Below are 493,921 nucleotides of genomic sequence, written 5' to 3' on the forward strand. Positions count from 1 at the left end.
GCACTCCCGCACCTTGTTTGACAATTCAATATGATACAAATCCTCAAAAAAAAAGCAACCTTAGAGGTTTCAATAAATATTATTTGACAAATACATGTATAATCGCCTTCCAGCAAGGTCATGTTTCATGTGATGACACTTCCTATGATGCCAGAGGAACCGGTTCTATGCGGATATGACTGTCATCTAGGCCGCCATGTTCTAAGGATGCATGACATCACTTTCTGTTATAATACCGTAGGTGACAAGAATATGTGATGTCACTTCATTTGTAGGGAAGCAGGTTTAGGGTTATGTTACATTACTTCCTACATTGTCATTGTTGGGAATGTCCTAAATTGTGTTATATCAATGTATATGATGTCATCAGAGGGGACATGTCATATGGATATGTGCTATCACTTTCTGCAGTGTCGCTTGTACTGACGTGTGGGTTCATATTCGGTGGAGGTATGATATCACTTCCTGTGATGGCGCCAAACTGAACAAGTTCCACGGCTGTCTAATATGCTGACATGGGCAACTTTCTGGACGATCCTGCGGGATATCAGCTGGTTCAACTTGTGCAAGGCTCTACACACTCTGCAGGTCATCTACTGGACCCAGTTTTTACTAATCTTGCCCTCCTGACTGTTTACCCTCCTTCTCCTATGTGCCGGTCGGATCATTTTCTGATACAAATGACTCTTTCTGGGGTTGTGCCTCTGTGCAGGGCGTACCAGAAGTCCACATTTAGGCGCCCTTGGCATAAACTTAATATTGCACAATTCCAAGCCCTTCTTTCTTCATCTCTGCCTAGTTTTCCAGCCAACCCAGATTCTGCTGATAAACTGTTGTCAGACTGGATTCTCGGTGCCCTTAACCTCCTTATTCCAGCTAAATGGTCTAAAAGCCGCAGCTCCAACTCTAGTCCCTGGTATAATTCTACGCTCAATTACATGCGCAAAGAGTGCAAGAGGTTGGCGAGAATATGGGGAAGGGACTACGACCCCAACTTGAAGAGGCCCTATCAAACTACGATTAAGCAATACCCTAGGTCAAGACAGTTGGTATGGGCCACTTATTATGCAGGGGAGATTAAGAGCAGTGCTAACCCTTCTAAAAGTATCTTCTCGATACTGAAGAAACTGAAAACATCTACAGTCCTGATTGCTACGCCGATATCTTCGGACAAGCAACGCCACACTCTAGTCTCTTTTTTATCGAGAAGGTAGAAAAGATCTATCTATCCTTCCCCCAGGTCGCGTTAGGCTCTGACCTAGTGTCCTGTCCCCTACTCAATGCACGCTGATCACTCTCCCCGTTATCTTTCAAGAGAAGCTGTCTAAACTTTGCAGCAAAGTCAAATCCGGTTCCCCCACTGACCCTCTCAAGCAAGCCTATTCATTGAAAATCCTACCTGTGCTCATCCCTCATCTAAGTCATGTGATTAACCTATCCCTCTCATTGGCTGCTGTTCCAAGTTCGTGGAAACATGCGAGGGTCGTACCCTTGTTTAAAAAAAACAATCTGGACACGGCCAAACCTGAGAATTTTCGTCCCTTCTCTCTCCTGCCCTGGGTCTCTAAGATCACCGAGGCCCACGTCAATACCATCTTGACGGACTATCTGGAAGATAATAATATACTGGACCCCTCTCAGAATTGTTTCCGTCCTGGGCACAGTACGGAGTCTGCTCTTCTTGCTGTCACTGAGCATCTGAGATAGGCCCTAGACGAGGGTCGTACTTCGGCACTGATTTTGCTCAACCTCAGTGCTGCGTTCGACGCGATCTCCCACCAGATTCTGTTTAGGTGCCTGGAGGATGTGGGCATAGTGGGTTCCGCCCTGAAGTGGTTTGCCTCTTTTCTTGCCAAGAGGTCCTTCCAGGTAGTCGCCCCTCCCTTTGTCTCCAGAGTTTATGCCACCAAGTATGGGGTACCGCAGGGCTCATCTCCGAGCCCTACCCTCTTCAACCTATATGTTCAACCACTGGCGACGGCTGCTAAGAACAGAGGGATTACGGTAGTATCGTATGCGGACGATACTCAGCTGGTAGTCACACTCACCGATGACACTACTCGGGACGCCTGTAAGTTCTGGAGCGATCTTGAAGCTGTCGCGGGGTGGATGACGGCCAACTGTCTACAGCTCAATGCCAGTAAGTCGGAGATACTGTTGGTTCGGAGAGACTCAGGGCTGTGGAGTGAGCTTTGGTGGCCGGCCTCGTTGGGGCTGGCGCCTGCCCCTAAACAGGTAGTGAAAAACCTGGATGTTTGGATCAACAATGCTCTTAGCTTCCGCACCCAAACCAAGAAAGTGGCCAGGACTTGTTTTGGACTTTTGTGGGGGCTCTCACCTTTGCTGGTTATTTTTATCCTCAATCAGGCAAGTTATTGTCCAGGCTATGATTATGTCTAAACTGGACCTTGCCAGTTCCCTGTAATTGGGGTCCAACCAGAGTGAGATTGTCAGACTACAAAGGGTTCAGAATGCGGCTGCCCAAGCTCTGTTTGGTCTGCCTAGGAGGTGCACCACTTCTAACGCCATCTGTCGCCTCCATTGGCTGCCTGTGGCCAAGTGTATAGAATTTAAGGCCCTCTGCATTACGTTTAAAATCTTGAATTTATCTTCTCCTGGTATCCTGGCCAATCTGCACACCTTTTATACCCCCTCACGCCTACTCCGGTCTATGGGACAGAATTTTGTGGCTGTCCCTATGGTGACGAGGCTCCGTGCTGGAGGGCAGCCGTGCGCTCTATAAGCCATTATAACATAACATAACATATCTCTTCCTGTGATGTCATCAGTGACAACAGGTTTCCAAGCATGTATTATATAATGGCATAGGAAAGGACATTTTCTAGGACTATGGCAGATCCTTCCTGTGATCTTATCAGATACAAGCTGGGAGTGAAGATGCTGCTAACGGCATTAGTGACATGGTGATCTTGATGGCCTACTCACCCAAAAGGAATATAATCATTTTTAGAATCCAAAGTCGTTTCAACTTTTCAGTTTCATAGAAAACATACACTAACGCTCTGCTATTCACAATGCTAACTTACACTTGGGAGCAATTTACATGTGTAATTTACTCTTACACTTTTGAATAACTTTGCTACTTTTTTACTATTCACAAAATCCAAGTGTAAAGTTACTAAAAAATGTAGACTTACACATCTCCACCCCAAGTGCAAGTTACTACTGCCAAAAAGAAACAGTAGTGAGTCCAGCACCACACATGGCCAACCATTGATACTGCAGCACCCTCCTATAGACGATAATAGAGACAGGGACTTAAACTGAAACTGATTGGAAATAATGTTACATGAAATTATCTAAATCAGTTAGAAATATAAATAAATACACTTCTATCTTTAGAGTTATATTATTTATTTATTTATTTCTTTATTTTATGCAATTTTTAAAGCGCGCAAATACCCATACGGGTGTCTCGGCGCTATCGTTACAGAACTCACTTCTTGAGATGAGGGGGAATTAGGAGGAAAACAGCCATGTTTTGAGGCTCTTTCTAAATTTGAGTAGCGTAGGGGAAGTTTTTATGTGGAGTGGTAGTGTATTCCACAGTTTGGCAGTTGCGGTAGTAAAGCATCTATCTCCCCAGTTAGCCTTTCTTGTCCGTGGGACTTTTAGCAAGTAGGCTGAGGACGATCGTAAGGTCCTAAGTTGTTCCACTGGACAGAGGGCTTTTTTTAGGAACTGTGGTCCAGGATTGTTCAAAGTTTTGTAGGCTATACACAAAGCCTTAAATTTGATTCGGCTCCTGATAGGGATCCAATGTAGCTCTTTGATGTAAGGGGAAGTTGAGGTGAATTTGGGGATGGATAGTAGGATTCTAGCCGCGGCGTTTTGCACCGTCTGGAGTTTATTGAGTACCTTTTCCTGAGCATTCAGAAGAAGGGAGTTACAATAATCGGTCCTTGAGAACACTAAGGTGCTGATGAGTGTTTTGCCAGCGGACTGCGGTAAGTAAGGAAGTAGTTTTTTTATTCTTTTTAGGGTGTAGAAGGCAGATGATACCACAGCGTTGGCGTGATGGAGGAAAGTCAACTTGTTGTCGAATGTGTCTCCCAAATTACGGACCTTGACTACCGGTTGGGGTGGGGGACCCAGCTGAGACGGCCACCACTGAGGGGACCATGCCGGCTGCAAGCTCCCGAATGCCATCACCTCAGTTTTATCGGAGTTTAGTTTGAGGCAGTTTGATGACATCCAGGAGCTTATCGCCTTCATTCCCTCTTGGAAATTGGCTGCGACAGATGTTCCATTGTTGTGCACCGATAATACTAATTGGGTATCGTCGGCGTACGTTGTAAGGGCAATTCCATGTGATTTTATCACCCTCGCTAAGTCCGATACATAGATATTAAAAAGCGTCGGACTTAGCGAGGAGCCCTGTGGAACTCTGCAGGGGAGGGAGAAGGTCTGGGAGGTGAAATTACCCATCCTAACTGTCTGAGGGCGGTTGGCCAAGAATGAAGCAATAAGATCATTGGCCTTGCCTCTCATTCCCAAAGCCGAGACACGGTCGATCAGAGTGACATGATCGACCGTGTCAAATGCAGCGGAAAGGTCTAGAAGTATTAAGACCGCCGCTCCTCCCTTGTCCATCGTTGCTCTAATTTCATCTGCAGCTTTGAGCAGTGCCGTCTCTGTTCCGTGCCCCTGTCTGAAGCCAAACTGGGTGTCATCGAGTAGGTCGTTGTCATTAATGAATTTCGAAAGTTGGATGTTCATTATTTTTTCGAAAATCTTGGCTGGGAAGGGGAGACAGGCAATAGGTCTATAACTGGCAGGGAGAAGAGGGTCCAAAGTTGGCTTTTTTAGAAGTGGCTTAATAATAGCCTCCTTCCAAACAGATGGGTAGATGCCTGTTAAAAACATGGCATTGCAGATAGTGGACAACGCGGGAGAAACAGCTTCTGGGATAAGATTCATAATCGCAGGGGGGCATGGGTCGAGGGGGGATCCAGATTTGGTGCTGGCTACCAGGTGTTGAATCTGTTCCCGGTTGGTGGTATCAAAAGAAGAAAAGATGGGAGGATTGCTGATGGGAAGTGCCACAGGGGAGGGGGGAGAGGAGGAGTGAGAGAAAGTAAGGAAAATGGAGCTAACCTTGTCCTCAAAGAAGCTGGCCAGAGCGTCCGTTAGAGACTGAGAGCCTTCTAGGCGCGGGGCGGGGGGATTGGACAGATTTGTAACCACCTGAAATAGTTCTCCTACCGAATTTTTCGCCTGGTTGATTTGCGAGGTATAATAGCGACTTTTTTCAGAAACTATAAGTCTTTTGTAGATGGAAAGGGCGTTTTTATAGGTCGTTTTGTTTGCGGGGCCTTGCCTTTCAAGGTTCCTGCAATACTGTCTCTGAATCCAAAGGGGCTCAGTAAACCACTGAGCTGAAGGTATTTTCCTGTTACGGTGGGAGGTTTTGATCGGGGCTAGTTTGTTGCAGGCCATGTTTAAGTTCGTCAAGTAATTAGCAGACGCCAGAGTGGGGTCCTGTTCATTGGGAATATGACTTTCTTGCATCATCTCTGTTAAATGAGCTAGATTAATATGTTTCCAGTCTCTGTAGGAAAATTGAGAGGAGGATGTAAGAGGAGGTTTGGTGGGGTTGATTTCAACAGAGAAACAGATCGCTGCGTGGTCTGTCCAGGTCAGGGGGATTACTTGGGTAACGGCTATATAGGGACTGTTAGTAAATAGACCATCTAGTGTGTGGCCTGCTTGGTGCGTGGGTGCTTTTATCAGTTGCAGCAAGCCGGCAAAATAAAATAAAACATACTCTTTAATTTAAAAATGTTTTAACAACATTTTTTAAATGTATAAATAATGCAACTTTGCTTTTATTTAAACTATTATTAATTAATTCTATCACGTTTAATAATTTTCAATGCATATTGAAAATACATACTTGGCTTGGCCAGCCAAGATGGCCGAGTGAACATAATGCGCCAAGGCTCCGCTGCAGCCAGCAGCAAAGTTGAGGAGAGCACAGGTGCAGCAACCAATTTTCACTCTACAATGCGGACTTTAATTACGGAGAACAACTTTCTCTGAAGATGAAAAATACGTGCCGGTCCCCAAAGTTGAGTACTGAGGCCCATCACGGCACAGCTGGCAGACAAAGCGACTGCAGGGGGGGTGCCTTTCTACCAAAGATGCTCTAAGTTGTTTCCCACTGCTCACTGCAGGCTGCAGCGCAGCTGAGGATGGCTGCCCTTGGCCTGCTGATAATGACTGCCACTGCGCAATACCATAGGTCAATACAGTTGGTACGGGCCGCCTATTTTGCGGAGGAGATTAAGAGCAGTGCTAACCCTTCAAAAAGTATCTTCTCTATACTGAAGGAACTGAAAACATCTACAGTCCTGATTGGTACGCCGATATCTTCGGACAAGTAACGCCACACTCTAGCCTCCTTTTTTGTCGAGAAGGTAGTAAAGATCTATCTATCCTTCCCCCAGGTCGCGTTAGGCTCTGACCTAGTGTCCTGTTCCCCTACTCAATGCACGCCATTATCTTTCAAGAGAAGCTGTCTGAACTTTGCAGCAAAGTCAAATCCGGTTCCCCCACTGACCCTCTCAAGCCAGCCTATTCATTGAAAATCCTACCTGTGCTCATCCCTCCTCTAAGTCATGTGATTAACCTATCCCTCTCATTGGCTGCTGTTCCATGTTCGTGGAAACATGCGAGGGTCGTACCCTTGTTAAAAAAAGACAATCTGGACACGGCCAAACCTGAGAATTTTATTCCCTTCTCTCTCCTGCCCTGGGTCTCTAAGATCACCGAGGCCCACGTCAATACCATCTTGACGGACTATCTGGAAGATAATAATATACTGGACCCCTCTCAGAATGGTTTCCGTCCTGGGCACAGTACGGAGTATGCTCTTTTTGCTGTCACTGAGCATCTGAGATGGGCCCTAGACGAGGGTCGTACTTCGGCACTGATTTTGCTCAACCGCAGCACCACGTTCGATGTGATCTCCCACCAGATTCTGTTGAGGGGCCTGGAGGAGGTGGGCATTCCAGGTAGTAGCCCCTCCCTTTGTCTCCAGAGTTTATGCCACCAAGTATGGGGTACCGCAGGGTTCATCTCTGAGCCCTACCCTCTTCAACCTATATGTCCAACTACTGGCGACGGTTGCTGAGAACAGAGGGCTTACAGTAGTATCGTATGCAGACGATACTCAGCTGGTAGTCACACCCACCGACGACACTACTCGTGATGCCTGTAAGTTCCGGAGCGATCTTGAAGCTGTCGCGAGGTGGATGACGGCCAACTCTCTCCAGCCCAATGCCACTAAGTCGGAGATACTGTTGGTTGGGAGAGACTCAGGACTGTGGAGTGAGCTTTGGTGGCCGGCCTCGTTGGGGCTAGCGCCTGCCCCTAAACAGGTAGTGAAAAACCTGGAGGTTTGGATCGACAATGCTCTTAGCTTCCGCACCCAAAACAAGAAAGTGGCCGGGACTTGTTTTGGACTTTTGTGGGGGCTCTCACCTTTGCTGGTTTTTTTTATCCCCCAATCAGGCAAGTTATTGTCCATGCTTTGATTATGTCTAAACTGGACTATGCCAGTTCCCTGTAATTGGGGTCCAACCAGACTGAGATTGTCAGACTACAAAGGGTTCAGAATGCGGCTGCCCGAGCTCTGTTAGGTCTGCCAAGGAGGTGCACCGCTTCTAACGCCATCCGTCGCCTCCATTGGCTGCCTGTGGCCAAGTGTATAGAATTTAAGGCCCTCTGCATTACATTTAAAATCTTGAATTTCTCTTCTCCTGGTATCCTGACCAATCTGCACACCTTTTATACCCCCTCACGCCTACTCCGGTCTATGGGACAGAATTTTGTGGCTGTCCCTAGGGTGAGGAGGCTCCGTGCTGGAGGGCGCTCCTTCGGAGTCTTGGCCTCGAAACTTTGGAATGCGCTCCCTTCTTCCATCCGTAGTATTAAGTCCTATTTCCCTTTTCGTAAAGCTGTCAAAACATTCCTCTTCCCTCCGCTGTAAGTTGCCTTTGCCACTAGCTACGCAGTTTTCTGCTTCAGCTCCGGGACGCCCCTTTGCTGAGGCAGCAGTGCGCTCTATAAGCCACTATAACATAACATAACATATCTCTTCCTGTGATGTCATCAGAGACAACAGGTTTCTATGCATCTATGATATAATGGCATAGGAAAGGACATTTTCTAGGACTATGGCAGATCCTTCCTGTGATCTTATCAGATACAAGCTGGGAGTGAAGATGCTGCTAACGGTATTAGTGACATGGTGATCTTGATGGTCTACTCACCCAAAAAGAATATAATCATTTTTAGAATCCAAAGTCGTTTCAACTTTTCAGTTTCATAGAAAACATACACTAACGCTCTGCTATTCACAATGCTAACTTACACTTGGGAGTAATTTACATGTGTAATTTACTCTTACACTTTTGAATAACTTTGCTACTTTTTTACTATTCACAAAATCCAAGTGTAAAGTTACTAAAAAATGTAGACTTACACATCTCCACCCCAAGTGCAAGTTACTACTGCCAAAAAGAAACAGTAGTGAGTCCAGCACCACACATGGCCAACCATTGATACTGCAGCACCCTCCTATAGACGATAATAGAGACAGGGACTTAAACTGAAACTGATTGGAAATAATGTTACATTAAATTATCTAAATCAGTTAGAAATATAAATAAATACACTTCTATCTTTAGAGTTATATTATTTATTTATTTATTTTATGCAATTTTTAAAGCGCGCAAATACCCATACGGGTGTCTCGGCGCTATCGTTACAGAACTCACTTCTTGCGATGAGGGGGAATTAGGAGGAAAACAGCCATGTTTTGAGGCTCTTTCTAAATTTGAGTAGCGTAGGGGAAGTTTTTATGTGGAGTGGTAGTGTATTCCACAGTTTGGCAGTTGCGGTAGTAAAGCATCTATCTCCCCAGTTAGCCTTTCTTGTCCGTGGGACTTTTAGCAAGTAGGCTGAGGACGATCGTAAGGTCCTAAGTTGTTCCACTGGACAGAGGGCTTTTTTTAGGAACTGTGGTCCAGGATTGTTCAAAGTTTTGTAGGCTATACACAAAGCCTTAAATTTGATTCGGCTCCTGATAGGGAGCCAATGTAGCTCTTTGATGTAAGGGGAAGTTGAGGTGAATTTGGGGATGGATAGTAGGATTCTAGCCGCGGCGTTTTGCACCGTCTGGAGTTTATTGAGTACCTTTTCCTGAGCATTCAGAAGAAGGGAGTTACAATAATCGGTCCTTGAGAACACTAAGGTGCTGATCAGTGTTTTGCCAGCGGACTGCGGTAAGTAAGGAAGTAGTTTTTTTATTCTTTTTAGGGTGTAGAAGGCAGATGATACCACAGCGTTGACGTGATGGAGGAAAGTCAACTTGTTGTCGAATGTGTCTCCCAAATTACGGACCTTGACTACCGGTTGGGGTGGGGGACCCAGCTGAGACGGCCACCACTGAGGGGACCATGCCGGCTGCAAGCTCCCGAATGCCATCACCTCAGTTTTATCGGAGTTTAGTTTGAGGCAGTTTGATGACATCCAGGAGCTTATCGCCTTCATTCCCTCTTGGAAATTGGCTGCGACAGATGTTCCATTGTTGTGCACCGATAATACTAATTGGGTATCGTCGGCGTACGTTGTAAGGGCAATTCCATGTGATTTTATCACCCTCGCTAAGTCCGATACATAGATATTAAAAAGCGTCGGACTTAGCGAGGAGCCCTGTGGAACTCTGCAGGGGAGGGAGAAGGTCTGGGAGGTGAAATTACCCATCCTAACTGTCTGAGGGCGGTTGGCCAAGAATGAAGCAATAAGATCATTGGCCTTGCCTCTCATTCCCAAAGCCGAGACACGGTCGATCAGAGTGACATGATCGACCGTGTCAAATGCAGCGGAAAGGTCTAGAAGTATTAAGACCGCCGCTCCTCCCTTGTCCATCGTTGCTCTAATTTCATCTGCAGCTTTGAGCAGTGCCGTCTCTGTTCCGTGCCCCTGTCTGAAGCCAAACTGGGTGTCATCGAGTAGGTCGTTGTCATTAATGAATTTCGAAAGTTGGATGTTCATTATTTTTTCGAAAATCTTGGCTGGGAAGGGGAGACAGGCAATAGGTCTATAACTGGCAGGGAGAAGAGGGTCCAAAGTTGGCTTTTTTAGAAGTGGCTTAATAATAGCCTCCTTCCAAACAGATGGGTAGATGCCTGTTAAAAACATGGCATTGCAGATAGTGGACAACGCGGGAGAAACAGCTTCTGGGATAAGATTCATAATCGCAGGGGGGCATGGGTCGAGGGGGGATCCAGATTTGGTGCTGGCTACCAGGTGTTGAATCTGTTCCCGGTTGGTGGTATCAAAAGAAGAAAAGATGGGAGGATTGCTGATGGGAAGTGCCACAGGGGAGGGGGGAGAGGAGGAGTGAGAGAAAGTAAGGAAAATGGAGCTAACCTTGTCCTCAAAGAAGCTGGCCAGAGCGTCCGTTAGAGACTGAGAGCCTTCTAGGCACGGGGCGGGGGGATTGGACAGATTTGTAACCACCTGAAATAGTTCTCCTACCGAATTTTTCGCCTGGTTGATTTGCGAGGTATAATAGCGACTTTTTTCAGAAACTATAAGTCTTTTGTAGATGGAAAGGGCGTTTTTATAGGTCGTTTTGTTTGCGGGGCTATAGTGGCGGCGCCACTGCCTTTCAAGGTTCCTGCAATACTGTCTCTGAATCCAAAGGGGCTCAGTAAACCACTGAGCTGAAGGTATTTTCCTGTTACGGTGGGAGGTTTTGATCGGGGCTAGTTTGTTGCAGGCCATGTTTAAGTTCGTCAAGTAATTAGCAGACGCCAGAGTGGGGTCCTGTTCATTGGGAATATGACTTTCTTGCATCATCTCTGTTAAATGAGCTAGATTAATATGTTTCCAGTCTCTGTAGGAAAATTGAGAGGAGGATGTAAGAGGAGGTTTGGTGGGGTTGATTTCAACAGAGAAACAGATCGCTGCGTGGTCTGTCCAGGTCAGGGGGATTACTTGGGTAACGGCTATATAGGGACTGTTAGTAAATAGACCATCTAGTGTGTGGCCTGCTTGGTGCGTGGGTGCTTTTATCAGTTGCAGCAAGCCGGCAAAATAAAATAAAACATACTCTTTAATTTAAAAATGTTTTAACAACATTTTTTAAATGTATAAATAATGCAACTTTGCTTTTATTTAAACTATTATTAATTAATTCTATCACGTTTAATAATTTTCAATGCATAATGAAAATACATACTTGGCTTGGCCAGCCAAGATGGCCGAGTGAACATAATGCGCCAAGGCTCCGCTGCAGCCAGCAGCAAAGTTGAGGAGAGCACAGGTGCAGCAACCAATTTTCACTCTACAATGCGGACTTTAATTACGGAGAACAACTTTCTCTGAAGATGAAAAATACGTGCCGGTCCCCAAAGTTGAGTACTGAGGCCCATCACGGCACAGCTGGCAGACAAAGCGACTGCAGGGGGGGTGCCTTTCAACCAAAGATGCTCCAAGTTGTTTCCCACTGCTCACTGCAGGCTGCAGCGCAGCTGAGGATGGCTGCCCTTGGGCTGCTGATGATGGCTGCCACTGCGCAGATGATGATGGCTGCCACTGCGCAGCTGATGATAGCTGCCACTGCGCAGGTGATGATGGCTGACCCTGTGCAGCTGATGATGGCTGCTCCTGTGCAGCTAATGATGGCTGCCCCTTTGAAACTGATGATGGCGGCCCCTGCGTAGCTGATGATAGCTGCCCCTGTGCAGCTGTTGAGGCTGCCCCTGCGCAGATGACGATAGCTGCCACTGCGCAGGTGATAATGGCTGCCGCTGTGCAGCTGATGATGGCTGCCCCTGCGTAGTTGATGATGGCTGGCCCTGGGCAGCTGATGATGGTCGCCCCCTGTGCAGCTGATGATGGTCATCCCTGTGCAGCTGATGATGGCTGCTCCTGTGCAGCTAATGATGGCTGCCCCTTTGAAACTGATGATGGCGGCCCCTGCGTAGCTGATGATAGCTGCCCCTGTGCAGCTGTTGAGGCTGCCCCAGCGCAGATGACGATAGCTGCCACTGCGCAGGTGATAATGGCTGCCGCTGTGCAGCTGATGATGGCTGCCCCTGCGTAGTTGATGATGGCTGGCCCTGGGCAGCTGATGATGGTCGCCCCCTGTGCAGCTGATGATGGTCATCCCTGTGCAGCTGATGATGGCTGCTCCTGTGCAGCTAATGATGGCTGCCCCTTTGAAACTGATGATGGCGGCCCCTGCGTAGCTGATGATAGCTGCCCCTGTGCAGCTGTTGAGGCTGCCCCTGCGCAGATGACGATAGCTGCCACTGCGCAGGTGATAATGGCTGCCGCTGTGCAGCTGATGATGGCTGCCCCTGCGTAGTTGATGATGGCTGGCCCTGGGCAGCTGATGATGGTCGCCCCCTGTGCAGCTGATGATGGTCATCCCTGTGCAGCTGATGATGGCTGCTCCTGTGCAGCTAATGATGGCTGCCCCTTTGAAACTGATGATGGCGGCCCCTGCGTAGCTGATGATAGCTGCCCCTGTGCAGCTGTTGAGGCTGCCCCAGCGCAGATGACGATAGCTGCCACTGCGCAGGTGATAATGGCTGCCGCTGTGCAGCTGATGATGGCTGCCCCTGCGTAGTTGATGATGGCTGGCCCTGGGCAGCTGATGATGGTCGCCCCCTGTGCAGCTGATGATGGTCATCCCTGTGCAGCTGATGATGGCTGCTCCTGTGCAGCTAATGATGGCTGCCCCTTTGAAACTGATGATGGCGGCCCCTGCGTAGCTGATGATAGCTGCCCCTGTGCAGCTGTTGAGGCTGCCCCTGCGCAGATGACGATAGCTGCCACTGCGCAGGTGATAATGGCTGCCGCTGTGCAGCTGATGATGGCTGCCCCTGCGTAGTTGATGATGGCTAGCCCTGGGCAGCTGATGATGGTCGCCCCCTGTGCAGCTGATGATGGTCATCCCTGTGCAGCTGATGATGGCTGCTCCTGTGCAGCTAATGATGGCTGCCCCTTTGAAACTGATGATGGCGGCCCCTGCGTAGCTGATGATAGCTGCCCCTGTGCAGCTGTTGAGGCTGCCCCAGCGCAGATGACGATAGCTGCCACTGCGCAGGTGATAATGGCTGCCGCTGTGCAGCTGATGATGGCTGCCCCTGCGTAGTTGATGATGGCTGGCCCTGGGCAGCTGATGATGGTCGCCCCCTGTGCAGCTGATGATGGTCATCCCTGTGCAGCTGATGATGGCTGCTCCTGTGCAGCTAATGATGGCTGCCCCTTTGAAACTGATGATGGCGGCCCCTGCGTAGCTGATGATAGCTGCCCCTGTGCAGCTGTTGAGGCTGCCCCAGCGCAGATGACGATAGCTGCCACTGCGCAGGTGATGATGGCTGCTCCTGCGCAGCTGATGATGGCCACCCAGCGTAGCTGATGATGGCTGCCCCAGAGTAGCTGATGATGGTCGCCCCAGCACAGCTGCTGATGGCCGCCCCTGCGCAGCTGATGATGGCTGCCCCTGTGCAGCTGATGATGGCCACCCTTGGGCTGATGATGGCTGCCCCTGCGTAGTTGATGATGGCTGGCCCTGGGCAGCTGATGATGGCTGCCCCTGTGCAGCTGATGATGGTCGCTCCTTGTGCAGCTGATGATGGTCGCCCCAGTGCAGCTGATGATGATTGCCCCTTGTGCAGCTGATGATGGTCATCCCTGTGCAGCTGATGATGGCTGCCCCTGTGCAGCTGATGATGGCCACCCTTGGGCTGATGATGGCTGGTCCTGGGCAGCTGATGATTGTCGCCCCTTGTGCAGCTGATGATGGTCATCCCTGGGCAGCTGATGATGGCTGCCCCTGTGCAGCTGATGATGGCCACCCTTGGGCTGATGATGGCTGGCCCTGGGCAGCTGATGACGGTCGCCCCTTGTGCAGCTGATGATGGTCGCCCCCGTGCAGCTGATGATGGTCGCCCCCGTACAGCTGATGATGGTCACCCCTGTGCAGCTGATGATCGTCGCCCCTGTGCAGCTTGCAGCTCGCCGGGGCCAGGCTCACGCTTTCACTTCATCTCCACCTGTTGGCATTCCGAAGAAATGTTCTGGGATTTAAATAGAGCGCGTAATGGTTTCATCGGATCTTGGTGGAAGGGGGGGGGGAGGGGGGGGGAGAAGGTAGGGAATCGGGATAAGATGAAAGGCTTGGGAATGCAGAAGCCTAACTACTCCAGAGGTGGTGGCGGTCTCGGGGAGCAGGAATTCAGTAACTGTTCAATTTAAGGCGACACAGTTAAAAGGGTGAGCTTTTGGTGAAGTAGGGGTTTAAAATGGTATAAGTTTCCGGAGAGAGAGGTGGGGCTCGATGGAAGGGCCAGCCCCGCTCAATGTCCTCCAGAGCCATCAACTCTCCCTGCCCATCAGTGTATGCACCGCACACTATCCATCAGTGCAAGCTTCTCACACTGCCCACTAGTTTGTGTTTCAGGCTCTACCCATTAGTGCAGGATCCGTGCATTGTTCACCGGTGCAAGCTTCTCACACTGCGCACTAGTATGAGTTTCAGGCACTACCCATTAGTGTAGGATCCGTGCATTGTTCACTGGTGCACGCTTCTCACCCTGCACACTAGTATGATTTTCAGACTCTACCCATTAGTGTGGGATCCGTGCATTGTTCACTGGTGCAAGCTTCTCACCCTGCGCACTACTATGATTTTCAGACTCTACCCATTAGTGTGGGATCCGTGCATTGTTCACCGGTGCAAGTTTCTCACCCTGCGCACTACTATGATTTTCAGACTCTACCCATTAGTGTGGGATCCATGCATTGTTCACTGGTGCAAGCTTCTCACCCTGCGCACTAGTATGAGTTTCAGGCACTACCCATTAGTGTGGGATCCGTGCATTGTTCACCGTGCAAGCTTCTCACCCTGCGCACTAGTATGAGTTTCAGGCACTACCCATTAGTGTGGGATCCGTGCATTGTTCACCGGTGCAAGCTTCTCACCCTGCCCACTAGTATGATTTCAGACTCTACCCATTAGTACAGGATCCTTGCATTTTCCACTGGTGCAAGCTTCTCACCCTGCGCACTAGTATGAGTTTCAGGCACTACCCATTAGTGTGGGATCCGTGCATTGTTCACCGGTGCAAGCTTCTCACCCTGCGCACTAGTATGATTTTCAGACTCTACCCATTAGTGTGGGATCCATGCATTGTTCACCGGTGCAAGCTTCGCACCCTGCGCACTAGTATGATTTTCAGACTCTACCCATTAGTGTGGGATCCATGCATTGTTCACCGGTGCAAGCTTCGCACCCTGCGCACTAGTATGAGTTTCAGGCACTACCCATTAGTGTGGGATCCGTGCATTGTTCACCGGTGCAAGCTTCTCACCCTGCCCACTAGTATGATTTTCAGACTCTACCCATTAGTACAGGATCCTTGCATTTTCCACCGGTGCAAGCTTCTCACCCTGCGCACTAGTATGAGTTTCAGGCACTACCCATTAGTGTGGGATACGTGCATTGTTTACCGGTGCAAGATTCTCACCCTGCGCACTAGTATGATTTTCAGACTCTACCCATTAGTGTGGGATCCATGCATTGTTCACCGTTGCAAGCTTCTCACACTACTCACTAGTTTGAGTATCAGGCTCTACCCATTAGTGTGGGATCCATGCATTGTCCACCGGTGCAAGCTTCTCACCCTGCGCACTAGTATGGTTTTCAGACTCTACCCATTAGTGTGGGATCCATGCATTGCGCACTGGTGAAAGCTCCTCACACTACCTACTAATATGAGTTTCAGGCTCTAACCAATTGTGCAGGATCCATGCATTGTCTACTGGTGCAAACATCTCACACTGCCCACTAGTATGAGTTTCAGGCTATAATGATTAGTACAGGATCCATGCATTGTCCACCAGTGCAAGCATCTCACACTGCCCACTAGTATGAGTTTCAGGCTCTACCCATTATTGTGGGATCCTTGCATTGTTCACTGGTGCAAGCATCTCACACTGCCCACTAGTATGAGTTTCAGGCTCTACCCATTATTGTGGGATCCATGCATTGTCCACTGGTGCAAGCTTCTCACCCTGCGCATAGTATGAGTTTCAGGCTCTACCCATTAGTACGGGATCCTTGCATTGTTCACTGGTGCAAGCTTCTCACCCTGCACACTAGTATGAGTTTCAGGATCTACCCATTAGTTCGGGATCCTTGCATTGTCCACTGGTGCAAGCATCTCACTCTGCGCACTAGTATGAGTTTTACGCTCTACCCTTTAGTGCGGGATCCATGCATTGTCCACTGGTGCCAGCTCCTCACACTATCTACTAGTATGAGTTTAAGGCTCTACCCATTAGTGCAGGATCCGTGCATTGTTCACCGGTGCAAGCTTCTCACCCTGCCCACTGGTATGAGTTTCAGGCTCTACCCATTAGTGTGGGATCCATGCATTGTCCACTGGTGCAAGCTCCTCACACTACCTACTAGCATGAGTTTCAGGCTCGGCTCTACCCATGGCTCAATGGTTAGAGCGGCAAACCCTGATGCAGAGGTCTAGCCCGGGACCAGGGTTCAATTCCCCGCCTCGGCAGGTCTTGGGCTCAAAATTCCACGGACCTGATAATTCTCGCCTCTGTGCCTATTCCAATAATGGAGTCCCACTCTGCAACTATGGGCAATAGCTTGCTTAATCTCCACAACGGCCCCCACAACGCTAAGGCTGCCTGGCCTTCACCTTGGGGGTGCCCAGGAGTGGACGCCTCACAGGGAAAGCCAGGATGGGTTCCACAGCATTATTCGTACAAGCGCCTTGAGACCCTTGCGGGTGAGTAGTGCGGTATACAAGTATCAATTTACAATTTTTTTTACAATTTATTAGTGCAGGATCCATGCATTGTTCACCGGTGCAAACCTTTCACACAGAACACTGGTATGAGTTTCAGGCTCTACCCATTAGTGCGGGATCCATGCATTGTCCACTGGTGCAAGCATCTCACACTGCCCACTAGTATGAGTTTCAGGCTCTACCCATTAGTGCAGGATCTGTGCATTGTTCACCTGTGCAAACTTCTAACACAGAACACTGGTATGAGTTTCAGGCTCTACCCATTAGTACAGGATCCATGCAATGTCCACCAGTGCAAGCTTCTCACACTACTCACTAGTATGAGTTTCAGGCTCTACCCATTATTGTGGGATCCTTGCATTGTTCACTGGTGCAAGCTTCTCACCCTGCGCACTAGTATGAGTTTCAGGCTCTACCCATTATTGTGGGATCCATGCATTGTCCACCAGTGCAAGCTTCTCAGCCTGCCCACTAGTATGAGTTTCAGGCTCTACCCATTAGTGTGGGATCCATGCATTGTCCACTGGTGCAAGCTTCTCACCCTGCCCACTAGTATGAATTTCAGACTCTACCCATTAGTACAGGATCCATGCATTGTTCACCGGTGCAAGCATCTCACACTGCACACTAGTATGAGTTTCAGGCACTACCCATTAGTGCGGGATCCATACATTGTCAACTGGTGCAAGCATCTCACACTGCCTACTAGTATGAGTCTCAGGCTCTACCCATTAGTACAGGATCCATGCATTGTTCACCGGTGCAAGCATCTCACACTGCGCACTAGTTTGAATTTCAGGCACTATCTATTAGTTCAGGATCCTTCCATGCATTGATCATTGGTGCAAGCAACTGGAGTGTTTATTTCCAATATGGAATTCGTTATTTTTGTCTTGGTAGGCCAGACTAAATGACATTTTTTCTCATGATGTTATATTTAACCTTTCTGATTCCTCTACAAAATTCAGACATTTGTAAATGTATTGATTCTATTTTACTGTTTTTTCTGTGGCACAATAGAAAATGCTGAATAGACCTTTCACAATGGAAATTAAATAAACAAGACGGGGGATAAACGTCCCAAACTTTTACAAATATCATCTGTCTTTTTGTCTAAGACAAAATACTCTCTGGGTCACTTTTGACTAGGATTTACCTAATCCTTTATGTCTGTATATAGAAAAATCATTCATTTTGCCTTTCTCTTTTGCCGAATTTTTTTTCCACCAAAAAAAACTTCCCTCATTATCATTCATTTTGCCTTTCTCTTTGGCCGAATTTTTATTTTTTTCCACCAAAAAAAAAAAACTTCCCTCATTATACCATTAATTGTACACACACAAACTTCGGGTATCCCTTTTTTCACAAATCTCCGCACAAAACCAACTTTCTGAATTCTTCTCTATTGCACAATAAAAATATTAAATGTAAAAATAAAATTATATATTGGAAAACTTGGAATACCAAAGTCCTTAAATTGATTAGTCAAGTATTACTAAACAAGATAATCCCTTTTCTGTAGCTCAATCCCTTTTTTAGTTTGCTTAATTTATTTTTGGTTAAGTATGATATAGTAACTGATAAGATTTCTGTCTTTATTTTACACTTACATTATGAGAACATGAAATATTCTTATAGACTAAGATGCTTTCTTTATTTAAAACACACTAACTCCAAAGCGTCTCTACTACAAAAATATCTTATCTGTCCACATGATGCTAGACTCAAATCTAATATTGAATTACAGTGGGAAGAAGATTTGCATTTTGTTTGGTCTGTACCTTTTTAGAAGAAACTATGGAACAAAATACATAAATCATCCAGAGAACCGAACACTACAAATACACTTTACTTTGTTTACAACAGATTACTATTGACACCCCTGGCGTTACTGAAAATTAAATTTGAGGCTCAAAATAATTGTTAATACTGTGATGTACAACACTGCGCCATCCAACGTGTGTTATTCTCATATCCACCGATCTACAAATTCCGGAAACAAGTTTAGAATCAGATTAATATGATCTTTAAGGTTCACAATACTTTGACATTACCTAACATTTTTATGGGTAGTACATCTCCAGTTTGGGACATTTTACATCATAAAGTTCAATAAATAGATGTTTTAACAGCTGTTGCATTATATCAAATTACTTCTAAGTAGAAAAATGCTGATAATGTTTCTTTTAAAGGTTGGTGGTAAGCAGAATATTGTCATCATAGACTGGACAGGGCTTATATGAACGCTATTTCATTGACCCTTCAACTGGAAAATATGTGGTTACCTTTAACGTCTCTCCTTCACTATTCTAGTGCTGATAGCAGACCTATAGATGTATCTATTGAAGATGTTAAAAAATCTTCTTGAAAATGTACTCTATATAATTCATATAACTGGTTTCTAATTAGATTATATTTAACAATATAATTGAAATAACTGGTTTCTAATTAGATTAGATGTTATAAATGTGCTTACAATATACTCTATTTTCTATTTAGAATGACATTTTAACTGATATTTGATAAGAATTGATTTGAATGATTACATTACCTACACATGCTATATCATGTTATGCACTCCCGCTTTTTAATTCCTTTGGTTCAAAACATTTATTATAGGTTATTTTATTATCTCATTTCTTAGCATATAGCGTAATGTAGTTAATTTCATTAGTTGCTACTTTTTTCCAATCTAAATTTAGCTTAATATTTCGCTATATGATTTATGACACCTATTATTATTGGTTTTTGGCATCTTATGGCATTTATAGGTTTTGTCTTAATATTTCAATAAAATATATTTAAACTGAAAAAAAGAAAGCTCTGTCTGCAATGCGTATGCTTTTCATAACCTACGGGGAGAGGGTGGGCTTCCAGGTGGCTGGGCTAATTTCTCCACCATTGAAGCCCCAGTTTGGTGGAGGGAATTATATTTACCCAACTCTCTGTCCTTCCAGGCCTCAGGTTGGAAATGTCTCAGGTTTTCCTGGACAAACCTTGATGTTTCTACCTTACTGGAAATGTTGAGTTTTCATGGCTGATATATGAGGAAGTGGTTTTGTCGGGAATGTAAACTTATTGAAAGAAAAAGGTTCAATGTCATATTTAAAGAACCAAATCGATATACGCGAAACACACCACAAGAACAAAATATTTTTTGATCAAAGAATGACAATTGTATTGTATGGGTATTATACACACAAATTAATGAATATGGCTGTCAATAAAACAATACAATACCAAGCGATAAAGTGATTGAAGTGCAGGACATGTGACTCAAGGTGATAAGTGAAAAAAAGTGCTGTAATTATACTATACAAAAAGGTAACACATAAGGGCAAAAGTTATGTTGTACTGTCCATTTCTCCGTGCATGAATACACGACCCAAGTGTGACTTTGTATTAGGATCAGGGAAGCTGCATGGACTAGTGTGACTGCAACGTCGACGTTTCGACCCTGGGAAAAAGCGCAGCTTATTATGTGTCAAAGGCGGGTCTTCATCAGGACTGGGGGTAGGAAAACAACAGATAACAGCCTGAAAAAGCAATGTTAACTTGTATGTGCTCCACCGGTTGGAGACAAGTTAAAGAGTAATTTTAAACAACGCCGCCTTCAAGCGATCCTTACTATAGGGAGAGACGTGACCCGCTCAGTCTGCTTGGCTGGCAAAGAAGTCCTGTTGTACCTAATCAGGTTGGAACTGTTGAAAAAAAGATTCAGGATTGAGATGAAAAAAACTTGACAGGCTAGAATTTAATCTGGGGTTGCTGAGACAGCAGGAGGTTTGTGCCAAAGTCAAACCTGGTCTCTTGTTCAGCCGCCTACAGCGTATGCAGATATGACGTCTCTGCAAAGAAGGCACACCTTGTAGATATACATATATTGCTTTATGGTCCCAATATGGCACCGGGTGTGAGGCCAGGAGGTACATATATGATGCTTCGCTTAGGGGTTTTACCACTGCTGGAGATCACCTGGTTGTTGTGGCCTGGACTGAGGGGCTCTGCCCTCCACCCCCACATTGTTATATAATTTGAGGGCTTGTCAGAGCAGCCACAAAAAAAGGGGCTTCAGTGTGCTGGCAAGTGTGGACTCACTAGCAGAAGGTCCACTGGTAACACAAAATTTGCTATGAAGCTACCACATTGTATTGTACTGTATTGTAATTGCATTTATATAGCGCTTACTACCCCTGACGAGGCGTCGAAGCGCTTTTTTGGCGAGTAGCACGCTACTCCGGGACCCATAGAGGTTTAGTGTTGAATTAGTATAGTGAAACATGCAAGTAAATTTTAAGTGGTGGATAGGTTAGTCAGTTATTTGGATTCGGAAGGATAGAAGAGGAAAGAACGTTTGTATTTATATAGCGCTTTTAACCCCTGATGGGGTGTTGAAGCGCTTTTTTTGGGCGAGTAGCACTCTACTCCGGTGGCGAATGTTCACAGTTACTTCCGATGTTATGTGGGCGTAGTTTGCGAAATAGCGCTATGCGAAGCTACGCAAAGCTACGCGAAGTGCACTTCGCACTACGCGAACTTCACGTAGCACTACGCGAGCTGCGTAGTAGCATGTTCGCACTGTGCAAGATGCATTTTCAATGATTGCACAGTGCGGACAAGCATCCAGCACTGTGCAATCATTGAAAACGGCATCTTGCACAGTGCGACCTGTAGTTTTCTGCTGCTCGAGTAGATTATTACTCGAGCTGCAGCTTTCTCAGCGTGAACTGGTAATTTCTCATTGAGAGCGGTCCCGAGCATGCGCAACCACTCACAATGAGAAACCTGACCTTCCCGCGTTGAGATTCTCACCGGGAAGTCATTTTGCTTGCTAGCGGTCGCGAACATGACGTTGAGAACCGCGAACAAGCAAAAAATGACCGCTGCACTATGCTACGCTGCACTACGCGTGTTCGCACTGTGCTACGTGTAGCTCGTGTAGTGCGAAGTTGCGCAAACTCCGCGAGCGTAGCGTAGTGCTTCGCCCAGGATTTTGAAGGATGGAATTCGATAGTTATTAAATGTCCTGACCCTGTTCTTGTGGTGTTATTTTTGCTTTTGTTTTATAGAATTGTTTGAATGATTCACATAAACCGATATCAAATTTCCCTAAATAAACACTTTCAAACAAGATAAAAGTACCAGTTGTGCACATTACCTGCTAGCTTCTACCACTCTACCTCAGATCTGCATCAGACCTGCTCAGGAGAGGGGAGAGGATAGGACTTCAGTCCTTGTACAGACAATGTCTGGCCTCTCTGCTGAGACTGATCCAGGGGGCCAACATAATCAATGTCCTTTCTGATTTCAGAATCCTTACTGTTGGCAACAAACACAGAGGAGACAGCAAGCAGCTTAATTTGAACCTAAGAACTGTGCTGAATAAAAACAAAACCTTGAAAAGTGAATGGAGGTTTAAATTAAGCACAAAAGAACGAACGTCATATCGGCCATGACACCCCGTGGGTCACTGTCGGCACTTTTCACCAGTCTGTAATTATGTCCAGGGCCACTTGGATTGTTTGGGAGCGAGGGATGCACAGATGACTAAATTAAGCACCATGGAAAGACGAATTATGTGGCACCATGTACCACATTGTGTGGCAGCATTATTTCATTATTTGATCACTTTAAGGCACCCACAACTACTGTCCGGGCGAATGTTTCACCTCATTCGTACCTGCTTGACGCCTGAAAAAGCAATCAGCAACGGAATGGTGAAGGGTCTGTTGTTGAGTCTGGTGTGTTGCAATCTGATGCCCTCTTGTTGCGATAGGAGCCAGCTGCTCAAGATGCCCCTAATGTAGCGCCAGCCATGCCAAGGGCGCAGCGACAAACACCGGGCATCATGTGACCTCGATCTGAAGCAGTCACTAGGAAAGGGTGGACAGAAGCAAAGCAGAGCAGTGCCAAGCTCCGGATGACGCTGGTCCCGCCCTCTGCTCCTTTCGCTGAATATATATATATTTAATTGTGTTAATATAGATCTTAACTATCACTAACGAGGCGTTGAAGCGCTTTTTTGGCGAGTAAAGAGTTCACACAGAATGAAATGAAAGGACACATATGCTCAAGAGTAACTACTTGCAGCCCTTTGCCCTTCAAAAAAATCAAGATTCACCGGTAGGAAGCTGTGATGGATGTGCATTTTGCTGTGCACCAACCCTTAACTTGTGCCGGTGGTTGCATTTAGTCCGCACCAGCCTCATTTTTAGCGACCAGGATTTTTCATAATCCGAGTTAGGTAAAGCGAGCGTCACGAATGAATTCTACTGGTGCAAAGCTGTGTCTTCGCGGGCCAGCGTTAGACATGACAAACAGGTGACCTGAGGCCTAACCCTTGAGTGAAACTGTGTGATCCTGGGCAGATCACACCACATACCTAGGTGTCAGCTTCATCATCTGCCAAACGCTTCTAAAGTCCAGCATTCAGAGAAGAGGGGGTCAATTCGATGGTGCTTGGATGCACAAGTCCTCTCACCCGCCCTGCCCCCTCCATACACGTTGAACAGCCCACAGACTTCACGACCCCTCCATACCACGCACGCTTACATCTTGCACCCTCTGGGAGACAGAGGACGCAGAGTATAGCGCCTAACCCACACTCGAACCACTTGTGCACTTTGTATGAACTTTCCTCTTACATGAGCTCGCGCCCCCGCCACCCTCGTGGCGGCGCTGTCCTTGACCCTACAAGCACATGTAAAAGGGAGGTTTGGGGACAGTGAGATCACAGGGCGCCGGGGGCGAGGGAGGTGCCAGGGACGGGGCTGGCACCGTGCCACCGACTCGAACACAGGGGGAGTTAAACGCAACACTTTCATGCCCAAGGTCACACGCTTGGAGCGCACTCCCGGCGGAGCCCAGGGCTTGAAAGGAGGACTGGGCCTCTTGGCACATCTGAAAGGACAAGGGGTCCCGGCCATGGGAGCAGAGAAAAGACACGTCCACTGAGCCACGAACCCACACCCACGGGCGGCCGGAGAGCAAAGGCGCCATCAGGCAAAGGGCGAGAAGAAAATGAAAATTAAAGGTGGGGAAAGGAGGGTTCTGTCAGCGCCACCTTCTGAGGGAGTGAATACCGAGGAGAAGCAAGGCATGCTGGGAGGGTGAGAATCAGTGCCATGGCCATGGGGGGACTCTCTTCATGCAGGAACACACATGCCTGGCAGCGACACTGATCTCTTAATAATACTCGGCATGCATTTAGCACACACCGCACATCGAGCCGTTTATAGGCGCTATAAAACAAGTGTTATTCCTCCACTCACTTTATTGGCTTCAGAAACCCGTGTCGGGATTTGAACCCGCGACCACAGCCTCCTCTATGTAGCTGGTATGTTGTACTGTTGCGTGTGCCTAGCTCGTTGTCCATTTCGTGTGACTTCGCACGTGTGTTACGGTTGCTACCCTGACTTGGTCTCCAGATGACTGTCACCGAGACACTCATTTTTCAGTCCTGGGCATCCTTGTGACAAATCTCAGTTTTCAGGTGTCTTAGTCCAATTATTTACATTTAATCCAACCAGGACTACAACTCCCAGAATGCACTGATTTGTTCAAACTTAGCATGACTGTTAACCCTAGGGTGATGTCTATCTAGAGCCTGCCAATGACTTCACAAACAAACAGGCAAATCATTACACGGACAAAGCAGACAGGTTTCACTCATACTTAAAACAGAGACAAAGCACCAGCACTGACCCTTTTACAAAACGACAATCCAAGAATACTCTAACCCACCCTCTCCGTTCCTTCCAACATATTTCACAGAATGAATTTACGGACCTGGTCAAAGCAAGCAGGCCTGCCGGCAGCCCTTCTGACCCGTGTCCCCCGCAAACTTTCAAGACAATTCTTATAACAACCTCTGCTGCCACTCCAGTAAGAAGAATCATCAACAATTCCTTAACTTCTGGAATATTTCCAGAAGAACTCAAAAACTCATATCCGCCCAATATTGAAGAAAACAAACTTGGACCCGCTGAACCCTGACAACTACAGACCCAGTACAAATGGACCTTTCCTGGGCAAACTGATAGAAAGAGCAGCGTTCGCCCAGATATCACAATTCATTGAAGAGGGGGCCATGCTTTCAGACTTCCAAACAAGATTCTGTCCAGGAAGAGGCACTGAATCTGCCCTTCTTGCCATCTGGGACGACCTGAAGAACAAAGCTGACTGAAGCAGAGTTGCTGCGCTACTTCTCTTGGACCTCTCAGCAGCCTTTGACAAGGTTGACCAGGACACTCTGATACGAAGACTCTTTGAAGCCGGAATAGAGGGGACTGCTCTATACTGGATAGCGTCCTACCTTCGGAACAGAACTAATGTCATCCATACCCCACCTTTCTCGTCCAAACCGTACTCCACAAAAGCAGGGGTCCCTCAAGGTGCTTTCATCTCGCCCATGCTTTTCGACATCTACATGAATTCATTACTTTCACTGATTAATCAATTTCACCTCACGTGCTATAACTATGTAGATGACACACAAATACTCCTTCAACTGGAATGCCCCAAAGACATTGGAAACTCGTCAGTTTTCAGTTGTCTCAGAGCCCTGGATCAAAGGATGACTTGGAGCCATCTTAAACGGAATGCTTCCAAAACAGAAACACTCTTGTGTGGTGATTGGAAACATTATGACCTGCTGGCCGGATGATCTGGGGACACCGCCTAAAGTATCGAAGGAAGTAAGAAAAATCGGATTGACAATGGACTCCAAGCTATCAATGAATGTCCAAGTGGACAACCTAGCAAAATCAGGCTATGTTACTATAAAAACTCTGTGATGAATCTTCCCCCATTTGGGATTTCAACACAAGGTCCAAGCTACCATCTTCCTTGTTCTGTCCAAACTCGATTACGCCAATAGCCTCTACAACGGATCACCTTTAACAACCATGAAAAGACTAAAACGGATTCAGAACTCGGCTGCCAGACTACTCTTGCACATCAAGCAGCGTGATCACATCTCCCCTGCCTTGAAAGCCCTGCATTGGTTACCGGTTGCCAGAGGATCCACGTTCAAGCTGCTTTATATCACCCACAAAGCGATACATGGAACGGGACCGCTCTTCATCAGGTGTAAAATCACCAAACACACTCAACAAAGGAACCTCCGCTCTAGAGTGGCACCTTGCCTCAAAATCCCAAGATACAAGAAAAAAAACTTGGGTGGCACATCCTTCTCTGTTCAAGCAGCCAAACTATGGAACTCTTTACCCCACAATATAAGATCCACAGACAACCACCTTATCTTCAGAAAACTACTCAAGAATTGGCTCTGCCCCACATAAGCACCATACGCAAACAGAAATATATAGCATATCTCTCTATATATAAGCATGTAATATAAGCATGTATTTGTACTATAGATATGTACCTATATATGTGAATTGCTTTGTATAAACGTAGAGAATAATTGTTAAAAAAATATGTATAGCAATTCATTAGTTCTGCTTAAAAAATGTACATATTACTCATAGTTACAATACTCTATGTTGTTAACATGAACATAAGTCACTGCATAAATAAGTAAATCTTTTATCATAACTATTTATCTACATTTGCTTCACTATTGATCTACAATATATATATATATATATATATATAAATACATTTTTTTAAATTTATATATAACACTTGAAAGCCAAAGTTTATTTGATGCATCTTTAATCTACATATGCTACCTTCCTTTATGCATCTATATACCTTCAATGCACCCTTGGATCTATATATTTATTACTTTTCTTCTAATTCAGCATATCCAATGCCCTACCCTATTTGTCACCCTATACCACTCTCAATCTATCCTCTACCTCAACTCTCTGACTCATCTCAAACCTCTTTCTACGGCTCCTTCCAATGCACTGCCCTATTTCTCACCCTGTACTTCTATCAATATATCCAGTCAGTCAGTCAAATTTGCTTTATTCGAGATAAAAACTCATAAAAGCACATCAAATGTGTTCTATGTACAATACATTTACAAGCTACAATAGATATGGCACAATTAAAGGTTAAAAAGAGAACAATTTTTCTAAAAATAGATGTACAAAACATTTTGACGGACTATTAAAAAACAGCAATAAAACAAGCAAGAAACATAAAATCGCAAAATGACTCTCATAACAACACAAATAAAATTGGTCACAGCTCAGGATACAAATTTCCTTCTAATTGCCCATGCCCACCCCAAAAATGTGGCAGCTGCCACTGAGATGACCGGCAAAGTGCTAGTGCAAATTAATCTTTGGGCCACCTTACTGTCCCTAGTGCCTAGCAGTTTGCACATTGCTCTTAACCAAACTCTTCGTGGCATAGAGTAGGCCCTACAGACAAAAAGTAGATGGGCAATGGTCTCAGGACCATTTCTACAAGTCGGACAAACATTGGAATTGGCTCCAGCCCACCTGCCTGTTACTGATCTAATTGGGAGTGACCCCACTCTGAGCTGGAAATAAAGTTTCCGATCCCCAGGCTTTGTAATGTCATCCCAGTAGGACTCCAAACTAGGAGAGACTTTCACTTCCAGATAACGGCCTTCCATAGTGGAAGGATCAGCATCATTCCATTTCTGACAAGCTACCATTTCCCAGTACTTGGCTTTTAGAACCTCTTTGGGTGGGAACTGGGATGTCTCGGGGTTCTCCCACAACCCCTTCATGCCCATTATAACCAGTGTTTTGGACAATTCCCTCAACCAGCTGATCTTGTGAAATTTGTCGGTTTTAATTACATCCACGAAACCCTGGGCATAATGCACAAGTTCGGGGGTGACCCAGATACAACGCCAGTATAATATAGGTCGTAATCTGGCCATGTCCGAAAGTGCTTTCCTAACTAATTCATAGCGCAAAGGCTTCATGGGTGTGCTCTTGGAGAGACCAACAAGATTTCGCAGAAATTTATTTTCAACCAGTGTTAATGGGGCTAAGTTGTCATATCCCCAGATTTCAGCTCCATAAAGAGCTGAACTAAGGGCTTTTGTCTCATACACTTGGAGTGCTGGCTGTATTGGCTTTGTCAAAGATTTCCTATGCTCAAGAGTTATGGCACCTGCATTTTGGCGGAGTTTAAGAGCTGCCATTTCTATGTGCTTCCCCCAATGTGGAGAAGTGTGGCTCAATGGTTAGAGTGGCAGACCCTGATGCAGAGGTCTGGCCCGGATCAGGGTTCAATTCCCGCCTTGGCTGGTCTTGGGCTCAATTTCCCCGGACCTGATATCCTCGCCTCGGTGCCTATTCCAATCATGGAGTCCCACTCTGCAACTCTGGGCAATAGCTTGCTTAATCTCCACAATGGCCCCAACAGCGCTAGGATGCCTGGCTTCACCTTGGGGGTGCCCATGAGTGGGCACGTCACAGGGAAAGGCCAGGAAGGGTTCCACAGCGGTATGTGCACAGCGCCGTGAGATCCCTTTGGGGGATGATACGTGCGCTATATAAAAGCACAACATTTACATTTACATTTAACCACCTTTGCTATATGCATGCCCAATTAGACAAAGTACAATACCATTTCTACTTTTTGGCAATCCATAAAAAAGTTCCCTTTAAAGCTGTATATATCCATTACCTCCACTGTCTCATTCATCACACACCGCTGCTATGATCCCCAAAATAACCCTTCATAGACTCTTCCCTACTCTACCCCTCTTTGCATCAGCTCATACCTCTTTTACTATTCCGATCCCCAAAAACAAGCCTTGCTAAACCCTCGCTCTGACTCTCCCCCTCCACCTCCCTTTTAGCCATCCCAAGCCTCATCCTACTGCTGTGAGCTACAAAAAAATAAATATATATTTATATGTATAGAGATATATTTATTTCTAAATCCTTCCCCTTGCTTTCCCTATACTCTCCATTTTAATCCAAATAACAGACAAACATGTCCACCACTCAAATTAATTTAATATTTCACTATACTAATTCACCAATAACACTGTATGGGTTCCAGAGTAGCGTGCTACTCTCTGAAAAAACACTTCAACACCCCATCAGGGGTAGCACGCCCTATATAAATTTAATCCTTTTTTTTCCTTTTCTATGCCCTCACTATCCTTCTCAATCCAAATAATTGATTAACATATCCATTAACCAAATTACTTTCATATTTTCACTATATTAATTCACTAATCCTTTATGGGTTCCGAAAAAGCGTACTACCTGCCCCCCCCCCCCCAAAAAAAGCACTTCAACACCCCAATAGGGGTATCAAGCGCAGTATAAGTGCAAAACCTTTTTAGGTCTCGCCTGAGCCAATGCGCTTGCGCATTGCTCCAGCGAGATTATAGTAAGCGGAAAAGAAAAGTCTACCAAAACGGTTGCGGATCGCATACAGTTTATGTGAGCTATGTGCGTGCACACCATCGCCAGCCACATAACACACCATCATTTGTCTGTGCCTCAGCATCAGACTTCAAAGGCTGCCGCTCCCCCGCCCCCCACGGGCACATCGCGCACCGCTCCCCCGGATCAGACTTCAAAGGAATGCGCTCCCGCTCCCCCGCCCCCCCACCACAGAGATGCCGAGAGCTTGTTTCTGGACGAAAGTGAAAGCCTACCGTGCTTGTTTACAGTAGCCTTGCTCCTCAAATGCTGTTGCTGTGTTGCCATCTCTCTAGGGACACTCAGCTTGAAAACACTTGACTTGCTAGCTGCAATGCTACATCCGCTATGCTTTGCCTCTAGATACTTTGATCCCTCGCAGACTGTGCTGACTCTGCCCCCCCGATTCTAAAACTGACCAACGCAGTCTCCACTCAGTCTCTTCTCTCTGTCTTATGATGTCTGCCCTGCCAGCATTTACTTCGGACCATCACACCACCTCACCCTCACACTCTCTCACCCTCACTCACCCTCACCCACCCTCATCCCCCTCACAGCCCTCTCACCCTCACACACCCCCTCACCCTCACATACCCTCACCCTCACACAGCCTCACCCCCACCCCCATCACCCTCACCCCCTTCACCCTCACCCCCTTCACCCTCACCCTCACACCCCCTAGCCCTCACTCACCCTCACAACCTCACTCACCCTCACAACCTCACACCCCTCACTCTCACAACCCTCTCACCCTCACACACCACATCACTCAGGAACACCACCACATAACTCAGGGGCACCACTCAGGGACACCACTACATCACTCAGGGACACCACCATATCACTCAGGGACACCACCACATCACTCAGGGACACCACCACATCACTCAGGGACACCACCACATCACTCAGGGACACCACCACATCACTCAGGCGCACCACCACATCACTCGGGAACACCACCACATCACTCGGGGACACCACCACATCACTCGGGGACACCACCACATCACTCGAGTACACCACCACATCACTCTGGGACACCACCACATCACTCTGGGACACCACCATATCACTCAGGGACACCACCACATCACTCAGGAACACCATCACATCACTCAGGAACACCACCACATCACTCAGGGGCACCACTCAGGGACACGACTACATCACTCAGGGACACCACTACATCACTCAGGGACACCACCACACCACTCAGGGACACCACCACATGACTCTGCAACACCACCACATCACTCGGGAACACCACCACATCACTCAGGGACACCACCAAATCACTCGGGGACACACCACATCACTCTGGGACACGACCACATCACTCTGGGACACCACCACATCACTCTGGGACACCACCACATCACTCTGGGACACCACCACATCACTCTGGGACACCACCACATCCCTCTAATACACCACCACATCACTCAGGAACACCACCACATCACTCAGGGACACCACCACATCACTCAGGGACACCACCACATCACTCAGGGACACCACCACATCACTCAGGAACACCACCACATCACTCGGGGACACCACCACATCACTCAGGGACACCACCAACTCACTCGAGGACGCCACCACATCACTCTGGGACGCCACCACATCACTCTGGGACACCACCACATCACTCTGGGACACCACCACATCACTCTGGGACACCACCACATCACTCTAATACACGACCACATCACTCAAGAACACCACCACATCACTCAGGAACACCACCACATCACTCAGGGACACCACTACATCACTCAGGGACACCACCATATCACTCAGGGACACCACCACATCACTCAGGGACACCACCTCATCACTCAGGGACACCACCAAATCACTCAGGGACACCACCACATCACTTGGTGCTAGCGGGTGGTCTCAGGCGCTAGCTGGACTGGGGCACGCTACTTTTAAAATTTGCTTCGCATTTATACAGCCGGCAGCATTGTTGCGCTCACCCGCCTGTATTTGTATTTTGTGTATGCTTTTAACTCTTTTGTTGTGCAGGTCCCGGAGCTGCTGACACTTGATTTTATTTTACTTACTTATCCTGCTCGTCCCCACCTCGCTTCTGAGTGCGCGCTGGGACCCATCCTGGTCGCGCTGCACTCCAGCTCGGGCTTCTCTGCCCCGCCTCCTGGCCCGCCCATCGCAGACGAGATAGGTTCTGCCTGGGTCGTGACCTAGTGTGCCTCCATCTTGGGTGAGGGAGCCGGCGAGCGGACTAGCGCTCGGCCCCTCCCGCCCTCAGCCCTACAAAATGGTTCCCCCTTTCAGGGAGCGCAGCGGACGGGCGCAGCGGGCGTGCCGTCTTCGCGCCGAAGTTGCGCCTAAGTCCAGCCCGTCTGCGCCCGTCCGCGGCCGGACGGGTCCAGGGGCCAGGGACGCTGTCTCTGTTATCTCCTATACTCCCTCTGTTCTTAAGAGCCTACAGCCCTTCCCCTGTTCCCTTTCCCCTGCCACCAGGGCTCGCATCTCTGCACTTGGAATCGCGGGGAATATCCCCCTCCATTCGGGTCGGATGCGTCACATGCTCCACCAACTTCTACTGAGTCACACATCCGAATACTATACTTAAACACCCGCTCTCTTATTAGACATCAAACTGACATCTTTCTCTTACTCATGGCTGAGAGCCCTGACATTCTTTTGCTATCGGAAACATGGCTCACAGACGACTCCCTCCCTGATATCCTGGCGGCATTACCCCCAGACTACTATCTGTTGAATGCTAATCGCCCCGGGGGCCGTCCCGGTGGCGGGGTGGCAGCGGTAATACGCAATGACTTAAAAATTATAGCTACCTCATCCATGACTCTTCCTGAAGTTGATAACTTGGTTCTCAGCCTGGGAACTGAGGTGGGTGCAGTCACTTTTATAATACTCTACCGCCCCCCCACCCTATGCCTTTATTCCCCTCTTCCTTTACTGAGCAGCTTGCCAATCTTACTACATCCTCCTCTCGTGTCGCCATTTTTGGCGACTTTAACTATTGGTTCCAACACAAGGATGCCGGGCCTCACGCCACTGAGCTATTTGAAGCCCTCTCCTGTTTAAATCTCACACAACTTGTCAAGTCCCCCACCCACATCGGAGGCCATATTCTCGACCATATTTGGACTCACAGGGTTAAGTCCTCTTGCCTGTTGATCACTCCCTGTGTGTGGTCTGACCATTCTCTGATCGAGACTGTAATCTCTGTCGATGGTCATATCAGGGCCCCGCCACTAGAGGGCGGTGCCGCCCGCAAGTGGAGGGCTGCAGATTCTCATAACTTGCTCTCCCATCTGTCAGAGACCCGCCCCTCTCTCTCCAACGACATCTGCATCAACGAGCTAGACGGTAACATCTCTCACTGGCTTACGTCAGCTAGCGATATTTTTGCCCCTTTAACCAACTTTCCCCGCTCTCGGCATAGCAACTCCCATAAGTGGTTTGACTCCCACTTAAAAACCCAACATCTGGAGCTACGCCAATTGGAGCCTAAGTGGAGGAGAGATTACTGCACCACAGGCAGAGACACTTACGTGGCCGCCCGTAATAAATATATAAAAAAAAACATAATTGCGGCCAAAACAGCATACGTCTCCAAGAGAATTCTGTCAGCCCCTTGTAAGTCGAAGGAGATTTTTAAAGTCCTCAATGAATTTACCTCTGACTCTAGGACGCTCCCGAACCAGGCTCCTACTCAGGAATCATGCAATGCTCTCAGTACGTTCTTCCTAGAAAAAATTGTTATGATTAAGGATACTATTCCGGTCACCTTTCCTGGCACTGATACTGTCTGTCCCCCTCACAATGCCCTCTCTTTCACACATTTCCCTTCTCTTGATCCAGAATCTTTGGCCAGACTGGCCGCTCGTGTCAAGTCTGGCTCACCTGACGACTGTTGTCCACCATCTATACTACGGGACATCTGCCTTACCGTACCTGACTGCATTCTCCCTCTGCTGAATTCTTCTCTTTCCTCTGGCACGGTGCCCAGCTCCTTCAAGGAGGCCGTTTTGGTGCCTCTACTGAAGAAGCCAGGAGCTGACCCCGCAGTCTTGGCGAACTACCGGCCTATCTCTCTTCTGCCCTACTTCTCAAAATTCTGGAAGCCCACGTCACCGCTTGCCTCTCACAGTTCATCGAGAGCTCCAACTTTCTTGAAGCCAACCAGGCTGGCTTCAGACCCGGCCACTCCACGGAGGCAGTGATCTTGGCCGTGTTGGATGCTCTGAGAGGCGGCGCTGACAGGGGTACCCGCCAGGCCCTGGTTCTCTTAGATCTGTCGGCCGCTTTTGACACGGTGGACCATGACATCCTTCTCCATCGGGTCGAGCAGGCCGGCATCCAGGGCCTGGCGTTGGCATGGGTCGAATCCTTCCTGACCGGGAGGTCTCAGACAGTTAGTCTGGGCACCTTCAGGGCACCTAAGGAACGATCACATTGCGGGGTTCCCCAGGGCTCCTCTTTTTTTTTTTATTTATTTTTATTGCAGAGTTAGAAACAAGACTTCAGAGTAGGCCAATCAGTACACTCACAGCGTCCCAAACTTAACAATGGCAGATACATCGTACACAGCCATTTAGCCCACATCCCGGAGGCTGGGCGGCGCACCAGGTCTGTCCTTCTCAGGAGGATGCTTCCGTGTACTCCCTTCCCAGGTATTCGATCAGCTTCACCGTTCAGTATCTGCTTTTTACCCCCCTAAACCCTCCCCCATGCCCCAACCAGTGAACTCAAAAGTCTCACGGAAATACCGTCAACAGCACGTGCCCCAACCAACACACTGCCATCTATAGCACTCCCGAGTCCTCCGACCAGAACCTCCCAGTATTGTTACCAGAGTGCCTAACTTCCATCCCGGGGGGCCCCGGTTCCTTGGGTCAATCCTAAGTTCTATCCTCTGACTCTGGTCCGCGCCGCTAGGTCGAGCTACCTCCCTTAAAACGCCCCCTCCCCCAACTGCTGCTGCTGCTGCTAATGCGGGCATTCCAAATCCGTACTATCTCTGGGGCACGTCACACATCAGGAGTTGTTGGCAATCGCTAATAGTACACAGAATCCTCATGGACTATGGCTCCTCCTCCTCACCCTCCACCATGTAATCACGCAATGCCTGCACCACCATCTCCCAAGCTCTTGCCATTTCCAAACAGCTCTCCTTGCCAAGTCTAGTAGCCTGCCGCATTCTAATAATGCTTTCACAGCCTGCCCACTTCAACAACTCATTCGTCCATCTCCTCACCGATGGGCCTTCTCTAGATTTCCAGTGCCAAGTTATCTCTCTTTGTGCCAACATGAGTCCCAAATCAATAAATTTACTTGTAATTCTCGTTTTTTTAGTATGAGGGAACCAGAGCAGAAGACATGCCGCCATATCAAAGTCCACCTCCCTATCAGTTACCGCTTTCAAAAGTTCCCCCACCTCCGGCCAGTACGTCCCCAGGTTCGGACACCCCCACAACAGGTGATCCAAATCAACCTCGGGCGTCAAGCATCGTGGGCACACCGCGTCAAGCACTTGACTCGTCTCTTAGCCCTTACTCTTACTTCCCCTGCACTAGCATGTTATCTTATTCATCCCAGGAGCTCCTCTCCCTGCGCCCGGATACGGCGTCTTGTCTTTCAGTCTTCCCTGCTCGATATAGGGGTAAGCATAAATGCCCAGGCTGTAACTGGCATCTTACTAGCGCACCTCACATTACATCCCACACGAAGGAAATTAGCATTACACATCATTGTTTACTCCTCAACACCAGGTCAATGCATAGACATGCACAGGAGATTTTTGATCTCCTCTCTACGGACAAACCTACCTGTCTTATGCTTACCGAGACATGGCTCAATGAGTCCTCTCACCCTGACATTGTTGCTGCCATCCCTCCTGAGTATAACATCTTCAGACAAGACAGAGATAAAGGTATGGAAGATTGTCAAGATCAGGATGCTATTAAGTTGCTTGATGTTACGTCTGCCTTGGGCTTGCTCCCATATCTCTCTGGCCCGACCCAAGACAAAGGTCACACCTTAGACCAGGTCTTTTCTACTTTACCTATTGAGGTCACGTCACTTTTGCCGGTATTATGGTCCGATCATCGGCTTGCCCACTTCCAAATATCTGGCACTGAGAAACCAGCAATCTCTGCTATGAGACAACAGGGAAATAATTTCAGGGCGTATCATCGGGTGACCCCAGATCTGTTAGCCCAGGCCCTGGTGAACCATCCTGTGTCCTATACTGGTGATCTGGACAATGACCTTGACACCCTGCAGACCTGGCTCTTAGCTAGATTAAATGAACTTGCCCCCCCACAGCCCTCCCGTTCCGGCATCAAACGGGTTTCGGCTCCTTGGTTTACAGTGGAGCTGGCCCACTCCCGTAGGCAATGTAAAATCGCCGAACGGGCGTGGAGAGCCCAATATGATGCCGAGGCAAAACGGACTTACAAATCTATGATTAAATCCTATTATAGGCTTGTCCTACAGGGAAAGAAATGCTACTTCGCTCAGAGAATAGAGGAAGCAGACAACTCCTGCAAGGAGATTTTTTCGATCGTAAGGGAATTCACTACCCTGCGATCTAATTCAGTACAGGAAGTACCGGCTGAGAACTGGGCGAATACCATTGCTAACTTTTTTACCACCAAAATTAGGCAGATTCAAGATTCTTTCCCTTCGAGACCGTTAGTCGATCTCATGACCCTGCCGAAAGAGCCAGTCCATCTACTCACCGCGGGCCCTGTCCTGGTGAATTTTCCGCCCCTCACGATATCCTCATCCCTAGCAACTATGAAGAATCTTAAATCCGGCTCACCACACGACCCCTGCCCAGCGAAATTTTTAGCTAAAATGGCCGATGTTGTCAACCCCATAGCCAACCCTATTCTGAATCTATCTCTGAGTCAGGGAGCCTTACCACATTCCCGGAAACAGGCCATGGTTATTCCTCTCCTTAAAAAGCCTAGCCTTGCCCCGGAAGTCCCGGCCAATTACAGACCTATCTCGCTCCTTCCGGCACTCACTAAAATTCTGGAGAAACATGTCCATGGCGTGCTCTCCAACTTCCTGGAGTCGAATGACCTCACACATAAGAGATACACACGGTCATAACACCTAAACGTATCCACACACATATTTTAATATTGTCCAGTTCTTGATAATAAAAACTTTCTACACAAGTATACCAGGACAATTTTTAACATTTTTTTCACTTCACACACAAAATACCCGCTCCAAAATATCCGCCTGGACCCTCACTCAGTCCGGTTGCTCCCCCACGCCACAGCTGAACCACACACCGGTATCGTCTGCATTCTGCATTCCTTTTCAGTAACGCTGCATTGTCCTTTATTTACTTAACAGCTAGCGCTGCACTGTCGCCTCATAGCGCCGAATTGTACTCGCCGATTAGCGCTGCACTGTCGCTTTAATTATTTATTTGTGCCGCACTGTCGCCCTATTTAGTTAATTGCAGCGCGTCGTCTCTGAGGCACCATTGCCATCCCTGATGAATATAAAATCACACGCAAGGACCGCACCAGCCACACAGGAGGAGGAATCGCTATAGTCCATAAGAAATCTATCCGCATCTCAACCAGCTCTGACGCCAACCTCGCCAATTCCGAACACCTTCACTTCCAGGTCCACATCGACCCCAAGACCACACTCAGAGGCACCCTCCTTTACAGGCCACCAGGACCCCGCGCAAAATTCAGTGAACACATCACGGACTTCATCACTCCGCACGCGCTCCCCTCCAAAGAATACATCCTTCTGGGAGACCTCAACTTTCACTTCGATTTTGTGCGTTTTCACGCTGTGCATTTGCTGCCCCTGGCCTTTGACCCTCCATTTTGTGTTTAGGTTTATTTCCCCTGGTCCGCCCCTCCTCCCGCCACCGCCTCCTCCCAGCTGCTGCCCCTCCCACCCACGAGTCATACCCTTCCTCGCTCCCGAGCTCCCTGTGACCGCCTGGACCCTCACTCAGTCCGATTGCTCCCCCACGCCACAGCTGAACCACACACCGGTATCGTCTGCATTCTGCATTCCTTTTCAGTAACGCTGCATTGTCCTTTATTTACTTAACAGCTAGCGCTGCACTGTCGCCTCATAGCGCCGAATTGTACTCGCCGATTAGCGCTGCACTGTCGCTTTAATTATTTATTTGTGCCGCACTGTCGCCCTATTTAGTTAATTGCAGCGCGTCGTCTCTGAGGCTGCTTTTCAAACTTTCCTGCTGATTTTGTGCGTTTTCACGCTGTGCATTTGCTGCCCCTGGCCTTTGACCCTCCATTTTGTGTTTAGGTTTATTTCCCCTGGTCCGCCCCTCCTCCCGCCACCGCCTCCTCCCAGCTGCTGCCCCTCCCACCCACGAGTCATACCCTTCCTCGCTCCCGAGCTCCCTGTGACCGCATGGACCCTCACTCAGTCCGGTTGCTCCCCCACGCCACAGCTGAACCACACACCGGTATCGTCTGCATTCTGCATTCCTTTTCAGTAACGCTGCATTGTCCTTTATTTACTTAACAGCTAGCGCTGCACTGTCGCCTCATAGCGCCGAATTGTACTCGCCGATTAGCGCTGCACTGTCGCTTTAATTATTTATTTGTGCCGCACTGTCGCCCTATTTAGTTAATTGCAGCGCGTCGTCTCTGAGGCTGCTTTTCAAACTTTCCTGCTGATTTTGTGCGTTTTCACGCTGTGCATTTGCTGCCCCTGGCCTTTGACCCTCCATTTTGTGTTTAGGTTTATTTCCCCTGGTCCGCCCCTCCTCCCGCCACCGCCTCCTCCCAGCTGCTGCCCCTCCCATGCTCCGCCCCCTCCACCATCCATTTATGGCCAATGCCTCCACGCGCAGCGTCCACGCGCTTCGGCCACGCCGAAGGTGCGCCAAAGGTAAGCCCGTCTACGCCCGTCCGCGCCTGGACCGCGCCCAGCGCCAGACCCCCTGCTTCTCGCGCTACCCAGCCCTCCCGCTTAACCTACGATGCCGCCACCCTCCTAGCCCTTAACCCCGGTCGCGCCCCCAACTGCGTTCAAGCCGCTCCTGGACGCACCCATGGACCTTTCTCCTGCTACTCCTGCAAATTCAGCGGCACCGACTACATCTCCGCTAAGACCACACCACAGACTCACGACCCCAACCACCTACAATGCATCCTTCTCAACACCCGATCAGTCCACAGGCACGCCATCGACCTATGGAACCTACTAGACACCACCTCTCCGGACATCGCCTTCCTTACGGAAACATGGATGAATGCTTCCTCAGCACCAGACATCACCATTGCCATCCCTGATGAATATAAAATCACACGCAAGGACCGCACCAGCCACACAGGAGGAGGAATCGCTATAGTCCATAAGAAATCTATCCGCATCTCAACCAGCTCTGACGCCAACCTCGCCAATTCCGAACACCTTCACTTCCAGGTCCACATCGACCCCAAGACCACACTCAGAGGCACCCTCCTTTACAGGCCACCAGGACCCCGCGCAAAATTCAGTGAACACATCACGGACTTCATCACTCCGCACGCGCTCCCCTCCAAAGAATACATCCTTCTGGAAGACCTCAACTTTCACTTCGATAAGATCAACGACCGCAACACCGCCACCCTCGTGGACAACCTCACCAACCTCGGACTTAAACAACTGGTCACTTCCCCCACCCACATCGCAGGTCACACACTCGACCCCATCTTCACCTCCAGCAACTATGTCTCCTTCAGCCACACTACGGACCTCATCTGGACTGACCACAGATGCGTTCACTTCACCTACAACAAACCAAAACCCAGCATCCACCTCCAACCTACCTTGAAAAGGAACTGGAACAAAATCACCACGGACCAAATCTCCGCATCGCTCCTTCAACACACCCCAGCCCCCTCCTCCAACGCTAACGAAGCCGCCGCTAATCTCACCCTATGGTTATCCAACACCGCTGACACCTTAGCACCTCTGAAAAAACATCAAAACAAACCTGGCAGCAAGAAGGCCTCATGGTTCAACGATGATCTCAAGAAGTCCAAGAAACTCTGCCGCTCCCTTGAAAAGGCCTGGAAAAAAGACCCAACCACCAGCACCAAGGACGCCTTCAAAAACGCCACCCGCACTCACCACCAACTAATCCGAAAAGCCAAGAAAGCAGCATTCAAGGATCGACTCGACAACAACGCTCACAACAGCAAGGAACTTTTCAACATCGTCAAGGAATTTTCCAATCCCTCGGCCAACTCCAACGACATCACCCCCTCTCAAACCCTCTGCGACTCCCTAGCCTCTTTTTTCCACAACAAGATTGCAGACATCCACAACAGCTTTGACAACCAACCCGAAAACCAACCCACCCTACCGTCTGCTGTCCATCCTCCCCCCGTGAACACCCTTAACGACTGGAAGCCAATCTCCACGGAGGACACCATCCGCCTGATGAACTCCATCCACTCAGGATCCCCCACAGACCCATGCCCTCACCACATCTTCAACAAAGCAGACTCCGTCATAGCACCGCACCTCCGAGACGTCATCAACTGCTCCTTCAACTCCGCTACCTTCCCTGAAGACTGGAAACACGCTGAACTCACCGCCCTTCTGAAAAAACCAACAGCGGACCCCACCGAACTCAAAAATTACCGCCCCATCTCGCTTCTTCCATTCCCGGCCAAAGTCATCGAGAAAGCCGTCAACAACCAGCTCGCCGCCTTCCTCGAAGCCAACAAATCCCTCGACCCCTCACAATCTGGCTTCCGAGCAAAACATAGTACCGAGACCGCCCTCATCGCAGCAACAGATGACATTCGAACTCTACTGGACAATGGAGACACAGTCGCCCTCATCCTCCTCGACCTCTCTGCAGCATTCGATACAGTCTGCCACAGCACCCTTCTACAACGCCTCAATAACATCGGAATCCAAGGAAAAGCACTGGAATGGATCACCTCGTTCCTCACCGGTAGAACCCAGAGAGTCCGCCTCCCACCATTCAAATCAGAGGCCACTGAAGTCATCTGCGGCGTACCTCAAGGATCCTCACTCAGTCCCACCCTCTTCAACGTATACATGAGCCCCCTCGCGGCCATCGCATGCCAACACAACCTCAACATCATCTCTTATGCGGACGACACTCAACTGATCCTTTCACTCACCAATGACCCCGGCGCCGCCAAAGCTAACCTGCACGAAGGAATGAAAGAAGTCGCTGAATGGATGAAACAAAGCCGTCTGAAACTGAACTCAGACAAAACAGAAGTCCTCATCCTAGGCACATCCCCCTCTGCTTGGGACGACTCCTGGTGGCCGGAAGCCCTCGGAAAAGCACCCATCCCGACAGACCACGCACGGAACCTTGGCGTCATTCTGGACTCTTCACTCTCAATGAACAAACAAGTCAACGCCGTATCCTCTTCCTGCTTCAACATTCTTCGCATGCTCAGAAAAACATTTCGCTGGATCCCCTCCGAAACTAGGAAAACAGTCACCCACGCCCTGGTCACGAGCCGACTGGACTACGGAAACACCCTCTACGCAGGTACCACCACCAAACTCCAGAAGAAACTCCAACGAATCCAAAACGCCTCAGCCAGGCTCATACTAGACATCCCACGCAACGAACACATCTCTGGCCACCTTAAAGACCTCCACTGGCTACCCGTCAATAAGAGGATCACTTTCCGACTGCTCACCCACGCACACAAATCACTTTACGACATCGGACCAGACTGCCTCAACTCTCGACTGTCCTTCTACACCCCCTCCCGCCAACTACGCTCTTCCGACCAAGCCCTCGCCACTATACCTCGCATCAACAAGACCACCATGGGAGGCAGATCCTTTTCTTACCTGGCTGCTAAAACATGGAACTCACTCCCCGCTTACCTCCGCCTCACCCAGAACCACCTAGCGTTCAGAAAGCAGCTTAAAACGTGGATATTTGATAAATAATCCTCCTTCTCCTCCTAAGCGCCTTGAAACCCTCTGGGTGTGTAGTGCGCTATACAAATTTTATGACTTGACTTGACTTGACTGTAATCCAGGTGTCGCAGCACACCCTGATGGCACTCGGCTGTCAGGGTGGACCCCGATGATGAAGCATGTCACCGACTAGGTCGGTGAGTAAGGGGTTTCTTAGAAAGGAAGGACTCTCTTCTCTTTTTTATCCCATTCATTCCATTCAGACCGCTTTAACTAAGCTACTTCTGATGGTACTCCTCTCTTGTTTTGTTTATTATTGATACCTAGGGGATCAGGAGTACTCTCCGTTCACCTTTGTGAACAAATTCCCTCACTCTCTCCTTTGGTTTATTGTGTCGAATGAGCTTCTCCACGCGTCTCAGTCAGGTTTTCGACCTAACCTAAGCACTGAGACTGCGCTCCTGGAGGTTACAGAGATCGTTAAGGAGTCGCTGGATGTTGGAGGCAGGGTGATGTTAGTAATGTTAGACCTGTCGGCGGCGTTTGACACCGTCCCCCATGAGGATCTCCTCACAAGACTACATGACATCGGTCTAAGGGGGACGGTGCTCAACTGGTTTCGTTCTTTCCTAGCCAACCGCCAACAAACGGTCTGGGCCCCCCCTGGATCTGCCGAAATGTCGCCATTGGGAGTCGGAGTTCCTCAGGGCTCAGTACTGAGCCCTACTCTATTTAACATCTTTATGACCCCTCTGGCGGCACTGGTGGAGTCCTATGGGTCCCAGATCGTCTCATATGCTGACGACACCCAGCTTCTTTTCACCTGCCGGAAGAGCGAAGAATTCAATGGGGAAAGTATCCGTGAGTGCCTTGGGGCTGTTTTTAATTGGTTCCAACTGAACAGCCTCAAGTGTAACTCGGATAAATCCGAGATACTCTTCTTTGGATGCCCATCGGAACCAGACTGGCATGATTGGTGGCCTGCCAACATGTTCCCCCCTGCTCACTCCTCTTAGTGGGCTAAGAACCTGGGCATTAAAATTGACAACAGGTTGTCGCTTAAATCCCAGGTGTCGACCCTCACAGGAACATGTTTCGGCATCCTCAGGATGCTCCGAAAGTTCTTTCCGCTGCTTTCTGAGGAACATCGGAGAATAACTGTCCAGGCCCTCATTGGATCCAGACTGGATTACGCCAACATCCTGTATCTGGGTCTTCCAGAATACCTCTTACAGCGCATGCAGGTGACCCAGAATGCAGCTGCACGAGCCATTTTTGGCCTGCATCGTCGAGCCAGTGCCTCGAACTTGTTGCAAACTCTACACTGGCTCCCCATACGGAAGAGGATAATATTTAAAGCCATGACTTTAGCTCATAAGGCCTTACACGCCACGGGTGCCAAATATCTACAAAAGAGGCTGGCCTTTTATCTGCCGACACGATCGTTAAGATCAGAGTCTTTGGCACTCGCAGTAGTCCCCCGCATAAAGAAAGCCCGTGTTGGAGGACGGTCTTTTAGAATGCTGGCTCCCCAATTGTGGAATTCTTTACCCCTGTCCCTGCGGTCCACTTCTAACTTACTCACTTTTAGGAAGGGTTTGAAGACCTGGCTTTTTACAGGCTAGAGTTTTTCTTTTAGTCTTCCCCTCTGGCTCTGCCTTTTTCTGTATTTTTGTTATGTTTTCCAGTTTCCTCCTCTGGGTCTGGAGCACAAAGCCGGGACACTCCTTCGGAGTAGCCGCGCGCTATAGAAGTCCCATTATAACATAACATAACATAACATAACATAACTTGGAAGAATCGCTTTATCCTCTCCGGAGTCAGGTACGCCCTGTGTATTATAAAGAAATGCACCTGCTGAAATTGTGAGTTTCTCGTGCCCTTCCACGTCCGCCTCAGGACCTGGCTCCAGACCGTGTCCGGTATGGGCTTGCCTATGCTATCCTCCCATCGCGACTTCAAAGCCAGCAGTGGCGCTAGCCCTTCTGCCAACATCCTCGTATGGAGGCACGTGACCGCCTTAACAGTGCCCGCGGCCATCACCACGCATTGACACGCCATGGTCACTTCCGGCTCGGCAAGCCCCACCCCCCAATACCTTTGCATCGCCGCTACCACTGCCGCGTGCAATAGAAAGGTACCGTCTGGCAAGCCAAACTGCTCCTGCAACGTTTGATAGGGGACCAACGCTCCATCAACGTATAAATCCCCGACCATCTGTAGACCCAACTCCTCCCATTCCAGGAGCCTGGACCAATCGCCCCCATGCGGCAGCGCGGTCAACATCCCCAGCGGTATCTCCGGTGCATACGGCCGGATTTTCCTCGCCCTTTTCAGACTCCTTTGCCAACACATCTTAAGCATCCTTTCCTCCACTGTGAGAACCCTCGAGTCCAATTTCTGTTGCATGATTATATAAGACAGGACGCACCTTTGAATACCAGTACCACGGTCACTCTCAGGCCCCCTGAACTCTCTAGCCACATTCTGCCATCCCCCCTTCAATCTTAGGCCTCATTAGGGTTTCCAGCGCCACCCTCCGCCTGCCATGGCCCCAAAGGAAGCCAGTCACCACAGTCACCAGCATCTTCAGTTCCTTGAAGACCCGCTGTGGGATCCACACCGGCAGAGTACGAAAATAATAAAGCAGCCGTGGAAGCGCCACCATCTTTAACAGCGCCACTCGGCCCAATACTGACAGAGGAAGAGAGGCCCAAAATGCCATGCTGCCCCTCAGTGCACGAATGCAACGCCCTATGTTCCCCTCCAAGAGGTCCGCCGCCCTGTGATAAATGCGCACCCCTAGGTAGGTGAAGCCCGAAGGTTCCCACAGTACCTCCCTCTCCAGTGGGGGACAGGGCGTGCCTGCCCGCAATGGGAATATGCAGGTCTTCGTCCAATTCACCTTAAGGCCTGATAACCGACCGAATCTAACCAGCATATCCACTGCTCCCTCCAGAGACCGTTCGGCATCTGCTAAGTACAGCAGCAAGTCATCAGCATATAACGATATATAATGCGACTCCGGCCCCTGCGCAATCCCACTGTACACGGCGCCTGACCTCGCCTGTGCCGCTAGCGGCTCCATCGCCAAAGCGAACAGCAGGGGGGACAACGAGCAGCCCTGTCTCGTCCCTCTACAAACAGGGTAGGCCGAAAACACCAGCGGCCCCAGGCGCACCCTCGCCCTAGCCGACGCGTAAAGCACCCCTGTCCACCTCCGGAATCCTTCCCCGGGTCCGAATTTCCGCAGCACCTCATCTAGATACTCCCACTCGAGGCTATCAAAAGCTTTTTCGACATCAACTGCCAACACCACGGAGTCAAGAACCGAAGTCCCGGCACCATCCAAAATCCGAACCAGCCGTCGAATATTCATGGAGGTATTCCTAGTCTGGATAAACCCCGCTTGGTCTCTATGCACTAGCGTGGTCATGTGCGGCAGCAACCTGGTGGCCAGAATGCGACTCAGGATCTTATAATCCACCGTCAGCATCGATAAGGGTCGGTAGGACGTCACATTCAGCGCATCCTTGCCTGGCTTCAACAGTGGCACTACTAGCGCCTCCCTCATTGACTCAGGCAGGCAACCCAATTGCTTGGCCTCCGAGTACACCACCAACAGTTTTGGTACTAGGGTGTCAACAAATTTGGCATAGAATTCTATTGATAAGCCGTCCACCCCTGGGTCTTATTTCGAGCCATCTGTTTAATCGCTACTCTCACCTCTGCTAGCGTTATGGGACCCCCCAGGTCCTTAGCATCCTCGCTGTCCAGCACCGGCAGCGGCATCGAGGCCAAGTGGTTGCCTATCTCAGCCTCCTCCGCCTCCAGGTGGCATCTATAGAGTCCCGTGTAATAGGACTGAAAGCACTTCATCACTGCTGTTTGCGAGCAGACTACCTCCCCCCCCCTCCGTTCTTATACTCATGATCGGACACCCCCTAGGCTCCGGATCTGCAAGCTTGGCAAGGAGAGCACCCACTTTATCACGCTCCTCATGTACCTTGATGTTGTACAGCTTATAATCATAGCACCTCAGCCGTTCAGTCTCAGTCGCCACCACCTCCTTAGCCTCCACCAATCTCTCCTGTAAGTCTGGTCGTTCCGGCCTCTGTTGTTCCAAGCCCCTCAACACCACTTCCGCTTTCACCAGATCATTCAGGACAGCCGTTCGCGCATTTGAGAATCTACCCATGCACACGCCTCTCACCACCACTTTCATCGCATCCCACTCTACCGATCGTGACGAGGCAGAACCCTCATTCTCCGCAAAATAGCGATCAATGCCCTGTTGAACCATGTCACTGAACACCAGATCTTCTAGTGTTTCAGGCCTCAGCCGCCATGATGGGACCGCCGACCTAGCCTGTTGCCACTGCACCGACACCAATAAGGGATTATGATCTGATATGGTTCTGGTCAGGTATTCAGTATGAGCCACCACCGTCGCCAAAGTGCTACTACACAGCACTGCGTCTAGTCTAACATGCAGGTCGTGTATTGTAGAAAAGTAGGAGTAATCCCTAATCTCAGGATGCTGCTCCCGCAACACATCAAGCAATTCCCACTTTTCCTGCCATTCTTTCCTGTGAGCTGCCAGCCTACGCACCGGGGAGTCGACTAAAGGTGGGTGCGACCTATCCAGTGCCACATCAGTGATCGAGTTAAAGTCGCCCCCTAATAAGACAGGGCTAGCCAGAAAATGGGCCAGCAAACTCGTTAAGCCATCAAAAAAGCGGGCCTGATCGGAATTGGGAGCATACACACTACACAATACCACCTCCCTACCGTAAAGTCGCCCCTCAACCGCTACATATCTACCCTCGGGATCAACCCGCTGCGCCGTGACTTGGAACGGTGTCCCCGCTCTTACCCATATTAGGGCCCCTCTGGCAAAGGCTGAATAGGTAGTGCCAAACACCTGACCCCGCCACCTCCTTTGTAAGGCTCCACATTCTTTCTTAGTTAAATGAGTCTCTTGAAGCATTGCTATCTGCACTCCCCGCCTTACCAAGTATGCATGCACCTTATGGCGTTTCACCACCATCGGTCGGGGTGGTTGGCCCTCTAAGGGTGGCCTAGCCGGAACCCTATGCGCTCTTTCCAGGGAGAAGAAAGGAGAGAGCCCCTCCGGCGCCACAACCGTTTTAAACCAGTCCTCCATGTTTGCCACCGCATCATCTTTTTCAATCTTCTTCGGAAGGCCCACCACCCTCACATTATTCCTCCTGTTACGACTTTCCGCATCCTGCGCCTGTCGCTCCAGAGTCGCCAAACGACCAAGATCCCCCAGGGCTCCTCTTTATCCCCCCTTCTCTTTAACCTGTATCTTCGACCTCTTCTCTTTTCTCTGAGGCAGTGGGACGTCACCGTCTTTAACTACGCTGACGACCTGCAACTCATCTTTCCTCTCAATTCTCCTTCTGCTATCACTAATTTTCAGGCGGTTATGTCCCACACTCTCTCTAGTGGATGAGCCAGAATCAACTCAAACTGAATCCCGGGAAGACGGAGCTCCTTCTCCCTGGTAAGAGCTCTATCCACTGGGGCCCGCACTTCTGGCCAGTAGAGCTAGGCCCTCCTCCCACCCCTGTGGCCTCGGTGAAGAGTCTCGGGGTCATTATTGACTCCGAGCTATCCCTTAAGCCCCAGATAGGGGCGGTGGTCTCCTCCTGCATGTACCAGCTGCGCAGGATCAGGAAGGTGGCCTATCTCCTGACTCCCGAAGTCCTGATTCAAGTCATCATGGCTCTTGTCCTCTCCCGCTTGGATTTCTCGAATTCCCTTTATCACGGTCTGCCCAAGGCCCTTCTTTCTAGGCTGCAGATCGTCCAGAACCAAGCGGCGAGATTGGCCTTCGGGATCCCGAAAAGGCAATCCGCTAAACCTCTTCTTACCAACTTGCATTGGCTTCCTGTCATTTCGAGGGTAGCCTTTAAGATCGGCTGCCTTGCCTTCAAATCTCTAACTGGTCCCTGCCCCGCATTCCTGAAATCCCTTATCAGTCCCTATTGTTCCTCACGCAACCTCAGATCCTCTCACCTCCGCCTCCTGGTTGTCCCCTCTAATCGTAGGTCGGAGATTCGCACATTTGGCCCCTAAATTCTGGAATTCTCTCCCACCCTCACTTAAATCCTCCAATTCGCTCTTCCAATTCCGTAGATCTCTGAAAACATGGCTCTTCCCACAATCTGGCTAACACCCCCTGTCCACCCCCAGCACCAGATCAGCGCCAGGAAACCCACGGTGACAGAGCGCTCTCTAAGCTCACCTTAACATAACATAACATAACTCGGGAACACCACCACATCACTCGGGGACACCACCACATCACTCGGGGACACCACCACATCACTTGGGGACACCACCACATCACTCTGGGATGCCACCACATCACTCTGGGGCACCACCACATCACTCAGGGACACCACCACATCACTCAGCCCAACCACATCATCACTTAGCACCACCATATCACTCAGGGACACCACCACATCACTCAGGGACACCACCACATCACTCAGGGACACCACCACATCACTCAGGGACACCACCACATCACTCGGGGATACCACCACATCACTCGGGGACACCACCACATCACTCGGGGACACCACCACATCACTCAGGGACACCACAACATCACTCAGGGACACCACAACATCACTCAGGGACACCACCACATCACTCGGGGATACCACCACATCACTCGGGGACACCACCACATCACTCGGGGACACCACCACATCACTCTGGGGCACCACCACATCACTCAGGGACACCACCACATCACTCAGCCCAACCACATCATCACTCAGCACCACCATATCACTCAGGGACACCACCACATCACTCAGGGACACCACCACATCACTCAGGGACACCACCACATCACTCAGGGACACCACCACATCACTCGGGGATACCACCACATCACTCGGGGACACCACCACATCACTCGGGGACACCACCACATCACTCGGGGACACCACCACATCACTCAGGGACACCACAACATCACTCAGGGACACCACCACATTACTCGGGGACACCACCACATCACTCAGGGACACCACCACATCACTCAGGGACACCACCACATCACTCAGGGACACCACCACATCACTCGGGGATACCACCACATCACTCGGGGACACCACCACATCACTCGGGGACACCACCACATCACTCAGGGACACCACAACATCACTCAGGGACACCACCACATTACTCGGGGACACCACCACATCACTCAGGGACACCACCACATTACTCGGGGTAACCACCACATCACTCAGGGACACCACAACATCACTCAGGGACACCACCACATCACTCGGGGACCCCACCACATCACTCAGCCCAACCACATCATCACTCAGCACCACAACAGCACTGTCCTTGCTTGCTACCAACAAGCATTGCCACAGCCAATAGGACTCGCATTAGGAAAAGTGTAAGCTTTTGGCTTTGTGAATAACAATGCTATTAATTTATATATTTCCAACGCCAACACATTTAAAAAAATTGTCATTTACAATACAAAATAGTTCACACTTTCCTAATGCGAAACCTATTGCATTGCAAATGTTTGTTCCCTCTTCTATCTCTTCTATTTCTCCACTTTCGTTCTCAATCCAAATAACTGACTGACATATCCACCACCAAATACCTCTTAAAATATTCCACTCACCCAAAACAAGCCTTTCTAAACCCTCCCTCTGACTCTTCCCCCTCCCCCTCCCTTCTACCCATCCCTCCTCCTACTATGAGCTCCCAAAAAAATATATTTATATATATATATATATATTTCTAAATCCTTACCCCTTCCTTCCCTTCACTATCGTTCTCAATCCAAATAACAGACTAACGTGTCCACGATTCAAAGAACTTTCATATCTCACTATACTAATTCTCCACTAATCCTTTATGGTTCCGGAGTAGCGTGCTATTCACCGAAAAAACAATTTGACGCGTCATCAGAGGTAGTAACCGCTATATAAATACAATTACAATACAATACCAAATTGTTTGTAGCTCAGTCAAATACAAAGCCAATAAACATGCGGTGGCAGTTGCTTCCTTGCAGTGAAAGGCTATTCGAAAAGGTTGACTGGTCATCTTTCATTTATTTAATGCTGTATTTTGTTGTTCAAATTATACCAATGAGGGGAAATATGTGTGCAGTGTTGACATTTGTAAAAAGAACAAATGAATGAAGCAATACAGTCCTAAAACGTGCCACATAATTTGCCTTTTCTTGCCACATAATTTAGTTAACCTTGCTGCACAATTTGCAGCCCTACCTACAGGCCTGTTATACAATCGGAGGAGCATGCGCAGTCAGCTGGTCCTTTTCTACACCATGCCCTCTATATATATTGATGCACAGTTGACTACGCACACACCTGTATGCAGAGATATGTCAGGTGTCTGAGCAGCGCCCTCAGCCCATCAGTTGTGCTCATTCAGCGTCCTCAGTCGAATTAGCAGCAGAAAGCAAGGGTTCCGGCAGCACCGGGGCAAATAGACCTATCAGGGTCAAGTTTATTCTTTACTAGAAACAGGGGTAGTAACAATAGGGATCTCTGTGTGCTGGACAGGGCAATATAAATATAGTATACTGGGGCGAAACTTCGAAGCCCACAGGGTCAGTTATACGGTATATGATGGGGTGGGTCATGCTCCTTGAAGCCCAGAGGGTGAGTTATATGGTATACTATGGGCGAGGGGCATACTACTCGAAGCCCACAGGGCGATTTAAAGCAGTAATCAAGTGCAAATACTGACAGGGAATTTTTTTTTTATTTCGTATGCTGCTCTTCGTCTCATGTGGAAGAATGGTGGCAAGCAGCTCAGTGGGTTGAGAGGATGCTGCACAAAACCATGTCACAGTTTAGAAGGCAAGCATGGGAGCCCCTCATCCTTCCAATGATGATACAATAGGCACCGCCGAGTAGGTAATAACAGCCATGCGATATTGGGAGCGTCCTTACCAAACAATATATTCTAATAAATAATAGCACTATTGGTGACCCCGTGGCCCTGAATCAACTGACGTTTTCTCACATCAAATGCGGTGCTGCCAGTCGTGTATTTTTCATACATAATTGTCTTGACAGCGAGCATTAAAGTGTACAGTTTAAAAATCCCACAACAGCGGTCCCAGATGTGGGAGGTGGCGGCCTGCCCTCGGTCTTGTGAGCTGACGTCTCTCCCCCGTCCCTGCTCAGCCCCACGCGTGAAGCGTGGCCCGGCTTCAGCCTCTAAAAGTGACTTATGTTCTCTGATAGTTTCCTGTTCCAGCCTTAATGTCCCGGTAATCAGACTTGGAAACCAGGGAGGCGGGGCCGCCTCGGCAGGAGCAGGAAGTGAGCAGGAGTGTGTGTGCTTCAGGAGAGGAAGTCTCCCATCCTTAGAACAGCGAACATCCTCTAACCACCCCAGGCCAGGACTCCCAGACACACCTAGAACCGAAACCAAACACCCTGGGGAGAAACAGCACAGGACCCCAAGGTACACGTAGAACCGAAACTAAACACCCCAGGGAGAAACAGCACTGGACTCCAAGACACACCTAGAACCGAAACTAAACACCCTCGGGAGAAACATCACAAGAACCCAAGGTACACGTAGAACCGAAACTAAACACCCTGGGCACAAATAGCACTGGACTTCAAGACACACCTAGAACCGAAACTAGAACCGAAACTAAACACCCTGGGGACAAATAGCACTGGACTTCAAGACACACCTAGAACCGAAACTAAACACCCAGGGGACAAATAGCACTGGACTCCAAGACACACATAGAACCGAAACTAAACACCCTCGGGAGAAACATCACAAGAACCCAAGGTACACTTAGAACCGAATCTAAACACCCTGGGGACAAATAGCACTGGACTCCAAGACACACCTAGAACCGAAACTAGAACCGAAACTAATCACCCTGGGGACAAATAGCACTGGACTTCAAGACACACCTAGAACCGAAACTAAACACCCCGGGGAGAAACAGGACTCCCAGACACACCTAGAATTGAAACTAAACACCCTGGGGAGAAACAGAACTAGAATCCCAGACACACCTAGAACGAAACCTAAACACCCTGGGGAGAAACAGCACCGGACTCCCAGACACACTTAGAACCGAAAATAAACACACTGGGAGAAACAGCACAGGACTCCCAGACACACCTAGAACCTAAACTAAACACCCCGGGGAGAAACAGCACATGACTCCCAGACACGCCCAGAACCAAAACTAAACGCACTGGGGAGAAATAGCACAGGACTGCCAGACACACCTAGAACCGAAACTAAACACCCTGGGAGAAACAGCACTGGACTCCCAGACACACCTAGAACCGAAACTAAACACCCTGGGAGAAACAGCACTGGACTCCCAGACACACCTATAACCGAAACTAAACACCCTGGGGAGAAACAGAACTAGAATCCCGGACTCAACTAGAACCAAAACTAAGCACCCTGGGGAGAAACAGCACAGGACTCCCAGACACACCTAGAACCGAAACTAAACACCCCAGGGAGAAACAGCACTGGACTCCCAGTCACACCTAGAACTAAAACTAAACACACAGGGGAGAAACAGCACAGGACTCCCAGACATGCCTAGAACCGAAAATAAACACACTGGGAGAAACAGCACAGGACTCCCAGACACACCTAGAACCGAAACTAAACACCCTGGGGAGAAACAGCACAGGACTCCCAGACACGCCCAGAACCAAAACTAAACACACTGGGGAGAAATAGCACAGGACTCCCAGACACACCTAGAAACCAAACTAAACACCCTGGGGAGATACAGCACAAGACTCCCAGACACACCTAGAACCAAAATATGCAGCCAGATTCATCATAGTCCCGTTTTGCGGGTCCCTAATAGCGATTATTAAGGAATCGCTATTAAGGACTTGCAAAACGGGATTCATGTAGGAATCGCTAAATAAATTGCGATTCCTACACATTCCTTATTTGCGATTAACAAATTGCTAATCGCAAAGAAGGAATAACTCCCTATTCATTCCTATGGGCCTGAAGTCCCATAGGAATGAATGGGGAGTTATTCCTTTTCTGAGCTCTCCCTGGTGAGACAACGAGGGCTGCGAGCTAGCGCTGGACCATTGATAGTGCTCACTATTTTATCTCATTGCTGACATCGTTTTTAAAACTTTTTAATAGTGTTCATATTTTCTCTGTTGGGGGGCTATAATTATTGTAGCTAAAGGGGAATTCGAGAGGCACACTGACACCCCCTCACATGCTGTTGTTTGTTGTTCCCTGCCTCGCCTAGCCGTTTTCATTGAATCGGCTACAAGCGACGGCGGGCGCCATCTTAGGTGTGGCTGGGGCTGGGGCTGGGGCTGCGCTCTAGTCGCGCCGGCCTCCCGCCCTCCTTAGCTATTTAGCCGGGCTTTGGAACCTGCTCTCTGCTTTCTGAGCTCTCCCTGGTGAGACAACGAGGGCTGCGAGCTAGCGCTGGACCATTGATAGTGTTCACTATTTTATCTCATTGCTGACATCGTTTTTAAAACTTTTTAATAGTGTTCATATTTTCTCTGTTGGGGGGCTATAATTATTGTAGCTAAAGGGGAATTCGAGAGGCACACTGACACCCCCTCACATGCTGTTGTTTGTTGTTCCCTGCCTCGCCTAGCCGTTTTCATTGAATCGGCTACAAGCGACGGCGGGCGCCATCTTAGGTGTGGCTGGGGCTGGGGCTGCGCTCTAGTCGCGCCGGCCTCCCGCCCTCCTTAGCTATTTAGCCGGGCTTTGGAACCTGCTCTCTGCTTTCTGAGCTCTCCCTGGTGAGACAACGAGGGCTGCGAGCTAGCGCTGGACCATTGATAGTGCTCACTATTTTATCTCATTGCTGACATCGTTTTTAAAACTTTTTAATAGTGTTCATATTTTCTCTGTTGGGGGGCTATAATTATTGTAGCTAAAGGGGAATTCGAGAGGCACACTGACACCCCCTCACATGCTGTTGTTTGTTGTTCCCTGCCTCGCCTAGCCGTTTTCATTGAATCGGCTACAAGCGACGGCGGGCGCCATCTTAGGTGTGGCTGGGGCTGGGGCTGCGCTCTAGTCGCGCCGGCCTCCCACCCTCCTCACCCTCTATATGAGCAGTGTCATGGCCAGACGGCGCAGCGGGCGCGCCGGATGCGCGCCGAAGCCGCGCCTAAGCCAAGCCCGTCTGCGCCCGTCCGCGACCGGACTCGGCCCAGGGCCATGACTCCTGGCCCTTTCGTGCACTATACCTCGACCCAACTTAGACTGCTCAATTCGGGATGTCCCAGCCACCATTGTATCTCCCTGCCTCCTTCAACTGCTGCAGGTATTATTCCCGCCCCGTGCCCTGGCTGTAATTACAAACTACCATCGCCAACTCTATCCCATTCACTAGTCCCCGACGCCCCTCTTAGTCTGGCCATTACCCCATTTCAGGGATATCGAGCGGCGCTTATCAACACACGCTCTCTACCATGTCACAGTCTAGATATTAGCGAGTTTATCACTACGCATGATCTCGACTTTCTCTTCGCCACAGAAACCTGGGGAGATGCGGGCTCGGGACCTGACTTTTGTCAGGCCACCCCGGATGGCTATAGCGTAGTGAGACATGATAGACAATTAGGAAGAGGGGGAGGACTCGCTATAATTTTTAAGAATCAGTACCATACCACGCTCGACCCCATCTCATCCACTAATTGTGAAGCTGCCGCCTTTGCAATTAATCTTAATAGTAAACAAACTTTTAAAGGCATTCTGCTTTACCGACCCCCCGGACCTCGCAATTCCTTTCTCGGCTCCCTATCTGAGCTAAATCATTATATTATAGGCTCTACTGACTACACAATATTGGGAGATTTCAACTTCCCTTTGGAAGAACATGGAAACCACGACACCTCCCAACTTATTGCTGATCTCCTCATTCTAGGACTTCAGCAACTGGTAAAGGGAACTACTCATCTGGCGGGACACACACTAGACGGTGTCTTTACCAATAACTCTCTCATCAAGATATTAGATACTTTACCCCTTACCTGGACCGACCATAGGGCCATCATACTCTCTATTGGCACTCCCCCAGTTAACCTCCCTGCTTCCAGACCACCTAGTAGGGCAGCAATTCGTGCCTGGAAGAATGCTGATATCCCTCAGATGGCAAATATCCTGTCACTATCCTCCCCTACCTTAGGATCTAATCCCGTCCCTTCAGCTTCTGATTTCCATGACTGGATCAAGAACGCCGCTGATCAGGTTGCCCCAGAAAAATCCATCCAACCTAATAGAAGGTCGCCCTCAGCGGCATGGTATACAGAAGAGCTTAGACTCCACCGACAACACTGTCGGAATTTAGAAAGACGTTGGAGGAAATCTTATTGCCCCTTAGTTAAGCAATCTTACAAAGATGCTTTAACTATATATAAAAGGGCCATCATCACCCGGAAAACGACTTATTTCTCGACCCAAATCGACAATGCAAGGAATTCGGCCAGAGAACTCTTTTTAGTGGTCAATTCCTTATCTACACCTCCGTCGGGTCTTGGAGCAGAACCCTCCCAATTGTTCTGCAATGCATTGTCTAATTTCTTCACTACCAAAGTGGCAGACATCTATGCATCCTTTGGTGGAGATGTAGGGACCAGATCCACTGTCAGAAGAAATGAAACCCCCCATATTAATCATGACCCTTTCTCTTTCTTCGCTGACACTCCAGAAGATCAAATCAGCAGACTTATCTCCATCACCAAGTCAGGATCCCCTTTGGACCCTTGTCCCCCCCCAGTGATGGCCAATCTAAGTGAGGTGATTTCTCACCCACTTATGGAAATCTGCAACACTGCCTTTCATACTGGCTGTTATCCAGCCCCGTGGAAGAAGGCAGTGATTAAGCCTCTATTGAAGAAGCCCTCCCTGGATCCCTCTGCCTTGGTCAGTTATAGACCTATTGCCTGTCTCCCTTTCCCGGCCAAAATTTGCGAAACTCTGATGAATAAACAGCTCTCAGAGTACGTCGACACTCACCAACTCTTAGACGAAACGCAATTTGGCTTCAGGAAGGGACGTGGGACGGAGACCGCTCTAATAAAAGCCTCTGACGAAATTAGAACCATCATGGATCAGGGAGGAGTGGCCATCCTAATTCTTCTGGATCTGTCCGCAGCATTTGACACGGTCGACCATGCTATCTTGGTCGACCGTGTCACAGCTCTGGGGATAAATGGTTCGGCCAGAGACCTTATTTCATCCTTCCTGGCCGACCGTACCCAGACAGTCAAGTTGGGCAACTTCTATTCTCCCGTCTCTGCACTACCATGTGGAGTTCCACAAGGCTCCTCGCTAAGTCCCACGCTATTCAACATCTATGTAGCGGACTTAGCGAGGGTAATAAAGGCCTATGGGGTGCAATTAACCTCCTATGCAGTCGATACCCAACTGGTGCTGGCGATCCACAAGAACGGCACAGCAGTGGCAGCTAATTTTCAGGAGGCCATGCTTGCTGTTAGTACATGGATGTCCTCCAATTGCCTAAGGCTTAACTCGGACAAAACCGAGGTTATGACCTTTGGCAACCTCGCCCCAGAATGGTCCCCCATCTGGTGGCCCAACCAACTGGGCTCTCCTCCCGTCCCAGTGGTAAAAGCGAGAAATTTGGGAGTCATCTTTGACAGCAAACTAACATTCAACCTTCATGTCAACAAGGTTGTCTCCTCTGCTTTCTTTACTTTAAAGAAAATAAAGAAACTGCTGCCTTATCTCCCCACCTCCGCTGGGAAGACCTTAGTTACCACTCTGGTATTTTCCAAAATCGATTATGGAAATGCCCTCTTCCTTAACACCCAGAAACAGGTGCTGTTAAAGCTACAGTCAGTACAGAATGCGGCCGCTAGAATTCTTCTAAACATCCCTCGCCGCCAACCTACCACTCTTGCTATCCGCCAGCTCCATTGGCTTAGAGTAGAGAGCCGTATTAAGTTTAAGGCCCTCTGCATTGCCTACAAGGCAGTGCATGGCATAGGACCTAAATTCTTGACTGAGGCACTCCAGGTCTACACCCCCAAAAGACTGTTGAGATCTGCTAACACTTGCCTTCTACCTGTACCTCGTACCAGAACGGCAACTTGGGGAGACCGTCGCTTTTTAGTGGCTGCACCAAAACTTTGGAACCTTCTTCCACTAAATATCAAAAATGCTCCCAACCTGATGAGCTTCCGCAGGCTCGTAAAGACATGGCTGTTCGACCAGTGAACCCTACTACCGTGGTCCTGCTAGTTCACACATGCGCAGAGACACCCTAGGGTATTTGTTCGCGCAATAAAAATCTCAAAAATAAATAAATAAATAAATAAATTATTTGCGATTAGCAATTTGCTAATCGCAAATAAGGATGCGATTTCAAGGGTGCCAGGGGTGTCCAAAGGACACCCTGTAGCACCCCTGAAAGGAAAATGTAGACTGATGTTGCGCACACATATGTCCAAATGACATGTGTGTGTGTAACATACAACTGATAAAAATGCACAAAAGTGCATTTTTCTCAGTTTTCGCTATTTACCACGAAGTCAGACTTCGCGGTAAATAGCGGCAAAAAATAGCGAAATCGCAATTTTCAAAGTTTCATGAATAGCATTTAAGGAATCTCAAATTGAGATTCCTTAAATGCGATCACAATTTGAAAAATCGCAATGATTTGCGATTTTACAAATTGCGAGTTCATGACCCATTGATGAATTCCAAATGCCATTTTTGCGGGCGCAAACGGCCGATTTTAGCGATTCGCACCGTTTGCACTCGCAAAAATGCTTGATGAATCTAGCTGTAAACACCCTGGGAGAAACAGCACTGGACTCCCAGACAGAACTAGAAGCAAAACTAAGCACACTGGGGAGAAACAGCACTGGACCCCCATACACACCTAGAACCGAAACTAAACACCCTGGGAGAAACAGCACTGGACTCCCAGACACACCTAGAACCAAACCAAAACACACAGGGGAGAAACAGCACAGGACTCCCAGACACGCCTAGAACCGAAAATAAACACACTGGGAGAAACAGCACAGGACTCCCAGACACACCTAGAACCTAAACTAAACACCCCGGGGAGAAACAGCACATGACTCCCAGACACGCCCAGAACCAAAACTAAACGCACTGGGGAGAAATAGCACAAGACTCCCAGACACACCTAGAACCCAAACTAAACACCCTGGGGAGATACAGCACAAGACTCCCAGACACACCTAGAACCGAAACGAAACACCCTGGGAGAAACAGCACTGGACTCCCAGACACAACTAGAACCAAAACTAAACACATTGGGGAGAAACAGCACTGGACTCCCAGACACACCTAGAACCGAAACTAAACACCCTGGGAGAAACAGCACTGGACTCCCAGACACACCTATAACCGAAACTAAACACCCTGGGGAGAAACAGAACTAGAATCCCAGACTCACCTAGAACCGAAACTAAGCACCCTGGGGAGAAACAGCATAGGACTCCCAGACACACCTAGAACCGAAACAAAACACCCCAGGGAGAAACAGCACTGGACTCCCAGTCACACCTAGAACTAAAACTAAACACACAGGGGAGAAACAGCACAGGACTCCCAGACATGCCTAGAACCGAAAATAAACACACTGGGAGAAACAGCACAGGACTCCCAGACACACCTAGAACCGAAACTAAACACCCCGGGGAGAAACAGCACAGGACTCCCAGACACGCCCAGAACCAAAACTAAACGCACTGGGGAGAAATAGCACAGGACTCCCAGACACACCTAGAACCCAAACTAAACACCCTGGGGAGATACAGCGCAAGACTCCCAGACACACCTAGAACCAAAACATGCAGCCAGATTCATCATAGTCCCGTTTTGCGGGTCCCTAATAGCGATTATTAAGGAATCGCTATTAAGGACTTGCAAAACGGGATTCATGTAGGAATCGCTAAATAAATTGCGATTCCTACACATTCCTTATTTGCGATTACCAAATTGCTAATCGCAAATAAGGAATAACTCCCTATTCATTCCTATGGGACTTTAGGCCCATAGGAATGAATAACTCCCTATTCATTCCTATGGGACTAAAGTCCCATAGGAATGAATAGGGAGTTATTCCTTATTTGCGATTAGCAATTTGCTAATCGCAAATAAGGATGAGATTTCAAGGGTGCCAGGGGTGTCCAAAGGACACCCTGTAGCACCCCTGAAAAGAAAATGTAGACTGATGTTGCGCACACATATGTCCAAATGACGTGTGTGTGTAACATAAAACTGATAAAAATGCACAAAAGTGCATTTTTCTCAGTTTTCGCTATTTACCACGAAGTCAGACTTCGCGGTAAATAGCGGCAAAAAATAGCGAAATCACAATTTTTCAAAGGTTCATGAATAGCATTTAAGGAATCTCAAATTGAGATTCCTTAAATGCGATCATAATTTGAAAAATCGCAATTATTTGCGATTTTACAAATTGCGAGTTCATGACCCATTGATGAATTCCAAATGCCATTTTTGCGGGCGCAAACGGCCGATTTTAGCGATTCGCACCGTTTGCACTCGCAAAAATGCTTGATGAATCTAGCTGTAAACACCCTGGGAGAAACAGCACTGGACTCCCAGACACAACTAGAAGCAAAACTAAGCACACTGGGGAGAAACAGCACTGGACTCCCATACACACCTAGAACCGAAACTAAACACCCTGGGAGAAACAGCACTGGACTCCCAGATACACCTAGAACCAAACCTAAACACCCCGGGGAGAAACAGCACAGGACTCCCAGACACGCCTAGAACCAAACCCAAATACCCCGGGGAGAAACAGCACAGGACCCCAAGACACACCCTGGGGACAAACAGCACTGGACTCCAAGACACACCTAGAACCGAAACTAAACACCCTGGGGAGAATCAGAACTTTAATCAACAAAGAACGTTTTACTTTATTAAACCTCAAATTGAAATTAAAAAAAAACCTCTTTTTCTGGTTTAGCAGCAACAACTTGGGACAGATCTCCACGATCATTCAGAACTGCAGTCTCTTCCACTGCCTGCAAGAAAGGTGTAAAAGACCCCCCCCCCCTACCCCCTCATAAACAGCCCAGCCCATTCAGTGAGGGAATGCCCTTAAATTGAAGTCCACTGGGGGAAATCTTGTATCATAACAAATATACGAAAATATGATTTAAATACCACTCCACTTTAATAAGCCATAAGGGGATGTGAGGAGGGTACAGACAATCTTTACCACAAGTCGAAGTCAATTTGCTTTTGCTGTCCTGTCCGTATTCTGTTTTACAAGAGTGTAAACCTCCAAAAACTGCAAGAAGAAAGGCGGTCGCATCCACCACACTGAGAGAGGGAAATCCAGAATAATGGCGGTTTCCCCCCTGACCATCTCAAGGTTGGAAACATGGCGGGAATTACTGATAATAAGCCACAATCCGATTCTTGCAGGGGCACCGCCGCAGCATGTGAATGGGTTGATGAATGTAGGTGTTAAGAAATGAACAGCAAATCCAATATGTAAAAGAAGCTGTTTATTCTGTCCAGTCCTCAGGCACCAGCTGTCAACTCTGCCTCACCAACATTCCAGGGTGAGCTTCAAACTCTACATTCTAAGGAGGGGGAAACCATGACAGGAGAAAGAGGAGGGGGGAACGGAAGGTACAAACTACTGTATTAATATTACATGTGATACAGTAAGATTACAACACACATCCCTTTGAATAAGGAGGAGCAAATTACATTTCATAGTCTTCATGCCACCTTGGTGGTTGACGTCTTCTGACCTCTTCGGCTTGTTGCATGCTGGAGTCAGATTCCTCCTGGTTGGACCTAGGAATACATACACTGGGGCAGTGAGAAATATTATCCATACTCAAACTGCTCCCGTCACTCAACATTACCGAATTGTTGTTTACACGCTGGATTCTTAGGGGTTTGAAAAACAAGGAAACCCTTGATTGACCCACCTGGGGTCTTTTGACAACTACCCATTGGCCAACCTCCCACACTTTCCTGGTGGTTCCCCACTTCCTGTCATACCTGGCTTTGTAACTTTCTTGATGACAGTCCACTTTTCCTCTGACAGATTCTCTATCTACCCAGACAGGGTTACCTCCATTTAGCCAATTGGGGGTCAGTTTGGAACCTGGATTCCTACCCTTAAGAGACACAAATGGTGAAACTCCTGATATGGCATTAGGAGTAGTGTGGTATGACCACAACATCCATCTCAAAGCATCCTCTACAGGTTCTCGTGATGAAAGAGCTAACTGAATAGTGTTCTTTATCATTCTATTTGCTCTTTCTACAAGTCCGTTAGCCTTAGGACAATACAACAGGGTTTTGACACATGAGATGGCCAACTTGGATACGAACATTTTCATTTCATCTGAATTAAATTGAACCCCATTGTCAGTGATTAAGGTACTGGGAGCCCCTTCACTTGAGAATATGTCCTCCAAAATTTGATTAGGTGTGAAGTGGTGATGGAGGGAACAAATTTGGCAGAGATCCAATGTGAATGGTAATCTATGAGCACAAACATAAACCTGTTGGACACATTGAGTAGGTTCATTGGGCCAATAATATCTAGGCCCAGTTTTCCCCATGGTTTGGAGGGAACAGCTACTGGAAAGAGGGGAGCTTTACGAATGACTTTGGATTTGTCACATGAACCACATGCTACACAATCCTTTACCTTGCATTCCGCCATATAGTCCATATTGGGGAACCAGTAATAAGATCTAATTTTGCTTTTGATCATACTCCTTCCTGGGTGTCCCTCATGTGCTAATTCAATAATACGTTCTAGCATATTGGATGGTGGTACTATTCTATTACCTCTGTAGATCTGATCACCAATAATGGATAGTTCATCTTTCACCACCCAGTATGGTTTAAGATTCTCAGGCAGTTCTCTAATATTGCTTGGCCACCCATTGCATATTACCCTTTTTAAGTCTTTGAGAACAGAGTCCTCCTGTACACTTCTCTCCCATTCTTCTTTGTTAATGGCTGGGATGTCAATCAACAAAATGGTTTCGTCAGGTGGACTAACTTGTGTATCTGCATTGGCAATGGGTAGTCTAGATAGACAATCTGCAAAAAGATTCTTATCACCTGATGCACAACACATAGTATAATTAAACCCTTGCACACCTAATACCCACTTAGCAATGCAGGGGGTGGCTCTATCCATATTTTTTGTGGAAAACATAGGAAGTAGGGGTTTGTGGTCTGTGCGGAGATTAAAAGGAATACCCCACAAAAAGAACTTGAAATGGTTTATCGCCCAGTAGCATGCAAGGGCCTCCTTTTCGATCGTAGAATAGTTGCGCTCAGGTTCGTTTAAGGTTCTGGACGCAAATGCTATTACTACTACTCTATTATTTACATTCTGGGGGAGGGAGGCCCCTAACCCTTTCATGCTTGCATCAGTTGTCAAAAATCTTTTTGACATTGGTGATTCCAATTAAAAGGACATCCTTTCTTTAATAACTCTCTGAGGGAGTGCACATGTCCAGCAAAGTTTTCTACAAACTTGGACATGTACTCTACCAAACGCAAAAAGGGATTTGAGTTCATCCTTGTTTGTGGGAGCAGGGGCTAGCTTAACAGAGTCAATAAGACTGGTTTTAGGTTTGATTCCCTCCCCTGAGAAGGTGCGGCCCAGGTACACCACGGATTCCACTCCAATTTTGCACTTATCTCTGTGAGTGGTGAACCCTGCTTCCCTTAGTTTGCTTAGGACTTTCCTGAGTATTCCATTGTGCTCTGCTACAGATTCCCCGTATATCAAAATGTCATCCTGGAAACATAGTACTTTATCAAAACCCTTCAAAATGTGTTGCATTATGCGTTGGAACACTGCCGCGGCCGAGGCAAGGCCAAACGGCATTCTGTTAAATCTGTATGCTCCAAACGGCGTGATAAATGATGTTAAAGATTTCGATTCAGGATGGAGAGCTACCTGGTGGTATGCTGCAGATAGGTCAAGTACGCTGAAATACTTAGCCCCCTTTATTACACTGAGCATCTTGTTAATGTTCGGAAGGGGATGCCTATCCACCCAAATGTTGGCATTTAGGTCCCTAAGGTCCACACATAAGCGAATACCTTCCCGCCATCCTTAGATGCCACCACGATGGGAGCCAACCACTCAGAGCTATCTATGCTTTCAATTACACCACTGGATTCTAATCTCTCCAACTCTCACTTGAGAGGATCTCTTATGAGTAATGGGACTGATCTGGCCTTATGGCCGACAGGTTTGTGTTGTTTCTTTAATTTGATTTTATGAGAAAAACCTTTACCTCACCAACATTCCAGGGAAGGTACCAACTACTGTATTAATATTACATGTGATACAGTAAGATTACAACAGTAGGTTTGCAGGGCGCTCCTCCTCATGAGAGGTATGAATTCAGTGCCTCCACCTACAGATGAATATTCGGGCAGTAAATGTGTCCATTGGCTCTAAATCCACTGGAGCAACTTAGCATAACTCTCACTGGTGTTTTACAACTGATCCATCACACACGTGAGCATATTTCAATACGGTGGATTCACCAATGGCAGAAACAGTATTACTCTGAAGCACCGTTTGATTCTGAGCAGGACACGCGCAGCAACAGGGCCCGCTGGAGGGAAGAAATGCATAAATCAAGATTTTGATCGTGCATTAAAATTGTCGCACACTATATTCAGGAAAAGCAGACTTTATTTACGAAATGTTTGTGTTATGAGTATCATTTTTTCTTCTTGGCCTGAGGGGTGACCACATCACACCCACCCTAGAAGCTTTTTCTTTCGCCTCCATGTATAAGTAAGGTACAGTGTAAAAGAGTTATACCTCGTCCACAAAGCCTTACATGGACAAGATGTTTATCCCACCTCTCCGAAAGTTTAAGATCTATGAACCAGAGGCTTCTTCACACACTCCTATTTTCCTTCCGACCTTATCCAAGACTGAAAATTAGTTCTACAGATTCAGAAAACTTAAAAACCCATCTTGTCTTCAGGGCTGGTGGCCTGTCTTCTGAAACCATCACCCTGACCAGCTACAATCAGTGATAAACAAACCTCACACAGCTCCCTAAATCACTATAATATTCTTGCGAGATATGCCCTGAGGAAGCTTATGGGAAACCTTACCTAAAAGTAAATGTGTCTGAAACCAGACATATGGAAGGACTATATATCTCTCAGTTCAGGATGTCTGCCCATCACACAAGGTAGAAGAAGAGCCATTAAAATAAAACTAGAGGTGCCTTTTCCAATTGAAAACTTAAAACATTTGAGTTTGGCATGGATGGTGTGGGTGAGTGGTGTGTTTTATGTAGTACTGCATGAAAGACTCTGTTTAGGTCTCGCTTACGCAGAGCACAAGCGTTGCTTAGAGGGACCTCTTGCCATCGCACTGTACTTTTTGGAAACTCATGCATGTTTTGCACTGTTTCCAATGAGTACTCGTGCATGCAGAGCGTTTGCCTTGCGGGAGCGAGCAGCGGCGCCATCGGTTTGTAATTATCGCGCCTGCAGCTGCTCGCTCCCGCAAGGCAAACGCTCTGCATGCACGAATACTGTTTAACTTTTACGACTGTGTTTGTTAAAAATGGCATAGATACATACTTGCAGCAGTCTGTGGTTGCCAAAGAGGGATATTTGCCCCAGTCATTTGTATGCTGGCCCTGTGGCTGTCGGTGCAGCCTCTGCCCATTTGCCACCGCACAGAGAACAGCAATAGGCTTCTAAATCTTACCAGCATTTTACTTTGCTTGCTGCCCACCCGCAGCTGATGAAATGAAGGTGCCCCCCTGAAGCATGTCACAGATCCCGCTCCTGCTTGAAATGGAGACGCGTGTTTCCGGGCAGGCACAGAACACAGAAAGGCCCTGGCTGCATATGTGCAGCAATTATCGTTATCATCATTACATTTGTATGGGAGAAGACAAATGTCATCACAGTGCTCACACTTCACTGATATTGCAGTTAATCTGCTTCCATTTTAAAAAGCCATTACCGTCAGCTCCGGTTCAGATTGTGCAAGAATCCAGCCCAGGTTTTCCTGACGACGTGCAGCGATCTTTAATTCTGCATATCAATAGAGCTAACACATTACAGCAGTATTACACGCAGGGGAGCAACAAGCAAGGGCATCGCCAATCCTGCCCTAAAGAATGTCGATCGAAGAGGGACTCTCTGTCATGAATTTTCACAGAGTAATATTTTTATGTTTGGTTTCCTGTAAAGGTTTTGTGAAATCTTGTCTTCAATTTGAAAACAGAATACAGTGTTACACAGTTTTGTGCCAGTTGCATGATCTTTGTTTTTATTTTCCAGGCAGACCAAGAATCGCGGAACATACCAACAATCTGATTGACCCTCCGATGGGTAAAATGAGGGACTCATTCAGGCATGACAAAAGTGATGTAATGCCCCCTTACCTGCCATTAGGTTTACTTAAATGCATTTTCAAAATAAGCTACGTGCACACCATGATTAAAACCTTACCCCCCCCCCACAGTCTTATCAACTATAACCATTCCATTGATGAATGGAATTCAATAAAGTGGATTTTTTAGATAACTTATACGTTGGCACTGGTAATTCTAGGGAAGCAGTGAACTGGCACCCTCTTCCAGAGAGAGCTGTTGATGGTTGGTCAGTGACTTGAGCCAAGGGAGTCTGATCAGACTGATTTTTTTCCTGTAGTTACCAAAATGGGGGAAAGGCAGAATTTCAGGATCGCTCAAGCACAGCTACTATAAGGGAAAAGAAATGGAGCAAGGTGGACATTTATGGCGCCTTATCAACAGGTGAGGTTGTGCACGTCCGCTTGCACCAGCAGCGGTGGTGCTGGCATGCAGCTCACTAAACAAGCATTGGCATAGCTTGCTTTTGGGACCTTATAAGTATTTAGTTATGAAGCACAATATACTCGGTGCAACAACACCAACTGTTGCATGGCTAAACACATAAGGTCCCAAAGGCGAGATCTATTGGCTATGCCAATGCTTGTTTTATTTTGGTGCAATTAAGCAGAGTGGTAAAGAACAAGTTACTTACCTTCAGTAACGCCTTATCTGGTACAGACTATCTAGCTGGCAGATTCCTTACCTTAGAATTATCCCCAGGTGTCAGACTGGATCTGGAAATATTTAGTGAGCAGTACCCCTGGACACCAGTAGGTGGCGACATTCGGCTCCACGTAGGAGGATCACATAGGAGGTGATGTGCGCAGTACCTATATATGAGCAACCCCAGCATGCTGATGTCAGTTTCTTTTCATGATTTTCCACAGCAGGAGCACGGAGCCACGAAGAACACGGACTACTGGTGTGGAAAACTAGGACCCTGAAAAGCCATAGCCCTGTTTCTAGAAATCTGTTCACAGAGAAGGTGAGTCAGTAATGAATCTGCAGCTAGATAGTCTGTACTAGATAAGGAACCGCCAAACGTAAGCTACTTGTTCATCTGATAGAGACTTCTAGCCGCTGATTCCTTACCTTAGAATAGATCCCCAAGCAATACCTCTCAAGAGGTGGGTCTGCAAAACAATCTCACACCAGAAAGTCCTGCAGGACTAAATTAGCAAAGTGCACGTCCCTACAGACCTGATTTTCTAGTCAGTGGTGCTTAATGAATGTGTGCACTGCAGCCCACGTTGCTGCCTGGCAGATGTTCAGATTCAGTATTCCATGTGCCTATTCTGTGGGCACAGCTTTTGCTGTGGTGGAATGAGCACATAAGCCCTCTAGGGGTTGATTCTTGGCCAATGTTTAGCAGATTTTAATGCAGAGCACCATCCATCGGGAGTTGGCCCGTTTCTGCACGACCTTTCCTTTCTTGGCACAGACAAACCCAACAAAGAGTTAATCGTCCACCCGGAATATGTTTGTGCGGTCATGGTAGAATGACAGAGCTCTTTTTGGGTCCGCCCGGTAGAGTCTCTCCTCTTCCTTTAAGGGATGCGGTGGAGCATAAAAGGTTGGCAAGGTGATGGACTGGCCTAGGGTGGAATGGGGTGACCACCTTCGGAAGAAGGATGTTAGAGTCCAAAGGACCAGTTTGTCGAGGGGAAAAAGGAATGTAGGGAGGTTGGAAGGACAGAGCCTGTAGCTCCCTGACACTCCGAGCTTACGTAATTGCCACCAGGAAGGCTATCTTGATGGTGAGGAACCTAAGAGTACAAGAAGAATTGTCTGAAAGGGAGAACACATTAGAAAGGTAGAAACAGATTTAGGTCTTACTGAGGTATAGGAAAGGGAGCTTGAGGAGGGGTGCTGCAGACCTTTAAGGAATCTATTTATGATAGGGGACTTGAAAAGAGAACGTTAATCTGGCAGGCGCAGAAAGGCAGAGATAGCACATAGATAACCTTTTAAGGTGCCCAATGCAGAGCCCTGCCGGGCCAGGTGAAGAATAAACAAAAAACCTTGGAAACCGGAGCAGATAAGGGATTAACCTCTTGCTCAGCACACCATGCCACAAATGTATGCCAACAGCTGGTGTATACCGTCTTGGTGGAAGGATGCCGAGCTGCCAAGATAAGGTCACAGACTTCGGGCGGAAGGTCGAAAGCTGTCAACTGTCACCTTTCAACCTCCATGCAGAAGGCAGAGAGTTGATAGGTCATGAAGAAGAACCCTCCCCTGCTGCTACAGTAGATCCTCACGAAGGGACAGGCTGTTCTGAGTACCAATGGCCATGCTCAACAGTGAGGATTACCGCCTCTCTGAGCCTAGTTCGGAGCCACAAGTATGACTTGGGCCTGGTCATTCCTGATCTTGAGAACTCTGGGCATGAGTCGCGTGGGCGGAAAGGCGCACAGGAGGCATGAACTCCACTTGAGACAAAAAGTGTGTCTGAGTGAGCGCCGCCTTGAAAACTCCAGCATGCAGAACTGCTAGTATTTTGCGTTCTCAGCTGTGGCAAACAGATCTAACCAAGGCTCTCCCCACTTCTGAAAGAGACCTTGCACCACTTCCGGATGGAGACGCCGTTCATGATCCGATAGGCATCTTCAGCTGAGTTTGTCCGCCCTGGTGTTCAGTGATCCTGCCAGGTGTTAAACTACCAGGGATATGTCCAGAGGTGCTGGGCCTCCTGACAAAGGATCCTCAACCCCTCCCCGCCCTGTTTGTTGCAGTATCACATGATGGTGGTGTTGTCCGTGAAAATCTGCACCAGACTTCCCATGATAGATGGTAGAAAGGCTTTCAATGCCAGCCGAATCACTCAAAGCTCCAACAGGGTGATGTGGAGACCAAAATCTGCTGGAGACCAGAGTCCTCTGATATCCACTTCTCTCATATGGCCACCCCATCCCAAGAGTGACGGATCTGTCTTTACTGTCAGTAGGGGGAGTGAGAAGGGTCCACCGTTGACCCAATTGCGGTTCGTTAACCACCACTGCAGGACTTTTGCAGTGCCCTCCAAGATTTAGAGAGATTCCCCTGATGCTGCGCCCACTAGAACTTCAGGTCCCACTGCAGAGCCAGCAAATGCCAGTGCGCATGTATCACAAGCAGGATGCAGGAGGCCAGAAGTCTCAGCAGCCAAGAGTCAGTCTCACCGAAACCCAGAATAGAGGCTGAAACATCTGTATCATATCCTGTATATCCCAGACTCTCTGTTCGGGAGGATAAGCCCGGAACTCCACTGTGTCCAGAACAGCTCTGATGAAGGAGAGAGTCTGATAAGGGGTCAGGTGTGACTTTGGTACGTTGATAGTGAACCCCAGCGAGTGCAGGAGGTCCGCTGTATTTTGGAGGAGCCCGCATTCAACAGCCAGTCGTCGAGATAGGGGAAGAGTGGCACTCCTGATCTTCGCAGATAAGTGGCACCCACAGCCATCCCCTTGGTGATCACTCAATGGGCTCTTCTAAGGCGAAAGGGGTGTACCATGAACTGAAACCAGTGCCATGGATAGATTTAGGTGGCACTACCAGCACCAGCCCGGTTCCATCTGTCAATTTAAGGGGCACTGACTGACACCAAGAGTGGACCCACTGCCGGGGAACTGTTATGGGCCCCTAATGGACCTACTGGGCCCCAAAGGTGCTCCAACAGGGACAAGCTGCCCATGGCCTCACAGAATTCTCAGAGTTGGCCAGGGGTTGCATTGTCTCCCCGAATCTCAGGGAGGCGTGGAGACGACCCAGGCGTGGGCTTAACTGAGAAGCCAGGCCTTGGGTGATGATGCTTCCTCATCTCGTCGGATGATTTTGACGGATCTAGTGAAGAGGAAGACCTCTCCGACTTCTTGCTCTTCATTTTGTAGGACTTACCGGAGTGGGACGACTTCGATGAAGATAGATTGGTCTCCGACTTCTGGCTCTTCATTTTGTAGGACTTACCGGAGTGGGACGACTTTGATGAAGAAAGATGGGTCCATGACCAATCCCGGGACTTTCCTCTCGACTGAGATTGAGACCATCGTGGTGTCGCAAGTCAAGCGGCTAGGAGCCTGAGGGATCGCTCCCTCAAGCCCTTAAGGTACTCAAGCAACCAGAGACAGATAAGATGGGGGTCCGTCACTGACATTCCTTGGTGACAGGTGCTGCAAGGCTTGAGTCCAGTCTTCCTTGTGGACATCCCTGCCACACCAGAGGAAAGAAATCTCAAAAAACTTTGACAGTCAAAAAAGGTCAGTCAAAAAATGACTGGGGTAGCTCTCTCCAGATCTGTGCTGAATGCCGTAGAAAGAAAAGAAATGACATCAGTGTGTTGGGTGGGAGTCTATATAGGCTTCGCGCACATCACTTCCGGTGTGGACGCCGCCGCCACACTGTGCCAAAGGACCCCACATGCTGGCAAGCAGCGGTAATGCTCACAAAACATTTTCGAATCCAGTCTAACGCCTGGGGATAATTCTAAGGTAAGGAATCTGCGGCTAGAAGTCTCTATCAGATATGTTTCTGACTGCCATTCCTAATGCACACTACAAAAAAGCACAAGCCGGCAAACATGCACCAACATGGTTTAGGAAATTGATAAAATGAAGCAGTAATTCGATATTAATCCAGTTTAATTCTGATGTCTAATGGGTAGTTAAGACGGAAACCCCAAAAAAAACATCTGTAAGAAACATGGTGGGACTGATTAACTGTTAAACAATATATTTTTCTTATAGTTTGAACACATACTTTTAATGCCAGATAATCTGATCACTTGTTTTATGCCTCGCTAGGATTCTGGGGGCACTACTCAAGTGATGAAAACAGGTCTTATTGTTGAGGAGCACTGGTGGGCCACTAACTCCAGATCCCTGCCGTAGCCATAAAGGCCATTTCCCACCTGTGAAAGTTAAAAAGTCTACACCATCACAAAAGATTTCTTTTTGACCACCTGACTTTCTCCCTTCTATGTCTTCTACTAGTCCCTGAGTGCCACACAATCCAGTTGGCGCTCTCGGCCAAGCAGTTGACTTGTGATGAAACCCAACGTGAGTATTTGGGTGTCAAGACGACCACTATTGCCTTCATTCCCTTACGTCATACTGAACTTCACAGCTGTACCCACCAACGAGAGGTTAAGCAGTTTATGCCTCCTCAGACCAGCTACACAGAGCTTTTCTAGACTATATAGATATTTGCAGCAAGAAATCGAGCCCAAACAGCCCCAAACCTGAACCTCTCTCGGTGCCTGAGCCTGTGATAAAAGGTGTCAGCACATCCCACTACAAGGCAGAGCACAGCACCACCAATGGGCCCAGGACCACGAATTCACAATGTTACTAAGGTAATACACACCACTAGGACATTTAACAAATTAGTGCATTCTGGGAATTGTAGTCTTGTAAAGGGTAAACTTATTCGACTGAACTATTCCACGCGAAAACAGTGATCATTAGAGTGAAAGTAAGGACTGGAATCAGGGTGTTCTGCTGACATGGAGTGACTGAACGTTCTTTAAGATATTGTTTGACCCACTCAACCTGACGGTAACACTGCTCATTGGGGCATCTGTGGCAAAAGCTGCTTTACTCCCTTCTAGTAAAGGAGCACAGTTGCCACAATGTTGAGAGGTGGCACAGCTGCCCACATCCACCGCTGGCAGCACTACCAATGGCTGGTAGTGCTACGAAGAGTAGTCTAGAGTAACACTCGCGCCCTTACGGCAGGTCTGAGCCAAAAACCAGAAATCCTTTTTCCACCACCACGCGGATAAAGAAACATCACGACACACTGATCGTGAATGTGTCTCGCACCTCTTCATCCACCACACTGCTGAGTACTACTTCTCTTAACACGATTGATCGATAGATCAATCAACTTGGATTTATAGAGCGCTGCAAATCACCAGACAGGATATCCAGGCGCTGTGGTGGTCATCACACACTACATGGAAAACCTTCCCACATAGGATCCTAAAATAAAGAGGAAACCCTGCCAACCACATATACTACATGGCACAGCTTACCGACCATGTAGGTAAGTGCTTCAATGCCTTCAAAGGGCTAGTAAGCGCTACATAAATACTGCAATACAATAGTGCTTCTAGTGGAGGCCTATGTGTGTGTGCCACTGCTGTCAACACACATACCTGTTCTCCAAACTTCCACAGCACACCCAGTAACCACCTGAGGTACAGTCACTACTTTTGTTCCTCCCCCATGGCCCACCCGCGCCTCACCTGTAGCGCCTGTGCTTTCTTAAGGTTCTGTGTCTCTGGGAGCGCCCAGTGCAGGTGCATTTCAATACAACCGACCTCCGGCCTCTTGTGCTAGGCGCTATGTCAGCCAAACCCGCTAATAGGAGCTGCCACTTATGGAAAACTCACACAGCCGTCAAACCTCCATGTGGGGGGATTAGGGCTAAGAATGGCTGACAAGAAGGGCTCGGGGTGTCACAATGGGAGGGTAATGCGCTGCCTGACAGCCAGTGGCAGCACTGATCTGGGGCTGAGTGAATCACACCGAGGCCTGCGCGCGCTCTTTGCGAGCTAAGTCTCTACTGTGCATCCTTTCAGGGTGATTGACAGCTCGCTATGTCTGCCTTCACCTCAATGGGCCTGTGCCCAGGCCTCTTCCCAAGTGCCGCTCACAGAGGAAGCTCTAATGACATCTACGTCACCAGCAGCACTTCTCTCCCAAAACAGCTCTCCTGCTGAGTTATGGGTGACAGGCTGGGATTAGCTACCTACAAGCTACTCTACACGTAGCCAGGGTGGCCTAGAGGAAGGCCCTGCTCCCAGGCCGTCACTGACAGCAGGCTCAGCAAGGCTTAGCTGAGCAGCACTGCTGGTTGTTGGGTCTGCTGTGCCTATGCGCTCGTTGTGTTCCAGTCTGCGGATGCTGTTATTGCCCTGTGCCTTTAGGAAAGGGGTGCATTTTGCACCTTTCCCTTCCAGGTTGCAGACCGTGCCCTCTTCGTGCTGCTGCATCACCCTTGCTCTTGTCTTCTCCTTGCTTTCCCTCATTCTCACTGCTTTCTTCTTGCTTTCCCCCATTTTGTGAGTGGCTTCTCCTTGCTTTTTCCTGTTTTCACTGCTTTCTCCGTGCTTTTTGCCCCATTTTTTGTCTGCAGGGTCCCCACACAACTCTGGACCATCATAGCAATTATGGAATACCGAAGGCCCCCAAGACCTGGCTGTTGAATGAGCTTCCGGCACCTGCTAGCGCCTGGATACCCTATCGGGTGATTAGCTGAGCTTTACAAATCCTGACTGATTGATTTCCTCATTGCGCTGGTTGTGTGTGGAGGAGTGGAGTCCTAGTCTGTTGCGCTATTAAACACTTGAGAAAGGGAGCAGTTCTGTCGTGTCTTGGTGTGGCGCGAGTGTGTGGTTGGCTGGTGTGCTAGGCTGCTGTGATCTTCTTTTGGGACAGGAAGTTGTACCCCCGTTTGCTAGGCCTTGCATGTACGGATGCTGTATGTCCTCGTCTGTCAGTCCAGCTGAGATGTTTCTTTGTGAAAAGGAGTGCCGCCTCAGGACTTGGTGTGCCTTGTTTATATGTTGTGTCATCATCCATCGGCACTGTGGTTCTCATTTACCTTGTAAAGCGCGGAGTGCTCTACGTGTGCTTGCTGTGCCTTGTAAGTATGTATGGGACATCTGCTGCGTAAAGGAGCCGTAAGGAGATTTTAGGGCTCAGAAATGGGTATTTTATAAAATTACATTTTATTAAAGAGCAATTATGAAAAATATTAGTATGTGATCACATTTTAAAACTTAAAATATAAATATTATGAATTCTTTAAAAATGGATAGGATATTATATATATGTGCATGCATTTCTGCATGAGTAAAGTATATATGGGTATGTGTGTTTATATATATATATATATATATATATATATATATATACACACACACACATCAATTAAAAAAACATAGATTTATCACCGTGTCTACGAGGTGAAGTAAACCTGAAATAAACTGCTGCAATTGAAAGGGAAGAAAGTCATTGCTGAGTAGAAATATACACATTTGTTTGTGTTAAGTCACATTTATGTCACAGCTTTCTGAAACCAACCAGAAATGTTCTCAATTAACAAAATCTCTGAATTTTGGTAGAACAGCACGCGCGAGTTCATCAAGTGCAACAATACGTTCGTAATGGACACTCTTCAGTCCCACTGAAGTTGTTTATGTGTAGGCAGCAATCAACGCTGTCTGAAGGAAAGAACACTAGCACATATTAGGGCCATCCATCATCAGAAGGAAGGAACCCCTTGGCTAAACACTACATATCACACCACACCCAGGATGATAAGATCCATGTTAGAAATAATTAAAGTACATCCCAGAGGAGGTAACAGGGTGTTAAGGTGAAGACAAACTGAAGCCAAAGGGATTGCCAGACTCGGAGCTGTTGATATGGATCTAAATTAAGATAGAGAACTAGAATACCTTCTGGGCAGTAAGTAATTGATATATTTGATATATTGAAATTGTGAATTATAATATTCTAAATAAAATAACGTGCCAAGTATACAGGTCTTTCCACTTCTTTGCATACGTAATTACTTTCAGGGTTGCGATTGCTTTCTTCTTGGACGTGCAAGATACTGAATATGAATTGTTATCAAATAATCAGCAAAATTTCACCAACTGTTTAAGATATTGTAATAACATATTGATCTTCATCTATAATAATGAACAAGATTCCCTGTTGTCAATAGATAGCGTGTGACCTCATTCTTATTCATATGGTTCTGCTTTCACTAGACATTACACTATTGTTCCCCAATTTTAATATGTTACTATACTGTGAAATTACTCATTATTTAGGATATTTTTACCATGTGTTCTGAACTTCTACTTGAACTTCTTTGGGTTCCACTTTTTTTTGCTGTTTAACAATCACATTTTCACCACTCTCCCAACAATGGTTTCATCAAACCTCAACTAATTTCTGGACCTATTATCCTGAATAATAAAACTGCATTGTTCAGTATACCTAATATAAGATGGCCAGCTTGTATACAGTGTATTAACTATATCATATACTCAACATATGACCCCTCCTCTTACGTCTGCTTAAGTCAATATACTCGTAGGGCATGGACTGATGTTTATCTACCACTCTAGTGACCAGAATTCTTATTTTACCACCTTTTCCCCCAATTACTTTTATATGGTAACAAACTGATCCGGTAACCACCCATTGTGACTCACAAGTTAGTTACCTTCGATAACGCACCTTCTGGTGGGTACTCAAACTAACCTCATATTCCTTACCTTCTGAATACCCCCAGGCGCCAGACTGGATCCAGAGGTTTCTCAGCATTGCTTCCATGCTACAATAGGAGGCAGCATGGAGCTCCACGTCGCGTTTGTCCTGCCCCGACAGGGACACCAAAGCCACATATATGCGCCACCTCTGCAGGCTGTCAGTTTCTTACCAGTCTACGTCTTCGAATACAGAACTCAATAACTGTACAAATGTGACAGTGTGCAGATCTCTGGATGGAGACCTTTTTATAGATAGAAATAGAGACCATTGCACAGAACTGGGTGGCCCGTGAAGTATCAGCGGCTAGACAGAGTATCCGGAAAGAGAGTTAACAAACATGAGCAATTTGTTCTTCTCTCCGCAGATTCATCACTTAGTCAACAGATTCTAAAGCGGCACCCACAAATGTCATGGGTCTATGAAATGGCTCAGACCAAAAAGTCCTGCAGGACCGAACAGGCTAAGTGCCCCTTACGCCAAACCTGGCTATCGAATCAGTAGTGCTTCTCAAATACATGGAGTGATGCCCACGTCGCAGCCTAGCGGATGTCTAGAACAGGCTCTCTGCGTGCCAATGTAGTTAAAGCAGCCCCGGGCTCTGGTCAAATGAATCCCTCCTAGGGCTGCTTCTAGGCCAATGCATAGCAGACTTTAACCCCTTCGATGCTCATGACGAGCTCAGCTCGTCATGAGGCACGGTTGAGCTGTGCTGATGACGAGCTCGTCATGAACAATGGGAATAGAGATCATGCAGCACAGGAGGGGAATTGCTGCAGCAGCGATGGTGTTAATACAGAGGACGACCCACCTCTACATGGTCCTTTTCTGCACTGCCTTGCCCCCTTTGCCCTAGAGAACCCCATAAAGAGCTGATCTTCCACCCGATGTCCTTGGTACGATCGATGTAAAAAGTGGGGTTCAGCTAAAAATATATTTCATGTACCTGTAATCATTGTAATACATACTAAGTTTGGCTAACCCCGCGACAGAAATGCTAATGTATCTGTTAATTAAAAATCAACAAAATACTTTGAGATTAAAAAAGTCAAGGCTCTTTTGGGATCCAAGCCATTCAGTCTCTCCTCTTGTTTTGGGGCCAGGACGGGTAACAAAATACGCTGGAAGAGTGATGTATTGGCCGACATAAAAGGGAGTCACAACCTTCTGCAGAAATGCTGCTCTGGTTCTCAACACTAGTTTTTCTGGGAAAAAAGTAGTATATGGAGGCTGAAAAGACACAGCTAGCAGCTCCCACACACGACGTGCTGACGTTATTGCAAGGAGAAAGACTGTTTGAGAGTCAAGACACAGAAGACAGCTGTGCATAGGCTTAAATGGGGTGCACATAAGGAATGTGAGACCAAATTAAGGTCCCACTGCGGCATCACAAAAGGTTTGGATGGGAACATATGAATGAAATCTTTAAGAAAACCCATCACAACAGGTGAATTAAAAAAAGAACAGTCTATCCGGCAAACACAAACAGGCCGAAAGGGCTTGCTAGGCTAAAAATAGCACAAAATGAAAAACATTCAACAACTTTGCTTGCAATGTGTTAATAGGGCAGTAACTACACCAGGCGACTAACCGATCCCATCGTCGGGTTTTGTGGATGGATGTCTAGCAGGTAGAATTACATTCACAACTTCGGTTTGGGAGGCTGAAAGCGGTCAACTGTCACAGATCAATCCCCACGCAGAGGTGTAGATTGCTCAGGCCCAGGTGCAGAACCCTGCCCTTCTGCTGCGACAGACGATACTCCGAAAGCGGCATTCAGACTGGAGGACTAATGCTCAGAAGATCTGCGTGCCAACACTTCTAGACCAACTCATAGCCACTAGGATGCCCTTGCTGGAAGACCCTCTGCACCACTTCTGGGTGTAGCTAGCGTTTACGATACATGATGTTAGGAGGTTTGCTGTCATTTGTAGGTGGGAAAACATCTGTCACTGACCTCCGAAGATGGGCTGTGACCACCGCCATCACTTTTGGGAACTCCAAAGAGGCACTGTTGGGGTCAAAAGGGAGTACAGCAAGTTGAAAATGCTGCTGGTCCACCTTAAACCACAAGTAGATCCTGTTGGATTGCAGGACGGGTACATGAAAGTAAGCGCCCTGCATATCCAAAGCCACCATCCAGTTGCCTTGATCGAGGGCAGACAGAACCTGGGCCAGCGTGAACATTATGAATTTGTAGTTCCGCAAGAAGGCATTCAGCGGTAGGAAATCTAAAATGGGATTATGACCTCCATCATTCTTCGGCACAAGGAAATAATAGAATCGACAGCCAGTTCCCATTTCATGGACCGGAACCCACTCTCTGGTTCCGTTGGCCAAAAGAGCCTGCACTTCTGGGAGCCAAGTAGACAATGGCTCCGTTGAGAGACGTTCGGATGTGTAGCAGGCCAAAAAGGAATGGCAGGTCATAGCCTCGTTGGACGGTCTGGAGGACTCACTTGTTGAATTGCCACCCCTGCAGATCCTCCCTCCCACTGAATAGTTGTGTGCCGCTAAGGGCAAACTAAAGCGGCCTATAGGTGGATGTTGGAAGGGCTGAGGACTGAAAAATCTTGCTGCCCTTGAGGGCTTGGGCGCTTTCCTCAACCACGAAAGAGCTGGGATGCTTTTTTCGGGGGCAGTGGGCCTTGGCATGGGTGGTATGCCAATCCTCTGTTGCGGGATAGAAAGGTCTAGGCAACGCACTGTGGCTGGGCCTTCTTTAGAGCGATCAAACACCAAATTGTACTTCTCACCAAACAGACAAAACTGTTGAAATGGAATGTTCATTAAAGACACTTGCATGTTTCCAGAGAAGCTTGTGGATTTCATCCAAGCACGCTGCTGAAGCACCATGCTAGTGTCAATTGCTCTGACCAAGCAGTCAGCAGTGTCCAGGACATATAATGTACTTTGTGGTCCGAAATCCCTTGGGGGCTGTCAGCAATATCTCGCCTACCATGTCCTATAAAGCATGGGTATATCTTCCCAGTAAGCAGCTGTTATTAACTGACCAGAAAGCAAGACCTACTGAGGAAAACATCTGCTCCCAAAGGTCTCAAGGCATTTCAAAACTCTGGCAGGAGGACTTGTGGAGAAAGAATTGGGGGTTCACCTTACAGGTGAAGCCTGAACTACCAAACTCTCTGGTGTAGCGTGCTTTGTCAATAATTCAGGGTCGCCCAGTGTTGGCTTGTAGCACAAGTTACTACTTGTGTAACGATATATCTGTAAGAGACATTAGTTAGTGATAGATTCCTTACCTTAGAATATCCCCAGGCGTCAGACTGGATCCGGAAATTTTTGCGTAGCAGTACCCTTGCGCGTCGGTAGGCGTCGTCTGCGGCTTTGCATCTGTCATCGGCGTCGTGGGCGCCGTGATGATGTCGCCGGAGTACTTAGACGCCGCCTCTGCGTGCTGACGTCAGTTCTTAGACACAGCTTTTCCGTGCCAGAAACGCAGAGCAATGCCAAAAACCAACACTGGTGCCTTGAAACTAGGGCCCTGAAAGGGGATGACCTAAACCCTAGATATCGGTTCGCAGAATGGGGAGGTCGGTAACGAATCTATCACTAACTAATGTCTCTTACAGATATATCGTTACACAAGTAGTAACTTGTGCATCTGAAAGAGACACGTTAGTGATAGATTCCTTACCTTAGAATAGATACCCCAGCAATACCAACCCCGGTGGTGGGTCTGCGAACCAATAATCACACCAGAAAGTCCTGGAGGACGGAACGGCCAAAGAAGCCATCCCTCCGGACTTGGCTGTCCAGGCAATAATGTCTTGCAAACGTGTGCAGCGAGGCCCACATAGCTGCCTGGCAAATGTCCTGCAAGGGCACTCTTCGGCCCGGCAGTAGTAGTAGCCATGGCTCGAGTGGAATGAGCCCTCAGCCCACCAGGGGGTTCCTTCTTAGCCAAGGAGTAGCACCTCTGGATACACAATATGATCCACCGCGAGATGGTCTGCTTGTGTACCGCTTTTCCCTTCTTAGCGTCCACGTAACCAACAAAGAGTTGGTCATCCACCCGGAACTGGCCTGTGCAATCCAGATAGAAGGAGAGCGCACGTTTTGGGTCCAGACGGTGGAGCCTCTCGTCCTCTCTTGAGGGATGCGGAGGCGGGAAGAAGGTGGGCAAGGTGATGGATTGCCCGATGTGGAAGGCTGTGACCACCTTGGGCAGGAAGTAGGGCCTTGTCCGCAACACAACCTTGTCCGGATGGACCGAAAGGAAAGGAGGTTTACAGGATAGAGCCTGGAGCTCACTCACTCTCCTGGCAGAGGTGATGGCTACCAGGAAGGCAGTCTTCAATGTAAGAAGGCGGAGAGGACAGTTGTGAAGTGGCTCGAAGGGAGCGCACATCAGAAAAGTAAGAACCAAGTTCAAGTCCCACTGAGGCATCACAAAGGGAACAGGAGGGAACGTATGAGTGATGCCTTCCAAGAATCGATTAACAATAGGGGGCTTGAACAAAGAAGGTTGATCAGGCAGCCTCAAAAAGGCTGAAAGAGCAGAAAGGTAGCCCTTGATAGTGCCCAGAGCAGAGCCCTGCTGGGCAAGAGAAAGAAGAAAGAGGAGAACCTCAGAAAGAGGGGCAGAGAGAGGATCCACAGCCTTTGCTGTGCACCATGCCACAAATCTGTTCCACCTGCAGGCGTATACCGACTTTGTGGAGGGACGCCTGGCTGCCAGAATGATGTTACAGACTTAAGGAGGCAAGTCAAATGGCCTCAACTGTCGCCGCTCAATCTCCAAGCATGGAGGTGGAGACTGGACAGGCTCGGGTGGAGGACCGTCCCCTACTGCTGCGACAGAAGGTCCTCCTGAAGAGGCAGACGAACTGGGGGATCGACTGACATACTGAGTAGCTCGGGATACCAGTACCTTCGTGCCCAGTCCGGAGCCACAACGATGACTTGGGCCCGGTCGCGCTTGATCTTCTTCAGCACTCTGGGTAGAAGTGGTATAGGCGGAAAGGCGTACAACAGACCGCAACTCCACTCGCGACGAAAAGCGTCTCCGAGCGAGTGCCGCCTTGGAAATTCCAACGCGCAGAACTGATGACATTGCGCGTTCTCTTCTGTGGCGAATAGATCTAACCAGGGCTCTCCCCACTGCAGAAAGAGACCTTGCGCCACGTCCGAGTTCAGACGCCATTCGTGATCCATCATGCACCGGCGGCTGAGTTCGTCCGCTCTGGCGTTCAGAGAACCTGCCAGGTGTTGAACCACCAGGGTCACGCCCTGATGTTCCAGCCATTGCCAGAGGCGCAGAGCCTCCTGGCAGGGGGTCCACGACCCCACCCCGCCCTGTTTGTTGCAGTACCACATGGCAGTGGTGTTGTCCGTGAACACCTGCACTACACTCCCCCGGACAGAGGGCAGGAATGCCTTCAGTGCTAGACGAATCGCCCGCAGCTCCAAAAGGTTGATATGGAGCCGGGACTCCGCCGGAGACCAGAGGCCTCTGATCTCCGCCTCTCCCATGTGGCCTACCCAGCCCTGTAGGGACGCGTCCGTCACAACTACGTGCTCCGGTTGGGGAAGGGAGAGGGATCTGCCGCTGACCCAATCGCGGTCCGTGAGCCACCACTGCAGCTATCTCGCAGTGCCCTCCGAGATCAGGACATGGTCTGACAGGTTGCCCTGATGCTGGGCCCACTGAAACTTCACGTCCCACTGCAGAGCCCGCATCCGCCAACGGGCGTGATGCACCAGAAGGATGCAGGAAGCCATCAGCCCCAGAAGCCGCAGCGTCAACCTGACCGAAACTCGGGATAAAGGCTGAAAAAGTGGAATCAGAGCCTGTATATCCCAAACCCGCTGTTCGGGTGGGTAAACTCGAAACTGCGCCGAGTCGAGAACCGCTCCGATGAAAAGGAGCTTTAGAGAGGGGCACAGGCGTGACTTCGGCACATTGATGGAGAACCCCAGCTGGTGCAAGAGGTCTGCTGTCGTCTGGAGGTGGCTGACGACTGTCTGGGGCAAGCCCGCCTTCAACAACCAGTCGTCGAGGTAGGGGAAGACTGAAACCCCTAACCTGCGCAGATGAGCTGCGACCACCGCCATCACCTTGGTGAACACCTGAGGGGCGCTGGTAAGGCCGAAGGGGAGCACGGTAAACTGAAAGTGCTCGTGGCCTACCGTGAACCGCAGGTAGCGCCGGTGGGCCGGCAGGACGGGGATGTGGAAATAAGCGTCCTGCAAGTCCAACGCTACCATCCAGTCTCCTGAGTCCAGGGCAGCTAAGACCTGAGCCAGAATCAGCATTTTGAACTTCTCGTTCCGCAGGAAGCAGTTGACGTTCCGTAGGTCCAAGATACGGCGTAGGCCCCCTTTGCCCTTCTTGGGTACCAGAAAGTAGTGGGAGTAGCAACCACATCCTACTTCTGGCCCAGTAACGCGCTTGATGGCCCCCTTGGCCAAGAGGGCCGTAACTTCCTCCTGCAGAAGCCGCAAATGATCCCCCGATACACGGTGGTGTTGCAGTGGCATGGCTTGAGGGGTCGTCTCGAAGGGGAGGGAGCAGCCCCTTCGGACGATCTGCAGCACCCAACTGTCCGAAGTGACAGTGCGCCAGTGAGAGTGGTGATGGCGAACCCTGCCCCCCACTGGCGTCACATGGGCCGAAAAGCACGGACTAGGAGGGTTTTGAGGCGGATGCTGCGGGGGAGGGTGTGGACTGGCCTCGCCGTTGTCCCCGACCGCCTCCACAGCGATTTCCACGGCCGCCACCGCGCTGGATGTTAGTCTGCAGTGCGTGGCTGGCGGCACGTGTGGGGGTGCCCCTTCCTTGGCCACGAAAGGAGCGAAAGGCACCCGTTTGCTGGCGCGGCCCGAGAGGCCCAAGGACTTGGCCGTAGCCCTGGAGTCCTTAAAGCGCTCAAGCGCATGGTCTGCCTTGTCGCCATAAAGGCGACGGGCATCAAACGGCATGTCCATCAGTGTGTTTTGGACATCGGCCGAAAAGTTGGCGGACAGCAACCAGGCGTGGCGTCTAATCGCCACCGTCGTTGCCATCGCTCTACCCAGTGAGTCGGTGGTATCCAGCCCACACCATGTTGAATATTTGGCTGCATCCCGGCCCTCGACAAGGGCTTGGCCGAGTTTGGCCCGTACCTCCAACGGACACTCTGGCAGCACTTCCGCAACCGTATCCCACAGAGAGCGGGTGTAGCGGCCCAAGAGGCATGCGGTGTTGGAAGACCGCAGTCCCAAGCTAAGGGATGAGAAGATCTTTTTCCCGTACTGCTCATTCCTCTTGGATTCCCTGTCCGGCGGAGCCGACGGGAATGCGGTCTGGGAATTGGATGCCTGGATGACCAGGCTCTCGGGGGTGGGGTGGGTGGACAGGAAACATGGGTCGCCCGGGGCCGGGCGGTGGCGTCTGGCCACGTTCCTATCTACGGGCGAACCCGTAGCGGGCCTGGACCAAGTGCCCAAAAGAACGTCGGACAAGGCCTCATTAAACGGCAGCACAGGCTCGGCCGAGCATGACTGCGGTTTAAGGACCTCAGTGAGGAGGTTAGTCCTCACGGCCGCGATGGGGAGCTCAAGGCCCAAGGCCTTGGCTGCCCTCATCAACACCACACTGTAGGTTGCTCCCTCCTCCGAAGCCACGGTAGGAGATGAGACAAAACCAGTGTCTGGAGATGTGTCCAGACCACTGGCATCCCCAAGTCCACCTGTCCAGTCCTCTTGAGACTGACACTCTCGGGTCAGAGGGTCCTCAGACCCCTCCCAATACTCCTCTTCACCCATCCCCTGATAGTCAGGTCCGTCAAACGATGAGGCCGGTTCACAGAAGCTAAACTCCCCAAGCGGCGTCGAAAGCGGCGCCCAGTGGCGCCGTTCCGACGCCGGAACCGGAGCGAGGGAGGCATCGGGGACGGCGCCACCCGAGGACGGCGCCGGAGGAGACACCTGACGGACCGACGCCGGGGGGGTCGTTGGGTCCACCGGCGACGACCCGGATCCCGAAGCGGATCCAGTGGGGCCCTGCTGCACCGGGCCCGAAGGCGCCGGCGGCGTCGGACCCTGGGTGTAGGAGAGTAGGGTCTGCAATCCTATGATCACCCTAGATTTTTGCTTTTTGCTTCACTGGTTTACGACTTTCCCTGGCTGTGGGCCTGCTAATCAGACCCACAGCCTAGCTGTTCTCTCTCTAAATTGACACCCATGTACCTTAGGTGCATTTACCAACTGGTACTGGGCCACCTTATCAGTCCCTGTACAGTATACCTTAGGTATCCAGGGCATAGGTGTACCCAGGGGCTGCAGCATGTATTATGCCACCCCTGGCTGGCCATCCAAATCTGACACAACTGGCTGCACGACAGCTGGGGCAAGGTGGTGTAAACACCCTTTGCTATATAGTATTCCTATATCTAACCCTAAAATGGACACATGTATTCCTATCAGTCACTCCTATGGCAGGCCTTATCAATCCTGAAGGCAGAGTGCTTGGAATTATGTGAAATGGTGCTCTGGCATGAGCTGAGCCCGTTTGCAGCTTGCGGAACCAAGTCCTAATAGCTGTTCCATGATAACGCGTACCATATACTCTTAAGTGCATTATAATCCTTGCGGTTATTTGGGGGGCTGGACTTCGGTGCTGGAGCTGCCCCTTGAACACCAAGTGAAAGGACACCACACAAGTTGTTATGAAAATAAAAGGATATTTATTTATAACAAGTCTACCCTGAACTCTTTATGAGTCAGGAAGCTAAGCACACAACAAAACTCTTAAGAAAATACTTCAAGTTGCACAATTTACACAAATGCCTGAGGGGCACGAAAAACCATATACACTAAAAGTGGAATGCGAACTACTAGCAGGTAAGTAACAAGATCCAGAGGCTTTAGGATCGCTAGGACTACACTACTGAACACTTAGGTTAGGAGCAGGAGGCCTAGGGAGATCGGGTGCAGAGTGTGCACTCTCACGCGGGATGCGGGACAAAGTCTATTGATAATAGTATTCACAAAGTTACTGTTATCGGACGAATCCGACTGGATAGACTGAAAATGACAAAGGATCTGGACACTTAGATAGTGAACCTACGCTGGAGCACCGAAATGCTCAGGTTACCTAGCCCAGGGGCCGCGGCTGCATAGGGTTCAAAAGACGTTGGGAATCCTCGTTGAAGTCTATGGAGCCTGAAAGAAGAAGTTGCTGGCAGGCGACCAGTGAAGATATTCGGAGGGATCCAAGCCTGGATTGATGATGGAGATGACCTGAAAGCAGAGGGGACTCAGTTCTTAATCACTAGCCAGTGATTAGGTGGGAACCAGGATGGCACCGGATGAAGTCACCTCGACCAGGTGGGTGGGCGACGCTGGACTCTGCTGTCCCTCGGACCAGGAGGCGTTGTCGACGACCAGGCTGGAGGTGCGAGCTGTCCCACGGAGGTGTCTGCTGTCGGCGATGCTGGACCCAGGATTGGGGCAACAAACCTTGGCAAAGTCAAGCCCACGCGGTGGAGTCAAGTTGGCGCCTGGAGTGGACCAGGAGGGTCCGGGGTGCTCCTCTTTTGGAAGGGAGCAAGGGCCAGTCTGGAGCAACCAGACCAGCGGTGTAATCGTCTTGGTTCGTGGTCAGGAGGGCCACTAGCCAACGGGCAGGTGACCGGACAACGCGGTGAGCAGCAAAGAGCAGAAGGGCCCCACGCAGATCTCGTGGATGCTGGGGGGCTGGACTTCGGTGCTGGAGCTGCTCAGGGTTGGGGCTTCTCAAACCCCAAAGCACTCACTCGAGGATCCCTCGGCGGTCATGCTGGACAAGCGTCGTGCAGTTTTGAAGATGGCCGGTCCCTTCAGGTCTCGTCGCACCCACGAATCTCAGCTGGGCTGATGATGCAGGTAGAGGTCAGAGGTACCTGGGAATCCGGGTCTCGTCGAGCTGGACAGTCTTGATCCGGAGGATGGACTTACAGCAAACCGCGATGCTTGGATGGTGCCTGCTGGTGCAGGGTGGCTACTCCTTAGCCACAAGGGAGAGTCTTCAGAAATAGTCAAGAGTTCTTTCGTGGCAAGTAGTTAAGATTCAGAATTATCTAATTTGGGAAGGGGACCCGCTCCTACCTTTATTCTAAGAAAAGGGGCTGGCCCGTGATTAGGTCCTCCTTAGTCACAAGGGAGAAATCTTGAAGAAGAAGTCGAGAGTTCCTTTCGTAGAAAGTAATTTCAGGATTCAAAGATGATCTAATTTGGAAGGGTCCCCGCTCCTGCCTTTATCCTAAAGAAAGGGGTGGGTACGCGACTAGGTCCTGCCCTAGGGGTGGGACCACGAAGGGGGGTGGTTACACCCCTCTCCCATGCCGGACTTTCCCCAGCTCAGGGGCTGGTGTGCCCCTGGAACTGGTTCTAGCCGGCCTATGCATAGTGAGCACCGGGGTGCCACTTGCAGTCACCTTCCTGTAAAGCCCTGCCTACCTGGGATACACAAAACCCTGTCTGGGATGGTGCTAGCACCGCCCCTGACAGGAAACCCTTTGTCCAAGCTCTCCTCGCTGGAAGGACTCCCAGCAGCAGGAGGTCAGACTTGTGTCTGTGGTGGCAGCATCCATTTTGTGATGCTGAGGCTTGAGTTAACTTTAACCGGGGTTCACAGTTACATACATGTCGTGTCCCTCTAGAAGGGTGGAATGCTAACCCCGTCGCCAGAATTGGCGAGGGGTTAGTATTCCAATTCGTATGACACCTTACTCGACATGTTTTGATAAAGCGATACCAAAGATAGCAAATAACCGCGAGGATTATAATGCACTTAAGAGTATATGGTACGCGTTATCATAGAACAGCTATTAGGATTTGGTTCCGTAAGCTGCAGACGGGCTCAGCTCATGCCAGAGCACCATCTCACATAATTCCAAGCACTCTGCCTTCAGGATTGTTAAGGTCTGCCATAGGAGTGACTTATAGGAATACATGTGTCTATTTTAGGGTTAGATATAGGAATACTATATCTATAGCAAAGGGTGATTACACCACCTTGCCCCAGCTGTCGTGCAGCCAGTTGTGTCAGATTTAGATGGCCAGCCAGGGGTGGCATAATACATGCTGCAGCCCCTGGTAGGCCCTGGGTACACCTATGCCCTGAGTTACAGGGTCTGATAAGGTGGCCCAGTACCAATTGGTAAATGCACCTAAGGTACACGTTGTAATTTAGTGAGAGAACAGCTAGGCTGTGGGTCTGATTAGCAGGCCCACAGCCAGAGAAAGTCGTAAACCAGTGAAACAAAAGCAAAAAATCTGGGTGATCATAGGATTGCAGACCCTACTCTCCTACATGACCCCCCCCCCCCCAAACTTTGGGACAATAAACTAACCTTGACCAGGTGAGTCTTCTTGCTCTAAGTGGAAATACCTGGAGAGCCCATCTGCATTGCCATGATCAGTGCCAGGTCTATGCTCCACTGTAAAGTCCATCCCCTGTAGGGAAATGGACCACCTAAGCAGTTTGGGGTTTTCACCCTTCATCTGATTTAGCCACAAGAGGGGCTTATGGTCGGTCTGAATCTTGAAATGAGTGCCAAACAAGTATGGCCTCAGTTTCTTCAGGGCCCAAACCACAGCAAAGGCCTCCCTCTCAATAGCTGACCAATTTTTCTCTCGGGGGGTCAGCCTCCTGCTAATAAAAGCTATGGGCTGGTCATGACCATCAAAATTCAGTTGAGATAGAACAGCTCCCACACCCAACTCAGAAGCATCTGTTTGGACAATGAATGGTTTGGAGTAGTCTGGACTCTTTAGGATAGATGCTGTGCACATGCCCTGATTTAGGTCATCGAATGCTTTTTGACAGCCTGCTGTCCACTGAACCTTTTTTGGCATCTTTTTACTTGTCAGTTCATTAAGTGGAGTCACAATTGATCCATAATTCCTGACAAACTTTCTGTAGTAACCAGTCAGGCCCAAGAAAGCTCGAACCTGAGTCTGGGTGGTTGGAGGAGCCCAGTCCCTGATTGACTGTATTTTGCTCTCCAGTGGCTGAACCTGGCCTCCACCTACAAGGTGGCCCAGGTATACAACCTGTGTCTGCCCTATCTGGCACTTTGTGGCCTTGATAGTGAGACCTGCTACTTTCCTCAGGTGGACCAGGTGATCCTCCCAGGTGGAACTAAAGACAGCTATATCATCAAGATATGCTGCACAGAAGTCATCCAGCCCAGTGAGAACTTGATTCACCAGCCTTTGGAAGGTGGCAGGTGCATTTTTCAAACCAAAGGGCATTACCACAAATTGATAATGCCCACCAGGGGTAGAAAATGCTGTCTTGGGCTTGGCTTCCTCAGCTAACCTGATTTGCCAATACCCAGCTGTCAGGTCAAATGTACTTAAGTAGTTGGCAGAAGCCAATCTATCTATCAGTTCATCTGCCCTTGGTATTGGGTGGGCATCAGTCTTAGTGACTGCATTGAGACCCCTGTAGTCTACGCAAAACCTCATCTCTTTCTTACCACCCTGGGTGTGAGGCTTTGGCACTAGAACTACTGGACTAGCCCAAGGGCTATCTGAGGGTTCAATGACTCCCAGCTCCAACATTTTCTGCACTTCAGTTTTGATGCAGTCTCTGACATGATCAGGCTGTCTGTAGATTTTACTCTTAACTGGCAGACTGTCACCAGTGTCAACCTCATGGGTACACCAATTGGTTTGACTGGGTGTCAGAGAGAACATATGTCTAAAGGACTGAAGAACCTGTTTACAGTCCCTTTGCTGATGTTCAGAGAGGCTGCCACAAAAGACAACACCATCCACTGATCCATCATCAGGATTCTGAGTGAGCAGGTCTGGGAGAGGGTCACTCTCCTCCTCCTGTCCCTCATCTGTGGCCATGAGCAAACTCATGTCCTTCCTGTCAACATATGCTTTGAGCCTGTTTACATGGAGCACCCTGAGGGGGCTCCTGGGAGTTCCAAGGTCCACCAGGTAGGTGACCTCTCCCTTTTGCTCAATGATTGTGTGGGGCCCAGACCATTTGTCTTTGAGTGCTGCTGGGGCCATTGGCTCCAACACCCACACCTTCTGTCCAGGCTGGTACACAGTTAGGACAGCCTTTTGGTCATGCCAATCTTTTTGGAGTTCTTGGCTAGCCTCAAGGTTTTTGGAAGCCTTTTCCATATACTCAGCCATCCTGGAGCGGAGACCAAGTACATAGTCCACTATGTTGGTTGCAGGCTTTTTGAGAGGTCTCTCCCATCCTTCCTTCACCAAACACAGGGGTCCTCTTACAGGATGCCCATACAAAAGTTCAAAAGGGCTGTAGCCAACCCCCTTTTGTGGGACTTCTCTGTAAGCAAACAAAAGGCAGGGTATCAGGACATCCCATCTACGCCTGAGCTTTTCAGGTAGTCCATGAATCATCCCTTTTAGGGTCCTGTTGAACCTTTCAACAAGCCCATTGCATTGTGGATGATAGGGTGTGGTGAACTTGTAGTTAACACCACATTCCTTCCACATAGCAGTCAGATATCCTGACATGAAGTTTGCACCTCTGTCAGAGACAACCTCCTTAGGGAAGCCCACTCTGGAGAACACTCCAACTAGGGCTCTTGCCACAACAGGTGCTGTAGTGGTCCTAAGTGGTATAGCTTCAGGATACCTGGTGGCATGGTCCACCACCACCAGTATATTCTTGTGCCCTGATGCTGTCTGGGGTTCCATTGGACCAACAATGTCAATCCCCACTCTTTCAAAGGGCACCTCCACCACAGGCATTGGTATAAGGGGGGCCTTTGTTGTGCCACCTGACTTACCACTGGCTTGGCAAGTGACACAGGAGCGACAAAACTCCTTGGTATCTTCATTCATGTGAGGCCAGTGAAAGTGTGAGACAAGCCTGTCCCAAGTCTTTGTCTGGCCTAAGTGTCCTGCAAGGGGAATCTCATGGGCCAAGGTAAGAAGGAAACCTTTCTGAGACAAGGGGATAACCAGCCTCCTGGTTGCATCAGGCTTGGGGTCTCTTGCCTCAGCATACAGGAGTCCATCATCCCAGTATACCTTGTGGGTACCTGTGGCGTTCCCTGCAGCCTCAGCAGCAGCCTGCTGTCTGAGGGGTTCAAGTGAAGGGCAGTCTAACTGTGCCTTCCCCAGGTCTTCCCTGGAGGGTCCCCCTGAGCCCAGAAACTCAACTTGATCAAGTTCAAGTTCTTTAGGCTCAGTTTCCCTCAGTTCCTGTAGGTCAGCCTCCTCTGAGACTTGATCCTCAACCTGGGGCAAGGGGGAAGGCAATGCCTTAACCCTACTGCTCTTCTTCTTGGAAGGTGTCTGGTCCATTGTTCCAGGATCCAGCACCTGTTCAGTGGGGCATCTTCTGGCCTGTGACCTAGACACAGCAAGCACATGTGCTGGCAAGCCTAACATTTCCATGCGAGTCCTCTGCTCCACTTCTGACCATTGGGATGTCTCCAAATCATTGCCCAACAAACAATCAACTGGGAGGTCTGAACTAACCACAACTTTCTTTTGGCCACTTACCCCTCCCCAGGAGAAAGCAACAATTGCCACACTATGGTTGGTAGTGACATTGCTGGCATTGGTCACTAGGGAGTCTGTACCTAGCATGATCTGTCCAGGGTCCACAAAGTTAGGTGTCACCGTTGTGACACTGGCACAAGTGTCCCTGTAGGCCTGAGCCATCTTTCCATTTATCAAAGGTGTCTGCCTATATTTGCCCAAAGTATTGGGACTTACATCAGGGGATATATCCACATCCCCTGTACAAACAAGGACAGCCTGAGTGAGTGTGCCAACTAAGTTGTCATACCCCTCAGATCCCAAGGTTAACCCAACTAAACCCTTGGGAGGTGCACTACCACTGCTGGCTGTACTAGGGGGCACAGGTGCCTTGGGGGCTGCAGTGGCAGGAGTCTGCCCTCCTCCTTTCTTGGTGCACTCACTAAACCAGTGAGTTTTACTTTTACAGTACTGGCACCACCTTTTTGACTGGCCTTCTTGGTTCTTCTGAGGAAATATAAATTTTATGGTCATGATGTGTTCCCTAGCGCGTACCCCACCGTCTCCATGTACGAGTTAAAGTGCATGTAACTTCCCTCCTGTATCAGCTAAGAAGACGCAAATACATTTGCGTCCAACGTTAACATGTCCTCTTTCAGACCCACCATGAATGGGTTGAATGGTCCGTTCCTAAGTATGCTATGCCAACGTCTTTTTGTAGTGTACTTCTACGTTTTTCAGCTCTGGCTGAGTAGGCCCTGAATTTCTGCCACCGAGCCTCTTTTCTGGCTTCTGACTCCAAGGGCCTCTGCCCAGGCTGCCTCTGTACCAGTGAACTCTGACTTACTTCTAGCGCGGCCCCTCGCGCTCAGCTCAGCCTGCTGCCTGCCAAGATTGACTATAACCTTCGAGTTATCTGTTCCGCTCCCCGAAAATACATTCCTGCCTGCTAGCTTCAGTAAACATCCTCCCAGCTGCAGAGCCAGAGGGCTGACCTGTCTCTGTGCAAGTAATTCAAGTAATTCATAGCCCCGTTGCCATGCTCCCATGGAAGGCCCATGCCCCCACGCTTCTCATACAGACACTCAGGCGCTTATACACGCACTCACAGCAAGTATAGAATAGCTTCTGCCCTAGAGACCTTTCCGCCCAGATAGCTTAGTTCCTAAACACCAGATACCAGATATGATAGAAGCACAAGTTGATCTGACATGCCAGACTTCTGTCTCTTTCCGTCAGTGTAAATGTCAAGTCCCCTGCACCCTCCAGCTTCACGTCAATCACACGTCATGCAGCTGCGCGCGCATCCAAGCTTCCGATTTCTGCTGACATTGCAACATTTCTGTTAGTGCCACCCCTTTCGTGACACCTACCTGTGACGTTTCTAGAACACACCTCCAGTTACACCTCTAGTTCACGCCTCTTGATTACGCACTTGTAACACGTGTATACTGTTATCTTGTCTTCTCTCAGCTGTTACGCCTCCTGCACTGTTGCTTATGGCATGAATTAAGTATATAAGCTATGTACTGTTAATAAAATCTAGCGCTCTATCCCTTCTGACACCCCTGTGGTGGTCAGAACATGATATCCTGGTCACGACCATTCCTTTTTAAGGAATAAAACCCCTAAGAACTCTAACACCACGGACTCTGTCTTTTTCTTCCGATCTGAGTTATTATTGATTAAGTACTTACCTGCATAGAAATTAAGAGAGTAAATTAATTATTTACATCATTTTGGCGCCCGAATAGGGACCCCTCCCCCACCTTACGCGCCGGTTGGTGCGTTGCACGCTCCGTCCCCTGCCATCAGTTAGACGGAAACCTACGCGTACCGGCAGGATTTCCTGTATCTCCCTCTGGCCCACGGAGGTGACGAAGATTGCGATCAGTACCCAGACGAGGCGGTAAGGAGTGCGGAGGATCCCGAACAGAGCCTAGCCGAAAGAAACAAGGTCCGAGGTGTCAAGAGGCCCACCAGGTTTCCGAAGTTTTCCGAAGTTTCCCGAAGTTTTCCGAAGTTTCGAGTCGAATCCAGTCGAGTTTTCCGAGGCCTTCTGTTTCCGTGCTTCCCGGTGAGTACCATTGCTGGGACGTATCTAGACGGGTTTGGGTACACAAGTCCGGTCTGCACTATTTTTAGGCAGTGTATCTGTACTGTTTAGCAGTATATCTAGTATTCTGAATTTCTGAATTTCTGCACTGTTACCAGCAGTGTATCTGTACTGTTTAGCAGTACATCCGGTATAGGGGGTAGTCATCTATGTCTCCAATGTCTTTCCATGTGATTAATGTTGTGGTATGAATGTGACCGTTTTTTGTGCATTATTGTGTGTTTTTCTTGTATAACTAGTTATATTCAGAATTAAGTATCAAGGATCGAGCATTCAGTATTTAGTAAGCAAAATGCCGTTTTTCAACAAGTTAAAGCAGATAGGAACTAGGAAAGGGATACTAGAGGAAGAAATTCCTATCCCCCCTAGGGACACTCCAGGTAACTTTATGTATAACAAGCATGGCATAGATGCCATATTGTATCTAGAATTATGGACTGATTATACGAAACATCTAGACGAGAGACACAGATGGCCAGTTAATGGAACATGGGATGCCGAGTGCATCATGAAGGTAGAAGAGGCATTATGGAAAAAGAAAGCCAGACAATCTCAGAAAGACGCCATAGAATTCTGGCGTAAGGAATCACATAAACGTACTGAAAAAGCACTCCGTAGAGAAGACAGACTTAAAGAATCAGATAGAGCTCAAGAAAACGAATTAGTTACTGAAGGAATCCGAGTAAAAACAGAACAAATAGATCGCATCCGAAATAGCCAAGTAAACGGCATGTATCTCATGGCCGAGGGTACGCCTGACGCCATTTCAGAAATACCGAAAAATCTGCCGCCACCACTGGTTCCAACTAAAGTAACTCATAGGACCACTAAAGATATATTCCTGAATTCCTATCTAGAAGATGTAGCTCCCGCTTACACCAATCTGCCTGTCCGCGCCCTGCCTACTGACAGGGACGAGGGTGGCACCCCGCCCCCAAATCATGCTCCGCCAGTACCACGACAGACCTCCCCCGTTCCGCCAGCTCCGCCACTTCCTGCACTCAAAACAGATTTACCGAAACCACGTTTACCTGATCTAACAAAAAGACAAATTCAAGTACAAAAACAGACTCCACAAGGAGATAATACACAAGCCTCTGCTTCAGGGGGTGCGACCGCGGGTCCTCGGACCCCGCCATTAACTCACAGATTAAATCTCAGGGATATACAGAGTCCTCTCACGTTCAGATCACCCCGCTTTGATGCATTCAAAGAAAACATTTCAGTTTGCAGATACGATCCAGTACCCGGAAAAGACGATCTAATGATATTGGCATCACTACGGTTAAGATCTGCTACTGATATCTTGCTATGCTATGTAGGAATGAAGGACCGTCTAGATAGAATATACGAGTTTGTCCAGACAGGGAAAGACCCTGACAGCATCAAGGATGCCATGGAGAAACAGAAAGTTGACATTCAAGCACAGATATTACGATTTTTCATAAACTGTCTAATAAGAGAACGAGACAGGCCTGAGACAGATCAGAATGAAATAGAGGCACTCCACAAGTGGGGTCAAAATATATCGGAAGGAAAACATGATAGACAGAATTGCATAGCTAGCATGTACAAGAAAATAAGAAAGACAGTAATAGAGATACACGAAAAAGAGAAAGACAAAGCTCCCTCCGAGGAGGAAGAAGAATCTGAAGAACCAGAAAAGACTGCAGATACTATAGCATATGTAGGTAAGGGAAATTACCTTAGGAAGGGCATTCGTCCAGAAAGTAAGAGAGTTTTCTTCTCTGCCTTGACAAATCCGAATTCTGCTGAACATCAGTTCCAGGAAACTGATAAAAGGCTTCGAGATCGAGTTGGGTACCACGTACTCAATTCTATGGATGAACAAGAACTAGCCCGATCAGCTGTATCATGGGCCGAAAATGCAGACATATATAATGATGACACGGTAGCGCAGACATTCCTGAACCTCTCCCCTGACGAACAGAAATTAGCAGGTGTATACATGATTCAGCACCTCCTCATCAAATACAGAAAACATTATTCTGATCCAGGTCCCTTACACGAAACACTAGAAGCGCTACTCATGGATAGATGGAGAGGCTTAAGTACTAAGTTAATACAAATAATTCTAGAACAACGCCGTAGATATGACACTTTCATCAGCTCTGAATACGTTCCCGCCCCGCCCCCAGAAAGGAAAATGTATCACATGCAACGCCTGAGTGGCGTTGAAAGTCAGAACCCCTTACGAGAAGTACACCCAGTTATGGGTACAGATAATACCTTGAAACGTGTATATGTACACACGCCATTGACTAAGCTAGAACTGTTAGAAATGAAGAAACTAGTCCCGTGCCATGATAAAGACCCTGCAGGTTTTCACAGAGAGCTTAAAGACATGTTACTAATGGGGGATTACACATATGATGACATCATGAAAATGTTAAAAGTACTGTTGCCCACGGGTATCTTCGAGAAATTGAAGGAAAAGGAATGGGAGGTGGGGGACACAAAGATTGCATGGGCAGAAATAGAGGATGAAGAAAGAAAACGGGTCCCAGGGGTAGGCCTTGGGGACAAAACTAAAGCATTACCAGGTCTGATAGTACAGGTTCTGCCCAGATTATTGACAACTAGAAAGGAAGATTGGGACGCCATCTCGTCCTGTAAACAGAAACATGATGAAGATACTAGTGATTTCTATTCAAGATTTGAGAAATGTTTTATTATCAATAGTGGCCTCAAACCAAGTAGCGAGTCATATCCGCATCTTTTTGTATCAAAGTTAGTCACAAAATCATGTCCAGAAAATCTGTTAGGAATTAAAACATTGAAGGCTCTAGGAGCTATAATATGCTGTTCCCCGGAGGGAGTCAGACTCTTTCTACGGGATTTCAAGGGTCATTACAAATGTTACAATATCACCAGAACAGAATTAGAGAAGAACAAGATCAGGAACAGAAACGTATGAAAGACACGAAGATGAAAATGTTAGTAGCACAGACGGTCCCAGCCGACGGTCACAGAAAGGGTACGACCCAGACAAGTCACCCTACAGCTCCCGTTAAAGGGACATGCAATTATTGCAAGCAGCCAGGTCACTACGTACATGAATGCCCAGTTCTGAAACATAACATAGCGACAGGTAAAACTAAAGAAAGACCGCATCCGCCTAGACAAGACCATAACCAGCATCAGTCTTTTGCGAGAATTCGATGTCAGATTGAAAAATGTACCAGATTACTTGTGGGCAAAAGGCCCAACTGATGTAGGTTGTATGCACATTACACCATACCGCGTTACACTCAAGGCAGGTGTGGTTCTACCACGAATCAGACAATACAAGTTACCACCCGATGCTGTAGTGGCTTTACTGAAAATAATTGAAGAGCTCATTGCCCAAGGAGTGGTCGTAGAGACCGACTCCAATGTCTGTAATTCACCCATCATTCCGATTCTTAAACGTACTGATCCCAATGCACCGCCAGTATATCGGCTGGTGATTGATCTTCGAGAATTAAATAAATGCATTATACCACAGTATCCTGTGGTCCCTGATATCTCCTCCCTATTAACTGCTATTGATTCAGAAGCAACGTTCTTTACTGTAATTGACCTCAAGAACGCCTTCTTCAGCGTGCCTATTGATCCAGAGAGCCAATATCTCTTCGGATTCACTTTAAATGGACGCAGCTTCAAATTTTCGCGCGCACCTCAAGGATTCACAGAAAGCCCCAGCATCTACAGTCAAGCACTGAAAAGACAACTAGATTGTATTCAAATGCCAGTTAACACCGCTTTACTGCAATACGTCGATGATCTACTGATCACCGCACGAAGTGAGCCCGAATGTGAACAAGCATCACTGACAGTTTTACATTTTCTGGCAGACAAGGGACACAAGGTGTCCCCTTCAAAGTTACAATTCTGTGTTCAGCAAGTTGTGTACCTGGGTCACTTGCTGTCCAAAGTGGGGAGACAGCTCACTCCCGATCGCATTCAGCTAATTGTAAATATGCCGCAACCCCAGACACAAAAGGAAGTGCGGGCCTTCATAGGCCTCACCTCGTACTGCAGACAATGGATTCCCCAGTATGCATTTCTAGCCAAACCACTCATTCAGTTAACAACGCAGGAGGCAGCAACTTCGACTGCCCTCCCTTGGACTCAGGAACATACACAGGCTTTTGAAGAATTAAAGAAAGCTTTATGCCAAGCACCAGTTTTAGCGACACCATGTTACAGCAAACCGTTTACACTTTTTGTTACAGAACGTGAGGGTACAGCGTTGTCTTTCCTCACCCAAGATCAAGCAGGTTCACATAAGCCTTGCGCTTATTTCTCAAGTACATTGGATTCAGTAGCTCAGGCACTCCCTGCCTGCTTAAAGTCAGTAGCAGCAACAGCGTTAGCAATAAGACAAAGTGATTCAATTGTTTTAGGTCATCAGTTAACAGTACAAGTTCCACACTCTGTAGAGGTTCTGTTAAACAGAACCCAGACTCAGCACTTGACTATAGCACGACTGACAGGTTATGAATTAACACTATTCCAGCCACACATAGAAATCAGACGCTGCAGTATTCTGAACCCCGCAACACTGTTACCTACAATTATGACAGATCCAGCCCAGCATGATTGCATAGAGGTCATTAATGCAGTTACAAAGCCACGACGAGACTTAACAGATGTCCCACTGACAAATCCAGACCTGACACTTTATGTGGACGGTTCATGCATGAGAACTAATACAGGAGAATTAGTGGCTGCGTATGCCGTGACCACTGACACTGAAGTTAAAGAAACACATCGTATTGACACACTGTCTGCTCAAGCAGCAGAACTCATCGCTCTGACCCGAGCTTGTATTCTAGCCAAGAACAGAAATGTTAACCTATACACAGATTCACGTTATGCATTCGGAGTTGTACACGACTTCGGAGTCCTCTGGCAAGAACGAGGTTTCCTGACCTCTCATGGGGCCAAGATACAACATGGTCCCCTCATTCAAGCACTGTTAGAAGCAATACATTTGCCCTCGGGCATATCAGTCATGAAGTGTAAAGCACATACTAAAGTTACAGATTCTGTTTCCCAGGGTAACGACCTGGCAGACCAGACAGCAAAACATACAGCACTGACTCACACCCAGATTACTGATGTGACAAAGACAATAGTACCGACAAAGTGTATGGCAGTTAGAGATCCCACCCTAGACGTAATCGATATCCAGACACACGCTACTCCAGATGAAATAAAGAAATGGACTGAACTAGGAGGGATTCAAACAGATCAAGGTTGGATGACGAAGGGAAAATATACATGGTTTCTCCCCGACTCAATGGTTCAAAGCATGATAAATACAGCACATAGTCCTGCACATCTAGGAGAGAAAGCCATGATAGATTGTTTGCAGAATCTCTGGTACAACAAACACTTACGAGCAGCAGCAAAACAGAAAGTGCGTACTTGCATGATCTGTTGTCAGTTCAATCCAGGTAAAAGCGTTCCTGTAGAGCAAGGTGGATTTCATCCTCCCGATCACCCTTTTGAAGTCCTCCAGATGGATTATATCCAGATGAACAGTTGTCGAGGATTCAAGTATGTCCTTGTAATTGTTTGTGCTCTGTCCCGTTGGACCGAAGCATACCCAGTTCCAGACTATACTGCTCCGACCACTGCCCGGCAGTTGGTTCGTGAATTCTTCCCACGGTACGGTTTGCCCCGTGTCGTGTATTCAGATAACGGACAGCCATTCTCATCCGAGTTGATGAAACAGGTTTCCCTTTTGCTAGGATATCAGTGGAAGTTCCACTGTGTCCGACACCCCGGAGCAGCAGGCCTTGTAGAAAGGCATAACCAGACACTAAAAATCCGCCTTGCAAAGATATGTCAGGAGAAAGGGGTCGACTGGATAGTCGCCCTGCCCGTGGCACTATTCTACATGAGGATGGTCGCCCACTCGAGATCAGGGCTATCTCCGTACGAAGTGGTCTTTGGCAGACCACCGAATATGTGGGGGACGCCCATTCCAAAAAAGATCACTGATGTTGATTGTAATATGTTGACAGATTACCTTGCCTCCTTGATGTCTGCACTCCAATCATGTCGTTCACAGGTTGCCGCAGCCTTCCCTGACAACACTGATGTAAAGCCGCACGAGGTCCGTCCTGGGGACCTAGTATTGGTCCGAAATTTCGACAGGAAGAGTCCGCTGGAGCCCCGCTGGAAATGTCCGAAGACCGTCCTTCTCACCACGAGGACCGCCGTGAAGATTGAGGGGAGAAAGGGGTGGGTCCACACGAGTCATGTGAAAAAATTTTGTGGACTGAAACCTGATCGAGACTCGTCCACCCCCACCAAAGACTGTGTTGAGAAAAAAGACTTTACAGTATCCGAACGAGAAAAAACTCCCCAAGAGGAATACCGTATGAAACTCCGATCTAGCAAGTCAGACAGTTTAATTGTTTAAGTCCTCCCCTAGGTGAATCGGTTAAATAGTTTCTGACATGTATCCCCTAGATCGAGATAGAGAGAGAGAGAGACAAGTTAAAAAAGGTGCATATTGTAAATCACTCCGTAGTCACTGTATAGTGACCCTATTAATCATGTTTATTCTAAGCATTTTAGTTATTGTTGCTAGCCTTCTGCTACCTATCTACTGGCCTATTTTCAAGCGTGAACAGTCTGTTTACAATGTCTCTGCTGAACACACTTTTAGTGAATTACCTGCACACGAACTCTCTTACAGACTTGCGCTGCGCAACAATACATTCATTAGTATGTTACATCACTCCCATCAGACTAATAATGCTACAGACTGCTGGATATGTGGCCGACTCCCTCCCTACCAGAACTACAAGGGAGCTTTGCCCCTCTTTCCGTACCCGTTCACTCACAATGGCTCCTGTGGGGCATGGTTTAAAATAATTAATTCCTTAGATCCTGATATTGCTGTTTTCGATGGGAGCTGGGTTTGGGGAAACCTGAACTTAGTTCTGCTCAACGTCTGTTACCCTGATAAAGAGGGACTCCCCACTCGAATAGGAACTGATCTAGAAAATGAAGTATATGGATTAGGTAATTACACAATTAGCCTCATGATCCTTACTGTAGAATCCGAAGCCGCACCAGCTCTGCCTCATATGTCAGTATTACCAGTCACAGGTGAACTATGTGTTAGCAAGAAAGGTTCAGTACACTTAGGTCATAGTAAATGCACTACTGTGGTCGAATTCAGTGATCATGGTAAATCGTCCTTTAAAGCTACTCGTCATTCCTATTTTGATTGTGGTCATACCGCATACATACGTTTGCCTCCAGATTGGGATGGTACCTGTTATATTGCATTCCTTCTGCCACCTGTTTTTCTAGCTCCCCCTGATTACCATAGAAATACAAATCTAGTAAAGAATAGACCCAGAAGAGATATCCCACTTGTTGACTACACAGAAACGGCATGGGAACAGTACACTGATTTTAATAAGGGATTCTTTTTCTTTTTAGGACCTGTCCAAAACAGTAAACTAATACGTAGATTAACTAGAACACTTGAAGCTGTAGTACATGAAACTGCCTCCGCCTTAGGTAACTTAACAGAGGAGCAATCTGCTATGCGGGTTGTTGTCCTTCAAAATCGTCTTGTTATTGACGTCATCTTGGCAGATAGAGGTGGAGCCTGTAAGGTCATCGGGTCAAGTTGCTGCGTTTTCATCCCACAAAATGCGCCATCTGTCTATCAAGCTATTACCCGTCTGCATAAAATTGCAAATCAGATACATCAGAATCCAGGCACCTGGACTTGGTCCGGTTGGTTCTGGACAACGTTAACTGCCTGGGGATGGAAGATCCTATCCTTCCTAGGTTTCGGCCTTGTCATAGTATTCAGCTGCTGCCTGTGCCTACAGTGTGGGCCGGCGATATGTGGACTGTGTGCCACATCATGCATTGAACATTCCAGTTTCCTCTCAAACCGTCAAAGAAAGAAAGATGAGCAACTGATGTTGCAAGAACAAACTGATCAATTTATGATGATTAATATCTCATGAAGGGTCCGTAGGGAACAAGGAGGGAATGAGGAAATATAAATTTTATGGTCATGATGTGTTCCCTAGCGCGTACCCCACCGTCTCCATGTACGAGTTAAAGTGCATGTAACTTCCCTCCTGTATCAGCTATGAAGACGCAAATACATTTGCGTCCAACGTTAACATGTCCTCTTTCAGACCCACCATGAATGGGTTGAATGGTCCGTTCCTAAGTATGCTATGCCAACGTCTTTTTGTAGTGTACTTCTACGTTTTTCAGCTCTGGCTGAGTAGGCCCTGAATTTCTGCCACCGAGCCTCTTTTCTGGCTTCTGACTCCAAGGGCCTCTGCCCAGGCTGCCTCTGTACCAGTGAACTCTGACTTACTTCTAGCGCGGCCCCTCGCGCTCAGCTCAGCCTGCTGCCTGCCAAGATTGACTATAACCTTCGAGTTATCTGTTCCGCTCCCCGAAAATACATTCCTGCCTGCTAGCTTCAGTAAACATCCTCCCAGCTGCAGAGCCAGAGGGCTGACCTGTCTCTGTGCAAGTAATTCAACTAATTCATAGCCCCGTTGCCATGCTCCCATGGAAGGCCCATGCCCCCACGCTTCTCATACAGACACTCAGGCGCTTATACACGCACTCACAGCAAGTATAGAATAGCTTCTGCCCTAGAGACCTTTCCGCCCAGATAGCTTAGTTCCTAAACACCAGATACCAGATATGATAGAAGCACAAGTTGATCTTACATGCCAGACTTCTGTCTCTTTCCGTCAGTGTAAATGTCAAGTCCCCTGCACCCTCCAGCTTCACGTCAATCACACGTCATGCAGCTGCGCGCGCATCCAAGCTTCCGATTTCTGCTGACATTGCAACATTTCTGTTAGTGCCACCCCTTTCGTGACACCTACCTGTGACGTTTCTAGAACACACCTCCAGTTACACCTCTAGTTCACGCCTCTTGATTACGCACTTGTAACACGTGTATACTGTTATCTTGTCTTCTCTCAGCTGTTACGCCTCCTGCACTGTTGCTTATGGCATGAATTAAGTATATAAGCTATGTACTGTTAATAAAATCTAGCGCTCTATCCCTTCTGACACCCCTGTGGTGGTCAGAACATGATATCCTGGTCACGACCATTCCTTTTTAAGGAATAAAACCCCTAAGAACTCTAACACCACGGACTCTGTCTTTTTCTTCCGATCTGAGTTATTATTGATTAAGTACTTACCTGCATAGAAATTAAGAGAGTAAATTAATTATTTACGTCATTTCTTTTTCTGGGAAGCCTGACCCCCACCCTCTTTGGTTTGTTGGGAGCCTGTCGAAGACTTCTGGTCATTTTGTTCCTTTTTGTCATTACCCTTCTGGTCTGCTTTCTTCTGACCACCCTGGTTCTGGTTCTGCTTAACCCTTGTTCTGACCCATCTGTCTGCCTTCTTTCCCAATTCTTGGGGAGAGGTCAGATCTGAATCAACAAGGTGCTGATGCAACAACTGGTTCTGACAATTATTTAAAATCTGTTCCCTCATGATCAGATTGTATAGTCCTGTGTAATCAGTAACCTTACTGCCCAGCAACCAGCCCTCCAAAGCCTTAGTGGCACAATCTACAAAGTCAGACCAATCCTGAGACTGAATTTTCTGGGTATCCCTGAACAGCAACCTGTACTGCTCAGTGGTTAGGCCAAACCCATCAATCAGTGTATTCTTCAGGACTTGGTAATTGTTAGCATCCTCAGCTCTAGTAGTGAGGAGCTTATCTCTACCTTTGCCTTCGAAGGAGAGCCGCAAGATAGCTGCCCACTGACTCTGGGGGACACACTGTACAGTGCAGGCCCTCTCCAAAGCAGTCATCCATTTGTAGATGTCCTCCCCTTGTTTAAAGGGGGGCACTATCTTACTCAGGTGTCTAGTGTCTAAACTCCTGTCCCTATTGCTAGGTAAAATGCTGCCACCAGTGAGGTCTACCCCACTCAATTTCTGCTCTCTAGCAAAGGCAAGCCTCTCTTTGGCCAGGGCAAGTTCTTCCCTTTCAATCCTCAGATTGGCTTCCCTCATTTTAGCTTCATGCTCTCTCCTCTTAGGGGAGGACATCCCCCTGTGAGAAGAGGTCTGAGAGCCATTGGTTCGAATGGATCTGTTAGAGCCTCTAGATAGAGACCTAACTCGTCCACTCCCAATGTTAAGCCTGCCTGAGAGTGGCCCTGGGGGTCCCCCCAATCCATTCTCATGCCTGCTTAAGTTGGTCCTGGTTAGTCTACTGACTTCTACCTGACCTTTGTCTGCCTAATCCTCTGATAACTCATCTTCCTCACCCCCCTCCTCAGTCTCTGCTGAGAGGTGGATGAGGTCAGGGTCACCATTGGTTCCCTCTAAGGCAGGCATGTCCCCATCTGGATTAGGAGGGCCTATGTTAGCAGACCTCCTGGCATCATAAGTCTCTAAGAGACCAATCAGAAATGAAATTGTAGGGTTAGAACCCTGTTTTAGCTTCCTGGAGGTACATATCTGTCTCATCTCCTGGAAGCTAAGAGCTGCATATCTTGAAGTGACCTGTGGAGGGTCCACTGACACAAGGGGGGCCTCTGAGTTCCCTCCTTTGTCTGACATGCTTTTCTAGTGAGGTGTAAGTGGTGCACTTACCTACACTATTTGTTTGCCTACTGATCCCTTGCTAAGAGTTGTAGTCAGGGTGTGCTAGGCCCTGTGGAACTACAACATCTGGTTCAGTAGAACTCAGAGTATTCTAAGCTAAGTTATATGTACCTGGGTACTTATGTGATCTTTCAGATGATATTCTTAGGATATGTGTGGTAAAACAACAGCAAGCTCAAATCCCAACCGCTGCTCACCAATGTGAGAAGTTGGCCTGATATGCAGTGCTCACTATTCTAGTGATCACTATGTATCAGTCCAAACAACCCTTATTGATGATTGGTTGTAAGTCAACCTTATAGACCAGCTATCCTAGTAGCGTGGATACGAGCAGTCTTCAGGCTAAGCTCTAGAGGGCGTGTTAAGCCAGCTGTTATACCACACATATACCCCTTGAACACCAAGTGAAAGGACACCACACAAGTTGTTATGAAAATAAACAGTTATTTATTTAGAACACAACAACCCTGGACTCTTTATGAGGACAGGGTGCTAAGCACAATACAAAGCTCTTTGGAAAATACTTAAGTTCGCACAATTTACACAAATGCCCGAGGGGCACGAAAAACCATATACTCTAAAAGTGGAATGCGAAATTACTAGCAGGTAAGTACTATTCTCATAGGGTTTGGAATCACTAGGACTGGACTACTGAACCTTCAGATTACTAGCAGGAGGCCTAGGGGACTCGGGTGCAGAGTGTGCACTCTCACGCGGGATGCGGGACAAAGTCTATGGAGGCTAGATTTCGTAAAGTTAGTGTTATCGGACGAATTTGACTAGGTAGAGCTGAAACGAAAAAGGATCTGGACCTTTAGATAGCAAAGCTATGCTGGAGCACCGAAATGCTGAGTTTACCTAGCCCAGGGGCTGCGGATGCATAGGTCTGGAAAGACGTCGGGAATCCTCGTTGCAGTCTATGGAGCCTGAAAGAAGAAGTTGCTGGCAGGCGGCCAGTGAAGAGATTCGGAGGGATCCAAGCCTGGATCGAAGATGGAAGACACCTGTAAGCAGAGGGGACCAAGTTCTGAATCACTAGCCAGTGATTAGATGGGCACCAGGATGGCACCGGATGGAGTCACCTCGACCAGGTGAGTGGGCGACGCTGGGCTCTGCAGTCTCACGGACCAGGAGGCGTTGTCGGCGACCAGGATGGAGGTGCGAGCTGTCCCACGATGGTATCTGCTGTCGACGTCGCTGGACCCAGGATTGGGGCAACAAGTCTTGGCAAATGCAAGCCCACGCGGTGGACTCAAAATGGCGTCTGGAGTGGACCAAGAGGATCCGGGGTGCTTCTCTGTTGAAGGGGAGCTAGGGCCAGTCTGGAGCAACCAGACAAGCGGTGTTGTCGTCGTGGTTCGTCGTCAGGAGGGCCACAAGCCAACGGGCAAGTGACCTGGACAACGCGGTGAGCAGCAAAGAGCAGAAGGGCCCCACGCAGATCTCGTGGATGCTGGGGGGCTGGACTTCGGTGCTGGAGCTGCTCAGGGTCGGGGCTTCTCAAACCCCAAAGCACTCACTCGAGGATCCCTCGGCGATCGTGCTGGATAAGCGTCGTGCAGTCTTGAAGATGGCCGGTCCCTCGAGGTCTTGTCGCACCCACGGGTCTCAGCTGAGCTGTAGATGTAGGTCGAGGTCAGAGGTGCCAGGGAAGCCGGTTCTCGTCGAGCTGGGCAGTCTTGATCCGTAGGAGAGACTTGCAGCAAACCGCAGTGTTCTTAGTTGGTGCCCGCAGATGCAGGGTGACTACTCCTTAGTCACAAGGGAGAAATCTTGAAGAAGAAGTCGAGAGTTCCTTTCGTAGAAAGTAATTTCAGGATTCAAAGATGATCTAATTTGGAAGGGTCCCCGCTCCTGCCTTTATCCTAAAGAAAGGGGTGGGTACGCGACTAGGTCCTGCCCTAGGGGTGGGACCACATAGGGGGGTGGTTACACCCCTCTCCCATGCCGGACTTTCCCCAGCTCAGGGGCTGGTGTGCCCCTGGAACTGGTTCTAGCCGGCCTATGCATAGTGAGCACCGGGGTGCCACTTGCAGTCACCTTCCTGTAAAGCCCTGCCTACCTGGGATACACAAAACCCTGTCTGGGATGGTGCTAGCACCGCCCCTGACAGGAAACCCTTTGTCCAAGCTCTCCTCGCTGGAAGGACTCCCAGCAGCAGGAGGTCAGACTTGTGTCTGTGGTGGCAGCATCCATTTTGTGATGCTGAGGCTTGAGTTAACTTTAACCGGGGTTCACAGTTACATACATGTCGTGTCCCTCTAGAAGGGTGGAATGCTAACCCCGTCGCCAGAATTGGCGAGGGGTTAGTATCTCAATTCGTATGACACCTTACTCGACATGTTTTGATAAAGCGATACCAAAGATAGCAAATAACTGCGAGGTTTATAATGCACTTAAGAGTATATGGTACGCGTTATCATAGAACAGCTATTAGGATTTGGTTCCGTAAGCTGCAGACGGGCTCAGCTCATGCCAGAGCACCATCTCACATAATTCCAAGCACTCTGCCTTCAGGATTGTTAAGGCCTGCCATAGGAGTGACTTATAGGAATACATGTGTCTATTTTGGGGTTAGATATAGGAATACTATAGCTATAGCAAAGGGTGATTACACCACCTTGCCCCAGCTGTCGTGCAGCCAGTTGGGTCAGATTTAGATGGCCAGCCAGGGGTGGCATAATACATGCTGCAGCCCCTGGTAGGCCCTGGGTACACCTATGCCCTGAGTTACAGGGTCTGATAAGGTGGCCCAGTACTAATTGGTAAATGCACCTAAGGTACACGTTGTAATTTAGTGAGAGAACAGCTAGGCTGTGGGTCTGATTAGCAGGCCCACAGCCAGAGAAAGTCGTAAACCAGTGAAACAAAAGCAAAATAATCTGGGTGATCATAGGATTGCAGACCCTACTCTCCTACATCTGGCACCTGGGGATATTCTAAAGGTGAGAAATCTGCAGCTAGAAGTATCTATTAGAAGTTGATTTACTCAAGAACTCAATTTAAGTAAAATGTATTGTTCCATAGTAAAGAATATTTTTCTTAGGAGGGGAAGCCTTTTCTCACACCCCATCAATAAGCATGGAGCTATTCCTACCCTGAAAATGCACTTATTTCTACAAGCATTTTCGGGGTGGAAATCTACCTGGAAAAGTATATATGCTTGTGAATGTTGGAATACAATTGCCACTTTCAGAAGTGCCTTCCACAATGTAAACTTCCAGCAGTTTTGATTCTGTGTCCCAGGATATTGAATTCACATCCACAGATTGCTGTTTTCACTTACCTAACTTCTACCAAGTGGGACCATAAAGCTTCTGTGAATCGGGCTGCGGCGCTTGTTTCCTGCTCTACTCCCTGCTTCCCTTCCTGTATCATACAGAGTAATAGTTGCTTGTTTTCAGGTCTGACCTAGCATCAGCTTTTGTTGTCTGCCCCGTCCCATGCTTTCCAAATATTTTGTAATTAAAACACCTATAGGGCCTTTGCATCATCTTCTCTGTATATTTCTCTCTTCAGCTGTCATTCACATTTTGCTTCTGTCCACCACTTCATAGAGTGTGGTGCAATGTGTCAGCCCACTTCAGCCAGGGGCCATCTTTATTGTGAGTGTTGGCATTTTGCTTGTACACGTGCACCTAAAATGTAAGAGCTGATAAGCAACCACTGCTTTGGTTTCTTATATTGTAATATATTTTTGTGATGGGTCATGATTTCACATATTTTTAAAGACAATATTAAACATTAATGCTTCATGCATGTGCCTGCAAAAAAAAAAAAAGGAAAAAATACATTAAAAAAAACTGAAGGCGCACCAAGGCCAGACCATTTGGATTTGCCAATGCTAGTCTCTTTTTGGTTGCTTTGCGTTTTTTCTCCTATTAGTATATATTTGCACTTTTTCTGCTTAAAGAACTATGCCTCTTGCTGGGCTTGGTTTGTGATTCACAGAGCAATAAGTAGGTATCATCACTAACAGCTGTCCCTCTGACTAGTTTTACAATCAATGACAAGTGTCTTTTTAAGGGGCTCCCTCTGCGGGGTCCACCTGGCACCATTCTGGCCTTTTCCATTTTGATTACAAACCATTATCAGATGCGTCAGTCCAAGTGATTTCCCCAATCAAACCAAGGACACATCTCCCAGAATGCACTATGCCTCCAAGTGAGTCTAGGGCTGGAAACAGGTGAAATTGCTGACATGGAGTGACGTGGTTTACGAATAGTGTTAAAAGCAAACATCGAATAGCAAGGCCTCATTGGTCACAGGTATGCTGTTGAATGTTGTTCCCTTTGACCTTTTCAATTTGTAGGTACTGAAGCTGAGAATGAGTATGGTTTTCTCATGGTGTGACCAGAGGTGGTTTCTGCCGGATGAGAGGGGGGTTTACCAGTCTCTGGTCCTCCCGAGACTATGTTGTAACCCCTTTGGTCCAACGAGGACCCGGTGAAGGGTCAAGGTCCTTGACGATGCCCGGAGTGTTTCCAAAGAGTGCTTGTGGGCACTTTGAGCACGAACTTTTTGATAATATGGATATAAGTATGATGTGTATAAAATGTGATCCCATTTTATTCTACTGAAACTTGGCTAGCCATGATTTTTATTGGACGGAGCAGTAGCTGCAGGCCTGACAGAATCTTTTGTGGGGCTCGGGTCAAAAGAAAAATGCCCTTCTTTTCTGGAGACTACTTTATCTAACTGCAGAGTGATCACCTTTCAAACATTCTCAGGCACCAGGCTATCTGGAATGTTCTTATCAATCGCAGGTTTGACATCACTGGGGCCATATCGCGCCGCCAGGCCAATGCCGTCGCTTCCTCGGCCGAAGCGAGGGTTACGTCAGAGTGTATGTGGGTGAGCAGTTCAACAATCTAAAATAGAACATGACTATCAGAATCTAGACCACCCTTCCGAGCGGGGAGCTGGCTCGAATCCCTGCGGAATATGCCATGCAGATATGGAATTCACTTTTTCTTCTGATGGATACTTTTACCTGCAGATTCCTCACCTCTTGAATAGACCCCTCAGTGGTGCCTCCTCTCAGGTGCTGGGTCTGATGGAAAGGTTAGACATGGACACCAAGCTGAATATCCACCCCATCTAACGTCCGAGTCTGAGCAAAAATGCATTGCGCGACGTGTGATACGAAGCATGTTTCCTTATGAAAGAGACGGGAGAAGAAGAGAACAGGAATGATTATGCCTAGGTGGGGGTATATGGCTCCAGTGATGTCACACCCGTGCCACTTTCGTTGCCGAGATGGAGCGAAGGTCACCTGCCAGCGCAGGAGAGCTATGACAAACGTTTCCAGCTCCGGTCGGGCACCTGGGGATATTCAAAAGGTGAGAGATCTGCAGGTAGATGACGTATTCATCGGACAGTGGCCTAGCTAGGTCTTAGGCCCCCCATGGCGACCCCCTGATCAAAGAGGAGGGGAAAGGGGGGGGTGGTGCTGGCGATTCATGCAAAAACCACAGTTGATGAACAGAATGCAGAACAATGTCATACATTCACCCCAGTACAGAGATCTGGGCCTAAATCCATCGTTTTTTTGCACTCCACACCACCCCAGTTCAGACATGGCCATGTGCAAATCAGTCTGACCCTGTGCCTCATGGGAACAGTCCAGCCCGAACTGCCAAGCCATGCCTTCCCTGGACCGGAAACAAGCTTCCGAGGACCGGTTTCTGGCATTCCAGCCGTCTTCAGCCCGGCTTGCTTGAATCCAGTGGTGTGGAGAGCATTGTATTGTATTGTATTGTATTGTATGTTGTTCTTATAGAGCGCAGCTGTCACCCTGCAGGTATCCTGGCGCTTTGGAAGAGAAAACTAGTCAGATGGAATTAACAGATTAGAAAGCTGGATGATAGACACCGGGATATCAGACTTTCGCAAATAGCCACGTCTTTAGGCTCTTCCTGAAGCCTATCAAGGAATCGGCTTGCCTAATGTTCTGGGGCAGCTCATTCCATAGTCGGGACGCTACTGTACAGCAGGCTCTGCCTCCCATCCTGGAACATCTGACTCTGGTAGTGGCTGCCAGGCTTAGACTGGAGGAGCGCAGAGACCGAGTGGGCTTATACCATGTGAGTCTTTCCTGCAAGGGAAGAGGACCCATGCTATGTAGCGCTCTATAAACAAAACATAAGGATTTGAATGTGACTCTGTCTCTTATTGGCAACCAGTGTAGATCTCTCAACGCCATTGTGGAAGAAGAGCCACGAGGTCTGTTGAGTGCCAACTTGGCCGCGAATGACTGAACTCTCCGGAGCCTCTGCAAGATGTATAAAGGGGCACCCAGGTATAATGAGTTACAGTAATCGAGTCTAGCCAAGATTATACTCCTTACCACCAGAGGTCGGGTCTCTTCAGGCAAAAGAGTGAGAATCTGTCTGAGCGCTTTTAGCAGGCCAAAGCAGACACTAATTGTTTTATTAGTTTGCGATACCAGTTGGAGGTTTTCATCAAACAATACTCCCAGGTTCCGCACGGTCTTAACTGAGATGCATGGGTCGGCTCCCGGCGAGAGCCTGATCTCACAAGGTAGTTGCTGACTCAATTTGGCCGGTGAGCAGTAGACTACCTCCGTTTTCCCCTTGTTGAATTGGAGGGAATTTGCATTAAGCCAGCCAGAGACCTTTCCCATGCATCGCTGGAGAGTATCCATGGTCACTGCATGCTTCCCTTCCAGGGAGAACACCAACTGGGTGTCATCAGCATAGTTGATTAAATCGATCCCGTACAATTTTATAATGGGGATCAGGGACTGCAGATATATATTAAAAAGGGTTGGGCTGATCGACGAGCCCTGTGGCACTCCATGGTGAACCTGGGATTTAGGGGAAGCAAACAGAGCCAAAGTCACTACCTGTTGTCTGCCCAGCAGGTAGGATTGTAGCCATTTCTGGGCCTTACCTTTCACGCCCAGATTCTCTAACCTCGTTAGCAAAACTGCATGGCTAACCGTGTCGAATGCGGCCGACATATCCAGCAGTACTAGTACTGATGAATTGCCACTGTCGGCTCGCATTTTCAAGGTGTCCAACATGGTTGCCAATGCAGTTTCTGTCCCATGGCCTGGACGGAATCCAAACTGGTCCTTATCCAGTAGGCAGTTATCTTCTAGATAGCTTGACAGAGACCTACTTTATTTATTTATTTATTTTATTTCCATTTATATAGCGCATTATCACCCCAGGGTCTCTAAGCGCTTTTACAAAAAGAAACCGGCACTACCGAAAGCAGATAGAAAACTTACAACACACCCCAAGCTTCCCGAAAGAGTATGGTTTTTAGCATTCGGCGGAAAGGCAGCAAATTTGACTCCTTACGGAGATTGGTTGGTAGTTTATTCCATGCTGCAGGAAGCAGAGTGGAGAACGCTCGTCCGCCCAGAGTGGACAGGCGGAAACGTGGATTGGCCAAAAGCGTGGCTTCAGAAGACCGTAACACCCTAGCAGGGATATAGGCAGATAGTCTGGTTTTAATGTACCTGGGCGCGTTACCATAGAGTGCCTTATGTGTGATACATAAGCCTTTAAACATTGCTCTCTGTCTAACAGGGAGCCAGTGAAACTGACGCAGGAGAGGTGAAGCATGTGTTTTCCTGGGCTTCTTAAAAATCAACCTCACTGCATCATTCATTACTATCTGAAGCCTCGCGAGTTGTCGCTGCGGCAACCCTATATACAGCGCATTGCCGTAGTCCAGGTGGCCCAAGATCATAGCTGACAACGCACTTCTGAGCGTAGAGAATGACAGCAGATGAGAGATCCTGCGAAGCTGTCTCAGAAGACCAACACATGTGCCTACCACCACAGACACCTGTTTCTTCATAGACAGATTGCTGTCGATATGGATTCCCAGGCTTTTCACCACGGTTGCTGGTTCCGGCGTCCTGCCCAACTCCTTGGGCCAACACCCGTCATTCCAAGGGCTGCCCTGGATGGTTATAGGCAGCACTTCTGTTTTATCCAGATTAATCTTCAAGGAGTTGGCCGACATCCAGTTTACCGTGAACCTTAAGATGTTATGCAACCTGGTTTGTGCTCCTTGAGAATCCTCTATTTGGATAACGATCTGCGTATCGTCAGCATAGTTGAAGATCTGACATTCCATCTGGTTAAGGGCTGAAATCAGAGGCTGCAGATAGATGTTAAAAAGAAGCGGCGAGAGAGCCGAACCTTGCGGCACTCCACAGGTGATGGCCGCTGATGTTGATACTAGGTCGGACAGCTGCACCTTCTGCGATCTATCTTGCAGAAAACAGGTGAGCCAACTGTAGTATCCCTTTTAGATGACATCATATTGCATCACTGGAATTGTTATGTTTCCTATGTATGTTCTACATTCTGTATGTGGGAGTTGCTCAGATCTTCTGGCATTCCTATCTTGGTGGTTGTACAAGCTGTTTCCTCCAGAGAATAAACTACTACTACTTCAAGAGTGTTTTTCAATTCACCTCATAAATTGGCGACGATCGGGATCTTGAAGAAGGACCCACTCTTTGAAGGAAGTATTTTTTTTTTTTTTTAAATAGAGGAAGAAAAACTCGAGAAACAGCTTTCACGCGTCTTTAAGGTATTTTGTTACTATTTTATAAATGTGTAAATGATTGCACCAGCGTCAGTAATTATTTCTGTGCCTTTGATTGCACCTGCGGCAGTGTTTTGCGGCATATTTGCATTAACTTTCTTCAATTTGTGCGTCATCTCCGACATTATTTGTATGCTACTTCGTATTTTTATTTGGCATACTTAATTTTTACAAAGTTAACCTAAGCCTGCCTATTATTTCGTTTAAAGCGCACCAAAGCTCATGTTGATGAAATAGTGAAAAGCATAAAGCTCTTAATTTTTCATACCTTTGGTCGTTGCTCATTTTTTTAAACTGACTCGGAGTTATATGATGGTGAGCGTCTCTCAGCGTTTATGTTGACGGCTGAGCTTCAGAGTTCTTGTTGACGTCTGAGCGCATCCGCCGTGTCAACATTCTGCACGACGTTCGCCAAAGCGTCAAAAGCGTTTCACAGAGGTCAAAGTGCTACATGCTTTGACGTAATGTAGCAGCCATTTTCTTGATTTATTTCTTTTTCTTTTTTCTTAGATTAACGCTATGCTGCATTACGCCACGTATGACTGTTTGTAATTTGATTCTTATCAGCGTTCCTGCACACAACGGACATCTGCATTTGTGGGACTGCTGCACGATCATCTCGTTTGCATCAAACTTTCAGAAACCTTCAGAATTTCCTTTAAGAAACGAAATCGACCACGGTGACTACGTTTATTTTGTTAATTCATTATTTTCCTTAACTGTACAATTCTTTTTATCTAGTTTCATGTTATTTATTTGAAATGTCTAATAATATTAACTCTCCTTCGCATTTCTTACCTGTTGCTGGGGATCCTAAAGTAGAGTGGGACCTGTGGTATCCCACTTTCCTAGCCTAGGTGGATGTAGTGGAGGAAGATGGGTGTTCTCCCAAAAGAAAATTAGTATTTAAAAAAATTGTTTAGGAGGTGCAGGTCTTAAGGAGTTAGAACATGTACCTCCCATTGACGGTGCAGGTGATTTTAACATTTTTGAGGTTGTTATAAAACAATTAGCTACTAGGTTTGGAAGGAAAATCAACACAGTAATAGAGAGATTTAAGTTTTACTCTAGAGCTCAGAAAGACGATGAGTCTATTGAAAACTACGTAGCCGCATTACGAACTTTAGCAGGTTCTTGCGCTTTCGAAACGATTAATTTTGAACAAGTATTAAGAGATCAAATAATGATGAAAACCAAAAGTAAAAAGATACAAGAACGTTTATGGATGGGGACGGAGTCTTCTCTTAATGTTGTATTGAATAAAGCTAAAGGTATTGAACAATCTGAACTCTTTGTTATTGAGATTAGAGGCCAAGATGTCAAGAATAAGGTAATAATCCCAGAGGTTGCTTTGGTAAAGGAGGTCCATAATCAAAAGAAGTTTTCTGTCACTCAAACTAAAAAAGAGTATTTTGCAAGGGACAACAGATTTACTAGCAAAAAAAACCAGGTGATTTGTTATAGGTGTGGTGGAAATGATCATGTTGGTAATTACAGAGGTTGTCCAGCATGGAATAAAATTTGTATAAAATGTAAAAAAACAGGGCATTTTAGTAAAATGTGTAGATCTCCACAAAAAGTAAATTTATTAACTGATTCAGAATATGAAAATCTTGAGGAAATTCTGGAAATCAACACGTTATTATGTGTTGGTGACACTAAATGCAAAGGTTTTCCCAAAGTCAAAATATTAATAAATGGTATAGAAATTTCTATGCTCATAGACTCATGTGCCTGGTACAGTATAATTGGTAGTGATATCTTTAACAGGTACTGGAATTCATCAAGTTTACTTCCATCAGATGTTCGACCGGGTGGATATACTGGTCAGAAAATTAATCTGTTGGGTTTTATGTGGGCTGATAATAAATTTAAACATAAGAACATTAAAGGCAAAATTTATGTTGCATCCAAAGGATCTTCTATTCTGAGTTGGCCACATCAACACGAATTGAGGATTAAATTGGATCCCAATGCTTCTCCACCAGTTTATCTAGTACCTCCTGCTGATGATGAATTCACTGTCCAGATTAAAAGCAAGTTTCCTGACATTTTTTCTGACACCTTAGGTGAATTTGTAAATTTCAAACATAAACTTATTTTAAAGGAAAGTGCGACACCAGTTCGACATGAAGTTAGAAACGTACCTCTAGCATACAGAGACAAATTGAAAACTATTTTGTTGGACTTAGTAACTCGAGGAATTATTGAAACAACTGAGTCCTCTCCCTGTGTTTCTCCAGTAGTTTTATCAATTAAAAGCAACGGCGAACTTCGCCTATGTGTTGACCTCCGCAGTTTGAACAGTGAAATTTGGGTCGATAGACATCCGTTACCCAACATTCATGAACTGATTTCTACTCTTTCTGGTGCTTGTGTTTTTTCAACCTTAGATTTGGCTAGTGCTTATCACCAGGTTCTACTCCATGAAGATTCTAAGTTTCTCACCACTTTTATAACGCCAGAGGGCATGTTCCAATTCAGACGCATGCCATTTGGTTTAGCTAGAGCGGCGTCAGTATTTCAAAGACTTATGAACGATGTCTTGGAGGGTTGTGATAACGCCATAGCGTTCCAAGATGATATTTTAATATATGGGAAAAATTTTGAAGACCATGACAAGAACCTGGATAAAGTGCTAAGGGCTGTTCAGGGAAAAGGTTTGACTTTGAAATTTTCAAAGTGTAAATTTAGACAAAGCACTGTAGAATACTTGGGACATGAAATTTCTGCTCAAGGCATCAAACCCAAACATAATCACATTCAAAGCATAACTAAGGCACCAGCTCCTAGTAATAAAGAACAATTGGTATCATTTTTGGGCCTTACGGAGTTTTATAGTAAATTTGTACCAGATTACTCTTCTAAGGTTCATCCTTTAAGGTTGTTGTTAAAAAAAGATGCAAAATTTGCTTGGAACAATGAACAACAGATTGCTTTTGAATTACTCAAAAAAGAGATTGTCAATGCTCCTTTTTTTAGACGTTTTGATTTGGGTAGAGAATGCATTGTGTGTGTTGATGCAAGTAATGTCGGCCTTGGCTCTGTGCTGATGCAAAAGAATATGGGTGAGGAATATGTAGTTTCCTATGCATCTCGGACTCTTCGTGGTGCAGAGTTTAATTATTCCACCATTGAGAAGGAACTTTTAGCTTGTACTTGGGCGGTCGAACATTTTAGGCAGTTTCTTTGGGGAACAGAATTCCGTTTGCGAACTGACCATAAACCTTTGATAAACATGTTAGCTGCTGGAGGTGGTCGTACTTTGACAGCACGTTTGGCACGTTTAGCGGCCAAGCTACAAGACTTTCAATGCATAGTGGAATATGTGCCTAGTCGTTTAAATGTTCATTCAGATTGCATGTCTAGATTGCCTTGTGTCTCTTCAGACGTAATTGACAATATTTCAATGGATGTTGATGTGGTTTTAACCATTGATGATATCAATGATGTAAAGTGTAATGCAACATCCAGTGTTATCTCTGAAACTGTTTGGAGGGATGCCATGTGTAAGGATGTTTCCTTATCCAATGTGGTGGATTTTTTGAAACATGGGTGGCATGAAGAAAGAAAACTTTCTGGTGATGTTTTGTCTTTTAGTAAAATAAAAGAGGAGCTCATGTTTGATCAGGGTTTTGTAACTAGAGGAGATAAGATAGTTCCTCCTTGTGATTTGCGAGAAAAAATAATTTTCATGGCACATGAGGGCCACATGGGTATGTCAAACACTAAAAAAAGAATCCGCGAATTCTACTGGTGGCCCGGTATTGATAGAATGGTAGACAAATGGGTTGGTTCATGTTCTCCTTGTGCCAATAGTGATAAGTCAGTTAAACCTTTGGCTGCCAAAACAGATCTTTCTCCCATTGAGTATACTATGTGTCCTTGGAAGAAACTTGGGATTGATATTATTGGTCCCCTTGATTTATCGGATAATAAGTCTGTTTTCATTCTGGTATTGATTGATTACTTCTCTAAATGGCCAGAAGTAAAGGTTGTGGACAGGGTTGGTTCTTCCCAGGTTGTTGAATTTCTTGATGAAATATTTTGTAGGGAAGGGATTCCAGCTGAGCTGGTATCGGATAATGGTCCACAATTTATTAGTAGTGAGTTCTCTTCTTTCCTTGATAGGTGTGGTGTTGTACACAAAAGGGTGTCTAATTACAATCCTCAGGCCAATGGTCAAACGGAGCGCTTCAATAGAGTCATTAAGGAATCCATTCAACTAGCTGTTAAAAGCAAATTAGATTGGAAAAAAACTCTTTGTGCGTCTCTTCTATCGTACCGTACTTCGTCTAAGTCAGTTACAGGCATATCCCCATTTGAACTATTAAAAGGTAGAAAACCTGGTTCGAAATTGTTACATTGGTGGATGAAGTTGAAGATTCCTTGTGAGCCTTGTGTTGATCCATCCAAGATTAGAAATAAGGTTTTGTAATATCAAGAAAAGATGAGGTGTTCTTCTAGTTGTTCAACTGGTCTTAGATCAGGGATTAAAGTTGGTGATCTGGTGCGAGTGGTGGTAGGTCTTCTGGTTCTAGGTGGAACAAATGGTCTGATCCTTGTAAACTTACAGAAGTTTTGAGCAAAGCTGTTAGAGTAGAAGGTGGTAAAGTGTGGAACTTCCGTAGGGTTTCTTTGTGTAGATCTACCAATTTGAAAATGAGTTCTCTACCCTCTTCATCTGAGTCTGATGCTAATTCTTTTCCTGCCCTGTTGGACACGTTTGGGGGTGATTTGCAAAGTTCAACCAGAAATAATGATGAGTTTGTTTCAAATGTATTGGATTCTCCAGGACAAGAGTTTTTTGGATCTAATGTTTTGTGTGACAATTTAACTCAACAATGTATTGCTAATACTCACGTTCCCAACCATACTGTGGATACGTTGAATGCACAATTTACTGATGTTCCCTTCAGAAAAAGTTCTTGTGTCAAACTTACTCCTGTTAAGTTACGTGATTTTATTAATTAGATTTTTTTTGTTGTTTTTTTTAAAAGGGGGAAGGTGTGTAGTATCCCTTTTAGATGACATCATATTGCATCATTGGAATTGTTATGTTTCCTATGTATGTTCTACATTCTGTATGTGCGAGTTGCTCAGATCTTCTGGCATTCCTATCTTGGTGGTTGTACAAGCTGTTGCCTCCAGAGAATAAACTACTACTACTACTTCAAGAGTGTTTTTCAATTCACCTCACCAACCTAGAGCAGGCCCCCCGATGCCCATGTCTCTCACACGCAACAGCAATTGACGATGACATACCGTGTCAAAAGCCGCAGAGAGATCAAGGAGCACCAGGGCCCCAGGGATCTTCTTATCAGCTCTGCACCTCAGTTCGTCCAAAATGGATACCATCACCAGCTCCGTGCTGTGATGAGCCCGAAAACCAGCCTGATTTTGCTCTTGCAGGTCATTGGTCTCCAAGTGCTTTGAAAGGTATGTCAGCACATGCTGTTCCAGAACCTTTGCTAAAAAAGGTAGTTGGGAGATGGGTCTAAAGTTCTTTAGAACTTTAGTATCCGCCCCAGGCTTCTTAAGCAGTGGAATCAGCCTGGCCTCCTTGAGCATAGGCGGGACTTGTCCAGCCTCCAGGGATTTGTTTAGGAGATTGAGAACATCCTTTTCCATCCCTGGCATAGCTAGCTTGAAAATCCTCGGGGGGCAAGGATACACATGGGAGCCTGATTTTACCCTCGCTACTAGGCTAGCTAGCATCTTCTTTGTAATCAAGGGGAAGGTATTCAGGGGGTACCAATTTTATGATTAAGAGGCGTAACTTGCAGCAGGCATTCTAAGACGGAGGAGCAGGAGATTTCTAACAGGAGATCTTCGATTTTGTTAATGAAAAAATCCTGAAATCTTTGACAATCCTCCTGTGTAAAATCAGACCTCTGCTCTTTATTTTTTCTCAGTTCCGAAAGCACCCTGAAGACTTCTTTCTGCGGGTGTCGGGCTGTTGCTATCCTAGTCTAAAAAAACTCAGACTTTCGTGTTAGTATAGCCTTTTTATACGAGGCCAGCTCTTGCTGATATAGACTCTGTGCCTTCGTATTATAGTCCCTCCTCCAGGCTCTCTCAGCCTTCCGAAGGGCCTGTTTCCTCAGCCTCAACGAGTCATTAAACCAGGGCGCTCCTGCTCCTTTATCCACATTGTAAAAGGGGTCGAAGACAACCAGTGACCAATGACCCTTTTTGTGTTGCCCGGCGGTATCGCCTCTATGACCCACCAATATTTACTCAATGAAGAAGCAGGCGCTGGAGACTGAAAGGCAGGAAACGAGGGTTTATTCTCTCCGGAGGAGAACACATCAATTCAGACAGCAAGTATCGTCACGAGGTGCTCTACCTGCATCTCTGAGGCCTGGCCTCTTATACTCAGGTTTATGATCTTTATTGCACGTAACACATTCTTGCAACACTTTGATATATGAAAGAACATCCTCGTAATCTCCCCCTCAGACCCGTTCCCACATATATTTACAGTTGAATTCCCCACCCCGGTCACAACAGGTGATGATTATCGCGCAGCAGGACATTCCGCCGATTCACGGAATGTGTGAAGTTTGATCGGATCTCGTAGGGTGGGGGCTTTGATCGGCTCGAGGGTCTTTTGATGGGAAGGGGAGGCTTCCTACTGCACAGGGTAATAAACAGTATCCGCAGGGCCAGGTGGTGGCTTGGGAACAAGGAAGACAGACGGGCACACAGGAAAGGGAGGTTTGCGTCAAAGGGCCTGAAACTATGAAAGGAATGAAGGGAGGTGTCGCGCTGGGAACAGGATGGGATTCTGAGGCAGATCTGCGCTGAAGAGGGGTTTATGACCCAAGGAGAGCGAGGGGGTTGTCAGCGTGCGGGGGATGCCTGCGAGGTTAGGAGAGAGAGAGACGCGCTGGCTATCAGCGAGGGGTAGAAAGGTCATGGTGCCTAAAATGGCTGCCGCCTACGCGCACGAATGAGCTTGAAAGGGGCAAGATGGCGCCGATAATGTTGACGTTTGCAGTCTAATCTTTAACAGTCCTCCCTTTTCAACATATCTTAGCCAATCTTGCTTACTCAATGTCAATCTTCATCAAATTCCTAACCTCGGCATCATATAGTGCTCTCATACGTTCGTTTCCAGAGTCCACAGTCTTAGGGCAAATACAATTTACGCATAATGTACACAGAGGTGGCAGACATTGAACTCCTAAGCATAAACCGCATATCACAACTACAGGAATCAGGATAATGGTGAATAGTCTCCAGCCCCAGTTCTTAACGGTGTTCCAGAACCACCCACCAAGCGACCATTCTTCTTGTTCTTGGTGGACTTCTGAAGAGAGTCTATGAAGATGTTCGATGGCTTTGTACACTGAGGGTGAGTTGTCCGGTATGTACGTACAGCAGCTGGACCCAATATTGCGGCATGCTCCACCACGGTCCGCAAGAACCACATCTAGGACAAGGCGGTTCTGGAGAGCCACCAAGCGGACCGCTTGAAGCTCGGCGGTGTTATTAGCAAGGATCCCAGCTGTGATGTTCATTGTTGTCTCGACTGCTTGGGTCAGATGTCAGATGGCACGGCTGTTTGCCATCGGGCCCCAGAGGGGGACAAGTCCCTTCATAGCATCGAGGAACTGTGCTCCCGTGGAGTCGGCTTGTTCAATGTCCTTGGCTCGTTTTTGTCTGTGATGATTTGCTGGTGCCACATATGTCGGAGGAAGGATGAAGGAAATGAAAGAAGTGCCCCCCCAGCCTTTGGGGAGCCAGGTGTAAGCCTTCGTGCCGCAGACGAAATACATGTTTCGGGATGCCACAAAGGAAGGTGGGTCGGTGGAGTCCAGAGTTCTGGAAAACCGGCAAGCACTGTGGCCTACCAGCAGAGTCCCAAGCCCTTCTATGCACATGTGGCCGGTGACGTTGATAACTGACAGGGCCACAGTCAGAGTGGCAGCCGTTCGTTTTCGCAGGTAGGAGGTGGTTCTAGTTGGATTATTGAACACCTGCATTTCAATTTGCTCTTTAGCAGGAATGTCCAAGTGGATTGTGTTGTTGGTGGTCTGCGGGCAGAAGTGTGTCTTTGTTCTGTTCCGCCAGGCCCCATGGTAGAAATGCGTTACGGTTTTGCTGGAGGTGGCATTGTCCTTATAGCTTTCTTGCAGAAGAATCAGCCAAGCAAGACAAGAGCCGTGAACTGAGAAAGGTGAAGGGATGAATGGTATCGAGTGTCCAGTGGCGTGGGGTAGCAACCCACAGATCCAACAGTTGGTGGCATTGGTGGCAAGGTTGTGCTGGTGAAGTAGTTGTATGAAAGAGTTATTCCAAAATTCCTTTCGCCTCTCTCTGAGTTGGGGAGAGAGCGAAATCAAATAATGCTCCTTCATGGTGGTAGGCTGAGCAGTAGTCAGGAATGTCTCGTGAGCAGGTGTATTTTCTTCCACAATCCAGAGTGTGGTCATGAGGAGAAAGCAGAAAAGGATTGTGATGAAGAGTGCAATTGTCTTTGAGCTGAGGAGTCTGTCTGCTCTTGGGTTTCTGTAGTGGGTATTTCCTGTTGCTTCCATCATCTTCTTATCTGGCGCTTCCATCATCTTCAAGGTGCTCGGTGGTGGGCAGAACCTCAGACTTCGTTTAGCTTCTCTGCCGGTAACCCTTGGTTGTGTTTAGGTCACCGTTCTGAGATTCAACTTAGTCCGTGGTCTGCTTAACCGGAGCTCCCTCCCTTCGGAGCAGGAAATACCCTTCTCTGGATGGTACAGTAGGATCAGAGAATTTTGAGAGTTCAAGTGCTTCGGTATCAGGATAGCAGGTCAGTGACGGTCGGTCCTTGTTCAGGAGCTCTTCTTGGTTGTCGATGTTTTCTGTCGTGGCCAGGGTCGAGGAGATCTTCTTACAGTGGTGCGCATGCACCCAGTTGCGTTTTCCCTCCACTCGAAGTGCTGTTCGGGTGGTGATGAGGACTTGCCAGGGGCTCGTCCACCTGGGTTCCAGACTCTTGGCACGCTGGAAGTTCCGGATCAGGACGAACTCCCCAGGTTGGATGGTGTGTCCGGGACCCCTGGAAGTGTCAGGGATGGCATGCAGCACCTGTTGATGGATAACGGACAGTGTTTTAGTCAGTTGGCATAAGTAATCAGACATTAGGACGTCCGGGACGTCATGAATGGAAGTTGGTTTCGGTGCAGACCAGACATTCATAGGTCGGCCGAATACAACTTCGTATGGTGTCAAGTGGTGTTTGGTAGGGGTGGAACGCATTGAGAGTAATGCCAGTGGGAGTGCGTCCGGCCATTTCAGTCCTGTGGTAGCCACTATTTTGGCCAATTTTAGTTTCAGTGTGGCATTATGTCGTTCAACTAGACCAGCAGATTGGGGGTGGAAGACTGCGTGGAACTTTTGTTTTACACCCAACCCTTTCAAAATAAGTTGGATAACTTCGGCTACGAAGTGGGGGCCATTGTCGCTCCACAAAATTCGACAAAGGCCGTAACGGGGGAAAAACTCCTTCAACAGAACTTTTGCTGTGGCCATAGCAGTGTTGTCACGGGTTGGGTATGCCTCCACCCATTTGCTAAATGCGCATACCACAACAAGTACATATTTCAGGCCTTGACATCTGTCTAGTTGGATGTAGTCCATCTGCAGGACTTCAAACGGGTGATTTGGGACCCCAAACCCTCCCCGGGGTACTACAGTTCCCTTCCCGGGGTTGTGTTGTAGGCATATCAAGCATTGTTGGACCAGACGTTTGGCGGAGTCCGTGATTTTATCGTTGTGCCAAACTCTGGAGACAAGTTCAATCATGGGGGCTGATCCTATGTGGGCAGGGGAGTGTGCCATAGTCAGTATGGGAATCAGGTACGAGTCAGGTAGCAACCATTTTTTTGTGTCTTTTGTCCGCCAGCAGCCTTCGTCATCTTTTAATCCCACCCGTGTCCATTCTGTTAGTTCGTGCTGTGTGCTAGCCATTTGAATGTCCCTAATAGTGTCCCTAGCATCAGTCCATTTTTCTGCTTGTGACCTGGTCACGTACATATGTGTTGTCGTCCTACTTTCAGCTGTCGTTCGGGCAGTGATGTCAGCTAGTGCATTTCCTTGTCCTATAATGTCCGTCACCTTCTTGTGCGCCTGGCATTTGATGACCGCAAGCTTTTTGGGGAGAAGGACGGCTTCGATCAAGGCGGAGACTAGGTCCCCGTGCAGAATGGGGGTGCCGTGTGAGGTCAAGAATCCCCTCTCCCTCCAAAGGAGCCCAAAATGGTGAACCACCCCGAAGGCATACTGGCTGTCGGTGTAAATGTTCGTTGTGGTTCCTGCTGCTAGAATGCAGGCTCGTGTTAGGGCAATCAGTTCCGCTGCCTGGGCAGATCGTTGCGTGATGCGGGCTGTCTCGACCACAGTTCGAGCCGTGGTGACTGCATAGGCAGCTGAAGTGGTGCCGTCGGGGAGTTTGATGCAAGAACCGTCCACCCACAGCTCTCCGTCAGGGTCAGGAAAAGCCGTGTCTCTGAGGTCAACCCTGCTTCTAGTCTGTTCGTCCGTAAGGGTCACGCAGTCATGCACAGGGTGCGCATTGGGATCGTTTTCTGGTACGGGCAGCAGAGTTGCCGGGTTCAGTGTGGTGCATCTCTTCAGAGTGATGTGGGGTGCGAGCAGAGTCAGTTCGTATCCAGTCAGTCGGGCACTCGTCAGGTGTTGCGTCTTGGTTTGGTTTAGGAGGGTGTCAACTGCATGGGGTACTAATACCGTGAGGGAATTCGAGAGCACGATCCCCTCACTCTGTCGGATAGAGATCGCAGCAGCAGCTACAACTCGAAGGCAGGCAGGCAAGGCTCTGGCTACAGGGTCAAGAGTGGCAGAGAAGTAAGCGCACGGTCGTTGCTTTGGGCCAATGGATTGGGTCAGGACAGATAAAGCGCACCCTTCCCTTTCGTGAGTGTAAAGGGAGATGGGCTTCGTGTAATCGGGAGTACCTAACACAGGGGCCGAACAAAGGGCGTCTCGTAGTTGCGTGAAGGAGGTCTGACACTCAGAGGTCCAAGGGAGTGGGAAAGGGACGTCTTTAGCTAGCAGTGCAAGCAGCGGTTTTACTGTGAGGCTAAAGTTGGGTAACCACTGTCGGCAGAAGGAGGTGAGGCCAAGTAGGGAGCGAACCTGTTTTTGGGTCTTAGGGATAGGAGTTTCAAGAATGGTCTGGATCCGGTTGGGAGTGAGTTTCCTTCCGTCTTTGGACAAAAGGTGGCCTAGGTAGGTGACCTGGGGTTGGCAGAATTGCAACTTCTTCTTGGAGACCGTGTGGCCATTTTCCGCAAGGAAGTGTAGGAGTTGGATGGTGGCTGTGACAGCTAATGGAGTGGTATCGGCTGCCAAAAGGATGTCATCGACATATTGCACTAACACCACTCCGTCGGGTAACTGGACTTGATCCAGTTGTCTCTTGAGGGCTTGGCTGTAGATGCTGGGGCTCTCTGTGTAGCCCTGGGGTGCTCGGCAGAACCTATATGAGCGGGTTTTGAGGGTAAAGCCGAAGAGATATCGGCTGTCTGGGTGGATGGGGATGGAAAAGAATGCGTTTTTAAGGTCAATGACAGTGAAGGCGGTGGCAGTAGAGGGAATCAAAGTCAGGATGGTGGTGATGTCTGAGACCACAGGGTACTGGGGTACCACCACCTTGTTGATCTCTCGAAGGTCAATGATAAAGCGGTACGCTTTCTCATCTCCCTCTCCTTGCTTTTTGATGATGGGCAAGATTGGGCTGTTGCAAACGTTGCTAACCACTTCCTCTACCACTCCTGCGTCTATCAGTGACTGAATGATCTTTACCAATGCCTTCTCGCCCTCGGGCGATATCCGATATTGTGGAAGTCTTGGGAGTGTTGCATCTGGCCGGACAGTAATGTGCACTGGGTCAATCATCATGCGCCCTACATCCGAATCCGTTTTGGCCCACAGATACGGAGGCAGAGTGTCAAGCAGGGATGTGTCAGCATCGGTGATGGAAAACATGCGTCTGGGAGGGCAATGTCTAAGCAGAACGGGGTTGTCGTAAAGGAAAACTCGAACTCCGTCTTGAGAACATCTAATTGTGGCTCGGAAGTGTTTCAATAAGTCGAGTCCCATAATTGCGTCAGGGCTATTGGAGGAAAGCAAAAACGTGGTGTCAGTGGTGTTGTTTTCTAAGTCGAAGAGGATCGGGGCGGACAAAGGGTTAGTGGAGGGCGTTCCATCGAAACCTGTCGATGTTATTAGTGAGCCAGACAAGGGTGCCCTTGGAATCAGTCGTTTAGATAACGCACTACGTGTTGCGCCAGTGTCTACCAGGAATGGTGACTTTGTACCCAAGACCTTAGCAGTGACGTAAGGGCCTTGCTGGTCAACATGGAGCTCGACTGGATCCCTCCCTTGCCCTAGGCAGTCCTATGCAAAGTCATGAACATCATCGTAGTCGGATTGTTGGCATTGGTTCTGTCTGGGTCGGTCAAATGTGTTTGGCCTGCCTGATCTATCGTTAGTTGCGTCGTTTGGGGGCCCTCGCTGCGGTCCCCTATTTCTCGGTCCACTTGTTATATCCCTAGGATCTCTATTTCTGATGATTTCCAAAAGAACTGGGCACTGAGATTTCCAGTGGCCCGTTCCTTTACAGAAAGCACACTGGTCCTCTCTAATGTCTGTACGCCCAATGTGGGGAGTCGAAGTGCGGTCCTTGGGAGGTGCAGTTTTAGGGACGTCCACCTGATGGTTTCCCCGATATTGGTCTCGTCCTATAGTCACCCCTTGCAGTTGAGCAATCATCACCCTCTCCTTTAAGTCTTTCTTCTTTCTCTCTGTTGCTCTATCGTTTTCGTTTTTCTGATGTTCATAATATTGGGCCATCTGGAGGATAGCCGTAGGTTTGGAGGCTGCCCAGCTACTCTCGCTGGCCTGCAGTTTCTGTGAGACCTCTGGTGATAGACCCTTAACGTAATTCTGGACAAACAGATGGTGTCCGGTTGCAGTGGTCAAGTCCTGGCCGCTGTAATCGGAGAACACCGTTTCAAACCGGGAGAAGTATTCCGATACATCCTCCTGAGGTTTCTGGCGACAGGCCGTTACTATCGAGCAGTCCACTTTCTTTTCGGGGATCAGGGTTTTTAATTTCTGTACGATTTTATCCGGGAGGTCTAAAATGGCTTTCAAAGGCTTTTGTCCGGGTTCTCGTTGTTTATCTATGCCATCGAGTTGTGACCAGTTATGTCCAAACAGCTCAACGTGTTCGACTTTCCGGATTTGCTTCCACACATCAGCTGGTAGGCATAACCCGAAAAACAAGTCGATGTCAGCCAGGGTCATAATCGTTGATCCTAGGGCTGTACCCAACTCAGTATAGAAGGCAGTGGGGTTTTTACGTAGGTCAGGCAGAGATTTCCGGAATGTCAGAATCTCTTGCCGGTCCCAGGGCTGGTAAACCCAGTTGTACACTACCCTCCCTCTTGCATCTTTGTTGTTTGCATCATCGTGAGTCCCTTCACCTCGTGGAGGGACCCAGTAAGGGGCAGCCTCTCGTATCGGCATCATGGCGTTAGATTGTTCAGTCTGAGGTTCGGTCACTACAGGCGCCGTAGGTTCAGTCGTCGGTTTTCGTTCAGTGAGGTGGCGGAAAACCTCAAGCGTACGCGTAAGGAGGTCCGTCACATCACACTCGCCCTCATCTCCGATATCGACCTTCCGGTACAGAGTCGTTAGGCTCTGGGGACCTTTGTCTCGATACCGGTCCTCGTACGCGTTCAAGACATGGTAGCACAGTTGTACAGTAAAGTGTCGCCTGTAACTCCCTGTATACGAGTTGAACACATCCGTGATGTATTCTTCATCTTCCCTCCTTTCCACCAGTGTCCTTGCTATCTTATTAACCCCTGCTCGCTCATCTTTGCTTAGCCTGTTTGTTCTTGCAGAACCAACCCTTTGGGCCTCGGGGTCGCCTAACGTTGTTGTTTGCGTAGTATCTAATGCAAGGGGTCCGGCCGGCACAGAGGCCCTGGGGGCCGAAGCTGTGGCGCTACTCTCGCTTGTACCTGGGGGTGGCGGGTGTTGAGCTAAGGGTTGGGAAGGGGCATATGGAGGGGGCATGTAGATGATCGGAGGACCTAGCAGCAGATCATCGTTGGCTCGTTGTTTCGAGGGTAATTCAGGGTAGAGCGTGGAGGATGTTCTAACCGGACACTGGCTTGACATTTCTATTTCTAGTTTCAATTTGGCTTCCTCTCTTTCTTTTATCTCTTCTTCTAATTTCTGAGCCGCTAGGTGGGCTGCTTTCCGCAGTTCCTTTCCCAACCTACTCTCAGTTCTCTTTTTACGTTGTTCAGTTTCTTTGCGCCACATGCCGAAACTATCAAGCATAGTGGGCGTCGTCTTGTTTTTACCAAGGGCTGTTTCTAGTGCGTTTAATTTATCATCATCGAAGGATCCTATCAGTGGCCACTGACTTTCTCGATCCTTTTTCGTATATTTATGCCACAGCTTGCTATAGGCTATAGCGATCAATCCATGCTTCATGAACATGTCCTTATATTAGGGGTGCCTTCCAGCGGAGCCGGATGGTTCATCTCTAATAAGCGGTCCGGGTTAAACAGGCTACTAACCAGTGGGGAGAAGACAGGCATGACGGATCGAAATGGGGATAATAGTCAGCACTACCTATCTTATCACTGCGTGCAAAGACTAGACTGACGTGCAAAGACTAGACTGAATATTTCTATTCTACGTTGTTTGTAGGCAGTGAATACCTCAAGAACCAATATCGGGCAATCAATGTTTGGTCAATAAATAAAATAAAAAATGGTCAATGGGGAGAATGAGTAGGCCCGCAAAGGTCTGCGTCACCTACCCTTTCACTATCTGCAAAGAGGGGGGCCTATTCTTTCCTGTTTGCAGACAGAGAATCTCCAGAAAACAATCCGTAACAGTTAATCAATGGGGAAGGGCAATTGATCAGTGGGGGAGAAAGATAGGTCCAACGGACGCGTACCTATCCTTCACTGTTTGTAAAGGAAGAGCCTGTTGTTTCTCCGTTTGCAGACAGCGAATCTCCAAATAAATTAACAAAAAGTAATACTAGTATTTTCCATCAATTATCAATTATTTCGCGATTTGTCGTGTTTACACGACCTTACCCGGACCGCATGGACAGTTTCTTGTCTTCCGAATCCAGCGCCCGATCGTCCTCTTCTCTTCGTGCTCCTCGTGGCACTCCTGATGGTTCCCAGTCAGGACCGTAGATCACTCAAGAGAGGTCCGTTCGGAACCAGTGAAGTTCGGATGATCGGCTGTCAGACGAGGGTCTATCGGACAGGGTACCTTCCGATCGTTGCAGTCGTTCACTCTGTCGTCAGGACCTCTCCCACTGGATCCACGAGTCGCTGATGGGCCCCACATTGGGCGCCAATTGTAAAAGGGGTCGAAGACAACCAGTGACCAAAGACCCTTTTTGTGTTGCCCGGCGGTATCGCCTCTATGACCCACCAATATTTACTCAATGAAGAAGCAGGCGCTGGAGACTGAAAGGCAGGAAACGAGGGTTTATTCTCTCCGGAAAGGAGCACATCAATTCAGACAGCAAGTATCGTCACGAGGTGCTCTACCTGCATCTCTGAGGCCTGGCCTCTTATACTCAGGTTTATGATCTTTATTGCACGTAACACATTCTTGCAACACTTTGATATATGAAAGAACATCCTCGTAATCTCCCCCTCAGACCCGTTCCCACATATATTTACAGTTGAATTCCCCACCCCGGTCACAACAGGTGATGATTATCGCGCAGCAGGACATTCCGCCGATTCACGGAATGTGTGAAGTTTGATCGGATCTCGTAGGGTGGGGGCTTTGATCGGCTCGAGGGTCTTTTGATGGGAAGGGGAGGCTTCCTACTGCACAGGGTAATAAACAGTATCCGCAGGGCCAGGTGGTGGCTTGGGAACAAGGAAGACAGACGGGCACACAGGAAAGGGAGGTTTGCGTCAAAGGGCCTGAAACTATGAAAGGAATGAAGGGAGGTGTCGCGCTGGGAACAGGATGGGATTCTGAGGCAGATCTGCGCTGAAGAGGGGTTTATGACCCAAGGAGAGCGAGGGGGTTGTCAGCGTGCGGGGGATGCCTGCGAGGTTAGGAGAGAGAGAGACGCGCTGGCTATCAGCGAGGGGTAGAAAGGTCATGGTGCCTAAAATGGCTGCCGCCTACGCGCACGAATGAGCTTGAAAGGGGCAAGATGGCGCCGATAATGTTGACGTTTGCAGTCTAATCTTTAACAACCATTTTCACCTTTCTAACCGGAGCCACAAATTCAATGGTGGATTTTAGTTTTTCCACTACCTTCTTACAAGTGACCTCTATATTATCGACACCTGTAGTTGTTGTGGCGGAGTTTAGTAAGTTTCCCACCAACTCCTCCACATTTATGGAGTTCCATCGCCTCATCATTTTCCATTCTGTCCTGGGTTTCCCTCCATATTTTGTTACCATCTTCTGTCCCTTAATCAGGTAGTGGTCAGACCATGCACATGGACTGCTAACTACCCGCCTGGTGATAGGATCAGACGCCCACACCAGGTCCAGCATGTGGCCCTTCTCATGGGTCGGACCTACAATATGTTGTGTCAGTTCGAGCGCCATCAATGCTTCTTCTAGATTGCTTGCCTGTCCCTCTTTGGGGGATATCTCCCAGTGGAAGTTAAAGTCTCCCATGACCAACAAGTCCTTATAGCGGGACCTAAGGTCATGGACCAACTCAACAAAACCATCCACAAACTCGGGAGCAGCCCGCGGAGGACGGTACACCAGTAGGGTAACCAAGCAGTCCGAGCCCACCTCAAACTTGACCCCTAATATATCAGCACCGCCTAGGCTTTCAGCACAGACTATTTCAGTTTTCCAGCAGCTCTTATAAAGGAGAGCAACCCCCCCTCCTCTCATAGCATTCGCTCGGTTCTGACAAATAGCCGTATAATTGGGAGGTAGGGAGGCCACCACATCAGGCGTGGATGAACCATCCAGCCACGTCTCTGTGACCCCTAAGATGTCAAACTCCCCATCTTGTAATAGGGTGAAGATTTCTAGGTTGTGTTTCTGAAGCGATCTGGTGTTTAAAAGACCATACGTCAGAAACCTGTCAGCTTTCCTAGTCTTCATGCATTTTTGCTCAAACACAGCTTTGAGTAGTCCTACCTTCTGCAGTAGTGTTCGACAGTCCCCACTGAGCTCAGGGTCCCCCTGATTTAGAGTCATCAACTCTAACCTGCTGTACCTGATAGACGATCCAGGGTTTATGGCGCCTGGTCCCGGTAGGTCGCGGATGGGCGCAGATGGGCTCGCCTCTGGCGCGCCCACGGCGCTCCCGCTGCGCGCAGACGCTGCGCGCTGGCATGAGGCAGGTTTAAGTAGGCGTCTTAGCTGACCGCCTGACAACTCGAATGTTGTCCCAAAATGGCGCCCGCCAGGCGTCCAACCTCTCCCAATCCAAAATGGCGTCCCTAAAAGTTCTTCGTGGTGCCGAGGACCCGCTAAAACAGCGGTAGAAATTCCATTAACATGCAAGTGAGTGGACCTTCTGTATTAAAAATAATTATCAGCTACTAAAAGACAATGTCCCTACATAAAAATAGAAAGCCCCAAAATTGCACAGCTACCCAGCGCAAGCCGCGTCAAGCGCGTTGTAATCACAGCCTTGTTCAGATGATCAGTTTCTAGTACAGACCGGCCCGCTAAAGCGCCCGTCTTAAGTAGGACTTAAGTACTGACAGCCTTTTCCAAAAATTTTATGGGATAGGGCAGAAGAGATATGGGCCTAAAGTCGGACGGGATTGTTGGATCCAGCGAGGGCTTCTTTAGTAGAGAGGTTACCACTGCCTGTTTCCATATCTCAGGTACTACTCCTTCCTCCAGGGATTGGCGGCAGATCAAATGCAGCCAGGGGAAGAGTTCCGGGCCATGCTCCTTCCAGATCCTATGGGGAAGCGGATCTAGCGGGGACCCTGAGGATATACCAAGCGCCAAGCTGGTAAAGAGCTCTTCTGTAAGAGATGGAAAGCTCTCCATAGATTGTACTACCCGTGGTTCCTCCTCAACCGTCTGAGGTGATAAATCATGGCTGCTAGACTTACCCTGGGCAAGTCCCCCCACAATTTTAGCAATCTTTTTCTTCTTTGTCGCACAGTTTTTGAGTTGCAACCACCTCATTGCTCATGCAGGCTAGGTCTCTTATGATGTTAAAGAGCGTTTTGGTGCTATTAGGTGATTGGAGTATGGTAGTGGCATAGAAGAGCGCCTTTGTTTTAGCAATGGCCCCTTTATATATAGCCTGCTCTATCTTTAGCAACCGTTTATCAGACTCTAAATAGAGTCTTCGCCACTTCCTTTCTGCCCATCTGCACCGATTGCGCAGGGTTTTCAGCTCCTCGCTAAACCAAGGGGCTGAGGGTTTCCTTCTGTTCTTTATATTTTTCAGAGGAGCAATCTTATCCAGGGTGTCTATGAATGAATGAATGAATGAAGCAATACTTGTATAGCGCTATCTACCCGGAGGCCTCGTAGCGCTTATGACAGAAACTCAATTAGCAAGGGCTCAGGGCAGGTCAACAGAATGTAGTATACAAGTGTGTTTTTAAAGTTTTCCTAAAGGAGAGATGGTTTGAAGTTTCCCGCAGAGGCAGAGGAAGAATGTTCCATAGCTTTGCCGCAGTGTGTGAGAAGGAGCGGCCACCCCATCGAGCCTTCTTGACTCTGATGGGAGTAGCCAACTGGGAGGAGCTGGACCGAAGAGAACGAGATGGAGCATAGGGAGTGACCAGGGACTGAAGAATTGCAGGGCCAGTGCGATGGAGGGCCTTGTGTAAAATACACATGGCCTTAAATTGTATTCTTCCAGCTATAGGAAGCCAGTGAAGTTCCCTCAAAGCATTCCTCGCTGACTGCCAACGGGGAAGGTTGTAGAGTAAACGGGCTGCACTGTTTTGGGCGACTTGGAGCCTATGGATGGTATAGGCAGGAGCTCCCATATAGAGGACATTCCCGTAATCCAGGCGAGATAGTATAAGGGCCTGGATCAGGATCCTCCTTGCCTGAAATGGGAGCAGAGGGAGCACCCTCCGTAGCATCCTCATCAACCCAAAACAGGTAGCCGCCGTCTTCGTAGCTTGTACCGAAAAGTTCAGGTCGGTATCAAGCCAAATCCCTAGGCTTTTTATTTGAGGTTTGGGCGTAGGGGGTGGGCCTAGACATGGGGGCCAGGAGGATGCAAAGCCCGAGGGGGAGGAATTGCCCAGCAAGATGACGTCTGTCTTCTCCCCGTTGAGTTTTAAACATGAGGATTGCATCCATCTGGAAACCGCCTCCAGACAGGAGCCTAAGGTGCTGGACGATCCCTCCTGGTGGTCTAAGGAGACCACCAGTTGGGTGTCGTCTGCGTAGGTGACAATGCGCACACCAAAGGGATGGACTATCCTGTCTAGGGGCTCCATGTAGACATTAAACAGAGTGGGGCTCAGGGAGGAGCCCTGAGGAACCCCACATCTGAGAGGGTGTTTAGGGGATGTCACCTCGCCCTCGAAGACCTGAAAGAAGCGGTCAGCCAGGAAGGATGTCAGCCATTCTAAGGCTGCGCCCGACACACCCATGTCCGCCAGGCGTTGTAAGAGCGTGACATGGTTGACTGTGTCGAACGCAGCACTTAGATCTAATAAGATAATGGCGACCTTTCCACCCTGGTCCAACACAGTTCTAGCTTCCTCCGTTACCGCTAGGAGAGCGGTTTCGGTTCCATGTCGAGGGCGGAACCCTGTTTGGGAGGCACGCAGGAGCCCGTTTGATTCCAAATGGCTCATCAAGATGTTGTTCACGTGCCTCTCCAGTAGTTTACTCAGCCAAGGGAGCAAAGAGATAGGGCGATAGTTCGCCAGGTTGTCCTGGTCCAGGTTGGGCTTCTTCAACAGAGCCCTCACCATTGCGCACTTCCATGACGGGGGTACAGATTTTGTGGTGATGGAGGTGTTGAGGACGTCCAGTATAACCGGGCGGATTATGTCCACTACCTTCAGAAGGGTCTGGGGGGATGCTGAGTCACTGGGTGAACCAGAGGTAATTTGAGAAATAAGTCTGTCCAAAGTAGGCATATCTAAAAGAGGAATGGTATTTAGCTGGCAAGGAGTAGCAGTGGACAGGAAAGTAGGGGAAGAGGGGTCCGGGGTGCTATCGGCTTCTCCAAAAGAACAGTATATAGTCTGAATCTTTTGGGAGAAAAAGTTCGCCAAGTTGATGCAGCGATCCTGGGCACCCTCCACGGAGGGGCATTCAGTTGGGGGAGAGATAAGGGTTTTTACGATTTTAAAGATTTCCCTTGGGGCATTAGCGGCAGCCTCGATTTTGCTGCCGTAATAGGAGGCTTGTGCTGTTTTTTGCTCCAGTTTATAGAGCCTGATGGCCGCTCTATAACTAGCCTTCTTGTCTTGGGAGTAATCTTGTCTCCAGGCTCTTTCATATTTCCGACAGAGTTGTTTCCTAGATTTAAGGTTAGGAGTGAACCAAGGAGCAGGTCTGAGTCTTTTAGTGGCATTGGTAACTCGCACAGGGAGGACCATGTCCAGAGAGGAAGAGATCCAGCTGTTGAAATTATTGGCTGCGATATTGGCATTCAGGGCTTTTCTCGGGGGGTCTCTGGCCAGTGCAGTTTCCCATTCAGAGAGGGGTAGTGAAGACCACTTCCTACCTCGCTGTTTAGCAAGATGACAAGTGGGGATGGGAGAATATGTATGCCAGATAAAAGGAACCAAAAAGATATGATATGATATGATATGATTGCAGTAGATCTGATAGTTCTGGTCCACAGAGCCCTCAGGGTGAAAGAGAGTTTGACTGGTAAAAGTGGGATTTATTTTATTTATAGATAGTTTAGACCAGTCCCGTCCCTTGCGATAGGTTACAGGGCAGGTGTTTCCATTCCCTTGAATAGGTACAATGATCTGAAAATGGATCAGAAAGTGGTCGGTCCAGCTTTGAGGTAAGGTATCAATCACCTTAGTCTCCGTCTGGTTTGCGAATACCAAATCCAGTGCATGTCCACATGAGTGAGTTGGTTCCAGTATCAGCTGGTCTAGGCCTCAGTTCCCACATATATGCTGTAAATCCTTCAGGTGATTCCCTAGGGGCCCATTGTCCCATAGGTTAAAATCCCCTAGGAGCAGCAATCTAGAGTGGGTCAGCGCGAGGGCGGCGATAGTGTCATAGAGTGCTTGGTACTGTGAATCCAGGCCTGGTGGCCTATAGCAGATCATGGCAGATAGCATGGGACTCACGTCTGAGCATACCCATCCCACTCGGGGTGACAAATGCAAAAACCAGTTGATGGACAGAATGCAGAACAATGTCATACATTCACCCAGTACAGAGATCTGGGTCTAAATCCATCGTTTTTTTGCACTCCACACCACCCCAGTTCAGACATGGCCATGTGCAAATCAGTCTGACCCTGTGCCTCATTGGAACAGTCCAGCCCGAACTGCCAAGCTATGCCTTCCCTGGACCGGAAACAAGATTCCGGGGACCGGTTTCTGGCATTCCAGCCGTCTTCAGCCCGGCTTTCTTGAATCCAGTGGTGTGGAGAGCATGGGACTCACGTCTGAGTATACCCATCCAACTCGGGGAGACAAATGCAACAAGCATTTGCAAGGCAATAGGTCTCGCATTAGGAAAGTTTGAGCTATTGGTCTTGTAAATTACAATTTTTTTATTTATGTGTTGGTTTTGAAAATAGCTAAATTAATAGCTTTGTCATTTAGAATGCCAATAGTTATAACTTTCGCAAATGTGACACCTATAGCATTCGTAATGCAACATGTTTTGTATTTACGTGACTTAGATGTATTGATATTACAAATAACATTGGCCTTTAATTTTTTTAATAATTAATACTTAAATAAAAGTGATTGTAATTTATAATGGCAATAGCTTAAACTTTTGTAAATAACTTTTGTGAAGATTATGTTCAGTGTATTTCATTGTGACGAAAATCCAAGAACAGAAGTGAAATATTAACATCTTTTTGTGACATTTGTAATAAAGCTTGAAACATTGAGAGAACATATTAGAACCGGTTGTTGTTGAATGGTTGCACAGATTGATGCTGTGATGGCCCTGAGTGATGCTGTGGTGGCGCATAATGATGCTGTGGTGGCGCTGAGTGATGCTGTGGTGGCGCTGAGTGATGCTGTGGTGACGCTGAGTGATGCCGTAGTGGTGCTGAGTGATGCTGTGGTGGTACTGAGTGATGCTGGGGTGGCGCTGAGTGATGCTGGGGTGGCGCGGAGTGATGCTGTGGTGGTGCTGAGTGATGCTGTGGTGGTGCTGAGTGGAGCTGTGGTCTTGCTGAGTGATGCTGAGTGATGCTGTGGTGATGCTGAGTGATGCTGTGGTGGTGCTGAGTGATGCTGGGGTAGCGCTGAGTGATGCTGGGGTGGCGCTGAGGGATGCTGTGGTGGTGCTGTGGTGTTGCTGAGTGGTGCTGTGGACTTGCTGAGTGGTGCTGAGTGGTGCTGAGTGATGCTGTGGTGGTGCTGAGTGGTGCTGTGGTGGTGCTGAGTGATAATGTAGTGGTGCTGAGTGATGCTGTGGTGGTGCTGAGTGGTGCTGTGATAGTGCTGAGTGATGCTGTGGTGGTGCTGAGTGATGCTGTGGTGGTGCTGAGTGGTGCTGTGTGATAATGTGGGGGTACTGAGTGGTGCTGTGGTGGTGCTGAGTGGTGCTGTGGTGGTGCTGAGTGGTGCTGTGGTGGTGCTGAGTGATGCTGTGGTGGTGCTGAGTGATGCTGTGGTGATGCTGAGTGATGCTGTGGTGGTGCTGTGGTGGTGCTGAGTGATAATGTGGTGGTGCTGAGTGATGCTGTGGTGATGCTGTGGTGGTGCTGAGTTGCACTGAGTGGTGCTGTGGTGGTGCTGAGTGATGCTGGGGTGGCGTAGAGTGGTGCTGTTGTGGTGCTGTTGTGATGCTGTGGTGGTGCTGTGGTGTTGCTGAGTGGTGCTGTGGACTTGCTGAGTGGTGCTGTGGTGGTGCTGAGTGGTGCCTAGTGAAGCTGTGGTGGTGCTGAGTGATGCTGTGGTGGCACTGAGTGGTGCTGTGGTGGTGCTGAGTGATGCTGTGGTGGTGCTGAGTGATGCTGTGGTGGTGCTGAGTGATAATGTGGTGGTGCTGAGTGATGCTGTGGTAGCGCGGAGTGATGCTGTGGTGTCAGTTATAAGCGAAAGTGCAGTTTTTCAACAAAAAGCAGGGCTAAGACTGATTTCCACATGGCTAGGTTTAAACTGGAATGGCGTGGGGAGAGAAAAAACGATGGTTTAGACCCAGATCTCTGAGAGGGTGTGAATGATTGACATCGTTCAGCATTCTGTCCATCAATTGTTCTTTTTGCACCTATTCCTCTGCACGTCATTAGCAGGGGTAGCAAGCGCTATTTAAATGCAATTACAACACAATCCAATGAGTGTTCTGAAACACCTTTGTATATCCTTTCATTATCCACACACTAGTGAAGGAGGGACTGCTTGAATCACAGTACAAGTTCTCGGTGGCTTGGTGATCTTTGAGAAATGACACATTATCTTGTAGCCCAGAGTGCACTGCTGCATCAAGGCTTCAGCTCTTAAAGGAACACAGTGATTCAACCTCTGGGGGTGTCCCAAGTGGAATCTCAGTGAATTGTGTTGTTTGATAATGGTGTTGAATGCCCCAGAGATTACCAACCTTGCTCGCAGCACTGCTGTGCCTCCCTACTGTAACAATGAACCAAGATAATCAAACAGACACGGGAAGCTTGGTTGCAGTGTCAAGACTGGCACTCCACTGGAACCAATCAGTGAAGGCAAAGGGGGCAGTGCGTGCAGGGACCTGGTGAAATTCTGCTGCTCTTTGTTCACCTTGACATAAGTGCGTCCCAGCCATATAGAAGTGGATCGCAGGGGACAGGCAACCAAGGCCAGAGTTCTATGTTCTGAATTTCCAGCTGTCCTGGACAGCTTATCACAACTGAACAATATTCTTTTTCGCTGACAAACACACCTGTTTCTAGTATCCAAATAGTACCTTCAAAACGGGGTCTCCCAGAGTAATTCTACTAGGGTCGGTCTTGTGCTGGATTTTAAGGATACCCAAATATGATCTAGAAAAAACATATCTCAGTGGCAGTAATTTGCAAGGCCTTTGGTTAGTCTAAATGTTTGTAATAGATCAGACCATCTTGGGCGTATGATTTATCTCCTTATATTAAAACAAATGACATTTTTACGCAATGAAAATTGAGAACTTGTGCTTTATAGGCTACAATAAAAATGTAAGTATTATAAAAAAAGTTTTAATTAGTCAACACTTAGAATGTTACCTTTCTCTGCTAGGTAGCCTTGGAGGAGGAGATGTTTTTGTTTTGCGATGGAGTCAGCTCCATTGCTAAAAGCATGTGGCTGTTGTGGAGGGAGTAAACTCCATACTTCCCATGAACCTTCACTGCCCGCAAAGTTTGCCGAGGCAGAGAACCGCCTCAGGATCCAGCATGAGGCACCATTCCCCTACATGCATTTAACAAGATGGAGCGGTTTTTCGTCACTCATTTGCTTTTTTACACATCTTAACAATGTAGGGCAAAGATTTCACCTAATTAATCTCATTTTAACACTTTAAATCAGCATCTGAGAGGTCACCTGCTTCTGAAGCGGGATAAAGGACTTGGCATTGCGGGGCAACACAAATGAAGCATTTTTAGTAACTTGTGATCCATTTGCGCACGGAACTATTTTGTTTTAGTAAACATCTGCAAATTGCGCAGAAGATGATGGATTATACGGTAAGTGTGGCACATCCATAATTATATGGAAAACTTCAGGCCACAGAATTGCATAATTCCACTGGCCCTGCCCGCAGCATATGGCATCGCCCTGCTGGTTTGTTAATTACCAGGCAGGGACTGAGTGTGGATTATAGAGACTACCTCAAACGACATATGTTGATTACTGCTCACAGTTGGCTCACTGGCCAGGGGGTGGGGGCGTTCCATGGTTGAGGAGTGGGTGGGCTGAAGGGTAGTCCAGACAGTAAGCCAATTAATGATGAGATAAACTCAAAGGCGGAAACACAAAGGGAACCTGATCAAAGCTGAAAGCACTTAAGAGCACAGGCCGGAGCCCAAACAGGATAAGAGAACTGGCCACACAGCACAATGTAGAACTTCCCAGCCCAAGCCCCTGCCTCCCTCCCCCATAAAACGCTATTTTTAAAAGCCCTCTGCGCTGAATGTATAAAATGTGGGGATAGCGTCTGGCACACATAGCCATTTGACCAAGGGCGGTATTCTGAGTTCCATTATCAACACTGCAGTGAGGTGGCTCTGGCAAAGGCCTCCTTAGCTCACTGAGAAGACCAGCGAGTTCATAAAGCGCTGGTAACCTTGTTATTGTGGTGACTAATTTGTGCTGCAGTTTGAGCGACCCGCCCCTGTCCCCACATCAAAGACTTAATTACAGAGATTCCAGATAACAAGCTAACAAAAAAAAAGACGCTTCATGATACCAGGGGACGCTGGTGTGTTTTATTGTTAATACTATACACACAAAACATCACAGCACGACCCTTTATTTATTCCACTTGGGTCAGTGAAGAGGGCATTTTGTTGCTAAATTCCTTGAAATGAACCCTTCCATGCTTCAAGAGAGCAACCACCTCAGTGTCTTCCCAACAGAAGAAGAGGCATAGGTTCACCTGTTCCAGGTGCTTAACACTGGCACTCCTAGCAGCATGCAGGGTGGCATGTCTGCACTAGAGTGCCCTTTATGCACATAGTGCTTCCATCACTAGCCCCTCCGTCATGTTTGCTTTTGCAACAGACACACAGTTTGCATCTCAGAAAACAGACCACACTTATTTGTTGGGAAAAACTGCTGCAAGCATATTCAAAATGTCTTTATGCAATACACAGGTAGGATTAATTTACAGGCGAACCGGATGTTCAGCGCTGTTAACACTAACCGCTGACACCCGTCCTAAAACCAATATCGCGCCACCGGGAATCACAGCGATGTAGTATTTGCCATCCGGTGCTTTGCATTTCGCATTGGTGCTGAGGCCCATGCAGTTTTAGAGCTGCAGCTGCCATGCCGCCATGGAGCAAATTTAGGGCAACAAGTAGCTGTCAGTATACGAACTGTCCCTTGTGGGATAATGCGGTTGCTATCACATTATTCTCATGGCCCTGTGGCCTGAGGATATGATTGTTTGCTCTCCTCTCTCCATCTTTTTGGGGCATTATTCACTTTTTAGGTCGAGCCTTTACCATTCCGCAGGAATGGGAAATGGGGAGAATTCAAGTCGGCTATTTTCTCGTCAAACCAAAGGCCTTTCAGCCGCGGTTTTCTTGCAGTGCCCGTGAACCACGTGATAACATGCACGCGCATTCAGGGCCAGCCAGCCCAGCACATCAAAGGGCTTCTCCTCCCAGCCCAGCACATCAAAGGGCTTCTCCTCCCCTAATTATTCATGGCCGGCCGCAGGCCGGCCGTACTTTCAGTTTCCCCAGAACGGCTAATTAGGGGAGGAGAAGCCCTTTGATGTGCTTCACACCAATGCGCCTCAGTCATTCCTCTTCTTTGTATTTGCTTCCAGACTCCAATCTGCTCATGTGCACAAGACGCTTTACACATTACACTCATCTGCCTGAAGTGGGAGTTTTAAACAAGCAAAGCTGGTCCTTCTGTACTTGCAGTTTCACTTCTAATGTGTGTTGTTATTTATCATGATTTTTAGCTGAGGTGTATCACGCTTGTTCATGAGTTTGATCTCTTCATACTGTCAAATGTTTTCTAAGTTGTTTTTGATTGTCTTACCACTGGAGGTCTCCCTGTGCTACATTTAGCCTCTGACACATGCAACGCCACTCAACCACGCAACGCCACTCAACCACGCAACGCCACGCAACTACGCAACGCCACGCAACTACGCAACGCCACGCAACTACGCAACGCCACGCAACTACGCAACGCCACTCAACTACGCAACGCCGCTCAACTACGCAACGCCGCTCAACTACGCAACGCCGCTCAACTACGCAACACCGCGCAACTACGCAACGCCGCAATGCCACGCAACTACGCAACGCCACGCAACAACGCAACGCCACTCACACATGCAACGCCACTCAACTACGCAACGCCACTCAACTACACAACGCCACTCAACTACACAACGCCACTCAACTACGCAACGCCACTCAACTACGCAACGCCACTCAACTACGCAACGCCACTCAACTACGCAACGCCACTCAACTACGCAACGCTGCGCAACTACGCAACGCCACTCAACTACGCAACGCCACTCAACTACGCAACGCCACTCAACTACGCAACGCCGCTCAACTATGCAACGCCGCTCAACTACGCAACGCCGCGCAACTACGCAACGCCGCGCAACTACGCAACGCCACGCAACTACGCAACGCCACGCAACTACGCAACGCCACTCACACATGCAACGCCACGCAACTACGCAACGCCACGCAACTACGCAACGCCACGCAACTACGCAACGCCACGCAACTACGCAACGCAACAACGCAACGCCACGCAACAACGCAACGCCACTCAACTACGCAACGCCACTCAACTACGCAACGCCACTCAACTACGCAACGCCACTCAACTACGCAACGCCACTCAACTACGCAACGCCACGCAACTACGCTACGCCGCAACGCCACGCAACTACGCAACGCCACGCAACTACGCAACGCCACGCAACTACGCAACGCCACGCAACTACGCAACGCCACTCACACATGCAACGCCACGCAACTACGCAACGCCACGCAACTACGCAACGCCACGCAACTACGCAACGCCACTCAACTACGCAACGCCACTCAACTACGCAACGCCACTCAACTACGCAACGCCACTCAACTACGCAACGCCACTCAACTACGCAACGCCGCTCAACTACGCCACGCCGCTCAACTACGCAACGCCGCTCAACTACGCAACGCCACTCAACTACGCCACGCCACTCAACTACGCCACGCCGCTCAACTACGCAATGCCGCTCAACTACGCAACGCCGCAATGCCACGCAACTACGCAACGCCACGCAACAACGCAACGCCACTCACACATGCAACACCACTCAACTACGCAACGCCGCTCAACTACGCAACGCCGCTCAACTACGCAACGCCGCTCAACTACGCAACGCCGCTCAACTACGCAACGCCGCTCAACTACGCAACGCCGCTCAACTACGCAACGCCGCTCAACTACGCAATGCCACGCAACTACGCAACGCCACGCAACAACGCAACGCCACTCACACATGCAACGCCACTCACACATGCAACGCCACTCACACATGCAACGCCACTCACACATGCAACGCCGCTCACACATGCAACGCCGCTCACACATGCAACGCCGCTCACACATGCAACGCCGCTCACACATGCAACGCCGCTCACACATGCAACGCCGCTCAACTACGCAACGCCGCTCAACTACGCAACGCCGCTCAACTACGCAACGCCGCTCAACCACGCAACGCCGCTCAACTACGCAACGCCGCTCAACTACGCAACGCCGCTCAACTACGCAACGCCACGCAACAACGCCACTCACACATGCAACGCCACTCACACATGCAACGCCACTCACACATGCAACGCCACTCAACTACGCAACGCCACTCAACTACGCAACGCCACTCAACTACGCAACGCCACTCAACTACGCAACGCCACGCAACTACGCAACGCCACGCAACTACGCAACGCCACGCAACTACGCAACGCCACGCAACTACGCAACGCCACGCAACTACGCAACGCCACACAACTACGCAACGCCACACAACTACGCAACGCCACGCAACTACGCAACGCCACGCAACTACGCAACGCCACGCAACTACGCAACGCCACACAACTACGCAACGCCACACAACTACGCAACGCCACGCAACTATGCAACGCCACGCAACTACGCAACGCCGCGCAACTACACAACGCCGCGCAACTACACGCAACGCCGCTCAACTACGCAACGCCGCTCAACTACGCAACGCCGCGCAACTACGCAACGCCATGCAACTACGCAATGCCGCGCAACTACGCAACGCCGCGCAACTACGCAACGCCACTCAACTACGCAACGCCACTCAACTACGCAACGCCACTCAACTACGCAACGCCACTCAACTACGCAACGCCACTCAACTACGCAACGCCACTCAACTACGCAACGCCACTCAACTACGCAACGCCACTCACACATGCAACGCCACTCACACACGCAACGCCACTCACACACGCAACGCCACTCACACACGCAACGCCACTCACACACGCAACGCCACTCACACACGCAACGCCACTCACACACGCAACGCCACTCACACACACAACGCCACTCACACACACAACGCCACTCACACACACAACGCCACTCACACACGAAAAACCACTCACGTTGCCAATAGGTCTCGCAGTACGACAGTTGGAGCCATTACAATTGCAAATAACAATGCCTTTCACTTTGGTTATCATTTTAAATACATAAAGGGCTTTGTCATTTACAAAACCAATAGCTCCAACTTTCCTACTGCGAGACCTATTGGCAACGCCAGTGCTTGTTGCAATAGGCACACCCAGTAACTCCTTTTGAGATGCTGTAGAGTGTAGAGCAACCGATTATTCTTGCTTCGCACTCCAGTGCATGCCTGGTGGGTGGGTGGTTCTTCCTCTGCTGCTGTCAACGAAAAGAGGGAGAGAAAGAGTGCAAGCCCATCTAAATAAAACCCAACCTGGGCTGAACATGACATCACCCGCCCTGGTTCAGGAACTGAGGTCTCGAGCTGGCAGTAGCTAACTTGTTTAGCCAGGTGGCCACTGAAAGATACTATTCACCAGGCAATGGGGAAGCAATAAGGAGCGGTCACCTTTAATGTCCCCCTGTAGGTGGCGTGGCCATCCACCTTTCCTTCGTCGTCTAGAACAAAATAAACAGTGTACAGATTTCGATTAGACTAAAATGTATTTAACAATGCAAAAAGAATTAACTTGCCATGTTTCTATGTGCATAAAAGTTTGCAGGCGAAGGTAAACTGGGAAGATTTATGCTCAGAGAAAGAATGCTTTACAAAAGAAAAGGGAGCGTTCACCCAAAATGAGCAGAAAACCAAGGGGAAACAAGCTCTTGGCATTGCTGTGGGGAGGGGAGGAGAAATGCGAGACACGGCCTGGCGGCCATGTGAACTGTGAAATCCGGCCTTTAGTTTGAGAACCTATTTTGGTCACTTAAATTCGAGCCTATCCATTCCTGCGGAATGGGACAGGCTCGACCTAAAAACCACAGTTGATGGACAGAATGCAGAACAATGTCATACATTCACCCCAGTACAGAGATCTGGGCCTAAATCCATCGTTTTTTTGCACTCCACACCACCCCAGTTCAGACATGGCCATGTGCAAATCAGTCTGACCCTGTGCCTCATGGGATTCATGCGGCTGCAGGTAACTCCGAGGGGAGGGGGCCGGCGGCCCGCCCCCACCTAGCTACGCCACTGCCATCAGAAACTCTTTTGCGAACTCGAGCCTGGGTTCTCAAACACGGCGGGCGACAACCGGAGCTGCCGTCTTTGGATTGGAAGACGTCACCTGCAGGTGACACCCTCGTCTGTGGCACGTGCTCAGCCCACTGATCTAGCGTCATTCACAGAGCTCTGGGGTTTGGCCAGATGCGTAGCACCTCTTTGTACCCCAGTCTGTAGTGGGGTGCATCAGTGAAGTATATACCGTTTGTATTGCGTATCTAAAACACGAGCTAAGATTTCTACAGCGCATCGTTCACAGCTCATCAACCACAGAAGGATGAAATGCCGAGTCACTTTGTGCATTTATGTCCAGACTGTAGGGACTGCTCCACCCCCTCCTGGAGTGTCTTACCTCACATTTATCACGTTGGGTGTATCCGCCCTGGGGGGTACCAGTGCATTCTCCACAGCAGGTGAAGGTGATTTTTAGTCCTTAGTGGGATGTTTCAGGAGTGATGCTCAGGGTAAGATGCAAGCAGATTTACTATCAACACGTTAGATCCCTGCACAAGAACAACCCCATCCAAGTGTGAAAGAAGGTGGCCACCGCTATTCGGTAGCTCCACCGCTAGATGGCGCCAATTCAAACCCATTTCCCAGATTAGCAGAGCCCTGGCCGTCTATTTTACAGCCCTGGGCGCGGAGGACCTGGTCACCGCTCTCCTAATGCACCTTAATCCCCCGGCATGCTTTTCACCCGGGAGCCACAGGAGTCTGTGACAGGCGTGACCCCATCTCTTCTTTCTGGAGCTTGTTGGAGGAAGAAAAAAAACGGTGCACGTTAGAAATATCACTCTTTATTGAACCACAACGGGTTTAATAAATATTGCAGTTTAATGTCTCGGCCAGCGGTCCTCGAGCCTGCGCCGCCCATGCTCTGGGTTTACGCGCAGACCGTCATGAACTGGCCGGCGTGAGCTGCAGCCGAGAACATGTGCCCACTCACTCACACATCCATCCATGTATCCATCCAAAGAGCACATCCACCCATCCTGCACATGTCTCGGCGCCGCTCTAGCTGGGAAAAGTCACCCCTGTGAAGCACGCTCGAGATCTGGGCAGAGAGGAGGGGTCGCCTCGGGCCTTCCCCCTGCGAGGAGCTCGCTGGCTTCCAAACACATCTGCAGAGGAAAACACGCGAGTGTGCAGGGACGCCGAAATGTCAGCCTATATTTAGCAGCAAGCAAAGGGCAGTGTTTGTGCCAAACCCACCAGAACCTTTCAGGAGAGCCACCCCCCCCCCCAGCCTGGACCGGTTGTGAAGGGACAGGACAAGGGTGTTTCTCACAAACGCCGGAAGGCAGGGTGGAATAAACTCGCCAGGCGCTACCTTTGATAGGGACCCAGGCCGGGGCTGGCCCCCGTTGCAGAACAGATGGAAGAGTTCGCAGCGGAGGCGTGTGCACGGACAGAAGGCCGTGTTAATGTGTCGTGTCAACGCCGCGGTGATGCAGCCGGGGCCAGGGGACATGTGTGCATGCCTGGAAGGGCTGGGACCGGGTCCATGGAAAGAAGTGACCTGGCCTCACCTCGAGAGGGACCCGCACCAGCCACGCCCCCCCCGCCCCTCTGAAACTCGCCTGAATGGTGTGCAGATCTGAGGGTTGGGGGGCAGTAGGGGGAGGCTACAGAAGATGCGCAGGGCACCACCCAGTCACCCACCAGCCTCAGCGAGGGAGGGTGCCCTGGGCAGCAGGGAGCCAGTGGGTGCAACGGGCCTCGCCGACATGTGCGATCTTCAAAGGGCCCAAAAGCATTACAGGGGTGCTGGGGACCGTGTCCTCAAGGACATGAAGCAAAGGTGGGGTTTGCCTGGATTTTCAAACACCCTCGAGAGCTGTGATTTCCTGCTGCTTGGACACAATCCCCCCCCCCCCCTCCCCTCCCCCCTCCCCTCACTTGGTCCCTGGATACCCTTATGACTGACAGGTATTAGTTACAACTGTCTTCTTGGGATCACGGTTCAATGTACATGTCCTGGCTCACCCTTTTGGCATAGATGCAGCAGTTGCAACTCTCTTGTTGGGATCAGCGGTTGTATCTACAAGTCCCTGTCCACCTGTCTGACACACTGGCATTAGTAACAACTCTCTTGTTGGGATCAGCGGTTGTATCTACAAGTCCCTGTCCACCTGTCTGACAGACTGGAATTAGTAACAACTCTCTTGTTGGGAACAGTGGTTGTGTCTACAAGTCCCTGTCCACCTGTCTGACACACTGGCATTAGTAACAACTCTCTTGTTGGGATCAGCGGTTGTATCTACAAGTCCCTGTCCACCTGTCTGACAGACTGGAATTAGTAACAACTCTCTTGTTGGGAACAGTGGTTGTGTCTACAAGTCCTGGTTCCCTATTTTGCTAGCAGGCAGTAGTTACTTGCTGCTATCTGCGACTGCAACTACAAACCGAGGTTCAGCTGCCTGACGCCCTGGTAGAACTTACAACTTTCTCTTTAGGATACAGAGACTTGGCTTCAAGTCCCAAGAAGGCCTTTTTGTCACCCTGTAGATCCTTGGTAAAGGATCATAGGCAGTGCTTAGAAACCCCTCCCAAGTTAGCACAAGGCGCTATAAAAAACGGCCATCCATGTATTCAATTGATCTGTCATCTATCCTAATCCATTACACAACACACATACGTCCATCCCCCCCAAGGGTGGTAACAGGGGTCGCGTCACATGACCACTCAACATGTCCTTCTACCCCGTCCCACCGAGCGCAGAGTTACCGTAAGCCACTCTCCGCAGGGTGGGCTGGCAGCCATTTCAGTCGCATGAGACACTTCCTCAGGATGTCCTCAGCTATTTCTGATAGTACCAGAGGGAATCCCAGGCCTTTGATGAGGACCTGAGAATCTGAAAACATGGTCACCAATGTCCACAGAAGTGGGCATATGTCCAAGGGTATTTTCAGCTTCAAATGATTCCTTTCGTAGGCGCGGCGTGCTCGCGTGAGTAGGCCAGATGTTGTGTCCAGAGTGGAACTGGACACTCATAGCAAGCCTTCCTTTCCGGGACCCCCATATCCGTTCCATGACATCCTGCTTTCAAGAAGTGACATCTTCTCAGTGGGGATGTCCTGTGCAAGTTCAGCTCAATCAGGGCTAATACTGTGCAAACATCTGAGTCTGCGGCACCTTCTGAAGCACAGGGATGCTGAGAGCCCTGGCCAAGGTCACATGGTGAGTCAGTGGCACAGCAGGACCTGCACTAAGATCACCCATCTTCAAGCCCAGCATTGTAATCAACAGCCCATCCTTTGAACCCAGACGTCTGTGTCTAAAGAAGCGAAAGTGTAGGTAAGAAAGGCTGAAAGGAGGCGGGGAGAACGGGTGCTTTGATGGACCGCCAGAGCCACAGCGCTCACTGATCCAATAGTAAAGATGGCGTCGGAAAGGAGACCCCATTGGAGCAGCACCATCCGAAAATTGATGGTCTATAATGCAGTTCAAAATTCTGTGCCCCCCAAGTCCTGTCTTGAAGCCCCTCAACCTCCTCCATCATTCACCCTACCAACACAAAGTGAATAAGCAGCGACCCTTGACCATGGCCATCACGGCTCCGCTGATGGACCGGCGTCCCCAGTTGCACCACTCCTTGCAATCGAAATCCTAGGACCATTTGCCAACTCGGACCCACTGGCCAGAGCTATCCAGATCCCCTGTGCGGCGCGGTGCCAGTATCCCCACCCTCACCCTCAGCGGTGTCACACCAACATTCTCACGACAAGCTGTGGAGATGCCCACACCTCGAATAGCATCTAGATCCTCTGGAAGGAAAGTTTCTCAACACAACATGTCACCCTGGACCAGCGATAACAAACTTGTAGAGATAATCCGGGGTGAAAGTTCATACAACACACTTAAGGACTTCTACGAGAATCATCTCACAGCTGGAGTCAGATGGCAATCAAACCCCTGTACCTGAAACCGGTGATTGACCAACTATTAAAAGAGCATGAAAGCACCCAGCTACAGACCGCTGTTTGGAACTCTCATCTTAAAGGGGCATGCCACCAGCTCAAACTGGTGTCTCCAGCTGCAGATAGTACATTGATACTACTACTCTCGGAGTTTAAAGGCCAGAACACGTGATGTTACCAACTTCCCGTTCGCTCCTGTATCCATGACGCCAGTACCCTCTGATACGCCTCTACAGTGGAGGCCAGATGAGGCCCTGATCTGCCTGGAGAAGATGGAGCTTCCCAACAAGGGGTGTCTCTAAAGGCCAGGTGGACTACCCCAGACCTACTGACACTTCACAGAATGCCATGTCTGTTGTGACGCCCCCAGATATCGCCATTGGCCAGCCCACCACAGGTCTGGAACCCATGAGGCAGCGTCCATTTTGTGCTCAGTCTTCTCACTTTGACTCCATTTCTGCTGCTGGTGGTGGTGTACATACCACCTTCCTAGACATTTTTACTGTTTGCACTGGTCTCCTGGGGCACTTCCTTTGGCATTTGTGAAAAGGTAATGAGTCAGATACAGCTCAAAAGGGGGGATTGGAGAGATCCCTTTATGAGGTCTGTCAACAAAGGGGCTAAAAGTTCAAAAGGTTGACGTGTGAGCGGTCACCCACATGATGTGGCCCGTAAAGATAGGTGTTGGGGTATGAGGCTGTGAGAATGTGGCGACAAAGGTGGCACTACAGGCTACCCCTGCTCTCTGGACCAGTCCCTAGGTGCTTCTTCAGCAGGGGGATGCTTAACCTCAGCAGCCGGTGACAGTGGCGTCCAGGCCCGAGCGCTTGGTGATGCGCAGCTTGGTCACCTCCTCCGCCGTGGTAGGGTGGATGCCCACCGTCTTCAGTAGTTGTCCATACGTCGCGCCGCACCTACAACGTACAAAGATAAAGACAAAATGAAAACACTCATTAACAAAATAACTTACGGTGGAGGGGTTACTGCCCAGACAAGGGGTGTGATATGAACTGAGGCCGGTCTGTTTGGGAGCAGCTCAATCATCAAGCATTGGCTAAACAAATTCCATTATTGATCGGACCACTGGGGAAGTCTCTGGAAATACCTCGTACGACTACTCAGCCTTCTTGGGTGGGTGCAATAATAACCCAAGACCCTCCCTGAGCGCTAACATGTTTGAGCTTGCATATGTGGATTTAATTGCATATTCGTTTTCACTGATTTTGCACTGCGTATCTTGTTTAATTTTACTGTGCGGTGCTCTGTTAGCTAACTGACAGAGTTAATGCTGACTTGGAAATTAATATGTATCAGTGACAAAGTCATTGTGAGTGGATGTACGCCATGATACGCAAATTGCTGTACAATATAATGAGTGATTACGTCTTTGTGGGCGAGTGGCTAGAAGTCACTATGTGTGATTGGCTAGAATGATTGCAGGAAAAGACCTGATTTTCATAGTCCTTCAGTGGCTACAGATAACTGTCTATAGGGCCTAGAGGTCACTAGGTGTGCGCAGCTTTTGTCATCTTGTGAGAGTGGCTGTATGCCATCTTGTGTGAGTAGCAGTGTCATCTGATGTCTGTGAATTGCTATATGCCATCCTGTATGAGTGGCTGTGCACCATCTTGTGTGAGCAGCATGTGTGAGTGGCTACATTCCATCTTGTGTTAGTGGCTATACACTGTCTTGTGTGAGTGGCTATACACCATCTTGTGGGAGTAGCTATACACCATTTTGTGCGAGTGGCTAATCAACACTGTGTGTGAGTGGCTATAAATCATCTGTGCAAGTGGCTATATGCCATCTTGTGAGAGTGGCTATATATATATCATCTTGTGTGAGTGTGTATATACTATCTGGTGTGAGTGGCTATACACCATCTTGTGTGAGCGGCTATACACCATCATGTGCGAGTGTGTGTATATACCATCTTGTATAACTCGCTATCTACCATCTTCTATGAGTTGCTGTGTCATCTGATGTCTGTGAATTGCTATATGCCATCTGTGTGAGTGGCTATGTGACATCTTGTGTGAGTGGCTATACACCAACTTGTGTGAATGGCTATATATCAATTTGTGTGAGTGGCTATATGTCATGTTGTGTGAATGGCTTTATGCCATCTTGTGTGAGTGGATATATAGGTCATCTTGTGTGAGTGGATATATATGTCATCTTGTGTGAATGGCTTTAGGTCATCTTGTGTGAGTGGCTATGTCATCTTATGTGAGTGGATATATATGTCATCTTATGTGAGTGGCTATGTCATCTTGTGTGAATGGCTTTATGTCATCTTGTGTGAGTGGCTATGTCATCTTGTGTGAATGGCTTTATGTCATCTTGTGTGAATGGCTTTATGTAATCTTGTGTGAGTGGCTTTATGCGATCTTGTGTGAGTGGCTTTATGTCATCTTGTGTGAGTGGATATATATGTCATCTTGTGTGAGTGGATATATATGTCATCTTGTGTGAGTGGTTATATATGTCATCTTGTGTGAATGGCTTTATGTCATCTTGTATGAGTGGCTATATGTCATCTTGTGTGAGTGGCTATATGTCATCTTGTGTGAACGGCTACAATAGCTATATGCCATCTCTGTGAACGGCTATAATGGCTTTGCGCCATCTTGTGCGAGTGGCTATACACCATTTTGGGCACCATCTTGTGCGAGTGGCTGTACACCATCTTGTGGGAGTGGCTATACACCATCTTGTGGGAGTGGCTATACACCATCTTGTGGGAGTGGCTATACACCATCTTGTGGGAGTGGCTATACACCGTCTTACGGGAGTGGCTATACACCGTCTTGCGGGAGTGGCTATACACCATCTTGTGCGAGTTGCTATACACCACCTTGTGTGAGTGGTTATACACCACCTTGTGTGAGTGGCTACACACCATTTTGTGCGAGTGGCTATGCACCACTGTGTGTGAGTGGCTATAAATCATCAGTGCAAGTGGCTATATGCTATCTTGTGCGAGTGGCTTTACACCATCTTGTGTGAGTGGCAATATACCATCTTGTGTGAATAGCTATATACCATCTTGTGTGAATAGCTATATACCATCTTGTGTGAATAGCTTTATACCATCTTGTGTGAATAGCTTTCTACCATCTTGTGTGAGTGGCTATATACTATCTTGTGTGAGTGGCTATATACCATTTGTGTGAGTGGCTATATACCATTTGTGTGAGTGGCTATATACCATTTGTGTGAGCGCCTATTTGCCATCTTCTATGAGTGGCTATGCTCCACCTTGTGCGAGTGGCTAATCCACCATAGAGGGCTTGCTTGTGTTTATCACTTGTTAAACCCTATTTAAGGTACAAGTTCGCGCCCAATCAATCTCGCAGCTCACTAGCCACCACTGGAGGTGAACTGACATTCCACGGATCACAAAAGGTGATCAAGCGGGGAGCTGGGCTTAGAACCAGGAGCTCGACAGCTCCACAGTTGCAAGCCTGGCCACTCGATCATATCATCCGCGCTTTCCTAGGCGCTAAGAGCGGATAACTGAGACCTGTACCCAGTGTTCAGGCCTGCCATCTGTGGAGCCCTTCAAAACTCATCTGAAGAATAGGGCCAGGCCGGGAGGGTGTGGGCGACTCACTAAACTCAAGGGCAACAAGGGCCACACCCAATGTTCCAACTTTCTCAGGATTCCACTGACTAATCCTTGACAGGTGGCCCCCAAACGTGCCTCCATATTGCTCTGTGATGCGTGGAGTTGTGATAGCAATCAAGGGGCGGGGGAATGTAAACAGCCGCCGAGCTCACAGGACTCGGGGTGTACACGAAGTTCGTTAGGAGCACTCAACATCCAGGCATTTCCTTCCATGCTTGTTTTGGATGAAACTTCAAACCAGCTCTGGCAGGAATGCGCTCTCCGGGCCGGTCCTGCGCGGAGAACAAACACATGCTGGGAGCGGGCGGGTCCGCGGAGCCTCGCGTGACACCCCCTCCACAACTTATGGTTCGCGTATGTCCCTCACACGTAAGCAAGCCACAACACCAAACAGTAACCTGGCGGTGACATGCCCGGCGGGCTGGGAACATGTCCGGGGGGAGCAGGGCTCTCTGTCTTCATCAGGAAACAAGCAATTAATTAATCATACGAGTATTATACAGAGACGACGTGTCTTTGAAAACAAGACTCGGGGCAGCGTGATTGGGAACGGGGACGGACCACATGAATGAGCGCAAGAAAGAGGAGTGCCAAAAAGGAAGAAGAAAGACTGGACGGGGGAGGGGGCATGGTTACCCAAGGAGCTGGGGAACCTACAAAGCACGGAGATGGGTGGCAACGGCACCCTTTGTGATTTGGAACCGGAAGGAAGACGGGTCGAAAGTTCGAAAAATGTGAGGAACTTTTAGTTAGGAACTTTAAGAGAGAAAATTTGATCAAAATTCAAGGGTTGAAAATGCGAAAAAGTAGCGAGCATGTTTACGCACATTTAAACAGTACTATTTTTTTCTATTTAAACATATACAGTTCCCCTCCCCTCCTAACTCTGACTACATTGCTTTACCTTGACCCCCTTAATGTAAGCACTAACCCCTGTCAACCGTACACTGCCCATAAACTACACCCAATACTAATCGTAACCGAGGCGGGATCGCTAGGGCTTCATTGTAACTCTGTCAACGCCTTCCTTCACCAGATGTTCTTGAACAGAGACATTTCACTATCCCTAACTTAAACCCTACCCCGATCTATGAACGTCCCCTACACAAAACCAACACCCCTTAACCACACCTTAACCCTAGCCTACATCTCCTAATCCAAACCCTCACTCCAAGTTAGATCCCCCAACGCAAACCTAAGCGGACATCTACAAACCTTAACCCTAACCCAAGCCTACATCCCCTAACCCAAACCATAACCCAAGTCTACATGCAGAACCCAAACCCTAACCCAAACCCACATCCCAAAACCCAAATTTACATGCCCTAACCCAAGCCTGCATCCCCTAATCCAAACACTAAACCAAGCGTAAATCCCCAAACCCAAACCATAACCCAAGCAAGCCTACATCTCCAAACCAAACCATACCCTAAACTTTATTCCCCAACCCAAACCCCAAACTTACATCCCTTAAAATAAGCCTACATCCCCTCACCCAAGCCTGCATCCCCTCACCCAAACCTACATCCCTTAACCCAAGCCTAGACCCCCTAACCCAAGTCTAAACCCCCTACCAAGCCTACATCCCCTCGCCCAAGCCTAAACCCCGTACCCAAGCCTACATCTCTTAACCCAAGCCTGCGCCCCCTAACCCAAGCCTAAACCCCATAATCTAAGCCTACATCCCCTCGCCCAAGCCTACACCCCCTCACCCAAGCCTGCATCCCCTAACTCAAGCCTACATCCCCTAACTCAGCCTACACCCTTAACCCAAGCCTGCACCCCCTCAACCAAGCCTGGATTACCTCACCCAAGCCTGCACCCCATCACCCAAGCCTGCACCCCACCACCCAAGCCTACATCCCCTCACCCAAGCCTACACCCTTTAACCCAAGCCTACATCCTTTAACCCAAACCTACATCCCCTAACCCAAGCCTACATCCCCTCACCCAAGCCTACATCCCCTCACCCAAGCCTACATCCTATAACCCAAGCCTACATCCCCTCACCCAAACCTGCACCCCCTCCCTCACCAAAGCCTACACCCCCTAACCCAAGCCTACATCCCCTCACCCAAGCCTACATCCCCTCACCCAAACCTGCACCCCCTCACCCAAGCCTACACCCCCTAACCCAAGCCTACATCCCCTCACCCAAGCCTACGTCCCCTCACCCAAACCTGCACCCCCTCACCCAAGCCTACACCCCCTAACCCAAGCCTACATCCCCTCACCCAAGCCTACATCCCCTCACCCAAACCTGCACCCCCTCACCCAAGCCTACACCCCCTAACCCAAGCCTACACCCCCTCACCCAAGCCTACGTCCCCTCACCCAAACCTGCACCCCCTCACCCAAGCCTACACCCCCTAACCCAAGCCTACATCCCCTCACCCAAGCCTACGTCCCCTCATCCAAACATGCACCCCCTCACCCAAGCCTACACCCCTAACCCAAGCCTACATCCCCTCACCCAAGCCTACGTCCCCTCATCCAAACATGCACCCCCTCACCCAAGCCTACACCCCCTAACCCAAGCCTACATCCCCTCACCCAAGCCTACATTACCTCACCCAAGCCTGCACCCCTCACCCAAGTCTACATTACCTCACCCAAGCCTGCACCCCCTCACCCAAGCCTAAACCCCCTAATCCAAGCCTACATCCCCTCGCCCAAGCCTACACCTCTAACTCAAGCCTACACCCCCTAAGCCAAGCCTACACCCCCTAATCCAAGCCTACATCCCCTAACCCAAGCCTACACCCCCTAACCCAAGCCTACATCCCCTCACCCAAACCTGCACCCCCTAACTCAAGCCTAAACCCCTAACCCAAGCCTACACCCCCTAATCCAAGCCTACATCCCCTAATCCAAGCCTACATCCCCTAACCCAAGCCTACACCCCACAATCCAAGCCTACATCCCCTAACCCAAGCCTACACCCCCTAACCCAAGCCTACATCCCCTCACCCAAACCTGCACCCCCTAACTCAAGCCTAAACCCCTAACCCAAGCCTACATCCCCTCACCCAAGCCTACATCCCCTCACCCAAGCCTACATCCCCTCACCCAAGCCTGCATCCCCTCACCCAAGCCTGCATCCCCTCACCCAAGCCTGCACCCCCTAACCAAAGCCTGCACCCCTCACTCAAGTCTGCACCCCCTCACCCAAGCCTACACCCCCTCACTCAAGCCTGCACCCCCTCACCCAAGCCTACATCCCCTCACCCAAGCCTACACCCCCCTCACCCAAGCCTACATCCCCTCACCCAAGCCTACACCCCCTATCCCAAGCCTACACCCCCTCACCCAAGCCTGCACCCCCTAACCAAAGCCTGCACCCCCTCACCCAAGCCTGCACCCCTCACTCAAGCCTGCACCCCCCTCACCCAAGCCTGCATCCCCTCACCCAAGCCTACATCCCCTCACCAAGCCTGCACCCTCTCACCCAAGCCTACACCCCCTCACTCAAGCCTGCACCCCCCTCACCCAAGCCTACATCCCCTCACCCAAGCCTACACCCCCTATCCCAAGCCTATGAAATGAAATGAAATGAATGAAACTTATATAGCGCACGACTTACCCTGGGGCATCTCAGCGCTTGCTTAGGGAACCCGTCCTGGTATTCCCCTGTGAGATAACCCTGGCAGGGTATCCACAAGGTGAAAGCCAGGCATCCCACCGCGAGGGGCCGTTGTGGAGATTAAGCAAGCTATTGACCAGAGTCGCAGAGTGTGAACCCGTGAGTTGAGAAGGCACCGGAGCGAGAATTAACGAGTCCGTGGATTTTTTTTTTTTTAGCCCAAGACCCGCCGAGGCGGGGAATTGAACCCTGGTCCCGGGTCGAACTCAAGCTCCAGGTCTGCCGCCTCTAACCCCTGAGCCACACTTCTCCACTAACACCCCTACACCCCCTAACCCAAGCCTACACCCCCTAACCCAAGCCTACGTCCCCTTACTCAAGCCTACACCCCCTAACCCAAGCCTACATCCCCCCATCCAAACCTGCACCCCCTCACCCAAGCCTACACCCCCTAACCCAAGCCTACATCCCCTCACCCAAGCCTACGTCCCCTCATCCAAACATGCACCCCCTCACCCAAGCCTACACCCCCTAACCCAAGCCTACATCCCCTCACCCAAGCCTACGTCCCCTCATCCAAACATGCACCCCCTCACCCAAGCCTACACCCCCTAACCCAAGCCTACATCCCCTCACCCAAGCCTACATTACCTCACCCAAGCCTGCACCCCTCACCCAAGTCTACATTACCTCACCCAAGCCTGCACCCCCTCACCCAAGCCTAAACCCCCTAATCCAAGCCTACATCCCCTCGCCCAAGCCTACACCCCTAACTCAAGCCTACACCCCCTAAGCCAAGCCTACACCCCCTAATCCAAGCCTACATCCCCTAACCCAAGCCTACACCCCCTAATCCAAGCCTACATCCCCTAACCCAAGCCTACACCCCCTAACCCAAGCCTACATCCCCTCACCCAAACCTGCACCCCCTAACTCAAGCCTAAACCCCTAACCCAAGCCTACACCCCCTAATCCAAGCCTACATCCCCTAATCCAAGCCTACATCCCCTAACCCAAGCCTACACCCCCTAACCCAAGCCTACATCCCCTCACCCAAACCTGCACCCCCTAACTCAAGCCTAAACCCCTAACCCAAGCCTACATCCCCTCACCCAAGCCTGCACCCCCTCACCCAAGCCTACATCCCCCCATCCAAACCTGCACCCCCTCACCCAAGCCTACACCCCCTAACCCAAGCCTACATCCCCTCACCCAAACCTACATTACCTCACCCAAGCCTGCACCCCTCACCCAAGCCTACATTACCTCACCCAAGCCTGCACCCCCTCACCCAAGCCTACATTACCTCACCCAAGCCTGCACCCCTCACCCAAGCCTACATTACCTCACCCAAGCCTGCACCCCCTCACCCAAGCCTGCATCCCCCCACCCAAGCCTGCACCCCCTCACCCAAGCCTGCACCCCTCATCCAAGCCTGCACCCCTCACCCAAGCCTACATTACCTCACCCAAGCCTGCACCCCCTCACCCATGCCTGCACCCCCTCACCCAAGCCTACATCCCCTCACCCAACCTGCACCCCCTCACCCAAGCCTGCACCCCTCATCCAAGCCTGCACCCCTCACACAAGCCTACATTACCTCACCCAAGCCTGCACCCCCTCACACAAGCCTACATTACCTCACCCAAGCCTGCACCCCCTCACTCAAGCCTGCACCCCTCACCCAAGCCTACATTACCTCACCCAAGCCTGCACCCCCTCACCCATGCCTGCACCCCCTCACACAAGCCTACATTACCTCACCCAAGCCTGCACCCCCTCACTCAAGCCTGCACCCCTCACCCAAGCCTACATTACCTCACCCAAGCCTGCACCCCCTCACCCAAGCCTACATTACCTCACCCAAGCATGCACCCCCTCACTCAAGCCTGCACCCCCTCACCCAAGCCTGCACCCCCTCACTCAAGCCTGCACCCCCTCACCCAAGCCTGCACCCCCTCACTCAAGCCTACAAACCATCCCTGGTCTTTGCGTAAGGCTTTCCCCTGTCCTCACCTACTCCTGTTTGTTACCCCAGCCCCACTACTTTGCAGTTAGTTTTCAAAATAGTTTCAATCTATTTAATTGTATTCGGTCTTCAATTTTTCAGATTTTGTTTTTGTCACTTTTTTCTCCCTCTTTACCCTCAAGGGCTCTGTAACTGGCAGTGCATAAAGAGGGGCGGCCACAGCACCCCGGTCTCTCTCAAAGAGGAGGAAGGAGTACAGCGCTGCAAAGAGTTGGGTCAATCCGTACTCCTGAACTGTGTGCAGCAGACGAACACAAACCGTCTGGGAGAGACAACTCGCCTAAGAGCACACTCTCTGAAAGAATGTTTTCAGGTGGGACACTAAGGTTATCTTATCAACTCTGTCAACGCCTTCTTTCATCAGATGTTCAGTGCGCAGGGGCGTTTCACTTACACAAGAGTGAGTGGACCCTGAGTGCAGGCCCTCCGCTCACTGACCTTCTTACACCCTTTGACTCACTCACTTGCCCACTCCCTCCATCCCAACTCTCTTGGCACATACGGGTTGAGTGCAGATCCTGGTTGGCAGGGTTTATTTGATAAACATGAGAAGTCTTGGTGGCATGAGAGGAAGGGCGATGAGAGTGTTGCTGGTGAAGGAACACCAATGTAGGTGAGAGATAAGGGGCAATTGAGAGAGTGGTAGTAGGTAAGCCATGACCAGTAGTGGAGAGCAGCAGAGAGACAAGCAGAGAGGCATAACGAAGGCTCTGTCGGTAAGCCTTCAGCAAGGGTGTAGGGCGAGGAGGCACTAGCAGGGATGGCAGATGAATTCAGTAGATGATGCTGCAGCAATGAAGAACAGACACATAGGTGGCATGGTGGGGGAGCCGGCTACGTGCTTGCAATGAGACCATGTAAATGTAAATGTGTGGTAATTGTATAGCGCACGAATCACCCCTGGGCATCTCGGCGCTTGTACGAATACCGCTGAGAAACCCTTCCTGGCCTTTCCCTGTGCAGTGCCCACTCCGGGCACCCCCAAGGTGAATGCTGGCATCCCAGCGTTGTTGGGGCCGTTGTGGAGATTAAGCAAGCTATTGCCCAGAGTTGCAGAGTGGGACCCATGATTAGACTAGGCACCGAGGCGAGAATTATCAGGTCCGGGGAAATTGAGCCCAAGACCCGCCGAGGCGGGAATTGAACCCTGGTCCCGGGCTAGTCCTCTGCATCAGGGTCTGTCGCTCTAACCATTGAGCCACACTTCTCCACCATAACCACCTTGGAAGGCGGGAGGGTTGGGAACATAAGAATGTGGTGGCTTGAACAAGGCGTGAGCCTGTGGCAGCAGCAGCGGATACCTACGGCCTGATTTAGATCTGGGCAGACGGGTTACTCTATCACAACGGTGACGGCTATCCCGTCTGACGAAATATAAATCCGAGTTATATCCTATGGGGTTTATATTTCAGCGGATGGGTTATCCTTCACCGTTGTGATGGAGCTGTCCGTCTGCCGAGATCTAATTCAAGTCCTAAGTCCCCTTTCAATATGATCCAGTCAGAAGACTTCACAGCAGCGATGCTAACCACATCTCTTACGGCTCGTGTCTGACGTGCCTCTTGACGATCAGCAGGTTGAGTTCACTTGAGATATGGAATGAAGAGAAACTATCAGTTCTTGAAGGCACTGCCTGAGAAAATGACTGGAAGAGTCAGGAAGGCCATTTTGAATATACAACACACAGATTGTACTGGCTGGGAATGAGAGGACCAGGGTGAGGACCAGTGTGAGGACCAGGGTGAGGACAGGGTGAAGACCAGGATGAGGACCTGGATGAGGCCACGGTAAGGACCAGGATGAGGCCAGGGTGAGGACCAGGATACTGTCATGGCAGCAGGTGCCACATGTTGCCTGGTGTTTTTCATGCTGATGGCTTCTTGAAAGACCTGCTAGGCGGGAACAGAGAGAGTCAAGTCTGAGGAAGACCACTGTGATTGGACTGATAGTAGCCAACAAATGCAAAACAGAGAAGACTGAAATGCTCTCTTTTGGGTCCCATGTCCAACGGGTGGGAAGATCTTTGGCCCCTTGCGTTGCCAGCCTTGCCGCCTCCTTCCCTAGTGGTTAAAAACAGAGGGGTGAAGTTGGATAATACCCTGTCTATGAGGGCTCATATCTCTTCAGTGATAGGCCAGAGCAGCTTGAAGCATTAGTCTATCGAGAAATTCCTCCGCCCCTCTGGCTTGCTTTTGGAGGCGAGGAGGGTAGTGATCGATGCCTTGATCATTTGGCGTCTAGACAACGCGAATGTCTTGTATTTAGGGGCTGGGGAAGCTCAGGTGAAGCACCTGCAGGTGGTCCAAAATGTGGCAACCGCGTTACTTCTTCTTCTGCCTAGGCGCTCTTCGACGTCAGAGCCAGTCAAGGCCCTGCATTGGATGCCCATTAAGAAACGGGTTAGATTCAAAGCACTAGAGATGGGTCACAGGGCAGCATTTCTTTCCAGCCCTGATTATTTGGCAGAGAGATCCACACAGTGTGTACCCCCCCCCCCAGCGCGTTGGCCGCTGCATCTGGTTCACTTATGGTTCTCCAATGCTTCAAGAGTCTTCGAAGGGGCGGCAAAGCCTTCTCTTTCCTGGCTGCCAAGGCTTGGGATGAGCTCCATCGAGATCTGTGCTTGATCGCCTCTGAGCTCACTTTCTAGAAAAAACATAAAACCTGTTTTTTTTTCTTGGGGAAGGAGTAGTTTCTGTCCTGTAACTCCAGTTCTGTAGTAGGGGTCTCTCTGTTATAGTCATAATCTAGTGAATAGTCCCGCCCATGTGCGTGGACCCCGGCAATCAAAAATAATCTCTTAAATTGTCAAAAAATGCAGAACTGCAAAGACACTTCAGAGAGAATTTAAAGACAAATAATGCAGCCTATATCCACAGGCTACACTGTCCAGTACTTCAACTAGAAATTCCACCAAAAAAAACACACAAACAGCACAGCCTGCCCAGTTTCCTCCATAGAGAAACTTGCCTCTACCAGTAAAAGCCTCTGGAATGACAGAGAGGAAGACATGGACAGACAAGCCCCATAGGCTGTCATTATGTGGCTTAAATAGGATACTGTGCCTTTAAGAGAACTTTCCAGAACTTCTCCCAGTATCCCAGAATGCACAGCAGGTCCCTTTTACTTTCTGTTCTTTTTGAAGGCGTAACACGCCAGACCTGTAGCATTCCTTACATGAATATCTTTCTCCACCGGGGAGGAGGGCGGGCGCTTATGACTATAACAGAGATACCCCTACTACAGAACTGGAGTTACAGGACAGAAACTACTCCTTCTGTATTAGGGGATCTCTGTGTATAGTCATAATCTAGTGAATAGAATGGCAAGCCCATCCCCACACCAAGTGGCGGTGGAGAATGAGAATTAACACCACTATTGTGCGAACAAATTTCGCAGCGAAGCCTGCCCAACTTGAGCGTCTTTTTCTGGCATCAGTGTCCAGACAGTAATGCTTAGCAAAGGTATGGACCGACTTCCAAGTGGCCGCCTTGCAGATTTCTGCAATTGGAACATTACGGAGCAAAGCTGTCGTGGCAGCTTTGCCCCTGGTGGAATGAGCCTTAGGTGTACCCCCTAAAAGCCCATAGATAACAAGAAATCGCACCGCCTGTTCTAGAGACGGCTCGGTTGACAGGGCAGAGAGCGTGGCCAGGCTTCGGGACAGCAGCAGCAACAACAGCAGCAGTTCCGGAGACCGTTCCAGAAGCGCCAGAAAGGCAGAGGCGGCCAACAGTCGGCACCAGCGACCAAAGGCCCGGCCGGGTCTAGGCCCTGAACGCTTACTTCCCCTGCATCCGTTACCCACTCCGGTGGGGGGAAGCGTCCAATTTTTTCTGGCAGAGTGGAGAAAAATTACTCGGGACAAGTGGGTGCTGAATATTGTTTGCAATGGATACAGTCTTCGGTTCACCAGCCCGCCTCCAGCAATTCCACCGGTCAGCTCGCAGTTTCAGCTGCGCGAGCTCCAGGTGGAGGCCGATATCCTGTTAAGGAAAAGGGCGATAGAAGACGTACCTCTGTCTCAAAGAGGAAGAGGTCTGTACTCCCGGTTCTTCTTGGTTCGCAAGAAGGACAAGAACGAGTTCAGGCCCATTCTGGACTTGCGACAGGCAAACAAGTGGATTTGCAGAGAGAAGTTTTGCATGCTGTCGTTGCATCAGATTTATCCTCAGTTGCAACACGGAGACTGGCTATGTGCTATAGACCTACAAGATGCGTACTTCCATGTGCCCATTGCACACAAACACAGGAAGTTCCTGCGATTCCAAGTCGGCGCCAATCATTATCAATACACAGTACTGCCATTCGGACTGAAGTCTGCGCCGAGAACATTCTCGAAGTGCATGGCGGTGGTAGCAGCACACCTGAGGAAGAACAAGGTGTTCGTCTACCCGTACCTGGACGATTGGTCGATCAAAGCCTCCTCCTTCTCGGAAGCTCAAGCACACTTCCAAAAGACTTGCGTTCTCTTGAACAAGCTGGGGTTGCACATCAACATGTCCAAGTCTGTCCCGACTCCGGTCCAATGCATACAGTACTTGGGAGCCTCTATCAATACGCTATCAGCAAGCGTGTCTCCTTCGGAGGAGTGGCGATTATCACTCCTTCGGAAGGCTCAGGCTCTTATGACCACTCCATCTACAACAGTGAGGACGGTGTCTTCTCTACTAGGATCGATGGCCTCTTGTATCTTCCTAACGCCACACGCACGACTGCACATGAGACCGTTGCAAGAGTGCTTGGAGGACCAGAGGGATCAGAGGAAAGGATCTTGGGACGACAAGATACGACTGTCTCTGCATGCTCTTCAGTCTCTGAAGTGGTGGTGTTCAGCGGAGAATCTCCTCAGAGGGGTTCCCTTACACAAGGACATTCCCACTCAGACTATCGTGACGGATGCTTCTCTCCACGGTTGGGGGGCGCACTCCGGAGACTTAAAGATTCAAGGAACGTGGTCCCCGATGGAGGCCACGTATCACATCAATTTCCTGGAACTCAGAGCTGTTCACTTGGCACTGAAGTCCTTTCATCCGTCCTTTCAGACCAAGTCTCTGCTTGTACAGACGGACAATACGACCACGATGTATTACCTCAACAAGCAGGGGGGTTCGAGATCACGCACTCTGTCGCAGGAGGCGCAGGCGATCTGGCACTGGCTCTGGCCAGAGGACTGACGATAACGGCTACCCATCTGCCAGGTGTGCAGAATGTTCAGGCGGACGCACTGAGCAGACTGATTCAGGAAAACCACAAATGGGTCATAAACGATGAAGTACTAGGAGAAGTCTTCGCAAGGTGGGGGACTCCAGACGTAGATCGGTTCGCCACCGCCGAAAACAGCAAATGCCGAGACTTCGCCTCCAGGTACTACCAGCAGTGGACGCTGGGGAATGCGCTATGGATCAACTTGTCGAACAGCTTTCTGTACGCTTTTCCACCCATTCCTCTGATTCCCGCGGTGCTCATCAAGCTGGCCCGGTCCAGGGTGTGGATGATATTTATTGCCCCGGAATGGCCCAGGCAGTGGTGGTTCACGGACCTGCTTCACTGATCTCTCGTTCCTCACATACGGCTGCCGTGCAGGCCGGACCTTCTCACGAAGTTCGGGGGGGCAGATGTTGCACCCCAACCTCTCGTCTTTGAGTTTGGCGGCATGGCTCCTGAGAGTGCAATATGGCCATTTGAATCTGCCCGAAGATTGCATGGACATACTGAAGGAGTCTAAGCGACCTTCCACCCGGACTTCCTATGCTTACAAGTGGAAGAGGTTCTGTATCTGGTGCAAGTCCAAGAACTATGACCCGACGACGTGCAAGGAAGATGTCATCCTTCCTTACCTTCTACATTTGGCGCAGTCTGGCCTTAATGTCCATTCCATTTAGGTTCAACTCGCTGCATTGACTGCCTACAGGAAATGCCTTCACAGACTTCCTTCTTACAGATCCCTGTGATCAAAGACTTTCTGGAAGGATTGAAGAAAGTATTCCCTCCTGTCAGGCTTCCTTCGCCTTCATGGGAATTGAATGTGGTGCTGTCCAGGTTGATGAAGGAGCCTTTTGAACCTATTCATAAGGCTTCGTTGCAGCACCTGTCCTGGAAGGCGGCGTTCCTCGTGGCCATTACATCGGCCCGCAGGGTGAGTGAAATTCAGGCGTTGTGTTGCCAAGAACCTTATACTGTATTATATGCTGCTAAGGTTGTTATGCGTACTCACCCTAAATTTCTTCCCAAGGTTATTTTTGATTTTCAGGTCAACCAGACCATAACTTTGCCTACTTTTTTTTCAGAATCCTTCATCTCCAGCGGAAAGGTCTTTACATTCCCTGGATGTTAGGAGGGTGTTGAAATGTTATCTGGATAAAACCAAAGATATTCGTAGGTCTGACCAATTGTTTATCAATTATGGATCTGTCAGGACGGGTCTTGCTACCTCTAAGCAGTCCATCTCTAGGTGGATTGTGTCCTGCATACAGCTGTGTTACCACAAAGCTAATAAGACCTTAGGGGGTAAACCTAAGGCTCATTCCACCAGGGGCAAAGCTGCCACGACAGCTTTGCTCCGTAATATTCCAATTGCAGAAATCTGCAAGGCGGCCACTTGGAAGTCGGTCCATACCTTTGCTAAGCATTACTGCCTGGACACTGATGCCAGAAAAAGACGCTCAGGTTGGGCAGGCTTCGCTGCGAAATTTGTTCGCACAATAGTGGTGTTAATTCTCGTTGTCCACCGCCGCTTGGTGTGGGGATGGGCTTGCCATTCTAATCACTAGATTATGACTATACACAGAGATCCCCTAATACAGAAGGAGTAGTTTCTGTCCTGTAACTCCAGTTCTGTAGTAGGGGTATCTCTGTTACAGTCATAAGCGCCCGCCCTCCTCCCCAGTGGAGAAAGATATTCATGTAAGGAATGCTACAGGTCTGGCGTGTTACGCCTTCAAAAAGAACAGAAAGTAAAAGGGACCTGCTGTGCATTCTGGGATACTGGGAGAAGTTCTGGAAAGTTCTCTTAAAGGCACAGTATCCTATTTCAGCCACATAATGGCAGCCTATGGGGCTTGTCTGTCCATGTCTTTCTCTCTATCATTCCAGAGGCTTTTACTGGTAGAGGCAAGTTTCTCTATGGAGGAAACTGGGCAGGCTGTGCTGTTTGTGTGTTTTTTTGGTGGAATTTCTAGTTGAAGTACTGGACAGTGTAGCCTGTGGATATAGGCTGCATTATTTGTCTTTAAATTCTCCCTTAAGTGTCTTTGCAGTTCTGCATTTTTTGACAATTTAAGAGATTATTTTTGATTGCCGGGGTCCACGCACATTGGCGGGACTATTCACTAGATTATGACTATACAGAAGTAAGTTTTCTGCTGCGAGGCCGCTTACCTGGGCTATGCCACTAGTGCCAGGACACTCCTGGGAGTAGCTGCGTACTTTACAAGTCCATCATTCATTCATTCATTATCTGTCTGGACAACAGAGTGCAGACCTGAGATCTGGGGGAGACGTTTAATGTTCCTCAGCACTGACTGCTGAAAGTAGATACCTTGCACCGGAAGTCTGGTGTGACAGTGAAGACGCCCTTTGATATTAAGGAAGTCAAACTGATCTCACGCAGACACTGCGGGTAACCGAATTGTCCAAAAATCTGATGCCAAGAGGCACATTTAGAGGTGTGAGCGCGTGCAGAGACACTGCAGTCGGGTGAACATAGGGCGCATAGTCAGTGAGGGTTGTCCCTTCTCCTAAAACAATAAAAGTTTAGTTGAAAACCTCAAAGTCTTTGCTTCTCAATCAAGATCCCGCTTTCTACGTGCTTTTGGGACATCCCAAGTCCCACTTGACACACCATCTCACTACTGAGGACTTTGTTGTGTCTGTCAGATGCTTTGATGCAGAACACAGGAAAGTAAACAGCGACATCCCGGGGACAGGAAGCACTTCTGTACGAACAGCGATGCTGGAGCCGCAGACGTCATATCCTGGGCTTCTTAGAAAAAGATTTCAGGAGCACAGAAGACGAAGGTAAGTGTTCAGCAAGAGCTGTGTGTAAGGCGGGGATTAACCCAGAATAACCGCCACAAGACTGTGAGGAAACTAGCAAACACAAGGAGATGATGGATGGGGCGTTGAAACTTTTCAGACACTCACCCCCTTCACCCCCCTCACAGATCTGGGTTGAATCCATCATCATTCTTTAGCTCACTCCACCACCCCAGTTTAGACACAGCCATATGCAAATCAGGCTTGACCCGGTGCCTCGTGAGGACAATCCAGCCCAAACTGCCAAGCCAAGTCTTCCCTGGACCGGAAATAAGCATCCTAGGACCGGTTTCGGATTAACAGCCCTCATCAGCCAGGCTAGCTTGAATCCAGTGGGAAAGTGAGCGAGGGCCCCACGTCTGGGCATACCCTGCCAACTTAGGGCGAACAAAGCGAACACAAGGAGATGAAACGTGTGTCCCTTGCTCACTTTACACTGTGGCCGAGATTTAGCTTCTGGGACATCAGAAAGAGTCTAGAATGGGTCTTCTTGCTTTCCTAGCTAAGACTTCTAACACGATGACCAAAAAGTACAGAGTGGACCAAGTCCAGGCTCCAGGATGGCAGTAATATGGAGGCCAAGTTAACCAAACAGATAGCAAGGAGGGGAATGAGACGTGCAGTAGAACTCACGCCAGTAAGCACTGTAGAGCAAAAGGACACAGCTGAGATAAAAGTGGGGAGCACATTATGAGAAGGAGAGACCATGCACTCATCAGAAGAGGAACAAGCATTTGCAATGCAAAAGGTAAATGTGAGACCTATTGCATTACAAATACTTTTTTTTTGTAAAAGCGCCCTTATGCCGCGCTTAACGAGCCGCATCTAAAGAAAGGGGTGTTGCTGCCAATAAAGTGAAAGCGCAGTATGGGGCGCTTTTACAGCAACAAGCATCTGTTTGTCAAAAGCTTTTTTTGTGAAAGCGCCCCATGCCCAGGTTTCACTTTAATAGTTACCTTTCTTTAGACACTGCTCATCTTTAACGTGAAAACGTAGCATGAGGTGATTGTAAACAAAAAAATAAAAAGTGATAACAGAAAAAAAACATGCAGCAGTTTCGGAGTGGCTGCTACTGTGCCGTGCTATTATATAAAAAAAAGCTTTATGAGAGAGTGTGTCTAGCCTGCAACAGCAGGCAGGTGAAAAGCATTTAAAGAAATAGTGCTTTGGGGCTGTAATTAAAGCCTACCAAGTTAACACCACATGTAAAAAGGCCAGCCTTTAAGGGATGTTACAAGATGAGATAAGGTGATACTAAGGGGCAACTATTAAGCCTATTGACCAATGAAAATCCACAGTTTACAAAGGACAATGACACAAGCCAATGAAAAATATGGGCGGAGCTTCAAGTCTATACCTGAATAGAGCATACCCCGCAGAGCAGCGCATGTGCTGCCCAGGCTTGACCTAAAAACTGACTACTTGATGATCATAAGAAATGGAAGGGTAACGTACAGCTTTAGAAGATGATCAACTTAACTCGATATGGGGTAGTCTAACGGCAACTTTCAAGGCATGGGATAGCAATGAAAAAAGCTTACACTGGGATGTGCCGGGGTAGGCGATGTTCCAAATATAAAACATATCCCAGCTTTCTCCTTGTCTCCTGTTTCATGTTCAGGGATGGCACAAGGAAACATAAACCTCTCACTGAAGTTATAGGTGCTTATTGATCCAAGTGACCAGAAATAATTGAACAGGCCCAAGTGGATGAATGGCCTCTTGTTAAAAGTGAGCCAGCAGAAGGGAACACCACCACATGGGTCTGTCGAAGGTTGTTTTTGGAGTTTATGAGACTTCTTTTCCTCCACCTCTGCTCCCTGCCTGCACACCATCATCATGGGGATGGAGGGACTCAGTGATTCATCAGGATGGACACAGCCACCACCCCAGCTCCATGCTACTTGCTCCTCTTCTGTCCCATGCTTGGTGACACATCGAGCGATGCTTATGATGAAGCACAGACCACCGTCCGTGCAGCAACAGCAGCAGATCTGGACAGAAGAGGGCAAGATGACACAAACTGGTACCACTCCTAGAGAGCCCCATCAGTGCTACGCCCTGCCCCCTCCACACCCACAGCAGTCAAGTAAATCATTCTAGCACAGCCACTTTCAATTGGCCTCAACAAATCTAGATTCTGAAACACAAGGAGCAGAGTGTGACCCCCACCAGTGAGAGGGGGTTGGCAAACACAGGTGGTACTGCCCTTTGATGGGAAGGTGCCAAAGATCCAGGGGGCCTCACCGGAGGATAGAAATCTAGGCGTGGCTTAAGCGATGCAGATTCAACGCTATGCCCAACAACTGGTGGTCCTGCAACGTCTGTACTGCGGAACCTCTCAGGGGAATCTATTCCGGTTCACCCATGACTTGAGGGACTGGTCCTTACTGGACCCACAGGAAGCATTCACTGGGGAAGAAACCTCTGAAGCTTACTGTGCCATCAGTGCTAGACCTCCCGTTATGTTTATTGGGTGGCAGCATTGAGAATCAAACTGATGCCTTCTGTTTCTAGAGTCAATGCACTCTTGTTGTGGCACACGGGGCTCTTTCCACAGCCCTGGTTGGGTCACCTGTGTCACTCCATGTAACATCTCAAATCAGGTTCTAAAGGCTCCAATGTTAGGACAGCTTGAAATGTTCACACAGCATTTTCGAGTGAGCCTGTGGGTTTCAGACATTTTAGGCCCGACTCGGTTGGGTCATGTAAGCGTCTCAGGGGTTCAACGTCTGCGGCAGCACAAGCATGCCACCCTATAACAGGGTTCAGGAGACAGCACCCTATGAGAGTCTTTTTATAATCGACTACGTCTGCCAGGAGCGAAGGGATCACTAGATCTAACAGGAGCAAAGGGATCACTAGGTCTAACAGGAGCGAAGGGATCACTAGGTCTAACAGGAGCAAAGGGATCACTAGGTCTAACAGGAGCATAGGGATCACTAGGTCTAACAGGAGCAAAGGGATCACTAGGTCTAACAGGAGCGAATGGATCACTAAGGCTAACAGGAGCAAAGTGATCACTAGGTCTAACAGGAGCGAAGGGATCACTAGGTCTAACAGGAGCAAAGGGATCACTAGGTCAGGAGCAAAGGGATCACCAGGTCTAACAGGAGCAAAGGGATCACTAGGTCTAACAGGAGCGAAGGGATCACTAGGTCTAACAGGAGCGAAGGGATCACTAGGTCTGCCAGGAGCGAAGGGATCACTGGGTCTAACAGGAGCGAAGGGATCACTAGGTCTGCCAGGAGCGAAGGGATCACCAGGTCTAACATGAGCAAAGGGATCACTAGGTCTAACAGGAGCGAAGGGATCACTAGGTCTAACATGAGGGAAGGGATCACTAGGTCTAACAGGAGCGAAGGGATCACTAGGTCTGCCAGGAGCGAAGGGATCACTAGGTCTAACAGGAGCAAAGGGATCACTAGGTCTAACAGGAGCGCAGGGATCAGAAGATCTGTAGCCTATGTAAAGAAATGCCAAGAAGACCTGGGATGGACGGAACCGAAGTGTGCCTATGCGGGTATACTTGACTGGCCTAGCTAAAACAGAATCACACGTTGAGCATAGATGCAGTGGATGGGGCTGCAGCCCCGCTGTCAGCTGAGGACCAATGTGGCCTTCAGTATCCGCATCATTAAATTCTTATATGAGTGGAACAAGCAGGAGAAGGGAAGCAAGGAAAAGATAACCTCTTACTGTGACAAAGAACCACTGAAGCACCAGGAAACAACGCACAAGTGAAATCTGAGGGTATCAGGCAAGGACGTCTGAGGTTTTTAAGAGGAGAAAGTACTGGAGTCTTGGAATCTGGTGCCTGCCATGCACAAATCTGCTTGTGTTTCTGCTTATAATGAAATCAACCATGGCTGCATAAGGATGAGTGGTCCCTATCTGACAGGCAGAGATAGTCCATCTGTCTGGGGTAGAAATCGAAGTCTATAGAGTACATGAGAATTTGTGATCTTACTTTTGATCGAGCTGGGATCTGATCAAGTTGCGTTGTTTCACATCCATGCTTTACACCGTATTGTCTCCCACTCAATCACCTGTGCAGTCTTTCTATGGTCTCACCATCAGCAGCAGATCACGCACCTTTCTTTGCCATAACAATGCTGGATTTTGAGGATATCCGCTATGAATAACTGGTTCTTACATTCATCGCATGTGGATACGCTGATCAACTGGCAGAGAGTTGGAACCATTGGGCCAACATTAGACCCTCCTGATTTAAAGCTTCTACATTAACACGTTCACTAGTTCTACCTGCAGGTGCTCTCCAGTAACCATAAACCCCCATCCACGTGCACCACTTTATAAAGATATGCTTCCGCTTTGAAAACATGAGAAACCATGTGAAACTCACTTAATTCCAAGAGTGAATCCTTGGACGACTTCACCAGCATTCGGACCAATGAAATGAAGGCCAAGAATCCGCTGCTGTTCGTCGCGCAGGCAAACCATCTGCAAAGCAACAAGGGAACATGTTGTCAAATCAAAGATAGGTCTCTGCGCATGTGGTGAATGTGGAGGGTGCAAGTGTTTAGACTAACTAGCCCTCAAGAATATGACTTAAGACAATTCAAGACATATTTGAGTCCACTGTATGGTGTAAACTATAGCCACCATTTTCCTTTGAAGGTATCTCACTACTTTCCAGGAACAGGAAGTGATATAACTGGAAAGGTCTCTTTGCTGAGACATAACAGTCTACAGATGACAGTGAGTGTGTTTTCTAAGAATGAGTGTTAAACATATATACTAAGCTAGTACAAAAGTTTAATTAGTATACTAAGTGTACTACTGAGTGATACTATTTTAACATATAATATGTGAGTGGCTGTGTGTATCCGTGTGTGAGTGGGTGTCTGAGTGACTATATGGGTGTGTGAATGGGTGTATAAGTGGGTGTGTGAGTTACTAAGTGGGTGCGTGAGTTACTGTGTGGGTGAGTGGGTGGGTGTGTGAGTGGCTGTATTGGTGAGCGAGTGGGTGGGTGTGTGAGTGGCTGTATGGGTGAGTGAGTGAGAGTCTGGATGTATGAGTGAGAGACTGTGTATGTAAGTGTACTGTATGGGTTAGTGAGGGCCTCTGAGTTGGAGTTTCGTTAAATGAGTTGGTGCGTGGGTGGCTGTATTGAAGAGTATGTGTCTGAATGGCTACATGGGCGAGTGAGCAGATATGGGAGTACTTGTATTGATGTGTGAATGGGTATGTAAGTGGTTGTGTCGGTATGTGAATGAGTGTGATTGGTTGTACGGGGGAGTGAGTGTCTGTGTTCAGAGGCTGCATGGGTGAGTGAGTGAGTGGGCATGTGAGAGGCTGTATAGGTGAATAAATGTGTATGTAGTAGCTGTATGGTGAGTGTGTGGCTGTTTGAGTGGCTGTGACATACTCCTTCCACAGCGCAGCACTGTCTGGTAGCTGCTGCTGCTGTTCCCATCTACGGCTGCTGCTGCTACTGACTGGTGGTTCAGTGCTGTCCAGCTCCTCCGCAGCACTAAATGGCAGCTGCTGTGCAGCCACGCCAAAGGCGCACTAAAGGTAAGCCGTCTGTGCCAGTCCGCGCGTAGACCACGACCAGCGCCAGGGACTTTGCTTCTCGGACATTCCACCACTACTACAACAGCACCCTCCTTACCCTCAACGCAGGACGCCACGCTGCCTGCCATCTAGCAGCACCGAAGAAGACCCTCCGCTTGCCGAACTGCAACCGTACCTTCACCCACGCAAACTCCTCTCGCCGCTCAGCCGACTAACAGTGCACCAGTCAGCCTCAACTGCATCCTCCTCAACGTGCGGGCCCTCCACAAACACGCTTTCTTTTGGTGCTACTTTTTTTTCTTTCTAGTTAATCAGTCTATGAAAGTATGTGTTTTCCAGCTGTCTCCCTCCTATGCTTCTCTCAGCTGAGTAAATTCGAGTCTGAAAGCCCCTGCAATTCCGCGAGGGCTCAGTGACATCACTCAAGGATATCTATGGAGTCCAGATATGGGGGGGAGCACAGTCACGGCGCTATAACACCAAAGTCCCCGCCTGCACTCCTGCGGTTTCTCAACTGCAAGGTACAGAGTGCCACAGACCTCCAACACCATACTGCCAGGTAAGAACGGCTTACGGGGTTTGGACCCAGCCAATAATGTAAGATAAATGCCCGATAATTTATGTAAAGTGCCTGAGGGAGCAATGGACCTTCACATTGTTTCCTTGCTGGACCTGTGTGATGTTCACGTAGAAGCCTCCTTTAGGAAAGGCAAAGTGTGACTGAGTGTTGAGCATGTCTAAAGGGACTGAGGTGTGGTGTCAGACACATAAGGCTGTAACTCAAAGCCATCTCTCATAACTTCAGATCCCAATTATTTTAAAGTTCAGGGAAGAACATTTACTCTATTTGTTCAAAGACTGCCCTTTTTAAAGGCACCAATCAAGAGCAAACTTTGCTTTCAAATGGAGTTCAACTTCTCAATATGTTGAAAATATGCAAGTGCTTTATATTAGTAAAAAATCTTAAATGTTCTTTTCACATTTTCATTTGGAATAATAGCTGGCTTATTTTTTATATTGTTCAAATGGTCAGGAGGCCTCTTTGGGGCACCAATAAAAACGAAACATTGTCATAAACAACTTAGCCCCTAGCTTGCTGGTTCTATGTTACAATATGCACTTTAAATCTTATTTATTCAAGCATATATTTTTTTTTTTTTTTTTTTTAAATATATTTTTATTGCAGGAATCAGTAAATCAGTACAGTAACGACCAGCATGGTATCATAAGCAATAGTAATAGAATAAAGCCCTCTGGCCCCCCTCCATAAAGTCTGTACACAGCCAACCAGCCCACAACCCTGGGGTCGGGCGGCGAATTGCAATGGGGGTCAGTAGGATGCTGGGGCTGGTCCGGATAATGCACTGTCCGTCATCTGCTTTTCCAAACAAGCCTAAAAACCCCCAAAATAAACCCCCTCCCCATAAATGTCAACTAACTAAGAGAGACCCCTCCCCCCCCCGCCACCACCAGCGCCGGGGAGCTATCAACATAGGATCTGCTATCGGACCCACGGGGAAGGCAATAGGACTGTCAGTACTAACGTTCACCGGGACTCGGGGCGAGTCGCTTCTTCACTTTCAGAGTGGCTAGGGGCACTATAATCCCTGAGGGCCTGCACCAACATTTCCCACTCCAGCGCGGCCTCCTGCGCCTTCTCATTACCCTGCCTCCAAGCCAGTTGATATCTCAGTGCACTCTCTCCCGCAGCCCACTTCAAAAGCTCACTGTGCCATCTGCTGCCCGTCGGACCAGCTCGTGCCTTCCAGTTCCTAGTCGCCTCTCGTTTAGCAAGGAGGAGCCCCAGGTCGATAAACTTACTAGAAATTTTATTCCTGGGGGTATGGGGAAACCAGTGAAGGAGCCCCACCGCCGCATCCAATGATAAGAGTCTCCCTGTCACCTCCTCCAGGGTCGTCGCTACCTCCTGCCAGTAGGATGTCAGTCCTGGACAGGCCCATAACATGTGTAGGAGGTCCGCCTCCTGAGCCGGGCATCTAGGGCATTCCGCCGAGGCCGTGTTAAAATAACGTCTGACTTTCACCGGGGTCAGGTACGCTCTATGGAGAACATAATAGTGGACCAGTTGGAAACGGGCGTTGCGTGTGCCCTTCCAGGCCCGTCTCACCAACTGGGACCAGGTCGTTTCCGGGATCTCCCTACCAATGTCCTCCTCCCAGCGGGTCCTCAAAGTGGTGAGAGGAGCCAATCCCTCGGTAATCAACCTGCCGTATAGGCAAGTGACCGCCTTCACCGTGCCCGCCGACATCATTACGTACTGGCACACCTGAGATAAGTGGGGTTCCTCCTGCCCGTTCTTCCAGTGTGCCTGGATCGCTCGTACAATGGCCGAGTACAGCAGAAAATCACCTCGGGAGATCCCGAAGCGGTCTATGAGATCCTGAAAGGACAAGAGCGCGCCGTCCTCGTACAGATCACCTACGAGCTGTAAACCGGAATCCTCCCAGGCCGCCAAACGTGACCAATCCCCTCCGTGGGGGAGGGCCGTAAGCATCCCCAACGGTATTTCAGGCGCATATGGTGTTCTCAGTTGGCCTCGGGCGTGGGCCCGATTCCAACACAGGCGGACAGTCCGCTCCTCCATTGACAAGTCCCGCAGGACTAAACGTTGTCGCAGCGCTATAAAGGAGAGAACATGCCTGGCCATACCTGTCCCTCTTCCGTCTTCCGGGCCCCGGAATTCCCTGGCGATCTCCTGGGTGAAGATCTGGAGCTGTGCCGCCAGATAATACTTTTCGAAGTCCGGCACAGCGAGCCCCCCCTCGTCTTTCGGCCTCATCAAGGTATTGAGGGCCACCCGCCGCCGGCCCGTTCCACAAAGGAATCCGACCACCATAGAGCGTAATCGACGGAACGTGGCCGGTGGGACCCAGATCGGCAAAGTCCGGAAGTAATACAATAATCGGGGAAGTGCCACCATTTTGAGCAGGGCGATACGTCCCGCCACTGAGAGCGGCAGCGTGGCCCAAAAGTCCATGCAACCTCGGAGTGCTCGAATGCAGCGGGTAATGTTTCCATCCAGGAGGTCGGGTTGTTCGTGGTACACGAATACCCCAAGGTACTTAAAGCAGTCGGGCTCCCATCTAATCTCCCTACTCAGCGCAGGGGCGGGGGTACCCCTGCGTACCGGAAAAAGACAGGTCTTAGACCAATTCACTCGGAGGCCCGAGACCTCTCCGAACTCCGTGAGCGCTAATTCCGCTCCCCGTAAAGCGTCGACCGGGTCCTCTAGGAAGAGCAACAGGTCGTCCGCATAAAGCGAGACATAATGCGGGCCCGCAGACGACCATAAGCCCGTATAGTGGGCTCCCGAGCGAAGGTGCAGCGCCAGTGGCTCCACCGCCAGCGCAAAAAGAAGCGGGGACAAGGAGCACCCCTGCCGCGTGCCTCGTTCCACCGGATACCGCGATGAAATCAAAGGGCCCGCTCGGACCCTGGCCGAAGCAGAAGCATAAAGGACCGTGGTCCATCGGACAAATCCCTCCCCTAGGCCGAATCTCCGTAACACCGTGCAGAGGTAGTCCCACTCTAGGCTATCAAAAGCCTTCTCCAGGTCCACCGATAAGACTACCGGGGACGGGGCATCCACAAATGGTTCCCCTAGTAAACGGAACAACCTACGAATATTCATAGTCGTGTTCCGCCGTGGGATGAAACCGGCCTGGTCCTCACGCACCAGAGAGCTCATGTGTCCCAGCGGCCTCGAGGCCAAGATGCTGCTCAGTATTTTGTAGTCCACCGTCAACATCGATAGGGGACGGTAGGACCCTGGGTCGGATGAGTCTCGGCCCGGTTTGAGGAGAGGAACCACCAGCGCCTCACACATCGAGCTCGGGAGTCGCCCCAGCCTCTTCGCCTCCCTGTAGACCACCAGTAATCGAGGGGCTAGCAGGTCAGCGTAAGCTGCATAAAACTCCACTGGTAGGCCATCTAGGCCCGGGGTCTTGTTTCTCGCCATCCGTTTAATGGCCCCGCGGATCTCTCCTAATTCAATGTCAGAACCCAGAGTTTTCGCCACTTCCTGCTCCACCGTGCGGAGCTCCAGTGGGCGAAGGTAACTATCAAGCCGGTCTGGGTCACGTGCGGAGCGACTGCGGTATAAGCATTCATAGTAATGCCGGAAGCAACTAAGAATCTCCGGTTGGGTGCATACCTCGGTTCCGTCTGCCCCACGCATATTCGTCGTCGTTTGGGACTGGCGCGTAGGGTTGGCCAACCACGCCAACAGCGCACTCGCCCTGTCCCCCTCCGCGATAGACCGGACCGTATAGGCCTTATAATCAAAACAGCGTAGCCGTTCGACCTCCACTGCCACCTTCTCCCTCGCCTCCGCCGTTTGTGCTTGCAATTCCGGGTGCCCGGGGCGTCGAATCTCAAATTCGCGGAGTTCCCGGTCCGCTGTGTCTAGATCAGCCAGGATGACACGCCTCATGCCCACCTTCTTGGAGATACAGTAGCCCCTCACCACTACCTTAAAAGCGTCCCATTCTAACGCCCTAGTACTCGCGGAGCCGCCGTTGGACGCAAAATAATCCGATATTCTCTCCCCCAGGTCCGCCTTGAAGACACTGTCCTCGAGGATCTCGGGTCGCAATTTCCAGGTGGGCACCGCCGGCGTCCCCGGAAACCAGCGAAGGTCCAGTAGGAGGGGGTCATGGTCCGAGATGGTCCTCGATAAGTACTCCGATCGGACCGCTGCCGAAACCAGTTCGGGCGATCCAAGAAATCCATCTAGTCTGACATGCAACTCATGGAGGCTCGAGAAGTATGAATAATCCCTAGTTGCGGGGTGATGCGCCCTCCAAATGTCCGTCAAACCCCAGCGGGTCTGCCAATCCTGACGACCCTTAGCCGTGCGACGGACTGGGGAATCGGGAAGCGGGGGATGCGAGCGGTCTATGTCCACATCCACTACGGAGTTAAAGTCTCCCCCCAGCAGAAGGGGCCCGGCGAAAAAGTGGGCCAACGAGCCCGATAACCTGGAAAGGAAGGCAGTCTGGTCTACATTAGGAGCGTATACACAGCAAACATTCAGGTCCCTCCCCCCTAGAGTGCCCGAGATGGCCACGAAACGCCCCTCCGGATCCAATACTGTCCTCGTGACTTGGAAGGGGACACCTGCCCTGATCCATATTAGCGCCCCCCTGGCATAAGCAGAGTACGACGTGGAAAAGACCTGCCCCCGCCACCTACGCTGAAGCGCCGCCCCTTCCGCCTTGTTCAGATGAGTTTCCTGTAGCAGCGCCATTTGCACCCCCCTACGCACTAAATAAGCGTGGACCTTGTGTCGCCTGGACATAGTGTGAAGCCCCCTTACGTTCCAAGTAACACATTTCAAGTTAGCAACATCAGCCATTGTCCCAGATTGTTCTTGCACAGTCCCCCCATCCGGGTCCCCTCAAAGAAAAGACATCAATCCTCCCAGCGCTGATGGCGGCCATTTTCCCCAACCCAAACCAAGCAACCCAAAAACCAACCAAACTCCCCCCCACCCACCCCAGAACAGGACCCAAACTGCACCATCTAGATCCCATCCAAACCTCGTCCTCCATCAACCCAGAACCCCCTCTAATCCTACGGTCGCCACCGTAGGAAGGCCTTATGGGCCAGGTGCGGGCTGGGCGGAGGCAGTGGGCCCTCGTCGCCCAGGCCACCAGGACTATAACAAGCCCCAAACCGTGCCAAGACCTCCCGGGGCAAAAGCAGAGGCCCCCCAGCCCTCTCCCCCTCGTTGTCATCAGTAAGGAACGGCAACCGCCTCCCCCTCGCCGGGCCCCCACCCAAAACAAAGCAGTGTGCCCCGTTACCCTTGTCCGTCCAAAAGGTCCTCCACCGATTTCGGTGTGATCACCGGTGTATGGGCACTATCTGCTACTGAACCCTCCGAGTCCGACGGTGCTCCCTCATCGCCCGGGTTTTCTTCCTCCTCGATGACTTCCTCCCTTGCTCCCGACAACTCCGACAATACTTCCAGCACTCCCCTCCGTTCCGATGACGTCTCCGCAGTCGAGGGCCCTCCCGTGCGGCCGCGGCGATTCCTGACCCTCTTGGATCGCCGCCTTTGTTCCGGCTCATCTGCTTGTTGGGACGAGGAGCCAAAGCCATCTTTCCCTGTCCTGTATAGGTCAAGCCAGGCACAGACATCCTCCGGGGTGTCGAAGAACTGGGTTTTGTCATCGACAATAATGCGGAGCTTTGCAGGATATAGGAGTGAATACTGAATGCCCTCGCTCCTAAGCTCGCGCTTAACCGCCAGGAAGGAGAACCGCTTGCGCTGCGTCTCGTAGGTGTAATCTGGGAAAATGTTCACCTGACTGTTCGCTACTTTGAACGGGCCATTGTGCCTGGCGGCATTGAGGATTAAGTCCCTGTCTCGGAAATGCAGCAACCGCGCCACCACCGGCCTCGGGGTGCGTCCCTGCTGTAGGGGCCGTGCTGGGACTCTGTGGGCCCGTTCCAGAGTGTAGAAGGAGGACAGTCCCTCCGGGACCACCGTGTCTCGGAGCCAGGTCTCCAAGTAATGCACCATGTCGCCATCCTCGATCTTTTCCGGCAGGCCCACCACTCGGATGTTGTTCCTTCTGTTACGGCCTTCCGCATCCTCCGCCCTCCGTTCCAGGGTCTCAATTCGGGATAGGGCGTCCTTCATCGTCGCAGCCAAGGTTCGCTGCGCCGGCTCCAAGGTTTTCACCGTGCCCTCCACCTCCTTGACCCGGTCTGAAAGTTTGCCATGGTCCGCCCTGAGGAGGCCCAGGCTCGTCGCCACCTGAGCAATGTCCTGTTGGAGGGCTGATCTCGTAGTCTCTATCGCCTCCAGGACACGGTCGAACTGTTGCTGCATCGGCGCGCCACCAGAACTTTTGGGGTCCCCATGCTCCTCTTTGTCCTGGGCTTCAGAGTCCGAGGCGGTTTGGGTGGATCCCTTGGCTCCTCTGGGTTTCCCCATGCCTCCAGGGGCACTCCGTGAGGGTCCCGTAGTAGGCGTCTCCGTGTGCGGGTGTCGACCACGACCTTCCCGGGTGCTTGTCCTCAATTCGGGTCCGGGCGACCTCCTTCTCCAGAGTCTGTGGAGACTCTGCCGCTTCGGCTCACGCCATCGCCATGGCGTCCGAGGGCACCGATGAGGGGGCGGAGACAGCCGTCGTCGAGTCGGGCAGACCCGTTCACCCACTATAACCCCGGGGTGAGGGCCACCTACTTCCTCAGGTGATCTGTGGCGCCAGAGTGTTGCGCCTCCCATGTAGGTGGACTGGCCAGGAAGACGTAGCTAGTCGCGGAGTCGCGAGGCGGGCCACCGCTTGGATCACAGGGCGTCCGCTCCCGGTGCCCTCCGCTGCGTGGGCACCCGCCCGGCCGTCCAACCGAGTGCAAATCCGTTGCAAGAGGTCCAATCCAGTAATGTCCAATGTCCAGAACAGCCGGGGATGGCGAAGCAGGGCGCCAATCGCCACCCGCGGCACCTCTTCAACTCAGTTGTTCCGAATAGGGGGACAAAGGGGTCCGGGCGCCATGTTGGGTCGCACTCCGCAACTCCGAAAACTTCGGTTTTACTCGGAAACAGCCCTCGTCCGAGCTTCACCAGGGGCCCCGGCAGGTTTCCGTCGGTACGCTCAGCAGAATACGGGGTCTGGGGTGCCCCGCAGCCTCCGATTTTCAGGATAATTCCGGGCTTAGTCCCGGAGCCGAGCTCTCAGGCGACCATCGCCATCGGCGCCCAAGCCACGCCCCCTTTATTCAAGCATATATAATACACGTTGCTAATTTTTTTACCCCACCCATAACTGTAAGGGGGAGTGCAACAAGGCTGTGACAGTCCTCATTATGAAGTGACATTGATGCATAATGTCAGCGCTAATTTTTCTGTCTCCTATTTTTCTGAGACTTTCCGCGTTCAAGGCATGGCAAGCAGGGGCGTCAAACACTAGATGGTTGGACCTACACAAAATGAATAAATTGCTTATTGTTCTTGAGTTAGGGTGAGTTTTTTCTTTTCAGGGTCTTTTCCATGGACCATCATGCTTGTGAGCAACAGCATCTTTCGGGGCGAGCGCGCCATCTCGTATCCCAATGAAACTGCCCATATGAACTGGACCCAACCAACAAACTGGCTTCTATGTCCAGCACTCCCTTACCTTTATGTAGCACTGTGACGCGTCTCTCTCCGCCACCGTGAATTCCAGAGGTTTGTAATACGCGTGATAGACCTGAGGACGATGAAGAAGAAAGCATCAATAGCGCCATCTTAGTACAAAAAACACAAAATGCTTCATCAAACAACAGTTTCTTGAATAGGTTAGTGGGTGATACATTAAAATGCAGGTCTGCGATTGATAAAACTTTCTATGGATTCTTATGAAAAATACACTGCACACTGCCTAAAATATATAACTACGTTTTGAACGGAGTTCTGCCTACTGTGGACGAGAAAGCTGGGAAAGTACAAAACGGGAGTCAGGACAAATGAGTTTTCTTTTAGAAGTAAAAAATCTAACTCATGTCGAGTGGTAGCTTGATCTTTAAGAACATAAGATATTACATTGCGTCCCAAACATCTAGTGAGGCGACAACCAAGCCCTTGACCTCTAAACCTGGGAAAATTATTATTTTCATATCAGTTTGGATTTAAGCGGAAGATAGACCGATAAAGTACAAAAATACTACAAAATATAATACTATTGTGCAAAACAGTGATAGTCAGGTCATCAACTTCCATTGGCAATGCGCCTTGGCCTCGCCAGGACACTAACGGGCTCTGAGATACACAAAGGCAGCGAAACAGAGAAGGGCTGTCCCAATGCAACATTTTTTTTTTAAAACCTACCTGAAAGTGGAAAACATAAAAATAATCACAAACATTCCTACAACCATGTGCAGCCACACAGGGAAACCGAAACAAAAGTCCACAGATGTGAATTATGATGCAAATCAGGAACACAGGTGTTAAAACATGTGAAGAGTAGGGCAGGAACCAACGCCAATCATCTCAACTCTTAGACCCTATCTCTTCATCAATACCTAGAACCCCTGGGGCGGGCATCCTTCACTCCATAAAACAAGCACAAAGACTGCCATATCACAGAAAGTCAATCAGAAGAACACAATGGGAACTAGACCTTTGGAATGGATGGCTGCACAAACAACTTATGTATAAATACAAATACATGATGCCTTTGTTGAGAACCACGGGGACCAGACAGTCCTGTATTCTGCCAGGGTGCCATCCACAGGTCTGGCATCAAGATGAATACTCAAATTATTGTTTTCCACCAAAATGTTAGATGCATTTCTATATGCAAGCACGCAGCTTACAACAGCATGCATAATATATATAGCATAATATATATATTTTTCATGAAAACTTATTTTTAGCTTGCATTTGTTTCATGTTTCGGTCTAGTTTCAGTGGGCCACAACTAAGCTGACTTCAGTCTCCAAATGATCAAGTTAGTATTAACATGACCCTGGTGTCAATAGATAGGTGGGAGGGGGGTGGAGAATCCGCAGAGTTGGGGGGATGGGAGGTGGTCGTGTACAGGGTAGGAATTTACTATTCTGGATTTTTTTTTCCCTAATGGTATGCATTTTTCCTTCCACTGGTTACTCATTTACTTTACGATTAATCATTCAATGAAAGGCTTTCCCAGGAGTAACCATCAGAAAAGGGATGCCCCTTTAGAGTATAAAAAATATCTTGGTGTCCCCCCCAAAAAAGTCGACCAGAGGAGTAATCTTCGCTTCATATAACACGATTGGTAAATACACACAAAAACGTCTGCTTAGCTGCGAGGGAGATGTTTAAAGGAGGACCCATACAGTCAACAAGAAGGGCCACACATCCTTGGTTAACTCAGAGAAAGGGTCCTTGAATAAGCAAAGTCATGTGGACTTCCATTGATTATCTGGCCGTTCTTGACCCCATCGACACCTACGTATAGCTGCCTGAGTATCTCACACTTCCATAAGTGGAAACATCCCTTTGAAGTCTCCCCACTCTCATCTCAATCCCACTTTAGGTCAATGAGATGGAGTAGAAACACAGGATGTGTCTTCTGAGCCAAGTGGAAATCTGTAACCACCTAGGGAAAAGGAGGGTGTAATGCCCAAATACACCCTTTTTGAAGGCACACAATGAATGGTGGATCAACAAACAAGACCTGCATCGCATTAACCTTGTGCGCTGAGGTAACGACTGCAGGGGAAGAAGCAAGAATGGATCGGTTTGAAATGTGAATCAATAGGTTTTATATCAAACTGCAGCTTCTATTCCATACAGAGAAAAGACCCTTGCCAGGCCTTTCACAAACACCATCTGCAAAAAGAACAATTGATGGACAGAATGCAGAACAATGTCATACATTCACCCCAATACAGAGATCTGGGCCTAAATCCATCGTTTTTTTGCACTCCACACCACCCCAGTTCAGACATGGCCATATGCAAATCAGTCTTGACCCTGTGCCCAATGGGAATAGTACAGCCCGAACTACCAGGCCAGGTCCTCCCTGGACCGGAAGAAAAAGTTACTTACCTTTGGTAACAATATATCTGTCAGAAAAATAGGTTAGTTATAGATCCCTACTTTAGAATGACCCCCAGGTGTCAGACTGGATCCGAAAAGTCTTTCGTCAGCAGTACCCATGCACGTCGAAAGGTGGCGTCGGTCGGCTCCGCATTCGTCGTTGACGTCGTGGTCGCCGGGATGACGTCGGGGTAGCTACTTAGACGCCGCCCTCGCGCACTGACGTCAGTTCTGTACAAGACTTTCCACGCCAGAAGCGCAGAGCCGTGCAAGACACTGACCACTGGTGCACCAAACTAGGGCCTAGAAAAGATATCCTTAAGCTTAGAAGTCAGTTCGCAGAACGGGGAGAATGGGTGGGGCAGTAAGGAATCTATAACTAACTAATGTTTCGTACAGATATATCTTTAGCAAAGGTAAGTAACTTGTTCATTTAAAAGAAACTGTTATTTATAGATTCCTTACCTTCGAATAGATACCCCAGCAATACCAACTCCGGAGGTGGGTCTGCGAACCAAGTTCACACCAGAAAGTCCTGGAGAACAGAACGGCCAAAGACGCCGTATCTCCGGACTTGGCTGTCCAGGCAGTAGTGTTTTGTGAACGTGTGCAGCGATGCCCACGTAGCTGCCTGACAGATGTCATTGAGGGGGACTCCACGTCCCAATTTCTTTCGGTCTTTGGATGCTGTACAGAATAGGGGAAAATGAATTTTTGCTGATGCTGTGCAGAATTAGCCAAAAGAAAGAAAATAAGGCGCCATGACGTGGCCTCCGTCATTTGGTCTGCACGTCCATGTGTCACCATGAAAACATGCTCATGCACCTCCACTGGCTCTCAGCACTGGGAAGAATATGGGTCTCGGCTTAACCTACAAGAGCACGGAAGGCTCTGCCCCAAAATACTTACAAATATTTGTTGTACCCCCACACACAATCCTCCACAAGAGAAAACCTCCCAAAGTCACAAAAATCAAGTGCAAAGGAGACAGGCGGGCTGCAGTGCTGGCACGCCGCCCTGGTAATTAATTTTTTGTCTTTGTCCACAGGGAGATAGTCCAGGGAAAGAAGGAACCTGGTGTAACTTGCTGCTAGGATCAAGACAGAACAGCTGAGTAGCCTCTGGGCGGGAAACATCATTTACAACGAAGTCTTTTCCACGCATGACGTTATCAACGATCCACTTACCCCGCAAACGTCTCTTCAACGCGGGTGCCTTCCACGACCGTCTTTACCACGCAAGTGGTATTCATTTTGGTTGTCCTGCTTGTAAGTTCTGCGTGGCCTTGGGGGGTTAAGGGGGTCTCCCCCCCCCATAAAAAAATAAAAAATAAAACGAGCAGGCTACATACATTAAAAAAACGCACTACAGTGTCATTTAAAAGTAAAAGAAAAGAGCCGCACCAAAGACGTGGCGTGAACGTCATAACTGTAGTCCTTTTTTAGTTTTGGTAGACGTGTTTTGACGCATATTTCCATGGTGGATGGAAGTAAGAGCTGCTGAACGTAACGTTTTTAAATGCGATGTTAGAACTTGCGTTCTAAAAAGCTGCGTGGTAAAGCCACTTGCGAAGTAAAATTCGCGTGGTAATGCCATGCGGAGTATTTGTATTCGTGGTAAAGTCATATATTCCTCTGGGCAAAACCTTCCATCTCCCATCCTTTTCACTGTATTGCATATATTTCCTTTGTAAAAACATTGTGGCAAAAGTGCTCAGCAAACAAAATACACAAGAGAAATTTCTGGGAGATATTTGCTAAGGGCTTATGAACCCAGCACAGGCAGCAGAAACGCCGGCCATGAACAAAAGGAAGAAGAAAAGACCAACCCGAGATCCTGGTTCTCCCCAGAATACTTTCTCTACGCAAACCCACAGTTTTAAACCAGTCTGGTCTCCGGTGGCAGAACCCTGAGCAATATTTTAAGGTGAGACTGACTGTAATGGTGCACTTGAACCTTCCTTCCAGAGCACCAGTGCCCACACCATGGGGCTGGTGAGGGTAGATGTTACCGCTTCTCGTAGGGCACCAGTACCCGCAGCGTGGGGCTGGTGAAGATAGACACAAGCACCCCTCCCAGAGCACCAGTGTCCCCACCGTGGGGCTACTGAAGATATACGGGACCGCTCCTTGCAGAGCACCAGTGCCCACACCATGGGGCTGGTGACAGTAGACCTTACGGTGCCCGCACAGTGGCGGTAGTGAGGGTAGAAGTTTCTGGCCCTGGCGGGGCACCAGTGGCCACACTGAGGGGCTGGTGAAGGTAGACACGACCACTCCTCTCAGAGCACCAGTTCCCACACTGTGGTTCTAGTGAGGGTAGAGGTGACTGCCCCTTTCAGAGCCCCGGTACCAACACCGCGGAGCTGGCAAGGATAAATGTGACGGCTCCTCCTAGAGCACCAATGCTCACGTCGTGGGGTTGGTGAAGGTAGGTGTGGCCGCTCTTCCTAGAGCACCAGAACCCACAACGTGGTGCTGATGATGGTAGCTGTGACTGCTCCTTCCTAAACTTCTGTGCCCACACCATGGTGCTGAGAACGTAGAAGTGACTGCTACTCCCAGAGCACTTCTGTGCCCACACCGTGGTGCTAGTGATTGTAGACATGACCGCATCTTGCACAGCACCAGTTCTTACACCACGGAGCTAGTGATAGTGGCACTAGTGCCCACCCCGTGTGCTGGTGATGGTAGACGTGACCGCTCCTCCAAGAGTACCAGTACCCACACCGTGTGCTGGTGATGGTAGACGTAACCACTTTTCCCACAGCATCAGTGCCCACACTGTGGGGCTACTGATGGTAGACATCACTGCCCCTCCTAGAGAACCAGTGCTCACACAGTGGAGCTGGTATACATAGGCAATCCTCCCAGAACACTAGTGCCCACACCATGGGGGGTGGGGTGATGGTAAACGTGATTACTCCTCCCAGAGCGCCAGTACCTGTACTGTGGGGCTGGTGATGGTAGATGTGAACGTTTCTCCAAGAGCACCAGCACCCACATCATGCTGCTGGTGATGGTAGACGTGACTGCTCCTCCCAGAGCGCCAGTACCTACACTATGCTGCTGGTGATGGTGTACGTGACTGTTCCTCCTAGGGCATCAGTATCTGCACCATGCTGCTGGTGAGGGTAGACATGACCGTTCCTCCCAGAGCATCAGTATCCGGCATGCGCTGCTGGTGAAGGTAGACATGACCACTCCTCCTCCCAGAGCATCAAAGTTCACACCCTTGTGATGGAAGAAGTGACCGCTCGTCCCAGAGCTCTGGTGCTCACACTATGGGGCTGGTGATGGTAGACGCGACTGCTCCTCCCACAGTACCAGTGCCCACACTGTGCTGGTGATAATAGACCTGACAGCTCCTTCCAGAACACTAGTGCCACACCACAGGGCTGGTGATGTTAGATGTGACCGCTCCGTCCAAAACACCAATGTCCATGGTCAAGTGCCCGTAGAAGCGACGGCTCCTGCCAGCGCACTAGTGCTCACACTGTGGGGCTGGTGGTTACAGAGGTGGCCACTGACTATCACCTAGCATTATACACAGCATTCGACAAATAGCACCGGTAAAGCTGCTCTAAAACTAACTATGGCTCGCATGCACCTTGATATATACCAGAAACACGAACCGAGAAAGCACTGTGTAAATATTTCGAAAGAGGGTAGCGCCAATTTAAAACACTTGTTGATAATGAGGCATAATGTAAATAGGTCAGTGGGTTACTGCTTTTCTAAGATATGTCCTTTTGTTACTTGCAGTTCATATTAAAATCCTAATATAGAGCAGTGAATTATTAACCCTCATCAAACAACTGCATGCACACTGCAAAGTATAGATTAGAGCATACATTAATGTTGCAAAAAGGGTTCATGTGGGTAGAGATCAATTCTTATTAGTGAAGACATCTCCCAACCATAGTGGTATGTTTTCAATTCTGAATGTGTGCTTCTCCAGACAAAGCCCTCTTAAACTATCCTGCCTAACAGCATAGATAACGTGAATCATTTTGATAGATAGATTACGCTGTTAGAGACACATGTAGCCGTGACTTTTAGATTGATGGTTGTATAAAAGAGAAAAAGAAATTGGGAGAAATATTAAAAACCACTGGAAGGAAACCCCAAAACATCCAATTTAAAGGCACTCAAGCATGTTACAATTGCAATAATTGCAACAATATTATCCCGGGTACTAAGATGACTCATCCAAGGAAAGGTACCACCATCAATCTAAAAGTCACGGCTACATGTGACTCTAAGACCAAGGCCTCTGGTTTTCTTCAGTGAGAGAGCCTCACTGGTGGGCCCACCTGCTGCCAGAGGACATGTGTTGTACTCTAGTGGGCAAGACCTGTGTGATGGTCCAGGGAAGATGGTCCCTGCATGGTGCTCCAGTGAGAGGTGCTCAAGACAAAGACTGTGTGAGCTGGGTCATGTCACAGTTAATGGGACTTGTGTGGTGCTGCGTGCACTCCTTGACTGCACCAAGTCATTGCGAGCTGCTGCAGGGAGCAAGGCACTCGTGATGGTGGCGCGACAGGGCCTGTGCTGTATATGTGAATGAGGCCTGATGGTGCGTCTGTGAGAGTGAAGCCTTGTGAGGTGGTAGAGTGAATAATGCATGTGTTGTACTATGGGGAGAGGGCCCATGCTATGGTACAGTCATGTCAACAGCAAGAGGAATTCTGAGAAAAAAATGGCTGCAGGGAGAGTAGCGTTCACTGGCGCCTCCTGTGCTGTATATATAACAGATGTGTCAAAAAAGTATCCACTGGTGCTGCCTGTGCTGTTTCTGCTACGCTCGCGCGCCGCAGTGCAGTACGCCAATAATTGTACGGCCTACCACTGTCAAATGTTACCAGCCGCCGCCGATGGGACGCCAGTATCCCTAGGGGCGCAGCCTCTCTGCCGCATCCACCGTCGCTCTCGCCCCAGGCTCACCCCAGCACCCCCGCGCCCCATCCCACGGCAAGCACCGGGTCCAGGGTTAAAGACGGCGCCGGTGCTCGGGCGTCAATCCATGGCTGTCCCTTACCACTGCAGCTGGCGCTGACACCCCTGGAAGCCACGTCCATCCTGCGCCTCAGAGGAAGGCATGCGGCGCCGGCGCCCGGGGCGAACAGGAGGCCCGTCAATGCCAAGCCTAGCGCCTCGAGCACCCGCACAGGACATCAATGCGCGCGGGCCCTTGAAGCTGCTGACGGATGATGGCTCTCTTTCACCAAACGGTCTTCAATCCGTGTTTACAGCAGAACAAAGTCTATTTTTAACTGTAGAAGTTTAATAGCGGTTCAAACAAACTTTAAACATGGCATTTTTTAACCGCCTGGAACTGGAAAAGTTACCTTTTGATGACCGCGTTATTTCAGCGCTTCTTTCCTGTCAATCAGCGGATCCTGGAAACTGTCGCCCCAGGTGGAAATACAGGGGGCAGCTCCTAAGAAACTTCGAAATGAAGCAGCTTCTCGCTGGTCTCGCGCATGCGCATCCCTGCGCGCAGACGCCCCAAGTGGGCAGTCACCAGTGTTATAATAAGATGTGAACCCGCGCATCTTAATGTCTGATCTGACCTCAGTGAGTGCACGACCCCGCGAGGCTTCACTGCCCCACAAAAGGCCAGTGGACGACAGCCTCGAGTTAAGCCCCGAGCTGCAATCCTTACCACTCAGACAGCAGCTTCCAAGCTTTCCTGGATGATAGGGGTGTAGAAAGGGAATCCAAGCAGCAGGGCCGGGGTTGGGCATGGGCGGGCTGGGCCCAGGCCCGGGGCGCCAGTATCCCTAGGGGCGCAGCTGTAATCAGCCCTTAATGCACCTCAGCATCATTTCTAGCACCCCCCCCCGGCCCTCCTTCCACCTTCCAAACATCTCTGCTGTCACACCACAATGCCCCATCCGCCTCCACAACAAACACAATGTTCTCTGTCCCCCCTGGGCGCCCTCCCGGTAATTCCGATTTAGGGCCGGCCTTCCAAATCAGAGATGTTTTAGGGCATCGTGGGCTCTCGCCCAATGCCCCCTATTCAGGCTTTTCTGACAATCCCAGACTGCGTCGAGGTTTTAAATAAACAGTTTGTTTATTTTCTTTTTTTTAGCCAGCCCAGACCCATTCCAGCCCCTACCTGATACACAGTGAGGGTTAAACAAAAATACCTATTAGATCCTGGCTAGATTCAGCAAGCGTTTCCCATTTTAAGTGTGTAAGTCCAGCACAATTGTACCAGCTTATGCCTATTTGCCGCCTGTGCTGTGCTGCGCGTACTGTGCAGTAGAGAGTGGCACGGCGCGCTCCAACTGTGAATGCATCCTTCTTTTTTTCGAGTTGCTGCCGGACAGGTGCGACCACAGCCTTGTACCACCGGACTATGAGTACCAGTTTCAAGCAGCAGAGGCCCTGCTGTAAGCAAAAGCCCCCCTCAGCACCGTAGGCCTGAATGATGCCGACAGACAAACGGTACCACACATTGTGGGCACAGGGCTCGGACGGGACACTAGTCTCCCTGCTTTTCTGGCGCAGTCCACCTGAAGACTGCTTTTGCCGAGGTAGGGTCCCAGAATAGGCCACGCGTGTAGGCCTCGCCGCCATCTATGTGGAGCCACTGCTGGGCCAGTGCAATCAGAGCATAGTGGCAACTGACTCAGAATTGCTGTTTCTCGCACAGCAGGGCCTGGAGTGCACAGGACAATAAGGTACTCTTCGTATGTACAACCCCAAAAGATGAGACACCAGTCCACTGCACCATATGCAGCTGGCTTGTTGATGCCGCAGTCTTTCTGCTTCACCTGTGCTGGCCAGCCAGACGGAAACTGCAGAGTTATGCCGAGAAGGGTCAGCGGACTTGATAATTCTCGCCTCGTGCCTACTTTAACCAGGGATCACACTCGGCAACTCTGGGCATTAGCCTGCCTCATCTCTACAACGGCCCCCCACATTCGCCGGGGATGCCTGGTTTCACCTTGGAGATACCCAGTAGGGAACATCTCACAGGGATAGCCAGGACGGGCTCCCCAGCGGTCTACAGCGCCAGGACGCCTCCGGGTAGCAGTGCGCTTTACAAGACACACACATTTACATTTACATTTACAAGGGTGGTGGCCAAGGAAGAGGGTAGTCAATGATCCCAGACTATTTGCCAATGTCTTGATCGAGCTGAAAATGTATAATACATTCAGAGTTGTTGCGAGCAGAGGGCCCCAAATTAGGTTTGGCCCAGAGCCCCCAAATAAGATGTCCCCGGATCCAAGTGAAACAGGTTTGATAGCACCAGGTCTCCACACTTGTAAACTTACTTTTTTAAAAAGATTTCTTTATTGATTTCAAACTTCAAATCATCACAATTATTGGTATGCATACATTTCAGTTTGGTTACAGCAGATACCCATAGCATAACAGTGCACAGAAAATCAGTCAATCATGTCAGGTGAGTGTCTATTGTTTCCTGACATTTCCATCTCTACGGTTTGGGAGATTCATAAGTCCCCTCTAAGCGCATTCCACCCGCTCCATTTTTTATCCCATTTCTTAGAACATCCCCTAGATTTACACACTTCTTTTTCTGCAATAATACACTTATCGAGTTCAGCCGCCCAAACCTTAGCCGATGGTCTTTCCGCTACCCCATTTCATTGCAATTGCTCTTTTCACTAAAGTGTATCCCAGAGTAGCTAGTTGCTGTTCCACTTCCATGAGATCAGTTTCTTCCCAGATGTTAAGAAGCCCCAGCGGTGGTGTCCGAGTTATCCGTTTCCCTATTGCGTCCTGCATTTGTGCCGTCACCGCCTCCCCTATGGGTCGTATTTGTGGACAGTCACGTATAGTGTGATAGAAGGTTGCCTCCTGATGACAACCGCGCAAACATAGCGCATCCTGTCTAATTCCCATTTTCGCTAAAGTAACCCCGATAAGGTACGCTCTAGGTAGGATTTTTAATTGGATAAGTCTAAAACGAAGAGTAATAGCTGCTTCCTTTGGGAACATCAGTGCTGTTTGCCAGTCATCGTCGCGATGTGTCTGATATTGGCTTGCTACCTATTTCGGAGAGTGTGCGTAATTAAAGTTACTTTTAAAATGCAATTTTGTGAACACTGAAAAACCGTAAACGTACACAAACATGGAAGTTTACCTTTGTGAATCAGGCCAATGTCAGTTTCTCCCTCAACCTCATGTGATAAAGAACTGCAGATCAATAGAGAGATCTTCAAAGTGATCCGATGCTCACCCAAGGTTAATCTAACTCTCAACAGGCGGAGGATACACGGCCATATTTACTGAGACCTTTGTTAGATGCAGATCTGCGATCTGTGCAAGACGCAGTGTATTTACTGAACCAATGAAAGGCCAATTCAATGGCCTTGACCTCACCAGGACCTCGGACGGCCTTGGGAGCTGACAAAGGCATTTGCAACCACAACAGGAAGATAAGTTGGAACAAAATCAAGAATCTTCGCTGAAAGATATGATCTGGAATCATCATCAGGGGTGCCATGGTAAGGCATTTATCCCAGTTAGGCGTGTCCCAGGGTAGGAAGTTCGTCCGGGTGCTAGGCCAGATCAAGGCGCCTAGAGATCCTTCCATGTGTTTCAGTTTTAATTTGCGCTCTGGACTGCTAGGAGGCACCAAAGATCTCCATCCATTTGAGGAGGATCTTGATTGTGTTGTCTAGAAGTCAAACAGAAAGCCAAGGCCCTCATATCGAACGCAATTCTGCAGTTGGTAAGGCTCCGATTCATATAATCAGAGCCTTCTGACCGCAAAATGGCATTTTTACACTCCGCAAAGACAAATAGCGATTCAGTAAGATGTTACAGAATCTTACCAAATCACGACTTTAGTTTGGTAATAAATAACGATTCGAATTTTGAAGGTACGTATAAGGACGTCCCTTTCAGATAGTGAATCTTTAAGGTATTTATTAATGCATTTATTTATTAATGCTTTGCAGTCTGTGAGACCACTGCCTGCTCATAAAAAAGGGTTGTGCATTTTTTTTAACAAATCCCATTTTCCTCTGAGAAAAACTATCTGGATTTTAAAAAAAAAATCAGTATTTAAAAGTAATCACAGAGATAGTGGTCAGCTTATCAGGCCACTGTATCTGTGAATGCAGCCAATCGGAGTGGATCACTATGTACAACCTATCTCATGCATATAAATGAGGTAGGCCATATTTCGACCCACTATGATTCTGTGTTTGGAGAAGAGTTGGCATAAAGGCTAGGGCGGTCGACCTTGAATCTGGGAACTGGGTTCGAGTCTCGGCAATGACGCTGAACATCCTGTGATCCTGCACAAATCACTTAATCTCCCCGTGCCTAACAACAAAATGAATGTGTCCTCATGTAATGCAACCGGTGCTATGTAAAGTGCTCGGATACCAGACTCGGGTCAAGTTCGCGCTATATAAAACTCTGCAAAATAAAAAAATAAAATAAACCGACCTATTAGTACATGGGTCGGTGTGCAAAATAAAATTGCATTCAGTAAAAGTCGATGTGCTTTTACTAAATCCACTTCTGTACATTCCTGTTAAGGAATCGCAATATTAAGAATCCTTAAATTCTACTACTGATATTTGTGCTACTACTCCTGGTTCTACTACTTCTTTCAAACTACTAGAATTTCAACACCAGTAAATCAATAACTATCATTCAACTCAGGAAGATTCCCAGTTCACCTGTCATACTGTGTCTTGCCATCTTTAGTCTAAGTTTTTATACAAAGTGTTTGGAGAAGCCAACTCTTCGATTAAGTAACTCAAAGCGTAGGGTACTCTATAAAAATGACAAAGCACAGTGTACTCAATGAATTTCAACTCGCTGAGTTCACCCAATACTCTCTAGCAGCGTACAACAGCCCGTAGAGTTTGGATGGCCACCAGTGTCAGGGTGAAGAAGACATTCCGACCACGGGCGTAGCTTCAGTGGGGTGTTTGGGGTGCTCACCAACCTAATAAATTATAATTTAATAAATAGTTGGGTACAAGAGCTCTCAGTCGGGCATTGCAAGAGGTATGCTCGATTTCATCTTAAATTTATAAATACTTTCTCAGATAAAAACACACACACTCACTTTCATCTATATTTTGAAGGTCTTAAAACATAGTTATTTAAAAAAAACACTGGGCCTGATGTATCAAAGGTTTTAACCCATTTTGTGCCTATGGGAAAATGTGTTTGTACATTATGGCACACTGTGTTTGAAGTACTCCTTACAATCGGCACTCCGTTCCCTTTCCACTGGCCCTTAAGCCCCCCTCATGCGCTGTTTCTTATACAATGACAAACATGATATGTTATAGTGACTGTGGGAAAATCTATAGCTCACTCCCCCATCCCCCCCCAAGTCTTAACAACCAAGATAGGTCTCTGATTCAGACAGCCTGAGAGACTACTCAAGGACTTCGCCGGGCCCAAACTTGGAGATGCAGCTCCAGCAAACTCTCTAATCTTGCACCACGACTGGCCAAGCTCTCCTTCAGCCTTGTTCAGTCCTGGAAGGGTCCACCAGGTGCTGAACCGCCCTGCGGCCGCCTAAGCGCCTCAATAAGTTTGAGTACCTCCAGTTCCCACGCCTTCTGTTCACCATGCCCGCCTGCCAGCTTTCCAGCCTTCACTGTGGTTTTGCTTTCTGTGCTGTAGACCTGACTGCACCTCTCGCCCCTCGCTGCCTTCCATTTGACTCCGGTACTGCGGAGGACACCAGACTGCACAACCCACCTTGGAGCACCCCAACAACCACCATCAACATGAGCTCCTGGGAAGGGAATCGAGTATATGGGGGTCCCCCATGTGAGGATGTAGATAGTTAAGCCCCCTATTGCCCTAAACTTTACTTCCTTGCAGGGGGAGACCATGTATCCTACTGGTTTATTTCACACCTGATGGCAATGATTTGTCCTATTTGTAACGTTATGTTGGTTTGTTCCACATGTCTGACCTGTCCCAGGCACCGTCTTCTCTTTCAGGTGTCTCTGACCTCAGTCATCCCATCGCTCTGTTGACAGTACTGGTAGGGAGGTGCCACTGCCCGATGCACATGATACCTGGGCGAGGAACAACGCAGAACACCCCCATCTCTGGTGGCATAAGGCTTTCTGTTCCTTTCTCCAAGACTGAGTACGCCTGTTCTGCCTCTCTCTGATGGGGTCCAAACTACCCCTGTAGGACAGCCTGGAGGAGGCCTTTGTTTGTTCCCAAGTGCCCCAAAACTACAAATATATACTTCATTAGCCTTCACTCTCCTGTGGTATGAGATAACAAACATTGGCATAGCCAATAGGTCTCGCCTTTGGGACCTTATAAGTGTTTAGCCATGCAACAGTTGATGTTGTTGCACCAAGGATATTGTGCTCGATAACTAAACACTTATAAGGTCCCAAAGGAGAAGTGTGGCTCAATGATTAGAGCGGCAGACCCTGATGCAGAGGTCTAGCCTGGGACCAGGGTTCAATTCTCCGCCTCGGCGGGTCTTGGGCTCAAAAAATTCCACGGACCTGATAATTCTTGCCTCGGTGCCTATTCCATTCATGGAGTCCCACTCTGCAACTCTGGGCAATAGCTTGCTTAATCTCACAACGGCCCCCACAACGCTAAGGATGCCTGGCCTCCACCTTGGGGGTGCCCAGGAGTGGACGCCTCACAGGGAAAGCCAGGATGGGTTCCACAGCGGTATTCGTACAAGTGCCTTGAGACCCTTGCGGGTGAGTAGTGCGCTATACAAGTATCAATTTACAATTTACAAAGGCGAGACCTATTGGCTATGCCAATGCTTGTTACCCATGTCACCGAACCAACTGGCACACACAACCTCTACTTGTGAAAAACACCTTACATCGACTCCATCTTTCCCAGGGCGGGAGAGAGCAGGCCTGACTTGAAAAAGGGGGGGTGGTTCAGAGATCCCCCTGGCGGATGTTTTTCTCCTTTCAGGTGGCACACTTGAGAAGGGGGGTGGGGGTGGGGGTGGACTAACTGTTTGCCTCTAACTTGTGGTCCACACTCAGTGTGCCTCTTCCCAGCCTCCTTCCCTCTGTGCCTGCGCCCATAATAGAAGAGCAAAGGGTGTCCTCATCTGTAAAGCGTAACGGTCCATGCCAAGGGAATGCACTCATAAGTTAGCAATGGTGCTATGTGTGTGCCGGTACTATCTGAATGACAAAACAGGGCAAACAAGCACCTTCTGTAATACTACTGTGCCCCGGGGGAGAAGAAAATGGGTGCACACTTTGATTAAGCTCACTGGCCTCTGTATGTAAAATGGCCCTAGGCACTGTGGTTATCTCAACTTGGTGGTAACAGAAAGTGCTGATTATCTTGCCAGTTGTGTGTCAAGTATTACCACTTTAAGTAAACAAGTACTCTCAGCCTTGGATTAAGCCTGCCCTAGGGATGGGGAGCACAAAGCCTTGCTGACTCTGTGTGATAGCTTCAAAAAAGCAACTAGACACAGGCATTCAGAGGAAGTGCTGCAAGAACTGCACAGGCGCTGCCCGCGACATTAACCCAAAAAGTTCAAATAATATCGGGCTGACCACAGCAAATCGTGTCACAGTTTAGTGTGTCAACACTGGGACAAATGCAGCGGTGCCAGTCCATTTTATTTGTATATGTCTCCATTCGGAGTAGAATGTTGCAGGGTATGGGGATTGATGTCACTCTCCAGCACAACAGGGCTGCAACTGCCTCACTTCCTGGGCAATTTGTAATTATTTTTGACTGAGTTTTTTCCTATTTGGGAAGAGTACATGAGTACTCGGCAAAGTAGCGGGCATATTAATTCCCTAAACTACTTCACAGTGCGCCAAGCCTTTGCCCAGAGATTACAGCGACCTTTTCAGCAAGCCAATCACACCAATGTTTTACTTGTATTGTAGACCAAAGTTTCTCTGGAGTAGATGCTTTACCCCTAAACTATTATTACATTAATTCAGCTAGTAACTAATTTAGTAAAATCAGAACAGCTTTACTTTTTCCTTGTTCCTAATTCTTTTAGGGGTACAGTTTGTAAAAAAAAAGAACCCATGGGTAACGGCAGGCAGCAGACTGGTTTTCATTGCCGTGTTCCTACTCATCATACACAGCCCTTCGTCACTAGCAACCCATGACCTCCCCCCTCCCCAGTTCGCGCGTGGTGCCACTTCCGTTACCCCCACCCCACAAAAAAAAGCTGGTTTGAGAAATACCGGAGTAAATTGTTGTTTACTTCATTTTTCTAGTACTGCCCATAACCGGAACAAGTGAATGAAAATGAATAAAGTATAATAGACCGCAGCTAGTGAATCTCCTAAAACTTAAAGCCTAAAATGAAAGAGTTTATTTAGCAGTAGTAGCAGCTCTACGATACAGGTGTTCATATAAAGCATAATACAGCTTTGCTTAACCCCTTCGATGCTGATGACGAGCTGAGCTCGTCATGTAACGCGGTTATTCGAAAACAGCCGCACAGCGCAAAAATAACCGCAGCAGCGATGCGGTTAAAACTAATAGTATGTGAAGAGGGTGCATGTCTTAAGGAGGAGTGACTACGTTTGTAAACACTGCTGTCTTCCGAACACAGCGAAATGGCGCATACAATGAATTAGCAGAACCATAGAGGTCAATCACAAATTCAATTGCCTGGATTTAGAGGGGGTGGGGGATGCACTCATCGGTGTTTGAAAGAGCATAACCAAATCTTGCCTGGATTTAGAAGGGGGGGGTGCACTTATTGGTGTTAAAAGAGAGCAAAAACAATCATCACGCTGCTGCCCTGCACATGCTTAATGCGGAATACTGGTCTGAAAAGTGACTCCAGACCGAATATGGCTAACAGAATGTCCAGCACACAACTGCATCCTCTTCACTCTGTTTTGAAACAGAAGAAACACGAATTGGCGGCACTAGATGTTCTCATTAGAAAAGTGGGCCGATGAACACTTGTAAACACGAGTAAACAAATCGAAAAAAATGGCGGGCCACTTTTTTCTATTTGTTTACTTTTGCTACAATCGCGGCACCCGCGCTTTACTTTAACCATGTTAAAGGTAAAGCGCGGGTGCCGGGATTGCTGCTAAAGTAAAGAAATAGAAAAATAAATCTATTTCTTTACTTTTTCAACAATTGCAGCACAAGCGCTTAAAACCATGTTAAAGTAAAGCGCGGTTGCCGCAATTGTAGCAAAAGTAAAGAAATAGATTTTTTTCTATTTGTTTACTTTTTCAACAATCGCGGCACCCGCGCTTTACCTTTAACCATATTAAAGTAAAGCGGGGTGCCGCGATTGTAGCAAAAGTAAACAAATAGAAAGCATCTATTTCTTTACGTTTTCAACAATCGCGGCACCCACACTTTAGCTTAACATGGCTGAAGGTAAAGAGCGTGTGCCCCCAAAGTGAAAATAAAATAAATAAATAATAATAAGCATTACAGAGTAAAACAAGTGGCAGTAAAAGTGAAAGAAGCTGCAGTGTCCCGCGAGTGGTGCGCACGAGCTTGGGAGAGCAGACTGCTAATTTTCAAGCACTGTACTCGTGCTTGTGGCGCGCCGCTGCTCGCTCTCGCAAAGTGTGTGCTTGAAAATGAGCAGAGCGACGGCTAAAGGCCCTCCTAAGCAGCACATGCGCGTTGCCTAGGCAAGAACTAAAAATAATATAATATCATTTTGCTTTTTATAAAGTGCTTAAAACTGCAAAGCTGAGGTTTCTAAGCTCTGCAAATAACAGCAGTTATTATTAAATAATTCATGACACTCCATTCACTGACCTTAAACGGATGTAAGGCTGAGACAGCATTGCCCAAATTCATAACTATGACCTGCAGATCACTGCACACATCAGCGGTGATAGTTTAACTCCTCTTGTAACTCTATCTCATTCCATTGTTGTCACCCATCTCTTACCTCAACTTACTGGACACAACACCACATGAACAGGTCCCGTAGTCTTACCTCAATGTTGTCCTCCCCGTGGCGCTCAATGGACTCCTCTTCTGACAGTCCCACACATCCATATTCCAGAGGGGTGAAGACAGTGGTAGGCACCTAAACAGCCCCAGCAGATGAAAGCAGGTATTAGTCTTGGCCAACAGAAGTACTCATTTTTTTTATTTATAAAGTTTTATATAGAACAAACTGGACCAGTGAGGGTATCACAGCGCTTTACAGATGGTCGGAACATAAAGGAAAACAAGAATACAATCGACAGCATAATCATGAGAAGTAAAAACAGTGTAGGGTCACAGATTGAGGAAGGTAAAATCTCTAGGACAAGTCGACCGGACACTGAACATGGTCCGACAGTCTAACAGTATTCTTGGGAGTAGTAGATCAAAGGTTAAGGTGATCAGGAAAGAAAAGAAAACGAGCAATAACATAATCAAGTGTAGTACAAACTGTCGAGTGTAGTACAAACTGTCGAAGTTCTCACATTGAGGAAAATAATATTTCTAGGACAGCTCAACTGGATAATGGGCAAGGTCAGACAGACAAGTAGTAGTCATGGGTGTAGATCATGAATCAAACTGAATGCTCTTGTGAAGGAATTTGTTCATAAGTAGTAATTGTACTTTTTAAAAAGATGCAGTTGAGGGCATCAGTCTTATTTCGGGTAGTAGGGAATTCCAAATTCTAGGGGCCATACCCGAGAAGGCTCTGTTGCAAGTATTCCTTTTATGGAATTTCTGTGGTTTCAGTACCAGGGTGCTGTTGCTTCTAGAGGGTCTGCATCCACCAGAAAATTCTAGATTTTGAGCCAAGTACCCAGGGGTGTTCTAATGGAGTGCTTTGGGTGTCAAGCAGGCAATTTGTAACTGTATCCTTGCCTCATAAGGGAGCCATTTTAGGGTTTTCAGATCCGGGGTGATGCGATTTTCAAGTAAGTCAAGAAGACCCATAGTAAACGGTATTGAAGGCAGATGATAAGTCTAGGAGGATTAGAAGGCAGAAATTGTTCTGATCCAACATCTTTAGCATGTCGTCCACTATGTACACGAGTGCTGATTCAGTGCTGTGGCCTTGAAGGAAGTCGTGTTGGAATTTGTCAAGAAGTTGGAAATGTTCAATATGGATGAAAGTTGGAACTGGACGCATTTTTCAGTGAGCTTAGCTAACACTGGAATGTTGGAAATAGGGCCTGAGTTGTTTGGGTCGGAGTGATCTCTAGTAGGTTTTTTCAGAATAGTAATTATCCCACCTACTTTTAAGGAGTCTGGGATAGAGCCCTGCTGACGTGAGGCCTTTACAATATTGTTTCAAAGTGGGAGTAAAGAGAATGTGACCTCCTTGAAGATAAATGAGGGTAACGGGTTGATGAAATGGTTTGCGGGTTTAAGTGCTGTGAGGATGATGAGAATGTCATTTTCGCTGAGGGTTTTGCCTGTATTCCAGGAGGCATTGCTTTTGGGAGTATGCCCTGAGGGACAGTTGTCTCAGCAACTCGTAAGGAAGTGGGGAGAGGGGGGTGTCGGCGCCTGACTGGCGGGATAGCCGGAAGGAGTTCCCTTGCTGTCCGCAAGTCCTTTTCGATTGTTCCTGTCTTTCCCAGGAAGGAGGCAAATTCCTCCCAGTTTGGCACTAGATGGGACCCAGTTATTGCTGAGTTAGGTTGATTGTTTGATTGTTGTTTGACTAGTTCCAAGAGTTTTTTAGGTCTGTTTTTTGCTTGGGCTAGCTGGGATCTAAAGAAATTCGCTTTCGAGCTTCTTATGCATTTATGGTGTTGTTTCTCAGTACAGTACAAGTGGTATAGGGGGCAAACACAAGGCGCTAAGTAGGGTAGGTCCTGCTAGGTCTCAGATCCAGCAGTAATGTAAAAAGGACTATGAAATGGGGAATTACCAGGCCTTACATTCATATCCTTAACTCTGTAGCATAAACACTGATCGATTTGTAAACAAGGGGTGTACACTCAAGGTAATCCATGTAGCTTTTCATATTTTTTACTTCAACTTTCCCTACGAGCAGTGCATTTTCCTCATGTTGCATTTCTGTAGTTTTGTATGCAAAATACAACTCTTGTATGGTGCATTCTGTGAACTGAGTAGCTTCTATCTGTCCTGGTGAGTTCAGGCAGTAGGTGGGTGTGTTTGAGGGGGCACAAGTGAGAGCTCTAAAGCTGAGCTTGAAGGTAAAGGACCTGTCTGCATAGATCACATGTTGGACAGGCCACATGAAGGGCCGCTCTCCCCCCAGCCCGACCAGGCCCGAGCCCGGTCACGCAAGTGCCACACACCCCCACTGCACGTCCTCCGTCCCCTCAGGAACCTCGGCCCTCGAACATATCGACCTCGTGGGCCCGATCCACTGCTGGCCCGCGCGCCCATCCTGGGCGCCATCTTGGACACTCCACCACGAGGCCGCCTGGCCCCCGATCGACCTCAACCCTGGGCCTAGCCAGGCCCCAGACATCCCGGCACCACCATCCACCCCGGAGGTGAGCGGGCTACTTGGCAAGTCAATGGGAGAAAGAGGTGTCGATGGCTCTCCCCCGCCAAGTGCCGCTCGCCCATCGCCTCCCCGGGCGCTGGCTCCACCCCCCTGCTGGGTGTCGGGACTCCCTCATCCCGGACCTCCCGACCTCCCAGTGCGAGGGTCCGGACATCAAAGAACACCAGCCCTATAACTGGGGCAGCTCCAGAGCAGGAAGGCAGTTGTATCTTGGAGTCGAGAGACGCAAAGAAGAACTCATCCTTGACGGACTACTGGCGCTGCCGTAGCTCTGTCTTGTGCACCATCGACCTGCCTGCTGGCGCTGCCGCAACCTTCGTAACCTTCATATCCTTCATCGTCGTCGGGACCTGCTGGCGTGGCCGCGGACCGTTTGTAACCATCATCGTCATCGGGACCTGCTGGCTCCGCCGCGGACCGTCGTTTCCTTCGTCCATCCCGGGACCTGCTGGCTCCGCCGCGGCCCGGTCATCTAGAACGCCGAGCTCGAGGATTGAGAGCTATTTCCATCTTTTGGTAACAAGACTGTCCCGCTACCCTTTTCCCAAAACAGAGACCAGAACCGAGGGGACCCCTGAGTCTAGACCTCCTTGTACCATCCTATCGTACTTAAAGAATTACCTATAAAGTCTCGTTGAACTTTACCCTTGTGTGGTGTCCGTCTGTGGGGGGGGAAGTTGCTTGTCTGTACGATCGCTGGAGACGGCTCTCCCCGGAGACCTCTCCCCTTATCCTCGGCCGACCCTCCCGGTCCGTCTAACATTGGTGGCCAGCGGCGCGATCCGAATCACCGCATAATCGTACAGAGAGTAGCTCACCCCACGACGAAATCACGATGACAACTAAAGAAAGCGGATCCACCGAGAAATTCCAGATGGAGAAATTGGACGAGTACAGCCATCGTGAACTAAAACAATTCTGCATTGAACTAGGTATCGCTACCACCGGACTAAGTACCAAAGACGATTTTAAGCATGCCCTGGAATCTTGGGCAGAAACCGGGGCTGCCGGAACCCCCGATCAAAGCATTGCAGCAAAAACCACCGCGGCCCCTGAAGAGCGAACAACGGGTCTCTCGCAAGACGAGATCCAGGAACGAGAGAAAACCCGACTACACGAGCTGGAAATGGCCCGGCTCAAAATGGACGTTGAACTTAAGTTGGCCGAACAGAAAATCAACTTAGAGCACCTGCGTCTCCGAGAAGAAAGAGAGGAGAAACAGAGACAAAGGGAGCTCGAGGAAAAGAAACTGGCATATGAACACGAGCAAAAACTAGCTGAGATCGACTTACGCAAGCTGAATAAAGAAGTAGGGGTGTCCGAGCAACCCCACACCCCAGGGGCAACAGAGAAAAAGGTACACATCCCCAAGGATGTCGTTCGAGAATACTTCCGAGAGGACGACATCCAGCAATGGTTTAAGGCCTATGAAATCGCTATGACTGCACACCGGATCGATAGAAGCGACTGGGGAGCCGGTCTATGGGGGAGATTCCTCAATGAGGGCCGCGACGCCCTGCTACAGCTCCCGGACCACCAGATGACCTCCTATGACCATATGAAAGCTGCACTCCTCACCCGCTATGGCCTCACACCCGAGATGTACCGTCAGAGGTTCCGAGACTGCACCCGCATCCCGGGTACAACTTGGGTGGACTATGTAAACTACTTTAGCCGAGCCTTCGAGGGCTGGATCAAAGGAAGCAAGGTCACAACCTACGAACAACTGTTCAATCTTATGGTATGGGAGCATCTATCGAACAATTGCTTCATTGAACCCCGCCAGCACCTCCTCGACAGCAAGTTAACTGATCCCCGGCAGCTCGCAGCCGAAGCTGACCGGTGGGAAATCACCAGAGTGGGCCGGAATGGGTCCTACGAACAGAACCGGAACAACAATGGTCAGCACCGTCCCCGAGGAGGAGGAGGAGGCCAAGGACGCGGAAGAGACAACGCTCCGGTCGCCCCCGCTACCAGCACCACCCCCCCGGCCAACCGGGGCAGCACCCCGGCGCGACCGGGATACCGAGCCAATGTTACGTGCCATCGATGCCAACGAGTCGGCCACTATGCAAACGACCCAAACTGCCCCCAGTACCAGAGCCCAAGACCCCGACAAGTAGCCGCTGCTGCTCTGGGGGAGGAACAGATCTCAGAGGAACAAGAGGAATATGAACAGGAGCATCAAGAATGGGAGCCAGCCGCCATGGCTCTAGCCTGCTTAGGGGGGAAAGACATGGTCCCGCGGGTCCCCCTACCCGCTAACACCCAGAAGTACAGCCAATGGGTGAGCATCAATGGACGCCGGGCCGAAGCCCTTCGTGACACCGGGGCCAGTGTAACAGCCGTCCGCTGTCACCTGGTGACCCCAGAACAGTATCTACCGAACATTCTCTGCCCTGTACGTTCCGCCGATAACTCAGAAAGTCTGTGTCGGATGGCCTGCGTCCCTTTCGAATGGGGAGGGGTCTCCGGCATGTTGAAGGTAACGGTCCGAGACGATGCCCCCGTAGACTGCCTCCTGGGGAATGACCTTGAAAGCTCTCCGTGGGCAGCCGTAGAACGAAGAGAACACCTGGGGATGTTAGGCGTCCCGGACTGGGCGTGTGTCACCACCCGGTCCATGGCCGCCCGTGCCAACCCCCGACCAGAGGAGCCCGAATGGCCGGCGCCGCCGCCTCCGGTCGCCCCAGCCGAAACCACCGACCGTGACGTCCCCCCAGAACCAGCTCAAACTCCAGACCTCGCTAACCTCGACCAGTGGCCTCAAGAGGGGGGGCCCACGCAAGAACAATTTCGCCAAGAACAGAAGACCTGTCCCTCCCTCGAGGGACGCCGCCAGCAAGCGCTCGCCCAAAGCGCAGGGGATACCTCCGGAACCCACTGGATCTACTGGGACAATGATCTGCTGTACAGTGAGCAAAGAATCGCGGAGCTGGGGGCCAGCAGAGTGCTAGTGGTGCCCCTCCGTTTTAGAGACTTTCTGCTAAACCTGGCCCACGATGTCCCCCTGGCGGGACACCTGGGTCAAGATAAAACCTACAGTTGTCTGGTGACCCACTTCTTCTGGCCCAAAATGAGGAACGATGTACACCAGCATTGCCGATCTTGCCCCACGTGCCAAGCCAGTGGAAAGAGCGGCCGCAACCTAAAAGCCCCCCTGCAACCTTTTCCCGTGGTCACCACCCCGTTCGAGAGGGTCGGGATAGACATTGTGGGGCCCCTGGACCCGCGTACAAAACAAGGCCATCGGTTCATCCTGGTGCTAGTGGACCACGCCACCCGCTACCCCGAGGCTGTTCCCCTGCGAACTGTGACCGCCCCGGTGGTCGGCCGGGCTCTGATGGGGATCTTCTCCCGTGTGGGCTTCCCCCGAGAAGTCGTCAGCGACAGAGGCACAAACTTTATTTCTAAATATATGAAGTCCCTCTGGCAACAGTGTGGGGTTACCTACCGATTCACGACCCCCTATCACCCTCAAGGAAACGGACTCGTTGAGCGGTTCAACCGCACACTCAAAGGGATGATCGGGGGGTTGGAAGAGCCCCTCCGTCGCCAGTGGGATGTACTGCTGCCGTGCCTCCTCTTCGCATATCGAGAGGTCCCCCAGAAGTCCCTCGGCTTCAGCCCGTTTGAACTGCTGTATGGACACCCAGTACGGGGGCCGCTCAGCCTAGTCAAGGAAGGCTGGGAGATGCCCCCTCTAAAGAACCCACCAGATGTCTTCAGGTACCTCCTAACCCTCCGCAACCAGACCCGGCGGTTCAGAGAGCTGGCAAAAGCCAACCTGGAGGCCAGTCAAGAGGACATGAAAAAGTGGTATGACCGGAATGCCTCCTCCATCGAATTTGAACCTGGGCAACAGGTATGGGTGATGTCCCCCACCGAACCCTGCGCCCTGCAAGACAAGTGGACAGGACCCTTCAAAGTAGTCGAGCGCAAGGGTCCCGCCACCTATCTCATCGACATGGAATCTTCCCGGAACCCCCTCCGGGTCCTCCACACTAACAGACTGAAACCCCACTTTGTGCGTTCAGAACTCAGCCTCCTGATGGCCACAGACAATGGGGCTGAAGAGGACTCCGAGCCCCTCCCTGACCTCCTACGGACTCGGGAGAAAGACGGCTCCGTGGATGGGGTCCGACTCTCGGAGGCCCTCACCCGGGAGCAACGCCAGGAGTGTCGAGTCCTTCTGTTTCAATTCGCCAGCCTGTTCTCCCTCACCCCAGGTGTCACTTCCTGGTGTGTGCACGATGTGGACACGGGGGACAGCCCCCCTATCCGCCACCGGGCCTACCGCGTGCCAGATCGGGTACGGGCCTGCATCCAGGAAGAAGTAGCTAAAATGCTCACGCTCGGGGTCCTCGAGCCCTCAGACAGCCCCTGGGCCAGCCCTGTAGTACTGGTCCCCAAAGCGGCCGCCCCTGGCACCACACCGGAACTCCGGTTCTGCGTCGACTACCGGGGGTTGAATGCGGTCACCAGAACAGACGCACATCCCATCCCCCGGGCAGATGAACTAATCGACCGCATGGGAGCTGCCCGCTACCTCAGTATTTTCGACCTGACGGCGGGCTACTGGCAGATCGGCCTCACACCCCGGGCCCAAGAACGTTCTGCCTTTTCCACCCCCGATGGCCATTACCATTTCAAGGTCATGCCCTTCGGCATGAAGAATGCTCCAGCAACATTTCAGCGGCTCGTCAATCAGGTCCTGACGGGGCTCGAAGGGTTCAGCGCCGCCTACCTAGACGACATCGCTGTATACAGCCACCATTGGCCCGAGCACCTCCACCACCTCCGAGCAGTGCTACAAGCCCTTCAGCGAGCTGGCCTCACGATCAAGGCCAGCAAATGTCAAATTGGTCAAGGGTCTGTAACCTACCTCGGGCACCAGGTGGGAAGCGGCCGGGTGGCCCCGCTGCAGCTCAAAATTGCCGCCATCCAGTCCTGGCAGCCCCCCATCACCCAGACCGAGGTACGAGCCTTCCTGGGCCTCACGGGCTATTACCGAAGGTTCGTGAAAGACTATGGTACTATAGTGGGGCCCCTCACAGAACTCACGTCCAAAAATCAACCCCAGAAAGTCAACTGGACCCCAGATTGTCAAACAGCATTCGAACAATTGAAAGCCGCCATGTGTTCCGCCCCTGTGCTCCAAGCCCCCGACTACAGCCGGGAGTTCGTCGTCCAGACGGATGCCTCCGACCATGGCATTGGGGCAGTCCTGTCTCAAGTGAATACCGAAGGCCTTGATCAGCCAGTGGCCTTCATCAGCCGACGACTCCTACCACGAGAACAACGCTGGAGCACCATAGAGAGGGAGGCCTTCGCTGTGGTATGGGCCCTCAAGAAGCTCCGGCCCTACCTCTTTGGCACACACTTTCGGGTGCAGACCGACCATCGACCCCTGCAGTGGCTGATGCAGATGCGGGGGGAAAACCCGAAGTTACTACGTTGGTCCATCTCCCTACAAGGGATGGATTTCACTGTTGAACACCGACCTGGGCCAGATCACGCCAACGCGGATGGCCTGTCCCGGTTTTTCCGCCTTGACGAGGAGAGTCCCCAAGAGGATGGGTGACTCTCCCCGCCTTCAGCTGGGGGGGACGCATGTTGGACAGGCCACATGAAGGGCCGCTCTCCCCCCAGCCCGACCAGGCCCGAGCCCGGTCACGCAAGTGCCACACACCATCCACTGCACGTCCTCCGTCCCCTCAGGAACCTCGGCCCTCGAACATATCGACCTCGTGGGCCCGATCCACTGCTGGCCCGCGCGCCCATCCTGGGCGCCATCTTGGACACTCCACCACGAGGCCGCCTGGCCCCCGATCGACCTCAACCCTGGGCCTAGCCAGGCCCCAGACATCCCGGCACCACCATCCACCCCGGAGGTGAGCGGGCTACTTGGCAAGTCAATGGGAGAAAGAGGTGTCGATGGCTCTCCCCCGCCAAGTGCCGCTCGCCCATCGCCTCCCCGGGCGCTGGCTCCACCCCCCTGCTGGGTGTCGGGACTCCCTCATCCCGGACCTCCCGACCTCCCAGTGCGAGGGTCCGGACATCAAAGAACACCAGCCCTATAACTGGGGCAGCTCCAGAGCAGGAAGGCAGTTGTATCTTGGAGTCGAGAGACGCAAAGAAGAACTCATCCTTGACGGACTACTGGCGCTGCCGTAGCTCTGTCTTGTGCACCATCGACCTGCCTGCTGGCGCTGCCGCAACCTTCGTAACCTTCATATCCTTCATCGTCGTCGGGACCTGCTGGCGTGGCCGCGGACCGTTTGTAACCATCATCGTCATCGGGACCTGCTGGCTCCGCCGCGGACCGTCGTTTCCTTCGTCCATCCCGGGACCTGCTGGCTCCGCCGCGGCCCGGTCATCTAGAACGCCGAGCTCGAGGATTGAGAGCTATTTCCATCTTTTGGTAACAAGACTGTCCCGCTACCCTTTTCCCAAAACAGAGACCAGAACCGAGGGGACCCCTGAGTCTAGACCTCCTTGTACCATCCTATCGTACTTAAAGAATTACCTATAAAGTCTCGTTGAACTTTACCCTTGTGTGGTGTCCGTCTGTGGGGGGGGAAGTTGCTTGTCTGTACGATCGCTGGAGACGGCTCTCCCCGGAGACCTCTCCCCTTATCCTCGGCCGACCCTCCCGGTCCGTCTAACAACAAGGTGATGGCCATAATATGTGCCATTTGTACTTAGCATTTTATGCAAAGGTGTATGAAGGGGGTACGCAGCTATTCGGGGTGCACAGCTATTCACAACACCAAAGCAACCCACAGTGCTGTGCTTCCAGTGAGGAGTGTGTGTGAAGGTGCGTGTGTGAGAGAGAAGGCTTGGTGAAGGGGAGGTGGCACAAGAAGTACACGCAGAAGGACAGAGTGATGAGATAGCGATCAAGAGGAAGGAGATGATGCTCACACTATGCATAAGGAGGACTTCAGAAAGATGTGGGGAGAAAAAGTGACTAATTGAGCGAGAGGCTCCAAAGAAAACTGTTGTGAAGGGGGGAAAAGGGTGACTGAGACCCCAAAGACAACTACCTTCTCCACAGACCTTAGAGATGTTTAACACAGGCTCTTATTTTCAGAACACACATTTGTACTCTAATCCCAACAAAATCATAATTGAAATCACTTATCTGATATTGCTAACAAGCACTGGCAAAGCCAATAGGTCTGGCTTGTTTTAGGCACATGCTCATTGCTTTGTGATAAGTCTGGATGCAATCAGAGAAAACTAGCATTTACGAAACTCTTGTAAATGCGAAACATAATGCATTGCAAATGTGCACATGCAGAGCTTTCACTTAGACGCGGCTCCTCCAAGTAAAGGGGTGTAGTCGAAATTAACTGAAAGAGCAGCATAGGGCAATTTAAACATGCGTCTGTGTTTGGCACCACAAATAAAACAAAGGCACGGCCGCCACTGTATAAGCGTGGCGTGCTTTGAAAACAAAAAAATTAAAGCATCGCAGGAGAGCCCGTCATGCCTGCCACAGTAGGCAGGAGAAAACCATTTAAGCAAATAGTGCTCAGAGGCTGTATTTAAACCCTACTGAGTAACAACACATGTAACAGGGGGTGTCCTCATGGGAGGTTACAAAATGAGACAATGCGTACTAAGGAAGGACTGCTAAGCCTATTGAGCAACGTAAAGCCACAGTTTTTAAAGGCCAATGACACAAACCAATGACAAATATGGGAGGAGAGTGGGCAGAAATTAAAGTCAATACCTGAATACAGCATGCCTCGCCGAGCAGCACATACGCTGCCCAGGCTCGACTTAAAAATCAGGACTGTCCCTGCAAATCCAGGAGGCCTGATCACTCTACACCAGAGTTTTACGTTCTGGCTCTGCCACCACGAGCTCCTAGAAACAGTGTCATGTTGTCCGTGTGCCACGCAAGCTAACAAGGTCAGATGCGTTTTGACGTCAGTGAGACCAATGAAGTTCAGGGGACACTTACGTTGTCATAGTCCATCGTCTCGGACGAATGGTTGAACAAGCGCTGGGCCAAAAGCTTCCCCGCCGCGATCGCAGTCGGCGTCAGCTCAGGACGACCCTAAAAGCAAAACAAAAGAGCACCATGAACGAATGATGAATGTTTATTAAGTGCTCTCTTAACTCCCAGAAAGCATCCTGGTGCTAGACTCAAGCATGAAAGCTACTAATCTGAAAGAGTGATTCAACAGCACTAAGCTAGGCATGTCGAGGGGCAAGGGAGGAGCAGGTCTGGGTACAGAACCATAGTGAATTCACCCCACTGATATGCTGACCATTTATTTATCTAATGGTTTTTTTAACGCTTTTTCCACCAAATTGGCATTAAGGCTCTTTACAGAGTGCAATGAGTCATACAGGCCCCCTCCCGTATATATTTACTGGAAAAAAAGGTTAAAGAAACATTACAGTTAGTTCAATATGTCAGTGACAACATAAACGCTTCGAACTAAAACAAAACAAAACACAGAGCTAACTATACCTTGCGCCCGCCATGCACTGCTTATATTCTCTCATATTACATCAGTCATGACATGCTCTATGACAATTTATCACATCACAGATAACATCTCAAATGACATCACTGATGACATCTCAAATGACATCACTGATGACATTCGCAAATGAGTGTGCAAGTTTATTTTATACTTTACATAGGGTGTGTAACTGCTAAATTACTTACCTACGATATTTTGTTCAGCTTGTGTGTCCAGGTAATGGGTGTTAGTATTTGCAAAAGGCATGTTTTGGCCATGCACGGCAGGGGGTTGGCAACAGGGTCCGACCTGCGGCCAGCACAGTAGCTTACTGCTAACGTGGAAGGGACGGGGCAAACGGCAGAGCTTGTAGGTGAGTTGGTGCCATTTAAAAAAAAAAAAAAATTTTTAAGGAGAGACCAGCCCCACTCCCTGAGATTTGAAAAGGCCCTGCGGACCCCATCCCTCAGGGCTGTGGTTTTCTTTCTTCCAAAAGGGGAGGAGGGCTGCTCTGGCCCCCTCCACAAGCCTATTCTGGCCCCAGGGACCCCATACGCTGGGGCCTAGGTTTGATAAAAGATCTGTACCCTGGTGCCCACCCAGGACACGCACCATACACAATGACGAGGGCTGTGGCAGGTTTGGATTGGTAAGACGCGCACCCAGGCAATGGCGGCGGGACCGGTATCCGAGTTCCAGCTGTGGTCTGCTTTTTTGGGCAGCCTGGGGGTCAGGGGGGCTTGCAACAAGTACTTTTGCACTCTGCTACCATTTTCTTTTCCCTTTTTCTCCACAAAGTAAATATTTTTTCACTCTGTGGGACCCCTTTACCGTCCAATGATGGGCTCCGTTCCCAGCGTGTGTGTATATTTACTCCTTTCATACCTGTCTGGCTGTCCACTCGTATCCCTTCAGGGACCCCACTTTCGGTGCCCGAGTCCTAGCTCCCACCCCAGGGCGGACTTTAAAGGCTCCCAACTCTGCGGCGGTAATGAAACCAGGTGGAAACACAGGGAGATAAGCGCCTACCACCCTTGTGTATCCTGGGATACGAGTGGACAGCCAGACTGGCATGAAAGAAGTAAATATACACACACGCTGGGAACGGAGCCCATCGTTGGATGGGAAAGGGGTCCCTCAGAGTGAAAAAATATTTACTTTGTGGAGAAAAAGGGAAAAGAAAATGGTAGCAGAGTGCAAAAGTACTTGTGCTAAGCAATGAATAAACATCACAAAATGTGTAAATACTTACGATTAGAAAAGCATTTGTGCGACTATCGATGATTGCAAAAGAAAAAAAAAACATAAATAAACTAAGAATGGGATTGAGAAGTTTGTTGCCCCTGAACGCTGGCATCCGTACCAACATCAACCTTGAAAGAGGCAAAAATACTGCAAAACTGGTACAGGCTGTCTAGGGCAGAGAGAGATCTGCTTCTTTGCTTTGTGTGACGCGCTCTAGTTGCCTCCAAAGAGATGGGCGCCATTGGGCCGCATGTCGACGAGGGACAATTGGGCATAACTAGGGAAGCCCCTTGATCATATTCATGTGCGATGCCTCTGCCCATTGATCGTATTCATGTGCGATGCCTCTACCCCTTGATCATATTTATGTGCGATGCCTCTACCCCTTGATCAAATTCATGTGCGATGCCTCTACCCCTTGATCATATTCATGTGCGATGCCTCTGCCCATTGATCGTATTCATGTGCGATGCCTCTACCCCTTGTTCATATTCATGTGCGATGTCTCTACCCCTTGATCATATTCATGTGCGATGCCTCTGTCCCTTGATCATATTTATGTGCGATGCCTCTACCCCTTGATCATATTCATGTGCGATGCCTCTACCCGTTGATCATATTCATGTGCGATGCCTCTACCCGTTGATCATATTCATGTGTGATGCCTCTACCCGTTGATCATATTCATGTGCGATGCCTCTACCCGTTGATCATATTCATGTGCGATGCCTCTACCCGTTGATCATATTCATGTGCGATGCCTCTGTCCCTTGATCATATTTATGTGCAATGCCTCTACCCCTTGATCATATTCATGTGTGATGCCTCTACCCCTTGATCATATTCATGTGCTATGCCTCTGCCTGTTGATCATATTCATGTGTGACTGATGCCTTTACCCGTTGATCATATTCATGTGCGATGCCTCTACTCGTTGATCATATTCATGTGCGATGCCGTAAAACTGGTACAGGCTGTCTAGGGCAGAGAGAGATCTGCTTCTTTGCTTTGCGCTCTAGTTGCCTCCATAGAGATGGGTGTCATTGGGCCGCATGTCGACGAGGGACAATAGGGCATAACTAGGGAAGACCCTTGATCATATTCATGTGCGATGCCTCTACCCCTTGATCCTATTCATGTGCGATGCCTCTACCTCTTGATCATATTCATGTGCGATGCCTCTACCCCTTGATCATATTCATGTGTGACTGATGGCTTTACCCGTTGATCATATTTATGTGCGATGCCTCTACCCCTTGATCATATTCATGTGCGATGCCTCTGCCTGTTGATCATATTCATGTGTGACTGATGCCTTTACACGTTGATCATATTCATGTGCGATGCCTCTACTCGTTGATCATATTCATGTGCGATGCCTCTACCCCTTGATCATATTCATGTGCGATGCCTCTGCCTGTTGATCATATTCATGTGTGACTGATGCCTTTACCCGTTGGTCATATTTATGTGCGATACCTCTACCCCTTGATCATATTCATGTGCGATGCCTCTGCCTGTTGATCATATTCATGTGTGACTGATGCCTTTACCCGTTGATCATATTCATGTGCGATGCCTCTACTCGTTGATCATATTCATGTGCGATGCCTCTACCCCTTGATCACATTCATGTGCGATGCCTCTGCCTGTTGATCATATTCATGTGTGACTGATGCCTTTACCCGTTGATCATATTTATGTGCGATGCCTCTACCCCTTGATCATATTCATGTGCGATGCCTCTGCCTGTTGATCATATTCATGTGTGACTGATGCCTTTACCCGTTAATTATATTCATGTGCGATGCCTCTACTCGTTGATCATATTCATGTGCGATGCCTCTACCCCTTGATCATATTCATGTGCCATACCGCTACTCGATCATATTCATGTGCGATTCATCTACCCATTGATCACATTCATGTACGATCCCTCATGAGCGATGCCTCTACCCGTTGATCATGTTCATGTGCGATGCCTCTACCCGTTGATCATATTCATGTGCGATGCCTCTACCCCTTGATCATATTCATGTGCGATGCCGCTACTCAATTATATTCATGTGCGATGCCTCTGCCCGTTGATCATATTCATGTGCGATGCCTCTACCTGTTGATCATATTCATAAGCGATGCCTCTACCCGTTGATCATGTTCAGGTGCGATGCCTCTACCCGTTGATAATATTCATGTGCGATGCCACTGCCCGTTGATCATATTCATGTGCGATGCCGCTACTCAATCATATTCATGTGCGATGCCTCTGCCCGTTGATCATATTCATGTGCGATGCCTCTACCTGTTGATCATATTCATAAGCGATGCCTCTACCCGTGGGTCATATTCATGTGCGATGCCTCAGGAGCGATGCCTCTACTCGTTGATCATGTTCATGTGCGATGTCTCTGCCCGTTGATCATATTCATGTGCGATGCCTCATGAGCGATGCCTCTACCCATTGATCATATTCCTGTGCAATGCCTCTACTCGATCATGTTCATGTGCGATGCCTCTGCTCGTTGATCATATTCATGTGCGATGCCTCTACCCGTTGATAATATTCATGTGCGATGCCACTGCCCGTTGTTCATATTCATGTGCGATGCCTCTACTCGATCATATTCATGTGCGATGCCTCTACCCGTTGATCCTATTCATGTGCGATGCCTCTATTCGATTATATTCATGTGCAATGGCTCTGCTCGTTGATCATATTAATGTGCGATGCCTCTGCCCGTTGTTCATATTCATGTGCGATGCCTCTGCCCGTTGGATCATATTTATGTGCAATGCCTCTGCCCGTTGATCATATTCATGTGCGATGCCTCTGCCCTTTATCATATTCAGGTGCGACTGATGCCTTTACCCGTTGATCATATTCATGTGCGATTCCTCTACCCGTTGATCATATGCATGTTTGATGCCTCTGCCCGTTGATCATATTCACGTGCGATGCCTCTGCCCGTTGATCATATTCATGTGCGACTGATGCCTTTACCCGTTGATCATATTCATGTATGATGCCTCATGAGCGATGCCTCTACCCGTTGATCATATTCATGTGCGATGCCTCTGCCCGTTGATCATATTTATGTGCGATGTCTCTGCCCGTTGATCATATTCATGTGCGACTGATGCCTTTACCCGTTGATCATATTCATGTGCGATGCCTCTGCTCGTTGATCATATTCATGTGCGATGCCTCTGCCCGTTGATCATATTCATGTGCGATGCCTCTGCCAGTTGATCATATTCACTTGCGATGCCTCTGCCCGTTGATCATATTCACTTGCGATGCCTCTGCCCGTTGATCATATACATGTGCGATGCCTCTGCCCGTTGATCATATTTATGTGCGATGCCTCTGCCAGTTGATCATATTCACTTGCGATGCCTCTGCCCGTTGATCATATTCACTTGCGATGCCTCTGCCCGTTGATCATATTCATGTGCGATGCCTCTGCCCGTTGATCATATTCATGTGCGATGCCTCTGCCCTTTATCATATTCAGGTGCGACTGATGCCTTTACCCGTTGATCATATTCATGTGCGATGCCTCTACCCGTTGATCATATTCATGTGCGATGCCTCTGCCCGTTGATCATATTCACGTGCGGTGCCTCTGCTCGTTGATCATATTCATGTGCGATGCCTCTGCCAGTTGATCATATTCACGTGCGATGCCTCTGCCCGTTAATCATATTCACGTGCGATGCCTCTGACCATTGATCATATTCATGTGCGATGCCTCTGCCCGTTGATCCATTTCACGTACGATGCCTCTGCCCGTTGATCATATTCATGTGAGATGCCTCTGCCAGTTGATCATATTCATGTGCGACTGATGCCTTTACCCGTTGATCATATTCATGTGCGATGCCTCTACCCGTTGATCATATTCATGTGCGATGCCTCTGCCCGTTGATCATATTCATGTGCGATGCCTCTGCTAGTTGTTCATATTCACGTGCGATGGCTCTGCTCGTTGATCATATTCATGTGCGATGCCTCTGCCAGTTGATCATATTCACGTGCGATGCCTCTGCCCGTTGATCATATGCACGTGAGATGCCTCTGCCCATTGATCATATTCATGTGCGATGCCTCTGCCCGTTGATCATATTCACGTACGATGCCTCTGCCCGTTGATCATATTCATGTGAGATGCCTCTGCCCGTTGATCATATTCATGTGTGAAGCCTCTGCCCGTTGATCATATTCATGTGCGATGCCTCTACCCGCTGATCATATTCACTTGCGATGTCCTGCCGTTGATCATATTCATGTGCGATGCCTCTGCCCGTTGATCATATTCATGTGCTACTGATGCCTTCACCCGTTGATCATATTCATGTGCGATGCCTCTACCCGTTGATCATATTCATGTGCGATGCCTCTACCCGTTGATCATATTCATGTGCGATGTCTCTACCCGTTGATCATATTAATGTGCAATGCCTCTACCTGTTGATCATTTTCATGTGCGATGCCTCTACCCGTTGATCTTTTTCATGTGCGATGCCTCTACCCGTTGATCATATTCATGTGCGATGCCTTTACCCATTGATCTAATTCATGTGCGATGCCTTTATCCGTTGATCATAATCATGTGCGATGCCTCTACCTGTTGATCATATTCATGTGCGATGCCTCTAACCGTTAATCATATTCATGTGCGATGCCTCTGCCCGTTGATCATATTCATGTGCGATGCCTCTAACCGTTAATCATATTCACGTACGATGCCTCTGCCCGTTGATCATATTCATGTGCGATGCCTCTAACCGTTAATCATATTCATGTGCGATGCCTCTACCCCCATGATTATATTCATGTGCGATGCCTCTAACCGTTAATCATATTCACGTACGATGCCTCTGCCCGTTGATCATATTCATGTGCGATGCCTCTAACCGTTAATCATATTCATGTGCGATGCCTCTACCCCTTGTTCATATTCATGTGCGATGCCTCTAACCGTTAATCATATTCATGTGCGATGCCTCTACCCCTTGATCATATTCATGTGCAATGCCTCTAACCGTTAATCATATTCATGTGCGATGCCTCTACCCCTTGATCATATTCATGTGCGAAGCCTCTACCCCTTGATCATATTCATGTGCGAAGCCTCTACCCGTTGATTATATTAATGTGTGATGCCTCTACCCGTTGATTATATTCATGTGCGATGCCTCTACCCGTTGATTATATTAATGTGTGATGCCTCTACCCGTTGATCATATTCATGTGTGATGCCTCTACCCGTTGATTATATTCATGTGCGATGCCTCTGCCCGTTGATCATATTCATGTGAGATGCCTCTGCCGTTGATAATATTAAAGTGTGATGCCTCTGCCCCTTGATCATATTCATGTGCGATGCCTCTACCCGTTGATCATATTCATGTGCGATGCCGAAGCACCGTGCTGGCACCAACTGCCCTACCCAGACAGTTAACAGTGTCAAGGCCCGATCTAATGCAGTACCCTGCCACACCTTCACAGTCCTGCATTATTTGCTGGAGGCTGGCGCGGAAGTCGCCTAAGACAGCAGGCAGGACCTCCCTCACCATGTCCCACAACACACACGAGTAACACCCCAGGAGGCATCATGAGTGCTCAGACCAAAGGCCATGGCTGAGCTCTGGATTCACGTCACATGATACAGAAACAAAGGAACTGATATTGACGTGCAGGTGTGGTGGCTATATTGTGGCCCTGATTTCACTTCCGGGGGAGGGTGGAGCAGACACACAGCAGCATGATGCCACCTACTGGCACAACAAAGGAATTACGCAGATAACATCCTCAGATGGAATCTGGCACATTAGAGTATTCACCAGTTGAGGAACCTATGGTTCTGAGTATCCATCAGAAAATAGCCTTTTGTATAAAAGACATAACATGCTGTAATAATTCACCTGGCTAGTCTGTAGCGAGAACTAGCTAAGCTTAGTTACTCTAATTGTTATCACTGGGAAGCTGCCAGCTGTTATAGTTAATTACGCGATGCTACGAGTAAATATGATGCTGCAAAACAAGGAACGGGACCATATTGTTCCTGCTTACATTTCACATGCTTTACTTATGCATTTCCTACGAGTGTTTGCTTTTTCCCAGATGTTATTACTTTTTTTTCCAAGAAGCATATTACTCTTGTCTAGTGCGTAATTTGAACGGAGTCACATCCAGGTGTTTATAGAGGAGCACAACTGAGTTGTAGTTGAAGGCAGTGCAAGTTTTCCTCAGTGGGGCAGTATGGTGATCGGTGGGGGAGAGGATGCGGCACTATGGCCAGAGCTGCCGAATTTGGAAGTGGGGAACCAGGTGCAGCCTTCATGACCAGTCCCCCAGACCACTCTCCTGATGGAGCACATTCCCCTGCTAGACCTTAGAAGAACCCGCAAGACCTTAGAAGCCCTGGTATAGCACCAGCAGGTGGACCCTATAGGTGGGAAGTGTGGGTTAACCTTGAAGGCTTGTCCACCACAATCCATACTGAAGTTCACCTCCAGTCTTGCGGGCAGGCCTGTGAAGCAGCACTCCCTAAAGTGACAGTGACTCGCTCATTGAGGTCATAGGACCCTTGAGGCCAGTCCGCCCCACCCATTCTTACCTACATTAGGATTGTTTCAGCATAGTAGTGGAACTCACCAGGAATCTGCAATGCAGGAGTTATATGCAGACCAAACTAAGTTCGTAAACTTCACGTTCTCTCTGCTTTATGCACAAGCACTTTTAACATGTGCTGCTTGCTTTGGGACTACTGTAATTATGCAGCAATGGAGGACAACATTATGTTGCTGTGTTGACTAAATTTATGCTGCAAAAAAAAGGGTGCAGCGTAATGCGGTACATTTTCCTATACTTTATTATTTTGACATTTTTACACATGCTATCAGTTTTTGCAAAGATTTTACTTGATTAGTACCAGTGTATTTTGCAAATGCAGTGGTGAGAAAGATGACAGGTCAACCTTTGCAAATGGCCGTCCACTTTGCAGCAACAAAATTCACATTTTTTAAAAATAATATTTGATCTGTTCGAGCTACAATTTTTTAAATTTAAAATCTCCAGATTATGCATCATATGATGTATTATGTGGTAAATAAGGCAGAGCCATAATTATGTGGAAAACAGTTGCAAACAAGGATATTTTGCCATTCATGTTTGAACTGCTCTTGTGGATAAAGGGAGGAGAAGTTCTGGTGACAGAAACTGCATGGCTCGGAGACAAATGGCTTGTGGTTCCACTTTTAAGCGTATTTGGGACATTCTGTGATTGTAAGCAAATCCCACTTTGTGAATGTATTTGAATGTCAATATCTCATATTAAACCTTAACCTCTTCGCTGCTGATGACGAGCTGAGCTCGTCATCAGCTACGGCGCTCGTATGCTGATGACGAGGTGAGCTTGTCATGTAACGCGGTGTTTTGAAAATTGCCGCACACAGCGGGAAAAGCCGCCGCAGCGATGCGGTTAAATAAACATGTGTATCCATTGTTTGAATTAAATAACGTAAAAAGCTGTAACTTGTCAGTGTAATGCAAACAAATACTAAAAATTGCTCTTTCTGGCCACACGTCTGACTCCGCCCACTGATCCAATCCTCTGGTTATTCCCGCCCTTTGATTCTCCACCATCAGTTCCCGTACTTTATTTTCCCACTCCGACCAGTGGGTACAGTTCCTAAAGTAACAGTACAGTTCATGATGAGATGGTGCAATGTATGATATGGTAGTTAAAAAAACAGTGCTACAATTAATATAGGAATGGCGGCCCAGGTATTGATATGTGCCCACATAAAATAATGCAGATAAAAACATACTACAAATGTTAAAATAAAATGATGACACAGTTACTGACATGATTGATAAACTAATAACTTGAAGGTGCAGTTTAGGACATGATACTCTAATATATAGCCCTTCTTACCCTGTTAGAGGTCTCTCCTCTGCATTTTTGGGGAGATGAGCTCCTGGCTGTAGCCATTCAACATACTACCTGTGTCAACGGGCTGCATGACCAGGGCTCGACTATGCCTGGATCATGGCCACCAAAATGGAAGGGGCCTCACGAAATTCAAATGGTGGAGATCACAAGAGTGGAAAGGTCTTGCCAACCAGGGAAACTATGGTAAATCATTTGACCTTGCAGACTAGAGATCGGGGCAGGTCCTCTGACCAGGCCAGGAGAGACACCGACATGATCCAACACTGGACCTGCTGAAGGACTGTCGCTTACCTCATGGACTAGGACCACGTCTGGGAAGAAGCAAAAAGACCGCTAGCTTGAAGCTGGGAGAATTGACACATGTCTGCACATGAGCTGGAGCTCTTTTGCTGGGCGCAACAAGCCCTGCTAACCAGATGAGTACCGAAGTCCAGCTCATTGGAACGACCTGAGGTACATCCCAATGACCCATGACTGCCCCCGAGACCCAAGGCCACCACAGCCAATTGCCCAAGAGAAGAAGTGCATCTGTATCTGGGTCAAGGTGAGGCGACACTGCCTTCAAGTGTGAACCTGCGCCACACTCTGCACCTATGCAGATACCTATGCGTCATTCTTGAGACATTCTTGGCGGTCAAGAGAAATCCTAGGTTTGGCGCCTGACTAGGGTCTGAGCGGCATCTTCCTAATAGAAAACCACTGGGATTGTATTAGCCAGAGGCAAAGCAGCTCTGGGAATATCATGGTCTGAAAACCTGTTCACCAACCCCTGTGATGGCCGGGAGGCAACTGGCAACTAGAGCTCTCATTGCCTGCTTTGGGTGTCCCAGACCAGTAGGTGTCCAAGCCACAGGAAAATCTTGCCAAGGATTGGTAGCTGCTGAGATGCTGGCCCTTTGGCACTGTAGTGGCACCTAGGGTGAACTTTCATCCTAGCTTGCCACTTCCACCCGACCCTCAGTGACTACTGCACCTAGGACTCGAGTGACTGTGTCAACTCCAAGAGGCAAAGGTGACCAGGTACTTGGGTCTGGAACACAGGAGACCTCTCTAAAGAAAATGTAATATATTCCAGGAAGATTGGCTTTTTCGTGGCTTTCGTTAAGGGGGTCTTGGGGCTTCGCTGAACAACTTTAGGTTTCGTAGAAGGGCACACAATATGTTCCTGAGCACATCACAAAGCGGAAGCACTGCAAATTAAACTAGGGGACCGTTCATTTTGGTTCTAGATCAATCCTGAAACAGGTTTCAAAATACACAGAGACCCTCCAAATTCTCAAGAGTTGAGGTGAACATGCCCCATGGGTTAACATTGCCAAAATAACTCAATGTTAAACTATTTTTGCCCCTAGGATCTATAAACCTGCTTGGTGTCTAACTCTGGTTCGGAAGTCCCACTAGGCCCTAGGTTTGGCTAGACTCACACCTGCTCAGCGCCAGGATACCCTCCCAGGTGATGGTGCGCACTACAAATCTGCATAACATAGCATGCCATGATTTGACATAATGTGAAATAACATAAGATGGTTTTTCGATTAGTCCCACTAGGCCCTAGGTGTGCCTAAACTCACACCTGCTTAGGGCCAAGATAACCTCCTTGGTGACAGTGCACTCTACAAATCTGCATACCATGACATAACATGACATAACATAACATAACGTTAGGTGCTTTTTCCATGTATCTCACCATTTGGTATGTAGACTAAAGAGAAAGAACAACCAGGACATTCAGGTTATAGGGTGTTATCTTCAGATGTAACTCCTAGACCCACACTACAACCTTGAAGAGCGATACTCAAAGTACGACCCAGGGGTCGCATGCGGCCCTCCTGACCTCTACATGTGGCCCTCTGGTCAAGATTAGCACTGGGTTAATGTTTACATGACTCAGCACTAACTTAAAGAATATGTTAAATAAACTGCCAAGCATTTATTTAAATGTTAATTACAATTACAGAAAGTAAGTAACCAGAGTGCCCCAAATCACTTACCTTTAGGGACACCATTTATAAAGACATCTTGCAGTAAGAGTATGGTAAAGTCTGGTAATTCATTTACACGCAGAACCGTTTCATCTTAGTGCATGAGATTATCAGTGCATTGAGAAGCATTTTTTTTAAGTCATAGTTTTCAAACACGAATTGAGAAACATTCATTCATCCCAGCAACATAATAACTATGCTAAATAGTGTACAAAGAGGCAAATCAGTTGGTTTCACATTGTGCAATTAAGACACTATATGTATATGCCTAGCTTCCCTTACACCCACCTTACCACAAACCCCTCCCCAAACCCTGACTGCCACCTTGCTGCTATCAGTGCGGTCACATCACAGACCAAATGTTTGGCCCCTGGGAAAATGTTTGTGAGTACCCCAGTACTTTAGGGAAGTCAGGTACTAAAAGGGAGTGACTAGTCAGTGAGTGCAAAGTACTGCAGAACCAGTACACCAAATGAGCTAATTTCACTACAGCAAACTAACTAACAAATGATGTGAAAAGACCACTGCACCTCGGTTATGTCTCCAACGGCGTAAATATGAGGGACGGAGGTAGCTTCGTAAGCATCTACGATTATCTTCCCTGAACTGGGATCCATCCGAACGCCTACCTTCCCCAAATTCAAAATTTTGGTTTCTGGAGCGCGACCTTTGAGAGAGAAAAAAAAAAAAAGAAACAAATAGGTTAAACCTGTAAAAGTTTACCGCTTAGCCCAACACAAAGTCCATAGTTCTTTATCCCAGAAGAAGTGGAAATAAAATGGGAGCTGATGATCAGGCCCACTCCCCTCAACGGCTGGGCTATTCTACCCCAGCGGAGTATTTTCTGTATACGTGTGAGTATGCATGTATGTAGCATGTATGTAGCATTCATAGCGCAAATCTAGCCAAAAAAGAGTGGAGTGCTGTATGCAGTCAAATACGAGCATTAAGTCAACAATTGATAGGATAAGTTGCTGGTTTGTGGTCTATTATTGCAATGTGATGCGGAGGTCTCTAAGAGGGCCTTTCTTCAATTTCTTCCTAAATTGGAACAGCATTGGGGAGTCCTGGGGGATACAGGATGTTGTTACGGATCCCGGATGCATACATAAAATCTTTTTCTTATATTTCTTAGTCTGCAGTCTGATGAAAATCTGGCTACGGGTGTGCTGTGCTCTAGCACACATGGTGAGTGTGTCTACAAGATGAACGGGTGTGCTAGTTGTGATGACTTTATAAATTATGCAGCTGGTTTTGAAGAAGGTGCAGGCTGGCAAGGGGAGCAAATGGAATTCCATCAGGATGGGGGTGATTATATTTCTTCAGGGCCTGGATGAGACACCATCTGGGGTACAAGATGCGTTTTAGGGGTCCCAGTGTGAAGTCTGGGAAGTCATGGAGCACACCAGGATTTGTAGCATTCAAGGATTTGAACAGAAACTACTTTGGATGAGAGGCAACAAATGGAGAACAGAAACAGGTATAAGCATTTAATGACACAACACTGCCTGAAAGACGGCCTCCGGACACGGCTCCACGGACACGTTACGGTTCTTATGGGGTTCGGGTCTACTCTGTGAGAATCCCCCATCTACTTGAGACCTTAGCTTTTCTCTACTAAGAAATAACAGTTCTCGCCGCCTCTTAACCTTCACATGACGGACTTTTTCATCGCCAATTATTCCTTTGCCCTGAAGAAGCCCAGTTTTGGGTGAAACGCATTGGCCGGTTTCGTCATCGGCATATTGTGCATCGCAGAAAATAAAAGATAAAAAACAAAGTTTGAAGATGTTGTGTCGTTAAATGCTTATACCTGTTTCTGTTCTCCATATGTTGCCTCTCATCCAAAGTAGTTTGTGATAATTGTTTGTGGTCTACTAGCAGCAGGCCACTTGAGGTGTGCAATATACTGTACCAATAATTGTGACCAGTCCTGGTAGTGCAGTCATCTAGGATCCAGCTGCTCGGTGCTACTAAAATTCATGGATTTGAATAGCTGTTCTGAAGTTGGTTTGTGGAGGAAACAGTTTCACTTTCTTTAGAAGACAGAGTTCGTACCAGGTCGTCTTTTTTTTTTTGGCAATGTGTTCCAATGTCTGGGGTGAATCCACGTGGCTTCGCTTGCAGTGAAAGTTAGGATTCAAAACCATGAAGGTTCATATCAGTTGTACCAATTCTTATTTGTTATTCTTCCCAAATATTAGGGACTGTGCCTTGGTTGGGTTCAGCTTCAGGCCTGCGCTGGACTTCCAGATCTGGATGATGTGCAGGCAGTCTTTGAGGCACTGGATGTCGGAAGCGGAGGAGAGTGGAAAAACAAATTTGTGCATCATCAGCATACTGGGGAACCTCGATGCTGTTACCTGTGAGTAGAGTACCGAGCGCCTCCATGTACAGGCTGTAGATGACAAGGGGCTATGGAATCCTATGGGACTTCACAGGTGATAGGAACCCTTCGGGACCTAGAGGTGCCCATGTGAACAAACTGGTGTTGGTAGGAAAGGTAGGAGGAGAACCTGTGAAGATTAGTGCAAGGGATCCTATTTGAGGTTCCTGGGTGTATAGGAGGGTGGAATGCTTGACTGTATTGACGGCAGCTGAGAGGTTCACCAATATCAGGATGCAGGTGTCATCTTCATGTGCGGTCAGGAGGATATTGTTTAAGATCTGTAAGTTAGCAGTCTCCATGCTGCAGCCTCACCTGAAGCCAGACGATACCCCTGTAAACTTGGAGTTGAACATAAATTACTTTTTCAATGATCTTGCAAATGAAAGGTGGGTGAGAGATGGGTGGTAGTTGTCAAGGTGATCAGTGTCTAGTGTGAGTTTCTTTTTAAGTGGGATCTGCTCTGTCTTGGCAGCCTCTGGAAGATGACTTGAGTGATGGAAGCATTGTCAAAGGTGAGCAGGGGTGAGAAAGAGAATCACCAGAGAGAGCTTTGATGAAGGGCGAGGGTACGACATCTATATGAGAACTGAATTTGAGGGAATTGAGTATGTTGATTAAAACTGCAAAAGGTAGTGCTTTAAAAGATGACCATGATGGGATTCTATGGGAAGAAGTGGGCCTAAGAGATGAAGCAGTCTTGGTGTGGTCAATGTTCTCCCTCGATCTTCTGTATTTTCTTTTTACTGAAGAGGTTGAAGTTATTGCACTTTTCTGTGGAGTGAGGAAATGGTGGAACTGACAGGGGTCTTAAAGCAGTGTATGATTGTCTTGAAAAGCATTGTGCTTCTACGGGTTTCTTCACTGATGGCTTGGTATAGTACTTTGGTTTGCCTGCTGTGATGAGATGTCTGTGTTTTGCATGGATGGACTGCAGTATCAAGAGGTCATTGGGAGTTCTGTTTTTCTCCCATTTACAGCCCTGTCAGTGGATGGATTGTTTATTGTCAGCAAGGTCTTTCGAGTACCAGGTTGGTGAATGCTCTTGCATGCACGTTTTAATTGTGGAACAGTTTTATAAATAAGTGTTGAAGTTGTTTAGAAGGATACTGGCATCTAACGTGGAGCTGATAAGGTGAGACATGAGTTCAAGCATTATATTTCTTCATATCCTGGATGAGACATCCTGTGGGGTGTAGGAAGCATTTCAAGGGTGCCAGTGGGCAGTTTGGAGGCCATGGAGCAGAGAGTCTTAGAAAAATCTGAAGGTTTGGTTTTCACATTTCATACAGAGCAGGGAGATATGGATGGTGAAGGGGTCAGTCTAGTTCAGAGATATGGGTGGTTTGCAATGGGTTACTGGTGATGTTTAAAAAACATGGTTGAGGATGTGGCCTTTGGGGTGTGTTGGTTGTGTGACATGTTGTATGCTTGCGGAGAGTGCCCCTAGGGGTTTTGTTTTTGAGCTTGTGTTATCTGGGAGGGGTGGGCATGCCAGATGGACAAGGATGACTGAGAATCCCTCGATTGTTCTCACCGGGAAGATTGGAGCAGAGTGAAAAACAGCATGCCAGCATCTCCATGGAGTTGATTTTCTGTGCTTGCCTAGGGTGACCAGGAAGACTTACAGATGATAGTAAGGTATCTTCCTGCTTATATGCATAGTTCATGCAAGGAAATGCCTCTTTCTGTGCTCCCCCCATAGTTTTGAACTGATGCTGCTCGTTTTTTTAACTCTAACAGTGCACTGAGGCCTGCCAACCAGACCTCAGTACCCGTGCCCTGGTTTTAAACTGTGTATGGCTTATACTCAAATGGCATAAGCTAACTTATTTGTAAGTCCTTAGTATATAACATCCAGGGTACCCAAGGCCTGTAAGTTAGCACTGGTTGTGCAGCACTGGTTGTGGCACCCTGGGTGTGACCAAGGTAAAATATGGCTCCCAGTCTGCCACTGCAGACTAGAAGAGCAGAATTAAACTGCTGACTCGGCCTTGCCATTTAAAGCAATTGCAAAATCCACCCTCCCAGCTTTAATATATATCAGTTACCCAGAAGGCAGACCTATTGAGTGCGAAGGCAGGGTGCAGTATAGTAGAGAATGGAACATGGACTCGTTACACGTTCCAAAAGTAAAATCATGCAATTGTTGTTTTTACTGTGAAAAGGCTAGTAGCCCCATTGGCGAGTGTAGCATTACAGGCTGCCACTGACTGGGACTACTAAAGTCAATACTTTAAAGTATCAAACAACTCGTTACCTTAAGCCTGACTTGATGTCCAAGTCGAAATTATAGTAACTTGTTGCAGGGTGCAACTTTTATAAAGTTGCCACTTTGTTGCCCTAAATCCCCTGTGCCCATCCACAGTCGCACACAGCTTCAGCCCTCCTAGGGGGACGTGCAAATGACTCTCTGGAAAGAAGACAACTGCAGCATGCCGGCAAGAGAGGTGTTCCCTCACCTTGGCTGGAAGCCACAAGGGTGTTAGACCAAAAGATGAGCTGCAATGGAGGAGTTGCCTTTGAAGAGCAAATGGGGAACACTAGGGAGAAGGGCTGCTCTACTGTTTAGTTAGATAGGTTGGCACTCGGGAAGGAGAGGGGAAACCAGCTGCCTAACCAGTTTCTCAAGGGAAGCCACACCTCAGGGTAGTGCAAGGGAGCCCTATAGGCCCAGAGAAGGGTTCTGCCATGTTGAAAGTGGGAAGAATGTTGGAATACTGGGATAGCCAGATGCCACACTTCACTTGAAGTGGTCATCAGGAGGGAGAGAAGCAGGAAGCCCACTGAATACCAACCGCATCCTTCCTGAGGGAATTTTCTGAGCATAGAAATGGCACCCCTGGCACCCAGATCTCGACTGGACTGTAAGAAGGGCTGTAGAAGGACTGCCCTACTGCACCAAGTACCCAGCGAAGAGAGGTGGAACCGATGTGGACTGCACCTGCTGAACCTGGTGGCTTGCAAAGGAGAAGGAACTGTGCCTGCTAGTTCCTGCTCTGGGAGAAATTGTCTCCATTGTCCAGCCAAAGTAAGAGACTCCCAGGGTCAGTTGTCTGACCTCCTGCACTCAGCCCAGTGCTACAAAAGGTGAAGTAGCCTGCTGGGAAAAGTTGGTAGCCCAGACCTTCAAATTGCTGACAACCACTGATGTGCTGCACCAGAGGCCAGGAGGCTGATGCTCAAAGTTGCACCCTGGTATGCTGGACCCAGGTGAGACATCTGAGTGTAGGTTGGTAGCTGAGAAGATGAGGTATCTCCCAGGGAAGGATTTAGGTGTAGCTGCGATACCCGGCGACTGGTAGCTCAGTGATGACTGGGGTTCTGCCAGGACCTAGAGGACTTCGAGTGATGTCAACCCCTGTGGCTTGGACCGCCTCACCAAGTTTGTGGACTGAGGAGTAGTCGCAGAAAGTCCTCCGTCAACTGCATTGCATCCATAGCATCTTTAGCATCCTGTATCCCTTGCATCAGGACCACTTCCATAGAAACCTGTAGCAATAAGATAAACGTGTCTGGAATTGACTGAAGACTGCTTCTCCCTAAGAGAGAACTGTGTCTAAGACTCCTTGCTGGTCCCCTGGACTGGCTCCCAGCCGGAGTTGGTCACCTAAAGTAACTGAAAGTACCCGCATTGATACTTACCTAGGTTTTTCCTAAAAAATGTCTACGTTTCAAATTTGTTAAAATTGTCAATGCTTGTTCACAGTAAAGTAAAAAGTGCATATTTTAAATGACTTGTACAATCAATATATCTGGAACACTCTGGTTGATCTTGTTTGTTGTGGTGTCCAAAACACTTAAAAATGCAGTCTATTTTTATAAATTGGTGTTGGCTTTCTACTTCAATTGTTTTGGTGCTGTTTCAATGCTCACATGTGTAAGTAAGCTTGCCTTCACAGATCCATAGGACTGAACTAAAGATTTCACAAAACAAAACCTAGTGGTCCTAAAGGGGTTGGTAAGTTTATTACACGGTGAGGTCACACAAACACACCATATAAAACACACCATTTTCTCACAGTCCAGATGATGGATGGAGCGTTCATTTCAATTGATAACTAACGACTTTTAAGTCGATTTTAGGTTGAGTCTACCGGACAGGGGGAGTTGTCTGGTTGTGAAAGACATATTGTGGGCTTATCAAGAACATACACGGGCTGCGGTTTGCCCATTCCTGTGTTTTACTGCTACTTTTATTTGCTAGTTTTCTATTGGATGGCTTGCCTTGTTTTAGCTTGTCCTTCCTGTGCTTGCTTCTTCCATGGAGCGTAGCCTATTTACCATCTCTTTGATATCCTGGAATGTATATTGTCTTAATAAACATGGTTGTTGTGCTCATCTCAAAACTAATAAGACAGTGCCACCATGTGGTGCACTGTCACTAGAGCCAGTGCGTGCATGTATTTTAAACTGCACAGCATGGCCAAAAACTATTGGCAAAGCCAATATGTCCCATTGGAGAGGCCTACTGGATTTGCCAATGCTTGTTGTAGGCTACAGAATGTCACCCTTCACTAAGCTAATTCAGTGGGTTCGCATGCCTGCTCCACAGATCTTGGAAAACTAGCACATGGCAGGTTTGATTCTTAGAATGGCTGGCTCAGCCTTTCATCTGTGTCATGTTGAGTTTAAAAACACTGTTGAGTGGCCTAACAATGCTAACTTATTTTAGATGCACAGATGATGCTAATTCGTGACTTACTAATATGCGGAGTTCAAAGCACACTTAAAACGGCCAACGCCTGAAGGCGAAGAAAACCAGGCAACAGGGCATCCTTCAAGGCAACAAAGATCATCGACTGGGTATACTCTTCCGGCAAGGAGGTGAGCACCGCAGGGGGTGCACGGTTAGAGTGGACGCTGGTGCAGCAAGCTGATGCGGAGAGCGATGTAGAGGCGAGGACTGCCTCACTGTGTGCGGGCACGGGCACAGCACGTGGCCTACACTGACTGGACAGAACCAGCGAGCAAACAGCTCACGGGCATTCGAGGGTGGGTATTCCATGGTGCATAAACAGGAGTATTTCTTACTCACTGGGCGGACATATAAACGGCTCTCGAGTCGAACGTCTAAGTCCGTGTGTGTGTGTGTATGTGTGTGTGTGTGTGGTGAGGTATGGGGAGCATTTCACACTGGGTTCCGCTGCAGTCACAATGTAGGGCACTGTGTAGTGTTTTACAGGACAGCAGTTTTAAGTGACTGCATTTTGAACCATATTATAGAACGTATAAAGGTTGTCAAGGGACAGCGCACATCGGTTACACTGGGGTATTTACTGGGTGCCCGTGACGAAATGGACAAAAATAACAATTGATGGGCAGAATGCAGAACAATGTCATACATTCACCCCAGTACAGAGATCTGGGCCTAAATCCATAATTTTCTGCTCACCATGTCATTCCAGTTTGAACCCAGTCATATGCAAATCAGTCTTGAACCTGTGCCTCATGGGAACAATCCAGCCTGAACTGCCAAGCCAGGTCCTCCCTGGACTGGAAAGAAGCATCCTAGGACCGCTTTCGAGCTTTCAGCCCTCATAAGCGAGGATAGCTTGTTTCCAGTGGCGTGGAGAGCACGAGACTCACGTCTGAGCATACCCGTTCCACTCGGGGTGACAAATGCAAAAATAGCAGTTGGTGGACAGGATGCAGAACAATGTCATACATTCACCCCAGTACAGACATCTGGGCCTAAATCCATAGTTTTTTTGCACTCCATGCCATTCCAGTTTGACCCCAGCCATATGCAAATCAGTCTTGACCCTGTTCCCCATGGGAACAGTCCAGCCCGAACTGCTAGGCCAGGTCGTCCCTGGACTGGAAACAAGCATCTTAGGACTGGTTTCGGGGGTTCACTCCTCAGCCAGGATAGCTTGATTCCAGTGGCATGGAGAGGACGGGACTCACGTCTGGGCATACCCGTTCCACTCGGGGTGACAAATGCAAAATGAACAATTGTTGGACAGAATGCAGCACAATGTCATACATTAACTACAGTACAGAGGTCTGGGCCTAAATCCATTGTATGCCCAGACGTGGATCCTGGGCTCACCGTGCCACTGGATTTAAGCTATCCTGGCTGATATGGGGTGAAACCCTGAAACCGGTCCTGGGGTGCTTGTTTCGAATCCACGGAGGACCTGGATTGGCAGTTGGGGATGGACTGTTCCCATGAGGCACAGGGTCAAGATGGAATTGCATATGGCCAGGTCTAAACTGGAGTGGCATGGTGAGCAAAAAAATGAAGGATTGAACCCAGATCTCTTGACTGGGGGTGAATGTTTTGGTTTGTTACCGAAGGGTTTAGGCATCCCCCTGCGGCAGGTCCCTAATGTAGTGTTCACACAAGGCACTGTGACGACAATACTTAATGCTTGTTGATTTAGCAAGACTCATCCTTAGGTAAATACAACGGGCACATTTAGCTTGACCTCAGGTGACACTTCATGACAGGCTCAGAAGGAAACAGTATTCAGGCTCGGGCACCAAAATAAAAGTGGCCTCTTAGCGAATGAGAGAGAGAAAAAAGTGCCCCCCCTTTGCGAACAGGACAGTTTTGAACTTGTAAGACACGTTATACAGGCACTCTGCAACGTATGGGAAACTGCATGCATCTGTACTTGCTGTCTTAAAACCAGTCCCAGCAGACCCTAAAACAAGCCCACAAACTGCCATAAAACCGGCCCAAGGCCCCTCCGACTCTGGTTCATGACTGTCGGACAGGCCCTTGAGCTGGTACATGATGCTGGCAACACTGAACGTTTCAACACTCTGATGCCAGGGCCACTGATGGAAATGGGAGCTCTTTAAGGCTGAAATTGGAGCTCATTAAGGCTGAAATGGGGGGTCACAGATACGTGTCTTCTTCCCCACAACAGTAATGACATCCTCCACCAGGTCATCTAGACATTCTAGGGGTTAAAACGCCGAGAATTCTGGCAAAGCCATCAGATATGGCTTAAATGACCAAACAATATTTGTTTTTGCTTTTGTTAGCATGAAGCTCATTACATCCAAACCAATAGGATTTGGTGATGAAAATGGGGTTGGTAATACCGGTGGTCGTAGTGAGATAAGGGTGTTGTTCGTGGTAAGGATGATAGTGCTGGTGGCGGAGAGAAAGGTGGTGTTCACAGCAAGGTTGCTCATGGTAAGGTTGGTGGTAACAGTCCTGGTAATCTTCATGGTAGTCATAATTGAAATGGCTATGGTGTTGCTAAAGGAAGTAATAGCGGTGGTATGGTTGATAATACTTATGGTGGGAATGGTGGTGTCCATGGTATGGTTGATAATGCTGGTGGTGGGAATGGTGGTGTCCATGGTATAGTTGATAATGCTGGTGGTGGGAATGTTGGAGTCCGTGGTAAGGTTGATAATGCTGGTGGTGTCCATGGTAAGGTTGATAATGCTGGTGGTGGGAATGGTGGAGTCCATGGTAAGGATAATGCTGGTGGTGTCCATGGCAAAAATGATAATATTGGTGGTGGGAATGGTAAGGTTGATAATGTTGGTGGTTGGAATGGTAAGGTTGATAATGCTGGTGGTGGGAATGGCGGTGTCCATGGTATGGTTGATAATGCTGGTGGTGGGAATGTTGGAGTCCGTGGTAAGGTTGATAATGCTGGTGGTGTCCATGGTAAGGTTGATAATGCTGGTGGTGTCAATGCTGGTGGTGGGAATGGTGGGAATGTTGATAATGTTGGTGGTGGGAATGGTGGTGTCCATGGTAAGGTTGATAATGCTGGTGGTGTCCATGGTAAGGTTGATAATGCTGGTGGTGGGAATGGTGGTGTCCATGGTAAGGTTGATAATGCTGGTGGTGTCCATGGTAAGGTTGATAATGCTCGTGGTGGGAATGGTGGTGTCAATGGTAAGGATAATGCTGGTGGTGTCCATGGTAAAGTTGATAATGGTGGTGGGAATGGTAAGGTTGATAATGTTGGTGGTGGGAATGGTGGTGTCCATGGTATGGTTGATAATGCTGGTGGTGGGAATGGTGGTGTCCATGGTATGGTTGATAATGCTGGTGGTGGGAATGGTGGTGTCCATGGTAAGGTTGATAATGCTGGTGGTGTCCATGGTAAGGTTGATAATGCTGGTGGTGGGAATGGTGGTGTCCATGGTAAGGTTGATAATGCTGGTGGTGTCCATGGTAAGGCTGATAATGCTGGTGGTGGGAATGGTGGTGTCCATGGTAAGGATAATGCTGGTGGTGTCCATGGTAAAGTTGATAATGTTGGTGGTGGGAATGGTAAGGTTGATAATGTTGGTGGTGGGAATGGTGGTGTCCATGGTATGGTTGATAATGCTGGTGGTGGGAATGGTGGTGTCCATGGTAAGGTTGATAATGCTGGTGGTGGGAATGGTGGTGTCCATGGTAAGGATAATGCTGGTGGTGTCCATGGTAAAGTTGATAATGTTGGTGGTGGGAATGGTAAGGTTGATAATGTTGGTGGTGGGAATGGTGGTGTCCATGGTATGGTTGATAATACTTATGGTGGGAATGGTGGTGTCCATGGTATGGTTGATAATGCTGGTGGTGGGAATGGTGGTGCCCATGGTATAGTTGATAATGCTGGTGGTGGGATTGTTGGAGTCCGTGGTAAGGTTGATAATGCTGGTGGTGTCCATGGTAAGGTTGATAATGCTGGTGGTGGGAATGGTGGAGTCCATGGTAAGGATAATGCTGGTGGTGTCCATGGTAAAGTTGATAATGTTGGTGGTGGGAATGGTAAGGTTGATAATGCTGGGGGTGGGAATGGTGGTGTCCATGGTATGGTTGATAATGCTGGTGGTGGGAATGTTGGAGTCCGTGGTAAGGTTGATAATGCTGGTGGTGTCCATGGTATGGTTGATAATGCTGGTGGTGGGAATGTTGGAGTCCATGGTAAGGTTGATAATGCTGGTGGTGTCCATGGTAAGGTTGATAATGCTGGTGGTGTCAATGCTGGTGGTGTCCATGGTAAGGTTGATAATGCTGGTGGTGTCCATGGTAAGGTTGATAATGCTGGTGGTGGGAATGGTGGAGTCCATGGTAAGGATAATTCTGGTGGTGTCCATGGTATGGTTGATCATGCTGGTGGTGGGAATGGTGGAGTATATGGTAAGGATAATTCTGGTGGTGTCCATGGTAAGGTTGATAATGTTGGTGGTGGGAATGGTGGTGTCCATGGTAAGGTTGATAATGCTGGTGGTGGGAATGGTGGTGTCCATGGTAAGGTTGATAATGCTGGTGGTGTCCATGGTAAGGTTGATAATGCTGGTGGTGGGAATGGTGGTGTCAATGGTAAGGATAATGCTGGTGGTGTCCATGGTAAAGTTGATAATGTTGGTGGTGGGAATGGTAAGGTTGATAATGTTGGTGGTGGGAATTGTGGTGTCCATGGTATGGTTGATAATGCTGGTGGTGGGAATGGTGGTGTCCATGGTATGGTTGATAATGCTGGTGGTGGGAATGGTGGTGTCCATGGTAAGGTTGATAATGCAGGTGGTGTCCATGGTAAGGTTCATAATGCTGGTGGTGGGAATGATGGTGTCCATGGTAAGGTTGATAATGCTGGTGGTGTCCATGGTAAGGCTGATAATGCTGGTGGTGGGAATGGTGGTGTCCATGGTAAGGATAATGCTGGTGGTGTCCATGGCAAAGTTGATAATGTTGGTGGTGGGAATGGTAAGGTTGATAATGTTGGTGGTGGGAATGGTGGTGTCCATGGTATGGTTGATAATGCTGGTGGTGGGAATGGTGGTGTCCATGGTATGGTTGATAATGCTGGTGGTGGGAATGTTGGAGTCCGTGGTAAAGTTGATAATGCTGGTGGTGGGAATGGTGGAGTCCATGGTAAGGATAATGCTGGTGGTGTCCATGGTAAGGTTGATAATGTTGGTTGATAATGTTGGTGGTGGGAATGGTGGTGTCCATGGTAAGGTTGATAATGCTGGTGGTGGGAATGGTGGTGTCCATGGTAAGGTTAATATCCATGGTAAGGTTGATAATGTTGGTGGTGGGAATGGTGGTGTCCATGGTAAGGTTGATAATGCTGGTGGTGGGAATGGTGGTGTCCATGGTAAGGTTGATAATGCTGGTGGTGGGAATGGTGGTGTCCATGGTAAGGTTGATAATGCTGGTGGTGGTGGTAACAGTCTTGGTAATCTTCATGGCAGTCAAAATTGAAATGGCTACTGGAATTGCTAATGGTAGTAATAGCGGTGGTAATAAAAGTGGTAGTAATGGTAGTAGTGCAGTAGGATGGTGGTGTTAATAGTAAGGCGAGTGACGCTGGTGGTTGTGGTAATGATGGTGCCAATTGTAATGGGGGCTGGTGGTGGCACTGGCTATGGTGGTGGTGGTAGTAATTGGTACGGCTAATGGTGGTGATTGCAATGATTGGAAAAATAGTGGCAGTGGTGATATGGTGGTGGTGGTATTAGTGATAATAGTGCTAGTAATGATAATGACAGTGGTGGTAATGGTGGAGGAGCAGAGATATAAGGCAGAGACCGAAAACAAGCAGGACTGCCTCTCATCAGGGGAGCTGGTTCCACATGGAGGAGATAAGCTTCCGGGCCAGGCGCTGTGATTTGTAGAAGAGTGCGTGACAGGTGAACAATGGTGGCGCTCAATGAAAGAGCATCATGGGAGCTGCCTGGCGCTGACAGTGTATGGAGCGGTGCATCAGTAGGAAGGCCTTGGTAACAAGGAGGGCGGAGTTGAGCTACAACTGGGATCTTGCGAGTGAGGACGGCCCATTGTGACAAAATGAAAAACCAATGAGGTGGCCATGCTAAGGACAGGCTTGCACTCCTGTCCTGACAAAAACATTTTTTTAAAAGCCTACTGTAGTAAAAAACACAAATGCAAGGGTTGCTTTCTGTGCACGAGATAAAAAAAATGAAGGTGTGAGGACCAGGTTATTTTTCAAATATAACATTCATTCCAATTCGAGCACTTTATGGGAGACAGAATGACACTCCAACCAGACAATGGCAAGAGGTGAAAGAGTCTAATCATTTAGGAGACTAGGCTCATTCTATGTATATTTTAAGGAATTGGTAACACCTGTACAGATAACTGAGCCAGGTCAGATCAAAAATTGGATATTTCATAAGGAGTCCGTTAGTGGGTGCCCCTGAAAGACCAGCTACGTATGCTACAGGTAAGCTGGGCACTAGACGTGGGCGAGCGGCTGAAAGCTGGACCAGACTGGAGCCTGGCTCGGGACAGCTCCAGGCCCTGGTAGAACCTCGAGCTCTTAACGAGCCGAGCTTTCAGGTGGTTTCTGCCTGCCACCCTGGCTCTACCCTCCTGCAGAAAGACATCAAAATAAAGCATGAACGTTTGAAGTAAAAGGAGGCACTAATAGATTTCCATTTAGTGACTAATTTGTACTAAGTGAAACCAGAAAACTTGCATTCATTGCGGATTGCCTGCTTACCCAAATAGTGTGATCTTCGGCAAACATTTTCTTTTACCGAATCTATCTTTTTCTTCACTATCGCAGAAGAAAAACATCTTCATATACGCGAGTTCAGATGACAAACTGTACAAAAACCTATTGTGTTTACCTGAATAGTTTGTCACGCTGCTGTAGGTTTAAGAATCCGGGCCACGCACAGGGCTCGAGTGACACTGTCCTGCCCCGCTGTTCACTAATGGCACTGTGGGCAGGATAAGGGCGAGGGCAGATTGTCCATGTTTAAAAGCGATCACTTTTAATAATGACTTCTTCTCGGTGCAGTGCTAAAATGTGACGTATTAAAGTCGAAACTTCCACATGTTCAGCAGAATACACTTTTTTGATTTTGAAAAGACGTCATCATATTTTAGGTGATGTTTCTTGCATGATCTACATGGCACACATGTTCTGGGCTTGACCCTTAGCTCGGCTCGCCCTGTGAAGTCTGCTGGGGTCCGTCCAGCAGTCTCGCCTCACGTGGCCAGGCCTCCTGGGGGCGCTGCCTTCCTCCGGGGAAGGTTGTCCCCTGCTGCCCCATCCCTGCTCACAGGTCCCCGGCCTGACGCTGCCAGGCGGCAACAATAACATGACACCCCCTGGACCCGATTCCGGATCGGATGTGAGACCACTTTCCTCCTGGGGGCCCCTCTGTAATGCAAATGCTACTTACCAGTATGCATCTGTTCTTGGCATGTAGGGCTGCTGACATTCATATCTGTGCATAGATCGCCACCTAGTGTTGGGTCCGGATGATTGCACATTGTTGTCCTAGAAGAGTCTTCGAAGTATCACGAGATAGGTGGCTCCTCCCCTGGACTACAGTGCGCATGGGCATCGACTCCATCCCCAGATTGTTTTTAGCCATTGGCAGAGATGGAGTGAAGAAGTGAATGATGACCATGCTATGAGCATATGTGTATGTATGAATGAATACTGCAGCTGCTACAGGCGCCGGGGAGGAGGGTGGGCGATATGAATGTCAGCAGCCCTACATGCCAAGAACAGATGCATACTGGTAAGTAGCATTTGCAGTTCGAGGCATGTGGGCTGCTGAATTCATATCTGTGCATAGAATACATAGCAGTCCCTCCATTAACGGCGGCCGCCCGTGCCAGCTGCAGAAGTCTGAAAAAGCGTTTTTAGAACAGCCTGACCAACAGCTGCCTGCTGTTTGGAATGCACGTCTACACAGTAGTGCTTAGTGAAAGTGTGTGTGGTAGACCATGTGGCTGCTCTACAGATATCTTCTAAGGGAATGTTACCTAGGAAAGCCATAGAGGCCCCTAACTTCCTGGTGGAGTGGGCCCTCGGTGGGATAGTGAGAGTGCGCTTAGCTTTAGCGTAACAGATCTGAATGCACTTTACTATCCATCTAGCAATCCCTGCTTTGGAGATAGCGTTTCCCTTGTGGTGTGTGGCAAAAGCAACAAAAAGCTGTTTGGTTTTGCGGAAATCTTTTGTCCTGTCTACATAGTACATTAAAGCCCTTTTCACATCAAGGGTGTGGAGCATGCGCTCCGCCAGCGTCTCTGGGTTTTGGAAAAACACCAGCAATTCAATTGTTTGATTTATGTGGAATTGTGATACCACTTTGGGTAGGAATTTAGGGTTAGTGCGGAGCACTACCCTGTTAGCATGGACTTGGAAGAAAGGTTCTTGGATGGTGAGCGCCTGCAGTTCGCTAACCCTCCGTAGCGATGTAATGGCTACTAAGAACGCAACCTTCCAAGTTAGAAACTGAAGCTCACAAGAGTGCAGTGGCTCAAAGGGAGGACCCATCAGCCGTGTAAGAACCACGTTGAGGTTCCATTCTGGATCTGGTGGGGTCCTTGGCGGAATGACCCTTTTGAGTCCTTCCAGAAAGGCTTTGATAGCGGGAACCTTAAAGAGTGACAGGTGCTGCCTATTTTGGAGGTATGCTGCAATAGCAGATAGGTGAATGCGGATGGAAGAGTACGCTAGATTGCATCGATACAGGTGAAAAAGGTAACAGATGATGTTTTGGATGGAAGCATCTAGCGGGTCAATATTGTGCTGAGCACAGTGGATGACAAACCTCTTCCATTTAGCCGCATAGCAAGCTCTAGTAGTGGGCTTCCTTGCTTCCCGAATGATGTCCATACAATCGGGAGGAAGATTGAGGTAGCCAAACTCTAGGACTTCAGGAGCCAGATCGCCAGGTTGAGCTGTTGCGGATCTGGGTGCTGAATGTCGCCATGGCTCTGCGTCAGAAGGCTGGGAGTGAGATGAAGCCTTTGATGCGGTACCACGGAAAGTTCCAGAAACGTGGTATACCATGGTTGGCGAGCCCACGTTGGAGCAACCAGGATGAGCGTCATTGAGTGCTGCCTGAGCTTGCGTGCCACCAGCGGTATCAGAGGTGCTGGGGGAAAAGCGTACGCAAATCTGCCTGACCAGTTCATCCACATCGCATTGCCCTGTGATTGCGGGTGTGGGAACCTGGCGGCGAAGCTTTGGCATTTTGCGTTCTCCTTTGTGGCGAATAGGTCTATTTCTGGATGACCCCACCTTTGGAAGTACGGTTGGAGTACTGATGGATGTATCTCCCACTCGTGCATCTGATGGCTGTGCCTGCTGAGCAGGTCCGCCATTTGATTGTCCTTGCCCGGGAGATGCTCCGCCATGAGGAAGATGTTCCTCTGAATGGCCCACTTCCACATGCTCTGAGCCAGATGAGACAGCTGTGGAGAGTGTGTGCCTCCCTGCTTCTGAATGTAGTACATGGCTGTCATGTTGTCCGTCCGGATCCACACGACTTTGTTGCACAGATGTACTTTGAACGCCTTCAAGGCCATGAAGATTGCCATCAACTCCAACTCATTGATGTGCATCTTCCGTTGCTGTAGTGTCCATAGTCCCTGCACAGTGTAATGGAGTACATGCGCTCCCCATCCCTGGAGAGAGGCGTCCGTCGTCAGGATAATCTGTGGGACAGGCTCTTGGAATGGTCGGCCCTTGCAAAGGTTTTGTGGATTCCACCAATGCAGAGAGTTGTAAGCCCGACCGCTCACCAACACTAGGTCTGTCAGTTGCCCATGAGCCTGAGTCCACTGACGTGCCAGGCACTCCTGAAGCGGACGCATATGTAGTCTCGCGTGCGGGACAATGGAGATGCAGGAGGCCATCATGCCTATCAACTGCAGAAACACCCTCGCTGGAAGCGAGTGTTGGGGTCTGAATCGTTGGATCAGCGCCTGGATACTGGCGATTCTCACTGAATTTGGCTGCGCGGTGGCTGCCAGAGTGTTGATTGTTGCGCCCAGGTACTGTCGCACGTGGGCGGGCTGGAGATGGGACTTTGGGTAGTTCAGAGAGAATCCCAGATCGTGCAGGAGATGAATGGTGCGTGACACGTGGTCGACGCACTGCTGTTCTGTCCTTGCTTGAATGAGCCAGTCGTCCAGGTAGGGAAAGACGTGGACGTGCTGGCGACGGAGATGCGCTGCCACAGTCGCTAGGCACTTGGTAAACACTCTCGGTGCCGTGGTGACCCCGAACGGCAGAACCTTGAACTGGTAATGCTGGTCTAAGATCGTGAATCTGAGATACTTCCTGTGGGAAGGATGCAGGGGGATATGAAAATAGGCATCTTTCAGATCCAGCGTAGCCAGGAAGTCCCCCTGTTGAAGCAGGGGAAGCACCTGCTGTAACGTGAGCATATGGAAGTGCTCCGAGAGGATGTACCAGTTCAGGGGCCTGAGGTCCAGGATCGGTCTGAGGGACCCGTCCTTTTTGGGGATGAGAAAATACAGGGAGTAAACCCCTGTTCCCCGTTCTTGCAATGGAACGAGCTCTATTGCCCCTTTTTGCAGCATAACTAGAACTTCTTGCTGCAACAAGGTCAAGTGCTCGCCGGACATAGGCCGGCTTCTTGGCGGTATGTCCGGTGGAATGGACGTAAGCTCCAGACAGTACCCGTACTGGATAAGAGACCTCACCCACCTGTCCGTGGTGATGGACTCCCACGCTGGCAGGAACTGCTGGAGTCTCCCCCCGACTGGTGTTGTGTGGTCGGGGGGCAGTGACAAGACGTCACTGCTTGGTGGTGGTGGTGGACCTGGAGCCATTGTTTCCACGTCCCCTGCCCTTGACATTATTGCCTCTGTAACCACCTCTGCCCTTGTTGTTATACGAGGCTTGGGTGTTACTTTTGTAGTATTGTGTGGATTGGGATGCCTGTCCTCTTGAGGTGCCTTTTGAATTTGAGCGGCGAAAGGAGCCACTTCGAAACTGCTGACTTTGTAACGCCCCCATTGACTTGGCAGTTTCTGTGTCTTTTTTCATTTTTTCTAGGGAGGCATCCACCTCAGGGCCAAACAGATGGTCAGGATTTACGGTTTGATTTAGTATAGTAGTCTGGATGTCGGGTTTGAACCCCGAAATCCTAAGCCAGGCATGGCGTCTAAGTAACACGCTTGTATTGATAGCTCTGGAGGCCGTGTCTGCCACATCCAGTGCACATTTGATGGATGCGTTAGTAATGAGTTTACCCTCTTGAATAAGCATCTCCCCTGCCTCTTTGTATTGGTCAGGCAAGTGTTGTAGGATGGCCTCAAGTGTGTCATAATGGGCCCTATCATAACGTGCAAGCAGGGCTTGGGTGTTAGATATCTTCCAGATGTTAGCTGCCTGTACAGCGATCCGTTTGCCTGATGCTTCAAAGATTTTCGACTCCTTATCTGGGGGAGGAGCGTCACCAGTCGTTTGAGAGTTTGCCCTCTTCCGAGCGTTGGAAACAACCAAGGAGTCCAATGGCAAGTGTCCCTTGATATATGTTGGATCTGTGGGAGCGGCCCTATATTTCCTGTCGATTCGAGGGTTGACCACACGCGCCCGTGTGGGTTCCTTGAAAACATCTGCGGCATGTTTAAGCACCCCCTTAAGCATCGGCAGCGTTTTGACCGACTTTTCAGCCACCGAGAAGGTGTCGAACAGGAAGTCCACATCCACGGGGTCTGAGTGTAGTTCGACGTCGTGGTTGGCCGCAGCTCTCTCTATCAACGCATTGAAGGCCGCCGAGTCTTCTGTAGGGGACGTCTTGGCGGCGAAAAGCTGGGTGTCCTGACCCGACTGCGGGTCCTCGGTGTCGGCTCCGGCTGTCCAGGGCACAGGCTCCTCCTCCGGATCCGAGTACGCTGGATAGTTGTACTCGGCATCCTCCTCGTCCGCATCGACTGCGACTGAATGCGTCGGCGAGTGCCCTTGGGCCTGGGGGGACACAGGTTCCACCATAGCCGAAGATCCCGCAGAGTCCTTCTTGTTTTTAAGAGGGATCTTAAAGGGTTCCAGCGCCGGCTCTGTTGTGATCTTCCTGTTGAGGAGCGACAGTTTTCCGGTGTTGGCAACGATGAATACCTCACGACGTTCCTCGACTGCAAGCGGCTGGAGTCGAGGTTTTGGCACCGCTGAGGCAGCTTTTGGCGTCGATGGCTCCTTAGCGGATCCGCCCAGCTTCGGCGCGAAGGCCTTCGGCGCCGACTTGGGTGGGAGAGTGAAACGGATAGGCGTGTGGGCCGCAGTAGGCTTAGGCGCTACAGTGGCCTGAGCGGGATTAACACCGGCCTTTCGAATCCGCTGCAAGGATTCCGTCACCTTCTTTGTGAAGGCTGGAGAGGGCTGGACCTGCTCGAGCGATTCTTCATCCTCGAGATCCACAATGTCCGAGGGCACCTTCTTCGGTGCCGGCGGTCCATGCCTATTGGCGTCGTCGCCCTGACGCTTCTTCGGAGCCGTCTTCGGGTCCACGACCCCTTTCGGCGCCGACGCGGCCGCATCGGAGGACTTCGCCTTCGGCGCCGACCCAGAGGCCTTCGGGTCGGCCATTTTGGCGCGACGCTTGTGGTCGGCCATTTTGGGTGTTTTTGTAGTTGACGCCTCCAGAACCTTCATCACCTGCGCCACTTTCGGTTTCGGTTTCGGATCCGATGGTGCGTGACCAGTTGGCTTCACTTTCGGTTTTACAAACTGAAGTGATGGTCCTGAAATGTCCGTGACCGGGCCCGGAGGCGGGGACGTAGGACTTATAGTTAGGTCTTGGGTAAGGCCCGAAGGCGATCCCTCGACCTGGGCCGTATGAAAGGGTATAACCCCAGAGTCTGGTTGGGGATGCTCCTCCTCCGAGCTATCCCCCATCGTGGCACAAGCCTGATCGTCGTCCCCTACCTCGTCGGAGACTTCGTCAAAGTCCTCCTCACCCGCGTCGTAGGTCTCCTCGTCGCACGCGGGACCATAGTCCGAATCTTGCGCGTCGTCTTCCACCTCGACGGATTCCTGGAAAATGTCGTCTGGAGGGGGCGCCGCAGCCGATAGTTGAGCTTGGAGCCGATTGGCCCGACGAATCTTCAAGGTCTTCTTGCTCCGGAATTTCGAACACGCCATGCAGGTGTCCTCGCAGTGATCCGGTGACAAGCAGGTATTGCACACAGGGTGCACGTCGAGGTGTGAGTATTTGGAGTGACACAGCGGACACTTTTTAAATGGAGTCCGCTCCATAGCTAGAGGTGTAGGGTAGGCCCGTCCGCGCCGAAGGCACGTGGAAGGGCAGTAAGAGATCGGAGCTGAGAGTCAGAAAGAAAACTCGTACGCAACTATACCGACGCCCAGCCTAAAGACCTTTTGGTCTCGAGTAGAAGTTAAACAACTGTCGGTTCCGACAGAGGGAACCGAAGCACATCCGAACCCAATGGCGGAAAAAAACAATCTGGGGATGGAGTCGATGCCCATGCGCACTGTAGTCCAGGGGAGGAGCCACCTATGTCGTGATACTTCGAAGACTCTTCCAGGACAACAATGTGCAATCATCCGGACCCAACACTAGGTGGCGATCTATGCACAGATATGAATTCAGCAGCCAACATGCCTCGAACCAGGATAGAACAGGCCACACCTGCTGCACGCGAGCAGCTGACGGGGGCTTCCCTCGTTTCCCCGACTTCCTGTGGCTGTTGAGCCAAGAAGCCAGAGAGGCACGCGATCCCATCTCTGAAAGAAGGGGTGCGGGGTTAAGATATCAAAGTGGGGAGGGTGAGAGAGGGTGAGATGCAGGCCGTAAAGGCCTCCCTGCACGCCTGCACCACAGCCTGACCTGTAACCCACTCAGCTGCTACCTGCTGGACAGAACGTGGCCTAACGGCCAGAGCTAACACACAAGATGATGGACGGAATGTTGCACAATGGCAAAACATTCACCCCCAGTCACAGATCTGGGTTTAATCCATCGTTATTTTGCTCACCAAGCCACCCCAGTTCAGACATGGCCATATGCAAATTAGTGAGCACAATAACGATGGATTAAACCCAGATCTGTGACTGGGGGTGAATGTTTTGTCATTGTGCAACATTCCGTCCATCATCTTGTGTGTTTTGCTGTTCACCATATGTGGGAAGGGAATGCCCAGACGTGGGTCCCGTACTCACTACGCCACTGGAGTCAAGCTATCCTGGCTGATGACGGCTGATAGCCAGAAACCGGTCCTAGGATGCTTGATTTCGGCCAAGGGAAGACATGGCTTGGCAGTTCGGGCTGGACTGTTCCCATGAGGCACAGGGTCAAGACTGATTTGCATATGGCCATGTCTGAACTGGGGCGGCGAGGTGAGCAAAATAACGATGGATTAAACCCAGATCTGTGATTGGGGGTGAATGTTTTGCCATTGTGCAACATTCCGTTCATCATCTTGTGTGTTTTGCTAGCGGCCAGAGCTGCCAGTTTGGAGCTGGAGAACCAGCTTCGAGTCTCTGCCTCGGCTCAACATCCTGTGATTCTGGGCAAAATTGCTTCATCTCCCTGTGCCTTCCACAAATAAATCTGCCCTTGTGTAATGTAACTGGTGCTCATGTAAAGTGTTCCTATACCTTCCGGTCGAGTTGGCGCTATATAAAAATTGCATTTTTTTTTTTTTACCAAAAGCCGAATGGAGCACGAAACTCAGCGAGCTGTGGTTGGCCTCAGCGCATAACCTTCGTAGCTGACAGTCAACCACGAAGTGTTAGCCGCATTTGTTGAATGATAACCTGTAGCGTTTGGTCGAGTTACAAAACTGACAGAACATTTTGGAAGAGGCCATTACACTGCACGCTCCCAAAGTTTCTATAGCAAAATGAACCCAGGCAGCACTACATAATTCCGATTAAAGGCAGATGTCAGCAAAAGAGAACAGAATTATCAATGCAGCCACGGGCGGCAAACACTGAGCAGAATTATCCATGATGTCCCAGGGCAGACATTGTTAGGCAGAAGAGGGAGGGGGCCCAGCAGTTTCAGCTGCTGCCCTCGGAGGTGGGGAACTGTGAATACCAGCTTCAGCTCACCGTCCTGTGATTCTGGGCACATCACTTTATCTCGTTCTGCCTAGAACGTGTGTAACTAGTCTGTTTTTTAGGTCGAGCCTAGCGGCAGCACGCATGCGCTGCTCGCTCTGCGAGGCATGCTGTATTGGAGTATGTGCTGGAAGCCTCGCCCACTCCCCGCCCATATTTGTCATGGGCTTGTGCCATTGTCCTTCGTAAACGCGGGCTTCCGAGTCATTATTAGACTTGTTAGTCCCTTTTTGGTGCCATCTTGTCTGCATTTGTTACCTACCATAACAACTGGACCTTTTACTTGGCTTGTTACACGGTCTGCCTTATAAGTGAGTGGGCACTATTTTCTTAGTATTTGCAGCGCACTATGTGGGCTTTCACTATGGAGCTATGGCGCCACTCGCAGGGGCCATGCAGCTCGCCCAAATCGTTGTTTATTTTTACATTAAATCATGGGTGCCTCGTGTCTTGTAATTAAATGTATCCAGCGCGTCACCTAGGCAGGAGTAACGGCGGCCATGTCTATCTTATGGTTAGTTGCATTGCCAAACGCGGCTGCATGCCTATTTTTTCTCCTTATTTACTTTGGTTACAATTGCCGCACTAATGCTTTAACTGTAAACATCTTAAGCTAAAGCGCAGTGCCGTGATTGGTTGAAAAGTAAAGAAATAGAAAAGAAAGTGCTTTTGTATTTCCTTACTTTTGAAGCAATCAGGGCCCGCCCTTCAGCTTAAGATGTTTACAGCTAAAGCACACGAGCCGCAATTGTATTTCAAACACTTATTTTAACTCCTCCTGGCGAAAGAATGAGACGCTTGCGCCTGCCGTTGCCTTGATTTGGAGGACAACAAAGTTTATCTCCCGGTTCCCAAACTCAGCCTAATGGAAGGGGCAAAAATGTTGCTCCCAAATTTGAACCTACACTGCTCTAATAAGGTAAAAAAAAAAAAGACAGTCTTTTTACTAATGCTTTCTTGTTTTCGAACGTTTACTTGAGAGGAACCTTTTGTTGCAGTGAATGATCAAGCAACAGGATTTAAAGCGGCAAGGCAAATACTTAAATGACAAGGCAAATACTTGCTCCCTGCCAGTGAAAAGTGTTACAAGTCCTGTGTTTTAACTTTGGATTCTAGGTATTGTAAATGACAATGCCTTTTAATAATATGAAAGGCATTGTCATTTACAAAGCAAATAGCTCAAAATCTCACAATTGCAAGACCTATTGCATTGTAAATGCTCGTTTTGTAAAGCTCTTCAGTGCAATCAGGGCAAGTATGCAATACAGACTATACATTAAAAGAACATATATGGCATCAACAAAACAAATGCATATGGACAGAACTTATGAAAATGAAATACTCCAGCAGGAAATACGATAAATGAATATCACGAACACGTATCGGAAGAGAGAGCAACAAACATGAAGCAGTGCCACAAACCGCAAGCAGCTATCACAATAGTTGTGTAAAATGAAAGGAGGGGAGTCGGCAATAGCAAACACGATATACAAGTACACAACAGACGACAAACAGTAGACTTGTAATAATATATCAGGAAAGAGATAAAGTACCAAACATGATATAAAGTCATCCAGAGCACAGCACCAAGATAGTTTGGAACTGACTCTGTTGTCGGTTTGGTTTTAATTTAACCCCTTTACCTCGGCAGCAATTCCGCCGAGGTGCGGCGGCTTTGAGGAGTGGGCGGGGCCGCGTCGGCCAACGGACATGCGCAGCACTACTGCAGTAGTGTGCGTGACAGCCGTTGACCGACAGAAGCACGCAACGGGTTAAACAACACTCCAAAATAAACAAAGTGGAACGGACGCCAAGGGAATTCGAGAGCATTGCGGTGACGGGCCGCCCTGTACGAATAATGGGAAAATAGTTTACTTGATGGTGATACAGGATACTTCCTCATCTATTATAACGAGGAGGCTAACTACAATTTATTTGTGAGTTTGACTCTCTTATCTGAAAGGTCGCTTTTGACTCTGAAAGTATATCCGCTACACCTTGGATATTCTAGAAGTGTGTTACTGTATAATACAGCAGTTGCGCTTTCCCACTGGAGGCGTCCCTTTGGTGCACTGCTGGAGTCACAAATAGAACATTTTAATCGATTTAATCCTAAGTCTGGTGGTGATTTCATTTGAAATTCTTTATTCGTCTTCAAAATGAATATTTCTCATATTGTAATGGTCCACGTTATCCATGTATTGACACAAATCATATGAATCAATGGGTGGACATAAGAAGAAGGTTACAAACATCCCACATGAATTTTGGGCATACCACTGCCCTTCATCAGGAGTTATGTTCCTGAAAAACAATAAATCAAGGCGAATGTGAAACGACTGTTAAGGATGTGGGCAACCCACTCCACCAGGTGTCCAATCTTTGTGCGTTAGTTACGGTGGTGACCAATCATTAACTTCAGCGGAGGCTCATCTTACGTGTGTGTTACTGTATATTACCCGCAGTACACGAAGGGGACTGGTAATTATCCAGCTCTTACAAATAACAAACGGAATTATTACAGTTGAAGTGTATTTACTTTTTCAACAGCCTTGAAAAAGTCATCTACATGGCGAAACACGTGTTGAATGTCTACGTTCTACCTACGTGTCAACAAATTAACCATCTATATTTAAATATTGTGTATACATATGGACTTTATCACACTGTTCAACTTTGTTTGTTTCGGAGTGTTGTTTAAATTAAAACCAAACCGACAACAGAGTTGGTTCTAAACTATCTTGGTGCTGTGCTTGTGTAGTATATGTGAAATCTTTTTTCATATACTGAGTAACACTAAGATGATGGCACAGTGTTTTTCATTGAGCATGCTATTATGACAGGGATCTTGTACTTGCACACTCAACAGAAGTGCTAAGTGTTCATTCCTACCACTGCCATCTCATTCTAGTGTGATGATATAAAGTCATCACAGAAGGTGGAGTGCAAACAAACACGAGATTGAAGGATCATGAAGGACAGCAAGCACCAGACACAACAGATGAGCATCAGACAAGACAGAGGGCAGAAGAAACAACACAGAAGGATCTTAAAATACAAAGAGCCGGCTCGAAATAAAAGTATTATGAAAGTATGTGAGCAGCAAACAAAATTATAATTCAGAATACAAACGTACTGCAAAACACAGCAAGAAACACAATACAAGGATCATAAAAGACAGCGAGTAGCTTACACAATATTCTAGTGTTATGAAAGGCAACTCTCAGGAGACAGCATCATACTGCATAAACAAGTATTACGAAATGCAATTGAACAGTATAGAGGGAAGCACACAGTGTGTAAATGTATCAAAGGCAGGGGGGCTGCAAACACTGCAGAGGTGTACCATACAAGCCAGAGGGCAGTTACCACTGTGCAGGTGTATCAAATGACAGAGGGCAATTAACACTGTGCAGGTGTATCATAAATGCCAGAGGGCAGTTAATACTGTGCAGGCGTATCATAAATGCCAGAGGCAGTTAACACTGTGCAGGTGTATCATAAAGGACAGAGGACAGAGGTGTATCATAAATGATTCAGGTGTATCACATGAAAGAGGGCAGTTACACTGTGCAGTGTATCATGAATGCCAGAGGGCAGTTAACTCTGTGCAGGTGTATCATAAACAACAGATGGCGTTTAAAACTGTGCAGGTGTATCACAAATGACAGAGGGCATGTAACACTGTGAAGGTGTAGCATTTAACACTGTGCAGGTATATCTGAAATGACAGAGGGCAGTTAACCCTGTGCAGGTGTATCATAAACGACAAATGGTATTTAACATTGTACAGGGGTATCATAAATGACAGATGGCATTTAACACTGTGCAGGTGTATCATAAATGACAGACGGCAGTTAACACTGTGCAGGTGTATCATAAACGACAGATGGCATTTAAAACTGAGCAGGTGTATCATAAATTCCAGAGTTCAGCTAATAGTGCATAGGGGTGCCGTGCATGACAGAGGGCTACAAACACAATCCAGAGGTGCCAGAGGGCTGAGTATGCCCAGAGGGCCCCTAAATACCCGAGGGCAGCTAAGACTGTACATATTTTAAAGTATAGGAGGGCCACAAACACAGTAAATGTGTATCAATCATGTCAGTGAGCAGCATATACTGTACAGAAGTATCATAAAAGCCGGAGGACTGCAAAAACACTGCAGCTGTATCTAGTGCCAGAGGTCCGCAAACACTGAAACATAAAAGCCAGGGGCTACAAAAACTCTGCAGCTGTTTCTAGTGCCAGAGGCCCGCAAACACCGAAACATAAAAGCTGGAGGTCTGCCAAAACACTGCAGCTGTATCTAGTGCCAGAGGCCCGCAAACACTGAAACATAAAAGCCGGAGGTCTGCAAAAACTCTGCAGCTGTTTCTAGTGCCAGAGGCCCGCAAACACTGAAACATAAAAGCCAGGGGCTACAAAAACTCTGCAGCTGTATCTAGTGCCAGAAGGCAGCAAAAACCGAAACATAAAAGCGGGAGGTCTGCAAAAACACTGCAGCTGTATCTAGTGCCAGAGGTCCGCAAACACTGAAACATAAAAGCTGGAGGTCTGCAAAAACACTGCAGCTGTATCTAGTGCCAGAGGTCCGCAAACACTGAAACATAAAAGCCAGGGGCTACAAAAACTCTGCAGCTGTATCTAGTGCCAGAAGGCAGCAAAAACCGAAACATAAAAGCGGGAGGTCTGCAAAAACACTGCAGCTGTATCTAGTGCCAGAGGTCCGCAAACACTGAAACATAAAAGCTGGAGGTCTGCAAAAACTCTGCAGCTTGATCTAGTGCCAGAGGCCCGCAAACACTGAAACATAAAAGCCAGGGGCTACAAAAACTCTGCAGCTGTTTCTAGTGCCAGAGGCCCGCAAACACTGAAACATAAAAGCTGGAGGTCTGCAAAAACACTGCAGCTGTATCTAGTGCCAGAGGCCCGCAAACACTGAAACATAAAAGCGGGAGGTCTGCAAAAACACTGCAGCTGTATCTAGTGCCAGAGGCCCGCAAACACTGAAACATAAAAGCCGGAGGTCTGCAAAAACTCTGCAGCTGTATCTAGTGCCAGAGGCCCACAAACACCGAAACATAAAAGCCAGGGGCTACAAAAACTCTGCAGCTGTATCTAGTGCCGGAGGCCCGCAAACACTGAAACATAAAAGCTGGAGGTCTGCAAAAACACTGCAGCTGTATCTAGTGCCAGAGGTCCGCAAACACTGAAACATAAAAGCCAGGGGCTACAAAAACTCTGCAGCTGTTTCTAGTGCCAGAGGCCAGCAAACACTGAAACATAAAAGCGGGAGGTCTGCAAAAACACTGCAGCTGTATCTAGTGCCAGAGGTCCGCAAACACTGAAACATAAAAGCTGGAGGTCTGCAAAAACACTGCAGCTGTATCTAGTGCCAGAGGTCCGCAAACACTGAAACATAAAAGCCAGGGGCTACAAAAACTCTGCAGCTGTTTCTAGTGCCAGAGGCCAGCAAACACGGAAACATAAAAGCTGGAGGTCTGCAAAAACACTGCAGCTGTATCTAGTGCCAGAGGTCCGCAAACACTGAAACATAAAAGCCAGGGGCTACAAAAACTCTGCAGCTGTATCTAGTGCCAGAAGGCAGCAAAAACCGAAACATAAAAGCGGGAGGTCTGCAAAAACACTGCAGCTGTATCTAGTGCCAGAGGCCCGCAAACACTGAAACATAAAAGCCGGAGGTCTGCAAAAACTCTGCAGCTGTATCTAGTGCCAGAGGCCAGCAAACACCGAACCATTAAAGCCGGAGGACTGCAAAAACTACAGATGTATCTAGTGCCAGAGGCCAGCAAACACCGAACCATAAAAGCTGGAGGTCTGCAAAAACACTGCAGCTGTATCTAGTGCCAGAGGTCCGCAAACACTGAAACATAAAAGCCAGGGGCTACAAAAACTCTGCAGCTGTTTCTAGTGCCAGAGGCCCGCAAACACTGAAACATAAAAGCTGGAGGTCTGCAAAAACACTGCAGCTGTATCTAGTGCCAGAGGCCCGCAAACACTGAAACATAAAAGCGGGAGGTCTGCAAAAACTCTGCAGCTGTTTCTAGTGCCAGAGGCCCGCAAACACTGAAACATAAAAGCCGGAGGTCTGCAAAAACTCTGCAGCTGTATCTAGTGCCAGAGGCCCACAAACACCGAAACATAAAAGCCAGGGGCTACAAAAACTCTGCAGCTGTATCTAGTGCCGGAGGCCCGCAAACACTGAAACATAAAAGCTGGAGGTCTGCAAAAACGCTGCAGCTGTATCTAGTGCCAGAGGCCAGCAAACACTGAAACATAAAAGCCGGAGGTCTGCAAAAACTAGAGATGTATCTAGTGCTAGAGGCCCGCAAACACCGAAACATAAAAGCCGGAGGTCTGCAAAAACTCTGCAGCTGTATCTAGTGCCAGAAGGCAGCAAACACCGAAACATAAAAGCTGGAGGTCTGCAGAAACTCTGCAGCTGTATCTAGTGCCAGAGGCCCACAAACACCGAAACATAAAAGCCAGGGGCTACAAAAACTCTGCAGCTGTATCTAGTGCCGGAGGTCCGCAAACACCGAAACATAAAAGCTGGAGGTCTGCAGAAACTCTGCAGCTGTATCTAGTGCCAGAGGCCCGCAAACACCGAAACATAAAAGCGGGAGGTCTGCAGAAACTCTGCAGCTGTATCTAGTGCCAGAGGCCCGCAAACACCGAAACATAAAAGCAGGAGGTCTGCAAAAACTCTGCAGCTGTATCTAGTGCCAGAGGCCCGCAAACACCGAAACATAAAAGCGGGAGGTCTGCAAAAACTCTGCAGCTGTATCTAGTGCCGGAGGCCCGCAAACACTGAAACATAAAAGCTGGAGGTCTGCAAAAACTACAGATGTATCTAGTGCCAGAGGCCCGCAAACACCGAAACATAAAAGCCGGAGGTCTGCAAAAACTCTGCAGCTGTATCTAGTGCCAGAAGGCAGCAAACACCGAAACATAAAAGCTGGAGGTCTGCAGAAACTCTGCAGCTGTATCTAGTGCCAGAGGCCCACAAACACCGAAACATAAAAGCCAGGGGCTACAAAAACTCTGCAGCTGTATCTAGTGCCAGAAGGCAGCAAAAACCGAAACATAAAAGCGGGAGGTCTGCAGAAACTCTGCAGCTGTATCTAGTGCCAGAGGCCCGCAAACACCGAAACATAAAAGCGGGAGGTCTGCAAAAACTCTGCAGCTGTATCTAGTGCCAGAGGCCCGAAAACACCGAAACATAAAAGCGGGAGGTCTGCAAAAACTCTGCAGCTGTATCTAGTGCCAGAGGCCCGAAAACACCGAAACATAAAAGCGGGAGGTCTGCAAAAACTCTGCAGCTGTATCTAGTGCCGGAGGCCCGCAAACACCGAAACATAAAAGATGGAGGTCTGCAGAAACTCTGCAGCTGTATCTAGTGCCAGAGGCCCGCAAACACCGAAACATAAAAGCGGGAGGTCTGCAGAAACTCTGCAGCTGTATCTAGTGCCAGAGGCCCGCAAACACCGAAACATAAAAGCTGGAGGTCTGCAAAAACTCTGCAGCTGTATCTAGTGCCAGAGGCCCGAAAACACCGAAACATAAAAGCGGGAGGTCTGCAAAAACTCTGCAGCTGTATCTAGTGCCAGAGGCCCGCAAACACCGAAACATAAAAGCTGGAGGTCTGCAGAAACTCTGCAGCTGTATCTAGTGCCAGAGGCCCGCAAACACCGAAACATAAAAGCGGGAGGTCTGCAAAAACTCTGCAGCTGTATCTAGTGCCAGAGGCCAGCAAACACCGAAACATAAAAGCCGGAGGTCTGCAAAAACTCTGCAGCTGTATCTAGTGCCAGAGGCCAGCAAACACCAAAACATAAAAGCCGGAGGACTGCAAAAACTACAGATGTATCTAGTGCTAGAGGCCCACAAACAGGGAAACATAAAAGCCGGAGGACTGCAAAAACTCTGCAGCTGTATCTAGTGCCAGAGGCCCGCAAACATCTAAACATAAAAGCTGGAGGACTGCAAAAACTCTGCAGATGTATCTAGTGCCAGAGGCCCGCAAACACTGAAACATAAAAGATGGAGGACTGCAAAAACTACAGATGTATCTAGTGCTAGAGGCCCGCAAACATCGAAACATAAAAGCCGAAGGACTGTAAAAACTACAGATGTATCTAGTGCTAGAGACCAGCAAACACTGAAACATAAAAGATGGAGGACTGCAAAAACTAGAGATGTATCTAGTGCTAGAGGCCAGCAAACATCTAAACATAAAAGCCGTAGGACTGTAAAAACTAGAGATGTATCTAGTGCTAGAGGCCAGCAAAAACCGAAACATAAAAGCTGGAGGACAGCAAAAACCACAGATGTATTGAGTGCTAGAGGCCAGCAAACATCTAAACATAAAAGCCGTAGGACTGCAAAAACTAGAGATGTATCTAGTGCTAGAGGCCAGCAAACACTGAAACATAAAAGATGGAGGACTGCAAAAACTAGAGATGTATCTAGTGCTAGAGGCCAGCAAACACTGAAACATAAAAGATGGAGGACTGCAAAAACTAGAGATGTATCTAGTGCTAGAGGCCAGCAAACACTGAAACATAAAAGATGGAGGACTGCAAAAACTAGAGATGTATCTAGTGCTAGAGGCCAGCAAACATCTAAACATAAAAGCCGTAGGACTGTAAAAACTAGAGATGTATCTAGTGCTAGAGGCCAGCAAACACTGAAACATAAAAGATGGAGGACTGCAAAAACTAGAGATGTATCTAGTGCTAGAGGCCAGCAAAAACCGAAACATAAAAGATGGAGGACTGCAAAAACCACAGATGTATTGAGTGCTAGAGGCCAGCAAACATCAAAACATAAAAGCAGGAGGTCTGCAAATAATACACAGAGGTGACTTTAAACAACAAGCATTTACAATGCAATGGTTTCGCCTTTGGAAAAGTTAGAGTTATTGGCATTGTAAATGACAAAATTTGTATTTATGTGTTGGTTTTGAAAACAGATAAATACATGGCATTGTCATTTACATTGCCATTAGCTTAATCTCTGAAGTCACTCTGCAGTCCCTAGCACTCCCTAGTCACTCTGCACTCCCTAGCACTCCCTAGCCCTCCCAAGTCACTCTGCACTCCCTAGCACTCCCTAGCCCTCCCAAGTCACTCTGCACTCCCTAGGTACTCTGCACTCCCTCACACTCCCTCGCACTCTGCACTCCCTTGCACTCTGCACTCCCTAGTCACTCTGCACTCCCTAGCACTCCCTAGCCCTCCCAAGTCACTCTGCACTCCCTAGCACTCCCTAGCCCTCCCAAGTCACTCTGCACTCCCTAGGTACTCTGCACTCCCTCACACTCCCTCGCACTCTGCACTCCCTTGCACTCTGCACTCCCTTGCACTCTGTACTCCCTAGCACTCCCTAGTCACTCTGCACTCCCTAGTCACTCTGCACACCCTAGCACTCCCTAGTCACTCTGCACTCCCTAGCACTCTGCACTCCCTAGCACTCTGCACTCTCTAGCACTCTGCAGTCACTCTGCACTCCCTAGCACTATGCACTCCCTAGCACTCTGCAGTCACTCTGCACTCCCTAGCACTCCCTAGCACTCTGCAGTCACTCTGCACTCCCTAGCACTCTGCAGTCACTCTGCACTCCCTAGCACTCTGCAGTCACTCTGCAGTCCCTAGCACTCTCTAGCACTCTGCACTCCCTAGCACTCTGCAGTCACTCTGCACTCCCTAGCACTCCCTAGCACTCTGCAGTCACTCTGCACTCCCTAGCACTCTGCAGTCACTCTGCACTCCCTAGCACTCTGCAGTCACTCTGCAGTCCCTAGCACTCTCTAGCACTCTGCACTCCCTAGCACTCTGCAGTCACTCTTATAATATGTTATCTGTTCTCAGGACCCCAGTTGATTGACCCCTCTGTTTCGTTCTTATGTTTTTTCCGAACAATGTCAGACAACACTTCTACCTGAATTCTTAAATATATATATGTAATATATTTATTGACTGCAACCACTGCAAGGCTTCTTGGCGTGACACAAACAAAAACATAATCACTGAGTATTTGCAAGAGCCTTACTAGAAAGTCCTATCTCGAGCAGTACGCAACTTATTTTCCTTTGGGTTTAACAAAAAGCGATAAATCGTAAAAAAGGTTTTAAGCAACACATTTGGTTAGGTGCAAAAGAAAGTGTCAAGTACGTCACTGTTTAGTTTGCCTCTAAAGCCTTGAATATTAAATTTGTAATGTAAAACAGTACACTTGTTTTAAAATGTGAAGTCCCATTGGACCCAACAGCTTTATACAGTCTGTGCAGAAAACCAGGTAGATCTGGTCAAATAGCCAGGCGTCAGTCACCTTTAGGGCTCCAGAGAGTCATACTCACCTTTTTTCACAGCTGATTCTGATTTTGCAAATGCCCCACAAATTCATACCATACCAGCTATGTCGTTGAACTGCCCCTCACATGAATCCTGGTTTGAATTCAACCTAATAAATGTAATATGTGGGTGTGATCGCAATGAGGTGAGCGCGCTGAAACCTTGGAAAATGAGAAAGATGTCAGAGGACGAATGGTGCCCCTGAGAACAGGGAGCCTCTAGGTGGGTTTAAAAATACGTGTAGAAGATACTATGTATTCAGAGTAAGAAATGGAGCCAGAGAAGCGGCCAGCGGGCCAATAGAGGTGTTCTTCTGACCTTGTGGTCTCCACACTTGGTTTTCAATCTTGGATCTCTCTGATTACAGAATAGAGCTTAAATACGCAGGCAGCTTTCCAATAGAAAATGTAAACAATAAGGTGTCAAATATATCAAACGTTGACAGTGAGACTGGAGATAAAAGATGTCAGAAGTTGCTATTTTGGCCAATTTCCTTGGATTCTAACAAAACATTTTACTATGACACTTAAGACCATGGCTGAACTCCTATTTCCTGTAGGAATAGGCTTACACCATCAGACAAGCCCATCAGCCTGTGATCGTACATATTCCAATAGATCGGCTAAATTTTCCAAGATAAACGAAAATCTGGGCAAAAGGCAAACTCTGCTCAAACATGGCCGCCGGTCCGTTGAGCGCAGTACAGAGTGGGATTCAAAACAGTAAACATTTAAAGTGTTGTTCTCCTATTCATGTGAAACATTAGTGTGGATTTTCTTGAGAATTTTAGTGTGAACTTCTCACCAGAGACTGCAGATGTCTAGCTGTCTGTGAACTCGACTAATGTATTCAAATGGATGTGTGCAGTGTTAAATCGGATTTGGTGCAGAAAGAAATCAGAAAGGGACATTTGCTCACTGTATTCTGGAAGTACCTCGCTTAGATTATAATGTCTTAAAATGAATAGCTCAGTCTCTCATGAGTTTGATAGAAGCAGACAAAGTACGTAAATGACATGGCATAGAGATCCACACCACAAAAAGGGCAGCCAGCAGTGGTCAACTGAAAGTAGTGGAAACAGGAAATGGGAAATATCTCTCGATCGTAAATGATAGCCACGGATGCAAATCTGCGAAGCAGGGATACGCAAAATCGGAGCATCTGAATGTTGAACGTAGCACCAAATACGTAATGGTTGCACCATAGCAATTGTGAGTGCACAATTGATATGAGGTACCTACTCTCACTTCTATTTTACAGTCAACCTTAAACCTCATTTTGAAACAATCTGGGAAATAGCATAGTCAACAAAAGACATACTGTTCATCTAACGACTATAAAAACCTGCAATCCCCGTTTTAAGATTCAATACAAATCATTTGATAATTTCTCAGTAGAGAACGCAAAACTGTGCACACGTCGATATGCTTTTTTAACATGCTCAGTTATATATGGTCATTATCACATATCAAGTTTAAAAAAACAAAAACAAACCATGGACCTTCAGAAAGGGGGAATTTTGTTTTACATTTCATCTTCAATAGCGCCATTAAAGGACAGTTTTTTTACTTCACAACATTGTTTACATGTACATTTCCAACCAATTTGGCCATGAAAGATCTGTTCATGGAAGCTGTATCTATGATAACAGGAAGTTGAGACATATGTGCTTGCATTCATAAAGCACGTAAATGTTAATAAGAGGCAACATTCTCTTCACCAATTAATCGTGCACAAGATAGAAACTGATCCCAAAACTAATAAATAAACACACACCAAAAACGAAAGGAAACCGGTGAGGTAATATCAGCAAAGTGTGCCTCAGCAAAGCGCACCTCGGCAGCCCTGTCACACAACCGGCTCAGAAATCTCCTCAGCGAAGCTTGCGTACACCCTTCGCCCCACAGCTTTTGTTATGCGATGAGGATTCTGACCTCACATAAGGCGATCTATGACCGATGTCGGCACATCTGAAGGAAAGCCCGACCGTAGATAGGCGAGGTAGCCAGAGATTTGATCCTGTGGCCCACTTGCAGGCGCCTCCCTTTGCCGAATACTCTCGCGAGTTGCGAGAAAGCTGGAAGGCCTTGTGAGGTAGACTGCCGCCTCCCAGGTCCCCTCGACCGCTTACCGGGCCACTGGTGCCTGCACCCCCGCCGCGGATGCCGCAGCCTGTCCCTCTCTTGTGTTCTGCGGCCTCTACAACAAAAGCAGCTCCTCCGTCTTTCCAGCGGCCGCCATCTTCCTCCGACCGCTGCCACTGAGCGCGAGGGGGGCACTCTGGGATATGTGGTCCCAACCAGAAAGACGTAGTGGTTCCGGCGTCTGAGGGCTAGACTGTGCTCTCGATGAAAACCCCGGGAAGCTAAAAGAATCTCCGTGCCCCAGGGGCACCGATGACACACACTAATTCCAAATAAGACCTAGAATGCTAACATTCAACTCCAATGACGGAACAAAAGTGATCGCCAGGTTGCTTGAATAGAACTGGTGGAATAAGAAGTACTTATCGCTAAATAGGTAGTAGTAAATTGTCAAAATATGAGTTTCTCTAATACAGTGCCTTAGCAATGTGTATTTTAACATGGTTTGACAAATTTGAGAAGAAATCGTGAATTAACAGGGCGATATGAGCCAAGCCAGAGAGTGCCAAGGGTCTGGCTTGGCTCTAAGAATCCGTGCACGAGTTGAATATAGCTGGCAAGAAAATCTAGTAAGAAACATCATGTAAAACAACAAGCACTCACCTGGACTTCCTCCGGCGCTCCAGCCGACTCCTGCAAAAGCCAATTCCAAATGAGAAAAAACAGGAAACGCCCACCGCCGCAATGACGACATCGCAGAGGCGGAGAGGGAAAAAATCGCGGGAACGCCCACAAATCGGGTCCGGCCATGACGGACAGATCTCTGTTCCAATGGCTAGCCTCCATTTATGGAGCTAGTCAATGGAACAGAGGGCGTAATCCCAAGCCCACTCTGTTCTAACATAAGATTTCGCCTGTGCCGAAAAGCTGCGCAGTGCGCAGCCTTCGGCCAGGCGAAACCTAATAAATGACAGAGGAAGGCCAACGCTGTACATGGGTACCATAAGTAGTCAAAATGCAACAATCAGGGCCTGAGTCGGGAAGGTACTTGCGTATAGTAAAGTTACGAGTGCGGAGTCTCTGAAACTCAGGGAGGAATCGCCGTACGGCGGAGTGCAGCGTACGTAGATTCCGCCCTGACTCCGCCACAAGTGTAGAAACTCAGCATTCGTAACTTTACAACGCAAAAGCACCTTCGTGAATAGGGCTCTCAGTGTACAGTTATATCAAGGATACACTGATGAGTAGCAGATACTGTACAGAGGTTTAATACATGTCTAAGAGCAGTAAACCTCACAGATGCATCATAAATGCCAGAGCGTACTTAATATTGCACAGGATAGTAACAAGAGCACAGAGATAGCAGGCAATGCACAGTGAGTAGCAAACAGAGTAGAAACACGTCATGAGCACAACGAGACTACAAAGTATACACCCGAGTAAAGCGCAAGTACATTTTTCTGTTGCCGAGCAAGAAGCTGGGTAGAGTGCGAGTTAATACAGTGGGGTAAGTGGGAAGCGTGTTGGAGCCATGCACGAGGTTCAGACGTGCGCATAGGTTGGGACAAACGTGTCGCTGACCTTAAACATAGAATGAAGCCGTCAGATGCAGGTGTGATAGACATGCTTTGGCCCGCAGTTATCATCTTGGGGCAAGTCAATGAGCAGCTTCCAAATGTTGTTCGGGATCTGATGGGAAGAATAGCCATGGGACTCTCCAGCCCTCTATAGGGCACCCATGAGCAGGAGGTGCGATGGAGGGACAACACAAGGCGGCTTCACGACCAGTCGACCAAGCGTCGCATGGAGTCTATGAGGGCCACCCAGATGAGGCTGTACAAAGATGACACTGGTCTGTAAAACCACTGACACAGGTCTCTAGAACCACCGACACAGGTCTCTAGAACCACCGACACTGGCCTCTAAAACCACTGACTCTGGCCTCTAGAACCACAGACACTGGTCTCTAGAACCACCGACACTGGCCTCTAAAACCACTGACTCTGGCCTCTAGAACCACCGACACTGGTCTCTAAAACAACCGACACTGGTCTCTAGAACCACAGACACTGGTCTCTAGAACCACCGACACTGGCCTCTAAAACCACTGACTCTGGCCTCTAGAACCACCGACACTTGTCTCTAAAACAACCGACACTGGTCTCTAGAACCACGACACTGGTCTCTAGAACCACCAACACTGGCTTCTAAAACCACTGACTCTGGCCTCTAAAACCACCGACACTGGTCTCTAGAACCACCGACACTGGTCTCTAGAACCACCGACACTGGTCTCTAGAACCACCGACACTGGTCTCTAGAACCACCGACACTGATCTCTAGAACCACCGACCCTGATCTCTAGAACCACCGACCCTGATCTCTAGAACCACCGACCCTGATCTCTAGAACCACCGACCCTGATCTCTAGAACCACCGACCATGGGCTCCAAAACCACCAACCCTGGTCTCTAGAACCACAGACACTGGTCTCTAGAACCACCGACACTGGTCTCGAGAACCACCGACACTGGTCTCTCGAACCACCGACACTGGTCTCTAGAACCACCGACACTGGTCTCTAGAACCACCGACACTGGTCTCTAGAACCACCGACACTGGAACCACGGACACTGGCCTCTAGAACCATGGACACTGGAACTACCGACACTGGCCTCTAGAAATACCAACACTGGCCTCTAGAACCACCGACACTGGAACCACCAACACTGCCCCCTAGAACCACCGACACTGGCCTCTAGAACCACCGACACTGGCCTATAGAACCACCGACACTGGCCTCTAGAACCACCGACACTGGCCTCTAAAATCACCGACACGGGCCTCTAAAACCACTGACACCGGCTTATAAAACCACCAACCCTGGCCTCTAGAACCACCAACCCTGGCCTCTAGAACCACTGACACTGGAACCACCGACACTGGCCTCTAGAACCACCGACACTGGCCTCTAGAACCACCGACCCTGGCCTCTAAAACCACCCAGTGGGTAGGAGTTTACGAAGCGCGCCAATACGTGGCGATGTGTGATCCAGAGGACAGCACTGTTGTCCAAGCTATCAAGCGCTTAAGACACTCAAGTTCATCCCGAAGCAGCAGGGAGGCACACTGCTGCTTCCCCACAATCATGTATGTGTCCCTGGATTACCCGGCAACAAGTGGCCTCTAGGTGGAGTCACTGCTGACCACCACCTAACAAAGAGAATCTGTTGGTTCCACCCAAGAGGGGTGGGAACCAAATAACATGACAGCTTCCCAGACTACAAAGTCAGACATAAGAGTGTGAGACTTGACCAGGAGTTAGGAGTCAGCTACGCGAGTTACGCTTTATGGCGCCATCCTGGTGGGATGCAAGTTTTATTGTAAGGCTCTTTTGTGTGTACAGAGGAGAGACTTTAAGTCATGCAGTCTGAGCCCTAACGCCACAGAAACCATGGAAGCAGCACCAGAAGTCTGGTAGTGAGGGGCAGGTGAGAAGGAGAAGAGGAAGGATTTTGGACCCTTTCGGACCTTAGCAGGGTCAAGTTTGCTGCCAATAGTCCCTGGGAGGAGAAGTAAGCCTGAGCGAGTGAATGATCTAATATGGGCACGGAAGAGGGGTCACCAGGTTCATTACGTGGCCTGAAAGTGGACCTGGCTCACAACTTCAGAAAACACAGAAAAAGGACTGACCAGGTGACAGGTTAATGCACAATGTACACGAAAGACTATGCAGAATGAGGGGGCATGGGCCAGACCTCAAACCTCAGCAGAACAGAAGACAGGTATGGTGGGCGGCAGGGAGCAGCCTTATCAAGAACGCTTGTGGGGCGCGAGCGTCGATGCACAAGTGACGTTTGGTGGCGCAGCCATGAAGTCCCACGAAAGCAGGGGAATCACACACGTGCTATGCAAGTAGGAGCTTTTCAAACCTGCCAGCGCTTTTCAAACAGCGCATCAACAAACTGCAAGAAGAAACCCAAGCCTGCCGTAGGAAGCCGGGAGTTTATTTGAAATACAGTGCAGCCCTCCCTTAATGTACTCGGTCAGAGTGAATTTCCTGCTATGCCAGAGCGAACATTTCCTGTCCTTCTGTTTTCTTTCACTGGAGGTGGAAACACAATATACTGCAGAGAATGACCCGTCTGCAGCTGGGAGGCAGGGACTGGTGCAGAAACGGAGCCCCTTCCAAACACGGGGGTCCCCGCGGGGAACTCCAGGTTTATCAACACAAACAAACCGAGAACTCCGGCCGGGACCCCCAGTCACTGGCGAGGGGAGAACTGCTAACAAGCATTGGCATAGCCAATAGGTCTCGCCTTTGGGACCTTCTAAGTGTTTAGCCATGCAACAGCTGATGATGTTGCACCAAGGATATTGTGCTGCAAAACTAAATACTTATCAGGTCCCAAAAGCGAGGCCTATTGGCTGTGCCAATGCTTTTTCTTAGCAGTATCCGTAGTCCGCACCTCTTTTTGTCAAACACTGTCCAGATCTACAATAGTGGAGCCAGTGTGATTGGGCCTCTGTTAAGAGCCTCGTTGCCCCGTATACATCCACCCCGCAGTAGAGATAGGGTGACTGCCAAGGTTTCATTATGGTGGAGGTTGAAGGAGATGGCCTTAATGCCCTTGTTCTCTGCAGTAGGCACGCACTCTATTACGACCAACTTGAAATGATGAAAGACAAGCTGTACATTTATTAGCCCACCCCTTCCCCCCGGCACCATCCACGTTTTTTGTGTGTTTTTTCCATTTTCCCTGTACACACCATTTGGCGCTGCATCAACGTCTGTAAATAAACGAGGTTGAAAAGGTCGGTATTCAAACCCATGACCTGTAGTGCAGGGTGTTCAAAAAAGGCATGAGGTGGAACCAAGACTAGGACACGCTGGTAGCTGGCAACCCTGGCATGCAGCTGCGGGCGGGGCGGCCCTGCTCCTAAGTAAAACTTTGGATCCCAACTTATATCTTTACCACAAATTTAGCACCGCACCCATCTCTCTCCGTCTTCCATTGTCTGTCTCTCTGACGCTATCGCTCTCTTTGGAGTGCAGCTGTGGAGCATGATATACACCTGATAAGAAGGGGGTCTCAATGACCATATATCCCTTTGGGCGAGGAATGAACTGACTATGAACTGTTGCCCTCAAAAGAATTCAATGATGGGGACTCTATAGTCCCAAAAACGGCCACACGTGTTTCTTTCATAAATAATGGGACTGAAGCCCCCATTGCTGAGCACCAAGGCTCTGGCAACAGAGCGAACAGAAACACAGCTGTAAATACCAGGGGGCCATTGATACACAGAGCGCAGCTGGAATCAAGGGTTACGAGGATCGGAATGGATCGGGTTTGCACGATCATGGACAGTTAAGGGATTAGTAGGGTGCGCCTAATAAGGAGGGTGATCATATCTTGTTTCTCATATAGATCGAAGGGTGCAGTTTCTTAGCGCTGTAAGCAACAGGTCTTACCATTGCTCAACTTAATTTAATAGGACTGCATTTATCAATCTGGAAGGATGGAAGCCTAAATCGGCCATGCCAGGACTTGGATTCGAGATCTGCAGCTCACAGTATGTGTCAGCATTGAGCACTAACGCAATTGACTGGCAGGGTGGGCCTAGTACTGCGGTGACTTGGTACAGAGAACTGATATCGTGCAGAAAAGAGTTTTGTGGTTAGTGAACGGAATTCACGATTTGCCCAGTTGCACTGCCTGCCCCCGCCCAGTCACACTGCCTTCAAATCAACAGATGTCAATGTCAGCATAACGCACTAGTCTTTAAAATGCACTGAATACCACTGCCTTGACTAATAATGAACTTGGGTATTTACACGACTAAACAATTGCAAACATCAGCACAGCAATAGTTTAAAAATAAATAAAAACATAAGATATCTGACACAAAAATATCCGACTCGCTGCCTCAATGATATAAGCTGCTTGTATTCTCAGACCTGCAAAACAGTTCCTGGCCTACATTTTTTATCAAAACACATAGCCAGGGGTGATGCCGCGAACAATTCACAACTTTATGTCAGTCTTCAAGAAAGTTTCATACAATACCAGTCTGGGATGCCAAACAACATCATTCTCCTGAATGCAGGCAAGTCTTCAACGCCTGGCTAGCCCACCGCCCTGCATCTCTCGCGCTGCACAGATAAAAAACTGTCGATATATGTGATACCAATGCAGCAATCCCTGCTGCTGCGTCATTAAAGACAGGCACGCATCCTTTCATTGTCGCCCTGCTACTATAATGCTTTCCATAATTGACTTTGATGTGCCAATGCGGTTCCACGTTTCACGTCTCTACCAGGACAGGTCCCACCAAATGGGTGTGGAGCCCAAAAGCGTTAGTGCTGCAATCCTTCTGATGTCGACAAAATGGATACCAAAGAGAAGGAAGGTAGCATTAATCTATGTAAGCATTTGGAGACAATGGACCCTGCACTATGAGTTATTGTGCATTAGTAGCTCGCCGCATGCTCAACACTAACACCCAGCACTGCCAGTGCCCTCCAGTGGCTTTGATTACAGCAGAGGGTCACACAGTTCTACAGACTGCGAACAGGCTCTGGTTTCACCATTACCAGAGGGCCGGTGAATGTCCGTAACACAAACATGTGCAGACGTAGCCGACATACCTGCCACAATGTGATGCTGAATACCTAGCAGCCAGTCCTGCAATGCAGCCGAGGACCAAGCCATGGGCTGAGGCTGAGCCCCGCTGAGGGCCGTCCTCCGGGCGACTGGCGGGAAGGGGTCGACTCACAAGCCACAAGCACCTGCACTTTAACAAGTAGAGTCGGAAAGCAGTGAGCCAGCCTGCAACAATGAGGCGTGGGCACTAAGGGCTGCGGTGAGAGCGAGGAAGGAGGGAGAGAAGACGCGACAGGCGTGTGCAAGGCAGCCCTGATCGAGGGACAGGCAGCGGAGCAGCTTGTCCGACGACAGGCAGAGAACAGACAGGGTAACTGGGGCAATGCTTGTTTGACAGGATGTACTCTGCTAAATATACACACAAACACGCATAAAAGCAGAGCAGTACAAGACGCAAGGGAGGGTGTGGGCGGGACAGCAGGGGCGAGAAAGACAAAGAGAGGGATCGAACCCGGCTAATTACCATCGCGTGGAAGGGCCGGCCTTGGACAAAGAAATTCGCTAAGTGCACTCAAGCTCCTGTCAGAGACATTTGCTTTAAATGTCCACAACGTGCGCGCACTGTGGCCAGGCCAGACCCTGCACGCCTCCGGTGGCAGAATGTCAAACAAGCATTGCATTAACACACGATGTACGTGAAGCGGGCGCATAGTAATTACATTTAAACAAGCATTGGCCGCCGTGAAAGTGACGTGGCACAAAGAGGCACAGAGAAAAAGGGCTGCAAAACGTAAAGCAGCTGATCCCAATCTGACAGACAGTGTCATGAATGTGCGGCCTGCATACTGCATAGACCCAGTTCGAAGGGATGTACTCTGCTAAATATACACACAAACACGCATTAAAGCTGAGCAGTACAAGACGCAAGGGAGGGTGTGGGCGGGACAGCAGGCGGGAGAAAGACAGAGGGAGGGATCGAACCCGGCTAATTATCGTCGCGTGGAGGGGCCGGCCTTGGCTCGCACCAACAAGCACAAAGTGAAGCTGGTTAAAAATGTGTTTCACTGTTTGTAATGGGAAAACAAGCGCTCCGCTGCGAATTAAAACAAGCACGCGAGTGGTGCGTGCGTGCCCATGACGAGAGAGGAAAGTTAGATGGCGCCTCTGCTCGTAACTGTAAGCGTAACCGCATGCTCTAGGCCACACAAAAAGCTGTGGTCGCTTTTTAAAGCACACTCACTAAATGTCTCGCCACAGCAGCGCATGCGCTGGCTCAGGCGAGACCTAAAAAAGGAGCCCTGCCACTGGGTGATCTAAGAATGAGGGGCAGTGATTAAGAAAAGAGCGATTTAAAACAGAACGCTGGAGAGATTTGAGAACAGCACATCGGATAGGTTTAGGAACTGCACACTGGATAGGTTTAAGAATAGCACACTGGATGGGTTTAGGAACAGCACACTGGATGGGTTTAAGAACAGCACACTGGATAGGTTTAAGAATAGCACACTGGATGGGTTTAGGAACAGTACACTAGATATGCTTAAGAACTTCACACTGGATAGGTTTAAGACAAGCACATTGGATGGTATTAAGGACATGGCATTGCTTAGGTTTAAGAACAGCACATTTGATAGGGTTAAGGACAGCACATTGGACAGGGTTAAGAACAGCACATTGGATAGGGTTAGGAACAGCGCATTTGATAGGGTTAAGAACAGCACATTTGATATGGTGAATATCAGCACATTGGATAGGGTTACGAACAGCACATTGGATAGGGTTAAGAACAGCACATTGGATAGGGTTAAGAACAGCACATTGGATAGGGTTAAATAATAAATAAATAAATAAAGAACAGCACATTGGATAGGGTCATGAACAGCACATTGGATAGGGTCATGAACAGCACATTGGATAGGGTCATGAACAGCACATTTGATAGGATTAAAACAGCACATTGGACAGGGTTAAAAACAGCACATTGGATAGGGTTAAGAACAGCACATTGGATAGGGTTAAGAACAGCACATTGGATAGGGTTAAGAACAGCACATTGGATAGGGTTAAGAACATCACAATTAATAGGGTTAGGAACAGCACACTGGATAGGGTTAAGAACAGCACATTGGATAGGGTAAAGAACAGCAAATTGGATAGGGTTAAGGACATCACAATTAATAGGGTTAAGAACAGCACATTGGATAGGGTTAAGAACAGCACATTGGATAGGGTTAAGAACAGCACATTGGCTAGGGTTAAGAACAGCACATTGGCTAGGGTTAAGAACAGCACATTGGATAGGGTTAAGAACAGCACATTGGCTAGGGTTAAGAACAGCACATTGGATAGGGTTAAGAACAGCACATTGGATAGGGTTAAGAACAGCACATTGGATAGGGTTAAGAACAGCACATTGGATAGGGTAAAGAACAGCACATTAGATAGGGTTAAGAACATCACAATTAATAGGGTTAAGAACAACACATTGGATAGGGTTAAGAACAGCACATTGGCTAGGGTTAAGAACAGCACATTGGCTAGGGTTAAGAACAGCACATTGGATAGAGTTAAGAACAGCACATTGGATAGAGTTAAGAACAGCACATTGGCTAGGGTTAAGAACAGCACATTGGCTAGGGTTAAGAACAGCACATTGGCTAGGGTTAAGAACAGCACATTGTATAGTGTAAAGAAAAGCACAATTAATAGGGTTAAGCACAGCCCATTGGATAGGGTAAAGAACAGCACATTGGATAGGGTAAAGAACAGCACATTGCATAGGGTAAAGAACAGCACAGTGGATAGGGTTAAGAACAGCACATTGGATAGGGTAAAGAACAGCACAATTAATGGGGTTAAGAACAGCACATTGGATAGGGTTAAGAACAGCACATTTAATAGAGTTAAGAAAAGTGCATTTGATAGGGTTAAGAACAGCACACTTGATATGGTGAATATCAGCATATTGGATAGGGTTAAGAACAGCACCTTGGATAGGGTTGAGAACAGCACATTTGATAGGGTTAAGAACAGAACATTTGATAGGGTTAAGAACAGCACACTTGATATGGTGAATATCAGCATATTGGATAAGGTTAAGAACAGCACATTGGATAGGGTTAAGAACAGTACAATTAATAGGGTTAAGAACAGCACATTGGATAGGGTTAAGAACAGCACAATTATTAGGGTTAAGAACAGCACATTGGATAGGGTAAAGAACAGCACAATTAATGGGGTTAAGAACAGCACATTGGATAGGGTTAAGAACAGCACATTTGATAGGGTTAAGAAAAGTGCATTTGATAGGGTTAAGAACAGCACACTTGATATGGTGAATATCAGCATATTGGATAGGGTTAAGAACAGCACCTTGGATAGGGTTAAGAACAGCACCTTGGATAGGGTTGAGAACAGCACATTTGATAGGGTTAAGAACAGCACATTTGATAGGGTTAAGAACAGCACACTTGATATGGTGAATATCAGCATATTGGATAAGGTTAAGAACAGCACATTGGATAGGGTTAAGAACAGTACAATGAATAGGGTTAAGCACAGCACATTTGATAGGGTTAAGAACAGCACATTGGCTAGGGTTAAGAGCAGTACATTGGCTAGGGTTAAGAACAGCACATTGGCTAGGGTTAAGAACAGCACATTGACTAGGGTTAAGAACAGCACATTGGATAGGGTTAGGAACAGCACAATTATTAGGGTTAAGAACAGCACATTGGATAGGGTAAAGAACAGCACGTTGTATAGTGTAAAGAAAAGCACAATTAATAGTGTTAAGCACAGCACATTGGATAGGGTAAGGAACAGCACATTTGATTGGGTTAAGAACAGTACAATTAATAGGGTTAAGAACAGCACATTGGATAGGGTAACGAACAGCACATTGGATAGGGTAACGAACAGCACAATTAATAGGGTTAAGAACAGCACATTGCATAGCTCCTCACTTGTGCATTTTGCTGAATCAACTAATTGGTGCACTGGTGGGAAAGTATTTAGCCACAACTTTGACAAGAACCAAAAAGCGTTTTGTTCCATTTGTAGAATGCATCTGCTACCTAAGAAGGTGTCCTGGCGTTGATAACTGCCAGAGTCTCCTAGGCTGGTTCTGCATCTATCCACAGGGTGAAGAACCAGGTTCCAATGGCTCTCTGCACTGCCACACTTCGGAGATGGAACGAAGGGAGATAGCTCCTAAGGCGCGCGGCCTCGACTAGAAAAGATGTGCCTCCAGCTTTCATTTCTGAAGAGATGGTGGTGGTGGTAAATTAATACTTCTGAGTACATTAATACTCTGCCAGGTGGTGATGAACAAGTTACTTACCTTCGGTAACGATATATCTGTAAGAAACATTAGTTAGTGTTAGATTCCTTACCTTAGAATATCCCCAGGCGTCAGTCTGGATCCGGAAACTTTTGCGTAGCAGTACCCCTGCGCGTCGGTAGGCGTCGTCTGCAGGCGTCCCCTGCGGCTCCGCGTCCGTCGTCGGCGTCGTGCGCCGTGATGACGTCGCTGGAGTACATAGACGCCGCCTCCGCGCGCTGACGTCAGTTCTTTGCACACAGCATTTCCGCGCCAGGAGACGCAGAGCCATGAGAGAACCAACACTGGTGCCATGTAAAAACTAGGGCCCTGAAAGGGATGACCTTAACCCTAGGTATCAGTTCGCAGAACGGGGAGGATGGGTGGGTTCGGTAAGGAATCTAACACTAACTAATGTTTCTTACAGATATATCGTTACCGAAGGTAAGTAACTTGTTCATCTGAAAGAAACACGTTAGTGTTAGATTCCTTACCTTAGAATACATACCCCAGCAATACCAATCCCGGTGGTGGGTCTGCGAACCAATACAACTACACCAGAAAGTCCTGGAGGACAGAACGGCCAAAGAAGCCATCCCTCCGGACTTGGCTGTCCAGGCAGTAGTGCCTCGCAAAGGTGTGCAGCGAGGCCCACGTAGCCGCTTGGCAAATGTCCTGCAAGGGGACTCCCCGGCCCAGGGCAGTGGTAGCCGCCGTGGCCCGAGTGGAATGGGCCCTCAGCCCAACAGGAGGCTCCTTCCGAGCCAAAGAGTAGCACGCTTTGATGCAGAGGACGACCCATCGAGAGATGGTTCGTTTACAGACCGCCCGTCCCTTCTTCGCACCCACGTAGCCAACAAACAGTTGGTCATCCACCCGGAACTGGCGTGTGCGATCCATGTAAAATGAAAGCGCACGTTTTGGGTCCAGACGATGGAGCCGCTCTTCATCCTTTGAAGGATGCGGAGGCGGGAAGAAGGAAGGGAGGGTGATGGACTGCCCGATGTGAAAGGCCGAAACAACCTTGGGCAGGAAAGAAGGTCTAGTCCTCAGAACCACCTTATCAGGATGAATGGACAGGAAAGGAGGTTGGACAGAAAGAGCCTGGAGCTCACTCACTCTCCTGGCAGAGGTGATAGCAACCAGGAAAGCCGTCTTTAAAGTCAGGAGACGGAGAGGACAAGAATGAAGGGGCTCAAAGGGAGCACACATTAGAAAGGTCAGAACCAGGTTCAAATCCCACTGAGGCATCACAAACGGAACAGGTGGAAACATGTGAGTGATGCCTTTCAAGAATCGAGTTACAATCGGGGATTTGAACAAAGAAGGCTGATCAGGAAGCCTTAAAAAGGCTGAAAGGGCAGAAAGGTAGCCCTTGATAGTGCCCAGAGCAGAGCCCTGCTGGGCAAGAGAAAGAAGAAACAGAAGAACCTCCGAAAGAGGGGCAGAAAGAGGATCCACAGCCTTTGCTGTGCACCATGCCACAAATCTGTTCCACCGACAGGCGTATACCGACTTAGTGGAGGGACGCCTGGCTGCCAGAATAACATCACAGACTTCAGGAGGCAAGTCAAATGGCCTCAACTGGCGCCGCTCAATCTCCAAGCATGGAGGTGGAGACTGGACAGGTTCGGGTGGAGGACCGTCCCCTGCTGCTGCGACAGAAGGTCCTCCTGAAGGGGCAGGCGGATCGGGGGACCGACTGACATGCTGAGTAGCTCGGGATACCAGTACCTTCGAGCCCAGTCCGGAGCCACAAGGATAACTTGGGCCCGGTCGCGCCTGATCTTCTTCAGCACTCTGGGCAGAAGTGGTATAGGCGGAAAGGCGTATAACAGACCGCAACTCCACTCGCGCCGAAAGGCGTCGCCGTGCGAGTGCCGTCTTGGAAACTCCAACGCGCAGAACTGATGACATTGCGCGTTCTCTTCGGTGGCGAATAGATCTAACCAAGGCTCTCCCCATTGCAGAAAGATGCCTTGCGCCACGTCCGAGTTCAGACGCCATTCGTGATCCATCGAGCACCGACGGCTGAGTTCGTCCGCCCTGGCGTTCAGAGAACCTGCCAGGTGTTGAACCGTCAGAGTCACGCCCTGACGTTCCAGCCATTGCCAGAGGCGCAGAGCCTCCTGGCAAAGGGTCCACGACCCCACACCGCCCTGTTTGTTGCAGTACCACATGGCGGTGGTGTTGTCGGTGAACACCTGCACCACACTCCCGTTGACAAAGGGGAGGAATGCCTTCAGTGCCAGACGAATCGCCCGCAGCTCCAACAGGTTGATATGGAGCCGGGACTCCGCCGGAGACCAGATGCCTCTGATCTCTGCCTCTCCCAAGTGGCCACCCCAGCCCTGGAGGGACGCGTCCGTCACGACAACGTGCTCCGGTTGGGGAAGGGAGAGGGACTTGCCCCTGACCCAATCGCGGTCCGTAAGCCACCACTGCAGTTGTCTCGCAGTGCCCTCCGAGATCAAGACGTGGTCGGACAAGTTGCCCTGATGCTGGGCCCACTGAAACTTCAGGTCCCACTGCAGAGCCCGCATCCGCCACCGAGCGTGATGCACCAGAAGGATGCAGGAAGCCATCAGTCCCAGCAGCCGCAGCGTCAACCTGACCGAAACCCGGGATAGCGGCTGAAAGATGGGAATCAAAGCCTGAATATCCCGAACCCGCCGTTCCGGAGGATAAACCCGAAACTGCGCCGAGTCCAGAACCGCTCCGATGAAAAGGAGCTTTTGAGAGGGACACAGGTGTGATTTCGGCACATTGATGGAGAACCCCAGGTCGTGCAAGAGGTCTGCCGTCATCTGAAGGTGGTGGACGACTGTCTGGGGCGAGCCCGCCTTCAACAACCAGTCGTCTAGGTAGGGGAAGACCGAAACCCCCAACCTGCGCAGATGGGCTGCGACCACCGCCATCACCTTTGTGAACACCCGTGGGGCGCTGGTAAGGCCGAAGGGAAGCACGATAAACTGAAAATGCTCCTGGCCTACCGTGAACCGCAGGTAACGCCGGTGGGCCGGCAGGACGGGGATGTGAAAATAGGCGTCCTGCAAGTCCAACGCTACCATCCAGTCTTGCGGGTCTAGAGCAGCCAAGACCTGAGCTAACGTCAACATCTTGAACTTCTCCTTCCGGAGGAAGCCGTTGACGTTCCTTAGATCCAAGATAGGACGTAGGCCCCCCTTGTCCTTCTTGGGCACCAGAAAGTAGTGGGAATAACAACCACGCCCTACTTCTGGCCCAGGAACGCGCTCGATGGCCCCCTTGGCCAAGAGGGCCGTAACTTCCTCCTGCAGAAGTGTCAAGTGGTCCCCCGACACACGGTGGTTCTGCGGTGGCATGGCTGGAGGAGAGGTCTCGAAGGGGAGGGAGTAGCCCCTTCGGACGATTTGCAGCACCCACCTGTCCGAAGTGATCGTGCGCCAGTGAGCGTGGTGATGGCGAACCCTGCCACCCACTGGCGTCACATGGGGCCGAAAGCACGGACTAGGAGGATTTTGGGGTAGATGCTGCGGGGGAAGGTGTGGTCTGACCCCGCCGTTGTCCCCGACCGCCACCACGGCGGTTTCCACGGCCGCCACCGCGTTGGAAGGATTGTTGCGGCGCGTGGCTGGCAGCACGTGTGGGGGCGCCCCTTCCTTGGCCACGAAAGGGACGAAACGAACCCGGTTGCTGACGCTGGGTCGAGAGACCCAAGGACTTGGCCGTGACCCTGGAGTCCTTGAAGCGTTCCAGCGCGTGGTCCGCTTTGTCACCGAACAGGTGACAGCCATCAAACGGCATGTCCATCAGGGTATTCTGGACATCAGCCGAAAAATTGGCGGATCTCACCCAGGCGTGGCGACGAATCGCCACCGTCGTAGACATAGCCCTGCCCAGCGAGTCGGTCGTATCAAGACCACACCGAATTGAATATTTCGCTGCATCTCGGCCCTCAGCCACAGCCTGACCGAGCTTTGCCCGCACCTCCATGGGGCATTCTGGCAGCAGCTCCGCGACCGTATCCCACACAGAGTGGGTGTAGCGGCCCAAGAGGCAGGCGGTGTTGCAAGACCGCAGGCCCAAACTAATGGACGAGAAGACCTTTTTGCCAAACTGGTCATACCTCTTGGATTCCCGGTCGGGCGGGGCCGACGGGAATGCGGACTGGGAGGTCGAGGCCTGGATCACCAGACTCTCAGGAGTGGGGTGGGTAGACAGGTACTTGGGGTCGTCCGGACAAGGACGGTGGCGCCTGGCCACGTTCCGATCAACAGGCGCACCTGAAGCGGGCCTGGACCACGTGCCCAACAGAACGTCAGACAAGGCTTCATTAAACGGCAGCAGTGGCTCCAGTGGGCATGACTGCGGTTTGAAGACCTCGGTGAGGATGTTAGGCCTCACGGCCGCGACGGGGAGCTCAAGGTGTAAGGCCTTGGCAGCCCTCATCAGCACCACAGAATAGGCAGCTCCCTCCACCGATGCCACGGTTGGAGGAGAGATCAAACCAGGGTTAGGAGAGTCGTCCAAACCACTGGCATCCCCCAAGTCACCTGTCCAGTCCGGGTCATACTGGCACTCGCGAGCCAGAGGGTCCTCGGACCCCTCCCAACCTTCACCGTACTCCTCATCCTCTCCGTATTCGGAGTCAATGATGAAGACCGGCTCCTCGGGGTTCATGGGCCCCATCGGCGCCGGGACCGGCGTCGTGCGACGCCCGTCCGGCGCCGCGTCCGGCGTCGGAGAAGGTAAGGGGACGGCGCCGCCCGGAGCCGGCGTCGGAACCCCACCGCCGGCCGGAACCGGCAGCGGAGAACCGGCGCCGCGCGGGGGCGGCGTCGGGGGTAACCCCGATGGCAACGGCGCCGGGGAGGCCGGAAGACCAGCCGGCGCCGATCCCGAAGGCCCCTGCGGCGCCGGGGTCGGAGCCGTCGGCGGCGCCGGGGCCGGAGCACCCGACGGCGCCGAGGCAGGGACACCCGAACCGCTAGGGCCCCCAGACGGTAGCACTGGGCCCGAAGGCGCCGTAGGCCCCGACGGAGAAGCGAGCGCCCTCATGGCCATGAGGAACGCCTCGATCTCCTCAGGCGTCGCGCCATGCCCAGGGACCGGAGGGTATGAGGCAGGCCGCGCCGGCGACTCTCGCGGAGCCGCGGGGTTGGGGTCACCCGAGCCCCCGGCCGCATCGCGCGAGCGTCGGGGGGAGTCGGGGGTACGATGACGACGCCCCGACTTCTTGTGTTTCTTACCTGACGAGTGGTGTCGACTTCCGGAGCGCCCGGCGCGGCTCCGCGACCGCTCCCTCGAACGCTCTCTCGACCTCCGGCCGGACCGGGACCGCTCCCGGTCCCGACGTGGGGCCGACACCCGGAGCTCCAGTAGCTTGCGGGACCGCTCCCGCCTAGCCTTGTTGGTAAGGGCCCGGCAGTCGACGCAGGAGTCCACGTCGTGGTCAGGGCCCAGACACCGGAGGCAGAGGCGGTGATGGTCTGTGACCGACATCGTACGCTCACAGTCATCGCAATTCTTAAACCCAGGCATCCTATCAGGCACAGTAGAGGAAAAAACAATCGAAAAACTTGGTCAAAGACCGGAGTACTGCTCTTCAGATCTGCGTCCACTGGCTCGGAAAAAAGAAGAACTGACGTCAGCGCGCGGAGGCGGCGTCTATGTACTCCAGCGACGTCATCACGGCGCACGACGCCGACGACGGACGCGGAGCCGCAGGGGACGCCTGCAGACGACGCCTACCGACGCGCAGGGGTACTGCTACGCAAAAGTTTCCGGATCCAGACTGACGCCTGGGGATATTCTAAGGTAAGGAATCTAACACTAACGTGTTTCTTTCAGATCTCAGCGATACTGGTACTCTAGATTACCACCAGCAGCATGGAATTAACATAAATACCAGCAGCTGTAAAATGACCACTGTCGTACCGCATCATGTTAAGCAGCTCAGGGAGAAGAGGTTTTACAAGGGTTCGGCAGTACATTTTTATGATGGTGGTAAAACAAATAACCTTCCTTTCTCCGGCCATGAAACAAGAAGTGCGAATTGATGAGGCAGCGACTAAAACCCTGAGGCGAAAAAAGCTCTCTCTCTCAATGCTGTATGTGAGCGGGGAGTGATGCCACCAAAGCTACGTTTTAGGGAGCAGAACCTGGACCAGACTTTGGAGCGCTATGCGGTTCTATACTGTCTGTGAGCGGGGAGTGATACCCCAAAGCACAGTTTTAGGTAGAAGAAGCTGGACCAGTGTCAAGGACCCCACAAGCCTTACCATCTGCCTGTAGAGTAGTCTCGCGGAGATGACATGAATAACCTCACCCGTCTCCCACCTGCTCCCTTGTCCTACCTTGGTAGTAGTAGTAGTAAAATCAAAGTTTATTTAGACAATAGTCTATAAACCATACACAAGACCATGGATCCACTTAGCAATAGAAATTTTACATAATAGTTCATTTTAACACTCAACAATCCCTAACAATCTATCCAATTTTCGCCCTATCTCGCTGCTTCCATGGATGAGTAAGTTGCTGGAGAGGCATATCAACAAAGCCTTAGGGGAATATTTGGAATCCAACAAATTGCTTCAGGTCTCCCAAACAGGGTTTCGCCCACAACATGGCACTGAGACCGCTCTTTTAGCGGTCACGGAGGCAGCGAGAGCCATAATGGACCAAGGTGGTAAAACAGCCATCATACTCTTGGACCTCAGTGCCGCATTCGACACTGTGAACCATGCCACATTATTACATCGCCTGAGTGGCTTGGGAGTGTCGGGTGCAGCCCTGTTGTGGCTGACCTCCTTTTTGGAGGAACGCTTCTTCCAGGTATTTGAGGGCGAGGTGACATCATCAAAACATCTTCTCAGTTGTGGGGTTCCTCAGGGCTCCTCCCTGAGCCCCACGCTGTTTAATGTTTATATGCAGCCTCTGGAGAAGATCGTTCTCCCCTTTGGTGTGCGGATTGTCACCTACGCTGACGACACCCAACTCGTGGTCTCTTTAGACCACGAGGGGGGTTCGTCGAACTCCTTGGGTCCATGTCTGGAGGCTGTAGCTGGGTGGATGCAACTTTCCTACCTCAAGCTCAATGGGGAGAAGACCGAGATCATGGTGCTTGGCAATTCCTCCCCTACCTCCTTCCTGGATGATTGGCCTCTGTGTCTCGGTACTCCCCCCCCTCCTAAAGAGCAGATAAAGAGTCTGGGAGTCTGGTTGGACAGAGCGCTAGACTTCTCGTCCCAAGCCACTATCACTGCCTCGGTATGCATAGGGCTTATGAAAATGCTCCGGAAAGTGCTCCCTCTGCTCCCATTCCAGGCGAGGAGGGTCATGGTCCAGGCCCTGATTCTCTCCCGCCTGGACTACGGAAATGTTCTATATCTTGGGGCCCCGGCATCAGTGACAAAAAAACTTCAGGTCACTCAAAATTGCGCCGCCCGCCTACTGTTTAATATCCCCCGCTGGCAGTCAGCGAGAAATGCCCTGAAGGAGCTTCACTGGCTTCCAGTGGCCTCAAGATCACTATTCAAGGCCATGTGCATTCTGCACAAATCCCTCCATCAAACTGGCCCGGCAGTACTGTACCCTTTAGTACAGCCGTATGTACCGCTTAGAACCCTACGTTCAGCTTCACTGCACTTGGCAACAAAAGTAAAAATCAAGAGAGCTCGATGGGGCGGCCGCTCTTTCACCTATTCAGCGGCGAAGGCATGGAACTCCCTACCCCTGTCCCTCAGGAAAAACAGCAACCTGATGTCATTTAGGAGAGAACTGAAAACCCATCTGTTCTCAAAAGCGCATTAATCTTTCCCTGCAGTCGCACACAGAATTCAGTCTCTAGCGCTGCGAGGCCTTTGGGTGGTTATGCGCTATATAAATGGAATTTTCAATTCAATTTCAATTCAACACTCAGTACACATTTAAAACCATAAAAGCACTAAATTAACATTTTCCATTTTTTAAAATCTTAATATCTTAAAATTTCCCAACTTCCTTAGTTGTCTCCTTTACAGCTTCTCTTATTGCTTTCAAAAATTTCCCCAACTCAATTGTGATATCTAAAAACGACATTTCAGTAAGGAGAACAACAGCCTCTGATCGTGTGTTTACCTTATACTTTAAAAATATTGGACGTAAAAACATTTTACGCCCAGTTAAAATCCATGTACAGTCCAGTAATATATGTAAAATATGATTCTTCACACCTAGGCCACATATACAAATACCATCAGGTTGGATCAGGGCTACTTTTAATTTACTATCGATCTTCCATGGATTTAAGCCTACCCGAACCTTCATGATTTCGTACCTTAACCATTTACTAGGTAACACATCCAAATAAGGAAACCGGACCTCCTTTTCCCATTCATTCCTTACCCAGTTCACTGATTTTTTCAACTTCAGGTACTCCAGATCTTGTGATCTGGAATATTCTTGCCCTCGGCCCCTAAGCAATTTCTTAGTAAAAACTAGGTCCAATAAGGGTTGTTCGAGGGTCAACTTTAATTGCGCAGTTACTAGCTGAAGGATTTTCCTCACTTCCCGTGCCCAATGTAAACTGCTTGCTTGTATTTCCTTTCTGCGCCAAATTGACACCTTCTGTTCACCACCGGGCGTCTGGCGGTTCCAAAATCTTAGCAATGACATTTGTGCCTTTACCTCCCATGCCGTCAAGCCTACCTCCAATCTAATAGCTTGCAACATGGATCCGTTAGGTAGGGACAACAGCATTTTAATTATCTTTCCTTCCTCCCGGTCCCTTGGTAGTACCAGACCGGGGCGTAGTGACAGCCGGGGGGAGGAATCCTGGTAGCGATGTGCCTTAAGGTATGGTTAAACAATAATGGACCCTCCTGGATGATTGTGTCTTCCTGTCTTGGAGCCTGAAGGAAGGATAACCCACAAACAATCAATAGCTGTAATAATCAATATGCACACTTATTCCCATGCATTCGCTAGCAAGAAGGTATACAGAAATGATAGTCACCTGAATGAAGGGAAGTAACAACGCGCTCTTGCGCTTGATATCAGGTATAAAGGCAAAAGGAAATATAGGTGAAGTGCTCCTGCGCTCCTCGTGAAGATGAGGGGGTGAAAGGTAACAAACACCAGTGTTACCACCAGGAAAATCAAAGGAACAGAACGGTGTCGTGCTCCTGGCTCACTGTCATCAAACAATATTTAGGGAAAGAAACGGTAACACGCTCCTGCGCTTACTGGGGAAAAACAGGGCTATGAATGGTGACGCGCCCCGGCGCTCACCATAGGCAAACAGCAAGCCAAACGTACGGTGTTGCGCTCCAGCGCTCACCGTGGAGACTGACGACCAGTAAGAAGCAGTAACGCGCTCCAGCGCTTACAGGGGCACAACAAGGCTAGGGATGGCGATGCGATCCTGCGCTCACCATAAGTAATATGGCAAAGCAAAAGTACGGTGTTGCGCTCCAGGGCTCACCGTGTAGATGGAATACTAGGAAGAAGCAGTAACGCGTTCTAGCGCTTACCGGGGGACAACAAGGCTAGGGATGGCGACGCGTTCCAGCACTCGCCAAAAGACATACAACAAAATAATTGTACGGTGTTGCGCTCCAGCGCTCACCGTGAGGTTAAGCAACAAGGAAGAAATGGTAATGCACTCCTGCGCTTACCTTAAGCAAAAGTACGGTGTTGCACTCCTCAGCGTCCGTTGCAGTATCAGAAGCGCTGACTTGAGGGAAGTCATCGGGTTTAAATGGTGTCACCCGGAAGTGGTCAAGGGGTACTGCGCTGCTGTATAGCGCTAGACCGCCAACCTGCCACATGCATTTCTCGTTACGTACAGGAAAGAGACAACCAGACTTTGGCACTATGCGGTTATATACTGTCTGCGAGCGGGGAGTGATGATCAAAGCAGAGTTTTAGGTAGCAGTAGCTGGCTCAGACTTAAGAGCACTATTTGGTTCTATACTGTCTGCGAGCGGAGAGTGATGCCACCAAAGCACAGTTTTAGGTAGAAGAAGCTGGACCAGACTTTGAAGCACTATGGGGTACTATACTGTCTGCGAGAGGGGAGTGATGCCACCAAAGCTACGTTTTAGGTAGAAGAAGCTGAACCAGACTTAGGAGCACTATGCGGTTCTATACTGTATGCAAGCCGGAGTGATACCACCGGAGCAACAGTGCTGTCTGCGAGCGGCGAGTGATGCCACCGAAGCAAAGTTTTAGGTTGCAGAAGTTGGACCAGACTTTGGAGCACTATGTTCTTCTAGGATGTCTGCGAGCGGGGAGTGATGCCACTGAAGCAAAGTTTTAAGTTGCAGAAGCTGCATCGGACTTTGGAGCACTCTGCGGTTCTATTCTGTATGCAAGCCGGAGTGATGCCAGCGGAGCAAAGTTTTAGGTAGAAGAAGCTAGACTAGACTTTGGAGCACTATGCGGTTATATAGTGTCTGCGAGCGGGAGTAATGCCCCACAGCTCAGTTTGAGGTAGAAGAAGCGGGACCAGACTTTGGAGCACTATGCGGTACTATAATGTATGCGAGCGGGCAGAGATGCCAACAAAGCACAGTTTTAGGGAGAAGAAGATAGATCAGACTTCGGCACTATGCGGTTCTATACTATCTGCGAGCGGGAATGATGCCCCAAAGCTCAATTTTAGGTAGAAGAAGCTGGATCAGACTTAGGAGCACTATGCGGTTCTATACTGTCTGCGAGTGGGGAGTGATGCAGTAAAAGCACAGTTTTAGGAAGAAGAAGCAGGACCAGACTTTGGTGCACTATGCGATTCTATGCTGCCTGCGAGCGGGGAGTGAGGCCACCGAAGCAAAGTTTTAGGTAGAAGAAGCTGGACTAGACTTTGGAGCACTATGCAGATCTATGCTGTATGCGAGCGGGGAGTGATGCCCCGAAGCACAGTTTTAGGTAGCAGAACCTGGACCAGACTTTGGAGCACTATGCGGTTCTACACTGTATGGGAGCCGGAGTGATGTCACTGAAGTAAAGTTTTAGGTAGAAGAAGCTGGACTAGACTTTGGAGCACTATGCGGTTCTGTGCAGTGTGCGAGCGGGGAGTGATGCCCCAAAGCACAGTTTTAGGCAGCAAAAGCTGGACCAGACTTTGGCACTATGCTCTTCTATGCTGTCTGCGAGCATGGAGTGATGCCGCCGAAGCAAAGTGTTAGGTTGCAAAAGCTGGATTAGACTTTGGAGCACTATGCGGTTCTATACTGTATGCAAGCTGGAGTGATGCCACTGGAGCAAAGTTTAAGGTAGAAGAAGCTAGACTAGACTTTGGAGCACTATGCGGTTCTATAGTGTCTGCGAGTGGGGAGTGATGACCCAAAGCTCAGTTTTAGGGAGCAAAAGCTGGACCAGACTTTGGAGCACTATGAGGTTCGATACGGTCTGCGAACAGGTAGTGATGCCCCAAAGCACTGTTTTAGGTAGAAGAAGCTGGACCAGACTTTGGAGCACTTTGCGGTTCTATACTGTCTACGAGCGGGGAGTGATGCCCTAAAGCCCAACTTTAGGTAGAAGAAGCTGGACCAGATTTTGGAGCACTATGCAGTTCGATACTGTACGCGAACCGGACTGATGCCACCGAAGCAAAGTTTTAGGGAGCAGAAGCTGGATCAGACGTTGGCACTATGCGGTTCTATGCTGTATGCGAGCCGGGAGTGATGCAGTAAAAGCACAGTTTTAGGAAGAAGAAGCTGGATCAAACTTTGGAGCACTATGCGGTTCTATGCTGTATGCGAGCCGGGAGTGATGCCACAGAAGCAAAGTTTTAGGTAGCAGAAGATGGACCAGACTTTGGAGCACTATGCGGTTCTATACAGTATGCAAGCCGGAGTGATGCCACCGGAGGAAAGTTTTAGGTAGAAGAAGCTGAACTAGACTTTGGAGCACTATGCGGTTCTATAGTGTCTGCGAGTGGGAAGTGATGCCCCAAAGCTTAGTTTTAGGGAGCATAAGCTGGACCAGACTTTGGAGCACTATGAGGTTCTATGCGGTCTGCAAGCGGGTCGTGATGCCCCAAAGCACCGTTTTTGGGTAGCAGAAGCTGGATCAGACTTTGGAGCACTATGCGGTTCTATACTGTCTAGGAGCGGGGAGTGATGCCTTAAAGCCTAGTTTTAGGTAGAAGAAGCTTGATCAGACTTTGGAGCACTATGCGGTTCGATACTGTACGCGAACCTTCTGATGCCACCGAAGCAAAGTTTTAGGTAGAGTGGGGAGTGATGCCCCAAAGTTCAGTTTTAGGTAGAGTGGGGAGTGATGCCCCAAAGTTCAGTTTTAGGTAGAAGAAGCTTGGGCAGACTTTGGAGCAATATGCGGTTCTATGCTGTGTGCGAGCTGGGAGTGATGCCCCAAAGCACAGTTTTCGGGAGCAGAAGCTGGACCAGACTTTGTAACTATGCTCTACAGTGCTGTCTGCGAGTGGGGAGTGATGCCACCGAAGCAAAGTTTTAGGTTGCAGAAGTTTGACCAGACTTTGGTGCACTATGCTCTTCTTTGCTGTCTGCGAGCGGGAGTTATGCCCCAAAGCTCAGATTTAGGTAGCAGAAGCTGGACCAGACTTTGGCACTATGCGGTTCTATACTGTCTGCGAGTGGGGAGTGATGCCCTAAAGCTCAGTTTTAGGTAGCAGAAGCTGGATCAGACTTTGGAGCACAATGCATTTCGATACTGTCTGCGAGTGGGGAGTGACGCCCCAAAGCTCAGTTTTAGGGAGCAGAAGCTGGACCAGACTTTGGCACTATGCGGTTCTATACTGTCTGCGAGTGGGGAGTGATGCCCTAAAGCTCAGTTTTAGGTAGAAGAAGCTGGATCAGACTTTGGAGCACTATGCAGTTCTATGCCATGTGCGAGCGGGGAGTGTGCCCCAAAGCACAGTTTAGGTAGCAAAAGCTGGACCAGACTTTGGAACTATGCTCTACAGTGCTGTCTGCGAGAGGGGAGTGAGGCCAACGAAGCAAAGTTTTAGGGAGCAGAAGCTGGTTCAGACTTTTGAGCACTATACGGTTATATAATGACTGCGAGGAGTGATTCCCCAAAGCTCAGTTTTAGGTAAAAGAAGCTGGATCAGACTTTGGCACTATGCAGTTCTATACTGTCGATGAGCGGGGAGTGATGCCCTAAAGCACAGTTTTAGGAAGAAGAAGCTGGATCAAACTTTGGAGCACTATGCGGTTCTATACTGTATGCGAGCTGGGAGTGATGCGCTAAAGCTCAGTATTGGGTAGAAGAAGCTGGACCAAACTTTGGAGCACTATGCGGTTCTATGCTGTGTGCGAGCTGGGAGTGATGCCCCAAAGCACAGTTTTAGGGAGCAGAAGCTGGATCAGACTTTGGAGCACTAAGCGGTTCTATGCCGTCTGCGAGCGGGAAGTGATGCCCCAAAGCACAGTTTTAGGTAGCAAAGGCTGGACCAGACTTTGGCACTATGCTCTACAGTGCGGTCTGCGAGTGGGAAGTGATGCCACTGAAGCAAAGTTTTAGTTTACATAAGTTGGGACAGACTTTGGAGAACCATGCGGTTCTATACTGTTTGCGAGCGGGGAGTGATTCCACCAAAGCACAGTTTTAGGGAGCAGAAGCTGGATCAGACTTTGGCACTATGCAGTTCTATACTGTCTGCTAGTGGGGAGTGATGCGCCATGGCTCAGTTTTCGGTAGAAGAAGCTGGACCAGACTTTGGTGCAAAATGCAGGTCTATGCTGTCTGCGAACGGGGAGTGATGCCCCAAAGCTAAGTTTTAGGTAGAAGAAGATGGACCAGACTTTGGAGCACTATGCGGTACTATAATGTATGCGAGCGGGGAGAGATGCCAACAAAGCCAAGTTTTAGGGAGCAGAAGGTGGACCAGACTTTGGAGCACTATGCGTTCTATGCTGTCTGCGAGGGGTGAGTGAGGCCACCGAAGCAAAATTTTAGGTAGAAGAAGCTGGACTAGACTTTGAAGTACTATGCGGTTCTTTGCTGTCTGCGAGCTGGGAGTGATGCCCCAAAGCACAGTTTTAGGTAGCAGAACCTGGACCAGATTTTGGAGCACTATGCGGTTCTATACTGTCTGCAAGCGGGAGTGATGCCCCAAAGCTCAGTTTTAGGTAGAAGTAGCTGGACCAGACTTAGGAGCACTATGCGGTTCTATACTGTCTGCGAGTGGGGAGTGATGCAGTAAAAGCACAGTTTTAGGAAGAAGCTGGATCAAACTTTGGTGCACTATGCGATTCTATGCTGCCTGCGAGCGGGGAGTGAGGCCACCGAAGCAAAGTTTTAGGTAGAAGAAGCTGGACCAGACTTTGGAGCACTATGCGGTTCTATGCTGTATGCGAGCGGGGAGTGATGCCCCGAAGCACAGTTTTAGGTAGCAGAACCTAGACCAGACTTTAGAGCACTATGCGGTTCTACACTGTATGCGAGCCGGAGTGATGTCCCTGAAGTAAAGTTTTAGGTAGAAGAAGCTGGACTAGACTTCGGAGCACTATGCGATTCTATGCTGTATGGGAGTCGGAAGTGATGCCCCTGTAGCAAAGTTAAAGGTAGAAGAAGCTGGACTAGACTTTGGAGCACTATACGGTACTGCACTGTCTGCGAGCGGGGAGTGATGCCCCAAAGCTAAGTTTTAGGTAGAAGAAGCTGGGCTAGACTTTGGAGCACTATACGGTACTGTACTGTCTGCGAGCGGGGAGTGATGTCCCAAAGCTAAGTTTTAGATAGAAGAAGCTGGAGCAGACTTTGGAGCACTATGCGGTTCTATGCTGTGTGCGAGCGGGGAGTGATGCCCCAAAGCACCGTTTTAGGGAGCAGAAGCTGGATCAGACTTTGGAGCACTATGAGGTTCTATGCAGTCTGCGAGCGGGGAGTGATGCCCCACAGCACAGTTTTAGGTAGCAAAAGCTGGACCAGACTTTGGCACTATGCTCTACAGTTGTGGTTCCGTGGTTCGTGAACTGGGTTCGATGGTTCCGAACCCGTTCAACAAAGATCGTCGGAAATAGACGATTTTGGTGTCAGCAGACCGCAAAAGGCGAGTGTAGCGTGTCTGAGTGTTTTCGTATGAATCGATATAGGAGAACACTCTGTATTCAAGGATTTAGTTTGAAGCTACGGGTTCCATTTTGTATGCGGCAGCCATTTTGTGTGGTTGCCCTAACATAGGCCCGATGACTGTGGCCGAACGAGTCCTTAAGACACGTATGCCTTAGCTGACTTTTGGGTGACCTGGCCGAACTGACTCCTGGCCCGAGGCTGATCTCGCTGAGCCAGTTCCTTGTTCAGCAGCTGGTCTGATAAAGATCAAAGAGCAGGACATGCCCGAGTTTATGGTACACTGCTCCCACCTTTCTATCTCACTTCTAATCTGCTTCTGCCTTTCCTTTACGACATAATCATTGGTTTAGGTTGAGAGTTTTATGATGGATTTGTCCGGCCTGATCGAACAGGAAACTAGGAATGTGCGTGGTCATTTCTGGTGGGCTGGACAACGGAAAATGGGATTGTCTGAGATTGTCGTCATACGCTACTTTCAAAATGTTACACTGTCATTGGTCAGTTTGTATGCACCGAATGCTAATTTGAAAAGTTGCCTGAGGCTTGATTTTTGGCATAAAAGACCATGCTCTGCTTATTGAAATTGTGCAGTCTCTGACGAACCACCCGTGTGTGCTTCGTAGATCTCTGTTGCTGGTTGCAGCCAATAAACTTTGGTCTTTGACGTCATCAAGAAGTATCCTGTGTCTCTGTTTGCCAAGACAGGGGAACTCGAAGGTTTCAGGAGTTCTCCCTGACGCCGCTGGGTTCTAAAAACCCGGTCCTTCAGTTGGCGCCCAACGTGGGGCGACGTCAGCGGTACCGGTCCAAGCCAGAGGTTCGTGAGAAGCTTCGTGTGAAAATTCTGGAGGAAGGCCAGCCACTTCATTGACCCCTGTATGTCGTCGTGGTCCGAAAGTCTTTGCTGCGAGGTTTCCCGCTTTCCGACGGCTACGAAGGACTGCTGCCCTGACTGTCGCCCTGTTTTGGAGCCTTAGACGTTTGTAGAGCGAGACGATTGACGGGTCTTCTGGTGACGCCATCGACATTTCAGTTAAGTATAAGTGGAGCGTCTCCTAGTCCTTAGTTTGTTTGGTATCCTTTAGTGGATCGCTTTGATTTGGTACCTGCAGGCCCCAAAGCCAAGGGATTTGTGTATTCACAAGACTATCGTTTCCAGATTTCCCTTGTTGTTTGAAGCTAGACTAGTGAGCAAGATGCCTGGTTTTAGCAGTTTTAGAAATTTGTTTCGTTGTGGTTTATCGAGGGATTCCCTGTTAGAGGATTTGTGTCCGGTTCCTCCGATCGGAACTCCTACATACGATTTGTATGTAAAACATGGTGTGGGCCCTATTAGTTATAACGAGATTTGGGTAAAATATACGAAGAATGACGGTGTCCTACAGTGGCCCCGTTACGGTAGTTTTGAAACTGAAATTCTAGATAACCTCGAGGTGAAGTTGTTTAAGAAGAAAGCCCGGCCGGCGATGTTTGACTCTTTCCGCATATGGCGCAAAGAAGCCAAACAGAAAGAAATGAAATTAGCGAAAAAGAATAAGCGAGAACGAGGTATGTCAATGGTGCAAGCTGCCATTGCGTACAGAGATAATGAAGAGGAACAAGAAAGTGAACAGATGCTTAGAGTGAGGAAGTTAGCGGTAGATAGATGCTACCCAGTCTTGCCGTCTAAAGAGCAGAAAGACGAGAAAGATCTTGCGAAAGATCCTTTAATGTCGCATCTGTTGACTTCACCACCACCCTATGTACAGACTGCTACGGCACCACCGCTACCAGTGGTAGCTGTGCAACTGCCGGTTATTGTGCCCCCTACGATTCCTCCACAGCCAGCTCCTCTTCAGTTGGCTACTGTTCCTTTGGCGCAGCCTCCTCAGGGGCCGCCAACTTTGCTTTCTCCTTCGACTGCTACTTCTATGCCTGTCCCTAATGTTTCTTCAGTTCCGACTTTGGATTCTTCTACTACTGTTCCGTCTTCCCTTATTCTTCCGACTACTCCTTCTACTAGACAGCGGATGACTGCTGCCTTTTCTGGTTTTCTGACTCCTTGGTTGGGACAATTGGGTATGTCTCCTGTGAGTGAGCGTAGACAGTTGCGTAGCCAGTTACCTGATACGGATGAACGAGTGGTCTTAGATCACATGGCGCGTAGATGGGTTACGCATACGTCTCAGTACGATATTGAGAGTATCATGGATGTTTTTCAGCAATGGGAAGCACCAAAGCAACGGTATGTTTTTGAGATGATGTGTGTGTTCCTCCATGAACAATGGATGGACGAAACGGGTAAAGCTCCTGATGAGCTGTCTCGATTGCGTTCTGAGTTTGCGCAAGGGACGATTGTGAGTCTCCTCGACATCGAGAAAGCGGTGTCAACGTTATTGTCGTTTCGAAACAATACTTCTTCTGAACGGCTATTCGAGCCTGATTCTTCAGTTAGGAGGAAAGCGCGTCAGTACCCGATGCGAGAGTTTCCTCCGGTTTGGAGACCTGCTGATGCGACTGCTGTTCCACCTGTTGTTGCGCATTTTCAGCGAGTGTGGGTACATGTTCCGGGAAGCGCGCTGAAGTGTTAGCGCTTAAGCAGACTCTACCTGATCCGCGGAAAAATCCAGCAGGATATTATAAAGAGCTTGCGCAAACTGTGAGTTTGTGTGTCATGAATTTGGCGGACATAGATATGTTGTTTGGGGATGTTGTTCCACAGCCCATCTGGAATGTCATTCGACATACAGATCATGATAATGAATTGGGTGATTCGTGGGTGAATCTTGTTGCTGCAAATGATTGACAAGTTGGAGGTGCTAAGCCTGAAAATATCATTACAGAGCTCCCTGGTAGGATAATTACTTTTATGAAGACTTTGATGCCTGAAGTACGTGTTAATTGGGACAAGTTGTCTGCATGTAGGCAGAAGAAAGATGAGACTGTATCAGATTTTTTCGCGCGTTTCGAAGAGACTTTTGTCGATCATAGTGGTCAGGATATGGCTACCGAAGGTGGCCAGAGATTGTTCGTTGATAAATTTGAGCATAATCTTCTTCCCGAGTTATGCACTAAATTGAAGGATTCTGAGAGTGCTTGGCCTGTTTCTACGTCAGCGCAGATTTTAGCTACGGCTCAGTACTATGAGAATAGACGTAAGGATGAGTTAGAGAAAGCGGATAAGAAGACTAAGGAATTGAAGACTAAAGTTCTTCTACAACAAGCTTATCCACCCCGTGTTACTAATAAGAGTGATTATCAGCAACATCAACAGTATTCGAGAAACTCGCAAAGGAATGAGATTTCTCAACAGCGTTTCCCGTATGGTCCTAATCAGTGTGCGTATTGTAGAGAAGAAGGTCATTATAAGAATAGCTGTCCGGTCTTGCTACAACGAACGAATGGTGCTCTTGGTGTGAGAGGTAGGGGTGCTCAACAAGCGCCTAGAGGTAGAGGTCGCGGACAGAACGTGCGCCCTTTGCCTCCGCAGAATTCGATGAATAGTTTTGACCAGCAGCAGAATTCGTCTGGTAGGACAACACAGTACTATGTGGATGATTACTATGTTGAAGGTGACGAAGTAAACGGTAATGATTGTTAGGACAGCCATGGACAAAGAGAGGGAGTTGTTTCAGTTCCAGTAGATCAAAGTGGACTTTATGTTTAAGTGATTGCATCAGGTGTGTCAGAGCCTTTTCTGCTAGACACTGGTGCTACGAAGAGTTCTATTATGCATTCTAAACTCCCTGGCGCACCTTTGTCTGGCTTTAACAATGTTTCTGTAGGGTTTTCTGGCGCCCCCGTTACAAATCCGATTTCTGTTCCATTGCCTCTTTCTGTTGGTCCTCGTAAATTTGAAGCACCCCTTCTTTTGACTACAGGTTGTAATGAGAATTTGTTGGGATTGGACTTATTGAAGAGATTGTATGCGACTTTGTACTGTTCTCCGTCGGGAGTACACCTTACTCTGGGTGAGAGTGTGATCTCTCCGATGTACGTGTCGAAAGATAGTCTTCCATCTGAATTGTCTCTGTTACCGGATTCACTGTGGGCTACGGGTCCGAATGATGTGGGTCTATTAGACATTCCCCCATATGTTGTGACATTGAAGGCGAATGCTAAGTTACCACGCATTCCACAATATCGTATTTCAGGTGATGGTGAGCGTGCACTTTTAGCGATCATTTATGATCTGATCGACAAGGGTGTCATTGAAGAAACGAGAGGTAACGTGTGCAATAGTCCTGTTTTGCCTGTTTTAAAGAGAACTGATCCTTCACAGCCTCCTGTATATAGATTTGTTATTGATCTTCGTGAAGTGAACAAGATTGTTGTTCCACAATTTCCTGTTGTACCCGACATTACTGCATTATTGACTGATTCCAGCTTCTGCCACGTGGTTCTCGGTGATTGACTTGAAGAATGCTTTCTTCAGCATCCCGATTGCCACGGAGAGTAGGGACATCTTTGGATTCTCTTTAGGAGGACGAAGTTTCCGCTTTAAGCGTGCTCCTCAAGGCTACTGCGAAAGTCCATCGATTTATAGTCAAGCTTTAAAGACACAACTTGATCTGTTGGTTTTACCTGAGGTGCAGCCCTTATTCAGTATGTTGATGATTTATTAGTCGCTGCCGATACTGAGGAGAATTGTAAGGATGCCACTTTGTCATTATTACGTCACTTGTCTGATTGTCATCACAAGGTTTCTCTCTCCAAGTTGCAACTCTGTCGACAAGAGGTTACCTACCTAGGTCACCTCTTATCGAAGGAGGGAAGGAAATTGACCCCAGAAAGAATTCAGGCTATTGCGAAAATGAGTGTTCCTACGACACAGAGAGAAGTACGTGCGTTTTGGGGTATTACGTCGTACTGTAGACAGTGGATCCCTAATTTTTCCTTGCTAGCGAAGCCTTTGATAGCTCTTACTGTTAAAGATACTCCGAATATTATTCCTTGGACTGACAAATGTCAAAAGAGCTTTTCCAAACTACGCAATGCTTTGTGTTCAGCTCCTGTGTTGGGTACCCCCGACTACAGTAAGCCTTTCACATTGTATGTCCACGAGAGAGAGGGATGTGCATTGTCAGTCTTGACTCAACAGTTTGGCGATAAGCAACGCCCATGTGCGTATTTTTCGTCGACCTTAGATCCAGTAGCTAGAGCGTTGCCGAGTTGCTTGAGAGCAACAGCAGCACCGGCTGTTTCAATTCGACAATCTGCTGGTTTGATTATGGACAATACGTTAGTGGTAATGGTTCCACATGCAGTGGATACCTTGTTGAATCGGACAAAGACACAGCACTTAACTAGTGCTCGGTTGTCAGGGTATGAGCTTACATTGTTAGCAAGTCATGTGCACATAAAAAGGTGTAACACCTTAAACCCAGCCACATTGTTGCCGATTTCGTTTGAGACAGATGAAGATAGTGAAGAACAGCACAATTGTTTTCTAAGAACTGAAGAAGAGACGAAAGGGAGAGTAGACCTCAGGGATACTCCTCTTCCTGACTGTGATGATGCTTTGTGGGTTGATGCTTCGTGCTTCAAGTTGCCGAATGGTGATACAACTGCAGCATATGCTGTGACGACTTTGCATACGATTGTTGAAGCTGCACGTGTCCTATATAACTCAGCACAAGCAGCAGAATTGATTGCACTTACAAGAGCGTGTGTGTTGGCGAAAGGAAAATGGGTGAATGTGTACACGGATAGGCAGTATGCGTTTGGTGTGGCTCATAGTTTTGAACGGTTGTGGCGTGAATGTGGATTTTTGACTTCGCATGGGACGAAAATCCAACATGGACAATTGGTGAATGACCTTCTTGAATCTCTTATGTTACCATTACAAATAGCGATTGTGAAATGCAGTGCCCATAAAAAGGTTACGGATGATGTTGGTCGTGGTAATGCGTTTGCGGATGAAGTTGCGAAGGAAACTGCGAGAAACGTGATGAGTAGAATGTATGTTGCGGGTCCAGCGAGATGGGTTCCAGAGAAGAGTATGTGCGAAGATACGATTGAGAGTGTGAAATCCATTCCAGGTGAAGCTACAGAGAAAGAGTTGAATGAATGGAGAGAAAGTAAGGGTCGATTGGATTCGAATGGTTGTTGGACGGATTTGTCAGAACATCAGAGATGGTTGTTGCCTAATGCGTATGTGCTTCCAGTTGTTACAATGGCTCATGGAATGGCACATATCAGCGTGAAAGGGATTTGCAAGTTGTTGGCTCCGGTTTGGCAGAACGTGAGGATTCCCAAATGCGCAGAGAATCTGGTCAAGAACTGTATGGTGTGCTTGATGCATAATCCTGGTAAGGGAACTCTAACACCAGCTGGTCATTTTGCTCCTCCTACGTATCCGTTTGAGGCTTTGCAGCTAGATTTTATCCATATGGAGAGATGCAACAACTTAAAATATGTGTTAGTGGTTGTTTGCTCCTTTTCTAGATGGGTAGAAGCTTACCCTCTTAAGGACAATACTGCCTTGTCCACAGCGAAGGTTTGATAAAAGAATTTTTCCCGAGGTTCGGAATGCCGAGAATTATCTGGAGTGATAATGGGAGTGAATTTGTGGGTCAAGTTATGAAGAGTGTGTGTGATGGTCTGGGAATTAGGCAGAAATTCCATGCTGCAAATCACCCCCAATCAGCTGGTTTAGTCGAGTGCTATAACGGCACTCTTAAGTTCAAATTGGCCAAAATCCAAGCGAGCACTGGTTTGCAATGGCCAGATGCCTTGCCATTAGCACTTCTGTCTACGAGAATGACTGCGCATTCACGAATGGGTTTGAGTCCGTATGAAGTTGTGTTTGGTCACCCGGCGAATATTTGGGGCGTACCAAGACCAACCAGGTTTAGTGATCTTGAGCACCCTGTGTTGCTGGATTACTTGCGTGAACTGACAACTAAAATGAGTGTTTTACGTCAACAGGTGCATGACAGCCTTCCACAAGCTTCAGAGGATCCAGGCCATTCTATTGAACCTGGCTCGTGCGCAACTTCCAGCGGACCAAGAACGAACAACCCCGTTGGACGGGACCTTTCCAGGTGCTCCTGTCAACGAGATCTGCGGTCCGAGTACGAGGCAAGCGAAACTGGATCCACGGAGTGCACACTAAACGGGCACCTTTGCCCTTACCTTACGATAAGTGGGTCCAGGAGGAACTTGCAGACTCTGAGACTGAAGTTGTCCCACGGTTCGTACCATTCAGTGATGCTCGACTGATTGGAACAAACACAGAGAAAGAGAGTGATGATATTCTACAAGAATCAGTACCCCTTGCAGATCGGTTGGACACTACAGAACCTCATCTTTTGTTCACTGATCAAGAATTAGCTGGAAAGAGCCGCTATAATCTGAGACCGAGAGTTACGGACAAATAAATAAAGACTAATAAAGTTTGATGATTTTTTTCTGTTTGCATGTTAACTCTCCACCAAGGATCTACTCATTTTTGTTTTTCTTGAACCGCCATCCGGTTCTTGCTGCTAGGGTCGCGGTTGCCATCAGTCTTTGGAGTGCAAGCCTGAGACACTAGGTCGAGGGTTCTGTTGGCCCAAGGCAGCCTTCCTGGGTTAGCAGAGGCATTCCGGAGCAGAATCAACCTACCACCGCGGGCAGCACCTTTAGTTTAGGATGGATTTCTTTGAGTTGGAGAGACCTGTACAGACACTGACTTTTAGAAAACGAATATGTAAAATAATATCAAAGAAAAGTTTTCTGATACCATGTTTATTTTTACTATTGAGCTTGATGATATTTGTAGTTGGTTATGTAACATTTTCTTTTAAAATGACGTTTAATCCCACTGTGCAACCTACATTTTCACCTTATATTTCTTCTCATTCTTTTCATCCTTTGCCTGAGCATGAGGTAGTTAGACGATTGGAATTTGCTAACAATTCCTTCATCCAACTTCTGCACCAACACCAGTTAGTGATGAACACGACAAACTGTTGGATTTGTGGTTTAATGCCCCATACGACTGATAAGGGTATTCCTTATCTAGTTTTACCTTTTAGTTTAAATGGTTCAATTTGGGCTTATAGAATGATGTTTATCTATGCCCATAGTGTCTACCCCCAACGTTCACTGAAAGACAACCCGAAGAATAGTGCTATAGTTAAAGGCATTTTCGACATGATTAGAGGGATTAGCTCTTATGAGACTATTCCGAGAGATGAGACACTGGCTTACATTGGTTGGAACGTTACCGGATATGGAGTTAGTCTGAGTGTTAACCAGCGAGCGAAGAATTCTCCACCGATTTGGATAGTGCCCCATCTGGGCCATTATTGTCTGTAGGGCAATGGTAAGAATCCGAAGGATCAGTTATGGAAGAGTGTTTGCGCTCAGACATATGTATTTGCGTCTCAGTCTTCCCCAGCGTTTTTAGCTGCTAAGGGTACCTACTTTGTTTGCTACGACAAAGCGTATACATGGTTGCCCCCTGATTTTTCGGGCACATGTTTTGTTTCCTTCCTGTTACCTCCCACTTTTACAGCTGCGGCAGATTACCATAAGACAAGAATTTCTAGAGGTGTCTTTAGTCAAAAAGACACTGCAGGACAAGAACTGGGAGATTTCTTTAAGGGTTTTCTGCCGTTCTGGGGACCTATGGCTAACAGTAGGAATATTCGACAGTTGACGAGAGTGGTTGAGTCCACCATAGTTGAAACTGCCGGTGCCCTTGGTAACTTGACTGCCGAGCTCCAGTCGGATAGACTTATGACACTCCAAAACAGAGTTGCCCTTGATGTTATTCTAGCAGATCGAGGTGGAGTTTGTAAGCTGATTCAATCGAGCTGCTGCGTTTTCATTCCAGACAACGCTCCATCAGTCTTCCTGGCCATTTCCAAGCTACATAAGATCTCCGACTCTGTCCATCTGGACAAAGGGGATTGGTCGTTAATGGGATGGTTATGGGGATTGATATCCACTTCAAGTCATTTCTGGTGGGCTGGACAACGGAAAATGGGATTGTCTGAGATTGTCGTCATACGCTACTTTCAAAATGTTACACTGCCATTGGTCAGTTTGTATGCACCGAATGCTAATTTGAAAAGTTGCCTGAGGCTTGATTTTTGGCATAAAAGACCATGCTCCGCTTATTGAAATTGTGCAGTCTCTGACGAACCACCCGTGTGTGCTTCGTAGATCTCTGTTCCTGGTTGCAGCCAATAAACTTTGGTCTTTGACGTCATCAAGAAGTATCCGTGTCTCTGTTTGCCAAGACAGGGGAACTCGGAGGTTTCAGGCGTTCTCCCTGACGCCGCTGGGTTCTAAAAACCCGGTCCTTCACAGTGCTGTCTGCGAGCGGCGAGTGATGCCACCGAAGCAAAGTTTTAGGTTGCAGAAGTTGGACCAGACTTTGGTGCACTATGCGTTTCTATACCTTATGCAAGCCGGAGTGATGCCACCGGAGCAAAGTTTTAGGTAGAAGAAGCTGGACTAGACTTTGGAGCACTATGCGGTTCTATACTGTCTACGAGCGGGGAGTGGTGCCCCAAAGCACAGTTTTAGGTAGCAGAAGCTGGACCAAACTTTGGAGCACTATGCGGTTCTATGCTGTCTGCGAGCGGGTATTGATGCCCCAAAGCACTGTTTTAGGTAGCAGAAGCTGGATCAGACTTTGGAGCACTATGCGGTTCTATACTGTCTGCGAGTGGGGAGTGATGCCCCAAAGCTCAGTTTTAGGTAGAAGAAGTTGAAGCAGAATTTGGAGCACTATGCGGTTCTATGCTGTGTGCGAGCTGGGAGTGATGTCCCAAAGCACAGTTTTAGGGATCAGAAGCTGGATCAGACTTTGGAGCACTATGTGGTTCTATACTGTCTACGAGCGGGGAGTGATGCCCTAAAGCCCAGTTTTAGGAAGAAGAAGCTAGACCAGACTTTGGAGCACTATGCGGTTCTATGCCATCTGCGAGCGGGGAGTGATGCCCCAAAGCTCAGTTTTAGGAAGAAGAAGCTAGACCAGACTTTGGAGCACTATGCGGTTCTATACTGTCTACGAGCGGGGAGTGATGCCCAATAGCCCAGGTTTAGGTAGAAGCTGGACCAGACTTTGGAGCACTATGCGGTTCTATACTGTATGCGAGTGGGGAGAGATGCCACCAAAGCTCAGTTTTAGGTAGAAGAAGCTGGATCAGACTTTGGAGCACTATGCGGTTCTATTCCGTCTGCGAGCGGGGAGTGATGCCCCACAGCACAGTTTTAGGTAGCAAAAGCTGGACCAGACTTTGGCACTATGCTCTACTTTGCTGTCTACGAGTGAAGCCAACGCAGCAATGTTTTAGGTTGCATAAGTTGAACCAGACTTTGGAGCACTATGCTCTTCTATGCTATCTGCGAGCAGGGAGTTATGCCATCGTAGCAAAGTTTCAGGTAGCAGGAGCTGGACCAGACTTTGGAGCACTATGCGGGCCTATTCTGTCTGCGAACGGGGAGTGATGCCCCAAAGCACAGTTTTAGGGAGCAGAAGCTTGATCAGACTTTGGAACACTATGCGGTTCTATACTGTCTGCGAGCGGGAGTGATGACCCAAAGGACAGTTTTAGGAAGAAGAAGCTGGATCAAACTTTGGAGCACTATGTATTTCGATACTGTATGCGAGCGGGGAGTGATGCCCCAAAGCTAAGTTTTAGGTAGAAGAAGATGGACCAGACTTTGGAGCACTATGCGGTACTATACTGTATGCGAACGGGGAGAGATGCCAACAAAGTAAAGTTTTAGGGACTAGAAGCTGGACCAGACTTTGGAGCACTATGCAGTTCTATGCTGTCTGTGAGCGGGGAGTGTTGTCACTAAAGCTACGTTTTAGGGAGCAGAAGCTGGATCAGACTTTGGAACTATGCTCTACAGTGCTGTCTGTGAGCGGGGAGTGTTGTCACTAAAGCTACGTTATAGGTAGCAGAAGCTGGACCAGACTTTGGAGCACTATGCGGTTCTATACTGTCTGCGAGAGGGGATTGATGCCACCAAAGTTATGTTTTAGGTAGAAGAAGCTGGATCAGACTTTGGAAGACTATGCGGTTCTATACTGTCTGCGAGCGGGGAATGATGCAGTAAAAGCACAGATTTAGGAAGAAGAAGCTAGATCAAACTTTGGTGCACTTTGCGATACTATACTGTATGCGAGCCGGGAATGATGCCAACGAAGCAAAGTTTTAGATAGAAGAAGCTGGACTAGACTTTTGAGCACTATGCGGATCTATACTGTATGCAAGCCGGAGTGATGCCACCGAAGCAAAGTTTTAGGTAGAAGAAGCTGGACTAGACTATGGAGCACTATGCGGTTCTATATTGTCTGCGAGTGGGGAGTGATGCAGTAAAAGCACAGATTTAGGAAGAAGAAGCTAGATCAAACTTTGGTGCACTTTGCGATACTATACTGTATGCGAGCCGGGAATGATGCCAACGAAGCAAAGTTTTAGATAGAAGAAGCTGGACTAGACTTTTGAGCACTATGCGGATCTATACTGTATGCAAGCCGGAGTGATGCCACCGAAGCAAAGTTTTAGGTAGAAGAAGCTGGACTAGACTATGGAGCACTATGCGGTTCTATATTGTCTGCGAGTGGGGAGTGATGCCCCAAAGCTCAGTTTTAGGTAGAAGAAGCTGAAGCAGACTTTGCAGCACTGTGAGGTTCTATGCCGTCTACAAGCGGGGAGTGATGCCCCAAAGCACAGTTTTAGGTAGCAAAAGCTGGACCAGACTTTGGCACTATGCTCTACAGTGCTCCCTGCGAGTGGGGAGTGATGCCACCGAAGCAAAGTTTTAGGTTGCATAAGTTGGACCAGACTTTGGAGCACTATGCTCTTCTATGCTGTCTGCGAGCGGGGAGCGATGCCCCAAAGCACAGTTTTAGGGAGCAGAAGCTGGATCAGACTTTGGGGCACTATGCGGTTCTATACTGTCTGCGAACGGGAGTGATGCCCCAAAGCACAGTTTTAGGAAAAAGAAGCTGGATCAAACGTTGGAGCACTATGCTGTTCTATACTGTATGCGGTAAAAGAATGCACACACAGACACGGCCTGGGGCAGTATGAATGTTGGCTGTACCGTTAACAAAGTCGAGTTCAGGTACTGCGCGATGACGCTGAGCCAGCAATGAACCTGTTGTCCGGGCAGAGGCTCCGTGAGAAGTGAGCTTCAGTGTAGAGAGCGCTTAAATACCAGTAGAAAGAGCCAGGTGTTGCTTGTTAGCTGTGTCAGGTGTTCTGGCCTGGGCACGTGTAACAGGGTGTGTTCAGCTTCCTGTTGTCTCGAGGAGATGCCTGTAGTAGAGGAAATAGAAGAAAGACTTGCATGCAGGTGTATGTTCGACTTTTTTAACGGTACAGCCACCATTCATGCTGCCCCAGACCATGTCTGTGTGTGCATCCTTTTACCGTTACCTTGTTGGGTCCAGACTACCCCCTCCCCCAACAGCCTTTTTCATTTTCTTCCCCCAATTTAGAGTGCACATGGTCCTGGCCCCCGGCTGAGCTCCATACTGAGCTGTTCGCTAAAATCAGGTGTAAGCAACTCCATTTTAATGCTTTTTATTCCTTCACCACTGTTTACGCCAACTCCGGTTACCGTACTTAGGCCTAATTTCACATATAATTACGCATATTGTGAGACCGGCCGCACTTTCACTGCCCGCCACTGACGCCAACACTATCGCCTTGTCCGTGGTCACTACTAGGCACCCAGCGAGGCCTCACTGAATGCTTTTAGCCTGCTATAAGGAGCCTTGACTTAAATGTTATGTCTGTCCTTTTTACCCCTCCCCCCCAAGGTACAACTCAAGAGGAAACACCTCTTGCACATATAAGCACCGTAGCGTGTGCTTTACACACAGGGCACTGACAAACTCATACAAACCCCTGTAACACCCTACACATATAAGGTCCTGACGAGAAAGCCAGTAGAAGAAAAGGCCTGGCTGAAACTAGTTGACCGCACAGGACGTCGGAGGCCATAAGCCTACCGTGCACGTCCGAAAGCCTTTGTTTTTATTGACTGCCTGGGGCCCACCATTAAAACAGCCTTTGGGAAACCCAGGAGAGTATTTTACACCTCACTCAGAGCACACTCACAGCACCCTCACGAATCAAAAAACCCGCTCCGCAGTAATCTGGCTTCGAAGCACACCTGAGGTACTCTCTGTACCTCGGTGGGGCCCGATGATGAAGCATGCCACCAACTAGGTTGGTGGGTGAGGGCCTTCATAAAACCTAATGGTTTTCCTCCACCCGCAGACATACAAACAATTTAAACCAGAGCTAGTTCTCATTGATTGCTAACATATAAATGCAAATGCTACTTACCAGTATGCATCTGTTCTTGGCATGTAGGGCTGCTGACATTCATATCTGTGCATAGATCGCCGCCTAGTGTTGGGTCCGGATGATTGCACATTGTTGTCCTGGAAGAGTCTTCGAAGTATCACGAGATAGGTGGCTCCTCCCCTGGACTACAGTGCGCATGGGCATCGACTCCATCCCCAGATTGTTTTTAGCCATTGTGGCCGAGATGGAGTGAACTTTGTGAGTGATGACCATGGCATGAAATGCATGTAAACACTGCAGCTGCTACAGGCGCCGGGGAGGAGGGCGGGCGATATGAATGTCAGCAGCCCTACATGCCAAGAACAGATGCATACTGGTAAGTAGCATTTGCAGTTTGAGGCATGTGGGCTGCTGAATTCATATCTGTGCATAGAATACATAGCAGTCCCTCCATTAGCGGCAGCCGCCCGTGCCAGCTGCAGCAGTTTGGAAAAGTGTCTTGAGAACAGCCTGCCCTACAGCTGCCTGCTGTTTAGAGTGCACGTCTACACAGTAATGTTTTGTAAATGTATGTGTGGTAGACCATGTGGCTGCTCTACAAATGTCCTCTAAGGGAATGTTTCCAAGGAAGGCCATAGAGGCCCCCAACTTTCTGGTGGAGTGGGCTCTTGGTGGAATTGTAAGAGTGCATTTAGCTTTTGCATAACAGATCTGAATACATTTCACGATCCACCTGGCAATACCAGCCTTGGAAATGGCGTTACCTTTGTGGTGTGACGCAAAGGCAACGAAAAGCTGCTTAGTCTTCCTAAAATCCTTGGTCCTGTCAATGTAATACATTAGTGTCCTCTTGACGTCAAGGGTGTGGAGCATCCGCTCTGCCAGGGACTCAGGATTTTGGAAAAACACTGGCAACTCAATTGTCTGGTTTATGTGGAATTGAGACACAACCTGGGGCAGAAATTTAGGGTTAGTGCGAAGCACTACCCTGTTAGCATGAACCTGGAAGAAAGGCTCCTGAATTGTGAGGGCCTGCAGCTCACTCACCCTCCGTAGCGATGTAATTACTACTAGGAAAGCCACCTTCCTAGTCAAGAACTGAAGTTCGCAGGAATGTAGTGGCTCAAAGGGAGGACCCATCAGCCTTGTAAGAACCACAATGAGGTTCCATTCTGGAGCTGGAGGGGTCCGTGGTGGAATGACCCTTTTGAGTCCTTCCAGAAAAGCTTTGATAGCAGGCACCTTGAAAAGTGAAAGGTGCTGCCTATTTTGGAGGTATGCGGCCATCGCAGACAAGTGAATGCGGATGGAAGTCTATGCCAAATTACACTGGTACAGATGAAACAGGTAACAGATGATGTTCTGAATGGAAGCATCTAGTGGATTGATGTTGTGGTTTGCACAATAGATGACAAACCACTTCCATTTGGCCGCATAACAGGCTCTAGTAGTGGGCTTTCTTGCCTCTCGAATGATGTCCATGCAATTCGGAGGAAGGTTAAGATAGCCAAACTCTAGGACTTCAGGAGCCAGATCGCCAGGTTGAGCTGTTGCGGATCTGGGTGCTGAATGTCGCCATGGCTCTGCGTCAGAAGGCTGGGTGTGAGGCGAAGCCTTTGATGCGGTACCACGGACAGTTCCAGAAACGTGGTGTACCATGGTTGGCGAGCCCACGTTGGAGCAACCAGGATGAGGGTCATTGAGTGTTGCCTGAGCTTGCGTGCCACCAGCGGTATCAGGGGTGCTGGGGGAAAAGCGTACGCAAATTTGCCTGACCAGTTCATCCATATCGCATTGCCCTGCGATTGCGGGTGTGGGAACCTGGCGGCAAAGCTTTGGCATTTTGCGTTCTCCCTTGTGGCGAACAGGTCTATTTCTGGATGACCCCATGTCTGAAAGTACGGCTGGAGTACTGATGGGTGTATCTCCCACTCGTGCATCTGGTGGCTGTGCCTGCTGAGCAGGTCCGCCATCTGGTTGTCCTTGCCTGGGAGGTGTTCTGCCATGAGAAAGATGTTCCTCTGAATGGCCCACTTCCACATGCTCTGAGCCAGATGAGACAACTGTGGAGAGTGTGTCCCTCCCTGTTTCTGAATGTAGTACATGGCTGTCATGTTGTCCGTCCGGATCAACACGACCTTGTTGCACAGATGTACTTTGAACGCCTTTAAGGCCATGAAGATTGCCATCAGTTCCAACACATTGATGTGCATCTTCTTCTGCTGTAAAGTCCATAGTCCCTGCACTGTGTAGTGGAGTACATGCGCTCCCCAACCCTGGAGAGAGGCGTCCGTCGTCAGGATAATCTGTGGCACAGGCTCCTGGAACGGTCGGCCCTTGCAAAGGTTTTGTGGATTCCACCAATGCAGAGAGTTGTATGCCCGACCGCTCACCAACACTAGGTCTTTCAATTGCCCATGAGCCTGAGTCCACTGACGTGCTAAGCACTCCTGAAGCAAGCGCATATGTAGTCTCGCGTGCGGGACAATGGAGATGCAGGAGGCCATCATGCCGATCAACTGCATGAACACTCTTGCTGGAAGTGAGTGTTGAGGTCTGAATTTTTGAATCAGCGATAGAATGCTGTTGATCCTCACTGAATTTGGCTGTGCTGTAGCCACCAGGGTGTTTATGGTCGCGCCCAAATACTGCCGTATGTGAGCGGGCTGGAGATGGGACTTTGGGTAATTCAGTGAGAATCCCAAATCGTGCAGAAGGTGAATGGTTTGGGACACGTGGTCGGCGCACTGTCTGTGCGACTTTGCTTGAATGAGCCAGTCGTCCAGATAGGGGTATACGTGAATGTTCTGACGTCTGAGATGCGCCGCCACTGTCGCTAGGCACTTTGTGAAGACCCTGGGCGCCGTGGTGACCCCAAAGGGCAGAACCTTGAACTGGTAGTGCTGGTTTTGAATGGTGAACCTTAGATACTTTCTGTGTGAAGGATGCAGGGGAATGTGAAAGTATGCATCCTTGAGGTCCAGAGTTGCCAGGAAGTCCCCTTGCTGAAGCAGTGGGAGAACCTGTTGCAGAGTAAGCATATGAAAATGCTCTGACAGAATGTACATGTTGAGAGGTCTGAGGTCCAGGATGGGCCTGAGAGATCCGTCCTTCTTTGGGATTAGAAAGTACAGGGAGTAAACCCCTGTTCCCCTTTCCTGCAGTGGAACAAGCTCTATTGCCCCTTTTTGCAGCATGACCTGAACTTCTTGCTGCAACAAGTGCAAGTGCTCGCCGGACATAGGACGGTTTTTTGAAGGTATGTTTGGTGGGATGGAAGTGAGTTCCAGACAATAACCGTACTGAATAAGAGATTTGACCCACCTGTCCGTGGTGATGGACCTCCACACGGGCAGGAACTGCTGGAGTCTCCCCCCGACCGGTGTTGTGTGGTCGGGGGGCAGTGACAAGGCGTCACTGTTTGCTGGCGGTGGAGGACCTGGAGCTGTTATTTCCACGTCCTCTGCCCTTGACGTTGTTGCCACGGTATCCACCCCTACCCTTGTTGGTATATGAGGATTGGGTGTTAGTCTTATAGAATTGTGTGGATTGTGACGCTTGACCCCTTGAGGTGCCTCTGTTATTGGAGCGGCGAAAGGAACCACCCCGAAACTGCTGGGACTGAAGGGCACCCATAGATTTAGCGGTGTCAGTGTCCTTCTTCATCTTTTCAAGTGTGGCATCTACTTCAGGTCCAAACAGGTGGTCTGGATTTACTGTTTGGTTGAGGATGGTGGTCTGAATGTCTGGTTTAAAGCCTGATATTCTGAGCCATGCATGCCGGCGCAGCAGAACACTAGTATTTATCGCTCGTGAGGCGGTATCAGCCACATCTAGAGCACACTTGATGGAGGCATTGGTAATGAGTTTACCCTCCTGAATCAGCATTTCCGCACCCTCCTTATACTGATCTGGCAAGTGCTGTAGAAGTGTTTCTAGGGTGTCATAGTGTGCCCTATCGTAGCGTGCAAGTAGCGCCTGCGTGTTTGATATGCGCCATATATTGGCTGCCTGCGCAGCAATACGTTTCCCTGATGCCTCAAACACCTTTGATTCTTTGTCAGGGGGAGGAGCATCACCCGTGGTCTGTGAATTGGCTCGTTTACGTGCGTTGGAGACAACCAAAGAGTCCAGTGGCAACTGTCCCTTGATGTATGTTGGGTCAGTGGGCGCTGCCTTGTATTTCTTATCAATGCGAGGATTGATGACTCTTGCCCGGGTGGGCTCCTTGAAAACCTCTGGCGCATGCTTTAGCACACCCTTGAGCATTGGCAATGTCTTGACGGTCTTTTCAGCCACTGAGAAAGTGTCAAAAAGAAAATCGACATCCACTGGGTCGGCGTGGAGGTCGACATCATGGTTGGCCGCAGCTCTTTCAATTAAAGCGTTGAAGGCTGCAGAGTCCTCCGTTGGTGAAGTTTTTGCAGCAAAAAGCTGCGGCTCGTGTCCTGACTGAGGGTTCTCAGGGTCGCCTCCTGCAGACCATGGCTCATGGACATCCTCTGGGTCCGAGTATGCTGGATAATTATACTCGTCCTCCTCGTCTCCGTCACCCTCCCCAGCGTTAGAGTGAGTGGGTGAGAGGTCCAGACCCTGTGGAGATGTCGGCTCCATAGGGGCAGATGCACCGGCAGAGTCCAACTTCTTTTTAAGGGGAATATGGAAATGTTCCAACGCCGGCTCCGGGGTGATTTTCCTCTTGAGGAGAGAGAGCTTGCCTGTGTTGGCGTCGATGATGACCTCTCGACGCTCCTCGTCTGCCAGTGGTTGATGCCGTGGCTTCGGCGCCACCAATGATGCCTTTGGCGTTGAAACCAGCTTTAAAGGCACCCCGGCCCCATGTTTCGGAGTGAAGGCCTTCGGCGCCGTTCTCGGCGGTAGCGTGAAGTGAATCGGCGTCTGCGCCTTTGCCGGCTTCTGTGGAGGCTTGTGCGGCACAGTGTCCTTTGGCTCGGTCGCCGCGGCCTCCTCCCGAATCCGCTGCAGGGACTCCGAGACCTTCTTGGTGAGGGATGGGGAGGGCCGGATCGGCTCGAGCGAGTCCTCCGAGTCCGGATTTGGGTCGGCGACCAAAGCAGCCGTCTTCGGAGCCGACGCGGCACCTCCCTTTGCTTTCTCGACTGGGATTGGTGCAGTCATAGACTTGGGGTCGTCCTGACGCTTCTTCGGGGCCTTCTTATGGTCATCGACCTTCTTGGCGTCAACGCGACTCTTTAGAGCGTCGACCAGCTTCGGCGTCGACGCCGCCGCGTCGGGCGTCTTAGCCTTAGGCTTCGGCACCGTGGTCTTCGGATCGGCCATTTTGGCGTGGCTCTTGAGCTCGACAGCCATTTTGGATTTCTTCGGCGCCGAGGTCTCCGGCGCCTTCGACCCAACCAGTGCGACTTGCACTTTCGGTTTCGATCCTGATGGTGTTGACCCCGATGGCTTCACTTTCGGTTTCTGGACCGCGAGTGGCGCATCACTAATGTCCGTGGCCGGGCCAGGAGGTGGGGCCGTGGGACGAGTATTGAGGTCTTGGGTAAGGCCCGAAGGCGATCCCTCGACCTGGGCCTTATGATGGGGTTTGACCCCGGAGTCAGTCTGAGGATGCTCCTTCTCTGAGCTATCCTCCACGGTGGCAATGGCCCCGTCGTCGTCCCCTACCTCCTCGACGACTTCCTCGAACTCTTCGTCTCCCGCGTCGTAGTCTTCCTCGCCCTCCGACGCCGGGTTAGAGTCCGAAACATTTAGGATGGTGTCGTCTTCAACATCCTCTTCAAAGATGTTTGCTGGTGGGGGTGCCGAACTCTGGGCTTGCAGTCTTGCGGCCCGGCGTAGCTTGAGAGTCTTCTTCGACTGGAACTTGGAGCAGGCCATACACTTGGCCTCGTCGTGGTCCGGCGACAAGCACTTGTTGCACACTGGGTGCACGTCGATGTGCGGGTACTTTGAGGCACACACTGGGCACCTCTTAAATGGACTTCGTTCCAAGTTGAAGTAGTCTGGAGCGTCGTGTAGGCCCGTCCGCGCCGACAGCACGCGGAAGGGCAGCAGTTGATCGGAGCCGATGAATAACCAACCCGACCGATAACAATACCGACGCGAGATCCTAAAGACCTTTTGGTCTCAAGTAAGGAAAGTTAAACAACTATCGATTCCGACAGAGGGAACCGAAACACATCCGAACCCAATGGCGGAAAAAAACAATCTGGGGATGGAGTCGATGCCCATGCGCACTGTAGTCCAGGGGAGGAGCCACCTATCTCGTGATACTTCGAAGACTCTTCCAGGACAACAATGTGCAATCATCCGGACCCAACACTAGACGGCGATCTATGCACAGATATGAATTCAGCAGCCCACATGCCTCGAACCTAGGGAATCGGACTAGCCTCCCTAGTTCTCCTCTCTCTTTTTGATTACAACACAACACAGAGGTGTACTTAGGTCAGACTGAGATGCCTTGACATGGCTGTTCTATGCAAGGCTGATGTGGCAGAGATGTCCTTAGGTGAGCTTGGAGCTCAGCTGGCAGAGGTGCATTTAGGCCAGACGGAGATGCCCAGGCCAGACTAAGAGGCCCAGGCATGGCTGGTCTGTGCCAGGCTGAGGTGGCAGGAATGTGCGTCAGTGAGCATGGAGATCAGCCGCAGAGGCACCCTGGAAGATTGTACTTAGGCCAGATCCATGTGCCCTGGCAGAGCTTTGTTCAGGTCACAATTCTCCAATGAGTACCTTACGAGATGCTGGTTGCTCTCTAGCTACCTCTAAGTAGCTCCCCCTGTGTGCAGCTGAGCCTAGTAAATTAGAAGTTTGGGCTTGGCTGAATTAATATATGCAGAGCAAAATTGAAAAGTATGTATTCCAGACAAAAAAGTGTGAATTTTTAGAAATCCTAAGTAGGTGTTTGAAGTCAAAAAATGGTTGACTTTTCACAAAATATGTAAAGCTGCTGTTTGAGAGATAAATCTTTTTGGCCAGTGGGGAGGCTCTTTTCTAATATAATTACCTTAGTGTCAGGGGAGTTGCAGCTTTGACTATTGTGTAATGCCCGCGCAAAGGCATTCCAAATTGACAAATGCTTTTTTATCTTACTGCTGAAAACCCGATGCACTAAGTTGATCAGGGGTGGCAATTTTGCATATGGCGGACACTAATGTAAGCTTGTCGATGTGCTCACTATTACAACACTAATATTAGTAGCTCAGGATGGAGACCCATGATTTAGGTCAAAACTGAGCTACCAGGTTGTGGGGAGCCGGTTCAAGTGCATCGTTTAGGGATATTCAGGAGGCACTTTTATCAAACCCCTGCGTCCTTTAAATGTTCTAAGAGTGCTTCAGTCTAGGGTACCTGTGGGCCACAGACAGCGGGGAGCCCCAAAGGTCAGACACTGAATCTGTGAGACCAGAAACTACCAATTCTGGATCAACTGCTAACCAAAACCTAGCAGGGCGTCACCATACTCCACTGTGAGTTCACTACGGAACCCCACCCAAGTGAGTAGCAGTGGAATACTTGAATCTGTCTCCTGAGCTGATGCACTAGCAACCGTTCCAGCCTAAACTAAGGTCAGAGGGAAATCCTGGGAGAAATGCAATGTTCGGAATCAGCTGCCCTTGGAATCTGCACTGAATAAAGGACGGCTTGCAGATGACAAAACAAGGATAAAGGAGCTGGGACTCATGCAGTGCTTAATTTGAGCCGGGTCTTTCTGGTGCTAAGCACCGGCACTTAATTGGTTTCCGGTGCTCGCACCGAATTGTCAACACCATACTTAGAACAATCCACCACATGGTGGTGCTGCTCATCTAATTTAGAGATAAGCAGAACAACTGCAGTTTAGGAATACAATATACATGAACCCCTTCGCCGCGGGGGTAATTCCCCCGCGGTGCGGGGGGGGGAGGGGCCGCGATGCTCATGACGAGCTGTCATGAGGCACGGTGGAGCTATGCTCATGGCGAGCTGGGCTCGTCATGACTCCGCCCACTCCCGTAGAACGTCAGCACAGGTGTGAAATTCGCTGCTCAGGGGAGTATAGCGGCCGTTATGACGAGCCCAGCTCGTCATGAGCACAGCTCCACTGTGCCTCATGGCGAGCTGGGCTCGTCATAAGCACGCAAGGGGTTTGAATTGTTAAAATCTGGCTTCCCAACCATTCCTTCAGCTTTGGGGACCTGAAATAATCTTAACTGTCGCATTTATATGCGAGAGAGATGGTTAGTAGTTGTTTGAGCAGCGACGACAAGGGCGACGGGTGGTGCAAGCTGCAGTGGCCTCCTGGTCAGAACCCTGGCACTTAATCTTTTACAAATTAAGCACTGGACCTATGATATGGGCAACTCAAGGTCAACAATCGATTTTGAAACTGGCCAAAATGAGATGCTAAAACTGGATGGCCGCCCAAAAACACAACAGGTGCATTTTCTTTCAAATCACATGTGAATAGCCTCTTTCTCAAGGTGTATGAGAGTCCATTGCTGCAAATAGTGACACTTGTCACTCCAGAGTCAGCTCCACCAGCAGACTGATAAATCATGGTGTGTGTGAGGACCCAGTGTCCAGGGCAGGTCAGGTTCAGACACAACCTACATGCAACACCTGAGACAAGCAACAACGAGAAGTAAAGGACAGCGCTTACCTACAGCCCACATCACGGTGTCATACGTCTCCGACTCCTCCGCGCCGGAGTCCAGGTTCCGCCACGTCACCCGGAGTCTGCCAGTTTTATCCTTCTGTACTCTGGTAGGGGTGCACTTCCATAAAAACTTAGTGCCATAGGACTTCATGTGATCTGTCACCAGCGCCGCCATTTGCTGCAAAGACAGAGGGAAATTAACACAGCAAAAGCAAAGTTTAATGTCTAGCAATATTAAAAGCAATTGTATGCTAGGGGTAGATCTTATAGCAAGACACATCAGGTTGTATGGATGGTGGGCGCATGGTAAAAAAATGCAAACTTTAAAATGTTCTGCAAAACATTTACAAGTCAAACTTTAAAGAATAGTTGTTCCGAAAGATGGCAATTGCAGGTCTCGAAAAGATTAGCACAGCAGCACCATGGAGACTCTGGTAATAAAGGCACCGCACTACAACAGTATAGAGCCTGTGCTTGATTTGAGCAGGTGTTTTCCGGTGCTCGGCACTGGCACTTAATTGTCAACACTGGGACTTATGACAGCTGCCACATGGTGGTGCTTTCTGTCTAATTTAGAGATGAGCAGAACAAGTGTTTATTTTAACATAATATATATTAAAAACGACAAATAGCTGCCTCCCGAGCCTTTCTCATAGCTCTGGGAGCCTGGAATAGTCTGAATTGTTATTGGCCGCGCTGGCAGGGCAATGGGTGGAGCAAGCTGCAGTGACCTCCTGACAAGGGCTCTGGCACTTTTTTTTTCAAATTAAGCTCAGTGTAGATCTAATGGTGATGTAGGTTATGTCATTGAAGGAAAAAACTGATGAAATGAAAGGTTGTGTGCTGCAATGTTCTCTTTATCACTATGTTATGAAACCAGTGCCGCTGGATCAGCAAGTTTGGTGTACACATTAACACATCTGGACACCAGCATCCTTGCGATCCCATTGGCTGGGTGTGTGGATGACCAGCAGATTCCGGTACCAGGGCTCTCTGACGTCGAACACCCAGGGTTCCCAGTCTGCAGGGTCACTCATACCCAACAGTGGCATTACTTTTTCTTTAATTTCTTTTTATTAAACAATAAATCAACGAAGAGAGACACATCAGGTGACATATTCATAGATATTTCAAGTTTCTCCATGACTTTCCATACATCCAAAATATTATACAGTTATGACAGTGGATCAAGGGAACTTGTGCGCCTCTGCTTCCTCCTGACCCGCCAGCGCTGCACAGACATCCCCTCTGTAGTGATTCCAAGCACCAAGACCATACCCCATTTCCCTGAGCATCCCCTGGCAGAATAGACTGACCTCTCCCTAAACATACACCAGTCTAAATCCTCCATCCATTTCTCAATCCGGGGCGGCTGACTGGCTCCCCACAGTTGAGAGATATTATGCTTTCCTATCATAAACGCCAATGTTGCACATTGCTTTTTGTATGTGTTTAGGTCTGTGGCTTCCCAGACATTCAGAATGCCTCTGCGGGCCTCTGGAGTGACACTACTTGTAATCACACATACATTGTGGGAACACAGCTAGCTGTGTCGGTCTTTGCGTGCTCACAACAGTCCTTGGGCAGCCAGGGGTTACTGGGCCAGGATTGCATCCATCAGAACTCTTCAGCACTGGTGTCCTGGGGGTTAATGTTACTATTGAACCCAAGACTAAGCTTGGAATAACCCATTTAGCAGCTGATCTTCAGGGAAGTGAAGTCCAGCAGCCCACGCTTAGTCGCTTAGTCGGGAGATGCTTTGGGATACAAATTCCGAGCTCCATTTGATTTATTTATTAAAAAGGTTTTATATTGCGCGAACATGACCACATGGGGTATCACCGCTTTAAAATTTAGCAATTAAGAAAGGTACGAGGCAGTAACAGTAAACCAACAAAACACATACAATCATAACACTCTCATAGTAACTAGCGAGTCCTCAAAAGCATTGGAAGCTAGGGTTCTAAGGCAGAAGTTTCTTCATAAATATCGCTTTAACTTTCTTTTTGAAAGGGCAATCGAGGGATTCAGTCTGACTTCAGGGGGCGAGAAGTTCCATATTCTCGGGGCGATCCCTGAGAAGGCTCGATTGCAAGTTTTCCTTTTATGGAATTTCTGTGGTTTGAGCAATAATGTGCTGGCGCTTCTAGAGGATCTGGAGCCACCAGAGAGCTCCAGTTTTGGAGCGAGGTATATCGGGGTGTTAAAATGAATGGCTTTATCGGCCGTGCATGTAATTTTTAGTTGTATCCTTGCTTCATATAGGAGCCAATTTAGGGATATCAGCTCAGGAGTGATATGATTGTTACTTTTAGAGCCTCTTATGAGCCTTGCAGCACAGTTGAGAGCGTCCCTAAGTGGAGCCGGAAGTTCGCTCCTTTAGTGGGTGACTAATGTGCTTCTTCTGCATGTTCAGACTCTTGTCTAGCATTATTCCCAATGAGTTTGTGGAATCAATGATGTCTGGTGTGCCATAAGAGCTGTTAGTTGATTCATCCATTCTTCGATGACTGGTGACTGCTTGGTTGGGCGATTAAGGGGAATTCTGTTTAGGAGCGTTTAATTTCAGGTGGTTAACTGTCAACCAACTTTGTGTTTTCTATAAAACTGAGTGGAGGAACCGGGTGTTTTCAGGGGAGGAGACCTTCAGGTACAGTTGGGTGTCATCGGCATGCATGTGACACTGAATGCTGGATCATTTCAGAATTTCTGTTAAAGGCCGCATGAACAAGTTGAAGAGAGTGGGTGAGGGCGTGGACCCCTGTGGTACCCCCAAAGAGACTGGTGAGGGATGAGACAACAACTGGTTCACCTTGAATGTTTATTTCTATTGTGGAAAAATAAGGAGTAACAGTTTAGTACAGGCCCAGAACGCCCCATCCTGTGTTCTAATAGAACGATTAGGTTGTCGTGCTTAACAGTATAAAAAGCTGATGATCGGTTGAGGAGGATCAAAAGGCAGGATTAATTCAGATCAAGCATTCTTAGCATGATCAACCAAGGACAGTTAAAATTAGGGCTCCCGGTTTATGGTATATATTTTTTTTTACATTTCCGACTGTATTCATCCATATTTATTTTGTGGCCATTTTATCTGTATTTATCCATATTTATTTTGTGTTTTGCGTAAAAAATGAAGGTGTATAACTGTACATTTCCACATTCATTTAACTGATAGACGCACACTCATACTTTAATGTTTGTCGTGTTTTAGCTATTTAAGCTGCCAAATATTACATAACAATACATCTACTGGTAAATACTAGCATTATACCACAAATGTATATTGACACATGCCACTATTTAAAGAAATGCCATCCTCTTTTTTAATTTCCTATGCTATCCATCTGCTCAGCTGTTGGGCTCTAATTCATGAAAGACAGCACTGAGAGTAACTTCTAAGCAGTACACATTTCTGTATTTATCCACTTTTAAAAATAAATGCAGACAGAAAACACATTGTTTACAGTGTGTATTTATCTGTAAAAATCCATAAAAACGGAAAACAGGGAGCCTTAGTTATAATTCAATGTCCAATCAATGCCAGTTCTCTCGAAAACACAGCATTTGACTCACTTCACACACTATGAGACACTGCACCTAATATACTATAGAGGACATATTGTACCGGTCTGAATGAAACCTTTCAGATGCTCCTGGGGAGGCAGCCTCCGGTGCTACCGCAGGACCAGCCTTTTGTGCTACCGTTGGCCTGCCTCCGGTGCTACCGTGGGCCGGCCTCCGGTGCTACCGTGGGCCGGCCTCCAGTGCTACCGTGGGCCGGCCTCCGGTGCTACCGTGGGCCGGCCTTCGGTGCTACCGTGGGCCGGCCTCCGGTGCTACCGTGGGCCGGCCTCCGGGGCTACCGTGGGCCGGCCTCCGGTGCTACCGGGGGCCGGCCTCCGGTGCTACCGTGGGCCGGCCTCAGGGGCTGCCGTGGGCCGGCCTCAGGGGCTGCCGTGGGCCAGCCTCCGGGGCTACTGTGGGCCAGCCTCCGGGGCTACCGTGGGCCGGCCTCCGGTGCTACCGTGGCAAGGCCTCCGGTGGTACCGGGGGCAGCCCAGGGTCTGCTCAGTGCAGCATTTCCAGCCTCAGAGCCCATCTTCGAAGGGTCCATTATGTGGAGAGCCCCCGGGAGGTGCTGACGCGGTTGTGGACCAGTCTGTCAGAATATCTGTTCTGCTCTGCTGGCGGAGAGCCTGCCTCCCCACAAACGGGCTCCAGGGGATGCACAATACCTTTGTTGACCCAGCCCATTAGGCCGTGCCCTCATCTGCTGGCAGTCCACGCACTGCTCACCATGGTGTGCACCGTGAAGGGTTGAATTGGGATTAAAAATCGGCCGAGGCACGCATAAAAAAAATCGGCCCACATTTGCATAATGCCTTCCCTCAAATCACTGCTTCAGCGTAATTTTACATAAAAGGGGGGCGGGGGAGGGGGGGTGATATGCACGCATCAGTTTACACTAGTGAAACACCCCTGAAAACAAGTGAGGCCACTTCTGCTCAGGCCCCCTGACCCGCTCAGCATGCCTACATTAATGTGAGGTCCAGCAAGAGAAAAGGGGTGACACCTCTACCTTGTGCTTCTATACGGGAGGTAATGAGCGCCCATCTCTCTTCAGAAAGGCCACTTAGACACCCACTGGCCCGCTGTCGAACAACAGAGACACTGCCCAAATCAGCCCCAGGCTGCTCAAAAGCAGCCCTCATGTGTAACTCGGACCCCGGCCCCTCGGGCATTGCCCGAATGCCCACGTTACCAATCCGACGCTGTGTGCACGGCATGGTGTAAGCGTGAGGAGCGGGACCCTGCCACAGCCCTGTAGATTGGTGCACAAAAGTCTGTCTTTGGCACCAGTGCCAGGGGGTTAGAGGCAGTGCCAGTAGAGCAGACTGTGTGGAGTAGGGGTCTGCTCCCCTGGGGTTCTTCCATGGGCCTAAACATAAAACCCGCCCCTGGTGGTCTCGTTAGTACTTCACTTCTGGGTACCAGCCTCCGGTTTGATGTTCTTGTTTGTGCACTGTGCTCTGGGTTTCTTTCGCGCCTTGTGGCTTCTTGGCGCTTCGTTACGCCAAAGAACTCAGCCGGGCACACAGGTCTGCTCACACTGGCGTGTCACTTTGGGAACCGTGGGCACAGGGCTTTAAGTGGGCCGGGTCTCAGCACCAGCAGTTCTTCAAAGTAGGTGCCGAAATGGGTCCCTACCGGGCTCTCCATTTTACCTCCAGGATGGAAAAAATAGATGCGCTGTTCGATAGCACCACCCGCCTCTGCTGTTGATGTAACTTCAAAGAGACTCATTTTTCAGCTTTGCATAGCGCAAACCTGGAGCAAACATAAGCACCAGTTACATTACACAAGGACACAATCATGTTTTGAATCAGAGGATGGTGAGCCGATGTGAGGCTCGAAGCTGCTTTCTCAGCATGAAGTCAGCAGCTCAAGCCTTACGCCGCAACCTCGCCTAGAAGAAGGAAAGCTTTTCCAATATTCCATACAACGAATTCATAGTCGTTGCTTATTTATCTTTTGGAATGTACAACTATTGACAAAGCCAATAGTTCTGGCCTGTTGTAGGTGTAATGTTACTTGCTATATTCTAGATCCCTATAAATGGACAGAAACAGCAAAATACCAGTGGGACGGCGCACTATGCGAAGTACAGATTGTTGTGGTTTATGCCACGCCCTATGAGAGACCCCCCACCCCGCGATTTGTCATTCCACTTAAAGCCCTGCGTGGGCGCATCCGCGCAGGCGGTGCCGGCCCATCCATCCCTGCATCTTCCTCCACGTCCTAACATCGTCTTCCTCCTAAGGGCACCTCCAGAGCAGTCAGCCAGCTCGCTCCCGGAAGCCCATTTCAAGCCCTGCCGTGCTATGAAGCCCTCAGCTGTCGGTGCACAGACAGCGCTATGACTGACGGCCTCAGCGCGTCGTCAGCGCACAGGAGCGCAGCGGTTCTGTCATCGCCGGCCTGGAAGGTTCAAGTTCACTGTTCTTGGTACTCACCAGCGCGGTGAACGCACAGACCCAAGAGCCGCGGCGCCAAACAAGTGAAACATGTGAGGTATTAAAGTAGCTCGTCCGAGACTTCTGTCTGAGGTCAGGGTGCAGCGCATGAGGGCTCCCCATACCCCGGCGCTCCTCCAGGGGCCACGGGCGGCTATTACACATCACACAAAGACGACATGCGGATGCGCCTTCCAGTCCAATCCGTCATGTACGGTAATTATCGCCCAGAGGCCGGGCCGTGCTTCAAGCTGCTGGATATGAAATGGGGGTGATGTGCAGGCGGCGTGACGCGCGCCCGTGAGTGATGGTGACAGCTCACAGATTCATGGCCGTGCAAGGCACTAATCGGGTGTTTGTACACCCCGTTCCGAGCATGGGCCTTCCTAGAGCTCGGCTCTTTGTCTTCATCTGATCGCTGTTTGCTTTCCCATCTCCGGGCCCAGATGTGAACCGACTGGTTCCATGTCAGGCCCCAGGCACGCAGGGCTCCAAAGCAAACACGAAAAGTACAAAATATAGCAACAGCGGCATGAAACATCGGGGAGGTGGGGGCGAGGGGGACACACCTCTGTGCCGCCGGAGAGACAGCCAGGGTTATGCATGCACTGGAAGAGACATCTGCGCCACACGCATGCGCACAAGGTGCTCTGTGGTTCATGGAAGATACTGCTATCAATCCAAGGGGTCCAACATCGGCATGTACCATCGGTGAGGTGGGGGCACGCCTCTCTGTGCGGCCCGGACAGACAGCTAGAGCTGTAGAGCTGTGTATGTACCCGAAGAGACAAGAAGACAGAGAACATACACTCCCCTCACGGGACATGCATGGCATTCAATAGAGCCAAAGCCACAAATATGAAAATATCCCGGATGATCTTAAAGTGAAGAAGGATCCAAAAACGAACCTTCTCTTCTGAAAAAACAGAAATCTTCTCAACCATGTAAGACAGAGCCGCAAACAGCCCAAAGGGAAACGCTCAGCCGCTGCATCTCGTATACGCTCAGAGCAGAGCTCACGGGACAACCATGCTCCACAATTGAATATAAGAATAAATAACACCTCAAACAAGCATTTGCAATGCAATCGGTCTCGCATTAGGAAAGTTTGAGCTATTGGTTTTGTGAATGACAATTTTTTTATTTATGTGTTGGTTTTGAAAATAGCTAAATTAATAGCTTCGTCATTTACAATGCCAATAGTTATAACTTTCGGAAATGTGACACCTATAACCTGGGATTGCACTGACTGATGCTGTGGTGGTGCTGAGTGATGCTGTGGTGGTGCTGAGTGATGCTGTGGTGGTGCTGAGTGGTGCTGTGGTGGTGCTGAGTGATGCTGTGGTGGTGCCGAGTGGTGCTGTGGTGATGCCGAGTGGTGCTGTGGTGATGCCGAGTTGTGCTGTGGTGGGGCTGAGTGATACTGTGGTGGTGCTGAGGGATGCTGTGGTGGTGCTGAGGTGGTGCTGAGTGATACTGTGGTGGTACAGAGTGGTGCTGTGGTGGTGCTGAGTGGTGCTGTGGTGGTGCTGAGTGATGCTGTGGTGATGCCGAGTGGTGCTGAGTGGTGCTGTGGTGGTGCTGAGTGGTGCTGTGGTGGAGCTGAGTGGTGCTGTGGTGGTGCTGAGTGGTGCTGTGTAGTGCTGTGGTGGTGCTTAGTGGTGCGTTGCTTCTAAGAGACCTAAAAAGGAGGCAAGGGCAACACAGCAGGTATACGAAGGTCTAGTGACACCTTGGTAGTCAGGAGGCGCTTAGGGTTAATAGTACTGTCGTCAGGCCTTGAGTTGTACTCGAGAGAGCAAACTATGGCCCAGGCAGTATTACCACTGTTACGTTCGGTCCATTTGGAAAAGAATGCAGGCTGCGCAGTTTCCAAGTGCTTAAACTACCGGTATTTCCTCGAAAGTGTGTTCTAGTACTGGGTGTTCTGGGGGGGAGGTGGATGAGGCGCTATACAGGGCGCAAAGACTGCGCGTTATGCAGAGGGCCGTGGGGGCGGGTGATATGAAGGACACACTGGGAAGCTGATGCAGTCCTGTGGGTGGGGGACGTTTTATGTATTGTTATACAGCGTGGACTTTACCCGAAGGTGTCAAAGGCTTCACAATATGAACAGACAATTGTGAGCAGCAAAAAAAAAAAGTACCAAACAGTGCATTACAGGAGGAGAAAGGACATGTGTGCAGGTTACAACAGCGAACAAAGTACCAGTAGAGGCATAATGCTGCAATAAATGGCAGACACTGCAACACAACAATAAACGTTACATAGGCAATGGTGGCACGTGTGAAAGTATCGAAAGGAAATAAAATGTAAGACGTAGCAAACATGTATGGCAATGGCACGAGTAATGTGCCCATGGGGGCACATAGCTCGGCAGGAAATGGAGCGTGGAGCTGCCGACGCGGTCGTAGACTACTTTGCGCAGGATCAGTGGTGGAGGGAGGGGACTGGTGCGTGGTTGGAGGGGCGTCATGCAGGGGCCTTCATCATTCTAGGGCCAGTTGGTATGGGGATTCAGTGCTGCGGGCGCTGAAGGGACACAGCGGGGGGCCGGGCGCTGGTGGTAAGGGTGATGGCAGTGGAGGATGCGGGGATGGCCAAGGGCGTTGGGGGAGGGGGCCGCACATACAACTGCCCTCGGTTGAGGCACTGGTGGGAGCGTGGCTGGGCGGTCTAGAGGGGAGGATGGATCCTGTCATTTAAGGCGACAGAGTGCGCTAGGAAAAAGGGGTGCGGAATGCATAGCGGGCTTGTGATGGCCTTCTTGGAGTGGGACAGGCGCGGGTCGGAAAAGAGATGGGCTTCATGTCCAAAGCAGAATTGATGGTTAGGCACTAGAAGGACCCAGCGCTGTGTGTCCTAATTATTCCAATTGGCGTATGAGTCACTATCCAGCACCTCTCACTGCATCACACTGATGAGCTGGTGCACCGTGCAGTTCAGGCCACGACCCACAGGGTCACCCAATCGACTTCAGCCACGCCACAGAGCTTCAATGGACGGACCACAGCTGCGTCTACTTCACCTTCAAGAAAACAACGACCCACCACCACCAGCAACAGGCCGCCCGCAGAAGCTGGAACAAGATCACAGCAGACCAGCTCGCCACCTCCCTGAGCCAGCACCCTCCTGCCAGCTCAGCGAACCCCAGCCAGGCCGCCGACAACCTCACGAAGTGGATCAGCAACTGCGCGGACGAACTCGCCCCACTGAGGACCCCGCCCAGCAGACCCGGCAGCAAGAAAGCCCCATGGTTCACCGACGAACTCAAGAGCTCCAAGAAGAACTGCCGAGCCCTCGAGAAAGTCTGGAGAAGGGAACCGACACCGGACAACAGGACCTCCTTCAAACTTGCCACCCGGAAACACCACCAGCTGATCCGCGCCGCCAAGAAAACAGCATTCAAGGACCGGTTGGACAACAACGCACACAACTGCAAGGAACTCTTCAACATCGTCAAAGAGCTTTCCAACCCCAGCGCAGGAAACAACGACATCACCCCATCGCAAGACCTCTGCAACTCCCTGGCTTCATACTTCCACAACAAGATCGCGGACATACACAACAGCTTCAACAACCAACCAACGCACACCATGACCGAACAACCACCCCCCACCACCATCCTCCACGCCTGGACCCCGATCAGCACCGAAGACACCATCCGCACGATGAACTCCATCCACTCCGGATCACCGACCGACCCCTGCCCTCACCACGTCTTCAACAAGGCCGACGCTGTCATCGCACCCCACCTGCGAGACATCATCAACACATCCTTCGACACCACCATCTTCCCCGAGAGCTGGAAACACGCCGAACTCAGCGCTCTACTCAAGAAACCAACAGCGGACCCCACCGACCTCAAGAATTACCGCCCCATCTCGCTCCTCCCGTTTCCAGCCAAAGTCATCGAGAAGACCGTCAACAAGCAGATGGCCGCTTTCCTCGAGACGAACGGATCCCTCGACCCCTCACAGTCCGGCTTCCGAGCCAACCACAGCACCGAGACCGCCCTCATCGACGCCACCGATGACATCCGAGCCCTGATGGACAACGGAGAAACAGCGGCCCTCATCCTCCTAGACCTCTCCGCGGCATTCGACACGGTCTGCCACCGCACCCTAGTACGGCGCCTCAGCAACGTCGGAATCCAGGACAAGGCGCTGGAATGGATCATCTCCTTCCTCGACGGGAGAACACAGAGAGTCCGCCTACCACCGTACAAGTCAGAGGCCACCGAAGTCATCTGTGGCGTCCCCCAAGGATCATCTCTGAGCCCCACCCTCTTCAACGTCTACATGAGCCCCCTCGCGGCCATCGTACGCAAACACAACCTCAGCATAATCTCCTACGCCGACGACACCCAGCTGATCCTCTCCCTGACCAACGACCCCGCCGCCGCCAGAGCCAACCTGCACGAAGGGATGAAAGAGGTAGCCGAGTGGATGACGACCAGCCGCCTGAAACTGAACTCGGACAAGACGGAGGTCCTCATCCTGGGCTCTTCTCCCTCCGCCTTGGACGACTCCTGGTGGCCTCCCGCCCTGGGCACCGCACCCAAACCGACAGACCATGCACGCAACCTGGGCTTCATCCTGGACTCCTCCCTCTCCATGACCAGGCAAGTCAACAACGTCTCCTCGGCATGCTTCAACATCCTACGCATGCTACGGAAGATCTTCTGGTGGATCCCCACCGAGACCAGGAAGACCGTCACCCAGGCCCTCGTCACCAGCCGACTGGACTACGGCAACGCCCTCTACGCCGGTACCACCGCCAAGCTCCAGAAGAGACTCCAGCGGATCCAGAACGCCTCAGCCAGACTCATCCTCGACATCCCACGAACCAGCCACATCTCCGGACATCTGAGAGACCTTCACTGGCTCCCCGTCAACAAAAGAATCACCTTCCGCCTCCTCACCCACGCACACAAAGCCCTACACGACCAAGGCCCGAGCTACCTCAACAGCCGAGTCAACTTCTACGCTCCCAAACGCCACCTCCGATCAGCCAACCACGCCCTCGCCGCCGTCCCCCGCATCCGAAGAGCGACTACAGGAGGAAGGTCCTTCTCCTACCTGGCCGCCAAGACCTGGAACTCCCTCCCGACCGACCTGCGCCTGACCCAAGACCACCTCTCCTTCAGGAAGAAGCTGAAGACCTGGCTGTTCGAGCAGTAGCGGCTCCCCCCCCCCCCAGCGCCTTGAGACCCTACGGGTATGTAGCGCGCTTTATAAGTGTCACTGATTGATTGATTGAATTGAAGTTACATATGCCAGCCCTCTTCCCCCAGTACTTAAATGACTCATGCAGAGGGCACAGCTCGAATTTGCGTGTCCCCCGCTTGGCCGCAGCTTGAAGAAGAGACCACGTGGCCTGCTTCCAACCTTCCTTGGTGCTGAGATCAGGTTCGGTTGGAAGCAGGCCACATGGTCTCTTCTTCAAGAGCCGCCAGTCCCCCCTCGGGTCACATCCTTCACATTCCCCCCACAGCTCCAGGCGGAGGCTCATCAGCTCGTGCCCAGCTCCAATGAGGCGGGCATGTGGTTTCCGAGCCTCAATAGGTGCACTGTGGTTCAAAAAACTCGCCAGTTTGTGTTTTTATTCATCCTTCGAGGTTATATGCTGCGTCGTGTCAGTTTTTTGTGTGTCTCTTCACGGCAGGTTCTGGAAGTTCGGGAGCTTCAGGTCATGGGGCGGGACTTCTGCTTTGGGCGGGACTTTCGCTTTTTGCGGGAAGCCCGGCCCACGGAGAGCAGCAGTGACTTTGGGCTCCCAGGCATGAGGGAAGCCCCGCATGTGGTGATGCAGCGGAGAAAACACTAGGGGAGTGGAGAGCCTGTAGAGCGCAGCGAGGCGAGGCGACAAAAGAGCACGGTGAGTGGAGGGGGGATATGTGTGATGTCTGTGTGTGTGCGCGTGAGCCCGTGAGTGGTGGGGGTGGGGGGTGCATGCGTGGCTGTGTGTATGCGCTTGAGCCCGTGGTGGGGGGGTACGTGTGTGTAGCTGTGCGTGTGTATGTGTGTGTTTGCGCACTTCAGGGAATCTGAGGCAGGAGATGTGCACGGCGCCGGCCTGGACGTGCGCGTCCACAGACACCAATCGCTGCGCGTGCCCGACCCCTGTCTCAGATTCCCAGGAGACTGGAAACATTAGATACTTCGCTGGACGCAATGCTTCGCATTGCTTTCTCCAGCTCGACCTAAAAACGGAGGAAACTTAAGTATTCAGAAGAATACAATTAATAATAATAAATAATTCCTATTTGTAAAGCGTGAACATATCACTACTTAAATTGGGGAGATTAAGTGAGCTATTGCCCAGAAGTCACATGATGCCGAGCTGAGCTGCCGCTGGTGTTGGGGATCGAACCGTGAGCCTCTCCGCAGTCACCCGCTCTGGTCACTGTGCAAATTATCCAACGTAAAAGCTATCTGTGCACCACTTGAATTCAATGAAAAGTGCACTCTGCCAAAGTAATAAAAAGGACTGCGTTGGACAAACCAGAGACCAAAATTACCCTGAAGTGGAAATTAAGAGTATACACACAAAAAACAAGTATACAAGGTTTCAAAATTGGCAAAGGTACATGATCTATATGAATTGCTGTTAGTCAACAGCAAAGCACATCAGCATACTGAACTGCTCTGAAGAAACATGTTCAAAGGTAAACTCCCTAACTGGAAGATACATCACCTATAAGTTACCTCGAGCACGAATCCCATTTTCAGAGGGGAAAAAGGAAAAAACATACCTCAGATATTCTTTACCACATAAACTGTTAAAGAAAGTATTGAAACAATCACATTTGCTACTCGCCAAGAACACCAATCTGGTGTAACTAAAAGGCGGGCATAAAAATGCCCTAATAAGGCTAGTCCCTTGAAAAAATAAAAATCCTGTATCACCTATACAACACAAGAGACAACGAAAGAACATACAAACAGAGAAGGGGAAATTAAGACTCTGTTTCACTTCGCCTATCACAAGAGTGCCTTTATACTGAGCCGGCCTGGGCCCCAAAAAGATGGGTGCAATCAAAGTGCATATCGCCCAAAGTCGCCTGGACAACCTCTGAAAAACCTGAAGTTCTTAACCATGTACAACGCTGCATGCCACCCAAGATGACATAGCCCGATCTACTGAATCAGTAGTATCCAGGGCTCAGGCATTTATTAGCTTAGCTGCCTGATACCATCTCAAATCAGCTGCTTAATATCAGAACAGAGGTTATCTGGAAGTGATGGTAACAGTCTGCCAAGAAGCCCATAAAGCGTGGGAAAGACGCCCAAGAACACAAGATGCGTTTATGAACCTCAAAGCAGAACTAGCAGAAGAACAGATGTGCTTGCCACATGCATATTGACTCCTAGACTCTCTATTCAATGGAGTCTTATGTGAAGAATCCATCTTCTGTGAAGCTGTAGCAACCTGAACTACCAGAGTACGAGTGGCAGGGTGCCTGAGGAGACAGTTACACACACTAGTCCCAGACCTTGCTGGGGATGAGAACTAGAGGCATGGGGCCGAGGGACTAGCCAGCCTCCAATACCACATGTATACACAAAATGAGACTGTCCCTAGTACGGACTCCTACCAATTCCTACAGGGTTTCCTCGAGATGCGTCACCAGTGGGGGCATCTCATAAAAAATAACGGACTGGCCTCACACACCGCCCGGTGTCATGCTTCATCATCGGCTATACTCGCCCTCAGGACCAAAAGGGTTTCTAAACATGGGTTCAACCTTTCTACACGTAGTGCAAAAGGAGCTGCCACTAAAGGGTTGGGGTAGTGAAAATCAAACTCCCCGGTCAGTGTAGTACTAGTGCGAGCGTTTCCTGGATAACTATCCTACTTACTCCATGGGAGGTCGAGGGTGGAAGGGCCTACTGTAGCATTTGTCTACTTAAGCGCCTCCAGCAGTCCCATCTACGATTGTCCACTTCACCAGAGGTGTAGATGGAACTGCTGGAAGCTGTGAGCCGAAAGCTGCTAGCCGAAATGTATTTATCATTGCCGGTAATAACTTCACGTAGATGTTGAAAAGCATGGGTGAGATGATAAAGCCTTGAGGGACCCCTGCTTTTGTAAAGTACGGTTTGGGTGAGACAGGGGGCACTTGGATGACATTTGTCCTGTTTTGATGGTAGAATGTGATCCACTCGAGTTATCCTGTTGAACAAGTTACTTACCTTCGGTAACGATATATCTGTAAGAAACAGTAGTTAGTATTAGATTCCTTACCTTAGAATATCCCCAGGCGTCAGTCTGGATCCGGAAACTTTTGCGTAGCAGTACCCCTGCGCGTCGGTAGGCGTCGTCTGCAGGCGTCCCCTGCGGCTCCGCGTCCGTCGTCGGCGTTGTGCGCCGTGATGACGTCGCTGGAGTATATAGACGCCGCCTCCGCGCACTGACGTCAGTTCTTTGCACACAGCATTTCCGCGCCAGAACACGCAGAGCCATGTGAGAACCAACACTGGTGCCATTTGAAACTAGGGCCCTGAAAGGGATGTCCTTAACCCTAGGTATCAGTTCGCAGAACGGGGAGGATGGGTGGGGCGGTAAGGAATCTAATACTAACTACTGTTTCTTACAGATATATCGTTACCGAAGGTAAGTAACTTGTTCATCTGAAAGAAACAGGTTAGTATTAGATTCCTTACCTTAGAATAGATACCCCAGCAATACCAACCCCGGAGGTGGGTCTGCGAACCAATACAATCCTACACCAGAAAGTCCTGGAGGACAGAACGGCCAAAGAAGCCATCCCTCCGGACTTGACTGTGCAGGCAGTAGTGCCTCGCAAAGGTGTGCAGCGAGGCCCACGTAGCCGCCTGGCAAATGTCCTGCAAGGGGACTCCCCGGCCCAGGGCAGTAGTAGCCGCCATGGCCCGAGTGGAATGGGCCCTCAGCCCAACAGGAGGCTCCTTCCGAGCCAAAGAGTAGCACGCTTTGATGCACAGAACGACCCACCGAGAGATGGTCCGTTTATGTACCGCCCGTCCCTTCTTCGCACCCACGTAGCCAACAAACAGTTGGTCATCCACCCGGAACTGGCGTGTGCGATCCATATAAAATGAAAGCGCACGTTTTGGGTCCAGACGATGGAGCCGCTCTTCATCCTTTGAAGGCTGTGGAGGCGGGAAGAAGGAAGGGAGGGTGATGGACTGCCCGATGTGAAAAGCAGAGACGACTTTGGGCAGGAAAGAAGGTCTAGTCCTCAGAACCACCTTGTCTGGATGAATGGACATTAAAGGAGGTTTGACAGAAAGGGCCTGGAGCTCACTCACTCTCCTGGCAGAGGTGATGGCAACCAGGAAGGCCGTCTTTAAAGTCAGGAGACGGAGAGGACAGGAATGAAGTGGCTCAAAGGGAGCACACATCAAGAAGGTCAGAACCAGGTTCAAGTCCCACTGAGGCATCACAAACGGAACAGGTGGATACATGTGTGTGATGCCCTTCAAGAATCTTGTTACAATGGGGGACTTGAACAAAGAAGGTTCTCAGGCAGCCTCAGAAAGGCCAGAAAGGTAGCCCTTGATAGTGCCCAGAGCAGAGCCCTGCTGGGCAAGAGAAAGAAGGAAGAGAAGAACCTCAGAAAGAGGGGCAGAGAGGATCCACAGCCTTTGCTGTGCACCATGCCACAAACTTGTTCCACCGACAGGCGTATACCGATTTCGTGGAGGAACGCCTGGCTGCCAGAATCACATCACAGACTTCAGGAGGCAAGTCAAATGGCCTCAACTGTCGCTGCTCAATCTCCACGCATGAAGGTGGAGGCTGGACAGGTTCGGGTGGAGGACCGTCCCCAGCTGCTGCGACAGAAGGTCCTCCTGAAGGGGCAGGCGGATCGGGGGTCTTTTGACCAAGTTTTTTGATCTTTGATTCTTTGATTCTTACGGTGCCGGTAGGATGCCCGGTTTTAAGAACTGTGACGACTGTGACCGTACGTTGTCGGTCACGGACCATCACCGACTCTGCCTCGGGTGCCTGGGCCCCGACCAAGACGTGGACGCCTGCGTCGATTGCCGGGCATTGACCAATAAAGCTAGACGGGAGCGGTCCTGCAAGCTGCTCGAGCTCCGGGTGTCGGCCCCGCATCGAGAGCGGTCCCGGTCCGGCCGGAGGTCAAGGGAGCGATCGAGGGAGCGGTCGCGGAGCCGTCACTAGCGCTCCGGGAGTCGTCACCATTCCTCTGGTTCCTCAGGTAGAAAGCACAAGAAGTCGGGGCGTCGTCATCGTACCCCCGACGCTCACGCGATGCGGCCGGGGGTTCGGGTGGCCCCACCCGCGCAGCTCCGCGTGAGTCGCCGACGCGGCCTGCTCCTGCGGTCCCTGGGCAAGGCGCGTCGCCCGAGGAGATAGAGACGTTCCTCATGGCCATGAGGGCACTGTCTCCTCCGACGGGGCCTCCGGCGCCTGCGGGCCCTGTGGTCCCGTCCGAGGGCCCTAGCGGTTCGGGTGCTCCTGCCTCGACGCCGTCGGGTGCTCCGGCCCCGGCGCCGCCGACGGCTCCGGCGCCGCCGACGGCTCCGGCCCCGGCGCCGCCGACGGCTCCGGCGCCGCAGGTTCCCTCAGGGTCGACGCCGGCTGGTCAACCGGCCTCTCCGGCACCGATTCCATCGGGGCAGCCCCTGGCGCCGCCCCCGCGCGGCGCCGGTTCTCCGGCTCCGGCCGGCGCCAGTGCTGAGAACCTTCTTTGTTCAAGTCCCCCATTGTAACAAGATTCTTGAAGGGCATCACACACATGTATCCACCTGTTCCGTTTGTGATGCCTCAGTGGGACTTGAACCTGGTTCTGACCTTCTTGATGTGTGCTGCCTTTGAGCCACTTCATTCCTGTCCTCTCCGTCTCCTGACTTTAAAGACGGCCTTCCTGGTTGCCATCACCTCTGCCAGGAGAGTGAGTGAGCTCCAGGCCCTTTCTGTCAAACCTCCTTTAATGTCCATTCATCCAGACAAGGTGGTTCTGAGGACTAGACCTTCTTTCCTGCCCAAAGTCGTCTCTGCTTTTCACATCGGGCAGTCCATCACCCTCCCTTCCTTCTTCCCGCCTCCACAGCCTTCAAAGGATGAAGAGCGGCTCCATCGTCTGGACCCAAAACGTGCGCTTTCATTTTATATGGATCGCACACGCCAGTTCCGGGTGGATGACCAACTGTTTGTTGGCTACGTGGTTGCGAAGAAGGGACGGGCGGGACATAAACAGACCATCTCTCGGTGGGTCGTTCTGTGCATCAAAGCGTGCTACTCTTTGGCTCGGAAGGAGCCTCCTGTTGGGCTGAGGGCCCATTCCACTCGGGCCACGGCGGCTACTACTGCCCTGGGCCGGGGAGTCCCCTTGCAGGACATTTGCCAGGCGGCTACGTGGGCCTCGCTGCACACCTTTGCGAGGCACTACTGCCTGCACAGTCAAGTCCGGAGGGATGGCTTCTTTGGCCGTTCTGTCCTCCAGGACTTTCTGGTGTAGGATTGTATTGGTTCGCAGACCCACCTCCGGGGTTGGTATTGCTGGGGTATCTATTCTAAGGTAAGGAATCTAATACTAACCTGTTTCTTTCAGATGAACAAGTTACTTACCTTCGGTAACGATATATCTGTAAGAAACAGTAGTTAGTATTAGATTCCTTACCGCCCCACCCATCCTCCCCGTTCTGCGAACTGATACCTAGGGTTAAGGACATCCCTTTCAGGGCCCTAGTTTCAAATGGCACCAGAGTTGGTTCTCACATGGCTCTGCGTGTTCTGGCGCGGAAATGCTGTGTGCAAAGAACTGACGTCAGCGCGCGGAGGCGGCGTCTATATACTCCAGCAACGTCATCACGGCGCACAACGCCGACGACGGATGCGGAGCCGCAGGGGACGCCTGCAGACGACGCCTACTGACGCGCAAGGGTACTGCTACGCAAAAGTTTCCGGATCCAGACTGACGCATTGGGATATTCTAAGGTAAGGAATCTAATACTAACCTGTTTCTTTCCGATTTGTGGCGTTTTAAGCTCTGAGTGAATTTTCCCGATTCATGCCCTTATATAGGTACAATTCGCATTGCCCTTATATAGGCATAGAAATCAATCCCTTATTTAGGTATAGCCCATGCTAACCAAATACAGGCATGGCTACTTCCACCCATACCAAACGTCACAGCGATTTCTTGGAAAACCGGCTTAAGCAGTTAGGGAACTTCCCCTTGCTTGAATATTGATTTGTCCAAGAACTCAGTTACTTTACAAAGAACAACTAGTCCCTAGGGGTTCTTTCCTGGCATTCATATGCCCGACTTTACGTCAAACTATGGCATTCCTAAACGCCTTCAAGATATAAATATACCTTCACTTGCTCTAGCAAGACACGGTGGTTCAGAGCAGTGCGACTATCTACTTACCCGACGCAGCTCGCTACAGCAAGTGCCGAAGGAAGCCAACTCTCCAGCTGACGCACTGATCAAGAGGCTGCCTTTCTCCTGCCGAGAATCCAGCTCCGGAGTTTCCAAGCTCCCCTTGCGGGGTGTTCGGAAATCGAGTCCCGAGACTGAGATACCAGACCTCCTTCATTCTAACTAAGGTATTGAGCTGATTAGAACCTAAAACAACTAAACCTATGCTACACAATACTTACTTATTCCCACGTACTAGACTTAGGTTAGGTACATTGGGGTAGGCATATTTTATAATATAATAATAATAATAAAAAACATTTGTAAAGTGCATGGTTACGCCATCTCGGCGTGTCCCCGCGCTGGGTGAGAAGGAGGCAGCTAAAGACTCCTCATTAAATCTCCTACTGGCTGCTAGCGAATATAAAGGTTTTCAGCAATTTCCTAAACGTGCTCTCAGAGCTTTCCAGCCTAAGGGATTGTGGGAGCGCCCCTCAACCTAAAGGAGCGGCCACCCATCTTGGCTCTCTTAAAGTTAGGGATCACAACTAGCCCAGTACCTTTAGACCGCAACGATCTCTTGGGCACGTATACGGTAATCAGGTCACTCAAATAGGAGGGAGCAGCATTATTGAGGATGCGATGACACATGCATAAGGACTTGAATACCACTCTTTGCTTAACTGGAAGCCAGTGTAGTGCGCTGAGAGCCTTCTTCGAGGATGCCCTCCTGGGTAGGTTCAAAATCAGCCGTGATGCGGCATTCTGCAAAACCTGCAGACGATCCAGACCCTTTACGGTAGTCCCTAGATAGAGAATGTTAGCATAGTCAAGGCATGAGGTAATGAGTGCATGTACCATGGTCTTTCTTGCCCCAGTTGGTAGAAGATCCAGTGTTTTACGTAATGATTTTAGAACAGCAAAACACTTGCCAACTACCCTTCTTATGTGTACTTCATAAGAAAGAGCTGGGTCAACCCAAACCCCCAGATTTTTAGCCTCATTACAAGGTTTAGGGGTGGGACCCAGGCTCAGGGGCCACCACTCAGTCGACCAGCTTGAGGAATTGCCTCCCACCACCATCATCTTCGTTTTGCTGCCATTTAATTTCAAGCAGTTCTCATCCATCCAGGAGGCAAGCTCCTGCATGCACGTCCTGAAATTCGAGGCAGCCAAATCCGGAGATCGTGATCAACAACTGGGTGTCGTCCGCATAAGAGACGACCCCCACGCCGAAATCCTGTAATAATTCTGCAAGCGGGCCATGTACAAATTAAATAGCGTGGGGCTCAGGGCCGAGACCTGAGGCACCCCTTGTTGTAACTCGAAGTCTTTGGAGTGGTGAGCACCCAGCCTAACCTGGAAACTACGTCCAGTCAAAAAGGACTTAAGCCATTTTAGAACAGGTTCTGAGACACCGCCTTTGTTTAGACACTGCAGCAAGGTGTAATGCGCTACAGTGTTCGAAGGCTGAATGATTGAATGAATGAAATGAATGAAACAAAATGAAAATGAAACTTATATAGAGCGTAACTACCCTGAGGCCTCGCAGCGCTTTAGCCAGGATCGTTCAGACAACAGGATAGGGCGCTAATAAGCTTTTGCAAACAGATGAGTTTTTAGTTGTCTCCTGAAAGTCAGCAGGTTGTTGTTCTCTCTCAGGGCAAGCGGGAGGGAGTTCCACATTCTGGCGGCATTGTGCGAAAATGAGCGACCACCCCAGCGGGCTTTATTTATTTTGGTCGCGGTGGCCAGGTGTAACACGCTGGATCGTAGGGCTCTAAAAGGGGAATAGGGAATGGCCAAGGGAAACATTATGGATGGGCCTGTCTTGCGAAGGGCCTTCTGAGCCAGGCACATAGATTTAAATTGTATTCTGGCTGCTACCGGAAGCCAGTGTAGCTTCCTCAAGGCAGGTCTGGCCGACTGCCATCGAGGGATCTAGAAAAGCAATCGGGCTGCACAATTTTGGGTAACCTGGAGCTTATGTATTGCGGCCAGAGGAGCTCCAAGATAAAGTGCATTGCCGTAATCCAGGCGGGAGAGGATCAGAGCCTGAACCATGATTCTCCTCGCCTGGAATGGCAATAACGGGAGTACTTTCCGGAGCATTTTCATAAGTCTGAAGCAAGTAGCAGATGTCTTGGTTGCCTGGACAGTGAAGTCGAGTGATCTGTCTAACCAGACTCCTAGGCTCTTTATCTGGGGTGTGGGGGAGGGGGAAGGACCAAGACAGGGGGGCCAAATGGGGGCCAGAATGGAAGGTGAAGGGTTCCCCAACAGCATAACCTCCGTCTTTTCCCCATTTAATCTAAGGCAGGAGAGCTCCATCCATCTGGCGACCGCCTCAAGACAGGTACTCAAAGTGCTAGACGACCCCTCAGCATTGTTCAATAATACCACAAGCTGAGTGTCGTCTGCATAGGTGACTATATGGACACCAAATGGATGGACAATCTGTGCGAGGGGCCTCATATAGACATTAAAAAGTGTGGGGCTCAGGGCAGAGCCCCGAGGCACCCCACAACTGAGAGGCTGTTTGGAAGAAACACCTTCTCCTTCAAAAACCTGGAAGAAGCGTTCCTCCAGGAAGGAAGTGAGCAATAACAAAGCCGCGCCCGACACTCCCATGCCACAAAGACGATGTAATAATGTGGCATGGTTAACAGTGTCGAGCGCGGCGCTAAGATCTAATAATATAATGACCGCTTTTCCTCCCTGGTCTAATACGATTCTGGCCTCCTCAGTAACTGCTAATAGGGCTGTCTCCGTCCCATGATGGGGGCGGAAGCCCGTTTGAGAAGCACAGAGCAGATCGTTAGACTCAAGATGTTCCACTAAGATGTTATTGATGTGCTTCTCAAGCAGTTTGCTCATCCAAGGCAACAAAGAAATGGGGCGGAAGTTAGCTAAATTATTCTGGTCTAGATGTTTTTTTTTTAAAGGGCCTTGACCATTGCACATTTTCAGGATTTTGGGACAGCCCTTGAGGTGATTAAAGAATTTAGAACGTCCAGAATTGCTGGGCGAATTAGCTCCATGACCGAGGTAAGGACTGGTGGCGGTGCAGGGTCCTTAGGAGAGCCAGAGGTGACTTTAGGGATTATTTTGTCCAGCAAGACCGGATCTAAGAGGGTGAACTTTTCCAGTGTGCATGGGGGGAATGTGTTGGGGCTTGCTACTGTTACAGCCTCCAGGTCGGTTGGGTCGGAGGTGAATGAGGAGTAGATGGTCTGGATTTTTTGATAAAAGAAAGATGCTAGGCTATTACAGCGGGCAAGTGCCCCATCTAATGGTGTTTGTTCGGGGTAAAGGGTGGGGGGGGATCAATGACTTTGTTATTCGAAAAATTTCCTTGGAAGCATTGGCGGCTAAACTAATTTTAGACTCGTAAAACTGTGCTTGGGTTGCCTTCATTTCAATTTTATAGTGCCTGATAGTGGCTCTATAGTCTGTCTTCCTGTGCTGTGTGCGATCTTGTCTCCAAGACCTTTCCAATTTACGGCACGAAAGCTTAGTCTCGGGGTGTACCAGGGGGCTACTTTTTGCCTTCTTATGCAATATAAGGCTTCCTTCGGGAGAACTGAGTCAAGGGTGTTATCAATCCAATTATCAAAGTTGGCACTGGCTATGTCAGGACTGGAGGACTTCAGGAGCTCACGTGCTGCAAGTGAGTAACCCCACTCAATGGAGGGGAGTTTTGACCACTTGCTGCCCAGGTATTTTTTAGGTTCCTGTGCGGAGAGAGGGGACCCTGTGATCCAGGTGATGGGTAACAGACAATGATCAGTCCATGGTGGTGGAATGGGAGGTTCAGTTTTTAACGTATCAATGTTACTGAACACATGGTCCAGGAGATGACCTTTATTATGTGTTGGGAGAAAACCCTTTTGAATCAAGTCAATTGCTTGAAGATTCAGCCGGAGGCTGTTGGCTGCTAGATCCTGTTGATCATCTAGATGGAGATTTAGATCACCTAAGACGGTGAAATTAGCCGAGGTGATTGCTAGATTGGCGGTTAGGTCTGCTATATCTGAAGTAAATTGACCTGGCGCTCCAGGAGGTCGATAGACCAAGAGGCCCTAGAAGGAGTTTGTGGGGGATAATTCTAGGGAAAACAATAGGCTTTCACAGGCTGGTAGGATAGTGGGGGTCAGACGGCATTTGAATCTATCTCTATAGATGATAGCCAGGCCGCCTCCTCTAACCTTATTACGATCGAGTCTCTTGATAGTATATCCCTGTGGGGTCGCCCATACAGTAGCAGAGTCAGCCTCCATATGGAGCCATGTTTCCGTCAAAAAGAATACGTCAGGGTCAAGCTCCTCGATTAGAAGAGCCAGCTTGGTGTGGTGTTTAGGCAGAGATCTGCAATTAAGAAGGAACATCTTCCAAGGTCTACAATTGGAGTGTCCCCTGACCGTTGTTTCTGATGATTCCTAATTGCAGTGTAAGCATTTACTCGGAATATCTGCGGGACGAATGTGGTGCAGACATTTGGGGTGAGAGACGGATCTTAAATTGTGCAGCACCGAGGAACTGTAGGAGATTAACTTTCCTACCATTTTATCAGGGGACTTAGCTCGAGGCGCAGTGGGCACAGCTGGACGCGGACTGACGCGGACTGGCGCAGACTGGCTTCTCTTAGGCGACTCTTCGGCACGATCGAGACGCCCGCGTATGCGTCCGCTACGCGGAGAAGATGGCCTCTAATTATATGGCTGAGCAGGGGAAGTGAGGAAGCCCGCACCACTGGACCACCGACCAGCGTGCCTGACTCCTCCTATAATGGCTGCTGGTGGTGTCTGCAGCCTACAAGTCCCACAATACCCCTGTGGGTATGGGGGCAGGGAGTGGAGCAGCGCGAAGAAAATGACTAAACTACCAAGCCAATTCTTCACCAGAAAGGAGACAAGCTACCGGGGACCGGTTTCTGGCATTTCAGCCTTCTTCGGCCCGGCTTGCTTGAATCGTGATGGTGCAGTGAGAAAGGGACTCATGTCTGAGTATACCCTGCCACACCTATAGTGGCCAAAAACGATTCAGAAAAGGGGGTGGTGATGAACAGAGTGTCTGAATTAAGCAGACCACTCTTACCCAGTCCAAAGATCAGGGCTTGATCCATCACCGTTATTTATCTCACTGCACCATCCCAGCTCAGAACCTGGCTATATGCAAATCAGTCTGTCCCTGGCCCAGTGCATCATGGGAACAGGGCAGACTAAACTACCAAGCCAATTCTTCACCAGAAAGGAGACAAGCTACCGGGGACCGGTTTCTGGCATTTCAGCCTTCTTCGGCCCGGCTTGCTTGAATCCTGATAGTGCAGTGAGAAAGGGACTCATGTCTGAGTATACCCTGCCACACCTATAGTGGCCAAAAACGATTCAGAAAAGGGGGTGGTGATGAACAGAGTGTCTGAATTAAGCAGACCACTCTTACCCAGTCTAAAGATCAGGGCTTGATCCATCACCATTATTTATCTCACTGCACCATCCCAGCTCAGAACCTGGCTATATGCAAATCAGTCTGTCCCTGGCCCAGTGCATCATGGGAACAGGGCAGACTAAACTACCAAGCCAATTCTTCACCAGAAAGGAGACAAGCTACCGGGGACCGGTTTCTGGCATTTCAGCCTTCTTCGGCCCGGCTTGCTTGAATCCTGATGGTGCAGTGAGAAAGGGACTCATGTCTGAGTATACCCTGCCACACCTATAGTGGCCAAAAACGATTCAGAAAAGGGGGTGGTGATGAACAGAGTGTCTGAATTAAGCAGACCACTCTTACCCAGTCCAAAGATCAGGGCTTGATCCATCACCGTTATTTATCTCACTGCACCATCCCAGCTCAGAACCTGGCTATATGCAAATCAGTCTGTCCCTGGCCCAGTGCATCATGGGAACAGGGCAGACTAAACTACCAAGCCAATTCTTCACCAGAAAGGAGACAAGCTACCGGGGACTCACTGCCTGTTTCCAATATGAACGCCTGCCAAGGTACACGGGTTGGCTTGATCAGGCGCTGTTAGACGTAAGGGGTACTGTCAAATGCCCAGGATTAGAGGTGCCTTAGCAGGACGAGTGCGGTTGTGAGGCCGTGAAATCACGAGTCTTTTTCCTGTAGGGGCTCGTTGCTCCTTGGATTATGTAGTCGCTTGGGTCAGCGGTCTCGAGTGCTTACTCCACATTGGCATCGACGGTCGGTGGGAGGTACGGCCGTGAAATCACGAGTCTTTCTTCGTGTGGGGGCTCGTAGCTCCTTGGATTATAAAGCCGCTTGAGTCAGCGGTCTCTACTTACTCCACGGTGGGATCGGCGGTAGGTAGGAGGTGGAGACACGATGGTCTCGCTGTTCATCTCCGACAGCGTGAATCCGCTGTTCCAGTGACTCGTGATTTCACGGCCTCACAACCACACTCATCCTGCTAAGGCACCTCTAATCCTGGGCATTTGACAGTACCCCTTACGTCTAACAGCGCCTGATCAAGCCAACCCTTGTACCTTGGCAGGCGTTCATATTGGAAACAGGCAGTGATTAATACAGTCCTGATGATGATCCCGGTTCATTAGGAGCCAAGGGATCGAAACGTTGACGCTTAAAAAACAGTGTTGCATGAAATTCAATTGTATACTATTCTGTACACACTGTATGTCGAGACTTGCTATGAGTGTTTATTAATTTGCAAGCGACAATTGGCTCCAAAACTCTTCTTGCCTGTTAAAACTTCTTTCAATTCATTTTCTTTCCATAATCTAAGGGTTTTTCTATTTTTCGGGATAGGTACAGGATTGTGCCCTATCTAACTCTTTGTATATGACCTTCTCTTGGTCAATCTGATTCCTTTTAAATTTAAAAATTAAATATTCCCCGCCCGGCTGGGCTGGGAAGCTGAACTATAATACTTATCGTGGTCTATATGTTTATTTGTCTGTCTATTGCATTCCCTGAGGACCCTTGTTCTCTTTAAAAAACCATGACCAGGAAGGCCACTAGAAAGGGAATCATGTGCTGCAGAAGACATGTGGGCTCATTAATGAGAACACTAGGGAGGACCTCTGTCTTTAAGTGGTCCACAACTCAGTGCAGCAAGCTCCCTTTCAAAAGAAAGTTATTGAGGGACAAGAATGTGTGTACCCCCAACTTGCAAAAACTGCCTGCAACAATCACCATCACCTTTGTAAACAACCAGAGGACATAGGTGATGCTAAAGGATAGGACGGTAATTGAACGTGTTCCGATCCCCCCATGAACAGAAGAAAGCATCTGTGGGATTGCAAGACGGACAAATGGTAGTACACGTCCTAGAAGTCCAAGGACACCATCCAGTCCCCCGGATCCAGGGCAGCAAGAACCTGGGACACTGTCAATATCTTGAGTATGTCCTCCGAAGGAAGGAATTCAGAAACCAGAGTCTAATACTGGCCTGATCTCTATGTCCTTTTTGAGCAACAGAAAGTACTAAGTAAAAAGCCTCGCCCCACTCCGCCTCCGATACTCTCAACAGTGCCCCTTTGGCCAGCGGTAGTCGAACTTCCTGGGCAAAGATTGAAGAATGATCGGCCAAAGTCTGAAAAAACTGATGAAGGAGGAAGGCAGATGAAAAGGGGAGTGTTCATCTATACTGAATAACCAGCAGCTAGCTGCCACTCATCTCAGCAAAATGCACACTTGCCGGGTAGGTAAACATGAATTCTACCCCCTACATGCTGTCTAGGACTTTCGAAAGGAAAATCAAAGCCACTGAACTGCAGTCACGACAGGAGACAAAGAGGAAGAAAATTGGTTATTATATTTCAGATCCACTCGGGCACCAGGTGGAATTTAAAAAGTGAGCAATCTGCGGTTACAAGTAGCCATCAGAAGAAACAGGCTTCCTCAAAATCTTTAAAAGGAATGATTTCACCTCGCTGACCGTTCCAACCTGACAAAAGCAATTTACATAGCCATCATTTTTTTTCATTTGTTTCTTTCTATCATTTCTTTTTAGCGCGCCCCACCTTGAATCTCGCTTCTTTCAGCTGCTCTCCTGTCGACCCTGCCCTTGTCCTCTGCCTGTTTGCTCCTTCACGTCCCTGCCTCCTGCATTTACACTTCAAACTTGCTCTTGCCTCACGTTGTACTGCATTTTTTGTACTTTTGTCCCTTCCTTTCTCGTCCTCCTTCACATTCCACCACCCCCAAACCCTCCCAAACTCCGCCTTTACCACAACACCACCGCTGCCAACAATAGCGCCACTGCAATACTAAAACCAAATTACCACTAATACCACAATCAAAAATACAGCAGTTCTACCAATCTCACACCATGAACACTAGGGTCACTACCAGGCAATGGAAAGACAACAGGTTACTCAATGGAAATTTCATGTCCGTCTACCTATGTTCACATGTATTGTATCACTGAACCTACTCCTACTGGCTTTGCCAGTGCTTGTTTTCTTTTCTCTTAAGTGTCCCTTCTCTATCTGAAGTCCTCCTCTCTTATTGCTTTCTTTTAGATTAGTGATCAAAAATTAGAACAGGCTTATTTTGTCTTTTATGTTTTTCCTTTTTTTCCAGTTTTCCAATTTCTTGGAAAATGTTGGCGGAATTTGTCTTTATCATAAATACGTTTTCTTTTTCAGATGTACTCAGAATGTGACACGAAATACGTGATGTTTTTGTTCTTTCTTATTTTTTTGGCCTATTTGACAAATTGTTTGTGCGTTCTGATTCAAAAAATTTGGTATTCCAGTTTCTTTCCACAGTATAAGGAAGGATCCTGTCCTCCATGCTGGACTTACCAATTGGTATTGTGTGTCCAGACCTCCCATGACCTACAATAACAGAAATTATAATCCGAAACCTCAATTTTTTTAAATGTCATACTATGTTTCACAACCATGCTTCAGTGTGTGCTAAATGGCACAATGTGAACCGTTTTGATACAATAAGAGGACCCGCCTTTACATACGTACCCTCAATATTTTTTTTCCTACAATCACTAAAAAACCTCCCAATGAGTTGCGGTTTTCTCAAAGTGAGAACAGAACCTGTATCCGAAATTCCAAAGACCGGAGGAACTGATCCTTCTGGCAAAGTTTATTCAAAAAACCACAAACCCTAGCAACGCAAAGGATCAACCTTGTAAAGAACTCCTAGGCGGCTTGTGGGCACCACCCAAACGCAAGGCTTGATGTCTGGTGGCAAAAACATGATCACAAGAACAAGTCACCTAATAAAGCATCGTCTTCACCCTCAAGGTAAGGCTCTTGTGGTTTCAACTGTATTCTAGGCGAAGTACTCAGAATAAAGATCCAACTACACGTTCCACATTCTACACGGATGGGGCGGAGATCGGGGCATTGTGAAATGTAGAGATATCACAGGTTTTAAAACGCAGAGACTGGGAAACACAGCATATCACAAAGATGGGTGTATTCCTTCAGGGCGCCTCATTCACCAACATCTCCAGCATAACTGTCTTCCAAAGAACCCTCAACATGACTTAACCACATACATGTTCTGAAAACACTCATGACATCACATCACATGCATGTTCTGACAACACTCATGACATCATACGATGTCAAACTCCAGATTCCCTGCTCTAAGCACCACAAACACTTAATCCCACACATCTTCCTCTTTATGAAAAAAACGAACACAGAGAGTAGAAAAAGAGAGTTCATCAAAAACATAGCATTGGAGAAGTTTGGAACTCTCCTTCCTTGAAAAACACTGGTATGTCCTTGTGCGACAACATGCAAACCTCCTCTTATCCCAGATGTTTTAGAGATCTGCTCATTGTTACAAAAACCATAACCCCTTGGGGCATGGGGAAACCTGCTCATTTTGGTTTATGACTGTCGTCTGTTTTGACTGCATACTTGAGCAGTTTAATCACTCTTAATGGACTCACGTGCCTCACAAGTACCGTCCTCACAACAGCTTCTATGTTCATCCTGAATAAGCGAATACCTTTATGCAGATCGTATCTCATTCCTTCTTGCATTGCTCCTCCAACTCTCTCCTCATCATAACTCAATTTTCTGATGCACTTTCTCTTTCCAACTTATTCCCATACTTGTTGCCATTTGGATACCCTCTTTGAATGTTCTGATGAATCTTTCCAAAATTCCAATTTTCTGAGTTTGCTTCAACACACTTTATGTGTGATTTTTCTACCTGACAGGCAATCTCCATTGATCTTCAAAGGAGCTGAACTCCACTCTCAGAAAAATGTATTTAAAAAACGGATAACAGTATTAGTATTAATAGACTAACCACATATACCTGGAGTCAAAAACAGAACACTTCTACTCCCAACTACAAGTATTGTGCATCTTTACATATTGATTAGATCCCACAATGTGTAATATAATATCAAAGCAGGGTTCAAATGGTAAGGGCCTGCATCAGATGGGAGGTGTCCTCATTCTGCAAGCCTCGTCACACAGTCATTGACGTGCCTTTCCACCTGCAAATCGATCCCTAGCAAACCAAAACCATCCTCCATCTCCAATTCATATTATTACTGCTCCAGTTTCCAGCACGAGCCAATTGATTTAGTCTCTTCCCCCAAATTACACAGAAGTAAACAGCATCCCTTCTTGCTCGAACATCTCCCCCTAAACATTACAACTGGTCTCCAGTCTTTATGCTTTTCCTTATCTTTCTTCCTATCTTACTTGATACATCTACAAACATTTTACAACTCTGAATCCACTTGCAGAACGTTTTCCTGCTCACCTTGAGTGACTACTCCCTCTGTCACCAGAAATACCTTTACATCTGCTTCAACAAATGAGCATTATTTCACCGTCAATACCATGAACAACTAAGCTGGATAAGCAATATGCTGTTTTATTCTACCCCCGGCAAGGCACCTTAAAATTAAATCCAAATCCAGTAACCCTATTCTCCATTTGCATATCCTTGATGACACCAAGTCAAGCCCTTTTCTAACAAAGACTTCATTAATAGTTTACAGTTAGACACCCCTTCTAACTATGTGCCCGATACTCAGTTCTGAAACTCTTTCATTTCCCAAAACAGCACTATGGCCTATCTTTCAATAGTGGAATAGTTCATTTTGGCTCCTTTAAGAGCTTGGGAGGAAAAAGCAAGTGCTCTAACTCGTTGAGCGAGTGCTACACACAGCCCCTTTTCAGTAGCAATACTGCATTTGAAAGCAGGGATATAACTATATAAATCAGGCACACACATATTTTCTTATTAAGATTGTTAAGCTGCTGCTCACCTCACTAGACTAAATACAGTCTGCTCCCTTTTAAGTAACGCAGGCAAAGATGCTGTCTTACTTGGAAAGTTCGTACAAACATGTTATAAAATTCCACCATCATTTTTCTTCTCTAGTCTATTTTCTGATCAATCAATCAATCAATCAATCACGGCATTTGTAAAGCGCGCTACTCACCCGGGAGGGTCTCAAGGCGCTGGGGGAGGGGGAAGTTACTGCTCGAACAGCCAGGTCTTGAGCTGCTTCCTGAAGGAGAGATGGTCTTGGGTTCGCCGAAGGTGGGTGGGGAGGGAGTTCCAAGTCTTGGCTGCCAGGTAGAAGAAGGATCTTCCTCCGGCGGTGGCTCTGCGGATGCGTGGTACGGTGGCGAGTGCGTGGCTGGTCGATCGTAGCTGGCGGGTGGGCGTGTAGAAGGTCATGCGGTCGTTGAGGTACTTGGGGCCCAGGTCGTGAAGAGCCTTGTGTGCGTGGGTGAGGAGTCTGAACGTGATTCTCTTGCTGACAGGCAGCCAGTGCAGGTCTCTCAGGTGTCCGGTGATGTGGCTGTGTCCGGTGATGATCCTCCCCAAGATGTTTTTTTGTTTAATTCCTTCCTTGAGAAGTATATGTCCCAGGTAGTTAATTTCACTTTCAATTTACCTACATTTGGTCCTCTTCAAATACTAATACTATTCCCCAAAAAATGAGAATCTTTTTAACTCTCATCATGTTTACCCACCATACATCTAAAAAAAACAAATCATCATCTTAAAAAAGTGAACAACCTCAATCCCACCTAAAAGATCATTCATAATTCACTGAAATACTGATGTCACTAGAAATAACCAAAAAGCATGTGGCAAACCTAAAAGCGCAAAATGGAGGAATGAAAGCGGTCAAGTTCTCAGGCTTGTTTGATTATAAGCAGACATCTGATCCAAGGCGGAAAATACACTGGTTCCTTCCAACAAACTCACAACTTCAGCAATTTGGGTAATAGATATGTGTTAACCACTAAGAACCTATTCTGCAATCTCAGATCGATACATACTCTACTGTCACCACTGGGTGTGTGTGCCACTGCAATTGTAACCAATCATTCTGTTGCTTTGACTGGCGCTATCATTATAACTCCAGCATTCTGGTCTCAGCTGCACAAGATCATTGGCTGGAATTGGTGCATAGATTGATGGACTCCTTGAACTCCCACATTCTTTCCAAAATACTACTTTAGTGTGGAGTGAATAGATGTTTCTGGTAGAACTACTGACAAGTTAGTTTTAAAGTTACAAACTAATTTATAAATAGTGTTGAAGTGGTGCTATAGAAATCAATGGAGACTTCAGAATTCTATCAAACAGAATCCAGAAAATGACCACAACAGAACCGCCAGGCTCATCTAACCTGTTCATAGCCGTCAAGATGAAATATTGTAGTCTCTACTTCCATGGGGGTTTCCACGCTAACTGGTGGATCTGAATTAAAGACAAACAATTTTAAACTATTCATGCATACCCACACACGTATACCAATGATAAATTTAAAGAGTAAAAACAACATATATTTGTTACTTTTGGTAGACATTTTTACAATGTTATTCAATATTGAACCTGCCCCCCCACTTTGTGAATGAAGCAACTGCCATATCCACAATGTTAATCTAGAGCCCCCGTAGTAAATCTCAAACTCTGAGACACTCAATGCACAATTTATGCCTTGGATCTCAACGGGCTCTTTCTTTCACTGCAAAAAAAATGTTTTGCAGTAAATGTTGTCAAAAAAGTAACTTGTGATCCGAGATTAATTAAATATAATTTTGCAAAAATTGTTGAAATATTAGGAATCAAAAGAAAAGAGAGACACAAAATGGTACCCGTTATGTTCTTGTTGGTTATCACATGAACCTCACACCCTGAACGGCATAGAAACACTTTATATCATACAAAAGAATTAAAAGGGACTAGGGTGGGGCATCTGGAGAGGGGGCAAGAGCAAATGGAGCTGAACGAGTTTAGAAACTCTGAAGCCTTTGTTCTGAATGGTTTTCAAATGGTGGAAAACCAGAAGAAACTTTAATGTAGGCGAGTATGCTTGTATGGTCATGAGGCAACAGTCGAGGAGGACTATTCATGGAGATCAGTCCTACATCCACTGGTTATACCCTTCTCTCTGCCAGGCTCATTTCTGCTTGTACTGCTTTCACTTTAGCTCTCAGTTTTTTATTCTTTAAAACGAAAACAATCCAGTTCAAACCCTATGGTCAACAGTTCCACAAAACCACCTCTTCAGAGGGGTTACCGTCAAAGATAAAGGAATCTCAAAAGTCACTCTCAATATGGTTAATAAAAAGGGAAACAGGAAGTCCTACAACAATGGGCCTAATGTAATTTCCATTAACCCAATTTAGAACGTTTTCTTACCTCAGGCTTCCTCCATTTTTTCTGGGTAGTGAGTTGGACCAGTATATCAACTAAAACTATCCAATTGACTTTAGATGTTTCCTCCCAACCAAACATTTACTACTCTGAATAGTAAAGAGGTATAGCAAAGATTGAGTAGAACCATATGTTCTGGGAGAGGATTTTCAAAAATAAATCAGTGTTTGACTTTCAGGCCTCTGTTCCAACCACTTGCAAGAAAGTAGTTTGCTAGAGTGCAGGTAGTTATGGAAAGAAATGGATTACAAACTGAAATCAGACAAAAAGCTCCAAGTTACTGATATTTTGTGTAAATAAGTACCTGATCAAATCCTCGAAGAGGTATGCTTCTCACCATGGCGGTGGTGTCCATTCCAAGGCCTGTGAGAAATCCAGCGCATTCAAGAGAAACATCTGGCCATTGTGCAGTCAAGGACAGAAGACCCTGAGAATGGATGCCTTCCAAACATGTACATTTCTAAGACAAGTTTCTCACAATTCCTTCCCTCTGTACCCATCTGTTGCAATAGATCTTCTATACACTGAGGCTAATTCGAAACGTTTCTTCATGTTCAGAACGTGTGTGGGCATACGTGTATTTAGTTTCATGTATCGTGAAAATAGTCTGGGAAGATGTCAGAACACTTTACACAATTGGAAAGAGTGGCCAACATTTACCAAAAACAGAAAGGCATTTTGTGTAACACAAAATAGGAATATATATATATATTTTGCTTCATTAAAACTACAGTTTGCCATGCCTTGCCATGCACAGACATTATTAGAAGTGCTATTTCAACAATAAGGGCTTGTGTGGCTACATACATTTTAGAGGGCTGTCTAGTTAAAATATTGTTATAGTTTACAGCTTTGGGGTTCTGGGGTTATGTACAGTGTACTAGACCTACAACTTGTAACATAGCGCTTTATATAAGTACATACACAATTTTCACTGACCAAGTGAGAGTAAAAATATACATTTGTCTGTTAGATATAGTAGCAACGAGAAGTATACAAAATAAATCCTTGGGAAATAGAGTAAAGACCCTAGAATTAACAAAATGTGTATTGTGTCAGTGTGAGCAAATGTCATTTGTTCTCAAGTAGTTGATTTAGGACCCAAAAAGGGTAGGCAAAGGTGCAAGCAAACAAGCTCAGTTATCCCCATACTGATAAACAATCTAAAATAACTGAGGAGGCCACAACTAGGTAAGATCTAAGTGGTATCCACAGATCCCAACTGGCAATAATCACAAAAGACACCACGAGCAATTGCAATTTTGGATACATTTACCACTGTTACTTTGTGCTAGTTTGCCAGGTCTCTTTTAACCTGTTGGCCGCGGGGGTAATTACCTCGCTGTGCTGGGGGGTGCGCACAGCACCCCGGTGCTCGTGTCGAGCTCAGCTCGTCATGAGCCACGGTGGCCGTGTGCTCATGACGAGCTGAGCTCGTCACGGCCACACCCGTTTCTTCAGAACGTTCAGCACAGCGGGGGAATTAGCCCCGTGTGCGAGCGTTCTGACCGTTATGACGAGCTCAGCTCGTCATGAGCACACGGCCACCGTGGCTCATGAAGAGCTGAGCTCGTCATGAGCATGGGAGGGGTTAACATAGCGTGGCGATGGACTGTTTTGGTTCTCTGTGACATCCCAGTACGAGGGCAAGAAGGGAGAAGGTATTCAAAGTGAAACACAAAGTAAACTAACAACAGTTGTTGGATACTTGGGGAAAGGGAGAGGGGTGTAAAGTTCTCCTTTTATGGAGTAATTTATGCAAATCATTCATACGTGGCAGTGAGCTGACAACAAAACAGGCACACTCACTGGGACACAGTTGCACAACCCTAGAGCTGCATAAAGAAACCGTCAATATTCTAAAGACCTAAGAAGGGCTGCATTTTAGGAACATGTTTCAGGTGGTGCTAGCAAGTCCTCTTGCAGACGTTCATCAAGAAAGACTCCCAGGTCATTCCTAGCTTAGCCCCTTTAATGCCATGGTGTGTTTATTGCTTCAATGGGCTACCTAGCCAGTTCACGCTTAGTTTAAACTCTAAACAGCATCAATCAGGAAAGTGCAACCAATGGGATTTCACCGAATAAAGGATACAGCTGGCTCCAACCACTAATCTGTAACAAAAAAAAGCATAGAAGGAATGAGTCATGTCTCTTTATTAACACGTTTTGTGTTCAATCATGCCAGGTTATGCCTGCCAACTCACTTCAGGATAAAACACTTTAGCTTTTCAAGTGGCTCAGCTTCCTGAACCTCAACAAAAAGTACTGATAAAGCTGAAACTTCGTTTTTGAGGTCAAGGATGTTGTTGTAAGCAAAGGATGGAAGTTAGAGTAACCAATATTAACACATTAATTCATTTCCAATGTAAACCAATGTGGAATATTGTAATTAGGCTGGTGTTCACTGTGCCATGTTAACTTCAAACAGCGTGACCGGATGAAAAAGAGCGAATGCACAATATCTTATGTTGTATATTAGATGATACAAGAATGGGGAAACAGCCTGAAGAATGCGGGTAGAGCCACGTGTGCCATTTCTGTGCAAGTGCAACTACGCTTGCCTTAACTACGCATATGTCTCAACCACACATTTGCGTGGTAAAGACAATGCACGGTCTAGATGCTGGGATGGGTGGACCCAGGAACAGGATGGATCTGGAGAGGACGAGCTAAGGTAAGTGTGGGTGGGGCCGGGTTTTGGGGGGATGGAGGTAGTTTTTAAACATTGGGGAAGATTTTAGGGCTCAGGATTAGGGCTGGGAGGAGGGTTGTATTTAGGGCTGGGAGGTCGAGGTTGCTATTAGGGCTCATGGGAGGGGGGGGGTCTGGGTTGCTTTTAAGGCTGGGGGTCACGGTATTGTTTATGGCTCGGGGGGTCAGGGTAGTTTTTAGTGCTCAGGTTAGGGTACTTTTTAGGACTGGGGGAGTTGTTATGGCTTGGGGCGAGGTCAGGATAGTTTTTAGGGCTGGGGGGGTTGAAGATGTTTTTAGGGCTCGGGGAGGGGAGGGGTTGGGTTAGTTTTAAGGGCTCAGGGTGGGGTTGGGGTGCTTTTTAGAGCTCGGGGAGTTGGGGTAGTTGTTACAGCCTAGGGCAGGTTGCATAGCGTGTGATCTTGACCACACATCCCTATATCAGTCATGTCTTTATCACAAAATTGTGTAGTAAAGGCGTGCGTGGTGAAGGCATCCTTTGTTCAGACGCATTTGTGGTTTAGGCAGCGTAGTAGAGGCATGCGTTGTTTAGTCATGCGTGCCTCTGTCATACAACCCAACACTGAGCTTCCAGGAGAGTGCACAGCAAAACAATTATTTTGCAACTTAAGTTTATTTTGCATATTAGGTTTGTTGCAAATAAAACATAATCAGAGTGTATTTAGTACAGGTCTTTCATTTTCAGATTTTCCAACTGCTTTCCTATTTATAAGGAAACAACTTTTTAAGACAGTAATGTATTATAGAAAATAACACTCCTTCCCGTGGTTTTAAAGACCAATTCATTAAATACCCAAATAAAATAGTATTGACACCTTGGCTACCCAAAACAATCAATTTTAGAAAATTCTGCAAGAAATTAAATCTCTCAATCTTCGAAATAAATGTACGCGAGTTAAAAAAAAAAAGTTTAGGTTTCTATAATATCAGTCTGGCTACATAGAATATATTTGTTCCTTAAAAACACTGGAGCATGTATTTATAAAGTTAAAGGTGAGTACATTAAAAAAATTAACTCTGAATTAACAATGGAAGCTGAAGCGTACGGGTGAACCAACTCGTTCTTAGTCTGAGAACTGTGAAGGTGGACTCTGCCTTCAAGAATGGGGACAAGAGAAATCCTACTGCATAGCACAGGGGGCTGTGGACCACCGTGGGAGGCTCAGGGCCTTGCAGCTACGCCTTGGTGCAGGGCGCCCAACCTCTGCCTGGACAACAGCACGTGTCCAGGGCGGCGTGGAGTGTGCAGCCATTCAGACAAATGATTCTGGACATTCAGAAGGGTGGAAACATCTGGGTGAACTCTCACCTGTCAAATGGCAGTCAAATGCATTGGATTAAGCAATTTCGAGTTTTGGATGATCTATTCCCCTACCATTGACCAATTACTCATGGCCCTGTGTCTCGGTTTATCTGATTGGGTGCGGAGCAGCCATTCAAAATAGCTGAACCACAACACACCTTTCTGGGCCAGCTTCGTGTGCAGTGCAGGCAGCACAGGCTAGGCACTGGGGGCCATGTTCATTGCTGCAGAATTCAAGTCTAGAAACGAAAACAATTCAGTTCTGTTAGCAGAATGCTTGAACATGCAGAATTTCCACCAATCGCATTTTGGCAGAATAATTTTGCCCTCTTCTACTGAAAAACAAAATACCCACAGCCACAGATTCACCCATCAGGAGTATGGAGGAAAAGTAATCACTCATATGAGTGGGGCACTTATGTAATGCTCCCTTAAACCAGAATCGAGTAACGAAAACACAGATTGCCCAATAGCACATACCAGAATCACCAGACACCTGGTACTCTGTCTTCTTTTAAGAAAGTATGGACATCTTTAGGTGTGTTTAGCCTCTTTCCAGCAGCCTCAGTGATAAGGCATTCTTTAATATAATATGGAGACGTCTCCCGTGCAAGCACACTACCTTTTGCCTCCACAGCACGTAAATGATCCCACAATTTTATGGCATCTGTTTCTTTTTATGAACAAGCTTCACTGTGTTGAAAATGTCCCAATCTCAAAGTATCCTGTCACCACATGTACAACATCTTCCAATTGCGATAAATAGACATGTTTTATTTCAACTGTGCAAAACAATACATTGCAAACAAAACGAAGAAAGAAAAAAACGTAAGTTGCATCTAACATACGCCACTTTCATGAGCTAGAATTGGTACTTACTTTTCACATACTAGCGCCTTACTATAACCTGCACCCCTGCCGTACAGTGTTGTCATCAATTTTCTATTTCCAGATGTTGCATTGACGTTATCAATGATGTCATAGAACATAACATGTATGATTTAATATGCAAGGTCATAAGCAGTGCAAGGTGAGGGTGTGAGTCATAGTCACTTCAATTAAATATAACTGGTGAATTTCAGTAGGTTTTAGAGATTAAAATGTAATGGTTTAACTGAAACTTTCACCTAACTGTATTACTTCAATCTTTTTTTTTACAGTGATTTTTTTTAAAAAATGTATTAAAATGTAATGTAAGATATTAATACCAAACCAAATTATGTCACTTAAACCTTTGTTTTTTCAGCGAATTTCTAAGGTTTTCTTGTATTTTATTATCATACCTAAGTAGATCTGCAGTGCTGCATGGAGTTGGCCACAGGGCCTGACAGGCACTGCACCCAATTCTTGTGAACTGTCAATTCTCTCTGGTATGTTATGTTATGTTATCTGTATTTATAGAGTGAGCGGCTACTCCCAAGAGTGTCCCGGCACTAAGAGAAAAAAACCACATAACAGCATACAAAACATCCACCCACAGCAGAATCAGGCAGTCCTAATGCTGGAAAAGCCATGTTTTCAGGTTCATACTAAACGTAAGGAGGTCCGGAATCTGTCTAAGAGGGAGAGGTAGGCCATTTCATAGCCAAGATGCAACCGCTTGAAAGGATCTTCCCCCTACCCGGGTGAGCAGGACCTTGGGGGTCGAGTTCAAGAGCTGAGCAGAGGACCTCAAGTTACGCTGCGGAGTATAAGGATGAAATATTTCCCCTAGGTAGGGGGATCCAATCTTATGAAAACCTTTGAAGACCAAGACTAGAGCTTTAAAATTAATTATTTATCGCACCGGAATCCAATGTAGGGAAGGCAGAAGTTAGACATGCGAGTCCTCGGACCGGTCAAAAAGATGGCCAAGGCCACATGTTCTGGATCACCTGTAGTCGGCCTAGTTAAGTACTCCGGTAGGCCCAAATACAGGGAGTTAAAGTAGTCCAGTCTCGACACCACGAGGGCCTGGACCACTGTCTTCCTGTGGGAGACTGGAAGCAGGGGGAGAAAGTTCCTCAACATTTTCAGCACCCCAAAACAGGCCCCAGCCACCGATTGGACTTGCGCCTTCATGGAAAGGGCGGCATCCAATTTAACCCCCAGGTTTTCCAAGACAGTGACAGCAGACGGGGGGAGGGTGGGGGGGGGGGGACAACATGTCCTGTGGCCACCAGGTATGCCATGCTTCATATAGACGCAGACCGAAGAAAATAATACCTGACTGATTTCGTCTGAGCTAGGAGAAAACATCAGAGAGGCACGTGTTAATCACGTTACCATTGAATTCAGCACCCTTCTCGCACGTGAACAACAGTTGAGTGTCGTCCATGTACGACACTATTTTGGCACTGTATTTCTTGGCTAGAAGGGCGAGAGGGGCCATATACAAATTGAACAATGTAGGGCTAAAAATTGAGCCCTGTGGAACTCCAACGTTCAAGGCAGGATGTTCTGCGGTGAAAGTCAGTGCTCAAGGCCTTTGTCTTGCATGATGTGGGATTCGCCGTAGGGCCTGAAAGGCCCAGCTGCAGACCAACCCCCATGGTTTTACAACGCCCCAAGGCCCTGCTTTATTTTATTATTATTTTTGCTATACTGAGGTTCTATAGCAAAGTTACACAGGGCTGCACTGAGCACTGCAGTCCTGACATATAGCCCAAAAAAAGTTTCTTCTTAATTTGACCTGGGGAAGGGGGAGGACGTTAGGGGTTGAGAGTACCCCCTACATTTGAGATGTCATTAGCCATGTCACTGAACAGGTCGTGGGTGATATAATATGTGAGGTTATAAGCAGTGCATCGCTGGGCACAAGTTATAGTTAGCTCACTGAACGATTATTGGTGAATTTTAATGTTTTTGGGAGTTTAAAATATAACACTATGACCAACATTGTCACCTTACTACAGCATCACTTTAACTTTTGTTTTTTTCTGTGAATTTCTAAGGTTTGTTTTTAATGTAAGTTAATGTCTTATTTTTATACCTACTATGTCACTTCAACCTTTTTTTCAGTGTATTACTGGGGTTTTTATTGTAATGTAAGATCTTATTACAAGTAGTAAGACCACAATTGCCTCCTCAATGAGAACCAAACACCTCACTGTAGCACTCGACACAAAAGGGTAGCGAAGCCAAGTAGTCCAAGGCCTACTCAGGATAAGTGGAGTGCGCTAGCAATCCTAATTAGCTGGCACGCAACAATAATACTCAAATTATTGTACACTTAATGCTCCTTCTAGTAAAATGGAAATGTACATTTATTACACAGATACTACTAAATACTACACATTAAATAGATGGATACACCTTTGGTAACACCCTCAAATAACATTTGACTCCTAGGGAGAAATGACCCCCATAGTAACAACCCCACTACTATGCCAGATGCAACATCACAATATAAGAGGGTGGCGTTTTCATTAAGTCAGGCCTATTGACTTTGTCAAGTGGGCAGGACATCAATATATACAGAAGACAGCCCTATTGGCTTTGTCAAGGGGTCACCACATCAACATATATAAAGTAGACCTATTGGCTTTGTAAAAGGGTCACCACATTAAAAAATCAGCCACATCATAATTTACCATTAAATCCAATAGAATAAATAACCATGATCCAATACGTTCATTAATTTACACCCTTAATTAAACCAACTATAAACATGTGATTTTGAGTCTTTTGTTAACACTCTTTAGGCCATCAAATACAGTCATAGGACCAACCGCTAGGGGTCCCTGCACTCCAGCCGAAGCGCATACAGCTCTATTCAGAGTGCTTCAAAATCATGAAAAGCTATCCAGGGGTCATGCATTCAATGTTTCAGGAGACTTACTGCAAGTTTTAATAAAACATTCCTGGGGGGCAGCTGCACTCCCTGCAACCCCCACAACATTTAATTACATGGTTGGTGATGCACCAGACCCTCAGTGGGGCACCAAGAGGATAAACAAAGTCCTTGCAGGTCATTATGGGGCACTTCTCACTAGAGCAGTGTATATTTAATGAGTGGTTCTGTTCTCTTTCGGTGGGGCCGCTGCAGTCTTTTTTAACCCCTTCGCTGCGGCTGCGATTTTACCGCTGTGCGGTAAACAAAAGAACAGGGCGGGCCGTGACGAACCCCAGCCGTCATCAGCACACGCCCACCGCGGGGCATGACGGCTGGGGTTCGTCACCAGCATGGGAGGGGTTAAAATGCATTTTCTGTGTGTCCAGGTCTGACTTGGGGAACTCATAACTCAGACTTCCGTTAGGAGGTGTGTGGGGCCCCCAAGGTTGGAGCCGGACTGCCGGCTCCCCAGCCAGCACCCACCCTTGGGTGATGGCATGGGAACAGACTCCAGTTTTTACAAACAAAATGTGGGTGCTCTGCCTCACCTAGGGCACCCACAATTCAGGGTGCAGCTGAGGGTACCAGAGGGAGGTCCAATCCGCCTGTAGCCCCGCCTGCTCTTGAGTCATCACCCATCCTCGTATGCCAGTGTGGGCGCCTGTCACAGTTGTATGTAGTACCACCCAGCCTTAGCAACCTTTCTTTCTGCCACCCCCCCCCCCCCCATTGCGGGAGCAATTCAGTGTTCCCTACCCATGCCCTTGTGGGCAGCGATGAAGGACATCATTCCCCATTGTCCTGGGGAATGGGGTCCTCGAGGCCAATACATGGCTCCTGTGAGGGGGGCCAAACATAAGCCGCCTTCCCAAAATATTTTTTAATTAAAAATGTTTAACACGTGCCCAAGGGTTGGGAACACAGGGACAAAAGTTTGCTCCGGAAGGGGAGCGCTGATGCACACCCACCTCCTCACATTCTAATTTAAGAAAAGAAAATGCACTGACCTCTCCCGTTCATCCCCCACCCCCAGGCCCTGGCCACCCTGGGAGGAATTTAATGAAAAACAGTGGCTTCGTTGGGCAAAGTCCTATTTTTGCACTCTGGAATGGCTCGTGAGTATCCTCTAAGGACGAAGTGATACTCTTTGAACATATATATATATATATATATATATTTATATATATATATATATATATATATATATATATATATATATGTATGCTTTTTATGAAAAAAAACAAAGCCAACTAGGGGTGCGAAACACATATTGGCGGTAGAACTGTACAACTAAGAATAAAGCAATCAAACAAGGTGCCCTGCTGTATATACTCCTTATTTCCTGAAATTATCTTTTGTTGATATATAACAATGTGATGTATGCTGTGCCATCATCTCAAACTCAATTTTATATGTTATTAGATACCTTTTTTTCCTTTTCTTGTTTTGGTCTCTCCCCTAGAACGCAACCTTCTGACTGTATGACTTGTATCCTTCCACTGCTGATATTCATGGAACTACTTTTTTCTTCTGCGTGCATAACTCTAGTGGAAGGTGTGTGTTTTCTTGCTCTCTCTATTCCACTCAGATGTGTGCTACTTTGCTCTTCACATCAGAGCGGTCTCCCTAATTTGCCAGCTCGTCCACTGCTTACCCCGACATGACTGGTTCTGCTATTTTTTTATTTTAATGCCTCCTGCCCCTCTGTTGCTCTCCTGCCCACTTGCCGCTCATTGTTGGTGTCAACTTCCTCCTTCTACCTCTCCCGCTCTCTCCTGCACACTTTTTCTACTATGTGTTTTTTAGTTTACTGCTCCAAGATCGGTGTTCACCATCTTGGGTTTGTAATTTAATAACAAAAAACTGTGATGGCTGCCATAAACAAGGGGTGAGGGGGCGGGTGGGGTCAGGCGGGTGTCAGGGGGGCGCAATACAATATATAAAAAATAAAAATTTAAAAAGTACCATTTGCTGCCGGCCGCCTCTCCTCTTCCTGCCTGCTGGTCCCAGCAGCCCCCAGACTCCCTGTCCAATCCCCACGCTGCAGAGCAGTGCGGGGATTGGTCTGAGCAGGCAGGAAACACGCCGTGCTCAGACCAGGGAGTCTGTGGGGTTTCTCTAGCCCGGCTGCTCAATGCAGCTGGGCTGGAGAAAACCTAAGTGTGCATGTGTGTTTTGGTTGGCCTGAGACAGCTGGCTAAACACACATGAGCACTTAGGAAGTGGCGTGCACTAGCACTCCCCCCTCGCATGCCTCAGCCCCGCCCAACACCGCTGGCAAAGAGCCAGCAAATGTAAAATAAAATGATGCAAGAACATAGTTTTATCTGACATTTGCTGGCTCTGAGCCAGGCAGTGAGGCGACGCTCCTCCACCATTGTGGAGGAGCCGCCACTGACAAAAAGCAAGCTGGAGTGTCATGACTTATGCACTGAACTAAGTGGTGATGCAAATTTCAGCATACATAATTATGCTAGGGACAAAATGTGAATTATTTGTTGATATCATCGACAAACAAGTTTTTTTGTGATGGGGTTCAACATCTGCAACATGTAAAAAGAAAATTGATGGACAGAATGTTGAACGATGTCATACATTCACCCCAGTAGAGAGATCTGGGCCTAAATCCATCGCTTGTTTGCTCCCCATGCCATTCAAGTTTAAACCCAGCAATATGCAAATCAGTTTTGACCCTGTGCCCCATGGGAACAATTCAGCCCAAACTGCAAGGCCAGGTCCTCCCTGGACCGAAAACAAGCATCCTGGGGCTGGTTTCGGGGTTTTCCATCTGCAACAAGCATTGGAAAAGCCAAAGGGTTGGCTAACACCTTTTAAAAGTAAGACATGATTTTCCAAATGCTTGTTTTCTTGGCGGACACTGATTACTATGCCTGAAATGTTGAGAGGCTCATTAGTAATAACTGTCATCTAAATTGTCTTTGTTGTATTTCAGATACGTTTTTAGGTATTGACACAGCAAATTTACAATGACTTAAAAGGTGTTTTATATATATTTCTAGTATAAATGTTTATAATGTCTGAACAAGGACCTTCTGAAATTATGAGATTGCGCGTGTTTAATCTTTTCCTGGAGTTTTAGTTTCTGAAATAAACCTTTAAAAAACGAATTATACAATTCCACATAAGACATGAATTTTTAAAGTGCAACGTCCACTCTCAAGGAGGTCTCTTGACACTACTGAGAGGTCACAGATATGTATTGATTGCCAACCAAGGGCATTGATATGGAATTGGAATCCACCGCCCAGAACCGAGGATTGATCGGCAGAAAATACAATATTTCCATCGTGGAGAAAAAAGAGGGTCGGGAGCAAGAAAGACTTTGAATTTACTCTCTCCTGTGCCTGAAGGAATGACCACTGAGAGAGCTTTTCAAACCTGGAACCAAGAATAGCTTGAAACCGTGTACTGCAAAGGAGGCCGGCTCCCAATGACGGAGCTGCATTCAGTTTACAACAATAAGCCTCCAGGAATAATGTGCAAATGATGACCCCAGAAAATTGCTTCTTCGGGGCTTATTTGGACAAGTTAGGCCTCTTGACTGAAGAGATTCTAAACCCTGCAGCCCCCGAGGAACGTTCAAAGGGGTAAACATATATCCGATTGCAGGTAAAGCACATCCCTTGACAGTCGGCGGCCTGGCAGAATTGATACAGCTTCGTAGAGATCCTTCGACAAGTACCGCCCAGCTCGGACAGGTCCGGTGGCCTCCGAGCTGAGCATTCAGACTGTTCCCAAGAAAAAGATTACTTGTTCTCCCCTGAGGCGGAAGCCGGGGGCATTTATCTGTGCTTATCCTTGAATTCATTTTGTGTGAGAGTGTGTGAACCTTAAGCCTACAATTGTGTGTTTGGTGATTTTAATACCGCATGCAGTTACGCTAACCGGTAGTTCTTAAAAACTGTACATATTTTAACTGCCAGATTTTAATTAGTGGACACTGACCACCTGCTTGCTTTGACGAGATCGAGTCGTCACAGGGGTCCCGATCTTCTTTCCCTTTACCGGTGCAGCCGAGCACAGCGCTCTCGCCGGCTGGGTAAAACGGAACCGCCATCTTGGGGGGAGGCAGGGTAGCGTTCCAGCTCCTGGACGCCTCCCACCCTCCTCCCACCCCCAGCCAGTTATGGATATAAGGAAGGGACCTTCCCGTCCGCGCAGCGGGCGGGCGCAGCGGGCGCGCCGACGGCGCGCCGAAGGCAAGCCCGTCTGCGCCCGTCCGCGCCGGACTCGCGCCTAGCGCCAGAACCCCTGCTCCAGGTACCCCAATTATTCGCTGGTCCTCGGATCAACTGTTGAACCTCCGTCCTGCTATTTGCACCTCTGTCTCTTGTTGCAAAACCACGAATCTTGATACTACCGCATACTCCTGCCCTTACTGCAATTTTTCTTTACCTATGGTACCTAAAGCTCCGCTTCTACTCTCAACCATTATCGAGCAGCCACCCACCATTTTCAATGCCGCTTTAGTCAATTGCAGATCTCTTCCTGCCCATGCCCATGACGTCTGGCTGTCACTTGATACCTACAAGTGGGATCTGTTGTTTCTCACTGAAACTTGGTTAAAAGACTCCTCTAAACCAGACATTACTTTAGCCACTCCCCCTGGTTATAGCCTCACTGCCATCAACCGTGAAAACTCTAAGACCGGTGGGGGGCTTGCGATTATTTCTAAAGCCCATCTCAAACTTAGTCTTACGAAAATTTCCAATCTGGGCCTTATTGAAGCCGCCCATTTCACTATTATGGATCCTGCTGGTACCATCTGCGCAGGCATATTAGTCTATAACCCCCCGAATGTGACCGCTTCCTCCCTTACTACCTTGCTGCATACCATCGCTGACTTCTCTCTTAAACATCCCCACTTTACTGTTTTAGGTGATTTTAATATCCATATTGATAAGCCCTCCTGTACACTTGCCTCCTCTCTGCTTGAAACTTTACTAGGACTCACCCTGCCCCAATTAGTGACAGGCCCGACCCATTTAGCAGGCCATACACTTGACCTCATTTTCTCAAATCTCCCTTCCCTCTCCACTTTCCCCCCCACCCCCCTGACATGGACCGATCATTTCCTTATTCCTTTTTCTTTTTCTGCTCCCTCCCACCCCCCCCCTATCCCCCTCATGCAAGCTAAAGGACGTAAATGGACCAAAATTACCTGTGACTCTATGGAAGATCTTTTTCATTTTCACCTCAATCCGCAACAAGACCTTAATTCTGAAACGGTGAGACTTAACACATCGCTTTCTGAGGCGCTTGACTTGGTCTCCCCCATGGCTCCAGTCACTTCCCACAGATCCCGTCCCTCTGCTCCCTGGTTCTCTCCACGGTTGCGAGAGGAGAAGAGCAAGTGTAAGCAGCTAGAACGTAAATGGAGACTGAACTACAACCCCTCAGCCAAATTAGCCTACAAATCGGCCCTGAATAACTTCCACAAACTTAAACGCGCCTCAATGAAAGCCCATTTTTCCAATCTTATTCAGCAGGCTCAGAACTCCTCAAAAACTCTTTTTTCTATTGTAAAAGATTTTGTACATCCCCCTGCTTCAAAAACCCTTTGCACTCCCACTCAAGACCTTTGTAATGGATTGTCTGACTTCTTTCAAGAGAAGATAGTCAAACTGTCCTCCTCTTTTGCAGCGTCCACACCTGATCACTCTGATGATCACCTCGGTTCCCCCTACTGCTCTTTTGACTCTTTTAGTGAGCTTACTCCAGACCTAGCGTTAGCCTTACTACGCAATGTCAAGTCCGGTTCCCCCCTGGACCCAGTCCCGGCCAAAGTTATGGGCACGCTTGCCCCAATTCTACTGAATCCTTATCTTTCCATCTGGAATGCCTCCCTGTCAGGCGGCCAATTCCCCTCAGTTTGGAAGCAGGCTAGGCTTGTTCCTTTATTGAAAAAACCTGGTGCCGACCCTTCACTTTTTAGTAATTATCGACCTATTTCGCTTCTGCCAAAACCTGCCAAGATTTTGGAGAAAGTGGTACAAAAACAAATGGCACTTTACCTAGAGTCGAACCAGCTGCTACACGATTCTCAGTCCGGCTTTAGGACCGGATATAGCACTGAGACTGCGTTGCTTGAAGTTTCTGAAATCATCAGGGAATCAGTGGATAGGGGCGAGGAGGCCATGCTGGTTCTCCTCGACCTATCCGCTGCCTTTGATACTGTCTCCCATAAAATACTTATCACCCGCTTACAACAGCTTGGGGTTGGTGGGACGGTGCTTGCCTGGATCACTTCTTTCCTGACCAGTCGCTTCCAAAGGGTTACCATGCACCCTTTTGAATCCGAGGACAAACCCCTTCTGTGCGGAGTACCCCAGGGCTCCGCCTTAAGCCCTCTATTGTTCAACGCTTATGTGGCCCCCCTAGCCAAGGTAATTGAGTCTTGGGGTGTCAGGGTGGTCTCGTATGCTGATGATACTCAGCTTATCTTTTCCTTTCGAGACCATTCTGACTCCCTTTTCTCTAACTTTAGGAATTGCCTTGGTAACATCTGCTCCTGGATGTCTACTAATCATCTTGCCCTCAACACCGATAAAACGGAGGTCCTTTTCTTCAGCAAGAAATCCCCCCCCCATCTATCCTATGGTGGCCTACTATCTTGAACCCTCCCCCTAAGCCAGTACAGGCAGCTCGTAACTTGGGCTACACTTTTGATAATGCCCTGTCTGGTAAGGCTCAAGTTAATAAAGTGGTCGGAGCTTGCTTCTCCAAACTACGTATGATAAAGAAAATCCTCCCTTTTCTCCCTCAATCAGCACGTAAAACTGTGGTCCATGCTCTCATTACCTCCCACTTGGACTACGCCAACAGTCTTTACTCAGGTGCCCCACTCTTTCTTATTGACCGCCTGCAAATTGTGCAAAATGCAGCCGCCCGGCTCATTGGCAATATTCCTGCCCGCACCTCAGTCAGAGCCTTTCGAGAAGAACTTCATTGGCTTCCTATTTTACGACGCATTGATTTCAAGATTTTGACTTTGACATTCCGGGCTATCCATGGTACTGGCCCGTCATATCTGAAAAAGCGTCTTAAAATCTCGGTTTCAGCCAGACATCTTAGATCTAACAACCTTCGCCTGTTGACAGTGCCCAGATTCAAGCTCTCTCGGACTGGCGGCAGATCTTTTACCATCACTGCCGCCAAGCTCTGGAACAGCCTCCCTCTTGACCTCAGGTTCTGCGAATCTGAGCCTGTTTTTCGCCGCAAACTCAAGACTTGGTTGTTCACTAAGCAGTAGGACCTGGTTGGGTCAAAACCCTGTATGAGATCTGTCTTTGTTTTCTTTCCCTGGGGACAATCCAGTAATCTTAGCGCCGGGACACTTCCTTCGGAGGTAGCTGTGCGCTCTACAAGCTTCATAAATAAATAAATAAATAAATAAAGGTTGAAACGAGAGAATAAATGGGCCCAGTTCCAGCGCTGAAGGTGACGCGTTCAGTGGGTGAGAAGGAGGCAGACGATCAGCGGAGATTAAAGTCGCTGAAATGCTCTAATCTGGCCGGTTCGGCGAGTGGTCCATTCACCAGTCTCCATGGTATGAAATGCAGAACCATGCATCACACCAAGGGGAAAGCAAGGGCGGGGGGAGCACGGCTATGCGCAGGACATCCGCCGGGGACTGATAAAAGGCAAGTTGGGTTGAAAATCTAAAACTAGTGTTGATGGCTGAGGAGAAACCCCTGCAAACCCATCGAAAAGACAAACGGACACCTCTCCGGCCCCGCCGAACTCAACAGCTTCCGGTGCCAAGTGTCCAGGACAGAGCGAGCATCAAGAACGGAATATTACTGGCGCCCCCAAACCAGAGCTCTAAAAGAGCGCCTTGAAATGGAAAGCGCCGGGTGCACAGGGCCTCGCCGGCCTCCCGCCCGGCTGTGGGTGGCCAGGGCGCAGATCCGCGCGTCTTTGACTGGATCAGGTGAACGTCAGCGCTAATCCTCGCAGGTACTAATAGCCTAATTCCACCTCAAAGAGCACGACGTCTCCGCCGAGGAGGCTGCACGTGCCCCGGGGCTGCAGCGCGCGCGGATCCCACCTGAGCGCGAGGTGACAGGAATGCGCCTGGAGGCGCTGTCAGGGATGAGGCGCTGTGGAAGCCGGCGCGCACGGCGGGGGTGGCTCGGGTCAGACCCGGGAGCTCAGAGGATCAGACGAGATTGAGAAGTGAAAGGGTGAGAGTGGAGAAGTGAAGGGGTGAGAGTGGAGCAGTGAAAGGGTGAGAGTGGGGAAGTGAAAGGGTGAGAGTGGGGAAGTGAAAGGGTGAGAGTGGAGCAGTGAAAGGGTGAGAGTGGAGCAGTGAAGGGTGAGAGAGGGGAAGTGAAAGGGTGAGAGTGGAGCAGTGAAGGGGTGAGAGTGGAGCAGTGAAAGGGTGAGAGTGGGGAAGTGAAAGGGTGAGAGTGGGGAAGTGAAAGGGTGAGAGTGGAAAAGTGAAAGGGTGAGAGTGGAAAGTGAAAGGGTGAGAGTGGGGAAGTGAAAGGGTGAGAGTGGGGAAGTGAAAGGGTGAGAGTGGAGCAGTGAAGGGGTGAGAGTGGAGCAGTGAAAGGGTGAGAGTGGGGAAGTGAAAGGGTGAGAGTGGGGAAGTGAAAGGGTGAGAGTGGGGAAGTGAAAGGGTGAGAGTGGGGAAGTGAAAGGGTGAGAGTGGGGAAGTGAAAGGGTGAGAGTGGAGCAGTGAAAGGGTGAGAGTGGAAAAGTGAAAGGGTGAGAGTGGAAAAGTGAAAGGGTGAGAGTGGAGCAGTGAAAGGGTGAGAGTGGGGAAGTGAAAGGGTGAGAGTGGAGCAGTGAAAGGGTGAGAGTGGAGCAGTGAAAGGGTGAGAGTGGGGAAGTGAAAGGGTGAGAGTGGGGAAGTGAAAGGGTGAGAGTGGAGCAGTGAAAGGGTGAGAGTGGAGCAGTGAAAGGGTGAGAGTGGAAAAGTGAAAGGGTGAGAGTGGGGAAGTGAAAGGGTGAGAGTGGAGCAGTGAAAGGGTGAGAGTGGAGCAGTGAAAGGGTGAGAGTGGGGAAGTGAAAGGGTGAGAGTGGGGAAGTGAAAGGGTGAGAGTGGAGCAGTGAAAGGGTGAGAGTGGAGCAGTGAAAGGGTGAGAGTGGAGAAGTGAAAGGGTGAGAGTGGAGCAGTGAAAGGGTGAGAGTGGAGCAGTGAAAGGGTGAGAGAGGGGAAGTGAAAGGGTGAGAGTGGAGCAGTGAAAGGGTGAGAGTGGGGAAGTGAAAGGGTGAGAGTGGGGAAGTGAAAGGGTGAGAGTGGAGCAGTGAAGGGTGAGAGAGGGGAAGTGAAAGGGTGAGAGTGGAGCAGTGAAGGGGTGAGAGTGGAGCAGTGAAAGGGTGAGAGTGGGGAAGTGAAAGGGTGAGAGTGGGGAGTGAAAGGGTGAGAGTGGGAAAGTGAAGGGTGAGAGTGGAAAGTGAAAGGGTGAGAGTGGGGAAGTGAAAGGGTGAGAGTGGGGAAGTGAAAGGGTGAGAGTGGAGGCCAGTGAAAGGGTGAGAGTGGGAGAAGTGAAAGGGTGAGAGTGGGGAAGTGAAAGGGTGAGAGTGGGAAGTGAAAGGGTGAGAGTGGAGCAGTGAAAGGGTGAGAGTGGGGAAGTGAAAGGGTGAGAGTGGGAAGTGAAAGGGTGAGAGTGGAGCAGTGGAAAGGGTGAGAGTGGGGAAGTGAAAGGGTGAGAGTGGAGCAGTGAAAGGGTGAGAGTGGGAGAAGTGAAAGGTTGAGAGTGGGAGCAGTGAAAGGGTGGAGAGTGGAGCAGTGAAAGGGTGAGAGAGGGGAAGTTGAAAGGGTGAGAGTGGAGCAGTGAAAGGGTGAGAGTGGGAAAGTGAAAGGGTGAGAGTGGAAGTGAAAGGGTGAGAGTGGAGCAGTGAAAGGGTGAGAGTGGAAGTGAAAGGGTGAGGAGTGGAGCAGTGAAGGGTGAGAGTGGGGAAGTGGAAAGGGTGAGAGTGGAAAAGTGAAAGGGTGAGAGTGGGCAGTGAAAGGGTGAGAGTGGGGAAGTGAAAGGGTGAGAGTGGAAAAGTGAAAGGGTGAGAGTGGAAAGTGAAAGGGTGAGAGTGGAGCAGTGAAAGGGTGAGAGAGGGGAAGTGAAAGGGTGAGAGTGGAAAGTGAAAGGGTGAGATGGAAAAGTGAAGGTGAGAGTGGGAAGTGAAAGGGTGAGAGTGGGGAAGTGAAAGGGTGAGAGTGGGAAGTGAAAGGGTGGAGAGGGGAAGTGAAAGGGGTGAGAGAGTGGAGCAGTGAAAGGGTGAGAGTGGAAAAGTGAAAGGGTGAGAGTGGAGCAGTGAAAGGGTGAGAGTGGAGAAGTGAAAGGGTGAGAGTGGGAGCAGTGAAAGGGTGAGAGTGGCAAGTGAAAGGGTGAGAGGGAAGTGAAAGGGCAAGAGTGGACATGTGAAAGGGTTGAGAGTGGAGCAGTGAAACGGCGTCGAGAGTGGGGCTAGTGAAAGGGAGAGGAGTGGGGAAGTGAATGAGAGTGGAGCAGTGAAAGGGTGAGAGTGGGGAAGTGAAAGGGTGAGAGTGGGGAAGTGAAAGGGTGAGAGTGGGGAAGTGAAAGGGTGAGAGTGGGGAAGTGAAAGGGTGAGAGAGGGGAAGTGAAAGGGTGAGAGAGGGGAAGTGAAAGGGTGGGAGTGGAAAAGTGAAAGGGTGAGAGTGGAGCAGTGAAAGGGTGAGAGTGGAAAAGTGAAAGGGTGAGAGTGGAAAAGTGAAAGGGTGAGAGTGGGGAAGTGAAAGGGTGAGAGTGGGGAAGTGAAAGGGTGAGAGTGGGGAAGTGAAAGGGTGAGAGTGGAGCAGTGAAAGGGTGAGAGTGAGGAAGTGAAAGGGTGAGAGTGGGGAAGTGAAAGGGTGAGAGTGGAGCAGTGAAAGGGTGAGAGTGGAAAAGTGAAAGGGTGAGAGTGGAGCAGTGAAAGGGTGAGAGAGGGGAAGTGAAAGGGTGAGAGTGGAGCAGTGAAAGGGTGAGAGTGGGGAAGTGAAAGGGTGAGAGTGGAGCAGTGAAAGGGTGAGAGTGGGGAAGTGAATGGGTGAGAGTGGGGAAGTGAAAGGGTGAGAGTGGAGCAGTGAAAGGGTGAGAGTGGGGAAGTGAAAGGTTGAGAGTGGAGCAGTGAAGGGTGAGAGAGGGGAAGTGAAAGGGTGAGAGTGGAAAAGTGAAAGGGTGAGAGTGGAAAGTGAAAGGGTGAGAGTGGGGAAGTGAAAGGGTGAGAGTGGAGCAGTGAAAGGGTGAGAGAGGGGAAGTGAAAGGGTGAGAGTGGAAAAGTGAAAGGGTGAGAGTGGAAAAGTGAAAGGGTGAGAGTGGAAAAGTGAAAGGGTGAGAGTGGAGCAGTGAAAGGGTGAGAGAGGGGAAGTGAAAGGGTGAGAGTGGAAAAGTGAAAGGGTGAGAGTGGAAAAGTGAAAGGGTGAGAGTGGGGAAGTGAAAGGGTGAGAGTGGAGCAGTGAAAGGGTGGGAGAGGGGAAGTGAAAGGGTGAGAGAGGGGAAGTGAAAGGGTGAGAGTGGAAAAGTGAAAGGGTGAGAGTGGAGCAGTGAAAGGGTGAGAGTGGAGAAGTGAAAGGGTGAGAGTGGAGCAGTGAAAGGGTGAGAGTGGAAAAGTGAAAGGGTAAGAGTGGAAAAGTGAAAGGGTGAGAGTGGAGCAGTAAAAGGGTGAGAGTGGAAAAGTGGAAGGGTGAGAGTGGAAAAGTGGAAGGGTGAGAGTGGGGAAGTGAAAGGGTGAGAGTGGGGAAGTGAAAGGGTGAGAGTGGGGAAGTGAAAGGGTGAGAGTGGGGAAGTGAAAGGGTGAGAGAGGGGAAGTGAAAGGGTGAGAGTGGAAAAGTGAAAGGGTGAGAGTGGAGCAGTGAAAGGGTGAGAGTGGAGAAGTGAAAGGAGTAGAGTGGAGCAGTGAAAGGGTGAGAGTGGAAAAGTGAAAGGGTGAGAGTGGGAAGTGAAAGGGTGAGAGTGGGGAAGTGAAAGGGTGAGAGTGGAGAAGTGAAAGGGTGAGAGTGGAGCAGTGAAAGGGTGAGAGTGGAAAAGTGAAAGGGTGAGAGTGGAAAAGTGAAAGGGTGAGAGTGGGGAAGTGAAAGGGTGAGAGTGGGGAAGTGAAAGGGTGAGAGTGGAGAAGTGAAAGGGTGAGAGTGGGGACGTGAAAGGGTGAGAGAGGGTAAGTGAAAGGGTGAGAGTGGAAAAGTGAAAGGGTGAGAGTAGAGCAGTGAAAGGGTGAGAGTGGAAAGTGAAAGGGTGAGAGTGGGGAGTGAAAGGGTGAGAGTGGGGAAGTGAAAGGGTGAGAGTGGAGCAGTGAAAGGGTGAGAGTGGAGCAGTGAAAGGGTGAGAGTGGAGAAGTGAAAGGGTGAGAGTGGAGCAGTGAAAGGGTGAGAGTGGAAAAGTGAAAGGGTGAGAGTGGGGAAGTGAAAGGGTGAGAGTGGAAAAGTGAAAGGGTGAGAGTGGAGCAGTGAAAGGGCGAGAGTGGAAAAGTGAAAGGGTGAGAGTGGAGCAGTGAAAGGGTGAGAGTGGAGCAGTGAAAGGGTGAGAGTGGAGAAGTGAAAGGGTGAGAGTGGAGCAGTGAAAGGGTGAGAGTGGAGAAGTGAAAGGGTGAGAGTGGAGCAGTGAAAGGGTGAGAGTGGAAAAGTGAAAGGGTGAGAGTGGGGAAGTGAAAGGGTGAGAGTGGGGAAGTGAAAGGGTGAGAGTGGGGAAGTGAAAGGGTGAGAGTGGAGCAGTGAAAGGGTGAGAGTGGAGAAGTGAAAGGGTGAGAGTGGAGCAGTGAAAGGATGAGAGTGGAAAAGTGAAAGGGTGAGAGTGGAAAAGTGAAAGGGTGAGAGTGGAAAAGTGAAAGGGTGAGAGTGGAAAAGTGAAAGGGTGAGAGTGGAGAGCAGTGAAAGGGTGAGAGTGGAGCAGTGAAAGGGTGAGAGTGGAAAAGTGAAAGGGTGAGAGTGGGAAGTGAAAGGGTGAGAGTGGGGAAGTGAAAGGGTGAGAGTGGAGAAGTGAAAGGGTGAGAGTGGAGCAGTGAAAGGGTGAGAGTGGAAAAGTGAAAGGGTGAGAGTGGGGAAGTGAAAGGGTGAGAGTGGGGCAGTGAAAGGGTGAGAGTGGGGCAGTGAAAGGGTGAGAGTGGGGAAGTGAAAGGGTGAGAGTGGGGAAGTGAAAGGGTGAGAGAGGGGAAGTGAAAGGGTGAGGAGTGGAGCAGTGAAAGGGTGAGAGTGGAGAAGTGAAAGGGTGAGAGTGGAGCAGTGAAAGGGTGAGAGTGGAAAAGTGAAAGGGTGAGAGTGGGGAAGTGAAAGGGTGAGAGTGGGGAAGTGAAAGGGTGAGAGTGGAGCAGTGAAAGGGTGAGAGTGGAGAAGTGAAAGGGTGAGTGGAGCAGTGAAAGGATGAGAGTGGAAAAGTGAAAGGTGAGAGTGGGGAAGTGAAAGGGTGAGAGTGGAAAAGTGAAAGGGTGAGAGTGGAGCAGTGAAAGGGTGAGAGTGGAAAAGTGAAAGGGTGAGAGTGGAGCAGTGAAAGGGTGAGAGTGGAGCAGTGAAAGGGTGAGAGTGGAGAAGTGAAAGGGTGAGAGTGGAGCAGTGAAAGGGTGAGAGTGGAAAAGTGAAAGGGTGAGAGTGGGGAAGTGAAAGGGTGAGAGTGGGGAAGTGAAATGGTGAGAGTGGGGAAGTGAAAGGGTGAGTGGAAAAGTGAAAGGGTGAGAGTGGGGAAGTGAAAGGGTGAGAGTGGGGAAGTGAAAGGGTGAGAGTGGAGCAGTGAAAGGGTGAGAGTGGAAAAGTGAAAGGGTGAGAGTGGGGAAGTGAAAGGGTGAGAGTGGAAAAGTGAAAGGGTGAGAGTGGAGCAGTGAAAGGGTGAGAGTGGAGCAGTGAAAGGGTGAGAGTGGAGCAGTGAAAGGGTGAGAGTGGAGCAGTGAAAGGGTGAGAGTGGGGAAGAACCCAGAGAGTCCGCCTCCCCCCGTTCAGACCCACCCTCTTCAACGTCTACATGAGATTGGGCCTAATGGCTCAGTTTAACACAGGCATGTAAAATGGCTCCAGGCTAAATATTAGGTTCAGTAAATATGGCATATGTAAATGAAAGTACAAGGATTCACACTTATAAGGGCAAGAGATCCATCCACTCTGCTAAGTCTCGGCTGGAAACAGCGCCAGGTCCACCTAGGACCATGGTTTCCTCCGCTAAACCCCACAAGCTCATCCTGCGTGCCGATGAGGCCCCAGCCCATTAGGGCTCCCTATTCCTCTCCTGATAAGGAGCCTCGGGCCCATCCACTGTGATAGTTCCCTACAGCCATATCCCTTTAGGCTCTTCGGTCAGTCCATTTCTAAGATAAGGACCCCAAGAACACCCTGTCTGCAGATAAAGATCCCTTAGGTTGTAAAATATGGCGACCAAATCCATCCAGGCTACACAAGTGTCCTCAGATAATGACGACAATCTCATGCTGTATGCAGAGAAGGCTTAACCCCCCATCCTGTCTGGCCAAATCTCTGCAGATAAACATCACCGATCCCTTCCCAGCCGCAGATAAGGCCACCACGTTCACTCAGCCTAGTCAATCTGCCCATTTCTGTTCAATTAAGGACCCCAATAGCATCACATCTGCAGATCTAGACACCAAGCCCAGCATCTCTGCAGATATGACCCCAATATCACCAGGCTTGCCCAATTCTCTGCAGCTAAAGAACCCCAAGTTCATGCGTACTGTAGACAAGGCCCCACCCCCATCATGCCTGTCCAATTCTCTACAATGGTCCTCCCCAAGCCCATCCTCACAGCAGATATGGCTCAAATATCAGCCCAGCTGCCCAATTCTCTGCAGATAAAGAACACCAAGACCATCCTATGAGCTGGCAATGCTTCTCCCTCATGAGCAGCTCGTGACAGGTCTCGCATACATTACGACTTTGGCCAGCGTTAAGGATTAAAAATCACGTTTCACCAAATGCAAGACTCTTTCATTTAGAAAGATACATGGATTGCAACATTATCTTTGATATAGACAATCAGCTGTCTCCTTGATATTGTCTTTGGTCCAATGTTTTAATGGGAAGGGGTATCTTTTTTAATGATACCGGAGGACTCGGATATCTTCCATTAACAAGGACTGGCCACTCCTAGGGCTCTCATCCATTCCTCTCTACACCTTAACCATTATGTCTGTCCAATTCTCTATAAAGATCTCCACCAAGAACATCTTGTCTGCAGATTTGACCCTATGTAGTCTATCAATATCTCTGCAGATAAAGACCCCCAAGCTCACTCTATTGCCAGAAATGGCCATTCATCCCAACCAATCTGACCACTTCTCTGCAGATATAGACCACAGGCACATCTGCCAGCAGATAATGCCGCATCTCCGTTAAGTCTACCTATGTCCTCGCAGACAAGAACCACAAGCACATCCCATCCCCATCAAGTCTACCCAAGTCTCTGCAGACAAGAACCACAAGCACATCCTGCCTACCGGTAAGGCTCCATCCCCATCAAGTCTACCCGAGTCTCTTCAGATAAGAACCACAAGCACATCCTGCCTACCGGTAAGGCTCCATCCCCATCAAGTCTACCCAAGTCTCTGCAGATAAGAACCACAAATACATCTAGCCTGCAGATAAAGCTGCATCTCCGTCAAGTCTCCCCAAGTCTCTGCAGATAATATCTACAAGCACATCCTGCCTGCAGATGAGGCTGTATCTCCATCAAGTCTACCCAAGTCTCTGCAGACAAGAACCACAAGCACATCCAGCCTGCAGATAAAGCTGCATTTCCATAAAGTCTACCAAAGTCTCGCAAATAAGAACCACAAGGGTTCACTGACATAATATTGATGTTAAAAATATCAATAACAAAAATATTGATGAAAAAACATAGAATGCAAAAATATCGACTCCTTATACTTAAACAGGTAAGTAGAAAAATATTGAATGAAAAAAAGATTGAAGTAAAAAATACAGATGTAAAAAATATTCTTTTAAAAATATATATGAAATAGAATAAAATATATTAAATATTAATATTTTTAACACAACTACATTTAATATACATTATAACTAAATATAAAAAAGAAACAATTTATAAAATATAAACACGAACAATAATTTACACATGTACATATATTTAACTATTATCTTTTTTGAATGTTTTAACTTTAAAATTATATAAAAATAAAAAATATATGTATATCAATAATTTAAAATTACAAAAAAACATTCTATAACAAAATAAAATATTACATTACTTAAAAAATAATGTACATTTCGCAATACAATAAATGAAACAGTAGGGAAAGTGTTGGATAGCTGAGGGGTAAAAATGCATATTTCCACTCCAGTAATACAAACAGTAGGGAAAGTGTTGGATAGCGGAAAGGAAAAAATTACTATTCCAAACTCCAAAGAGTGCAACAGTAGGGAAAGTATTGGATAGCACAGGGGTAAAAATTACTATTCCCACTCCAAATAGTGCAACAGTAGGGCAAGTGCTGGATGGCGGAGGGGTAAAAATTACTATTCCCACTCCAGTGAGTGTAAAAGTAGTGTATGTGTTGGATAGCAAATTAATTAAATTTACTAGGCCAACTCTAGTGAGTGCAACAGTAGGGACAATGTCGGATAGTAGAAGGGTAAAAATTACTATTCCCATTCCAGAGAGTGCAACAGCTGGGAAAGTGCTGGATAAAGGAGGGGTACAAATTACTATTCCCACTTCAAAGAGTGCAACAGTAGGGAAAGTGCTGGGTAGCGGAGGGGTAACAATTACTATTCCCACTCCAGTGAGTGCAACAGTAGGGAAAGTGCTAGGTAGCGGAGGGGTAAAAATTACGAATCCCACTCCAATGAGTGCAACAGTAGGGAAAGTGTTGGATAGTGGAGGGGTAAAAATTGCTATTCCCACTCCAGTGAGTGCAACAGTAGGGAAAGTGCTGGGTAGCGGAGGGGTCAAAATTACTATTCCAACTCCAGTGAGTGCAGCAGTAGGAAAAGTGTTGGATAGCGGAGGTGTAAAAATTACGAATCCCACTCCAGTGAGATCAACAGTAGGGAAAGTGCTGGATAGTGGAGGGGTAAAAATTGCTATTCCCACTCCAGTGAGTGCAACAGTAGGGAAAAGTATTGGATAGGACAGGGGTCAAAATTACTATACTCACTTCAGTGAGCGCAAAAGTAGGAAATGTTGGATAGCGGAGGGGTAAAAATTACTATTCCCACTCCAGTGAATGCAACAGTAGGGTAAGTGCTGGATAGCGGAGGGGTAAACATTACTATTCACTTTCCAGTGAGTGCAAAATTAGGGAAAATGTTGGATAGCAGAGGGGTAAAAATTACTATTCCCAAGCCAGTGAGTGCAGTAGTAGGGAAAGTGCTTGAGTGCAGAGGGGTTAAAATGACTATTCCCACTCCCGTGAGTGCAACATTAGAGTGTTGGATAGCAGAGAAACAAAAATTACTAATAGAATTTAAACAATAAAAACAATTTAAAAAATCATTAAATTAAATAAATATTACAATATATACGATTAAATATTTTAAATATATAAAAAGAACACATAATATAAATTACATATAACAAAAAGCTACGAATATGATATAAAATAAAATAAATACTTTTATAAACAATAACTATTTAAAAGGAGCAAATATTAACAAACAAAAACATTTAAAACATAAATGTATTCATTTAATTTCCTACCCTATAACACACCAATAAACAAATACAAAAGTTTTATTTACATTTATTTCCATACTTAATAATCAATTAAAAATATCATTAATAACAAATAAACATGAATTAAATACACATGCTTTAACACTACAATATCCACAATACACCTAAAATTAATTACACAATTACCATAATTATTTCGAATTAATTAATTTAAATTCATTAATAATTTATCAATTAAAAATAAATTACTCCCCACTCTTCCCTCCCTTTACACCTATAAACACCAAAAAACAAACCTAAAACTAATTACACAATGACCATAATGAATGACTTATTAATTATTTAAAATTAACTAATTATTAATTCATCAATTAAAAATAAATTACTTCCCACCGGTCCCACCATTTACCCCTATACACACCACAAAACACACCTAAAACTAGTTACACAATTACCATAAATGCCAATTAATTAAATAAAATAATTAACAATAACATACATTAATTCGTAATAAATTACTTTACACATATAACATCACAATTAAACAAATATTAATAAATTAAAAATATTCAATAAATATAGTATCATTGAATTACTTCTCTCCCTATTCCCCTATAAACCCACAGCCTGCAACGGAATTAAAAACACAAAATTCAAATAAAAATATATTAACAACAACTAAAAATAATCTATACATTTTAAATAATTAAATTACTTCCTACCCTTTTCCCCTATAAACCCACAACCCGCTACTGAACTAAAAACGCAAAATTCAAATAAAAAAAGAATAACTACTAACATTTTAATACATATAATAAAAATACAAACAACTCTTATACAAAAAAATACATGACATACATATAAAATATATACTAAAATACGTAACATTAATAAAAAACCATTGATATTTTTAATAATTATATTTTTGCAAACGATATTACACACTTCAATATTTTAAACATCGATATTAGTTACCTAAACTCAATATTCTTGACCACGAAATGTTGTCAGTTGATATTTCTGACCCACAATATTTTTACCTCGATATTTGTGCAAGTAAATATTTTTACATCAATATTCTTTCTCTGCACCATTACAAATACATCCTGCCTGCAGATAAAGCTGCATCTCCATCAAGTCTACCCAAGTCTCACAGATAAGTACCACAAGCACTTCCTGCCTGCAGATAAAGCTGCATCTCCATCAAGTCTACCCTAGTCTCTGCAGATAAGAACTACAAGAACATCCTGCCTGCCGATAAGGCCGCACCTCGATCAGGTCTACCCAAGTCTCGCAGATAAGTACCGCAAGCACATCCTACCTGGAGATAAGGCTGCATCTCCATCATGTCTACCCAAGTCTCGCAGATAAGTACCACAAGCACATCTAGCCTGCAGATAAAGCTGCATCTACATCAAGTCTACCCAAGTCTCGCAGATAAGTACCACAAGCACATCTAGCCTGCAGATAAAGCTGCATCTACATCAAGTCTACCCAAGTCTCACAGATGATATCTACAAGCACATCCTGCCTGCAGATAAAGCTGCATCTCCATCAAGTCTACCCAAGTCTCACATATAATATCTACAAGCACATCCTGCCTGCAGATAAAGCTGCATCTCCATCAAGTCTACCCAAGTCTCACAGATAATATCTACAAGCACATCCAGCCTGCAGATAAAGCTGCATCTCCATCAAGTCTACCCAAGTCTCACAGATAATATCTACAAGCACATCCTGCCTGCAGATAAAGCTGCATCTCCATCAAGTCTACCCAAGTCTCACAGATAATATCTACAAGCACATCCAGCCTGCAGATAAAGCTGCATCTCCATCAAGTCTACCCAAGTCTCACAGATAATATCTACAAGCACATCCTGCCTGCAGATAAAGCTGCATCTCCATCAAATCTACCCTAGTCTCTGCAGATCAGAACTACAAGAACATCCTGCCTGCCGATAAGGCCGCACCTCGATCAGGTCTACCCAAGTCTCGCAGATAAGTACCGCAAGCACATCCTACCTGGAGATAAGGCTGCATCTCCATCATGTCTACCCAAGTCTCGCAGATAAGTACCACAAGCACATCTAGCCTGCAGATAAAGCTGCATCTACATCAAGTCTACCCAAGTCTCACAGATGATATCTACAAGCACATCCTGCCTGCAGATAAAGCTGCATCTCCATCAAGTCTACCCAAGTCTCACAGATAATATCTACAAGCACATCCTGCCTGCAGATAAAGCTGCATCTCCATCAAATCTACCCTAGTCTCTGCAGATCAGAACTACAAGAACATCCTGCCTGCCGATAAGGCCGCACCTCGATCAGGTCTACCCAAGTCTCGCAGATAAGTACCGCAAGCACATCCTACCTGGAGATAAGGCTGCATCTCCATCATGTCTACCCAAGTCTCGCAGATAAGTACCACAAGCACATCCTGCCTGCAGATAAAGCTGCATCTACATCAAGTCTACCCAAGTCTCACAGATGATATCTACAAGCATATCCTGCCTGCAGATAAAGCTGCATCTCCATCAAATCTACCCTAGTCTCTGCAGATCTGAACATGGGTTCAGACCGGGTCACAGCACGGAGTCCGCTCTCCTTACCTCCACAGAACACCTACGGAAAATCATGGACACCGGCAAAAGTGCCGCGCTGATACTGCTAGATCTCAGCGCGGCCTTTGATACGGTCTCCCATGCCATTCTACTCAAACGACTGGAAAACGCAGGGATCATAGACTCAGCACTAGAATGGTTCCGTTCCATTCTCACGAACAGATCCTTCCAGGTATCGGCCCCCCCCTTCATTTCCCAACCCCAAGATATAGGCCAAGGAGTCCCGCAGGGCTCTGCCCTCAGCCCATCCCTTTTTAATCTTTACATGCAACCTCTGGCAGAAGTTGCTAAAAAATGGGACCTCATAATGGTATCGTACGCCGACGACACTCAGCTGGTCATCAGCCTTAATGAGGCTCCCTCTCCCGATGCCACTAGATTCAGGGATGGACTGACCGCCGTCGCCAACTGGATGACAGCCAATTGCCTTCAACTTAATGGAGGTAAAACTGAGGTGTTGCTCATGGGCAAAAATTCCAACAGCTGGAGCAACCTTTGGTGGCCCCACTCATTGGGCCCAGCCCCCCCGCCTAAAAATCTGGCAAAAAACCTGGGAGTCTGGCTGGACTCGACACTCAGCTTCCAGGCTCACACTAAAAAAGTTGCCGCGACCTGCATTGGACTACTGAGAAGCCTTCATCCCATCTTAGGCTTCTTCGATTCCAAAACGAGACAACTCATCGTACAATCGACCATCTTGTCCAGGCTGGACTACGCGAGTGTCCTGCTATTAGGAGCTAACAAAGCGGAGATCAAGAGATTCCAACTAATTCAGAATTCCGCCGCCAGGGCTATAGTAGGTCTGCCGAGAAGGTGCTCCGCGAGAGCCACCATCCAAAGACTACACTGGCTACCGGTAGAAGCCCGTATCCAATTCAAGGCCCTCATCTTTGCCTATAAAATTCTGAGTGCTGAGGGACCAGAGCTCCTTCGCCCGTTGCTAACGCCCTACAATCCCCAACGCAACCTCCGCTCCAAAGGGCAACACCTAGTACTGGTCCCCCACACGAAGTACTGTCGCATAGGAGGACGCTCCTTCAGATTGCTAGGGGCCAAACTATGGAACTCCCTCCCCCTACACATCCGCTGTATTGACAACCTACTGGCTTTCCGCAAAGCTATCAAAACTCTTCTCTTCCCCCCCATGTAGGTTCTCTCCCTTCTTTTTTTTCTCCCAGTTGGTTATGATGGTTCTAGCGCCGGGACGCCCCGTTGCCAGGGCAGCTGTTGCGCTTTACAAAACTGCTAACATAACATAACATAACATAACATCCTGCCTGCCGATAAGGCCGCACCTCGATCAGGTCTACCCAAGTCTCGCAGATAAGTACCGCAAGCACATCCTACCTGGAGATAAGGCTGCATCTCCATCATGTCTACCCAAGTCTCGCAGAAAAGAACTACAAGAACATCCTGCTTGCCGATAAGGCCGCACCTCGATCAGGTCTACCCAAGTCTCGCAGATAAGTACCGCAAGCACATCCTACCTGGAGATAAGGCTGCATCTCCATCATGTCTACCCAAGTCTCACAGATAATATCTACAAGCACATCCTGCCTGCAGATAAAGCTGCATCTCCATCAAATCTACCCTAGTCTCTGCAGATAAGAACTACAAGCACATCCTACCTGGAGATAAGGCTGCATCTCCATCATGTCTACCCAAGTCTCGCAGATAAGTACCACAAGCACATCTAGCCTGCAGATAAAGCTGCATCTCCATCAAGTCTACCCAAGTCTCACATATAATATCTACAAGCACATCCTGCCTGCAGATAAAGCTGCATCTCCATCAAGTCTACCCAAGTCTCACAGATAATATCTACAAGCACATCCAGCCTGCAGATAAAGCTGCATCTCCATCAAGTCTACCCAAGTCTCACAGATAATATCTACAAGCACATCCAGCCTGCAGATAAAGCTGCATCTCCATCAAGTCTACCCAAGTCTCACAGATAATATCTACAAGCACATCCAGCCTGCAGATAAAGCTGCATCTCCATCAAGTCTACCCAAGTCTCACAGATAATATCTACAAGCACATCCAGCCTGCAGATAAAGCTGCATCTCCATCAAGTCTACCCAAGTCTCACAGATAATATCTACAAGCACATCCTGCCTGCAGATAAAGCTGCATCTCCATCAAGTCTACCCAAGTCTCACAGATAATATCTACAAGCACATCCTGCCTGCAGATAAAGCTGCATCTCCATCAAGTCTACCCAAGTCTCACAGATAAGAACTACAAGAACATCCTGCCTGCCGATAAGGCCGCACCTCGATCAGGTCTACCCAAGTCTCGCAGATAAGTACCACAAGCACATCCTGCCTGCAGATAAAGCTGCATCTCCATCAAGTCTACCCAAGTCTCACATATAATATCTACAAGCACATCCAGCCTGCAGATAAAGCTGCATCTCCATCAAGTCTACCCAAGTCTCACAGATAATATCTACAAGCACATCCAGCCTGCAGATAAAGCTGCATCTCCATCAAGTCTACCCAAGTCTCGCAGATAAGTACCACAAGCACATCTAGCCTGCAGATAAAGCTGCATCTCCCTCAAGTCTACCCAAGTCTGGCAGATAATATCTACAAGCACATCCTGCCTGCAGATAAAGCTGCATCTCCATCAAGTCTACCCAAGTCTCACAGATAATATCTACAAGCACATCCTGCCTGCAGATAAAGCTGCATCTCCATCAAGTCTACCCAAGTCTCACAGATAAGAACTACAAGAACATCCTGCCTGCCGATAAGGCCGCACCTCGATCAGGTCTACCCAAGTCTCGCAGATAAGTACCACAAGCACATCCTGCCTGCAGATAAAGCTGCATCTCCATCAAGTCTACCCAAGTCTCACATATAATATCTACAAGCACATCCAGCCTGCAGATAAAGCTGCATCTCCATCAAGTCTACCCAAGTCTCACATATAATATCTACAAGCACATCCAGCCTGCAGATAAAGCTGCATCTCCATCAAGTCTACCCAAGTCTCACAGATAATATCTACAAGCACATCCTGCCTGCAGATAAAGCTGCATCTCCATCAAGTCTAGCCTAGTCTCTGCAGATAAGAACTACAAGAACATCCTGCCTGCCGATAAGGCCGCATCTCGATCAGGTCTACCCAAGTCTCGCAGATAAGTACCGCAAGCACATCCAGCCTGCAGATAAAGCTGCATCTACATCAAGTCTACCAAAGTCTCTGCAGATAAGAGCTACAAGCACATTCTGCCTGCAGTTAAGGCCCCGGCCCCATCCAACCTGCTCATTTTCCAGAAGGTATGGATTGCAAGACTCCACTACTCACACTCTACCCCGCAAATAGGGCCCCATGTCCAATTTGTGTTTAAGATTCCTCGGGTGAGAAGAACTTGGGTGTATCCAATATGCTCATTTATCTACATTTAAGTTCACTGTAAGTGAGAGGCAGACATCCAGTTACAGGATGGGGAACCAAAAGTTGCCTCAACATAACTCCTAGACATTTCCTCACAAGTGGACTGGCTAACAGACAGTGTAGAGCTCTGACCTGAGGACACTCGGTTGCTTCTAGGAGGAGCAGAAGGTACGGTCTAACTTCCACAGAGCATATAGACAGGCCATGTACCCCATGCATATGAAACAGAGGTCTGACCATTAGAGAAACCAGGGAGACATAACTGGAAAGAAACTGCAGCTATCCCTATGTGGTGAAAGCCAGTGGACCTCATGTAGCAGATATGGATGCTGATACGCATAGTGGCATAAGCTAATCGATGAGCTGTGGGAGTTTGAGCTGTGGTCCGGCACCAGAGGTAGAAAACGCAATGCTACCGAGTGCCTGATATAGAGATCTGGTCTGGTCTACAAGTATCTGAATCCAAATCTCGATTGCTTTAACAAGCCTGCAGTCCAAAAACATAGTGACAGAAAAAAAAGACTTCTGAAATATTGCCCACACATAAAATTTGTCTCTACAAAGATTTCGACCGGTTTTAAAGTACTAAATCCAGACAAACTCATTCTCCCCCCTTTAAGGGACTGGGTTAATTTACTATCCATATCCAGCCCTGCCATGTTTGTGGAAATTGTTGATACTGGGTTCAAGTAAATACTAAAACTGTAGAGATATTTAAATATAGTCACAATTTTGACCATCTCCATTTATTTTGTTTATCTTTTCATACTCTACAGCTGAACGCACTGACGTGAATTGTGATAGCCAGAAAAGGAAGAGAGGAAACAACGTGCTTGGAAAAAACATGTGTCAACCATACTGGGTCCAGAGCCCCTCCCTGCTCATCCAGGCATCAGAAATGAAATGATACTCCAGGGTGTGGTAAATATGGGATCCGAGGCGAGACCTGGGAGCAGGTATGACTGCGCATGCGTCTTTGGCCTCACTATTCTTCTTTCTAACAACTTCCAGTACCCTCCGAAAGGTGTCACGGTCTGTGCACCTTTCAAGATGGAACTGGATGGAGGCACACAGAAGGGTTCCACAAGTAGATCTGATGGAAGCTGATGTCGGCTGCCCCTGTTCTTGGCACCCTGTGAAAGGCAGACCACACAGGAGCCTTTGTGGCTTACATTCCAAACACAGTGAGAGACACCTCAGACAGAAGTGAAGTAATCAGCACATGTGAACACTTTTTATCTGTCAATGGGTATTGAATGCCCATTAATCCTGTTGCCTTTAGGGATTCCCTTGGTTCTGCCCCAGCTCTTGAAAGGCCCCTCCTGATGGACCGCTCTAATGGGGCACATGCTGATGGAAACAAGGGTGCAGCGTCACTGTGGCTTGGAATCAAAATCCCCTAAACCTACGCAGTGCACTCACCCCAGGCTCCTAATGGAAGAAGAGGCAGGTGGAGGCCCAAGCTGGGAAATGAAGAGGAGATCAGTTATGCAAACACATTACCAGGCACAGCTACTGACAGGCCCTCGGTTCGGGGAGCTCAGCTCAGGCAGGGAAGGCACAGGGTCCTGGGGCAAGTGCAAGGAGGTAGGATAAGTGAAGGGTGCTGAAAGTGTGCAAAGTGATCGGAAATGAGCAGGGTGCTGGGACGTGCACAGGGTGCTGGGAAGTGCACAGGATAATAGGATATACACAGGGCGCTGGGACGTGCACAGGATGATAGGATATACACAGGGCGCTGGGAAGTGCACAGGATGATAGGATATACACAGGGCGCTGGGACGTGCACAGGATGATAGGATATACACAGGGCGCTGGGAAGTGCACAGGATGATAGGATATACACAGGGCGCTGGGACGTGCACATGATGATAGGATATAAACAGGGTGCTGGGACATTAATATGCAGAGAGATGGGACATGCAAAGGGTACTGGGAAGTGCACAGGGTGATAGGATATAAACAGGGTGCTGGGACATGAATATGCACAGAGAGATGGGACATGCAAAGAGTGCTGGGAAGTGCACAGGGAGATAGGATATACACAGGGTGCTGGGACATGCACAGGATATACACAGGGTACTAAGACGTGCAAAGTGTGCAAAAAGGTGCCCAGGGTGATGGAATATGTTCAAGGTGCTGGAAATGTACAGGGTGATAGGACACAGATCAGGCGATAGCATTTGCACAAGGTGTTGGAACATGTGCAGGAATATAGGATATGGTTATTTGGAGGAGCTCAGAGGGATAGGACATGTGCAGGCTGCTGGAGCGTGTGCAGGGCTATAGGACATTGCAGGGTGCTGGAGCGTGTACAGGGCCATAGGACATTGCAGGGTGCTGGAGCGTGTGCAGGGTGATAGGATATGTGCCAGGTGCTGGAGCGTGTGCAGGGCCATAGGACATGTGCAGGGTGCTGGAGTGTGTGGAGGGCGATAGGATATGTACCGGGTGCTGGAGTGTGTGCAGGGTGATATGATATGTGCAGGGTGATGGAGCGTGTGCAAGGAAATAGGATATGTGCAGGGTGCTGGAGCGTATGCAGGCGATACAATATGTGCAGTGTGCTGAAAGTGTGAAGGGATATAGGACATTTGAAGGGTGCTGGAGCATATGCAGGATGATAGGATATGTGCCGGGGTGCTGAGAGTGTGCAGGGAGATAAGACGTGCTGGGTGCTGAAGCAAGCGCAGGGCGACAGGATATGTGCAGGGTGCTGAAAGTGTGCAGGGAAATAAGGCATGTGCAGGGTGCTGGAGCGGGTGCAGGGCGATAGGATATGTGCAGGCTGCTGCAGCGTGTGAACTACGATAGGATATGTGCGGGGTGCTGGAGTGTGTGCAGAGCGACAGGATATGTGCAGGGAAATAGGATATGTGCAGGGTGCTGGACGTGTGCAGGGCGTTAAGATATGTACATGCTGCTGGAGCGTGTGCAGGGTGATAGGATATGTGCCGGGTGCTGGAGCGTGTACAGGGCCATAGGACATTGCAGGGTGCTGGAGCGTGTGCAGGGTGATAGGATATGTGCCAGGTGCTGGAGCGTGTGCAGGGCCATAGGACATGTGCAGGGTGCTGGAGTGAGTGGAGGGCGATAGGATATGTGCCGGGTGCTGGAGTGTGTGCAGGGTGATAGGATATGTGCCGGGTGCTGGAGTGTGTGCAGGGCCATAGGACATTGCAGGTGCTGGAGCGTGTGCAGGGCCATAGGACATTGCAGGGTGCTGGAGCGTGTGCAGGGTGATAGGATATGTGCAGGGTGCTGGAGCGTATGCAGGCGATACAATATGTGCAGTGTGCTGAAAGTGTGAAGGGATATAGGACATTTGCAGGGTGCTGGAGCATATGCAGGATGATAGGATATGTGCCGGGGTGCTGTGAGTGTGCAGGGAGATAAGACATGTGCTGGGTGCTGAAGCAAGCGCAGGGCGACAGGATATGTGCAGGGTGCTGAAAGTGTGCAGGGAAATAAGGCATGTGCAGGGTGCTGGAGCGGGTGCAGGGCGATAGGATATGTGCAGGGTGCTGCAGCGTGTGCAGGGCGATAGGATATGTGCAGGGTGCTGGAGCGTGTGAACTGCGATAGGATATGTGCAGGGTGCTGGAGTGTGTGCAGAGCGACAGGATATGTGCAGGGAAATAGGATATGTGCAGGGTGCTGGACGTGTGCAGGGCGTTAAGATATGTACATGCTGCTGGAGCGTGTGCAGGGTGATAGGATATGTGCCGGGTGCTGGAGCGTGTACAGGGCCATAGGACATTGCAGGGTGCTGGAGCGTGTGCAGGGTGATAGGATATGTGCCGGGTGCTGGAGCGTGTACAGGGCCATAGGACATTGCAGGGTGCTGGAGCGTGTGCAGGGTGATAGGATATGTGCCAGGTGCTGGAGCGTGTGCAGGGCCATAGGACATGTGCAGGGTGCTGGAGTGTGTGGAGGGCGATAGGATATGTGCCGGCTGCTGGAGTGTGTGCAGGGAAATAGGACATGTGCAGGGTGCTGGAGTGTGTGGAGGGTGATAGGATATGTGCCAGGTGCTGGAGCGTGTGCAGGGCCATAGGACATTGCAGGGTGCTGGAGTGTGTGGAGGGCGATAGGATATGTGCCGGCTGCTGGAGTGTGTGCAGGGAAATAGGACATGTGCAGGGTGCTGGAGTGTGTGGAGGGCGATAGGATATGTGCCGGCTGCTGGAGTGTGTGCAGGGAAATAGGACATGTGCAGGGTGCTGGAGTGTGTGGAGGGCGATAGGATATGTGCCGGGTGCTGGAGTGTGTGCAGGGTGATATGATATGTGCAGTGTGCTGAAAGTGTGAAGGGATATAGGACATTTGCAGGGTGCTGGAGCATATGCAGGATGATAGGATATGTGCCGGGGTGCTGTGAGTGTGCAGGGAGATAAGACATGTGCTGGGTGCTGAAGCAAGCGCAGGGCGACAGGATATGTGCAGGGTGCTGAAAGTGTGCAGGGAAATAAGGCATGTGCAGGGTGCTGGAGCGGGTGCAGGGCGATAGGATATGTGCAGGCTGCTGCAGCGTGTGAACTACGATAGGATATGTGCAGGGTGCTGGAGCGCGTGCAGAGCGACAGGATATGTGCAGGGAAATAGGATATGTGCAGGGTGCTGAAAGTGTGCAGGGAAATAGGACATTGCAGGGGTGCTGGAGCATGTGCAGAATGATAGGATATGTGCTGGGGTGCTGTGAGTGTGCAGGGAGATAGGATATGTGCAGGGTGCTGGAGCGTGTACAGGGCTATAGGACATTGCAGGGGTGCTGGAGCGTGTGCAGGGCCATAGGACATTGCAGGGTGCTGGAGCGTGTACAGGGCCATAGGACATTGCAGGGTGCTGGAGCGTGTGCAGGGTGATAGGATATGTGCTGGGTGCTGGAGCGTGTGCAGGGCCATAGGACATTGCAGGGTGCTGGAGCGTGTACAGGGCCATAGGACATTGCAGGGTGCTGGAGCGTGTGCAGGGTGATAGGACATTGCAGGGTGCTGGAGCGTGTACAGGGCCATAGGACATTGCAGGGTGCTGGAGCGTGTGCAGGGTGATAGGATATGTGCTGGGTGCTGGAGCGTGTGCAGGGCCATAGGACATTGCAGGGTGCTGGAGCGTGTGCAGGGTGATAGGACATTGCAGGGTGCTGGAGCGTGTACAGGGCCATAGGACATTGCAGGGTGCTGGAGCGTGTGCAGGGTGATAGGATATGTGCTGGGTGCTGGAGCGTGTACAGGGCCATAGGACATTGCAGGGTGCTGGAGCGTGTACAGGGCCATAGGATATGTGCAGGGTGCTGGAGTGTGCAGGGAAATAGGACATGTGCAGGGTGCTGGAGCGTATGCGGAATGATAGGATATGTGCTGGGGTGCTGTGAGTGTGCAGGGAGATAGGATATGTGCCAGGTGCTGGAGCGTGTACAGGGCTATAGGACATTGCAGGGGTGCTGGAGCGTGTACAGGGCCATAGGACATTGCAGGGTGATAGGATATGTGCTGGGTGCTGGAGCGTGTACAGGGCCATAGGACATTGCAGGGTGCTGGAGTGTGTGGAGGGCGATAGGACATTGCAGGGTGCTGGAGCGTGTACAGGGCCATAGGATATGTGCAGGGTGCTGGAGCGTGTGCAGGGAAATAGGACATGTGCAGGGTGCTGGAGCGTATGCAGAATGATAGGATATGTGCTGGGGTGCTGTGAGTGTGCAGGGAGATAGGATATGTGCCGGGTGCTGGAGCGTGTGCAGGGCCATAGGACATTGCAGGGTGCTGGAGCGTGTGCAGGGTGATAGGATATGTGCAGGGTGCTGGAGCGTATGCAGGCGATACGATATGTGCAGTGTGCTGAAAGTGTGAAGGGATATAGGACATTTGCAGGGTGCTGGATTATATGCAGGATGATAGGATATGTGCCGGGGTGCTGTGAGTGTGCAGGGAGATAAGACATGTGCTGGGTGCTGAAGCAAGCGCAGGGCGACAGGATATGCTGAAAGTGTGCAGGGAAATAAGGCATGTGCAGGGTGCTGCAGCGTATGAACTGCGATAGGATATGTGCCGGGTGCTGGAGCGGGTGCAGGGCGATAGGATATGTGCAGGGTGCTGCAGCGTGTGAACTGCGATAGGATATGTGCAGGGTGCTGGAGCGTGTGCAGGGAAATAGGATATGTGCAGGGTGCTGGACGTGTGCAGGGCGATAGGATATGTGCAGGGTGCTGAAAGTGTGCAGGGAAATAGGACATGTGCAGGGTGCTGGAGCATGTGCAGAATGATAGGATATGTGCTGGGGTGCTGTGAGTGTGCAGGGAGGTAAGACATGTGCAGGGTGCTGGAGCGGATGCAGGCTATAGGATATGTGCAGGGTGCTGGAGTGTGTGCAGGGAGATAGGATATGTGCAGGGTGCTGGAGCAAGTGCAGGGCGACAGGGTATGTGCAGGGTGCTGAAAGTGTGCAGAGGGATAGGACATGTACAGGGTGCTGGAGCGTGTACAGGGTAACAGGGATGCAGGGTGCTGGGACATGCAGAGGGTGACAGGGGATATGCAGGGTGCTGGAGCATGTGCAGGGTGACAGGGGATATGCAGGGTGCTGGGACATGCAGAGGTTGCTGGTAGGTGCTCAGGGGGATGTGTGGCGTGCTTAAAGTGTGCAGGGTATATATGAAAAATAACAACCTAGGCAATTCATATTAATTTGTCTGTGCAATGACATGAAAGAGAGGTAACACATTAACAACTAAGGTTATGCTTTTTATTGACATAATTACATATAAAATACATGTGGAATTAAAAAGATTTGTATCAAAAGACCATTTAGACCAAATCACATCAATATATATAAAACAATATCACAGAATTATTTTTTAAAAAACACAAAAAGTGTCAGGGTCACAGGACATGAGCAGGCTTCCGGGGCTTGCGCAAGGTGACAGGATATGTGCTTGGGAAGTGTGTAGGGGAAGCACACTTGCACGTGGTTGGCCATTCCATGAAGTGGTTCTCAGAGTCTCCAATCTACATACACTTGTAGCCAATAGAGAGAGATGTATTCAAAAGTAAAAATCACTTGCACCGCAAAGCAGAAGGTATGGCCCAGGGGAGTTCTGGGAGGGGGTATGTTGGAGGAGTGGGGGCGAGGGGGTTGGGGGTATGTGTGTCAGTACCAGCTCAATCGATTTAGCTATAACTAGCTGTGAGAAAATGCCTCGCTTACATGGTCACCCCCTTTCCCGCTGAACTTTGCTGCTGGGATTCAGGCTCTGCACACTGCTGTCCAGTGCACAGTATATGTTCTTTGCCATCTAAGACATGTAGAAATTGGCTAATCCCTTAATGGCTTATTTAACTTTCTTATAAGGCCATAATATATTGTGCATAAAATACATCTATGGCATATAAAGTTAAAGGTCAACTGTGGATCACAGCACTTATAGTGGCCTCCACTGACGAGGCAAGCAAAACAAGGCTTCAGGCCCATCAGTGTACCCTGTCTGCTGCAGCTTAGACCGGTAGCCAGACAATCGGTCAAAATAACCCTGCTGACAGGAACAAAACCTCTCCTTCAAATATTGACAAGTTCCCCCATGTAGGCCTTGATTTCCCTAGATTTTTAATACTCCTCCTACTGAGCTAGACCTGTAAAATAATAATAATATAATAACAGTAATATTGATCTCTAAAAGAGTGCATCACACACTGAACTCCATGATGTCTAAATAATGTATTTATGCAATGAAAAAAGCAAAATTCCATAGCTTTTTAAGGCTACGTCTATCTAGCTAAACCAATATATTATTAATAATAATGTAATAAGAGTAATATCAACCTCTAAAATAAAGCGTATTGAATAAGGAGTTGTTCTTGGGTCTTAAATCGTTTATTGGCAACTGGATGGCACTCGTGTTAGAGGCGGCAGAAGAGACTCAGGCTGAAGCTCCCAAGTGACTGAGATCTTATACAGAGAGACCTGACCTTACAAATCACAAAATGTGGTGTGTGTGAAACATCTATAAAAGTACAGGTTCCATTAATATATTGGCTTGTTGTGTTATGCAGATTTGAAGCGCGCACTATTACCCAGGAGGGTATCCTGGCGCTGAGCAGGTGTGAGTCTAGGCACACATAGGGCACAGTGGGACTCCTCAAAAAGCAAGGTCTTCAACTTCTGTGGAATTCAAGAAGTGAGGAGGGGATCTTTTGTGGTGCAACAGGTTGTTCCAAGCTTTGGACTCAATGTAGGAGAAGGTTTGACCACCGGATCTGGTTTTCTGTTTATATAAGTAGGAGTCCGGACAAGTGGAGGTGTCTGGAAGGGTAAACATCGTTTACCACGAAGTTTTTACAACGCGGTACCTTTACCACGCGGCCGTGACAACGCAAGTCGTTACCACGACTTGCGCTGGAGGGCGCTAAAGGATTAAAAATAGTTAATATACTATCCCAACACCTTCCCTAGGGTCCACGGGGTCTGCTGTTAGAATAGTAAATTATACTATTCGAAATCCGCGCCCCCAACGCAAGTCGTGGTAACGACTTGTGTTGTCACGGCTGCGTGGTAAAGGTATGCGTTGTGACGGTACGCGTTGTACCGTCATACATCCGTCTGGAAGGTTTGAGAAAGCAGATGAGATTGTTGAGGTGTGCTGGGCCAGTGTTATATAGTGTCTTGAAAGTGTGGGTAGGGTGTTTGAATTGTGCTCATTTGTGAATGGGAGCCAGTTGAACTCCTTCAGGTGTGATGTCAGTGGAAAGTGAGAGGTTGAGAGTGATTCTGGCCGCCGAGTTCTGAATGATCTGCAGCCTTCTGGTAAGGTTTTGTTTGTTGATCCTGACACAGCGGGTGTTCGAGGTCTATAGATTGCTTGTGATAAGAGGGTGCATGACCGTATTAAGGGTGCTGCTTGGGAGCCATTTGAAAATCTTCCTCATCTTCAGGGTATGCAGGAATGAGGCAGTGATGGCATTGTCTTGGGCGGTCATGTTAAGTTTGAGGTCAATGATGATCCAGAGGTTCTTGGTGTTGATGGTGGGGGTGGATGTCGGTCCTAGCTCTGTTGCCACCAAGCGGAGTCCCACGATAATGTGCTCTTCGCAAAGATCACTATTTCAGTCTTGTCAGTGTTCATCTTTTGACAGTTGTTCTTTATCCAGACTGCAATTTCAGTCATGCAGGCATTGAACTTGATGCAGATACCAGGGATCTTGTATGTGAGAGAGAGAGAATGAGTTGCATGTCATTGACCTAGGAGAGGGCGTTGATATCCTGAGAGCAGATGATGCTGGCTAGAGGGATCATGTATGCGTTGAAGAGGGACAGACTCAGAGAGGAACCTTGTGCAACTTGGCAGATGAGGTTGCAGGCGTTCGTGGTGCATGCTACCAGGCTGACTGACTGGGGCCTTCCAGCCAGGAAGGAGCACGTCCATCAGAGTTCTTGTCCTTGGATTCGATTGTCATGTAGGCATTGGATGAGGGTGGGGTAGGAGGCTGTGTCAAATGCTGAGGAGAGGTCCAGAATGATGAGGGGCGCCATATCTCATCTTGCTAGAATCATGTGGATGTCATCCACAGCAGCGCTGAGACCAGTTTCTGTGCTGCGCTTGGGTCTGAAACCAGACTGAGTGGTGTTGAGGAGTTGGCTGTCTTTGAAGTATTCAGTGAGGTGTTTGTTGATGATTTTCTCTAAGACCTTGGCCAGGAATGGTAGCAGGGATATCAGTCAGTAGTTGTCGAGAGTTGAAGGGTCTGCAAAGAGTTTCTTCAGCAATGGGAGGGCAGTTGTGTGTTTTCAAGCATCTGGAAAGGTCGCAGAAAAGGAGTAGGCATTTAGAATGGGTGTGAGTATGGCACTGATAAGTTGCAGTTCAAGTTCAAGTTCAGGAATTTGTATAGCGCACTACTCACCCAGAGGGTCTCAAGGCGCTTGGGGGAGGGGGTGCATTATTTATCGAATAGCCAGGTTTTAAGTTCCTTCCTAAAGGAAATGTGGTCCTGAGTAATGCGGAGGTGAGTGGGGAGAGAATTCCAGGTTTTGGCCGCCAGGTAGGAGAAGGATCTTCCTCCCATGGTGGATCTATGGATGCGCGGAACTGCGGCGAGGGCTTGATTGGAGGATCTTAGTTGGCGGGTAGGTGTGTAGAAGGACAGTCGTGTGTTGAGGTATTCGGGTCCTAGTTTGTAGAGGGCCTTGTGTGCGTGGGTGAGGAGATGGAACGTTATTCTCTTGTTGACGGGAAGCCAGTGGAGGTCTTTCAGGTGACCGGTAATGTGAGCTTGGCGCGGGATGTCCAATATGAGTCTGGTTGATGCGTTTTGGATGCGTTGGAATTTTTTCTGTAGTTTGGCTGTGGTTCCGGCGTAGAGGGTGTTTCCATAGTCCAGTCGGCTAGTGACCAGTGCGTGGGTGACAGTCTTTCTTGTTTCGGTGGGGATCCAACGAAAGATTTTTTTGAGCATACAAAGTACGTTGAAGCAAGAGGATGAGACGGCGTTGACTTGTCTGGTCATCGAGAGGGAGGAGTCTAGGATGAATCCTAGGTTACGTGCGTGGTCTGTGGGTATGGGTGCCGTGCCCAGGGCCGATGGCCACCATGAGTCGTCCCAGGCAGAGGGGGATGATCCTAGGATGAGGACTTCCGTTTTGTCTGAGTTAAGTTTTAGGCGGCTGTTTTTCATCCATTCGGCTACTTCTTTCATGCCTTCATGAAGATTGGTTTTGGCAGTGTTAGGGTCTTTGGTGAGGGAAAGGATCAGCTGGGTGTCGTCAACGTAAGAGATGATGTTAAGGTTGTGATGTTGCGCGATGGATGCGAGGGGACTCATGTAAACGTTGAAGAGGGTGGGACTAGGTGATGATCCTTGTGGTACTCCGCAGATGACTTCGGTGCGATGGAGTAGGTGTTGTGGAAGAAGGGGATGATGGGGCCACTGAGTGGATGAACCTCATGGTGGCAGTGGCTTATTCTAGGGTGATGACAGGCCATGGAGTTAGCATTGGTTCTTCGGATAAGATCAGGAGAAGTTTAGCGAGGTATGTTGGGTCCGGTTGGGGTTCATTCTTTTGCTTCTGGTGCTACTGGCATCAATACGGTCCATCAGAGTGGTGCGTTTGGTGGTCTAAATCATTTGGTGTCAGTGTCTTTGGACGGATTTTATTGTGCTCCTGTCTGCGTTGTCCTGGTTCATTCTCCATTAACGCTCTAGTTGTTTGCAGTGGTGTTTCAGCAGTCTCAGTTCCTCCATGTACTAACTGGCCTGGGGTGTAGATCTTGTTTAATTGTTGTGTTTGAGGAGGGTCCACGTAGTTGGCACATTAGGTGATCAATTATTGAACTTCTTGATGGCTCTGAGGAGGCTGTTGCTGTGTTGAGTCAGTGGTTGTTGAGAGCAAAGTTCAGGTCCTTGCCAGTGATGTTGTTCCAGGTTCAGCAGGTTGGTCTGGCGGTGGTGCATGCGTACTGGACCAGGACGGAGATGCTGAACTTAGTGAGGGCGAGGTCTGTCCAGTTGGTAAAAATAGGGTCCAGGAGGTGTCTGGTGACATGGGTAGGTCCCTTAACTCGTTGGGCGAGGCCTTTGCTTCCAAAGCATCAATGAGTGCTCTTGACTTGGGGTCGGCGTGGGCTTCCAGGTGGAAGTTCAGGGCTGCGAGTAGGATGCAATTGCTTGCATCGATGGTGTGGGTTGCTATGAAGTCTGTGATGGTGTTGGTGGTTCAAAGGTTAAATGGTCACCTTTCAGCGGAGGTATGACGGTACAACGCGTACCGTTACAACGCGTCCCTTTACGACGCAGTTTTAACAACGCAAGTCGTTACAACGACTTGCGCTGGGGGGGGCGCTGATAGTGAATAGTTTAATTTACTATTCCAACACCAGTCCCCGTTGATAAGTAGGGAAGGTGTTGGATAATAAATTAAACTATCCCCTATCCTAGAGCGCCCTCCAGCGAAAGTCGTTGTAACGACTTTCGTTGTTAAAGGTGCATCGTAACGGTACCGTGTTGTACCAGTTACGTTGTAAAGGATGTTTCCCCCTTTCAGCTACTGATCACTGTATTCAGGTGTTGAAAAAGGCATTTAAGTTTGCTAAATGCTCTTTTTAGTGTATACTCTTTCCAACTGCAAATTACTCATCTTGTGAATATGTCCCGGTGCCAGACTGGGTCTGGAACTCAAAAAGAGGTGCTCCTGTGCGCTGGCAGGTAGCGTTGCGAAGATCCGTGCCAACTTTGTTCCACTGCTTAAGTCATGAACGGAGCTACATATAAGTGTCACCCACGCAAAACAATGCCTTTTTTCTTCATAAGCCTATCCACCCTTCAGATGCATAGCCCAAAATAGGATGAAAGCCCCTGTTCTATTTTGGCACAAGGAAGTATTAGGAATAAAATCCAGTCCGCGCTTCTGAGGCAGACATTCTCTCAATGACTCATTTGGCCATAAATGCCTGCACCTCCTAATGCAAAAAGGACAGTTAGTCCTCTTAAAGCCGCTCTGATGCAGGTGGAAGGTGCAGTGGGACAAAAAGGAATGGCTGTGCTTTGCCCCATTAGACAACTTTAAGGACTCTCAACACCCAAAGAAAAAGTGCAATTACAGCATGAGTAATGTGTAGGTTACAGACAGATCTCTGGAGCGGGTGCTTAACTCACTGCGAGGAATGTGCAGGTGGATGAGAGGATAAATGAGTGAGGTACTGTAACACTCACTCAGGTGATACTCCACATCAGCATCCTAAATGTCTTGCTGCTGTCACACAAAGGCGTGCAGTCACTGCTGGGACTCCTGTTATTACATCCTCCAGTTGTTGCAGCTGTCACGCCTTATAGATGGAACTGCTGACATTCATAGGCACATTTGCCAATAAACCTTAGATCTCAGGGCCCGAGTCCTTGCTGCACCAGTCCAGAACCCTCCCTACTTGTGGTGTGAAAGGGGATAGAGGGAGCGACACGTACCTATTATGGTTTGTTTAAAGAAAATGGCAAAAAAACCTCTATGCTGCTCTCCGGTTCCCACCCCACCACTGCCCCGCCTGTCTCAGTGTCCCCCCTCTATTAGACATTCCATTCTCTCACTCTCTTCCTCCACCCATTCTCTCTTTTCTATCTTTTCCACTCCCTCATTCTTTCCTTCACGTTCTCCCTTCATGTGCACTTATTTTGCTTACAGTTCTCTCTCTTCCAATTTTCTCTTGTTTCACCTTCAATTGTCTTTCCCCCTTACTGCCCTCATTCTCCTCATTCACACTTGCCCTGTTACCCTCTTCTGTCACAATGTAATCTATTCTAAATATCTGTCACACTCTTCTTATTTGTAACACCTTTTCACCCCTCTATCTCTTGCGCACCCCCTTCTCTTTCTTTCTTACTTGTCTATACTACACCAGTCTCCATCTGCACCAACTGGGGCCAGCACAAGAATGTTGCCGCCCTCGTTCAAGGTACATTTCATTCTAACATCAATCTCAGCAATTGGACCTCATTTGCTGCTTGTGCTGGAAATACCCCCACCCCCCACCCTGGATGCACCTTACACATCCACCTAGTGCTCTACTAAAAGTGGCCCTGCTCCCAATCATGTGTGCCATAGTATTCTCTATTCTCACAGCTACTCTCTTAAACTCTTTATCAATCATCTCCTTCCTTCCTTTAACCCCTTCGCTGCTGGGGTCATTCCCCTGCCGTGCTGGGGGGCAGGGGGGGGCACAGCGCCCCGGTGCTCATGACGAGCTCAGCTCTTTATGAGCCACGGTTCTCGTGTACTCTTGACGAGCTGAGCTCGTCACGGCCACACCCGTTTCAATAGACCACCTGGACCATTTTGTCTCTGTATATTGATGTGCAGACCTTATTGTTGACACTCAGTAGTCATGAACATTCAAAGATAAACATTTAACCTAATTTTTTTTGCTTGTGGCCAGGTTGTACACTACGATTAATTAATTTCTTCGTATGGTATATATAAAAACAGTTACGATTATTTTATGTCACAAATATTTTCTGTGAATTTCTTTTCTGTCTTAATCTTTTACACACCTTTTCACCCAGAGCTTTTCTATCTGCACGCTCGTATTGGGGCAACCTTTGCTATTTATAAAAACAAAAATTTTGAAATGAGTAATTTGCTGACGTGGTAATATTAAATATTACTTGCGTTTTGAATATATTTTGTCTTTTGCTGCTGCTTTTTTCCAAATGCGTTTACATTTCTCATGTCTTGTAGAGTGAGATATATTTATTGTGTTGAGCTGATCTGCAATGACAAGCTCTTGATTTGAAAATGTACTGATTAATTCAGGGATAAATGAAAATATAGAGGACTTGGACCATTTTTTCTGTATCGTCAATAGAACGCTCAGCACAGCAGGGAAATTATCCCCGCGTGTGAGCGTTCTAACGGCCGTGACGAGTTCAGCTCATCATGAGCACACGAGAACCGTGGCTCATGACGAGCTGAGCTTGTCATGAGCGTGGGAGGGGTTAAGTACCTGAGCTCAGCGTCGGATTGGTAACGCGGGCACTCTGGCTATGCCCAAGGGGCCGGTGTCCAGTTCCAGCTTTGTGGGGTGCTTTTTTGAGCAGTCTGGGGGGAAATTCGGCGGTTTCTGCGTTGTTCGATGCCGCCAGTGGGTGCCTGAGTGGCCTTTCTGGAGGCAGATGGGCCTCCATTACCTCCCTCTTATCAACGGCAGGGGTGTCACTCCCTTTCTCTCCCCGGGCCGCCCATTAATATATGCATACTGAGTGGGGGCAGGGGGCTTGAGCAAAAGTGGCCTCACTTGTATTCAGGTGTGTTTCACCAGTGTAAACGAATCAGTGCATTTTTATTTACCGCCCCTCCCTCTTTTTTTTTTTTTTTAATAAAACTTCGCCGAAGCAGTGTTTTACAAAGGCAATATGCAAATGTGGGTCACTTTTTTCTAGCGGGCCCGGGCCGATTTTTAATCCCAATCCAACTCTGCCAGTGAGCTTCACTCTTCTGCTTCTCAACCATCCCCCTAGGTTTCGCTATCTCCCTTACTGTTGTCTTACAATGTTTTATTCGTACACTCCTTCGTGTCCACCCTGATAACCAGCTCTCTCCATACTTTTCACCTCCCTCAGGCTCACCTCTCAAATTCTCCTTCCTCAAGCAAACCCCATGTTCTTGCCCTTCTCCCTTACACTGTGCCGCCTTCTTTTGCTCTTATTCTAAGCTCCTGGTTCTCTAAAGCACGTTCTCTGTTTTACTCCCCCCTTTACACAGAAGCCCACTCAAGGATGCCTGTGCTTTCATGTTCCTGGAGTGCCACAAAATATGCATTACTACAATGCCTCTAAGACTGTGGCATGTTGTAATGTTTTCAGTTTATTCCTGACACATACCAAACACACCATATTTCTTCATCTCATTTCTGTGTTGGTTTTTGCTTTTCTTTTATTGTGGTCTTCTTTTTCTTACACATTTAATTCAAAAATGATGTTTTTTCCTTAGTTACTTGGGTTTCTTCCCACAGCCTTTGTTTTGAGGGTCTTGTCTTTTTTTTTTTACTATACTTTGTTTCTTGATTTGTCTCTTTCAGCTTTCTCACATCGTTTGTTATTCTTTGTGTATCTCTAAGTAGCTTTAATTCTGAAATGTGGGAGCCAATTTCAATCGCACCCAACCTCCCTCCGCCTCTCTTTTCTTTCTTTATATCGGAATGGGACATTTATCGCACAGTTCAGTGTGTGATGAGAGTACCACTCCCGTGGAAGCCTCGTTCTTGATCAATGGCTGGATCTGGCCTCCGCTGGTCATTATGCCCCCCACACTGCAGGGGCCAGTCGCACTCTTATTTTTGTGTGCAATAGCACTGTGCATGCATGTGTTTGAGAGTATTTTGTACGTGTGTGCAAGGCGTATGATTGCAAACACACAGAACACTTAAAAAGCGCACAATCATTTATAAGAAAAATGCCAGCGCTAATTGCGTTGCCAGTGCTTGGTTGTGGTTCACAGTGGCTCGGCTTACACTGCAGAACCTTTCAAAGAGAAGCAAAGACTACAGTCAGAATGTGTAAATCGTGAGTTCTATTGTTTTTATTGCTGTGGTTTGAAGTGGGATTAGCTTCCGCCTGTCGTGCTACATCAGACGTCAGACTGCACGCGCAGCCTAACTTGAAACATCTTGCACCCACTTCAAGGAGTGTGCTTGCTTCCTTCTTCGCAGGAGCAGATGTTAAGTTGCTTTTCTGTTCGAAAAAGGCTGCAATTCTTCCTCTACACCCACATCCGTCCTTTCATTGAGGAATTCTTGAATTGTTGCAGGTTTTGAACACATTAACCTGTCAGGAATGCTCTTATTTTGGCAGCTGTGTTACTTCTGAAATGATCTATTTCACTTTGCCTATCATTCCCACATCTACTCGCATCCAACAATTCATTTACTTCTCTCACTGCCCCACTGGCGGGGGTGTCTCTCAATCTCTCTTGCGTTGTGATTGCAGTCACTCGGGTGGCACCAGGCGGTATTTTTCTTCGCAGACAACTTAAAGACAAAGACACTCGCCTTGACCAGTGCCTGCCGCTGGCACCGCAGATGGGAAATGCACATTTGTCCGTGAGCTGAAAGCAGAAGAGAGTCCACAAGTCGAAGGCTCTTAGTTCTGTTTATATGTTTGTGACTGTCGCATTGTGTGGATAGGTGCAGGTTTGTGTTTGAAGGTTTGCATGTGTTGTGTGGCTGTGTCTATGTGTACGCTTTATATGTTTGTGGCTGCAGCCATTGTGTGTTTGTGTACCTGTTTTTGTACATTCCTCTGTTTGAGTCTGTTTTGGCACGCACTTGTGCAGGTATGTGTGTATTTACAATATGTGTGTATGAGTGTGTTTGTGCGGCTTCTATGTGTTGAGTGCCTGTCTCTGCTCCCTGTTACATCAGCAGTGACATATGGGTTAAAGCTTTAAATGCAGGAAGGCCCGGAACGACTTTCATCTTCCCAATCTCAGTAAATACAGTGCCATAAAACTGATCAAGGTAAGAAGATATGTATAGCGCTTAGAAACAACAAACCCTGCATTTGTGAGAACTATGTAAAAACATCTCAACTTTAAAAAAAAAGCGTCCACTATGCAACGCAAATTTAGCGCGGTAGCACTTACCTGTCTGCACAAGCAGAATATATTTTCTCAAAACAAGAAAAAACGTATGTTTCAAGTGCTGAGGGTCACATTCCCCAACATAGGCTTCCTCCTCTCTAACAGATAGTGCTGCACCCTGCGAGAGCTCCCTGCCAATGCCCACACACGCTGCCTTTGCCCTCACACAGTCTTAACGCTCACACAGTCTTAACCCTCACTCCTTGACCATCGTAACTCTTTCAGCACTTGCATTACCACTTCATCCATGCACTCACTCATCTAGTCATCCGCCCATTCATTCATTCAACGATTGACTCATTCTTACATCACTCACCCATCCAACCAAACATACGCATATATTTGCAGATCTGAGAAGAAGCACTTTTGCTTACAAAAAGAGAAGACCCACAGGCTGTGTCTGATACAGCATGGGGCGGGGGTCAGCCCACTTCAGTCACTGGCTGACTTCCGTCTGATACAACATGGGGCGGGGGTCAGCCCACTTCAGCCACTGGCTGACTTCCGTCTGATAACCCCCACTTCAGTCACTGGCTGACTTCCGTCTGATACAACATGGGGCGGGGGTCAGCCCACTTCAGCCACTGGCTGACTTCCGTCTGATACAGCATGGGGCGGGGGTCAGCCCACTTCAGCCACTGGCTGACTTCCGTCTGATACAGTATGGGGCGGGGGTCAGCACACTTCAGCCACTGGCTGACTTCCGTCTGATACAACATGGGGCGGGGGTCAGCCCACTTCAGCCACTGGCTGACTTCCGTCTGATACAGCATGGGGCGGGGGTCAGCCCACTTCAGCCACTGGCTGACTTCCGTCTGATACAGTATGGGGCGGGGGTCAGCCCACTTCAGTCACTGGCTGACTTCCGTCTGATACAGTATGGGGCGGGGGTCAGCCCACTTCAGCCACTGGCTGACTTCCGTCTGATACAACATGGGGCGGGGGTCAGCCCACTTCAGCCACTGGCTGACTTCCGTCTGATACAGTATGGGGCGGGGGTCAGCCCACTTCAGTCACTGGCTGACTTCCGTCTGATACAGTATGGGGCGGGGGTCAGCCCACTTCAGCCACTGGCTGACTTCCGTCTGATACAGCATGGGGCGAGGGTCAGCCCACTTCAGCCACTGGCTGACTTCCGTCTGATACAACATGGGGCGGGGGTCAGCCCACTTCAGTCACTGGCTGACTTCCGTCTGATACAGCATGGGGCGGGGGTCAGCCCACTTCAGCCACTGGCTGACTTCCGTCTGATACAACATGGGGCGGGGGTCAGCCCACTTCAGTCACTGGCTGACTTCCGTCTGATACAGCATGGGGCGGGGGTCAGCCCACTTCAGCCACTGGCTGACTTCCGTCTGATACAACATGGGGCGGGGGTCAGCCCACTTCAGCCACTGGCTGACTTCCGTCTGATACAGTATGGGGCGGGGGTCAGCCCACTTCAGCCACTGGCTGACTTCCGTCTGATACAACATGGGGCGGGGGTCAGCCCACTTCAGCCACTGGCTGACTTCCGTCTGATACAACGTGGGGCGAGGGTCAGCCCACTTCAGTCACTGGCTGACTTCCGTCTGATACAGCGTGGGGCGGGGGTCAGTCCACTTCAGTCACTGGCTGACTTCCGTCTGATACAACGTGGGGCGGGGGTCAGCCCACTTCAGTCACTGGCTGACTTCCGTCTGATACAGCGTGGGGCGGGGGTCAGCCCACTTCAGCCACTGGCTGACTTCCGTCTGATACAACATGGGGCGGGGGTCAGCCCACTTCAGCCACTGGCTGACTTCCGTCTGATACAACATGGGGCGAGGGTCAGCCCACTTCAGTCACTGGCTGACTTCCGTCTGATACAACATGGGGCGGGGTCAGCCCACTTCAGTCACTGGCTGACTTCCGTCTGATACAGCATGGGGCGGGGGTCAGCCCACTTCAGCCACTGGCTGACTTCCGTCTGATACAGCATGGGGCGGGGGTCAGCCCACTTCAGCCACTGGCTGACTTCCGTCTGATACAACATGGGGCGAGGGTCAGCCCACTTCAGCCACTGGCTGACTTCCGTCTGATACAGCATGGGGCGGGGGTCAGCCCACTTCAGTCACTGGCTGACTTCCGTCTGATACAGCATGGGGCGGGGGTCAGCCCACTTCAGTCACTGGCTGACTTCCGTCTGATACAACATGGGGCGGGGGTCAGCCCACTTCAGTCACTGGCTGACTTCCGTCTGATACAACATGGGGCGGGGGTCAGCCCACTTCAGTCACTGGCTGACTTCCGTCTGATACAACATGGGGCGGGGGTCAGCCCACTTCAGCCACTGGCTGACTTTTGTCTGATACAACATGGGGCGGGGGTCAGCCCACTTCAGTCACTGGCTGACTTCCGTCTGATACAACATGGGGCGGGGGTCAGCCCACTTCAGCCACTGGCTGACTTCTGTCTGATACAACATGGGGCGGGGGTCAGCCCACTTCAGCCACTGGCTGACTTTTGTCTGATACAACATGGGGCGGGGGTCAGCCCACTTCAGTCACTGGCTGACTTCCGTCTGATACAACATGGGGCGGGGGTCAGCCCACTTCAGCCATTGGCTGACTTTTGTCTGATACAACATGGGGCGGGGGTCAGCCCACTTCAGTCACTGGCTGACTTCCATCTGATACAACATGGGGCGGGGGTCAGCCCACTTCAGCCATTGGCTGACTTCCGTCTGATACAACATGGGGCGGGGGTCAGCCCACTTCAGCCATTGGCTGACTTCCGTCTGATACAGCAAGGGGCATTGGGTCAGCCCACTTCAGCCACTGGCTGACTTCCGTCTGATACAGCATGGGGCGGGGGTCAGCCCACTTCAGCCATTCGCTGACTTCCGTCTGATACAGCATGGGGCAGGGGTCAGCCCACTTCAGCCACTGGCTGACTTCTGTCTGATACAGCATGGGGCGGGGGTCAGCCCACTTCAGCCAGTGGCTGACTTCCGTCTGATACAACATGGGGCGGGGGTCAGCCCACTTCAGCCATTGGCTAACTTCCGTCTGTCACAACATGGGGCAGGGGTCAGCCTACTTCAGCCATTGGCTGACTTCCGTCTGATACAACATGGGGCGGGGGTCAGCCCACTTCAGTCACTGGGTGACTTCCGTCTGATACAGTATGGGGCGGGGTCAGCCCACTTCAGCCACTGGCTGACTTCCTCTGATACAACATGGGGCGGGGGTCAGCCCACTTCAGTCACTGGCTGACTTCCGTCTGATACAACATAGGGCGGGGGTCAGCCCACTTCAGCCATTGGCTGACTTCCGTCTGATACAACATGGGGCGGGGGTCAGCCCACTTCAGCCATTGGCTGACTTCCGTCTGATACAGGGGTCAGCCCACTTCAGCCACTGGCTGACTTCCGTCTGATACAGCATGGGGCGGGGGTCAGCCCACTTCAGCCACTGGCTGACTTCCGTCTGATACAGCATGGGACATTGGGTCAGCCTACTTCAGCCACTGGCTGACTTCCGTCTGATACAACATGGATGGGGCAGTGGGTCAGCCCACATCAGAGATTGGCTAACGTTAGTGTGAGTGACTGCATTCCTCCTTTTCACAGGGTTCTCATCTGCACATAAAGTAGTTCCCTTAAGTGCCAGGGACTACTGTGGCACTGTGTGCTTTTTATGAGCCCAAAACATATTTTGCTCTAAGAAGTTTTGCAAAATAACATGACAAAACAAAAAAAGCACAGACAAACACAAACGGCCAACACCGGGCCTGCTTGCTTTGCCAATGGTTGTTGTGCACTGGGGAGTCTGGAAAGTTCTCAAAAGGTTGTGGTCTCAGAGACCTGTAGGTCTGACGTTGAGGGGGCCCAGGGCTCGAGTCGGGGTACCACGCAGGTGGACGGCATCCCCCCACTTATTTTACCGGGTGGACACCATCCCATCTGCCAAACAGCTGGACTTCACTCTTGTGCCTCTCTGGGACGAGGAGCTCGGCACCTTTTGTGACGTCACTTCCTGTTGTGACGTCACTTCTGGTGACAGCGTCCCCCCACTTTTTTTTTACGACTTGTGCCCTGAGCGGGGCGCACCTCAGACGTAAGCGCCGCGGAAAGGAGAAAGACTCAGCCCCGGCCCTTCCGGCCTCTCTTGAACCTTCCCATCCACGCGATGTTACGCCGGCCACTGGTGCAAACCACGCCCCCTCTGCAGCTGCCACACGGGCGGTGCCTGATGGCAGTAATGCTACTGTACCCCTGCAGGCTTCTTTTGACAGCGGCGGCGGGATGCGGAGCGTAAACAGACGGCTCTCGGGCTCCAGTGTTACAACCTGCACCGGCTCTGACGGGGCAGAGAGCGGACTCTCAGACTGGGAGCCCTCACTGGTACATTCGGCCGGCACTGCTTACCTTCGCCGTTTCCTCCCATCCATCATGTTATCAGGCACTGTAAACACCGACCCTCCGAGCCGGGGGGAGGGAGGGTCCCTCGCTGGACCCGAGGCAGGGGGCTCCCTCGCTGGACCCGGGGCAGGGTGCTCCCTCGCTGGACCCGAGGCCGGGCGTGGGGAGGACCGCAGGCACCCATCACACAGACACGGAAACCTGTAAAGTTTGTTGTTCTAGGGTGAGGACCCCAGGGCTGCGTGACCAGATTCAGTCCTCCAACAGGAACAGCCACATATACAGAAATCTGGACAATGGTCTAGGGGGCGCCCCTCATTGGGAATCAGGGCTGGGGGGCAAGGTGTAGCCCCGACACAATCTGGCTCCTAAGTGCAGGCCTCCTTTCAGAGGTGCAAGCCTGGCCTTGAGGAGGCCTCTGCCTTTCCATAGCCATTCTTTCCATAACCACAGCTTTAACAAGATTGGCTCAAACTGGCTCAGATCAGGGAGAAAGCCTCTGATGCTTCTTTTAACTTCCTGAACCCTCCGCTGGTAATTATGGCTCTATGCTAGGGCCGTGAGTGTCTCCAGGGCTAGCATAAACCCAGGCACTTTGCAGCGTTGACTCACTGGGGAGCATTGCCCTGAGAGCCCACCTGGGTGGAAATTCACCTTTTTATTTAGGAGCCATAAGAAATTCAGGGCTTTCAACTTTAGTATTACATATGTTTATTGAATGTGCAACTTTAGCTTTAGTTGGACATCATATGGTAGTTGGTGTATGGAGGCTGAATACAATATCCAGCACTAAAAGCAGGAAATTCTCAGAGGCAGTTTTTCTCCCAGAACCCTGCCACAAACACACACACACACACACACACGTGATTATTATCTCCCCCTCACTCAAGGAACTTAAGTGACTTCCAGTGGAAATGCGGATTAGCTTCAGAACAGCCTGCCTCACCCACAAAGCCCTTCACACCGGCAAACCTGAGTACCTGGCGAAAAAATTAATAAGAGCCGGCCAGTCCAGGAACCTGAGAAGCTCAAACTCCCTCCCACTCATCCCACCTAAAATTAGAAGGAGAAAAACTGAAGATCGATCTTTCACCGGAAGCGCTCCCAAAATGTGGAATTCAATTCTCCCCCCCCCCCCACAGCAGAACCATTCCCTCTTTTGTAGAATTGAAAAGCCAACTCAAAACCCTGTTCTTCAACCGCTCCCTAGGAAGTGGGGGGCAAATAACAAACATCGAGCTTCGCTCCAGCTCTAAGACTCCGAAGATCCTCGAAGGCAAAAATGTACTACACTACAATGTGATACTCTTTTGTTTTTGTGCTCCTCTGTTGATATGTCCCTCCTCTACTTTGTATCTGACAATTATCTGTGCTGTACCTACTGTAAAGCGCTCCGATACCCTGGGGTCTGCCCAGCGCTTTAGAAAACATCTTAAATAAAAATAAATAAAAAAATTACAACTTTAAATAAACAACAATTGTATTCTGGACAGTGTGATTGAAGTAACACATCCTGATTAAATGGTACTGTAGACCAAGATAGGTGCAGCGAGAGGAGCTCTAAGAAAACAAAAGGAGATTGCCGGCGTATGACTGATTCCAACACCAAGCACCAACAAGCTCCCACTTTATCCAAGAAAATATTCTGGGGTAAGACGTCCTCTCTTCTTGAAACTTCAGAGTTCTGCAGAAGATCATCCACTCCAAAGTCCAGTGCTTGGCAGCTGGCCGCTTGTTCCTGGAGGCCAAGGGACACAGATGAAAAGATGCAGACCCCAGACACATATCTCCTCTGCCCACTACTCCTTTGCTGTAATGGGTTAGTTTATGTGATACTAATATACATGGTGCACATTCTAGCACTGAGGGGACCTCACAGCAGCACCTTTCCATCCTGATTTCCCAAACTTCACCACAGACTGGGGTCTGGTGTGGTTGTGATAAGTAGAGGCAGTTTGAGGATATTTAATGTGTTGATACTGAGGATTACCTTTAATATAAGTTTGGTGGGAATGGCTGCAGTTTTGCTGTGATGCTACAAGCTAAACGGTTATCTGGTTTGTGTATCACCCAGAGGGTGTGTATGCATGTAAAGTAACTGTAGGACACAGCCTAGTAATTGAGTAACTTCAGATAATCATTCGGAAGAGAAAGGTTAGTGCCACAAAACTTAGCAAAGATACTGCGCGTACTACCTTAAATAGTCATAAAAGTCACACAGGAACTTTTAAAATGCTGTCCCTTTGTCTTGACCGCTCAGGGGAACAACGATCAAGGAGAAGGGCATCTCTCATTTTTACCGTCCTGGAATGGGCAGAGAAACAGAGCACTTTTGAGGTGCATATATCAGACTTCTCTGATGAGCAGTAAGTCTGGAGGCCATCAACCATTGTTTGTTGTAGGGCTGCCTGTTGAGTGGTAGTCATGCCACAGTTGGTCCAATTGCTCCTGTATATTTTTAGAGAATAATACATCTTGGTGGTAGTGGGACGAACAAGAAGACACTCGAGACAAAATACTGTTGAGGAGTAGAACTGTCCTGTGGTAGACATGTGTTGAATCTCCATCTGGATTCTCCACAGAGGTGATCTCTGACCATGGGTTGTACGTCACATCAGTTACGGTGAAAAGATCGCACTGAGATCATAGAACAATGCCCCCTAATGGATCATGGAGGCTGGTATAGCACGAAGAGTCATGAATGTAACTCAGAGCTATTCCAGTGGAAGGCTTGGAGGGGCGCCAGAAGGTTAGGCAGGGGAGACGAAAGGGATTTGCTAATAAGGCAAACAACTAATCTACACTATCACTTAGACTACAACAGCATAGATCTGAAGGGAATCCCATGAAGGGAAAACAGAATTCCAACACTAGACAAAGAAGAAGTGAGTTGTTAAGAAAACTGTAAAAAAAAAAAACACAACATGAAAGTCCAAGCCGAACCCTGAACAACGACAAGCCCTGGTGTGGTTCCTGACTGGCTACCAGCCATCTGCCACTGCCAGAGATGTTTTTGGATCTCTGGGTAGAGAGCCTCAGCTCTCTGAGTCATGACAAAAAGCCCCTCCTGGGCAGAGGTGTCGGGCCTCCTCTCCCAGGATGTGCAGGGTCCACGAAGCGGAAGCTTCAAAGGCCTACTGCCTTTGTTAGCTACCCCCAGCATTTTGCTTCCATCAGCAACTGGTCCCCACCGGTTCTTACACTCACTTTGGGTGGAAGAATCGGCAGGAAAACCTAACCAGGAAGGAAGGGGTGCCCACCTTTTCCAACCCCACCCCTCAGGTGGGAGAGGCAAAGTGAAACACACATCTCAGTCCCCTCCATTTTGAAGATGAGGGGACTCACCCAATCAAGAGCAGGTCTATGACCCCCTCCAACTAGAGAGTGGCATATTAGGGGGTGTGGATACCCCATTGGTCCTGACCTGCACAACCCTGTAATGCCCCTAAATCTAGTATTTAGGGGCACTCCTGAACCATGCCGCTTCAGATTCGACGACCTAAGAAGAAGGACTGAAGAGCCATGCAGCAGTGGAGAAAAAGAGGACGACTGACTTGGCCCCAGCCCTACTGGCCTATCTCCTCCCTCAGTGACCCTGCTTTTAGAAATTGGTGTGGCACACAGCCAGCAACCTCAAGGATCCCAGAGGACCTGTGCTTTCTACGACAAAGATTCTAGTCTCCTGTGGACTCAGGATTTATCCAGCCAAGAAACCAGTCTCCGGGTCCAGCCCGATCCGAGACACTGCACCACTCTGCACCCGATGCAGTGAACCATTTACCCTGCGACTTCTTTCTGGCGATCCTGACCTCATCTGCACCAACAGCTGACCTGTACAAGACCCCTCCTCGATGCCTGTAGCCTCTGTTCGAAAGGTCCCACCCTACGGCAACCGGATCCAGCTAAGGAAAGCGGACACCAAAAGGTACTCTTGCATCCTCCGCCCCTGACTTTGGGGAGCAACAGCTGACAGTGCCCAGGTCTCCCCCAGCTATCCAACTTACCTGTTCAGCCGGTGGTCCCCTTCGTCCAGGCTCCTGGTTCAAGTCTGCAGTATTTCTTTCCGACAGACTTCCTCTATTGGTTTCCATTCGGAACTTGAAGCCAACTTTGCACCCTGCCGTGGCCCCCCTTGTGCTTACCTTTGATTTCTGGGCCCTGACCTAGAAACTATTGTTACCGGTGCTCTCACGAGTACCCCCTGTCTCCAAAGCACTACACTGGGCTCAATCTCTTCTTTGACCTCTGCATCTGGCCGCTGAGGGTGCACTCTAATGACCTATCTGACCCCTGCCCTATGTAAGTGCTGCCAGCCCACGACTGAACTACAACACTGTTTACTTACCTGCAAACTTAACACATTGTTTATCTACATAGGATTGTATGGTGGGTATTTCTCTGAAAAATGTTCCAAGTGTTGGCTCTGTCTTGAACTGCAAGAAAGTAACAAAATGTCTTCAAAAGAGTTAACCTGCTTACTGATATACTGCGATGCCTAGTCTGTGTGACTAGTTTGTCTCACTCCAAAGTAGAAAGGTAACTAAACAGTAATCTAAAGTAATTAGCAGTATTCTAAAGAGCTTTCAACCCATTTTTTTAACTCCAAAGTAACTTGTATGCTTCTACAAAACTAGTACACACTGTATCTCGGAACGTATTACTGTATTGAAAGTATAACTTACCTGCTACTGAATCAATCTTGGTTCTAGTAACAAAAATAACAAAGTAACAACTTTTTATATAAACAATTGGTCCGGATTCAGTCTTTGCATGTGTGACATTTCGTGCCTGAGTGTGTACAACAAAAGCTTAACACTTTCCTCTGATAAACCTGATTGCTCGCCCACACTACCACAAATAGAGAGTAAAGTATTATCTACTTTTACCTCTGTCTACCGCAGGGGATCCACTGAACTCTGTGCACACTATATCTTACTTTGGTATAGTATATATAGAGCCACCTTCCGACAGTTGGTAACCCTCGCTGCCTGTTTTCTCAACTTACTAGCCACTAAAGTTGGCAACATATGTTTATGCCTCTTGTACAACAGCCATGTTTTACTTTCTACCCATTCGGACTCCCATTTCACTTCTTGCCGACAACGTAATTAAAAAAAATAATAATCTTAACGATTCTTCCTTACCCCTCTCTTTTGGTCTCCATTCCCCAAATCCTTCTTGCATGATTTTTCCAGTCCCCCCTCACCATCAATCCCATGTTTGTTTGTTTGTGACTTGTCTCCCTCCATTCTACTTTTAGTTTGGTGTCATGACAGAAATAAAAACAAGCATTTGCAATGCAATAGGTCTTGCATTAGATACATTTACAGCTATTGGAGTTGTAAATGAAAATGTTTTTTAGAATTTTATTTTCCTCAAAAAATATCCTTGCAGTAGCATAACTAATAAAAGAAAATACATAAAGCAAGGAAAGCGTGTAGTACCTTTACCTGTTACTGGGTGTCCTTGTGGAGCTCTATTGGCCACATAAGGTACTGCACCCTGCAATAATGAAGACTACAACTTATCCTCAGGACCCGGTCCAGGCCTGCCTTATTTATTCCCAAGCAACAGGGCTCGCTGACATACACAGGAAGCACAGCAGAGCTTAGCCTGCAGCTGGTGTCTTGTTCAAACTCTCTCAAATCCGTGTTGTACACACTGAAATTCAGGTGTGCAAGACAGAGGAAGATGTAACACTGTGCAGGTGCAAGAATAGACAGCAGAAAGCCATTCACATAATGCCGCGCTTTCGAATCATATGTTTAAAGCTAAAGCATGGCGTGCCGCGGTTGCTACAAAAAAAAATAACTGGAAAACAAATGCGGCATCTGCCAGCCTTTTTTCCCCTACTTATTGACATTTGTAGCAATGGCGGCATGCCACGCTTTAGATTCAGATGTTTAAAGCTAAAGCTCGGCTTGCAGCGATTGCTACAAAACTAAATAAACAGAAAAGAAATTCGGTTTACAATAAAGCAGATTTTAATAAAATTACCTCCTCTGCAGCATCACGGGTTGAAAAGAACAAGTTACTTACCTTCGGTAACGATATATCTGTAAGAAACAGTAGTTAGTATTATATTCCTTACCTTAGAATATCCCCAGGCGTCAGACTGGATCCGGAATTTTTGCGTAGCAGTACCCTTGCGCGTCGGTAGGCGTCGTCCGCGGCTCCACGTCCGTCGTCGTGGGCGCCGTGATGACGTCGTCAGAGTACTTAGACGCCGCCTCCGGGTGCTGACGTCAGTTCTTAGACACAGCTTTTCGGCGCCAGAAACGCAGAGCCATGTTAAAAACCAACACTGGTGCCATTGAAACTAGGGCCCTGAAAGGGAATGACCTTAACCCTAGATATCGGTTCACAGAACGGAGAGGAGGGGTGGGGAGGTAAAGAAATCTAATACTAACTACTGTTTCTTTCTGATATATCGTTACTGAAGGTAAGTAACTTGTTCATCTGAAAGAAACAGGTTAGTATTAGATTCCTTACCTTAGAATAGATACCCCAGCAATACCAACCCCGGTGGTGGGTCTGCGAACCAATAATCACACCAGAAAGTCTTGGAGGACAGAACGGCCAAAGAAGCCATCCCTCCGGACTCGGCTGTCCAGGCAGTAGTGTCTAGCAATCGTGTGCAGCGATGCCCACGTAGCTGCCTGACAAATGTCCTGCAAGGGGGCACCCCGGCCCAGGGCAGTGGTAGCCGCCGTGGCCCGAGTGGAATGGGCCCTCAGCCCAACAGGAGGCTCCTTCTCCGCCAAGGAGTAACAAGCCTTGATGCACAAGACGACCCACTGAGAGATGGTCCGCTTGTGCACCGCCCGTCCCTTCTTAGCGCCCACGTAACCAACAAAGAGTTGGTCATCCACCCGAAACTGGCGAGTGCGATCCAGATAAAACGAGAGCGCGCATTTTGGGTCCAGACGGTGGAACCGCTCTTCCTCCTTTGAGGGATGCGGAGGCGGAAAGAAGGTGGGCAAGGTGATAGACTCCCCGATGTGGAAGGCCGTGACAACCTTGGGCAGGAAAGAGGGTCTAGTCCGCAACACAACCTTGTCCGGATGGACAGAAAGGAAAGGAGGTTTGGATGAAAGAGCCTGGAGCTCACTCACTCTCCTGGCAGAGGTGATGGCAACCAGGAAAGCAGTCTTCAGAGTAAGAACGTGGATAGGACAGTTGTGAAGTGGCTCAAAGGGAGCACACATCAGATAGGTAAGAACCAGGTTCAAGTCCCACTGAGGCATCACAAATGGAACAGGTGGAAACGTGTGTGTGATGCCTTTCAGAAAACGAGTTACAATAGGGGACTTGAACAAAGATGGTTGATCAGGCAGCCTTAGAAATGCTGAAAGGGCAGAAAGGTAGCCCTTGATAGTGCTCACAGCAGAGCCCTGCTGGGCCAGAGAAAGAAGGAAGAGAAGAACCTCAGAAAGAGGGGCAGAAAGAGGATCCACAGCCTTTGCTGTGCACCATGCCACAAATCTGTTCCACCTGCAGGCGTATACCGACTTTGTGGAGGGACGCCTGGCTGCCAGAATGACATTACAGACTTCAGGAGGCAGGTCAAATGGCCAAAACTGTCGCCGCTCAATCTCCAAGCATGGAGGTGGAGACTGGACAGGTTCGGATGGAGGACCGTCCCCTGCTGCTGCGACAGAAGGTCCTCCTGAAGAGACAGACGAACCGGGGGATCAACTGACATACTGAGTAGCTCGGGATACCAGTACCTTCGTGCCCAGTCTGGAGCCACAAGGATGACTTGGGCCCGGTCGCGTTTGATCTTCTTCAGCACTCTGGGCAGAAGTGGTATAGGTGGATAGGCGTACAACAGACCGCAACTCCACTTGCGACGAAAAGCGTCTCCGAGCGAGTGCCGCCTTGGAAATTCCAACGCGCAGAACTGATGATATTGCGCGTTCTCTTTGGTGGCAAATAGATCTAACCAAGGCTCTCCCCACTGCAGAAAGAGACCTTGCGCCACCTTCAGACGCCATTCGTGATCCATCATGCACCAGCGGCTGAGTTCGTCCGTCCTGGCGTTCGGAGAACCCGCCAGGTGTTGAACCACCAGGGTCACGCACTGATGTTCCAGCCATTGCCAGAAACGGAGAGCCTCCTGGCAGAGGGTCCACGAACCCACCCCGCCCTGTTTGTTGCAGTACCACAAGGCGGTGGTGTTGTCTATGAACACCTGCACTACACTCCCCCGGACAGAGGGGAGGAATGCCTTCAGTGCAAGACGAATCGCCCGCAGCTCCAAAAGGTTGATATGGAGGCAGGACTCCGCCGGAGATCAGAGGCCTCTGATCTCCGCCTCTCCCATGTGGACTCCCCAGCCCTGGAGGGACGCGTCCGTCACCACTACGTGCTCCGGTTGGGGAAGGGAGAGGGATCTGCCGCTGACCCAATCCTTTTCCGTGAGCCACCACTACAGCTGTCTCGCAGTGCCCTCCGAGATCAGGACATGGTGGGACAGGTTGCCCTGATACTGGGCCCACTGAAACTTCAGGTCCCACTGCAGAGCCCGCATCTGCCATCGGGCGTGATGCACCAAAAGGATGCAGGGGGCCATCAGCCCCAGAAGCCGCAGCGTCAACCTGACCGAGACTCGGGATAAAGGCTGAAAGATCGGAATCAGAGCCTTAATATCCTGAACCCGCTCTTCGGGAGGATAAACTCGAAACTGCGCTGAGTCGAGAACCGCTCCGATGAAGAGGAGCTTTTGAGAGGGACACAGGTGTGACTTTGGCACATTGATGGAGAACCCCAGCAGGTGCAGGAGGTCGGCCGTAGTCTGGAGGTGGCTGACGACTGTCTGGGGCGAGCCCGCCTTCAACAACCAGTCGTCGAGGTAGGGGAAGACTGAAACCCCTAACCTGCGCAGATGAGCTGCGACCACCGCCATCACCTTCGTGAACACCCGTGGGGCGCTGGTAAGGCCGAAGGGGAGCACAGTAAACTGAAAGTGCTCGTGGCCTACCGTGAACCGCAGATAGCGCCGGTGGGCCGGCAGGACGGGGATGTGGAAATAAGCGTCCTGCAAGTCCAACGCTACCATCCAGTCTCCTGGGTCCAGGGCAGTTAAGACCTGAGCCAGTGTCAGCAGTTTGAACTTCTCCTTCCGGCTCGCAGCACGTGTGGGGGGGTCCTTCCTTGGCCACAAAAGGAGCGAAAGGCACCTGATTGCTGGCGCGGGGCCGAGAGGCCCAAGGACTTGGCCGTAGCCCTGGAGTCCTTAAAGCGCTCAAGCACATGGTCTGCCTTGTCGCCAAAAAGGCGACGGCCATCAAACGGCATGTCTATGAGGGTATTCTGGACATCGGCCGAAAAGTTGACAGACCTCGACCAGGCGTGGCGACGAATCGCCACCGTCGTTGCCATCGCTCTGCCCAGTGAGTCGGTGGTATCCAGCCCACACCGGAAGGAATAGCGTGCTACATCTCGACCCTCCACAAGGGCTTGGGAGAGTTTAGCCTTGATCTCCGCCGGGCATTGTGGCAGCACGTCCGCGACCGTGTCCCACAGAGAGTGGGTGTAGCGGCCCAAGAGGCATGCGGTGGTGGAAGACCGCAGTCCCAAACTCAGGGAGGAGAATACCTTCTTGCCGTATTGCTCATACCTCTTGGATTCCCGATCGGGTAGAGCCAACGGGAATGCGGTCTGGGAGTTGGAGGCCTGGATGACCAGGCTCTCGGGGGTGGGATGGGTGGACAGGAAACATGGGTTGCCCGGGGCCGGGCGGTGGCGTCTGGCCACGCTCCTATCTACAGGCGCACCTGTAGCGGGCCTGGACCAAGTTCCCAAAAGAACGTCAGTCAAGGCCTCATTAAATGGCAGCAGGGGCTCGGCCGAGCTTGACTGCGGTTTAAGGACCTCAGTGAGGAGGTTAGTCATCACGGCCGTGACGGGGATCGCAAGGCCCAAGGCTTTGGCCGCCCGCGTCAACACCTCACTGAAGGTTGCCCCCTCCTCTGTAGCCACGGTAGGGGTTGAGACAAAACTAGTGTCTGGCGAAGTGTCCAGACCACTGGCATCCCCAAGTTCACCTGTCAAGTCCTGCTGGGACTGACACTCACGTGTCAGAGGGTCCTCAGACCCCTCCCAATACTCCTCATCACCCATGTCCTGAAAATTAGGGTTGTCAAAGGATGGGGCCTGTTCATTGAAGTAAAACTCTCCAAGCGGCGTCGAAAGCGGCGCCCAGCGGCGCCGTTCCGACGCCGGAACCGGATCGAGGGAGGCATCGGGGACGGCGGCGCCGGAGGTGACACCCTAGAGACCGGCGCCGGTGAGGTCGTTAGGTCAACCGGCGACGACCCGGATACGGAAGCGGATCCAGCGGGGCCCTGTGGCGCCGGGCCCGCCGGGCCGAAGCACCCGACCCGCTAGGGCCCCCAGACGGGTCCGCTGGGCCCGAAGGCGCCGCGGAGCCCGTCGGAGGAGAGAGGGACCTCATGGCCATGAGGAAGCGCTCGATCTCCTCTGGCGTCGCTTGCTGCCCAGGGACCGGAGGGTATGGGGCAGGTCGCTACGCCCATGAATCCGAAGGAGCCGCGTCGGCGGTGTCACCCGAACCCCCGGCCGCGTCGCGCGAGCTTCGGCGGGAGTCGGAAGAGCGATGACGTCTCTTGGACTTCTTGTGCTTACCTGACGACTTTGAGCCTGAAGAGTGATGTCGACTCCCAGAGCTATGATGGCTCCGACCCTGCGACCGGTCCCTCAACCTCCGTCCGGACCGGGACCTCTCGCGGCACAGGGCCGACTGCCGGAGCTCGAGTCGCTTGCGGGACCACTCCCGCCTAGCTTTCGAAGTCATGGCTCGGCAGTCAAGGCAGGCCTTGTCGTCGTGGTCGACGCCAAGACAGTGAAGACACCGGCTGGGAGGGTCAGTTACCGACATCAGTCGGTCGCAGTCCTCACAGGGTTTGAAATCTGGCATCCCTACCGGCACCGTTCGGAGTCGTAGACTCGAAAAGGATCAAAAGGGATCGTAAAAAGTTTAGTAAAAAAATGACTAAGGTACCACTTTTTCCGGATCTGCGCTGCTGGCGCGGAAAAAAGAAGAACTGACGTCAGCACATGGAGGCGGCGTCCAAGTACTCCGACGACGTCATCACGGCGCCCACGACGGACGCGGAGCCGCGGACAACGCCTACCGATGCGCAAGGGTACTGCTACGCAAAACTTTCCGGATCCGGGGGATATTCTAAGGTAAGGAATCTAATACTAACCTGTTTCTTTCAGATAGCGGGATAACATGTCATGCCTCCTACAGCAACTACAAACCAAGGAGCCCAGCAATTGTGTGTCTTTTGCAAATGCCAGACAGCATGTCATGCCTACTTCAGCAAAACATTAATATACTAAATAGTGCTCACTAATGGTTAATGAAACCTAGAGAATATGGACACCTGTAAGAGGGGCTGTCCTCATGGGAGGTAACAACAGAAGAGAGGTAGGTACTAAGGAGGGGCTACTAAGCCGATTCACAAATCAAAATCCATCCTTTACAAAGAACAGTAAGAGGAGCGTATTGAAAAGATGGGCGGAAAATGGGCTGAGCTTAAAGCCCATACTTGAATACTTTTAGAAAACAGTGGTCAAGGGTGAGGCCTGTGGGGTCCTCTAGCAGCCTGGGCTGAGTAATTTTAAGGACAGAAATGAATCAGTTTAAACACTTTCATGAGGGGTCCTAGGAGGACCGAATTACTTCAGTAGCAGCGGACACAGAATTAAGGGTAGTTATGACAACAAATTTATTATCTCCATAAATTGGCTTATCATATACTTTCTTCGTGATATTTGGTGCTGACAGAAGCATTAAAAGTGCGTGAAGTGAAGGTGTGTGGGTGATATATTAAAAATACATTGCATTGTACAACAATCTTAGTTCTCAAAACTCCACAAATAGATGAGGGCAATACTGGAGTTTTTTGTTGGGAAGATAGACGGCAGATTACTGAGATCATCATCAGGACATGTCTGTACCCCAACATGCTAAACTAGAAACTGGAGTGGTAAACTCTACAGTCCTCAAAAACATAGAAACAAAACAGTTCTACATCCCTTGGGCCACATACTCAAACTACCAGTAGAGCTCACGACGAATTAGACAAATTAGTAGATCGAATTCACAAGGGGGTTTTGATTATTGTGGACAACTTAGACCATGCTAAGAGGACACAAAAGGACACGTCTCAAAACTAGGCCTGGGCGGAGTTTGAGAAGTGACATAAAAACTCAGCGGAGTTTCACAAGAGGCGCAGTGCGGCGTGAACTGCTGTTAGCGCTGATCTTCCTGCCACTCAGGTAGAAATTCTACCCGAGCAGCAGCTCACGCTCACCAACTTACTGCTGGAGAGAACAGCAGAGATTTCTGCTCTCTACGAGCGCTGCGGAGTGCAGAAAACTCTGAAAACTCCGCAAACGGAGCGAAGTTCACCACCCAGGCCTACTCAAAACCAAGATGGACAGATATTACATTATAATGATCCTGTACCGAGCAAAACTAACATGGTTCGGAAAGCGTATGGTCTTACGCTAGTGACCTGTTCTTTCTCTAGAAGCACTTAGAGACCAGTGGTGATTTGCACTATATAAAAATAAAATACCATAACATAACATAACAAAGCCCTTGATAACTTTTCCAGATCATTCAGCAACAAACTACGTAGGACAAACCACTCCCATTATTAAACCAATTTTAAACGAAAATTGTTTCCGCTCCTATAGAGAGGGTTTTCATTATTTACATTCCCTAGGAAATGTTTCCATTTGTAGCTCTGTGCTTAGTTTTATAAAAATTGTTTTTGTAATAAGGAATGATATGCAATGTAAAAGTACGTAATTGGGTGTTTGTCTGCGAAAGATATCATTTATGCGTTTTTTGTAAATATTTTCTTATTTTATGATTGTATGTCTTCCTTGTGAACTTTTATGATTCATCTGGAATCAAATAAAGGTTACTGGCTGACACTCCCATTGCAGATTCCAAACACTATGACCTACCGGTGATGGATCAAGCCCTGATCTCTTGACTGGGTAAGAGTATTCTGCATCATTCAGAAACTCTGTCCATCACCACCCCCTTTTTCAAAATCGATTTTGTCCACACTAAGTGTGGGAGGGTATACTCAGACGTGAGTCCCTTGCTCATTGCACCATCAGGATTCAAGCAAGCCGGGCCGACGACGGCTGAAATGCCAGAAACCGGTCCCCGGAAGCTTGTTTCCTTCCCAGTATAAGAATTGGCTTGGTAGTTTGGTTTGCCCTGTTCCCATCATGCACTGGGACAGGAACAGACTAATTTGCATGTAGCCAGGTTCTGAGCTGGGATGGTGCAGTGAGCTAAAAAACGGTGATGGATCAAGCCCTGATCTCTTGACTGGGTAAGAGTATTCTGCATCATTCAGAAACTCTGTCCATCACCACACCCTTTTCCAAAATCGATTTTGTCCACACTAAGTGTGGGAGGGTATACTCAGACGTGAGTCCCTTGCTCATTGCACCATCAGGATTCAAGCAAGCCGGGCCGAAGAAGGCTGAAATGCCAGAAACCGGTCCCCGGAAGCTTGTTTCCTTCCCAGTATAAGAATTGGCTTGGTAGTTTGGTTTGCCCTGTTCCCATCATGCACTGGGACAGGAACAGACTAATTTGCATGTAGCCAGGTTCTGAGCTAGGATGGTGCAGTGAGCTAAAAAACGGTGATGGATCAAGCCCTGATCTCTTGACTGGGTAAGAGTATTCTGCATCATTCAGAAACTCTGTCCATCACCACCCCCTTTTCCAAAATCGATTTTGTCCACACTAAGTGTGGAAGGGTATACTCAGACGTGAGTCCCTTGCTCATTGCACCGTCAGGATTCAAGCAAGCCGGGCCGACGACGGCTGAAATGCCAGAAACCGGTCCCCGGAAGCTTGTTTCCTTCCCAGGATAAGAATTGGCTTGGTAGTTTGGTTTGCCCTGTTCCCATCATGCACTGGGACAGGAACAGACTAATTTGCATGTAGCCAGGTTCTGAGCTGGGATGGTGCAGTGAGCTAAAAAACGGTGATGGATCAAGCCCTGATCTCTTGACTGGGTAAGAGTGGTCTGCATCATTCAGAAACTCTGTCCATCACCACCCCCTTTTCCAAAATCGGAGTTTGAGAAGTGACATAAAAACTCAGCGGAGTTTCACAAGAGGCGTAGTGCGGCGTGAACTGCTGTTAGCGCTGATCTTCCTGCCACTCAGGTAGAAATTCTACCCGAGCAGTAGCTCACGCTCACCAACTTACTGCTGGAGAGCGCAGCAGAGTTTTCTGCTCTCTACGAGCGCTGCGGAGTGCAGAAAACTCTGCAAACTCAGCAAACGGAGCGGAGTTCACCAACCAGGCCTACTCAATACCAAGATGGACAGATATTACATTATAATGATCCTGTACCGAGCAAAACTAACATGGTTCGGAAAGCGTATGGTCTTACGCTAGTGACCTGTTCTTTCTCTAGAAGCATTTAGAGACCAGTGGTGATTTGCACTATATAAAAATAACATAACATAACATAACATAACATAACAAAGCCCTTGATAACTTTTCCAGATCATTCAACAACAAACTACGTAGGACAAACCACTCCCATTATTAACCAATTTTAAACGAAAATTATTTCCGCTCCCATAGAGAGTGTTTTAATTATTTACATTCCCTAGCAAATGTTTCCATTTGTAGCTCTGTGCTTAGTTTTATAAAAATTGTTTTTGTAATAAGGAATGATATGCAATGTAAAAGTACGTAATTGGGTGTTTGTCTGCGAAAGATATCATTTATGCTTTTTTTGTAAATATTTTCTTATTTTATGATTGTATGTCTTCCTTGTGAACTTTTATGATTCATCTGGAATCGAATAAAGGTTTCTGACTGACTTACTGACTGACACTCCCATTGCAGATTCCAAACACTATGACCTACCCTCACACTTTTTAAAGTCATGAAGGTTAGAGACGATATAGCCAAACTATCTTCACCCGACACAGAAAACCCACGTCCCACCAAGAGAAACCTCGTAACCACCTGGCATGCTTTCAGTCGTGTTATTCTGGATATGCTAAATTCAACCAACACAAAGCCTCTGAACTTTATTTCTTTCTTCGCTCTTTAGGTTCAAATGATAAAGTTGTTCCTAAAACGGGGCTCTCTGCCAGATTCTCTGAAATAAGGAATATGTATCCCCTGCTGAAGGATTTCGAGACAGAATCAGGTGTGCTTGAAATCTACAGACTGGTCCCAGGCCTCTCGTTCCTCTGAAAGAAGTTTGTCCATCCAGGCAAAAACTACACCAGTAGCAATCATATCTTTGATGGTCTCCAACTTGAGGCGCGGCACTGAAACCTCCACCCTAAAAATGGTGACTATCCCGCTAAGTCCCTCTCTAATGAGGAAAATTGCTGCCTTCTAATTTTCCTTGATCTAACAGCAGCCTTTGATACGGTCACATAATTTGATAATAAAAGATATCATCTTTTTTCTGCAGCACACTCCTCTTCTAACTAAACGCTCCAACAGCCACACGGCACATGTCTCTTCCCTACAGAACTGGACGCGAAACATGAAACTAAATTTAAACTCTCAAAAGACTTCATTTCTTCTCCCCCACAGAGAAAGAACAGGAACTTCCATCCGAAAGGTCAAAGCAATTCAAGGACATGGCCTCACATAAAGGACAATCACTGAGTTTAGTCCCTTGAGTCTAACTCAACAAACTGCTCACCTTGATCTACACATCAGAGAGACGGCAGTGGACACCAGATCCAAAGAGACAGCCGTGGACACCAGATCCAAAGAGACAGCCGTGGACACCAGACCCAAAGAGACGGCCGTGGACACCAGACCCAACTAGAGTGTCTTTTTCAGACTCAAGCGTTTCCTCCGCAACAAGGCTTCAAGCTAGCGGTCAAGTCCACGGTATCTCACCCTTATACTATGGGCACGTGCCTAGATGTCGCCTTCCTCCACTCAAAGCAGTCCTCTTTTCAGCACCCTAAATGGTCTCAAATGTAAGAAGACCTCACTCCATCACACGGATTCTTTCTTCCCCAGGTGGCTGCCCATAGACAGTCGCTTTGTGTGTAAGAGGGTTAGTCATTTATAACAAAAGAGGAATATTTGCTTCAAAAATTGGAACCAGAACTTTGAGAAGCCCGTCTTTGCTCAAACCAGACACCCCCAGAGTCAGAGACTCTTCCTCCCTCCCATGCTGTGGAAATGGTCCAAGGATCTGAGATGTCAAACCCAGCCGGACACATCAGTCTCCGCCTTTGCAGGGATCTCGAACAGCGAAAAGGCCTCTCGTAACCTGTCCAGTGCATCTGGCCTTCTAGAATCCTGCACTACAAACACAACACTATCTTTTGGGGCCTATATTTTCTATATGTATTAAATATTCTGTGCTTGTCTCTCTTTTATTCCAGGCCTTCTCTCTGTAAAATGCTCTGCCACCCTGTGCCTTGGGTCCTGGCGCAGTATATCAAGACCCTAAATGTAAAACAAGCATTTACAATGCAATGGTTTCGCCTTTTGAAAAGTTTGAGCTATTGGCACTGTAAATGACAAAATTTGTATTTATGTGTTGGTCTTCACAACAGATAAATAAATGGCATTGTCATTTACAATGCCAATAGTTTAATCTCTGGCAAATGCCACACAAAGACACACATACAGACACATACAGACACACACAGACCCACACACACCAACAGAGCCCCCCCAACACACGCACAAGCAGGCAACAGGAGGACAGAGCGACAAAGGCCATGTGGGGCAGGGAGCCAGGAGGCAAACATTTATGTTTCAGAAATTGGTGACATGCTGCAAAGTTTCGTTATTGCTAGTTGGTTGTGTTCACTGCTTGGAAATACCGGGAAGTGCAAGCTTCCACTCTGATGGTTTCAAGCTGTCCTGCAAAAAAAAGTACTACAATCGGAGCGCAAGCAGTGCGGAAGGACACTAATCAAGAAATCAATCAGTACTTGGTCCATGCTCCAGGACAGAAAAGAAACACATGCAAAGTGATGCCCACACGTGCTGACAAGTGTCCACCAATGAAAAGAAGGAAAATAAGATTGCCAATGTAGCCAAACAATGGTAAGTCATGGGTGGGGTAAACGATCCTTTCTAGAGTTTTTCTAAACAGTAGATCGTTGCTAAGTGCAGGATATTCACTGTCCCATCCGGGACCTAAAAATCAGACTGCAGGGCTCAACTTGGCTTTCAGGCCAATAAGGCTGGAGAAGAAAACAAGTTACTTACCTGTAACTTTGGTTCCCCAGTATTGGTAACTTTCATAGATTCCCATGCTTTGTATCATTCCCCGTCGTCGGAATGGGAGCCTCGGTAACTAGTAAAAAACTATAGTAGTAAGCACAAAGTGAAAAAATAGGCCTAGGCCTCATCTCATTTTGTAGCTTATCCACCTCTTTTTGTAAAAGAGACCAAATTTCTGCAGCAGCCAATCAGAGCAGCCTCACCCCATAGAACCTTCCTGAGAGAAGCTCAGAGCCTCAGATTTTCGTAGCCGTTGTATACAGCTATCCACCAAGATCAGAAGAGTGAGCTTTCCCAGGGGAGGTGGGTGGGCGCATGGGAATCTATGAAAGTTACCAATACTGGGGAACCAAAGTTACAGGTACATAACTTGTTTTCTTGCCCCAGTATTGGAACTTTCATAGATTCCCATGCTTTGTATCAGAGTAACTAGCAGTAAAGAAAACATATTTTGTCATACCTGAACCTGAAAATGTGACACATATCTGTAAAAAACAGCAGAACACATAGGATCATGAAATATGACAATAATGCAGTACACAAAATATGCAAAGGAAGGCGGGATAGAAAGGAAAGCTCACCGACTTATTGGAAAAGATTCCTCAGGACTGCTTGGCCCACTGCTGCATCCTCCTTCACAGAAGAATCCAGGCAATAGTGGCGGGTGAAGGTGTGGACACTGCTCCACGTTGCCGCCCTGCAAATGTCCTTGATAGGGACTCCTGCGAATAACGCCGCAGATGAAGCCATGGATCTGGTAGAGTGAGCACGAACTGCTCGCTGCAGAGGTTTCCCAGCCGCCTGGTGACAAAATTGTATAGCACTGGAAATCCAACGGGAAATACAAGCCTTAGAAACTGCACAACCCTTGCGTGGAGCACTGAAGGAAACAAAGAGCTGTGAAGATTTCCTGAACTGCTTCGTTCGCTCCAGGTAGAATTTCAGGCATCTGTGAATGTCCAGAGAGTGCAGAGTTCTTTCCGCAGGTGAAGAAGGTTTTGGAAAAAATGGTTTCAAGACCACGGGTTCATTTAGGTGGAATTCCGAAGGAACTTTCGGGATAAATTTAGGATTCGTCCGTAGAATCAGCACATTATTTTTAAACTGGAGAAATGGTTCCTCAATCGTGAAAGCCTGGATCTCGCTTACTCTGCGAGCCGATGTCAGGGCCAAGAGAAGAGCCACTTTCCAGGAAAGAAACTTAAGGTCAGACTTATGCACAGGTTCAAAAGGGGCTTTCATGAGGGATGACAAAACTAGATTCAAGTGCCAGGTCGGAGGAGGTGGCCGGACTGGAGGAAAAACCCTGAATAAACCTTTCAGGAATTGCTTGACAATCCTGGCCGACCATAGGGAAGGCCCTGAAGATGAACGTCTGAATCTAGAGATGGCTGCCAGATGGACCTTTATCGACGATGGAGCCAATCCCGATTTCGCCAGTGAAAGAATGTAAGGCAAGAGCTTGTGTGGAGAAGAAGTATACGGGTGTAAACCTTCCTTCTGGCACCAAACACAGAATCTCTTCCATTTGGCTCGATAGGTCTTGTTGGTACTAGGGGCCCGAGCCTGAGCTAGAATGTCTCTACATTCACTTGAGAGATCTAAACCCTGGAACTCTCTGAACTCAGGAGCCACGCTGTCAATCGCAGGGACTTCAAGTCCGGATGTAGAACCTGACCGTGAGACATTGTTAGCAAAGTTGGAACAGGCTGTAGGAGAACTGGCTGGTCCTGGGAGAGGAGAAGAAGCTCCGAGTACCAAACTTGTCTGGGCCATGCTGGAGCGATCAAAATCATCCTGCACGGTTCCACCTTGAGTTTGCTGACCAACTTCGGAATCAGTGGAATGGGAGGAAAGGCGTAAACAAAGGCGCCTGACCAGGCAATCAAAAGCGCATTCCCCAAGGATTCCCGATGGTGAACCCTGCTTGCGAAGGACAGGCATTTGGCGTTCTGGGGAGTCGCAAACAGGTCGATTGATGGTGTCCCCCATCGAGCAAAGAGTTCCTCCAGAACGGTCTGATCCAGTTCCCACTCGTGAGAGACTGTCCTCTGACGACTCAAAGCGTCCGCCTTGACATTGAGTGTCCCCGCTAGATGTTCCGCTGAGAGGGAGACGTTGTTCTGTATTAACCAATTCCATATCGTTTGGGCTTCCTTGGAGAGGGTGGAGGATCTTGTGCCACCCTGTTTGTTTATGTAGTGCATGGCTGTAGTGTTGTCCGTACGAACCAGCACTGCCCTGTTTTGAATCCTCGGAAGAAAAGCTTGAAGAGCCAAGCGGATCGCGAGAAGTTCCAGGAGGTTGATATGGAACTTGCGTTGCACTGGACTCCAGTGACCGCTGACCTTCAGCTCCTGGAGGACCGCTCCCCATCCTTCCATGGAAGCATCCGTTGTTACAATCAGGGGAGATGGAGGAATGAGGAACGATAAGCCCTTGGAAAGATTGTCTTTTTCCAGCCACCAGCCGCCTGCTTTTCTCATTTCTTTGGTAACGACAACCTTGTCGTCGAAGGATCCTGTGACCTGCCGCCACTGTCTGTCCAGTTGCTCCTGTAGTGGACGCATCCTGAGCCTGCAGTGCGGAACTAAAGGAATGCAAGATGAAATTGATCCGAGAAGTGACTTGTACTTGCGAACTGTCAGTGTCTTTCGAGATTGGAGAAGACGAGCTGAACACATTAGTTTGGTCTGGCGCTCCTCCGATGGAAGGGCTAAGCAACTGTCCGTGTTCAGGATGGCTCCTAGGAACCTTGCTGACCTGGATGGGTATAAAACCGATTTCTCCCTGTTGAGTCGAAGACCTAGTCGCTCGAACAGATCCTTGCACGTCCGGACTGCACTGGACGCTTCTTGAACAGATGGAGCTTTCAGCAGCCAATCGTCCAGGTATGGAAACACCTGAATAGCTTGTTTTCTGAGAAAAGCTGCCACCGGAGCTAGAACCTTTGTGAAGATCCGTGGGGCGGACCGGAGACCAAATGGCAGTACCTTGAATTGAAAGTGACTCTTGCCCACTGTAAAGCGCAGATATTGCCTGTGAGCTGGATGGATAGGAACGTGGAAGTAGGCGTCCTCCAAATCGAGGGTCGCCATACAATCCCCCGGATTGAGCAGACGAAGGATGTCCTGAAGAGTGACCATCCTGAAGGACAACTTCACGAGATAAGTGTTGAGCTGCCGTAGATCTAAAATTGGACGCCACTTGTTCCTTGTCTTCCGAACCAGGAAGAACCTGGAATAGAACCCTTTCCCCTTCTGCGAAAGGGGTACAGGCTCTACCGCCCCCTTGGTGAAAAGTTGGTGGGCTTCGAGATGAAGGAGCCTGAGATGTTTCGGAGGGAAGGCATCCGGCGCTCTTGTTGGAGGAAGGTCTTGAAACTCCAATGTGTGTCCTTCTCTGACAATCTGGAGGACCCACTGATCCGATGTAATAATCATCCAGTTGTGTAGGCAATGGGAAATCCTGCCCCCCACAGATGTGAATGAGGGAACAGGAACAGTGGAAAGAGCCACCTGGCTGCTATTGTTTCCTGGTGTTGTCTCTCCTTTGCTGCCCCTGACGTCCTTTAGGCTGCTGGCGAGAGAAAGAGCCCCTTTGAGAGTATTGTGGCTTATACGACTGGCTGGACTGAGATCCAGAAGAGTAGCGATTTTGATTACCTCCACGATAAGAAGAAAAACCTCTTCCTCTAGCTCCTCTGAAGGGCACCTTACGATACTGCAATGTACCCAAGGACTTAGCTGTATCCGTGTCCTTTTTGATTCCTTGCAGGGCCTCATCGACGTGCTTGCCAAATAGCATCTCACCGTCATATGGTAGATCCAAGATCTTATTCTGCACCTCCTGCCTGAACCATGTGGCCTTTAACCACCCTTGGCGTCGCAGAACCGCCGAGCCGGCTAGTGCTCGGAATGCGGTGGTTGCAATATCCATTGCCACATCAATGACCTCCGAAGAGGCCCGCTCCCCTTCGAGCAAAATCTTCTTCACATCTTCCTTAGACGAATCCTGCAGTTCGTCTACAAATGGGGCAAGATCGCACCACATTTGTCGATCATAGCGTCCCAGAATCGCTAACGCATTGGCTGCCCTAACCAGGAGACTGGCCATAGCTGAAAACCTCTTGCCCACATTGTCTAGGCGCCTGCCCTCCTTATCCGGCGGCGTAGTCATCGGCGTAGAAGGATTCTTGGACTTGCTCTGGGCAGCCTGCGAAATTACCGAATCCGGTTTCGGTTGGCCAAGTAAACATGCTGGACTGCCATCCGGTGCCTTATACTTCTTTTCTAGTCTCGGAAGTACCGGGAGGACTGTGGCCGGATTATGCATAGCCTTCAAGCCCTCAGACCAGACATGCTCAATGATTGGAATGGACCTCACTGACTTCCTGAATGGTTCTTTAAAGTCATACAAAAAGCAATCCGATTGCACTGTGGTCACTGGGAGACCAAATCTTTTGGATGCCCTGTCCATTAAGTTGTGAAACCCTCCAACGTCCGCTGGAGGCGAAGTAATATTATCCGGGTCGGTGTTGTCCGGATCTATGGGGTCAGCACTATTCCATGGCGCCTGTTGATCTTGATCAGGATCCGCTTGCTGGTCTGCATCTGAAGACGCAGCGTCATCATCATCAGTATCTTGCACCTGTACTACCTCTTGAGGGCGCACTTCCAGCGCAGTGGCACGCTCTCTTGGGGGTAAAGAATGGTCTGCCACAGGACGTAATGTCTGAGGCGGAGGTGTCGTGGGGCGCACTTGTTGGGCTTCCGGAGGCGCCGGGAAACGTTGCTTGTAATCCCGCAACATAAGTTGTAAATCCGCCACTAAAGTGGATGGTATTGCCACCATACCCTCAGGTAACTGACGCATCGGTTGTTGTGGAGGCCCGTGTCTGGTAGCAGTACGTTCCTCCTCATAATAATGCTCTGGAGCATAGTGCTGTCGTTCCATCTGCTCCTCCTCAGAGCTAAACTCTTGCACCTTAACCTGGAGGTCAGAAGGGCTATAGGCCTGCCCAAATTCACTGAAAGTCTCTTCCTCAGAGTCATCCTCCAATAGTAGTGTTGGTGGTAGCTTCTGAACCTGGCGAGGAGACGTCATCTCTGGCGTGATCTGATTCCTTTTCCGCGAAAAAACATGTTTTCCCGCCATTTCCATCGTCGACGAGGCCGTCGTCGACGAGGCCGTCGTCGACGGGAAGGTCTTCTGTGCCTGTGTCGACAGTGGAAGTGTAGACATAGAAACTGTCTTCGTCGACGAGGATAGCGTCGTCGACGAGGTGAAGCTCATCGTCGACGATGGAGCTCGTCGTCATCAACATGGCAACCGGCGTCGTCGACATCGTCGTCGTCGAAGTCGTTCTCGTCGACGACACCGCCGTCGACGGCAGCTTTGCAGACATTGTCGTCGACGTGGAGGTGGTCACCCTCGTCGACGACGAGCAGGATTCCGGAGCCTTGAAAACAGTCGACGGTGTAGGCGTCGACGCAGCCGTCGTCGACGAGCCCGTCGACGAGGCAACCTTGGTAGAGCTGTCCTTTTTAACACTCGTAGACGACGTACCTGGGAGTTTAGTCGTCGACGGTTTCTGCTTCTTGTCTGAAGCGACCTCTTGAGTCGGGGTTGAAGGTTTTTTGACCCCACGATCTTTCTCTGAGGAAGGCGAAGAGACTGTAGAAGCCTTTCTCACCTTTTTTGAGGCCAGAAGTTCCTCAGGCTTACCCTGCCTCTCCTTTTCACCTCGGTGAGGAGATTTTTGGGCAGCCGGCCTGTCGGACCTGTCAGAGGTCCCTGGTAAGGCCTTGTGACGGGACTCGTCTGAAGCAGAAAGGGGGGACCTACCCCTTTTTTGAGACCTTCTGGATGACACCATAGACGAGGAGCCCTCACTGTCCGAAGAGATAATGTCTTTCCGGTCTTTCATCTTCTGAAGCCATGTGAGGAGACGTCCTTCCCTGTCCCTCTGGGTCTTGGCTGAGAAGGATCTGCAAATCGGACAGCCTGTTGGTTTATGGTCCGGATATAAACAGTAGATACAATCCTCATGTTTGTCCTCGACAAACAACCTCTTCTTAGAGCAGGTGGCACAGGCTCTAAAAAGGGCTTTCCTCTCCGACATGCTGAGAAAAAATCCAAGTAGTTGAAGAAAAAACTGAAGAAAACTGAGCAGAGCTCAATGGAGACTCCCTTGCACAACGTGCGGTAGAAAATCTGAGGCTCTGAGCTTCTCTCAGGAAGGTTCTATGGGGTGAGGCTGCTCTGATTGGCTGCTGCAGAAATTTGGTCTCTTTTACAAAAAGAGGTGGATAAGCTACAAAATGAGATGAGGCCTAGGCCTATTTTTTCACTTTGTGCTTACTACTATAGTTGTTTACTAGTTACCGAGGCTCCCATTCCGACGACGGGGAATGATACAAAGCATGGGAATCTATGAAAGTTCCAATACTGGGGCAAAAGGGTAGCTCTTCAAAGACACAATCCCCATGCCAAGCCATACCATCCAGCAGTGTGTCATTGTACAGCCTAAGAAAGCACTCTATAGCGAGCCCCTTCCCATCACCCAGCATACAGTAGATACCAGAGCACGCGCTAGCATCCCACTGAGAGCCACAGTATCCCAGGCGGTGGCAAAGAACGGTGCCTGTACCACAGCCTCACCCAATTCATCTCAACATACACCCTCCTACGGCAACGATCATATCTACTCCTGTTTAATCGATCACACAGAAACTGGAGCAAATAGATGGGATGGTTTTCTTGACACACAAGATTAGTTATCCCATTAGTCAACAATAAACACTGACCAGTAATAACCAATAGCAAGGATTGACCACTATCTTGGGTACCGGAGCATCTTGTAAGCCGCCCTAGAGAGCTTCTACGCCTCGTCGGGGGTTGTAAGCAGGATATGAATGGAATTACAACACAATAGTACAGCAGCGAGTAGCGTCATCACACTGTGCCCTCCAAGCTAGCAGAGCATAAGATATAGCGCCTCGCACTATAGCGTGGAAGTGCACGCTGCGGGACAGCCCGGGCCCTGTTGCACTCGCCCTCTCCGGCCGCGCGCTAGTCTTGGGGGCGGGGGCAGGAGGCTATGGCGGGCCGCACCAGGCACCTTGAGTCAGAGCTGGTGAGAAATAGTTTCCAGGGGTCACGCCCAGCCCAGGAACCCAGAGGCACCTGTTCGGAAAACAGCCCTAAGCTGCTAAGCAGACATAAAAATCTCCACCCAGAGCCCCCCTCGATCCGTCTAAGCTCTACACACACACTCCCTACTGCCGGGGGCGCAGCTATAAATAGTGCAGCAGGTGCAGTGGCACCAGGGCCCAGAGCGCCGAAAGACTCCCCCCCCCTCCCAATGATAGCTACTTTTCTCTACCATACAGGCTGCTGTGGGGTCTCGTGTTCCTTTCATGGGGATCCACTGACTGAATCTGGGGCTCGGGGCACAGCTCCGGGCAGCCTCGAAGGGCACGGACTGGCACCCTGCCACCCCCGCCCGAGTCTCGCCCTGCTGCAGGGCGGAGGCCGAGCCATATTTGTACTAAAAGCGCTTGAAGCAGCGACTCGCCCCGATTTATTTACGCTCGCTCTGCTGAGTCCGCGTTCGCGACTCGCCTTCGAAATATATAGGGGTTTGTCTGCGCTCTATTAAGGAGCACTTAACTGCCCCACCCCGGGGGACAAGAAACACCGACAATGCCCGGGAACAACTGGGAGGAGGAAGGGTACGGGGGGCGCTCTGAAGACTGGGGTGGCTTGATAGTTACACGGAGAACGCCTCGCAGCGCTTTGCTGCCCACAAGCCCGAGGCCTCAACATGCCTCTCGCCAGGCCTAAGATGCTCACTCAACCCTGTGCTTTGCTTTACATGCAGCCTCTTGTGGGTTCGCATTCTCTGTCACTCAAAGTACCGGAATTCACAGAAAATAGGAGTGGGTGAGCAAATAACACCGGCCGCAGGGCAGGGTGATATCTCTGCACCAACCAACCACGGGGCAGGCTGGTCTCTTTGAAGCCTGTTAGGTTCACCAACCACAGCGCCTTCATCTGTTGAGCAACCAACAACATTTGAGCAGGAACCGAGTGAGAGCTCTGGTCAGGGTGAGCCGGGCGCACCTGACGCGCCGACACTTGGAGAGTGGCTGAAGCAGCTCCAGGCAGCCGAGTACAACCAGGTTTCTCACGACACACTCTACATTTTAGTACTGCTCAGAAGCCGTTAGTTAGTAAGTGCTGCATGGCACCTAAGAAATTATTTAGATATTAAAATAAATACCATTCTAAACTCCCGACGTTGTACGCAGCCACTCTCCAAAACCTAAGCACAAGAGGCGTGTTCATGCAAGTATAACCACTGTTTAGTAACGTTTAAATGTACTGTGGAATCACGGCCTGTCCTTGGCATTCTGCGGCGCGGCTCAGCACAGCCTGTGTGTGCACTCCCTGCCTGCACACTGCAAGCTAGCTCTACGGTAGCTTGTAAGTCAAGCATGTCACTCCCTAACAAGTATTTAACCAGGTGGTCACAGGGGGCAGCAGGTGGCACTAGGAGGCAGGGCGTGCTCTGCAGGGCGTGCTCTGCCTCCTCATAGCTGACAGACACCGTGTGTAGCCTCCATCAGCAGGCAGGTGATGTCTGCCGCAACCTCGGGTCTGCCGGATCATATCCCAGCAGGACTGACTCCCGGCCCCGCGGAGCGACAGCGGACTGCGCCTCTAATGGGGTCTAACCGAGAAGTGACATGTCAGCAGGGCAAGAAGGAGGGAGGCTCGGGAGGGGTAAGTGCCGCACCCGGAATTAGAGCGAGCAGACCCTTGCCGGCCAAGGACTCCCGCGCACCAGCCTCTCTCTCTCACCTTGTGATCTGTGGCATGTATCCTCGGGTGGAGAGACCGAGTTTGGAACGTCCCGCGGGGAGGCATGGAGCTGTGTCCAGGCTCAGCCTCCAGGAAAGAAGCGGGAGGGGGCGGGAAAGGGGGAGGAGAGAGCTGACGACGGCCGGCCGGGGCAGAAGGCGGGCATCAGAGAGAAGCGGGAGGGGGCGGGAAAGGGGGAGGAGAGAGCTGACGACGGGCACCAGGAACAAGCGCGGGAGAGAACGAGGGGGGCAGGAGAGTACACGAACGGCGGGAGGGGGGCGGGAGAGGACGAGGGAGGCGGGAGAGGGGCAGCTAGGAACAAATAAGGAGACCCGAGCAGCAAGGGAGGTGCCGGCAATGCCGGAACAGACTCGGGGGCGTTCCCGGCGTCGCGTGACGTCGGCAAAAGCCAAAGAATCTCGGGAACGCCCCCGTGTCTGGTCCGGCATTGATGGACAGGCCCCTCGTCCAATGGCTAGGCTCCATTTATGGAGCTAGCCAATGGGACGGGGGGCGTGTTCCAGAGTGCCTTACTGTACTCAATAGATTTCTCTGGAGGAGGAGCCTAACGGCTCCGCCCCCCAGCGAAACCTAAAAAAGTACCCCAAGCTTGAGCGAGTATTCTGTGCTACATGAACGACTGTAATTAGGGCGCGTTCACGGAGAGGCATACTTAGCAGGCATACATAACATGTACAAGACAAGTCTCGAAGTTTAAGAAACTCAGAAAGACTTTATAATCGGCATTTGCCGCTCCCAATGGTGAATGACACTATAGATTGTGTTGCATCAATAGACGGCGGGTGGGTGCAGCCGCCAGTTTGGAGGTTCCAACTGTGGCGGGGCGGATCCGCAACTGATGGCATGGGGCCAGGGCACCGCGTGGACTTAAGGGGGTTTCTATCTTCAGCGAAGGGAGACATTTTGTAGCGCCCACTGCACGCGAGGATGTGTTTAGGCGCAGCCTGTGCCCCGTCTCTTGCTCGGGGGGAAACGTCCCCCTCAACGAGCCAAGGGAGTCTGCCTTTGGGCTCAGAGAAGCGTGGATGCGGGGCTTAACTCACGCATCTCAGGGTCTCACGCTAGCCGCGGTTGACCAGGACAACTGCTCTCAGAAGACATCGCATTACCTAGTATTACCTCCAACTCCGCCTTTCATCCTCTGGGTGTTGAGTACTAAGGCAATGACATTTGATTGTTACAACCTCGCTTGTTTCTGGGCGCTATCTGTCATGCTCTAGCCCAAGCTCCACCGGAGCACCTCGTTTGACTAGAGAGGGTTTGTTCTGGGGGTGCATCTGCTCCCGCAGCCCAGGCACCTCATTACTCACTGCACGGCTGTACTTCACACACCCCGGCACAGTCCATTTCCACAAAATGTCGTCGCTTAAACGCTTTACTCTTTAACAAAGGTAAATAATAGCGCGCTCGGCTCCGGGCCGCGCATCTAGGCGCTGACAGCCCTACAATGCGGCCGGGGCTGGGGCCGCCGCGTCACCTGGAGAAGCTCATTCAGCGGGAACAAGAGACAGTTTTGTGCGAGTATTTACCCGCTGACAGCATGTCAAGTGCTGCTGCCCGCGAGAGTAAACAGTAACACAACCCCCAGCAGCCCCTGCGCTGCACAACCGAGGTCGAGTGTGTGTGTCCACGGCTCGCAGTGTCTTCCAGGCCTGAGAACAGGCACTGGCTGGAGGCAAAGCGTGGTGTCTGCTGGCCTCTGGTGGCCGCTTCAGGCGCTGCAACAGGTGCACCCACACAATATTGGTGAAAGACAAGACGGCGGGTTTAAATAGCTTGTGATAAGGGGCGGGCGTAATTTGTGCATATCAGTGAAGCGTAATCGCGCGGAATTACATCACCACTCTGCAAGATCACGCAGAATTACGCGGAGAGAGTGCTTGTGTTTAGCCTTTTTACTTAAAGCAAAAATGCCCCATGACGTCCAAAATGGGTGCGAGAAAGCATTTTGTGCGAAGAAATAGCGCTAAATGCAGAAGAACGCAAATAGCGAGCGCAAGCAGTCGCTCATGCTCGCTAAATGTGCTCTTTTGATAGGGTTTTCCCCAACTATGTCATGTAACACTATTTTGTTAGCGCAAAAATCTCTGGGAAAACCTCAAATAGCCTTACATGACCTGAGAAAATGGTAGAGGGTGACACACTGAATCAAAAGCAGAAGGGCGCTTTACTTCTAACAAAATGGGAATACATATGTTCCTTTATGCATATGTCAAGAATACATCATTCAGACATAGGACATTATCGAAAAAGTACACTTTAGTATGCACCGAACTTACAAAGGCAACAATGGAGACTCTGAACGCTCAAGTGTGTGGGTTCTTCACAAAAATCAGTATGTAGGATTCTAGGCGCTGTGCACGGTGGCTTAAAAGTGCCCCGGCTTGAAGGGAAGTCCTTCCAGGGCGATGAGAACTTCTACTTACTGATATTAACCGTGCGGCCGCCTGTAGGACAGTCTTCAGAAGGGAGCGGCGTAGTGTCAAACGTAGAGGCTTGTAAGAACAAAGAATGCTCGAGAACTGTTCCCTGAGAAGCGATGACCAGGAAGAGCCATCACCTGTGCTCTAGAGGAGTGATGCTGGGAGAACTAATGCCTCAGCAATCACAAACCTATTTAATAATATTTGATCTCACTACCAAAATGTATACCCTGTACAACGTGTCTGATTAAATCACGATAAAGCCAGCATGGTATAAACTGTACATGGAGGAGACCAACACGCGACTCGTGGGAGACTTGGACAATTCAAGTCACTCTTTCTTCTCTGCTCAGCGCTCGAACACCAGAGGATGCAGAGGTGACTACGACCTCTCCATCCGCACCGCAGCACGAGGAATAACATGGATGAACAAGGGCACAGCAACAAGAATTCTAGCTCGTCTCCCTAAGAAACTCTAGACTGCAAGTTGCATTGCCTGCCATGCTCTCACAGAATAGAGCATAGAAGTAGGCATTAGGGCAGAGGTCTTCAAACTCTGAGCCCCCCCAAGCAAAATGTGTGAAGTCGCCCCCACCCTCCAAAAATATATGGCAAGAAAATGAAGAGCGGAAGGGGCAGGATGGTGCTTAGGAGACCATTTCAGGGGTATTTTTCAGTAGCACATAATCTATGCATTATGTGAGATTTATAAAAGTACAACTATAATAAACCAAAACAGAAATGGACCAAAATCTCTAGGCCCCATAATTGGAGTGTTGTGAGCCTGGATCGTAGTGCAACTGCACCTGCTGCACTAAAAAACCCTAAAAATAAAAAAGCTCTCAAAACTCCCCAACTTCCTCAAGGCAGGTAGCTGTCTCTTTTATTTCTGATCTACAAAATGACCCCCAACTCCTGTATGGCGTCATTTCATCTGGGCTGTCTCTTTGATGCTGTCCAAGGAGCTCACTACTTTCCTCTTTCTCCTGGAACGAGACCCTACTGGCCTCCTCCATGTCATCCCCTGTACTCACCTTGAAGGAAATCTGCATGCTAACAGAGGTCAAAGCACACGTGATCTATGAGGAGCCACATGCCACATGCTTTTTTAAATATTATAAAAGCAGTTCCCATACTTTTCGTTAAAAACACAACCACCCCAGAACAATTATTATGGCCCTTGAAGTGCCTCTGTGTAAAAATGAAGGGAGGGTTGTGTTGGGGGTGGAGTTTTCCTATGCTGTGAAGCTCATGGAGGGACACAAAGCTAAGAAGGAAACTGTCCTTCTCACCGGGGTGCCTGCTACCTGAAAGAATGCACAGGCAGCTTGGGAGCCAGTTTAGGATTTCACCGATGGATGCACCTGAGGCTTCATGTGGACAATGAGCTATTCTTTTTGATACTCGGGGGCAGATTTACTATTTTTTCACGTAGCGCACTGCAGCACCCGCAAACGCTGCGTCGCATGAAAAGGAGAGAGGAGAAGAGCGCCCTATTTTCAAAAATAAGGCACTCTCCTCCCCTCTCACTAACGCCGGTGCTAACATCAGCTGCCGTGCGCCACGGAGACACCTCTGCGCCATGGTGCAAAGATGTCTTTGTGAGTCTAGCATAGGTTTCGTACTGGAAGGAACCCTTCCTTCCTGTACAAAATACTAGGCACAGACTCACTTTAACCATGTTCCCGCTTTGTATGTGGGCTGTAAAGTGCAGCACACATGCAAAGTCGTAAAAGGAAGGAGAAAGGAAAGCATTTATCCTTCCTTGTGCCTACTTGAAAAGGGCGCAGTTTTTTCACACTAAACCCAGTCTACTTTATTTAGTACATTGAGTTTATGGTGAAAAACCTTGGGTGGTTGCACGGAGCGCCCATGCACTACTCTTGGTACGCCCCCATGGCGCAAAGTCATGCAGAGCAGCGCCATGCTTTACTTTTCTGTTATTTCCAGCGCTATAGAAGTTTAGCGCTGGAAAGTAAATTGGGGAAAAAAGGTTTTGTGGCAAATTGCGTCACTTTTGTCAGGGTGTTATGAGCTGATTTCTAGAAAGTGTACTTTTAATAGACAAATGTTTGCACTAGGTATCATCTACCTATTACTAAATCATATACGTTGAAAGTAATTGTTTTATCTTAAAACACCAAATCATTTGGCGGCAGTCTCCGTTATACAGTGTATAATACAATTTTAAAATAATGACTTGTGTATTCACAGTGCTTTATGCTCCAGGTAGGGACCTTGTGCCACTATGCATACACAAACCATTATTCCTCACATCTGCAGTGGTCACATTACTCAAGTGAAATTTTAGAATGTAAAATAATGTATTTCTATTTGATTAGCTTAACTTGTATTTATTTTTCAGTTAAGTTTTCTACATTATTTTATATGCAATTAACTGAAAGTGATAAAATAAAAAAACTTGATGAATATTTTTTCTTTTTTTGCCACTTTTTAACCCTGCCGCCACGCGGCCAAAAGGAACAACCTATTCTGTAAGTGTCTTGTTTTTCCACTTTCAGTTACCTGCACATAATATATAACAGAAACCTTAAACGAAAAATGAATACAAGGTAAGCTAATCAGATGGAAATGCATTCTTTTAAATTAGAAGGTCCCCATGTATGCTTTTTTTAACCAATTCAAGGACTGCATGTAAATGAAAACAGCCTGGAAATGTGCTCAGTTGCTTCCAGGCGCTCTTCATTTACAAGTGCCTGCGAGCTATTAGCGTCCCCACCTCCCCCCGGAGTGCATCCACGGCCCCCCAGGGGGTCCCGCCCTACAGTTTGAAGACCTCTGCCTTATTGTGTTAGGTTCTAGAGGACATTTTAAATAACATTTTAAACAATGCTATATATTTTATTTTTATTCTCATTTTATATAACAGCCTTCTTGCTCTGTTCATAATATTGTGTAGTTGTTTTAGATGTACTGAGAAACAGATTGTTCCTGTAGTAATAAATACTTTTTATTTAAAAGTGTTCATTCTTAGTACAGTGTGTATGATCAAGCAATCAACCAATGCTTAAGTCAGCCTCCAGCACCGAAATGTTGGATTATGGTTTTTGAGTGGGGCTGAATAAAAAAAGCGATAGCATCCCAGCGGCTCCACCATCAAAATCTCAACAGACACCAGTTACCCTCACAGTCCCCAAGGATCCACCCCTCTAGTGATCTTCAAGCTTGCTTCTATCGGCACCAAGATCCATCAATTCTCTGATGATGCCAATCTCCGCAGTCCATCGACTAGCTAGGAACACGCCTCATTCCCATGCTGAAAATGGAAGGACAGTCCTGCCGAGGCCAATCTAAACTTGATTCCCAATCACTGCAAATAGGAACAGGCAATCTTACAGCTAGACATGAACCTCAATGGATCTACGCTTCAGCTCGCCATCAATACCAAACCATTCATGTTCATCCTTGACACATGACCACACCTCCAGTGCCAAAGCAACCGAGGCGGCACGGTGTCCATCAACACTTTCCTGTGGACAACTTCAGAACAATCATCAAAGCCCTCCGTCTCATCCACCAATATGAGCGGCAAAGCCATCCTCAGCAGCATCCCGCTTCACGCTGGCCTCTCAAGACAGTGCCCAATTTATGGACAATAAAAAATATTGTAAAAGCTTTCCCAGCCCAAAAGGACATGTACTGGCCACCCTCAAAGCTTGCACCCTATTCAAAACTACCTGCATAATCTACAAAGCAGCCAGAGCCGCTGCACCTTCAAATGCGGGCAAAGACAGAACATTCAAGGCGGCCAAGGGATGCAAGGAACCAAGAAACTGCTGAGCTAGAAACCATGAAATTTTAAAAAGAGAAAAACAGGCGCCTTCTGCCTCCATGCAATGAGCATCTGTAGAACAATCCATCACTTTAGCTCCTCCCTCAACTACAGAAGACGCGCCTGTTTAAATGACAGCTTCTCGGCCAACACCACCGAGCTGAGCAGGTCCTCTGGCCTTGCAACATGAAGCTCCCATCAATGTACACAATCTTGAATTATTCCCTTCCTTACAGACTAACTTCTTATGTTTCAATATGTGATATCAAGACAATTCAACATACATATTCAACACCAATGACACTTTCTTGGCAAGGGATTAGCTCTTACCCAAACGAATGTTGCTCATTTTATAAGCTTCGAATATTAGATTTCACAAGAGCTGCCTTTACACAAGTGGGAACCTGGGAGTATAATCAATTAACAAAACAGTGGTTCACCTGGAACTCGTTACATTAATCTTGTCGTTTTCAAAAACAATAATTTGATCCATACAATCATTGTACGAGAAAACATAATTGGAATCTGGTCTAATAAAGATTTTTAGTCTGCACAAACAGCAAGTAAAAAACAAACACTATTCTAAAATCTAGCAAAAGGTTTATGTACAATTTTTAAGAGACAAATGACAAAATGCAGGTGCCGAGTGCCAGAGAGAAAGCACATAAAGGTGAAAAAACAGTGAACCTGGACAGAAATAAAACCTTCCCAATATCTGTTTTTTGGTCGCGCACAGCTCTAGTCCCTTTTATGTTTAAAGTATTTTATTGAAGCAGGGTGGGGTAGGAAACAACAGGGGAAGAAAAAAATAAACCACAGGATTCGCACAATCGGTGCGTATGATATAGCAGATACAGCAAAGCGGTTACATCTTTCCAATAGGCTTCATCAGACTCGGAAACTCAGCTTTCGTGCCTGTGGTCACATACAAATAACGAGGGGGGGGGGGAGGGAAGGAAGGACGGGGGGGGGGAGAGGAAGAGAAAAATAGGGGGGACGAAGAAAAAGAAATTAAAGGGGAGGGGGAGGGGGGGAAAGGGGGGGGGTAAGGGTGGAGAAGCAACCCCGCTCCAAAAACCTACCTAACCAAACAGAACCCCCCCAACTACCATACCCCAACCCACCCCCTGTACTGTGCCATTACCATCAGCTCTCTCTTCATAACGAAACTCCAATAATCCCCGCTAAACAATGCCAGCCCCGTCCGATCAGACAGGCGGGTCCGGTGGCGGCGTCAGCCGTAGCAACCTAAGATATCTGGGACAGGTGATCTCCCGAAACTCAGAGCACAACAGGCTATGAAAGGGCGCCCATAGTTCTTCAAAAGTATTGGTGTCTCCCAGAGCTACTAAGGACATCTTCTCCATTCCAAGGACATGCCATAATCTATGCAGCCAGCCAACTACAGAGGGAAGTGTGGTAGATCGCCAATGTATGAGAATATTTTGCACCGCCGACCCCAGAGCAATCGCAATCTGTCTACCCCTCCTGGACCTAAGGGGATACATCAACCCATTTGGCAATCCCAGTAGAACATAGGCAGGGAACCTCGGCAGCTCTATCCCAAAACATTTGCCCACCTCACCCAGGACCTCCTCCCAATAAGGGGCCAGAAGGGGGCATTCCCACAGTATGTGCGTGAGTGTACCAGTATTGCCACAATTGCGCCAGCACGTCCCCGGTATTGCCCTGTCCATCTCGTGCAGTTTCTCCGGGGTGCGGTACCAATAGGTCGAAATTTTGGTGAAGGTCTCCGTAAGACCCGTGTGATAGGCCGAGTGGCATGCGCGGAAGGAGATGTGTTCCCATTCCTTGTGGCTCAACACTCGCCCAGGCTCCCGCTCCCAACGTTCCCGACCGGGGTTGTGAATATGAAAGGAGGGGGGGTTGCAGCATTTTATACAAATCTGAGATCAGTTTAGCGTCCGACGTGCGAGTGATTAACCAGCGCTCATACACCGTGATCTCCCGGTTTGCCGTATCGCGCACCTGGGGTTGAAGTGCCCAGTGACGCGCCTGCATGTATCGCATGCGCTCCGCCTCAGGGAGGCCGTAATCCCGCCGCAGGTCCTGGAAGGGGACAACACCCTCAGGGCTGTACAAATGATACAAGGTACAGCAGCGGGCCGCCCGCCAGCGCTCATAAGCACCGTACTCTATTCCGGGGCCGAAGTCCGGGTTGCCAATGAGCGGCGTAAAGGGAGAGGGGAAGGTAGTAAGCTCATGCCTAACAGCCACTGAGTCCCACGTCCGAAGCGGGACCCGCGTCACCAAAGACGCGTAGAGGTTAGGGGGTCGATGGGCCCGCTTCAAGAATGGTACTTCTTGCAGCGTCCTACCTGCCACCGCCTGATCCTGAAACTGCCAGTGCTTATCAGACTCCCACCGGCTCCATTCCACCAGATAGCGGAGTTGGGCGGCCTGGAAATATTTCCGCAAGTCCGGTATCCCCAGTCCTCCAGAGTCGGGCGCCAGCGTAGCGATGCTCCTCTTAATCCGCGGCCTGCGGCCCTGCCATACGAACCGTGCGATGGCCGACTGGGTCTCCGCGAGCCACCCCGCGGAGGGCTGAAGCGGCAACGCCCTGAAGAGGTAAAGCACCTGAGGCAGGAGGGTCATCTTCACCGCGGCCACCCTGCCTAGCAGCGACAACGTGCCCTTATCCCACCGGCCTAGTTCCTCTCTGATTTTCGTGCTCAAAGCCGCATAATTGGCCGTGACCATCGCCGGAAGGGAGGGCGCCAACAGGATCCCCAAGTATGGAATCCGGTCCTTCGACCAGCTCAGAGGGTAAAGCCCCTGTAGTTCCTCTCTGGTGGCGCTAGCAAGCGAGATATCAAGAGCGGTAGACTTCCCTAGGTTCACCTTGAAGCCCGCCACTTCGGTGAATAGGTCCAATTCCGCAATGCAAGCCGGTAGCGACCTCCGCGGGTCATCTAATGTCAGAATGACATCATCCGCGTACAGGCTAATCGCATGATGGAATTCACCCATCTTGACTCCGACAATGTCGGGGTTCTGCCTAACCCGTTGAGCAAATGGCTCCATGTATAGGGCAAAGGGGACAGTGGGCACCCCTGTCGCGTACCCCGTTCGATGGGAAAGGGCCGAGAGCTGCCTCCGTTCACTCGGACCACTGCAGATGGAAACCGGTAACAATTGAAGATCAGGTGACGGAACTTCTCACCTATCCCGAACTTGCCCAGGACCTTCTCTAGGTAGGGCCAATGTACCCTGTTGAAAGCCTTCTCCGCGTCTATGGACAGGAGCATCCTCTCCCCTGGGATCCTGGAGGCCTTCTCAAGGATGTGGGTCACCCTTTTTGTATTGTCTACTGTTTGCCTGCCAGGCACGAAGCCCGCCTGATCCGAATCAACCATGCCCGGGAGATGCAATGCCAGACGAGCCGCTAATATGCTGGTGAACACTTTCAAATCCGTGTTCAGCAACGAGATAGGACGATAGGACCCACAGGCGGTCCTGTCCTTGCCCGGTTTCGGGATCACGGAGACCGTGGCTTGAAGAAATTCGGAGGGGATGGCACCCGGCTCCGCAAAGGTGTTAAAAAGGCGGGTCAGCAAAGGCGCCAACTCCTGACAGAAGGTCTTATAAAACAGAGGGATAAAGCCATCCGGGCCTGGGGCCTTGCCCGGTTTGAGCCGGGATATCGCCGTGATCACCTCCTCGACAAGGATTTCACGTTCCAGATACTGGGCCTGATCTGGCGTTAACGACGGGAGCGGCACCGATTCTAAATAGTCCACCTCAGCCTGGGCAGAGGAGGCCTCTCCAGTGTAGAGGTCAGCGTAAAAGCTGCGAAAGACGTCTGCTATTTGCTCATCGGCCGTGACCAAACCTCCGGCCGCGTCAACCAGTTCCTTCACTCGGTGCTGTTGGTGCTGCACCCTGAGTTTGTTGGCCAAGAGCCGCCCGCACCGATCTCCCCCGTGTAACACTTGTGTTTCAGGCGAAGCATTGCATACTCCGCCCGATCCATGTCCAGGGCAGCCAAAAGTTTCCTGGCTGCCTTCAGCTGCCTCCAAACCCTGGGGGCCCCCGTCCTATGATGAACCTGTTCCAGCTCCCTCACCCGCCGGGTAAGCTCATCCCTCTTGAGCTGTCGATCCTTATTCTCAGCCGAGGAGATAGCTATAAATTCGCCCCGGAGCACAGCCTTCAGGGCTGCCCACTGTGTTGCGCGAGAGGTGTCCTCATTATCGTTCACACTCTGGAAATCCAAAATGGCCACGCGGATCTGGTCCACTGTCGACCGCCTGTGCAGTAGCGTGTCTCGGAGCCGCCAGACCCCTCTCGGCCGAGCTACAGGCGGCAGAGTGAAAGCACCCTCCACCGGCGCGTGGTCTGAAAGAGAGAGGACCCCCATATCTGCGTTCGAAGCCAAAAGGAGCATTGGACCCGACACAAGTAGATGGTCCAGTCGCGCATAGGACCTGTGAGCATGTGAGAAGTAGGAGTATGCGCGTGTGGTGGGGTGGAGGTGGCGCCATATGTCATGCAAGTCCAGCTCCTCAAGTCGAGTGCGAATCGAGCCCGAGAGCTCACCCGACTGGTGGTGCCGCTGCACAGACCTGTCCAGCGTCGCATCGAAAACAAGATTCAAATCACCCCCCAATACTATGTGCCTATCAGAGGTGGACGCTACGTCTTCTAGTGCCCTGTGCAAGAATTGGTCCTGGTGGTCATTGGGGCTGTAGATAGTGCCAACGGTCATCGCTAAACCCCCCACCCTGATCTTATATGCCAGAAGTCTCCCTTTCTGTTCCGCTACTTTGTGCAAGACCTCTCCCCTAAACGCCCTAGAGAACAAGATCGCCACCCCTGCCGTTTTAGAAGCGCTAGAGGAGAACAGCTGCGTGGGGAACTTGGGGGTACGCATTCTAGAGCAGTCCTTAGCCAGCAAATGGGTCTCCTGCAGCAGGCAGACATCCGCCTGGGAGTTCTCCAACAAAGATAACACAGCCCGCCTCTTAACCGGGTTATTCAGCCCTTTCACATTTAAAGTGATCACTTTAAGCGCCATCAAGGAGGGGAATCAGTGGAGCACACACCAAGAAGCAGAGCCCAACAGGCAAACATGGAAGTCACCACACGAGGCCTCAGCACAGAGCGACTACGAACATCCCCATGGCACAGTACAGTCCCCGAACCCCAACGCCCCGCAACTGGAAACCCCCCCACCTTCCCCCCGGGACCCCCCACATCCGAATCCATACCACTCCCAACAACAAACCCCCCCGCTAGTCCCCAAATTCAAAACATCTCCCCGCTGATCCCGTTCCCGTTCCCCGCTTCCCAAACTTTTCAAAAAAGACATTGTCCCAGTCCGGTCCTTATCGGACAAGGCCGTGGTAAATCAGTCTAGTGGACGTCCAGCCACCACCTCCAGCACTCACCATTCCTCCCCGCCCTCCCCCCGAATCCCCGCACCTGCAAGAAGAAAAAGCTAGAGCAGACTCCCCCCGGAGTAAGTTCAGGCCGTCAGGGCCACTTCGCCATTCGCCGCCCTCCTGGATGGCGGCCGCCATGTCCGCTCGGATCGTGCGCGATCCCGGTCGTTCCGACGGTGGAGGGCTCCTCTCCCCCGCCTGCTGCCATCCGTCACGGGTGCTTCGTCTACGACGCGGCGCCGGGGTGTCCGTATCAGATGCTGTGAGGCCCAACACCGCGCAAACATCCTGGAGGGACCGGAGCTGGTGCAAAGTACCGTTCCATCGAAAAATCAGGCGGAAAGGGTGCCCCCAAGAGTACTGTGTCCCATGCTCCCGGAGGAAGTCGGTAGCGATCTTGAACGATTTCCTCTTTTGCAGCGTGACCGTGGATAAGTCTTGATACAGGGCCACGGGGTGGTCTCGAAAGCGGAAAGGCTGCTGTCCACGCGCTTCGCGGAGGATCCGCTCCTTCAGGGGGAAGTCCGGGAGGAAGGCCAGAATGTCCGGGGCGGGCGCCGTGGCTCTGCGGGGGCGACCCACCCGATGTGCTCGGTCTATACGGATCTGGAAGTCTTCCGACTCCCCCAAAATTGCACGAAAGAGGGCCACCAGGTATGCAGTCACGTCTTCACCCTCCTCGCCGGTCGGCACGCCACGGACCCTGATGTTATTCCGCCTGGATCGATTTTCGAGGTCCTCGGCGTGGGCCTGCAATTCAATCTGTTGTTCCCGCAGCCGCAGGACCTCCTGCTGCAGATGGGTGATCTCCTCGTCCCTAGAGTGACCAGCCTCCTCCACGGTGTTGACACGCTCCCCCAGGGAGTCCATCTCTCTCCGTACCTCACGGACCTCCCCGGCCACCTCACGCTTCAGCGTTTGAAAGTCCTCCCGCAGGGAACTGAAGAGCGACTCAAGAAATGATCTTGTCACCGGGGGTTCTCCGCCATCTGCACCCCTGGCCGGGGCCGGGGAGGTCGTGGTGGGCTGAGTTCCTCCACTACGCAGGGCGCCACGCCCCAGCATGTCCGGCAAGGTTCGGTCACCCCTTCTCTGGCCTCTAGCGTTAGACATTTCAGCTGTGTAGGGGATGCCGGGGCTTTCCGACCGGCAACGGGAGCAGCCGTGCCGGCACAGCTATACACCAGTCGGGGGCAGCGCCACACAAAGAGCCCTGGAAAGTTCGAGCCGCCAGGCCGGAGTTCACAAAATGGCCGCCCTGTAATATCGATAGGCCAACGCCCAAGAAGGAAGGCCTATCCTCGTCTCGGGTCCGATAGCGAGAAAGCCAGCCGGTAGGCAGACTCACGAAGCGATGGTCGCCGGGGTCAGCAATCCCAGGGAAAGATCTGCTCCAGGAGCTCAGTTCCGCTACCCCGCCGCCAACGACCGGCCGGAGCGGCCTCTCAGGACGAGCCCCTTCAAGCCACGGACCGGCGTAGCAGTGCGATGCCGGCTCCGCCTCCGCCCATCTCCTCCGCTCAACTCCGCTCCATGCATCCGCCGTTGGCCGGCTCCGCTGCGCTCGCAAAGTCGCCGTCGACTCCCACTCCGACAGCACAGGCACTTCAGCGGTCCTCGCACAGGCGGCGGAGCGCTCCGTCAGGTTCCGAAGCCCGGAGGTCTCGCGGCCACGGCTCACACACAGGCCGCTCAGCGGGCTCCGACCCAGGCTATTCCGGACAGGATCTCACCCCCGACGGGGCATACAAGGCTCAACAATAGATCCACACCTCCTCCTGGGGCTCCAGGCTCAGTCACCGCATGATCCGGGGGGGAATCAGCGGATACGAGCGGCGCAGGATTTCAGGGGCCCGGGAGCTCTCGGCGAGTGCGACCTCTCAGCCCGCCATCTTGGCCACGCTCTAGTCCCTTTTGAAGGCAGAGTATACATGCAAATATGTTCAGTTGTGTCGAAGTCGTTTCAAACTCTTAGAAATAATGAGTTCTCATCAGGACAAGTAGATAACGGGGACCAGTTATCTGCAGCTCTGCAACACCATCATTTCAGATTCAGAAAACAATTCAAGACCGATCAAGGTTTATGTAACTGCTCGAGTCCCCACCTGAACCATGCTGCCGCATCATCACAGTCCACATGCAACAACGCCCCCTCCCACCTTCCTCTGCACGAGCACTTTGAAGCGCTTGTCTCTAACTGTGTGAGAGCATTACAAAACCAAAATAACAAATAAATGTATCAAGAGTTGTAGTCTGTCCACCCTTTTTAAGGACGCTCTCCTCTCTGGGTCTTACAAGAAGTGCTTTTAATCTGAGGTCATACTATCGTTGATAAAAAGAGGAAAGGTGTTTGGTATTGAAACAGCTGCCTCATTCTCCCTTCTGATTCAGCCACTAAGTATCTAACATCTTGATATGGGTGACTTTACTTCACGGAAATTACCCCAAAGAGATCTGGAACTTTCCCATCTTTTCATGACACAACCAGGTTTTCGCTAATGTGGTATTATTGATCGCATCCACCATAGTCACAGCGGTGGACGCTCCTTCTCCCAACTCTCCGCCAAACCCTGAAATGTCCTCCCTCTCCACCTCCAAGCATCACCCTCGGTGACGGTCTTCAGGAAGAGACTGAAGACCTGGCTATTCCACTAAGCCCAGCAACCCAGAGCCGGATACCCTCACGGGTGATAAGTCGCGCTCCACAAGTACTGAGTGATTGATTAATCGATGTGTAGCCTGTGACACACTCAATGATTCACCACACATCTGATTCCTGTCACCTGGACTATCCCAGGCAAGGCTTTCGAATGGTTTCCTTTCCATCTAGTCATTTATGATGTTGGTGACAATCACACTTACCAAGGACCTCTGCCCCCGGTCTAAAGGTCTCATGATTCAGTCCCATACACTCAGTCCTGTGGTGAAAACATTACCTTCCTTTTCTCATATCACAGACATAATGACAACACTCTCACATTTATCCTTAAACCACAAGTCTCTGAAAGAATCTGTCTGGATGGTGTATGGCTCCTAAGCGCTAAACAAGTCTGAAAGTGGGGGGAAATGACTTCCAGTATCAGCTGCTCATGCACCAACCAACCACTATCTCCTTCCTACACACACTGTCTTCATCTGTCGAAGCCTAGAGCCTAGGAGTCCTGTTTAACCATACCACACAGCGTGACTCGACATTACCGCCAAGTTGGACGTCTACCTATCAAATGGAGAGCTCAGTACAACATTATGTGCCAAGTGTTTTAAGAAATCACAGCTCTACACCTCACTAGGTATCTTAAATGGTCTCCCTCTGTCGCCCAGCCCACCGCACATGCAACCAACCTCCACATAATAATACCGAAATCCACATGTTTACAAACATCAAACTCCTTGGGAAGAGAGAGGTAACTCAGCAGAGAGAACCAGGCGTTCTAAATATACAAACCATTCTGAAATTTGGAGACAGGGCATACCAGTAACAGATGTCTGACTGTCCAAATCAACTCAATTTTTAACCCTAAGATACCCTTTTCCATAATTAATTTTTCCTTGGGAAGTCTGGCTACCTGTTGGACTGCGGTTTTCACTCACACAAGAATTATAGATGTTTTGCTATTAGTGGCATTCCAGCAAACCACAAATAATTGGAAAGACGTATCCCAATTATCCTCTCAAGCTTGGTTGTATGCAGTTTGTCATAAACACAGACTCAACACATCATATTGTCATCTCCTTTCGCTAATTTTGAACCGTTCTGTTTTGTTGTCTCCAATTATAGAATGGTTGAACAACAGGGACAATCCTCTTTTCAATGCCAACCTAATGCAGAGGGAGTTCTAAAACCTTCCTGATGTTCCTTTCTTTTCTGACTTTAAATGGTGATTTATTGCTGCTTCTTTACAGCATATACTTATGTATAATATTTTATCTTATCTTTAAATTGTTATTAAGTTGAACATGTATGAATATCTTGTTATAACATTCCGCTTTACTCCCCTCCGCCTATCCCTCAACAATAACTTTCTCATTGGTTTTAATGCCTTATTATGCTGTACTTTGTTTACTTCTAATAAACTAACTTTTTAAGCTTAAAACATACATGGGACTATGCACAGCCTGCTCCAGTACCAGAAATGTGCCCTACAGGGAAACAGTGCCCAGCCTTTAAACTTTCAGGTCAAGTTTCTAATTTCATGAACCGTCATGCCCATAGCATCAGCCACAGATTAACACTGGTAAAGAACCTCACAACCCTAGTCCAGCCAACAATCTACAAACAAACAAAAACCAAGGGTACTGACCCACAGGTCTCTTACCCACAGCAATGACCTTTTAGAGCTTAAATGCGAGGCCTGGCATAGAATTTAGTGTATTCTTTATGGCTCTGTTTTTCCAACAATTTTATATTGTTTACACCCAAATTCCAATTTTAGTAGGTTTCAAAGTATACTTTACAAAAAAGCAATAAAAGGTTTTAAAAACAGAAATTGTTTTGACAAGCACTTCTTGTGTCCACTGTAATCATGAGCCAGAAGTCACAGAACAGAAATTTAGCGTAGATGCCCCAGAAAATGGACATATGCAAATTCCAAAACTCATCTCAACCCTGAAGGTGGGTGCCATGACATCAGTAATTTGGTCACTGACTTTGCTTCGCAGCCGGCACGCCTGGCTACAGGAGGGTGCTCGTCAGAGCGACATACATCAATGGGTCTTCCAGGAACAACGCTTTACAAATGGACTTACGTTTTTCCTGGAGGCTCCTTCATCCAGAAAATGTCATCGCTTGTAATCCCATATTCCTTTGCACCTGCGACCTAGCAACAAAAATATGAATTGAGAACCGAATAAGGCGTACGGTATCAAAGATTCATAGAGTTATCGACAGTGTCATAATGTAGCAGCTAAATGGAGCAGGGTGGGCGGTGTTGCCGCCCAGGACCACCATCATTGGTCAGAATCAATGACCCAGCAGATCTCTTTATTAACCCCTTCCACGCGGGGCTAATTCACCCGCGGTGCGGTGGGATGGGCAGCGCGCGGCGCCGCAGTACTCATGACGAGTCCAGCTCGTCATGCTGCACAGTGGAGCCGTGCTCATGAAGAGCTGGAGTCGTCATGACTCCGCCCACTCCTTTAGAACTCCCGCACAGGCGGGGAATTCGCCGCGCGTGGGAGGCGCCGCTGCAGCATGACGAGTCCAGCTCGTCATGAGCACACGACCACCATGCAGCATGACGAGCTGGATTCGTCATGAGCACGGAAAGGGTTAAACACTTTTACAGCAGTGTCTGCAACTCGGTGAGGATCAAGGCCACATCTCAAAATGCTTGAAGAAGTGGTATGATCCAAACTATTTAAAAAAAACTGAACAGTGAGGATCTGCCAGAGCAGCTGCCTATGTAGTGCGTCAGGAGAAGTCCATTTACTTTGTGCTGTCACCATATGCCTGTTTTCATCACCACCTTTTCGACTACTTTTATATTCCTCAGCGCTCAGATACCCTCCTCACTCGTAGACCCCTCGATGATTCTCGGGCATCGTACTCATCTCCCTTCACTACTTCCCCACAGATCGCTTTTTTTATTGATACAAGCATCAAGGTAGGTCTCCACTGCAGCGCGCGCTTTAAAAATAAAATCAGTCACTCAGCACAGCATGCTGTTACTAAACAATACACAACTTTAGGGTAGGTACAGATTGAGCCAGCATCCTTGTCTTCCTGCCACTGTCTTCTCCCCTCCCTCCCTCTCCTTCTGTGCATTTGTCTCCATCTCTTAGCACTCGCATACCCAGGGGTTGGAGCCAGGAATAAGAATGTGAAACAAAAATACTGTAATGATTTTCATCCGCTACAAATAATACTTTAGTCCTTTTGGCATCAGGAAGACGCAGACTGCTCCAATTGGTTCAAACTGATTAGGAAAGAAGATAAGAAGATTGATGGGTTGTTTAATACGAAAATCCTAAACACCCTGGAGAGGAAACTCTGTATAGCTGTAAGAAAACCTCTCTCTATTATGAATAAACATAAAAGATTTGGCTGCAGTGCTGAATGGAGGGTGGGTGGTCAGGCACAGAAGTGAAACAAGAGAGCCAAATGAGCTGTACTCCGCAAGGAACAGAAGAAATGTAGTGGTATTTATTTATTTGAGTTTATGTAGCACAAACCAGACCTAAAGTGGTAGCAGAGCTTTACACAGCACTATGTTACATAAAGCACAAACTGTTACATGATCACTGAGTAAGTAATAAAAAAGTTACTATATATATATATATATATATATATATATATATATATATATACATATGTACACAAATATATATATATATACACACACACACATCATAGTCAAAAAATGAGTTATGTTTGAGGCTCAATCGTGCAAAACCACTGAAATTCACCAGTTCTGTCTTAATGCTCACAACACATGACATAATTCACAGTTGTCCGCAATATGGTTCTAGAGTTAACTGTTTTGCTTGAGATTTTTTTTAGTGGCTGAAACTCGCTAGCTGCAATGTCCGTCCAGCACCTCCAATGACCTCTGTCGAGCTTACAAGTTGGCTACAACTTGCAAGTTGGGCGCTGAAAGCTGAATTTTCAGTTTTTGGGGGGATTTTCTACATGTCTGGAAAACACACACACAAATGTGCATTTATAGAAATTACAAACAGCAGGACAATTAATGACTGTCAATAGGGATTCACAGGGTGTTGGTCTCAGGGTGAACTAAGGATGAATGGATTTAAGCTCTTTTTTTTTTTAAAGACTATTAGGGAGGGTCCGTCCAGTTAGCTAGGGCAGGGTTCTCCAAAGTCGGTCCTGAATGGCCTGGTCCATGCCAGGTTTTTAGCATATCCCCATTTAAATCAACGTAGTTATCTTAAAATCTGGCCTGGATCCGGTCCTCCAGGACCGACTTTGGAGAAACCTGAGCTAGAGGACCAAGTAACAACATCTAGGTGCCCATCTAGTCAATGACTGCTTGAGAGTGCTCTTCTTTCTGAAGGAGGTGATGTATTTGAGGAGGGTGTCCGAGATCTAAAAGTATCAGCGACGGCCAGAGAGGACTGGTCTATGCGCCAGGTTCTTTGTTGCTCCTGAAGAAGTGTTTATGGACTTTGGAGGCTAGCGAGACGATGCCCCTGGACTCAAGAAAAGCCATTTACAAATTATCAATATTGGAGGATTGTGCAGAGAATTCCATCAGACAATGTTAGTGAGGATGGTGAGGGGAGGGGGGATGCCGATCAGCGTGTTCCTGTGAGGGTGCGCGTTGGGACATATTCTGGGCCTGTCCCATGATGGTGCTAGCGCTAGAGAGGCGATCAGGATGCCGATAAGGCTACTCCAGAGTGACCAATAAAAAAATAAAGTGAAGGGATGAGAGAGATGGAGAGAATACACATGTCAGACCACTCTTACATTACTCGAAAATGATACCCTTATAATTCCTACATAGTACATTGATGTTAGCATAGTTACTCCAAGGACAAAATAAAGCCCATTTTTCAGGCCAGCACTACAATAAATATATCCGAAGCCTTATATGTGAGTAACACCCTGGGATTGAAAGGATGGACCAATGTCGATAGTACAAAAAGAAAAAGCAGTGGGGAACAGAGGACTCTAATGAAGGAACATGGCGGCATTGAGAGTCATTTCCCACTGGGCCCTGCTGGATGAAAAAAAGGCTTTTAAAGATACCGTATTATCCATGTTGAGTTCACCTAAGAAGATGCGGATGTGGAGGCGGGACTTCCTGCTTTGCATCCGCAGTGTTCTGTTAAAAGCCACAAACTTAACTCTTGGGTAAAGGTCCCTCTCAAAATATATCAACACAAGAACGACTGCATAGAAGTGACTGGAGAAAAACTAATGTTTACAGAATTAACTTAGGGCCATAAGAAATACACAAGTTCCGTGGATTCAAAAGGAGGTCCCGAGGAGGAAGGGTGAGAAGATGCAACTTTCTCTGCTTGGAAAGGACACAGATACACCTGCACATTTTAAGTCGATGATGCAGTGTTGTTTATTCTTTCAGGATATCTACAATAAGAAGGTCAAGGGTGGGAAATTGTACGGCTGAGCTAATGACATACAAAAAACAAAGATGCTCTGGGCTCGTAGAAGATTCACATGGCCAGGTTATGAACCCAGTTCTCCTTGCGTCCAGCCACAGGTGTAGGCCAGGCCATCCACCCAACCACCAAGCTGTCCCAGCAAAGTCACATGCAGAATGTGGCTGGGCATCCCAATGTGTGTGTACACAGTTGGGCCTGTGGCCACACCCTATGCACAACTGCCGTGCATCCTTCCGAGCCCTGCACTCAACCTCAGGCCCGATGACTGGAGGCATGACTTACAGGTAGGCGGAACTTCAGTGTCCAGAAAAGGCGTCTACTCTGAGATAGCGCTCCAACAGCTCGACAGAGTGCGTGCCGTCGGAGCTTGGGCGATTCAAGTGCCATCGCTATTTAGAGTGGGTGGTCGAATGGCCAGTTTTTACTGGCAGAGGACAGTAAGCATTTTAAAGGACTCCCAGACAATGGTAAGCCCCCCAATTTTTTTTTTATTAACGTTCGTCAATATAACTCTACCATCCGTCAAAATGTTAATAAATAGGCAGGTACTGCCATGACGGCTCTTCCTGCCAATGACTAGTGATGGCCGCTGGTCCGGCGGATAACTCCAAATGCGAAGGACAGGCACTCTAGCAAAGAGACTGAGTATTTTACTCTATCGCTCTGACGGAACTTAAACTGCACTCTAGATCCTTAATCACTCCTTTAAAAAAAATTGGTTTTGGAAAATTGCATTTTTTCTACAACATTGTTTCCAAGCTCACATTTTTGTCTCTACTTGCAAGATTGTTCTAAATTTCTAAGTGCTTTTTTATTGTACTCCAATGATTGCCCCGCGCCTTCCTTCGTCCACTCAACTCTTTTCATTCATCTTGCTTACAGTAATGTCATATGTACATTCACTTTTGTTTTGCATTTCTGACATTTTCTAACTTACTCAAACTCACAAGTGCAAGACAATACTGTGTTTTTGAGAACTTGATGCCCTCTGCTTGCTCTTGATTTTTTTTTTTTTGCATTTGTGAGTTTGCTGAACTCTATACGTGTTTTACTATTTTTCTGAAGGTGTACTTGCATACCCCTCCTTTATTGCCGAGAACTAATCAAAGTATCCCTCTACCCTATGGAACTTTAATTATCAGTGCAAAACTCTCAAACATGGACACATTTATAAATCTCAAGATGGCAGAAAAAAATAAGTAACGCTCTTTATCGGCTCATCGCGTTGCATAAAAACGTAAATGTGGAACCGACAGAACTCCTGCGTTTCATGCTGCGAGTGGGTGGTAAAGACATCTCTAAAATGTACCCATTTAAAGCTGCCGCCGACCTTTTTCAAATGCAAATATCTCGACACCACCTTGAAAGGATTTCTGAGTAAAAGATCTAGCTTCATGTTTGATTTAAATCCAGGAGCCGGTTTTCGATGTGGCAGACCACAACATTTCCGATGAGAACTGAAATGTAAAATTAATCTTTTTTAGCTCCCCTTAAGGTTTTGGTCTGCAGGGATCTGCACGAAAATTTGCATCACAAAAAGTAGCCAATTACAGGAGGGGATCAGAAGAGTTTCTGTAGATTCCTCAAAATGGCGCCTAAGTTGTGACGTAACAAATGGAAAGTGCGGCTGAAAGAAAAAAAAACACAGGAAAAATAATCGAATTAAAAAATGGTGTTTGACGAGGATGAAAAAATATCCCAAAATGTAGTCAAATTCATTCAAAGTTAATGAAGAATCTTCACGGACAATCAAAATATTGCTGACTGGACTGGACTGGACAGGCTCACTCCATCAACGCACTCTAAAACGGAAACCCTGTTCGACTTCTCATCCATCACAGTCCTGCTTTAGGTCTTGTTTAAACATTTCTTCATCTTTTCCTAGTTAGTGGTGGAAATCTTAATTTTGCATCAAATTGTTTAAAAGGTACTCACATTTGCAGGATATAGTGGGCGTCCGCCAGTCGCTATCACGATGTTATTTGCAGTAATTCTAGTCTGTGAATAAAAAAAATGCTGTCAATGAGAAGAAGAAAATTAACAGGTCCTGTGGGCGATCTATGTGGAAACAAGATACCAAAAGAATTTCTGCAGCCTTGGTGCATTGAGTGGTTGCCTCAACACACTCCAGAAAGGACAATGTTTTCACAGTAAAACCTGCACAAGGGAACAAAGAACCATCTGGATTTACCACCTCTCTTCTGCAGTACAAGATTCTGGCATCAGGCCTACACACATGAAGGATTTATCCAGGAAGCATCTGTGTGTGATGTAAGAAACAGTGACAGTAATTTCCTCTGTACCATGGTGGGATCTTTGGGGAGAGTCAAGGAGGCACTCTGGATCCGAGGTGTCCCTGTACCACCACCGGCCCTCGTTTGCATCGCTGTTGGCAGTCTTTGCTCATGGGCAGAGGAGTCCCGGCATGGGACTGCCCACGCTCACAGGTGGCGGCGCCCTGGTGAGCGTGGATCTAAAGACTAAGGGTTGGAGGCGAGTATAAAGGGAGCATGGATCCATTTTGCCAGGATTTATATTACTAGCGATACAGAATGTAATATCAAGGGGTATCCATCAGGCACATTTAACGAGCACTATTTGCAACAAACCTTGAACAGAGCAAGGCCAGGATACCCAAGTACAAGGATTTCTCACCAGCAATTCCCTACCCTCTCCTATCCGTAGCACCCCTGACAACCTGACCTTCAGACTGATGGTGAAGACCTGGCTTTTCTCCAACTATTGACTCCCTGGTGACTCCTCACTCTACGTTCAACTGCAGCGCTGGGACCCCTCGTTGTTGGGGTAGCCATGCGCTTTACAAAGAATTTAACATAACATAACAAGACGACATTTTTAAGCAGAGCACCGCACAAATGGACTGATTACCAACTTCATGCAAGCAGTCTAACAGGAAGCAACCCCTCCCAAAAATCTGGGAGATGAGGCAAGGCAGAGAGCTTCATCTGATGTGAACATCTACAGGCCAGGCTGGTCAAAAGCCACAGCACTGCCACGGCCCTTCGTAGAGATGGCACTGCTGCTGAGGGAGTGCCAAAGGATGCAATCCCTCTAACATTAGATGCACAAGCTCTACTGACATCAATCTGTGGGGACCAATGAAATGTAAAGGATACCTGTGCCGCCACTAAAGGCCAGCGCAGAATGTGAAGATGCAGAAATAACGCCACATGATCTTCAATCTCCAGATGGGGTTCTAGACTGATCTGCTTCCTTTAAGGAGCCCCGGGGTGGGATCCAGTCTTGTAGCGTGGGTTATACATTCTCACTGACACTGCGACCAACAATCCATTGCAGGGAGATTGGGGGTATCTTCGGGAGGACCTGGATGATGCTGCCCCTAGAAGTGAGCATGCTTTACATCATCGCGCTCAAGGAGCCCTCCACAGGTCATCAAAGTGCACAAAATTAAACTTTTGCCATTGGTGGAACTAGAACCATATCTAAAAATCAAAAAGTGAGTGAATAATTCAATGCTTCATATGAGATTTTAGAGACAAAGGCTCGGGTCTTGGCCCCACTGTGCAGCCGCCATCTTTGAGGCATCATTTAAATGCCCACATTATAAATCATGATTCCAGTGATGCCGGGTAATTCAAAAGGCAGGAGTGCAGGGGGTAACTGGGCACCCTAGGTCAAAATACTGCAGATTATGCTGTCTTGGGTCATTTAAAACAACAGCCAGCCATGCAAGTTTTCTAAACTGCAAAATCTCAAAATATGGTATGCAAACTTTTTTTTAAAAGTTCCTAGACATGTCTGCCCACTGGTTTGGCTTTTTAAAATCACTCAGCATGCAATTTTTAGCAACACGTGCAGAGTCCAGATCAGTAGTTAAATCTTTAACAAAGCACCCTGGACAAGTGTGAGGGAGAGCTGGTGAAGGTTAACTTTATTCTTAGCCTTTCAGTGTGGGGGTTGTGTTATTATTCTCAAAAACAACAGAAGTCCCTGCCTGAGGTAAAATGCTGACGTGGTCCCAGAACGAAGCTGACTGCAGGAATAGCAGCAGGGTTTGGAGATCAGGGCAGGAGACACATTTGCATAGAGTGCGTCTAGGTGAGAAGCATGTACACAGGCCTGGGTGATCCTGAAAACGTGGCAGGATTACAGCCCACCCATGGCTGCTGGCAGCAGGCTTAGGGGGTGTGACTTTCAGACGGGCCAGCAGCAAAGGAAGCCACCTTGGGAGAGGTAAACAGAACGTTCACAGGGCTATCAAGGAAATCCTCCTTGGGGAAGAGTGTTTAAAAAGCACTTAATCCTATTTCATTAGCGGATGGTATTGACATGGGAAGCAAACAGCCCAGAGCCAGCTTATGGTACCGCGGCTTTAAAGGGCCTTAGTGGACAATAAGCACTGGGCACAAATGCTCTCGCCTTGGAGGCTAAAAACTCTCAGTAAAAGTCACTATTTGTGTTACGAGACATTCGAACCCTGTCTGTGTGTTCATAGAGGCAGCATTCCCCAACACATAACCCCAATGTTGCCATAAGGTAATCTCGCCTCTTCCCCCAGACCTATACATGTGAACTGTCTCCTTATACAAACTCAGAGCGTATTCAGAGAAGGCGCTACATCACTCAGTTTACTAGATGGGTCAGGCGGGAATGGCCTTTGCCCCAGGAAGTAAATGACTGATGAGAGTGGCAGACACAGGAGCCAATCACAGTGTATTGTATTGTAATTGCATTTAAAATATAGCGCTTACTACCCCTGACGAGGCATCGAAGCGCTTTTTCGGCGAGTAGCACACTACTACGGGCTCCATAAAGGATTAGTGTTGAATTAGTATAGTGAAATATGAAAGTAATTAAAGTGGTGGTTAAGTTAGTCAGTTATTTGGATTCAGGAAGGATAGAAGAGGAAAAAAGGTTTGTATTTATATAGCGCTTGTTACCCCTGATGGGGTGTTGAAGCTCCTTTTTTTTTTGGCGAGTAGCACGCTACTCCGGAAACCCATAAAGGATTAGTGGTGAATTAGTATGGTGAAATATGAAAGTAATTTGAGTGGTGGCTATTAGTTATTCGGAGTGAGAAGGATAGCGGAGGGATAGAGGAGAAAAAAGGTTTGCATTCATATAGCGCTTGTTACCCCTGAAGGGGTGTTGAAGCTCATTTCTGGTGAGTAGCACGCTACTCTAGAACCCATAATGGATTAGTGTAGAAAATTAGTATGGTGAAATATGAAGTAATTTGAGTGGTGGATATGTAATTCAGTTATTTGGATAGAGAAAGATAGCAGGATAGAAGAGGGAAAGAGGTTTGTATTGATATAGCGCTTGCTACCCCTGATGGGGTTTGAAGCATTTTGTGGGTGAGTAGCACGCTACTCTGGAACCCATAAGGATTAGTGTTGAATTAGTATACTAAAACTAGAAGGTAATTTGAGTGGTGGAAATGTTAGTCAGTTATTTGGATTGAGAAAGGTTGGGGAGGGGTAGAAAAGGGGACAAGTTTGCATTTATATAGCGCTTGGGACCCTGATGGGGTGTTAGGAGCAAGGACAGAGGTAGACTGTGCATAGGGTGCATGTGGAATATTGAAAGGCATTGCAGCAGAAAGCGCAGACCAGATGCGCCAGGCTATGTAACCCACCTCGCATAAATCCTCTATGCAGTGACCGCAAACCTCGCAGCACAGGTGCTTGCGCAAGAACAGCACAGCTCACAGCGCTGCTCCACGGACACTCACCTCTTTGCCCGACTTTGTTGAACCGGAGACTGTATGCTTATCCACAAACTTCCCCTTCATGTTCAGATACTTCACTTTCCTGCAAAAAAGAGGCACAAATCACACAGGTGACGGGCATGGCGACCCCACTGCAGTGCCAACCACATGCCTGGTGCTTAAGAATCAGTGACACTTACCTCCCTGTAACACAGGTATAACAAACATGGAAAGGAATAGAACATCAAGACCACTGGGCCCGTTGACATAGATTTACAAAGTTCACATCAGGAACGCAATTATGTATGAGGCAGAACTTTGGGGACACCGCCCCGTAGGTGCACTGGTCAGAACTGAGAACAAGTTTATGAGACAACTCTTGGGCCTATCGCCAAGTACCCCTCTCATCCCCCTACGCATGGACCTTGGCCTCAGACCCATAAATGAGGACATTGAGTTGCGACCTTTGACCTTTTTTGTCACCGATTATGGGTGCCTCCCGAATTAGGAGTTTACCAGTTGGAAGTCAAGGCGTTCCTGGGGCTCCCAGGGGTGGGAAACATACCCTGGTTTGCATATATAAAAGATCTGTGCTTCAGACTAGGCTGGCCGAACCTGTGGACCCACCCCGAGGAAGCGTCCCCGACTATTTCACGCCTCGAGCTAGTTAAATCTTATAGACTTCTTAGACTGGGTGAACTCCAAGTGAGTATAAAACCTGGCTGCTTAACTTTTGACTTTTTTAACTTCAAAGACAAATATTTTTTTGAGGCTCTCCTTAATGACGTCTATCCAGTCATGGCAAGGAAACTCTATGGTCAGTTTAGGTGGGGCTGTCTGCCAGTTCATGCATTTACAAACAAATGGACAAAGGCTCCCCAGCCGGCTGTCCTGCCTGTGAGAGCCTGGAAGAGACCCGCACACAGATTTTCTTCTTCTGTCTGGTTATATTGTACCTAGAAAGTACTGGCTCCTACCAATCTGCAGGAACATGGGGTTCAGACAGATACGAGAGGCCTTTAGAGTTATGTGAACTGGAACACCCCCCGAATGTTTTTGCTGTGTCCCGTTTCCTTAACTCTATGTGGCTTAGGCGTCACAAGTTTTTAAATCCCTCTAGTCCAGGCTAAACATATCCCTTCCGTTTACCACAGCTTTGATCATATTAAATTGCGAATTCATTGTTTTAAATGCTTTTTAAAGTTCAAAAATGTTTTAATATGTCATCAAATTTGTATAACTATCTGCTAATGGCCATATTTGTGATGTTAAAAAAAAATTATGTGATGTATGTTTTTATCTGCTGCTTTTATGGTCTGCAATGATCGAAATAAAGCTTGGAAATGGAATGGAATAAAGTGAATCTGGCCACAGCTGTTTGTGCAAACCCCTGCACGAGATCAGGGCACAGACACATAGAAAGAGAAAACACTGTAATGCATTATAGGGTTTGTATAAGGTTCCCCTTGTGTTTTCATTCATAGAGAACTGGCCTGCTGGCGGGACCCTGGAGATGACATAACACAACCACTGGCTAAAGAGGCGAACACAAAAGATGTGGGAGTGAGAAAGGTTCCACAATAAGAAACACAATTTTTATTTTTTCAGCGACTCTGGTTAAGATAAAGTTCCAGAAGACGTGTGAGCGGTCAATGATGGGAGAGGGCGTCTCTCCACTATCTAAGATAGTGGAAACGGATGCGCAGCGCCTGCTCCCACTCCATGCTTCATCGATTGGAAGCCCTCCTGCTTCAGAACACATTTATACAACTGCTGCAATAACTTAGATTGCACACAACTAGCAAGACTTTGCCTTGTTGGGAGGGGGGGTGGGAGTTCAAGTTCAGTAATTTGTATAGCGCACTACTCACCCAGAGGGTCTCAAGGCGCTTGAGTAAGGGTGGGTGCATTATTTATCGAATAGCCAGGTTTTTAGCTGCTTTCTGAAGGAGAGGTGGTTCTGTGTGAGGCGAAGGTGAGTGGGGAGAGAATTCCAGGTTTTGGCCGCTAAGTAGGAGAAAGATCTTCCTCCCATGGTGGATCTATTGATGCGCGGGATTGTGGCGAGGGCTTGATTGGATGAACATAGTTGGCGGGTGGGTGTGTAGAAGGACAGTCGATTGTTGAGGCATTCGGGTCCTAGGTCGTAGAGGGCCTTGTGTGCGTGAGTGAGGAGACGGAACGTTATTCTTTTGTTGACAGGAAGCCAGTGGAGATCTTTCAGATGACCGGAGATGTGAGCTTGACGGGGGATGTCAAGTATGAGTCTGGCTGAGGCGTTTTGGATGCGTTGGAGTTTTTTCTGTAGTTTGGTTGTGGTTCCAGCGTAGAGGGTGTTTCCATAATCTAGTCGGCTAGTGACTAGTGTGTGGGTGACTGTCTTTCTTGTTTCGGTGGGGATCCAGCGGAATATTTTTTTGAGCATGCGTAGGAAGTTGAAGCATGAAGATGAGACGGCGTTGACCTGTCTGGTCATTGGTAGGGAGGAGTCTAGGATGAAGCCCAGGTTACGTGCGTGATCTGTGGGTATGGGTGCTGTGCCTAGAGCCGGTGGCCACCATGAGTCGTTCCATGCAGAGGGGGATGATCCTAAGATGAGGACTTCCGTTTTGTCCGAGTTTAGTTTTAGGCGACTGCTCTTCATCCATTCGGCTACTTCTGTCATTCCTTCGTGTAAATTGGTTTTGGCGGTGTTAGGATCTTTGGTGAGGGAGAGGATCAGCTGGGTGTCGTCAGCGTAGGAAATGATGTTGAGGTTGTGTTGGCGCGCGATGGATGCGAGGGGACTCATGTACACATTGAAGAGGGTGGGACTGAGTGATGATCTTTGTGGTACGCCGCAGATGACTTCGGTTGCCTCTGATTTGAATGGGGGGAGACGGACTCTCTGGGTTCTTCCGGCGAGGAACGAGATGATCCAGTCCAACGCTTTCCCTTGTATTCCGATGTTGCTGAGGCATTGTATGAGGGTGTTATGACAGACTGTGTCGAAGGCGGCGAAGAGGTCAAGTAGGATGAGGGCAACTGTTTCTCCATTGTCCAGTAGCGTGCGGATGTCGTCTGTAGCGGCGATTAGGGCGGTTTCGGTGCTGTGTTTGGCTCTGAAGCCGGACTGCGAGGGGTCAAGCGAATTGTTGGTTTCAAGGAAGGCGGTAAGCTGACTATTGACCGCTTTCTCAATGACTTTGGCCGGGAAGGGGAGGAGTGAGATGGGGCGGTAGTTCTTAAGTTCAGAGGGGTCTGCTGTTGGTTTCTTCAGAAGGGCGCTGAGTTCGGCATGTTTCCAGCTTTCTGGGAAGGTGGCGGAGTTGAAGGAGCAGTTGATGACCTCGCATAGATGGGGTGCGATGATGGAGTCTGCTTTGTTGAAAATGTGGTGGGGACATGGGTCGGTTGGCGATCCCGAGTGGATGGAGTTCATCAGGCGGATGGTGTCTTCAGTCGTGATTGGGTTCCAGGCGCATAGGTTGTGATAGTGCTGTTTTGGTTCGGAGGTGGGTGGAGTGGGTTGTTCTTCGGATCGGTTTCCAAAGCGGTTATGAATGTCAGCGATTTTGTTGTGGAAGAAAGAGGATAGGGAGTCGCAGAGGTCTTGGGAGGGAGTTATGTCGTTGGCACCGGCGGTGGGGTTGGTAAATTCTTTGACGATGTTGAATAATTCCTTGCTGTTGTGGGTGTTGTTGTCGAGTCGATCCTTGAATGCTGATTTCTTGGTGGATCGGATCAGTTGGTGGTGTTTGCGGGTGGCGTCCTTGAAGGTGGTCAAGTTGATAGTGTATGGGTTTTTTCTCCAGGTTTTCTCGAGGGTACGACATAACTTCTTGGATTTCTTAAGGTCATCGTTGAACCAAGGGGCCTTTTTGCTTCCTTGTTTGATATGGTGGTTTTTCAAGGGTGCTAATTCGTCAGCGCTGTGGGTAATCCATTGTGTGAGATTGTAGGCGGTTGTATGTTTAAACAACTACTACCGGAACCACGACTTCCTTAACCACGATTGCCTAACCACGATTTATCTTAACCACTACCTTATTTTAGCACGACTTCCTTAACCACGAAATGTTATATCTCGTTTTTGCCCATTAGATGGCACTATTGTAATTATAATACTTATTCCGTGAACCTTTCTTTTTAAAAAAAGGATCTAAATGTATTATCTTTTTATTTTTTTACAACGCATACCGTTATCTCTTTTTTTTATTCATCATTTTTTTGTGGGGGGAGACCCCCCAGCCCCCCTTTTATCCCTTAATTCTTTGGAGTTATTTTTTACAGGTGCAGAGTGTAGTGGAGAGACTCGTGGTTTAGGGAAGTCGTGCTTAATGAAATTCGTGGTTTTTGTAAGTCGTGGTTCCGGCTTCGTTGTTCAGGTAAGTCGTTGTACAATCTTCGTTGTTAAGGATGTTTCCCATTGTAGGCGGCTTGGTTTGGGTCCGATGATGTGACGGGGGGGGTTTTGATTAAGCGAAGTGAGGAGTTGGTCGGTGGTGGTTTTGTTCCAGTTTCTTCGAGGAATAGGTTGTGGTGGGATGTAGGTCGTGGTCTTTTTGTAGCTGAAGTGAACGCAGCTGTGGTCCGTCCAATGGAGAGCCGTGGTTTGATTGAAGGAGATGTGTTTGCTGGAGGTGAAGATAGGGTCGAGTGTGTGTCCGGCGAGGTGGGTGGGGGTGTTGACAAGTTGTTTGAGTCCGAGATTGGCCAGGTTGTCCAGGAGGGTGGTGGTGTTGCTGTCGTTGTTCTTTTCCAGGTGGAAGTTGAGGTCTCCCAGTAAGATGTAGTTCTCGGAGGTGAGGGCATGTGGGCTGATGAAGTCAGTGATGTCTTCATTGAATTGTGTGCGGGTTCCTGGAGGTCTGTACATGAGGGTGCCTCTAAGTGTGGTCCTGGGGTCGGTGTGGATCTGGAAATGAAGGTGTTCTGCGGTCGCGAGGTTATCGTCTGAGCTGGTTGTGATTCGGATGGTGTTCTTATGGACGATGGCGATGGCTCCTCCTGTTTGGTTGGTGCGGTCTTTTCGGATGATCTTATAAGCGTCCGGGATGGCTATGGCGATGTCGGGAGCCGATGAGGCGTTCATCCAGGTTTCAGTAAGGAAGGCTACGTCCGGTGATGTGGTGTCGAGTAGGTCCCAGAGTTCAGTGGCGTGTTTGTGAACCGAGCGGGTGTTCAGCAGGATACACTTCAGGTGGTTGGAGTCGGAGTTGTGTTTGGAGGGGGAGGATTTGGTGAGGGTCCTGATGCAGGCGAATTTGCAGGAGAGGCAGGCGAATGGTCCTTAGGTGTGTCCTGGGGCAGCTACGTAGCATTGTGGGGTGCGTCCGGGGTTAAGGGCAAGGAGAGTGGCGGCGTCATATGTCATGCGGGCGGAATGGATTATGCGGGGACCAGGGGGTCTGGCGCTGGGCGCGGTCCAGGCGCGGACGGGCGTAGACGGGCTTACCTTTGGCGCACCTTCGGCGCGCATGGGGCGCGACCGCTGCGCGTGAACGCTGCACGCGTAGGCATCTGTCATATGTGGATAGTGGAAGGGGAGGGGCGAGGGAGGGTCAGCTGAGAGGCGGGAGCGGGGCTGAGACCCGGGCAGGTAGGCACACAACAACAACAACAAAAAACAAAATGGACGGCCGCCTAAAGGAAGATAGTAATCAGTGGCACCGTTACAGTCAGGCACACCTTTAAGTTTATAAGCAGGTAACGTAATTTTAAGCAAAGGTGCACCACAACAAGGACATGTGTAAACTAAGGTCTTCTAGTTTGCACACAAGATATATTCAAAACAAATTTTTCATATGAAACCGGACAATTTTTTTCTCAAAAAAGATTTTTCTTTATTCATTCCAAATGTTAAAGGACACAGCCGACGCGTTACATCCACTTACAAGCGTGATATTTACAACTCTCTTATCTTAAATCGAAAGCCTACGGATGACATTGGGCTTTCTTCCAACTGTGTTACATACGTTTTTTAAGAGTAGGGATTGCATTTGTAGAACTCTTCTGCTAACAGACCTCCCCAATGGTTGCTTGACGGTTTGGTGGTCAAATTATAATCAATCGCATTCTTCGTCAGCATAGACTCTATGGACAATATCTTGAATGATTTCTGTTTGTATAACACTTTCGCATATAACTTGTTTTAATAGCTTTCAAACCACATATGAATGCTAGTTCCAGGAACCGTAGGTCCCCTATCGAACTGTAACAGAATATCTTGCTGTAAGTATACTTAGCACTTAGTCCTACTTGATGCACATCTTCGAAGTTATAGTTGGTCCAGTGCTCATCATTACTTTTATTTTCGCTTCTGTCAGATTTATTGAATCATACGAAACACTTGACGTTTTTGAACCAGTGATCCTGTGACCACACACGATTTGGCCATTGAGTTGCAACTGGACTTCTCCAACGAAACATCGTCGCGCTTAAGGAGCTTCCACTACTTATCTTGGTAGGTCTCTATTCGGCGCACTGATTGTTCAGGACATGCTGACTTCCATGTGTTGGTTTTCCATGAACTATTTCTGACTCACATGTGTTGGTTTTTTCAATAACTATTTCTCATTCACTACCATCTCTGTTACATTTTCTTCCTCATAAATCTCTTAGGATTCTTGCTTCCCTTAGAAATATGTGTTTTGTAACTCCAGTAGACATGTTTCCTGTTGTCCAATTGTTAGCAATACCGAACTGCTAAGCAACTACTTAGAAGTTATGACCTGATTGTGATATCACCTCTCCAATTCTGTATGCTTAAGGCCAATTTGGTCATTTTGTCTAGAATTTTATAGTGTCCATGAGATGAATTATATGATAGAACATGTAAAATGTACATAATCACGTTAGGGGTTTTTTCCTTTCTCTGTTTGATTGCCAATACTAACTTTAACCTGATGTTCCAAACATACTCTAGTATCTTGTAGAAAACATGTCTATGACATGTTGACACTGACATGCGTTTGTTTTTAATTATGTAATAATTTGTAGCTCGGCTGAGTTTGCAAATACTTTACATTTTTAATAATGTATTTATATGTATTTTGTCTTGTTGTAATACAGCCCTGAAGAAGTCCCCGTAGGGACGAAACGCGTCGGCTGTGTCCTTTAACATTTGGAATGAATAAAGAAAAATCTTTTTTGAGAAAAAAATTGTCCGGTTTCATATGAAAAATTTGTTTTGAATATATCTTGTGTGCAAACTAGAGGACCTTAGTTTACACATGTCCTTGTTGTGGTGCACCTTTGCTTAAAATTACGTTTTGTATCTCAAAGTTCTATATAGAACTGCCATTGTGATGGTGGGTGGTTGTCAGTGTGCACACTACTCCCTCGGTGATATTTAGAGGGGAAATATTAATTGGGCTATTGTGGTCAGGTGCTTCTTAAAGAAAGGTTCCACCATCCAACTTGCTTCTTTGTTTATAAGCAGGTACATCAAACTGTAATTAGCAGCGCACTTAGCCAATCTAGCGCTACGATGTCCCAGTGATTTAAATGATAAGCAATTAAGGCGCTCTAGCGCTCCTGTGTCAGCAGTCAATTCCAATGAGTATAATAATTTAGTAACAATAGAGGCAACGATGCGCTACGATGCTAGGCGCTACGATGCCAGGCAATCAATTCCAATGAGGAGCAGCGAAGCGCTACAATACCAGGCAGCAACCAGGCAGGCAGGGCGGGGAGCAGCGTGGGGAGCGACCACGTCTGCAGGCAGAGAGGACGGTCACAGCGATGATGCGGGAGAGCGGGCCTGATAGTATCAGTGGGAGGGAGGGTCAGCTGGGAGGCGGGAGCGGGGCAGAGACCCGGGCAGGGAGGCACACAACAACAACAACAACAACAAAAACAAAATGGACGGCCGCCTAAAGCGAGATAGTAATCAGTGGCACCGGTACAGTCAGGCACACCTTTAAGTTTATAAGCAGGTAAATCAAAATGTAATTAGCAGCGCACTTAGCCAATCTAGCGCTACGATGTCCCAGTGATTTAAATGATAAGCAATTAAGGCGCTCTAGCGCTCCTGTGTCAGCAGTCAATTCCAATGAGTATATTAATTTAGTAACAATAGAGGCAGCGATGCGCTACGATGCTAGGCGCTACGATGCCAGGCAATCAATTCCAATGAGAAGCACCGAAGCGCTACGATACCATGCAGCAACCAGGCAGGCAGGGCGGGGAGCAGCGTGGGGAGTGACCGCGTCTGCAGGCAGAGAGGACGGTCAAACGACTCGCCGTCTGAACCTTTCACGGAGTTAAGGTCTCGCTGCGGATGTCTTTGTGCGCCCTGCATGTCGCAGGTTTGAGTCCTGGTAGGGCCGACTCCACCCTTCATCCTTCATATCCTCGTAAATCATAACAAGCATTTGCAATGCAATAGGTCTCACATTAGGAAAGTTTGAGCTATTGGTATTGTAAATGACCATTTTTTTATTTATGTGTTGGCTTTGAAAATAGCGAAATAAATAGCTTTGTCATTTACAAAGCAAATAGTTTTAACTTTCGCAAATGTGACACCTGTAGCATTTGCAATGCAATATGTGTTAAATTTACGTGACTTAGATGTATTGATATTAAAATGGCTTTTGATTCTTTTAATAACTAATACTTAAATAAAAGTTATTGTAATTTATAATGGCAATAGCTTAAACTTTTGTAAATAACTTTTGTGAAGATTATGTTCAGTGTATTTTATTGTGACGAAAATCCAAGAACAGAAGTGAAATATTAACATCTTTTTGTGACATTTGTAATACAGATGGAAAACATTGAGAGAACATATTTGAACCAGTTGTTGTTGAACGGTTGCACAAATTGATGCAGTGGTGGCGCTGAGTAATGCTGTGGTAGCGCATAATGATGTTGTGGTGCCCCTGAGTGATGCTGTGGTGGTGCTGAGTGATGCTGTGGTGATGCGATAGATAGAGTGAGTGTGAAAGATGGATCGAGTGAGTGTGATAGATGGATCGAGTGAGTGCGATAGATGGATCGAGTGAGTGCGATAGATGGATCGAGTGAGTGCGATAGATGGATCGAGTGAGTGCGATAGATGGATCGAGAGAGTGCGATAGATGGATCGAGAGAGTGCGATAGATGGATCGAGTGAGGGCGATAGATGGATCGAGTGAGTTCGATAGATGGATCGAGTGAGGGCGATAGATGGATCGAGTGAGTGCGATAGATGGAGCGAGTGAGTGCGATGGATCGAGTGAGTGCGATAGATGGATCGAGTGAGTGCGATAGATGGATCGAGGGAGGGAGATAGAGGGAGGAGATAGATAGAGTGAGGGCGATAGAGTGCGGGCGATAGAGTGCGGGCGATAGAGTGCGGGCGATAGAGTGCGGGCGATAGAGTGCGGGCGATAGAGTGCGGGCGATAGAGTGCGGGCGATAGAGTGCGGGCGATAGATAGAGGGAGGGCGATAGATAGAGGGAGGGCGATAGATAGAGGGAGGGCGATAGATAGAGGGAGGGCGATAGATAGAGGGAGGGCGATAGAGTGAGGGAGGGCGATAGAGTGAGGGCGATAGATAGAGTGAGGGCGATAGATAATGTGAGGGCGATAGATAATGTGAGGGCGATGGATAATGTGAGGGCGATGGATAATGTGAGGGCGATGGATAATGTGAGGGCGATGGATAATGTGAGGGCGATAGATAATGTGAGGGCGATAGATAATGTGAGGGCGATAGATAATGTGAGGGCGCTAGATAATGTGAGGGCGCTAGATAATGTAGATAATGTGAGGGCGATAGATAATGTGAGGGCGATAGATAATGTGAGGATGATAGATAGAGTGAAGGCGATAGATAGATAGAGTGAAGGCGATAGATAGAGTGATGGCGATAGATAGAGTGAGGGCGATAGATAGAGTGAAGGCAATAGATAGAGTGAAGGCAATAGATAGATAGAGTGAAGGCAATAGATAGATAGAGTGAGGGCGATAGATAGAGTGAGGGCGATAGAGTGAGGGCGATAGATAGAGTGAGGACGATAGATAGAGTGAGGACGATAGATAGAGTGAGGGCGATAGATAATGTGAGGGCGATAGATAATGTGAGGGCGATAGATAATGTGAGGGCGATAGATAATGTGAGGGCGATAGATAATGTAGATAATGTGAGGGCGATAGATAATGTGAGGGCGATAGATAATGTGAGGATGATAGATAGAGTGAAGGCGATAGATAGATAGAGTGAAGGCGATAGATAGAGTGAGGGCGATAGATAGAGTGAAGGCAATAGATAGATAGAGTGAGGGCGATAGATAGAGTGAGAGCGATAGATAGAGTGAGGGCGATGGATAGAGTGAGGGCGATGGATAGATAGAGTGAGGGCGATAGATAGATAGATAGATAGATAGATAGATAGATAGATAGATAGAGTGAGGGAGATAGATAGAGTGAGGGCGATGGATAGAGTGAGGGCGACGGATAGAGTGAGGGCGACGGATAGAGTGAGGGCGACGGATAGAGTGAGGGCGACGGATAGAGTGAGGGCGACGGATAGAGTGAGGGCGATGGATAGAGTGAGGGCGATGGATAGAGTGAGGGCGATAGATAGATAGATAGATAGATAGATAGATAGATAGATAGATAGATAGATAGATAGATAGATAGAGTGAGGGAGATAGATAGTGAGGGTGAGGGCAATAGATAGATAGATAGATAGATAGATAGATAGATAGATAGATAGATAGATAGATAGATAGATAGATAGATAGATAGATAGAGTCAAGGCAAGAGATAGAGTGAGGGCAATAGATAAACAGATAGATAGAGTGATGGTGATAGAAAGAGTGAGGGCGATAGATAGTGAGGGCGATAGATAGAGGAAGGGCGATAGATAGAGTGAGGGCGATAGATAGAGTGAGGGCGATAGATAGAGTGAGGGCGATAGAGTGAGGGCGATAGATAGATAGAGTGAGGTTTTAGATAGAGTGAGGGCGATATAGAGATAGATAGATAGATAGATATATAGATAGATAGATAGATAGATAGATAAATAGATAGATAGATAGATAGATAGATAGATAGATAGAGTCAGGGCAACAGATAGAGTGAGGGCAATAGATAGAGTGATGGTGATAGATAGAGTCAGGGCGATAACATTTCTTAAGTTACTAGTGCAGAGGAGAAGCTGTACTGCCTCGATGATTATTAGGCACAGGGATTTGTCCAGCTTAGTGGCACTAAGGAAGGATAAGGAAGAATGAAAGGCTGAGCGAGTCCCTTCCTTTAAGGCTGCAAGCTGAGCTCTGCAGTATGCACATTAACCCACTGATCTACATTGCCAGCTCCTCAAGGAATTCAGTTTCAGGCAGCCCACAATGTTCCAGCCCCTGAGCGTCAGAGTGCATGCTTAACTCTCTCCCGTATGTGCATTAACCTATTGACCGGCATGAGAAGGATGAAAGGCGGAGAAGGATGAAAGGCAGAAGTGTACGATCATGCAACTCCTTACCACTTCTTACAAGCATACACCCCAGAAACACAGGCAGAGAGAGAAAGATAGAGATATATGCAGTGAAAGTTCACTCACCCAGCTATATGAATGGGTGTTAATGGAGGCAAAAATCACTTTCTTAAACCAGCCTCCGGTGAATGTCATGTTCCTCCCCGGAGAAGCTTGCTAGCTCCAGCCGTTTGCAGGCATATTTGACAGCGCGGTTCACACACAGACCCAGGGCTGAAAAGCTGTGAATGAGTCTGTTAATGCAGCATCGAGGAAGAGGGGTTTTAATGGGCTCACCTTTGTAATTCAGAGCTTTACAGGAGTCCGGCTGTCCAGAGAGAGGCCCACGGTCCTACATGTAACCTAGGAAGGTGTACACGTGAACCTGGGGGTGGAAGGCATGCAGAGGTTCACCAGGGTCACCTTTGTAATTCAGATCTTTACAGGAGTCCGGCGGTCCAGAGAGAGGCCCCCAGTCCTACATGTACCTAGGTGAGTGCACCCTTGTGAACCTGGGGGTGGAAGACAAGCAGCACCCCAGGCGAGTGCCTGGTTTCATGAGGTCACCAGAGGGCATAGAGGAGGCTGACAGATGCCTGTCAATAGTCGGACAGAGCGTCGCAGGACTTAGGGCCACTTCCATTATGCATTTCCTAAATAGCGATTCCTAAGAAATCGCTATTTACGGAATGGAAAATGAAATGTACAAAAATTGGGATTCCCTAATAGCAATTCCGACAGTCGGAGTTGCTATTAGGAAATGACTATTTAGAAAGTACTAAATCATTCGTGCCTTACCATAGATACGAATGGTTTAGCATTCCCAAATCAGCGATTTCTTAATATGAAATTGCAAATTTGGAGATGCAAAACCAAGGGTGCCTATAGGTCTAGGATCCCTGTTGATGCACCCTATAAAAAAATGGTGCACATGTAAAGCGCACAAATACCCTAGGGACAAGTGTGCGCTCTGTGGTACCACCAAAACTGCATTTTTGGGTGCCTTTTCCTAATTTGCACATGGTTACCATCGACTTGGAGTCGATGGTAATAACATTTCCTAAATGCCCATTTCGTATTCAGGAAATGCTTTGCACATGTGCTTAGGAAATCGCAAATTGGAAATCTCTATTTTCGATGACCTATTTCGGGAATCGCAATATGCGATTTCTACTGGGTAGAAATCACATTTTTTCATCCACACTCAGGCCTTTGTAAATATGGAAAGTTCTTAACGGACCAAAATTGCTATTCGGTCTGTTAATACATGCAATTTCCTTCCGTACATATATCACTTGGCCTCGTAATTCCAGAAGATTGTGCTGAGAGTGAGTGAGAAGGTCAGCTCCTCCAAAGACATGGAATAATTCGCAAGCAAATTACACCTGAGAATATGTGTATGGTTTCCTGCACCTGTCCTTTCTATTGTATTCACAGATTGAACATGGTAATGAGCTACTAAATAACCCTTTAATAAAACTTGCATCGAGCTCACACATACTTGGCCTATTTGCGCAGAGATGTGCTCTGCCTGTTTACTCTCAGATCTACAAACTATGCCATGTGGGCTAAACAGATGCCCCTGACAATAGTTCAAGTTCAAGTTCGAGCATTTATATAGCGCACTGCACACCCAGAGGGTCTCAAGGCGCTTGGGGAAGGGGTTCATTATTTGTCGAATAGCCAGGGGAGTGGGGAGTGAGTTCCAGGTCTTGGCAGCAAGGAAGGAGAAGGATCTGCCACCCATGGTGGATTTTCGGATGCGCGGGACTGCGGCGAGGGCTTGATTGGACGATCTTAGTTGGCGGGTGGGTTTGTAGAAGGACAGTCGAGTGTTGAGGCATTCGGGTCCTAGATTGTAGAGGGCCTTGTGTGCGTGGGTGAGAAGGCGATAGAGTGCGGGTTGACGGGAAGCCAGTGGAGGTCTTTTAGGTGTCCGGTGATGTGATCTTGGCGAGGGATGTCTAATATGAGTCTCGCTGATGCGTTTTGGATGCGTTGGAGTTTTTTCTGTAATTTTGCTGTGATTCCGGCATATAGTGTGTTACCATAATCCAGTCGACTCGTGACCAGTGCGTGGGTGACAGTCTTTCTTGTCTCGAGGGGGATCCAGCGGAAGATCTTTTTGAGAATGCGAAGTACGTTGAAGCAGGAGGATGAGACTGCGTTGACTTGTCTGGACATCGAGAGAGAGGAGTCTAGGATGAAGCCAAGGTTACGTGCATGGTCTGTGGGTGTGGGTGCTGTGCCCAGAGCGGAAGGCCACCAAGAGTCGTCCCAGGCAGAGGGGGAAGGTCCTAGGATGAGCACCTCCGTTTTGTCTGAGTTGAGTTTTAGGCGTCTATGTTTCATCCATTCGGCTACTTCTTTCATGCCTTCGTGAAGATTGGTTTTGGCGGTGTTAGGGTCTTTGGTGAGGGAAAGGATCAACTGGGTGTCGTCGGCGTAAGAGATGATGTTAAGGTTGTGTTGACGCACGATGGAGGTGAGTGGACTCATGTAAACATTGAAGAGGGTGGGACTGAGTGAAGATCCTTGTGGTACGCCACAGATGACTTCAGTGATTCAGAAAAGGGGGTGGTGATGAACAGAGTGCCTGAATCAAGCAGACCACTCTTACCCAGTCCAAAGATCAGGGCTTGATCCATCACCGTTTTTTAGCTCACTGCACTATCCCAGCTCAGAACCTGGCTACATGCAAAATAATTCAGAAAAGGGGGTGGTGATGAACAGAGTGTCTGAATTAAGCAGACCACTCTTACCCAGTCCAAAGATCAGGGCTTGATCCATCACCGTTTTTTAGCTCACTGCACCATCCCAGCTCAGAACTTGGCTATATGCAAATTAGTCTGACCCTGGCCCAGTGCATCATGGGAACAGGGCAGACCAAACTACCAAGCCAATTCTTATACTGGGAAGGAAACAAGCTACCGGGGACCGGTTTCTGGCATTTCAGCCGTCTTCGGCCCGGCTTGCTTGAATCCTGATGGTGCAATGAGCTAGGGACTCACATCTGAGTATACCCTTCCACGCTTATGGTGGACAAAAATGATTCAGAAAAGGGGGTGGTGATGAACAGAGTGTCTGAATTAAGCAGACCACTCTTACCCAGTCCAAAGATCAGGGCTTGATCCATCACCGTTATTTATCTCACTGCACCATCCCAGCTCAGAACCTGGCTATATGCAAATCAGTCTGTCCCTGGCCCAGTGCATCATGGGAACAGGGCAGACTAAACTACCAAGCCAATTCTTTACCAGAAAGGAGACAAGCTACCGGGTAGCACTGGGCCAGGGACAGACTGATTTGCATATAGCCAGGTTCTGAGCTGGGATGGTGCAGTGAGATAAATAACGGTGATGGATCAAGCCCTGGTCTTTGGACTGGGTAAGAGTGGTCTGCTTAATTCAGACACTCTGTTCATCACCACCCCCTTTTCTGAATCGTTTTTGGCCACTATAGGTGTGGCAGGGTATACTCAGACATGAGTCCCTTTCTCACTGCACCATCAGGATTCAAGCAAACCGGGCCGAAGAAGGCTGAAATGCCAGAAACCGGTCCCCGGTAGCTTGTCTCCTTTCTGGTAAAGAATTGGCTTGGTAGTTTAGTCTGCCCTGTTCCCATGATGCACTGGGCCAGGGACAGACTGATTTGCATATAGCGAGGTTCTGAGCTGGGATGGTGCAGTGAGATAAATAACGGTGATGGATCAAGCCCTGATCTTTGGACTGGGTAAGTGTGGTCTGCTTAATTCAGACACTCTGTTCATCACCACCCCCTTTTCTGAATCGTTTTAGGCCACTATAGGTGTGGCAGGGTATACTCAGACATGAGTCCCTTTCTCACTGCACCATCAGGATTCAAGCAAGCCGGGCCGAAGAAGGCTGAAATGCCAGAAACCGGTCCCCGGTAGCTTGTCTCCTTTCTGGTGAAGAATTGGCTTGGTAGTTTAGTCTGCCCTGTTCCCATGATGCACTGGGCCAGGGACAGACTGATTTGCATATAGCCAGGTTCTGAGCTGGGATGGTGCAGTGAGATAAATAACGGTGATGGATCAAGCCCTGATCTTTGGACTGGGTAAGTGTGGTCTGCTTAATTCAGACACTCTGTTCATCACCACCCCCTTTTCTGAATCGTTTTTGGCCACTATAGGTGTGGCAGGGTATACTCAGACATGAGTCCCTTTCTCACTGCACCATCAGGATTCAAGCAAGCCGGGCCGTAGAAGGCTGAAATGCCAGAAAACGGTCCCCGGTAGCTTGTCTCCTTTCTGGTGAAGAATTGGCTTGGTAGTTTAGTCTGCCCTGTTCCCATGATGCACTGGGCCAGGGACAGACTGATTTGCATATAGCCAGGTTCTGAGCTGGGATGGTGCAGTGAGATAAATAACGGTGATGGATCAAGCCCTGATCTTTGGACTGGGTAAGAGTGGTCTGCTTAATTCAGACACTCTGTTCATCACCACCCCCTTTTCTGAACAGATGACTTCAGTGGCCTCTGAGTTGAATGGGGGAAGTCGGACTCTTTGAGTTCTCCCAGCGAGGAATGAGATGATCCGGTCCAAGGCTTTTCCTTGTATGCCGATGTTGCTGAGGCGTTGTATAAGGGTGTTGTGGCAGACTGTGTCGAAAGCGGCGGAGAGGTCGAGAGGAATGAGGGCCACTGTTTCTCCGTTGTCCAGTAGTGTTTGGATGTCGTCAGTCGCTGCAATGAGGGCGGTTTCGGTGCTGTGTTTGGCTCGAAACCCGGATTGAGATGGATCGAGGGAGTTGTTGGATTCAAGGAAGGCGGTGAGCTGGCTGTTGACGGCTTTCTCAATGACTTTGGCCGGGAATGGGAGGAGGGATATGGGTCGGTAGTTTTTAAGTTCAGAGGGGTCTGCTGTGGGTTTCTTCAGAAGGGCGCTGAGTCCGGCGTGTTTCCAGCTTTCTGGAAAGGTGGCAGAGTTGAACGAGCAGTTGATGACATCACGGAGATGAGGTGCGATGATGGAGGCAGCTTTGTTGAAGACGTGGTGGGGGCAGGGGTCGGTTGGCGAGCCAGAGTGGATTGAGTTCATTAGGCGGATGGTGTCTTCAGTGGTGATTGGGTTCCAGGCGCTAAGGTTGTTAGTTGGCGGAGTAGGATCTGAGGGGGGTGGGGAGGGTTGATCACTGGGATTATTCTCGAAGCTGTTGTGGATGTCGGCAATTTTGTTGTAGAAGAAGGAGGATAACGCATCGCAGAGGTCTTGGGAGGGAGTGATGTCGTTAGATGCTGCGGTGGGGTTGGTGAATTCTTTGACGATGTTGAAAAGTTCCTTGCTGTTGTGAGTGTTGTTGTCGAGACGATCCTTGAATGCTGATTTCTTGGCGGATCGAATCAGTTGGTGGTGTTTGCAGGTGGCTGCCTTGAGGGTGGCCATGTTGTCGGTGGTTGGGTTTTTTCTCCATGTTTTCTCCAGGGTGCGGCATAGCTTCTTGGATTTTTTAAGGTCATCATTGAACCAGGGAGCCTTTTTGCTGGCTGAATTGATCTGGTGCTTTTTCAGGGGTGCTAATTCGTCAGCACTGTGGGTGATCCATTGCTTGAGATTGGTAGCCGCTTGGTTTGGGTCCAATGAGAGGGTGGGAGGGTTTTGGTTGAGTGATGTGAGGAGTTGGTCGGAGGTGATTTTGTTCCAGTTTCTCTGAGGAATAGGTTGAGGGTCGTTGTGGGTCAGGGTGGTTTTGTAGCTGAAGTGAACACAGCTGTGGTCCGTCCAGTGGAGAGCTGTGGTGCGATCGAAGGAGATGTGCTTGCTGGAGGTGAAGATAGGGTCGAGCGTGTGTCCGGCTACATGGGTGGGGGTGTCAACAAGTTGTTTGAGTCCGAGATTGGCCAGGTTGTACAGAAGGGTGGTGGTGTTGCTGTCGTGTTTGTTTTCAAGGTGGTAGTTGAGGTCTCCTAAAAGAATGTAGTTCTTGGAGGCGAGGGCATGTGGGCTGACGAAGTCCGTGATGTCATCGCTGAATTGAGTGCGGGTACCTGGAGGCCTGTAGATGAGGGTGCCTCCAAGTGTGGTCCTAGGGTCGGTGTGGATCTGAAAGTGGTGATGTTCGGCGGTTGGGAGATTATCGTCGGCGCTGGTCGTGATTTTGATGGTGTTCCTATGGATGATGGCGATGCCTCCTCCTGTTTGATTGGTGCGGTCTTTTCGGATAATCTTGTAAGCGTCCGGTATGGCTATGGCGATGTCGGGTGCTGATGATGTGTTCATCCATGTTTCTGTAAGGAAGGCGATGTCCGGTGACGCAGTGTCGAGTAGGTCCCAGAGTTCAGTTGCGTGTCTGTGGACCGAGCGGGTGTTAAGCAGGATGCACTTCATGCTGTTAGAGTCGGAGCTGTGTATGGAGGAAGTGGATTTGGTGAGGGTCCTGAAGCAGCAGTTGAACTTGCAGGAGAGGCAGGCGAATGGGCCGTGGGTACGTCCTGGGGTGGCTACGCAGCATTGTGGTGTGCGTCCGGGGTTGAGGGCGAGGAGAGTTGCGGCATCATATGTGACTCTATTGGGTTGGGTGCGGCGGGGACCAGGGGGACAGGCGCTGGGCGCGGTCCAGGCGCGGACGGGCGTAGACGGGCTTACCTTTGGCGCACCTTCGGCGCGCATGGGGCGCGAACGCTGCGCGTGAACGCTGCGCGGGAAAGCATCTGTCATATATGGATGGTGGAGGGGGCGGGGGCGAGGGAGGATCAAGCTGGGAGGCGGGAGCGGGGTGGGGAGGCTGGCTGCAGGCACAAGAAACAAAATGGCAACGATAGTCCAAGTGAAACTTGCCGAGATTGGGGCACAGAGGTGGAATATGCTATGGTCTCGGTACAATCAGGCAAAATTAATGAAATTCACACGTTCCCAACTGCTAAAGAAAACACACACAAAACACGCAAGTTACACAATGCGAGCGCAGTGAGGCAGGGAAGTAAAGACAAAGCTCTACGATTTCCTGGCACCAAGCAGGCAATGGGGAGAGCGCTACGATACCCAGATGGCGATCTGAATGCAGGCAGGCTGTGTGAGCAGCAGTGCAGGGCGAGCAGGGAGCGACCGCTTCTCACGGAGCAGCGAGAAAGGTCACAGCGCTATTTCCGGCGGGGCAGGCCTTTAAAGTCCGTGGGAGGGAGGATCAAGCTGGGAGGCGGGAGCGGGGTGGGGAGGCTGGCTGCAGGCACAACAAACAAAATGGCAACGATAGTCCAAGTGAAACTGGCCGAGATTGGGGCACAGAGGTGGAATACGCTATGGTCTCGGTACAATCAGGCAAAATTAATGAAATTCACACGTTCCCAACTGCTAAAGAAAACACACACAAAACACGCAAGTTACACAATGCGAGCGCAGTGAGGCAGGGAAGTAAAGAAAAAGCGCTACGATTTCCTGGCACCAAGCAGGCAATGGGGAGAGCGCTACGATACCCAGATGGCGATCTGAATGCAGGCAGGCTGTGTGAGCAGCAGTGCAGGGCGAGCAGGGAGCGACCGCTTCTCACGGAGCAGCGAGAGAGGTCAATGGCCCATTGATACAGCGCCAGAGTGGTGGAAAGAAGGTCCCTCCCCATTTTCTCAAATAAAGCAGGCCATTGGCACCCATCGGTGTTCACAGTCACCACTTTGGCCTAGAACACTCAGAGGAAGGCTTTCAATGTCAAAAAGGCCAACACACGTTTATGTAGAGAGTGAAAACTGACTTCATACAGGAAACTGGCAGACTAGTCTCAGAAGAGACTCAAGCGATTCTTTGATGAGTCCCAGATGTGACCATGACCTGGGTGTGGCTGGCACCTGTGACATCCCAGCAGCAGATGGAGCCATGGACTAACAACCTCAGGCTCAGCAGAGATGGGTGTACTTGGATGGGTTAAAAGGATTGTAGGAGCTCGTGCTATGGAATTTCAAATGAAACTGCAGGGATCTCGTTTTTAGGTCTCGCCTAGGCAACGCTTGCACTGTCTCTTCGAGATGCGTTGTATTCTGGAAAGGAGCATAAATCTCCTCCAACTTTTCACACATCTTTTTAATTGGCTTCTGTCTCTGTCCTTTGTATATGGTGGCTTTCCATTGGTCAATAGGTTTAGTAGTACCTCCTTGGTACTGTCTTGTCTCTTCTTGTGACCCCCCATGAGTACACCCCCTGTTAAAAGTGTTTTTACTCCCTAGACTTTAATTACTGCCTCAGAGCACTATTACTAAACAAGACTGGCAGTAGTTACTTTACTAACTAGCACATCTCACATTTATGAGACCTTCTATAAATTTCCCTTCATCAGCTCCACACTGAGTACAACCTAATTCGGAATTAAGATATCTATTATTTAGTCACATTTCAAATGTATTGATTGTATAAAAGGACATAGCTATCAGAATATACTGGTACTGTCTTGCATTAATGCATGGGTAGGGTACATTTTTCCTATCTTCTGCAGGGTGCAGTACCATATGTGACCAAAATAGGTCCCTCTTTTGGCCACATATGGTATGCACCCTGCAACATGGCTAGGTAAAAAACATTTCCATTTATAATGCCAATGAATCCAATTACAACTAATGCGAGACCGATTGCATTTCCAATTCAATTGGTCTCACATTCGTTAAATTTGGAGCTGTTGGCTATGAAAATGACAATGTTTTTGCTTTTTTATACCAATGGCAATAGTGATGTGCAAAAATAGTAACTCCACTGCCAATAAAAAACAAAAGTAAAAAAGATTCTTATTTTCAATGCTAACAGCTCTAACTTCAACAAATGCGAGACTTATTGCATTGAAAATGCTTGTTTTTTTCCTAAACAGATTTGTATTGATACAAACATAAAAAAGCAACACTGTTGTTCGCACAGTAAGAGAAAGAATGAAATCCAGCATTCGGTGGGAAGGTCTTAGGGCATTTAGTCAACGAAAGGGACATAAATCAACGTGGCAGGAGAAATAAAGAGCAGAACATAACCGATGAGACGAGCAGCGGGGACCAATAATAATAAACACAAAAAATGTCTGTTGAAACAATTCGAACAACAAGCAAAGAAACAAAACCATCATTCATCTCCTTATCCATCCTGCAGCTTCCACTACCCCCTCCCGAAAGACTCCAGAGATCAACGCACTATAGAGGCACCCTCCGTAGGGTGTCGGAAGCTGTGGACGGGGCCAGTCGTCAAAAGCGGTGTAGGGGAGCTGTAACCCAAGCCTGACGCACCAGCATCATCGCATTGATGGTGCAAGAAGCAGCAGCAGCAGGGGGGGTCTCGAAAGCATCCTGGGGTGTGGGACAACCCCTATGTGAGACATGACACCCACAGTCCCTCTGGGACCACCAACAGTTACCTTATGGTATTTCTGATGAAAGATTCTCTCACTGGTAGGTGACGGGAATGCTCAAGACAGACCCATTTCTAGAAAGCCCAACACACCGGATTATCCTGGTTAGTATGTGAACGGATTTTGCTAAGTTTACTGAGAACCTAAGAAAATAAAGGTTCCACTGAAAAGGGGCAATTGGTTTGAAGCTAAGGGCGGTAATTAACACTCCACATTGAAGGGGTGGCAGGAGTGCATCTAAAGTACCACACAGGTCGGAATGAGCTAGAATTCAGGCCCAAAGTCAAGGGGCTATGTTCAGGAGGAGGGCAGGCTTTTGTACAGATACAGGAGGCTTCCAGCTTGCACTAGAGGAACTGCCTGTTCGCGGGAAGGGAACATGAAAGTACACTCCCTGCAGGCACAGCCATTGGTCTGAACTACAGCCAGTATCTGAGCATCATGAATTCAGGCCCAGACTCAAGAGGCTGTGTTCAGGCTGAGGGCAGGTGTTTGTACAGACAGCGAAGCCTTCCAGCTGTGTACTAGAGAAACTGCCTCTTCACTGGATGGGAACATGAAAGTACACTCCCTGCAGGCCCAGCCATTGGTCTGAACTGCTGCCAGTATCTGAGCATCATGAATTCAGGCCCAGACTCAAGGGGCTGTGCTCAGGCTGAGGGCAGGTGTTTGTACAGACAGCGAAGCCTTCCAGCTGTGTACTAGAGAAACTGCCTCTTCACTGGATGGGAACATGAAAGTAAACTCCCTGCAGGTCCAGTCATTGGTCTGAACTGCTGCCAGCATCTCAGCATCATGAATCTCTGGAGAGGGGAATCTGGTTTAGATCCTATCCTTGCAGTATTGGGTGAAACTACCCCATCACATTCGAAAGGGCAACGCTCAGGAGTCTCTATTCCCTTTAAGAAAATTTGCCACTAAATTTCCTCTACTCGTCCTTTGTTAGCGGACTGTGGCAGCGGTGCCTTGAGTGACATTGGAAGCTATAAACTCCTATACAGCACCACCAAGAGACCCTTCTTGGGTAGTACAGCGAGCCATTCAGTGGATTTATAAGAAAGGGAGGGCCCACAAGCTTGGCTTTGGATCCAATGGTCACAGCAGCGGGAAAGCCTCCAATGCACTAGATTGCACTAATGGTGTGGCTGCGGACACCACTGTCTCTGGAATCCACATGGACCTCTTACACACAGCTGTGGACTTAGTTTCCGCCCCCAAAAATCCACCTTGATCGAGATTGAGCAAGAGAAGAGTAGCGACTGGCTGAGAGCCGGGAAGAAAGGAGGTCTAGGCTATAAGTACCAGGTGGAGCCCAACGATTTGGCTATGTTGTGCCAAATCATTGAACTTCCATTATAGTTCATGTACTCTATCTCCCCCTTCATTTAAGGAACTGATTATTCCTAACACAACTAGGCATTTGGGATTTCTTATTAATTGCATGTCCCTCATTAAGAACAATGTAAATGCCGGGGAATTTCTCATGACTCATGAGCCTGGCTGAGTCTTCATTACTGACACCTGGGCCAAGGACTTCTCTGGCCCTGACTTGGTAGATGCTATGCCTCCAGGCTACTCTATTATGAGAAAAAATGAAACCTCCCCCGCCCCTACAAACCCCCTGTGCCTTGAGACCCTAACAGGTGATTAGCTGTGCTCTATAAAAATCCTGACTGATTGGTTGAGAGTTGGTAGAGCAGGGGGTGGGCTAGAAGTCATACATAAAAATACACACACCTGCCTCCTTGGCTCCTTTCACAATCCAAACCCCTGAAGCACTATACTTATCACTAGAAATCAGGCCCCCTGTACATTTTGTAGGGATCTTATTCTATAGGACACTTGGACCTAGGTCTACATATATATTCAAGACTGTCCACTTACTAGAACCCTACTTTGGAAAGGACATTTCGCACTGCTCTGGGATTTTCATATCCATTTGGAAAACAAGGACTGTAAGGACGCTCTGGCTTTTACATAAATGTTGTCATGTTGTGGGCTCTCTCAACTAGTTATGGCCACTACTCACAAAGCACACTGCACTCTGGACAGTATTTTTAATAAGGCTGTCCGGCTTAAACCTAACCTGGACTGACCACGATGCTGTCCACTTTTCTCTCTCCCAGTCTTCTTTCGAGGAGACACTCATTGGTGGGAAGAATAGAGTTTCCAAAAGGTTCTGGAAAAGGCTCATAAAGAATCCCTATCACAGGCCTTGAATAATTGTAATAATAAATAAATGAAGACCTGATAATAATAATGATAATAATAACAAATTAATTAAATAAGAAAATTATTGAACAGTTGTAAGTGGACAGACCATGTGAGGTTCCGTGACAATTATAAGTGGTGTTTTTGACTCGTTCGAATATGGACGAGTTTGGTATCTATGAACCGCAAATGACGAGTTTAGTGGGTGTACGCGTTTTCGTTATGCTGACCTAAACCGTTCGTCTGTTTTGTGGGTTTCTTCATCTGAACCCACGGGTTCCATTTTAGATACGGCATCCATTTTGTCTCTTGCCCTCAAGTAGCCAGCGAACGGACACTGTCCGCTTCGTGACCCTGGGATTCCCAAGCTCTTGCGGAAGACACGTGTTTCTTTGAGGGTGTCTTTATGACGAGGGGGATGACACTGCAAAGGCAGATGTCCTGCTCAAGGCTCATCTTGCCGTGCCGGTCTATTGTTTCAGCCGTGCATTCATTAGGCATGTCTCCTTTGATCCTGCAATCGTGTTTCCGATATCACTCCCCCTTACACTCTTTTCAATCTGTTGCCTATCTTTGTCTTCCTTTGCACCTGTTTCTGACTCTTCCTTAACTCGTTTACAGCAGGAATGGAATGTACTAATGGTTCGAAGATGTACTTTTACAGTTGGGAACCGGCGATGCTACTGTAATTATGTTCCGGGACCCTGAATACATGAAAGCGACCCTTTTGAAGTTTTACTGTGGGAACTAAGTTGTAACCTTTTGTTCGCCATGTTGTGCTATGACAGAATTATGTATGTAATGTAAAAAGGATTTGTAGAGCGCTGCGTTCACCGGACGGTTTCTTGGCGCTGATCACTAACCCAGGAAGAGGCAAAGAGGGGAGAAAGAAGAGCTTTATGTATAGACACCGCGGAAAAGGTGAGTTTTTAGGAGAGACCGAAAGTGAGGGTAGGAGGAGGAGAGTCTGGGGTCTAGAGGTAGAGAGTTCCAGAGTGAGGGGGCCAAAAAGGAGAATCTAAGGCCTCCGTGCTTTTTTCGCCTGAACCTAGGTGTCTGGAGAAGGGCGTGATGGGAAGAACGGAGGTGTCTGGGGGGGGCGTACGGATGAAGAAGAGAGGAGATGAAAGAGGGGCCAATACCGTCCAGGGATTTATGGGTTAGGCAGCCAAGTTTGAACTTCCAGCGTTCCGACACAGGAAGCCAATGAAGGGCTTTGAGAAGGGGACGGACGTGGTGATGTTTTGGCTGACGGTAGATGAGACGGGCGGCCTGATTCTGGATTAACTGAAGTCTCTTTATTTGGTATTGCGGAATGCCTGCGTATAGGGTGTTGGCGTAGTCAATCCGGGAGATGACTAGCGCCAACAGCGCCAAGGTGAGAGCTTCAGTGGTGAGGAAGTGAGCTATTTTCCGAATTTTTCTGAGCTGGTGGAAGCAGGAGGATACTGTGGCACTGATCTGATGGTTCATGGAAAGATCTTGTGAGATGTAGACCCCTAGGCTTTTTACTTTTTCGGCGGGATTAGGAGGGGGGCCGAGGGAAAGGGGCCAGAAGGTGGAGTTCCATGGATTGGCTGAGCCTCCGACAAGAACGAGCTCCGTCTTGTCGGGGTTAAGCTTTAGGTGGTGAGCGCCCATCCAGTCGCTGATGTGGCAGAGGGTGGACTGGAAATCCTGGGCCGCTTCCTGCGAGTCAAGGTTGAAGATGAGCTGAATGTCATCTGCATAATTAAATGCAGTGACATTCCTTCCCCGGAGGGAGCGGATCAGGGGGGTAAGGTATAAATTAAAAAGGAGTGGAGACAGGAACGAGCCCTGCGGGACTCCGCAGGTGAGTTTCATCCTATCCGCCGAGAATTGGGAGATTCGAACAGATTGGTGGCGGTTCGTCAAAAAGGAACGAACCCAGTCAAGGGCCGTCCCTCCAATACCAGCCTCCTTGACACGGTCGACCAAGATGGAGTGGTCGACCGTGTCAAAGGCTGCCGACAAGTCCAGGAGGATTAAGGCTTGGCTGGCGTTAGAGTCAGCACCTCTGCGGAGTTCCTCCATTACAGAGAGAATGACTGCCTCGGTTGAGTGGGCTGGTCTAAACCCAGCCTGTTGAGGGTCCAGGAAGTTGGAGTCCTCAACAAAGGAACTGAGGATGCTGGTGACATATGACTCAAGTACCTTGCTAAGGTAGGGAAGGAGGGAAATGGGACGGAAGTTGGCCATGATCGTAGGGTCGGCGCTGGGTTTCTTCAAGATGGGTACTACTTCCGCGTTCTTAAACTGACTGGGAACCTCACCGAGCAGAAGGGAGTTGTTCAGAAGGGCCAGTGGAGGGGTGGGGCAGGCTGAGAAGGCAGCCCGGAGAATCGCGGGGGGGCAGCAATCTGTGGGGGAACCAGAGGAGACTTTTTTAAGCAGACTGATGAAGACTTCTTCTGATATCGGGGGGAACTGAGTCAAAGATTGAGGGTTGACAGAGGGTGGAGCCTCAGTTGAGGGTGTAACCGGGGGAGTGGAGGAGATGCTATTTTTAATTTTGATATTTTTTTCTATAAAGAAACAGTTGAGAGAGTCACAGAGTGCTTGAGACGGAAGAGGTTTGAGAGTTACCCTGTCCGGGTGTGAGAGCTCGTCAACAATTGCAAAGATATCTTTAGATTTCTGCGCAGAGTTAAGGATTTTGGTGGAAAAGTAGGCAGTTTTTGTAGCTGATATGGCTAGTTTGTATTCTCCCAATAATTTTAGAAAGAGTAGTTTCTTTATGGGGTCGTAGTTTCTGCGCCAGCGGCGCTCGGCCTGGCGGAGACCTAGTTTTAAGGTTTTAAGACTATCAGAAAACCATCGATGTGCGTCGTGGGGGCGCTTAGATCTTATTAGTTTAAGGGGAGCAACCTTGTCGCTGGCCTGTTCTAGCCAGTCGACTAGTGCAGCTTCTTGGGAGTCGATGGGGCCTAGAGTAACCAAAGCCGAGGATGATAAAGAGGTGAGGAATAAGTCAAGGTCTGCTTTGTTCCAGTTGCGAGCTTGGAGGCTAGGGCCTCGGCTGCGGGGGGCGGGGGAGGAACCAGGAGGAGAAAAGAAATTAAATGGTGGTCGGACCAGTGGCAAGGTGAGATCGTGAGCGACTTAATTTCAAGGTTATAGGTCCACACCTGGTCAAGGGTGTGGCCCTTGGAGTGAGTGGGTAGATGAATGTGTTGGATACCGTTAAGCCCAGTTAGAAGATCGGTGAAAGCCAGGGATTGGGGGCTTTCATGGGTTTCTGCCGGCCAGTAATTGAAGTCTCCCAGGACTAGGAGTTTAGAATTGTTGATGGTGAGCTGAGAGAGCAGGTCACCAAAGTTCGAATAGAAATTGGGCATAGATTGTGGGGGACGGTAAACCAGAACACAGGTAAGAGGGGAGACAGAAGATTCAAATCTAATTCCCAAACAGTCCACCTGAGGGATGTTGAGGAGGGAGAGGGAAGTGAACCTGAGGGAGAGATTGATAATGGCGGCTACGCCACCTCCTAGTTTGCCGGCAGGCCTATTGGCATGGAGTATATAATACCCTGGAGGGGTGGCTGCTAGAATGTCGGGGGAGGAGTCCTCGGTCAGCCAAGTCTCGGTTAGGAGAAGAATATCGGGTCGGTCCGAGTCTAGGAGGTGGTAGATGTCAAGTTGGTGTCTGACAAGTGAACGAGTGTTAAGGTAGATGAACGCTAATTCCATATTGGCGGGTGCCTGAGCAAGTGGGGGTTTAGGGGGAGAAGGAGGAGCTGAGGGTGCGGAAGAGAGAAGGGACGGGAGGGACTGTAGCTCAGGAAAGGTACTCCGAGGTTGATAAATACCTAGTTGTTGCAGGCATGTGGAGCTGGTGGTGTCCAGTGACCTCAGTGAGTGTAGAGCAATCAAGTCCCAGGGAGTGAAGGTAGTAGTTTGGGCAGAGTGACATGGCCCGGGCCCCGTCCGGCCGCGGACGGGCGCAGACGGGCTTGCCTTAGGCGTGCCTTCGGCGCGCCCGCTGCGCTCGTCCGCTGCGCTTCCGGTAAGGACACATCCTATATGCTGGTAGAGGATTGGAGAGGGAGGGGGCGTGGCCTAAATGAGTGGGCGTGGCCTGTGCACCGCGAGGAAGGCGGCGGTTCAATCAAGCCCAGCCTCGACCTCTGCAGCGCTAAATCCGCTGTACATGGGTCTCGAGTGTCAGGCAAATAAACAGAGATTAAAAGAATAGTACACAATTCAATTTTAAAAGAGCAATAAGAGCGTGGCTCCCGGCTGTGCCTCAGGAGATTGGTGAAGTCCAGCAAAGCTTGTTATCAGCGCTTTAAGTAGGCTGGCGAGCGGGGGGTGGGGGGGTGGCCTAAATGAGTGGGCATGGCCTGTGCACCGCGAGGAAGGCGGCGGTTCAATCAAGCCCAGCCTCGCCCTCTGCATTGCTAAATCCGCTGTACAGGGGTCTCGAGTGTCAGGCAAATAAACAGAGATTAAAAGAATAGTACACAATTCAATTTTAAGGAGCGATCCACAGTTGCAATTTGAAGCAGTCTCCTAGAACCTACATGCGTTGTACTTCTTGTGACTTCTGTGTTCCCTGCAGTAAATAAATCTCGATCTTTGACGACGAAGGAAGTGTCCCGTGTCTCTGTCATTTGTACGCCGGAACAGGTAACCCACGAAGGTTTCAGGTGTTGTCCCCTGACACCGCTGGGCCTTAGAATAGCCCAGTCCTTCACATGAGGCTGCTGAATCGGCGGTCACAGAACTATCCTCATGGCTTACTGCATCTATTAATATAATAGCCCCACTTAAGGAACTTTATATACAAAGAAAGACTCCCTCAGCACCCTGGCTCTCAGAGAGACTTGGACGGCATAGATGGGGCTGTCGCCATCAAGAGCAGGCATGCCAGAAATGTTACCATCCTCTTGAAAGAACTGCCTATAAGGCTCTTCTGGCTGAATATAGAGAGGCCGTTCAGGAGGAAAAGTCTCTGTGATGCGCCAATGAGCTTACCTCAACTAAATCATCCAGTGATCCTTTTAATTTGATTAACCTCTTATCTGCTTCTTTAGTGTCTGGCACTATAGAGGGCTCTCAGTACGTCTTTGACCGAACGGTCAAATTCTTCTACTCTAAAGTTGTTGATATAGGTAGAGATATATAGATATATCTTGACCATTACAAATTCTTCTATTCCCCCTTAATAGGATTCTCAGGCTGAGTTAGGGCTGTTAAAAACGATGTCCTCTAAAGACAGCCTGTAGGAACTGGGGCCCCCAGTTCCCTGGGAGGTAGCTTGGCACGAGCAGGTAGGCACCGGAAAGCTTAGGTGTAAAGTGACCATACAGCACACACATCCACTGAGCCAGGAAACGCACACAATGACTGACACCACACCAGTGAGGTTGAGTAAAAATCAAATAGCTTTTATCTAGAGCAGAGTCAGGGTAATCAATAATCACGGTATCTCTATTTCATCAAAGCATTTCATCAAATCATTTCATGGGGGGAGCACAGGGAGCAATTCAATCATCAATACTTCATGTTTCAATCCCCCATATCATTAGGCAACTAAATGTTTCATTACTCAGCAATAACAATTTCAGGGAGTAACTAAAGGCATTCAGGGAACACTGCCTTAGGCAGAAGTCTAGAACATTTCATCAAGGGTCAGGCAACCTCTCCTTAAGCAGGGGGAATAACATTTATTAAGCAGTAACAGACCCCTAGCCAGGGGTTAATTCGACCCTGCACCAGTCACGGGGCCCAACGGCTGTCCTGGCCCAGTTCAGAGGACTCTCTTCTGGCTAATTAGGGCCAACGGGGCCCAAAAACAGTCTGCCCAGGGGGAGGGGCGAACTCTGGCCTTCTCCGGCCTTCCGCCCTCCTCCCCCGGGGTTACCTTAGTCTTTGGGCCTCCTAGGCCCCTTGCGGCGGTGATTCAGGAAGGGAGGGGCTCTTGCTCTTTCCAGAGAGTCCTCCGGTGATTCGGGCCCTCTCTCTAGGCCAGTGGAGGTCGGCAGGGGCTCCAGACTCGCTTCGTGCTCCCGCGCAGGTGTCTCGCCCGGTCCTGGGCCTTCCTTTGGCCTAGCAGCACCGGGGAACAATGGGGAGCGAGGGTGCTCCCGCAGCCGCCTATGGCAGAGCGGCCTGTGGGGACGCGGCGCCAGCGGCCAATCAGAGCGCGGCGGGGGCGGAGTCACTTCCGACACCCCCGTCACGTGAGGTAGGCCGGATGGCTTCGGGCCTGGCGAGGCCTAGTGCGGCCTGGTGCGGCCTGACTGGAATTTGCGGCGGCCTTCCCACGGCTTCAGGGGCCACCGCGGGGACTCCGCACGGACAGGCCGGGCTGCGGCGGTGATTTCGGCCCTTAGCACTCCGGTGGCGGCCCTCTCCTGGTACCGGGGGCCGCCGAGGCTAATGAAGATGACGCCGGTGCCGCTAAAGGGGCTGAGCTGCTGCAGGGGCAGCCGAGGCACACAGTCGGCCCGGGCGGCGGGGGTGAGTTCCCCGGTAGTGCGACGATATCGCCGCACCTTGGGGCACACAGATGGCTGGCAGGATGGCGCTCGAGGAGTGTAGCGCTTGGCAGAGTTAGTGCTTGGGGCAGTCTCAACAATAGCGCTTTGCGGGCATAGCGCTTTAGGGCAGCAATAGTCTCCAGAACCCCAGCGTTTCTCAAGGGGGCACAGTAGGAGAGCGCGGGGTAGGCAGGGAAGGCAGTTTAGCCGTCCAGGCAGTCTTAACAGAGGAGATGAGGCAGGACAGCACGGGGGCCACAGGTGCTGACAGAGGGGGCAGAGATGGCACAGCCTAGTACCTGGTTGATCCCCAGTAGTCCTGATTAGTGCAGGTGGGTTTCTTCTTGGCGCTTGTTGGTTCCTGCACCCTTAGTAGACAGTTTCGTGAGGGGGGGGGTTTGAGTTGAAGACTGATGACAGGATAGTCTCAGCAGGTCACTGCAGGTGGTCCCTGGGTTCCCCTCCCGCCGGGCCAGATCAGTGGGCTAGTTCAGTGTTCTTCACACAGCTTGGTGGGCAGCGCCTAAACCCGGTCACCCCCAGTGACAGGGTTTAGGCCCTACCGCCCAAGTCTCCTACGTAGGTTCTCCCAGATCAGTGATGCCCCAACTGACAAAAAACTTTCCCTCCTTTCTTCATATATAACCAGGTTAGGTGACCACACTCTAAGGCGGCAAAAGCAGACCCCTCCCCTATTCTGGAAGGTTCCAGGAGCTTCCCTACTCTAGCTGTGGGCAGGCAAGGCAGACTGGTGTTGCAACAATGTTTAAGGGTTCCAGCCAGCTCCTGGCAACTAGGGTGCTACTATTAAGACCACTCCGCAGTAGCAGGGGCCTGTGGCAGCCATGTTGGAAGTAGAGAGCACCTGCAACTTAGCATTGATTAGCAATGGGAAGGCGCTCGGAGACCTAAGGCCAACGAAAAAGACGGTGGAAAAAATCAGGCAAGTCCGGAAAAAAACAGGGAAAGACCACCCTAGGGCTGACAGGTCTAACACAGCCCTACTGTCCGTCTATCGTGTTTTACTCTTCTGACACAAGAATATTATCTCTGCAGTGTCAAATCAGGCTCTCCACCCAAGGTTTTTGCAATTGGGACCTGAGATCATAGTTTTCCATCTTACTGACTCCTTGAACAAAGCCATTAAATCTGGGTGATTTTTTCTCGAAATTGGAAAAGGGTGGTGGTCAAGCCTCTGCTCCTCAAAAAGCTTAATTGGGACCATGCGGAACTAAAAAACTATCGGTTCATCTCCTTGTTGCCTGTACCAACTAAAATCCTGGAGAAACATCGAAATGTCCTGGTGATAAACTATCTAGAACAATTTTAACTGATGGATGTATATCGGTTTGGATTTAGGAGCAACAATGGGACTGACACTGCACTAGTATCTGTAGTCCATAACATCTGTTTCACGGTGGATGTTGGGGACAGACAGAAGGTAACTCAATCGGAGTACCAATTCAGGTGGAACGAACACTAGAGTATCTGTAGCTAACTTTATTTTCTTTCACCCATCAAAGTATGGAAGTGAGTGCTCTGATATGCACTACACTTGGGTAAATCCTGAATTAAAGAGTCGTCCTCATCCAGTAGAAGAAGGGATCCACACGTAGCAACCTCCTACACGCAAATTATGCGCAAAAAAAGACCTGAATTGGTACTCCGATTAAGTCATCTCATGTCGTCGGTTTTTTCTTATACCATGAATGTTGCACACTATCTGTGCTTCAATGAGCTTGGCTGCTGAGGAATCATATCAGCTGTGGCTTTTGCTAATGAGACCATATTCCACCTGAATTTGTTCTGCCCTTAGGAAGCCCTTATCGGGCGAAACGCGTTGGCTGTTTCGTGCTGGTTTATTGAACATCATACTTTGAGGCTGTTTTCGTGCTGTTTCATTGATCTTCATATTTCGAGTTTCTTGGCTGTTATCATCGTGTCAAGAGAAACCGGCTATTTTCTGTTGGCCTTTTTTCATCATTCACGGAACTCAATCTCTGCGTCACGCATGCATTGTGTGTAATAACTCATGTAAAACAGTGTTCAGCTAGTTCGGTGACAAGCACATCTTGTGTGTCAAGTTGCAGACTCACAGATTTCAAGTCTACAGTGTCAGTAACACGCACACTTTGCGTGCCTTTTGGCTGACCAAGTTGAAGTCAGCTGCAACAAATTAGTGATTTTCAATTAAAGTGCTGTTCAATTTGTGCCGGTGGCACGCACACCTTGAGTTTCAACTATTGCTGTCAACAGCACTGCTGTGTGAGTTCGTTTGGGCATATTTTCAGTGACACACACACCTGCCAAGGCAATTATCAATCTTGTGCTACTCAGTATTGCTGGTAACCACTTCCTGTCAGTCACGTTTCTCCACGGTGACACAAACACCTGGCATGTTACCCAGCGTTGACTACATAAGTCTGACATTACTTTTTTTGTATGGAATATACACTGTTGCTTCTGGGAGGGTCATCTGCAGCATATCCAGTCTGTTCTCTACTATGCAGTCTGTTTCACCCACATCTCCTTTTCTCGAAGCACCTGGAAACCCCCAAATAACTTGGAAAAGCTGGTATGACACATTTGTAACTTACTTGGGTGCTATTGGAGCTTCTCGTTATAGGACTGAAAAAAAAGTCTTCTGCTTCATTCCTTAGGGATCGAAGGTAGATCAGTGTTCAAACACTTACCACCTTTGGTGCGTGCGCACGACGAAGAGGACATTGATGAACACGTTGAAGCAGTTAAGAAACTAGAGTTACGCTTCGACGTACTACCCAGTCTGGTGGTCATTCGACAAGTTCTTCAAGAGGGAGCAGATGTTGATGCTTTTGTCTCTGCTCTCCGCAAGTTGAGTGCTGACTGTCAATTTGAAGTGTTCACTGAGCAGTTAGTCAAGGAGCAGTACATTTATAAGTGTTTTGACAAGACAATCCAGCAAAAGTTGTTGTCCATGGGCAATCCTTCCCTCTAGGAGACTATTTGCAATGCAAAGAGCATTGAGCTGCCCAAAGCTTCAGTGAAAGAGTTAGAGGACAAATCAAATGGACTAGTGGGGGATGTTAAAAACAGTGTTGCCCACGTCCTGAGAATTCTCTTGTCAGATAAACAAATTTGTGTTTCCGTTGTGGTAATTCCTCACATCTCAAAACTTGTAGGGAGTGTCCAGCCAAAAATGTGACGTGCAGGTCATGTGGTAAACTGTATCATTTTGCTAAAGTGTGTCAAGGTGTAAAACACAGTGGGTTCTCTTTCCAAGTTGGCAAACAGGCCAATTCCCCTCCTGTTGCAAATGTGTCGGATGCGGACTGTGTTTGATTTTGACAACTACAGTGTTATCCAGAATGAACTGAGGGACATGGTTATGGCAGTTGGGGAGAGAGCGGTTGTAGTCGATGACACCGTTGAATGTGTTGACTCCTATGTTGAAACTGGAATTGGAGATAGGAAAGTGTATCTTCTGGTGGATATATGAAGTAACAGAGACCCCCTGACATATGAAATCTTCTAGGACAGGGCAAAACACAATGTAAATATCTTCCTAGACAGTATTAAATCACCATAAACGAATGCAAAATATGTGTCTCATAAATCATGTACAGAAATGTCAAGCAAACAAGGACAGTAAAATTTAGCTATTTTGTTTAGTACTCAAGGTATAAACTTCACTTTGATGTCCTTCGAGACACCTGAGATATAGATGCCCTATTACCCCCTCACAGCGGAACACATTCTGAGCCGCTTTTCTTTTTTTCTTTTAATTTAGTTATTATTCTTTGTTTATTAGGTAGCAACATGTGTCCCATTTTATCCTTTTTATTAATATACACATCAGAAATAGTATATTCTACTATTTGCTGTCATTCTTTATGTCTGTCTTACAGCTTTCTTCCGTGCTCTTATGATGACGGCAGTCACATGACACAGAAGTTGCACTGTCGACATTTAGTACGTAATACGCCAATTACCAACGGCGTTCTTGCGGTAATACATCATTTAAAGCCGATTCATTCAGTGTTCTGCCGTTTATCATCGAGGAGAAGACCAAACCTCCACAATAGCCTATAGCGGACGCAAACATTAACACATCAGGTAAGCGCTCACAGACGTTCATTGACATCGCTTTTTTCTAGTCAGTATGTGAACTTAGCGCCTCTAATAATAATCTCAGAATTGTGATATCAGATAGCGCTATTGAGGTGCCTTAACCCCACGGCTCATTATCCATTTAATTCGATTAGGCGTTGTATCGTATCATTTAAACCTTAAGCCAAATAAGATGCTCCCAGTTAGATTTATATCAAAATGACCATGTGCTGCAACTAAAAGTATTTCTAGTAAGAGACATATTACAGCTACTGGCTCCCTTAAAGAAATCCAAGCACGGAACTGGATAGCAACTGTTCTGTCACTTTCCATACTAAGTGCCTCTGAGAATCGCAGTATTAGATAGCGCAGTTAAAGTGCTCATCACTCACTGCACAGAATTTTATCAATTCAGTTAAGTTCAATATTATATTCTTTGATTCATTAGCCTACAAACAAGCATACATCCCTACGAGTATCCCAATGACCTAGCTCTACCTTCGATAGAACTTTCATCAAGAAACTAAGTATAACTATTAGTCCTTTCAAAGATATTTAAGCATGTTACTTGATACTAGATGTTTTGTTGTCTCCCAGGGCATCCATCCATGTTCATGCGCCGCTTATATCGTCCTTCTGATTGAAAATATCCACTGATGACACACTCGCTGTATAACTGCTCATCTTAATAATAAGGTAAAAGTTCGATATTTTCAGAAGCTCTTATAACATTGTTTTGACATATCCCCCCTTCAATAATACCTAGTATCGTTATCATTTGTGTATTCATAGATCTTTTAACCTGACATTTCCTGATACCAACATTACATTAAGGAGCATCCTTCCTCGCTTCAGGACCTGATGACTCATCAGGATTTCTGACATTTACGGCTGATCTAATTTACTCCTATCTATAAGATAGAATAAGGTTTGTTACCATGCAGATTATTTATTATCCAACCTTATTAGTATCATCAAAGTCCCTTGATATTAGCTCAAACTTATATCCATCTATTTTTTCAGAATATTAGGAGTCATTATACATAGGAGCATCAATCGCCCAAAATACATTCAGGCTTCCCGTTTTTAACTATACAGGTATCAAATAAAAAAATGACCTATAGCTTATCATCTGCTGTATAACAGCATCTATTTTGGGTTATTTGGGACTTATCTTTTTCTATCTAAATCTACACTTTTACCGCTGTGTATATATGGCCCATATCCTGACTTTAATAAGAGATGTACTCTTGATATAAGACCTATACACATTTTTTAACTCACTTAGAAATGTATGACTATGTCAATATATCTTACTTCACCCTAGCTATTCCCACGTCTATCATTCTACTATATTTTTTCTCTGATTTCAATCTTATTAAGATGTTATATTTTGCCATCTGTAAGTGATCGAGTATGATATACCCCTATGGTCATCATAGCCATGCAGGGAGTATTAGACTCTTAGATTCAATATATATCCGTACAAGATTCCTTTGTATCTTCCTTTTAATATCTGCCTGTCCGAAGGCATATTGAATATCATCTTTGTTCTCAAATATGTGTCCGAATTCATGATTGTGTGTTTTGTTCAGACTCTGTTAATTGTATTTGTATTGAAACATCAAAAAGTGGTTTCAGCACTCCAAAGACAATATTAGCAAAAGGTAGATGTGTTTCTTTTTCCAAGATTTTTTTCTTTATTGGCACATAACAGAAACTTCTTCCCAAAATGGAATCATCATAGCCATTCGCGTTTCGTCTCACAAGGAGACTTCTTCAGGGCTATACAAGGAAATATACAAATACATATTTAGCATGAGATGGAGACTAACCTCTTAATTGCCTTTACAGTACAAAAAAGTCGCTATATATTTACAGATTTTAAAAAAGTACAGTATTTAATACAAAATTCATATATATTTACACATAAAAACATTATATTCTCAAGGAAATGTATTTATACACTCAAAAAAACAAGGACAAAGAGGCATAGTTCATGAAAATATAAAGTAACATGTGCTCACATACTCATATAGTCATTAGAATGGATTCATCATCTCAGAGCTGTTAAAAAAATCCCCCCAACACCAAAGTGAAAGGACTTGGACATAAGTGCACATATTGACAGAAACACCCTACTAGAGTGGAAAAAAGATTTTTTTACAATGATACCTTCAAGTCAATAGTATAGGTCTATGATCCTCAAAATATGAAATAGTATGGTATTTACAATGGCAGTTAAAATGGAACGCTTGCTAGCGTATTCTTATAATCTGTAACAGTAAAAAAGATCATCACTAAAGAGATAATGTTCCATACAGCACCGCTAATAGACAGTGGAAATCAGAAAAAGTTTACAACACTAGACCCTAGAAATATTGTAAATATACATGGTGGTAAATCTGTATAAACTAACAATCATCCTCATGGTAAAAGCAGACAAAAACCACGAAGATGTATGCAATAATCAATTGCGTCCCGTTTTGCTTAGCTCATGTAAAAAGTACAAAAGAAGTAGTACATTTCAACCTCATAGGATCAAAAAAGTAGGGCATCTGTATTGTTTTGACAGAACCCTTGGAACAACTGCATTTATGTTGAAGTCACCAAAATACTCTTAGTCCACGCGTTTTCCTATTAAATCGGGCAGAGAATGACTACATATAAAAGCATGAGTTCATAGACACATGCCGCAGACAGTGCGAAATTTACTAATGATACCCGCTAGGAATCCATGGTACATAAGTGTCGGGTGGACTGTTAATCAACAACTCAGTCTTTGTAGCATAACAGTCGACCCGTCTCCCAAGTAAATCACATCTGCGCTAGGTACTCCCAATTTGCCAACTAGTAGGCACAACTATGTTATATCTAACAATACAAATCTTCATAAGTGTCATGGCAAGGAAATATCATACAAAAAAAAATATTGCACAAGGGAAAAGCATTTAGAAAATGTCCCCACTCAAAACGTTATAAACAAAAAAAACTAAGTAAAGAGCATTGTTCCCACATGTATGACCACTAATTGGCGTTAGCAACATTTCCAAAAAGAATCCCAAGTATGTAGGAGAACAAACACCCAAGAGCCTAAGCTAACCCCGGACTCACCGTAAACTGGCATAGTAACCGCATGATAACCGATCCATTCGAGGGTTGCATCTAGCAATCTCAAACAGAGACAGCATTTTTAAATAGCACGACCCGGAAGTTTAAAAAGAGCACATGACTACGTGTAAAGCCCGAAATAACAACAAAGACCGTAATGCAGCCGGCTAATGTATATATGACTATAAACAACTTTTAAGTCATCAAAAAAATAATATAAAGTGTCTGGCACATAAATTTTATCGTTTCCAAAAAACAAATAAAACGCTACTCCGAAATCATGTCGGCCATATTGTAATCACAGTGGCAGCCATATTATAGTGGACACTACAAAGACATTAAATCAGTGAAGATTGTAAAAGAGTCTTGTTTGAAGATATTGCCTGCAATTGGGAACATCTTGATAGATACAAAAAACGACACCAGTCTTAACTTTCAGTGTCACAGCATAGGCACACGGAAGTGCTAGTTTTGAGACATACGTTAAAAACTAAATTTTAAACAACCAGTCGACATTACTAAGTGTTGGGTACCTAAACATTTGTGTTTCGCAAGACCCATGGGGTACTCCTGGAGAACTATGGTGAACATTCTATAATAAATGTAACAATTACGACTATGTTACGGTAAACACTGGGCATAGAAAAATGTGGCCATATTTCAAGAACTCGACAACGGCGGCCATATTGCAGTGTACCTCGCCAAATGCAAAACCAAATGGATGACCTAGACAGTTATTTCAAATAACATTGCTTCATATTGGGAACCTCATTGTAGGTGTAAGAAAAGCGCTCATTTTGGCCCACCGTCTGCCATATGGGCAATCGGTGTAATAACAGCCATATTGTGAATCACACTAGTTTTAAATAGTGGCAGCCCTATAGTAAGGAAAATGACTGTGACGGCCATATTGGCAATGGCTCGGAAATAATGCAACTAAAAGAGAAAAGTTATTCAATATTAATATTAATGCGCCAAAAGGCTGCAAAAGAAAGAGAAGATATATCAATATACATCCGAAACACTGCTCTCTTGATTCCATAAGTGAGTGAAAAACACCAATTTATGAATCATGTCAAAAGGAAACACTATTTTTTTGTATATACCCAAAAGTAATACGTCCAGATTTTTCTTGGGACATCAAAGTATGTCCAAAAAGCATACTATTATGACAGATAATTGTCCAGTGGGCTATAGACGCATATCAAACAGACATAAACCACAGGGTGTATGTAATAGTCAACATGCCAGACAGAATCCAATGTCATCACCGACAAAAAAAAATGAAACCATCAACATTTTAAACTGCAAGTTCATCACAGGAAATAATGCATCTCATCTTTAACATTTAGCCCAGTTTGTACAGTCCTAATGCGGCATATCCAGGAGGCTTCACGTTGCCTGAGGAGTAGTTCTCTATTGCCTCCCCTCTCTGATAATTTGACATGATCAATGCCATGAAAATTAAAACTCATCTCATTAGGGTGTTCTCGTTGTATATGCACCGAGACAGGATAACTCTCATCCCTATTTTTAATCGCTCTGGCATGCTCCTGTATCCTTGGGTTCTGTCAAAACAATACAGATGCCCTACTTTTTTGTTCCTATGAGGTTAAAATGTACTACTTCTTTTGTACTTTTTACATGAGTTAAGCAAAACAGGACGCAGTTGATTTGCATACATCTTTGTGGTTTTTGTCTGCTTTTACCATGAGGATGATTGTTAGTTTGTACAGATGTACCACCATGTATATTTACAATATTTCTAGAGTATAGTGTTGTAAACTTTTTCTGATTTCCACTGTCTATTAGCGGTGCTGTATGGAACATTATCTCTTTAGTGATAATCTTTTTTACTGTTACAGATTATAAGAATACGCTAACAAACGTTCCATTTTAACTGCCATTGTGAATACCATACTATTTCGTATTTTGAGGATCATAGACCTTTACTATTGACTTAAAGGTATCATTGTAAAAAATTATTTTTTCCATTCTTGTAGGCTGTTTCTGTCAATATGTGCACTTATGTCCAAGTCCTTTCACTCTGGTGCTAGGGGGATTTTTTTAACAGCTCTGAGATGATGAATCAATTCTAATGACTACATGAGTATGTGAGCACATGTTACTTTATATTTTCATGAACTATGCTTCTTTGTCCTTGTTTATTTGAATGTATAAATACATTTTCTTGAGAATATAATGTTTTTATCTGTAAATATATAGCAACTTCTTTTTGTACTGTAAAGGCAATTAAGAGGTTAGTCACCATCATGCTAAATATGTATTTGTATATTTCCTTGTATAGCCCTGAAGAAGTCTCCTTGCGAGACGAAACGCGTTGCTATGGCTATGATGATTCCATTTTGGGAAGAAGTTTCTGTTATGTGACCAATAAAGAAAAAAATCTTGGAAAAAGAAACACATCGACCGAATCTGGACTTCTTCTTTCCTTATATGCATATTTTCTGTATACAAAAATTCTCTCTAAGTTGAATGAGATATATTAAAAAAAAACTTTTGCTAATATTGTCTTTGGAGTGCTGAAACCACTTTTTGATGTTTCAATAGTTGTAAGATTTTTTCTTACTTTTGGGGAGTGGAGAGGGAAGCACTCCCTGGTTTCGTGCACCTAGAATTAAATCTGTTGACACTTTTCACATGGTTAAGTGAGGATTCTATTGGCCCCTGCCCTCTGTTCTTTTGTGTGAAATTGTATTTGTATGTCAAGCATTTATAGGACTATTTACATTGGTAATGTTTTTATGAATTTTAGGAACTTGTGGCCCTATTTCCTGATGAAGGCGTCGCAACACGCTGAAACGCGCGTCGAATAGTACACAGCTCAGCCACAACATTAATCATTGGATTGTATTTCCTAAAGATAATTGTCGTACACATAAATTGTATTTTTTAAATATTTTTTTTAATAGTGAATATTACATGTTGAATACGCATTTTGTTTTTGTTTTTACCTTTATACCTTGAGTACTAAGTAAAATAGCTCAATTTTACTGTCCTTGTTTGCTTGACATTGCTGTACATGATTTATGAGCCACATATTTTGCATTCGTTTATGGTGATTTATTACGGTCTAGGAAGATTTTTACATTGAGTCTTCTGGTGGATTCTGGTGCAAGAGTAACCATGATCACCCAGGAATTGTTTAACAAGGTGTGGGGTTCTCGTCTTTTGGAACCTCCAGACAGGGCTCCTGTTTCTCATGAGGGACTGAGGATAGAACTGGCTGATTATTTTGAAGATATTCTTGAATTTAAAGGTAGAAAGATCCATGGCAAGTTGTATGTGGCAATCAAGGGTTTGTCCATTCTAGGATGGTTCCATCACGGTCTTTTTCAGAAGTTTCTTAGGCTTGGCACTAAGGAACAAGTCTCCACTGGCTCATCTAATGAATTCTCAGATTACGTATAACAACGTTTTTCCAACGTTTTTGGTGGCGAATTGGGACCGTTCAGGGATTTCACCTATCAGATTAAGGTTAAGGACAATGCCATTCCCATCAAGCACAGACTCAGGAGTGTCCACTTTAGTGTTAGAGATCAGCTTGAACAGTAACTTTATGACTTGTGTCAGAAGGGCATCATCGAGCCAATTGAATCCTCTCTGGCTTTCTCCTTTGGTTGTGGCAAAAAATAAAATGGTGATCTTCACATTTGTATTGACTTACGCAGTCTCAACAAAACTATCTGGATTGATTCACACCCTCTCCCCAAGATCTCGGAAATCCTGACCATGATTAATGGGTCCAAATGGTCCAGCAAACTGGACTTAGCGTCAGCCTCCCACCAGGTAGTCTTAGATCATTCATCAAGGCACCTCACGGCTTTTGTGTCACTGATTGGCACGTTTTAATTTTGTTGCATGCCTTTCAATTTTGTCAAATGCCTTTTGGTCTTGCCTCTGCGGTGGCAGTATTTTAGAGGATCATGAGTCAGATGCTTAAAGGTTTCATGGGTGTTGCTGTTTTTTAAGACAATGTCTTGATTTATGGTGAGTCTAAGGAGCAGCATGATGAATCTTTGTACAGCGTTCTGGATGTCATGCAAGAGAAGGGAGTTAAAAAAAAGAAAAGTGTATTTTCTCAGTACAGAAGGGGGAGAATTTGGGCCATGTTTTGTCGGAACATGGAGTGGAACCTAGACCTGGTCTGATCAGGGCTATAGTTGACAGCTCAGCGCCGACTGATAAGTTTGGTCTCAAGTCATTCATTAGACGTAGTGTGTTTCACTCATGGTTTGTTCCTGATTATTCTTCTAAGGTGCAGACTGTCACCAACATGTTGAAGAAGAGTGTGCTTTTTTTCTGGGACAATCTGTCAGGAAGTGTTTGAATGGATAAAGTGTCAGTTAGTTGGCTCCAAAATTCTCAAACCAAATGTCATGTGCAGCATCACCACTGGTGCTAGCGGTGTTCGGTTAGGTGCCATTCTCACTCAGACTAAAAACGGCACAGAGAATACCTTGGGTTATACCTCTAGTGTGTTGTGTGATCCAGAGTTGAATTTCTCTGTCATTGAAAGGAAACTGCTGGCCTGTTGGTGGGCCATCAGGACATTTCATCCCTACATTTGGGGTAACCATTTGGAGCTAAGCACAGATCACAGCCCATTGGTTACTGTCCTGTCTGGAGACAAAAAAAAATGAACACACTCCCAAGATTATCCACCAAGTTGCTTCAGTATGATTTTGAGGTTTCTTAGATTCCTGGTAACAACAACAGCCGGGCGGATTATTTTTCAAGGTTTCCCATCTCTAATGACGATACTTGTCAAAATGAAGATCATGATTTGGACAATTGTTTAATCAACTCCATGGTCACGGGTGATATGTGTGCTGTGAGTGAGGAAGAGTGGAGGAGTGAGTTGTCCAAGGATGTTTTGCTGTGCCAGGTCATTAAGTGTGTCAAGAATGGTTGAGCCAAGGAAAAGAATGTACCATTCTCTTTGCAAACCTTTGTCAAAGTCGCTATGGAACTCTCTGGGGAGGACGGTATTTTGATGCGTGGCAATAGGTTGATTCCCCTGAAAAACTCAGAGGCAGATTAATTGGTGGTGTTCACGGGGGCATTTGGAGAAGTGAGGACTCCTCCTCTCCAACCCATTGATCTTCCTTCTAGGCCCTGGGAGAAAATTGGCTTAGATCTAGTTGGTCCTTTTAACCTTCCACCTTCTTCCTCTCGCTTTGCTGTTGTTGCCATAGATTACTATTCCAAGTTGCCAGAGGTTTGTTTCTTTGGCGAACCTAATTCCACAAATGTCATCGATTTTCTCAAGGACATTTTCCTGCAGGAGGGTTTCCACTCTACCATTTTGTCTGACAATGGGGTACAGTTTGTCAATCAGGGATTTCAAGACTTTCTAATCCAGGGTGATATCACTCACTCCAAGAGCTTCCTTTATCACCCACAAACTAACAAGCTTGTTGAACGAATGAACAGAGTTCTGAACAATTGTGTTCAATGGGTGGTTTCTAGCAAGTATATCGTTCAGAAGGCGGTGCGTTCCATGATATAGTTCTACCATACTACACCCCACTTGCATACAAAGGTTTCTCCTTTTGAATTGTTGCGGTAAAGGAAACCTTCCTCCATGGTGTGTCCTAGATGGATGTGTAGGTGGGTTAAGATGGATGCCATGGTGGGTGTGGACGATCTTGTCAGAGAGAATGTCTCCAAAGCTCAGCTAAGCCAAAAATCTATTCTTGATTCCAGAAAAAAATCTGTTCCACATACTATTTCTAATACTATTGTTGTTGGAGATAATGTATGTGTGAAGATTCCTGTTCATAGCAAGAAAGGAGGCGCAAAGTTTTCTGATCCCATGGTTGTGGATAAGGTATGCGGTAATGCTGTTAGGGTGAACAACAAACATTGGTGGAACGTGTCCAGGGTTGTTAAGTTGCCAGGACATGTTTCTAACAGTAGTTCTGATTGCAGTTTTTCTGATGTTCCTAATGGTAAACACGTGATAGCTCCCTCAACGCTAAGTCTGCGCAGGAGCATTAGACAACGTACTGTTCCGTTTAGATTTCGCTGAGATAGTTTTATTTTCCCAGTCTCTTTTGTGCTACGCACTTTTTTTTTTTGCTTTGTTCTCCATGCATCTTTTCCTTTCTTCTCTTCTCTCATTCCTGTTCCTTCTGTTTCCTTTTTTTTTCTCTGCCCGGTTACATTATGTTCTTAATTATATTTAAAGGAGGGGGATAATATAGTGGTTTACTCCCTGTGTCCCTCTGTTGTGGAATGCTCACCCCTCGTGGGCTCTGGCACGCGTGCGTTCCACAACAAAACCTAGAATGTTGGGTTTGAAATATGTGTTCTGTTGGCTTGAGGGTGATTCGCCGGTCGGTTGCTGTGCAGTCCCTGTCATGAATAAAGCCTTCCTCTAAGCACACACCTATGTTTCCTGCGAGTTGTTACTACATGGTCCTAAAGAACCCCAGGGTCTCATTTTTAGGTATGTAGATGTCCATCCTCTCCCGGTTCCACTACCCCATTGATTGCAGAAGGTGGTGAGTGGGGGTCAGGGAATATGGCTCCTTGTTACCAGGGATCAAAGATTAGCAACCGGGCTTTCCAGTCACAAGTCCTTGTTAGCACATGTGTTAAGCAAATTAACTACCCCAACACTAAAATACAATGTAGTCCATGGTGACATGAATCGCTTCATAGCCCCACCCTCTTACAGAAGGAAATAAATGAATTCCTGGAAAATACAGAGACTCAAAACAACTAACAGAAGGGAGCAGAGAAAATGACTAGGAGGAGTGGCTTTTTACGTTCACCGCGAGCACCTAGAGTAGTCTATAGATGGGAGGCAGACAATAGATAATCTGCTCTCGTGGTTATGGGTAACATCGTTGCATATTTCAAACCAACACGTGTAGCCCATATAGTGCATTAATGAGAAGAGAGAGGCCTGTAAAAGCCACCGATGGGGTGTAAAGCAGGAAAATTACACTACAAGAAACTGTGCTAACGTACCAGAGAAGCAGCCTTATACATCAGAATGTATGTTTATGGAGGGGGGGACGTCGCAGACAGTTAGAGCTGTACGGGTCACGGGTGAGCACAGGAGGGGGATGGCAAGAAAGGCAACAGAAAGTAGGGCGGGAAGAAAGACAATTCGGACAATGGGAGGTTGCGCGTACAAAGACAACAGGGACAACGGGAGGGGGGCCGTAAATAAGACAACACAAACTATGTTGTGACGGGGAGGGGAACAAAGGGAATACGGACAACAGGAGGGGGGACAGGAAGAAAGACAGCACAGACTACAGCGGGAGGGGCGGGAACAAAGGGCACACGAATAACGGGAGGGGGTGCGGGAGCAAAGTGAACACAGACAATGGGGGGCGGGAGCAAAGTGAAACACGAACAGGAAAGTTACAAAACAAGCAGAGGCAAAGAAAAAAATAGGGGGGCGAACCAAAACAATGGCCCATATCGAAAGGATCCGTTTAGCAGGGGCAGTCTGCAGGGCACGAACAAAACAGCTACAAGGCGGGACAAATGTACTCTATTCACAAACAAAAACTATAGAATTTATAAAGACGGACTGAGCAACCAGTGAAAAGCGGTGGGTGTGTGATGGGTGTGTTCAAACTCCACAGAGGGATTACAGTATGCCTTGCAGAGAGGCACATGCACGCTGCCCTTAGGCTTGACCTAAAAACAATACTTCTGCTTGAAGCTGATACATGAAATTTAAGATTTTCACGTTTAATAACAACATTAATACATTGGTGAATTATCAGCAGTCTGTGCCCAAGTGACTGAATGTAATAAATCTATATACTACAGAGCCCCATACAACTTCTTCACTAGCTACTAGAAGTGCTGACCTACTTTCTCTCCGACCAGCACAACTACAGGATTTTCAGAATATGCAAAAAAAGCCTGGTAAAATTAAGCTATGAGCCCAAAACCCAGAATAGCCTTGCTCTGCATATTAATAAGTTTACAGTAGTGGACGGTTTCGGAGAGAAGTAGTTTCCCAGGTCCCGCTCCTCGAGCAAACAGAATTTACAGGTCAACCTGCTCTTCATGGAGGGCCGATAACAGTGTGTTCCTAGACACATGACAAGCCTGTAAAAGACAAGTTTATATATTCATCAGCTTACTTCCTGTTCACTACAAAACCCAAGTGCTGCCTATTTCACTCGGGCCAATGGTCTATTGAATCCATGTGGGAGCAACGACAGTGAAATCACTATGCACAATAGCTTCACTCCTACTAATCGCGATTACAAGTATTTAATGCATATTTTTTAAACATCAAAACACTGGTATCCTTATTTAAACAAACTGCATTTGAAAATAAGCCTGTGAATTGAGATGTGACTGCAACCAACAGAATATGTGAGACCAGGAAGCCAGGGTCATACATACAGACAATGCTTCCCTTAAGACCAATTAAAACTAGACATAGCTTCATACTTTTATGCGGTTGAGTTTTGACCACCATAAATTCAATATATGTCAGATAAATCATTTCAGCTGTCCAGTCTGTGGGTTTGGCGCTCTGTGAGTGAAGAAATAGCACATATGTGCTGCATTATATGAACACGCATACTTTTATGTGTGTAAAGACTGTTCCAGCACGTTTCCCATTCAGCTCCAGTGGAGGTGTGTTCTGACAACCACGCACCACCCACCACTGAGGGTTCAGAGTTGCTGTCAGATTAAGAATCTAAGGGAGTAGCAGACATCCCCCAGCTGGCAGCAACAGGAAAAGGCTGCGTACTGTCATGTGGCTGCGGATGTGATCCAGTTGCTAAACCCAAATAACCAGTCCTAGAAACACATGCAACCTCTACTAGCCATATACCCTGCCTTTGGCTTCTTATGCCGAAAGCTGGTATAGGCTTTGGAGCTGAAACCAACTATGCTTGTGCAACAACTGATGGCACCACTGAACAAGACTCCATTGTCTTTGTTGAGGGCACTCCTTACGGCACCATTTGCACCACAACCTGTGAGTCTGCATACACAGGTGCCGCATACGCTAAGTCACCATCCTCTGCAACGTTCAGTATCACAGTCAGTCTTATGTAGCAACTAGGGGTGCTGGGCCTCAGATGCAAAACGTTAATGGGCAGCCTGGCTGCAGTGCTGGAGCCGGATTTCTATTTCCGGTAAGAGGCAGCAAGAGAGGTCTGCTTCTGAATGCTGACATGTAAGGACTGTGGTGTTGGTGGCCCTCCCGAGAATTATGGACAATGATGAGCCAGTAAAGAGGCTCGACTTGTATATGGTGATATACATGTATATCACCGCCTCTGCCTCTGTTATTCTCTGGATTGAGACCTATTCCCAGTACACTTTCTGAATCCTCCTTTGCTAAATCCTATGTTTTTTACTCCAAGTGCTGTCTAACATTTGCTGACAGTTTTCTGTAACGGAGAAGTCCAGTCAGCAGAAACATACATGTCTTCCTACTTAGACATACCTGCTGTTTAGTAGTCACAGAACATTACACACAACCTCCATCAGCACGTGGGCATTGTTTGAGTCTCCAGTGGGCATCTTCAGCACTGTGAGCTTCAGGCCCTGGAATACAGCCGTGCATGTTTTATAGAACAGAAGCCATAGAGCATCAACAGCGCCCGGGTACTACCTCGGGTTCAAACTAATATTGCTGCTCCTGACGGTCACACATACAATCACATGAAGCAGACAAGCAGCAGCGAACTAACAGAATTAAAAGGCTTTTCACTCACCTGTCCTGCAGTTGCACTCGATGTCCCCAGTTCAGGGATTTAACGTAATGTTGGACCGCTTTAGCCATTTTAGACCTTTGGAGAAATTAAAATTACTGTTAGGATGTAACACGACAAGCTGCAAGGATCAATCTTTTTATATTCAGTGCAGGGCTGGTGTTTGTCTGCGGCAGTGTTAGTCTCGGTTGTAAACCCTAGGGTTATATGTCAGTTTGTTGAACACAGCAGTGGTGTTAGTGCACTGTGAACTCTTGGGTGGCATAGTCCACTGTGTACCCTGTTGTGACATTAGCATTTGTATTAGTCCGCTGTGAACCCTGCAGTGGTGTTAGTTCATTGCAAGTCATGTAGCGGTGTTAATCTGTTGCACATCCTGCAGTGGTTTACTCCTCTGTGAACCCAGGAGTGGTCGTGGTCCAGTGGGGATCTTGTTTTGGCATTAGGGTGCTCTGAACCCATTGGTGGTTTTAGTTAATATGAGCCCTGCAGTAGTGTTAGTCCATTGCAAACCCAGCAGTGGTGTTAGTCTGTTGCAAACCCAACAGTGGAGTTAGTCCATTGCAAACCCAGCAGTGGTGTTAGTCTGTTGCGAATCCTGCTGAGACCACAGTCCATTGTGCACCCTCTGGTGGTCGTAGCACATTGTGAACTCTTGACATTAGTCCACAGTGAGCCCTGCAGTGGTGTCAGTCCTTTGAAGACTGTGCAGTGGTTGTTGTCCACTGTGAGCCCTGTTTGAACATTAGTCCCCTGTGGACTCAGCAGCGGTGTTAGTCCACTGTGAACCTAGCAGAGAGGGTAGCCTGTTGCAACCCTACAGTGACAACCGTCTGTTGTTAACTGCTTAGCGGTGTTAGACCACTGGCAGCCCTTGAAGAGGCGTTAATCCATGTTGAATCCTTTGGCGGGGTTAGTCCATTGTGAATTCTGCTGTGAACTATGGTGTTATTTGTCCACTAAAACTCTTTAAAAAGTGTCAGGTCAGAGTGACTTTGTTAATCATGCAGTGGTAGGCAGAGATAACAGTCTAAAGCCAGAAATATGCAAGATTGGTATAGCCAGGCTTTAAGCGGACCGGGTCTCACCAGTGCTGAGCACCGGCAGTTTTTTAAAGGGGGCATCGAAACGGGTCTCTATCGGGCTCTGTTTTGTGCCCTGGCACAGGCGGTCTATATTTTTCCAGACTGCAGTGACCGCAGGCACATCCAAGTGTGCTCACGCTGCTCACTGGTGGAGAAGTTACAGCATGACGTCATGCCAGGTGTGGGTTGTGGGGGAAGGGAAATCCTTTAAAGAGAGTCATTTTCTATCTGGATTTCCCTTCTCTTTTAGAAACTCAGGAGCAGCAACATCGTGTGGTGTCACCAGGGCTTTAAGTCTAATCTTTTTCAATATTACTTACAAGCCATAGCTGCTACTTATTTATCTTACACAACTAACAACCATTGACAATTGACGTTCCTTCCTGTGTCTACAGCGCCGGGATGCCCCCGGGTTACTGAGCGCGGTATAAATTTTATATAATAATAATAATAATAATAATAATAATAACAATTGACAAAGCTTTTGAACGCGCTATATCCACGCTAGTCAGCTAGGAAGCCTCGGTATAGGAGAACTGCTGTACAAACAAGACCTTCAAATATCAACGTGCGGGTTCTCCTTTTTAATCTCCGGACTTCTTTTCCTGCGCTTGAAATAACGACTCGATTTAAGCGAGATTTAAATGGCAGGACAAGAAGGGGACTTTATCGTGAATGAATGTAGCTATACAAAGATTTCGTTTCCCAAATATTTTATACAATGCAAACCACTACTGGGCTCTTCAATCGAAAATTACAGAAAATAAGGGCTTACATAAAATAAATAGAGTGATTGAAACACGACCTCGACATCAAGTTTTTAAAGGTCCCACTTCTGAAATATTATCCCCATCTATAATATCTGAAATATATCACAAGAAATTGGTTGGCTTTTCCTGCAGAAGACACCCTTTCGTGTCGAAACGCGCGTCGAAGATTTAATTATTGCCACCTAAGTAATTTTGAACAGAAATTAAATGTTTTTATTATTGAATGTGTTTTCGATTATGATCATGTATTTTATTAAAGATTGCTATATATTTTAATTTTACTTTAACTCACTCACTTGCTTTACAGTCTTTGTCGTACTTATGCTTCTGTAAAGTTACTTGGGAAAGATATTTTCCATTGTGTACAGAGTAGTGTGTGTCAGACCAAGGACATGTAGAGTTAGGAGAACAAGACTGTATTTACAGTTCTACTGAACGTTGGGTACGGTTCTTGATGCACAAAGTATTCCACGGAGGCAGAGTTTGGAGACAAAGATGCATTTCCCTCAGAGGATAAGTTGAAGGAAGAGACAGACAGACAATCATACCTCTCATTCTGAGGATTGAGTGAGCAAGTCGACATGAACTTTATGGCACAGACGGACAATGGCCTTCCCACAGATGTGTGATGCATCAAACAGATATAAAGTTCTTTAACATATTTACTTCCGCTCAGTCTGTATGAAAGATAAAAAATTAATTGCTGTTTTCATATGTTCTGAGACCTCAGGTAGGGTCCGCATTCATGCAGGTTGCTACTTTTCAAATAATCACATTCTCAATAAGTTCAACCTTTTTGCAAATTTCTTCTTTCCTTTCTCTTTTAATTATTTTACTTGCTGCTAATGTATGATGCACTTTACATTCTGAATCTTTATATGACACGCTAAAACTGGATTTGTATACAGAATAATATCTTGATTAGTTTTAACTAATGTTTCCGATTTTAACTGATATAATCTGTATTGCTCTTGTGATTATGTATGTTTTATGAGGTTTGTTAATCCTGAAATAAACATTTGAATACTCAAATTGCTGCATTTCGTGATAGACAGGGTGCAGACAGCAAGCACCATCATATTGTTCATCTAATATGGTAATATGGCCATTAAAGGCTGGAGGTTTGACCCTTGATGGGTGCAACAGCAGAGACTCCAAAGGCCATGGACCAGAGCATAAAGCAGGCAGAGAAGGGGGCACTCCTTACCAGTCATGGTGAACAGGATGAGGGACGTTCCAGCCATAGTGAGCGGCATCTTTGAGCGCACCCCCAAAAAGTGCTGCCTGATGGATCAGCTTCTTCGGAATGCAACCTACGTTCACGCATGTGCCACCCAGTCCCCATTTACTACCTACAAAAAAATTAAAAAGATAAGCAATAACACATCACATAATATGGTATCAAGTGTCAATTACAGCCATCTCACACATGCAGAGGAGCAATTCTTGCAGAATCTCAATTCACTAGGACTTTAAACTGTTACAGTCCTTCAGGTTGAACGTCAAGAACCCTACCCCTCAAACCACCTGCTATGTGCCTTCCCTCTCATCAGGTCTGCTCAGTTGGGCGCCATTTCTCAGACCCCCATTTCTGCCTTGGACACATAAATCAAAGGAACAAACAGGAGGTAATCTACATTTCAACTGTGGGCTCCATTGGTCACATTATCTAAGAGATCACAGAAGTAGTCAGTTGAATGACTTGTGTATTTCACTCTACTGATACATCTAACCTCACCTGAGATTACACAATGGCGAAAAACAGCATCAATTCTAGGTGAGCACCTGCAGCTGGCACAAGGTGCAGGTCTCAGGCTCGAATCTAGGAAGGGTCTACTCCGCCTTTCAACCATCTGATATTGCTAATGAGGGTCCCGCTGCTTCTGCAATCCCTGATTCTGTCACTGCCTACCTGTCACTGCTGCAAACGCCTGTGCCCTTGTTTTTGGGAACGCAGCTGGAAATCACCGCGAGGCCCAGGGGGCCTACACAGCCCAGCCTGCCTTGCCGCGCTCATTGTAAACACCTGAAAGTGCCCGGAGGAGCTACTAAACGGGACGCGGGTTCCCGCCTCGCGGGACGCGCGGAGGCTTGCCCGTCCGAGACTATAAGAGGCTGGGCTGGGCAACCCCATGTACAGTGCTTTTCTCATATACTCGTGTTTTGGTAAAGGGTTTTTGTAACACCATTTGAACCAGAATTATGCTTCCTGCAGGGAAAGGTCCCTTAGGGGTGGGTATGGGAGTGGTGGGAACGCGTGATGCTTTCTTGACCAGGGCGGAATCAGTATTGATCCATGAGATTGAGCTGTAGTTTTTCCTTAGAACCCTTATTGCCAGCCCCAAATGGTGGGGTGATTCCCCATACTGAGTTAACACACGTAGATACTCCTCCCACCCCTTCTTTAATGGCCCTAAATCAGCCTACCCAGGGTTCAAACATTTCATCTGATTCCCTACCGTCCCCTGTCATTAATCCATGTCCACCAAAGGTCACAGCCAGGGGTAAAAAAGCAAAGCAGGCTTGTATATGACTATATGACATCATCACAAAAACTCTGTCAGGTAACGTCACAGATCTTACCTCGCCCCCTTCACAATCACTTTGCGATGCATTAGCCAACTTCTTCTTCTCTAAAGTGAATGACATCTATCAAGCTTTCACCTCAAAAACCAACACAACAATAGCCTCTCCTTTTTATATTCCCCCTGAAAATGTTTTGACCAGGTTCAAGGATCTTACGACTGACCAAATAAAGATCATTGTCTCCTCGATTAAAACTGGATCGGCATTAGACCCTTGTCCTTTCTCAGTCCTCCCACCGGTGATGGGCACCATCATCCCGGTCATCACTCTAGTTTGCAACTCCATACTTGGTCTGGGACCTTGAAAAACACGCTGGTGAAACCACTACTGAAGAAACCGAGTCTGGACAAGGATGAACTAAAGAATTATAGGCCTATAGCAAGCCTCCCTTTCTTAGCCAAAGTGGCTGAAAAAGCTATGAACCAACAACTATCTGAGTATGTAGAGAAGCATCTTCTAGTGGATGATACACAATTCGGTTTCAGCAAGTATCATGGTACTGAAACCGCCTTAATGTTAATGTTAATATTTATTTATTAAGCGCTCGTACGCCCAAGGGCTTCATGGCGTTATAGGAGGGAACACAGCACACCAGTTAAAAACAGAGATGAAGCAGCTCAGCAGTAAGCCTGGGAGAATAACCAGGTTTTGCGAGAGTGTCTAAAACTCAAAATGTTACCGCTCAGTTTCAGTTGAAGAGGAAGGGAGTTCCAGAAGGTGGCTGCAAGGTGATCAAAGCATCAACCGCCTAGACGCTTCCTCTTGTAAGAGGGGACATTCAAAAGGGATTTGTGGGAGGACCGAAGATTGCGAGAAGGATCGTATCTGATAAACAGATCTCTGATGAACTTAGGGCCAGAATCAAGTAGGGACTTAAATAAAATACACCCTGTTTTGAAAGCAACTCGCTGCTCAACAGGCAGCCAATGCAACTGTTTCAACCCTGATCTAATAGACTGCCTTTTAGAGAGGTTCAGAATAAGTCTGGCAGCCTGGTTTTGGACCAGCTGGAGGCGTTTTAACTCTCCAATTTGAAGCCCAAGGTAGAGGCTGTTGGAGAAGTCTAGTCGCGACAGGACCAAGGCAATAACAATCTGGGTAAGGGCAGCTGGAGAAAAGAAACAAGCGATTTTCTTAATTTTCTTTAATTGAAAGAAGCTGGATGACACCACTGCGCCTACCTGTCTTTTCAGGGACAGATCCTCACTAATAAGAACTCCCAGACTTTTAACTGAAGATGACTTGGAAGGTGGAGTCCCCATGCTGGAAGGCCAAAAACTTGGGTTCCAGCTAAGTACACTCTGCCCAGGCAAGACCAATTCAGTCTTGCCTGGGTTGAGTTTCAAACGATTGCAACTCATCCAACTCTGGATGTGAGACATGGTATTTTGAAATTCCTCCACTGAGTCCTTGGTGTTCAAAGGGAAGATGAGCTGCAAATCATCTGCATAGTTGAAAATGGTAACTTTCGCTTTTCTTAAGGAGTACAATAGGGGGCGTAGGTATAAATTAAAAAGTAAAGGTGACAATGATGATCCATGAGGTACTCCACAGGTGGTGGATATAGTGGGAGCTGTGAAGGAGCCCAATCGTACAGATTGAGTGCGGCCGGTGATAAATGAATGGATCCAACTCAGCGCAGGGCCCCTAAGACCTGCTTGTTCGACTCGGTTGACCAAGATGGTATAGTCAACCGTGTCGAACGCAGCCGAGAGGTCCAGTAGCACCAGGGCCTGGTGGATCCCGTTATCCGCGTTCCGCCTCAGGGTATTTTGTACCAAAGGATAACTGCCTCAGTCGAATGGCATGGGCGAAAACCAGCCTGGTTAGGTGCGAGGTATTCAGTTTCTTCAACAAATTTGGACATGTTGTCACAGACATGAGCCTCCAAGAGTTTAGCACAGTATGGCAACAGTGATATAGGCCTATAGTTGAGCGGGTCGAGCTGGTTTGCTCCGACCTTCTTTATCAGGGGAATGAGTAGAGCTTTTTTGAGATTGTTGGGGACTTTACCCTGTGAAAGACATCCGTTCAGCAGAGAAAGCATGCCCTCAGGAATAGCAGTTCCCACCTCTCTCGAGATGTGCGGAGGGCAGATGTCATCAGGTGAGCCTGATTTGACCCTGGCGAGAAGCTTAGATGGAGTATCGCCATCAATGAGGGGAAATGATTCCAAAGTTGAAGAATTATAATACGCATCAGCCAAAGAGGGGGAGGACAGAGTAGAGGAGATGCTTTGTTTTATAGTGCAGATTTTATCAAAGAAAAAAGAATTAAGTGAATTACAGAGGTCCTGAGTGGGAGCCACAGATTGAGTAGTTCTATCACTGCCACCAAGACTTTCAACGATATTGAACAATTCTTTTGATTTGTTACGGGAGTTCAGAATTTTTTCCCAGAAGTAATCAGTTTTATGTTTTTGTACAAGTTTCTGATAGGCCTTAATCAAAGCCACCGATGACATTAGAGTAATCCGAGATCAGGGAGGGACAGCAGTACTAGTACTGCTTGATTTATCGGCGGCTTTCGACACGGTCGACCATAAGATCTTGGTGGACCGTGTCCGAAAGATGGACATTCACCATACAGCGAGAGATCTGCTCGCATCCTTCCTAGCCGACAGAACACAGGTCGTCACCTTGGGGCCATACCTATCTGCCAAACTGTCACTACCATGTGGGGTTCCTCAAGGTTCATCCCTAAGTCTGACACTATTTAATATCTATGTGTCGGACCTTGCTAATGTTATCAAAGCACATGGGATGAGCCTAACCTCCTACGCTGATGTGGTGGCAGAGCGCTTCCAAAGTGGAATGCTAGCAATCGGAGAGTGGATGGCGTCTAACTGCCTTAAGCTCAACTCCGAAAAGACGGAGATGGTAATCTTTGGACCCCTTTCACCAGGTTGGTCATCAACCTGGTGGCCACCAGCCTTTGGAGCCCCTCCCAGCCCGGCCTCTAAGGTCAGGAACCTGGGAGTAACTTTTGATGAGGGACTCAACTTTGTGGCACATGCTAACAAAACAGCGGCTACAGCCCATCACAAACTAAGAATGATCAGGAAAATCATCTCGTTTTTGCCAGATGCAGCTGGTAAAACACTGGTCAGTTCTCTAGTTTTGTCTTCCCTTGACTACTGCAATGGCCTATTCTTAAACGCCCAGGTCAGGGTAACCAATAAGCTTCAGACGATACAGAACGCAGCAGCACGTCTGTTTTCTAGAACACCCAAGTTCTTGGCCATATCGGACACAATTAATAAATATCACTGGTTGATGATCCGGAATCGGATCAAGTTCAAATCACTCTGCATAGTGTACAAGGCACTCCATGATCAAGGACCGCATTTTCTGAAGGACCAGCTGATAGCCTATAAACCAGCTAGTCAGCTCCGATCCACTACTCTTAACCAACTAGTGGTCCCACGTACCAAAACAGTCTCATGGGGTGACCATCGCTTTCTAGTCGCGGCACCCAAACTATGGAATGTCCTGCCTCAACACATTAGGACAAGCCCTTCACTCCTGCTGTTTCGTAAAAGATTGAAGACCTGGCTTTTCAACCAGTAATACTGGCCATTAACATCCTGGGGAAAGTTATGTGAATAGTCTAGCGCCGAGACGCCTGCGGGTATTCGTTCGCGTTTAATAAATCGCAAAAATAAATAAATAAATACATAAAGTAGAGCCCCCCCTGAAGAAAAGGAAAGGTCGAGGTCCATCTAAGGCTATTTCTCCACCTGCAGCTGGGGTTAAACGGAAGGCAGTACATAAGGGGCAAGAAGGTTCTAGTCAGTCTGCCTTGGCAGCCATTAGCCCCCCCACTTCGACAGAGGAATCTCTCTACACACGGTTAATGCTAGGAATCTCCAACATCCTTGACCCCCTGATTCACAAACTGAGCCTGATAGGGGACAGACTAAACAATCTCGAACAGGTCTTATCACATTCTACTTTGACTGTGGCTACTGCTCATATGGTCTGGGGGGCGCGGTGCCTCACAGGGAGGAGGAGGAGGAGGAGGACACCATGTAGTGGCTGTTTCCAATGCAACAGACTCCAGTGAACTAGCCCCCGATGTTAGTCACCCAACCTCCACAGCACAGGAGGGCTCTACTTCAATGGGTTTGCAACCTGCTTCGAGAGTTATTCGGACATGCTCTCCCAATAGCACTCCCAATAGCCCACACCCGGCAGGTGTCCAGAATGGTCCTATCTTTTTACACCTTCCCCAGAATCTACCCCTACACAATAGTTCTAGGCAATGTCCCTAGGTCAGCACCACAGGCACTCGAGGACTGGCCAACACTGAGATATAAGGCCTTACATTTACTGAGTTCAAGGACGGGGATAAAAAACCAACTGTTCAATGAATTCAAAATGGTACATAGGGTATCCTGGTTGGGGAAGTCCCAAAAGGTTCTCGGGGTGATTGTGTGGTTTTAAGTTTTGGATCACCTGGCTTGGTTCAGCAAATCCTGGAGAGGGCGGGGGATCTCACTGCTAGAGATGACATCTCTGTTCTCCCTCTGGGGTACTTTTATCGCCCCATGACTTCATCTAGTTACGCTGGAAGGAGATGGCTTCCCCAAACCTACGGCAGATGTAACCACCCTGTCCCCCTTAATAAACAATTTAATGCCCTGACCTCACTTGAAGATATCGACTGACTCATAGCCCCTGATCGTATTGTCTCTCCTGGGTTTAGTAGTCTTGGGGCCTCAGTGATTTTTGGTAATGGGTGCCCCCCTTGTTCTTTATCGGATCTCCCTAACATAACTAGAGCAACTACCATAGAGGGGGATGCATCATGTAACAAACTTGGCGATCTTTGGGGAGCCCACCCTACTCAAGTGAGACAGAGAAGGGAGGTGCAGAAAGATATGGCCAATGTAAATCCAACAGGCCGTACTATACATCACTGCCCGCAGGGTTTTGACACGCAGGCGGAGGAGATGGCCTCCCCATGCCCAACACCAGGAAGCACACCGCAAGATGACTATAAGTCTGTTATGACAGTAGGTTTCTGGAACATCGCAGGACTATCAACTAAAACTACCTCAGGAGATTGGGCAGCGTTTGTTGAACAATTTGATCTCTTGGCATTTCAAGAGACCTGGTCTATTGACCAGGTCTTCCACCCTGGGTTTTAAACATTTTCTAAACCCGCACTAGGGGTGCGGAAAGGTAGACCCTCTGGCGGTCTCACTTGTTGGGGGAGACAGCAAATTGGTTTAAGGGTTGAGGAGGTCTACATCGACAGCCCGGACATTATGGTATTACGGCTTCGGGCAAACCATGCCCCTGACACCTTGGTAATTATTGTCTATGCCAGAGGAAATCCGGGCGGAAGGCGATCTGAGACTGTTGACCTCCTTGACAGTTTCTTAGACACCCAGAGGGACGGGTGTAATCTGTTAATTATGGATGACTTCAACTGCACCTTTGAACCGTTGGACTTAGAGGACGGTAACTTAAGTGCTGATTAGGATATGCAGTGGAATATTCCGACCCTAGATTTGTGCCCATTTAAAAAATGGTCAGTGGCTGTCTTGCAACTCAAGGGGTTGTGTTTGGGAAGGGTGTGCGTGCAGCGAATGGGAGGACCCACTCGGATAGGAAGGGTGTGCACACTTTTAATCATGGTATTAGGAGTAGCCGTATCGATTTTATTTTTCTTAATGTCGAATCATGGCATTTCCTAATTGATATGAGGGTACAGAATGCATGGAAAGTGATCACGACCCGTTAATTTTGACAATTAAGTCCTTGATTTCATATGCCCCCTCTAATAGGAAGGTAGGTGATCACTCTCCCGCAGTATCACTCTTAAATGACATGAGGAGAGTAAGATGGACCAGGCTTATTGAGAATGAAGGGGACCTAGGTACAATGAAGGCTCTGGTTGCCCATTCAATATACTGCCCATAAAGCTGTGCCACACAGGCAGATATCGATCAAATTACCCCGCAGGTCCACCGAGATTTGTTTTTTAATCTTATAACATTTTTTATTAAATCTAGCAAAAAGAAGGCAGAGGTGGGGGCACTAAAGGCCTCTTGGTATAACAAAAGCTGCAGAAACGCGTATCACACATTGTCAAAGGCCATCAGATCCCATGATCAGGGAGAAGTTAAATATGCAAGGGCGAATTACAAAGCAATCCAATACAAAGCCAAAAAGGAGTGGGTTAATGCCCGCTGGCACAACCTTCTCCTAGCCACTAAAAAGAGGAGTATGACAAATTTGTGGCAGCTAGTGAAACGGGGGAGGGACGGGACACCCTTCAAACCAATTAATTATGTCCCGCCGGAACAGTGGGCCCAGTATTTTTCGTCTCAGTTCTCCACTACCTGTAAGTATCTGGATGAATTATAATTACCTACACCGATTACTATTTTAACATTTAGCAACTCTGAGGTCGAGTCAGTCCTCTCCCTTATTCCGAGAGGTAGGTCCCCGGGCCCCGATTGTGTGCCAGCGGATTTATTTGTCCATGATAAGGACAATTGGGTGGTCTACATCACCTATCTGGCCAATTCCATTGCCAGCTGTGTGTGTATCCCTGACACGTGGTCCAGTGCAGTCATCATACCGGTTTTTAAAAAGGGGGATTGAGCACTACCTGGCAACTATAGGCCTATTAGCTCATAGATTCAATTCAGAAAATAGTTTCCAGGTTAGTCCTAAGTCGAATCCAACCGTGGATAGAGGATCACAAGATATTATCTCCCCTGCAAGCAGGGTTTCGCCCCCACACCAGCACAATTGACCAGGCGCTTAGGTTTGAGATGATTTATTCAAGGGTTGTCATCGTAGGTGGGGGCACGTTATATGCGGCTTTCATTGATTTAAAGTCTGCTTTCGATTCGGTTCCCCGGAATAAATTGTGGAGATCCTTTTTAGAAGCGGGATGCCCCTGGAGCTGCTAGCCATGTTAGTTAAACTGCATGACTCCAATCACGCCCAGGTTAGATGGAGCACACTTGGAGAGGTTACAGAAAAATTTCCAGTGACTAAGGGCTTGCGCCAAGGATGCGTTCTCGCGCCTACCTTGTTTTCCTTATTTATAGACAGGGTAGTGCAATATTATTCCACATGTCCCACTGATGCACCAACACTTGGGGGCCAGAAATTTCCCCTACTCATGTTCGCGGATGACACCTTGATTTTATCTACAACTCAGTCGGGGCTACAGGTGGTGTTGTCCCGTTTCAAGGAGTTTTGCCACGATCATGAGTTGGTGGTCAATGTGGACAAGACTACATTTATGGTTCTCCACAAATCCAAAGCCACTAGGGGTAGAGTTTATATGAATGATGTTGCTTTAGAGCAGACTGACGTATTCACCTACCTGGGGATCACCTTACTCAGGAAGCTGCATTGGAAGCCACAAATAGACATACTTGTATTGAAGCATGCGCAGCTGGCTGGGGCCCTCCTAAAAGAACATAGGCTTTCACTCACTAATCTTATATCCCCTGCCCTTAAAATATACAACATCAAAGATGTAAGCGCTATTTTATATGGCACGGAATTATGGGGCCATGAGGACATCAAATCACTGGTCAGTGCTCAAAATAAATTTATGAGGGCGTTAACAGGGTTGCCGCAATCCACTCCACTGGTGCCCTTATTTCTTGATCTGGGATGCCATCATATTGAGGACATAGTTCGATTTAGGCCTATAGCCCTTTGGAGAAGGCTATGGGTCACCCCTGAGCTCTTATTGTATGCTAAAGCATTTTTGGATTTCAGGAGGTTGGGATCCTAAGTAAGATCAGATGGCTGAAGTATATAAATGAAACCCTGATGGGGATGGGTAAATTATGGGAGAATCCTGAATCGACCCCCTTCACCTCAAAAAATGAGCTTAAGTCAGTTTATATGGATTTGTTGAAGATGAAGTGTTTCTCGTCTATCACAGGCCCTACCCTGACAAGGGACTTCCTATTGATAAAGCATGAGCCAGGGTTTGACCCCTATTGGGACTTCATCTTAAAACCAATGGACAGGAAGCTCTACCATCCGTTTAGGGTAGGTTCTTTGCCAATCAGAGCTTTCACCGGTAGATGGCAAAAGCCTACGACAGATCTGTGCCCCTCATGCATGGTTCAGTCAGAATCCATCCCCCATATATTATTTGTTTGCCCGGCCTACACCTCACCTAGGAGGAAATGGCTCCAACCCATCTGTATTAATCTTGACACAAGACTTGCCATCGAAGCCCTGAGGATTCTACAGACATGCACCCAGGAATCCATTGTTATTGCTATTGCTAAATTCCTGGTTTGGGTATGGATGCTTCAGGCAAAAAAACTTAGAGCACACAGACTTGATTTGTCTAAATTGTATGTGGACGTGGTATAGTTTGATTTCGTTCTACTTTTGTACAGTAGGGTAGATGCTGTTCGGCTTATCCTATCTTAAAATGTTTACACTTTTCTTACAACAAATCTTTTATACCTCAAGAGTTTATGGATTGTGGTTTAATACTTATTTTAACCATATTTTTGTTACTACTACATTAATGTCATGACCCAATTATTCTTAACAATGTTTTTAAACTAGTAACCTTTTTATTGATTGCTGTGTCTTTTATGTTTTTACAATTGAAATAAAAACTATGAAACGAAATGCTAATGGGAGTTCCATTAAACGGAGTACATTGTTACATCTATTATTTGCAGCTCTTAAAAACAGCAACTAATGTAGTACTGTATTCTATACAAAAAATTATTGTTAGTGGCATCTTCGGAATTATTTAAAGAATTCCATACTGTAAATTTGAAATAAAAAAAAATTCAAGAGACACTTATAATAGAAAAATAAAAAAACTTTAAAAGTTCATTACTTTGAAATATTAGAATTCTGAAAATTCCTTAAAAAGTAATAGATTAAACAATGACAGAAAAGATGAGTGACTTCAGTAGCAAACAACACAGAGAGAATGGACCAGGCAGAAAGAGAGATAAAAACAAATGTAAGAGTGTTATTTCTCTTTTAAGGATAACATATTTAAAAAAGAAAACAGTAAAAAACAAAAATGCAGAAAATAATGAAGGAAAAAAGTAGCACAGAAAGGATAACTTAATTGACAGAAAAAAGCGGGAAAGTGACAGGAGAAAAAGAAAAAAAATGAATAGATTAATATTTGAGGCATTGAAAGTAATAAGATACTTTAAAATACAAAATTTGACTTTTGAGATACATTCATCACTCGCCCATCTAAAACCCGGCATATGGCAAGTCC

At 48.4% G+C, this 493,921-nt stretch overlaps 1 protein-coding gene across 1 annotated transcript; it reads right to left on the reverse strand.

Moving 5' to 3' along the window:
• Positions 1–141,124: 141,124 nt before the first annotated feature.
• TXNRD2 (thioredoxin reductase 2) lies at positions 141,125–483,431 on the reverse strand. The gene is made up of 14 exons (XM_086942637.1): positions 483,291–483,431; positions 480,232–480,306; positions 433,827–433,905; positions 430,046–430,108; positions 424,769–424,839; positions 331,350–331,369; positions 329,562–329,653; positions 297,206–297,380; positions 215,259–215,395; positions 203,030–203,125; positions 192,559–192,651; positions 175,244–175,315; positions 165,913–166,010; positions 141,125–145,180 (listed from the first exon to the last, which is right to left on the reverse strand). Exons 2-14 carry the CDS (start codon positions 480,297–480,299, stop codon positions 145,051–145,053), a joined length of 1,194 nt encoding a protein of 397 aa, XP_086798763.1. The 5' UTR covers positions 480,300–480,306; positions 483,291–483,431; the 3' UTR covers positions 141,125–145,050.
• Positions 483,432–493,921: the final 10,490 nt, after the last annotated feature.

Source organism: Lissotriton vulgaris, chromosome 11, assembly GCF_964263255.1.
Source record: "Lissotriton vulgaris chromosome 11, aLisVul1.2, whole genome shotgun sequence".
Taxonomy (NCBI): Eukaryota; Metazoa; Chordata; class Amphibia; order Caudata; family Salamandridae; genus Lissotriton; species Lissotriton vulgaris.